General features: G+C 36.6%; 1 protein-coding gene and 1 long non-coding RNA gene across 2 annotated transcripts; one reads left to right on the top strand and one right to left on the bottom strand.

Moving 5' to 3' along the window:
- Positions 1-46787: 46787 nt before the first annotated feature.
- Positions 46788-141241, bottom strand: LOC103093541 (uncharacterized). The gene is made up of 3 exons (XR_008913367.1): positions 141074-141241; positions 137769-137857; positions 46788-47501 (listed from the first exon to the last, which is right to left on the bottom strand). It is a non-coding gene; the product is annotated as an uncharacterized LOC103093541 (long non-coding RNA).
- An 82657-nt stretch (positions 141242-223898) lies between these two features.
- SUCLG2 (succinate-CoA ligase GDP-forming subunit beta) lies at positions 223899-574416 on the top strand. The gene is made up of 11 exons (XM_007500056.3): positions 223899-224056; positions 293017-293158; positions 368968-369067; positions 370056-370146; positions 377430-377582; positions 386129-386218; positions 390955-391051; positions 409882-410043; positions 413716-413858; positions 547947-548067; positions 573385-574416. The coding sequence occupies exons 1-11, from the start codon at positions 223970-223972 to the stop codon at positions 573498-573500; spliced, it is 1302 nt and encodes a 433-aa protein (XP_007500118.1). The 5' UTR covers positions 223899-223969; the 3' UTR covers positions 573501-574416.
- Positions 574417-576716: the final 2300 nt, after the last annotated feature.

Here is a 576716-nt window from a genome sequence, read left to right as displayed (position 1 = left end):
ATCAAGTTTGTGTAACTCTCCTTTCTTTAAACTCTGACGACATCCTTATATAACACTCATAGGGCACTTACCCTGTCTTGTTTTATTAATATTATTATTAATTATTTATTAATTTTATTATTTATTTATTATTTATTAATTAATTATTAATATATTAATATTAGTTATATTGCCTTCTAACTAGATTGAAAAATCCAAGAGGACGGGGAGTATGTTCTTATTTCTTAGTGTTCATCCAAGGGGGTGTATGGATGTTCAGAGAAACCTAATACCACTGGTGTTAAGGCTTGCTAAATTCTTTTTAAGGATACTCTTCTCTCCTTTGGCGTCCACCTATCACAACTCTCAGCTGTGGTTCCAAAAAACTGTAGCATGCACAATAGCCCCACTTCGGTAAACTGTCTTGGCAGACAGCCTAAACCAGGTTGAAGGTTTCCAATGGGCTTAAGTTCATTTGAGAGATAGGAAGGTATCTATCTCATGGATGTGAAGATTTCCTTTAGCAGAAGAGGCGGTTGAGAACAATTTGTTCTAATGGCCATGGAGATAATGGAAGAGTCTGCTAAGGAGTTCGTAGAGCTTGGTTGGACAACAAAAAAGCCAAAGTTCTCTACCTGTCATCTTAACTTTTTTCTTGACACTGACCTTCAATGACTTTGGAAGAGAGAGTGAGGCTGATGACTCTGTGCAACTCTGCCTCACTTCAATTCAATTTATGCAGGAGTTAAATGATATTACTACTGATATAATATTGCTCCTCTTTAACCACAAAGGACAATAACCTATCAACCATTTATGAGTGGTATCCAAATCCCTAGGATTTGAACCTGGAGGGAACATTAGTAATAATTTGATCCAACCTCCTCATGTTGCAGACAAGGAAATGGAGAACCACAGGGGTTTGGGAACTAATCCATGGTCACACAATGGCAGACCTAGAATTCAAATCCAGATTTTCTAATTCCAATGAATTGTCTTTCTACTACATTAGCCAATTCTGTGCTCACCTAGAAAATGTTAAAGGTTCCTGAAATATCTGTTGATTATTTTTATATAAATTATATTTTATTATATTATATTATAAATTATATCTATATAAATATATATCATTTATACAAACTTCCTGGTTTTCATGGTCTTTCATAATCTGACTCTATTCTCTCTACCCAAATTTTTTCACCCCTCTTTTTCTGAAATCTTCTATTCCACTTAGTCCTGTCTCCTTTCTCACTCCTGTATACACTATGCTCATCTCTATCTTTCTATCTAAGCCCATGATATTATTTTCAACTGGAATATCCTTCACACTATTTCCCAAATATTCAAGTATTACTCATCCTTAAGATCCAGCCCATTTTCTATTTCCTCTATACTGTCCTTTCCTATGTGCTTTAATTAATTTCTGACATTATTCCCTCTATAATCAAATTCAAACCTGGTTCAAAAATTGGCTCCCACCTGCCTTTCCAGCTTTACTATATATCACCCTCTTTCTTGCAACACATCTTCCAGTTAAATTGACCTTCATGCCATTCCTGATCCATGATACTCTATCTCTTACCTCCATGTCTTTGCTCAGTCCATTCCCCATTCCTGGGATGTTCTCCCTCCTCACACTTGCTTCATAGAATCCTTAGTGATCTTCTAAGCTTAGTTCAAGCATGACTTTCATATTGAAGAGCTTTTATATGTTTTCTTGTGTCATGGATGTCCCCTACTACTTTTGGAAGTGTGATGAAGCCTGTGGATCTCCTCTCAGAATAATGACTTTAAATGTATGAAATAAAATACAAAGGATTCCAATGAAAATCATTCATTTTAAGTATTGTCATCAAAAAAGTTCACAGATCTAAAATAAAACCTGTATTCATCCCTTTAATTGTGTCAGAGAATATTATATTCATTTTGAAGATGTATATGTGTGTGTGTGTGTGTGTACATGTTGCCTCCTCCAATCAAATATGTACTTCTTGAGGGTAAGAGCTGTTTTGGTTTTGTCTTTGTTCCTACTAGAATATAGGAGGCCTTTAAGAAATATTTATTGATTTCCGGACTTCCGGTTAAGATGGCGGCTTAGAGAAAGCTAAAGCTCAGATCTCCGGAAAACCCTTCCGACCCGATCTCAAACGATAAGCTCCTAAGGCGCCGAAATTCAAAACGATCAACAGCACAGACCCTGGGAACCCTCCTCCTGGACCTGGACCCGGTTCAAAAGGTACGGCTCCCCTCAAAAGCCAGAACCCGAGATCACTCGGACCTCAGGGGTAGGAGCGCAGAGTCCAAGGCTCCCAGAAGCCGCAGCCGGGCCGGGATCAGAGAGCAGAGTCCTCGGAACCACAACCCTCAGGGCCTTCTACCCGAGTCCGGGTGAAAGTTACTGCCTGGGGCTTCTGCTGCACAGAGCTGGTCAAAACAACAGCAACCCTCAGGGCGGGCAAAACAGCCTCACGGGCTGGATCCTGCTATCCAAGTCTCAGTGAAAGTCCTTGCCCTCAGAGCTTGGGTTAGCTGCAGCCAATCCCCCCGCAGGCCGAAGAAACAGCCTCACGGCCAGCGATTCTGAAGGCAACTTCCGGAAAGCGAGCCGGGGGGGGGGGGGGGGGGGGGGGGGGGGGGGGGGGGAGAGTGTGGCCTCCCGGTCCGACCCTTCCACTCCAGTTCCAGTGAGGCATATTCAGTTTAACCCAGGGAAAGCTCATAGAAGGGACAATCTGCCCCGGACTAAAGCCTCTGATCACCAGACAGAGATAAGAAAAGCTAATCCTCCACATTCAGAGATGGCAGCAAACTCCACAGAAGCACAGAAGCCCCAAAATACCAAGAAAAATAAGAAGAAAGCGGCGACTTTGGACACATTCTATGGAGCCAAAATACAAAATACAGAGCAGATAGAAGAAGATATACAAGAAAATTCTCCAAAATCTTCCAAAGGAAATAGAAACTCTCCACAAACCCATGAAGAATTTGAATCAGAAATGACCAAAAAGATGGAAGCCCTCTGGGAGGAAAAGTGGGAAATAATGCAAAAGAAATTCACGCATCTACAAAACCAGTTTGACCAAACTGTAAAAGAAAACCAGGCTTTAAAGCAAGAACTAATAAAGCAAAGCCAAAACACCAAGAAATTAGAAGAGAACATAAAATATCTCACCGACAAGGTGATAGATCTGGAAAATAGAGGGAGAAGAGAAAATTTAAGAATAATTGGACTCCCAGAAAAGCCAGAAAAAACACCAAACTGGACATGGTGATACAAGATATAATCAAAGAAAATTGCCCAGAGATTCTAGAACAAGGGGGCAATACAGCCACTGACAGAGCTCACAGAACACCTTCTACACTAAACTCCCAAAAGACAACTCCCAGGAATGTAATTGCCAAATTCCAAAGCTATCAAACAAAAGAAAAAATCCTACAGGAAGCCAGAAAAAGACAATTTAGATATAAAGGAATGCCAATCAGGGTCACCCAAGACCTTGCAAGTTCTACTCTGAATGATTGTAAGGCATGGAACATGATCTTCAGAAAGGCAAGAGAGCTGGGTCTCCAACCAAGAATCAGCTACCCAGCAAAACTGACTATATACTTCCAAGGGAAAGTATGGGCATTCAACAAAATAGAAGACTTCCAACTTTTTGCAAAGAAAAGACCAGAGCTCTGTGGAAAGTTTGATACCGAAAATCAAAGAGCAAGGAATACCTGAAAAGGTAAATATTAAGGAAAGGGGAAAAATGTTATCTTCTTCTTTTACTCAAACTCTCTTCTATAAGGACTACATTTATATCAACCCATCTATACTAACATGTGGGGGAAATTGTAATGTATAAATAGGGGGTAAAGAAAGACCAAATAGAATAATGGTTCTCACACAAAGATTCACATGGGAAGGGGAGGGGAAGAAAACTCCTATAAGAAGGAGAGGAAGAGGGGGGGGGGGTTACTTAAACCTCAATCTCAGGGAAATCAACTCTGAGACGGAAAAACATCCAGATCCATTGGGATCTTGAATTCTATCTTACCCAACAAGGGTAAGGAGAAGGGAAAACCAAGGGGGGGAGGGGGAGAGGGAGAACAAAAAGGGAGGGAAAGAGAGGGGGGAGGGGGAGGGAAGAAAAAGGGAGGGACTAAAAAGGGAAACATCAAGGGAGGGGACAAGGGGGACTGATTCAAAGTAAATCACTGGACTAAAAGGTAGAGCCGAAGAAGAAAAGGTTAGAATTAGGGAAGGCAATCAAAATGCCAGGGAGTCCACAAATGACAATCATAACTTTGAACGTGAATGGGATGAACTCACCCATAAAATGTAGACGAATAGCAGAATGGATTAGAATCCAAAACCCTACCATATGTTGTCTTCAAGAAACACACATGAGGCGGGTTGACACCCACAAGGTCAGAATTAAAGGATGGAGTAAGACCTTCTGGGCCTCAACTGATAGAAAGAAGGCAGGAGTGGTAATCATGATATCTGATAAAGCCAATGCAAAAATAGACCTGATCAAAAGGGATAGGGAAGGTAATTATATTTTGTTAAAAGGGACTATAGACAACGAGGAAATATCATTAATCAACATGTATGCACCAAATAATATAGCACCCAAATTTCTAATGGAGAAACTAGGAGAATTGAAGGAAGAAATAGACAATAAAACCATACTAGTGGGAGACTTAAACCAACCATTATCAAATTTAGATAAATCAAATCAAAAAATAAATAAGAAAGAGGTAAAAGAAGTGAATGAAATCTTAGAAAAATTAGAATTAATAGACATAGGGAGAAAAATAAATAGGGATAAAAAGGAATACACCTTCTTCTCAGCACCACATGGCACATTCACAAAAATTGACCATACATTAGGTCACAGAAACATAGCACACAAATGCAAAAAAGCAGAAATAATGAATGCAGCCTTCTCAGATCACAAGGCAATAAAAATAATGATTAGTAATGGTACATGGAAAACCAAATCTAAAACCAATTGGAAATTAAACAATATGATACTCCAAAACCGTTTAGTTAAAGAAGAAATCATAGAAACAATTAATAATTTCATCAAGGAAAATGACAATGGCGAAACATCCTTTCAAACCTTTTGGGATGCAGCCAAAGCGGTAATCAGAGGCAAATTCATATCCCTGAAAGCTTATATTAACAAACAAGGGAGAGCAGAGATCAATCAATTGGAAATGCAATTGAAAAAACTCGAAAGCGATCAAATTAAAAACCCCCAGCAGAAAACCAAATTAGAAATCCTAAAAATTAAGGGAGAAATTAATAAAATCGAAAGTGATAGAACTATTGATTTAATAAATAAGACAAGAAGCTGGTACTTTGAAAAAACAAACAAAATAGACAAAGTACTGGTCAATCTAATTAAAAAAAGGAAGGAAGACAAGCAAATTCACAGCATTAAAGATGAAAAGGGGGACAGCACCTCCAATGAGGAGGAAATTAAGGCAATCATTAGAAATTACTTTGCCCAATTATATGGCAATAAATACACCAATTTAGGAGAAATGGATGAATATATACAAAAATACAAACTGCCTAGACTAACAGAAGAGGAAATAGAATTCTTAAATAATCCCATATCAGAAATTGAAATCCATCAAGCCATCAAAGAACTTCCTAAGAAAAAATCCCCAGGGCCTGATGGATTCACCTGTGAATTCTATCAAACATTCAGAGAACAGTTAATCCCAATACTATACAAACTATTTGACATAATAAGCAAAGAGGGAGTTCTACCAAACTCCTTTTACTACACAAACATGGTACTGATTCCAAAACCAGGCAGGTCAAAAACAGAGAAAGAAAACTATAGGCCAATCTCCCTAATGAATATAGATGCAAAAATCTTAAATAGGATACTAGCAAAAAGACTCCAGCAAGTGATCAGAAGGATCATTCACCATGATCAAGTAGGATTCATACCAGGGATGCAGGGCTGGTTCAACATTAGGAAAACCATCCACATAATTGACCACATCAACAAGCAAACTAGCAAGAACCACATGATTATCTCAATAGATGCAGAAAAAGCCTTTGATAAAATACAACACCCATTCCTATTAAAAACACTAGAAAGCATAGGAATAGAAGGGTCATTCCTAAAAATAATAAACAGTATATATCTAAAACCAACAGCTAATATCATCTGCAATGGGGATAAACTAGATGCATTCCCAATAAGATCAGGAGTGAAACAAGGATGCCCATTATCACCTCTACTATTTGACATTGTACTAGAAACACTAGCAGTAGCAATTAGAGAAGATAAAGGAATTGAAGGCATCAAAATAGGCAAGGAGGAGACCAAGATATCACTCTTTGCGGATGACATGATGGTCTACTTAAAGAATCCTAGAGATTCAACCAAAAAGCTAATTGAAATAATCAACAACTTTAGCAAAGTTGCAGGATACAAAATAAATCCACATAAATCATCAGCTTTTCTATTTATCTCCAACACAGCTCAGCAGCAAGAACTAGAAAGAGAAATCCCATTCAAAATCACATTAGACGAAATAAAATACCTAGGAATCTATCTCCCAAGACAAACACAGGAACTATATGAACACAACTACAAAACACTCGCCACACAACTAAAACTAGACTTGAACAAATGGAAAAACATTAACTGCTCATGGATAGGACCAGCCAATATAATAAAAATGACCATCCTACCCAAACTTATTTATCTATTTAGTGCCATACCCATTGAACTACCAAAATACTTCTTCACTGATTTAGAAAAAAACATAACAAAGTTCATTTGGAAGAACAAAAGATCAAGGATATCCAGGGAAATAATGAAAAAAAACACATATGATGGGGGCCTTGCAGTCCCTGACCTTAAACTATATTACAAAGCATCAGTCATCAAAACAATTTGGTACTGGCTAAGAAACAGAAAGGAAGATCAGTGGAATAGACTGGGGGAAAGCGACCTCAGCAAGACAGTATACGATAAACCCAAAGATCCCAGCTTTTGGGACAAAAATCCACTATTCGATAAAAACTGCTGGGAAAATTGGAAGACAGTGTGGGAGAGACTAGGAATAGATCAACACCTCACACCCTACACCAAGATAAATTCAAAATGGGTGAGTGACTTAAACATAAAAAAGGAAACCATAAGTAAATTGGGTAAACACAGAATAGTATACATGTCAGACCTTTGGGAGGGGAAAGGCTTTAAAACCAAGCAAGATATAGAAAGAATCACAAAATGTAAAATAAATAATTTTGACTATATCAAACTAAAAAGCTTTTGTACAAACAAAACCAATATAACTAAAATCAGAAGGAAAACAACAAATTGGGAAAAAATCTTCATAGAAACCTCTGACAAAGGTTTAATTACTCATATTTATAATGAGCTAAATCAATTGTACAGAAAATCAAGCCATTCTCCAATTGATAAATGGGCAAGGGAAATGGATAGGCAGTTCTCAGATAAAGAAATCAAAACTATTAACAAGCACATGAGGAAGTGCTCTACATCTCTTATAATCAGAGAGATGCAAATCAAAACAACTCTGAGGTATCACCTCACACCTAGCAGATTGGCTAACATAACAGCAAAGGAAAGTAATGAATGCTGGAGCGGATGTGGCAAAGTAGGGACATTAATTCATTACTGGTGGAGTTGTGAACTGATCCAACCATTCTGGAGGGCAATTTGGAACTATGCCCAAAGGGCGACAAAAGAATATCTACCCTTTGACCCAGCCATAGCACTGCTGGGTCTGTACCCCAAAGAGATAATGGACAAAAAGACTTGTACAAAAATATTCATAGCTGCGCTCTTTGTGGTGGCCCAAAACTGGAAAACAAGGGGATGCCCATCAATTGGGGAATGGCTGAACAAACTGTGGTATATGTTGGTGATGGAATACTATTGTGCTAAAAGGAATAATAAAGTGGAGAAGTTCCATGGAGACTGGAACAACCTCCAGGAAGTGATGCAGAGCGAGAGGAGCAGAACCAGGAGAACATTGTACACAGAGACTAATACACTGTGGTATAATCGAATGTAATGGACTTCTCCATTAGTGGCGGTGTAATGTCCCTGAACAACTTGCAGGGATCCAGGAGAAAAAAACACCATTCATAAGCAAAGGATAAACTATGGGAGTGGAAACACCGAGAAAAAGCAACTGCCTGAATACAGAGGTTGAAGGGACATGACAGAGGATAGACTCTAAATGAACACTCTAATGCAAATACTATCAACAAAGCAATGGGTTCAAATCAAGAAAACATCTAATGCCCAGTGGACTTACGCGTCGGCTATGGGGGGTGGGGGGGAGGATAAGAAAATGATCTATGTCTTTAACGAATAATGCTTGGAAATGATCAAATAAAATATATTTAAAAAAAAAAAGAAATATTTATTGAACATGTAAAATCCTGGGAGTCTGTGTTCTGTAACTTAGAATCAAATTGTATATTATATATTTTCTCACATTTTATGTGTTCTATCTTCAAGATTATGATTATGAATATCTTGAAGGTAATGGCTAGCTTATATTCTGTACTTGTCTAATGGTGTCCGAGGGGGAAAAAATTCTCCAGTTTTAGGTCCTAAACCTGAAAAAAATCAATCTATGCTCTGCAGAATCTCATTCCTCTTACCTATATCCAGTCTTGCTCTTTTTCCAGAACTTTACATATCTGAAATCTTTCATTCAATGTCCCTCATTGTTGCCTCCTACCCTTGGCACCAGAGGTGGGAAACAAGTCAGAGGTTCCACAATGAAAGCCAACTCATTCCTATAATTTGTAGCAGCAGAGTCCTAAGCCAAAGGTAAAGGAGCAGAGGCTTTATTTCTGCTCTTGGTTTCAATAGCAACTCAAGTTGTTCTCCTTCAAACACTTCATAATAAATGAGCTCCAGAAAACTTGCAAGAAAAATTTCAATTAATCCATCTGCATGTGTATGAGATCCCACTTCACCAAAAGGTGACAATTCTCTCTAACAGAAAAAAAATATTGATGGACTAATTGTTTTCATTCTCAGGGACAGAAGTAGTAATGATGGATAACAATGGCCATTTATGACTCCTTTTTAGATCATTCATGGGAAGCAGACAAACTGTTCAGATAAGAGCATGCCTAGTCCAGAGATATGTGAGATGATGACTTGTTGTTGAAGACTTTGGTCACTGTGAAGATTTTTGTGATTTAAAAAAAATAGCAATAAATCACAATGCCAGCTCTTCCCTAGTCCTTCAAATACTGTGAGAAGTGAGAACCTTGAATATTGAAGTTTTGAAGGCAGAAAGAAAGGTAGAACAGAGGGAGAGTCTGATACTGATGTTCAAAGTCATCCATAATTTGATTCCAGCAACCCTTTCCAGATGTTTCTTATAGTACTCCCTTTCATGTAGTCTGTCTTCCATTTTCTTGGATTGAGACAAGAGGGAATAATCCCCCCCCCCGAAATATTTGCTTATATGGACCTTATATCTGTAAAGGACTCCTTTGCTCTCATTTCCAACTTTTGGTTTCATCAGTATCTTCTAGGGTCATCTCATCTGCTTCCACTTCTAGGAAGCCTACTCTGATTCCCTCAAGTTAAAGTGATCCCTGCCTCAAATTTTTTATAGTACTTTGTGTAGAACTCTCCTTTGTACACTTTACTTCTTATTTCTAAACTAATAAAAATACTTATTTTCTAATACCATCCTTATAGTACTATCACTTTCCTTGCATTGCTATCATGCTTAAGTGTTTTTCCCTCATCATAATTTTGTAGATAATAAGATCTTAGATTTTAAAGATAGAAGGACCATTGACTCTAGCCATGGCATTTTAAAGATCCTAAAGATCAGGTTATGTGACATCTCTATGAGTCCTTAGTGCCAAACATCTTTTCTTCTATCAGCTAAACCATGTTGAGGGTAACAAATCAGGTCATCCACTACATGATGGGCAATGGCTAGTTGTCCTGACTTTTGTCTTACCACTAGACTTCAGTGACTAGAAGAAATAATGAGATCCATTACTTTGTACAACTCTTTCTCACTTAAATGAAATCCATATGCACGTCAAGAACATCATGGAGTGATGTCATCATACTTCTTTGAAAATGAAGAACAAACAAGATCATCATAAACACTTAATATTGTTTTGTAGCTATTGTCAAAATGAAAGAATGTTTGTTGAAAATGTCAAGGGAGCAGATTTCATAGGAGCCTGAATTATAGAAATATATACAGAACTAGAAGAAATTTTAGATGTCATCTAGATGATCCATTTTATAGATAAGGAAACTGAGGCCTGGATATGTTAATTGACTTTTACTAGTTGACACAGATATTAAGTTCAGAGCCAAAAGGCAGATCTGGTTCCATTGATTCTAAACTGTCATTAAACATAATCAAAAGCTTCCTATGAATTATAGGTATTCCCATATGGAGGGCTTCAATAGAAGCTGGATTACTAGAAATGCTATAAGAGGATTTATGCTTGAGGTGATATTTTTTTTCCATTTGAATTAATTTAGTCAATTTAGAACCTTATTCCTTGGTTACAATAATCACATTATTTCCCTTCCTCCCCTCTACCCACTCTTCCCACAATTTCAATGGGTATCACTTGTGTCCTTGATCAGAACCTATTTCCATGTTGTTGTTTACACTAGGATGTTCATTTAGAGCCTACATCCCAGCCATATCTCTTTGACCTATGTATTCAAGCAGTTGTTTTTCTTTGGTGTTTTTACTCCCACTGTCTTTCTTCTGGATAAGGGTTTTCCTCATAGATTCCTCTAAGTTGTTCAGGGTCATTGCATTGCCACAAATGGAGAAGTCCATTACATTCGATTGTACCACAGTGTATCAGTCTCTGTGTACAATGTTTTCCTGGTTCTGCTCCTCTCACTCTGCATGAATTCCTGCAGGTTGTTCCAGTCCCCATGGAATTCCTCCACTTTATTATTCCTTTGAGCACAGTAATATTCCATCACCAACATATACCACAATTTGTTCAGCCATTCCCCAATTGAAGGGCATCCCCTCATTTTCCAATTTCTTCACACCACAAAGAGCGCAGCTATGAATATTTTTGTACATGTCTTTTTCCTTATCTCTTTGGGGTACAAACAAAACAGTGCTATGGTTGGATCAAAGGGAAGACAGTCTTTTATCGCCCTTTGGGCATAGTTCCAAATTGCCCTCCAGAATGGTTGGATCAATTCACAACTCCACCAGCAATGTATTAATGTCCCCACTTTGCCACATCCCCTCCAGCATTCATTATTTTCCGTTGCTGTCATGTTAGCCAATCTGCTAGGTGTGAGGTGATACCTCAGAGTTGTTTTGATTTACATTTCTCTGATTATAAGAGATTTTGAACACTTTTTCATGTGCTTATTAATAGTTTTGATATCTTTAACTTAAAATTGCCTATTCACGTCCATTGCCCATTTATCAATTGGAGAATGGCTTGATTTTTTGTACAACTGGTTTTGCTCTTTATAAATTTGAGTAATTAGACCTTTGTCAGACATTTTTGTAATGAAGATTATTTCTCAATTTGTTGCTTCCCTTCTATTTTTGGATGCATTGGTTTTGTTTGTACAAAAATTTTTAAATTTGATGTAATCAAAATTATTGATTTTATATTTTTGATTTTTTTCTAGCTATTCCTTGGTTTTAAAGTCTTTCCTTTCCCAAAGATCTGACAAGTATACTATTCTGTGTTTGCCCAATTTTCTTCTAGTTTCCTTCTTTGTATTCACATCATTCACCCATTCTGAATTTATCTTGGTCTAGGGTGTGAGGTGCTGATCCAAACCTAATCTCTCCCATATTGTCTTCCAATTTTCCCAGCCCTTTTTATCAAATAGTGGGTTTTTGTCCCCAAAGCTGGGATCTATGGGTTTATCATAGACTATCTTGCTGAGGTCATTTACCCCAAGTCTATTCCACTGTTCCTCCTTTCTGTCTCTTAGCCAGTATGAAATTTTTTTGATGACCACTGCTTTAAAGTATAGTTTGATATCTGGTACTACAAGTCCTCCTTCCTTTGTATTTTTTTCATGATTTCCCTGGATATCCTTGATCTTTGCTTCTTCCAAATGAACTTTGTTACATTTTTTTTCTAATTCAGTAAAAAAAGTTTTTTGGTAGTTCAATGGGTATGGCACAAAATAAATAAATTAATTTGGGTAGGATTGTCATTTTTATTATGTTAGCTGGTCCCACCAATGAGCAATCAATGTTTTTCCAATTGCTTAGATCGAGTTTTAATTGTGTGGAGAGTGTTTTGGAGGATCTCCACAGTTTTGGCCAGGTTTCCAACTCTATGCTCCCTCTCTAGCTCCTTCCCCGCCATCTGTGTTCGATGCTCTGAGCTTGGCACAGCCCTGCCCACATAGTACACCCTCCAGACCAGCACTTTTGCCTGCCCAGAGGTTCCTGCTGTCGCTGGAGGCTCAGTGCTCTCAGTGGGTAGGTGGAGGGGACCTGGGACCTTCCTTTTGCCTTCCCCTTAAACCAGAGTGTTCTTGGATTCCAACTTTTGAGGGTAGGGCATGTACCTTTTCAATTGAGTCCAGCAGGAGGGTTCCTTGGCTCTGTCTTTTATTAGGTTTGATTTTCAGTCCCCTTGGTTCATTTGGTTTGTGATCAGTAAGGAAGGGTTTTCAGAGGTCTGAACTTCTGCTCCTTCTAGGCCATCATCTTGACTCTGCCTCTGAGGTGATATTTTGTTTCAAATATCTCTAACATCCCTCATCAGAACTCCCTCTTCATCACTGCCTTAGAGAATTCCATACTTCTTTCAAAGCATAAATGAAGTTCCACTGATTGTCCTGATGATTCCCCTAGAAATAATCACTAGCCTTCTTTAAATTACTAGGTTTTGTTACTTTTGAAATGCTTTATATTTTCTTGTGTGCATATTATATCCTTGCTACTCCCACCCCCCGCCAAGTAGGACATAATTTCCTTGAAGGCAGGAACTGTTTTATATATGACTTTGTATCCCCCTATACCTTGACTATAGGCAATGCCTAACAAATGTTTACTTAATTGGCCTGTAATTTATTTAATTTCATCCATAAGATTCAGTAATTCTTTGAAATAAACTACTCTCTCACCCCATTGAGGGGCCTGGCTTTGTTGGTATCCTCTTTGCTTCTCTGTCTATCTTCATGGTACTTCATTGATTTTCTGTTTAACTTAAAAATTGTTCTACTTTTACATTAAATTAAGTGATTTAATAAGTAAATAGTTCAAGAGTTTAAGAGCTGAAATCATTCAAATGTGAGGGCCCACATATTTCACTGCAAACATTCATATCTTTCAAGCACTCTAAGGCATCAAGTCCATCCCGTTGAATTCAAAGAAAACTCTTTGACTTGGTTTAGTTCATTTGGTTTTATTTTTGCTGGGCCAGTAACAACTTTATGATTTCAATATATCTTAGAGTATTTCAGTTCTTCCAATGTGTTTGGCCCATGTTACTTTAAAGCAGCTCTCCCACCCAACCAGGAATTTTTGTTTTCCTAAGGGTCATGAGACAATTAAAAGAACCCACTGAGAATAAAATGTCTGGGTTTAGGAGTAGTTGTAAGATAAGAGCAGCTAGGGAGGGAGCCCAATGAATACAGTATGGGCCTCGCATCAGGAAAAGTCAGCTTCCTGAGTTCAAATCTAGCCTCAGAAACTTTCTGGTTCTGTGACCTTGAGTAAGTCGCTGAAGTCTGTTTGCCTTGGTTTCCTCATCTGTAATATGAACTGGAGTAGGAAATGTCAAACCACTCCAGTATGTTGGCCAAGAAGACTCCAAATGGCATCATGAAGAGTCCTATATAACTGAAAATGACTGAACAACAAAGGATAATATGAAGAGAGTAATCTAACCTCTCTTTTACCTTCCCTCTTGCCTTCCTCCAGGCTTTAAAAGATACTATAATACAAAGAACTATAATACAAAGAATTTGGGTACAAAAAAGCAGAATAATAGATTCTCCAAAGAGGAAAATTCAGACTTTTGCCAGAAAAACCTTCCTAAAAATTGAGCTGTCCTGAATCACAATAGATAGTAGCAGGAGATGGTGTACTTCCCCTCTCTCAGTGGAACTGTGGCTGGATAAAACAATTGGAAGGGATATCAGAGTACAAACTCCTGATTTTTCAAATGAAAAACCTGAAGCCCAATGAGGATAGGTGATGTGCCCAAAGGCATATGGATAGTAATCTTCAGTAGTATGATTTGAATCTATGGCCTATTTAAATTTAGGTCTTCTGCCTCCAGAGACAGCAGAATTCTTGTTCTAGTAGTTAGAAGTAGCTGGCCTCTGAAGCTTAGCTCAGCTGTGGGATCCTGTGAGTTGACTTAATATTGAGATGTTTTCTTTGGTTGTTTGGGTAGGTGATCATGATATACCACTCTCTTTGATGTCATTTGGGGTTTTCTCTACAAAGATACTAGAATGGTTTGCCATTTCCTTTTTTAACCCATTTTACAAATGAAAGAAACTGAGCCAAACAGGGTGAAGTGACTTGTTCAGGGTCATATAGTAAGTGTCTGAAACCAGAGTGGATCTCAGAAAAAATAACTTCTCCTGTCTCCATGACATGGCTCTCTATCTACGTCATTCCCTACCAACTGAACTGTAAATGCCATGATTTATTGAGCTTCAATGTTATGTGCCTAGCATTGTGCTGTTTGCTACCTTGAAGGGAAGAAAAAGCAGACGGATTGCTCTGCTCAAAGGACTTCACAATCTAGTTAGGAAGATAAGACAACGATAATGAGACAATTTGTGCCTCAGTATGCAGTAAACTGCTAAATTGTGTGGGGCAGGCAATTAAGTGAAAAAGACAGAATAAAATAAGGTGCTAATTGTGAGCTACAGACAATAAGCGCTCAGAAAAGAGAAGTGAGTCAGCAGAAATTGTAGGACCACATTAGCTACAAGCCTGCTTCTGAGGGCAGAGTTAGCAGCTAGGATACTTTGCCTGTGGAAGGAGAACGGGGAGATGTTGGGGGCGTGGCTTCAATCCCTTTGCCTTTGTCCCCTTCCTGTGGGCCTATGAACACATTCAAATCTTCCTTAGTTCTGTTATTGCCATTGTAACTAAGCAAACCATTTTACATTTCTGAGCCTTCATTTTTCGTCTCTAAAATGAGGGTGGGAGGTCTTTTGTGTCCGTCTCGTCCAGCAAAAGCTGCTTGTGGACAACATCCTACCCGGCGCTCTCCATCATCTCTGCCACCACTGCCTGGGCCTTAGCTGACAGATCTCTTATTCCCTACCCCTACCCCAAGCCCCGCCCCTACCCAAGCCCCGCCCCCTAGTCTCAAGCCACCACCTTGGTGTGGGGAAGCTCTGGATGTCTGCCAAAAATCCTGGTGAGTCTAAGAAAATGGCCCCTCCCTCAAGCAGGAAGATATCCATGAGGATGAAGACATGTCAGAAGAGGAAGAAAGCAGTGGAGAAGAGGTCATGGACCATCAGAAGAAGGACAAGAGGGCTGCAGCTACACCAGTGAAAACAGTCAAAAAAGCTATTGTTGCCTCATCTGCCAAGAAAGCAGTTGTGATTCCTGGTAAGAAGGCCACCATTGTGACCCCAGCCAAGAAAGTGGCCACCCCAGCCAAAGATGTCCCCACACCAGGCAAGAAGGGAGCTAAAGCAGCAGCACCCCCAACCAAAGGGGCAAAAAATGTTAAGAATGCCAAGAAAGAGGACAGTGAGTCTGAATAACATAGTGAAGATGAAGAGGATGAAGAATTTGAGTCCCTCAAAATCACCAGTCCTACAAAACCTTGTTTGTCAAAGTCCTGTCCAAAGACACAAGAGAAGAAAAGTTGAAAGAATCTTTTCATGGCTCAGTGGGGGACCAGAATAGTCACAAGGGTCATCAAAAGGGTTTGGTTTTCTGGACTTCAACTCTGAAGAGGAAGCCAAGGCTGCAAAAGAAGGCATGAAGGATGGGGAGATTGATGGAAATAAAGTCACCCTGGACTGGGCCAAACCCAGGAGGACTTGGTGGCAGCTGATGAGGAGGTTTGGGGCCTGAGAATGGGCTTTGGAGGCTGAGACACAGGAGGCAAGTTTGGAGGTCGAGTAGTTTCAGAGGAGGAGGATGAGACAACAAGCCACGAGGGAAAAAGACAAAGTTTAAACACCCCCCCCTCCCATTGGACAGACTCTGGGGGGTTGGAGCCTGTTGGCCATTGGCTGACAGAGCCTTTTGAGGACATCCCAAGACAAACGTGGTCTGAGCAGTCATCTTGGAGAAAGCCAGATGACATTTCCTGGGAGAGTGTGTGTTGGTTTTGACTGGATGGCTGTTCCATAGAAACTTTTTTTTTTCAGATACCAGTGATAGATGTGGGAAGTTGCCCTTTTTGTCTATGAGTTGTCTTGAGTTTATATTATACCCCATGTACAAAACCATTTTTCCTACAAAAAATAAAATAAAATAAAATGAGGGTGGGACTAGATGTTAGATAAAGTCCTTTCCAGGTCTAAATCAATGGTCCTTTAATCTTTACTCCTCCATCATTTGTGATCTGGCATTCTTTCCCCCTGTACAGCTACCAAAATGATTTTAAAATACAAGTCTATCTATGAAACTCTGAAACTCAAAAATATGTATTGATTCCCCCATTTCCTAAAGGGGAAAATATGAACTCAATCTGATATTTGAAGTCCTCCACAATCTAGTTCCCACCTTTCTTTCCAAACTTGTTTCATTCTATTTCTCTTGATCTACATTAAGACAGCCAAAATGGACTGCTCTCTGTCTCTTGACCTCAACATTCCATCTTTTGCCTCCATGCATATGAATGAATTATCCCTGATGTCTCCAGGTATGTCTCCAGTATCCAGAATACATTCTCCTATCATCTCAACCTCTCAAAACCTTGTCCATTATTCAAGATTCTCCTCTGGTGCCATTACTTCTTTTAGAAAACTTTCTATGAGGCAAGTCTATCCCAATCCTAAGATACTATGATTCTATATGATTAAAGAGGAGAGAGCCATTGAAAGAGGAATAAATACCAGGAATAATCACATAGTCAGATTGGTTAGGAAACCAAAAGGATAAAGAGGAAAGACATTGTACTTAGCCGAAATCCATGAATTAGATGGTTGTAAAGATATGGATTGGGGAAAAACTTGGGGAGGCCTACCAAAAGGTTTTGAAATCTAATTATATGAAGCCTAGAAGTAGAGAGTAGGGAAACCAAACCACTAAGAGTTGGGAGTCCACCATTAGAAATTCAGTAGTAGGGAATCTGTATGGAAAGCAGGACAAAACAGAATCATTATTATAGAAAAGCAAAGATAATGTGTTCAGAATAGAGCTACTGCTTTCCCCTTCTCCTCATCATTGATTCCTGAGCCTTCATCAATCCCCATTCACATAGAATCTGAAGAAAGCAATTCAAGGATGGATACCCAAATTGAGAGGATATGAAGGCAGGAATTAAGCCCAACTGTTATAATATCCTTTGGAACTACTACCATCTTCCCAAGCAAATGACATGTTCCTCCCCCCATAGTTCTTTCTTTTTGACTCAGTCTACAAATCTGGCATAGGTGATAAGGTAGATAACTATATAGGGGAGAGGATTTCATCAAAAAGTAATTAGTTGTTGAGTAATAGTAGTCATTCAATTCTAGTTCCTCCATATGGTTTCTTGTTTTTAAGTTTTACATAACTATTAGAAGAATATTTTCTTGGATCATCTTTTATCCCAGAGAGATACAATTTCAGAATTTCATGTGAAGTAACCTAATAATCATTCTTATAATACAAAGAAAGAATTATTCATCTAGCCTCTGACTGAAAATGTCCAGTGATATCAGTGGGGCCTTTCAATGAAAAAAAAAGGCACATACAATTACCTGCTGTGTGACAGCTGCTGTGTCAGCTACTGACAATATGTATTTAAAAAAATGGGACAGTCCTAGTCTCAAGAAGCTTGCATTTTATTGAACCCACTAGTCTAAAGGCAGTCCATTCCACTTGTAGGTAGTTCTAATTGTTAGAAAGGTTTTTATTCCTCTTTAAAATCAAGTCTAAAATTTTTTATCTTTTTAATCCTTAAACAGCTATGCTGTCCATAGCTGAGCCTGTAGTAAGGAAGAGTAGAATTCAAATCCACCTTCAGACTGATTAGATATATGACCCTGGGTAAGTCATTGAACCTCTGCCTCATTTCCTCATCATTAAATGGAAATATTAGTAGCCCCTTCTTCTTCCCAGGATGGTTGTATTGACAAACAACTCTTTGTAAAACTTGAAGAATTATAGGGTGAGTATTATAATTCTTACTTCTACCCTCCTGGTCTTAGGGAATCTAATCCCTCAGCCCTTCTGATGCTCATAAGCAGCAGTTATGCTGACCCAAATTATTTTCTTCCCAAGGCTAAATGTTCTAAGTTCCATTGGTCCTTGTATGTGATAAACACCAAAACTTCAGTTATCCTTTGCCATGTACTCTGCAGTTTGCCAATGCTTTTTTCTAAAAATGGAAAGCTTAGAACTGAATGGAAAATCCTAGATATGGTCTTGAACTCAGCTCCAACCATCTTCTATGTGAACTTAATGGTTCCAAAAACCTTGAATTGACTTTGTGTATATCTTCTAAAGAGTTATACATGTATAAGTTGTCTTCATCTATAGAATTAGATCAGGAATTATTTCATCTTTTATCTTTGTATCATATCTGGCCCACATCAGGTATGAGAAATATACTATTTTGAAATATTATATAATATTATAAAAAGCAATTTGAATGAATCATTTTTACTATTCACATAGAGCACTACTGGAAGGTGCCAATTACATGCATAATAAATTATCTGATAATTGATCAATGAACCAAGATTGAGTAGCATAAGACTGTCAGCTGCTGATTCCTAGAATCTGTGCTTTCTCTTATTTCAGCCCACTAATTTGATTTGGCTGCCATGTCAGTACACAGCTGACTCACACTTAGCTTAACTTCTACTAAGACTCCTTAGTCCTTCCTGCTAGGGATTTTTACATTATATCATTGCCAAGAGAGTTTGAGAGGGCTCAACGGGTGCAGATGACTGACTCACCATGAAGAAATGTAGCGAAGAACCAAGTGATAAAAATATCCAATACCCTCTATTCCATACTGTAAACCTCAAAATTTCTCAGACTTATGAATGTTAGGGGTTTCCCCCATTGGGGAATCTTCTACTTAAAAAAATTCCCTATCAGATAGTGAGAATTCTACTTGAATGTGAGGGCTCCTTGCCTTGGGAATATCCCTACTCCACCCTACTTAGGACTGCTTTAGGACAGAGACCTCCTTGAGAACAATGAAAGTGCTTTGACCCATGCTTATGGAAAGGACAGGAAGTTCTTTGAGTCATGACTGTTTTAGAATTGATACAATGGGACACTAAGTACCTATAAAGGTGGGGCAACTTGTAAACTACTTAAACCTAAAAGGGTGATAACTTATTCAGAGGTTTTTTCTTAATGAATTTTGTCAACACAGCAGCATTTTTTTTCTGACTTACTAAAGAGATTAAAACTACTCAGCTGTGAATTCAAAATGGGCAGTCCTTTAGAAACATCTACAGTGATTGGTAGATGTAAGGACTTAGGGGAGGTGACAGAGAAAATTTTTGCCCTTAAAAATAAGAGCCTGGATCTCATGCAGAAGAAGGATATCTCGATTTCTGACTCTCATTCTGAAGGAGAGTTCCTTGAGGAGCTCCTCTGAGGGGCTCTGTCCCTCTGGGGTAGGAGCTCTGGAGGCTCTTGAGAGAGGCCCTTTGAAACAATCTCTGGCTGGAAGACTCTTTGAGGAAGGACACTGGCCTGGTGTTAGTAGAATCCTTGTTTAAGTCAGATCTTGTGGTGAGTGTTAAAAAACTGACTGATTTCTCTTTTAAGACTCAGGTCTAGGCCATATTGGCTTGAGGCCCTTCATACTTATTCCTTTCTTACTCTCTCTCTCTTTCTTTGATTACTCATTGTATTGTAAATCAAAATCTGTATAAAACCCAATTGACTTGGGTATTTGAATAATTGGGACTATTTCCCTGGCGACCACCTTATATTTGATTTTAAAACCCAAGACACTGTAGTGAAACATATTTCTATGGTCAAATTTACTCACCCTCTCTTATATCTATCACAATTTATATCTTCCACTATTTTAATCACTACAGTTTAAGACCTCAACCATTTTAAATCTCACAATACCTAATTAGGTAGATGTAGAATACTTATTTGTTGATTCCTTTTTTTTGTCCAAATGTTACATTCGATAAACCATTTTAAAGTACCTACTATATGTGGATTAATATTATAGATATCTGAGCTAAACAAAATATTAATATGATATTATAGTCATTGAGCTCAGGATGCTTACATTCTTCTGGGTGGAGGACTTGAGGGAAAGACACAATTAATACAAGACAGGATGCTTTGTTCAGTGGTTTCAGTTATATCCCAAAATGGAGTTTTCTTGGCAAAGGTAATGGAGTGATTTATAATTTCCTTCTCCAGATCATTTTACAAATGAGAAAACTGAGGCAAACAGGATTAGTTGTTTTGCCCAAGGACATATAGTTAATATGATGCCCAGGCCAGAACCCTATCCACTCTGCCACCTAGTTGCCCAAAATAGGGTATATTTGGAGTAAAGATTAGATTGTGAAAAAGAAGAGCCCTAAGAAAATTGAGGACAGAAGGAACAATTTTATTTCTATTTAGGGCTAGGTATATAGTGGGATGACTACAGAAGGATTCAGGTTGAATGGAACATTTCTCTTTCTCTTCCTTGAAGAGAAGGCTCTCCAAGAAAGAAAGTATGACATTCAGAATCACGATATTTCTGTCCAAACGCTGCTTCAGGCACTTAAAATCTTTGTGATGATGACAAGAGGGTGTAGTAGGAAGCATATTAGTTTTGGAATCAGCTGAGTTCTCATCTTGTCTCTGACACTTACAGGCCTTGACCAAATTACTACCTTCTCTGAACCTCAGTTTTTCTAGGTGTAAAATGAGAGGATTGGACCAGATGACCTCTGAGTTGACATTTGGGTCTAAATTGATGAACCTTAGCAGTTAAACTTTTTAGACATCCAAGTTACTCAGTTGTAAAACAAGGATAATGATATTGACACTCCTACCTTACAAGGCTGCTGTTGAGGAAAGTGATTTACAAACTTTAAAAAGCTATATGAATGGGAATTGTTTTTACAAGTGGCTGGTGGGTGCCAGTTTCATACAATGATGAGAGTTCACATATATATTTAAGGATTTCAAAGTGTTTTCCATATGTTATCTCCTCTGATTCTTACAACCCTGTGAGATAAGTGTTCTTATTATCCAGATTTTTATAGAAGAAACTAAAGCTCACAGAGATAGGTGAATTGCCTTTGATCACAGAATATTTAGTGTCTAAGGCAATATTTGAACTGAGGTCTCCATTAGATCAATCTATCTTTCCAAGTAATAAAAAATAAAAGAAGATTGGTGAGGTTTCTTTTGTGTCTAGCTCTCCCTCTCTTTAGAAATAGGATTTAGTTAGAAGCTGACTGGTCATACATCCTAAGAACTATGTAAAATTATTAAAGAAATAGGTGGTGTTAAACTATTGCAGAGGTTCTTAATCATTATATGTCATGGACCCCATTAGTAGTATAGTGATGCCCATGAACCCCTGCTTTAGAGGAAGCTGGTGACACAGTGGATACAGCATGGGTCCTGGAGTCAGGATAACCTGAATTCAAATCTAACTGCATATATTTATCAGCTTTGTGATCTCGTGCAAGAATATGACACATAGTAGGCATCTGATTGATGCTTATTTTGATATTTCTAAGAATAATAGTTCTACTATGCCCAAAAGGCTTTAAAAGAATGCCTACCACTTGACCCAGCTATAACACTGTTGGGTTTGTACCCCAAAGAGATAATAAGGAAAAAGACTTGTACAAGAATATTCATAGACGTGCTCTTTCTGGTGGCAAAAAATAATTGGAAAATGAAGGGGTATCCCTCAATTGGGGAATGACTGAATAAATTTTGGTATATGTTGGTAATAGAATACTACTGTGCTGAAAGGAATAATGAACTGGAGGGATTCCATGTGAACTGGAACGACCTCCAGGAAGTGATGCAGAGTGAATGGAGCAGAACCAGGAGAACATTGTACAAAGAGACTGATACATTATGGCACAATTGAATGTAATGGGCTTTTCTACTAGCAGCAATGCAATAATCCAGAACAATCCAGAGGAATTTATGAGAAAGAATGCTATCCACATTCAGAGGAAGAACTGTGGGAACAGAAAAGCAGAAGAAAATCATATGATCAATCACATAGTTCAATAGGGATCTAATTTGTGTTTTGATGTTAAAAGATCACTCTACTGCAAATATGAAGAACATGGAAATAGGTTTTGAACAATGATAGATACATGTATAACCCAGTGGAACAGCTTGTCAGTTTTGGGAGGGGGAAGAAAAAAAGGGGAAATCAGGAATCATATAGTCATTATATTAGAGGGTTAGTTTGGGTGTTATGGAGGAAGGGAGAAAAAATGGAGTCTTTCCCTCCTCAAGTTTAGGACAAGGGATAAAAGGAGTTGATGTTATATGCCTAGAAGGTAGAAGGAGGGTGAGATGGGTTATTTACCCCTTCTGCCCTCTCCAAATATGTCTCCTCACTAAAATAGCCTTTTATTCCCCTCTATTAACTGTTCTTGTAGATGAACTTCTTTCCTTGGGGAAAGAGAGAGAAATCAGCTCTCCCTCTCTTCTGCTATGACTATTTCCTTCACTTACAATGAAGTCATTTGAGGATAGATGACAATCTTTATTCTAAACAATTATTGTCAGGGGTAAAACAGGAAGATGTCTGAAGGGTTGGAGTCTAGAAGAAGGAGGGGAAAGGAGGTAACTGTCTGTCTAAATCTTCCTTCCCTCCCTCCAAAGTTGAGAGACCCAGGCTTCACAGCCTGGCCTCTGAGAGGTTCAGATTTGGTGAACCCTCATCTTTGTCACAGCAGAGCAATGTCAAGGAGCTGTGACAGATCTTGTTAGGGCTGATTTTTCCTCTTCTCAGTTTTCTAACACACTTCTTGGGATCTTTGGAGGTGGGGGGATGGTGGTCAGGTTCTTGAAGGGATTTAGTCTAGTGCTTAGGATCCAGTCTCAGATGAGACTTTTCCCTTTGCTGTCCAGAGAGAGAGAGAGAGAGAGAGAGAGAGAGAGAGAGAGAGAGAGAGAGAGAGAGAGAGAGAGAGAGAGAGAGAGAGAGAGAGAGAAAGAGAGAGAGAGAGTGAGAGTGAGCGAGCACATTTATGTTCAATTCAATAATCATTCCTGGTGTGCCTAATCCATGCTAGGCACCGGTCAATAAAAAGATGAAAACCATCCCTGCATTAAAGTAAAAAGAAATAACATTTATGAAGTACCTCCTCCCTCTGGATTCTAGTCCTCTTGATCCCCTCCCCCATTGTGAATGAGAAGCCTCTTCAGCTTTCCAGACTCTGTCCCTCAAGTTCTTGGATTAGACCTCTATCACACCATAAAAAACCTAACATTTTAGAATAATGGTTCTAAATGCATGAAACACGTAGGATCAGTGGGGAGACCAATTATATTAAAATATAGTTATAGACCCAAATTTTTAATATGTCCACAAATCCCAGGTTAAGAACTCCTATATAAGATGGCCTGTGAGGTCACCCCTAATCTGAGAGTTTGTGAATCTGTTAGAAAAAGAGAGAACATAGTCTAGGGTCAGTGAGAAAGACAGGGAAGGGAAACTATAGCTTATTGGAATGTGTGGAGATACAGGGGATGAGAAAGTGAGTAGAGAGAACAGCTGATTGGCCAGCTTTGGAGGAGAAGGGCATAGAATGAATGAAGGAGAATGATGTTAAATAAGATTAGAAAAATTGTTCAGATTCACAGTATATAAGATTTAAAATGCCAAGATAAGAATTATGTTTTCCCTAGAGGCAATAGGGAGCCACCAGAAGCTTATGAGAAGGGGAGTAAGGGGAAAAAAAGAATAAAAAGTGGGACTAAACTGCTGACAAATGAGCATCATATTCCAGTAGGCTTTGAAATTGAAACCTAACATCCTGCAGTGGCCCTTACTTTGATAAAGCTATTAGTTAACTTGATTTCTCCAGGAAGTGTTTGAGAGTAAATGATTATTAAAAATAGCACCAGAAGGTCATTTCATCACCTCCCTAATTTCATTTTATAGAATCCAAATTTCCTTGTACCTAAGTCTCTGCCTGAAGCAATCAAGACTTCTCTGTGCCAGTCAGGCAGTGATAGATTTGTGAATATACTCTTAAGTCTGCCTGAACTTTCAAGGTTTTGAGCCATTGGATGTTTCAATCTATTCTTGAAATCAAAATCACATACAGGAAAATAGGATAGGCCAGGGGCAGAGGTAGGGGCTAGAGGGAAAATATAAATAGTATGTTTGTTTCCTTAACCTAAACTGTTAAAGAGAAATGATTAAAACAGGTGGGAAATAAAGATTTCATGACATAATGAGCAGAAGTCAATACGTTTAAAGCGACAAGTGAACATTAATTAGCCATTATACTATGGATCTAAATTAAAATTACAATGGAAAGATGACTTTTTTGGAAACTGGGATATTAAAGCATTCAATTTAAATTATAAATTTTTATCCAAAGAGTGAATTGTCTTAAAGTCTTCATTTTATTATTACTCAGCACTGTTTTTACTTTATGGAATATTTTGCATTATATTTTAATTAAAGTTATAATTACAGAACTAAATATAATTAGCTTCTTTCTTCCAAAGAAATTAGAAGTGAACTTACTTTATTAAATTTTCAATTTGTTTCCTGCAGTGTTACATAGTTTATTCTAATTAATTGAAGGAGATCTCATAAATATTTGATCAACATGGGAATGTGATTAAAAACTAAGGAAATTTTTTCTCCTGATTTTCAGTTCAGTCCCCTGATACCCTGATATATGAGTGTGTATAGATATATGTATATATACACCCATATATATTTAATATACATATATGTAAGCATATATGTGTCTATAGATACATATATGTCTATTGATATGACCTTGATTGCATCAAAGGGAGTGAAAAATAATGAAGTTCCCAAGAGTGCTATTACCTTTGTCTGCTGATTAAGCCTTCCAAGTACCCATTTGACTAGAAGTTGTCCTTTCTCTTTTTCCTTTTCTTTTTTTATCATCCATTTCAAAAGTGTTTCTTTCCCCTCAGAGTGAGATTAGGAAATTGACCATTAAGTCCCCTCATGTGGTGTCCTAATTGTTGTCACAATTTTGTGTTCTGAGAATCTTTTTTGTTAACCATTGGGCAGAGTTAATATTTACCAATCAGCATTCAGTACTCATTATCATGGAGGACTGGGTAATGAGGTTCCAATCATGGGAGCATTCTCTAAAGTAGAGATCACTCCCCTATCACATTCTGGATCATCTGGTACTACTAGGAGCAGTATCACTATACATGAATGCTTGTAGAACTAGGCTCTTTTTGGATAGCTCCCAATTGCATGAAGAAATATTTTGGTGGGATCTGCTATTGTTTGAAGTCCTGTGCTAGATTCTGAGAATATACAATGAATCAATAAGCATTTCTTTAGCATTTTATTTTGTGACTGGCACTGCCCTAAGGATATATCATTTTTAAATTTGATAACTGCACCTGTGTGTGCAAAAATATCTTTAGCAGCTCTTTTTGTGGTATCAAGGAATTGGAAATTGAGGGGATGCCCAGCAATTGCAGAATGGTGGAATACATTGTGGCATTTAATTACAATGGAGTACTACTTTGTTATAAGAAATGAAGAGAAAGATGGTTTCAGTAAAACCTAGAAAGACCAAAATGAAGTGAGTGTGCTATGAATGAAAAACTAGCAAATGAGACTAAGAATCATCAGCCATGTAAATAGATAACCAGGAGAGATCAGAGTTATAATGATCTAGAGAGGAGAGAGTATCCAGGAGGATGTGGTCAACAAAGAGGTCAAGAAACATGGACAAGGAGAAAAAAAATCATTAGATTTAGGAATCAAGAGATTTCTTATTACTTTGAAGATGATAGTTTTAGTTGAGTCATGAGATCAGAAACTGGCCTCCAGTAAGAAGTAAGAAGAGAAGAAGTAGAGGAATCTCATGAAGATGGCTTTCTTGAAGATTAAGTCAATCAAGGGAAGAGAGATTCACAAGAGTGGGATGAGATGGAAATAAAGAATTTTTTAGTTCTCTTTTTAAGAATGGGGAAGGCATGAATTTGTTTGTAGGAATCCAGAAAGAATCACTCATCCAATCAACTGGTACTTATTAAGTGCCTACTATGTACCAAAGCCTGTATTAAGTTCTGGATATATTAAAAGAAATATTTCCTCCCTCAAAGAACTTAGAGAACAATAAGGGATCAATGATGAACAGATAGGAAGAGATATTAGAGATGATGGGGATGAGAGTAAATATTGAGGGATCAGGGCAATCTACTGGAAAATATGAGAACGTAAAGGGGTTTGCCTTGACAAGGAAAAGCTTTATCAGAGACAGAAATGAAGGAGGATAAAGGGAAGATTTCTGAGAAACACAAAATGAAGAAAAGAGGGGAAAGGACTCAAATTTCTCAGTGAAGTATAAGCAAAGTCCTTTATTGGAAGAATTGGGGAGTGGTACATATATCAAGGGGAAGGGGCTGGGATAGATCTGAACTGCTGTGGTCAATGGAATTGTTTATGGAAGAATAAAATGTATGTCTTGTGTAGATTTGAGGTTATTGACCATAAACATATGGCACTGAAATGACACAGATTTATGATTTTCTCCAGTGCTATTTAATTGCATATGAAAAGGGGCAAAGAACAAAAATCATGAAAATAATCCAAGGGTTGGTATTAGGCATTGTGATCAATGACAGAATAGAGTGGGGGATAAAATTAGAGAATCAAGCATAGAGTCAAGTTAAACTGATCCACTACGGCATAAAGAAAAGGAGGGGATGAGAGTACAACTAATGTAGATGTATGGCCTTGGAAAGAACTAGCACAATCATATTGAAAGATAGAACTGATTGATGTAAACCTAGCAGATAAAATATGATTGTTATGGTCTTAAGATAACAGGAAAACTAACTACAAGATCTACTGGAAAATTGATAAATTGTATTGCAGTAATATAATATAGTATTGGTTCACTATACGATGTTAGGCATGTGAATAATACAGGGGAAATAAGCTATTGGAAGACTTACATTAAATGATTCCAAATGAGGTAAATGAAACTTTTGAAACTGTACAAATTGGCAATATAGGCAAAAAGAATAAACCAATAACATCAATGAAACTGAATGCTGTGAAGTGATAATGATTAATTTTATCCCCCAATTCATATGAAATTTAAGCATAAAAGAACATATAAAATAGAGGAGACTCAAAGTTGTCTTTGGCAAGCATGGCTAGGGGAAGGATTCTTAATTTTTCTTTAAAGCTAGAGAAAATCAATTACTGATAGAGAAAAGAGTACTGGCATCAGTTTTAAAGGATTTTCATTCAAAAATATTTGTATTAATATCAGTATTATTTCAGTGATGGTGAAAGATTGTCATTCATGGAAATCCCACCATTTCTGAAGAGTTTGATGAGGAACACCCAATGGGCAACAGGGAAGCATATGGTAGACATGAGAAAACCACAGCATGTGAATAAGAAGTGATGTCAAGGCTGTCATTGTGAGATATGTGAAATGGACAAAAAGAAAGAATGTCACTTGTGTAGTTAAAGAATGAGACTGATTTGCTGCCTACTCCATGCAAATAATACCAAGATAATTTTGGGAAGGTTCATAGCATATTTGGTTGATCCCTCTAGACGTTAGCAATGCTCATATAGACTGGATGATCTTAGACATGTGGTGATAGATACACATAATTGTAGGGGAGCCCCACAACAATGAGATTAAGATTTATTGGAGGATGTGTAGTTTGATGATTTAAATAGATTCAATAAAAGATATTTTTAAGGTTTCCTTATATAACCTATTTTCTCCTATCTACCATCTTTTAAAAATTACTTTGACCTCAAAACAAACCAGTAACTAGGACAAAGCACTAGGGCCTTTTCCCTTAAGGCTCAGAAATTTAGAAGGTTCCAAATTCTAATGCATAAACTTGTGAGGAAATGTGGTACTGTGGCAAAAGCTGTAGCTTTGAATTCAGAAGGTTTCATTCAAAGTACTTCTGACATTTTCTATGTCATCGTAGGCAAATCATCTCCTTGGGTTTTAATTTCATCATCTTTTAAATAAAGGTTTGGATGAGATAGCCTCTGAGATGATTTTTGACTCTATATATATGACACAATGTTTCTATATTTTTTCTTTGCAACTTGAATTAGTATTTTTAAAACTTTTACCTTCCATTTTAGAAGTAATGCTGTGTATTGGTTTCAAGACAGGAGAGTGATAAAGGTTAGGCAATGGGAGTTAAGTGAATTATCCAGGGTCACACAACTAGGAAATGTCTAAGGGCACATTTGAACCCAAAACCTCTTGTTTCTAGGTCTGGCTCTCAATCCATTGTCCCACCTACCTGTTCCCACTTGTATTATTTTAATCTTTGGAAATACAAAGTTGATTTGAGGACAGTATTCTCAATTCTAACCCCATATGGAATTTTTACAGGTTGCCCTAATTGCTAAAATTTCTGGATATGGCTCAACCTTCCAATTATGAAAGCTTGATTAGTGTATCCCTTTAGATATATGTAGAACTTTCACTTCCATTAGATCATTTAATCCACACCATAAAAATGAAGGGAAGAAGATAGTTGAAACTAATAATAATTAACTAATGTTCATCTAGTACTTTGGGGTTTGCAAAGATTTTAGATATATTATCTTGTTTGATCCTCTATGAGATAAGAACTATTATTATCATTCCCCTTTTATAGATAAAAAACGAGGCTGGGGGAGATTAAATGATTTGCCCAGGGTTCCATAGCTAAAGAGATATCTGAGGTAGGGTTTGACCTCAGATATTCCTAACTCTAAATCTGCTTCTCTATCTGCCTCAATGCCATTCTTTATAGAGAAGGAGCAGGAACAGACATACATAAATGAATGACTAAGGTTACATAAGGATGGAGCCATGGTTAAGATCCAATGCCCACTTCTAGTCCGTCCTAGTACCATCAAGCTTCTTCAGTACCACTACAAATATTTCAAAATCCAAGAACCCAAGCTAAGCATGTCATTTCACAAAGCTGAGTTAAGTGGCAGAATTATGCCTATTATATGCATGCTAATTGCCACCAGTACCATGTGAGCTTTTGAGTGAGAGCACAGATCTCTACCACTGACTCACACTTAGCTCGCAATCTCCCATGACTTCCTTGTCTTTTTCTGCCATGCACATGCCTACCAGTATTTCTTTATCTTGATTCTGCATCATTTGCATTTGTCCTCATTGACTCCAATTCCATAGGAAATATTTACATATGTTTATCACTGTCACAGTTTAGTATGGCATCTGTTTGCCTGAGATGAATCAGGTCTCACTCACAGCAGCTTGAGCTGACTTGGTCGGAATTCTGAAAGGGGGAAGGCTGGGTTTATTTAAATTGAGTGCAATGGAAGAATTTCAGAACTATAAAGGATGTTCCAAGTTCTCTGCTCTAGCCCCCTTTCTTTTTTTTTTTTTAAACCCTTACCTTCTGTCTTGGAGTCAATACTGTGTATTGGCTCCAAGGCAGAAGAGTGGTAAGGGCTAGGCAATGGGGGTCAAGTGACTTGCCCAGGGTCACACAGCTGGGAAGTGGCTGAGGCCAGATTTGAACCTAGGACCTCCCATCTCTAGGACTATCTAGCCCCCTTTCTTTTACAGCCAGTATACCAAGAAAGAGAAGTATAAAATAACTTACCCAAGGTCACTCAGCTATTAGGTAGCAGAAATGGAGTGGATATCAACAAGTTCTTTGAATTCAATTCAACAATTTTGTACTTTGAATAAGCCCCTGTCCAAGGTACTAAGAAAGTCTGTGGCAAAGAGAAATTGTAGATTTGTTAGGGGGACACAGACATAACATTGCACTTAGATTTGGAGAGCACAAGTACAAATCCTACTTCTGCCATCTATTGCCTATATGAATTTAGCAAAACATAAATAATTTTATGGATGGAAGGGTGGATTACGTAACTTCTAAGTGCTTTTAAAGATCCAAACCTATGATCTAATAATCATAAAATGATTCCATTGATTGCTTGACATAAACTGGAGTTAGTCTGGTGCTTTATACATTCTATATTAATGTTTTTTGAGACTGAGTCTTCCTATCTTCCCCAGTTTGGAAGCTCACAACCTATTGCAGATCAGATTCAACTGAGGATCTGCAGAAGACCTTTGAGCTATTCCTCTGCCCTGAGCAGGTTTATACTTGAAGTAACATTTGTTCCCCTACCTCAAGAGCTCTCTGTATTGGCACTGGACTCAATTTAGCACTTGATGCAGATAAAAGAGTTTAGCTCAGAACTCCTGATTTCAAGCAATCCACCAGCCTCAGCCTCCCAAAAAAACAGGAGTTAAAAGCATGTGCTGCTATGTTCAGCATTTCATAGATTTCAAAGCACTCCACATTTGATTCTCATAACAACTCTATGGGAGCAAGTAGGGTCATTGATAGCATCTTCATGCAAAAGATGTTTAATAAGGACTTGGGGAGCAAGAAAACTTTTTGATGATCGCACAGCTAATTAATGGAAAAAAGTAGGACTAAAAAATAGATTTCTTGACTCTGTACTCTATCCTCTATTCCCCACATCATCCTGGGTAAAATATGGATGTCTTCAACATTCTTTTGAACAAAAAATAACAAAACAAGATAATGATTTATATGCATTTATGTCATAGAAATAAAGGGGTTTTTTTTTGTTGTTGTTGTTGTTCTTCAAAGGGTAACCAATTTAGAACAGGGATGGACTCCAATGACCACTGAATACAACCCTCATCTAATAAAGGAAGATATTTAAATGAGAACTGAAACTCAAGAAAGAGTAAGTGATTTTCTCAAAAGACACATAAGTGTTTTGAGATAAGTGGTAGTGTCAGGATTCAAATGGCTTTCTTTCCATTACATTATTCTGAATCCTACTTGTTTAGCTAACATAGAGACAGAACCCCAGGAATTTTAAGTTACTGGCTCAAGGTCATATTGGTAGGTAGTATCAAACCTAAGAATAGAATCCAGGTCTCATTAACGACAGATGCCAAGCTCTTTTGTGGTTTCTCCTTTATTATATTTATTTGTATTTAGATTTTTCCTCCTTAACAACTTTGAGGTAAGGTCCTTGGCAACAGAGTTAGTATTATTTCTATCATGATATCTCTATCAAGTAGCAGAGTGACTTGCACCTAGTAGGCATTCAATAAGTATTTGTGGAGGCAAATAGAGTTTTGAAAGTCTCAAGTATTTCTGAGATTAAATCTAGGGCCATTGGAACAACTCTTAAGACAATGACAGTGGTGAATGCACTTTTTATGTGAACAAGGGCCAAATTTCTCTTTTTCTGATATACTCAGGAAGATGAAAAGGGCAGATAGCATGTTCTGCTGTTAAACTGACAAGATTATTGATATTTTTCAAATTATTACACGAAAAGCTAGGCATCCATATGCATTATTTAAGGCAGCCCCGGCATTGTTTGGGAATTGCATTATTTATGTCAAACGTGGTATATTGGGTGAACATTTATTAGTTACAACGAAGCAGTTTTAAGACCAAAATAAAAGATTGAAAGAAAGAGGGGAATAAACCACTGTCTTATTTTTCTGGAGCTTTCCTGTAGCATACAATGAATAGCTCATTGTGGTGGATAGAGGACTAAACTAGAGGTGAGAAGTACAGGATCTCTCTATTCTATCACTTCTTAATAACTTGGACAGTTCTTTGCACGTAGTAGGCACTTGATAAATTTTTCATTGGATCAAATTGTACAGTCTTGGTTAAGGTATTCAAATTCTCTTTATCTTTATTCTCCTGAACAGTGACTTATAACACAGTAGCTATTTTAAGGTAATTTTTAAAAATTACATGTAGAAACAGTTTTTGACAATTGTTTTCTGACATTTTACAATTCCAATTCTCTCCCTCCCTTTCCCCCACCCCTCCCTGAGGTGGTAAATAGTGTGATATAGGTTATACCAGTGCTTTAATGCAATACATATGTCTGATTTCCCCATGCCATGACAGAAAACACATATCACACATACAATAAAAAAAGAAATCAAGAAGAAAATAAAGTGGGAGATGATGTGCTTTGATCTGCAATTAAATTCCAAGTTTCTTCTTTGGCTGTGGACAGCATATTTTATCATGAGTCCTGGGACTTATCTTGGAACTTTGTTTGCTATTAATAGTTCAGTCCTTCACATTGATCCTTTCTTTTACTGTATATACTGTATTTCTGTTACTGTATACACTACTCTCCTAGATCTGCTTGATTCACTTTGCATCAGTTCATTTGTCTTTCCAGGTGTTTCTGAACTCCTCTGGTTTGTCATTTCTTATGGCACAATAATATTCCATTACAACCATATTTCACAATTTATTAAGTCATTGCCCAGTTGATGGACATACCACATAGCTATTTAATAATTGTTTACTAAGTTGGATTAGTCATGAGCTCTTTGACAAGCTAATCACCCTCCTTAATCTTAATATATATTACAAAATGGTGATAATAGAACTTACCACATAGCAGAGCTGTGGGGAAATTAAGATAATATACATGTATGTATTTTTTAAATAATAAGACAAAATACAAAGAAAAACTATGATTATTTTAATACAATATTGGCCCACTTTCCTCATTATTTGAAGACAGCAGTCAATAGCAATGGTTTCTATAATGCATTCTGGAAAGTATATCTCTGAAGACATTATTTTTATAAATATGAGAATAAATCAAGGATCTGAGATTTTATCGGTTTAATGAATTGCTGACACAGATCAACTATTCTATGATTTATGGTAGTTTAATCCCAGAAGTTACCTGATGTATTAAGGATAAATGACTTAGCCAGGGTCACACTAATGCTGAGTTCGGGGATCAGATGTGAAAGCACATTTTATTTTCTGATTCTGAGTCTAATGTTTCACTTTTGCAAATACTTTGTTTCATTTTTGGTTTCTCAGTGATTATATCATCATGGGATCATAGAGCTAGAACCAGAAGAGACCTATGAATTTATCTAGTTCTCCATCTTATTTTATAAAGAAAGAAACTGAGATCTAGAGAGGACATGTGACTTGCCCAAGTTACACAAGAAATAAACACCAGAGGTATGATATCCTAGGACTATCGATTGTAAGCTAGAAGGGACCTCCTACTAAGTTTATACCATTTTACAGGTGAGGACACAGATGTGGAATAATTAAGGAATTTACCCATAGTCACAGTTAATTGGTGTCTTGGGTGGGATCTGAAACCAGGTCTCCCAGAATCCTACTTATGTCCTATTCACTATACCATGAATCCAAGGTCTTTGATTCCAAAACAAATTCCTTTTCCACTAAACCACACTGGCTCCCCATCTGCCATCCTGTTTTTAATTTGGACCCCCACATGTTAACTTAGAATAGAATAAGGACATATCTTAAGCCATAGTTTTGCTGAATTTGTGACAAAGTAGGTGAAACGGGGAGGAGACTAAATTTAGGACAGGAAACATGCCAGTGTAAATAGAGAAAGGTGGTAATATTTTTGTTAATGTTGTGCCTTTGTTAAACTATATTTCTGTTCATGATTTTGAAGTAGAAAGATCTAGTTTGCATGGAACCTTACAAATAAAAATAAAAGCTGTGATAATGATTGGCCAGCATCTAATTAAATCCCTGCTTCTTTTCTTTTTAAACTTTTACTTTCTGTCTTAGAATCAATGCTTTTATTGTTCCAGGAAAAAAAAGAGAGAGAGAGAGAGAAAGGGCTAGGTCATTGATGTTAAGTGATTTAGACAGTGTCACACAGGAAGTGTCACATTTGAACCCAGGTTCTCCCACCTCCAGACCTGGGTTGCTAACCATTGTGCTTTCCAGCTGCCCCCACACACATAAACCCTCACTTATTTTCAGTATTTCTAAGCTAATCAGATTCATGAGGACTTAAAAAGCAAAACTATCATAGCCCCCACCCTTGAGCTGACCACAAGACTGATTGAATCAATCTAAAAACCATTAAGACAAAATAGATACACAATATGTGTGTTCTCCATCTCATTACCATCCACACCTTCTCAATTACTCATGATTTCATGAAATGGAACCACATATGCGAATGGCCAAGATGCAGATGATGAACCCATTCAGGTATCTCTGAAGTTCAAGATGGCCTATAAATGTTAGGATCTTTGAGTATTTACATAGAGATAGACAAAAGGTCCTACGTAGAGAGGCAGCATGATAGTGGATCAAATTCTGGACCAAGAACCCATTCTCTGGACAAATCGGACCTAACTGGCCCCCATCAAATACTAACTGAACATGGAAAGCAAAGGTCACAGGAGAATGTTGTGATGAAAACAATGGCATTCTTTGAAAAGTCTTATTCTGTGAAACCATGGTCCACATAAAACTAGATTCCAAATGATACATATAGGGGTCAGAATGTGTAAATTTGGTGGCAGAAGATGAAAAAGAAGCAATAGTTGCATTTCAGCCCTAAAGTTGGGAAAGGAAATGGATTCAAGCATTTTATACCTTACATCTTTCATGTAAGGTCTTTTACCAGTTGCCTGATACAAAAATTATCTCATTTGATCCTCATAACAACCCTTGGAGGTAGATATTAGTATCTCTATCTATTTTACAGTTGAAGCAAGCAGACTGATTGCCTTTCCCAGGGTCACATAGCTGGGAAGTGTCAGAGGTCAGATTGGAATTAAGGTCTTCCTGCCTTCAGGCTCAGCACTCTATCCATTGCTCTACAAGATACCTTAATGCACAGATGAAGCATTGTTTTATTGCCATCCTTTGTATGGGTTTCTTCTCTTTTTCTGTAGAAAGGAGTTGAAAATATACTAGAGAGAGAATATATGGTGGTATTGAGTGCTATAAACATATTGCTATGAATCTGGCTTGACAGTATAACTCACACAATGGGGGGCTTCAAGTGAATTATGCAGGTCTTCTCAAAGAAGTGGCAATAAAACCATTGGAGTGCCCTCCACCATCTCATATTTCATTTATGCCAGTTAAGTTCAACTCACAGTTTTTTCTTAAATCTTCACTTTTTGCCTGTTTTGATCCATCTTCTATTTATGTTCTCTCCCTCTATGGGAATGCATAGTCAGGATATAATTGGATACGGGCACTTTCCAGATGTGTTTCCTCCAATTAAATTGTTTCTCTGTACTGTACAGTGTGCAATACAAGTGACAAGAAGCTCAGGGTAGAAGTGCCTAATTCCTTAATGATGACTGGAATGATCAGCACCATGGAATACAAGGCCATGGTAATGTGTGAGAAGACAAAGTGTGTGATATCCAGTGTTCACTGGAAAGCATAGCGACCAAGGGTAAGTAAGGAAACATCTCTGAAACCTGTTTGTGACCTGAAATGATGGCATTAGAGTAGATGATCTCTTAGGTTCCTAACAGTTCTAATTTGTTTGAATTATATACAAGTACATATATATATATATATATATATATATATATGTGTGTGTGTGTGTGTGTATATATATATATATATATATATATATATATATATATATATATATATATATATATAATCTTCCTAACTAACTGCATGAGGAAATGTGAAACCAAGAGGAGGTTAGGTTATGGATAGACTAAAATCTCGTGGATTGGTCACCACATCAAGGGTAACAGATTATTCAAAGTAGTCAGTAATGGTTTCATATTAACCTGGAAGAATTAACCGAGAGATCCATCCTTGGCTGTATACTTTATAATATTTTTTATCAATGACATATATGTGTGTATACATATATTACAAATACATATGTATATATATATAACAATAACTAATATAACACAGATAGTATTCTCACAGAATATATCTATGACATAAAGAAGAATGAGATAGCTTATGTAATGATGGGGAGTAGGAAAAGGAACCACTGGGGGAAATGGAATGTTGAGAGCTCTACAGGTGCATGAGGCAGGAACAACATTTGGAAACTGGACAGGGACTTCTGGGAAATTATCCTGAGGAAGGGATCTTGAGTGCTGAGACACAGAAGGGAATGGAAGGAGGAGCTGTTTCTCAGGGCCATTTCAAGACACCTTTAAGGATTTCTGTCACTGACAGAGAATCCTAACATTTCTGGTTCCTGCTAACAAACTAATTACTTTGAAGACTTTCATTCTATAAACTATTGAGATACTGGACTCAATTCATTGAGCAGTGGAGTGTTCTCTCCCCCTTTTCTACCTCTCCCCTGCCTTACAAGAAATACCTTTTACCTCTATAATTAGATTATTAAGAAACATAGTTTTAGGATATATTTGGGAAAGGAAGGTGAACTTTAAGATGTGGAAATTCCACCCACGTAGAGGATGGACTTTTGAAAAGGGATTCTGAAATTAGGGTGGCCTACAACCCCCTAACCTCTACCTACTTATTCCTTTACCCCAATTACAATTAAATCACATTGAGCAGTCAGACAGCGACTTCAATCTTATTTGTTTATATCAGGGGAATAAGCTCCTTGGCAGACTCCATCTTGCTGCCAGCTTTCAAAAAGACATGAAGGGGAGGCTTGTGAGCACCCCAAAGAAGCTCATATTCATATTGGGGTTCCACATACCTCTCCTTGTGGAGAAGACTGCCCTGCTGCCTTTAAGGGACAGCTCAGTCATTAAGGGGAAATCCTTTACATGGGGGAGATCTCCATTATGTCTCCCTCAAGTAATCAGGGATTTCAGGAGGGGGTAGTGAAAGAAGCCATTTCATCAACCCTTTCCTCACTGCCTTCAACTCTCATTTCTCCATCTAAGGGCAGCCCCCCCCCAATTATACTTATGACCCTATTGACAGAAGTGGGACCCCAAAAGATATAGATAGACTAATCAATCTAGCAAGGTCAAATTTGACGAAGGTCATTTTAAAGAACTTTAATTGGGGTTCAGTAATCAATTTGAAATGTACAAGATGGAAGGGGAACAATGAAACAAAAGTTTGAAAAAGTTCTGATGTTTTTAGTGGATTTCAAATTTCTTATGATACATTTTTGACCAAAGGTAAGTTACTTAACCTTTCTGAGTCTCAATAGGAATACCTTCTCATCTATTCATTTCACTTGGCTGGCTGTGAGACTCACATGTATGAATTTATGTAAAGCATTTTGTAGCCTAAAGCAATTAGTAATGTCAATGTGATATGGCAGTAAAAATTAATGCCATTTTGGGCTATAATAAGAGAGTCATGGCTTCCAAGAAGAAGGAAAAATTTTAATGACTTGCTAAAGGTTATATAAGTAGCAAGGGGAAGAAAGGGGAATTGAACCCAAGTCTTCTGACTCTAATACCCATGATCTTTCTATTCAACATCACTGGGCATCAAAATCTAGGAAATACACTGCAAGGCTGAAAAGTAGCCAGAAGAGGTTACCTTGGACTCATGCCATATGAGGCTCTGTAGAAGGAATTTTGAATGATTATTCTGATAAAGAGAAGAATCAGATAGACATAATAATTATCTCAAGGGTGTGAGATACTATCATGGAAGGACCAGTTTTCAGCTTCAGAGAGCATAACCATGAGCAATGAGTAGAAATTATAAAGAGAAAAATGTAGAACTTTGTGAAGGGAAAATCAAAAATATTGTGGAATTAAAAATGGAATTGATTAGCTTTATAAATTTCATGATTTGACAGCCTTCCAGATCCAGATGGAATTTTCTTTTCCATTTCCCCTATATCCAATTATTTATATTTTAAGTGTTCCACATTAGTAACAAAAATACATTAGTATATTTTTGAAAAAGGGCACAACTGAATAGCAAGGTAAGTTCTCTTCCTTTGGTGGTTAGGAGGCTGAGGACATAATATTCTCTAAGAGGTCTGTGAGTACATGAGAATTATGCCTGAAAAGGCTGTTCCATTTTCAGTGAATCAGGCCCATAATTCCTTAATCCCCATGGCTTTGCTTTTAAGCAGGCCCTTGTCTTATGAAGTTTCAACAAAGGCTTCACTTGGAATCCAAACGTATCCTTCTTTTTACATTAGTCTTAATCAAACTTTTTATGACTTTCAAGAGAGAATAAGTTATACAGGATTTTCTTTTCTCTAAGTTAGCTCTGAACATGATTAGTTTGTGTGTCTTGGTGCAGTTCGGATAACTCTCCCCATATTTGGATTTATTTAGTCCAATTAGAATTCAGTACATAGGACAGAATCCAAGACCTCGCTGTCTAGATCATGACCTACTGCAATGTTTAAACTATTTCACTAGGATAAATGGTTGGGAAAGCTCTCTTATACAAACCCCCTTATGACATATCTAGCTTGGACATTATCCAATATATTCCTTAGCACTGACCTTTGGTTTCCAGTATTTTGTTGACAATCTAAAGGAATAAAAGCAGGACTAGCCAATTATACTTTTAAGGTAGACATTTGAGCAATTTGAAAAGTGATGAGTGGTTATAAATAATCAGAAAGTTATAATTACCCTCTTCAAAATTACAGAAACTTTCTGGCTCAACATTCCCATAGCTCGCTGGTTCATACAGGGGCAATGCATATGTTTCATATTAAAAATGAGTTTAAAACATTGCCCCATATTGCAAATATATTACCAACTTTGACTTGTCTGAAACAAAACTTTGGATATGAGTCAGAAGAACTATAATCAAATCTTATCTTTGCCTATATGATATGATGGACAATTCACTGAAACTTTCTGGGCTTCAGTTCACTCATCTATTAGAAAAAAATAGGGAAGCTAGGGAGCAAAGAGGATAGGGACCCAGGCTTAGATTTGATTGGATCTGGTTTCAAATCTGTCTTCCCAGCCCTATGATCCTGGGCAAGTCACTTAACCCTAATTACCTAGGCCTTGTTACTCATCTGCCTTAGAATTGATGGTAATAGAGAAAGAACTAATTAATGTACTGGAAATGCAAAAACATCAAGAAATAGAGCAAAATTTAAACTCCCAATAAAGTACCAAATTGTAAATCCTGAAAATTTAAAAAAGAGATGAATAAAATTGAAAGTAAAAAAAATAAAACAAAAACTATTGAACTAATAAAAAAAAAGAAGAGGTAGGGGGCAGTCAAGATGGCCACTTAGAATCAGCAAAAGTCCAGACCTCTGTGAAAACCCTTCCACACCAATCAAAAAAAAAAGTAGTTCAAGGGAATAGAAAACCAAATCTAACAACAGGACAGAGCCAGGGGACCCCCTTGATTACTTCAGCTTAAAAGGTATTTAGAGAAGGCTGAATTCTCAGGTTTATGGGAAAAGAAGGAAAGTCCCAGGAACCTACACCCACCTACTGTGCTGAGTCTCCAGTTGTCACTAAAATCTTGGGGTAAGGGCTCCAGCCCAGAGGGAATGCCTTGCTGCCATAGCTGTGCCAGGCTCAGAGCTCTAAGCATAGTCAGCAGGGAGGCAGCTGGAGGAGAGGCATGGAGGAGAGGGAAGCCTAATCTTAGCCACTATTCTCCATCTTGAGCCTCAGCTTCTCAAGGTTTTGGTCTCAGGGGTCATCCAGATCCATAGATCAAATCTGCCCTGGTTTAATCTAGCCTATCATTAGGGCATATAAGAAGCCTTTAGAGGGCGAGTGAGCTCAATCTCCACCATTCTTCCCCCACTGACTGTGCTGAGAGCTGCCTTAAGAATCCAGCTGACTTGGATCCCATGGAGAAGGCTGCAAACATGACAAATACCTTGATAACAAAGCAATAAGAACAGCTCCCTTCAGCCTCCACAACTTCACCCACACCTTCATCTTCTGCTATCAGCTGGGGAAGATCTGACCTCAGGGCTCACTAATACTCCATCAGCCTAATCTAGTCAAATAGCAGAGCAGAAAGTTCCCTTCAGGACAGAATAACACCAACTCACAGATCCAACAAATAATCAGAGGAACAAGATTACAACCAATGACGGGGGCAAAGAAGGAAGAAAATAGGAGTAAACAACAGAAAAAGAAAAAAGAAATTACAATTTCTATTTAGGTAATGAAAAAAGTACATGGAATGGAGGAGGAGACCAAGGAACACCAAGAAAAAATGCAGAAACTTCAGTGAATTGAACTCAGACTTTGGAAGAACTCAAAACACAATTCAAAAAACAACTAAGAGAGGCTGAAGAAAATTGGAAAAAGAACTTAAAAAGCAAAATAAGTCATCTGGAAACAGAGGCACATTAGCTAAAACAAGAAAATAATATCTTAAAAACCAGAATCAACCAGGTTGAAAATGAGGCAAAGAAAGTGAAAGATGATCTACAAATAAAAACAGACCAGAAGAAGAAGGATGACCAAAAAGCCAGGGATGAAATTCAGTCTTTAAAAATTAGAATCCAACAACTAGAAGCAAATTACTTCACAAGGAATCAAGGGTATATAAAACAAAATCAAAAGAATGAAGAAATTGAGGAAACTGAAACCTCATTGACAAAACTACAGACATGGAAAATAGATCCAGAAGATACAATTTAAGAATTATTGGACAACTGGAAAATCATGACAAAAGGAAAATCCTAGACATCATTCTACAGGAAATTATCCAAGAAAGCTGCCCCATCATTCTTAAACAAGAGGGAAAAGTAGAGATTGAAAGAATCCATAGATCACCACATGCATTTAATCCTCAATTGACATTGCCCAGGAATGTTATAGACAAATCCAAGAATTATCAGACCAAGAAAAAGATACTAAGAGCTGCTAAGAAGAAACCATGCAGATATCATGAAACAACAGATAGGATAATACAGGACCTGGCTGAATCCACAGTGAAGGAGGAAAAGGTATGGATGATGATATTCCAGAAAGCAAGGGAACTGGGTCTTCAATCAAGAATCAACTACCCAGCAAAATTGACTATATTCTTACTGGGGAAAGTATGGTCATTTAATAAAATAGAAGAGTTCTAAGTATTCCTAAAGAAAATACCTGACTTTTATAGAAAAATTGATACCCAAACACAGAACTCAAGAGAATCACCAAAAGATAATTAATAAAATGGGAAAAAAAAACATTTTAAGGGACCCAATAATTCTAAATGATTTGTATTCCTATAAGAAAAGATGTTATTTGTAACTCTTAAAAATTATTATTATGATCAGGTGAACTAGAAGATGTATTCTTAGAGTATACAGTGACAAACTACATAGGATAGCATGTCAAAAACATATATAAAAACTAGGAGTAAAAAACTGAGAAAAATTGGAAAAGAGATAAAGTGCATGGTCAGAGGTGGGGAGAAGATCAATACAATGGAAGTGAAAGAGGTTGGAGATAGTCTCCAAGAAAATTTTAATCATTATAATAGGAAGGGTCAGCAAGGTTCAAATTGAAGGAAAACCTCCAACTCCAAATTCAATCATCATCATCATCATGATCAACAACAACATCAACTTCATCATCAACAACAACCTCATCATCAACATCAACATCATCAACCCTTCCCAAAAAAATCAGGAATGAAACAAGGATGCCCATTATTATCACTATTGTTTAATACTGAACTAGGTCTGCTAGCTATAGAAAAAAAGTACAGAAAAATAAAATGAAAGAATTAAAAGCGGCAATGAATAAGCAACGTTATGATTCTTTATAGATGATATGATGGTATACATTAAAAACTGTAATAGTTTAAAAAGATGGTTACCAATTTTAATAATTAAAAAATTAAATGATGAGACTGTTAGTAGTTTTAACAATTTAATTTAATTAATATAGAGAGGTAGTAAAATAAGAGGGAAATGTTGAAAAGAGGTAAGGAGTTGCCTAACCTACCATAAGTGCTGATCTTATGAAATCCAGCTCACCTCTGACAAAAAGATCACTCTCCAGTCAGAGGAGCACAGGAATATCTTCAGCAAGAGTTCCCAGAGTAAGCATTTCCCTTCAGTCCTAGACACCAATGCAGGAATTCAAATCCGAGTCTGAGAGTCCCTACAGCAAGTGCCACCAGCACAAAAACAAGTGTCTTCAGAAAGGGCCACCAGTACCAGGGCTCAAATTCCAGAGAGTGAGTGTGAATTGGAATCTCCACTTCATTTTGTGCTGCTTCTCACCTCATAAACATTTTTCTTCACCCACTAGTTCTCCTATGTCACACCTCAGGAAACAATTATAGTTCCTTGCAGTCCTTATAGGATTAATTTCCTGTCTCTGAGGGTGTGAAGTTTCTTTCTATCAATGATAAAGTATCTGGCTAAGATAAAAGGGAGGGGAATTTCAAGTTCCTGATTGATTAAGTTAAAAAAATCCAAAGGGAGTATTAATTCCCTTTTCACAAAACCCCAGAGAAGAACCTAAAGAAGAATCCCCAAAATTACCAAAAACAATTAGAAACTTTAGCAGAGTTTCAGAATAAAAAATAAAACCACAAATCATTAGCATTTCTATTTATCACCAACAAAGTTCAATAGCAAAAGTTAGAAAAGGAAATTCAATTTTAAATAACTATAAACAGTATAAAATACCTGGGGATATACTTATCAAAAGAAACCCAATAACCATATGAACACAATAATAAAAATTTTCACAAATAAAGTTCAATGTAAGCAATTGGAAAAATATTAATTGTTCATGGATAGGCTGATTCACTATAATAAAAATGATAATCTTACCTAAGTTAATTTACTTATTTAATACAATACCAATCAAACTACCCAAAAGTTATTTCCTAGTACAAGAACAAATAATAACAAAATTCATCTGGAAGAACAAAAGATCAAGAATCAAGGCAATTAATAAAGAATATAGAAATAAAGGTCACCTAGGCATGCCAAATCTAGAACTATACTCTAAAGCAATAATCATCAAAACAATCTGGTACTGGCTAAGATACATAGTAGTAGATCAATGAAATTAATAGGTTGGGGAATAAACAAAAAGTAGCTAGTGACCATAGTAATCTAGTGTTAGATAAACCCAAAGATCCAAGCTATTGGGGAAGAGCTCACTATTTGAGGAAAAACTGCTGGGAAAATTAAAAACAATATAGCAGAAGGCATAGACCAACATCTCACATTATGAACCAAGATAAAATTAAAATGGATATTTGATCTAGATATAAAGATGATACCATAAATGAATTAGAGGAACATGGAAAAGTTTACTTGTCAGACTTATAGATAAGGGAAGAATTTGTGACCTAACAAGACATAGACAATATGATGAAAAATAAAATGGATAATTTTGCATTATATCAAATTAAAATGATTTTGTCTAAACAAAACCAAAAGAACCAATCAGAAGGGAAGCAACAAATTGGGGAAAATATTTTTACAGCAAATATTTATGACAAAAGTCTCATTTCTGAAATATGTAGAGACCTGAGTCAAATTTATATGAATAGAAAGTATTCCCAATTAATAAATGATGAAAAGTCATGAATAGGCAGTTCTAGGATAAAGAAATGAAAACTCTCTAAAGCCAAATGAAAAATGATCCAAATCACTATTGATTAGGGAAATGCAAATTACAACTTTGAAATTCCACCTAATGCCTGTTAAATTGGTTTATGTGACCAAAATGGAAAATGGTAAATATTGGAAATCATATGGGAAAATTGAGACATTAATCGCTACTGGCAGAACTGTGAAATGATAAACCATTCTGGAGAACAATATGGAACCACATCCAAAAGATCATAAAATTATGTATCCCCTTTATCCCAGTGTTATCAATATTAGATCTATATACTGAAAAGATCCAAGAAAGAGAAGAAAGACCTACTTGTACAAAAATATTTGTAGCTGTCCTTTTTCTTCCAGAAAAGGGTTAGAAATTGAGGGATTGTTTATCCCATCAAAAATGGATGAACAAATTGTGGAATTTAGTTGTAATGAAACACTATCATGTGTGTAATTAGAATCCATTACCCTAAAAACAATGATCCCCAGCAAAACTATGATCCTCAGAAAACTATGATTCCCAGCACCCTACTCACTTCCTGTTATATACGGATGTAGATAGGACATAAATTGGGTCAGAACCCTTACTTCTCTCTGAGTAGATTAGTTTGAAAAGAAAACCACATTTTTCCTGCCCCCCTCACTTGGGCAATTTTTCCCAGTGTTGCCAATCCTGCCTCCTGCTGCTAACTCCCTGGGTGGTCCCAGCTGCCTGCTGATGATGATCCTGCTTCCTTCTGATTCTCCTGCTGTTGCTGCTGCTGCTGCTGTTACTACTGCTGATTGCTGCTGTCAAGCTGGGAGTCCTTGGAGCTGCTCTCCAAACAAGCTGGGAAATAATAAATACCTCTTTCTCTTACATTGCTAACACCTGAGTGCTTGCTTGCTGCTTGCTTCTGAAGCCCAGGTGTGTTTCCCTTAGGCAATGATTAGCCTCCTAAAGGACTTTTACATGAAGAGAGCTTCTACCCTCTTTACTCCCTGTCCATGTGGCAAGGGAATCAAGCTGCTCCCTGGCATTTTTACCCCAGGGGGGGAGGGGAAGGAAGGTTACTCTTCCAAGGAGGAAATAGAATTGCAAGCATGGCCCACTCTATGGAAGAGTGGTGTATTACCTATCTCAAACAGCTCCCAGTTTTAGAGTATCTTCTCTTACTACTGTCTTGGGTTCACTGGCATTTGCAATTAACTCAGTAATCCTACAATTCAGGGTAGAAATTCATCTCCCTACACCCCCTTGCCATTCTGCCCAGTCTCTTTCAACACATCTAATCTGGGATTCCTTGCTTCAGAAGCCCAGAAGAAAGAACTTTAAAAAATCTAGAAGTAAAATTTTTAAGCCTTTCAGATTCCATTGTTTTATGGAAGTCTCTTTATTGGAATTAGAAAAAAAGACTCTTAAATTACATGCCTGTATCCTGTCACATATTTTGTAATTTCTAACTTCTTGTTTTAAGATTTCATTTTGTGAAGTTCTGTTACACTATGTCATTTTAATCTACTGTGTTTTGGCTATTAGCAATATATTCTTTTGCACTGTCTTTATTTGTACCTTTCCTCCATGACTGGAATGGAGAATATACCATTGTAAAAGGACCTTTTAGTTGTTTTTAACAAGAGCTAAGGGTCCATTTAGTAGCTGAAGTGAAGTACTATAGCACTATTCCCCACCTCCACATTTATAAAAAAATGTAATGGGTGAGACATATAAACACATGCCTTTTAGGGCTGTTACAGTCTCATACCAGAGGAGCTGGGAAGCTTTTCCTCAGGGTCTGGTACCTCTAGATGGCTCCTAACACGGAACATTTTCCATGAAGCTTAGTAGCTTCTGGATGGTTTTTAACTCTTCAGCTTAATCTACCTCCACAAGAATGATTTAGATTCTTGGTGATGTTTTAGACCCAAAAGATTTTCTTGAATTAGATGCTATACTACTGCCTTTTTTTTATAAAGTTGTTTTCTTAGTGAAAAATGAATGTATCCTGAGTTGATCTATGTGTTTGCTAACACCCTCCTCAAGGAAGATTGTATAATTGTCATAAAATTCTAGTTTTATAAAAGTTAGGAAGCTTGCTAACTCCCAGAATCCAGGAAGTGAACTGCTTGGATAAGGCACCATAGAGATGCCTGCAGAAACCTCACACTGCACCAAAAGATCCAGAATGAACTTGCCATAAATGTAGAATTTAATTAATTGTGCAATACTTCAAGCATTATTTTTTAAAGTTTATTATCTGACAAAATAGAACCTTGTGATTAAGTTTTTCTACCTGCTCAAAAATCCCTACTCCACCAAAGGCTCAACAGGAAGGAAAGAGGCAGAGAGATGGGGCTACACCCAATTTATATCCTGTCTACATCAGAGCATAACAACAGGAAGTGAGTAGGGAGCTGGAGATCATAGTTTTTAGGGTAACAGATTCTAATTACACACATGCCACAGGAAATGGTAAACAGAATGAGTTCAGAAAGGATTAGATAGACTCATAAGAACTGATGCAAAATGGAGTGAACAGCACCCAAAAAACAGTGTATACAGTTACAGAAATATTATACAATGTTTAACTCTGAAGGATTAAACTATCTTTAGGAAAACAAAGTCCCAAGATAACCCCAAGGGACTAAAAAATGCTTATCCTCAGATAAAGAAGCAACTGTAGGAATCCTGAATATAGATCAAAGAATGCCATCTTTCACTTTATTTCATTTATGAGTTTCTTATGCTATGTATTTTTTATCATGGCATGAGGAATATGGAAAAAGGCATTTAATGAAAGCTTTGGTATAATCTATATCAGATTATTTACCACATGGACAGGCGAGGGAGGGAGAAAGAAAATCTGAATCACAAAATGGCAGAAAAATTTTTAAGTGTAATTTTAAAAAGAAGGTTTAAAAATGGAATATGATACTAAGACAAAATGTAACATTTTTTATTAGACTATTGTATATCTAATTTATCTCCTAACCTTAAAGCCTATATTTGTATTCCACTAAAGTAATAAAGTTATTGACCTCAACTCCTCACTCTTCAGCAATCTACTTGCCTAAAGAGTAGGCAATTCCTCCCAGCTTTTCTCCATGTATATTATATAAAGAAAGAAGGAAGGAAATAACTATTTATTAAGCAGCTACTGTATGTAGGTCCTGGTGCTAATTACTTTATAATATCAACTCATTTAATCCTCTCAACCATGTAGGGAAGCAAGTGCTAGGATAATCCCAATTTTACAGTTGAGGAAACAGACAGAGAGAGGTTTTATGATTTCTCTAAGGGTAACCCAGCTAGCGTCTAAGTTTTAATTTGAGTTCAAGATTTTCTGTCTCTGGACCGAGTACTATCTACTACAATAATGACCTTACAGGATTATGAGACTCATGGTAGATCAACAGATTCTAGATTTAGAGATGAAAGGGACATCAGGGAGCATCAGGTCAAACTTCCCTCTTTTATTAATTTTATTAATGAATAAATAGATGTCTGGAGATCTTAAGTGATTTAATCAAAGACACACACAGGAAGTAGATGATGTTGGAAAAATATGAACCCAGGTAATATCAGTTAGTCAATCAATAAGCATTCATTAAGTAATTACATGTCAGGCACTATTCTAAACAAAGGATACCATAAAAGGCATAAGAGATTTTATCCTCAAGGAGCTTCCAATTTAATGATAGAAAACAACACTCATAAGGAAAGGAAAATGATGGAAGGAAGGGTTGGAGAGAAAAAAAAAAAGAACTTGGCATGGGGATATGATGGAGAAAACCAGAAGAATATACCTGGGTGGGAAATAAAAGAGCTGTTTAGTGTGGGCTTCCTCCTTTCTTCCTTCTGAGAGAAGTCTTGAACCTGCAATTAGAGGAATATATTATGTATTTAATTCTAATCAATTTGAAGTACTTTGAAAAAGGTGGATTTAGACTCAAGATCTCGATTTGAATCCTGTCTCAGACGTATACCGAAACTGAGACGGTTACTTGATCTCTCTAAGCTTCAGTTTTCTCAGATGAGATGTCCCCTTAAGTTCCTTACAGCTCTAAATCCATATTTCTATTTATGTCAGTTATTGCCGTTTTCATTCATAAGATAAATAAATCTAGAACTGGCAGGGACTTCCACATCATCGGGTGTAGTCCTCTCACTTTACAGACTTCTTCCAGAGGAATGACTTCATACAAATACATTATTTCAAGGTTCATGAAGGCAACTGAAGCAGGCTCTGTGGAGCACTTGGAGCTTGGTCAGATATCAAAGATGTCAAGATCATCCACGGCATCCCAGACCATCACTAGTCCTCCTGATTTGTGTCTTGTTACTGGACTTGGATGACTGGAAGAGAGGGTGAGGATTATGACTGTACAATTTTGTTTTACTTAAATCCAATTCACAAGCAAGTCAAGACATCGCTTCTGACACCATAACCTTTTCAAAACAGGAAAACAATTATAGAGAGGAGGCTAAGGCCCACTGAATTTAAGGGATCTAAACGAGGACAGAAAAAGAAAGTCAAGATTTGAACTCAAATCCTCAGATACTTTGAAAAAAACAGATATTCTTTCCACTGAATGATGTCTCTCTTCCATTGTTCATTTTATTAATGAATACCTTTATTCATTTGTTTATTCATACTGCTGATCTTGGATAACTCAATCCCCTTTTCTCAGGAATCTTGCTTGAGCCTCTTACTCTTTCTATGTCTCCTAATTTGGAAAGTTTTGTTGTTGTTGTTGTTTTGTTTTGTTTTACTAGTTCTCTGATAAGAATTGGATCTCCAAAGTGCAGGGACCAGCTTAAGCTGGGAGAGACTCAGCACCTGGTTGACTTTAGAATGATGAATTATTCAGGTACAACCCTCAAAGACTGCCTTTTGAGTCTGGAGGGTCACATTCCACATCTCAGTGAAAGAAATTCCCACATCAATGAAATCATAGATCTTTGAGATATTGGATTATTACATATTACTTCTACCATTCATAATAATAATAGCTCATTTTTATATAGCACTCCATGGTTTACAAATATGCCTTGTATAGATTGAATAAATAATATGCCTTAGAAATAATAATAAAAATTAAAATAGCTGGCATTTATATAGCATTTTACAGTTGCAAATACATCTAAAATTTTACGAATGTATTCAGATGCTATAGCAATTAATAAAATGTCAAATTACTGACAAGTGTTGCTGAAATCATTTTTGTCATCATATATTTTCTCATGAAAATGATGAAGACTGAGGCCATTGAAATCTAGCCATTTTTTAAAACCTTCACCTTCCATCTTAGATTCAATACTGGGTATTAGTTCTAAGGCAGAAGAGTGGTAAGGGCTAGGCAATAGGGGTTAAGTGACTTGCCCAGGGTCACCCAGCTGGGAAGTGTCTGAGGCCAGATTTGAACCCAGCACCTCCCATCTGACTCTCAATCCACTGAGTCGCCCAGCTGCCTGCCCTAGCCCTTAAAAAAATAAACAAACCCTTACCTTATCTCTTAGAATTGATAGGAGTATCAGTTCTAAGGCAGAAGAGTGATAAGGACTAGGCAATTGGGGTTAAGTGACTTCCCCAGGGTCATAAAAAAGTGTCTGAGGCCAGACTTGAATCTAGTACCTCCTAACATTGGGCCTGCCTCTCTATCCACTGAGACACCTAGATGCCCTGACTCCAGTCTTTTGGCATTCTATTCTCTGCCAGTGAAAGACTATTTGAGCACGACTAATCTATATGTATTTATTTTGGGATTAAATTCGTGTAAGACGATACTCGAGTACATTGCCAAAATTGCCCCCATATTAAAATCTAAAATAAAAATGAAATCAACAATGTCTAATGATATTTTTTAGTACAAGAAATATTTTATGCTCTCATGAATAGTATATTTTATAAAGAGGAATATGAGTGAATATGCTTCCTTATCTTAAAAAAAAAAAAAAAAAAACCCTTTACTTAGGGTTGTAGCTATGTGGCTCAGTAGATAGAGAGCCAGGCCCAGATGAAGGTAGGTCCTAGGTTCAAATCTGCCCTCAGACACTACTTAGTTGTGTGACCTTGGACAAATCACTTAATAGTCTATTTTTTACTGTTCTTCTACCTTAGGACAGATACACAGTGTTTATCCTAAGATGGAACTTCACAGTTTTAAAAAAATCTTGACTTAACATGTAAGGTTTAATTGATTTAAAAGTCAGTTTCTAAATTGTTTTCTTAAAAGGTTCTTCAGAAAGATAGAGATTCAATGAGTAATAAAATAAATATAACATAAGTTGTATTTATTACATTTATTTATTACATTACATTACATGTATTTATTACATTTATTACAAGTGATACTTATTTTTTATCTCATCTACCAATTATATAAAAAAGCATCATTGTGGCTGTTCCATCTAGCTAGTAAATTTCTATTATCCTTTAAATAAAGCAGCTGTTCCTGTAAACTAATAAGAAAGTGAAACATTTGTTTTAACAAACTTTTTCAAATTGAACTGAAATATAAAATTTCGAAGATTTTTAAACGAGTACATGTGCATGTGTATTGATGTATACCTTTGTAGGTATTAAACATACACCAAGCATTAGCAATGAGATGGGGATAGAAATTAAAATGATGGAATCAAATGGAATTGCTTTTGGAAAATGGTGCAATGATTTTAATAATTTTCCATACTTCTCCATGAAATGAGCACCTGTTTATAACATATATTCCTCTAATAATTCTCTATAGCTGTGAGATATGGAATATCACCATTTCTGAATGAAACTGAAAGGTCTCCCCTAAATCAGGGGGAAATTGGATGGTAACTGTGGGCAGACATTTGCACCCAATCAATGAAGACATAATCAGAAGAAATGAGAAAAATGGAGTCCTTAGAGGGCAAAAGTAAAACAGAACACACCCTTAACCCCATTGCGCAGCCCTTACTGCTCTTCTGTCTTTGAACCAATACATAGTATTGATTTGAAGATGGAAGGTAAGAGTTTAAAGAAAAGAATACACCAACTCTATATAAAGTGTGAGGAATAATAAATGCACAACTGCAAGAGATAAAGAAGTTCTATAGGAAGTTGAGTGGTCCTCTCCTGAAGGATTTATGAGAAAACAAAGAAGATTGCCAGAAGTGGATGGATTGTGATCTGCATTGCTAGAAGGAGTATCCACATTAATAAAAATCACAAATCCATTAAAATAATAAGAATACATATCTTGGGACACTTAGATAGCTCAGTGGATTAAGAGTCAGGCCCAGAAGGGAGGTCCTGGGTTCAAATGTGACCTCAGACACTACCTACCTGTGTGAGCAGGGCAAGGTACTTAATCCCAACTACCTAGCCTCTATCTTCTGCCTTGGAAACAATATTTGTTATTGATTTTAAGATGGAACATAAGATTTAAAAATAAATTAGATATCTTCTCTTTCAATCTATATGCTCAGTGTAATTGATAAATTGTAGGTGAAGGAGTCACAACATTCATGTTTTCATATTTGAATAGGTTTGGAATCATTGGTCTATTTCAGATGATTCATCACTTGTGTTTCAGATGATTTCCTATTTGCATGTAGATTTAGAGTCAGAGGGCTTGAGTTCAAATTCTATTTCTGCTCTTTAACACCTGGGTAAACTTGTACAAAACCCCATAGTCTCCCTACACTTCAACTTGCTCATCTTTAAAATGAAAATGTTAAGCTAGATAACCTTCTAGGTCCCTTTCCTGTCTCCTTTCCTGTCTTAACTTATTGTCTTGTGACTTGAGTCAAATCTTGGTTCTACTATTACTAGTATGTCTCCTTGAACAAGTCCCTCTTAAATCCCAGTAATATAAGAGGCTCATGGAGATCTCAGAGTCATAGTGTCCAAGCCTTCATTTTAGAAACAGAAGTGACTTAAGAATTTAAGAAGCCCAAGATGAGAACTATTTCAAAGCCAGAATTTGAACCCAAGTATTTTGACTCCAAATTCATCACCCCCTTTCCCTTAATGTCTCTGAGTGAGTTTTCTCAGCCGTTAAATGAGAACAATATCCATTTCTCCTTTGACATAGCAACAATGTGTAGTGGGGAAAAGATACAGTGTGATGTAAACCAAAGAGTACTAGATTTAGACCAAAGGAACAAAATTCAAATCCTGCCACTGCTACTTACTACCTCTATTGCCCTAAGAAGCTCTCAGAACATGTGTTTCTTTATATTTAAACCAAGGGACTTGAGCTAGGGGACCTTCTAGATGCCTCCTATATCAAATCCCTGCTCCTGTGCTGATGCAGGCTATAATTATTAGTTTTCAGAGGGCAGAGTCCCCAGTAAGAACTTAGTAAAAACTTCTAGCTGTCCCATATATTTTTCCACAAAGTTTCTGATCTCTGGTCTATCATGCTTGCTTTCATCATATATTTTTCTTGATGGTGATTCACCTTACTTTTCCAAGTGTAATTTAGTGTCTACTACAACTTGGCGGCTCAAAGTCTCCAGTTTCAGTGATAAAATATCTCAGCATTGCCTATTAAAGCAAGATTCCCCTGGAAAAAATCAATCCCAGGGCAATTTCTATTAGGTGAGAGGGATGGAAAAGACTGTGACCCTGAATATAGATGCCATGGTCTAAGGAGGTTATAGGGGAAGTTCCAAAGGAAAAAAAGAAAAATCTTGTTTTGCCCCCCAGGGTGAGAGAATGGAAAAGTCAAATAAAAGCCTTCTGCCTCCAGGGCTTTTCCCTGACTACATACACCCCACAACTGAGAATCCACTTCCATTTAACTTCAGAAATGCAGATTGAAGGAAGTCATTGAAGACTAAATCAAAAACTTAGCTTTCATTCTTTTTTTCTGTCTTTAATGCCACTCCAATTTAAAATTCTCACATATTGTTTTGTGTGTATGTGGAAGGTCCTTAGAGATAACTTTGTATATTATAAATTTAGTTTGTATTGCATTTAGTTTAGAAGAAAAGAAATGTATTCTCCATCTTGAGAGAAAGTGTAGAGGCTGAAAATTCATGAAAGGAACTCATGTTAAAAAGGAAAGGGGGAAGAAAGGCAGAAAAGATCAACTGGAAAGTATCTTAAGGATCTTTTTATTTAACTTTCTTATTCAACTTGCAATAAACATTTGAATGACAAAATAGATATATTAAGTGGATAAGTCAAGAAAAGAGCTGACCTTTTCTTGAGACTCCCTTCAGCCAGAGTCCTTCCCTAAGAAGATCCTTGTTGAACCAGTGTTTTTCCCAATATCTCCCTTCTCTGCCGTAGCTCAAGACTCTATGTGTTCCACATAGGTGTGCTTGAACTAACATGCTTACGCCCTCCTCTCAAACATAAATGCTCAGAATTTTGTTCTCCTGTTCCCGTGGCATTTTCTTGCTTTTATAAAAATCTTCAGACTATGATTTTGTCCATCACACAATGGCTTTGATTCAAAGATGTGTACAGACCCTGTTCACACTCAGTTTTGTGGGTGCTTTTTAGGTGGGTAGGATAATGAATGGAACCCAGGCTTTAAAGATACGTTTAAGCCTTAAAACAACTTTCTGAGTATCATATTACTAATCCTAACAACAGATATGTTATAATAATTCACTTACATTATTGGATTTAATCCTCACAGCAATATTAAATTAGGTATGACAGGTATTATTTTCTTCCTAATTAACATATGATGAAATTGCGTCTCAGAGAATCAAAATATCACAACCCAAACAAGTTGTGGTATATAGTGGTGGTAGAATACTCTTGTGCTGTAAGAAATGATGAACAGGATGATTTCAGAGAGAGTTGGAAAGGCCTACGTGAACTAATGCAGAGTGAAATGAACAGAAGAGCACTGCATACGGTAACAGCAATATTGTGGAATGATCAGCTGTGAAAGACGACTTAGCTACTCTCAGCAATAAAAGATCCTGGACAATTCCAAGGGGCATGCAATGAAGGATACTATCTACCAGAAGAGGAAGAATGGTTGGAATCAGAATGCCGATCAAAGTATACACTTTTTCTGTTTAGTTTATTTGAGTTTTTATTGGGGGACAGCTTGGTTTCATATATGTTTTCTCTTAGAAAAATGAACAATATGTAAATATGCTTTGCATGATCAAACATGTATAACCTAGATCAAATTTTCTTCCTGATCTGGGGAGGGGTAGGGAAAGAAGAGAGTGAGACAATTTGGTTCATATCACTATGGAAAATTTATGTGGAATTTGCTATTACATATCATTGGTAAAATAAAATATCTTTAAAAACAAAAATGTTGATTATAGTAAATAAACCAAATTCTAATGTCATGGCAGATAAAGTTGTAAACTATAGAAAGATCATAGATTTCCAGAGCAGGGAAATATCTGAGGATTCAAATAGGTCAGTCTGTTCCTGTAACAGAAGGAACTACAACAGAAGGCATAAAAATATGACAGTATTATTTTAAAATTCTAAACATGCTGAACATGGAAATATGCATTGCATAATACTACATACACAATCCATATTATATTACCTGCCATTTCAAGGGATGGGAGGAAAGGAGAAAAATAAATCATAAATTGTCATAAAATTTTGACTAAATTCTTAATTTAAATAAAATAAAATATAAATTAAAGTTATATCTAAATGTAATCTTTAAAATATAAAATCAATAAAATTTTAAAGTAAAAAAAGTAGATAATAGCTCTAGTTGTAGGAGACCTTGAACACTATTTAGGCTAATACTCTCATTTTGCAAATAAAAAAAAAATGTGAGCCTCAGGGAGGTGAATTGATTTATCAGTTGAGGCATGAAAGCCCTCTTACTACAGGTGATATTTCAATCCAGGATCGGTGACCTTAGAGCCATTATTCTTTCCAAAGTATCATGTTGCTTTCAAGTTAAGTGTCTTGCCCATAAATTCAAAGGTAAGACCTGAACCCAAATCTTCTATGACTTCAAACATTTTTCCCTAAAACATATTTTTCCTTCAATTTGCAGATGAAAAATTAATACTCAGAGAAGCAATATCATGAATAGTAGATAACTGGGTGGTCTAGACTCTAGACCCAAAGCTATATCTTTTGTCACCACTTCCAAGATTCTTTCTTTTTTGCTCCAGGTCCTCTTAGACATTTATTCATTTATTTTCTAATTAGTTAAATGCTTTTGAGTCCATGCTATACTCAAGGTCCTTTGATTGCTTAAGTATATATACAGAACCATAAGGTAGAAATAAAAAGAAATTCCCCAAAGTTTAAGGAGAGTCTATTCTATTATTTCTTTTTATACATATTTTATTTCTTCTAATTCCATGAAAATGATTATCATTCTTTTCAGCCCTCTCACCCCTACCTTATGTATAAGGCAAGCGATTTGATATAGCAATATAAATGTATTCATGAGGGGGCAGCTGGGTAGCTCAGTGGATTGAGAGATGGGAGGTCCTAGGTTCAAATCTGGCCTCAGACACTTCCCAGCTGTGTGACCCTGGGCAAGTCACTTGACCCCCATTGCCTAGCCCTTACCACTCTTCTGCCTTGGAGCCAATACACAGTATTGACTCCAAGACGGAAGGTAAGGGTTTAAAAAAAATAAATGTATTCATGCAAAACATATTTCCATATTAGTTGTGTCATAAAAAAACACAACCCCCCACATTAAAATAAAGTAAAAAACAGTATGCTTTGATTTGCATTCAGACTCAATCAGTTCATTCTCTACCAATAGATAGCATTTTTCATCATAAATCCCTTGGAATTTTCTTGGATCTTTATGATTCTGAGAAAAGTTTTTATTCAAAGTGGATCACTGTAAAATTGTGCTTTCACTGTGTACAAAATTCTCCTGGTTCTGCTTAATTCATTTTTCATGAGATCATCGAGTTCTTTTTGGGCTTTTCTAAAAGCCTCTAGCTCATCATTTCTCTTAACACTCCTTGTTCAATCATTCTTCAATTGGTGGGCATCCTTTCAATTTCCAGTTCTTTGCTACCACAAGGAAGCAAACAAAAGCAAATTAATAAAAAGATGTACCTGAATGTAGACAATAAATGTATTCTTACAAACTTGGGATTGGAAAATATTTTGAAGTCATATTTTTTTGGTATGTTCAAGTAGTTCACTATGCATAGCTGGTTCATTAGGTAAGAGCACTGAATCCAGTAAAAAATGAAGTACAAATCTGGTCTTAAATACTTAATAGGTTTATAACCTTATATAAATCTCTTCACTTTTTTGGACTTCACTTTCTTCATTTGTAAAATGAGTCCAATAATAGTACCTCCTTCACAATATTACTATGAGGATCAAGTTTCATACTATATGCACTGCTCTTTGGAAACCTTTGGAACATATATATGTGCTACTTATTATTTTTGATGTCATTAAAATATGAAATTTTTTATAAAATAAAATTTTCTTTAGAAATAATAAACTTGGTATCTGAAAAATATCAAGAAAATGTAGGAAAGATTCCAGTGAGCTGGCTAAATTTCATTGACTAACTCATAGGAGGACATAGACAAGTATATACTAGATGGGCAGACATGGGCAAGTGGCATTTTGCTGCCACTAACGTGAATAACCACTGTGGTGAGATAGGTATCTATTTGCCTTCTATTATTTACATATTGTCTCATATCCTTCTTTGGAATGGAAAATCTGGGAGGATAAAGGCTGATTTTGTCTTAATTTGTGTCTTATGAACTCACCTCAGTGTCTAGCAGATAGTAAGTAGTTAATAAATACTCATCAGCTGATTGATTAACTGAATAATTTTGTAGAAAGGGATTCTTTCAGTTTAGGCATCATCATTGTGATTTGATGGGACTGGGAAACTAGGGCTCATACTATTGGTTTGCTTTTATGCTCTCTGAAGCATAAAAAGCCTAAGCCATTGGGAATTAGAGAATTGATGCTTTAGAAGTGTTGGTAAGAATGGCTCATCGGAGGCAAGGAACTGGAAAAAGGGGATGTCCATCACTTATGGAATGGCTCAATAAATTGTGGTATATAATTGTAATTGAATACTATTGTGCCCTAAGAAAGATGAACAAGATTATCACAGAAAAACCTGGAAAGACTTATATGAAGTAATGTGAAGTGATCAGAACCAGACATTGTACACAGAAATGGTAACAAAATACAATGATCAACTGAGAATGACAACTATTATCACTAGGACATCTCCAAGGGAGTCATGATGAAAAGGGCTCTCTATTGCCAGAGAAGGAACTGATGGAATATGAATGCAGATGGAAGCATCTCATCCTTCACTTTATTTCCTCTATGATTTTTTTTTCCTGTAAGGAATATGTGTCTCCTTTCACAACATGAGGAACATGGAAATGTGTATTGAATGACAGCATATGTGCAGACTACATCATATTAGCTGTCATCTTGAGGAGGAAGGTGTGAGGAGGAGGGAAAGAGGGTGTGAGAGAATAGAGATAACAAAATGCCAGAAAATTATTATTAAAAATTAAATGAACATGCAATCTGGAAAAATAAAAACAATTTAAAGTAACATATAGGTTATCTTCCTTTTTTCTCTGATCACCTTAGGAAATAAACCTAATAGTGGTACTTCTGGGTAAAAAAAAAGGATACACAGAGCACACATACATAATTCACATATTTTAAAACAAATTATAAACAATGTGGAATTTTCAGTCGCACAAAAATTTTTATGTTTTTGTTTATTTAATTTTTTGTGGTGCTGGAGGTGGTGATTAATAAGTATGTAATTGGAAAGAAAGTACCCAGTTACCCAAGAAAATAAAAAATAAGTAAATAAGCAAACAAATAAATACCTCTAAAAAAGGTATACACATCTTCATAATTCTTTGGACATAATTCTAGTCTGCTCTTCAAAATGGTAGAATCAGTCCATAGTTCCACCAACAATGTATTAGTGTTCTCATTTTTCCACATCCCCTCCAACATTTATCATTTTGGCCAATATGACAGTTGTGAGGTGATATCTCGACCGTATTTTGATTAGCATTTCTGTAATCAATAATGATTTAAAGCACTGACAAATCAAATCCAATGGCCCTTTCTCAATCCCCGTCATTCATGAAATCACTTTAGCCTTTGACACTGTCAATTAGACTCTTTTCCTTAATATTCTTTTCTCTATAAATTTTTGGGACACCATTCACTCTTGATTCACCTCTTACCACTCTGACCATTCCTCAGTCTTCTTTTCTGGATCCTTATTCAGGTTCCACCAATATTGTGGGTGTCCCAGAAGGCTCTGTCTTGAGCCCTCTTCTCCCTTTTTACTATTTCAATTAGAGATCTCATCAACTTCCATGGATTCAACAGTCATCTCTATACTGATGCTCAAATGGATTTATTCAGTCATTTTTGCTGATCAACAGTTTCATATTTCTAATTGCCTAATTGTATCTTGATATATATGTCCTATAGGGATATTAAACTCAACATGTCCAAAATTAAACTAACTTCCTCTCTCAAAAACTCACCTCTTCATCCAGCCATAGCACTACTGGGCATGTACCCAAAGAGATAATAAGGAAAAAATACATATACAAGAATATTCATAGCTGCGCTCTTTGTGGTGGCAAAAAATTGGAATATGAGGGGATGCCCTTCAATTGGGGAATGAACAAATTGTGGTATATGTTGGTGAAGGAATACTATTGTGCTCAAAGGAATAATGAACTGGAGGAATTCCTTGTGAACTGGAAAGACCTCTAGGAACTGATGCAGAGTGAAAGGAGCAGAACCAGGAGAACATTGTACACAGAGACGGATACACTGTGATACAATCGAATGTAATGGACTTCTCCATTAGTGGCAATGCAGTGATCCTGAACAACTCAGAGGGATCTATGAGAAAAACCACTATCCACATTCAGAGGGAAAACTTTAGGAGTAGAAACACTGAAGAAAAATAACTGCTTTATTACATGGGTCAAGGAGATATGATTGGGGATATAGACTCTAAGTGAACATCTTAGGGCAAACATCAACAACATGGAAATAGGCTCTGATGAAGGATACGTATAATACCCTGTGGAATTGCATGTCGGCTACAGGAAGGGTGGGGGAAGGGAGGGAGAGAAAGAATATGATTCTTGTAACCAAGGAATAATGTTTTAAATTGACTAAAAAATTAAAATTAAAATTAAAAAAATCCTCACCTCTTCTAACTTCTCTATTACTCTCAAGGTCACCAGTATCCACCTAGTCACCTAGGCTTACACCCTAAATATCATTCTTGACTCCTCAATATATCTAGTATGTTGCCCCAACCTGTTAATTTTATCTTAATGTGCCTCATGTACATTACACCCCATTCTCTGCTCTGACACTGTCCCCATCCCAGCGCAGGCCCTCATTACCCCGTTAATGTATCATTGCATTTGCTTGATGGTTGGACTCTTCTACAGAGATCACTGCTCCCCACATCAATCCTCCTCCAGCCATCTGTCAAAGGGACCTGTCTACAGTGTATTTCTGACTATGTCATCCCCTTCCCCAACTCCATAAATTCCAATGGCTTCCTATATGTCCAGTATCAAATATAAAATCCTCTGTTATACATTTAAAGTCATTTATAATTTGACACTATCCTTCAAGACCTCTTATCCAATTCACATATCAGTTTCCTCCCCAGAATTCTCTGTGATCCAGTGAACTTGGCCTCCTTTCTATTTCTCTAACAAGAAACTCCTTTTCCTGATTCTGCCCATTTTTATATTCTGTCTTTCCTAACTAGAATGCTCTCTTTCCTAATCTGTACTTCCTGCTTTCCTTAGCTTCCTTCAAGTCCCAGCTAAAAGTCCATCTTCTATAAGAACCTTTTGCTGATATGTCTTTTTGGAATTGGTTATTCCAAACTTAACCTGTATATAACTTATTTGTACAAATTTTTTTCATGCTGTCTCCCCCATTAGACAGCAAACTCCCTGAAAGCATGGATTGTCTTTTATCTTTTGTGCATTTCCATTGCTTAACACAGTGTCTGATATATAATAGGTGCTCAATAAATATTTATTGACTCACTGACTAATGCATCCCTACCAAAATCACTTTGCATCTATTTTGTATACATCTCTACATGTTATCTCCCCTGATAATGGAAATTCCATGAGGCCAGAGATCATTTCACTTTTTGCCTCAGAATCATTAACACTTAGCATAGTAACTAGCAAATAGTATATGCTTAATAAATGCTTTTTGACTGATCTCCACCCATCATATTATTGCAGTTCTTTCCTCTTTAAAATTCTTTGTATTTACTAACTTGCATAAGTATAATCATTAACAGAGATCTGAAAAAAGAAAGGAAACAAGTATTTATGTAGCATCTACTAAATGTCAGATATTGTGCTAAGCTCTTTATAAATATCATTGCATTTGATGCTCACAATAGCCCTTAGAGAGAAAATGTAGGTACTGTTACTATCCCCATTTTTGGGTGAGGAAACTGAGGCTGATACTAGATCAGATAAACTTACCAAGGATTATACGCTGAGTAATATGATAATTAAAATGTTTTGGGAGCAAGGGAAATATATAACAATTATGACCGCTGAAATATGTTTTCTACTGTGTCTTGGGTTTATATAAATATAAGATGGTCGCCAGGGAATATATTCCCAATTTATGAATATGCCCAAGCCAATTGGGTTTTATGGAGAAATTTAATTTATAATACACTGATTAATCAATAGAAAAAGAGAGAAAGTAAGAAAGGAATAAGAATGAATAAATCAGTCAGTTGGTTTTATCACTCACCCAAGATCTCTCTAGGTAAGGCTTCTCATGCCAACCTCAAGCTCCACCTTAAAGACAGCCTCCTTTCAAGAAATGTTTCCAGAGCCTTCTCCTCCTGACTCCTCCTGAGTTCTCCTTCCACAGCCTCCTTCAAGATCTCTCCAGGAGCTCTCCTTCCAGGGCCTCTCTCCTCTCAGACTCCTTCAGAGCATCCATCCCTCCTCAGTCCTCCTTCAGAGCAACCTCCTGAGTTCTCCTTCAGAGCAACCTCCTCAGAGCAAAACCTCTTCTCCCTCTCCTCAGACCCCTCTATCTTTAAGGAAACCATCTAAGTTCCCTCCCCTCAGTTCTCACATCTACCAATCACTGTTGATCTCTCCCCTGTGCCAATGGTGGTTCTAGTTTAACCCAGGACCGCCCAGAGGTCTGTGGCTTTGCACATGTCTGTTGAAGGTCATATTCTCAAATAATTAAATCTTGATCCTTTGCTGCAGCCCTTCCTAAATCCTGTTACTCTGAGTAGGGTGGAGATTGGAAGTTCCAAGACCTGGTTCTGTCATTCCAAGTATCTCTATTGTATCAATTCTAAAATCAATCATGACTCAAAGAACTTCCTGTTCTATGCTTAAGCATAGGTCAAAGCCCTTTCCATTGTTTAGCAAAAGGTTTCTGTCCTAAAGTAGTCTTAAGTAGGGAGGAGAAGGATCCTCCCATGCCAAGGGGGTTCCCATTCCAATATAGTTCTTACTATAAGTAGGAAATTTTTTCCAAGTATGAAATTTTCCAATGGTGAAATTTTCAACATTCATAAGTCTAAGAAATTTTAAGGTTTACAGTAAAGATGTGAAGTTCTGTCTAAACTCAGGACTTCCTGATCCACTGGACCAGGCTTCATCTGGGCGAAAGAAATCTTAGACATAATCTTGTCCAGTCCTCTCCTTTTACTGATGAAGGAACAATAAATTAATTGCCCATGGCATTTAAGTGAGTTGATCAAAGTCATCCAGCTAATAAATGGTTATATTGACATCTGAACCCAGGACTCTTCATTCCAAATGTAATGCTTTTTCTTTTTATTGTTGCCTCCCAGATGAATACAAGCTTGATCACTAGATCATAGATCTGGATCTAGAAGGAACCTCAGAGACCATCTACTCTAACCCTCTCCTTTTACCGGTTAGGAAATTGAGTCCACAAAACATTAGGTGCCTTGTGAAAGGGCACACTAGTGATAAGTGACCAAATAGTACTTGATCTCAGATTTCCCTTTCTCCTAAACCACTGCTCATGCCACTCTAATTCCTGTGATTCCATTCAAAGTCATGTATGGAGAAAAGACTGAATACTCAGGCTGTCTATAGTTAAAGTTCATCGGGGGGGAGGGGGGGGCAGGCAGGGAAACTTAATTGAAGTAACTTTTCAGAGTTTGTAATTAGTTACCCAGAGAATTTCCCTTCTAGAATGGTGTTTGCTCTGAGAATGGAGAAATGTACTCTCTTGTAAAAGGAGATAGGAAAACTCTTTGGATAACTGGTACTTGAGGCATACTCTCTTTTATTTGCATAAGAATTCATGGGAATTGCAATATGACTTGAATAACAGTTCACCACCCTTTCCCTTTTCCCAAGCAATTTATCAGCTATTTGAATGTTGGTGTCAATGAATCTATTCTAATTACCCTGGATTTGGAAGGAGAGAGGCATCTTCAAATCCTACTTGAGAGAGAGAGAGAGAGAGAGAGAGAGAGAGAGAGAGAGAGAATCCCTTATTTCTTTGAAGTAGTTTCATGTGGTTCATCTCTCATGTCCCCAAAAGAGTATAAGCTACTTGTGTACAAAGGCTTTGTTTGCATTAATTTCTAGTCTTTGATTCATTTCCTCTGTATCTCTGAACATGTGTAAGCCAGGATATGGGCCTACAATGCCTCAGCAAGTACTTCCTCAATGAAGGAAAGAAAAGACACACACACACACACACACACACACACAAAGAGAGAGAGAGAGAGAAAGAGAGAGAGACAGAGACAGAGACAGACAGAGAGACAGAGAGAGAGACAGAGAGAGACAGAGAGACAGATACAGCAACAGAGGCAGCAACAGAGATAGAAACAGAGACAGGGAGAGCCAAATGGTTAAATATTGGGGCTTAAGCCTCCAAGCAGAGACTATATATGTAGTGTTTTGAAATAACCCACATAAAGAGGTGCTCAGTGGAATAGCAATAGAATCAGGGGTGAACCTTTCAAAGGCAAATGTGCCTTCAGAGACTTTGATCAGTCACCCAATGTCAGTGATGGCAAACCTATGGTATAGGTGCCAAAGATGGCAAACAGAATACTCTGTAGGCACATGGCTGCCCTCCCCTCTCCCCCAGAGTTTTTTTACTAGCATGGCAGAGGTACTCAGGTATTTCTGCTCCCCTTTCCCTCTCCACCAGTCCTGACAAATTATTTTTTTTATATCACCTGGCTCTCCACCCAGCAGCCCAATGGGATCTCACAGGAGGAAAGATGGGCAGCTCATAGGTGGCAAAGCTAGAGGGGAAAGGAGGGCTTGGACCATTCCCTTTATCCTCTCTGCACTCTCTGAGGACATTCCTCACTTCACCTACCCCTCCACCCAGTAGACCATTGGGAGTGCTTTCTCCTTCCCCTCTTTGGGATAAAGGAGGGGGCAGGGCATGTCCAGCACTCATGGGGGTAAGGGTTAGCCATGTCATCTGGGGTTTGGGGTGGGGGCGGGGTCCATCACTCCATCTCTAAAAGGTTTTGCATCACTGCCCTCTATATTACTCTCTCTCACCATTGACAATGAAGAAGTTCCTTTTAAGGCACCCCAAAATCTGAACTATTCACAAATAATACCATGGAAACAATACTAATTTGGTCTCCTATATTTACAGGCAGCATTTCATCCATAATTCAAGTCTTAAATTAATTGTTTTAAAACCATGATTTCATTTCCAAATGAAATAAACATCTGAAGTAGTCTGAGTCTCATCCCTTATCTATCCCCCACCTCAAACAGAAAAAGGGCCTTTGAGTGTTATTCAAAATTTACTACATGGTATCTCCAATGTTAAAGTGTTTCTGTAGGCAAATCTGTGGTGTTTCTGGATGCATAATGGCAGACAAGAGCTGAAGGGTCCCTGTTAGAAAAGTCTACAGTAGCTATTTTAACAATAGTACTGGGTGTCATCTATAATTCATGCAAGTATATTGAAGTTTTCCACTGCCATCCAAGAAAGATGGCTTCAAAGCTGTAGTGTACAATAAGCCAATATTTCTTGTGGAAGGTTCCATATATTTCCAAAAGTCTCTAAACAGATCATTTCCTTGCTGTTGTCCTCACTGTACAGTTTGAAGCATTTAGTAATCGTAGATTTTCATACTGTGTTAAAGGTGTGGAAAGATCAGTGATCTTATCCACAAACTCATTAACTCCTATGAGTTTAATAATGATCCCAGGAAGATGATTCATATGTACATATATATATATATATATATATATATATATATATATATATATAGAGAGAGAGAGAGAGAGAGAGAGAGAGAGAGAGAGAGAGTATTCATCTCTTGCCTAGAACAATCTATCATCAATCACTGCTATTGGTCATTTCCAAATGGATAACTGTTTGCTTATTGCCATCTCAGAATCACTGAATTTCATATTTGGTAGAGCCATCAGTGATCATCTTTTCCCCTCCATATATAAAAGGATATTCCACTACAGTACTTGATGTATACATCTAACCTCTTTTAGGACTTCCAAGAAGAACGATAACCATCATTTCTTAAAATGGCCCATCCACTTTTAAACATCTCTAATATTTGGGAAGCTTATCTTCAACAAGTCCAAAACATTCAAAACAGAACCCAGTGTCTTCTTCTATAAATCCACCCTTCTTCCCAACTTCTTTACATCTGTCAGGAATACCACCATGTTTTGAAGCACCCAGGATTCTAACCATGGAATCATTATAAATATAAATAACCATATACAGTCAATTTCCAAGTTTTATTGATTCTGTCTTTGTGGCATATTTTCCATTTACATAGTGACCACACTCTTTCATGGCCTCATCACCTCTTATCTAGACAATCGCCATAGCCTCCTATCATTTTCTTCAACTCCAGGCTCTACTTCCTTCAATACATCCACCATTCAAGTTTGAAATCAATTTGATGAGTACAGAGGTCAATCCCCTATTCAAGAAGCACCAAAAATTGTTCCCTGTTTCTAATGAAATAAAATGCAAGCTCCTTTTTCTGTCATTTAAAGCCCCACCTCCATTATCTGTCACTAGACTTATTGTGCCTTGAGTTAAAAAACAATGGTAAATAATTTCTGTCACCAAATAACATACTTATAGTCTATTGGGAGACTACAATATACTTACAGATAAATGAACATAAATTATACATGAAATGATACAAATTAATTTTAAAAGGAAAAAAATCATTAATAACTAACAATTTCCTTTATTCCCTTTAACAGTTTGATTATACAAAAGTTGTGCTTGAAAGATGTTTTCATCACCATTTCTCCGAATGATTTTGAGCAGTTTTCAAATGGTTGTTGATAGGTTGCATTTCTTCTTTGGAAAATTTATTTTTTCATGTCCTTTTAAGTGGAAATTAAAATATCTCTAAAGCCTTTAAAATATAGAAAGTTCATCTGAATCATATAAGGGCATAACATAATGGAGTTTAGTTATAGATCAAGGAAAAAAGAATGATAGGGAAAATGATGTAACTTTAGGAAACAGGCTTAGGAAGAAAACTGCCCTAGGTTATTACATTCAATATTTACTCAGGTGTTACTAATTTAAAATTCCTTTTCTAGTTTCTATAAATCATGCTTTTTCATTTTCTTTAACCTTTGAGTGAATAGAAACATATTTTTACCCAACATGAAGTTCTGAGTATTGACTATTGTCCCTCTTATTCAAATTCTCAAAGATCTGGTTTCCTCACTTGTCTCCCCCACAAGCATACATATGTATACACAAAGTCCTGATATAGGGATATTATCAAAAGCAAGCAAGAAAGAAAATTTGCATTAAGTTCAGAGCCTGGATACCATGCAAGAGAATGCTGAATAAAGTTCATTGATTTGACTTTCCCCAGATAGAGTGTCTTTTTGTTATTTGTTTGTTTCAAAGGCCATTTTTCAACCACTATGAAATAAAGCGAATTATATTTTGTTTTGTTATCAATAGGGTATAGATCTTTATCTCAAAATGTGACTTTAGCAACTTTGGATGTCAGGGAAATATCAAGGGTCTGGCAGAGTCATGATAGCCCATGAGTGTGAAATGCAATACTAAATGCATTGTAAAATATGATCCATACATTGATGAGTTTCTTCTTAATTATTGGTCAGTTAGAAGTCCTATAGGCACAAATTTAGAGGAAGTGGCAATGATTAAGGAACAAAAAGTACTAAGAAAACTTTATAAAATCATCTTTGTTGATTTTAATCTTTTTTATAGTTTATATATATTAGGGGTTCAGCTCTAAATATTCAGATTTTCATTCATATTGGCCTAGTTTGTCCCATAACAATTCTCTCTCTAGATCAGTGAAACTCACTGCTATCTTGACTCAGGTAATGACCAATTAAAGAAAGTCAAAACAAAAGTCCTGGATTCCCTAGTAATAAAGACAGTCAAAAGACATGCCCCTGGAGCCCAGGGGGTGCCATTAGTGCTCAACAGCTTGTGGACAACAGTATGCAGAATTATGGATGCAAACCAGTTGACTCCTGACTTTAAGAGGCAAAGGACATCATCTGTCTAGACATGATCAGATACTAAAACCCAGGAGGTTTGCAATCTGATCGTTGTGTTTCCCTTTCACCAAAGTAAAGCGGCGCCTGACCGTGCTTGACAGGCTGCACAGTGATAACAACATCCCAAAGTATAACTCGGCATCTTATGATCTAGCTTCCAAGAACTTTATTTCTAAAACTCTATAATTTGTATGTATGTGGGGAGAAAAGAGACGGTTAGAAGGAGAACAGAGAAATCTTATGTCCTCATCCCTCCCCCAAGACAGCAGTCACATTACATATAAACCCATCTCAGATTGATCCTAAGCCACAATGGTGAGATGAAACATCAGCATATCCAGAAAAGGAGGTGAAATATATACACAGGCCTGATGTGTTAAGAGTCACCATTCACTCACTGATTTATCTTTATGGGTGGTAAATTCAGACTTAACTATTTATTTGCACCAAGTAATGTTTTTATTAGTAGTATAAAATCTATTTAGGGTCAACAGAGTGTTTAATAAAATATTTCCCTTGCATTATCTGATCTCTTAGCCTTTCAGTCAAGCTAATTTCTAAATGGCCAAATATATTAATACAGTGCAGAGATGGATGGATGTGGTCTTATATATTGATGTATGTTTATTTTAGATTTGTGATTTAACTGATCTGTCAATTTCTATATCTTTCCAGTCTCCTGGCTGCCTATTTTACTTAATTGATAATAGATTCCACTTCAAGGATGAATTTCAAGGGTGAATTAAAGTCAGGAGGAGGTTGGGTGGGGATGGAGAACTCCAATGAGACATATCTTCAGTTTCTACTGGATGGAGAGGAGGGATTTGAAAAATGGATTAGGAATAATGTTGTTCCAACAATGTGTGAGTGTGTGAGTAGAAATGAGACTGGAACAGTTAATGGCATTCAGGGAGATACCTCAGCTGGAGGAAAGGAACCTTGGCTGGCTGCATGGCAGCAGATTAGACAATTTTCCCTAAGATTTTCTTATAATTTGGCAACCTAGAAAACCTAATTATCTCAATGTCTAAAATGGAAATTAACAATGATATAGTTTTACTCTTTGGACACTTTAATGATCCATCACCTAAGTTTTTAGGCAATTCATAGGTCAGAACTTGTTTATATCAGAGATCAAAAGTTGGAAAGAACCATAGAGATAAGCTATCACATTCCTTTCATTTTAAGGATGGGAAACTGAAGCTGAAAGAAATAATTTGACATGCTGATAGTTATATGATTTACAAAGTACAGTGCCAGGATTTGACCTTGGGATGAATTTCTTCAAATCCAGTTGTTTCTTTTTTTCCCTATTGTGAAGCACACCAAATATCACACATATTTTCTCTTAATGGTATAGAAGACAAGAATTGCCAGCTATGGTTTTCTTTGGCTCTGTGTTGCCAGGAGAAGTAAGATAGTACATGCAAAAGAGAACAGGTTTCTTAGTCAGGAAGACTAGGGTTCAGATAATGAGTACCTTTAACATTCCCTGGCTAGGTGTCCCTAAAAAACTAGCTTAACCTCAGTGACTCAGGCAATTTTCTTTTTGGTGTGATTTCTTTCTTTGCTTTTTATTCCCCAGATCACATGTTGATTTAATTTTAATATTTTTCTGATATTTTGTTATCCATGTTCTCTCCATCTCGCCCCTCTTCCCCTACTCCAAGATGGCAGATGATGATGAAAGTTGTACATGTGTTATACAATATATATTTCCATGTTCATCATGTTGTGAAAGAAGATATATTTCTGACACTAGAGAAAAATTCATGGAGGAAATAAAGTGAAGGATGGTATTCTTCAACCTGAATTCAGATTCTGGCAGGTCTTTCCATGGCAGGGGATAGCCATTTTCATTATGAGTCACTTGGAGTTGTCCTGGATCGTTGAATTGTTAATAATATGTGTCATTTATAGTTGAGTGGCTTACATTATTGCTCTTACTATATGTAGTGTTCTCCTGGTTCTGCTCACTTCATTTTGCATCACTTTATGTAAGTCTTTGCAGGTTTTTTCTTATCATTCCCAGGAATTTTTCTGAGACTCTAAGTTGGAGAGCAGGTGCTAAGGTTTATTGGCAGGAAATTTCATAATCTGGAATTTCACTGTACTAAAGGAAATATATGAGGGTAATATAGAAATGTAGTTCTCTCCCTCAAAAACTGTCTATCGTAAATGGTTTCTCTGTACTGCATAGCAAGAATTCTTCACCATGAACTTCTTTAATTAAATATTTTAATAACTATTTCAGTATAATTGATTTATCTAATGCTATGCATTTTTAAAATATTTATTTAATTAATTAATTTCAAAGATTTTTCCATGGTTACATGATTCATGTTATTTCTCCCCCCACTTCTTCCCCCCTTCTGGAGTCAATGAGCAATTCAGCTGGGTTTTATATATACCATTGTTCAAAACTTTTTCCCATATTGTTAATATTTGCAATAGTGATCAATTAAAATCAAAATCCCCAATCATATCTCAATCAAACCATGTGATCAATCATATGTTTTTCTTCTCTGTTTCTACTCCCACAGTTCTTTCTCTGAATGTGGTTAGCATTTTTTCTTGTAAATTCCTCAGAAATGTACTGGATCATTGCATTGCTGCTAATAGAGTTCAATTGTGCCAAAGTTTATCAGTCTCTGTGTACAACATTCTCCTGGAGGTCTTTTCAGTTCACATGGAATTCCTCCAGTTCATTATGCCTTTGTGCACAATAGTATTCCATCACCAGCAGATACTAAAATTTGTTCAGCTATTTCCCAATCGATGGACATCCCCTCATTTTCCAGTTGTTTTTGCCACTACAAACAGTGAGGCTATCAATAATTTTTGTGCATTATCTCTTTGAGGTCCAAACCCAGCTGGGTTATATTGTCTAGGGTGATTTTAAATGGAATTTCTCTATCTAATTCTTGCTGCTGAGCTGTGTTGTAGACATATAGAAAAGCTGATGATTTATGCAGGTTTATTTTGTATCCTGCAACTTTGCTAAAGTTGTTGATTATTTCTTCTAGCTTTTTAGTTGATTCTCTAGAAATCTTTAAGTAGACCATCATATCATCTGCAAATAGTGATAGTTCAGTCTTCTTCATTGCCTACTTTAATCCTTTCTTTTTCTTCTCTAATTGCTCCTGCTAGTGTTTCTAGGACAATGTTAAATAATAGAGGTGATAATGGGCATCCTTGCTTCACTCCTGATCTTATTGGGAAGGCTTATAATTTATCCCCATTGTGGATGGTGTTTGCTGTTGATTTTAAATATATACTATTTATTATTTTGAATAAAGGCCCATCTATTCCTATACTTTCTAGTGTTTTCTATAGGAATGAGTGTTGTATTTTGTCAAAGGCTTTTTCTGCATCTATTGAAATAATGTGATTTCTTTTGGTTTGGTTGACATGGTCAACTATATGGATGGTTTTCCTAATATTAAACTGTCCTTGAATTCCTATTATAAACCCCACCTGATCATAGTGAATAATCTTAGTGATCATTTGCTCAAGTCTTTTGGCCTGTGTTCTATTTAAGATTATTGCATCTATGTTTGTTAAGAATATTGGTTTGTAGTTTTCTGTCTTTGTTTTTTGTATGCCTGGATTTGGAATTAGTACTATATTTGTGTTGCAAAAGGAATTTGGTAAAACTCCTTTGCTTATTTTATCAAATACTTTGTATAGTATTGGGATTAGTTATCCTTTGAATATTTGATAGAATTCCCTTGGGAATCCATCTGGCCCTGGGGATTTTTTCTTAGGGAGATCCTTGATGGCTTGTTCAATTACTTTTTCTGAAATGGGGCTGTTTAGGTATTCTATCCTATGTATTTTTAAATAAATTTTATAATATTCTTAAGAGATGTTGTCCACACGTTTCCTCAAACTACCACAAAGTTTGGTCCATGATGTGAAAAAAAATGAGAATACCTTAGCCAACTAGTTTGTAAACTAGTTGCCCAATGAGTAATATGGACCATCCTGGGCCATCACAATCATCTTCTCTGCCACTTTCCTTGGTAGTCCATTGAACAGTTCCCTACAAGAAAGAGCCAACTCCCACCTAAACAACAAATAAAGACTATAATTTTCCAGTCCTGGCTCCATTTCCCAGGGGCAAAAGCCAGTTGTACAGAGTTATTTCCAAAGTTAGTTAACACCATTGCCTAAAGACCCCCAGCATTGGATAAAGGAACACATTCCTCTCTAAAATGATATCTGTTGCTCAGAACACTTTTCTCTGAGTCCCTCTGACAGCTCTTACAACACTCTAATTGAACTGCCATGGCACCAAGGAATTGCTTCTCACTAAAGGAAAATAGCTGGGAGAATTACGAAATTGGCATCTCTGGAAGGGGAAGAAAAATATATATATAAATATATATAAATATAACATCTTTTCAGGCTTTTGAAATGTCAAACTTCTGGGAACTAATTTATCTGACTTACATTACAATGCTAGTGATAGTCAGCCATGGGGTCCCCAGTCATTTTTCACAATAAAAATATATTTCTGACTGTGATTGGAGCTCCATGGCGATTGGATGGGTCTATTTACTATGCATTTGTGTGTATGTGTGTGTTTTCCTAAATAATACCTTGCCTTTGGCAATGTTCTGCAAGAGAGAGGGGAATGTATGATATTAATCAGTGTAGACTGTTTGCTTTGCCAAAAGAATGTAATCTGGATTGAGAAAGAAAAAATAAACATTTGGGTTCTTTCTTCAAGTACATATAGTTGACATTTATATAGCACTTTAAGGCTTCCAGAGAGCTGTGCATATGTTATCTTCTTTGCCACATGGCAACCCTGAGAGGCAGGTACCAAGGATGTTATGAATCCTATTTTAAAGGAATTAACACCCACAACAATAACTCGCATTCATATACTACAGTGTCATTTCAAATTTCTTATTTACGTGTTCCCAACTGAAATAAGGAATCAGATGACCAGAGAGGTCATAGTACTTACCCAGAGTCACACTGTAAGTGGCATTTTCATCTTATTCTCCAGTTTCAAGGTAAATAAAAATGATAGCAGCTCACATGATTGAATGTATGTTCTTAGAGACAAGGACTGGTTTTTTGTTTGTTTGTTTGTTTTGCCTTTGTACCATCAAAATAGAACACAATACTCAGCAGAGTCTTTTTTAAAACCTTACTTTAGGTCTTAGAAACAACTCTAAGAGAGAAGGACAAGGACCAGGCAAACGGGGTTAGTGACATGCCCAAGTCCAGCTAGGAAGTGTCGTAGGCTAGATTTGAATCTCAGTCCTCCAGAATCCAGGCCTGGCACTCTATCTACTGCGCCACTTAGCTGTCTCCATCTAGTAGATTCTAAATAAGTGTTTATAGACTGATTTCAACAGAAGTGCTTTTCCTTCTGGCAATTCTGTGTCCCAGCATTACAATATCCATTGAACAAACAGAGAAACTAAGGTTAAATGACTTGCTCCAAGTCTTTGGATCAAATCTAGGATTTGAACCCACATCTTCTAACTCAAAGACCAGGCCCTTCTTCATATTTCAGGAAAGATTAAATGACATGATTAGAATTAGAAAGAGATGACTAGAACATGGTAGATACCAAATAACTATTACTGATTGATGAATATCTTATATCCAGGAAGGTCTCAATTACCGTGTGTTTGTTTTGTTGTTGTTGTTGTTTGTTTGTTTGTATGCTTTTTTAAGAATGAGGGAGAAAGGGCAGCTAGGTGGCTCAGCCAGGCCCAGGAAGGTCATGGGTTCAAATCTGTCCTCAGACATTTCCTAGCTATGAGACCTTGGGCATGTCACTTAATCCCCATTGCACAGCCCCATGATAGTGAATCTATGTCACACATGTCAAAGACTGCATGTAGAGCACTCTCTGTGGCCGTGTGCACATATATACCTGGACTTCTTTGAAAGGCAGAGGGACTCAGGCAGAGTTGCTCCTCTCCCCCTCTCCACTGGATCTGAATATCTGATGACATTTTTTCACATCCCCCACCCCTCTGCCCAGCAGCCCAATGGGAGTACTCAGCAGGTAACGTGGACAGCTCACAGGTGGCAGAGCTGGAGGGGAGCAGAGTGCTTGAGCCACTCCCCTCTGCCCTCTCTACACTTGCTGAGGACATTCCTCACTTCATTCATCCCTCTGCCCAGCAGTGAAATAGGAGAATCTCCTCCCTCTCCTATGTGGGATAAGGTGTGTGTGTGTGTGTGTTGGGAGGGTCACTGCACTAGGTCTCTGGGGGTAGGGGGCCATGGAACATGATCTCTAAAAGGTTCACCATCACTGATGAACCATGCCTTTAGCAGTCTTATGCCAGTTCATAGTATTGATTCTAAGACGGATGTAAGGGTTTAAGAAAAAAAGGATGTGGAATAAATACTACCTCATCTTGAAGGTCTCTTTCAGATTTAAACTCATATTCCTAATTGTTTTGCTTCATGCTACCTACCCAGTAACAGGGAGGAAATCCCAAACTGAATTATAATATGCAAACTATCAATCATAAAGAGGGAGGTTACTTTCTTCACTGATGCCCTCAGGCTAGATTTGGCTGGCAGAAGGCCAGTGAGGACCACCCCAGCCATTAAATGTTGGATAAATTAAAAACCATATATACATCCTAATTATTTTTTTTTAATTTTCTTTCCCTTTCAGTTTTTATTGTGAAGGGCTATGATAACCAGTCTGCAAACCGGAGCCAATCAGCTTAACCAGGAGCAAATGCTCTGATAACAAACTCTAGTTTTCTGCTGAGATAATTATTTTTTTTAGTCAGTCTGAATCTACATCATCAGAGCCCTGGTGCTTTTTTTTACACAATATAACCCCCTGCTTCTTAGCACTTCCAGGAAGACTTAGAGCAACTTGGATTTCCTCCCATTATATTAACACAGACATAAAAACTCTAATTTGTGCCCCTAGAAAGAGTCAAAAACATCCTGACTGTGTGTTTAAATGAAGCACAAGGTATAGAGTTGAACCTCTCATTACTGCAAACTTTTGCCTCACAGCTGTGGTAATTCTAGAGCTGAGCATCCTTCACCAATGAAAGAGAAATGGAGCTGATGGCCCAAGGGTTCTCCGCTACCCTTGGCATCTTTCTTTTAAAATACGAACCTGCTGGAGCAATGGACTGGATGCAGCTTACAGGAGAGATGCTCAGGGTCAGCCTCATCATTTCTCCCTCACTGCTGTATTTCTGGAATTAGGTTTCATGTTCTTCTGTCTCCTGGAATATTTTAATATTTTACTGAACTCAAATGTGTTTAGGCCTTAGAAGACAGCAGCAAAATAAAATTTTACAGCTGACACCGTCCTCTGTACCTAAACTTTATTACACATTTTATACTTTGCGTTTAACAACATCTGCGTGCTGTAGGCTTCTGACATATACACATCACATCTTCTGAGACCTTTTCTAGAGTCAGAGAATCAGAAATCTAAGTCTGGAAGGCACTTCAAAGGCCACCTCCTACAACCTTTTCACTTTACAGATAAGGAAACTGAGGCTCAGCCTAGAAAGAAAAAAAAATAACTTGCCCAACATCACACAGGAAGCATGTAGCAGAGATGCAAGTCAAGGTTTTGATCATAAGGATGATTTCATTCTTTGAATTTATATATCTCCAGCCCTTAGAACAATGCTTAACGCATGATAAATGCTAATTGATCAATTGATAAAATAATGTGTGTGTGCCTGTATTTGGAAGAAATAACAAAAATATCTGACCTCGATTCATATGGGGTTGGAAGAATATTGATGATGATCATGATCCCAGGATACCACAAGACCATTTGTGAGGAAGTCACTGCAGAAGGTTAGGGAAACGGATAGAAAGCCATAGCAGTGGACTCCATCTAAGAGGTGCAGTTCAAGGCAGAAAGAAGAGGGAGTCTAGAATCTGTCTGATAGCTTTCTATTCTAATTCCTTTTTTTTCTACTTCTAAATTTCATTAGAAAGGAACAAAGCCTACTTTATACCTCTCTAGTTAAACCCCAGTCACAGATTCTATTTTCCCTCTTTTAAGAGCCAAACCCTCCTTGTGGCACTTTGTAAGCACTAGTTACCAATTTAATTAAAGTCCAGATGTCTGAGAGAAAAGAGGCAGTCTTTCCTTCTGAGAACAGGGTACAAGTGTGTACAGACTACTGAACTTCTCCTGGCAATGTGAAAGCTAGGAGCATGTGGCTTTCCTAGGAATTACGTTCTAGAATGCCTTAGTAAGTTTATCTTATGCTCAAGAAACTCCTCCTTATCCTATTTGCTATTAAAACATGCATGCATTAGTTTTGAAGTTCCAATTCTATCTCATACCTAAACTAGTGATGTGACATGGGGCTTGTCATTTGATCTCTCTTTTCCTCAGTTTCCTGAATTGTAAAATGAGAATAATAACATTTACCTCACAAAGTTGTTGTTCAAGGCAAATGGTCCAATATGTGTATACCTTAAAAGTGTTATATAAATGTTAGCTTGAATTATTATTAAAATTTCCCACTGACTCCCCAATTTTTTGCATTTTTCCCCTTTGTCAAATTTATTATGCCTTACCACAGGCAAGCAGCTCATGAATCATTTCCGAGCTATTTGATAAAATATTAAGTAGCCCATTTACTCATTATGCAGCCAGTGTTTTCTGTCAACAGCTTGCCCTGCCACCCTGCTGGGACTTTTAATGGTATTATTTTATAACAGTGACAGGATGGTGGCTTTCCAGGGAGATCATTAAAATAATAATAATAATGAATGTTTCTCTTTCATCCACCTATTTGGCAAGCTGTTGTAATGTCTCTGAGAGCAACATGAGGTGTCCAGCGATGGAGTTTCCTTAGAATGTTGAGCTGTCATGCAATTAGAGCAACTCTTCTGTTTACCTAAATTATATGAACAGCTCAAACCACCTGCCTTACTTTGAGAGTGGAAAAGTTGCATCCTGGTCTTGATGTGATTTAAATTTCTAGAGATGGCCAGTACTCCCCTAAGCCAAAGTCAGTAAACATAATAGGTAACAAGAATTGAAAGTGTTGAAATAATTACTTTAGTGTTTTTGAACATTGAAAATGCTACTAATCCAAGCCAACACAAATTGAATAAGAACCTAAAATGACATCTCTGCCACTTCCTCTGAAGAGTATGCCCTAAAGGAATTTGTACTCTTGGCCCATTCTCCAGAATGATGACTTCCTCTCTTGGACTCGTAGGTCAGTAAGGTCTTGGATACCACACTTTATTTCACTCTTGTCACTTCTTCCAAAGTCTCAGTAACTAAGCTTTACCCCATGCTACCTCAGCCTCCTCCACCTTTACTTCTGGAACCATGAGCCATATCTAATCAATTTTTCCACTGTTCCTGGATGGGGTGTGCCAATATCCTGCATAATGCTCCTACCAACAATTTCTATAACTTCCCAAACTGAGGTTTCTTCCCCTCTATCTTTTCTCTATTTAAATTATTTCCTTTATTAGAATATAAACTCCTTCAGGACAGAAAAGAACTCTTTGCTTTTATATTTGCATTCCTAGCACTTGTTGAATACTTGAAACATATTAAATATTTAGTAAATGCTTCATCATTTGTTTATTCATTCATTTAAGTCTCTGATTTAAGTGCTGGACAAAGGAAATGAAAAACAATCATAAGCTTCAATGGGGTTATGTTCTCTACAGAGAATAAATATATAAATATATATTTATAAATAATATATTTTTATAATATAATATATATTATAATATATTATGTATAATATATAATATAATAAATAATTTATAAATTATATAAATAAATATATAAACATATAAACAGTTAGACAGATTCACAATTCAAGGAAAGAGAAATCATCAACTAGAGAAATAAACCTAGATTTCCTGTAGGAGATGGCTCATGGGCTGAGATTTGAAGTAAGCTAGGCATTTGAAGAGAGAGGGATAAAAGGGATATGTATTCAAGAGATGCGTGATAGTCTATACAAAATCCAGAGGGTCAGAGAGAAAATGCCAAGTTTGGAGAACACCTAAATAAACAAATTTTGCTATAAAATATCATATAAGGAGAGGACTGAAATATAATAAGCCTGAACAGAGAGGTGGGAATCATATTGTGATGGGTTATAAATACAAAACTTAAGAAATATGTACAGGTATCCTTTCCACCTTACTGAGATTAGGATTGCAGTACTCCTGTAATCTCAAAAATCTGTTTAAAATTCTTTGACTTCCTCATTCTTTTCACAATTTTAAATATTTTACTTATTTTAACTTTTAAAAGAAATTAATTAATTAATATTATTATATTATATATTATACAAACAATATATTATATTAAAATATTAAAAATAAAAATGCAATATAAACACATTTTATATATTACACACATATATTTGTGTACTTCTGAGTTTCTAAACCTTTTCTGTGTTGTCTACAGCTTCTGCAAAACTCTCCAAATTTCCATTTAATTTCTTATGCCATCCTGTGATATATCAAAACTGCTACGGGGAAAGTCACAATGTGGATGGGATACTTATATTTTTATCCTACAAGTGATAGGGAGCCAATCGGGGTCTTAAGCAGGGGAATGGCGTGATCAATCTTGTGATCTTAGGAAGTTTATTTTGAGAGCTCTGTTTGAAGAATAGTTGGAATAAGAAGAGACTGAAAGATCAGATCACAAATAGAGGAAATTGAACTAGTACAGGTAAGACTAAGCTAGGAATATATGAGGGAAAAGAAGCAAATAGATTAAGCTTCAGAATTCTAGCATTGTCTAGACTAACCATCATGCCAAAGGGAAGATCAAAGATTTCTCAAAGGAAATAGTAGGAAAAAAGGGAGCTAAATGTCATCCCCAAATAGACCACTTATCTTCTTGGGCTTGCCCAGCTCTTGACCTACTTTCCACTCTCAATGGCCAGGGAAGAAATTCAAGAGCTGTTTAACCCCTCATTCTTAGAAATAGAATCTAAAAATATTTCGCATCAGAAAGACCTTTCTAGCTATCTCTCGTCACCTCAGTGCATGAATTCAAAGACTCGTAGAGATGGAAGGGACCGTGTTGGGTCATCACTTCAATCTGATGTCTCTGAATTGGGTTATGCTTACACCATCTCATCTGCCATACAAAAGATCTCCAAGGAGAAGAAAGAGCTTCATTCTAGAAATGTTTCGGTAATTTATTTCTTCCATTTTCTCACTCTTGTCTCAGGAAAATTCTTTCAGACATCTAGTCTCAATTGTTGCCATTAACAAATTCATATTTAATTTATACAAATTATTCCCAGTCTATCCATTTTTTTTATGATTTCATTGATGAGGGGGACTCGAAGCATTAGTATTGTACATCAAAAAACATCCCTGGCTTTGAAGTCAGAGGACTTTGGGCAAGCCTGACAAGCAGCAGCAGCAGCAACAACAACAACAGCAACAACAACAAGGAATGATAAATGGCTGGCTTTTATATTGTACTTTTTTGAGGTTTGTAAAGTGCATATGGTTTCATTTTATCCTCAAAACCACTCTGAGAGGTAGGTACTACGATTATTACCATTATATAGATAAGAAAACTGAGACAGATAGCAGTTAAGTGACTTGCCCAGGGTTATATGGCTAATAAGTGTCTGAGGCTGTTTTTGAACTTTCTTAAAATCCAGTGCGTTATTCACTACCTGTGTTATCTTATTGTTTCCATTTTAATTTCTCTTCATCTTCTAGGGCTTTGGGATCCTTATCTGTAAAATGAAGAGAGGGGCAGGGTTGACTGGAATGTCCCTAAATTCCATTCTAACTTGAATTTTATGATTTTTAATGAGAAAATGTTGCAGTTTGTCAACTTTACATAACTTACAATCAGCTAAAAAGCAAAATAGTTTAATCCTGAGTTCAAAATCTAGCCTCAGTCACTTCAGGGATGTGTGACCCTGGACAAGTCACTTAACTTCTATTTACCTCATTTTCCTCATCTGTAAAATGGGGGTAATAGTATCATCTACCTCACTGAGGTATTGTGAAGATCACATGAGATCACATTTTTAAAGCATTTAACACAGATTCTGGCACATACTAAACACCATAAATTGTGAGCAATTATTATGTAGTTCAGTAGATAGAGACCTGGGTTTAGACCCAGTCAGGAAGACCTGAGTTCAAATTCTGAATCAGATATTAACTACCCCTATAACTCTGGCCAAGTCACTTACCCTCTATTTTCCTTAGGTCCCCCATTTGTAAAATGAGAATAATAACAGCACCTATCTCCCACACTTATTGTGAAGAATAAATGAAATAATTAATATTGGCAATTATTATTATTATTAGTGATTTGCAAGAGAGACTGCAACTTGCCCACAATCACATAACCTGCATGTGTCCAAGGCAGACTTTGAATAGAGATCTTCTTGTATCCAAGGCTAAAGCACCACTCCTTACCATGTTAGACTGGAACAGATACCCAATATATATTACAAGAACCCCCAACTTCAGCCTCCTCAAGGACAAGGAGGAATCCGACTTTCCCTTTCTCTTCTCTAATTCATGCACACTTTTCAATAAACATAATTAAAAACAGCTTGAGAGTTTTTCAGAAGTAATAAGAAACTTTTCAATTTTTATGCCAGGCACAATGTTGTTAGGCAAGGAATACTGGGAAATGGGAGGGAGTGGCAATGTCAAAATATCCCCTCCACACTTAACTCTCCCCTGATGGAAAAGCCCTCTTATTTGTTTTGTTAAACAGTGCATAATTAAAAGTCAATATCTAGACTCATAATAAAAATCTGTGTAACAAGTCACATTGTCAGGCTGAGGGTAGGAAGAGAAATCCATTAAAACAGAGCCTTGTGTAATTTACGTAAAATCAGTAATAAAATGTTTGCTCTCGACATTATCTGCAAAATGCTCTGTATATTACCAAAATAAATCCATATTACTTTGAGTTGGTGGATAAACATCCATAGGCAAAGTTCACAGAGAGGTTATCTGCCTTGTGCTCTGAGCTGAGGAGTGCTATTTAGAGGAGATAAATTGTAGTTTACTTCTTCAAGACTCCAGTATATTGTGCGGAAATGACTTTAGTTCCTCAGAGAATATCTGTCATATCCAAATAGGAAAGTCTGCCATAATAGACTATGCCCATTACAAAGTGAGCATCACCTTTGTCCTCTGGGGGGCATGCAAAGAAGATTCTTAACAATGAAAAGTTCTGAATTTTTAAATTGTTCGACAAAAAGGTGTTATTTGTGCCTTCGGAAAAAAAGAGTGAGTCATTCAGTACCATGGTGACGATGTTGGACATGAAGTCACAAGTGACAAGAATATGAAGCTAATTATAGAATCCAATGGCCTAGGTTTGTTCATTCCTCTGCCCTTAACTGCATTGGCCATTCTGCAGCTTTTACCTCTAAAGAATTGCCCCTCTGTCTTGATCGTTTTTCCTCTCTTGGCCTTCATGAAATTGAATTCACATGAATTTTCTCCCAATTTTTTAACTAACCCTTCTCTGTTTCCTTTGCTAAATTCTCCCTCTCACCCTTCAAGCTACAAAAATCCACCTTTCCTCTCTTCTCCTCTACTGTCTTCTTCCCTCCTCTTCTCTTCCATTTTACCTCTCTTTTTTCTCTTCTGCTTCTATATTCTCTCCCTTATTAACTACATTCATTCCCACAGTTCATTTGTGACCTTTCAGAAAATGATTCCCAAGTCAATACTTCCTGTCCCAGCTTCTCCCCAAAGCTCTAGTCCCATATTTCTGTAAAAGGAAATTCTTTTTTCTCTTTGGGTTTACATTTGTGAAAGGGGATCCTTTATTTCCTTTGTCTATTTTGAGTTAACAGTAACTTCAAGTACCCCTACTTAGATTGTGAAGACAGAATTAACTCTCCTTTGTCTACTTTTGAATTGAATCAGCAAAAGATTGAACACCCTACTCAGTACTAGGTGAGAAGCTAGCAAGGTCCTTAGAGAACTCACAAGTCACTTACTTAGAGCGCTCTACCCTTTTAACTCAGACACAAACTTGTGAATCCAATGATCAGAGTTTAAACCCTCAGAAACTGAAGTGGCCAGTAATCTGTGAACTCTTTTGATGAGTACTCACCCCACCAGAAAGTAAGAACTTGTTCCCACAAACACTTCCCCCTAAGCAGTGCTAGACAATGTGGAAAGTGTGATTGGGCCCTGTGAAGAGGAGAAGGGAAGAGATGTCACCATAAAAAGCCATGAATCTTGAAGCTTGGGTCAGTCTTGTGGAGATAGTCTCCTGACTGGAGAGAGATTCTTCAAGGGAGCTTAGCTGGAGGCTGTGGCTTAGATCTTGGGCTTGGAGCTAGGCTTCAACTTGGACTCTGACTCCTGGACTATTCCATGGGGTTAGTGAAAGACTGACTCCTTTTCAAGTTTCTGGAGAGACTAGCTTCCATCTTGGAGGAGGGCAAGTGATTACTCACTACTGGCCTTCCTAGTTGAGAGCTAATTAATCTCTGCCTAGATTAAGAAATAATAGATAACTTTCCTATCCCCTTCACATTTTTCTACTTTATTGTTTTCTCTCTATTTTGTAAATAAATTTCTGACTCGAGATATAATAAATATTGGTGACCACATAATTTCATAAAATTATTGTCTGACCATTAATTTTCACCTTTACATTTCTAAGAATCTATTTAAAATGTCCAATTGGGTGGATTGCTAACCCTTTGAGTTCCACATGTCTACAAAATACGTTCATCATCTTTTCTTCCCTAAATTGCAAAGTAATAACTTTTCTATCACTTTTTATTTATATTATCATATATCTCTTAATCAACCAATTTGATCACCATGATGTTATATTGACCTATTCTTTCCTTCTCTCCAAATATCTAATGAGTTACCAGGTGCCATTATCCAGAAGAACTCATACATCTGATCTTTTCTCATCATTATCGACATTAGCCACAGTAGTTCAAGCTGCCATCTTTTCTCTCTTGAGCTATTATGAGAGCCCCCATGCTAGTTTTGGTGATGCACATTTGAAAAGGTTAGATAATATGGAATTATGGAACCTGCATCCAAAAATCTCCTATACTAGAGCATCAGGCTAGATCTAATAAAGTGAAATTTAATAGAGAAAATGTAGTTTGATGCTTGAGTTTTTTAACTACAGAAGTCCAAGGTGGTTATGAAGCTAGTCAGTGGTTTATCTGGGAAAAGAACTGAGGGTTTAGTGGACTTCAAGTGCAAAATGAGTCAGCAGCGTGATTTGAAAGGAAAAAAAATCTATTATGATCTTTGACTGTCATGAGAGTGGCATAGCTTCCAAGAATAAAATGGCAGTCCTGCTACACATTTTCCTTATTGTATCACAGCTGAGATGTTGCATTCAGTCCTAGTCACTGCATTTTATGAAGGGGATTGATGATCTGGAAAGCATCCAAAAGATGGCAACCAGCACAATGAAGCATTATGAGTTTGTATCAAAGGAGAATCTCTTGATGAACTGAGAGTATTTAGCTTCAAAGATAAGGAGGCAACATAGCTGCTATCAACTATTCAAATGCTGTCCTTTAGAAGACAGATTTGAATTGTTTAATTTGACTCCAGGGAGCAGAACTGTGAACAATGTGTATATATTGCAAAGAATCATAGTCCAGCTTGATAGAATGAAAATTCCCAAACCATATCAAATTATATGAAAGATTCCTCTTAGTAGCAATCTTTAAATAGGGGCTACATGACCATTTTTCAGATATGTTAATTAATATAAGTGCACTTTTAAAAAGTTTTGGGTTATGATAGACTGGCATTGAGTTCTCTATCAACTCTGAATTTCAGTGATTTTAATGTATTCTACCTTCAGTCTCTAATCCATTTCTCTAATCCACTCTTCAAACTACTGCCCAAGTTATCTTCATTACAAACCTCTTTGATCATGTCACTCCTCTTCTCAAAAGTCATCAGTGTCTCCCTATTGCTCTGTGAATATTTTTTTTCCTGACCCTGGTATTCAATGGCTATCATCCAACTCCCACCTATATGTTCAGACTTATTTCTCTTCCTATATTTTATGTTCTGGTCAAATTGAATTTATCCTCCAAATTCACCCTGACCTCTTTGCTATCCTTTATTTATATCTCCTCTGCTTAGACTACATTCTTTCATCATTTCCATCTTTTGAAGTCACCCTTTTCCTTCATTGGCTGATTCCACTACCCTCACTATAAAGTCTTTCCTAACTTCCTACAAATGAATGTGATTTCTCCATGTTGCCATATATCTCATAAGAAAGCTTAGGTTGATAAGAACCTTCCTTGGACCCTTCTATATTCTACTTTGCATTCTATTTATTTGTGTATATGATATGTACCCTCATTTTGCTGTAAACAATCTGAGAGCAAGAACTACAAAGTTTTTCATCTTTCATCACTTGGAGCCTAATACATTACCTTGTACACAGTAGGCAGTTAATTAATGTTGAGTTAAATTGAATTATCATATTAAAACCTTGACATTCTGAGCAATTGTGACTCCTCATTGTACAAGATGTATGAGATGTGCAGAATGTTCTCGGAAGAGTAGAACCTTCACTGTGAGGAATTGTCAAGCCCTGTTCAGAACTACCTTCTTCCTTTAGTGTCCACCTGCTACTCCACTCATACTTTCAACTCTAAGAAACTATAGCATGAGCAGTGGTCACACCCTAGTAAAACTATTTCACTAGATGGTCAAACCCAGGTTGAGGGTATCTGACAGATCTCAAACCCATTGGTGAGTGAGAGGGGTGTCTATCCCAGGTATATAAAGACTTCCCCCCTAGAAGGTGCAAATGAGAATAATTTGTTCCAAAAGACATGGAGGTGGCAGAAATGGGCATTGTGACGCAATTAGAACATTGTTAGACATCAAAGAAGTCAAGATAATCCACTTGTATACCAAGTCATCACCAGTTTTCTTGACTTTTGTCTTGCCACTGAACTTTAACGATGCTGGAAGAGAGAATGAGACCTACAACTTTGTGCAACTCCACCTCCCTTAAATGCAATTTATGGATAAATCAAAAGACTTCATCAGTCATGCCATTTTGATTCTCTTCAGACATGAAGGATAACAACTAACTCATATATCCTCCATGGAACAGGATAAAAGTCCAACAAGTCCAAAACGAGCTATAAAAAAATGAAGCACAAGTCTCAGATTATAATAACTCAGTACTGGGAAATTAGAATGTAGAAAATATAAAATTGAATCACTTTGAGGGCAAGAAACTGTCTCAATTTTTAAATTTGTATTTCTAGAGTTTAGCACAGTGTCTGGCACATAGCGAGCATTTAATACTTCCTTCTTGGTTGATTAATTTGCTACAAAGTGCTTAGCTTCATAAATAGTTATGTCTATTCATTGTATTCTCTGGCTCTCATGTGTTGTCTTGCTGTCATGACATGCCCTGGCCTTAAGTTTCTTCTGAAGTCTTTTCAGCTAGAGACTTCTTGTTGCCAAAGCTACCATCATACACGATGGCAACAACTGAACCCAGAAAACATCTGATTTTAGAATCAAAGAGGGGAAATCAATTTAGAATGCCCAAGAAAAGTGAGACAACCCCCTCCCCAGTTGTAATGCTCTGAAGTTTTTAGTCACTCAACTCAGACATTCTAGGAATCTTTTCACCTGATATTCCCTATGATTCTATTTTGGGTGGTTATGGCTGCCCAAACTTTGGGATAATAGTCAGAAGACTGCATGACATCTGTGTTTCCCTGATATTTTTATGACCTACAATAGAGGTGTCCAATAAGACGTATGGGCCACTGTTGGCAGTGCTGTGGCCATGGGCCACTTAACACCTGTGTTTTAAGGAATTATCAGTGAGAGTTCCCAAAAGGGCTATGGAGAGATATGTGGTAGGTAAAAGTGGGCTATAAGACACTACTCAAAAGAAGTCACAATAATCACTAGTGTTTATAGTGACTTTAAGGTTTGCAAAATGGTTTATGTATATTTTCTCATTTGATGTTCACAACAACTTTTTGAGGTAAGTGTTAATTTATCCCCATTTTACAAAAAAGAAACTATGGTGAAGAAAAACTCAAAGACTTGCCCAGAATCACATGACACTAATAAGTACCTGAGGCAAATCTCAACTCCATAATCCTATCAACTATGGTACCTACCTGAATTTTGTAAAAAAAAAATTTAAAAATGTAAAATATTTTATTAAAAAAATCTATGATTGGAAATGGAGATTAGCTAGTCACAGAGGAAATTTGAAGGGTAATAGATGGAGAGGCTACATGCTTAACTTATTCTTAAACATGAGAACTAGAAGAAGGTCCTCAGAATATTGTGATGGATATATGGAAGGGCATGGGCAAAGGTCACATGGGAAAAGGTGGTATAATTGCTTCCTCCACAATTCTACGTAGATGAGACATAAACACCACTGAAGACTGAAAGTAAGACTCATTACAAAATTTCCAGTTTAATTATTTTGGTCTTGGCATACTTTTTCATTCTTAGTCTCCTACATATACAAGATGACTTCTCTCTAAGGAAGAGATTATCTCCAGATTAACTTTCTTATAATAAATATGATCCTATCTACCTCCCCACCAAATTATTCATTCATTGTTCTTTGTTAGCAAAGAGAAACAATGACATTAATGTCTTGACTTGCTTGGGATTGGATTTAAGTGAGGCAGAATTGCTCAAAGTCATGAGCCTCCCTCTTTCTTCTAGAATCTTCAAAGCCCAGTGGCAAGACAAAAGTCAAGACACCTGGTGATTGTTCAGGATACGGTAAGTGTCCTAGACATCTTAAATATCTGACCAAGCTCTTAGTGCTCCACAGTGCCTGCTTCATCCATGTTCTTATCAGAACAAGTTGTTCTCATCTACCCATTCCACATGTTTGAGGTAAATTTCTCCCTGACACATGGATGATTTCATACGCCTGTAGGTTACCTTCAACCTGGTTAACCTACTTACCTACATGGTTTTACCAAGGTGTGGCTACAGTACATGCCACAGCTTCTTGGAGCTAGATGTGAAATTTAGATAAAGGGTAGACACCAAAGGTAGATGAGCAGCCCTGACAAGAGTTTAGCAAGCCCTCGTATCCCCCTGAACACTCTGCCACCCCCCCCATATAAGTAGGTATAAATACCAGGATTCATTCAGGGATTCTTTATGTGACTGTTACTCATGAAACATCCACACTCACAAAAAATACTTTTCATTTTCTATATTCTCAAGGTCAATTTGAAGATATAGGGTAGGTGTCAGAAGGTCACAGCAAATTATGAAGGATGACTTGTATGAGAGACCAGTATAAAAAGACTCCATTGAGGATTTGCAGGTCAATCATGTAGGAGATAAAAGAAGGACTTCCTGAGAGTAGAGGTCAACTCTCCCACATATTGAGTACACAGTGGAGGATAGATGATGGATAGGAATTTCACAGAATCAAGAGTAGGCATGTATGAGTTGAACTTGGCACGAGCTGATTGAATTTGGGCAAATCCTTGCCTAAAATCATTTGTTCCCTCACCTCTGTCTTTTAATTCCCCCAACTTCCTTCAAGACTCAGTTCAAATATTACCTGCTAAAGGAATCTTTTCTTAGTCCTCTCAATAGATCAGTGATTCCCATTTCAAATTGCCTTCACCTACTTTATGTATATAATATATATAAATAAGTATTATATGCAGCTAATTATTTTCATGTCTTCCCCTTTTGGAATATAAGCCCCTTGAGGACAGGGATGACCCTCCCCCCCTTTATTTATATCTCTAATATGTAACACAGTGCTTTTAAGCACCATATAAATGATTGTTGACTGATGGACTGATTGGTAGAGGGAATAACCATGCTGAAAAGATCAAGGGGTCCAATGAAATATTGATATTTCCCTCCTGGGACTTTACTCCTTGAAACTGGGGCAGAAAAGGGAGGTTGAGTTAATCAAATTGATTCCATGTAATTAAAGTTCATTGATTCATCAGCTTGCCTTCTTTGGAGCACTGGCAGTTCCCAACTTACAAATGAGTTGTGTTCCAATGGTTCATTTGTAAATGAGGTGTTTGGAAATTGAAATGCATTTTTCCATTGGGAAGAAAAAGTTATAAATGGTAGGCAGCTTTTCAGGCCAGCTCACAAAACTTACTTGACTTATAATGTAGCTAAAATACTCTATTTACTATAAAAATGGTATAAATGAATAACTGACAAATGAATTTAAGTTCCTACTGTGTGCCAGGCCTTATACGAGGCATTAGGGATAGGGACAGGGAATAAACTTCTGATTTCATTGGGAAAAGAACTCTTCAGTGAGGAAACCTTAGAAAATTACTTTTTGATGAGGAAATTCCCTCTCTGCAATTTAAAGTCTCAGAGATTTGCCTCAGACACTGAAAACTTTAGTAATAATGTGTCAGTGGCAAGACAATAAACCCAGGTCTTCCTCATTTCAAGGCAGATTCTCTAGAATACAGTATATGACATCCTCTTCTATATATACAAAAGGAAGACAACAAACACTGAGGAGAGATGATCAAGGAGATCTGAATCAGTCTGGAAAGTAAAGGGAATTGTGAATGATGTCATAGGATAATTTATTACTATGCCCTTTCTAGAAGAAATGGTAATGTGGATATGATTATTGTTCCCAGAGCTAGAAGTGGAAAGTGGACTTGAGCATGCTGACCTATAATCACAACTAACAAGGAGGCAGAAGCTGGTGGATCTTTTGAGCTCAGGAGTTTTGAGCTAGAGTATGCTAAAGCTGATCTGGTGGGTTGATATTAAATTGCAATTCATATGGTGAGCCCCTGGAAGTGAGGGGCCACCATGTTGTCTAATATGAAGCAATTGGTCCTTGATCAAAATGGAGCAAGTCAGTTTTCTTACATTGATTAAAATGGGATGAATTAGAAAGAGACACTCAGTCTTTTATTTAAAAAGGGGTAATGGGTTGTGGGTGGGAGGCACACATATGCTGACAGGGCACATGACATCATGTACTGAGAAGATAAATCTGAAGCACTGATTCAGTCACACTACCAGTGAGAATTAGATGAATTTGTACTCACTCACCAATCGAGACAACTCAAGGATAGAGTACCATGGTTAAGTATATTAACTTCCCCTTGGAAGGAGGTAGGAAGGTATTATCTTTTGAAGTTTGATGGGCCCAAAGAGTTGTGCCAAAGGTATGGAGAAACCACCAATCATCAAGTCAGATGGTAATATATTCTGAATGGAAAGTAATACAGTTTTAATATTAATAATTAAACAAAATAGAAAAATGGTAACCTCAAATAAAGATTAAAATATGTTATATCTGTAACCTTTGTATCTTCTCCAGAAGAGTACAGTGCTCTGCCTATTGTAGATATTTAATAATTGTTTCTTAAATGGAATTGGAGTTGAATTAGATGCCAGTGTTTTAGGGGGAAAGAGTGTAATTATATGTTAGAGAGGTAGATAAATCCCTTGTTCAAAATGTAAAAGAACATTGCAACTTTAAAGGTCGTTTAGACTGGATCTGTATTGTGATGAATTTCACTTTCTTTCTCATTGATTCAGTTGTATTATTGGACTAATATTCTTATCATTCATAATAGAGTTAGTGTTTAGACTCAAAAACTCCAAGAGAAGGAGATACTCTCTAAGAACCAAGAAGCTTTACTTCTAGGCCTAACTTTGCAGTCAGCTGCTTTATCTTGAGTATATTGTTTATTTTTCTAGGTATTAGTTTCCTCATGAATGATAAAGATGTATATTTCTATGATTCGTGAAGTAAATGGAAAAGTACTGGAAGTTCGGGAAAAAGGAAGCGAATTAAAGAGGGTGCATGATTAGGTATCAGAGAAAGAGATTTCCTGAGGTGGAATTAGCTGATCTCTGAGTAGTAAAAGAAAAAGAGGGAAAGGATAGAGCATAATATCATAGTGAATATTGCTTTGGAGGTACATGTTGAACTAGATAGCTATTGAGGTCTCCCCTCAAACCAAAAGTTATTTAACTTTGTGATTCTTTCATTCTTCTTGAAGATTCACAAAGGGAAAAGAAAATAGGTAATGGGGAAGTCACAGGGTCAGACAATTCATAAAATTAAGGATTTAGAGCTTAAATGTTGTCCAGTTCAACCCTCTCATTTCACATATGCGGAATCTGAATTTCAGGAGCATTAAATAAATTGGCTAAAGTCACACAACTTGCCCAGGTAGTAAGTGACAGGTGGAACTTTACCTAAATCCTCTTATACCTCATTTCTTACCTGGCTGCACTATTTTGGGGTTTCTCTCACTTTTCCACCATGTCACCCTGCCTTCTCTTCTCACCACCTCCACTTTTAGCTTCATTTTTAGTTTTTTCCTCCATTAAATTGTAAGCTCTTTGAGTGCAGGGATTACCTTCCCTTTTTGGTATTTGTATCCCCAGTGTATAGCCCAGTGCCTGATGAACCATTTACACTTAATAAATAGTTATTGGTTGATTAATTGATTGGGTAGTTGCTTGCTTAACTCAAGAACTATGGTGATATCTTAGTTAAGGTTTTGAAGAAGTAGTAAATAGTAGCTGAAGATGAGTAGGTTTGGAATGACATGGAGCAAGTGTAGATAATAAACTTGAAATCAGCTATTTTGATACATAGTACCCTTGGAATTTGGCTATTCAGGATTTGAGGTATATCTGTACACTCTTTAGAAAGCACAATATTCACTCTCATCTTTTCTTGGGTATATGTATTTTTAAAAGCCTTCATTCATAATAACAAATAGATTAATTCCTGTGAAAATATGAATAGCACTAATTTTCTAGTTAAAAAGGCATAGCATTTGCCAAAATATTCATAAAACAATCTGGCACTAGCTAAGAGTACTTGATCAGTGGAATAGATTAGAAATATAATACATAGTAATAAATACTCATAGTAATCTAGTGTTTGAAAAGCCCAAAGACCCAAGCTTTTGGGACAAGAAGTCACTGACAAAAACTGTTGGGAAAATTGGAATATGGTATGGAAGAAAATAGGTATAAACCAGCATTTCACACCCTATACCAAGATATCACAAGATCAAAATGGATACATGATTTAGACAAAAAGAGTGGTATTATAAGCAAATTAGGGTAGTGTGAAATAGTTCACCTGTCAGATTTTGGAATAACAGAAAATTTATGACCAAACAAGAAGCAGAGTACATTATAAAATATAAATGGAAAAACATGATTATAATTAATTTAAAAGATTTTGCACAAACAAAACTAATGCAACCAAAATTAGAATGAAAGAAGTTATCTAGGGAAAATATTATACAAGTATATCTGATAAGGATCTCATTACTCAAACATGTAGAGAACTAAATAATATTTATAAGAATTCAAGTCACTTGCCATTTGATAGTTAAATTGTATAAACAAGTAGCTTCCAGATGACAAAATCAAAGCTATATATAGTCATTTCAAAAATATTCCAAATCACTATTCATTAGAGAAATGCAAATCAAAATGACTTCAAGGTATCACCTCATATCCACCAGATTGGCTAATATTACAGAAAAGGAAAATGATGAATGTTGGACAGAATGTGGAAAAATTGGGATACTGATGCATTGTAGGTGGAGTTATGAAGTGATCCAGTCATTTTGGTAAACAATAAAGAACTATGCCTAAGGAGCTATAAAATTGTGCATAAACTTTGATCTAGTAATACCACTACTAGAATCTCAAAGAGATAAAAAAGGAGGGAAAGATCTATTTTACCAAAATATTCATAGCAACTCTTTTTTATGATAGCAAAAATTGGAAATTGAAGAGGGATGCCCATTAATTGGGGAATGGCTGAAAAAGATGTGAACAATATAATTATAATAGAACATTATCATAGTATAAGAAATAATAAACAGGAAGATTTCAGAAAAACCTGGAATGATTTATATGAACTGATGCAGTGAAGTAAGCAGAGCCAGGAGAACACTGAACACAATAACAGCAATATTGTATGATGAACAATTGTGAAAGACCTAAGTCTTTCTATTCTCAACAATACAATGAGCCAAGACAATCCCAAAGGATTTACAAAGACAAAATGACATCTACTTGGGAAGAGTTGGGAAGGGGATGAAAGGAGGAAGAAAATCTGGAATTCAAAATTTTAGAACCTCCATATTAAAATTTATTTTTACTTGTAACTGGGAAAAATTAAAATATTGGAAAAAATGAAACCTATTGGAATTACCAAAAATATTTATAAAATGACTTGTTATAGCAAAAATAAACTTGAAATAAAGTATACGCCTATTAATTAGAAAAATCTAAACAAACTGTGGTATATGAATATAATATTATACTATATGAGTATTTAAAATAAATGTGGAAAGACATGAATGGAAGTATGGTGAGCAGTGGATCATAACTATTTTCATATAGTGGAGTTCCTTGGCTGTCTAGTGAAATCTGTGGACCATTTTTATAATAATGCATAATATAAAATATGTGTGATTATGAAAGAAATCAACGTTATTTTTAAAGATTAACATTTTTTAATGAAACAAATTCACACCTCTGGATTAATAATCTGTAATATAAAATGAAATCAATGGACCAGGAAAACAAAATTCACAGTGACTATAGTTATGAAAATGAAAATAAAATAAAAACAGATGGCTGCATAAGAACTCTAATTAATAATCCTGGTCACCAGAGAATAGATGAAGGAGTTCTGGCTTCTCTTTTAAAGAAGGTAGAAGATGGTAGGTGCGGAGCATTACCTGTGCTGTAAAGCAGTATCACTATGTCAATTAGTTTTATTTAACTGTTTTCCTTGTTTTGTAAAGAAGGGTTAATTGAGAGGGCAGAGAAGGGTTTTGTTTGGAAATACGTGTTATAAAAAAACAAAACAATAAAACTTTATTTTTTTTTTAATTTAGACAATTGTTAAAATTTGGAAGGCAGGAAGGGAGTGAGGGAGGACAGCAAGAAGTTAGGGACTAAGAAGGCAGAGGGAAAAGAGAGAGAAAGGAAGGAAGGAACCACTTGAAAGCAGAGAAGGGAGCTTTTTGTTATCAATGAGCAAAACTACTTAAAATGTGATTGACTACTTCAAACGCGTGGAGCCATTAGTTGCTGTTTGGTTATAAAACGAGCCCATTTTAATGTTGTTATAAGGCTCCAGTGATGATCATTTGATGTACAACAAAACAGATTTAAGTCTCTAAATGAAATGGACTCCTGATAACGTGTTAACAAGCTGCTTCAGATAGAGAATTCCAGACTGTACAAAGCTCTAAATGCAAGTGCAGTGTCAGGTCAGGCCTGAATTTGATGAAAGATGTATTCATCAGACACGCTTCTGTAAGACGACCAGCTCTAACCTTGTTGCCACCGATTTTAGATGCCTATTTTTAGGCCTTGAGAACATTAGGCCTAACATTCTGACTCAGTTGATGTCCACACAAAAAGATAATTTATATTTGTTTTCCGTTGAATGTAGCAAAACCAAAATATACATTGGAATGGATTACAAAACAGTAGCCCCTTAAAGGGTAGTTTGCATTCAAGTGAATGAAGCCATCTGTTACCAAAAGCAACAGAGTGAGCAAAACGTATGCTGAGTGTTTGGTAAAAATGAAACCAGGGATGATGAGAATTCTGTACTGTGTCTACACATACACACACGTACCTATACATATATACTCTCTCTCTCTCTCTCTCTCTCTCTCTCTCTCTCTCTATATATATATATATATATATATATATACATATATACTCAATATATATACATTTATTATATTATATATATTTTATAATACATATTATATATATTTTATATATATATGCTCAATTCAGTCTAAAAACCATTTATAATACCCACTATATTATGTATATATATTTATATATATTTATATATTAGGCATGCAATTGGCTCCTTCTTCTAAGAGCTTATATTCTACTGGTTTGGGAAGGGGGTAGACTGGATACAATATAGATGAACTACATATATATATATGTATGTGTGTGTGTGTACATGTTTATAAATGTCATTAATTCAATAAACATTTGCGCCAGTAAATACAAAGAATAGACACTTTCTGTGTGTGCCTTTTATTTCTTCCAGGTAGGAAGTTCCTCTCATTAGGGAATTCCCACACTGAACAAGAATTAGCAGCAGTCCCTGTGACTTACAGTCCTAGAGGTGCTGAGAGGTTAAATATAATAATGACGGTAATAGCCAACATCCACATCATACCTGCTATGTGCCAGGCACAGTGCTAGGTGCTTTTTTATGACTACAGGTAACCCTTCCACATTGTGACTTTCTGCACTATGGCTTTGATGGGTCAGCATAAGAAATTAAATGGTAATTTGGGAGGAATTTTGGAGAAGCAACAGAGGCCATGAGGGGGCCAGCAGATGACACAAGAAAAGTGTATAAATTTAAAAATGCATAAAATAGATGCATAATATTGTATTATATTATATCTTTAAATGCTCAGTTTTTTTAAGTTAAAATAAGTAAAAAAATTAAAGTTTGCAAAAAGAATGCAAAAGCCCAAAACTGGCACACAAAAGCTAGAAATGTAGAGGTATCTTAAAAAGTTTAGTAACTCTTAGATGCATAAAAAGTATGTTCTGTAATGTTATGTTACATGTATAGTATGTAGTTTTATTATTGAATAACATAAATGAAAAGTTACATTTTTTCTTAAAATTAAATTTGTAGTAAAGAACTATAGTTCAAGGCACACATTAAGGTACTGTAAACACTCCAAAGAAAGAAAAAGAACAAATTCAGACTTCTCCTCTGTTATGGAGAGCCAAACATTTTCATATTGATTTTCCAGATCATAGGGGCACTGCACCCCCAATCCAGGTGAAGTAGAAAGTATGGTTGTATTATCTTAATTGATCTTCACAAGGCCCAGGGACATAGGTGCTATTATTATCATCCCCATTTGACATGGAGGAAAATGAGACACAAAAAGATTAAACGAATTGCCCAAGGTCAAAAAACCAGTAAGTGCCTAAGACTGGATTTGAACTCAGGCCTGATCGTACCTGATTCCCAGCCCAGCATGCTATGTAGTGTACCACCTAACTTCACCACTTGTATCACCTCAGTCACTTCCTACAGATATACAGAATTTGAACCAAATGGTCCCAACTCCTTGGCTGATTCTCCATAGACTACTCCATTCTATCTCTCATAACTTTATTTATATATGATTATATATGTATGTTGTCTTATTTACTCAATATCACTTAATGGATAGAGACCTGATCTTTGAATTGAGAAGACCTGAGTTCAAGTTTCTCTTCTTGTGTGACCCAAGGCAGGACACAACTTCTCATGCCCTAGGAAAACCTCTAATACCTTAAAATACTATAAAAATAGGTATTGTAAGAACATATGTTATTCAAGCCCTTTCAGTCTTATAGCCCCATTTGGGGTTTCCTTGGCAGAGATACTGGAATGGTTTGCTAGTTACTTCTTCAGATCATGTTACAGATGAGGAAACAAAGGAAAAAAGAATTAAATGACTTGCCCAGGGTCACAGAGCTAGTAAGTACCTGAGGCGACATTCGAACTCATGAACATTAGCCTTTCTGATTCCAAGCTCAGCCGTCTCTTCAATATACCACCTGCCTGTCTGCAAGAACATATGTTCTACATGGGTGAAAGAAGTTTTTGTACATGTATCGTGAAATCCCATATATGCAACATATATCTAGATAGCTATAAAGATTTGCATATCTATATATTATATGTCAATATGTGTATATAGAAGATGAATAGATCTACACATTCTTGTCCAAGGGCCAAATGCCTCTCATTCTTAGAATCTGGTGTACAACTGCATACTTTTTTGTTGTTAATTCATTCCATCATGTCACTGCTTATAACCCCATGAACAATAGCATGTCAGGCCTTTCTGCCCTCCACTATCTCTCCTCCAACCACGTCCAATTTCATGTTTACTGTTTCCATGTGCCTCTCTCTCCATCTCATCCTTTTCCTTTTGCTTCCAACCTTTCCTAACATCAGTGTCTTTTCCAGTGAGTCCTGTCTTCTCCTTACATAGCCAAAGTATTTAAGCTTCCATGAACAGTCTGAATTAATTTATTGAGCATATGTCTGTTAGCACATGCCCGAACACTCCGGGTCCAAAAGTCTTGGAATCAACATATACAAATCTCATTTAACTAAGTCTTGGACCACCACTGCCTTTGTTAAATTGTTTGTTAGAAACTCAGCTTATTTCCTAAATGACTTGTCATAAAAGTCTATGTGTAATATATATTACCTGATTTCCCAGTAGTAAGAAGGGACCATGATGAATAGGGCATAAATTATGCATCTGATTCAAGAGGAATAGAGCCACAGACCAGTGCAAATGGGCATAAACCAGTGGGAAGGAGTTGACATGTTTGACTATCACAAACTTCAGAATTCAGCAGCAAAGTAATATGTCCTATTAGTTTATTTATAAGGGTCGGACAGGAATAACATGCACAATGGCAATCTGTAGCTAGGTAGAACATAGTACATTATACTTAGAGCCGGGAAAGCATGAGTTCTAATCTTGCCTCAGATATTTATATATTGTCACCCTGGGCAGACCACACAATTTCTCTCAGGCTTAATTCCTTGTCTAAATAAATGTGGATAATAGTAACTCTTGCCTTTCAGGATTGTTGTGAGGATTGAATGAGGAAACATGTAAAAATACTCTGAGAATCTTCAAGTACTATAAAACACCATCATCATCACTTAGCATTCCATGCTATTGAAGCCCTGGGGGAGGAGGGTAAAAAGAACTTGGAGCAAGAAGTCCAATTTATTCTTTATTTTCCCATCTCCTTCTCTTTAGGTACCCTTCTTCCATTCCTCTTTGGACAGTCCTGCCAAGCTAGCCTGACTGTAGATTCTCCCCTGGCCACGCAGTATATATGGAAAGCAGACCCTTCACCCACCGCCGGGGCTGTGCCCTCTGCTATAGAACCACCTCGTGATTTTCACTCCCAATGGAAACTGACAACCCAGGAGTCAATTTCATTCTGCCAATATCCTTAGACCCCAGTGGGATTGTAGTCAAGGCAAGCAAATCACCCAGAGAAAGAGAGTAAAGTCTACATTATGCTCACAGACTAAGCCAAGGATCCTCTAGGTCAAGCTGCAACCCACAGGAATATCAACCCCAAAAGGAAAGGCAGTAGCCAGCGTCACTATAGCCAAGAAGCAACAGTAGAATCACTCAGGGTAAATAAACTACAAGGGGGAGTTCATACGTCCCACTATTTGACCACTGAGTGCTAACTACACTCCCTGAACTCCTCTCATTAACTCCATCTGAATGAATGTGAGCCATTGCCCTGTTCTATACATGACCGCTCTCCATTCCCTGCTTACTCTGAGGTATCATCTTTGCCCTAGGTTGGAAGCCATTCCTTTCTACTAGTCCAAGGACCAGGTAAGATTACTCTGTCAAACTTGGTTGTGCTAAGTTGTGATCCCTGGTGATAATGGATTGTTTCACCATAAAGATATTTCATTTACTTTTTAATTAGAGTCCTGCTTGGTTTAGACTAAAGAAAGCTCACTAATGTGAGACTATCAGAGGAAGACCAAAAAAATGTGATGTGTCACTTAGTGTTAGGAGTCATGATGTCTACAACTGTTGTCTTCTGTCAGGTCAGTGTCCTTGCCATTCAACCATTGTTTTCAAAAATTACTCCAAGATGAATGAATGAATGGACTAATATTAAGCCATGAGAAACAACCAAGATAACTGTGAGAATAAAAATCAAAAACACAAAGATTCAGCTGAACTCAGATTAAACAGAATGGCCAATCTTGATCCCAAAGAAATGAAGGAGTACTGACTCTGCATTTAAAAGTCCTGTGTTCAAATTGTATCTCCAATACTCACCCCTTGTTCAAATCTGAAGAAGTTACAACCTTCTAGGACTTCAATTTCCTCACCCATAAAATGAGGCAGGCTACCTTTTATTAAGTGTTCATTATATAGGGTCAGCTGAGTGGCTCTGTGGATTGAGATCCAGGCCTGGATATGGGAGGTCCTGGGTTCAATTCTGGCCTTAGACACTTCCTAGCTGTGTGACCCTGGGCAAGTCACTTGACCCCCATTGCCTAGTCCTTATCATTTTTTCTGTCTTGGAACCAACTCATAGAATTGATTTCAAGGCAGAAGGTAAGGTTTTAAATTTTTTTTAATAAATAATATAATATAATATAAATATAAATAAAATAATAAAAATATATTAAAAATATATAGCAAGCATTGTTGTAAGTGCTGGGGATAAATACAAGAAAAAAAAGACAATTCCTGCCCTCAGGGACTTTCCATTCTAAAGGGGAAAGACAATAAATGAAAGGGAGTTGAAAAGTAAGATTAGAGGAAGTCCCCACATGGGGGTTTGGTGGCAAAATCCAAAGAGTCAGAAAAAGAACTGGGGAGATAATGAAACACGGTCAGGCTGAGCCCATCCCCAAAGTGGAGGCACAAAGCAGAACTCATAATTGGAGAAAATAGACAGAGTGGTAGAAAGATATACCAAGGTAAAAAAAGGGAAGAAATAGATTACGAATGGTATCAAAGCCTGAAGAATCAGAAGCAAGCCCTGGGGGTGATGAGAGTGTTGAATCCATTGGCTTCTAAGGTCGCTTCCAGTTCTAGATTTATGATCCTCTGAATTTACTTTCAATTTTTTTTTATTATAGAAGTTAGGAACTAAAGGTGTGGAATATTGAATAGGCTCACATGTATGGAGACTGTGTTCATTGGTTCTGTCTAACTATATTTGTTTCAAAGAAGGGAATCTAAGGGAAAGGATTGTATATTATGAAATTATTAGGGTAAAATAAAATGACCAATTAAGCATTTTCTAAGGACTCAAAAGTTTAAAGGCTATGAAATTGAGATAACCACTCCACTGACAGAGATGCTGGTAGAGGTCAGAGGTAGGAGAAAAGGGGTGATTTTAGTTCCATATATAGTGAATTTGAAGAATACAAGAGGATAATCACTAAATGGTTGGATATGTCAAATGAGAGGAATAACACTCATAAGATAAGTCAGAACTAAAGGAAGAGTTTTGAGAGTCATGTAGATAGAGCCGATACTTGAAGTGATGGTGATAGATGAGATCACCAAGGGAAAGTTCACAGGAAGAGAAAAGAAGAGGTCTGAGGATAGAATCTTAGGGAAGGCCCATATTTAGTCTATAAAAGAAGGATGAACATCAATGAACAAATCCTTAGAGAGTTTCGAGGAGAGTGCAGTGACACAAAAGCCAAGGGAAAAGAGTGTGAGGAAGGAAGTGGCACATGCTGCAAAGAGGTCAAGAAAGATAAGAACTGATCAAGGGCCCCTGGTTATAGCAAGGGAAGTATTTATAGTTGTTTCAGTTCTCTGCATGTAGACTCAACATTTGTAGAGACTATTCTGTAGATAAAAAATAATGAGAATTGGCAGCTTTCGAAACATGAAGCCCTGAGGGGGAAAAAAGAAAACAAAATCAGAGTGAAGATGTGACCTTTGAGAGAAGATTATTTGTAATTTTTGCAGAATCAAATTTTGTTTAAATGTTTGTTACACATAATTGATTTTTTATTTTCCAAAAAAATGGAAAAAATAAAGTCCTAGAGGAGGATAATTCTCTTAAAAAAAAAAACTTATCAATTTTCCCACCAGGCTCTTCCCCTATCTACATGGCTGTGATTTGTATCCACAATCCATATACCAAGTATATTTCCCCAATCTCTTTACCTACAGTCTAGAAGATGATAGCTCCATGTTTGCTTGTTGGTTTTTTAATTTAGCTGACTCTCAGAAGGAGGACAGGGACTTTGGGTATTTTGGGTAATCTGTGAATTCATTGTTTGCACATGTACAGACTTAAAGCCTATCATCCTGTTTATCCTCAGAGATTCTCAACTTCAGCTTGTACTTTGGTATGCACCAAATAATACAGGTGTTTGATTATAAGACTAAATAATAAGATAATGTGGTTGTTTCTTCTCACTCTGGTTTAAAGTGCCAACACCAATAGCAGGCCTTGAAGGCAGCTGCAATAGTAGCAGCAGAAGTTGCAGGAGTCCTCAGTCCAAAGAATAGAAGAGGATCGAACAACTAATCATAAAGAGGTTGCAAAGGACCCTTTGATGGCAAAGGATTCAGAATCCTATTGAAATTGCTTATATGGAATTCCAGGTCCCAGGTCCAAAACGAAGAGAAGCACTAGCACTTATGGACTACAGAGAGCAAGGGCCCTGTTCAGTTTTAGGTCAGAGTAGAGTACTTCTAATCATTCACTAGGAAGTAAGGACCTTGATCTCAGTTGCAAGGTAGAAATGTGTACCAACACTTGTCTTTCCAGGAGATCAAAGAACCTAGACACAATTTAGGAGCTTAAGAGGATTTCTAGTATTTATGGCCATATGGGAACAAGGCCTCTTCCAAGATAAAGACCAGAGCAGAGGTCAGAAGAGCAGTTACCACACCTTTCTTTGGATCATACCACTTTGGAAGCACCAAGAACATATAAGTGCATGGAACTTAATCTGAGGAAAAGCAGCACCAAAAAACCTAAAGCCAGAGATAATGCTCAACCTTAGAAGCAGAATCAAGTTTTGCTATAGTTAGAAATCCAAAAATACGCTGGAAAAATGTAAGTAAACAACAACAAAAAAGAGACCGACCATTAAAAAATACTGTGGTAGTAAGGAAAATCAAACATAAATTTAGAAGCCATTCAATGATATCGAAACAGCAATAGGCAAAGCTTCAAAGAAAAATGTTTGATTTTGATAAATCGAAAAAAAGCCAAGTAAAAATTTCCATGAGTTCCAAAATTATTTTAAAAATGAAATAAGTGGGATGGAGAAATATTTGGATTACAACAGTGATGCAAGAAAATTATGAAAAATGAATCTACAGTCTGGTAGGAGAGTCACAAGAAAAACTGAGGAAAACAATATCTCAGAAACAGAATTGTTTGAATGGTAAGAGTCACAAAAAATCCAGTCAGGAGGAAAAGTCCTTAAAAATCAGAATGGGCTAGGACAGTGACATAGCTAAAAGGATAGTGCCTGGAATTTAGAGGACTTGGGTTCAAAGCTGTCCTAAGACACTTCCTAACTAGACTTGGCAAGTCACTTATACACAGTTGCCTAGCTTTTACCACTCTTCTGCATTTGGGACCTATAATTAGTATTGATTCTAAGACAGAAGGTAAGAGTTTAAAATAAACCAGAATGAGCTAAAGAGAAACAAAAGGTACTTCACTGAAGAAAAGACTTCCTTAAACAGCATATTCATTAAATAAAAAAAGAAGTATGAAAGTTCATTGAAAGAAAAACATCTTAAAAATCAGATTTGAAAAAAATGGAAGCTAAATGCCTCAGGACATATCAGAAAACAATAAAATAGTCAAAAAAGGAAAATAAATAAAAAATGAAATAGCTCATCAGAAACAAAATAACTGACCTGGAAAATAATTAAGAATCATCATTGAAATACCTAAAGGTCATGATAATAAAAAGAACTAGACATAAGAATCTAAGAAATTATCAAGGAAAAACTGCCCCTATAACTTAAATTCAGAGGGTAAAATAGAAATGAATAGAATACACCCATCACACCTTTAAAAAGACCCAAAAATGAAACCTCCTAGCAATATGACAGCCAAATTGTCCATTAGAAAATTTTTGCAACCATTCAGAAAGAAAATATTCAAAAAACTTGAAGCCACTGTCAAAATCACCCAAGATTTAGCAGCTTCCATGTTAAAGGAGTAGAATGCTTGGAATATGATATTCATGGAAGACAAAGGAATTAGGGTGACAACCAAAAATAAACTACCTAGCAAAACTGAAGATAATCCTTGAAGGGAAAAATTGGATACTTAATGGAATAGAGAACTTTCAAGTATTCCTGATGAAAAGACCAGAACTAAATTTAAAATTTGATTTTCAAATACTAGACTCAAGAGAAGTATAAAGAAGTTTTAATCATGAAAGAAAAATCAAAAGGAACTCAAAAAAGTTAAACTATTTGCATTCATATATGATAAGATGATACTTGTCACCAAAGAATTTTATCATTATTAAGGCAGTTAGAAGAAGTGTGCACAGACAATGGGTGTGGTTGTAAGTAGACTATGATGAGATGTTCTAGGAGAAGATGCACTAGGAGAAGGTGAAAGGGAGAGGAAGAATAGGAAAAATTATCTCACATTAAAGATGCAAAAAACAGAAAAGCATTTTCTGTGGAAAGGGAAATGTGGGGATTATGGGTGAATCTTGAACCTTATTCTCATTAGAATTGTCTTAAAGAGATAATAACATACATACTCAGTCTGGCAAAGAAATCTATCCTACTCAACAGAGAAGTAGGAGTGGAAAGGCATAAGAGAAGTGGGAGGGAATTTAAAAAGGGATGGTAGATTAAAAGAGGCAGTGGTCAGGAGCAAAACAAAATTTTAAAGAGGAATAAGGTAAAAAGAAAGAAAAGCATAAATAGGGGAAAATTAGGATAAGAGGAATTACATATTTAGTAATCAGCTGTGAATGTGAATGGGATGAACTTACTTATAAAATGGAAATGGATAACAGAGTGGATTAGAAACCAGAATCCAATAAGATATTATTTATAAGAAGTAGTTTTGAAACATAGAATCATACAAAATTAAAAATGAGGACAAATAAGGACAGAATGTATTATGCTTCAGCTGATGTAAAAAATGTAGGATTAGCAACCATGATCTAAGACAAAACAAAAAGGGAAAATAGACCTAGTTAAAAGAGATAAGTAGGGAAAGTAGATTTTTTTTAAAGGATACCATATACAAGGAAGTTACATCAACATTAAAACATGTGCCCATAATGGTATAGCATCCAAATTCTTAAAGGGAATATTAAGTGATTTATTAGAAGAAATATACAGTAAAATTATATTAGTGGGGCACCTCAACTTTCCCCTCTTAGAACTAGATAAATCTAACCAAAATTAAAGAAGAAAAAAGTTAAGATGATCAAAATTTTAAGAGAAAAATAGATCTGATTTACATCTGAAGAAAATTGAAAGAGGGTAAAAAGAAGTATATACATTTCTCTCAGTTGTGAATGGCATTCTAACAATAATTAACCATATATTAGAGCATAAAAACCTCACAAATGCATAAAAGCATGAATATTAAATTCATAAATTTCATTACATAATGCAATAAAGTTATATTAAAATTAATTGGAAACTAAATAATCTAATCCTAAAGAATGAATGCATAAAACAACAATTCCTAGGAAAAAATAAAGAACATCATTAAGGAATTTCATTAAAGAGAATAAAATAATGAGAAATATGACAAATGTATTGGAGGCCACCAAAGTAATACTTCACATCTATAAATGTTTACATTACTAATACAAAAAAGAGCAGATCAAAGAATTGGGCGTATATCTAAAAAATCAAACAAAAAATCCCCATGGAAACATCAAATTAGAAATCTGAAAACCAAAGGAGAGAGTATTACAATGGGTAGAAAACTATTGAACTAATTGCTAAACCTAGGAGTATAAATATGTACATATACACATATATAGAGAATTATATATTTATACATATATATATATATATAATAAAATAGTTAAACCATTGGCTAATTTGATTTTTTTGAACCTTTACCTTCTCTCTTGGAGTTAATTCTGTCTATTGGATCCAAGGCAGAGGAGTGGTAAGGGCTAGGCAATGGGATTCAAGTGACTAGCCCAGGGTCACATGGGCTAATTTGATTTTTAAAAAGGACAGCATTGAAAATCAAAGGATGAATATACCACCAGTGAAGATGAAATTAAGCAGTCTATGTGAAAGGAATGAATATTTACAAAAATGCAATTTACTCAAATTTCCAGAAGAGGAAATCTCATACTTAAATAATCATGTCTTATAAAAGAAATTGGATAAGTCATTAATTAGGTCCCTAAGAAAAAAAATCCCAATTTTCAGATAGATTCACAAGTGAATTCTTCAAAACTTTTAAAGAACAATTGCTTCCAATATTATATGAAGTACTTGGGCAAATAGGCAAAGAAGGAGATCTGTGATATTCTTTGGTAACACAAATATGGTGTTGATACCTAAAGCAGGAAGCTCAAAAACAAGGAGGAAAAAAAAAACAGCTACACAGCTATTTTCCTAATATATTTTGATGCAAAACTTTTAAATAAAATACTATCAAGGAGATCATAGCAATGTATAAAAACATCATACATTAAGACCAGATGTGATTTATAACAGGAATACAGGGATCATTCAATATTAGAAAAAACTATTGACCATATCAGTAGCAAAAAAAAATAATAATAAAAATCATGTTTATCTCAAGATATCTAGATACAGAAAAATCTCCTGACTAAATAGAATATTCATTTATATTAAAAATACTAGAAAAGCATAAAAATAAATGGATATTTCCTTAAATGAAAAAAAAAGTATTTCTCTAAAACCATCAGGAAGCATTATTTGTAATGGAGATAAACTAGAAGTCTTCCCAGTAAGATCAGGGTTGAAGCAAATATACTCATCACTTTTATTATTCAGTTTTGTATTAGAAATGCTAGTTATCTCAATAAGAAAAGAAAAGTAAATTGAAGGAACTAAAATAAGTAATGAGGAAACAAAAACTATCTATGGTCATCTTCTTAGAGAATCTTAAAGAACCAACTAAAAACTACTTGAAATAACTAACAATTTCAACAAAGTTGCATGATATAAAATATACCCACATAAATCATTAGCATTTCTATGTATTACTAACAAAACCCAGCTAGAAGAGATAGAAAAAAGAAATTCTAGTTAAAATGTTGGAAAATAGAAAATATTTAGGCATCGAGATGTTCATCAAAAGCCAGAAACTGTAACAACACAACTACAAAACACTTCTCAAACAAATGCAGACCTATATAATTGGGAAATATTAAATGTTTGTGGATATGCTAAGCCACTATAATATAATTTAAAATTCTACCTAAGTTAATTTACATATTTACATATAAAAAAAACAATAGCAAAATTAATCCAAATGATGAAAAGGCCAAAAATATCATGGGAATCAATGGAATTAAAATGAATATGAATGTGACCCAACAGTACCAGATCTCAGATTATTTTACAAAGTGTTCATCATAAAAAGAATCTGGCAATGGCTGAGAGTGAAATAAAATAGGTACAGAGTACTCATTAGTAAATGTTCATATTAGTCTATTTGATAAATCTAAAGATCCAAGCTTTAGAAACAAGAATTCATGATTTGACAATAATTGCTGGGAAAATTAGAAAGCAGTTTGTAATAAACTAGGTATAGATCAACATCTCACACTATATAGTGATATAGTGGGTGCAGGTTTCAGACATGACATGATTTAGATATAGACTGAGATAAAATGAGCATATTTTGTAGATATAAAGCTCTCAGGTCTGTAGATATGGAAAAAATTTAAGACCAAACAAGCAATGATCACAGAGAGTAAATTGAAGCATTTTTATTACATTGCCAAATTCAAAAAGTGCACAAACAAAGTCAGTTTAGCCAAGATTAGAAGGAAAGAAAGAAACTTGGAAAAAATTTACAGCAAGTTTCTCTGATAAAGGTTCCATTTCTCAAATTCACAGAGATTTGAATCAAATTTAAAAGAATGTAGGTGATTTCAAAATTGATAAATGGTCAAAAGATATGAACAGGCACTACTCAAAGAAGAAATCAAAGCTTCATGTAGTAAAATGAAAAGATACTTTATATCATTTTTATTTTAAAATGAAAATTAAAATAACTCTGGGGTATCACACCAAACTACCATATTGACTAATATGCAGTAAAGGGAAATTTAAAATGTTGGAGGGGGTGTAGGAAAATAAGTACACTAGTACATTCTTGGTGGCCTTGTAAACTGACCCAAATATTCTAGAGAGTAATTATGAAACTGTGCATAACCTTTGATGCAGCAATATCACTACTAGTTCTACAGCCCAAAGAGATAAAAGAAAAAAGGACCTATATGTACAAAAATATTTATAGCAGCTATTTTGGTTGTGGTAATGAATTGGAATTAGTGGTGGTACCCATCAATGGGGAGTGAATGAAGAAGGTTGTGTTACATGATTATGATGGAATACTATTGAGCAGGATGATTTCAGAAAAAAGGTAGAAAGTTCTACATGAACTGATGCAGTGAGGTGAACAGAATCAGGAGTACATGATACACAGTAAGAGCAATATTGTATATAATGATCAACAGTGAACAGCAATCAGTCCATTGATCTTAGACAATTCTGAAGGAATTAGGATAAAACTAAATATTATCCTCCTTCAAATTAGAAACAATAATTTTTTAAATTTTCTTTTTTTCTGTTTATTTTTCTAAAATGGCTAATATTAAAATATATTTTACATGATTTCACATATATAATTCTTATCACATTTTTTACCCTTGCAATGGGTAGGGAGGAGAGAGAGAATTCAGAAATCAAAAAAAAAATTTAATGAATTTTCATAGTAAATAATTACTTTTAATAAGAGTATCAAATGAGATACTATAAATGAAACTACTTTTGCCAAATATAAAGCATTTCACAATATAAGTGTGTATCCTTCAGCCTTTGCTGAATAATATTGATAGACAGCTAATTGAGCAAGAGAAAAGAAAGCGGTTTAGATAATCCACAGGCTGGATAATCAGCCACTGAATAATTTTAAAGGGGATATCTGCAGCCCAAATGAAGTAGAGAATCTCAAAGAAGTAGGAATCCATTTATATTGTTTAAAACCAAATCAAAGCGATAAATTTTCCACTGAGAGGCATGTAAAACACAAGTGACCTCTGACAGGGCTGCTCACTCATCAATGTGAGACTGTCTCTCACCCCTGAGAAGTACTGTTGCATTCATTATCTTACCAACAGTGGCTTTGATATTTTGAAATTTTCTGAAACAATGAAAATAGTGAGTTTCCACAGCCAAAACAAATGTGGATGGAAATAGGAAATCTCTCTCTCTCTCTCTCTCTCTCTCTCTCTCTCTCTCTCTCTCTCTCTCTCTCTCTCTCTCTCTCTCTCTCTCTCTCTCTCTCTCTCTATGTCTCTCTGTCTCTTCCCCTCTCTCCCCACATTTTATTATATTTTAATTAACTTATTGACTCTATCTCTCTATATTTCTCCCTTTGTCTCTGTCTCTTTGTTGCTCTCTATCTCCCTTTTCTACTCTCTCTTTCTCTCTCTTTCTTTTAAATACTAAACTCGAAAAAGAGCAAACTCTCAAACCTCCTTAGGGCAAAGATCGTATTGACTATTTCACCAAAACAATAATATCAAAATGCTGCCTCAGTGTGTCTATATTTTCAAAGCACTTCTTTGAAATATTTTGAATTCTAGTTGTTTTTTACATGGAAAGTAAAATATCAAGTTGTTCCCTTTCATGATGAATTTTAACAGGAAGCCCCACTGTAGAACATTGTACTTATTGCTGCCATGCTTAATTAAAGTCATAGTGGGGTATCTTTCTCTCCATTGACTTTTTTGTTAGACTATGAAAATTAATGATCTTACCACTGTGAAATTACCATCAGTTTTTAGCACAGGAGCACTGCTGATTTCATCCAATATTATCCAACCCATAAAACAACCCACCACCCTTCCGGTTGCTTTATATAGGAGATTGCCTCCTTATCTTTGAGGAACTTCAATAGTCATTTAGTTAGGCCAACCTACCACCATCCTACAAGCCAGTATCCTGAATTCCTTAATGATCTTATTGGAGAAAATATTTATAATATGTAATAAGCCCATAATCTCACACAATGCTTATCTCCTAGTGGTGATTAATGATGCTATTGGAGAATGCAGTGGACTTATTAATTCTTAAGTTTAGTTATCACTTGAAAGGTGCCTATCATCACTATTGTGGTTCACAACACACAATCACTGCCATCAATGAGTAAAGAAGGACGTTCCACTATAAGTGATTCTAATTTAATAAAAATGCATATAAGAAACTTTCCATTTCTTGAAGTAATCATTGAATGGGAAAACTAACTTTTTTATGAATGAGAATAAAATATGGAATTTCTGGTAAAGTAGAAATGTAGGGAAGGGGTAAATTCATAGTATTAGTATCAGTTTGGTCCTTCTTAAGACAATATTGCCCTCATTTCAGATCACAATTATGCTCTGAGAGCTAGCCACTGGGAATGAGATCCCTCACCAACATTACACTAAAAATTACAATAGCATTTTTAGAGGCCTGGCTTATTGAATTTTTTTCTTTCTGCTTATCTATTTTCAGTAGTAATTAGTACCACTTCCCTACCATTAATCATATATATATAGGCTTTATATTAGCTATGGCTACTTTAATAAGTAACTCTTCCTATAAATATATTTAAAGATCTATGATTGAAATGAAAAGGCTCTGGCTATATTAGCATATTGATATTCTCACTAAATTAATGCAGGCCCCAGGTCTTCATTTATCTAGAATCCATTCCACAAAAACAAATTGCACTGTTTTCAATAAATGTTTGTGAAGTTCAATATTAATTTTGACTGTAAATTACCTGCTAAACATGATGGTCCAGTGAAAACACTTCTAGATGCTATCATTTTCCCAAATAAATTATTTTTAAAAGCTTATACAAGTTTGTTTCCATTAAGCAGCATCATTTGTGAATATCATTTGAACAAAGAGAATAGGAAGACAAAGACTTAGAAAATTATAGAATATCAAAGTTGAAAGACACCTTAAGGCACAATTTGCTAAATTTCAGCAAACTGAAAATATTTTCTACCACATCTCTCACCACATTCCCTTGAAGACTTCCAATGCCAGAAAAATTACGGTCTATATTTTTCATTTCTTATGTGAATAGCTCTAATCTTGCCTTGTTTTTCTAAGATCTTCGCAGTACACTGAAATGGTCCAGTTTAGTGTTCCTGGCTATTAAAACAAACATATGTTAGAACTTCTCCAGATTCTCAGGCTTATTGACTTAGGGCAGATATGTACAAGAAGCTAACCAAAGTATAGTTCCAGATTGAGAATCAATCTTTTCATCCTTATCCATTCCTTCCTTTTCTACATTAACTACCTTCATTTGTCCCTGACCTCTATAGAAAAATGGTTAAATGATGAGGTAGGGATATGGAAAAGGTGGAAGATTGGGCCATTCTCACTAATGGAAACTAATTGGGGCAGCGAAGTAATTCAATAGATATACTGTCAATTTTCGACTCAGGAACACCTGAGTTCAAATAAGTCCTTACATACCAATCATTTATGCGTCCATGAGCAAATCACTTAACTTCTGTTTGCCTCAGTTTGCACATCTGTAAAATGGCAGTAACACTAGCATATACTTAACAGGTTCTTATGAAGATCATAAATATAACATGCTTGACATGGTGCCTGGCACTTTATAAGAGCTATATAAAAGTTAGATGATAATGATTAGCACAATGAGAATTCAGAAACTAGGAAATACAATATATTTCAAAAGATGAGGATCATTTCTGAAATGAACATGTTTGGTCCCATTTTTAGGGCTGCTTGAGACTTGCAGGGCAAACAGACTTAGTTAAATGGTCTCATACAGAGAGCTGGGAAGTTTAGGAGCCTGCCATTCACACCTGACAACTACACTATTACCCAACTGCTCCATGCCACCAAGTTCCACTTAAGGAATGGGCTATGAATCAGTTCAACAACTCTTTGTGTGATCTGTGATACAAACCCATTGGGGACCCATCCCTGCCCTCAAGGAGCTTATGATGCAGTAGAGAGAGTAAGTAGGAAATACCAGGTCCCAATTAATACAAATAATGAATCCACTAACATGGCCCCATGTATTTGAATTTGCAATATTCGAAGCTATAAGTAAGTCAAAGATGGTCATTGATTCTAGTTCATATAGAAATATGCAATATGAATTTGAATGATGTAACCCTACTATTTCTTGATCAAGACCCTCCATCAGGCTTTTTCTTTGCTGTTCTTCATGCCCTGAATTCTGTCCCTCCTTATCTCTTCCTCTTGATTCCCCTGATTTCTTTCAAGTCTCAACTAAAATCCTGCTCCGGTGAAAGCTTTTCTGGATCCCCCATAGTAAAAAAGTTGCCTTTCTGTTAATTATATTCAATTTAATAAATAGTATTTATTTATTAAATATTGTTAAGTTTATTAATAAATAGTATTACTAGCTTGTTTGCACATGATTATTTGCAGTGTGATTTATAGCACATTGTGCTTTTTGAGACAAGAGACTGTCTTTTGCCTTTCTTTACACTTAGCACAAGGCTTAACATAGTGTCTAGCTAATTGATATTGTGCAGTCAGTTCAATTGTGTCCAACTATTTGTGATCCCATATAAAATTTTCCTGACAAAGGATGGACTCATTTGCCATTTTCTTCTCCAGCTCACTTTACAGAGAAGGAAACCGAAGTAAATAGGGTTAAATGATTTGCCCAGGGTCAAACAGCAAATAAGTATCTGAGGCCAAATTTGACCCGTCTGCCTTACTCCAGACCTAGTGTCCTCCTATCCACTGTGCCATCATCTAGTAAGTAGTAGGTGTTTAATAATGTTTATTGAATGACTGATTGCTTCCTAGCCTCTCTTAAAAATGTGCAAACTCTTTATATTTATCACTTTATTTGTTGGTACTTCTCCATTTTCCTGAAGCTCAAGGAGATGAAAGATATTTGCCCAGCATTACTCAGCTAGAATCATAAGCAGGATTTGAATCTAGCTCTTCCTAATTTCATATTTCAGCAATCTATCAACTATCCAGTCAGTAACTTGGGAATTTCCACTTGGAGAATGGGCTATGAATCGATTTAATAACTATTTATGTGGTAGGTTCACATCCACGAACCTTCTAGAGTAGGAAGGATTTCCACAAATAAAAATAAGTCTGGGGCATAGAGAGTTTCTATTGGAGGGGCATTATGATTCAAACTATAGAGGAAGGAACATGATGCTTGTTCAGAGAACAGTGAGCCCCCAGTTTGGTTGTAGTGTAAGGTAAATAGAGCAAAAAGGTAAGAGCTAAGGCTGGAAAGAGCGTGTGGTCACATCCTGGGACTCACTGCCAAGTACTCTGAGGAAACAACATGCCCAAGTGAACAGAATACTGTACTTGAGTCAAGAAGACCTGACTTCAAGCCCAAACTCTGACATTTAATTGCTGTGTAACCCAGGACAAATCACCCGATAGTTCGGAGGCTCTATTTCTTTATTAGTAAAATTATAAAAATAATGCCTTCAGTGTCTGTCTTACATGGTAATGAATGTAAGAGACTTGGCAAACATGAAAATTCAAAATAAATATTAGCTAGCTATTCCTTCATTGAATGATAAGCTTCTTGAGGACAGGAATGGGTCTGGATCAGACTACTGTAAGCATGAAATGAGATGATATAGGTAAGGTGATTAATCACTATTAAAGGTGAGCTATGATTATTCACTCCTAAGTATGGTTCTAGACCCAATCTTTGGATCTGATTATCATCATTCAGATGCCCTTTTGGTGTAATCTGTGTTTGTCCTCAAATTTAATACAACACCCAAATGCAGAATCGCTTAGCACCCACATACACACATACATAGCAGTCTGGTCTAATTTTTTTCTTTCAATTCCAAAAACACTTATGAAAGTCACACTCTGTACAAAGTATTGTATCACACTCCAGCAACTGGCTAGCTAATGCAATGGATTGTGTTGGATCATGATTCAGGAAGTTCCATGTTCAAATATTGCCTCAAATATCTACAATCTATGTAATTCTGGACAAGTCACTTAAATTCCCTAACCCTCAGCTTCCTCATCTGTCAAATGGAGAACTATGGCCTCTGGGAATATTTGAGCAAGAAGATGAAACTTTCAGTAAGGATGTCATAGGGGTGATTCGGGGAAGAGGCAACACCTGGCTGAGATTGAAGAGGAGAGATGACTTCTGATAATCAGAGATGAATGAGTGCATTTCAGGGATGGTGGATGAGTTCATGCAAATGTATGGAGTCAGGAAATGGCAGATGAGGTTCAGGAAGTCTCCTGGCAGACTGTAGAGTGCACACAGGGGAGTAATGTAGAGCAGAGCAAGAAAGATGTACTGGAGACAGATTGAGGAGGACTTTAAATGCCCAAGTGAAGAATTTGCCTTCTAATCCTGTGGCCAGTTGGGAGCCTCCCAGAATATTAGGAATAAAGTTATACAAAACATTCTCTGAGTAGAGTGATGGAGCACCAAGAGCATTATTATCCAGACACACTGCCACATCCTGAATGGTCAATATCATCAAGGATTTGCATCTATACACCAGCACTCTATGCACACCTAAATCCTCCCTTATCTAAAACGCATACAGGAAATGAAATCATCATAGTTCATCTTTGGCCCACATCCCCAGCTGTGTTCCTCCTCCTCTAATCTGTGGCTAATATCTGGATGATGCTAAGGAAAGGAGAGTCCTATCGGACTAAATGAGATATAGGTCTCTGATTTACTAATGCTAAATAAACAACAGAGAACTTCTTAGCAAAGGAAGGGCACATAAGAAATGGTGAAGGGGCATCGTTTCAGAGAAACATAGGGAAAACCTGAGAGAATTGATGCAGAAGGAAATAAACAGAACCAGGATATCATTGTACATAGTAACAGCAATATAGTAATGATGATGAGTAATACAACAAAGACAATTCTGAAGGACTCAGTGGAAAATGCTCTAAGCCTCCAGAGAGGAAACTGATGAACTCTGAGTGCAAATTAAAAGATACCTTCTCCAGTTTTTTTGTCATTTTTCTTGCTTTTATATAATATAGATAATATGGAAATGTGTTTACATGATTTCACATGCATAATTGATATCATATTGTCTTCCTTCTCAGTGGGTAAGGTGAGAATTTGGAAATTTAAAAATATGTTAAATAGAGAAAACAAAAGGAAGTTGGGGAGAGGAAACAGAAGACTGCATTAACAATTGGGTTTTGTAGCTTTAAAGTAATCAGTTAAACAACAAACACTCTCTGGGAACTAATGTTGTGTTCAAGGAGGTTTTGTCCTTATAGGTAAATAACTTTGCCTCTCTCCATCCCAGAATCAAATGAGCTACTACAAACTGACTCAAAAGAAGGGAAAAGAAGCTTGCTTCATTCATCTCTATTGATATTCAATTTATTGCATTTTTAATCTAATCATTATTTTTCATTTTTCATAACTGATTCAATTGGTGAATAATAAAGAAACTGCAGTTAGCTAGGAGGGGTATTATGAAGTAGTTAGTAGCCTGTCTCTGTATCAGGAAGACCTAATTTTAAATCTTCCCTCTAAAACACAGTAACTGTGTGACTACAGCCAAGTCATTTAACCTCCAAGTATTTCAAGTAACTTTGACTAAATTGTAGAGCATTTACTCATCGTCAGAGAGAAAAAGGAACAGAGAGAAAGAAAGAACCAGAGACAGAAAAACAGAGGGACAGAGAGGAAGAGATGGAAATAGAGGTACAGAGAGATAGAAGCAAATATAAATTGACTAAAATAGAGAGGTCAAGACAGAGAGACAGACATGGAGAAAAATTTTCAAGCAACAAAATTATCTACATTTAGTTTTAAGTACCTTTTTTCATGAGGTCTCTATGGATAGTTCCCATTTATAACAATAAAAAATAAGTGACATTTATATGGGGACCTAAAAATTCCAAAGCATTTTGATATGCATGAGCTATCTCATGAGGAGCTCAGTATTGTTTCTCTAACCATAATTCATTAGTATAAAATCCAATTTCCTTCCATACTGGGAAAAGAATGGGTTCTCTGATTTTTTGACATTCAGTCAGGAACACCATAGTCTTCATAGAATTGGAATTGAAGATCACCCAAAGAACAATGAGAAGTTTGATAATAGGGGAGCATGAGAAGGCCAGCTCATTAAAAATGGGGAGTTAGAAAGGAAATAATGCAAAGAGGAGGCCATCAGAGAAATGACTGACCAGAAACAAGTCGTCTGACCATAGGATGAGAGTAAGAGGTAACGGATGACCAGTCAGCATTATCCATTGTTGCCCACACAATGTCAATAGAACTTGACATAGGTTCCTGAGCACATCAAATGGACCCATTGTGATGAACTTATATGAGGACATAGTCAAGATAGGATGGATAAGCTTGGTGAGGTGGAAATTTGTATCTTTAGAGAAGTATGCTACTACACTCCTACCCTGTGAATGGGATCAAAGACCATTTGGACAATTATAGTACTGTCCATGCTTTAATGGTGATTATCTACATATTTCTCTAAAAAAAACACAAAAACAAAACCTTTGAAAGAGCAGCAGAACACCTATTCGTGCTTAAAATGTGTACTTTTTCTAACCCAAAGGCTAGCTCTCCATTCATTCTCTATCATACCATAGCGCCATACAAGGCTGCCTATTGTTACTACATTATTCATCATCTGCTTGAATTGGGGGAAATGGAACACATTTGATCGTGTGAATGGTCTTTAACCAGTCTCCCCTCCTCTGGCCCAGAAAGTCTATAATATAGGAACAAACAGTGCCATTGACTGAGTAAACACATCCTCTCGATAGCTGAGCTCTAGTTTTTAATGTCAGTTTAACACCTTGTTAACACCTCACTTTAAGGCCTTTCTGAGTTTTTGGATTAATGAGCAAACTCCATATGTCTGACTTTTGCTCCAAATGAATATCTGTCCTATGTTGAAAAGAGGTAAATTCTTCATTGGGAGGTGGAGGTAAGCTGAGAAAATCAATGTATCTCAATCCTGTCCTAGACCTGCCATTAAGAATTGGGATCATTAGGAATAATAGCTGCTCTCCCTAATACTGATGAATGCCCTAACTCGGAGAAGTCATGAATTGTTCTGAAAGAACAATCACTGATCTCAGAAAATTAGAAAGCAACCACTGAAACCCCAGCCTATCTGATCCACACAGCTACAACTCTACTGTGTACTCATCTGCAAAACTGGTCATGTGATAGATGGAGGTATCAGTGTGAACTGAAAGGAAGGAGAGAGGGAAACAAGGATGACTGAAACTGATTGCCTCATCCAGGGAAGCCTATAAATTTCCTTGTAAATCTCATTTCTTTGATGATGCTACTGGATTTTTTGATGAGACTGTATTTAAACTAGATTTGAGGGTCACTTTAAGAATACAGTTCACACACAGAACTTACAAAATCCTAATTGTACAGCCACCAACTCATATATTTGAGACCTGGGAGGGGCTTGTCCTATTCTCAAACCTCATCATTTTATAAATGAGAAAACTAAGGCCTGGAAAAGGTAAATTATTTTCCCAAGGTCTCATAAATAGTAAATCACAGGTTTGGGATTTGAACCTAACTTTTGATTGTAAATCCAATACTCATTCCATTATATACTGCTGAATTTATATACTTAGTTATCATTTTTCTTAATATAAAAATGACTAATAATTTGATCAATTTTCTTTATTCTAGGAGCCAGAAAAGTCTTAGGAGATTTCCTCAGAAAGCTACTCCTTTTTCCAAGGATCATGACAAAGTGCAAACCCAAATGGATGAATCAGTGAATTGACCATCTACCCACCAATATAGAAAACATAAAACAATGTAAGACATCCTTGGAACACAAATAGATTCCATAGCCATCTTCTCCATGAGAGAAGGAGAGAGGAATAAACCCAGAAATGTGCTCCCTCGCTGCCAAAAAGCATTTTTTGTGATACTAAATAAAATTCATTGTCCTCTTTACTTAGTATATTAAACCAATAAATTGTGGAAGAAAATAATCTGTAATGAAACAGGAAATAGGATTATTTTTCTCATAACTATTATGTTTTTTAATCAGGTCACTCTGCATTCAATACCAATCCATTTTTGCTCTGTCTGCCTCATCAAGATCAATTCCTCAATACCAAAAGCAATAAACAAAACACATTTAAATGTCTGAATTAAAATCAATATAATTCATACTAAAATCCACTTTCATTTTGTTGACACAAAATAGTCTGGGTCTTTTTTTAGCATCATTGCACACATCCACTGGGATAAAACCATCCCACCCAACCTTTCCACCCCCAAATCAAAGACATATTCTCTCCAGAAATACATTTGCGGCAAATATCACAACTGCTGTTTATGAATCATTACCACTAACAAACTTCTCAGCTTGGTATTTCAAGCCTTTTACTGCCTGGCTCACATAATTTTCCTTCATGCCCCAGTCAAACTGGCCTACTTACTGTTCTTTGAACTCAACATCCCATCTCCCATCTTTAGGCCTTTACACAGAGTTGCCCTATATGCCTGAAATGCACATTCTAAGAATCCCTAGCTTTAAGAAACATAACAGGCTTGAATAAGCTGCAACATATCACTGAACAAGAATTACAAAAAAAAGGTACTTCAAGGATCAGCTCAGATGGTACCTCCTTGCTCTATTATTTCAGTTATTGATCTTCCTTAAATTTACCTCTTTATCTAGGTTTTCTTCCCCCTCCTAGAATGAAATTTCTTGGGGAAAGCAAGTATTTTACATCTGGTCTTTGTAGCCTCAGCTTGTTTATACAGTGCCTTCCTTGTAGTTGGTGTGTGCTTTAAGAAATGCCTGACCAGGGGCAGTTGCTAGCTTGGTAGATAGAGAAATAGGCCTGAAGATGGAAGGTCCTAGGTTCAAATTTGGCCTCAGACACTTCCTAACTGTGACCCTGGGCAAGTCATTTAGTTTTGCTTGTTTCACCATTACAGTCTTCTGCCTTGGAACTGATACTTAATATTGATTCTAAGACATAAGGTAAGGGCTTAAAAAAATGCTTGATCGAATGGGTTGGATTAGATTGAATTAACAGAAAAGGACATTTTAAGTAAAAGCGGTAAGAGATACATTCCCTTCCTTTAAGCTATCTTGAAAAAAGATTCTAGATTCTCTTTGTCTATTCTGAGTTTGTACTTGTGAAAAGGGAGTCCTTTGTTCTCTTTGCCTAGTTGGAGTTAACACTTTGGAATAACAATAACTTAAGTACCCTTACTTAGTACCTCACTAGGCTGAAGACAGGATTAACTCTCTTTTGTCTACTTTTTAATTAATCCACAAAATTTACCCATACTTAAGCCTGTAAACATTAAAATTAATATCAATAATTAAAATATTATATTTTAAGAGATTTATTAATGATCATTAGAAATAAAGGAATAAAAAGGTAACAAATATAAACCACGTGCCCATGGCTGTCACCTGCTCAAAAACCATGTTCCGCCATAGTCACAAGACAGGAAGCAAAGATAGCAAGACCAGGAACCCCCCCCCCAATATATCTCTCTATCCACATCACTGTTACCACATAAGGACAAGAAGTCAGTGGGCTCCTGGGAAATATAGTTTTTAGGGTAACAGATTTCCAAATACATAATCCTAAAGTAAGGGAAGTCCACAAACTCTTACTCCTAAGAGGAGAGTTAACACTTTTAGAGGTGAGAAACCAGCAAGATACTTGGAGAGCTCTACCCTTTTTTCTAACTCAAACAGTCAGAAACTTTTGAATTCTTTTAGGAGTTCACACACTCAGAAACTTGTGAATCCTAGGAGGAGAATTGCCACCTTCAGAGGATGAAAGGTGTGACCATTTTGGAAACTGTGATTGGCCCCTGTGAAGAGGGGTGGGGATAGAAAACCACCATAAAAGCCACAAAATTCTTCAGTTAGCAGTCTGGTGAAGTTGAGTCTCCTGGAGAGTGTCTCCAGGAGATAGTCTTCAAGGGAACTTCATCAGAGAATGAAGGGTGGATACTGACTTCAACTTAGACTCTGACTCCTGGACTACTTGGTTCAGTGAGTGAAAAGGCTGACTCCCTTCCTAGTTTCCTAAGAGACTACTTTCCATCTTGGAGGAGGACACATGATTACTCACTACTAGCCCTCCTAGCTGAGAACTAGTATAGTTATTTTCTCTAAATTCTTTCACATTTTTTTTACTTTATTGTTTCCCCTCTATTTTGGTAAATAAACTGAGTCCAACCATTAAATTTAACCTTTACAATTTCTTGGGGGTAACAGAGCATACCTATAAAGAGAAAATTCACATCATATGCTAAACACAAACATAAAGCAGTACAAAGAATATTAAATTTCAAATTTTGGTTCTGTTGCTTAATACTTAATTTATTTGAGGAGTATTAATGAATATCTCTGAGTCTCAGTTTCATCATCCATAAAATGATAAGAATTGGATATAATTGATGCTTAAGTTTTCTAGCTCTAAATTTCTGTTTCCATGATCTCTCCTTTCCAAATAAATGATAATGACTAGGAGCTTGGGATGTGCAAGTGACAAGTTCTAAGGCCAATCATTTCCATTATCATTAAGTTCTTTCATTTTTAATAACTGCTATAATGAAAAGTTTTGAAAATGGTCAATTGTGGGGCAGCTAGGTGGCTTAGGAGATTTGAGAGTTAGGCCTAGAGTTGGGAGGTACTGGGTTCAAATTTGGCCACAGACACTTCCTAGCTGTATGACCGTGGGCAAGTCACTTAACCCCCATTGCCTAGCCCTTACTACTCTTCTGCCTTGGAATGAATACACAATATTAATTCTAAGACAGAAGGTAAGAGTTTTTTTAAGAAAATGGTTAATTAGATGGAATTGGATTTGATGATGCTGCAAAGAGTCTACTGAGAATTGTCAACATGAAAAGCATTTTTTTGTAATCCCTGGAATCCTTGGATTTGGAAGGAAAAGGTAACTTGAAGGTAACTTGAATTACCAATCAAATCAAAGGAGTCCAGGAGGCTAGAGCAAGCATGGTTAGGAGAGCCTTGAAATTGAAAAAGCAGTTGCTGATGAGAAACTCTGCATGAAGCCTCAGATAAAAAAAAAAGACCATGAGTTTTTTCATTACTATCTAGTCCATGGAACTAAATCAGCAACTGATTTTTCAGCTAATAAGGCATTAAAGTCAAATCTCCTCAGCCTTTTGCTATTGAAAGCAACTGTAAATTGAATTTGCTAAGACAATAACTTAAAGTGGAAAGACTTAATACTGTCCAACCAAATCAAATGCTGATGTGGGATTTCCAAGGCCACAGAAATGAGGGTCTGGGGTTCTTTATTGATCTTGGAAAGCAACAGTAATCGACACTTGGCTGCATTGCTCTGGAACTGGAATTATTGCCTATTGATTATTCATCACTGAAGCCTGGCTGCAACATTCTGACTCCAGGAAGGATAGTGATTTACATTTCACCAGCTTCTTCTCTATAAAGATACTGCTTCCCTGTCAAGAGTCAGAAGACAAGTCCAAAAGGGAGGAGCGAGTCAATGACACAAGAGGAAATGCAGTGAATAATTCATTTACAGATGAGGAAATGATCTGCCCTTCTTTTTGTGAAAAAGTGTAAGAGAGAGATTATGTGGAATAAAGTGAATGCTGTCAGGAACAGTTGGTATTTTAGCTAGTTTGGCTGAACTTTTTTCTTCGTTACAAAGGTGTTCACTGGAGTGAAGGACAAGTATATTGGGAAATAAACACAAGAAGTATTAGTAAAACTTTGTTAAAATAAAAGATGACTATAAGTAATCAGAGAATGTGTGTGTAAGAGAAGTGGTTGATGAGTATGTACAGTGAGCTTATTCAACATGGAAAAGGCTTCAATTCTACTAAAGAAAAGCCCAATGACCTATAAGGAAATGGCTCTGCTCCTTGATTTGAATTCAGTAACTATCTCTAGGCTGTTTATCACAGAGTGAAGAGGAATTCTTTTGACTGGCTTTAGAGCTGCAACTGGAGGGCATTCAAAAACCAACTAGTCATAGTAAGGCTCTTTCTACTACTTTTTTGGCCCTGGTGATATTTGAGGAGAGATATATTATAAGCCTCTGGATGAGAGAAGGGATCAGGCTTTCAACAAAACCAACATGTGACCCATGAATATGGCCTCTGCTCTTTGATTTTTTATGGTTGGTTTCTTTGTTCTAGATGAAGAAGTAGGCTAGACAGCTATGACCTTGCAAGTTTCAAAAGGTCAGGATGATGAGCCACCAGGGTACTGGGAAGCAGAGTGCATGTAAACTGTTTCCCTAGCTGGAAAGAACATGGCTCTGAGGAATTATCTGATGGTCCCAACTCAGATGTGGCAGAGATTCCTCCAGCTGCTTTCATGTCTTTGGAAGTGAACTTGGTGGACGAATGCTATGTAGAAATACATTTAAGGTTAAGCCCACTTTCCCCAGGGATGGAGGTAGTATAGGAGATGGTGTATCTTCAAGTAAAAAGGAGGAAGTGTAGGGACACCTGTTTTTACTATAGTTTTATAATAAATACCTCTTTGTAAAAGCATAATAGTGTTCATTGTTAATGGAAAGGAAGTGCTAATCATTGACAGTGATTATAGCTGGCACTTGAGGGGACATAAGAATGGAGATTTGAACTGTCAGTTTATAAAAAAGATGCCTTTTCAACACATTAGAAGTATTTTTGGAACACCAAGGGGTGATATATGCTCTATGAACCCAACCCAACAGTACAAAGGCGTCATGTGATTGATCTTCAACATTCTCCAGTGTGGCCCACAGCAGACTGAGATATAGTTGGGAAATAATTGACAAAAAGTTAAAATATAATAGAACATGGATAATGTTAGTAGATGATTTTCTAAGTCAATACAAAACTAAGAGGGATATTTATGTGTGGCTTAGTGTCCTCTGTTTCTATTTGAGTTTGACATCATCATACTAATACACATATGGGTTGGGAGATTAATTCAGAGATTTTCTATATATGTATATGCTTGCATTTAAAACTTGTTTCTGTCATAAAGAATGGTAGAATGGAGTTGGAACTGGAAGATATAACACTCAACTTCAGCTAAATCACTAGCTACCTGCACAACCTTGGAAATGACATTTAATACCATTTTCATCTATAAAATGAGGGGAGTGGAGTAGATGACATCTGAGATTCCTTCTTGCTCTCGGTGTAGCCATCTTACAAGTCTGTAATTATATGAGCCAAGTCAGTGCCTCCCTAACATGCCTGGGCTATATGACTTCTAGCCCAATAATACCTATCATTATATCCTAAATTGCTAATGATTTGGATGGTGATTCAAATTTCTCGTTCTCCCCAACACCAAGAATACCGAAGATAAAAGAAGTTCTTTGGAGATGACATAGGTCTCTTACAACTCTACATATCATGTACAATGAAAAAAGAGTTCTGGGTTTAGAATCAAAGGATCTGGATTAAAATCTTGGCTTGGCTACTCCTTACTTTCATAACTCAAATGATAATGTCACAGATCTAGAGCTTGTAGAGATCTCACAGGTCATCAATTCCAAACCACTCATGATATATTGCAAAAGGGTGAAATCAAGGGAAATTGAAGAGTTTCCTCCTCAAAAGAATCTTTAAACAGGTAGATAAGTATGTTCCTATTCGACTTTGACCACAGTTCAAACCAGAAATAAAAGAATTTGTTTGGCTCCAGAGTTGCAGACTAGAAAAAATGAAAGAAAGTTACAACGAAGTCAATTAAGGCTTGAATCAGGAAAAAACAAAACAAAACAAAACATCCCAAGTATACAAGATTTCTGAGAGCAGAATGGGTTTTCTAGGTCAGTGATGGATTTATTCATATTGAAGAGCTTTCCAAAAAGGTCCAGCTGACCACTTCTAGGGTGTGTCATGGTGAGAATTCTTTTTTAGATGTGATTTGTGCTAGAAAGCATTGACAATCACTTCCAGTTTTGAGATTGTGTGATTCTGAGTACCCAGATTTCATAAACACAGGGATTATATTTCATTTGTCTTCCCAGGCACTTCCCAGGCACAAACAGAGGGAGCATAATAATCATTTGATTCATTCTTGAATTGAATCTACTGCAACATTCCTTTCTAAACAACTGACAATATGAAAGAGGGAGCTACACTAAGAATAATAGCACGTTCAATGTGTTGGAGGAATTCCAATTAATCTGTCACATTTTTAAAATTTTTATATCCCAAATCTCATTCAAGCCTATGCAGCTTTGCAGAGAGGTTTGATTTTTTTATTTTCAAATCGTTATAGCTAGGTTATAGAACAGCTACCCGGTGACCATCAACCCTTCAACAGCTCTGATGCCTGCATAACATTCCATGAAGTCAGTGAGCACTCTTCAGGTAAAGACTGCAATATTACTATAATATTTCAATGGGATGTATCTGTCATCAGCCAGACACAGAGAGAAATTGGACATCTCGAAACAGATCATTACCCAAAACCTTAAAAAATATTTATATTGAAAAGAATGCTACAGAGTTCCCATTAACAAGAAAATTATCAAATATAAGTGGCAGGTGGCAGGATTTATTCTTTTCCAAGTCTGTGGACCAAAAGTCGACTAAGTAGAGCAATGAATAATTATCTGATGTTGGATGAATGTAGACAGAGAAGTCAGGTTAATTCCAACCAAAAAATCCATTTACCTGATGACCCAATTTATGGGGAAAGATAGCTTGAGTTATTTGGGTAATAGACAAAAGTCAACATTCTGGACACCATTAATTCAATATTCCTACATCTTTACTAGGGACAGTCTGGTATAGTAAAAATAGTTTGCCTTCAAGTCAGAAAGACACGGTTAAAGTTCAGCCTCTGACACAACTCGGTACATGATCCTGGGTAAGTAACTTATCCACTTGGTGGCCCAATTCTAGTCTTTGAGGTTAAAAGTAACAGAGAAGGTACCAATGCATTAACAAGTGAAAGTTTTTATAAGAAGTTCCCTATACCAATAAAAAGAGGTTGAGTAAAATAAAATGCTATTGTATGTTGAAGGCTTTAGTGAAAACAAGTGGAAGAAGGCTAAGATACTAAGAATTTTAAGGTGATGTGGCATGAAGGCAAGAATGGTAGACCCATTGTCAAGAAATCTTGGATTCAAGTTCTGTCTCTGACAGATACTAACAGTATGACTATGAGTAAATCACCTAAACTCTCTGAGGACCAATTTGCCCATTTGTAATAAAGAGAGAATAATATCCATAGTTTTTTTTTACTTTTATCACAGAATTATTGTGACAGTCAACTGAAAAAAATATAAAATATTTTGCTCATCTAAATGCACTCCATAAATGCCAAATATTTCCTTGTTGACATTAGAAAATTTTCAGTTAATTTTCAGAGTGGCAGAGTTTGTACTCTTTATTCAAAAATAAATAATAATACCGTCATTTATGTTTTTCAAGGTGATTAATATACACTATTTCATTTGAGCTTTACAACATTACTATGATTTAGGAAATTATTATCTGCAACCTCCCCATTGTCCCACTCCACTTCTCCCCTGAGACACCAGCTTCACTGATAAAAATTAAGGTTAATTGCTCCCTCTACTCCTAGTCTCATGTCACATTCCTCTAACACCATCCCTACTATCACCAAATTTACCCTAGATATGTCTCCCTCTCTCTGTCTCTGTCTCATTGTCTCTCTCTGTCTCTGTTTGTCTCTGTCTCTGTCTCTCTGTCTCTGTCTCTCTCTCTCTGTCTCTCTCTCTCTGTCTCTCTCTCTCTGTCTCTCTCTCTCTCTCTCTCTCTCTCTCTCTCTCTCTCTCTCTCTCTCTCTCTCTCATCTCCCTCTAAAAAGCTGCCTCCACTTTGTCACCTCAATTATTTTTTTTAACTGTCAATAATCTGGATTCCAAACTCTAACAAATACGCTTACTCATGCAAAGCAAATTTAAAAATTGATCACAACCCAAAATGTATGTCTCATTCTGTATATTTAATTGATCACTTTCTGTAAGGAAGTGAGTAGAATTCTTCATTATTAGTCATCTAGAATCATGGTTGGTCATTACATTAACCAAAGTTCTCAATTGGAAAAAAGTCCAATGACCTCTGTAGTAATTGATGCTTGTGACCACCTTCTCATCCTACATTTTCTTGGCACTATTGTCTCTTGGTTCTCTTCCTATATGACTGACCACTCCTCCTAAGTCTCCATCACTAGATCTTCATCTATGACTCACTCAACAATTCATTCAATGATAACTCAATAATAGGACCAACCCCAGGGTCCTATCAATAGGCCTCTTTTTTTCTCTGTAGGTTCTCTAACTCAATCATCTCATCATCTACAATGGGTTGGTATGTATACATATACATTCGAATTTAAGTTACTTGAGAACAAGGATTGCTTCCACTTCTTTGTGTCACCAGATGACAGTACCTATGACTCCCAGATCCATATAACTATATATACCTTTCTTTTCTCCTGAGTCCTAGTCCTGCAGTAACTTTCTATTGACCATTTCAAGCTAGATGACCTACCTAACAAGTCATACTCCAGGTGTCCAAAATAGATCTCATAATTTTCTCCCAAATCCATCATTCTTCCAAATTTTCCCATCATGGTCACAGGCACTACCATCTGTCAATTAGAGATACCAACACAGAGTTATTCTTTACTGGTATTTTACCCCAAATCTTTCCATGTAGCCAATCAATTGCCAAATTTTATTTCTAATTCTACATCTCCTTTTTGTCTCCTCTCCAGTTGCACAGGGATCATCCAGAATAGACCCCCATCAGTTATCTGCTGGACTACTGCATTAATTCCCTAAATTCTACCCACTCCAAAGTGATTTTCCAAAATCTTCAGTATGACTATGTCACTACCTCTACTCAATTAACTTCAATCGCTCCATATGGCTCACTGGTTGATGAATCAAATATAAACTTCTCTAGTCATTTAAAGATCTTTGCAACTTGATTCCTTCCTATATTTCCAGTCATTTCACATTACTCCCCTCCATGAATTCTATACTCCAACCAGAAATGACCTACTTGCTATTCCTTCCATAGAATATTCTAGTTCCCATCAGTATGAGTTTGCACTAGCTCTCTTCCATGCCTTTAATGCTTTCCTTCCTCATTTCCACCCTATCCTTTGCTTCCTTAAGTACTCAGTTCAAAGGCCACCATTTGCAGGAGATCTTTCCTTGGTCCCTCTGTTACCAATGCCTATCCTTCACAGACTATGTGCCTTGTATCCCCTCTGTATGTAATTAGATACATATATGTGTATGTATGTGATATGTCTCCCATTAGAATGCAAACTCTCTCTGGTGGCCGGCATAATTTTTTTCTTTGTATTCCAAAAACTAAGAGTTGAGAGCATATAAATTCTTATTATTAAATTATTAAAATTAATTTTAATTAATTAATTAATTGATCCTTGTTAATTTAATGAGGAAACAGTACCAAGGACACAATTAGCTGTCTCATGTTTACAAAGCTAGTAATTTTTGGAGGCAAGATTCAAACCCAAGCTTTTCCCAACTCTAAGTTCAAAACATTCCTTTCCAACAATTCCCAACCCAGAGTTTATGCACTCATGGGCATAATATTTGAAGAATTGTATGTCATATTTTTCCTTTGTAATTGTATGTATTTTATTCATGCATTTTGAAAATGTATTCTAGGGAGAGGTCCATAGGCTTTGGCTGACCACTAAAGGAGTCCATTACAATTTAAAAGTTAAGAATCTTTGTTATAGACTATCTTGCAAAAATCACATGAATTCATTTTAAAACCACCCTTTTTCCCCCATTTGTACCATGTTCATCTGAGAAGTTGAGTCAGCAGCCCACATAATTTAAGGCAAATAAGCAATTTTCCCTCTACTAAACAGATAGTTTGGGCAAATGCATGAATATCTGATCACACATATGTGAGGAACAGCATTATGTAATGGACATTGGATTGAGTTTGGAGCCAGAAAGACTAGGGTTCAAATGCTGCCTCTGACAAATATTGGATGTTTGACCACAAGCAAGTCACTAACCCACTCACTGCTTCAGGAAACATTCTAAGATTATGAATCATAGATTAATTGCTCCACTTTACCTGAAGAGTAGTTGGCCTACTGAGAATTCCCCACATAGACAAAACACTTCTAGAAATACTTATATATCTGCACATATATATCTGTGCAAATATATGTAGGTACATATATATAAATTATATGTCAATACATGTACATTATAAAAATATTTAGAATTCACATAAAATGAATATCTATATATGCACATACATTCTTAATGAATAAAATGGAGACAGAGAAAAGTGTTTAGTGTAATATTAATTATAATATATATTAATTGAATATTGATATCTTTGCATATATTAATACAAATATATAGCCTGATGTATCAGGAAAATTACCAGTATTCTCCACTTTGCCCTTTACATTGAAAGGCAGGTCCAGAGAAATCTCTGTATAACAGGGACTGCAGGTTTAGGCCTCTTATCAGTGTTGTTGATGACAGACACTAACTGTTGCTCTCTGGGAGTCCTGAGCCCTTTCTTTGGTAGGCAGGGAAAATTGTGCAGTGATGGTGGCAAACTGCCCTTTGACAGCTCCATTTCTGACGTCCTCTTTCTCTTCCCTTCTTGACCCCTGTACTGTTGTAAGTTGCTGTGATAAGGAACAACCCCTGTTTATGGCCCATATTGATCTGAGAGTGAGTGCTTCCATGACAGTATGTGCAAAGCCAGTTTCTGTTCAATTTAATCTCCATTGCTTTGCTGTGAGATCATCAGTCTGAGGTTTGTTGTTGTTGGGTTTTTTTTTTGTTTTGTTTTTTTTTTTAATTTCCTGCTGCCTCATCATCTGGCATCTAAAGGCTCTCTAAGTTCCTACTCAGCTAAAATAACCCAGAATCTAATTTCAAGAATTCAGTAGAGTTAAACTATAAATTATTCTGAATTATATTTTAAAGACTAGAGGTTTTGAAATTGATCCCATCAGCAAAGTTGGGATTTAAGTTCATTAAGTTATCTGATAATAGTCTAATACGTGAGATTTTACATTGTCATTTAAAAACAAGTGCATTAGTTTGGTTAAGACAATGGAGTATATATCACTATAAGGGAAGATCAGGTGATGGTCCTGGCCAAAGGGGGCATGGCTGACTGGCTTCACAGTGAATACAGGAGTCTACATTTGAATCAGCTGGGATTTGATCATCAGAATTATATCGATGAGATCTTAGACTGAATTAAAAAATAAAGAATAGCCTTCAAGGACCAAGGAAGTAACAGTCCTTACTTTTACCTTGATGAGCCAACAGTAAAGCCTGGAAAGAGTGTGGACAAGGTGTGCCAGCACCACCTGAAAAGGATGTTATCATTGGTCATTTCCAAAGGATAGTAAGCTTGGAAAGAGTAATTTAAGGGTTGAGGTGCAGGGGATTAGGAAGGGTTTATAATAAGGACTAGAGAAGGAGAAGGGGAAGGGACAGAGGGAATATGGAAGACTAGTGAGGTACAGGGATAGGAATCCTCTGGCCTGAGAGACAATCTTTGTAATTTCTTCACACAACCCACAAGAGAGGTACCCTGGGTAAAGTAAGATTAAGGATGACAGGATCAGAGTCTTTGAGTGGACTTCTGGGGAATAGTGGAGTTTACTCTTGAAGGCATGACTGACATTTGAAACTCCAGAGGTCCCCCTTGTCTAGCAGGCAGACTATCACTGTTGGCTTTTGCTGTTTAGCCAAGACAATGGCTAGCCCAGCCCACCATCTTCTCTTTCTATTTTCTTCCTTCAATTTGAATTTGACTATATTATAAAGTGGTTTCTATATTATATTATTTCTATATTATATTATATATTCTATATTATATTATATTTCTATATTATAAAGTGGTTTAATAATTATAGTAATAGAAAAAAGGGAATAGGTATATGGGAATAGGAGACCCTTGCTTCTTCTTCAGCTGAGCCAAAATGGCTCAGCTTCAGCTTATCTATCTTCTTCTTAGCTAATCACTGTCTCTGTCCTAACCAAACAAATGGCAAGTGTCCTTCTTGAGGAGGTCAAGGGATGGAAAGGATCTTCAGGGTGACCCCTTGAAGTTTAAGGGATCAGCACCTTTCAGCAGCATCTGTTGTTTGGTTCTTCTTCTAGCTCAGCAGTTCTCAACCTCTCAATTTGTAGCAATGAGAATACATAATGCATATCAGGTATTTACATTCTGAATCATAACTGTGGCAAAATCACAGTTTTGAAGTAGCCGCCAAAATAATTTTTTGGTTTGGGGTCACTGCAACGTGAGGAACTATATTGCGGGGTCATGGCATTAGAAAGGTTGAGAACCACTGCTCTAGCTGATATTCTCAAACATTCTGGAATCTTCTCTCTTCTTCTGGATAAGAGAAATGGAGGCAAGGCATTTCCACAGGTTGGGATCTAGAGCTCGAGGTCCTTACTCCTCACTCAACAGAGTTCAGAGGGCAAAGACCCTTTCCTTTCTACAGTTTCTCCCACAAGCCTCTTCTCTCACTCCAAATGTCACTCCCCCTCCCATCACATTCCAAAGGATGGCTGCTCACTCTCAGTGGGCAGAAATACAAAAGCTTGGTTCTCAGTTTTCCTTTCCACAGTAACAAGATAAAAGAACATAAATCATCAGTGATCCTGCATGTTAAAGGAGAGCTTTGCCTATTCATGTATGCATCCAAGCTACAGTGGTCCTTTGTGGCCCCCTCCACTTCTGTTTCCTAGCTATGTTTATCTTCCCCACTGATGGTGGTTATTTATGGAAGAAAATTAAACAGATTTACAGAGAATTATTTATCATCATATAATTTCATTAAATGATTTTTAAAATACTAATTTAAAATTAAATGTAAAATACTGGGTAACTAGTAAAAAACAATCCAGAGACGGGTCTTATGAATCATATTTTTTGAGAGAATTCCTTGGGAACATTCTCTCATAATATTCCCCCCAGAGCTTGGTGGAACACCTTGTCTACACTCTGTTCAAGCTTTACTGTTGGCTCACCAAGTAAAGGAAAGGACTGTTTTTGTCCTTTATCCTAAATGCTCTTCCTTTTTTTTTAATCAGTCTATGATCACATCAATACCATTCTGATGATCAAATTCCAGTTGAACCTAAGGTAACCTTTATAAGGAACCTACTTGTGAATGCTGAGTGTCCCATTTGGGAATAAGAAGAGGCCCCTGAGATCGCATCCAACTCTGAGATTCTATGAGTCTATGGTTCACAAGGAATTGATCATTATTGTCAATGAAGACTTGGCTTCAGTGGGTGAAGATTTTTTATTATGATTTTCTTTTTAGGCATCGATAGTTAAGGAAATGAGTGGACTCTCTTGGAAAGAAAGTTACTAAGAGTGAAAAGCATCTGAATGAATTGTTTTTCCACAGCACCTAGAATTGCATAGTATCCCATGCAATTAAGTGCTTACTGCTCCTCAGAACCTTTGGGAAACAAAGAATTAAGGAATAAAGAGAGACTTCCAATATAGAAGAAAGAGAACTTTTAGGCCAGTATTATCTTAATTATCATGTAAGATGCCAACTCCTTGAGGGGACAGTCTATGCCTTTTTGTCTTTGCATTCCCTGGCATGGTGCCTTATATATAGTAAATGTTTAACCAATATTGGTTGGATAGAATTGAGTGGAATTGGCTGCCTGCCTGTATCTATCAACCCATCAGGCAAGTATCCTCTTTGCTTTCTCCATACATATACATGTTCCTTAAAGCAATAGCTATCAATCAAATCACTTAGGAATTCAGTTACAGTATAAAAGCATTTGTGCTCTGATGATGTGAAAACTTAGAGTCTTTCTTCTTGGATTCTTTTCTCTCCCTTACCTTCCACATTCAGTGAGATGATAGATTTCAAGCCGGAAAGGGCAATAGAGGAAACAGATCCAAGATCTTCATAATACATTTGAGGAAACTGACCATAGCATCTCATGGCTCAAGAACTATCAGTGGCTCCCTATTGCCCCCCAAAATGAATATAATCTCCTCTGTTGGGCATGCAAAGCCTTTCACAATCTGAGTCCAAACTATCATTCCATATTTATTTTATATAACTCACTTATTTTCTTTCAATTTTTCAAACCATTCCCTATGAATTCCATTCCCTCATCTGATTCTCTACCTTTGCACGAGCTGCACCCAGTTTCTGAAAAATTTTCCCCTCTGTGGGAAATCCTGGGTTAGGTCATAACTCCATTATCTACAAGGAATGAAACTTTGAAAAATGCATTTCCTCTCTGTGGTTCTCAGTTTCCTTCTCTGTAAAATAAGGGCATTATGCTAATCTCTAAAGTACTTAAAGGACATCTAAAGGAATTTAAAGAATCTCTAAAGTCTAAAGGACTGTAGGGGACATATATGTGTATGCTGTAACTATATATATACATAAATACATATGCAAATTATATATATAAATATATATACATTCACAACACACATAGATAATTGTTTGGTCATCTGACTTCTTTGTGACCCCATGGGTCAGCAAAAATACTGGAGTAGGACTTCCGGTTAAGATGGTGGTTTAGAGAAAGCTAAAGTTCAGATCTCCGGAAAACCCTTCCCGACCAATCTCAAACTATAAGCTCCTAAGGCGCCGAAATTCAAAACGATCAACAGCACAGACCTTGGGAATCCTCCTCCTGGACTTGGACCCGGATCAAAAGGTATGGCCCCACTCAAAAGCCAGAACCCAAGATCACTCGGACCTAAGGGGTAGGAGCGCAGAGTCCAAGGCTCCGGGAAGCTGCAGCCCGGCCCTGCTCAGAGAGCAGGGTCCTCGGAACAACAACCCTCAGGGCCTTCTATCCGAGTCCCAGTGAAAGTCACTGCCCTCGGAGCTCCCCCGGCAGAGAGCAGGGTCGAAACAACAGCAACCCTCAGGGCCTTCTATCTGAGTCCCAGTGAAAGTCAGGGCCCTCGGAGCTCCCCCGGCAGAGAGCAGGGTCGAAACAACAGCAACCCTCAGGGCGGGCAAGACAGCCTCACAGGCTGGATCCTGCTATCCAAGTCTCAGTGAAAGTCCCTGCCCTCGGAGCTCCAGGAAGCCGCAGCCCATCCCCCCCGCAGGCGGACAAAACAGCCTCACAGCCAGGTATTCTGAAGGCAACTTCCGGAAAGCAACCCGACCCAGAGAGCCGGGGGAGAGTGTGGCCTCCCGGTCCGACCCTTCCACTCCAGTTCCAGTGAGGCATATTCAGTTTAACCCAGGGAAAGCTCATAGAACCGACAATCTGTGCAGGACTAAAGCCTCTGAACACCAGACAGAGATAAGAAAAGCTAATCCTCCACATTCAGAGATGGCAAACTCCACAGAAGCACAGAAGCCCCAAAATACCAAGAAAAATAAGAAGAAAGGGGCGACTTTGGACACATTCTATGGAGCCAAAATACAGAGCAGATAGAATATGATATACAAGAAAATGCTCCAAAACCTTCCAAAGGAAATGGAAACTCTCCACAAACCCATGAAGAATTTGAATCAGAAATGACCAAAAAGATGGAAGCCTTCTGGGAGGAAAAGTTGGAAATAATGCAAAAGAAATTCACGCATCTACAAAACCAGTATGATGAAACTGAAAAGGAAAACCAGGCTTTAAAGGCCAGAATCAGGCAGCTGGAAGACAACGATCGTGTAAAAGAGCAAGAATTAATAAAGCAAAGCCAAAATACCAAGAAATTAGAAGAGAACATAAAATATCTCACCGACAAGATGACAGATCTGGAAAATAGAGGGAGAAGAGATAATTTAAGAATAATTGGACTCCCAGAAAAGCCAGAAATAAACACCAAACTGGACATGGTGATACAAGATATAATCAAAGAAAATTGCCCAGAGATTCTAGAACAAGGGGGCAATACAGCCACTGACAGAGCTCACAGAACACCTTCTACACTAAACCCCCAAAAGACAACTCCCAGGAATGTAATTGCCAAATTCCAAAGCTATCAAACAAAAGAAAAAATCCCACAGGAAGCCAGAAAAAGACAATTTAGATATAAAGGAATGCCAATCAGGGTCACACAAGACCTTGCAAGTTCTACTCTGAATGATCGTAAGGCATGGAACATGATCTTCAGAAAGCAAGAGAGCTGGGTCTCCAACCAAAAATCAGCTACCCAGCAAAACTGACTATATACTTCCAAGGGAAAGTATGGTCATTCAACAAAATAGAAGACTTCCAACTTTTTGCAAAGAAAAGACCAGAGCTCTGTGGAAAGTTTGATACTGAAAATCAAAGAGCAAGGAATACCTGAAAAGGTAAATATTAAGGAAAGGGAAAAATGTTATCTTCTTCTTTTACTCAAACTCTCTTCTATAAGGACTACATTTATATCAATCTATGTATACTAATATGTGGGGAAAATGTAATGTATAAATAGGGGGTAAAGAAAGACCAAATAGAATAATCGTTCTCACACAAAGATTCATATGGGAAAGGGAGGGGAAGAAAACTCCTATAAGAAGGAGAGGAAGGGGGGGTTACTTAAACCTCAATCTCAGGGAAATCAACTCTGAGAGGGAAAAACATCCAGATCCATTGGGATCTTGAATTCTATCTTACCCAACAAGGGTAGGGAGAAGGGAAAACCAAGGGGGGGAGGGGGAGAGGGAGAACAAAAAGAGAGGGAAAGAGAGGGGGGAAGGGGAGGGAAGAAAAAGGGAGGGACTAAAAAGGGAAACATCAAGGGAGGGGATAAGGGGGACTGATTCAAAGTAAATCACTGGACTAAAAGGTAGAGCCAAAGAAGAAAAGGCTAGAATTAGGGAAGGCTATCAAAATGCCAGGGAGTCCACAAATGACAATCATTACTTTGAATGTGAATGGGATGAACTCACCCATAAAACGTAGACAAATAGCAGAATGGATTAGAATCCAAAACCCTACCATATGTTGTCTTCAAGAAACACACATGAGGCGGGTTGACACCCACAAGGTCAGAATTAAAGGATGGAGTAAGACTTTCTGGGCCTCAACTGATAGAAAGAAGTCAGGAGTGGTAATCATGATATCTGATAAAGCCAATGCAAAAATAGACCTGATCAAAAGGGATTAAAGATGAAAAGGGGGACAGCACCTCAGATGAAGAGGAAATTAAGGCAATCATTAGAAATTACTTTGCCCAATTATATGGCAATAAATACACCAATTTAGGAGAAATGGATAAATATATACAAAAATACAAACTGCCTAGACTAACAGAAGAGGAAATAAAATTCTTAAATAATCCCATATCAGAAATTGAAATCCAACAAGCCATCAAAGAACTTCCTAAGAAAAAATCCCCAGGGCCTGATGGATTCACCTGTGAATTCTATCAAACATTCAGAGAACAGTTAATCCCAATACTATACAAACTATTTGACATAATAAGCAAAGAGGGAGTTCTACCAAACTCCTTTTACAACACAAACATGGTACTGATTCCAAAACCAGGCAGGTCAAAAACAGAGAAAGAAAACTATAGGCCAATCTCCCTAATGAATATAGATGCAAAAATCTTAAATAGGATACTAGCAAAAAGACTCCAGCAAGTGATCAGAAGGATCATTCACCATGATCAAGTAGGATTCATACCAGGGATGCAGGGCTGGTTCAACATTAGGAAAACCATCCACATAATTGACCACATCAACAAGCAAACTAGCAAGAACCACATGATTATCTCAATAGATGCAGAAAAAGCCTTTGATAAAATACAACACCCATTCCTATTAAAAACACTAGAAAGCATAGGAATAGAAGGGTCATTCCTAAAAATAATAAACAGTATATATCTAAAACCAACAGCTAATATCATCTGCAATGGGGATAAACTAGATGCATTCCCAATAAGATCAGGAGTGAAACAAGGATGCACATTATCACCTCTACTATTTGACATTGTACTAGAAACACTAGCAGTAGCAATTAGAGAAGATAAAGGAATTGAAGGCATCAAAATTGGCAAGGAGGAGACCAAGTTATCACTCTTTGCGGATGACATGATGGTCTACTTAAAGAATCCTAGAGATTCAACCAAAAAGCTAATTGAAATAATCAACAACTTTAGCAAAGTTGCAGGATACAAAATAAACCAACATAAATCATCAGCTTTTCTATATATCTCCAACACAGCTCAGCAGCAAGAACTAGAAAGAGAAATCCCATTCAAAATCACCTTAGACAAAATAAAATACCTAGGAATCTACCTCCCAAGACAAACACAGGAACTATATGAACACAACTACAAAACACTCGCCACACAACTAAAACTAGACTTGAGCAAATGTAAAAACATTAACTGCTCATGGATAGGATGAGCCAATATAATAAAAATGACCATCCTACCCAAACTTATTCATCTATTTAGTGCCATACCCATTGAACTACCAAAATACTTCTGCACTGATTGGAAGACAGTGTGGGAGAGACTAGGAATAGATCAACACCTCACACCCTACACCAAGATAAATTAAAAATGGGTGAGTGACTTAAACATAAAGAAGAAAACCATAAGTAAATTGGGTAAACACAGAATAGTATACATGTCAGACCTTTGGGAGGGGAAAGGCTTTAAAACCAAGCAAGACATAAAAAGAATCACAAAACGTAAAATAAATAATTTTGACTACATCAAACTAAAAAGCTTTTGTACAAACAAAACCAATGTAACTAAAATCAGAAAGGAAACAACAAATTGGGAAAAAATCTTCATAGAAACCTCTGACAAAGGTTTAATTACTCATATTTATAATGAGCTAAATCAATTGTACAAAAAATCAAGCCATTCTCCAATTGATAAATGGGCAAGGGAAATGGATAGGCAGTTCTCAGATAAAGAAATCAAAACTATTAACAAGCACATGAAGAAGTGTTCTAAATCTCTTATAATCAGAGAGATGCAAATCAAAACAACTCTGAGGTATCACCTCACACCTAGCAGATTGGCTAACATAACAGCAAAGGAAAGTAATGAATGCTGGAGGGGATGTGGCAAAGTAGGGACATTAATTCATTGCTGGTGGAGCTGTGAACTGATCCAACCATTCTGGAGGGCAATTTGGAACTATGCCCAAAGGGCAACAAAAGAATATCTACCCTTTGACCCAGCCATAGCACTGCTGGGTCTGTACCCCAAAGAGATAATGGACGCAAAGACTTGTATAAAAATATTCATAGCTGCGCTCTTTGTGGTGGCCAAAAACTGGAAAACGAGGGGATGCCCATCAATTGGGGAATGGCTGAACAAACTGTGGTATATGTTGGTGATGGAATACTATTGTGCTAAAAGGAATAATAAAGTGGAGGAATTCCATGGAGACTGGAACGACCTCCAGGAAGTGATGCAGAGCGAGAGGAGCAGAACCAGGAGAACATTGTACACAGAGACGAATACACTGTGGTATAATCGAACGTAATGGACTTCTCCATTAGTGGCGGTGTAATGTCCCTGAACAACTTGCAGGGATCCAGGAGAAAAAAAACACCATTCATAAGCAAAGGATAAACTATGGGAGTGGAAACACCAAGGAAAAGCAATTGCCTGAATACAGAGGTTGAGGGGACATGACAGAGGAGAAACTCTAAATGAACACTCTAATGCAAATACTATCAACAAAGCAATGGGTTCAAACCAAGAAAACATCTAATGCCCAGTGGACTTACGTGTCGGCTATGGGGGGTGGAGGGGAGGAAAAGAAAATGATCTATGTCTTTAATGAATAATGCTTGGAAATGATCAAATAAAATATATTTAAAAAAAAAGAAAAAAGAAAAAAATACTGGAGTAGTTTGCCATTTCGTACTCCAGTGAATTAAGGCAAACAGAGTTGAAGTGGCTTGCCTCGGGTCACACAGCTAATAAGTGTCTGAAGTGAGATTTGAACTCATATCTGTGTGACTTCAGGCCCAGCACTCTATCCACTGAGGCACCTAGCTGTCTTCACACATATACCACACACACACACACACACACGCACACACACACACACACACACACACACACACACACACACACCAAATATGTATCTGAGTGTATGACTGAGTGAAGAGAGTAGTTTGATCCAAGAGGCACTTTGCAGCTAGAACTGATAAGACTTGGTAACTGATTTGAATTTAGGGAATGAGATATAGGGAAGAGTCAAAGATGATTTTATTTAAAAATAGAAGGAAAAAACAATCACAAAGATATTTTCTTTAGAAATATTGCAAACGTAAGAACTAAAAGTACCCATGCAGAAGGTGGTGTAAGTACAGTATTAAAACAACAACAACAACAACAATCAGGAGCATTGAGGTGACTCAAAGAATTGAGAGTCAGGCCTAGAAATGGGAGGTCCTGGGTTCAAATAGGGCCTCAGGCACTTCCTAGCTGTGGTGCCCTGGGTAAACCACTTCACCCCCATTGCTTAACCCTTCCTGCTCTTCTGCCCTGGAACTAATACACAGTATTGATTCTCAGATGGGAGGTAGGGGGTTTAAAACAAACAAACAAAAAAGAAGCAACCAAAGAAAGAGAGGAAGTTCCATATGGCTCACTGGACTATTTCCTGACATATAGGCAAAAGGCATTCTTCTGACACTGCTGGCTGCATGGTTATGAAATACCTTTTTGTTTGTATAATGCCGAGCATGAATGTGCTCTCTACAGGCAAAATGTCTCGCCCGGCATCTTATTCACAGCAGAAAATGACAGCATGGAGAGATGAACTTGAATCCTTTGGCATCAAATGGATCTAAGCATTTTGATGTTACAAATGGATGCAGACAACATTTATTCAATCAAATTTACCAAGAGGTACATGTCACTTCTTCCCAGCCCCAAAATAGCCCTCTTGTTTCCTCTTTGCTGGTCACAACAAAGCAAGCGAGGGGAAGGGTTATGGTGAGTCACTTGGGAATACAGTGGGCGTCTGCTTTGTGAATGAAGATGTTTTCTACCAAAAAAAAAAAGATTTATCACCAACTGTGGAGATTTAGCACAGGGGAAAATGGATGCTCTGAAGCGGTAATAAGAGCCAGAGCTTGAACACAGGCAGCAGCCAGAGGAAGTGATGTCTTTTGTTCCCTGACATCCCAAGCTGGGTTGGGGATGTGCCATTAGGGAAACTGTCTGACTTACTAAGGCACTTTCCCTTCCTTGGACAAAAGGCTCATTAAATGCAGAATAGCTCTATTATTTCAATTGTAGCTGCAGCAATCCTACAGACACATAGGGTAGGAGGAAAGGGATGGCCTTTTTATTTCCCTCTTTTGCTTCCAGACAAAGGACTGAAGCAGGCCCAAGGGACCATCGCACCATTCCCAGGGCAGTGGAGTAAGTTGATACTGGACAGAATTGAACGCATTCTGCAAGGAAAGCCCAACCAGGAAACAAAGTCTCAGGATTGCCCAGGTGGTGCCTTAGCAAGTTCCTCCACCCTTTTCATTTAGAGAATTCTGATGAAGTAAGATGAAATCATAAATTTTGGGGAACACACTTTAGTTTAACTCCATTCTCCATTGGCTAAATGTTCTCTTAGGAGCTGAAAAGAGAAAGATTCCTATGCGCAATACCCAAGACATAGAAGGTGTTTCATAAATGTTCATTAAGTAATACCAATGATGCTTTGCTTGTTTCTGTCAATTGGTTAATAACCATGTATTTGAGCCACCATGCTAAGTGTTGGAGATATGAACAAAGGAAAAACATGATCTCTGTATGAAGCGCGTATTATGATGAATGAAACAAAAGGCAAACATTTGTATACATTCAATATACAAAGAGTAGGTAGGGATAGCTAAGTGCATAGAGAGACAGACCTGGAGATAGGAGATCATGGGTTCAAATTTGAATGGTTTCAGACATTTCCTAGTTGTATGACCCTGAGCAAGTCATTTCACCCCAACTGCCTATTGCTTACTACTCTTCTGTCTTGTAACTGATACTTAGTATTAATTCTAAAAATAAAGGTATGTTTTTTTTAAAAAGATATAGAGTAGATGAATTGAAAATAATCTCAGATAGTAGGAACTAACAATAGGAAGTAAGATGGAGATACTGAAAAAGGCCTCTTACAGCCATCATCAGTCCTTCTGACTTTTGTCTTGCCACTGAACTTTCATGTCTCTGGAAGAGAGTAAGGTGGACAATTCTATGCAACTCTGCATCACATAATGCAATTAATTTATGCACATCAAAAGACATCATCCAGTATGATAGAGGCTGGCACTAGAGAAAAAGTGCCAGACTGAAGAGTATATGAAATTGATCACCTTGGTGCCAGATTGAAGAGTATATGAAATTGATGAAGAGTATATGAAATTGATCACCTCTGTGATCAATTTCATATACTCTTCAGTCTAGCACTGAGGTGATAAATTTCATATACTCTTCAGTCTGGCACTTTTTCTCTAGTGCCAGTCTCTATCACACCAGTGATATCAATTTGATCCTCTTTATGTACAAAGGACAACAATTAATATGGCATGAACTCCAGATCCTTCACGATCCTGATTATCCTCCTTTGGACACTCTGGAACTTATCAATATCCTTTATAAAATATAGTAAATATATATATATATAAACAAATAAAATAAATTTAAAAAATAAAAAATATATAAAATATAAAAATATATAAAATATAAAATATAATTTAGAATTGAATGAAAAACTTCAATTCAGTTTTACTGGGCCAGGGGTGAAGTGATAATTTATGAGAATAAGCAACCTCTGAAAATATAGTTAACCAGTCAATCAACAAGCCATTATTAACTGCCTGTTGTCGTCCAGATACTGCACTAGGAGTTCAGGATACAAGTTCAAAGACTACTTTAAGAGGAGAACATGAATCTCCCAAAGAGGCACACAAAATTGGCATTGGTATAGTGGTCTATCATTGAGGGAGATTTCTGCCAGGCAGCTCTGCTATCCAACCTCAGCTATCAGAGACGGACAACTCTGCTTGGTTCAAGGGAATGAAGTGCACAGGCACTATCTTGATAAGACAGGCACTGAAATTCATGGCCATTAACCAGGGGACCAGCAAGCTACTTGTATATTCAGTGCAGGGAAATGGAGGGCACGGCCTTTTCAGGCACACTTGGAAGCAAACACTGTTAGCTGTATCATCTTAGAACACAGAGGACAACAGTGAATAAAATGAAATATGGGCCAGACCTGAGAGTAAATGTAGTATTTCATGCAATACATCAGCTCCTGGAGCAACCAGGGTCTGATGCCCTGATGTAGGGCAGACCTGAAGGGAAACACGGTAGTAGGGGCTTTCTCTTCTCTGCCCTTCCCTCCACCCTTATTGGGCCAATCTCCTTCTTTATTCTTCTTCTGATAGTAACTAGATGCTTCCCATCCCTCCTGGCAAGGTCCCCTCTGGCCCTTCTCTGTCCTCCAGATCCAGGATGAACAATTTTGGTACCTCTGAGCAGCTTCCCAAACTTTTCCTGGTTTAAGTAGAATGAAATATCCTCAGATTGGGTGAGGGAGCTCGGGATATTTAACATGGGGAATAAAAGACTAGGCTGATAGACCTTTCTTCCTGCCTTAGAAAGGAGGAGAGAATAGTCTCACTCTGTTTGACCTCAAAGGAAAGAAACAGGCAATGGATAGAAGCTGCAAAGAGAAAAATTAAAGCAAAAAATAGCAAAACAACAACTTCTTACCAATTAGAGCTGACCAAAAGTGGAATATGTTCCCTAAAGGCTCGCTCTCTTGGAAGGTCTTCAAGTCATGCTAGATAGTATACTTACTGGGTGTGCTGTTGTAGGGATTCTGTTTGGGTGTGAATTGGACTATATAGCTGTTGAGGTTCCTATGAAGTCTCACAATGTGTGATTCTCTGAAAAAAGTTTTTTTTAAAGACACTCAGTTGTGCAAATGACTTACAAGTATTATATTGCTATGGTCTTTCAGGGAACAAAAATATCCAAATGCTGTGTATAGTGGAAAACATGATTTTAACCCTTGTTATACATTTAAAACTTGGGTCCTTCTACATGTATGCTGGGTATGGAGAAAGCCTCAAGTTATTGTACAGGACAGAGGAGGAACAGGTCTTGGTTATTGGCAACCACAGTTAGAAACCATGGCTTAAAAATTGAACAACAAGGTAAAGCTGAGGAAGAAATCACCTGGATTGGAGCCCTATGCAGAAGGAGGAGATGGAAGTCATCAGATATTGTGCTATTTAAACTAAGTATCATTTCAATTAAGAGCTAAGTTCATTTGTTACAACTGTGTTGTAAAAATGTGTTTAGAAGTACCTTCCAAAATTTGGTACCCTGGAACATAGTCCCAGCTGCCTTACCCTAGTTAGAGCTCTATGGGCTAAAACCTTCATTCTTCTTATGCTCTAACACCTCAGTTATTCTATGCCTCTTTCCCTCTAAGAACTATTCTAATCAGTTGTACCAATTTGAAATAAGTTGTTAATAGCTGGCAGAAAAAAGACCACAAAATATTTCAGTTGAAAATGTTTAATTTTTAAAATATCAGATCCTCCTTTTTGTTATTATTTTTAAATAGGAGACTCTAATGTTTTAATATAAATGAGTGAGGTGGAAATTTTGGACATAAAATTAGAAGGGAAGGATATTTAGGATCCTGTGGTCCTTTGAAGTCCTATGACCTAGGTTCTATTTATTGAGCCCTGTGAGTGACCCAGCCCTGTAGGATGTAGATGCAGATGCTCTGAGGGCAGCAAATTCTAAGGAAAGGAAACATAGTACTAGGAGTCAAGAAAAAATGGGAAGCAGTCCTTGACTTTGTCCCCTTATTTTGTCATCTCTGGTTTCTCTAGCCCTCAAGTTAAATTTGTGTCAATTTGTTGTCCAAAGCTTCAAGAAAATATAGCATTGGAGGTTGAACATGCAAATGTTTCTTATTCTCTTCTTCTGGCTACATTTTCTATTTCTGAAGTGGTGACAGAAAATTAACCGAAAGATTATGGAGGAAAATTTGTATCCCTTCTAAAATATTTTTGTTGATTTGTTTGTCTTCACCAATGTAGAGACTTTAATTTGTATATCTAAAAGTGGAACTATCACAAAGTGCTGTGCTACTACTGAACCTTTAAGACAAACAGAAGACTGAAAGAAGGCATGACCAATGGACTCATCTCCAAGATAATTCTTAGTCTGTTACCCAAAGGACAGTCTGTGGGACATGAGTCAGAGAGGCATAGACCAATTCAAATTGCTGAAGATAGTAATCATGGGAGCTAGACTCTCTACTATCTTCCCAAGCTTCTCTGTTTTCTAGTAAGGAAAGCTTCTCCAGAGACATCTCAATCTTTTCCTCTAGGAAAAAGGGATAGCCCTGAGGGAAGACACTCTGAACCATAACTACCAGGAGCTGCTCTAATTCCTTCCTTGAAGAGATGAGTCCTGTGATTCTCTTTTCCAGTCCAGCTTTCTGAAAACTCTGAACTTATTGAGTCTTGGAGCATCTATGATTAGATTAAACTGAGCACTCCCAGAAATAGTACTACTAGGTCTATATCCCACAGAGATTAAAGATGGGAAAAAAGCACCTATTTGTACCAAGATGTTTATAGAAATTCTTTTTGTGATGGCAAAGGACTGGAAACTGAAGAGGAGGCTGGCAATTGGGGAATGGTTGAATAAGTTGTGTTATATGATTGTTATAGTATACTATCGTGCTATAAGAAATTAATTAGATGATCACAAAGAAGCCTGGAAAGACTTATATGAAGTGATGTGAAATGAAGTGAACAGAACCAGGAGAATATTGTACACAGTAATAGCAATAAAATATGATGATCAAAAGACTGTCTGCCCTTCCATCCAGCCATACCATTGCTGGGTTTATACCTCAAAGAGACTTATACAAAAATATTTATAGCCACATTCTTTGTGGTGGCAAAAATTGGAAAATGAGGGGGTGTCTATCAATTGGGGAATGGCTGAACAAATTGTAGTATATGTTGGTGATGGAATACTATTGTGCTCAAAGGAATAATGAACTGGAGGAATTCCATGTGAACTGGAACAACCTCCAGGAAGTGATGCAGAGTGAAAGGAGCAGAACCAGGAAAACATTGTACACAGAGAATGATACACTGTGGTACAATCAAATGTAATGGACTTCCCTACTAGTAGCAATGAAATGATCCAGGACAATTCAAAGGAACTTGTGAGAAAGAATGCTATCCACAACTGTGGGAGTAGAAACACAAAAGAAAAATAACTGCTTGATCACATGGGTCAATGGGGATATGATTGGGGATGTAGACTCTAAATGATCACCCTAGTGCAAATGTCAATAATATGGAAATAAGTCTGGATCAATGATACATATAAAACACAGAGGAATTGCTGGTCTGCTATGGGAGGGAGGTGGGAAAAGGGTAGGAAAAGAACATGAATCATGTAACCATGGAACAATATTCTAAAATAATTAAGTCAATTTTTCAACTAAAAAAACATGATAAACAACTGTGAATGACTTAACTGCTATCAACAATGCAATATATAGGACAGCTCCAAGGGATTCATCATGAAAAAAGACTAACTACTGCCACTAATGGATCAGAGAGAGTGTGAATGCAGATTAAAGGATGCTCTTTTCACCTTATTTCCTCTCTCAATTTTTCTCTAGAATATTATGTAGCTTCTTTCACAACATGATGGACATGGAAAATGTATTGGATAATAACATATGTATGACCTATATCATATCTGTCCTCATGAAGGAATGGAGAGGAAGGAGAGAACATGGATTACAAAATGTCAGAAAATGATTACTGATAATTGAATTGACATGTAATCTAGAAAAAAATGAACAATTCAATTTTTTCAAAATATTTAAGATTAAAGTAGATACCTACCCCACTCCTGTCTAGCTATAACCCTACTTTCTCACATCTTGGGAGGACTCTACTCTAAAGTCAAATCTCTAGGTGAATGATAACATTTCTGAATTTGTTCCTAAATGGTAACCTAACCAGACTCCTACCTTGTCATCCCTTCCCCATCTCATGGATGCTAAAACTTTGGTTATCATTGTACAACTCTTTGCCTCATTACTTACTCACATATTCCCATCATGACGACCTCAACATCCTTCTTTAAAACTACCCACTCCTTCTGTGCTCTTTGCTCCATGTGTAAAAAGCTAGATTTCATCTTAAATCTTTTCCGTTCTCACATTTTCCATATTCTGTCACTCACTAAGACCTGGTTCCAGCCTAATGACAGTCTCCCTGGTGACCCTTTCCAACAATGATCGGAATTTTAGTCATAGTCTTCCCATGGACTGACTGTTCCAGGTGTTGGAATTTGAATTCTCTGTTCTCCATTGCCTCTTCCTCATTCTCCCTCTGCTATTATCACTCAAGAAACTCTCCTCATTTGAGATTCATTCACACAATCTCAACCTCAGAAATTTACCTGAAAACTTCCAGAACACTCTTATTGCTTTCTCAATAAAGTAAAATCTTTCTTTCCCAATTCTTGCCCTACTACTAAGGGACTTTATCATACATATTGATTTTGTGATTATTGTTCAGTTATTTCAGTCATGTCTGATTCTTTGTGATCCCAAATGGGGTTTTCTTCACAAAGATACTGAAGTGGTTTTCAATTTCCTTCACCAGCTCATTTTAGAGATTAAGAAACTAAGACAAACAGGGTTAAATTACTTGCCCAATGTCACACAGCTAGTAAAATCTGTGGCTGAATTTGAACTCAGGTCTCACAGACTTCAAGTCTGGTACTCTATCCACTGTGCCTTCTACCTACCTCAAATGCTTTGCCATTGTTCAGTCATTTAGTCATGCCCAACTCTTTTTGACTCTGTAGGTCAATTAATCATGGGATTTTCCTGGCTCAGACACTAGTTTGTTATTTCTTTTTCTAGTTTAGGCAGGAATTAAATTAAATGCCCAGGATCACAAAGCTGGAGTCTGAGGTCAGAGTTGAATTCTCATATCTCTTGTCTTTCTGATTCTAGGCCCAGTGATACATATATTGTATCACCTAGCTGCCACCATGGACTACATTTGTCACTAGAGTTTTCTTGGTATAGATGCTAAAAGGGTTTGCCATTTCCATCTCCAGTGGATTAAGGCAAATAGAGGTTAAGTGGCTTGCCCATGGTCACACAGATAGTGTCTAAGGCTGGATTTCAACTTGGCTCAGAATCTAGCACTCTATCTACTGAGACATCTTGCTGCCTTATATAATGACATCCCCTCAAAAATTCTAATTTTGCATTTTCTCAACTTAACTTATTTTTCATCAATTATTCCTCCATCCCACCTCAGCTACAGGGACTTTGATCTTACCGTCCCCCATGAGTATTCCAATTCTATGTCTGTGAATTCTGAATTTGTTTTCCTCATCACATCTTGTGATTTATATTCTCCCTCTGCCTTCCAATCCCTAAATCCATTCTTTGTTCTTCCCATAACCTCCAATCCCTTTATCCATCGGGGTTTTTTTCTTAGACAAATATCCTCATAATTGATACACTCCTCTTTTTCCCATTGTTGTCCCCTGCTGAAAAAGTTCAACTCTCTATGCTCTTCTCTTTTCCTTTAATCTATCAAAGATCCTGCCATATTATGCTTTTTCTCTTGAGTCCTATCCTTGCCCCTACTATGCACAGCCTTCACTCCTACTCATATGCAGCCAAATGAAGTAGAAGAATACCATAAAAGAGTACTGTATGGGTCCATTAAAATTTATGTTACATAATCTCGACTCAGTTCAGTCCTCACTCTTGTAAGGTCCTCACTTCTATATCTCTCTAATAATCCATTTATTAACTCATCCACAATAGCAGCCTTCTCAGAACTTTCTGGCATTTCTCATGTTCTCAACTGAGAGCCCTATCTTAAAAATAGATTATTTTCCAAGAGCTCCCTCTTCTTCCTTTGTTTCGTCTCACATCACTAAAATACCTTTATCCACATTTTCCTCCTTCCACTTTGTCTCATATGAAAGATTGGTCCTTCTTCCTGCTGAAGTAAACCTTTCTACAAGCACAAATGATACCATTCCACTCCTTCTTCTCTAAGAGATTTACCTCCTCCCCCCCCATCATTCCTTCTCTTTCACTAAATTTCAATCTCTCCCTATCTTATGGTAGCTTCCCTGCTGCTTACAAACATATATCTTCCCCAACCTCAAAGGATTCTCCCCTGATCCATCCATCCCCCATTGCCATTGTCCTATGTTTTTCTTCCAGGTATATTCTAGAATATATTTAACAACTGGCTCTCAAAAATATGCACACAACACATTTTAAAATTTCATCCACACTATTAAATTTTTCTCTGTCACTCTCCTAAGTTTATGTAATCAACAAAGCAATAAATCAAGATTTGTCACATTACCTATTTCTGAGGTAGAAATGGCCACATGAAAAATTCAATAACCAGATGTAGAGATCTAGTTTGAGCTGGCTTCAGGATATCCCTGATGTTTCTTTTCATGGCTAAGCTCCATATGAAGCAACCTACAATCAACATTTCAAATTGCATTCCTTTCACTCAACTCTTTGTAGTCTGGCTTCTGATATCATCATTTAATTGCAATTGCCTTTACCAAAGTTATTTGTAGCAAATCTAATATTTATTCAACCCTCTTTTTTCTTGGCCACTGTTGTTCATCCTCTTCTTGTTGAGACACTTCTCTCTAGGTTTTGATTAGTCTCCTATCTAATGTTCTCCTCCTACCTGTCTGCACAGTCTCCTTTGCTGGATTAGATTATTCCAACTAGTTATGCTTTTTCCACAGGGCTCTTTCCTGGGCCCTTATCTCTTTGTTTTTTTGAGACTTGGGGGAGATTCCCCTTAAATGTTTTGTTCAATCAATTATTGATTACCTTAAAATGAGATATATGCATTTTACCATATTTTAAAATGTAAGAAAAATAGCTTCAAGGATAGTTAGGAGACTCAGTGGGTAGAGAATCAGGCCTGGAGATGGGAGGACTTCGGTTCAAATCTGGTCTCTGGCATTGCCTAACTGTATCATCCTGGGCAAGTCATTTCTGACTTTGAAACAATACATATTATTAATTCTAAGATGAAAGATAAGGGCTTTTTTTAAATTAACAAAAGAAAAACAGACTTATAGACTGAAGATTTAGTTTCTTAATTAGAATTGGTAAGAATTACTTGGTTGGTGCTTTAAATCTAATAAAAATTACTTTAAGCTGAAAATGAAGGATGAGGGGGAAAACTGCTCCATATATCAATCTAGAAATATTTTAGAAAATAGTTAAAATGTAGGAATAAAAAAAAAAAAGGATGAGGCACACAGTAATTCAAAGAAGGCAAAAAGTTATGTGTCTCTGAAATTTCTTGTCCTACTCTGCTGGTTCAGTATGTATATTGGTGTTGTCCTTGATGCCAATTTCTGTCCTCATTTCTTCAGGGTCAGCCAAGCCATCTCAGTTTGTCAACTATAATGGCTAGAATATCTTGTTTGATAAAAGTGCTACAACTAGCTAGGCAAATATAATGCCTGATACATAGTAGGTGCTTAATAGATGCTTATTGATTGATTGATATAGTACATGGTAGAGAACAATACTTAAAATCATTAATAAATAAGTTTTTTAAAGAATACAAATTCAGTTCATAAGTTTCAAATCTATTTTGTATCACCCATTGGATTTCCTTCTTTGTGTGAATTTTTCAAAATGCTTTGGTAACTCTGGTTTCTTTCTTTTGAAGAGTTGTAGGGGTTTGATTATAATATATAGTCTGAGCTAATAAATATGCTACCTTTCTGGTACACTAGTTAGAATTATCGAATTAAAGTCAGGAACACTTCACTTTGAATCTTGTCTTAGAAACATACTAACTATGTGACATGAGTCAATTATTTAATCTCTCTGAATACACTATGCTTATATATGAAAAAAGGATGATAATAGCATTTATAGGATTGTTGAGAAGATCAAATGAACCATTATTAAAGTGTTTTGTATACTTTAAAGTGCCTTTCAAATGCTAGGTATATTTTTCCTAACTTCTTAGTCCTTATACTTATTCTCTTAATTGCTTTATAGCAATTGGTTCCTTGGGTTCAATTTCAGGGAAAAAGATGCCCCTCCTAAGATAAGATAGATCATCACTTCTAATATCATCACAGTACTGTTAACTCAAGCCTTGCCTGACATCATCTCCAATTGTCTCCTTTCCCCTCTAACTTGAGGAGAGTGGAGTACTAAACTCCTCCCAATACCTTCCTTTATGGAAAGAAGAAACTGTGCTCTCAGTTTACTCTGCTTTGCTTCTGCTGTTCTGCCTAAATTTCAACTCCACAGATACTCCTTGTTTTCCCTGTTTTCTTGCCTCCTTTTGTGTATTATTTCCTCCTTTATGTTATAATCTCCTTGATGGCAGAAATTCTTTTTCTCTTTATTAATTGGATCCCTCAGCTTAGCCCAGGGCCTGATACAATACATAGTAAGTAATTAATATATGTTTAGTCAAATGAATTGGGTTATAGTATTCTATCCACTAATGTACACGACTTTATTTATCCATTCCATTCTTGATGATCACACATAACTTTCAGTTTATTTTTGTAATTACATATAATTTTGATATAGGATATCTTCAGACAGATAGCTCTTAATGTTTTAGTGAGAACACCTTCACGTCACCTTTGAAACTATGGAATTACAGGTCAAAGAAAATGATTATTTTCATAACCTTTTCCAACTACCATATCAATGGATTTTCCTCCACTAAGACACAGCCTAAGGCTGCATATGCCAAATAAATTCTGTCAATAAATTGTCTTCTGTGTCTCATTTGTAGCCCTCAAATCCCTTCATCCTGTTCACATATTTTATAGAATTCTCCTTGTCACCGCTCTTATTATTTCTGACAGTCTCTCTTCTTTGACCTCCTAAGGCTGTGTTAATATCCTGTTTGTACAGACACAGTTCTAGGTGATGACCATCCAGATATCATGTTGTTTCAATCTCCTAAGAATACCAAACATGTTATTATGTCCCCATAGCCTGTGCTTAATGGCTAACCTGGATTGAGACTGGGGGAGTTGCAGGGGGAAGGATAAATGAAACTTTTCCCCTTTATTAGAAACTTCTCCTTGAGTCATTTTCCAAATCTTCTGGATAGCTTTGACCTCGATATTAAAGCTTTGGGGATAAAATACGGCTCAGTGGAAGAAGTTATGGATCTGAAACCAGAAAACTTGGATAAATCCAAGTTTTATTCAGATGACCTCAGCCAAATGATTTAACCTTTCGTGGCCTCATTTCCTCATCTACAAAATGACATTTCTGAACTAGATGAGTCTAAGATCTATTCCATCTCTAAATCCTTTGACAATGGCTAAAGAATTTCAGTATAATCAGACTTGGAAAATTTTCCTAATTTTATTAAGCTTGATTCAATAAGCATGCATTAAGCATTCAATATATGTAAAAATTGCAGTTAGAAGACCGGGATGTGATCCCATTGGTATAGAGCATTCCCTGGCAAGGAAATTCTCCTTATTAATGTAAATAGACACATTCTCTATAATTTAGAGTCTTACAGACCTGCAGGAAGGTTACATCGTTCACCCCCAAGTCACATTTCAGAAGCAGATCTTGAACCTTAGAATTCCTGACTTAGAGGGGAGTACTCAATCCACTATGTCTCAATGTCTCTCTGTCTCTGTGGATACTGTGGATAAATACCTTGTTTTGAACAAAGAAGAAGAAGAAGAAGAAGAAGAACAACAACAACAACAACAACAAAACAGACTTTGCCCTCAAGGGGTTTACATCCTACTGGAGCATGAGAGGGTTTCATGAGTTACATAAATAAGGAGATATAAAGTATATGCAATGTAAATATTGAGAAATTCTGGTCAGGGAGAAGGTAGGAGAAGGACTGACAATTTAGAGGGTTAGGAAGGACTTCATGGAGGTCACCTAAACTGAACCTTAAAAGCAATAGGAAAGAGGAGAGAAATCTACCTTATAACTGAGAAGGGAATTTTTGGCTGTGTAATGTAATGCTAACCTCAAGAATGCTACAACACTGAAAATACTCCTAAACTGACATAACGTTACTTTTCAAAATTGCTACACATTATTATAACTATGCCTTTAAGCTAGAATAGGCATATGGTAGAAAAGCTTTGGACTTTGACTCAGGAGACCAAGTTCCAGTCCTACCCTTTACATTAATTAGGTATGTGATCTTGGGGAAGCCATTCATTCCTCTGGGCCTGAATTCCCTCCTCTTTACATAGGGAGTTGATTAAAGAAGTTGAAAAATTCTCTTAAGGTATTTTGATTCAGCAGTCCTAAAATAGAGTTGGCAACTTTCAGGGGAATTTGGAAAGTAATTTAAATAAAAGTAACCATTGAGATAGTTTGTCAAAATTCAATCTTTCCAACTTTTTCTCCATTTTACAGAGAGGTGAGTCTTTTGAAACTCTAACTATATCTTCCCATGAATGCATCTATTGACCTAGTCCCAGGAACCTCCTACAAGCTGGATTTCACTGGCAGAGGATACCTCTGAATGAATTGGATGGCTTCCCATCTTGTAAGATTGACTTTGTTGGAAGAAGTCACCCCACCTTTTTTTTTTTGCTAACTCATAAAAGGGAGCCAGCAGAACCTTTGTCTTCTTTTCAGTCTTTTATTTTTGTGTGAGATGCTAAATGAGAAGAGGTAGGTAGAAGATGGGGGAGGATGGGAAGCCCCCACCTGCAAACAGCCTCCATATGCTCTATCCTTCAACCATTGCAGACGTTAATGACCGTCTTGAGGCAGGAACACATGGCACAGACAGACATGTTCTCATGCAGATAAAAGAAGAGAGTTTCTTGAAAATGTCAAGTTCATGGCTTTCTCTTTAAAGAGGCAGTGGTGTAACCTCTCAGCCCTGTGGCAGCTGTGGAAAGAAGGAACACATGGCTAGTTGGTGTGAGATACTAAAGGTCCTCACTCTAGCTGATCCAAATTTGAGACATTCAGAATCTAGCTTTCTAGCTAAAGAATGGAGAATTTCCTAGAATTTGGAAGCTATGGAAGTTGTCCGAAAACAACCTCAAGTACAAATGTTCAGGGATCTAGCCTTCTATTTATAGGGAGGAAATTTCACTGGTCTTTGGAAAGAGAAGAGTATTGTATACATGGTTTCCAATCTTAGGATATTATCAGAAAAAGACTAAAGTTGTGACAAAAGGGAAGAAGGGACCTGAAGTCTTCACTCTATCATTGAGACATTCACTTAATATCCCTCCAATGGGATGTGTCTAGCAGTCCTAAATATATCTCTTTTCTGGAAGATTCCAAAGTCTCAAAGTTGAACCACAAGGCTGAATATTACAATGATTATCTTCAGAACAAAATAACGGCTCTCTGGAATTTGAACATGCTCTATAGCAAACATTTATTTCTATTTTGAAGGAAGTACAAGCCAAACTCAGGGTCTAAGGGATTGCATATATCCCTGTGGAAAGAGGAATTCACAAGAATGTTTCACAAAGTTATCAGCTAACTACTGTGATCAGTCTCCTATATGTAAAAGTAGTGAATTGGCCTTTATCATTTCTAAGATCCATATAGAGCTAAAATTCTAAGAAAGTCTAGAAGACGGCCCCTTATAATATTTTATTTCTCCTCTAACATTTCCAGTCTCAGTGAAGCAATTCTAAATCTTTCCATGGTTACAAAATCTATACTTCTGTTTATACATATGGTAAACCAACTGGCCACTGTAGTATGATTTCCCATCATAAAAAGACAAGACAAAGCTATTGCAAATAGCTGAGAAATCATGCTTAATTACTCCCTGATATTCAATATTTCTAATGAAATAGAAAACAACACTAAAGAAAATTAAATATCTGAAGAATTCATCCATGAAATTCTGGAAGTGGGAGTGAAGATGAGCCTGAATCAAATCAAGATTAAATGAAACAGGAGAAGACAAACTGATCTGTACAGATGGGAAAGGCACAGAACAAGTAGCAGTGCATATTTTCAGGTCAGATGGAAAGCAGATGAAAATGATTCAAGGAGTACAACAGTCTGGTGAGAATGTATTTGGAAAGAGCAGTATTTCATTTCAGTCTCAACACAAAAAGACTTACTACCATGGTATTTCTATGACCAAATAGAACTTGAATTCTTTGGTCTCAGAATACATGGATCCAAACACTCTTTGCCCAACAAAATGAGCTGTTTAGCCAAGGTGAAAGTTTAAACTCTCAATCGCTTTGTCCTGACTTAAATGAAAAAAAAAATCGAAATGGACCTCCAAGAAAGGAATGCTCCGTCTTTTCCTAAATTTTTCTGCATGACACAAGAATAGTAACATGCAACATGCTGCTGCATCAGGAGTCAGAGGACCTGGATTCAAATTAATCATTGTCACTTTGCTGTAGGACCTTCATCAAATGACTTAGCTTCTCTAGGCAACAGTAACCTTACAGCTACTAAAAGAGGGTCATGTTAGCAAATCCCTTCCCACTCGAATTCTATGATGCTACTCTGTTTAAGTACATAATACGGTACTATGCTATCATCCCTGGATAGATTCCCCTAATGGAATTAGATTAAATTTCATAATGGAAAGAAATCTTCAAGTTACTCTTGCTCAGTCTATTCAGCATAAAAATGCAGAAACTGAGGCCCACAAAGACCAGATCATACAATCAACTAGTGCCTTTGCTTGGTTGTTCACAATCAGTCATTCAACAATTCACTAAACATGTATCAGGCACCTTTTATATGCTCACCACTGTATAGACTCTGAAGACACAAGGGCAAAAGCAGAGTATATTTTATTAGTAGCTAGAAATATGTAGAAATTTAAGTTTTACAAAATATTATAAAAGCATTATTGTATTATCTCATCTGATCTTCACAACAACCCTGAGAGGTAGGGGCTAATATCTCCTTTTTATAGTTGAGGAAACTGAGACAAATATGTTAGGAAACACAACTGGTAACTATCAAAGGGAGGATTTAAATTTAGGTCTTCCTGACTCTAACTCAAATGGTTTATAATTTGTGCCATTATAGGGGAGGGGAAGAGAAAGGAGAAGAAGTACACACATAAGACAAGAAGCTGGTACTTTGAAAAAACAAACAAAATAGACAAAGTACTGGTCAATCTAATTAAAAAAAGGAAGGAAGAAAAGCAAATTCACAGCATTAAAGATGAAAAGGGGGACAGCACCTCCAATGAGGAGGAAATTAAGGCAATCATTAGAAATTACTTTGCCCAATTATATGGCAATAAATACACCAATTTAGGAGAAATGGATGAATATATACAAAAATACAAACTGCCTAGACTAACAGAAGAGGAAATAGAATTCTTAAATAATCCCATATCAGAAACTGAAATCCATCAAGCCATCAAAGAACTTCCTAAGAAAAAATCCCCAGGGCCTGATGGATTCACCTGTGAATTCTATCAAACATTCAGAGAACAGTTAATCCCAATACTATACAAACTATTTGACATAATAAGCAAAGAGGGAGTTCTACCAAACTCCTTTTACAACACAAACATGGTACTGATTCCAAAACCAGGCAGGTCAAAAACAGAGAAAGAAAACTATAGGCCAATCTCCCTAATGAATATAGATGCAAAAATCTTAAATAGGATACTAGCAAAAAGACTCCAGCAAGTGATCAGAAGGATCATTCACCATGATCAAGTAGGATTCATACCAGGGATGCAGGGCTGGTTCAACATTAGGAAAACCATCCACATAATTGACCACATCAACAAGCAAACTAGCAAGAACCACATGATTATCTCAATAGATGCAGAAAAAGCCTTTGATAAAATACAACACCCATTCCTATTAAAAACACTAGAAAGCATAGGAATAGAAGGGTCATTCCTAAAAATAATAAACAGTATATATCTATAACCATCAGCTAATATCATGTGCAATGGGGATAAACTAGATGCATTCCCAATAAGATCAGGAGTGAAACAAGGATGCCCATTATCACCTCTACTATTTGACATTGTTCTAGAAACACTAGCAGTAGCAATTAGAGAAGATATAGGAATTGAAGGCATCAAAATAGGCAAGGAGGAGACCAAGTTATCACTCTTTGCAGATGACATGATGGTCTACTTAAAGAATCCTAGAGATTCAACCAAAAAGCTAATTGAAATAATCAACAACTTTAGCAAAGTTGCAGGATACAAAATAAACCCACATAAATCATCAGCTTTTCTATATATCTCCAACACAGCTCAGCAGCAAGAACTAGAAAGAGAAATCCCATTCAAAATCACCTTAGACAAAATAAAATACCTAGGAATCTACCTCCCAAGACAAACACAGGAACTATATGAACACAACTACAAAACACTCGCCACACAACTAAAACTAGACCTGAACAAATGGAAAAACATTAACTGCTCATGGATAGGACGAGCCAATATAATAAAAATGACCATCCTACCCAAACTTATTTATCTATTTAGTGCCATACCCATTGAACTACCAAAATACTTCTTCACTGATTTAGAAAAAACCATTACAAAGTTCATTTGGAAGAACAAAAGATCAAGGATATCCAGGGAAATAATGAAAAAAAACACATACGATGGGGGCCTTGCAGTCCCTGACCTAAAACTATATTACAAAGCAGCAGTCATCAAAACAATTTGGTACTGGCTAAGAAACAGAAAGGAAGATCAGTGGAATAGACTGGGGGAAAGCGACCTCAGCAAGACAGTATACGATAAACCCAAAGATCCCAGCTTTTGGGACAAAAATCCACTATTCGATAAAAACTGCTGGGAAAATTGGAAGACAGTGTGGGAGAGATTAGGAATAGATCAACACCTCACACCCTACACCAAGATAAATTCAAAATGGGTGAGTGACTTAAACATAAAGAAGGAAACCATAAGTAAATTGGGTAAACACAGAATAGTATACATGTCAGACCTTTGGGAGGGGAAAGGCTTTAAAACCAAGCAAGATATAGAAAGAATCACAAAATGTAAAATAAATAATTTTGACTACATCAAACTAAAAAGCTTTTGTACAAACAAAACCAATATAACTAAAATCAGAAGGGAAACAACAAATTGGGAAAAAATCTTCATAAAAACCTCTGACAAAGGTTTAATTACTCATATTTATAATGAGCTAAATCAATTGTACAAAAAATCAAGCCATTCTCCAATTGATAAATGGGCAAGGGAAATGGATAGGCAGTTCTCAGATAAAGAAATCAAAACTATTAACAAGCACATGAAGAAGTGTTCTACATCTCTTATAATCAGAGAAATGCAAATCAAAACAACTCTGAGGTATCACCTCACACCTAGCAGATTGGCTAACATTACAGCAAAGGAAAGTAATGAATGCTGGAGGGGATGTGGCAAAGTAGGGACATTAATTCATTGCTGGTGGAGTTGTGAATTGATCCAACCATTCTGGAGGGCAATTTGGAGCTATGCCCAAAGGGCGACAAAAGAATATCTACCCTTTGACCCAGCCATAGCACTGCTGGGTCTGTACCCCAAAGAGATAATGGACACAAAGACTTGTACAAAAATATTCATAGCTGCGCTCTTTGTGGTGGCCCAAAACTGGAAAACGAGGGGATGCCCATCAATTGGGGAATGGCTGAACAAACTGTGGTATATGTTGGTGATGGAGTACTATTGTGCTAAAAGGAATAATAAAGTGGAGAAGTTCCATGGAGACTGGAACGACCTCCAGGAAGTGATGCAGAGCGAGAGGAGCAGAACCAGGAGAACATTGTACACAGAGACTAATACACTGTGGTATAATCGAACGTAATGGACTTCTCCATTAGTGGCGGTGTAATGTCCCTGAACAACTTGCAGGGATCCAGGAGAAAAAAACACCTTTCATAAGCAAAGGATAAACTATGGGAGTGGAAACACTGAGAAAAAGCAACTGCCTGAATACAGAGGTTGAGGGGACATGACAGAGGATAGACTCTAAATGAACACTCTAATGCAAATACTATCAACAAAGCAATAGGTTCATATCAAGAAAACATCTAATGCCCAGTGGACTTACGCGTCGGCTATGGGGGGTGGGGGGGAGGAAAAGAAAATGATCTATGTCTTTAACGAATAATGCTTGGAAATGATCAAATAAAATATATTTTAAAAAAAAAGAAACTAGCAAAAAAAAAGAAGTACACACATACATAAATACAAAATAGATACAAAGTAATTTTGGGGTGAGGGTATAGAGAGAACATATTTTTAATATTAAAGGTAGTTTCAAAGAGAACAGAGGTTCCAGATAACATAAAAGAATAGAGAACAATGTGATAAGGTCATAATAATATATCAGTAATTAACCTCTTACAGAGCCAAAATTTGAATCCAAGTCTTGGGACTCTTGATCTAAAGTCTTAAACTACATAGCACTATGGTTTTTAAGTCTGCTTTCTTAAGACCTGAAATGAAGAATGTCCAGAGGAGGAAAACCAAGATTCAGAAGAGCTTCAACTTCACTTTATCTGAGTATCAAGTAGAAGGATCAAGAATGTTTATCGGAAAGAAGGGAAGATTTGGGGTTCATATGAGAGCTGTTAACGAGGGTTTAAAAGGTTAAAAAAGACAAGCCTAATTCTGTGTGGCCTTGCAAGCAAAATTAGGAACTATGGGAGGAAGCTACAGAGAGACAGAATTAGACTTAATATAAGTAAGGTTACCACGCAATTGGAGCCATCCCAAAGCCAATGGACTACATAAGAAAGTCATACTCCCTTCAGTGGAGGCGGTCAACAAAGTGCATGATTGCTTTCTGTATAACTTTTAGACGAGGCGCTTTTTTCCAAGTATGGACTACTTGATTTTGGAGGCTAAATAATTTCTGAAATACTTTCCAATTTCAAAATTAGAGGAAATTCAAACCTATCACCAGTGGATTCAGATCTCATTGTTTGCACATTAAAAAAGAAACAAATATCTTTATTGAATTTTCTGTTATGTTTCTAAATAAGCAATGGGGAAGCAATTATCCATCATATTAAAAGGCCTCAGTTTATACAATTTTAGCATTTTCCTCTAACAGTAAGGAGCAAGGTTGTAAAAAAAATTTCCATACTGAAGTATCTCTTCCTGTGGCTTTATCTAAGTGAGTGCTCTGGTGCATATTGGATCTAGGCCATCCTGGAAGAGTTTAAGAAATTGTTGGCAGCATGGTGCATATTTTATCTTAATTTAGAGGGGGGCATCTGAGGGCTGCAATTAAAAAGAGGTTTGGCTGGAACCAACTGAAACTATTCACAATTTAAACTCATTTGCAGCAAATAACAACAGGCAGTCATTACTGCCAATTTTTAAAAAAGCAGAGTGATGGACAGCAAATAGCTCACAGATGAGCTCCACATATTAGGAATTAAAGGGGGTGGAGCCAATGGGCTCACATTTTGATGTTTTACGAAACAGGATGGGGAATTTGCTTGGGAATATAAAAACTGTTCATCCAAAGAGCTCTGTCAGGAACAATCTAAAATGGCAGCCTTAGCTCAGGTTTAGCAAAATGCATCTGTTTAGTACTGAATGATGGCAATAAGCCATCTGAATGTGAACAATTATCCTAGATATTACATAATATGTGTAACCCGATTCCCCAGATGACATTGTTTCTGTTCATTTCATAGAATGTGAGCACCTTGAGAGCAATTGCTCTTTGGTTTTTATGTCTGTCACCCTGGGAAAGGCTGAGTGGAATGAACTTTCCCCCAAGACATGAAGTCCTAGATTCAAATTCTGACTCTGACACAAATTGGCTACATAAATTTAGACACATCATATATCCACTAGGGAACTCTATGAATTACAGAGAAGGTGTGAATTCCCTACAACAAAGAAATGAGAGGAATAATCACACAGGATATATTTAAAAGGCGATTATTCAATTAATTTAAATTTCATTAGAACTTGAAATTCTTTCATTTTATGTTTTAGTAAAGTTTAAAATTTTTATTTTCTTTTTATTGTGAACATCATTATTTTTAATAACCATTTCTATATACAATGGAGAATAAGAACATGAAGCTTCCATTTTGCTTTGACGATCCTCAAGCAAAGACAGATGATCTCTTATTAGGTAGATTAAAATGGCATTTAGACTATCTGGCTTCTGAAATCCCTTCCATGTGATATTCTGGAAGGCAAGGGAACTGCATTTACAACCAACAATCACTCACCTATCAAAACTGATTACATTCTTTCAGGGTGGGAAATGGTCATTTATGAAAATAGATTCCAAGCATTCCTGATGAAAAGACCAGACCTAAACAGAAAATCTGATGTCCAAATGAAAAAATTCAAGAAAAGCATAAAAATTAAACAAGAAAAAAGAAAATTTGAGAGACTCAAAGTAAAATTTCTTTATATCCCTACATGGATATATGATATTTGTAGCTCTTAAAATGTTTATCATTATCATAGTATTTAGAAGAGGAACACATAGGCAGAGAGTATAGTACTAAGCTGTTTGTGCTGATATGCAAAAAGTCAAGGAGTGAAATCCCTTTCAACTTCCAAATTCTATGATTCTCTCATGCTATGAAAGAGACATGGAGAAGAAAACATCTAAGAAACTTCTGTAATGAAGGCACTGTTTTTCAAGAAATAAACATAGATATTTGTATATATATAGTCCATCCTCAACATTCACTTATTTAACTTCCATGACATCAAGCACATTTTCACTTTCTTGTTGGCAACCATGCTTATTCTCAGATATGTTCAGTAGTGGAAAAAAATGAGACATATAATGTGTGCATATTTTTGTAGTAGCTAGTACCCTACTAGGGTGGTTGGCATAATTGACAAGCCAGCTAGAGAAATCAAAGTTCCTGATGCCATCATCAAATGCAGCATCAGGGATAAGCATCAACATTCCTTTCTTATGTTCACATATCCCCAGAACCTTAAGGATCTCAAATGACCTACGAAGCAGACCTCACTGACATTTTATTTCAAATGGGTGTGTTCTTTGTTATAGGAAATCAGCAGGAGCGAGAGCAGGAGCAGGAGATCCTTCAAGGCAAAGAGCAAAGTTCCAGAACTCTGGAGAGTGACAGGGCAGTTTGCTTCTTCTGAAAGAGATAGTTAAGCAGCCAGGAGTTGAGTTTGAGTCTAGCTCTTCTGGGGAGGGGGGACCAAGAGAGATAGATATTCTCTCTCCTGTGGCTTTCCTTGTGATCAGCCTATCCGTGTGAATCCTGTTGATGCTGAGAGTGATTTCCAACAGAACTGTTCCAGACTCCAGAGGACAAATGTCAGTGAGACCCTTCCTTTGAACCCTGTTCCTGCTACCTTCAATTCCTTCCCACTTTATATATATTAATTAAGAGGGTTTAATTTAACTAGTTGTAGGAGGTAAATTTGTAGGTAGAGAAGTGTTAGATAGTGTGTGTTAACAACTTGATTTTGGTTTTAGCTAAATCATCCCAATTCCATTCCCTTCCTTCCCTTATCTTAAAATAAACTATTATTTTAGTTATATTTATTTATTTAGTATACTGTTTCATTATAGTTATTTCACCTTCCTCTCCATCACTACCCAACAACCATGAAGGATAGAGGTGATGGTAAGACCTTTCCAATCTCAGAGTCTTCCAAAAAGAAAGACCAAAGTCACAACAACCTTTCCCCTGGTTTTCAGAGGACAGTCAAGATAGAGAGAGGTTTATAGGAATATGATATATAATATATAATACAATACCCTCACACCTCCATCTGACACAGTGGAAGGTAAGATTCAAGTTAAGATATGTTTTAGTTTTAGAATTATATTTGCTATATGAGTAATACTACAGATTTAGTATATTATAAACAGAGAATATTGTCTGAAATTAATGTTTTTAAAATATTTTTATTGAGATGTTAGCACAAATGGTCATAGAATTCTAGGGAATTGCAAGTGAGAAAAATGTTTTGCATGTTGCCAATTTTATTTTGTGTACTTCATTTTTCAGTTACTCCATGGTCAATATGTTAGGAAAGGTGCATATTATCAAACATATTATCAAAATTAATGATTTGCTATCAAGAATTATAAGCATAAAACTATTTTCAGCAAACTTTAGCAAAAGATCATTGTTTTTGGTGGTCATGAGAACCTAACTCACTATTCCTATAGGTTTAATGCATCAGCATTTATGTTTTTGACTTTTCTAACATTTTTTAGAAACATTACCCCCTATGAAAGCTGAGAATTTATTATATATACATGCACACATATATGTTATGCATAAATATATGAATATACAAACATTTTGCATTCATATACACATGTGCATATGCATTTTGTTTGTTATATAAGTATATGCATATGTGTATATTTCATAAAGAACATACAAACTATATACTCGTGTGTGTTTAAATATGTGTGCTTATATACACAGAGATAAGTATGTAAGAAGCAATTTGGTGGCACATTGGATAAAGTACTGAGTATTCACCCTGAAATCATAAATCTGTTCAAACATGTATGATTCTTCATGACCTCATTTGTCATTTTCTTGGCAAAAATGCTGGAGTGATTTATCATTTCCTTCTGCAGCTCATTTTACAGATGAAGAAACTGAGTCAAACAGTGTTCCATCCCTTAAAGTCCTAAAGTGAGTAAGTATCTGAAACTGGCTTTGCACTCAGGTTTTCCTGACTCCAGGACTGCCATTCTATGCATTGTATTACTATCTGAGTTCAAATCCAGGCTCAGTCACTTACTAGTTAGTTAACCCTGTAAAATAAGGGTAAAAATAGCACTGATCTTTCATGGTTGTTGTGAGAATAAAATAAGAATATTTGTAAATTACTTTGCAAACCTTAAAGTGATATATAAATAAACAATAGCTACATACACACACATATATACATACACATCTATATTTATAATATAAATACATGCATATTCTTATGCTATGTATAGATAGACAACTTTTAGTTAGTTATATAATTCATCCATGTATTTCTATTAACTTTTTATTTTATGTACATATTTCGTTTCTTAATATTAATTTTTTATTTTGCAAATTTTCATTTTTTATTGATGTAATTTTTATGTATCTATCATTCCCCATTAAAGTAACATTCCTACACCAGAAGAAACCCCTACAATAATAAGTATGTAAATCTATCAAAACCACTGACCATGTATGAGAACGTTGTCTCAATCTGCATTTTTAGTCCATTGCTCTCTTTCAAGAGTTGGGAACTACATCTCCCCACACATGCGTTAAAACCACTACTGTTCTCTTGAATTAGATCCCCTTCATTGCAGTCTTTAGTCATTTACCTATATGTTCTTCTTCAATGAAATAACCCTGAGTGGTAATAAAGACGAAAGGTCATTTCAAACCAGCTATCAAACTAACTGTATTTGGGAGCATACCTATAGCCCTCTCCTTCTCTACAATAAAGAGAAAGGTCACAATATCACAAAATTTCAGACATGGAGAGAATTTCAGTGGCCACCTCACCCAACCATTGACTTCCAATGAAAGGAAGCCCATGAACTCCTGAGGCAAAGTCCATTCCATTTACAAATAGTTGTTAGGATGTTCTTTTTTTTAAATATTGTACCTAAATTCTCTTTTTGCAACTCCCATTTTTATTGCTAGTTCTATATATGTATAAGTACATCCCTCCAAAGTAAAGGAAAATGAGTCAAATCCTTTCTTTCTCCTATGACAAGCTTTCTATTAATTAAAGTCACTTATCAAGTTCTTTCTTAAGCCTTTTCTTCACCAGCCCAAGCATCCTTGATTTCTTCGGCTGGTCTTCAAAGGGTATGGACTCAAAACCCTTCACCATTCTAATTTCCCCCTTATGGAAATTCCTAGCTTCTTAATGTCATTTTCTAGACTGCAGTCCTCAAAACTGAACAGACTCTCCTAGATGTTGTCTGACAAGGACAGAATACAGACAGACTATATAGGTATTTGGATGTTGTCTCCCCTGTTAGCCTGTGAACTACTTGAGAGCAGGGCCTATATTCATTACTTATCATGGTTTCTGGCACATAATAGGTCATCATTTAATAAATATCTATGTGTCTACTATGTGCCATGCACTGTCCTAAAAACTGGGAAGCCAAAATAAACGAAGATAGCCCTTGCCCTCTAGAAGATTGCATCTAATAAAGGAAGAAAATGCAAAAGGAAGTTGAAAAGAGAGGAGTGATGCCAGGAGGTAATTGGTATGTGTATGATATTCTGTGGCATCAAAACCAAACAGAGCCACTGAGAGAAAAAGGGGAGTTGTCTGGAAAATTCTGACCCCACTATGAAAGAAGGCATTGAGAGAAGTTTAATCTCCAAACAGAGTAGAGGCACCTGAAGGAGCTCAGAAGGTACTTTATACATGCAAGTTGACTATCATCTTCTTATTCTTGGAAGACATGCTTCTCTTAATCCAACTCAAAGTCTAAATGTTTTCTGTGGTAATCCTATTACACCAATTAAGAAAATTGAGCTTGTAAGTCACTAAAACCCCCAGATCTTTTTTCAAACTGTGCCTAACTGTGCCCCAGTCTTGTACTTACAAAGAAGACATCTTGAAGACACAGAATTCTGTGAAGAATAGTCAGAGGGGACATCAATATTTGAACATGAATCTTTTCAATTAAATATCCCATAATTCAATTCAGGAAAATATTTATTAAATGCCTACTGTATTCCAGGCAAGGATGTTTTTTCACATGCCTACTTTTTCTTTACCTTGGAGGGATTACAGAACTAGCAATAAAAATGGGAGTTGCAAAAAGAGATACTATCTCTATTATCTATATTTCTATGTGTTTACTATAAAGAGTGTTTCCTGATATGTTTACTATAGATATAATTATGATTCCTTGGAGTTCAGATGGCAAACTAGTGTTGTCTTTACAAGTTTCTCTTTCTTTTTCTCTTATAAGTCCATGTAAATCATCCAGTGTTCCTTTTAATTCCTCATGGAATTTGTCTATACCTTGACTGGTTGAATTCTAAAAAGATTGTAAATGCCAGGCGTAGATCAGAGAAACATTTTGAATTTGTGACGTGAGTACACATTTTGTTTATCCACCACACATTTTTCAGGGAAGTCATTCCAAGCCTGTTTCACCAATTCTATTGGTTGCTCATCACCATCTCCAGTGCTTTGGTACATGCCTTACCATCTCTATGCTTTGCAATATTCTTCACCATGTCTATTGTTTTGCTGCATCCTTCAATATCACTTTTGTTTTGGCATGCTCCTCTGATGCTTTCACAAATTCTTTACCATCTCGGGTGCTTCCACACATTCTTCACCATTGCAAATGGTGGAGGCAGGACACAATACACTTGATTTAATAGCAATTGGACAGAGGAACCACTAGGTATTCTGGACTTCTTCTGGTCAGAGGTGGTTGCCAGCCTGGCTATAGATTCCCCTCTCTGTCTCCTTGCCCAAGATGGAAGAGTGAAGATAAAACAGGAAATAATTCCTTTGACACAAGCATTCCTTCTTCATAGAGTTTTATTCTGACCTAAATGTTTTCCCTCTCAATACAGGTTTCTTTTGTGTAAGTACATACAGAGCAAGGATTTTCTATTTGCCTTCTGTTAAGAGGGTATGGATGGTAAAATTTCAAGCAATGCTCAGAAAGAATTTTTCAGTTTATTGATCTTCTGGGCCTTTTTTCAGAGCTTTCAGAAGGCAATCAACCATCAGAGAAACGAATGGTGATAAAGAACACTGTGTTTTAGACCCTACTCTAAGTTGCTATTGAATTTTCCACATTCCAGTTAACTTTTTCCCCCTGGATATATGTTGCTTAGAGAATAATATCACCAGAGGAAAATGTCCTGCCTGCTATTTCACAAAAATAGAATTGAATTTGTTAAATAGGGAGTGTTGCTCTAATCTTCTCCCACTATCGACATCCAAGCTGCCTTTCAAGGATAGCTTATCTGCCAAAATATTATCAGGCACATGATACAACTGGTGTTTGACATTGATGCATAAATCCCAGGAATGTACCCAGCAATATCCATATTCTTTTTTTTAGAAATGAAGCATCAATCTGAATAAAACATTCTTTTACAACTCCAATGGCTTCTCTATTCTTCATTTGGCAAAACCAAATTGGGAGACTAGCTGTGCCACACATAGGATGCTGGATTTCAATACAGAAGGTGAGGGTTCAAATACAATACTTATTAGCTGAGTGATTCTGGTAAAGCCTCTTTACCCATTTCTAAACTTTAATTTCTTCATCTATAAAAGGAGGGGAAAAAAGTCTTCAGTATTTACTTCATAGAGTTATTTGGGGATTTAAATGAGGCAATATATACATATATACACACAAATATATATGTAGTGCTTCCCAAACACATCCATTATTTTCATAGTTCTATTTATTATTAGACATGATGAGAAAATACTGTGAAAAATGTGAAGAGCTGATTTAAATAGCCATTTGATTAGATTCTGTATTAATATAGTCAAACTATATCCTCAAGATTAATACTTTTCATGAAAAATATTCAGTTGGTACTTTACTACTGGGTGGCATTGTTTCTTCATAAGTATTATTCAATATTTCAAGGAACTAAGAATGAGGACTCTTCCTTTGGGGGGGGGGGCATAGGGAACTTCAGGACAGAGAAATTCCTTTTGCTAACACAGATTGTCACCTTCTCTGAAATTGTTAGACTTTCCTGGCACACTGCTAGGTTAAACAACTTGACTAGATTCATGCGATGCCTGCACATCTCAGAGAACCACAGGTCCATGGATTTAGAAGAAGAAGGGATCTTAGAGGACAAATAACCCAATCATCTCACTTTCCATTTTAGGAAAATGAGACCCATATATGTTAACTTGCGTAAGGAAGGGAAGGGAAATGGAACAAATATTTATTTTGTGCCAGGAATTGTCAAGCACTTTACAAATGTTACCTCAATTGGTCCTTACAACCATGTGATATAAGAGGCAATTATTATTGTTATTATTATTTTAATAAACTCTTACCTTTTGTTTTAAAATTGATACTAAGTATTAGATCCAAGGGAGAAGAATCGAAGTAAAGACTAGGCAACTGGAGTTATTTGATGTGCCTAAGGTCACAAAGCAAGGAGTGTCTGAAGCCATATTTGAACCCATGACCTTTCTCTAGGCCTGACTATCTATCCATTGAGTCATCTAGCTGCCTCTAGAAGTTGTTATTATTGTAATTATTATTACTAACATTTTACTGCTAAATAAAATGAGGCAGACAGGTGAAGTGACTTGCCCAAGGCAATAAATCTAGAGTTCAAGACCAAATTTGAACTCAGATTTTCCTGATTCCAGATGCCATCTAGTGGCCTAAGTAACCTAGCTGCTCAATGTCTAAGAAAGAAAGCCTATCAGAATGAGGATTTAAAAGGTTTCCAGATTTCAAATCTCATACTCTTCATATTATAATTCAAGTGCTTTGCTAAAGTACCTATGAAAAGAATTCCTAAGATTTCCAATAAATTATTGAAATTGGAATCTTGGTTTAGAAGTAGAAAACTAATGGAAGTGACTCAGAAAGAATGAAAATTCCAGTTATTTGTTCTTAGACAAAGTTTCATAATCATATTCAATAGCTAGAGTCAAATGAGATTAAATATAGTAAAGGTAAATGTCAAGTGGTATTCTTAGGGTCCAAAAATCAATTTCCTGAATAAAGGATGGTAGAGCCCTGTAAATTTTAGATTTACTCCACCCTACTTGGTCTTTAGAATTTTAGCAACCAGGAATGTATACACCCCCACTTAAGGATTAAGTGTGAGGGAGGATGATCTGTGACCCCTGTGTGCTAGCAAGTGACAAATCACAAACAATTGACTGACCCCCTGGGCTGTCCTAAGACAAGTTTAAGCCACCATATTGGTATATATGAGACACAGGAAGTGATGTAAAGAACTGCCTTTATATATTTCATCACTTCCTGTGAGAGGAACTTTGGCCACTTTTTGTGGTGGTTCTTGACTAGGAGGACTGGAGCATGGAGAATGGAGACTGCTACCCTTAGGCAAACATGTGGTGAATTTTAAGACTGAATCCTCTTTCCCTGGCTTTCTGAAGGTACCAGCCTCCAAGGAGGCCCCTCATCTTGGAGGAAGCCTCTTGGCTAGAAGCCAAGCTAGATTTAATTTTCTGGGAAGGCCCCTTGACTGAGGCCTCTGAACTCCCTCTGTCTCAGGCCAGGCTGGAGTAGATCTTCTACGCTTTCCCTCTTTCTACCTCATTCTTAATTTCTTCCTTCTATTATAAACAAACCACCATAAAATTCGATTTTGACAAGTATTTCATTGAGATTTAGAATGTAAATCCCTGGCAACCACTAAATAATATATTCAGTCTCAACCCTAAAAATTTACCCTTAACAGTCCTGGCTAGAAAGCAATCTGTGTGGGAAAGTTCTAGGAGTATTATTGTTTTATAGTAAAGAGTGAGTTATTGATGTTAAATAATTGTCAAATAGCTATAGTGATCCTAGACTGCACTTACTGAGAGAATTCAAAATTTGAGAAGCTATAGGCTCTCTCCACTCTTAGTCAGATCCTATCTGCAATAGAGCATTCAGTCTTGGGAATCTATAGTTTACCAAAATCATGAAGACAAACTAAAAATAATCTGGAGATGGACAGCCAAATTAATAAAAGTCCTCAATGTCTTGCCACATGGGTATCAATGAAAAGAACTGAGAATGTTTATCTAGAATGAAGAAAAGACTTGGAAGCATGATGGAGGACTTCCTATTTGTTTCTACAGTTGAAGAGTTTTCCTATGTAAGAGAAATTACATATTTTCTTCTTGGCCTCAAAAGGCAGAATGAGGAATAATGGATAAATATTCCAGGAAGGTAGATTTAGGTCTGATGCCCAAAAAAACAATTAACTTGCTAAAAAGTTGTAAAAAGTTGAATAATTAACTTGCAAGGTAATGTTTCTTACCATTATAAGTCTTTAAGTGAGGGTATAATGAAAAGAGGTTGGTCATGTATAGGTGAGATGCTTCTTAGGTCACACTAGTACAAAGATGCTGTGATGCTCTTGGATAATTTGGGAACCAAATCCTCAGGCTTCAAAACACACATCAGCATTTTCTGCTTTGCCACAAACTGAAACATGAGATTTTTAATATTCCTTCAGCACAATCACCCATATGTTATTTTATATTTACTTATCTGGGACAATGAAAGGGAAGAGGATTATCTTGGTCTTGTCTTTGCATCATTATCACCTAGCATAAGATTTGACATATAGAAGATATTAATAAATTCTTACTGAACCTAATACAACTGAATGATTGAAAGGTGATCAAAACATGGCATCATTTAATTCGTTTAATTATATAATTACACATTATGTTAGATGTAGAATATACAGTATAATAATATAACATAAAACATATTATATATAATATAATGATATATATTATATAATATAAATTTAAATCAAGTTATCTTTTTTTAATTAAATCTGCATTTTTAACTTTTTCGCAACCATTTTCTTAAATTTACACAATCAATAAGACAGAAAAATTGAGCCTTGCTTTACAGTGTTCCAGATCTCCAAAGTCTAAATGCTCACATTGAAAATTTCACAATCAGCTTTTGTAAGCTAGTTTAAGATGACTTGGGAAGACTCCTGGAAATAAGGCCAGCAGATCAAATTCAGTGAAGAGTTCCTTATTACTGGAGGTGATCAAATGGCAGTTGGAAGAACAGTTATTGGGGAAGTAGCAAAATAGAGGTATTTATCCTCTTTGTATCAATGACCACTTTGAAAGCAGTCTTGATAAAGTCAATGAAACCCTTCTCAGAAAAAAAATGCTTTTTGTTGTTGTTGTTGTTTAGTTGTTTTCAATCAGGTTGTTTCTTTGTGATCCAATTCAGAGTTTTCTTGGCAAAGATCCTGGAATAGTTTGCCATTTCCTTTTCCAGATCATTTTACAGATGAAGAAACCGAGACAAATAGCATTAAATATTTTGTCCAGTCATACAGCTAGTTAAGTGCCTGAGGACATATTTTAACTCACGAAGAGCAACCTGGCTGCACCAGAATAATGTTTATGAATGAATAAAGATATTGAATGCAATCAAATCAAGATTTATTACATACTTATTCTATTCCAGGCACTTCACTCAGCACTGGGGACACAATTAAGAACAACAAAAAAGGCAACCCTGGTCTTCAGAAGCTCATAATCTAATATGAATGCATGATATAAATATAAGTATATAAGTATGCATGTATATTTGCATATGTACATACAAAGATAGACATATAGGTATATATGTATATATTTAGGAAAGAAACTAATAATGAAATATGGTTAATACACACTTCCTAGGATTTTTTTTCATATTCATAATTTTTAAAGAATTTTTATTTCAATAAGAGAACACTGAAGATAAAGATACATTTTTTTCTCATCTGAGGTCACAGTCCATTGAAAATCTATCCATTGATCTTTTAGGCATCCCTGAACCCCAGGGAAAGAAACCCTGTTCTTGAGGCTCTACCTAATTCCAGTACAGTTCAGGATTGATAGTCTCTGAGATCCCTTCCAACTATGAAATTTTGTTATTCAGTAGATATCCTCCTTTCCTTGACTAGTGTAGCATGCTTTGTAGTATTTACCTCAGGGATCATTTTAATTTAAAGCTGCAATGAACTTTATAAGTCATGTGACTCAACTATAGTTTAAATTTATTTGTCTTATTTTGGGATATATTTTATTCTTTCCTATCTTTATTTCCAATTACAATTCTCCCCTCTATTCAGTAAACTACCTGTAGTAACAAAGATTTTTCATTAAAAAATTTTTTTTAATAAATCCTTACCTTCCATCTTGGAATCCAAGTCAGAAGAGTGGTAAGGGCTAGGAAATAAGGTTAAGTGTCTTGCCCAGGGTCACACAGCTGGGAAGTGTCTGAGGTGAGATTTGAACCCAGGACATCCCATCTCTAGGTCTGGATCTCAATTCTCTGAGCTACCCAGCTGCCCCCAAGATTTTTCTTTTTAAAGAGAATGGTCTTCCAAGAAAACCAGAAAACATATCAATTATATCTGAGAATATGCAATATTCAATATAGTCATTGCCCCTCATCCTCTCCTCTACAAAGAAAAGAAAAAAGTTCATTGTGTGATCTCTTCTTTTCAAACAGACTTGGTCATTTTAAATACAAAACTGTCAGATTTGAGAATTTCTTTCCATACACAAAGTTGTAGTCATCATTTTTTTTCTAGTTCAATTTACTTCACTCTGGATCAAATTGTCGATATTTGAACATTTCTCTAAGTTCTTCATATTTGTCTTTTACCATTGTCCAGCAATATTCTATCACATTGATGTACCAAACTTATTTATCTATTTCCCTTATTTTTTCAAAGATTTCAACTCAGTTAAAAACCTAAAGCACAAGTAGATAAATCAACAACATTTCTAAAACTAGAAATGAAGATAACCACAAAAGATTAAAATATTATAAAACATTTAAATAAATATTAGTGAACTAAGAAAATCAAATCAATAAATACCTAATAAAATACAGAATCCTGTTGATTAACAAGAGAGAATGGAACTAATGCAGGATGTTCCAGAATGGTTTAAGAGAGAAATCAGTCTTGAGAGACATTAGAGGGAAATAAATTGCAAAATTTATGACCTACAAGACAAAAATAATAAGTAGGATTTGAAACATCATTTGAATCCATGGTACAAATCTCAAAAAAAAACTGAGAGAAAAAATGGGAATAAAATATACTGAAGTAAGGAATAATCTAGAATAGAAGCAGCAAGTAATTGCTTTAAAAGAATACAATATCTCCATAGAAGCAAAACACATTGATTTTGGAGACAAAAAAAAAATGGAGATTGCTTAAGCATCACAGATCTCCCAGAAGAACATGAAAACAACTTGAACATCATAATGTAAGAAGTAATAGAGGAAAACTTCATAAAGCTTATGAATAAAGAAAATAAGGCTTTAGTTAAAAGAATCCATACATCACCTCCAAATGGAAGGAAGAAGGGGGTAGGGTTAAAAAATCTGTGCTTCATACTCCAAGACATGTAGATGTTAAATTCACTAATTCCAGCAATCACTCGGGAAAATAAGAAGGAATGGAAATTTTAAAAGTACAAACTTTTTGTCACCTACAAGAAAATAAAAACCAAAGAAGCCCAAGATGCAACCCCTATTAACAATCTGCAAGCCTGAGCCTAATCATCAATAAAAAGAAATGGATTTTTAAAAAATAGAAGCATTTTAAGCAATCCTGAAAAACAAGGGGAAATATATATAAATTATTCAATTTTAAAACCATCCCTAACAATAAAAACACAAGAAAGTTAAGTAAACAAAACAAACAAGGAAAGCTGAAGTAATTTAAATTAGTTGTCTAATCTCTATAGACTATTAAAAATAGAGATATTCTTTAAGACTAAAAAAATCCACCAAGACATCAATAGTGGGACCATTAAGATATTTCTTTCTAAAAATCCTCAAGATAAATATAAAGCATAATTCAAAGAAATAGTAGAAGTTTTAGTAGAGGAACATGCCTTAAAATCATACTCTAAATATGTAAATTCCCTGAGAGGTGAAATAATTTTTTTTCATCTGACTAAATTTCATTTCAGGAGTTGCAGAAACGGGGAATAGGGGAGATGGAATTTAGAGGAACACATGATATAATCTAATCAATTGTATCAAAACAACAAAGAAAGGGTAATTCTGGTAGTTCCTCAGCAAAAAGACTATAGGAGAATGGGAAGGTGGAAAAGAGAAGGATTGAAAGAGAGGGACAAAAAGAAGATATTAATTCAATGAAGGGAAGAGGACCCATGAAGATCTTGCCATTGATTGAGGGATTAGGATGTAATGAAAATATGTTTAATAAGTAGGGACCTGATGCACTAATTCCTCTGAAATTGTACCTCTAAAACCAACAGCCTACCTCAGGAGAAGGAGAATCAAAACTCTTAGATGCAATTAGCATTAGAAGAATGGGAAGGAATGGACCAAAAAGGGAGATTACATGAGAAATCAGGGGGGTGGAATGATAATGGAGTGGGTAAAGGGATAAAAGTGAATTGAACCATTTGGGACACAGGGAAATACCATTCATAGGACAACCTTCCATCCTGATTGTCACTCTTGCGCATTGGTGAGAGTGATGCATAATATAAGAAAAATTGAAGGGTCAATATCTCTTGCAATATCACAAACAATAAAATGTTTTAATTATTCTTTATTCTCATTTTATTCAACTGTATTTTTATAATGCTTTGAAGTTCTTGAATGAAAACTATGAATAATTTGTAAAGAAACCAAAATCTCTTGATAATATTCTATCTGATTCAATTTGGTAAGCATACATTATGTCCCAGGCATGTAGGCATATTTCTAGCAACTAATACAAAGAAAAGAAATGAAATGCCCCCCCCAATATTTCACTCTGGGAGATTATTCTAATATCTTTAAATTTATTTGCTATTCACAGCAATCTTATGAGATCATGTTATGATTATGATTATTTTTTCCTAACTGATTATTTCATCTGTGTGGAGAACTTTCAGTGTGGAAATTCTGTCCACTAGTGCAAATCTCCAATTAATCTAAGGCAGCTGAGTGGTTCAATGAATTACAGAGCTGACCCTAGTGTCAGGAAGATGTAAGTTCAAATCTAATCTTAGACACTTCCTAACTGTGTGACTCTGGGCAAAACATTTCATATTTATCAGTCTTTTAGCTCTAAAAATGAAAGTCATAATATCACCTATATTCCAGGGTTGTTGTGGGATCAAACAAGAGTAAATACAATAAATGCATGTTTCTTTTCTTCCTGCCTCTGCCCCTCCATCCCTCCCTTCCTTCTTTTTTTCCTTCATTTCTTGTAACCCCTAAAAAGTTTCAGAAAAAAATTAAACCGAACCTTTGGGAATTTAAGTGATTCACCTATGGTTAAATAATGAATAGATGTCAGAGGGAGGAGTTGGATCTTTTTAAGTCTTTCTAAGATTGTAAGGTGAGCCCTTTATTCATTATACCATGCTACTTCCTAGTTATTACTTCACTACTGAAAAAGTGAGATTCAGAAAGGTTAAGTGTTTTGTTCAAGACCATAAAGTGATCAAGTTAAGGCTTAAAATGCTTTTCTGTCTCTAATTCCAGTTCTCTTTTTCCTATGCTAGGCTGCCTCTAGGACAGAAGCACTTGTTGTTAAACACAGCATCCTATGGAAAATAAAAGCATTGCAATCTTTTATACAATGTCCTTAACAGTAAACAGAGAAAAGAGAAGAACTGAGGACAAATTACTCATAAGTGAAATTACATTCAAAATGGAATATTTTACCAAGTTTCCCATGAGGCCTTGGCTAGTCTTTAGGGACACAAAACAATTTATTGTATCTTCAGTGCAAATGAGAACTCCTATTTTGAGTCTTGCATTAAAAATGTACAGATCATTTATTCATACTCTTCACTGGAGGAATTGTGAAGATCACTTTTATTGTAAAAATGGTGCTTATGTGATTAAAATTCCTTTTCCCCTGCATTCAGATGGGTAGAGAATGAAAGCAAGTGAATAAGGAATATAACTGGCTCTGATAGATAAATTGCATTTATTCAAGGACAAGGAAAACAGTGATTTTATTGTATTTTTAAAAAAACACCAGAATGTATCAAGAGCTCCTGAGTTTTCCTTCTTCCACAACAAATAGGCACAGAGTGTGAGGTTCCAGGGATTGCTGTCCTATAAATGAGACCCAGAATAAATAGCCAGCATTTTCTTGCAGGAACATGAATGGGCTATCATTCCACTATTATTCTAGAAATCACAACTAGAATGCATAATATTCATTTTACAAAGCATGTCAGTTTCATATTGACAATTCAAGTAAATAACCAAAGAAAATAAGTAGGAGGCTCAATACAGTGAGCACTTATTATTTAGTAAAGGTGTGCCCAATGATAGGTTAGGTAGCTTGGATAGAAGTAACATCTCAGATTTCTGTCCCAAGTTGAGTACAGGGTGCTAGTGCATTCTAATTTTTATAGTTATCTGAATGTAGGGTTAACCCTGATGTTTCTGAATAATCCAAGTATCAGATAATAATTCTCCAATTCCGTTCAATGTAACTCAGCCAATCTTTATTATAATCATAGAACAATAGAGCCAATATGGCATAGTGACAAAGGAGCTGGTCTTGAATCCAAGACCATGTTTCCAATTCTATTATTGTATCATTGACTATGTTACACTGGATAAGTTGCTAAACTTTCTTTTTAAAAATGTTAATATTTTATTTTCCCAATTACAAGTACTAACAATTTTCAACATACATTTTCAAAAGCGTAAGATTCAAATTGTCTCTCTTCCTCCCTTTCCTCCCACTCCCAGAGATGGTAGGCAATTTTTGTGGGTTATACATGTATTATCATGCAAGACTTAAATCCATATTGGACATTGTTGTAAAAGAATACTCATATAAAACCAACCTCCCCCCCAAAACACAAATAAACTAAAGTAAAAATATTATGCTTTGATCTGCATTAGTCTTCCATAATTCTTTCTCTGGATGTGTAAAGTATTCTTTGTCAAAAGTCCTTCAGAATTATCTTGGATCATTCTATCCCTGAGGGTAGCTAAGCTTTTCATAGTTTATCATCATACAATATTGCTATTATTGTATATGATATTCTGCATATTTCACATAGCATCAATTCATGTAGGTCTTTCTGTTGTTTTTTTTTTCCTGAAATCATCCTGCTCATCATTTCTTATAGTATAATAGTATTCCATGACCATTACATATCAAAATTTGGTCAGCCATTTCCCAATTGATGGACATCCCCTCAATTTTTAATTCTTTTCTATAAATATTTTTATATAAGTAGATCCTTTCCCCTTTTTATGATTTCTTTGGGATACAGACCTAGTAGTGATAATACAGGTTCAAAGAACATTCGTTGTCTGATAGCCTGTTGGTCATAGTTCCAAATTGCCCTCCAGAATAGTTGGATCAGTTCACAACTCCATCAACAATACATTAGTGTCCCAATTCTGCTACATCCCTTATAAAACTTATCATTTTACTTTACTGTCATATGGGTCAATCTGATAGGTGTAAGCTGGTATCTCAGAGTTGTTTTAATTTGCATTTCTTTAATCAAGATGGAATTAGAACATTTTTGATACGATTATTGACAGCTATGATTTCCTCAACTGAAAATCGCATCTTTATATCCTTTGAACATTTACCAATTGGAGAATGACATAGTCTTTTACATTTGACTTCCCTCTATATATATTTGAGAAATAAGACCTTTATATATGAGAAATTTGCTGCTAGATTTTTTCCCAGTTTTTTGCTTCTTTTTAATCTTGGTTACATTGATACTATTTGTACCAAAACTTTTTAAATGTAATATAATCAAAAGTATTCCTTTTACAACTCATGATGTTTTCCATCTATTGTTGGTTATAAATTCTCCCTTCTCCATAGATCTGACAGGTAGACTATTCTATGTTCTCCTAATTTACTTATGGTATCCCTTACCTTGGTATAGGGTATGAGATATTGGTCTATACCTAATTTTTGCCAGTCTGTTTCTCCAGTGTTTCCAGCAGTTTTTCTTAAATGTTAAGTTTTTATCCCCAAAGCTGAGAATCTTTGGGTCTATCAAAAACACTAGCTTGCTAAAGTAATTTTCTCTTATTTACTGTATGTCTAATTTATACCATTGATCCACTATTGTATTTCTTAGCCAGTATAGTTATTGTGATGATTACTGCTTTATTATTACAGTTTGAAATCTGGTCCTGTTTGGCTAGCTTCTGTCACATTTTTTTTTTCACGAATAACCTTGATATTCTTGACCTTTTATTTTTCCAGATAAATTTTATTATTTTTTCTAGTTCTATAAAAATTTTGTGGTTTAATTGGCATGGCACTGAGCAAATTATTTGTAAAATAGAGTAATAAGTAAATTAATTTGGGTATAATTATAATTTTTATCATATTAGCTTTGATCAGCCATGAGCAATTAATATTTTCCCAATTGTTTAGATCTAACTTTCATTGCATGAAAAGTTGTTTGTAATTGTGTTCATATAATTCCTGTGTTCATCTTGGAAAGTAGGCTCCTAGGCATTCTATAGTGTCTACAGCCGTTTTATATGAAATTTCTCTTTCTATCTCTTGGTGCTGGACTTTGTTGGTAATAAATAGAAATGCTAATTATGTGGATTTATTTTGTATCCTGCAACTTTGTAGTTGATTCTCTAAGTATACCATCATATTATCTGCAGAGTGACCATTTAATTTCCTCACAGCCTACTTTAATTCCTTCAATTTCTTCTTCTTGCTAAATCAACTATTTCTAGTACAATATTAAATAATAGTGTTGATAATGAGCATCCTCATCCCACTCCTGCTCTTATTGGGAAAGTTCTAGCTTATTTCCATTATAGATGATAATAGTTCACGGTTTTAGATAGATATTACTTATTGTTCTAAGGGGAGGTGCATTTGTTCCTATGTTTTCTAGTGTTTTTAATAAAAATGGGTTCTATATTTTGTTAAAGTTTTTTTTTCCACATCAATAGAGATAATCATGGGATTTCTGTTCATTTTGTTTTTTATATTTTCAATTATGCTAATAATTTTTCTAATATTAAACCAACCCTGTATTCCTGATATAAATCCCACCTGGGCTTGCTAGTATTTTATTTAAATTTTTTTCATCTATGATCATTAAGGAAATTGGCCTATAATTTTCTTTATGTTTTTTCTTTCTGACTTAGGTATCATCACCATATTTGTGTCACAAAAGAAACTTGGCAGGACTCCTTCTTTGCTTATTTTCCCAAATAGCCCAATATAATATTGGAATTAATTGTTTTTTAAATGTTTAATAAAATTCACTAGTGAATCCATCTGGCCTAGGAGATTTTTTCTTAAGGAGTTTTTGATAGCTTATTCAATTTCTTTTTCTGAGATAGGATTATGCAAGTATTCTAATTCATCTTTTGCTAATATTATATTTTTGTAAATATTCTTCCATTTCACAAAGATTGTCAGACTTATTGGGCAAAATTGCATTTATATTATATAACTATCACATAAATTAGATGTAATTTATAACAACAAAATATATTATGATATAATATTAATATAATATAAAATAATATATAATTGGGCAAAATTGCTCCTAATGATTGCTTTAATTTCCTCTTCATTAGAAGTGAATTCAACAGGAGTTCCAGTCAAGATGGTGGCTTAGAGAGAGCTAAAGTTCAGATCTCTGGAAACCCCTTCCTTACCGATCTCAAACTGTATGCTCCTAGGACACCGAAATTCAAAACAAACAACAGGATAGATCAAGGGAACTCTCCTCCTGGACCTGGACCTGGATCAAAAGGTACACCCCCCCCCAAAATCCAGAACCCGAGATCACTTGGATCTAAGGGATAGGCAGAAGGAAGGTCCCAGGACCTCCCCCCTCCCCAACCCAGAGCCCTGAGTCCGGGGCAGCAGCGGGAACTTAAGAGCCAGCAAATGGACCCCAGGGCCGGCTATTCTGAAGGCTGCACCCTGAAAACAATCTGAGCCAGTCACAGGGGCACCCAGACAGCCAGGAAACAGAGAGAGACAGAGTGAAGCCTGTAGCCCCCTGGCTGGATCCTTCAGTCCAAGTCTCAGGGAAGGCCCCTGCTTTAAGACACACTTAATCCAACCCAGGGGAAATTAATCCTATCAGAAGCCCTTGGATCTCCAGGAAGCCACAGCCTCTCCCTCCTCAGAGTGCAGGCCTCTCTGGTCCACAAAGGCTCTGAGATACCCTGCAAAGAGTGAAAAGCAAGGCTCAGAGCGTGGGAGTAAGGCAACGATGAAGAAGCATCCAAAGGGAACTAAGAGCAGTAACACCCACGAACAGACAATTTGCCTGGGGCTAAAGCCTCTGAACACCAGACAGAGATAAGAAAAGCTAGACCTCCCCACTCAGATAGAGATGGCAAACAGTACAGAAAAGCCTCAACCCTCCTCCAAGGAAAACAAGAAGAAGGGGGCGACTTTGGACACATTTTATGGAGCAAAAATACAAAATATAGAGGAGATAGAAGAGGAAACACAAGCAATTGCTCTGAAACTTTCCAAAGGAAAAGGAAACTCTCCACAAACCCATGAAGAATTTGAATCAGAAATGATCAAAAAGATGGAAGCCTTCTGGGAGGAAAAGTGGGAAATAATGCAAAAGAAATTCACACATCTACAAAACCAGTTTGACCAAACTGAAAAGGAAAACCAGGCTTTAAAAGTCAGAATCAGCCAACTGGAAGAAAATGAGCAAGAATTAATACAGCAAAGCCAAAAGACCAAGAAATTAGAAGAGAACATAAAATATCTCACCAACAAGGTCATAGACTTGGAAAATAGAGGGAGAAGAGACAATTTAAGAATAATTGGACTACCAGAAAAGCCAGAAATAAACAGCAAACTCGACATTGTAATACAAGAGATAATCAAAGAAAATTACCCAGAGATTCTAGAACAAGCCACTGAAAGAGTTCACTGAACACTCTCTACACTAAATCCCCCAAAGACAACTCCCAGGAATGCAATTGCCAAATTCCAAAGCTTTCAAGTAAAAGAAAAAATCTTACAAGAGGCCAGAAAAAGACAATTTAGATATAAAGGAATGCCAATCAGGGTCACACAAGACCTTGCAAGTTCCATTCTGAATGACCATAAGGCATGGAAAATGATTTTCAGAAAGGCAAGAGAGCTGGGCCTTCAACCAAGAATCAGCTACATATCAAAACTGACTATATACTTCCAAGGGAAAGTATGGGCATTCAACAAAGTAGAGGATTTCCAAGTTTTTGCAAAGAAAAGACCAGAGCTCTGTGGAAAGTTCAATATCGAAAAACAAAGAGCATGGAATACCTGAAAAGGTAAGTATGAAGGAAAGGGAAAAGGAAAAAATGTTATCTTTTTTCTTTTATTCAAACTCTCTTCTATAAGGACTATATTTATATCAATCTATGTATATTAATATGTGGGGAAAACGTAATGTGTAAATAGGGGGAAAAGAAAGACCAAATACAATAATCTTTCTCACACAAAGATTCACACGGGAAGGGGAGGGGAAGAAAATTCCTATAAGAAGGAGAGGAAGAGAGTTTTTACTTAAACCTCACTCTCAGGGAAATCAAATCTGAGAGGGAAGAACATCCAGATCCATTGGGACCTTGAATTTTATCTTACCCAACAAGGGTAGGGAGAAGAGAAAACCTAGGGCGGGTAGGGGGGAGGGAACATAAAAAAGGGAGGGAAGAAAAAGAGGTTGGGGGAGGGAACAAAAAGGGAGGGGCTAGAAAGGGAATATATCAAGGGAGGGGACAAGGGGGACTGATTTAAAATAAATCACTGGATTAAAAAGTTAGAGCTGAAGAAGAAAGGTTAGAATTAGGGAAAGATATCAAAATGCCAGGGAGTCCAAAAGTGACAATCATAACTTTGAATGTGAATGGGATGAACTCACCCATAAAACGTAGAGGAATAGCAGAATGGATTAGAATCCAAAACCCTACTATACGTTGTCTCCAAGAAACACACATGAGGCAGATTGACACCCACAAGGTCAGAATTAAAGGATGGAGTAAGACCTTCTGGGCCTCAACGGACAGAAAGAAGGCAGGAGTGGCAATCATGATATCTGATAAAGCCAAAGCAAAAATAGACCTGATCAAAAGGGATAGGGAAGGTAATTATATTTTGTTAAAAGGGACTTTAGATAATAAGGAAATATCACTAATCAACATGTATGCACCAAATAATATAGCACCCAAATTTCTAATGGAGAAAGTAGGAGAATTGAAGGAAGAAATAGACAGTAAAACAATATTAGTGGGAGACTTAAAACAACCATTATCAAATTTAGATAAATCAAATAAAAAAATAAATAAGAAAGAGGCAAAAGAAGTGAATAAAATCTTATAAAATTAGAATTAATAGACATATGGAGAAAAATAAGGAGAGATAAATAGGAATGCACCTTCTTCTCAGCACCACATGGCACATTCACAAGGATTGACCATACATTAGGTCACAGAAACATGTCACACAAATGCAGAAAAGCAGAAATAATAAATGCAGCCTTTTCAGATCACAAGGCATTAAAAATAATGATCAGTAATGGTACATGGAAAACCAAATAAAAAACTAATTGGAAATTAAACAATAAGGTACTCCAAAATCATTTAGTTAGAGAAGAAATCATAGAAACAATTAATAATTTCACCAAGGAAAACGACAATGGCAAGACATCCTTTCAAACCTTTTGGGATGCAGCCAAAGCAGTAATCAGAGGTAAATTCATATCCCTGAGTGCATATATCAACAAATTAGGGAGAGCAGAGATCAATCAAATGGAAATGCAAATAAAAAAACTCAAAAACAATCAAATTAAAAACCCCCAACAGAAAACCAAACTAGAAATCCTAAAAATTAAGGGAGAAATTAATAAAATCGAAAGTGATAGAACTATTGATTTAATAAATAAGACAAGAAGCTGGTACTTTGAAAAAACAAACAAAATAGACAACGTACTGGTCAATCTAATTAAAAAAAGGAAGGAAGAAAAGCAAATTAACAGCATCAAAGATGAAAAGGGGGACAGCACCTCCGATGAAGAGGAAATTAAGGCAATCATTAAAAATTACTTTGCCCAATTATATGGCAATAAATACACCAATTTAGGTGACATGGATGAATATATACAAAAATACAAACTGCCTAGACTAACAGAAGAAGAAATAAAATTCTTAAATAATCCCATATCAGAAAATAAAATCCAACAAGCCATCAAAGAACTTCCTAAGAAAAAATCCCCAGGGCCTGATGGATTCACCAGTGAATTCTATCAAACATTCAGAGAACAGTTAATCCCAATACTATACAAACTATTTGACATAATAAACAAAGAGGGAGTTCTACCAAACTCCTTTTACAACACAAACATGGTACTGATTCCAAAACCAGGCAGGTCAAAAACAGAGAAAGAAAACTATAGACCAATCTCCCTAATTAATATAGATGCAAAAATCTTAAATAGGATACTAGCAAAAAGACTTCAGCAAGTGATCAGAAGGGTCATCCACCATGATCGAGTCGGATTTATACCAGGGATGCAGGGCTGGTTCAATATTAGGAAAACCATTCACATAATTGACCACATCAACAAGCAAACCAACAAGAACCACATGATTATCTCAATAGATGCAGAAAAAGCCTTTGATAAAATACAATACCCATTCCTATTAAAAACATTAGAAAGCATAGGAATAGAAGGGTCTTTCCTAAAAATAATAAGCAGTATATATCTATAACCATCAGCTAATATCATCTGCAATGGGGATAAACTAGATGCATTCCCAATAAGATCAGGAGTGAAACAAGGATGCCCACTATTACCTCTACTATTTGACATTGTACTAGAAACATTAGCAGTAGCAATTAGAGAAGAAAAAGAAATTGAAGGCATGAAAATAGGCAAGGAGGAGACCAAGTTATTGCTCTTTGCAGATGACATGATGGTCTACATAAATAATCCTAGAGATTCAACCAAAAAGCTAATTGAAATAATCAACAACTTCAGCAAAGTTGCAGGATACAAAATAAACCCACAAAAGTCATCAGCATTTCTATATATTTCCAACACAGCTGAGAAGCAAAAACTAGAAAGAGAAATCCCATTCAAAATCACCTTAGACAAAATAAAATACCTAGGAATCTATATCCTGAGACAAACACAGGAACTATATGAACACAACTACAAAACACTCTCCACTCAACTAAAACTAGACTTGAGCAATTGGAAAAACATTAACTGCTCATGGATAGGATGAGCCAATATAATAAAAATGAACATCCTACCCAAACTTATTTATCTATTTACTGCCATACCCATTGAACTCCCAAAAAATTTCTTTACTGATTTAGAAAAAAAACCCATAACAAAGTTCATTTGGAATAACAAAGGATCAAGGATATCCAGGGAAATAATAAAAAAAACACACAAATGATGGGGGCCTTGCAGTCCCAGACCTCAAACTATATTACAAAGCAGCAGTCATCAAAACAATTTGGTACTGGATAAGTGACAGAAAGGAGGATCAGTGGAATAGACTGGGGGCAAGCGACCTCAGCAAGACAGTATACAATAAACCCAAAGATCCCAGCTTTGGGGACAAAAATCCACTATTTGATGAAAACTGCTGGGAAAATTGGAAGACAGTGTGGGAGAGATTAGGAATTGATCAACACCTCACACCCTACACCAAGATAAATTCAAAATGGGTGAATGACTTAAACATAAAGAAGGAAACCATAAGTAAATTGGGTAAACACAGAATAGTATACATGTCAGACCTTTGGGAGGGGAAAGACTTTAAAACCAAGCAAGACATAGAAAGAATCACAAAATGTAAAATAAATAATTTCGACTACATCAAATTAAAAAGCTTTTGTACAAACAAAACCAATGTAACTAAAATCAGAAGGGAAACAACAAATTGGGGAAAAAATCTTCATAGAAACCTCTGAGAAAGGTTTAATTATTCAAATTTATAAAGAGCTAAATCAATTGTAGAAAAATCCAAGCCATTCTCCAATTGATAAATGGGCAAGGGACATGGATAGTCAGTTTTCAGATAAAGAAATCAAAATGATTAATAAGCACATGAAGAAGTGTTCTAAATCTCTTATAATCAGAGAGATGCAAATCAAAACAACTCTGAGTTGTTTTGTTTCACCTCACACCAAGCAGATTGGCTAACATGACAGCAGAGTAAAGCAGTGAATGCTGGAGGGGATGTGGCAAAGTAGGGACATTAATTCATTGCTGGTGGAGTTGTGAACTGATCCAACCATTCTGGAGGGCAATTTGGAACTATGTCCAAAGGGTGATAAAAGACTGCCTACCCTTTGATCCAACCATAGCACTGCTGGGTTTGTACCCCAAAGAGATAATGGGGAAAAAGACTTGTACAAGAATATTCATAGCTGCGCTCTTTGTGGTGGCCAAAAATTGGAAAACAAGGGGATGCCCATCAATTGGGGAATGGCTGAACAAATTGTGGTATAATGTGGTGATAGAATACTATTATACAAAAAGGAATAATAAAGTGGAGGAATTCCATGGAGACTGGAACGACCTCCAGGAAGTGATGCAGAGTGAAAGGAGCAGAACCAGGAGAACATTGTACACAGAGACTAATATACTGTGGTATAATCGAACATAATGGACTTCTCCATTAGTGGCGGTGTAATGTCCCTGAACAATCTGCAGGGATCTAGGAGAAAAAACACTATCCATAAGCAGAGGACAAACTGTGGGAGTAGAAACTCTGAGGAAAAGCAATTGCCTGACTACAGTGGTTGAGGGGACATGACAGAGGAGAGACTCTAAACGAATATTCTAATGCAAATAATAACAACATGGCAATGGGTTCAAATCAAGAACACATGTGATACCCAGTGGAATCAAGCATCGGCTACGGGGGGGGGGGGGAGGAAAAGAAAATGATCTTTGTCTGTAATGAATAATGCTTGGAAATGATCAAATAAAATATTATTAAAAAAAAGAAAGAGATTAAAAAAAGAAGTGAATTCATTCTTTTCATTATTGACACTAGTCATTTGGTTTTCATCTTTTCTTTTATAAATAAAATTAAACAATGATCTATTTATTTTCTTTTTTTTTCCTCATAAAATCAACCCCTAGTCTTATTTACTAGTTCAATGGTCTTCTTACTTTCAATGTTATACTTTCTTCTTCGATTTTTAGGATTTCCAATTTCACCTTTAATTGGGGATTTGTATTTTTTCTTTTTTATAATTTTAAGTTGCATGCATGATTAATTGATGTGCTTCTTCTCTAGTTTATTGTTGTAAACATTTAGAGGTATAAATTTTCCACTAAATACTGCTTTGGCTGTATCCCATAAATTTTGAGGTGTTTCTTCTTTGTCGTTTCCCTTAAAGAAATTATTGATTATTTCTAAAATTTGTTCTTTGGCTAGCCCCTTTTTTAGAATTAAGTCATTTACTTCCAGTTAATTTTTAATTTGTCTCTCAATGGATCCATATTGATTCTAATTTTTATTGTATTAGCATCTGAAAATGATACCTATATTATTTCTGTTTTCTTCATTTACTTGTGAAGTTTTTATGCTCTAATACATGGACAGTTTCTGTGTAGGTGCCACATACTGCTGAGAGGAAGCTATATTCCTCATTCCCATTCAATTGACTTTCTAAGGTTTCATTCACCTCCTTAAAGTCACCAAACATTTAATTCCCATGGCAACTCTCTAAGAATTTGAGTTGCATATGTTACTACTAGGGCAGCCTGGTAATACAATGGATAGAGCACTGAATTTGGAACCAGAAAGACTCATCTTTATATATTCAAATCTGGCTTCAGACACTTCCTAGCTCTGTGACCCTGGGCAAATAACTTAACCCTATTTACTTCAATTTCCTCATCTGTAAAAAAAAAGCCAAAGAAGGAAATGGTAAACCACTTGAGTATTTTTGCAAAGAAAACAACAAATGGTATCACAAAGAGTAGTACACAATTAAAACAACATTAACAATAGTAAGCTACTGACTTGCAGTAAAAAATGAGTTTTCTCACACACGAGTCCCCTTGCTCCAGGCATTGTTCTATGTGCTGGACACACAAAGACAAAAAATGAAACATTTCCTGCCCTTAATGAGTTTCCTAGCTTTGTAACCTCATCCAAATTACATTTTTCTCATAGTCCTCAATATCTCCATCAGGAAAGTGAGAATTTTGGTCTATAGGGAGTTCTTAACACCTCTAGTTCTATGATGATATTATTCCATGATATTCTGTAGGTATGAAGGAGACAGAATTTGAAGGAATATAATATGTACCGATCTGAATGATCAGGGAAGGCTTACTTGAAAAGGCAATACCTGAACTAATTCAAAAATGAAGTCAAAGTTTTTGAGAGATACTGATAAAGATCCTTCCAAGAATCAGTCATAACTAGAGCTCAAAAGAAGAAACAAACATTTATTAAACACCTATTATGTGTCAAGTACTGTGTTAAGCACTTTAAAATATATATCATTAAAAATATATATATATATATATATCATCCTTACCCTGTTTACCTCAGTTTTACCCTGTAAACTAGTTGCTATTGTAATTTCTATCTTTATAGATGAGGAAACTGAGGTTGATTAAAGTTAAATTACTTGCTGAGGATCACATACCTAATGTTTGAAGCCAGATTTGAATTCTAGTCTTCTTCATTCCAGGTTCAGTCATACCATCTAGCTGTTTCCAAATAGTCACACAAGTATTAAGCACCCAAGATGACAGGTCTTCATGTCCAAATCCAGTGCTTTTTCCAATATAACATACTGCTGGATTGGACGTGTGTGTGTGTGTGTGTGTGTGTGTGTGTGTGTGTGTGTGTGTGTATACACACATATGCAGGGAAACTATTGTGTACTAACCTTGGGGAATGCCTAGGTAGTGAGTTTACTGTTCAAATTCTGCTGAGTACACAAAGCTCCTAAGTGGACTAAGTTGGAATAATCAATCAGCAAGCATTTACTAACCACCCATTATGTTTAAAGCAAGAAAGATAGATGGGAGTCAGACAACTGAGGGCTTAGAATCCTAAATGCTTTATGATTCATGATTAACCTGTTTAAAGTCTTTTAAAATGACGATAGAGCTCCTTTCCTTTTAGGGTTTTTAGACTTAGATGTAGAACCTCTGGCTTGGGCTCTTCTAGCCTGGACATTCAAGTTTTGCTAGTAGGGTGCTGGGGACACATGTTGGCTAGGTTTGTGAATATGATAAAATCTGGCAAGTAGAGAATACAATATTTCAACACTTCAATTCATCTATGATCTTAGTGAACTGAGAACCATTTCTAACAATAGAGATCATTACCCATTTACACCTTCTTATTCCATAGGAATTTCACCTACATTCTCCCATAAATCACCCAAAGAACATGCACATACTTGTAGCCTTCTTCAAAGTTCTTGAAACTCTCTGTGATTTACCAGTGCATCACTGTCATCCTGTGCTCGATGATATTTTTGACTCACTTTCTTTTCTGATCACAAATTTCTTAGATTTTTTATTCCAAACATTTCTTGTGCACAACTCATTCTTAGTAACATGGCACAGTCTTCTTACACTCATCATGCATCTCTCCATTGCCCTGTGGGTCAGTCATAATCCTGATTCTTCAGAGATTATAGTATTTTATTATTCAAAGCTGCATAGCATCATGGGGAGAATATGATGTTTTTAAAAAAATGAGGATTTGTGATATGAAATAGCCTGAGATCACTGAAAATGTTTCATAATTCCCTAAATACCATTTTATTCATTCTATTCAATTAAAGGCCCAACTCACTATTTTCCTGTAGGAACTCTGTTTGCTATTCCTCACAAATGACACCCAATTCTCCTGACTCCAATCTTTTTCATTGCCTGTTCTTCATGCCTGGAATTATCTCCTCTGTTCGATTCCGCCTTCTAGTTTCCCCTCATTCCTTCAATGTTCAAGGATTTGTTCATGTTTTCTATTTGCACTGTTTCCCACCTTACCCCAATACCTTCCTTCTGATATTATTACTTCCAAGTTACCCTGCCTATATCCTATATCTATATAGTTATTTGCTAATTGTTTTCCCATTAGAATAAATTCCTTGATAACAGGGAATGTTTTTACCTTTATATCCTAAGTTCTTAGCACACTGTTTGACACACAGGAAGCATTTTATGAATGTTTTTTAGCTTGACTTGATTAGGGGACTAATTTGGTGGGTTGCTTAGTCAATTGCATATTATACACCAGGCCAGTGATGGCAAAACTTTTAGAGAGGAAGGCGCTGTCCTCAGATGCAAGTGGAAAGGGGGAGGGGAGCAGCTCCACCCTGCATCCCTCTGGCTTTCTAGTAATGAACTAGGGCAGACTCTGTGCTGGGGCGAGGGAGGGCATGCCTACAGAGAGGGCTCTGAGTACCCCCTCTAGCATGTGGGACAAAGGATCACAACCATATCTCTAGGCAATAAGCATTCTTTATCTCCCCCCTTCCTTGTGCAAATTGTTGGATCAATCTATTTTGAATTACTGTGGATCTCATTGAGAGACAGCTTTTGGCACAGTGGGTAGAGTGGACCTGGAGTCAGAAAAAAACCTGAATTCAAGTCTAACTTCAGATTCTTTTTATTTAACAGAAGAAATATATTTTTCCATGGTTACATGATTCATGATTCCCTGTCCCCCCCACTCTTTCCTCCCCCTCCCAAAGCTGAGAAGCAGTTCCACTGAGTTATCCATATATCATTGTTCAAAACCTACTTTCATGTTATTCATATTTGCAGTAGAATGATTCTTTAGCATCAAACCCTAATATGTCCCTATCAAACTACATGATCAGCTGTATGTTTTTCTTCGGCATTTCTGTTCCCTCAGTTCTTTTTCTGGACGTGGATAGTGTTCTTTCTCATAAGTCCCTCAGAATTGTCCTTGATTATTGCATTGCTGTGAGTAGAGTTCATTACATTCGACTGGGCCACAATGTATCAGACTCTGTGTACAATGTTCTCCTGGTTCTGCTCCCTTCACTCTGCATCAGTTCTTAAGGGTTGTTCCAGTTCACATTGAATTCCTTCAATTTGTTATTCCTTTGAGCACAATAGTATTCCATCACCAACATATATCAATTTGTTCAGTCATTCCCCAATTGAAGGGCATCCCCTCATTTTCCAATTTTTGGCCACCACAAAGAGCGCAGCTATGGATATTTTTCTACATGTCTTTTTACTTACTATCTCTTTGGGGCATAAGCCCAGCAGTGTTATGTCAAAGGGTAGGTATTCTTTTAAAGCCCTTTGAACATACTAACTTCAGACTCTTACTAGTTGTGTGGCCCTGGGCAAGTCACTTAACTTGTTTGCCTCAGTTTTCTTAACTATAAAATGAGTAAAAAAGCATCAACCTTGTGAAGTTGTGAATATCATAGATAACACCTGTAAAATGCTTACTACAGAATCTGGAACATAGTAAATGACATATAAATGTGTGTTCTCTTCCCTATATCCTCATTGGAAAAACATGATAATATTCTGGATCTGGGAACACTCTGAATAATGTTATCAATACAAAACTTCTGGAGATATTTATGTCTAGAGAATTCTATGGCTCAATGAGAATAAGGTCACACCTGAAAATCCAATGCTCTAGAAGCAACATGAGCTATTGTACTAGGGTTCTCTTTTCCTTGACATGAGTCTTGATCCTGACAAATTGTATCAAACACATCTGTCACTCTGATTCTGTTGTCCATAACAAATAGTTAAGATCAAGGTCATTATGGCCTTTCCAAACTAAGGCCTGCACTATATTCTATTGTCATTCATGAACTCTAAACACACTTTACAATTTGAGTTCCACACAAATGATTTTCAGAACAAGTCACGCTCCCAGGGTAGTGGTTTAATAACCTGGAGTTCACTGACTTTCTTTGGAAAATCTATCTTTCCTTCAGCACAGACTGATGATCTGAAAATGCAGTGGGGGGATTTTGAGTTTAATCTTACTTTTTTCCCATTAAAAAATTATACTTTTCCCCAAAACCCAGAACAATAACACAAAAAATCACTTTATCAAGGAAAAATGATCTTAATGGCACAGACTAAAGCTGATGGTATGAAAATGACTTCCCAAGAAAGTTTAGCTCACAAGAGCTCTGAACCTTTACTAAATCAGACTGATAGCAGAACCATTAACAGCTCAGAGAATTTTTTAACTGAAAATTGCTATTTCATGCAGAATGTTCGAATGGAATTTTCTAAGCTTTACTAAATTCAGACTAATGGCATGAGAATTACCATTTTAATTCATTTAATAATTGCATGATGACTTAAAAACTTTTTTCCTCTCTGATTGTTTTTCTCTATTTAACCCATTTAAGGATGTCAGGCTTATAGAAGTTAAAATGCTCCCACAAATATTTTAGTTGTAAGCTAAAGAAATTTTGGTTTTGTATTCTAATTTTGTTTTTTTTCCATGGGAGGGTCTTATGTGGTAGATAGGTAGGCAGAGGAACAGATAGATGGAGATAAATTAGGTAGATAGATAGAAAGATGAATAGATAGATAGATAAATAAACAGATAGATAAAAAGATACTGTAGTATACTATAATGTATATACTATATTCTGTAGTATAGCATACTATACTAATACTATATGGTACTATACTATACTATACCATGCCATACCATGTCTTTCTATACAGAACTAACCCTATACCATACTAATACTCTATTATAGTATACTGAACCATATTACACTTTATTATACTAATACTATACCAATGCTACACTATGCTATACCCTACTGAAGTATACTACTGCATTAAGCTATACTATGCAATGTCACATATACCAAATATCATGAGTGGAGCAGGTAATAAATACTTTGACAACCCAGAGAAGGGAAAGTCTGGTGTAGATCAATGAACAAATAATCAGGGAAAGGTTCAGAGAAGATAGTGCTTATGGCACATAATGGGATTTAAGGAAGAAAGAGTCCTTAGAAATTATTTAATCCAACCTTCTTAAATTACCAGAGAGCTGAAGCAATTGCCTATAGAAACCAAGAGATTTGGGAAACTGATCCATATCTTCTCCCTCTCAGAGTGGAAATAGACTGATTTCTATTTTTTTTTTCCATGATTTAATCTAGATTCTTAATGGTTGATTGATAGTGTTGGGTTAGGGTATCTACACAAAGCCTTGATGACTGAGGGAAAGACCTTTTCTGGGGACAGCAAGTAGAATAGAATATTAAAATAATGATTAAGTTTGGAAATATAGGTTAGAATATGGAGCATCTTGAATAGCAGGCAGAGTTTGAAATTTTTCCTATAGGTAATAGGTAGTCATATTTGTAAAGCAAGAAGGTATATGATCAAAGAAGGGTTTTAAGAATATTAATCTTTTCATCATATGTAAAATATACTAAAGGAAAGAGATTCTAGAGACAGATTACTAGAGTTCTAAGTCTTATAAGGACAAGACCCTGAACCATTACAGTTATAAGGGACAGGACACTCTTTTTAGAAACATGTTTAATTTTCCTCTCCTTATCCCCAACCCAGGAATTATTATATTCATATGCCTTCTGACTGTTTCTCAGGTTAAGTCCCCCAAAATTGGTTTCTGAGACAGAATTCTATAAATATTATGGGTAAACTTTTCTTTCAGTCTCATTTCCCTTTCTAGTTTTAAAGCATGAAGACTAATCAAAAATGAAAAAAAAATCCTATCCTCCATCCAGTCCCATATAGCCATGAACATATGTCCTCTCTATCCAATCCCATACCTTCAATGGGACCATATCTTTTTCAACTAGATTACTGAGCAACAGTCTTTAGATGAATATACCCAAATGACTTCTGGACTTTCAGAAGTTCCTGAATTTCTACTAGGCCCATGAGAGTGAACCTATTGTACATATGCCAAAGATGGCATAGAGATTTCTTTCTATGGGAATGTGTGCTACCCAATCATCCCTCAAGAGTGTATTGGAAAGGTAGAGGAACTTGGGTGAAGCTGCTCCCTTTCCCCTCTCCACCATGCCTGATGACATTTTTTAGTTTACCTGTCCCTCCACACAGCATACCAATAGGAGTACTTTCTAACACCCCTGTGTGGGGTAAGGGTGGGCAAAGCATGCATGGCATGTCTCTAAAATGTTTACCATCACTATGATAGGCCATGGAGACAATGTTGCAATGTCTACCAGAACAGTTAATTGATTGTGGTTGCAGCCTCAAAAATTATCTGGCACTAAAGGGAGAGTAGGCATCAGAGAAATGAGTCACCATAAAAGATCACTCAGATAATACTTGGCATTAGCTCAAACTGTGCTCACTAGAGGTGAAATGTAAAAAGGATAATTAGAAAAATTGTCAAATGATATTATATCTTAAGGAGGCTTACTACCAGCCTCCCAGCATATTGTCACATAGTCATAATTTGAATTTTTGAATACTGTTTAAATCACTCTGTTAATGCATACTGTGACTCTCTTAAAGCTTACCATTTCTTCCTTTGTGAGAATAAAATGACCTTTCCTTTATCAAATTCACTGGATTCTTGGAATACCTTTAATCTTTACTCTCTTCCAAACTTTGCTCTTATTATAAGGGGAACTACCATCCTCCAAGTCATTCTGGTTCACAATCTCAGTGTCATCCTCAACTACTTTCTCAAATTCACTAGACATATATAGTTTGTTGCCAATTATTATTGTTTATACTTTCATATTTTTCATATATATTCTATTCTCTGAACTTAGTCAACACTCAGGTGCAGGAGCTGATTACTTCTATTCTGAATCACTGTAATAGTTTTATGATTAGTCTCCATACCTCATGTCATTCCCCTCCCCAAAACTGCTTCCACTAAACTGCTCAAAATGTCTTAAATTTTCTCAAAATCAAATAGGTAGATCTTACTACATCATCCCAGATTTAAAAAAATATCCACTAGCTCCTGCTTATATCCAATAAAAATCCTCATTTTGTTAGAGTTGCTCATAAAGTAACTCCTTCCTATCTCTCTAGTCTTCTTATAGAGGCATATTCTGTAGATATTGCAGGTGCTTTTCAAGATCATCACAATAAAGTGAATAACTCATTAGGAGTTGGAATCACATGAATAATTTGGTTTCCCAGTGCATATAAAACTTATAATAACTCTTTACTATAGTCTATTAAGTATATAACAGGATTATATGTTAAATTGTACATATTTTAATTTTTAAAATATTTTATTGCTAAAAATGCTAATCGTCACTTGAGTCTTCAATGAGTCATAATCCTTGTGTTGGTGGAAGGTTTTACTTTAGTGTTAATGTCTACTGATTGATTAGGGTGTTGCTTGGTAAAGGTTTGGGTGGCCATAACAATTACTTAAATAACACAACAATGAAATTTTCCTCATTGAAAATCCATTGCTTTAATGAAAGCTTTTTATAGCATGAGATGCTATTTGATAGCATTTTACCCACAAAAGAACTTATTTCCAAAAGGAGTTAGCCCTCTCAAACATTGTTGAGTTTCAGGTATTAGGGAAATCTGATGAGAAGGAGACAGGGGACTGGCTGGTCAGTGGAGCAGTCAGAGCAACACAACATTTATTGATTAAGATTGCTATTTTACATGGATACAGTATGTAGTACCCCAAAACACAATAGTAACATCAGAAGTCATTGATCCCAGAATATCAAAACAGATATAATAACAATGAAGAAAACTGAAATACATCAAGAATTGCCAAGATGTAACAGAGATATGCTATGAACACATGCTATTAGAAAAATAGCACCCATAGTTTTGCTCAACACAGTGTTGCAACAAATCTTCAATCTGTTAAAAAGATTTTTGTGAAGTTTAATAAAGGGAAACACAATAAAATAAGGTATGCCTGTACTTCCTTCCATATACTCAAGGATATGGCATTAATGGCCTTCCTGCTTTACTTAAAATATGGCATTCTACAATCCTGGCATATAATAAATATGTAAGGATAATTTAGGGTTGTGACCTAATATAAATTAATTTTGGTCACCAGGGAATATTCCAAATAAAATACCCAAGTCAGCTTGGAAATTTATGGCGGTTTAATTAATATAGAGGGAAAAAATTAAGGAGAAGAGTGAGGGAAAGGTATAGGATTTCTCCCACCTGGCCTGTGCCAGGGGGAGTTCAAAGTCTTCTGCCACGAGGTCTTTGAAGATTAGAGGCTTTTTCTGAGAGAGTAGTGTGTGGAAGGTAAAGGAGGAAAAAATCAGCCTAAAATTCCAAGAGAGCTCAGAGAAGACACCTTTCCTGAACTAGGTTACTAGGCTTCTTCCAATAAGGTATCAAGGAACACTCACCACTAAACCTGGACAATAGCTACTGCCACACCAAGATGCCAAAATGCTCAGCATGCTGCCACCAGCCACCTCTCCGCCACCAAAGAGAGTAGATAGAGGAAGTGACACGAAATATATAGATGGTTTTACATCACTTTCCTGCATCTTACATATACCAATGATAGCTTAAGCTTGACTTAGGACAGCCCAGGGGTCTGTCAGTTGTTTCTGATTTGTCATTTTGCTAGCACATGTCTGTCATAGGCCATCCTCCTAAATACTTAATCCTTAAGTATGGGTGTAGACATTCCTGTTTTTGTTAGACTAAGTAGGGTGGAGTAATCTAAAGTTCATAATACTTTATATGTTTGTTATTTGATCCGCAAGTGTTCTACTTATTTATGGACAAATAGGGCCATGAGTAATCACTACATGCCATCATTTATAGATGTGGGCCTCAGCATGACAGAAATTCTGTTATCAATTTTTTTCTTCTGTCTTAGAATCAATACAAGTATTGGTTCCAGGGCATAAAAGCAGTAGGGCTAGGAAAATGTGGTTACATGACTTGCCTAGGTCCCACAGCTGGGAAGTGACTAAGGCCACATTTGGACGAGTCTTTTCCATATGCTATCATTTCCTCTGTAGGGCTCACTTCATAGCCAATAACTCACTATCCATCATGTTACAATTAATTTCCAGTAATTGATGTCAATGATAATTAATAGATAACTGCACTTTTCTGGATTTGGATCTTCCTCTTCCCTTACATTCCATTGTATGGTCATTGATTCATGATTACCTCTCTGATATAACTTTTTATATGAATTCTTTTTGTAGTAGCAAAACAAATAAATTCCTTATAAAATAAGTGGACAGAATGAGGCAATTACTAAATAAATTGTGGTATGTACATATAATAGAACACAATAGTGTCAAAAGAAACAGTGACTATCAGGAATTTGGAAAAGTTTGGGTACTAGCTCTTGAAGCTATTAAGAAAGCCTCTGCTCAAGATGCAGAGTACAAGATATTTTCAAAATGGCAAAGGGGAGATTGGATTCTGCTACCATCAATGAATCAAGCACTTATTAAATACATATTATGTGAGATAAAGGAGAGTAAAGAATCATGACAGTTGAAAACAAAGAAAAAACATATTGAATTTGTTCATTAAGAGATTTGTGGGCTTCTTAGTCATGTGACAAATGACATGGAAAACTAGACATTCGCTCCACTCCACTCCTCATGACTACTCAAACCTATCTAAAATAGAAATTAGTATAAATATACAAAGAAATGTTAACATTCTTCTTAGACTAAGACACCAAGAACCTTAAAAAAGCCAATAATTCATACCCATTCACACCATACTCCTGGCAGCAAGGCTACATAAACAGACCCACAGGCTTGCAGCAGAATTCCATTCCATTCCTTGATAGTAACATGTCAATATTTTTTTTCCTGTAACAGATTAGTGTCAAAATAGAGAAATGGAAGGGGAGCAAGCAGGCCCCACAACTACCCTTATAAAAGTGCTCATCTTTATACTCCAGCTCTCCTTCATCCTCCCAGTGCCATGGAAATCCATAATCATGTGAAGATTCAATTTAACTCTACCCTGATTGTGAAGATTAATTGTAACCCCTGCCTATTTTTAGATTTTAATCACCAAAAGTATAAACACCCTACTTAAAAGTTGAGTATAGAGATCTGTCCATTTTTATATCTAATCACCAAAAAATGTAGACATCCCACTTAATTATTAAGTGGAAGGTCTGTTACCCACATGTGCAATAGTGGGTGATGAATCAGAATTGACTGACTGCTTCCTGGGCAATCATAAAGCAGGATTTCAACTGTGATTGGTAGATGTAGAATTAGGGGAAGGCACAGGAAGTAACACAAGAGAAAATGTCTTTAAAAGGGAGTTATAACTTTCTAAATGTAGTTCTACTGGCATAAGAGGGAATGAGGAAGGATATTTTTGTAAGGACTATGCAACATTCTACTAAGCCTGACATAAAGAACCTAGCATTCAGGTGTAGTCAGTTCTGTCCCCTGATAAGTCACATGTCAGAGACTTAGGATGGTGAACTATGGATTGTCCAGTGTGGGAGAAGACTGGGTTTTTTTTTTGAGATCCAGCCTCTAGGAAAATTGTCATTAGAAAGGAGTCAGAAAGTGAACAATAGGGGAAAGTAAGGAGAAAAAATATTTAAATACCAAAGATCTTAGGAGGAATAAAACTCAATGTCCTTGAACAGAATCAGATAAACCAAAATGTAAGATGTATGGAAGAAGGAAATATGGCCTCCATATTTAGTAAAAGAGTTCAGATATCTATGAATAAATATTATAAAATAAAGGGAAATGATTCATAATTCAACATCTGATGAAGCAGAAGAACTTGGGCATTCTGAGGAGATCATGGCATCAAAGCACTACATTTCTAACTGGTTTAAAAGAGAAATATGGATCAATAGAGCAGAATTTATGATCTGCCCAGCAGAAATAATTGGCCAAACAGAAAAACTCTCTAATCACCATTGAAAATCTCTCGGAAGACAGAAAAGAGAGGGCTAATAAATAGGACTTCAATTTACATGGAAAGGAAGGACAATCTGGAAGAAGAAAAACAAAAAGCCATAACATTTTTTTAAAAACCCAAAATCCATGCAAACAATCTAAAGTGATCTAAAAGATAGTATTTGTAGAGGGAAGTTAGGATTCTGTTTCCCAGAAGAACACAAATAAAAAACTGGAACACCATAATGAAAAAAAAAAAAACCTGAGAAAACAGCCCAGAATTCTAAAAAATAAAAACCAAGTGCCAGTTGAAAAAAAAACCCATATATTGCCTCCAGTAAAAAACAACAACCAAAAAAAACCTCTAAATGTTGCAAATATGAAGAAAAATAGTGGTTAAATTTAACTATTCCTTTGAGAAAAAAAATCTGCAAGTTATCATGAAAAAGACTTTGAGATATAAAGTGAAAAAAATTGAACAACAGAAACCTATCCTGCACCCACCAGCAAACATGGGAGGGAATGAAATAATAAGCTCTGAAGAGCAATGGAACTCAAGATTCAGCCCAAGGTTACAAACCCTGCAAATCTGTATCTACTCGTAAATGGAGGGAAAATGGGTGCTCAATATAAAGAGGCATTATAAACATTCTTACAAGAAAAACCAGACCTAAAGAGATTATTTCTTTCTCAAACACCCCAGAATGCAAAAATGCCAGAACATGTCAACAAGTACAGCAAATAAAGACAACCACTACCACCAAATAACAAAAACCAGTAAGAGACTGCTTTCTAGCTATACATGAGGAAACACGGGTGAAAATGAAAGGCTAAAGAGAACTGAAGGCTGAGAGGTAGGTCTGAAGCATCCTAGACTAACTCTCATAGGATGCCATTTACAGATAAATTAATGTATTTTGGGGGGAGGAGGATTAATTACAAAATGGAAGGCTATTTATAAAGGAGTTGGAAGGAGAGAAAATACTGGAAAATATCATGTAACCTGAACAAGATGAAGGAAAGCCATGAAAAGAAAATAATCCCTGCAGTTTCTCAGGAAGGGAAAAAAAACTTCCAAGAGAATGGGAAAGGAGGAAAAGAGAGAGGAATAAAAGAGAGAGGGAAAATGAAATCTTGTTTTAGTACTGAACAGAGATAACACTGATAAATGGTGCTATGGATGAAGAAAGGTGTTTTGTAAAAAGAGATGGGGATTTTACGGGGAATATTTTATGTAGTGATATGGAACTTGGAAAGGCTACTCATCCTGTCTCAGCAGGATGAAAATCAGAGTTCCTGAGACCAACTGACACCCAGAAGAGTGAGGACCTAGGGAAGAAATTTTGAGTCAAATATTGAGTGAAATGATTAAGGCAAAGACAAAGATAAATAATGAATTGAGCAATTAAGAACATAGGAAGAATCTTTCCATGAGGCAATATTATGAAGGAACTGGTATTTTATAAGACTGAGACACAATAGAAAAAATAATAAGGCTATGGAAAAGCTATAAAGATAATCAAAGAAACTCTTTACCAAAAAAGGACCCAGAATACCTCAAAATTTACAATTACATGAGAAACTAGAGGACTAAATAAATATAAGGATGATGAACCAAAGTCTAGAATGGGCTGAAAGGGGCAATAAATAATGAGAGAGTGAGGGAAAGAAATGCTTTCTAGAAAAAGGTATAGAGGTGATTATGGTCATACTTGGCACTGTGTGTCACCCGGATTGCTTGGCCTAATCTTTGGTATGACTCTTTCTTTACTGTTATTTTTGTCACCTGAATGGGCCATACTTAAGGGTCACCACAATCTGCCTGCAAAATCCAAGATCAGGTTCACACAAATCCTGACCCACATAGACTTTGCCAAGATGTACATGCTACATGGAGAGTTCTAAGTGTTGCAATCAGATTGTGTGAACACTCAGACTTAAGATCATGGAAGAGTTTCAAAGAAGAGCCAATGAAGAGAAATTTCAGAGACTGAAAACTATAAAAGATTCTGGAGAACAAAAGCAACTTGTGGCCTGGAACTAAGTAGAGAATGCTCAACTAAGGTTCTGAGGCTCTCAAGGTTTCAGTGGCAAGAGGAGGAGGAGCCCTGAGCAGAAGGCACAGGAAATGGAATCTTTTGTCTGAGAAGAGAAATACATTTTCTAGTTGCAGAAAGATATGAAAATATTCATCACTCAGGAAAACTTAGAGGAGAGAGCTGAAACAGCTCTAGACAATCCTTAAAACTGTAACTGGGCCTTTACCAAGGAGGGTCATGTGATTTGACTATACAGGGTCAACTGTTGCCAGGACCCTTTGGAGATGGAGGTCTTATCCCTCTCCTCCACAGGGAGTTCTTCCTAGTCTGTGTACAATGGGAACTACCCTCCCACCCAACTATTCCAGGCCTTTTATTTGGCCTTATTACTTCTTATTGATAAATAAGGAATATGCAGATCTAGAATTAAAAGAGGATGTTTCTTTTAAAAAAGAAGGAAAAAGGAGCAGAAAATAAACTTTTCAAAAACTAATGAACAATACAAATTGAAAAGGAGAGTGAAAGGGGGTTTTACTTTATTATTTAACTGAGAGGGGGAAAGTTGTGGGGGCATCAAATACCCAGATAAAAAGCAATAAAGAAAAAGGAACTATTAAGGAAAACTCCAAAATAGAGAAATAAATAGTAAATGGGAGGGAGACTTAAAGAGAGTCAGTAAGAAAAAATGATAATAATAAAAGATTAAGGGGCGACTTCCGGTTAAGATGGCGGCTTAGAGAAAGCTCAAGTTCAGATCTCCGGAAAAACCTTCCCGACCGATCAGCTCCTAAGGCGCCGAAATTCAAAACGATCAACAGCACAGACCCTGGGAACCCTCCTCCTGGACCTGGACCCGGTTCAAAAGGTACGGCTCCCCTCAAAAGCCAGAACCCGAGATCCCTCGGACCTCAGGGGTAGGAGCGCAGAGTCCAAGGCTCCCGGAAGCCGCAGCCCTGCCGGCTGGGCTCAGAGAGCAGAACCCTCAGGGCCTTCTACAGTCCCGGTGAAAGTTACTGCCTGGGGCTTCCGCTGCAGAGAGCTGGTCAAAACAACAGCAACCCTCAGGGCGGGCAAGACAGCCTCACAGGCTGGATCCTGCTATCCAAGTCTCAGTGAAAGTCCTTGCTCTCGGAGCTTGGGTTAGCTGCAGCCCATCCCCCGCAGGCCGATGAAACAGCCTCACGGCCAGCAATTCTGAAGGCAACTTCCTGAAAGCAACGTGGTCCGACCCTTCCATTCCAGTTCCAGTGAGGCATATTCAGTTTAACCCAGGGAAAGTCATAGAACCATCTGCCCAGGACTAAAGCCTCTGAACACCAGACAGAGACAAGAAAAGCCAATCCTCCACATTCAGAGATGGAAAACTCCACAGAAGCACAGAAGCCCCAAAACACCAAGAAAAATAAGAAGAAAGGGGCGACTTTGGACACATTCTATGGAGCCAAAATACAAAATACAGAGCAGATAGAAGATAATATAAAAGAAAATGCTCCAAAACCTTCCAAAGGAAATGGAAACTCTCCACAAACCTATGAAGAATTTGAATCAGAAATGACCAAAAAGATGGAAGCCTTCTGGGAGGAAAAGTTGGAAATAATGCAAAAGAAATTCACGCATCTACAAAACCAGTTTGACCAAACTGTAAAAGAAAACCAGGCTTTAAAGGCCAGAATCAGGCAGCTGGAAGACAACGATCGTGTAAAAGAGCAAGAATCAATAAAGCAAAGCCAAAATACCAAGAAATTAGAAGAGAACATAAAATATCTCACCGACAAGGTGATAGATCTGGAAAATAGGGGGAGAAGGGATAATTTAAGAATAATTGGACTCCCAGAAAAGCCAGAAATAAACACCAAACTGGACATGGTGATACAAGATATAATCAAAGAAAATTGCCCAGAGATTCTAGAACAAGGGGGCAATACAGCCACTGACAGAGCTCACAGAACACCTTCTACACTAAACCCCCAAAAGACAACTCCCAGGAATGTAATTGCCAAATTCCAAAGCTATCAAACAAAAGAAAAAATCCTACAGGAAGCCAGAAAAAGACAATTTAGATATAAAGGAATGCCAATCAGGGTCACACAAGACCTTGCAAGTTCTACTCTGAATGATCGTAAGGCATGGAACATGATCTTCAGAAAGGCAAGAGAGCTGGGTCTCCAACCAAGAATCAGCTACCCAGCAAAACTGACTATATACTTCCAAGGGAAAGTATGGGCATTCAACAAAATAGAAGACTTCCAACTTTTTGCAAAGAAAAGACCAGAGCTCTGTGGAAAGTTTGATACCGAAAATCAAAGAGCAAGGAATACCTGAAAAGGTAAATATTAAGGAAAGGGGAAAATGTTATCTTCTTCTTTTACTCAAACTCTCTTCTATAAGGACTACATTTATATCAACCTATGTATACTAATATGTGGGGAAAATGTAATGTATAAATAGGGGGTAAAGAAAGACCAAATAGAATAATCATTCTCACACAAAGATTCATATGGGAAGGGGAGGGGAAGAAAACTCCTATAAGAAGGAGAGGAAGAGAGGGGGGGGGGATTTACTTAAACCTCAATCTCAGGGAAATCAACTCTGAGAGGGAAAAACATCCAGATCCATTGGGATCTTGAATTCTATCTTACCCAACAAGGGTAAGGAGAAGGGAAAACCAAGGGGGGGAGGGGGAGAGGGAGAACAAAAAGGGAGGGAAAGAGAGGGGGGAAGGGGAGGGAACAAAAAGGGAGGGACTAAAAAGGGAAACATCAAGGGAGGGGACAAGGGGGACTGTTTCAAAGTAAATCACTGGACTAAAAGGTAGAGCCGAAGAAGAATAGGTTAGAATTAGGGAAGGCAATCAAAATGCCAGGGAGTCCACAAATGACAATCATAACTTTGAACGTGAATGGGATGAACTCACCCATAAAACGTAGACGAATAGCAGAATGGATTAGAATCCAAAACCCTACCATATGTTGTCTTCAAGAAACACACATGAGGCGGGTTGACACCCACAAGGTCAGAATTAAAGGATGGAGTAAGACCTTCTGGGCTTCAACTGATAGAAAGAAGGCAGGAGTGGTAATCATGATATCCGATAAAGCCAATGCAAAAATAGACCTGATCAAAAGGGATAGGGAAGGTAATTATATTTTGTTAAAAGGGACTATAGACAATGAGGAAATATCATTAATCAATATGTATGCACCAAATAATATAGCACCCAAATTTCTAATGGAGAAACTAGGAGAATTGAAGGAAGAAATAGACAATAAAACCATACTAGTGGGAGACTTAAACCAACCATTATCAAATTTAGATAAATCAAATCAAAAAATAAATAAGAAAGAGGTAAAAGAAGTGAATGAAATCTTAGAAAAATTTGAATTAATAGACATATGGAGAAAAATAAATAGGGATAAAGAGGAATACACCTTCTTCTCAGCACCACATGGCACATTCACAAAAATTGACCATACATTAGGTCACAGAAACATAGCACACAAATGCAGAAAAGCAGAAATAATGAATGCAGCCTTCTCAGATCACAAGGCAATAAAAATAATGATTAGTAATGGTACATGGAAAACCAAATCTAAAACCAATTGGAAATTAAACAATATGATACTCCAAAACCGTTTAGTTAAAGAAGAAATCATAGAAACAATTAATAATTTCATCGAGGAAAATGACAATGGCGAAACATCCTTTCAAACCTTTTGGGATGCAGCCAAAGCAGTAATCAGAGGTAAATTCATATCCCTGAATGCTTATATTAACAAACAAGGGAGAGCAGAGATCAATCAATTGGAAATGCAAATGAAAAAACTGGAAAGCGATCAAATTAAAAACCCCCAGCAGAAAACCAAATTAGAAATCCTAAAAATTAAGGGAGAAATTAATAAAATTGAAAGTGATAGAACTATTGATTTAATAAATGAGACAAGAAGCTGGTACTTTGAAAAAACAAACAAAATAGACAAGGTACTGGTCAATCTAATTAAAAAAAGGAAGGAAGAAAAGCAAATTCACAGCATTAAAGATGAAAAGGGGGACAGCACCTCTGATGAAGAGGAAATTAAGGCAATCATTAGAAATTACTTTGCCCAATTATATGGCAATAAATACACCAATTTAGGAGAAATGGATGAATATATACAAAAATACAAACTGCCTAGACTAACAGAAGAGGAAATAGAATTCCTAAATAATCCCATATCAGAAATTGAAATCCAACAAGCCATCAAAGAACTTCCTAAGAAAAAATCCCCAGGGCCTGATGGATTCACCTGTGAATTCTATCAAACATTCAGAGAACAGTTAATCCCAATACTACACAAACTATTTGACATAATAAGCAAAGAGGGAGTTCTACCAAACTCCTTTTACGACACAAACATGGTACTGATTCCAAAACCAGGCAGGTCAAAAACAGAGAAAGAAAACTATAGGCCAATCTCCCTAATGAATATAGATGCAAAAATCTTAAATAGGATACTAGCAAAAAGACTCCAGCAAGTGATCAGAAGGATCATTCACCATGATCAAGTAGGATTCATACCAGGGATGCAGGGCTGGTTCAACATTAGGAAAACCATCCACATAATTGACCACATCAACAAGCAAACTAGCAAGAACCACATGATTATCTCAATAGATGCAGAAAAAGCCTTTGATAAAATACAACACCCATTCCTATTAAAAACACTAGAAAACATAGGAATAGAAGGGTCATTCCTAAAAATAATAAACAGTATATATCTAAAACCAACAGCTAATATCATCTGCAATGGGGATAAACTAGATGCATTCCCAATAAGATCAGGAGTGAAACAAGGATGCCCATTATCACCTCTACTATTTGACATTGTACTAGAAACACTAGCAGTAGCAATTAGAGAAGATAAAGGAATTGAAGGCATCAAAATAGGCAAGGAGGAGACCAAGTTATCACTCTTTGCGGATGACATGATGGTCTACTTAAAGAATCCTAGAGATTCAACCAAAAAGCTAATTGAAATAATCAACAACTTTAGCAAAGTTGCAGGATACAAAATAAACCCACATAAATCATCAGCTTTTCTATATATCTCCAACACAGCTCAGCAGCAAGAACTAGAAAGAGAAATCCCATTCAAAATCACCTTAGACAAAATAAAATACCTAGGAATCTATCTCCCAAGACAAACACAGGAACTATATGAACACAACTACAAAACACTCGCCACACAACTAAAACTAGACTTGAACAAATGGAAAAACATTAACTGCTCATGGATAGGACGAGCCAATATAATAAAAATGACCATCCTACCCAAACTTATTTATCTATTTAGTGCCATACCCATTGAACTACCAAAATATTTCTTCACTGATTTAGAAAAAACTATAACAAAGTTCATTTGGAAAAACAAAAGATCAAGGATATCCAGGGAAATAATGAAAAAAAACACACATGATGGGGGCCTTGCAGTCCCAGACCTCAAACTATATTACAAAGCAGCAGTCATCAAAACAATTTGGTACTGGCTAAGAAACAGAAAGGAAGATCAGTGGAATAGACTGGGGGAAAGCGACCTCAGCAAGACAGTATACGATAAACCCAAAGATCCCAGCTTTTGGGACAAAAATCCACTATTCGATAAAAACTGCTGGGAAAATTGGAAGACAGTGTGGGAGAGACTAGGAATAGATCAACACCTCACACCCTACACCAAGATAAATTCAAAATGGGTGAGTGACTTAAACATAAAGAAGGAAACCATAAGTAAATTGGGTAAACATAGAGTAGTATACATGTCAGACCTTTGGGAGGGGAAAGGCTTTAAAACCAAGCAAGATATAGAAAGAATCACAAAATGTAAAATAAATAATTTTGACTACATCAAACTAAAAAGCTTTTGTACAAACAAAACCAATATAACTAAAATCAGAAGGGAAACAACAAATTGGGAAAAAATCTTCATAGAAACCTCTGACAAAGGTTTAATTACTCATATTTATAATGAGCTAAATCAATTGTACAAAAAATCAAGCCATTCTCCAATTGATAAATGGGCAAGGGAAATGGATAGGCAGTTCTCAGATAAAGAAATCAAAACTATTAACAAGCACATGAAGAAGTGTTCTACATCTCTTATAATCAGAGAGATGCAAATCAAAACAACTCTGAGGTATCACCTCACACCTAGCAGATTGGCTAACATAACAGCAAAGGAAAGTAATGAATGCTGGAGGGGATGTGGCAAAATAGGGACATTAATTCATTGCTGGTGGAGCTGTGAAATGATCCAACCATTCTGGAGGGCAATTTGGAACTATGCCCAAAGAGCAACAAAAGAATATCTACCCTTTGACCCAGCCATAGCACTGCTGGGTCTGTACCCCAAAGAGATAATGGACACAAAGACTTGTGCAAAAATATTCATAGCTGCGCTCTTTGTGGTGGCCCAAAACTGGAAAACGAGGGGATGCCCATCAATTGGGGAATGGCTGAACAAACTGTGGTATATGTTGGTGATGGAATACTATTGTGCTAAAAGGAATAATAAAGTGGAGAAGTTCCATGGAGACTGGAACAACCTCCAGGAAGTGATGCAGAGCGAGAGGAGCAGAACCAGGAGAACATTGTACACAGAGACTAATACACTGTGGTATAATCGAACGTAATGGACTTCTCCATTAGTGGCGGTGTAATGTCCCTGAACAACTTGCAGGGATCCAGGAGAAAAAAACACCATTCATAAGGAAAGGATAAACTATGGGAGTGGAAACGCCGAGAAAAAGCAACTGCCTGAATACAGAGGTTGAGGGGACATGACAGAGGATGGACTCTAAATGAACACTCTAATGCAAATACTATCAACAAAGCAATGGGTTCAAATCAAGAAAACATCTAATGCCCAGTGGACTTACGCGTTGGCTATGGGGGGTGGGGGGGGAGGAAAAGAAAATTATCTATGTCTTTAACGAATAATGCTTGGAAATGATCAAATAAAATATATTTAAAAAAAAAAAAAGATTAAGTTAAAACATCTGAAGTGACACAGTATCATATTTATAGTGGAAGAAAGGGGGAAAGTCATAACTTACAAAAAAAATGACAATATAGATAAAAATAGAAAAGCATTAATCAAATTTTCATAATCTTAAATATGAATGGGTTGAATAACCCAATAGAAAAATAGGGAAAAAATCCAAATAGAAAAAGAGGAATGAATTGGATAGGCAAACAAAACCTTACATTCTGTTACTTATAAGAATAACATTTAAAAACAAACACATACACAGAATAAAAATGGGGGTAGGAAAAATATTTGTGAAGTCAAAAAAAGAACAAATGACATCATCCTTTTGGACAAAAGAAAAACACACATTCATAACATTAAAAGAGGCAAACAAGGAAACAGTCATGATAAAAGAAATCATAATCAACAAACCAAATTGCTAGTAAACATTTAAGCTTCAAATGCCTTAGCATGAAAATTCATAAAGAAATATTAACTGAATTAGAATATAGATACAATAATATAATAATGAAAGGAAGTGTGAATGTCCCTTTTTCAGTTTTTGATAAGTCTAATAGAAAGATGAGGGGGAAAAGGATATTGACCAAATTGTTGAAGATATTGGAGCTAAAAAACTGGTGGCAGCTTTTAAGTGGAAATGCAAAACAATATATATAATTAGCAGTACCACGTGGAACTTTTACCAAAAAAATATATTGCAGATATATTACAAACAAATGTAAAATGGTATAAATAGTGAACACATCTTTTACATACCATAATACAATAAAATTAGCAGTTAGTTTAGGGAAGAAAAATAAAATAAAACAAACAACATGAATGTGAACTTAACAATGAAGTCCTCATAATAAGTAAGTCAAATAAAAAACCAAAGGAATGAGAATATGTGAAAGAAAATGAGAAGACAAATCAACATGGCCCAATTTCTTGGATGCTACTAAAACAATCTTCATGGGAAAACCCAAAGTTCTACTAATATACACTAACAAAAAAGTAAATAGAGGATTAATGAGTGGCATATTTATTTTAGATATGAGAAAGCTAAGAATAATAAAACCTAAAAAATCACAAAAGATGTTATCAAAAATCAGAGGAGAAAAAGTTAAAGTACAAAAAAGCAAGAAAATACTCATTTGACTTTAAGATCAAAGTTTATATTATATACTGATGAAATATGCTATTTGTCAGCCAAAGGAAACATTAATGGAATTTATCTTGGAATCAGATTGACTCAAATGTATCTGATTTAAGTGAGTCCATATCCTGTCCTGAGAGAGAGATTTGTTACATTTTTTAGAATGACAAACTTTATGTTATCTTATCCCAGTTTATTCAAGATAGATAGAGCCTTTGACATAGTTTTTAAGAAGATAAGCTAGGTTCAGTGAGGATCAAAGCAAAAAAGTTTCATTCAAGATAAAAACAAATGCCTTTAAAATTAGTCCCACCATTGTTATAGCTATACCTATAGTATGTTCTTTTTAAAGTTATATTTATACTTTTTTTCATCCCTTTCTTTCCATCATAGAATTAATGCCAAGTATGGGTTCCAAGGTAGAAGAATGGTAAGACCTAGGCAATCAATGTTAAGTGACTTGCCCAGGGGCACACACCTAGGAAGTGTCTGAGGTCAAATTTGAACCCAGGACCTCTCATTTCCAGGTCCAGCTCTCTATCCACTGAGCAACCTAGCTGACCCCTTAGCATCAATTTCTCTTTGCTACCACAAAGAGAGCTGTAAGGGAGTATTCATAGGTATATGCCCACATAATGGAAGGCAATAGAAGAGGAGTACCTACACCCATAAAGAATAGCTATTAGTTACTTATTCACATCAGTAAATAGGAATAAATGACAGGGTAAAGGACAATGATTTATTGGAAATGAGGCCAGCCTTACAGAGGTAAGGATGGCATGAAGAAAAGACTAATGAAGAGATAAACAATTTCTGGTATAGTGAACTCTACCTACCTCTTTAAATAACTGTATAGGGCACTTGCCCATAGTCAAATTTTCCTATAACAAAATGGAACATGCATTGATCAACCAAGATATATTTATCAAGTTCTTATTACATGGCAGGCACAATGCTACTTGCTGAAACACAGAGACAAAAGATGAACTAGTCCTTGTCCTTCAGAAGTTTACCTTCCCTGAGATACTAAAGCTCTGCTGTTTCTTCCTTATCTCTAACACTCTAGGAAGTTACTAATTATCTGAATTATTTGCTAATGCATTAAGATCACTTGCTAAGCCCAAACATGGGGAATCAACAAAAGCACAGGATTTGTATGAATTGATGCAAAGTGAAGTTAAATAATCTACAGAACAGTGTGCACAAAGACTGCAACAAATTCTGTAGAGAAACAATATAAAAGAGATTCAAGAATAAATCTTGTCTAGAGAACAGAAAATAAAATTTCTTTTCTTCCTCTTGTTACTGAGGCCAGGTACTATAGACAGTAGCAGATTATACCATTTTGTCAGTGTTTTATATATATATATATATATATATATATATATATATATATATATATATATATATATATATATATATATATGAGAGAAAACAGCAAGCCAGGAGGGGTTATATGTAGATATGGCAATCATGTAAACAAGGAGAGGCATGAATGAAACCTTGAAAAGAAAGAATGAGGAGGGATCCTAATTCTGTCATCTATTATTTCATCTACCTCCACTTAGCTTCCTGGTATCCACAAACTTGATAAGGATGACTTTAACTTGTAAATTTTAAGCCAAGCCATTGAAAACAGTGCTAAACATCACAGAGGTAAGCATATGTTCTAGGGGCTGACTACCAGAGACATTCTCCCAAGTGATTATAGAATCAATCATGACTGTTTATTGAGTTCAACCATTGAATCAGTTCTAAATCTATTTAACTTAGTATCATTTATGACATACTTTCTATTTGTTCCAAAAATAAAGTAGCATCAGATACTATATCAAAAACTTGTATCTCTAGTTTTCTCCTGATCTATCATTTTAGTAACCCTACCAAAAACAAACAAAGGATGTTTTGTACAATCCATTCTTGAAGCCATAATGGCTCTCCAAATTTACTGATTCCTTTTTTTGATGTTCAGTTTGATTTTTTATCTCTTATTCCAGACTTTTTGGAGGATGAAACTTAAATTCATTGCCTTAGAGCTTGACTCTATTCTCTTCCTTCTTATGAAAATTAAGACAATATTTGCCTTTTTCCAGCTATATGCTATCCTTCCAATTCACCATATTCTCTTTTCAATTGTATGGCCTGTATTTAAGTGATCTCATTAGGTGGTTCTTTCAATACATAAGAAAACACTTCAGTTCTGTTAGGAGACTAAATTCAAGAATTTAGGGGAAACTAGGTGCTTTCAATCTCTAATTATTTTGTGCATCAATTCCCTCTAAACATCATTTATTCTATTCTTTTCACCAAAAAAAAAAAATTCTCCTTGTTAGGGAAAAAAGAAATTAATTAGGAATTGAACAGTTATCTTTTTGCTCTTATCAACAACTATTGTCTCATCCATTCTGAACTTTAGTCCTAAAGCTCCTTTAGAAAAGAACAAGAACAAGAAATTACAAATTAACTAACCAGTTTGGTTCTTTAACTTGTCTGACACTGTCCTTATATAATTGTGTTATCTTGTGCATTCAACCTATTATTTTTCCTTGTTTTCGTAACCTCTATATGTCAGTTTAAAAAAAAGGTTAGTTGGAAATTTGCTGTGCATTCACACAGGTCTCTGCAGAGAATTCACATGTTTTCTCATTCTTTGGTATTATTTTCTTCAGAATTTTCTTCTGAAGTTTTCCAGGTCTCATGACATTATTACTCCCAAAGAATTTTAGTCCATGGATCCCATCTAAACCATTTGAAATTTTCTCTTCCCAAATCAAGATTCTGCCTTCTTTTTCTCTCTTTGACCATCACAAACTCTGAGGACATGATTACTTCTCCCCAAAGTTTCCTATATTTCTACTCCAGCTTACAATTCTTCATACATATTGAGAAGACAGGATTTGAACACAGTTATAACTGTACTCCATATACAATGACACCTAGGTATCTAACCATATTAAATATATTACATATTTCAGAGTAACCATTTATTTTATAACATAATATAATATGTAAAAATATTATATTAATATACTTATAATTAATGTTTTGTTTAAAATATGTAATAAATTATAGCAAATATGCTTCTCTAAAAGAAAGAAATTTACATAATAGTCATGTATAAAAATCTGTCTCATTCTTTTTCCCCCTACTTCCCACCCTTTCCCCCAAGAAAGCAGGTAATATGATTATCATATAATATATTATCATATGATACATATTTCTCTGTTCATAGTGCTGTGAAAAAAACACATATTGTTTATACTAGAGAAAACTTCATGGAGGAAATAGAGTGAAGAATGGTATGTTTCAGTCTTCATTCAAACTCCATCTTTTCCTTCTATGGTGTAGGATAACCTTCTCCATCATGAGTCCCTTGTCTTGGATCCTTGCCTTATTGAAAACAGTGAAGTCGATTCACAGCTGATCATTATATATTATTGTTACTGTGTCAACTTTCTTCTGGTTCTGCTCACTTGACTTTGCATCACTTCATACAAGTCTTTCCAGGCTTGGTTGTGATCAACTTGTTTGCTATTTATGATATATTATATAAATTATTTCATATTTTATACAATTATATGTTTCAAAAGATTAGACAAATTCAGTTTCATATATATTTGAAATAGCATCTTTTTCTTTATATGTTGAAATGTTCACGTTCTTGATGTTTATTAATTTGATAAAGAATAGAAAACTTTTTCATAAGAAAATGAATGAGTAACAATTCTAATGAATATTTTAAAAATGTAATTCAAAAACTTATAATATTTGTTTGGAAATTAATTCATTTAAATTACATAATTCCTAAGCAAGTTTAGCTATTTGTATTGATGTTCCTGATTTTTCTTAATAATATATTTGGGTTTTTTGTAGAGCTTTGTCCACATTTTAAAAAAAGAGATGAGAACAAGTATCAAGTATTCAGGGTGAAGGATGAGGTTTAAATTCATAATCTTTGCAAAGTTTAAAGTGTTATATATTTTAGTTGTTGCTGTTAAATCTACTTCCTTGTACTCTCTTTGTATCAATATTCCTTTGTAATAGTTCATAATTAATTCCCATTAAATCATCTGGTTAGCTATCAGGGAACAAGAGATAGATGGAAAGAGCAAAAACAGACCCTTGTAGTTACTCTCTTATAGTGTGTTAAGGGGGCTTCTACCTGGAGGGACAGTTAAGAAAATATAGTAGATGGCACCAGTTCAGGACATGTCTAGTTCTTCAACCTATGCCTTCATCACAGCATTCTCAGGAAATACTGAATGACTGAGTGAGAATGAGCAAATGAGTATATCCATTCATGGAATTTTTGTTATAATTTTCCTTTCGACTCTTTTTAGTTAGCATCCTTCTTGGAGTTCACTCTTTGAAATATTTCTTTCCTTCCATTAAATGGATGTTTTCCCCCCTATATTGGTAAAAGGAAATTTGAGAGTATTTGTATTTTGAAGGGAATTCACTTTTTTGTGGACATCGTCCTTTGGAATGTTTAAACTCTAAATAGCATTTGTGGGCCAGTATTGTCATTGACAGAAGTTCAATAACATTCTTCCTGCTGGCAATATTAAGAGTTCTTAACATTCTTGAAACTCGGGGTGATAGGGACCAGCAGCTGATCTCTGTCGAGGTGCCAGTGCTTTTCACCCTGCTTCATGATGTCGTCTTAGCCAAAGCAAGGGCATCACTGGTAGGTGAACTGCCAATTCAATTCTGAATTTAAATGATTTCATTCTTTCCTAAAGCCTTGTTTGCTTATCATTGGGCCTGAGCAAAGTTAGAATGAGTAAGGGATCATTTTCTGCTATTTCTTTTATTTTAATTTAAAGTATTCCTTAAATCAATCATACAAGCAAGAAAAGATTGAAGTTGCTTTTTAATGCCTGGCAGTACCCTGGGCTCTGAAGATGCAAAGCAAATGTGAAACAGTTTTTGACCTTAGGGACTGGTATTCTAAAAGAGGAAACCACATGTACACATACAAGTAGCACAAAACACATGTATAAAAAGATACAAATGGGAAAATGCTGGAGCCAGTTTGAACCGGCTGGAAAGAGCCAATTGTTAATTATTTGTGTGTGAGTGGATATATCTCAGAAATCAGCAAATGCTATAAAACAGGGCTGGATTTATTGCTTTATTGATTGCGTAGTCATGAGAAAATAATAGAAAGTCTGTTAGTAATGTAGAAACTTAAACATATGTTATGCACACATTCTTAGAAGACCTGATTGTTAGACATTTACTAGGACAATCTTGTATAAGAAGCACATATAAAGCATAATTTCCTAGTTGTGTGAGCCTGGGCAAGTCTCTTAGCATTTTCTTCAAACATAATTTAAAAATATTTCATATATATATAATATATACACACATATATACATACATACATACATACATAGAATACCACATTATTCTCAGATGGGATCTGTAAGTTTCACCAGACTGCCAAAGGGATTCATTCCATTAATTCAAATAAGTAAAATACACTTGATCTAAGGGGAAGGAAAGGGGATGAATTCTTTTTTGGTACCAGAAAGAAGAAAGAACAAGGAAGCCTAAAATCCACCTCCTTTCCTTCTAAGCAGATATTCATCCGAAAAACAATATTAACTCACTAATAAAAGAGTGTATTTTAAAAAGCACTCAAATCATACCACCCTTGTGAAGTATAAAGTACAAATGTTATTAACTATGTCATAGGAAAGGACCCTGAGCTATCTTGTCTAGGTGAAGACTTGTTCATGACCAAATGACCAATTTTCAAACTGTGCTATTATTACTTTAAGACTTCCTTTATCATTATTGCCAGTCTTCCCTTCCCATCTTCTCTTACTCTACTTATTTTGTCTACTCCTCCCTTTTCCCTCTTCCTTTCCCCCTATCTATATCTTTCCCCTCCCTGTTACTAAACTTCAAATGTATAAGTAGCAAGTTTGGGGCAAAGGGACCCCATTTAATTCTTTTCTTCAGAACTTCCCACCCCATTCAACTGCGTTCCAGTACATTGCAGAAGTGGGAAACATGTTGGATTTCTATGAGAAGCTATGCGCAAATCTTTATTCTCTATGTGGTCTAAGTGTTCTCGTATAAAAAACGAGGGGCTTGGATTAGATGAGCTCTGAAGCTCCTTCCTATTCTATATTTACATATCCCATATAATTTCTAGCACAGGGGACATTCAAATGCACTCTTTAATTAAGATACTATCATATAGTAAAATAGCAGCAACAGAAGATATTATTTATAGACATAATAAAAACATATGTATACACACACATATATATGTATATATATATATATAAACACACATATTATTTTACAAAAAACCAAAATATGGAAAATAGCATGATTAAAGAAAACCCAAGATTTTCCCTTTTCACCCAGCTCCCAATATCTTCTATTCCTGTTCAATCATTTTTCAGCTGTAAGCTTGACTCTTCATGATCTCATTTGGTGTTTTCTTGATAAAGATACTGGAATGGCTTTCTATTTCCTTCTCCAACTCATTATACAGATGAGGAAACTAAGGCAGTGTTAAGTGACTTCCCCAGGGTCACTTAGCTAATAACTATATGAGGCCAGATTGGAACTCAGGAAGATTGAGTCTTCCTGACTTAAAACCTAGTACTATCAACTGTGTCACTTAGATGCCTGCTTACCTTTTCAAGAGATGTGCAAAGAGTAGGAAGGAGAAAATTTGGAACTTCAAATTTTTAAAAGTTAATGATAAAAAATTTTAATGTAATTGAGAAAATTTAATATAATAAATAAAATATATTTAGAAATATAGAGAATGTAGAACATGCATCTTTTTTTTCTTTTTTCTTTTGAAAATTTGGGGACAGTATTGGTAGCTAACTTGAAAAGAATCAGAAGAAATATCAGTTATAAAAGGGTGGATAGGTGCCATTGTTCCCAACTGGAACAGACATTTCAATTTCACTTTATATAACTGTTTTGAAGAAAAGCTCCTTCCCCCAAATCCTTCCTAGGTTATCTTTCTTCCCTTTCACTCTCTTTCCCTCCATTGTCTTTATTATAAATGGTCTTTCGTTGCCCTCTCCCATTTTCTTTATCTGTCTCCCCTTTGCTATGCCCAACTTGTTTCCACTTGACAGAATACCCATGTCCTTGTATCTTTAATGCCTGCCATTCCCAGGAAATCTTGTTTTCCACTTTCAGCCTATTCAGCTGCCCTTGTTACTGACTGCTACTTCCCTGTGTTAATGATGCTCCTTCCTCCTCTTACTTTTTCATTGTGACTTTGACCTGCTATGTCATTACTGTGCTAACCTTGCCTTCCTTGAAACTCTCTGTGATTGAGTGAGTCTTGCAGAGTGCGTTGCTGGCCTACTAGAGGGATTTTTGAATATCTTCTCCCTCTCTCCTCTTCTCCCATCCACAACCAACAATGCTGTTGAAATTTTTCATTTTTAATGCTGTTATTGGGGAAAGAGGTAATTATAGGATAATTGGAGTTGTGTTCCCCCAAAGCACAATCAAGGCATGGGTTAAAAGCTGTTTCAAGAAACAAGGACCACAATACAAAGCACAAGCAAAAGGAAAGGACCAAGCCACTTTCCTTGCAAATTAGAGAACAGTGTTATCCATAAAAACCATAAATGCTCTTTGTTTCATTGAAGTAATAGGGATTTCATTCTTGACATATATCAGCAGGAATTCAAATATGTTATTCATGAAAATTAGGGTTGTTCTTTCAAATTCTATTCAGTGCTGCTGGTTATAATGAGTTTGTATTTGTCAAATGGGTTTATGCTTAGATGAAAAGTTAATGATAAACAAGCTTTCTGAACTACTCAATGCACCATCCATGTGCTGGGTTACATGACATCCATCTTTAGCAAACAATGGCCCCTGAGGGAATCTATGTGGATATGAAAATGAGGACGTTATTTCACTGTTACATGGACTGCCAAAATGACAGAGAAAGCATGGGAGAATACTGAGTTTTTTGTTTGTTTCCCCTGCCATTATTCATTCTAGCTTTTTTGGTATCTAACTAAGTGTATTAAGGTTTTAAAAGTCAAATGCTTTATCACTAAGTCAGACAGTACACAATAGTCCTTTAAATGTATATTAAACAGTTTTGTTTTGCTTTTTTTAATATAAAATATCATGTATTAAATAAAGGTTTGGCTCATTAAGTGAGTGATACATATTCTCTTTAATCATAAATCAATCAATTGAAATGAAATTTTTCATTTACCAGATTGGGAAAAAATTAATTTGAAAAAATTTTAAAATATTTTGTAAGGCTACAAGACATCCAAAGTGCCCTACCTATTCAGTCAATTAATTCGAATCTTAAGTGTTGCATAGACAAAATGAAAGAGACTTGGTAACCTTTCCCCTTTATACACAAAACTGATCCATCTTAAAAACTAATGCCACTACAGTATAAAGGGAGAACTCACATTTTCCTTTATCTCAATTCCCCTAAACTTACACTTCTGTCTTTGTTTGTAGACTGAAGTAAACAACAATAAAAGAGGACAGTCACTTCTGGAAATGTAGATTAGCTCATGGGAAAGGATGATGGGCATAGAAACTTATTATTGTCGTGAGGGATGGGTATAAGGCATGTTTAAGCCCTGGGGTTGGGCTGAGGGTGGGATGCTATTTGCCTAGAAGTATCTCCCTTTAACAAACAGCATGTTTGTGCCTTCTGTGTTCTTTTAATAAAGTTCTATTGGATTGCGTTGAGTAAGATGTGATTCTTAAACTATGAAATTCAACAGTGATAGCTGATCACAGCTAATATGCCTAATAATTCTGTCTTCTGTGGTAACAGAAACATATTCAACACAGCTCAGAGGTCACTTTGTTCAAAAAGCTTTTCTTGGAACCAACTCACTCACATATACCCATAATGCCCCACAGGAATGAATGCTCTTTCTCAGGAAATTTGTATACCTTTACATAATCTTTGTTTTGATTTAAGACTGTATACATTGTGTTCCCCTCCAATCTTACCAAGAAGCCATGTAAACTTTGAGAAACCAGTTTCTTTTTTTGTCTTTATATGCCCAGCACTTAATCAACGAGTAGTTATTACAATCATTCCATGTACCAGGCAATGTGCTAGACTCTGGGGGTGCAAATATAATGAATGAAACCTCTCCTCCCAACATGGGGATTTAAACATAGAAGTGCACAATAAATCAATGATTTTTCAATTAAATTGAAATGAACCCTCAATATTTACACACACACACACACAAACTATAATGATGTTTAAGGAATGGCTTCATCCAAGGTGCTGACCGGCACTGTTTAGTAATCTAATAAGCCACCTCTATTCCCTGGAGTAGTTTTATCCTTCCTCCATATTTAAGGGACTCTGCCATCTTGGGTGGGTGTTCCTCTCATCAGTGTAATCCACAAGTGTCCCATGCACTTGTATTTGGGATGATTTTGCTCATGTACTGCATAAATCACTAGTGGCCTTCTCTAGGGCATTGGTGTCAAAACCAAATAGAAACTTATACCTGTGGCCTTTATATTGACTTAGAAAACCACAAATTAGTATTAACTTTGTCATATACTATTTTAATTTATTTTGTTAAATATTTCCCAATTAGATTTTAAATCTGGTTCAAGCCCCATCCACTAATACAATAACATGCTTCCTTCTCATTAACATTGCTGTTCACTACATCTGCTGATTTCCTGTTATAGAAATAATTCTCTCTCTCCCTCTACATAATATACATGTATACACATATATCCATATGTGTGTGTACACATATATGTGTAATGTATATGCATATATGTATGCATATTACTTTCGTGTGGTTTAGTATTTCACACAGCATTTGGATGATCTATTATCTCTTATTCTTACTTAATGACATATTCACCTTATTTTGCAATCAAATATTTCCTGGATGGCATCTTTCAGGCTATTTCTTATGTACTTGCTATCAAAGAGGGGGAGATACCAAATAAATTGAAGTTGGGGAGAGAACCACCAACAATATTAATTAAAAAACAACTTTAACAAAGAAGAAATCAACACCCATATTCCTACTCTTTCTTCCCTAAATTGTTTAATAAGAATGATTTAGATGCATATTTTAGGTATCATTGAGGAAAAATAGGAGAATAGAATGATTTTTTTGGTAATTTTTCCCTTTACAAAATTTATGAAAATTTCATGAGAACATAAACTCCTTGAGGGTAATGACTGCCTTGTTTTTATCTTTGGAATATTTATGGCTATGATAGGAATTTTGAACATAATAGGTTTTTAATATATGCTTTCTTGCTAAAAATATATTTGCATGTGACATTTGGAACAAGATCAAAATTATTTTTCCATTATTTCATTGTCGAACTTGAAAAATTTTTATAATGACTCAAATAACTCATCAACTACTCTGTCTTATGCCTTGTCACCCACTAAAATGTTTTTAAAGTTTAACAATGACTATCCAAATAGCAGATCCCATAATATGTCTTTAGTCTCCTTCCTCCCGGACATAAATATTTCAATGAGGCAGTCATATTCCCTTGAGATGTGGGTGCAGTTCTGTCTCCTGGGCCTCATCTCCTCATCCAAACAAACTCTTTTCTCCATTAAATGAACTCAGATATTTGCCATTTAGGTATAAAAAAAATCTTTTCAGCCATTCCTATCATAGCTCTCAATAGTAGTATTGTTGTATGGAACAGGGTACTTGAGACTTAAAACACAGCCCAAATCCTTACTACAAACATATCATCCACTGTTTTGAATAAGCACCCAAGACCTTAAACATTTCTCTCTTATATATAGTTACTTTGTCACTCTTGTCCATTCTGCATGCACAAGTGCCCCTGGGGCTCCTAAGCTCTCTGAACAGTCTTTTCTGATCCCACTCATACTCTCATCCTTCTTTCTAACATTACTAAAGCCAAGTTCCTTTGTTCTACCCACTGATTTCAGACATTAAGGTCTGATTTCTGCTATTATGCACTGCACCATCAAGAAACACCTGAATTAAGGGTGCTCTCATTGTTTCCTAAAATGTCCAAGAAAATATTGACAGCAATATGCAATAAGATCTCCATACAGTGCTGGACATAAAGCACTTCTTATATCTTCCTAATTCCTTATAAGGAATATCTGAAGATATCTTTAGGTTCTAACACTGTAATATTTGACAATGTTGATCACACTGGCTTCTTTAAACTCCTACTTTCATTTCTCTGACATGATCCTCATTTATTCTATTCCAATCTTAAACTCTTCCTCCTTTAACTTTATACTTTCCCCCATTACTTTAAATATTTCCTAATATTTTATTTCATCCTTCCCTTATTTTTCAATGATCCTCCTTTGATGACTTAATCTATCCCCAGTTTCAAACATCATCTGCATATTAATAATGCTCAATTAGCTTCAGTTTCAGTCTCTATCCTAAGTAATCACCCCATAGGTTAGCTGCCCATTAGATATCTCCACATAGATATATTTGTCCACCCCTCTCTCGATAAACACTTAGTAAATACTCACTCTGCTTAAATTTAAATACGCAAATGGATGTGTGATCTCATTGATTTGCAAGTTCCTTCTCAAAATGAAAATTGCACACTGTCTATCCTGTATAACTCTTGTCTGTGTCCTCCCAAAAGCATGCCACCAGGGATCCACCTGATATACTGGAATCCTTTCTTGCTTTCTTCCAATGTCACGTGAATACTAGGGAACCATTCTGGCCACTCATCTTAAACTTGTGTCAAAAACTAAATTCATCATTACCTCAAATCAGCTTCTCTTTCAGATTTTCCTTTTCCTCTTAATGGTAATATTTAAGGCTCAGAAGCTCAAATACATTTCTCACTCCTCCTCTCCCTCATCCACCATATCCATTGAATCATCAAGGCTTCTTGATTCTCTAGCTTTGATATCTTTTTAATTTGTCATTACTATCATTAATTTTCCATCACTACACTCAATGTCCCCATTAAGGGCTCATTGCCTTTTATCTAACACAACATCCTAATCATCTACTCACCTACCCTACCCTCATTTCTTCTCCTTTCAAATATACAGTATTGTCAAAATTCTTCTGGGTCCAAGAGGCATATTTAATTTCTAGGTTTGAAGTGGACATTCTTCATATTAACATGATGATTTCTTACAATCAAAGAAATAAAATTCAGTTTTCAGCATAATCAAATCTTCAGTAATCTGATCACAATCTGCCAGAACTGGATCTTAGTTGCCCTTTAGTCTAATTCCTTCATTTTTTCACTTGAGGAAGCAAAAATTCAGGAAAATTAAATGTGTTGACCAGAAGGACTTCACTCTCAGCTAAAATTATATTCTATTGCCTCATCATGGCAGGGTGGTAACATTCGGTTTGTAAAGATCTTGCTTTTATAGTCTTGGACAGATCCTGCTAATCTGGGAAGAAATTGTATATAAATCAAATGACGGATTATATATTTGCTTGATAAAAACCAATCTTTTTATGTTTAAGAAGGCTCTGTTGGGTAAATTATTTCAATGATAAATTGTTCAGCCATTGATATTCTCAAAGACAATCTGTTTAATTGTGGGGAAATTGCACTCTGCATTGGTGTAGCAAGTACCCATACCAAAGAATTGTGCCAAAGGCATTGTTGGAAGGAGTTTCCCAAGCTGGCAAAACAACTGAACCTTCTGGCATTATTTTTTTTCCTCAATAACAAGAGAGAAAGTCTTTGTCTTTATTTCTTTTTTATGACAGTAAAATTCAATCCAAATTACTAAATTATTCTTAATGATACATGAATAAATATCATATGATAAATATAAACTTTTGAAAGATTGTAGAAAGTTAAGACATTCAAACCTTTGCAGTAAGTATTAGGCCAAACTTCTGATGTTATTCTCCTAGGCTAAAACTGATGTTATTTGACCTCCCATAAGTAGGGCTAATTCTCTGAATTCTATCACTAGTGGAGATGGATTTAAAATAATATATCCATATGGCCTAATCAGAAGGCATAACTAGACAAAGTCATAAGTGTAAGATTTTGCCAAAAGAACAGAAGAAATTTGTTGATTCTTAACATATAAGATTGACCTATTTTGGCTGTATTAATGTTATATTGTGTGACAATACTTTATTTGTAAATATGTCACGAGAGAGAGTCAGAGATAGATTGTTCCTCATGACTGTCTACTGGTAAACATTTGGGATGTATTTAGCAGAGGACAGGAAGGGAGAGTTTGTCACAGAAAATATTTATATTTTCCAACTATTCTATTTTAAAATATGATAGTGAAACCTTCTAGTTTGAATGGTGTATGTTGCAATGTTAATTGGGAAATATAGCTTCCTCCAAATGAACTAACAAACTAGAACATTGTTCCCCCATTTTTAACTCTATGGAATACCAGTAGAATATCAAAACTTGTTATACAGTACAATTGAAATTACATTTGATATATGTTTATATATTTTATAGAGGGCTGCAATATGGCATAGGAGACATGCTGGACTTTGAGTCAGGAAGGAATTGTTTCAAATCTAGCCTTGGATCATCTGTGTTTCTTTTGGCAAGTAACTTAACCTTTATATACCTTGACAACTCTCTATGACTTAATTGGTGTAAGGAGTTCCCCAAGCTAGAAAAACAACTGAATCTTCTGATATTACTATTTTTTCTCAACAAGAGAAAATGTATTTCAACTTATTTTTAATAATAAAATACAATCCAAATTACTTAATTATACTTGATGATGAATGAATAAATTTCATGTGATGTACACATAATATTGAAGCATTGTAGAAAGTGAAGACATTCAGTGTGATTATTCTTTCCATTTATTTCACACTTACTATCAGTTGATCCAGAGAATACCAGATGCAGAGCAGGGCGAGATGCCAACCAGTTTTTTTTTCTTTAATTTTATTATTGTCAAACTGGTTTCTTGCTGATAGCAAATAGAAGAGCATTTTAAAAAATGACTTTATAAGTAATTTTCCAACTAATAAACATTTTGTCGAAGAGTCCTTTGCCATTTCAAGAGATTTTCATTATAAAACCTCAGTTGGCTTACTTTAAAACTCAAAATGTTTTTATTTCAATTAAACTCAGCCAAAGTTTGTTAATTATCTACCACGGGTACAAGGCATTGTTCTTGTTTCTGAGGATACAAGAATAGATTCTGATCCTTCAATGTGAATGTTCTAAGAAGGTATATCAAAACTCTTCCATACCTGCCTGTCTTTTAGGATTGTCCATGTCCTAAGATTGTCTCACAGGATCCACTTATTATATTAGGAGTCTTCCTCATTTTATCTTTGCATCACAATGATATTACTAAGACATATGGTCTATGTGTCAGTTATCTATTGCTCTTTTCATAAGCTTTAACAAGCCCATCTTATTTTTCAAGCATACATTTCTTAGCTGACCTGTATGCTGTTAACTTGTTTGCTTGATTGACATCACTTACTCCAACTCTTTTTTAATGATCCTTACTTGTTATGCATTTCAGCCTTTCCAAAGTCCAACATGTACCCCTCAATTGTTTTCTATTTGATATTTATTTTTAATTCTTTGGAGATGGTAGCATCTCATTATTCATAAGTGTATGAATTTAAAAATTAGGTGTTTATGCTAACATGAGAATTCTCTAGTAATATTGTGGTCACTGAGCTAAAGATATTATAACTTAAATCAAAATGACTTTTAGTAGCTTTATTTACAAATAAGTAGAAAGGGTAAAAGTAGGAAAATATAAGAAGAAGGTAGAGAATTTCCTAGTCTATCAACCTAAACACTGTTCCAGTGTGGGGCTCAGCCCTGGCAAGGTTTTGCCACACCCCTTATCTTTGTGTGGATTTTCCTCAGCCAGATGCCTAATGATGTTTTTAGCAATGGATCTACCAATGAAGCTTCCTCTAGGAAAGGAAGGCCTCTCCAGAACCAATCTCTGGAAAAGTCAAGAAAGGAAAGACATCTACTCACCCAGCTCCCCAACACAGTCTCCAAAGTTGATGTCCCCAGAAGAAGTCCTCCAAAGAAGCAGTCCAAAGCCAAGATCGAAAATGAAGCTGAAGTCCCCTGGACAGGAAGTTCAGGACTTTTTATAGTCCTTTTTTTTCCAAATCACTTCCTGTCCCTTCCTCCAATTTATGGGAACCAAGAGGAATCTTTCAATTTGCTTAGCACTGCCAATGGGCAGGGCAGTGGCCTCTGGAGTTGTCACCCACTTTAGCAAGCGACTTGCAAATTCTCTTAATGTTAAATAGGGGTGTTTTGTGTTCTTGATTAATTTAAAAGTCGCTGATTGATAGACAAAGAAAGTTAGATTCACTCTTCACATAAGTATATGACAAGTCTTATAAAATATTCAAATTAGAAAATGGGTCTATGAGTTAAGTAAAGGAGATTTCCAATTTCCCAAAGGCAATCAAAGTTGTTCTCTTCCTATTTAATTCTGGGTCTAATTTACTGTCCATTTCTACTATCTACTACTATTTATACTATTAGCAGCTGATGGTGCAGTGAATACAGTGCTGGGCCTCAAGTCAGGAAGACTTGTGTTTGAGTAATGGTTCAGATGTTTATTAGCTATGCTGTTCTGGGCAAGTCATTTAAATTATGTTTGCCTTGGTTTCCTCTATTGTAAATTAGGGGTAATAAAAGCATCTACATCACAGGATTGTTCAGATGATCAAACGAGATAATATTTGTAAAGAGAATTTAGCACAGTGCCTGGAAAAAATGGGCATTATATAAATGCTTATTCCATTCCTCTTCTCAATCTCTCCAAGATACATGTACAGATGGAATAAATTTATAACTTATCAATTTTATTATACAACATAAACTGGAATAACTGGCATTCTCAATCTACTAGAGTTTTTTCTGTACAGATGGTTAGGCCAAATGTTGAATGGTTATGGATCTCTTCTAGGTATTTTTGTTGTATTTGAGGGCTAGTTGTTATCCTCATAATATAATCCACAAACTGGACATCTAAAGGATATCATTATCTATAGAGAATCCCTTTTAAATTTGTAGTCTAAACTAGATCTTCTTCATTTAATGGTGACAACCATTACCAAACATATATCTCCCTGCTTTATGCTTCACCTGATATTTCTGATAAGTCAGTTTTCTCTCTCCTATCTTTCATAAGATCTCAAATTACCTAATGCATAGATAAGAGGTTCCTTGTAAAAAGGAAATGTGTCAGATTATGCTTTGTTCTGCTCAATCAAATACTTTATTATGATCAATAATTCAATTCAATGACATTTATTAAGTGCTGATTATATGCCAGACTGATGCAAATGAGAAAATAAAGGGGCAATTAAGTGCCTCAGTAGATTGAGACCCAGACTTAGGGCTCAGATCTGGTCTCAGACCCTTTCTAGCTATGTGACCCTAGGCAAATCACTGAACCTCCATTGCCTAGCCCTTGCTATTCTTCTGCCATGGAAGCAATACTCAGAATTAATTCTAAGATGGAAAGTAAAGGTTTAAAAAATAAGAAAATGAAAGACAGTCTCTGTCCTCAAGGAGTTTACAACCTAATGTGGAAAGAAAATGCACAAAATAAAGCTGAAAAACAATGGAGGGGAACCACTTAAGGGTGCCTGCAATTGAAATCAAACAGAACTACTGGGGATACATGGAGTCCAAATCTTATAGAGCTGCTGGTGGAAAGAGGGCAGTTATCTGGACTGTTTTAATCTCAGCACTCTAAAAGGAAAGCTTTGAGAGGAGTTACTTGCACCACCTTCCTACCTCCAGTTAGCTAGGAGAAGAGGCTGAAGGATTTGAGGTGTTATTGAGTATCAAAACTGAATAAAACAGCATAATGATATTTCAAGGGATCAGATTATCTTGGGTAAAATCCAAAACAAGCAGAGCCTCAGGTGGAAAATGAAGACTTAGCAGGATGTGATGATGTTCTCTACAGTTTTTAATCATTTAATATGAAACATTGTTTACAAAAGTCTGCTGTTCCTTAATAATACTCTCTCTGATCATGCTTCTTCTATGTTGATGTATGTGTAGATAACTATGAGGAAAAAGTTAAATGAGAAATTTGGCATAAATGGAAGTAATTATTGATGATATCCTGGTTGCTTTGGGGAAGGAGGGGATATTAGTAAGGTTAGAGATTTTATTTCCTATACTTTGGTTTTCTTACCTTCTTTTGGATACTTTGTGAATCAATCCCTCAACACCCTCACAATTGTGTTGCTTCCTGTCTAGGTCTCTTCTGTGTATATTCATGAAGGATAATATAGCAAAAATGTTCAACCAAGACTTTGGCATGAGAATAATAACTTTAATGGCCACAGCAAGTATGTGATACAAACCTTTGCAGATCTTTTCCATTTTTCTTCTATCTTTCATCATTCCATTGCCATCCTTAAATGCCCTCAGGTAGATTGTTTTGCTGTATTTCTCTCTTTAAACTAGGTTTATGCTTTACCGTTCCTTTTTGTGTTCTAAGGCAATAATGCTTGCAACCCTCCATTATCATTCTTCATAAGATTTTACAACTGAGGTTATATTTCAAAGTGGTATTGTCTTTGTCTTGTAGCAAGTTCTGCCTCACTAAAGCAGAAACTTAAGTAGTTAATGACTGAAGTGGCTATTTTTGGCTTTTTAGTCAGCTTTATATAATAAATCATTTACTATGTGTTAAAGTTCCTCATGTAGTCTGCATTTATATCCTTTATTCCATGCATCTAATTTTTTAAACTGTCAGCAAGTCACTTAATATTAAGTTGTTTTAATCAAAAATCACATTTTCTCATTTTTATTCTTCCTTCTACTTTTGTACTAATTTTGGTCTTTTTTTCCTAAAAAATTGATTCAAGAATGATTCTCACAAGACATGTCAATTCATGTCTGTTAAAACATAATCATATTCTTTTTGTGCGTGTGATATTGTTTCTTGCTTGTCATATCTAGAACCTACCAAGTCTTTTTCATAGAAAGTACTAATGATGTTTTGGTGTGGTTTACTAGAATTTTATCCTTCTTGTTCCTATTTCATGTTTCCTAAGATTTTCTTCCCTAGTCTCCCCTATTGTAACTGTTCTATGAAAATCAGCAAGTACCAAAGTAGGTATTGATTTAATTTAGAGTGTCATTGAATTCTTTGCAAAATATTCAATCTCTTCATCTTCTATTAGGTGTTGGTGCAAAAGCTGCAATTATTGACATGGTGGCCTTTTTGTAAATGCTTATAATGAGCACTGTAATCCAAGGTTATCAGGTATCCATGCTTTTTGGTTGGGCAAATAATTGAAAAAAAATTCTTTCTTCTCACACCATTAACCAAGATAAAATTAAAATAGATATTTGATCTAGAATTAAAGATTTAGAAATCTGTAAACAAATTAGAGGACACTGAAGAGGTTGCCTGTCAGATTTAGGAATAAGGGAAGAATTTACAACCAAACAAATGATGAAAGACATTACTATTTGATTAAGTTAATTTTAAAAAGGCTTCATATAAACAAAACCAATGCAACCAAGATTAGAAGGAAAATAAAAAAAATTGAGGTGGAGAAAGGGATTTATAGAAAGTGGCTCTTAAAAAGGCTTCAATCTTAACTATATAGAGAAGTGAGTCAAATTTTCAAGAATACAAAGCATTCCCCAGTTGATAGTCACAGGATATGAACAGGCAGTACCAAACAATGAACCCAATATTTAAATAATCAGCATTATCTCCACCACATTCAGGAAAAAATCAATTCTTTTCTCCTTTTCTGATAGACAATCAAGCTCTGAATCATTGTTATTGTGTGGCATAGCACAAATGAAGAATTTCATTTACTTTTATTTGGAGGAGTAAAACTAAGAAATGTCTCTTGTGGTTTCTCCCTTCCATTTAAAAATTATCTTTCCATTTTCTTATCATCAGTTTCACTCATGTAGCCTATGTAAATTATAGGGGAATGTATACATATATGTATACATTTGTGTCATGTGCAAAATCTTCATAGATTACATCAGCAATAGGTGATAGGCATGTTAAATCTTTTCTATAAAAACATTTAGTACATAATTATATCTTTATAAAAAATTCTTACTTTCCTTCCTAGAATCAATAATGTGTATTGGTTTCAAGGCAGAAGAGTGGTAAGGGATTGGTAAGTGAGAGAAAGTTAGTGAGGAAGTGCTTGAAGCAAAGGTCTCTCATCTCTAGGCCTGGCTCTCAATCCTTAGAGTCAACTTGATGCTCCCCACAATTATATCATAAGCACCTACTGTGTGCCAGGCACTGAGGATACAAACATAATCAATGAAAATCCCTCCTTGCAAGGATCTTGTGTTTTACCAAAGCAATTAATTTGTGAAGCATATGTAGCAGGTGTTATATATTGACCTGTGTTTTTCCATGTGGGTCTGTTTTCATGTATTACATTCAAATTAAGAATTATGGAATTTTAATACTCTCTTAAAATAGAGACTGGAGATGCCAACCTAACAAAGGATAAGTACTGGATACAAAAGGTAGGTAAAGGGAAAGATAAAACACTATGGAACTTTGATAGGGAAGAGGACACATAGAGAACTCAGATACTCCTAAGAATAACAGAAGGAAAGGAAGAAAGTAGAAGGAACCCCGAAAAACGATGAAAAAATATAAAGAACCCAGAAAAAGACCAAAAAGTAGAAAGAAATTTGGCAATAGGGAGGAAACAGGAGGAAAATAATTGACTTCAGTCAGAGACAGAGGAATATAATAGTCAGAGAAGAAATTGGTTGTCTTCACTGGCTAGAGTGGTTTGAAACCAAGAATGGACATGAAAATAGCATGCAAGAAGTCTTGGTAAGTCCCAGGACCATACTTTCTTAAATACATTATATTTAAGGTGGTGGTAGACCTCCATGTTTTGCTCTAGTTATAATTCTATCAAGCCACCTACACCCTTCCGTCTTTACCTTCTCCTCTTGCAACAAAAATCAAAGCATTTATCATTACATAAAAAGACTTGTCAATCAACTGCCCTCTGACTTCACTCAAAATCCCTGTGAATTGCTAGACCAAAACATCTTATTTTAGACACTCCTTCCCTATATATGTAGTCTCCCTCTATAAGAACATATACTCCTTGAGGGCAGTTACTCTTTATCCTCCCTGTGCCTGGCACAGTGTAAGTGATTAATAAGTCTTTGTTCATTCAATAAGTCCAGTCCTTATGAAAATGATCAGAGTTAGGGATACATTCTCCAATATAAAAAAGGCTGGAGACCTTGCTTCTGGAATAGCTGTGATGCTGTCTAAAGGAAACACCCTGGAGCCTGTGCAGAGATTCTATAATTGATGCTGGTTGTCTATTCAAAAGGTGAAAAGGAGGTTCTTTGAAATAAGAAGACAATTCAGTGGGAGATGAGTGAATAAGCCCAGTCCCTATGATGTTGGACAGAGTTAATCAATGAAAGAGACTGATGCAGTTTCCTACAGGGAAGAAACTGGGGAGCCTGCTTCCAGTAGAGTTGTGATGACTTCTAATGGAATTGCCTTGAAGTGACTTTAGAAAATGTGTAGACAATATGTAACATTTTCCAGGCTGCTTACCATGTGGTGAGTGGGAACCTTATTGATTGGCTGTGGCTGAAGAACTGGAATTGTAAATCAATTGAAATGGACATTTCAAAATGCCTGAATCAACCTGTTTTTCTGTATTGGCTGGGCTTCTTCTTTGCACCTGATGTCTGAAGAGAGAGGATGTTGCAAAGGGAGAAATCTTGGGCCCTTTCCTTATCTGAGATTGGCATGTGACCCTGAGAAAATGGGCTTCCATCTTTTAAGAGGCTTAATCTAGAGGTTATGATCTTCTGGTTTTGAAAAGTCAGGAGAATAAGCACTCCAAATGTCTGAGGATCTATGTGTGCAGGAATCAATTCCATGTCATGTTTTGCAGTCAGTTCAGAATCAGTGCCCTCAGAAGCAGGGACCCAGCAGATAGCTAGGATTAAGACACAAGCTCAAGGAGTTATGCTGAATTTTTTTTTAAGTTATAATCCATCTTTGTTGGGAAAAATAGATATAAAATTTGTTCTCAGTCTTCTTTGGTTATTCCTTCTTTACAACAACAAAAAGGCACATAAAAGCCTTCCCAAAGACAGATGTGTACAATCAGCCCTATCTCCCCTATCCCCCATATCTATGTGCTTCATTTCCCTACTCTTTTCTTTCTTCACATAACATATTTTTGTTCTTTCCTAGCCAAGTAAAATTTTGCATTCCAAGGCTGTATTATACAAAGAGGTGGTGATGGATGCAGAATATATGGAATGGTCCATCATGTGCAATACTGGAGACTAGTAGTAGGTTTCTTCCACAGTCCAGCCATCAAGGCTCCTTCTGATAAACTTTATGACTTCATCATACACAAAGATAAGGAGAGAGTAAGGATATAAACTTGGTATGATCAATGATATACAGAAACTATTCTAAGTTTGTGCCTTCTCTCCCCAGGGATCAAGGAGGATTAGGGAAAAATGTGCCCTAAAAGCATTGAGGAGATGGGAAATACCCTTTTATATCTGTTCTTGCTATATTTTTAAAGCAAACATTATAATTTTAAAGGCTAATTGATATCACTTAGTGAAAAGAACTGGAGAACTCTTCTGGTGGCTAACAATGGAGACTAACACCTGGAATGGGGATTTGAGGCAATAATATTAGAGAGAAGAGACCTCAGGCTTCAGGTGTAATCCTAGAAGCTTGAGGTAGGGATAGTGAGCCACTAGCATACTGGATACTCATTCATTCATCCTTTGGAACCAAAAATGGGTTGTACATGATCCATTGGAATCAATTGTTCACATCCTCCTGTTGTGTCCAGGAATTCAAAACATTCTTGGAGTAGGCATTCCTTAACTTACTTGGAGATGGACTTTCCTCACTTTCTTCTTCCCCTTTCCTTTGCCCTTCCCTCTCTGTCCCCCCTTTTCTCCTTTCCTTTCTCTCCCTCCCCTTTCCCTTCCTTCTCTTTTCCCCATCTTGTTCCTCCTCCCTCTCCCCATCTCCTTTCCTTTTCCTTTTTCCCCCCTCCTCCTCCTCTTTTTGCTTCCCCAGGCTCTTTTCCTTTTCTCCTCCTCTACCCACCACAGATTTTTATACTCTATCTCCTCCTCCTCCTCACCCCTCCCACCTCCCGCCTCCTGCCCCAGGGGACCAGCCCCAGCCCAGTGGCCCTCCGCCTACTTTCCTGACTAAGATGGCGTCCCCCGTGGCAGCTCAGGCCGGGAAACTTCTGCGGTCAACGTGGGCGCTCCGACCGTGCCTCCCCTTGGGCCAGTCCCAGGTGAGTCGGAGTCAGGCTGGGTCGGGGCCGGGCCGCCCCAATCAGCCTTCCTCCTGCCTGCGGGACGACCCGTGGCCCACCTCCCAGCTCCCGCCCCACTGCAGCCCTCCTTTCTCTCCCTCTGCAGGAAGCTGTGGGCTGCCCCCGAGCTGTGGTAGTCCGGGTACCCAGCTCCCTCCCAGGCTCCAGCCACTACCCTCCCCCATCCCTTCCCCTGGGCACACTTGGACCGGCCCGAAGGAACCCACTGCCACCGAGGCTGGCGGGTACCCGGCTGAGCTTCCAACTTGGCAGACACGTGTTCTTAAAACTGCTCCTAGAAGCACTGAGGGCAAAGCTAGGGGAGGAAGGGCTGGCACAGTGGCTTTGCCACTGATCACTTCCCCTGTAACCAGGGCCAAGTCCTCCACTGGCGCCGGGCGTCAGTTTACTCCCCGTAATGGGTTTGGACAGGACAATCAGCTGCATTGAATCTCAGGAAAAGATGCCCTGGATGCAGGGAGGAAGGGTTGGGGGCTTTGCTCCTGGGCTGCTGCTGCCGCTGCCGCTGCCGCTGCCGCCGCTAAACTTTCCTTTAATCAGAGATCCAGGAAATGGTTCGAAAAGCGGGTGTAAAAAGAGAGCAGCAGCAGCAGCAGATTCCAAATGCCTCTCGGAGCCTGCCTTCTACATAGTTTCACTTTCCACAGGCCACGTCGTTTACAGACTTCAAAAGCTTGTGTTTACAAGCAGGAAGGATTGTGATTTCAGAATTCACTTAGTGATTGATGATGAAGAAAAGGAAAAATTAGTTTTTCTTTGTCCTTATTTGAAAGGCAGGTCAGTCAGTAACTCACAGGGATCAGAAATGTCCTTGTCCGTCTCTCATTGCCAATTAATGAGTGCAGAATTAGGACTCATGCAATTTTAACCAGGATATACACATTATGGTTTTGAAGAAAATTAAAAAGTAACTGGTAATGATTTTTGAGTTTCTCATAGTTTTAGCTAATTATGACATCTGCACGCAACAAACACCCTTGCCAATTCTTTTTTCTGTTTTTTTATTAATGTAAATTTCAAAAAGTGATCAGTCATATCACTGTAATGTATGACAGTAAGGTGGGATTCAAAAAAAGGATGGAATTTCTCATCTAATTAAAATTCCTGGCAAGCATTGTAATCAAGTAAAAAGAATACCTTCAGGTGATCAAATCCTATTCATTATTTAAGAGTTATAAAAATGAACAAGTGCATTTCTAATGGTTAAAATAGATTTGAGTGGATTATATAAAAAGGAAAGTGAATAATCTGAAAAGGTACTAAGAAATGTACAAAACTCTTGGAACACTTATGAGACTGTAAGCTCCTTCTGGGCAGGGGAAATATATTGTCTATTTTTGTGTCCCCTATATAACTGAGATGGGACTTGAATTTAGGAATTGCTCAATAAAGTTTTGTTGATTTGAACTAAATTGTGGAGAATTCTTTTCAGATGAAGTTGGGTAAAGTTTAATGTTGGAAACAATTAAAGGCACCCTGGGCTCAAGGTTAAGAGGATTCTTTTGTAGATATAGAAGACTGATACACCATCTCCATCTCATTACTCTGACTTATGTCCATCATGATGATTGATTATTACCCTACAGGCACAGAAGAAAAGTCTGGAAGTAAGATAAGAGAAATTCTGAATAAGAAGTATGTTATACAAATAAATTCAGTGTGTGAATTCATAAGCACTTACTCTAATCCAAGTACATTGTTAAATACTTACAGTAAAAAGAAAAGTAAGAGAAAAAGACCCAGTATCAATAAATAAACATTTACTAAATACTCACTGGAAAGAGGCACTGTTTTAAGCCTGGTGATACAGATGTTCAAAGTGGTGAATTAGCAAAGTCCCATAATACTGCAGCCTGGTGAGAAAGGAGAGCTTCATTCTATCATTAAATGGAGATTTGAAGTTTATGGCTCTAACCTTCAATCACCCAGGAAGCAGGTGATGGTGATTATAAGGATGAGTTGGAATACCAAGGCAGATAGGCTCTTATAGAATGATGACATTTGCCCCTCCCCCCCAATAATTAACTTTCTGAGAAGTCCCAGAGTAGTGCAGCCAACAGAGAAGTCTGGACGAGAAACTGAGGAGTGGTGGAAGAAGTAGAAGAGGAACCAAGAGAGAATAATGTCATGAAAAACAGAAAAGAGTATCAAGGAGAAATGGGCAGTCCACAGTGTCTGAAGCTGAAAGAGGTCAAGAAAGAATGAGGATTGAGAAAAGGTCACTCCATTTGGTGATTAACAGAACATGGATAACTTTGGAAAGTACATTTACAATGGAATGATGGGATCAGAAAGCAGACCACAAGAATTTAAGAAGAGAGTAAGAAGAAAGGACATTGAGACATCAATTATAGAACACCTTTGAGGCGTTAAGCCATGAAAAGTAGAAAAGAAGTAACAGTTCAATTGAGAATACATGCTCAAGGAGTTGAATCCTTTGTCTCTGCTTCAGTGTCAGAGCAGGCCCATCTCTTGCTTGATCTTTTTACCCCCAGTATTGTCAAATAAAAGATAGAAGTTAATGTGGGAAGGGGAAGAAAAAAAGAGTTCTTTGCTGTAGGGTAATGTGGTGTGATAGTCAATTATTGAAATTAAGGAGAACTGGGTTCAAATCTCATCTCTGACATGTACTAGCTGTGAGATACTTGCCAAGTTTCTTAACTTCTCAGTGTGTTAGTCACTAAAACAATGTAAGATGAAGAACAGTTATAAATCTGCTTTGGCAGAGTGTTTTTTTCATCTAGATTCCCTATGACAATTAAATTACAGCTTTGGTTTTCCTTAACTTCCAAATAAATAAGGGCAGTGTAAAGAACTTTAAATTTGGCAGAATAAAATGAGATAATATTTGTAAAGCACTTTGCAAACCTTAAAAAGTTGTACAGAAGTGGGAGCAATTATTACTTTTGGTGGTATAGGACTGGGATTTGCCTTATGTGACCATCTAAATTTTTCATCTTCCTTATGGCATGATGACACTTGAATGACCTTTATCTTAAAGATTTCCATGGGAGGAGATTTCCCAACAAATATTCTATTCTTTCACAAATCTTATAGGAACAAGTTCTTTATAAACACAGCAGAACCAGTCATTTTCTCCAACTCTAATATTTCAATGAAAATAAGACCTAAGATGCAAGATCATAGGGGTCATAAGTTCAGATTCAAACCCAGGTCTATAGTTGTTGGTCTAATACTCTTTTCATTGCCCTATTTGTACTATGTAAAACTTTAAAAAATTTTAATTACATGTTGAAATAATTTTAATAACTTTTCTGGCATTTTACAACTTAAATTCTTGCCCTTGCTTCCTCTCTGAAATGGAGATGTTAATAATATGATAAAGGTTATACTCTGTAAATCCTGCGTGATACCATCTTACCTTTCTTTCTCTTTGGTCTTCAATACTTGTGATTACTTGTCAGAATCTTGGAGTCTGTGGGGACTTTAGAGTTTGTCTAGTTTATCAACAGATGTGAATTTTCTCCAACATTTACAGAGAATAGTCAGCCCTTCAGACTTTGCTTGAAGACCTGATGAGGAGGGAAGCCATTCATTCCCTCCCCATAGTTGTTCTATTTAGAGCTGGCTCTCAAATATCTAATCTTCCATAGAGCTCTTCTCTAGGATAAATAAGCCAGCTCCTTTCAACCTTTGTTTCTGAGGACTTTCTGTAGATTTGGATAACTCTGATGTCTCTGCCTCTCAATGTAATCATTTGCTCCCAAAGAGAAAAAACTGTTTGGGACTGAGAAAGGTCATTAGAGGGCCCCATGCTATGCTGCCCTGAATGTTCTGTCTCCAGCTCAAAGAACAGTATATTGTGGGTGTACAGTAAGACATACAAGAGTGATTCCCTGATGGGAAGTAGGTTAAAACTATTTTCTGCAGGTAGAATCCCATTTATCTGCATATTTTAACAATGATTTGCCTAACTTCACTTTACATTCATTAGCAATACTTTCTCCCCCTGAAAACCCTTATCTTCTATCTTAGTATTAATTTTAAGACAGAAGAGCAGAAAGGGTTAGACATTTGGGGTAAAGTGACTTGCCTGGGGCCACACAGCTATCAAGTGTATAAAGTCAGATTTGAATCCAAGTCCTACCTATTCCAGACTTGGCACTCTTACCACTGTGTTTCCTGGATGCCCCTCATTAGCAATATTTTTAATCACAGTCTAGTTACATATTAATTTTTGTCCTATTGCTCATTATTTTTAATTCAGTAAAGACTTAACAAGGGCAAAAGGATACCAATATAAATCTGGTACCCAGTTCTGGCCACGTGGGGCTAACACTCTTCCTTGGAGTTATAGTATATATCTGGATAAGTAAATATAGAATACTTAGGAGGAGAGAGAGAGAGAGTCAAGAACAGATTGTGCCACATAGTAGGCACTTAATAAATGCTTCTTGATTTACCAACTGATATTTGAGTTGAACTTGGAAAATAGTGAGGAATCCCAAGAGGTTAAGTTCAGGGGGAGATCATGGCCAACACAGAGAAGAACCATCTTTGCAAAGGCACAGGAGTAGGAGATGGTGTTCATTTTCTATTTTGTGAAACATGGCATTGTTTCATCTTTATAATTATATATTGCATATATGTTAATACTTTGGGACATAGCTCAGGGAGCCAATGATCTCCTCCATGTGAGTACTCATTCCATTGGTGCATTCTACAGTCCCTTCTCCTTTCCATCCTGTCTTCATCTTGCCCATGACTTCCCATAAATCTTCCATATGGGCCCAACCCAACAAAATGGAAGCCTTAATGTGATATTTACATGTAGAGGCATTGTGTATTCCATAATGGGTCTAGTTTTATTTTAATTTTTCATTCAGTAAAGATTTGTGAAACAACAGTGAGAAAAACAATATTATAAAAGAAAACAGGTTGAACCTTTGCCCCTTGCTGTTGTAGAGTTGAAAACTGATGACTCTAGCTTAATTTTCTACCTTCTCTTTGAGAAGGGGGGGAGATAGAAGGGGAGGATGGATGCTTGCCTTATAGGACTGAAGGACCAAAGGTTATGTGCAAGTTCTTATCAGCTAAATGAGGTTACACAAACTGCATTGTAATGTTGCAACCTACCTAGCAGGTTTCTTGCCCAGATGAATAAATACTTTTTTCCCCTTTTTAAATGAAGTGTAACAGCAATTTCAGCTGTTTGAGCAGGCAATTCATTGCCCAGGATTTAGGAGGAAAACTGTTGACCTTTTGTGTTTGAGACCTGATGTGTGATATTCCCTTCGCTGTAAGCTCCCCAATAGAGGGTCAGGGAGGGCAGAGAACACCTAGTTCTTGTGTCCTTGTATCTACTTCAGAGACACAAACGCCCTGTACTTTGTATGTAGTAAGTACTTAATAAATGCACGGTAAATATATGCTTGTAGAATCAACAGAAATGCAGCTTTGGGTTGAATCAAGGGGAAAATTGTATAACAGTTGGAACTACCCCAGGATCTAGTGAGTTCTTAACCACTGGAGGGCTTCCGGTAGTGACTGCAAGAGAAATTCCGAGGGTATTATCAAAGGAATTTTTGGTCAGGTTAAGGGTGTTGGACCAGCCATGTAAACTCTTGAGATCTCAGTTCCCACTTCTATTAAATCACTTTGAAATGTATTCCTTCAGTGATCTGCTGTGTTTAGTACTGTTCTTTGTATATAGTAGGTGCTTAATAAATTCTTATTGATTGATTGACCCACTTGACATCAAATCCAATCTTATTTAATCAATATCACTATTATTTATCTATATGTATATTAATAAATATCTCCAACAATATCTCTGCTTCTCTATCTCTGTTAACAACTATTTCTACCTCTAATAATAATAGTAATGGATACTTATGTAGTGCTTTTTATAAATCAGGTACTGTGCTAAGGCTTTATAATTATTATCTTATTTGACCCCCATAACAACCCTTTGAGGTACGTGCTATTATTATCTCCATTTTACAAAAGAGGAAACTGAGGCAAACAGAGCAGTAGACCACGAGTCCAGAAAGACCTCAGGTCTTCCAGACTTCAAACCCACCACTTAATATGCTGGGTCACCCAGCACTATCTCTATCTCTTGTAAACCTTGAAATTTCTCAGACTTGTGAATGTTAAAAATAAATCTAATACTCTCCATCTCTGTCTTTATCTCTTTATTATCTATTTCTAAATCTCTATCTCTGTCTCTTATATTTGTGTAGTTATTTGCAGATTATCTACCCGTTAAAGTGTAATCTCCTTGAAGGCAGGGGCCATTTTTTTTTTGCATTTCCTTGTACTCCCATTAGTTAGTACATTGCCTAGCCCATAATATGTACTTAAGTTTTTATTGATCATCTACTGATTCAAGGTTCCTTGTTTCTAAATCTTTCATTGTTTGATTCTTCAATTTTTTACTTCACTTCCAACTCTTAGGTTCCATGATTCCAAGTGTCTCTGTAATTATGACAGCACCTATTTAAATAGCATTTAAAGTTTGCAATTTATTTTACAAACTTTATCTCAAATGATTTGTTTTCTTTCCTACAGAGTGGACTAGGACAAAGAGCACATTGGAATTGGAGCCAGAAGGTCTGGGTTCAAATCCTGCCTTTTACACTTCCTTGCTTTCTGACTTTGATTCAATTCATTTATCTTGCTGGGCCTCAATTTTCTTATGTATAAAATGAGGGAATCAAACTAGATACATTTTATTTTTCCTTCTGTGCTTAAGACTATGATTCCATGACCTTGTCCTGATTCTGAAAATAGTTTCTGTTGATACATTGTAGTAAGCACTGACATTTTAGAGAGAAAAGTTTATCAGTTTTCTCAGCCAATTTGTCCTATGTTTACATCTCATTTGATGGTGATCTTCCCTATAAGTCATTTTCTGACTCTTGATGGACAGCTCATCTCAGGAGATTTCAGAGATAAAGAGCAGTCAGTTCTTAGCATGTATATTCTTTCATTTAAAGCCTTTGGAACCTGGCTCTAAAATACCTTTCCAGCCTTTCTCTAGTATATCTGTTTGCTTCATGTGCTCTGTGGTCCAGCCAGTGTGAGGACCATATTGTTGGTGCTCACACAAGACAGTTGAGCTCCCCTCTCTAGATTGTGCCCCATTCCAGTAAACATGCCCGCCTCATCCTCACATCTTAGAATCTCAGGAAATCTCTTCTCAAATGTCACCTCCTCCATGAGGCCATTCCTGATTTTTCTTCAGGTTCTAATGCCTCCCACCACTAATTATTTGTATACATTGTGTTTGTATATTTATATATACTTAGGTATCATTTCCCCTAAGGAGAATGTTAAGTTTGTGGAGGGAAAGAACTTCTTCATTTTTTCCTTCTTCTTTGTGTCTCCAGTGTCTATAATAGAGTCTGAAGCATAGTAGATTTTCACTGAGTACTTTGTTTTATGAGACCCTAGACTGGTTTGTGCTTATTTTCACTGTCCTCAGCAGATTTTGGAAGAGTTCATCCTTTGCTGGTTGGAATGCCATGTCCCAGTAATGTATCATGAACAAGGTTTGGGATAATTTATCTCATTTAGTGAATCTATAGGATTATAGATATAGACCTGGAAGAGACCTTAGCAATAAGCCATTTAATACAATTCTCTTTTAATGGTGTAACTAAGGCCAGGAGTCACCAATTAATTGCTCGTGGACCCCATGATAGTGACAGGGGTAAGATTTGAACCAAGTTGCTGGACTTCAAATCCAGTGTTTTTCTTCCCTTTATCATGAAGCCTACCTTAAATTAAGGGGATCTGATTGAAGAGATCTCCGAAGGCTCATTCAGCTCAAGATCTATGATCCTATGAATTCCAGTAAGGATCTCACCATTCTATTTTTCTATGCTTTCCACATCATCCTCAGTGGTACTTTACCTCCTGAATTAGAGCTGAATTTTGGACTGCCAGCCAGCAAAAGCAGATTCTGCTTCCTGATCTGATCTTTGCTGAAATAGCTGAGATGGAACACTCCTGGTCCTTTTTGTCTTTTGTTCCTGTCCTCTCTCGTTTCTTTTTTTGGAGGTCTCACTTTTATTTTTTTTCTCCTGGCCCTTATCTTCTTTCTTCAGACTTCTTTTCCCAATCCCATTTGCATCAGTGGATCTCAGCTGTCCTTTGTTAGAGTCTAGTTCATTTGAATGGCAAGTGTGGCCTAATGAAAAACACTGGGAAGCTTCAGATGAGATGCTGACAAGTCTGCTGAGTGATCTGATTTGGTTTTAAGCAAACAGAAAACCCTCCTGATTTGTAATTACCTGAGAAAAAAAAACCCCAAGACTAAGAAGAATCTATTAAAATTTAATTTTTACAGAGAACAAATGAAATGGAAAACTGAGGCAGCTATCTAGAAAATGGCTTTAGTTCCCTGCCCCATGTGCTCTGTAAACTGAGTATAGGAAAAGCTATCCTTCTGTGATTGATGCAGGTTTACTGTATACGTTCTTCAAATTCATTAAATGATTGTTTTTGACAGTTAGGTGGTACACTGGATAGAGTGTAGACCTGAAGTCCTGAAGACCTGAGTTTGAATTTCCTCTCCAACACTTATTAACTGTGCAAACCTGGGAAAATCACTAAATCTCTATTATTCTCAGTTTTCTCATTTGTAAAATAATGATAATAGAGGAGAGGAAAAAAGGTATTTTTGAAGCACCTACTACGAGGCAGGCATTGTACTAAGAATAAGAACAGATATCTTATTTGATCCATACAATACCCTGTAAAGTAGTTACTATTGTTATTATTTTCATTTTACATTTGAGGCAACTGAGATGGACTTTAAATAATTTGTCCAAAATCACACAACTAGTAAATGTCTGAGGGTTTTGAATTTATCTTCTTGACTCTAAACCTAATGATCTACCCAGTGTATCACCTAGTTGTCCCTATTTCCCAAGCTGGTTGTGAAGACACACACACATACACACATATACATATGATACTTTGCAAACCTTAAATGCTACATAACTTTTATTATTATTATTTTATTATATATTATCATATTACATATTATATTAATATATATTATTTTAGTTACAAAACATGCATTATCTTAGGAGTATAGATAAAGGGCTAGAAGGGGTTGTTAATCCTCTGGTCCAAGAGTTTTAAATCAGTTTGTATGTCCTGGACCCCTTTGGCAACTGAGTAAAGCCCACAGACCCCTTCTCCGAATGCTGTTTTTAAAATTAATACAATAAGATACATAAGATTACAAAGGAAATGAATTATACTGAAATAAAGATGGATAATCCCATCCAAGTTCATGGACTTCTTTGAAATCTATTGATGGACTCCTAAAGAGTCCGTAGAACCCAAATTAAGGACACATACTCTAGTCCAATCCTTTATTTCTTTTTCTTTTCAGATGAGGAAACACATTTAGAGAGTATAACTTGCCCATCAAACAGTAAGTTTAAAAAAAAGAAAGAATTTCAACTCATGTCTTCTGATTCCATAATACAGTCTTCTTCCCACTGTACCATACCATCTCTTTGACTGTGATGAAAACTTGATCATAAGCCTCTAGAGCAATACTCATAATCATAGGTTAAGAAATGTTCTCTTTTAAATGCACATAATACTGAATCAAAGTATTTTTTTCATTTGCAACTTTTATTTTAGACTATTTTCCTATGTTTCCATGATTCATTTTCTTTCCCTCTCCTCTTCTATCCCCCCTCTCAGAGCCTACAAGCAATTCCACTGGATTGTACAAATGTTACCAGCTGATACCTATTTCCACATTATTCATTTTTCCCATAGAGCAATCTTTTAAAGCCAAAACCCCAAATCATAAACCCATATATACAAGTGATAAGTGATAGGTCAGACATTTTTTTTTTCTTTTGTGTTTCTACTTCCATAGTTCTGAAACAAAGTATTTCGGAGAGTTTGGTAGGGCCTCAGTAGCCAACTAATCCAACCTATCCCCTCCATGACTACATTTAGCACCTCCTAGCTCAGCTTTTGGACTCTGGTGTGGGTCTTGACTGGTTGATGAACTCCAGGTGCTCTTCCACTGATAGAATATTGATAATTAAATTTATTTGGGGAATTCATTGGAAAGAAAGATGAATGTTTGTGGATCTATATGATGGTTTTTGATATCTCAGAAGCTTCTGTGTCTATAAGAAGTAAAGATAACAGCTCATTTCTCAATGATCCTTGAAGAATGAATCTAAGATTGTAGCAACAAAAGGAACCAAAGGGCAAACACTTGAAGGCCAATGAAAACCTTGGAGTCTTTGATGTGGAAAATACAGAATTTCCTCTTCTTTGCAGCATGAACTTGGAAAGATAAAAATGAACAAACCAATTCTATGCTTTTTGAAAAGCATGATTTTATACTTGCCTAAATTGCTGTGCAAATATTCAACTTTTACCCTCCTTCAAGGAATAGCATGGACAGGCCTACTAATGGATACTATTTAATGAATAACCATGAATGCCTAGGGTATTTACAAGGTCGGATTTCTTTTTTGAAAAACTTAGACTTTTTTTACATTAAAATGTATGATTTTTGAAAGTGCTGGAGTCTTGAAGGGTATGGATCCAGAAGGAAATTTCATATAGATCCTAGCAATCAAGGTGTCTAGGGACCAGCCTAGGTAAATTCAGTGGAGTTCCTCTTTAGGTTGGCTACAGGATGATGAATTGCTTAGCCATAGCAAGTCTCAAAGTCAACAAATCATTGTTTTTGTGTCATTTCAGTCATACTCTGGACTGTTTGTGACCCCATTTGGGGATTTTCTTGGCAGAGATACTGGAGTGGTTTGCCATTTCCCTTTCCAGCTCATTTTACAGATGATGAAACTGAGGCAACAGAGTTAAGTGACTTATTCAGGGTCACACATCTAGTGTGTGAAACTGAATTTGAACTCATGAAGATGAGTCTTCCTGATTCTAAGCCCAGTGCTCTATCCATTGTGTCACTTAGCTTCCCTATCAACAAGTGGACAAGTATTTATTAAGTACTCATTATATGCCAGGCATTTTGATAAGTTCTTGGGGCAGCAGAGTAGATATTCAGGGTAAATTGAAGGTGATAGCAGATGAAAGGAATTAGTACAGAGGGGACTAGACAAGACTTCCTGCAGAAGGTTGGATTTGAGCTGAGATTTGAAGGAAATCAGGGAAGCCAGAGGCAAAGGGACAACACTTCAGCCATGAGGTGTAGCCAGTGAAAAAGCATTGAGTAGAGCAGTGATAGAGAACCTTGTAGAGACTGTGTGTCATGCCCTGCTCAGTCCAGCGATCTAGTGCTGTTCCTATCCCCCCTTTCTCAGCCTTACCCTAGATAGAAGAGGGAGAAAGGGAGGGGAGTGATTTGAGTGCTCTGCTCAGGGGAGGGAGTCAGTGCTTCCATTGGGCTGCTGGGAAGAGGGGCATGGAGGTACAGTGGAGAGGGGGAAGGAATCAGCTCAAACTGAGTCCCTCTACCTTTCTAGTAACTAATTCTGGCAGGTGATGGAACACATGCCCACAGAGAGGTCTCTGTGTGCCATCTTTGGCATGTGTTCCATAGGTTCACTATCACAGGAGTAGGTGTATGGGGGATGATATGGCCAAGGGATATAGAGAAGGCTCATGCCACTCAGTCATAGACTATGAGGTCAAGAGTAAAAAGAGAAAATATCTGGAAAGACAGGAAGAGGCCTAGTTTTTAAAAGCCAGAAAGGATTTTATGTTTGATTCTGGAGGGAATTGGAACTGTCTACCAACTCACTGAGTGGTTGATAAGTAGCATTAGAGTGCCCATACTTATAGAACTGTGGATTTTCCTCTTGCTAGGACCTTCCAGAGCTTGTCCTCCACTGGCAAGACCATTCAGAATCTAGGGCTACCTCCATGCCATCATAGGGCATGTTTCTCCACTAATCTTGATAATGATGGTGATTGGTGGTGGTGGTGGAGGTGGTGATAATGATATAGAACCTTTAAGTTTGTAAAATCCTTTACATACATTACATCATTTGATGCTCACAATAAGCCAGGAAAGAAGGTGCTTCTATTTGTCTCATTTTACAGGTGAGGAAACTGAGGTTGAGAACTTTAAGTGACTTTTCATAGTTACCTAGCCTGTGCCTGAGAAAAGATTTGAATTCAGCTCTTCATGCTACCAAGTCAGAGCCCATGTCCACTGCACTATCTGACTGTCCTTATTTCCTTGATTCAGTGTAATCTATGTCATATAACTGAGTAGTCTCTGACCAAGGTGTTTTTACTTAGTGCAAGTCTGTTTCCTGCAGTACTTTAACTCGGGCACCCTCATCTGTAGGAGGACCATCCTGGCCCCTTCCTGTAGATAAAACCCTTCCTGTCTCACTGCCTTATATCAAATGACCTTCAGGCTTATTCCATATAAGTTTATGGTATTGATGGCCATCGGTACACATGTGATATTCCCTGATATTCTAATTCCAAGGTGAAATCTTTGAGGCCAGGCTTGTAATTTTTTGTCTTTATGTCCTAAGCACCTAGCACCATTCCTGACACATAGAGACACATGAAAATGCCAGTTGGTTGATAGATTAAATGGAGAGTGGCCTTATTCCATAGAATAGCCTCAGTCATCCCTTTGTCTTCCCACCACAAGATAGTAGGTAGCCTTGCTACTCGGAGCAAAGTAGATAGGAGAGATTAAGGCTCGGAGGAAATAAGAAAAGTGTATATGAATTTGAGAGGTGAGAAAGGGGGAAAGGACAAGTTCCATAGGACAGTCATCTTCGGAAAGTAGTTAACAGCATAAAAGTCATAAAAAGAGGCCCTTTAGGGACTCTCTTCTCTATTGCAAACACTCTTGCCTCTACAGATTGGTTTTTTCCAAGTATCACTAGGGACTTTTCTGTCTTTTCTAGGTAAGTTTTATTTGTTCATTTCCATAGAGAAATGAAAGGCTTCTGATTGTGATGATACAAATGTTGTTGGGTTTCTGGATTTTGAAAGGTTTATTCAGGTCACCCCCTACCTTGGAAAAGGGAGTGCAAGATGCATCCTAACCACATACTAACTAATAAGCAACCCTGAAAAATCTAAAAAAAAATAAAATCTTTAAATTGTTTTCACTTCAGGAAGGAAGCTATTAGTGGTGTGCACTTCTTTACGGAGCATTCACACAGAGGCATTCTGATTTAAAAATCATTAAAATGGATAAATCTAATGAACTGAAAAAAGAAATAAACTCTAAAATTGTATTTGTGCCTTTAAAATAAATAATAAATGTGGCTTCCCTCCCTGAAAGAAAATGCAGCATTAGGCAATTTTTTTTTTATATATAAATAGAATGAAACTTGGCATCAGATACAAAACTTTGAAAGAAATTATCTTTCTTATCTCTGAAAATATGCAATATGGTTAAAAGTCACTTTGGTGAATTCTACTTCTTGAATTAGAAGTTTAGGATATTTACTAGAATAAATTTTTCATCAATTAGTAATTTATTAAGTTTTATTATTAAAATCCTGAAAATTTGAGGTGGATGTTTAAGGAAATATTTTCTTGTTAAAAAACAACTGATGGCGCCTAGAGATGGGAGGTCCTAGGTTCAAATGTGGCCTCAGACACTTCTCAGCTGTGTGACCCTAGGCAAGTCACTTGACCCCCATTGCCTAGCCCTTACCACTCTTCTGCCTTGGAGCTAATACACAGTATTGACTCCAAGATGGAAGGTAAGGGTTTTAAAAACAAACAAACAAACAAAGAAAAAAAAACAAAAACAACAACAAAAACAACTGATGTATGTATGCAATATAATTAGTAATTATTAAATCCCTGCTATATATAAATTATTTATTAAATACCATCTGTATATAAAATAATATGCAAAGCATTGGGGGGAAGAGGACAAGGATTTTAAAGTATTTACATTCTATTGGGTATGGGAAGGACACAATATATCACCAGATGAGTATACACAGAGGCATTTGTAGAAGGAGTAAACACTAACAATTTGGGGTGGGGTGGGAATCAGGCAAGTCTTCCTGTAGGACAGTGATGGCAAATCTTTTAGAGACAGAGTGCTAGGCTCTGTCTCCCCCAGACCTAGTGCCTGCCATGCACCCCTTGTAACCCCTACCCCCCCTCCTCTGTCCCAGACAGGGGAAGGAGGAAGCACTCTCATTGGGCTGCTGGACAGAGGGGCAGGTGAAGTGAGGAATGTCCTCAGGCCTATGGAAAGGGGGAAGGGAACGGTTCCACCCTGAGTCCCTCTGGCTTTCTAGTAAGAAACTCTGACAGGCAACTGCAGGCATGCCCATAGAGAGGGCTCTGCATGCCCTTTTTGGCACACATGCCATAGGTGTACCATCACAGCTCTAGGAGATAGTATGAACTGAACCTTGAAGAAGCTATAAGATTTTAAATACTAAGTATCATTTCACTTTTATCTTTAATATATCTGGTCTAAAGGTATCTCTTATGATACCTTATTTTGTGGTTGATCTTTCTGCCTTTTGTTACAAAGCAGATAATACACTGGCATTGGAACCCTAAAGACTTAAGTTCAAGAGTCCTTACCTGTCCTCCCCATCTCCACACACTGTATAATCCCAGGCAAGTCATTAATCATTTAGTGTCTGAAGGAAATTTTCTTTTTAAATTTATTTTCTTTTTATTACATTTTATGTTCTGAGCTGTTTCCCTCCTTCCCCATCCTGTACTAGAGAAGGCCACTATTTGAAATACACAAATGTAAAACCATGTTATGCATACTTCAGTTTATCAGTTCTTTCTCTGAAGGCTGATAGTGTCTTCCTTCATAGGTCTTTTACAGTTGTTTTGAATAATTATAATTACTTAGAACAGCTTAGTTGTTTGAAGTTATTTGGACAATGTTGCTGTTACTGTGTACAGTATCGTCTTGTTTCTGCTCATGTCATTCTTCATTATTTCTTGAAAATCTTTCCGTGTTTTTCTAAAATCAACCTGTTCATCATTTCTTGTAGCACCACAGTAATATTCCATCCAATCATATGCCACACTGTGTTTACCTATTCCCCAATTGATGGGCATTTCCTTAATTTTCAGTTCTTTGCCACCACAATGAAAACTGCTATAATTGTTTTAGGTGATATTAGTTCTTTTTCTTTTTCTCTGACCACATTAGGTATTGCTAAGTCAAAGGGTATATACAGTTTTGTAATTCTTTAGGCAAAATCCCATATAGCTCTCCAAAATGGTTGGATCAGTTAACAGTTCTACTAACAATGTATGTGTCCCATTTTTTCCACATCTTCAACATTTGCCATTTCCCCTTCTATCATTTTACCCAATTTGATAGGTGTGAGACTATATCTAAAAGTTGTTTTAATTTGCATTTCTCTAAAATAATTATTTAGAGCATTTTTTTCAGATTACTATATTTGAAGGAACTTCCTAGGACTGTAGTTACAGAGCAGGGTGATGCCCTTCCTTGATGTTGGGAGTTTCCTTATCCAGGAGTTCTCAAGATCAGTTGAAATCACAGGAAAAATCCTCATTTCCATTCCGGTTCATTTTGTTCTTATCATTAGTCTTGAGCCCTTCTTTATAACAAGGAAGAAAGTTTTAAGGATTTCAACTAGACATAACAACCTCTTTTGACAATGTGTACTATATTCTACATCCTTAGTCCACACTCACCACTTGCTCCATGGCTCTGACTTCCTGAAGGTTTTTTCAGTGTAACCTTACTATGCTGGGAAAGACTTCAAACATTGGGCTTAAAAGTAGCATTACTAAATTCAGTGACCTTTCACCACAAGATGTGTCCCCATATGATACTTCTTTCTTTGGCTACCCCAACTTTTAGAGGCTTAGAAGAGTTTCTGTTGGTGGTAGCTGACCATGTGCTCACAATGATGAAATCACAGGTCATTGAAGTTAAAGAAAGAAATTACGGAATTGAATTTCTTATGAAATAAGGGGGAAACATGAACTTTCTTCTCTCACTTGAGAAATCTCAAATAAAGGGCACATTTTTAATTTATATGGCCATGGCATTTCATCAGACTTTGGCATTCGTAACGTATCAATATTCGTTTGCAAAAGGAATAAATGCATTACAGAGTTCCTTTCACTAATTATAGTATTCAGTAGGGCAACAGCACAAATCTATTTGCCTCACTTACTTCAAAGCTTTTCTTCTTTGGGAAAGGATACCTCTCTTGCAACTATGATGGTATAAAAATAAGTCTATAGTCCTAGCTCACAGACTTTGACCAAGTGAGTGGATGTCTGTCAAACACTTATCTAAAGATGATACCTTTAAGAAACTTACAAGAGCTATGGTTTTTATAAATGATGACAGCACAAAAATCCCTGAATCCTTGTTTTATATGTCCATAGCCCAGGAAAGCACCTTAGAGATCACCCAGAGCTCATGTTTCTCATTTTACAAATTAAGAAACTGAGGCCTCAAACTTTTGAGTGACTTGATTTAAAAAGGAATAGATTTGCCATTTTTGGATACTAACTTGGTTTCAGTTATTTGGAGCTATGACAGCACAGGGCTGAAAAAGGTCTTTCCCTCCTTCCCTCTTTCTTTTCTTCCTTCTTTCCTTCCTTCCTTCCTTCCTTCCTTCCTTCCTTCCTTCCTTCCTTCCTTCCTTCCTTCCTTCCTTCCTTCCTTCCTTCCTTCCTTCCTTCCTTCCTTCCTTCCTTCCTTCCTTCCTTCCTTCCTTCCTTCCTTCCTTCCTCCCTCCCTCCCTCCCTTCCTCCCTTCCTTCCTTCTTTCCTTCCATCCATCCATCGTTTCTGCTTTTCTTTCTTCCTTCCATCATTACTGCTTTCCTTTCTTCCTTCTTTCCGTTCTTCATGCCTATTTTCCTTCCTTCCTTCCTTCCTTCCTTCCTTCCTTCCTTCCTTCCTTCCTTCCTTCCTTCCTTCCTTCCTTCCTTCCTTCCTTCCTTCCTTCCTTCCTTCCTTCCTTCCTTCCTTCCTCCCTCCCTCCCTCCCTCCCTCCCTCCCTCCCTCCCTCCCTCCCTCCCTCCCTCCCTCCCTTCCTTCCTTCCTTCCTTCCTTCCTTCCTTCCTTCCTTCCTTCCTTCCTTCCTTCCTTCCTTCCTTCCTTCCTTCTTGCCTGCCTGCCTGCCTGCCTGCCTGCCTGCCTTTCTTTTTCCAATACGGTATAGTGTACCTCAAATCAAATTCCATCTGAGCAATTCTCCCCATGCAATCCCGAGATGATAAATTGTCCGTCAGATGCCAATTTACATTGATAGTGGGATTTTATTACTCTGCAGGTCCCTTTACCACTAAAATCATGGATCTGGTGCACACACACACACACACACACACACACACACACACACACAGATGCACACACATATCTGCCCCACACCCCACACCAGCCCCTTAGATAAATATGGCTTGATCTCTGTCCTAAAAGTGCTTTGATGGGCCCTGCTCAGAGATATGGATCCATGAAAGCCAATAGATGCTTGCTGTTCTTTGCCTCATGTAAACCAGGAGTATAACCCCACCCCCCACCCCCACCTCCTTTAGCAAATAGCACAACCTTTTCTTTAAGAGCTGGGTGAGTTCCCTTTCATCATGCACAATGCCCTCCTCCCCTCCTACCATTCTCATGGTCCCTTGTTCTTTTTTTATTATGAACCTGCAAAACTGATCTCACTCCCAGGTTCTTTATTGTTCATTTATAATCAGTCCTTGATTGCATACTGATTATTCCTAAATCTCAACTTTATCCTCCTAGAGAAAAACAGGACTCAGTGTTATAATTCTGATTAGGAAATCAGCTGGATTTAACAATGTGCTGGATTTCTTCCAAAGCCTGGAACTCGGCATTAACATTTTATTTTCTGATTTAACCTTTGACATTCTGTCAATTAAGACAGTGCAAAAATGAAAGGTTTACCTACAAAGCAGTGAGACTGATTAATGAAAAAAAAAAACACAGGCCATCCAGAACTTCCCCAAAGATATGGGGTTTCCTGGGAAGTGGCTGTCTTGGGAATCTGTCCTCAAGACCACATGATATGGTAAAGAAGACTGGTTTGAGCCAGAGGGCCTGGGTTCCAGCTTCAGCTCTAAAGAATACAAAGCATTTAGCCTTGGGCAAGTCAGTTTCTCAGCTCTCCATTTCCAAGAATGAAATTAAAGTTTTGGACTATATTTTTTCTGGGGGATATTTTATGGGTTTATGTGTGCATGCAGACATGTGTATGTGAATATCATAGTGTTTATTTATGGTACATGTGACTATACATGTATGAATGTATGTTTTTATAACTATATCGACATGTATAAATACAAATACTTATTAGTTCCTTCATGAGACTAGATATAGTAATGATATAGTAATGATAATAATTATAGAGCACTTCAAGATTTGCTAAGCACTTTAAAAGAACATAACATTTGATCCTCATGACAGTCCTGTGAGGCAGATAATATTATTATCCCTACTTTACAAATGAGGTCATTGAGACAGAAGCTGTTTAAGCAATTTGCCCAGGATCACACAGCTGTTAAATGTCTGAGGTAGGATTGGAATGTCGGTCTCTTCTTCGAAGTCCATAAGTCCCTGCCGTGTCCCATATATAAGGGAAAAAAACCTGATTTTCCAGGGAGAGAGCATTAATAACCTTGGTTGGGGTTCCCAGTTGGATGTGGCACCTGGAGTAAACCTTAAAGAAAGGAAGAGATAAAGAGATCATATATTCTAGGCATGGGGAAACGGGACAGTTTTCTTCAACAACCAGTATAGTGTCTGAGATGTAGTAGGCGTTTAATAAATGCTTCTTTATTGGAATGTTTCTTTAAATATGGAAAAGTATAGATGTATGAGATAAAATGTGGGTCTAGAAGCACAGCTCATGGGCTACTTCAGCTAGAATGCATGAGGGTATATACATTAGTGATGATAAACAATCTGTTTACTTTAATGAAAAGCAATTTGGCACAGCAGATAGTGAAAAGTTCTCAGAATTAGGGGGACCTGGATTCAAATCCTTTTTCTTACATATTAGATGTATGACTTTGAACAAGTCACTTAACCTCATAATGCCCGCAGGCAAATATCGAGGTCTAGCAGTCTCAGAGAAAGCTTTGACCTGATTTAGAATGGAAATTTCTGATCTGAGGTTCTTATATCATTGATAACTCTCTGGCTGCCCCTATTCTCTGTTTCTTCAGTTAGTGATTCCTTCTACCCCCAATTTCTTAGCGCCTTAATCATGGAGGGAGAAAAGAGAGGGATAAAGTATACATATGTGTATATATAAACAGATTCCATGTATGCATATACACATATGCATAAACATGTTTGTGTACATGTGCTATGTGTTCCTATAATTTCTCTCTTTGCTTCTCTTGATCTGTTTTTCTTCTCCTCCTTCCCTATGTTGTTCAGATCATTGAATTCATTATCTAATATAGAGCAACACCTATACATATACACACACACACACATTCACACAAACACAGATACACATTCACGCAAACAAATGCTATCTTTTTTAACAAACCCTTACTTTCTGTCTTAGAATGAATACTGTGTGTTGGTTCTAAAGCAGAAGAGCAGAAGAGCTAGGCAAAGAGGTCCAAGTGATTTGCCAAGGTCACATAGCTAAGAAACATCTAAGGCCTGATTTGAACCCAGGACCTCCCATCTCTAGGCCTGGCTCTCAATTCACTGAGCCACCTAGCTATCCCTCATACATTATCTTGAGATTTAATAACAAAGTAAAGGTGCTGAACTTAATAACCTTTAAATCTTTATGTTCTCAAGACCTAATTTGGTAGGCACAATACCCAATCACTGAAATAAGCAGAGTGTGTGTGTGTGATGGCAGGGTGGTGTCTATGTCCTTTGGCTACTTTATCCTTCTGTCTTGACCATTTCATTTGTTATGAGCTGCCTCATGAATCACCTTTCCCAACTTGCTGGGAAAGCTTCTTCCAAACTGACTTTAAAAATAAGAGTAGCCAAAGTTTGAAGCCTGTATGGTCCATGGGTGCCAGCTGGGTGAGCCTTCACTGCCAGGGTCTTTTGAGTGTGGCTGGAGTGTTCATCCTTCCCCCAGCACAATGTGGCATAGAAAGAATCTAAACTAGCTCTTGGGGAATTCAGTGCTTTTCTTCAGACTTTGGGAAAACAGAGGGGTTGGAGTTGACCTCAACAATTCCTTCAAGCTCTAAAATATCAGTGCGATGAAGAGTTGGATTTCCCATCCAGGGACGTGTGTCTGACTGGCTCTTCTACTTACTACCTGTGTGATCTTAGGGATATCTCACTCTCTAAATGGAGAGTCTGGGAAGAATTCTCCACTTCCCAGCAAATCTTGAAGTTGGTGGTCTTCAAGATCATACTGATCCTTGGCAACTGAGGTACACACAATATATGTTCATGGAGTTGTTGACCTAGAAAAACACAAGGTAGACTAGAAGGTTAATTTTATTTTAACACCAAACTTTTAGTTGATTTGCATTTCTCACAGGGACTTTAACTATCTTCCATGATAAACTTTCCTGAAGTTCCTCATCATAGAACATCCTGCAGCTTGCTCACCTCATTGGTAAGTCCCCACCCCAGTTCACTTCTCCATGAAGGCCCTCATTTGTCACACTCAACTCCTGATTTGGATTTCCTCCGTACCTCCTCCTTATAAGCCTTGCCCACATTTGCCCTCATGTTTATACTTCCAGTCTCTTAACCCTAACCAAGTGAAGAGGGGCAACAAGTAGGGGAGATTGGGCTTCAAGTTCCACTTTAGAGATTTACACACTAAGTGACTTCAGGCAAGTTACTTCCCAATACTCTGCATCAACTTCTACAACTATAAAATGGTATTAATAAAAGCTTTCCTTTAGTGCCCTTTTTTTCAGTTACATCACTCTAAGCTCAGTAAAGATTTTCATTTATTTCATTTTGCATCACCTCCATAGAGTGGTTGTGAGAATAAAATGAAGTCGTGTACATGAGATGCTTGTCTAAAACAGCACTAAGACTTTTGGAACATACTGTATATGATATTTGTTAGCACAGTAGTTCTGCATCTGATCTCTATGAAATTGAATGTGTAGATCTTGAAATTAAAGATATATATATATATACTCTATTTTAACATAATGATTTTCCTTTGCAATTCTATGTATTTTGTTTCACGTAATTCAAAACAATTTCTCTGAGAAAGCCCATCGGCTTCGCCACGCTGTCAAAGAGGGGCATTGAATAAAAAAAGAGCAAGAGCCTCTATATCAATTCTTACTATTGTATGAGTCTCTTTCCTCTCATGTTACCATGTCTGTACTCATCTGTTTAAATGCCATAGTCTTTAAGTAGAAAATGAGTTTTTTTTCTTTATGATTTTATATCCTCAACATTCAGTATAATTATACTGAATTATACTTTGCTCATAGTTGGCATTGGTCTGTTGGATTAAATTGATGTGGATCTTGGTTATTGCCAATGGGTATCTAGGGTATTCAGGTGAGTGGAAAGTTAGCACTTGTTATTAAAAACTAATTACTAGTTCATAGAGTTAGAATACAACATTCAGTTGGCCCTAAAATTATACTGAGGTAGTTTAATTTGGAGGGTACTAGAAAACGTGCTGAATTTGAGTCGGAGGACCAGGATTCATGTGCTGACTGTCCCATGTAACCTCTGTGACCTTGTGCAAGCCATTTGATCTCTTTGGAGTGAAATTTTCTCATCTGTAAAGTGGGGGAGTTAACTTAAGTGATCTTTAAGGTCCCTTTCAACTCAAAATGATCCTAAATGTTCATGGCTCAGAAGGTACTGGGGAATCTTACTGTGTTCTCTGTTTGCTAAATGATAATCAGTTCCTTACTCTTCTAGAGCTGTGAAGAATTATATGGGTTAGTAAAAAGTTCTTTTTTTTAAAAAGTTGTAAAGTTTTAAAAAGTAAGTAAAAAGTTGCTTAATAGGATCCTGGATGACAATATTTGCTACACTTGATTAATGAGGAACTTAAAAGTATTCAGGACTTATATGTGTCCCTGAATTGCACCACTGTAGATGGAGAAAAGAATCTTGTTTTATGAAGGCTCCTGCGAATAAATGATGGAAACTTAATTGCAAGAATCATACAGATATTGCTTCTAGCCATTTCCCTCTACACATGGAAAACCAATGATTTCATTCCTTCCCTTAGGAGGTATTTTAGACCATGAGATCCAGAAGAGATTAAAATAGAAAAGACAAGAGTTGGGGGCAGTGAATTGAAAGTTACATTTGCTTCTAGGTTGGGGGCCATGGACTTGGTAATCAGCCTGGAGAGTGATCTTCCTGGGTTGGCTTAGTTGCCTTTTTGTTAGCCCACCTCTTAATATAATAAAATTAATTGTCTTATACATGGCAATATAAAAATAAGCAGAAGCATGGGAGGAACCAATTTTTTGGTTCTGATTCTTAAAAGATGCCTGTTATATGTTGCACCTGAAATTATTTGTCCTAATACTTTTCTCTCCTCTTTTAGCTTTGAATATGGTGTCCAATTATTGAGATTGTTTAAATGAGTTCTCATATTCTCACTGCGGCCAGTTGTCATTTTCACAAAAATTGTCCCCTCCCCCAAAATTCTTCTCAACTTATGTTAACTGCTACAAAGTGAAATAAATGAAAATCTTTACTGAGCTTAGAGTGATGTAACTGAAAAGGGCACTAAAGGAAAGCTTAATATTGAGCAATTATAATGATCAAGCAGAGTAGAGATAGGGCAATGAACCTTCAATCTGTTTGGTAGAGCAGTGGAGGACTATGGGTATAGAATGTTGCCTAGTATCAGAAATCAATGTGTCACCATTTGGTTTAGTGATTTTTCTGTTATGGGGAGGGCTTAATACGTGATTGGGTGATATTTTCAGAAATGTTTGTTATGTAAAAATAAAAGGCACCAATAAAATTATAATTATTAATATTTCTAGTAATTACTTCTCTGCATAATGTATAGCATTTGTGGGACAGATAAAGTGGAAGAGATAAAGACTTTTCTTTCTCTTCAAAAGTATTCCATTTGGGGGAATTAAAACCTCACTCTTCCCAGTAAACACATGACCTGATTTCTCTTACATTGCCGTCATCTTGCTATTTCATGCCAAGATGCCCTATGCTTCTGGCTTTTGTATCTTTACTCTGTTTTGGTTTCTATTAAGCATTTCAAAATAGGTTGTCTTGCAGTTTGACAGGTAGCAATTGGCTTTACAGCAGGGCTCCAGGAGGGAGTCGAGAGAAGGAAGGCTTTTCAATGGATGGCTACAGAAGATTCCGTCATGTTTCCAGTACATATAGTTGCAGACACAAAATCCATGACATGAAACATGTGAAAGAAGATGTAGAACTTAATGCCATCTGCCTAGAGATAAGGAATACTCACACTGGTACCAAAAATCCAGGAGAATTATATGTTAAAATACTTGGTCTGACTGACTTCTCCTTTTGGCCAGCTAGTTTGTTTGGAACCACATTTCTTATTTTAAACCTCAAGAAAACTGATGAAAACAGGATTTTACTTAATTTAAAAGGACCTTAGAGTACAGTTTAATATTGTCTTTTACAATAGTTGAGTAAAATGAAGGGGTACTCCTTACCTGAGATCACACAGATAATAAATATCATTTGTCCAGATCATTTGGCCAATTTTTTTTTTGTCCATTGCAAAAGCTGCCTCAATTTGCTAATCAGTTAAATAAGGAGATCATATCTCATGATCAGTAGCAGGTAGCTGAGGAAAGAGGATTTTGTACTCTTCAGTTTGGATCTAAAGGTTGTTTGGAAATGAGTTATGCCTATTAAATGAGAAGTACATATCTTTTTTTATCGCTGCTTGATTATCCAATCATAGCTTTGGAGTTGGAAAAAATGTAAAATCTACCGCCTAGGAATGTAAGAGCAAATATGTAGAGGTGGAAGGCAATTCAGAGGCCATCTAGTCCAAATTCCTCATTTTACAGATGGAGAAATTGAGACCCAGAGAGATGGAGGGTCTTGCCTCTGGTGATACAGCTAGAAAGTGGGGTAGGATCTGAGACCAGTTTTTTCCTTACCAAGTCCAGGACTTTATCCATTGTGTCACACAGCCTATTTTGGAGGAAGGGAAAGAAATAAGCATTTATTAAATAGCTACTATTTTTCTAGGCACTGTTAAGCACTTTAAAATTATTATCTCATTTGATTCTCATAACAACCAAGGGAGGTAGGTGCTATTATTATCTCTTTTTCTACAAATGAAAATACTGAGGAAGACAGGAGAAGTTAACTGGCTTGGCCCAGTTTCACATAGCTAATAAGAATCTAAGGCTGAATTTGAACTCATCTTCCTGACTCTAATGACAGCACTTTATCCACTGAGCCACTTGAACACTATCTTTATAAGTTATGATTATACAACCTTGACAACACAAAGTGGCATGCTTCACTCAGATTCTGAATAGCTACATTTGTTTTATCCATTTAGCCAATAAATTGTCCTTCCCACTTAGTGGTTAAAATTCCCTAGCACTTGAAGGACTCCCCACTGCAATTTCTCTGAAACAGACTGTTCTTTGGTATTTTAAAATGTACCACTGAGATCTGCACAGGATAATGTGAACCCAAGTGGTTGTTAATTTTTCATTGAAACCTGCAGAATAACTGTTTTCTCTCAGTTGGTTTTAAAATGAGGCCTGTTCAGAAATCCAATTAGAGATAGTTCATATAGTCTTTGTTAAAATTTACATTTCTGAATTTTGCTTGTTGGATATCACTTTAGTAAATTTCATTTAAATGTGAATTGGTATAAACCATATAACCACAGGTAGTAGATACTTAGGAAGTCTTAATGTCAGTGATAAATCTGTGTCTGTCTCTTCTTTCCTCCTACATCTTTGGTTTACATCACAGACTTAGAGATTAGAACTTGAAGGGATTTTGGAAATCTTGACTCATCAAAGAAATGGACAGAGAAGAAAACTGAGGTCAAGAATAGTGAACTGAGATGCCAAGGTCACACAACAGCTAAATGGAAGAGCCAGGTTTGGAACTCAGATCTCCTGACTCCCAGAATTTGAATGGTCTCAGTTGGCAAGTATCAGGTCAACTGCACTCATTTTAGAGAACATTTATGCAGTAAGTCCTTCCATTTCCTCTGAACACATTCTCTTTTTAAAAAAATTTTAGAATATTTTCCATAGTTACATGATTCATGATCCCCACTCCCCACTTTTATCCCCCCCAAAGCTGAGAAGCAGTTCCACTGGGTTTTACATGTATCATTGTTCAAACCCTATTTCCATGTTATTAATATTTATAGTAGAATGATCTTGTAAGATAAAAAACCCTAATCATATCCCCATCGAAGAATATTATCGACCCTATATTTTTCTTCTGCATTTCTGCTCCCACAGCTCTTTCTCTGCATGTCAATAGTGTTTTTTCTCATAAGTTCCTCCAGATTTTCCTGGGTCACTGCATTGCTGCTAGTAGAAAAGTCTATTACATTTGATTGTGCCACAATGATGTTCTCCTGGTTCTGCTCCTTTCACTCTGCATCAATTCCTGGAGTTTGTTCCAGTTCACATGGAATCCCTCCAGTTCATTATTTCTTTGAGCACAATAGTATTCCATCACCCACAGATACCACAATTTTTTCAGCCATTCCACAATCAAAGGGCATCCCCTCATTTTCCAACTTTTTTGCCACCACAAAGAGCGAGGCTATAAATATTTTTGTATATGTCTTTTTCCTTATTATCTCTTTGGGGTACAAATCCAGCAGTGGTATGGCTGGATCAAAGGCCAAACATTCATTTAAAGCCCTTTGGGTTAGTTATAAATTGCCCTCCAGAATGGTTGGACCAATTCACAAGTCCACCAGTAGGAACACATTCTCTTCCCAATCTCTTGCAACTCTTCTTTCCTCTACGCTACTTAAATTCATTGTTGCCTACCCTCTGTTTTTTACACACTGAACTTTATCTAACATTTCTGAACCTTTGGGTTGGCTCTCTTCCATGTCCAAGGGAACTTAAATTCTACTAGTTTGGATGCAACATGTGTAGAATCACAGAATATTAAAATTGGAAGGCTGATTAGTTCAGTCTTTCTCAGATAAAAAGAATTCCTTTTGCCACATAACTGGTGCTTAGTGGGCATCAAGCCTTTGCTTTGAAAACCTTCAATAACAAAACAGTTTATCCTGACATTGCAGAAGAGTATGACTTCATGTCAGCCAGTCATATCTGAAGGAGATGACTAGGTAGAGAAAGAATCCATTCATCCCAAGACCCTCTTAGATATTCCTCTAGATGACTTCAAGTTATTTGTCTAGCTATCCACTAGATAACCTTTAATTCGTGTGCAGAATTGGGCTTGAAATGCTGCCAACATATATCTCTGTCATGAGGACAGGAATGATAAATACAAGTGGAACAGCCATTGAATTCCTGAAGGGGGAAAAAAGAAAGACAAGATGGATTTGCAAGCAAATTCTATCAAACATTTAATTAAAACTTAATTCTGATAATATATAATTGGGAAAAATAGGAAAAGAGGTCTCTTACTGATTTCCTCCTTGATACAATTATCTTCTTGGTACCTAAAATAGTAAGAGTCAAAACAGAAAAAGAAAACTATATGCCAATATTCCTAGTGAATATCATGATGCAAAAGCTGTAATATATCACAAGGTTTATATACTATGAACAAGCTGAATTTATACCAGGAATGAAGACCCATCTCAATATTAGGAAAAAATGTGGACAGAATTGACCACATGAATAAGAAAAAAATGACAAAAATACATAATTATATCAACAGATGTAGAAAAATGTTTGGCAGTAGAAAACACCCATTATTGTTTACAAAAGAAAAACATTTGAAATCATAGGAATAAATGGAGCTTACGTTAAAAATGATAAATATCTATATAAGCTGGCATTCTCTATACTTAGGATAAACTAGAGGACTGTCCATTAAAATTGGTGGTGAAGCAAGGATGTTTATCATCACCATAACTATTTAATATAGTGTTGGAAATTGGAGCTATGACAATAGCGTAAGAAAATGAAATTGAAAGAATAAGAACAGACAAGGAGGAAATAATATTATCACCTTTTTTTTCTGCAAATAGCAAAGTATTTTACTTAGAGAGCCCTAGAAAGTTAACGAAGACTATTGAAGCAATCAGCAACTTCAACAAAGTTGTAGAATATAAAATAAACTTTTTAAAAAATCAATATTTTTGTGTATCCCCAATAAAATCTAGCAGGTCAAGATAGAAAAATAATTCCATTTAAAATATAGGTAATATGAAATACTTTGGAATCTGTCAAAATACACATATTCTGAATTCTGAACAGTTAAAATGCTCTTTACTCAAACAAGATAGGTTTAAATAAATGCAGAAATATTAATTGCTGATGGGTAGGTTAAATTGATACAATAATAATGAAAAAAATTATAGTACTTTCTAATCTTCTTATTCCATACCTTTGGTATTGCCACACTAATCAAACTACCAAAGGATTACTCTGTGGAGATAGAAAAGATAATACCAAAACTTACCTGGAGGGACAGGGGAATCAATGAAAGATGGAAATGAATGGGGTATGGCAGTCCTAGATCTCAAACTATACCATAAATCTGTAGTCATTAAAATAATTTCATATTCAGTAAGAAATAGCAAGGTTGTAGACACAACATACATAAGCAAATAAGCACAGTATTATGGTACCTGATAAACCCAAAGATCCCAGCTACTGGGGCAAGAATTCAAAATTGACAAAAACTTTTGTGGAGATTGAAAAGCAGTCCAGCAAAAACTAGATAAGTTAAACAGTGTTACGGCATGTCCAAGACAAACTCTAAATGGGTACATGATTTAGAAGTAAAAGATGACATCATAAACCTATTAGAGTGACAAGGAAGCAAGTACCTGTCAGGAGAATAATAGCAATTCATGATAAAACAAGAGACAAAGAGGTCCACAGAAGGTAAAATTTTTTTTTGCAAAACAAAACCAAGGCTGTTAAAGATTAAAATATGATTTATTGTGAAATTTTGGGTAAAAAACTTTGCAGGAAGTTTCTTTTAGAAATATTTCATTTCTCAGATATATTGGAAACTGATTCAAATATATGAGAAAGAGTGTTATTCCCCAACTGGTATCAAAGGAAAAAAATCAAGTCTATCAATAGCCATATGAAAAATACTCTAAATCTCTAATAATTAGAGAAATGATAGTGAAAACAATTCAGAGGCACCGCCTCATATCAGTCATATTAATTAATTAAATTGACAAAAATGGAAAATGCCAGATACTAGACAAGCTGTGGGAAAACAGGTACATTAATGCCCTGTTGGCAGATCTGTGAACCTGGTTTTGAAAATAATTTGGAACTATATTCCGAAAGCTATTATATTCTGAATTCTCCTTAATCCAATGATACCACCACTAAATGTGATTGTTGTCCTTTGTCCCAAAAGAGGACTAAAATGATGTCTTTTGACTCATTTAAGTTACATTTAAGTGAGGCAGAGTTTCAAGGAGTTGTCAGTCTTAGTCTCTTATTCCAGTCATGGAAATCCAATGGTCAGACCGGTAAGGATGACTGGTAATGCCTTATGATCCAGTGGATGTCTTTGACTTCTCTGAGATCTAATAACCAAATGCCAAGTGCACCATAGTACCTACTTCTACTGTTTGCATGGCTTTTGCAACAAACTGTTGTCATCTGCCCCTTCCACCAGGGAAAGTCTTGATGTGCCTAAAGCAGACACCCCTCTAGCTTACCATTAGGGTTGAAACCTCTTGGTTAACTTTAACCTATTTAGCCTTCCTGCCAAGATGGTTTACCAGGATGTGACTGTCATGCATGCTGGGAGTCACAGGTGAGAACTGGGTGGCAGGTGTACACTAAAGGAGGAAAGCAGTCCTGAAAAGGGCTTAGCTAGCATTCATAGCAGAGATACTAGTCTTTCCTGAATATCCTGTACACCCCTCTGCCACGTATATATTTTCAGAGAAAGAAGAAAAGGAGAAAAATATATGAAAACATATAGCACATCTTTCATGATGGCGAAGAATTATAAACTGAGAGGATATCCATCAATTGGGGCATGTCTGGACAAATTATGAATATGATGCAATACTCTTATGTCGCAAAACACAAAAAAATAGTATAGGATAGTTTCTGAGCAATCTATTAAGACTTCTTTGAACTGATGCAAAGTGAATTGAGCAGAACCATAGAATAATTTGTATGATGATAAAATATGATAAAAACAATAAGTTTGAAAGACTTGGGAACTCTGAGGAAGGAGGCACCGAGTCAGACCTCAAGTGATACTACAAAACTTTAATTGTTAAAACAATTAATACTTGTTAAGAAACAAAAGAATTGGGTGGAACAGATCAAACATACAATATACAGAAGAAAATTAGCACAGTAGCCAAGTAATCCCAAAGATTTTACTTACTGGGGTAAAAACTCACTATTTGACAAAACCATTTAACAGTGATCAACTACAATGCCAGAGAACTCATCAAGGGGCTGCCACTCTCCCGAAGATGCACTCAGAACACATATTAATGCATATATGTATATATAGGAATGATTCAGATATACAAATGCATGCATGTGTATATATCTGACATATCTACATACAATACATATGTATATGTAATATATGTGTATATATGGGTGTATATACATATATATACATAGAGTATGTATATGTGTGTGTTTGTGTACTGGGACATAGATAAAAGGGATTTTTTTTGCTTGACTATACATATTTGTATGGGTTTTATTTTTCTACCTTTCTTAGGGGGTCAGGAATTGAGAGGGAGAGGGAGAAAACTCAGAACTGAAAATTAAATGAAATTGAATCAAAGTAAATTAAAAAAAAAGAAATGTTGGAAAAAATATTTAGAGTGTGGATATAAGATTTTGCAGGTCCCATAATAGCTTTGTTAATGTCTCCATCCAGGCCATACAACTTGTATGTTGAAAACATCATAAATTGAATATTAAATAATATTATAGAAATATATTAGATTCTAAAATAGTAATAAAAATATTGATAATTGTTTAAAAGGTTTACAACAGTTGCCATTTCTACTTCAAGGCAAGTTTGTTAAAAAGTAATTTTCCAATTCTCCCCATAAACTTCAACATTAGTATTGTAAATATGTTGACTGCAACAACCCTTCTTAAGATGTGGGGTTACTTTATTTATATGTACTGCTTTCTATCTTTTTGTTTAATTCTATATTTACTTTCTATTGTGTTGATTCCAAATACTAAAGATTGCTTCACTTCATAGGTTATAGGGTATAAGTAAATCAAGAATACTCGTGAAGAAATCCAGGAATATCCTAAGCACAGAGATTTTGGTTAGTGCTTGGTTTTGGATAATAACATGTAAAAAGTCATTGGCTTTTCCTGTATTTTAAAGATTTGCCTTCTCACCAAATGACGTTACTTTAAAAAAAATCAAAACAATGGCAGTGTACGATGATGTTTATGAATATTGATACAATTAATATTTAATGCACACACTTTGCCAGTAAGTACTTCATCTATTGTAGATTCAGGACAGTGTGATGAAATGGAAAGATCCCTGGTTTTGGTGCCCAACGATGAGAGCTTGAATCCTAACTCTGTCCTTTACAAGTGTGACTTTGAGCAAATCATTTTAATTAGTCATTCAGCATATAGCAAGTTCTTACTCTGTGCCAGGCATTGGGCTGAGCACTGGTGATACAAAAAGAAGAAAAAAGACAGTTTGTCTCCCCAAGGATTTCACAATCCCATAAACGCATCTCAGCACTGGTTTTCTGGAATCATCGATTTAGGACTGGAAGACATTTAGACTAAGAAGTCATCTAATCCAGGTATAAAGATTTTCTTTTGTAAAGGATAGTTGGATGTGTTCCATTTTCAGTGAAGGCCTAAGGGATAAGGGCAACCAGGGATGAAATTCTGGCATTTCCACTTGGTGAAGCTGCTTGATATGAATTTTTTTTCAGTAATGACATTTACACTAGTAGCAGCCCAGGAAGAAGGTGTTGGGGTCTCTCCTTCTGTGACTTGGAGGAGACGTGGATGGTGGTGAAGTGTAATGGGCGCTGAACTTGAAGTGCAAGGATGTGAGTGCAAAATCTGCCTAGTGTTAAGCTGTATGGCATAATATTCCAATAATTATAATTAAAATACATATTTCATGATTAAAAATGAAAAGAAATGTGGTAAGATGAAAAGAGAAATATTCTGAAGATTCTCAAGACATATTCCAAAGCAAGCTAGCTGCTTTAACTCATTGGACCTCAGTTTCCTTAACTGTAAAATGGGAAGAGAGTGTATATTGACATTTATCAGGACTAGGTTGAAATGTGAGTGGAATATTGTACCATAGATATGATACAGTATAATAGAGGCACAGCCTAGCTTCATTCTGTTCCCTATAATATTGTTTTAGTGACTCGTCTCACGTTTGGGAACTCTAAATCATCACAGTGTAATTTTTAAGAAGGTGACAACCCTTCCATCAAAAGTTTCCTGGAGGTAGGGGAACATCGGCTTGCTCATACTCTGGTGTAAATTCTCTTTGCCTGGATTAATTTTGAAGCCTGAGTTTCATTTTATTCAGCTTGTCTAGAATTTAGTTTCTGTGGGCAAGACATATTGATAAAAACCTGGCTTGGTGATTTTCCCTCCCTTTGGCTAGAGAAACTGGAATGAAAACATAGAAGGGAAAGTCGAGGTATTTCATGAGAAAACATTAACTGAAGTTTTTTGAGGAGGGGAAAGAAGAGGAAAAGTTGAGACGAGATTGGCTCTTTTCTGTGATACAAATTTTCCTCCCGAGTTCAGTTGAATTCCATGAACATTTATTAAGTACCTACTATATGCCCCAGCTCTGTGCTTGGCTGGAAAAGCTAAAATGTTACAGTTTCTCCTCTCAGGAAGCTTCCAATCTGGGGTGGGGGAGGAGTATAATAGCCAATAGAGAAGTAAATTTGAAGTAATTTTAGGGGGGAGACATTGAATCCTATTTCCTTGTCAGGGGTTGGCAATGAGAAGGAAAGAATGTATTACAAGCATGAGGGTCAAAGGCATGGAGATGGGAAATAGCAAGCTGAAAAAAGACCAGCTTCTGAATCATTTTGACTGGAATGAAGAAATGGAGCCTTGTAATCTGAAATAACTGGAGGGGGTGGGATTAGACTATGTTGATCTTTCAGTGTCAGATAGAAGAATTTTGATCTTACTCTCAAGACAATAGAGGGTCACATTTTTGAGTAGGGGAGTCTGATGATTGGTTCTGTTTTTTAAGGACATAAATTTGGTAGCTGCATAAAAGAGGGATTGGAGAAAGAGATTGGAAGCATAGAAACCGATTAACAAGTTGTTGAATGATCTAGGCAAGAATTAATGAGTTGGGCTGATAGATGACCTCAGATGCCTTTTGCTACTTTGAGCATCTGCAAATTCAGAGACTAGAAAACCCTTAAGAGCCTTCCTTCACTGTTAAATCTATGATTCCATGAATTCCTATATGTTGTTACAAAAACAAAAACAAACATCTGTATTATACTCCTGCTTTACTTTTCTTGGGCCCCAGTTACCCTATCTGTAAATAAGGAGCTTGGACTAAACGATATCTCAGGTTTCTTCTATCTCAAAATCTATGATCCTTCTGCTTTGTCCTAGGCTTCATGATATGCATTTTATAATTCATAGATTGAGAGGAAAAAAATATTTGTTCACGACCTATACCTACAGCAGCCCGACTTCAAGAAACTGCATCTTGAATGGATCTGTGTAAAAGAAATATTCTTTGATATTTCAGCATAAAAGCCTAAATCTTGGGGTTTTTTTTGACTCAGAAAATATGATGTTGGATCTGTAGTAGAGGTCATTTTCAGGGTGTTTGAATACAGTGGAAACAATATTGTACTGGAAGGGAAGCGCCTAGACCTTCTCTAGTCAAGAATCTTTAAGAGTTTGTAAACTGAGGAAATGAGTTCAAATCTTAGTTTTGCATCTTACCAGCCAGGTAACTTCAAGGAAGACCTTTCTCCTCTCTGGACCATCAATGCTTCATTATAAAATGTGGGAGTTGGACTAGATCAATTCAAAAGTCTCTCCTATCTTGAAATCTGTGGTCTTGTCATCCCTTGCCCTACCATGGTGGTTTGCCCTAGATCCATACTGGCATGTCGAATGTAAGACTATTGCTGAGCCTGCTCTATGCATTTATTGTTCAGGCATGGTATGGTTATACTATATATGGGTGTGCTACGTTTCCTACATAGCTTCTGATGACCCTTCCAATGCTCAGAATCTGTGATGTCTATGACTCATACAGATTCCATCCATTGCTAAATCTAGAAGCACAAGAAATCTTATTTGCTGTCTCAAAAAAAAAAATCACCCAAATTAAACTCTGGTGATACCTTGGGCAAGACATTTTATGTTATTGAACCTCAGTTTCCTTATTAGTAAAATGAGGGACTTGAATTAGATGATTTTTCAAGGCTTCTTTTAGTTTAAAAAAATACACTTTTGTCTTTAAAATTGGGCAAATTTGGGTTGCACTGTTTACCTTTATGAATTGAAAGGCAGCAGTGGGTGGCAGGCTGGACAGAGTCTGGAAGACCTGGATTTAAATCCTACGTCTGACACTTACTAGCTCTGTGACTAAGTAAGGGCAAAGCTTTTACCGCTCTGCACCTCAGTCTTCTCATTTGAAAAATGATAGAATTGAACTCGGTGATGTGCTATTGACCGTTATGTTGCCTCCGTGACTTGTTGGTCCCTCAGTGTTGAGGGAAGGTCTCATTCTGTCTCCAGTGTCATCTGCTGCCTGTAGGGAGATTGTCTTGACCCTGGCCCAACTGGCCCAATCTCTTTTGCTGAGTGGAAGCTCTCAGAATTATCTTTCTCTCATTACAGTTTGCCAGTATAAGTTGGTCACACCTTGAGACCTTGCTGGTCTCTTGTGATTGATCAGGGAGTCACTGTGTTGCTATCTTGACGTATTTTTCTGAAAGAGCCCTTAACTTAAAATTGATACTAGTATTGGTTCTGAGACAGAAGAATGGTAAGGGCTAGGCAGTGGGGGTTAAGTGACTTGACCAGGATCACACAGCTAGGAAATGTCTGAGGCCACTCTTAAATTCAGGACTTACTCCAAGACTGAATCTCTATCCATTCAGCCACTTAGTTGCCCCCCTAGACATCCTTGTAATAAATGTAATTTGAATAAATTTACATGTTCTTTGCCCTGAGTTATGCCTTGTTCATCTGGGTAAAAGTCCCACCAAAAGACTTTTCCTTCCCCAGTGGAATGTCCCTTCTAGCTCTAAATTTATGACCCTATATTCCTTGGAAAGATTTGGTCTACCATATATTAAATATCATGTTGAAATGACTAATTCATTCCAGGAATCTGCACATCAATTTTATTTCTATTTCTTATTTACATTTCCATTGTTTTAGATTTACTTCTTACTTGTATGACTTCTGCAAGAGGCCAGCCTCCCCCACACCCCCAAAGGAACTCAGGCCACAGGCTTTGCTTTGACTATTACTGTTGTAACCTGTCATTGATCTCCCTTGTGCCCAATGGAATAACACCGTCTGCTAGTGAGACCAAGACAACGCAGGCACACCTGGGCCCCAAGGGCTGCTTGTCGAGGGAGTGCAGGCTGTGAGGCAGCCTCTCCCTTTCCCCAGAACTTGATTTTCTCACCTGTAAAGCAGTGGAGCTGAAGGGATGATCTTTTAAGATCTCCTCCAGCTGGAAAAAATCCTATGATACTCACATCAAAACAGGCTCCTTTCTGCCTTTCACTTATTAGCTTTACAATCCTATTTTCTTCACTGCATCTTTAATCAAGGGCTGGGCTTTGTGCTCTTTCTTTGGAGAGAAGCTACAGATCTGCAGATGTAGCAGGATGAGGTTGGGAAGCTGGGATGTCTTTTCATGGCCCCCACTGGGAATGACTATTAAATAATAGAAGAAGGATGGAAGATCAAAGGCCTGGCAGCTCTGTTATGCCTGAGTCAGAGAGCAGTGAAAACCTCCCTAATTTGGAATAATTGGTGGAAAGTCCAGTTTGAATGAAAAACTCTATTTCTTTAGAAATAATAAAAAAATGTATTTGACCATTTATGTACACACATACACACATATTCCTAAATTGTATCCTAGTAGAGATTTGTTAACAGATTTTTAAGGAATACATACGAATCAAATACTTATACCCATATGTAATAAGCAGATTGTTTTGTGGAAATGTTTGCTGTCGGGATGCTGAAAATCAAGCCTTTTAAAGTAGGCTATCGTTCTAAATTTTGCCTAGTCTCTTCCTTTGGGTCACTGTGGACTTGCTGCTTTCTTCAGCCTGAGTTTGAATTATCCAAGTATCCTGAACTCTTCATCAATAGCGTTTGAATCACTGAACTTGGAGGGATTGTTTCCTCCTCTGCTCTTATATTTTGGGCTCTTGGAAAAGTGGAAGACATTTTCCAAATGCTCCATGATGGAGCCAGAATGCCATGCTGAAAATGAATCAGAGCTCCAACTTGAGAGGAGGGCACCTGGCTCAAAATGGGTCTTCATAGCTTTTGGGGTATGTTTTGGTCAGCTAAGGCTGTGGGTGGAGGGAAATCTGTGAAAGAGCTCACCTAAGGTGGGGCCTCCAGGAATGCTCTAAATAATTATTGTTGCTGTCCAGGTGCTAAGTTAGCACAGTTGTTTTTAGGTGCCTAAAGGGGGCAAATACTGGCAGAAACCTGTACATTTCTGCCTCAGGGATAAGCCCTGTTTACTTGACACTAGGTAGAACTCTGAGCAGACTGAGAAACATCTAGAAAAGCTGCTGATCTGGATTTTTAGAATGCTGAAGAGGTTTGTTTTAGCTGCCATTGAAATTATGTTAATGTTTACCAAGGTGGCATTTTTTCCCTCCTTTTTTCTTCTGCAGAAAGGGAGTTGGATTCTCCTTTGGGTATTTGTCCTTACTACAAAGTGGCTTACAGTTCCTTGCGCTTTTTGTTGTTAGTTTTTTTTTTAATGTAGAATTTCTGCTGAACTGAGGATAAAAGTGGGTGGCAGAGTCTTTGTGAATCTTAATTCTTTTGACTTTGACTAGCCTATACTGAGGTCTATCTTTCATTCTGATCATGATGAATTTTCCCATTTCATCTCTGTGACAGGGAGTTAGTTGCAGCTCTGCACTTTCTTTGAATTAAATCCTCAAATTGGGATCTTTTGGCATGTGCTTTTTTCCCCTTCCTTTTTAAAAATTTCCTGCCTTGGAAAATAATCCACAATTCCTGATCCTGGATATTCTTACTCTCCTGTACCTTGTAAGGATACAGTCTGGAGTTTTACTCCCATCAGAGCTCATCTAGAGAAATCCTGACCCTTGCCATTATTTTCCCTCATGAGAGTGATATTATAAGACCATTTTGTTGGCAAAAGTGATGGAGATTTCTCTTTCCTTAATCTCCTGTCTCTCTTCTCCTTCCCTTTCCCCACCCATTTTATATATATATATATATATATATATATATATCTTTCTTTATCTTCTATATCTTTCTATATCTTCTTCCTTTCTATATCTTCTCCCCCCAACTCACTTCTCCCCCTTTCATCCCTCAGTATAACTTTTGCCTGTTCTTTGGGTTCTACACCTCTTTACTACATAGGCAATTCCCACTGATTCAGGACAACTCCAATAACCATTGGATGTTGGCAGTGCTGGGAGACTGAACTCATTTATCGACTCCAGGAGTTCATTTATTTCAAGACATTTATTTGTCTGTTGTAGAAAAATCCTGATTGAATGTAGGTCCTATTTGAAATTCAGCATTGCAGAGAAAAAGTTACTGTGCCATTGAGAAAAACTTGATGTGACTTTCCTTCTAACCCATCCTGAAGGTGGAGGAGAGAAAGGACTTTGAGGGTCAGCCTGGGCAACCCAGCCACACCCTGGCTCTGGTGCTACAGCTTCAAGTGCCTTGTGTCATCTTCCTATCTCACACTTCATTCTTTAGCAGTTGGATCACTATGTCTCTGAGGGTGGTCTCCCAGCCTCAGTGAGCTGCCAAAAGGACTTCCCCAGGCACCATCACATCCAAAGGCCATTGTAAGAGCTCTGATGCCTGGTTTGGAAGAGATTCTTGGTCATCTGGTGCTTCTTTTTCCTCTGAGTACTCCTTAGAATTATGTCATATTCTATTTATGTCAGCCTTACTTTTGCTAAAGGGCACCCACCACTGGCTAGTTTTAGAGATTTATATCTTTTTTTTTTTACTTTGTTCATTCATTCACTCATTGAACTTAGTATTTACTCATCCTTCTCATCACTCTTTGACACTAATAATATGCTGCTTTATGTTCTATTTATCTGGGGACACTTTACCTCCCCCTCTCATTTGTAAGTGTGCCAAAATATTCACCACTTATCGATTGTCACTGCACTTCAGTGCCATCGTAATGGTGACAACTGAGACTCTGCTGCTACTACTACTTGTGTCTACCATTTCTACTACTGCTGTTACCACTACTACAACCACTACCACCACCACTAGCTAACATTTATATAACTTTGATTATGTGCCAGGCACTGAAATGAGCACTTTATAGTTTTATCTAATTTGACTTTCACAAAACCTCTCCCTGTAGTTCTTATTGTTATCCTATTTTATAGATGAGGAAAAAGAGGTTAAGTGCTTTACCCAGAGTCACACAGTCATTGTCCAAGACAGGATTTGAACTCAGTTCTTACTGACTTCAGTCCTAATGATCTATCATCCCCTATTCCCCCTAGCTATCCCCTCTCCACTACTACTAACTCCTACTATTTTTTAAAAAGTTGTCATTACTGGTAATAAATTCTACAATAATTTATTGGTTTTGTTATTATTATTACTAGTAACTGCTTATTATTATTATTACTAATATTTTATTATTACCAGTAAGTTACTATTATTACTAATATTATTATTACTATACTAGTAACTATTATTATTATTATTATTATTACTAGTAGTAATAGTGGGGGCATTGATAGTAGTAATTACTACTGATAATAAAAGAATTGGGAGTGTCCTTCCTGGAGATGATTTAGGGGTACGTGATAACTATTTCAGGTATTTAAAGGGCTGCCATGTGAATGATGCTAGCAGATAACAGATTATCCACATTTATTTTGCATTTAACTAAATTCTAGGAACTTTTGCTGAGCTTCAGGGCTACTTTCTGCTATCAACTTACATTCTAGTGCTGAAAAATGAGGTGAGAGATGCTCTAGGGCAAGAAGATGCCAGGCACTAAGGAAAATTCCAGATTGAGAAGGCATCTAAGTCCTGGTGACCTAGTCCAGAGTCCGAAGCACAATGGAGGGGTAGTCATGGTGAGGGGGGAGACATGCTCAACTGAGTCTATCCCCAAAATGGAGACCCCTGCAAGAAACTCAACAGTGGTAAACAGGGCCAGCAGGATGGAGGGAGAGGACATTCCATTTGATCCCAGAGCACAGATAATATGAGAAATAGATAAAGTGTCAAAGAGAAAAATTTAGCCTTGAGTTAAGGGCGGGAAAAAGACTTATCATTAAAGCTAGCAATGTTTTTACTGACTTATGAAATCATAATATGTTGCCTTTTATGATACCTCATGGTATGAGTTGGTAAATTATATTTTATTGTTAATTATACTTTTTAAATGTAAAAATCATTCATAGCTGGCATGATGTACAGAAAGATCCTCAGACAATAGTTTGCATATCTTTCCATTAAGGTTGGAAAAATATTCTATTCTCATTTGAGCAACCTGTGAGGTAGATACTATTATTATCCCTATTTTACAGATGAAGTAAGTGAGGCTGAAAGGAATTAAAATATTGTTCAAGTCATAGAGCTGGTAAGTGTCTGATGCAGGATTCTAAGCCAGCCATCTATCACCTAATATGCCACCAACTACAATTAATGGATTTCCCTAAAGTGGTGGCTTTCAAAGGCTTGTCAGGTATATTATGGAGTGGAGAGGATTCAATTAAAGGGCTGCCATATGAAAGATGACAGCAGATAACAGATTATCAACATTTATTTTGTGCATAGTTAGAGATTCAGTAATTGTATTCTATTCCCGGGGGCAATAGGGAGCTACTGAAGTTTATTGAATAGGGGAATAGCTTGGTTGGAACTGAGCTTTAAGAAAATCCCCTCGGTGACCACATGGAAGATGACTTGCGGTAGAAAAACATTTGAGTTACACTAACTCCCCAGTGGTGTCAGAGGAGAGAGAAGGACGTATCTGAGCGATTTTGGAATGGTAAAATTCATGAATTTGGGCAATAGATTGGATATATGGGATGAGAGATAGTGAGAATGCCTCCTATGTGGCAAGCATAGGGGACTGGGAGGATGATGTTGGCCTCTGTGGTAATAAAGAAAACAGGAGCAGAGTTTGAGGGATAGATACTAAGTTCTGTTTTAGACATAGTAAGGTAAAGATATTCATTGAATATACTGTTTGAAATGTTTGAAAGATGGTAGGAGATGTGGGTTAGAAAACAGCAGAGAGGTTGGGGTGGGATAGGTAGATAAGAGAATCATCACCATGGAGATGATAATCAAAATCATGGGAGCTCACAAGATCACTACAAGAAGTAGTACAAAGGGAGAAGAGAAGACCCAGGACAGAACCTGGTAGGACACCTTCAGTTAGAGTGTGTGATTTAAATTAGAGTCCTGAAAAAGAGACTTAGGAGTGTTAGAAAGGTAGGAGGAAGACAGATAGTAGTTTCCTAAATACCTAGAGGAGTCAGTGAACAGCAAAGTCAAAGGGTGCCAGGTTACGGTTAGGGTTGGAAATGGAGGAGAATGAGGACTGAGAAAAAAAGTCTTTGGGTTTGGCAACTAAAGAGATCATTGGGAATTCTGGAAGGATTGGTTTTGGTGGAAGAATAATGCCATTTTGATTGCCTAATGAGGTGATTTCTAGTGAAAAGACCCATAGATTTGTCCTTATGCTGTTTAATGTTTATTTTTTATTTTTAATTTGTTTATTTTTTCAATGACTTGGTTGAAGACATAGATGACATCCCTACTGGATTTGTATATAATATGAAGTTGAGGACAATGAACGTATTAGGTGATGAGTCGGAATCTCTCTCTGTTTTTGTCTGTCTCTGAATCTCTCTCTCACTCTCTCTCTGCCTCTCTCTCTTTCTTTCTCTCTTTGTTTCACACACACACACACACACACACACACACACACACACACACACACAGAGCTGTTTGAACAACTTTTCCTAGACTCTGAGACAATTAAGTCTACTACCTTTCCCTTTCCATATTCATTTTTGGAACAGGAAATGACAAAACGTTCTAGCATCTTTGTCAGGAGAACACCAAATGGGATCGTGAAGAGTCAGATTTTACTGAGAACAGCAAATATCCAAGCTGCCCCATCCCAGTAATTTCATCACCTGCCTGACTGTACAAATTGCATAATCCCTCTGGACTCAGTATATTCGTCTGTTAAATGAGAGGATCGAGTTAGGTGATATCTAAGATTCTCTCTTATTTGTCTCTTCTGTCTTCTGTTCCTTTGGCTCTTTGGCTTTATTTTTAGCTTGTTGAGTATTCTTAAAAAAAAGACTGTGGTCTCCCTAATTTGCCCAGGATGGGAGTACAGGGGATACTTAAAGTTAGATCCAAGTATTGATTGGCTGTGAAGCTTTGACCTGCTTTATTCCAACCTAGGTAGGTTGGCCCCATTTTAGGCATATTGAAGATTCCTTGCTCCTGAAAACACACTGTACTGATGCTGCTAACCTAAGTTTGAATGACTAATCTAATCTTAACCCATTGCAACTCAGAACTCCCAGGCTCAAGAGATCTGCCAGCATCATCTGGTAGCTGGAGAAAGTATATTGATAGCCCATGGGACCACATCTATTTATAAGTGTTCATTTGGACAATTCATTGGAGATGGAGCCATGTGCTTGCAATCTTGTGGTCATTTGGCATAGATTTCAAGACCACCTACATAGTACAGAAGGATCCTTCCAACTCTCAAACAATTGCCTATCAGCCTATCCCCTGAACACAAAAGTCCATCTCCCATTTCTATGGCTTCCTATAGGCTAATCCCTTCCCTAGACTCCACCCTGTCTGAAATTTACTCATGCCTCCTTACTTACTAGGTACTTTTAGCTGTAAGAGGCCTCAGATCAGGTGCCACCCTTTGGTACCAGGTCTTTCCTGATTCCTCTGATTGTTAGTGATGCTTCCCAAAAACCTTTTTTCTTTACTTTACATAACTTTTCCACTTACTTTATCTGTGTACATGTTCTTCCCCTACCATGTAAGTGGGACATAATGGTAAAGACTGCTTTGTTTTTGTCTCTGTACCCCTCTGTTCCTGGCTCAGAATAGCTGCTTCACAAATTCTTACTGAATTCATTTGAATGAGAAAACCCTTTGCAAAAACTGTTTGCTGAGCCATGGGTTTAAAATTCTGGAGTTGTCCTTTCTCAGTGAAATCTCAACAGAAAATGTTTGTCAGTGAGCTATTTTGACTGAATAATGGTGTATAGTTTACTCTGTGGGAATAGCTCAGTTAATATATTAAAAGTAAGGTTAGTCATTTTTGCTAGGTTTACTTTTCTATTTTCTCCAATGCTGGTGCTCTCTCTCTCTCTGTCTCTGTCTCCATCTCTCTGTCTCTGTCTCTGTCTCTCTCTGTGTCTCTCCCTCCCTCCCTCCCTCTCTCTCTCTCTCTCTCTCTCTCTCTCTCTCTCTCTCTCTCTCTCTCTCTCTCTCTCTGTGTCTCTCCCTCCCTCCCTCTCTCTCTCTCTCTCTTTCTCTCTCTCTCTCTCTCTCTCTCTCTCTCTCTCTCTCTCTCTCTCTCTCTCTCTCTGTGTCTCTCCCTCCCTCTCCCTCCCTCTCTCTCTCTCTCTCCTCTCTCTCTCTCTCTCTCTCTCTCTCTCTCTCTCTCTCTGTGTCTCTCTCTCCTCTGTGTCTCTCCCTCCCTCCCTCTCCCTCCCTCTCTCTCTCTCTCTCTCTCTCTCTCTCTCTCTCTCTCTCTCTCTCTCTCTCGTCTCTCTCTCTCCTCTCTCTCTCTCTCTCTCTCTCTCTCTCATTTAGATCATTGGATCTAAGATCCAGGGCTGGAAAGGACCTCAAGGCAATCTAGTCCAACTTCTTCATTTACAGATGAAGAAAATGTGCCCCAGAGAGCTTAAGAGATTTGCTTGGGGTCACACAGCTAGTTAGAGTGTATAGGATCAGAGATTTGATGGCCAGAAGGCCTTTAGAAGCTGTGGAATGAAAACATCTTGATTTGTAGATAAGGAGAAAGAACCCCAGAGAGGATAAGAAACTCGCCCAGGGTCACACAGCTAGCTAAGGTCATACATTCAGAGATGTGATAGCCAGAAGGACCTTTAGAAGTCGGGGACTCCAGCCACCTCATTTTTCCAGGTGAGGAAGCTTCAACCCAATAAAGAAAATGGCTTTTCCAAGGCCACATAAGTGACTCCTTTGTATATCATTTGTATTTCCTTTTACTATATTGCATTCCTCCCTTCCTTCCATTCCACAGTTGATATATTAGCTTCTTGAGGGCAAGACTTGTTTTGGTCTTGGTCTCTGGGGCCCCAGCATCTAGCAAAGTTCCTGGCATGTTTATTGAATAGAATCAATACCTTCTGCCCTTCCACTTCCTACAGTTCCTTTTCCTTAAAATGACTAGGTAGCATCCATAACAGCCTTTGTCTTGGTGTAACAAATCCAGAATTCAGGGGCTCATTTAAAGCATTTGTCTTGGCAGTAGAAACCTGAGGCATAGCAGGGATCTGGTAAGAGCTGGGGCATCTGAGGGGGTCCTGACTCTGCTTACAAGCACTGCATGCTTTTTGTTTGGAAAATCCTTTGCCAGTGAAGTTTCTCAGTTATTGTGAGAGCATATTTATCCCCACGGAAATATATAGCCTGTGACGATCTGTCACCTGACAGTGTTTGCATTTGAAATAAACAGAATAATAAAACCAGAGTGAGAACACGCTTATTTCCCCATGACTTAGGCTGCTCAAATCTAACTGTCACCCGTTTTTGCAGGGTAAATGATGTTTCTTCGGAGCATATTCTTTAGCTGACAGAAGCAACTAGGAAGAGGTAAACACTCAGGCTGAAAAGGAAGGAATAAAGGTTCTTCTTGTTTCCCAGGGTGGTAAGAAAAGAGTTAACCACGAAAAAAAAGAATCTGTCAGGCTTTCATTTTTGTGGAACCCGAGAGCTGAATTTATAGTTCCCTCCAGATACAGCATTTGTCCTGTCATTGGCCCAGCTGCTGAAAGCCTGAGACCCAGAGGTGCAGTCATTCTTCCAGAGATTGTGGTCAGCTAGAACGAGTCAGCAAAATGGCCTTAGGCCACCAGATCTAGTGAACAGAGCACCAGACATGCACTTAGGAAGACCCGAGTTCAAATCAAGTCCCTTGGAGTCAGGAAAGCCTGAGTTCAAATTTGGCCTCAAACTCTTATTGGCAGTGTGACCCTGGGCAAGTTACTTAACCTGAATCAGCCACCTAAATAATAGATATTAGTTATTTTTAATATAACATTTTATTATTTACAAAGCTATTTACCTACAATATTTCATTTGATACGTATAATAGCCATGAGTTCAGGATGGCCACCATCCTTATTTTACAGATGGGGAAACTGAGACTGAGAGATTAAATGACTTGTCCAAGGTCATATGACTACTTACTCTGGTAAGATTTGAACTCATGTCATCTTGATTCCAGATCTAGTCCTCTCTTGGATTTACTAGTTACTTGAGTCTACAGTCTAGTTTACATATGAGTAAAATTTGAAACAGTTTACCTCTTACTAAACTCATTAATTGATTATGTCTGTCTATCCTGGGTAGAAGCTCTTAGAAGGTTTTCTTTCCTAAATCTTTGGGGGTTTACTTTATGTAGCATAGTGGGTCTTCCTGTGAGTCATTGCTGGATAATGTAGTTAGAAAGTAGATCCTACCCGTCATTGCATGGCACCCTTCTGTGTCTGACTGTTCATTGACATGAGGACTGGATAACTAAGCACCGTTTATGGCCCCCAAGATAGATAGTTTGAATGGAGAGCTAAGGCAACCAAGGTTCTGGGTTCAGTCTCCACTGCCTGTATGCAACACAAGGTAAAGTGCTTTGATTTTTGGAATCAGAAGACCTGGGCACAGTTCCTGCCTCCATTATTACTTTCCTCTGCCCACCTGTCAGTTAATAAGCATGAATTTTGTGTCAGGCACTGGGCTACATCCTTGGGATTAGAAGAAAACAAAAGACAAATATCCTCCCCATTAGGAGCTCAAAGGCTAATATGGGTAACCATGTACAAGAAAGAGGCAGAATAAAGAAGGTCTAAACCAGAGAGGACAGCAGTGGCACTAAGGGGATATCACAAAAGTCATTGATAGAAGTTAGGATTTCAGCTGGTACTTGGAGGGAAGAAGCCAGAGAAACCAGGAGGCTGCATAAAAGGAGATATTGTTTCATTCTTTATACTTGTACTTTGTACTTAAATGCCCAGTGCCTAGGTCAGCATTGGCAAAACATTGGCACGTGTGCCAGGCCAGCACCAGTGGAGGAGGGGAACTACTCTCTTCCCCCTCTTCCCAGCACCTGAGGACATTTTTTGCATGTCCTGCCCCTCTGTCTAGCCACCTAAAGCAAGGACTTTTTCCCTCTGCTCTTTGGGGTAATGCAGGGGGCTCACAGACAGCTTGAAGTTGTAGTTTGGGCACATGAACTTGAAAATATTTGCCAGTGCTGTCATAGGTGCCTAAGAAATGCATGGTGATTGTCTATTGAATCCTGGGTAATCTTTGAGCTCCCTTCCAGTTTTAGATCTGATCCTGATGTGTCTGTAAATGCTTGCCATTGATGCCAAAGGGGAACCATATGCCACTTCTTAGATGGATCACTTTAATTCATTATAGATTAGAGCCAGAAAAAAACTGTAGATGTCATCTAGCTTACTTCCTTATTTTAAAGAAGAGGAGACTGACGTCCAGAGAAATTCATTCATGTAGATAGTAAGTGGCAGTCTCAATTTGAACCAAGGTGCTCTGAATAATTCTCTACTGAATAATTCAGAAAATAGAGGCAATTCAAAATGATTCATCCTACTCAAAAGGTATAATGATGTAGATAATGGAAAAGTACTGAACGGCTTTAAAAATATTTATATTTTTAGCCTTGGAAATCATTAACTACTGACTGAGAACATTATATGCAAGAGATTGATTTAAGCATTCAAATAATAACATAACTTTTTAATAAAAACTTCAATTGATAGATTTTATTTTAAAATCATCTTCATTATTTCTATAATATTATTCTCCCTTCTCTCTTCAGAGTCATATCTTAGAGCAGGGACAGAATAAAGGCAGTTCAACAAATTTACCCAATATGTCAACCAAGGCTTACAGTAAATGCGATGTTCTATACCCATGGTCCCCCACCTATCTCCAGAGCACTTTACATTTTTCCAAATGCTTTCTCATATATTTTCTCATATGGACGTCATAATAGCTCTGTGACATAGGCAGGGCAGGGAGAATTTTCCCTGTTTTAATTGAAGGTATCTGCTCTTTTGAAATGTTTAGGGTCTCAGAGACAATGAAGTGATGTAGCAAGTAGAGTCAGGAAAATCTGAGTACAAATCCTGCCTCGGACACGGGTTAACTTTGTGACCCTGGGCATTTAACCTGTCTCAGCCTCAGGTTCCTTATCTGTAAAATAAATATAATAATAAATCTATTGAACTTCCTTAAGGATCAGATGAGATAGCATGTCTCATATGTCTGTATAAATGCTAGCTATTATTACCTAATACCAGCTATGTTAGTCACAAAGTTTACAGTGGTACATTGGAAGGATCATTGACTTCAAACACAAAGGATCTGCTTTCAAGCCCAGTCTCTGTCTCTTACTACCTGGACAAATCCCTCTATGAACAAGGGTCTTATCTGTCAGAAGAAGGGGTTTAACTAGATTGCCTTTGAGATCCATTTCTGCTCCAAATCTATGATCTTATGAGGGAATATCCCATGTCCCTCATTGTCAATTGCAGCCTTTCTTCTTCACGATTTTTGTGTTATGTCTTGCCTTCCCTTTTTAAAATGTAAGCTTTGGCTCCTCATTCTTCTCCTTCTCAAAAATTGATCTTTTGATCATTGAAAGAAATAATTAAAAATAAAAGAATAAAAGCCCTTCGAGGGCCAGAACATTCCTTTTTTTTCTTGGCCTTTTATATACAGAGCCACCAAAGCTACCTTTATAAGGTGACAAGATACATTGAAAGGGACTTCTTTAATAGGACTCCTTTAGACATATATCTATCCCTATTACTGGGAAGAGAAATAGTTACTCCATTCTAAGATGGTCTGCTCTTTTTCAAGCCAAGTACTTCCAAAGTAATCAGACCAAGGTGGCTGAATTGTGTGCCTGCTTGCATACAGAACAACACTTCCAAAAACTAAACCATAACAAATAGGGGCTGACTTTTGCCTGCTACAGCCCACTGAGCAGATGCCTTCTCTGAGATTGCCGGTAATGATAGGGAAATATATTTTCCTCAGAGTTTACAGCTAAGTTCTTATTGGCATTCAGTTGTCAATCACCATAGCCACAGATGAGGTTGAAGTAGCTCTCCATATTGAGCAGCCGGAACGTATATTAGTGTATGATAAGTCTGTGCAACCAGGAACTCTTCTCTAGTTCTTCCCCTCCCCTCTCAGCTCCATTTTCTGATTTGTTGCAAACATTTGCACTTGATCCCACTTTTTTATGGGAGCCACACGTTTGCAGGTGAATCATCACATTAGCAAAGTCATATATATATATCTTTAAGATCTGCAAAGTGCCTTACAAGTTTTTTTTCCCCCATTTGATCCTCATGACAACCCTTTGAGACAGAGTATGCTGTCATCCTCCTTTATCAAATGAGGTCACCAAGGATGAAGGACTCTTAAGGGATTTGTCCAGGGTCACAGAGCTAGTATGTACCAGAGGTAAGATTTGAACTCAAGTCTTCTTGACTCCAAGTGGAGTGCTAGATCCACTAAAATCTTGTCACTTCCCCCTCAATTATCATGAGGCAGTTTAATATATATATGTTATATTGATACTTGTAATATATAATATATATGTTATATAAATATTATATATAGACATTATATATAGAGACTATATCTATATCTATATCTATATCTATATCTATATCTATATCTATATATATATATATACACACGTGTCCTCGATTAGGGAATCTTGGTTCATGAGCTACGATTACTAATCCCACATTCTCTTACTACATAATTCAGAAAATATCATCAAATCTAAAGTATTTGTACTACCTGGGTAATATTGGGCAAGTCACTTAAACTTGAGGGATCCCAGGTTCCTCGTGTGTTAAATGAGGGGATTGAACAAGATGTCCTGCCAGGTCCCTTCCTGGTCAAAATCAATGTTCTGTCTATTTCAAGGTAATTGATGAAAGGGTGACATCATGACATTGGGGAAAGAACACTGCCTTTGGAATGAGAGGAGCCAAGTTCAAATCCTGTCTCTGATGGTAACTTTTGTTACCATGGCCAAGTCACTTATCCTCCCTAGGCTTCTGTTTCCTCATCTGTAAAATGAAGACATTGGACTAATTGGCCCCTGAGATATAGAGGAAGGAAAGGGAGTAAACTTTTATTAAGTATCTACCATGTGCTGGGGCTGTGCTAAATGCTTTACAAATATTATTTCATTTAATCCTGGGAGACAGGTGCTCTTTTCATCCTTCCCATCTTAGACATCTCAAAACTCAGTGTCATTCTTTCCATTCCCCCCTTGAATTGTCTCTAGATATCTTATAGATCCTCTTCTTCCTCTCTCTCTCTCTCTCTCTCTCTCTCTCTCTCTCTCTCTCTCTCTCTCTCTCTCTCTCTCTCCTCTCTCTCCTCTCTCTCTCTCTCTCTCTTTCTCTGAAATAGAAAATATTTCATGATCATGTCAACTTTTCCTCTTTCCTGTCTAATACTCTTCCTTGATTTTTCTAGGGGTGTATTTTGTCTGTTTAGTCATTATCTTTTCATCTCTGGCCTCCCTTTTGTCCCCTCCCTCATTTTCCATTCTTTTTCTTCTGGTTCCTCTCTTATCTGGATGCCTTTTTCCTCGTCCCCATGGGCCCTGAAAACTTCATGCATTGTTTCTCTTTCTCTTTCAAGTTTTTCCAAGCCTAGAATCAGAGAATAATAGATTGTCAAAGCCTGGTAGGAGCTTAGAAAGGTCATCTAGTCCAACTGCTTCATTTTGTACTTGAGAAAACTGAATCCTAGAGGGTCCAGTGACTTGCCCAAGGTCACACAGGTGATAAGAAGTAGAGATAGGTCCTCCAGTACCCAAACCAATATTCTTTCTTTTACATAATGCCCTCTGAAGGACTTTTTTAATTCAGTAGACTATGGGGCTGTCTAGAGCTGCCCAGATATGAAAGGAAAATATGTCCTTTATTTTAAAATTATTTAGTATAACTTCAATACAGCTGATTAGATTTGACTTTCTATTAAGTACATTTAACTAAGATCATTTCAGTGCATAAAATGGAAACAAGTTAATTTTTTTTTGTTGTTTCTTGCCATATCCATCTTAATTTTTTGTTTTTCCATTGATCCCCATTCGCTTAGCATGGCCATAGTTCTGATTTTTCTCTTTGAATCATTTCACAAAGGCCTTTAAATATTTTATTAGAAACTTAATGTCAACTATTGATATAAAAATAAATACAAAAGAAATTAATAGAAAAAGACCAAGTATCCTAATATTCCTTTTGTCCATCTCTGACTTTTAGCATGATACATTGTGGATATATTTTTCATTCACTTTTCTTTATATTTTCACAGTTAAAATATACTCCATTCTTCAGAGTTTTTAAAGCATCCTATATTTCACAAAAACTTTCCCAGAATTTACTATTTATTCATACCTCTAGTTGTTTGTTGTATTATAATATTTCATTAAATGAATATACCATAATGAATTTAAATAGTGCCTGGCATATAGTGTTTACTAAATAAATATTTGGTAAGTAGCTGAATCAATTAGACATTGGGGTTCTTTCCAGTGTTTTGTCACTGAAGAGAGAGTTCTTTTGATCTCTTTTTGATAACCCTTTCAGGCTATATTTTCCAAAAGAGAATTATGGGGTAGAGGGGCTCAATTATTTTTGTTGCTTTTTTGTTACTATATGTAGTGTGTGTGTGTGTGTGTGTGTGTGTGTGTGTGAGTGTGTGAATTTATAAATTTTGTTAAACCCTTCCCTTATGTCTTGGAATAAATTCCAAAACAGAAGATCAGTAATGGCTAGGCGATTGGGGTTAAGTGACTTGACCAAGGTTACACAACTAGGAAGTATCTGAGGCTAGATTTGAACCCAGGTTCTCCATTTCTAGGTTGTCTCTTTATCCATTAAGCCATTTAAATGCCTTGACTTTGACAATTTCTGAGTCCTCTATATTACCTTTACTTTTCTTTATTCAACTCAGACCTTTCTTCCATACAAACTTCTTTTTAGAAACCAGAAGTAGAAAGTCCATAGAGATAAATATAATATAAGATTATTAGGTTTATCAATAATTTAGCAAGGACAAAATAGTCATTGATAGAGATATGAGGACTTTATGAGATTGAACACCTAGTAAGAATTACCAGTGTGATCATGTGATCTTGCGGTTACACTGAGAGATGCAGCTTTCAGGGAGAAGGCAGCTCGTAGTCCATGCTTTCTTCCTGTGTCAGATCATATCTGGAATCTGATGTCTAGTTCTGAAGAGCATAGTTTACAAAAGACAGTAGACTGGGGAATGGCAACCAGAGGAAGCACAAGAAAGCCCTGCAGCTCATGATCATGAAGTTTGGCTGAAGGATCGTAGAATAAGATATTCAGAGCAAGAAGAGAACTATGGGGCCATCTAGTTCAGTCCCCTCATTTTATAAATGAAGAAACTGAGACCCAGAGAATTTAAATGACTTTCCCAAGGTCACATATACAATAAAATGCAGAGACTTTAATCCAAAATGAGTTCTGATACTTTTATTCCCAAAGAATTGCTTTGTTCAAATATTGGAATGAGTATCATGAAGAAGACAATTTAGACTTGTTCTGTTTGGATCCAGAAGATAGAAATAGGTACAATTTGCACAGTACTAAATTGAGACTTGAAGTCAGAAAAAATTTTTTTCCTTAAAGTTACAACTATCCCAAAATGGAATGAGATGCCATGGGAAGTGGTGAGTCACTTCTCAATGAAGATCTTCAAGGTTCGAGAAACTAACTTCTTGTTATGTCTGTTGTGATGAAAATATTTGTTTAGGGATAGGTTTTACTGGATGACCTCAGAGGTCCTTGCTGGTTCTAAAAGATTCTTTAACTTTTCAATTCCACCAGTAATAAATTAGAATATTTTTCTCTCTTAAAAGTCCACTAGCTTTGTATTTAATCTATTTTTTTCAGATTTGATGAACTTGAGTAGTTTTAATTTGTTGATCTTTAGTGGGAAGCTAAAGCATTTTTCAAAGTAATTATGTATAATTTGTATTTCATCATGTAAAGTGGCTTTTCTTATTTTTGAACAGTTTTATTCACTAGGAACTACAAGTTGCCTTTGTTTATTTTAAAAGACAAATAATGAAAAATTACATTAAATTTTTAAAGAGAAAATGATAATGATAATGCCACATTTAAAAATCATAAAAAAGCAGTCCATGGAGATATGTTTACATTTTTCAAATCCTGAGTTAAAGAATGGAAGGGTGGAAATAAATACCTTGTTTTATAGTGCTTTATATTTTGCAAAGCACTTTAAACACATGACCTCATTTGAGCCTCACAAAAAAAAATGACAGTATAGGTAATATAGGAATTATTATCCCCAGATTGTCAAACAGCCTCAGCGAGTCTTTGACTTCTCTACGGCCAAGAAGTTTAAAATAGAAATCATTTTTTTTTGTTCTCTAACCCAACTCTCTTCCAGATTTCCCTATTTCTGGCAAGGATAATCCCCTCCATCTGGTTACCCAGGTTTAGAGATTCATTGTTATCTTCAATTGGTCATTCTCTTTTACCCCCTATATTCAATAAGTTGACAAGTCTCATTTCTACCTCCATGACATTTCTTGCTCCTGTCCCATTCTCTGTCCTCACATGGCGACAACTCTAATATAGGCTTTTTTCATCACCTTCTTCCTAGATTCATGTAATAAATTTCTAATTGGCCCCCCTGTCTCAAATCTCTTCCCACTCCAATCCTTCATTCGAATACTTCAAAAAATAATTTTCTCAAAGATAAATTATACTGTGACACTCCCTTATGCAATAAACTCCAATGGCTTCTCTATGGCCTTTCTGATCAAATAAAGCTCTTCTGTTTGGATTATAAAGTCTTATACAACTGGCCCTCATATTGCCTTCCCAGCTTGTTTTGCATTCTTGCCTTCCCCACATTCTTCAGTATAGAAAAACCAATCTTCTTGGTATGTCTCAAATGCGGCACTCTTATCTCCTGTCTACCACTGGCTCTTTTTCAGGGGGATAGTGACATGGTTGATCAAATCTAGACCAGAGAGAAATCCTGAAAGTCCTGTTGATAGTAGATTTGAAAGGGAAGAATCTAGAGGGTAGGGAACCCAATTAGGATGCCATTGCAGTAGCCCAGGTGAGAGGTGATTGAATGCCTGGATTGACGTAGCTATACGAATGACTTGAATGGAGAGAAAGGGACAAATGTAATGCAGAATTAGCAAGCCTTGGGAACTGATTGGGTGTGAGGAATGAGGGAGAATCAAGAGCTCTGCTAAGAAAATAGTAAAAAGAAGTAATTACAATGATAGGAACAATGATTAGCAACAAATATAAGGTGTCTCAAAAGTTTCAAGATTTGTACTTTTGAAGCAATTTACCTAGAAACTTAAATGATCATTATAAGGATTTCTACAAAATTATGTTTGAAATAAAGGAAAATGTTAAAAGATAATATATAATCTATATTTAAAATGTAGTGCCAATCCAAATTATAAGTGATAATTTCATAGATCTAAATAAAGTCATGACAAAATTTATATGCAGAGAAAAATGGACAAGAATATGAAAGTGTATGCTTGAATTCAAGGTATACTTCTTCCCTCAGACTCTAAAACATGTGTCCAAAGGACATATCATTAAAACCAAATAGTATTGATCAAAATATAAAAGTAGATTAATGTCATTGAATAGAGATGCAGCCAAGTATATAAAAAATATTGGTTTTTATAAACCAAGAGTTAACAAAAATTGGGAAAATTTTATTCTTTATCAAATATGCTTGGAAAAAATGAGGGGAGGCTCAATCTCTTCCCTCCTTTTCTTTAACACTTTCACACCTCTCTCTCTCTAGTTCCCCAGTGTGAATATAAATGACCTCATTCTGGTCCTATATTACAACTCCAATATTGAACAAAAAAAGAATTTTAAAAAGGATGGGAGAAAATGGGATGGATGATGTGTTGATTTCGATTGTTACTGGGAGAAGCTTAAAGAAATTTTTGAGGACATCTTTGGGATGTACAGTTATTACAAAATGTAAAAAAATATGAAATAAAGCCTACATAATCTAAAGAAAAAGAAAATATTGGCATTTGGGGGCAAAAATTTGATTTCATTTCAATTAGGAATTTTTATTTGGGAAAATTCCCTCAATGATATGATTTTGCACCTACTATGAATTTACTATCTTACACAGAAGCCTGGGCCACTCACTTTAGAATCATTCCTGATAAACTATTGAAAGGTGAAGGAAGTTTCTCCAGGGATGTGCCATCCTGTAGTATGTCACAAAAACGGGATATGACTCAGACCTTCCTGATCCCAAAGGTTGGTTCTCTATCCATGACACCATGGCTATCTCTAATGGCAAATACTAAACAAAATTTTTAAAAAGTAATACCTAACAAGTCACTTGACCCCCATTGCCTAGCCCTTACTACTCTTCTGCATTAGAACCAATACACAATATTGATTCTAAGATAGAAGGTAAGATTTTTAAAAATAAATAAATAAGCAAATAAATAAATAAATTAAAAAGTAATGCCCCAAATAGATAAAGGTTTATTAAAAGTTAGAAAGGCAATCTATTTACCAGTCAATTTGATCCATCACTGTTAGAAATAGCTGGTACCTCAGAGGAGAGAGCTCTTGGCCCCAGTGAAGTCAGGAAGTCTATTCTGTGACCCTAGATAAGTCACTTGACTCTGTTTGCCTCAGTTTCCTCAGCTGGGGATAAATGGGCATAATAAGAGCACTTACCTTGCTGAGTTGTTACGAGAATCAAATGAAATAATCTTTACAAATAAAATACTACTCATAAGAATTTGGCACAGTGCCTGGCACTTAGTAGGTATTACAAAAACTTATTCTCTCCTCTCCCTCCCTTTATCTATGCACTATAGTCATCCCTCATTAGAATGTAAAACTTCTTGAGGGCACGTGATTCCTACTTTAATTTTTTTTGCTTCACCCCTGACCTTTCTTTCTCTCCCAGGATGCCACATAGTGATGCCTATGTAAGCTTAATTATTGCTTGTCGAATGAATGAATTTCCAAATAAATCACTCTACCTGGAATTTAATTCAACATTTCCTCTGATGAAAGAGAGTAGACATTTTGAAAACCCAGGAATTGTAGCAGCTGATACTGCTGATGGAACCACCACACAAAATGTCTAGCAGAACAAGGCTCTGTTTTGTGAAAGTATATATATATATATTTTTAGTCAGATTAAACCAGAATTCTGCTTTTGCTTAGAACAAATGCCTGTGTTGTCAGTGGTCTTGATTTTTAGTTCAGGCTTCCTGGGGGAGGGGAGAGAAAGTTATTTATGATGAACTTCAAAAGCCTGCCCTTGACCAAGCAGCTTGTGTGCAAGGATGTAGCTTCAGCAGGTGGTGGCTGCTCTCGGATCTGGGGTATCCGCTCTTGGGGGCCTCACCTTCTGTTTGTATGCTTCTAGTCTCAGTGGGGAGGAAAAAACAATTCAGCAGAGTCTGGTGGAAAGAGCCCTTGATTGAAGGATAGGAGATGGCTTCCAGTTCCATCTTTTCCTCCAGCAGGTGATAGCCTGTTTTGTTTCCCACCAAAATGAGACTGAGTGGATGCTTAATAAGTGTTTATTGACTCCTTTGTATGACACAAAAGTCATTTCATTTTTCTGGTTTTTAGCTTCTGCATTTATATAAAGACTGGGTTGTTTTAGTTGTGCAAGGTCTGAGGTGTGTGAAAGAAAGGAGAGAGAGAGGCAGAGACAGAGAGAGGGGGAAGGGAGGGAAGGAAGGTGTTCTCATGCTGATCTTAGAATCTCAAAATGCTAATGTTTGTCACCTTGAGGTAGTAGGGGGATCCGTAAGTTTCACTGTACTGCCAAATGGGTCCATGTTCAGAAAAAATTAAGACCCCTGAACCATGAGATACAAAGGGACCTCTTGAACATCACCCAGTAAGCCCTGGGTAGAGTTTGCTCTGCAGTCTGGGTCTTTGCATCAGAGTCCATAATATCATCCAGGATCTTTCTTCTTTGTATTCAGTGATACCACTGTCTTCACCTTCATGAGAGGAAAATAGTGTTTGTGCACAATAGGGAAGGATATTGGCAGAAAGTGTCTTCAGATAGAGAATGAATGGTGTCTATCTATTCCAACTAGATTTGTTCACAAATAGGTTCTTGATATCAGGGCTTTAAGAATTAATCCTTGTTTGTTTCTTTCTGACATTTCACCTGTCTCTTTGACAGGTCACATGCTACTAAGGCTTTTGGACTTGTCTAAATTCTTCTTTCACTGGAAAAGATTAATGCTACTTAAAATTCATCACACTTTTCTTGGGTAAAGTTTGTCCATTTAGAACTAGTCACAATGGCATTGATTAGTGGGTGGCTCTACACCCTGAGAAAAGATTGCGGTCTGTAATCAAACATTATATTGGGAAGGATTAAAGAAAAAAAAAAAACTAGAGTGTCAGATTTCTTTTTTCTTTCTTTAGAGTTTCCTTATCTCACCTAGGTTGATAGTACAGTAGCTACTCATTGGCTGACCCCAAAACTGAATCACTCATCAAAGGTAGGGAGTTTTGCCATGCTCCATTCCTGACCTGAGCGGCTTCACCTTTGCTTAGGAAGTCTGGTCCCCTTCTCACTCCCAGGGATTCAGCATATTGGTACTGGACATAGAATAGACACCTCCTTGCTTCTAGCCCTTTGCAAACCAGACAGCCTAAGTTTGGGTGACCTACTAGCCAGAATATCTTCAGTAACCAGAAATATAGGCAAACACCTTCATTCTTTCTATTATCTGTGTATCTATCTTCCTTCCTTCTTTCCCTCTTTCCCTCTTTCCCTCTTTCCCTCTTTCCCTCTTTCCCTCTTTCCCTCTTTCTTTCTTTCCCTCTTTCCCTCTTTCTTTCTTTCTTTCTTTCTTTCTTTCTTTCTTTCTTTCTTTCTTTCTTTCTTTCTTTCTTTCTTTCTTTCTTTCTTTCTTTCTTTCTTTCTTTCTTTCTTTCTTTCTTTCTTTCTTTCTTTCTTTCTCTCTCTCTTTCTTTCTTTCTCTCTTTCTTTTCTTCTCTCTTTCTTTCTTTCTTCCTTCCTTTCTTTCTTTCTTTCTTTCTTTCTTTCTTTCTTTCTTTCTTTCTTTCTTTCTTTCATATATCACTAATCTATCATTTTCCTTCTCTATCATCTATCATTTCTGGTATTAAAATTTATTTTTTCCTTTTTATATAAAATATAATATGTAACATAACACTAATATAATACATGTGATTTGTTACTAATATATAATAAATTGTAGTAAATCTGCTTACCCAAGAGAAACACATTCTTATATAAGCTATAGCTATGTCAAAAAATCAATGTATCATTCTTTCTTCCACCATTCTCCCCTCCCTAAAAAGGCAGGTAAAATATGATAGAGATTGTATATACATTATCATATAATACATATCTATCATCTATCCTTAAAGAAAATCAATTTGTTTACTTTCAAATACAAATGTAACTAGAACTAAATTCATCAAGTATTGCCTACTAAAGATCCTTCTTATGAGACCTGTTTTCTCCAGGGCATCTATGGTCCCTTAACTGTGGGGGTGCTTCCTGGACTCAGATCTTAGCTCTCTGGCATGGCTTGAGATTTTTTCCATCACTGAGTTCATGCATTCATTTTTTATTTGGATAGTAAGGAAAACCATTTATTTAAGTAAAATGGTAAATAGGTATTGGAAAATTTCCATAAATTAAATATACCAGAAAACACACCTTAGTGAATGAATTTAACATTATAAGCAGCTGTTATGAAAACCATTTGGTAAGAGTGACCAAAAAACTGAATAATTCAATGAATCAGTCTAGACAAGGGAGAATCAGAAATAATAGAGCTCAATAACCCATTGTTTTATAAACCAGAAAACATAAATTACTTAGGAAAAAGCAACCTATTTGATAAAGAATACTGCTGGGAAAACTAGAAGACAACCTGGTATAAATTAGACTGAAACTACTATCATACCATTCTGTAATATGTCCCAAATAGATATATAATCTTAATAGTAAAAAATATAAAATAAAAAATAGAAGACAAAGAGATGATATACCTCTTCTAAATTATGGGTAGGCAATGGATTCTTCACAAAAACAAAGGAAGGAAAAATTACAAAATATAAAATAGATAACCTGAATTACATGAAACTGCAAAAGCTTATCTAAAACACAATTAGTGCAATTAGAATAAGAAGGGAAGCAGTTGATTAGGAAAAATCTTCAAATCAGATTTCTCAGAAGAGATTGGTATCCAAAATATGTAAACAATTAACATATACATTATACATATATATACACATATACATAAACATATAATAACATATATGCACACTGATGAATGCTGCTGGAGCTATGAACAAAAAATTTAGAATTATGCAAATAAAACTACTTTCCACACCCTTTGACCCAGATATTCTATTATTTGGCTTATACTTCAAGGAGAATTCATAAAATAAAAGGAAGTTTCTACATATACCAAAGTATTTATAACATTTTTTGTGGTAGCAAAGAATTGGAAACAAGCCCATCAATTAGAGACTATCTAATTTTGATACATGAATATAATGAAATAGTAATGTGTTATAATGAATGACAAATGTGGTAAATATAACGAGGCAAGGGAAATTTATCAGATTTGATGAAGAAGGAAGTAGATCAAAGAAAACAGTATACATATTTACAAAAATGTCAATGGAAAGTACAACTTTGAAATAATCAAAAGTGAATGCTGCAAAATGATTAAAAACAAATGTAGCCTGAAAGAAGAGACACGAGAAGTCTTTGCCCTACTCTTTTGCTAAGGTGAAAGGTCAGATGTACATTTGTTTTAACTTTTTTGGCATATTGATTAGTTTTTGCTGTTTTTTCTCCTTTTTTTAAAAATAGTTTTAGTTATATGGAATAACTGTTTATGAGGACGGTGTACTGAGGAAAATTGATCTTATGCCTTTAAATATTAACTCTCTATTGATGACTCTGAAACTCTTTTTTTGAGTATTATATTTATTCAGATTATTGTCCTGTGTCCCAAAATGTCTGTGGGACATTCTTATTTAGACAGCCTCTTCTGTATGTATATGTGTTCTCATGTATATGTGTCTCAAGGTTCAGTTCAAGTCCCACACTTTCGTCTTAGACCTCATTAACTAAACTTCCTGAAGAGCAAGTACTAGGCACAGTGTAGGTACTTAATGGAATTTTTTTCCCATTTGAATTAGTTTATTTAGTCAATTTAGAACATTATTCCTTGGTTACAATAATCACATTATTTCCCTCCCTCCCCTCCACCCACTCTTCCAGCAGCCGAGACACAATTTCATTGGGTATTACATGTGTCCTTGATCAGAATCTATTTCCATGTTGTTGTTTACACTAGGATATTCATTTAGAGTCTACATCCCCAACCATATCCCTTTGACACCTGTATTCAAGAAGTTGTTTTTCTTCCATGGTTTTACTCCCACTGTGTTTCCTCCAGATGTGGATGGTGGTTTTTCTTGTAGATCCCTCCAAGTTGCTCAGGATCACTGCATTGCCACTAATGGAGAAGTCCATTACATTTAACTGTACTATAGTGTATCGGTCTCTGTGTACAATGTTCTCCTGGTTCTGCTCCTCTCGCTCTGCATCAATTCCTGGAGGTTGTTCCAGTCTCCATGGAATTCCTCCACTTTATTATTCCTTTGAGCACAATAGTATTCCATCACCAACATATACCACAATTTGCTCAGCCATTCCCCAATTGAAGGGCATCCCCTCATTTTCCAATTTTTGCCACCACAAAGAGCTCAGCTATGAATATTCTTGTACAAGCCTTTTTCCTTATTATCTCTTTGGGGTACAAACCCAGCAGTTCTGTGGCTGGATCAAAGGGCAGACAGTCTTTTAGCGTCCTTTGGGCATGGTTCCAAATTGCCCTCCAGAATGGTTGGATCAATTCACAACTCCACCAGCAATGAATTAATGTCCAACTTTGCCACATCCCCTCCAGCATTCATTACTTTCCTTTGCTGTCATATTAGCCAATCTGCTAGGTGTGAGGGGATACCTCAGAATTGTTTTGATTTGCATTTCTCTGATTATAAGAGATTTAGAATGCTTTTTGCATGTGCTTATTAATAGTTTTGATTTCTTTAACTGAAAACTGCCTATTCATGTTCCTTGCCCATTTTTCAATTGGAGAATGACTTGATTTTTTGTACAACTGGTTTAGCTCTTTATAAATTTGAGTAATTAGGCCTTTGTCAGAGGTTTTTGTAATGAAGAGTGTTTCCCACTTTGTTGCTTCCCTTCTAATTTTGGATGCATTAGTTTTGTTTGTACAAAAACTTTTTAACTTGATGTTATCAAAATTATTGATTTTACATTTTGTATTTTTTTTCTAGCTCTTGCTTGGATTTAAAGTCTTTACTTTCCCAAAGATCTGACAAGTATACTATTCTGTGTTTGCCTAATTTGCTTACAGTTTCCTTCGTTATATTTAGGTCATTCACCCATTCTGAGTATCTTGGTGTAGGATGTGAGATGTTGATCCAAACCTAAACTCTCCCATACTGTCTTCCAATTTTCCCAGAAGTTTTTATCAAATACTGGGTTTTTGTCCCCAAAACTGGTATCCTTGATTTATCATAGACTGTCTTGCTGAGGTCATTAACCCCAAGTCTATTGAACTGATCCTAATTTCTGTCTCTTAGTCAGTACCAAATTGTCTTGATGACCGCTACTTTATAGTATAATTTGAGATCTGGTACTTCAAGTCCTCCTTCCTCGACATTTTTTTATTCATGATTTCCCTGGATATCCTTGATGATTTGTTCTTCCAAATGAACTTCATTATGGTTTTTTCTAATTCAGTAAAAATTTTTTTGGTAGTTCAATGGGTATGGTACTAAATAAGTAAATTAATTTGGGTAGGATTGTCATTTTTATTATGTTAGCTCATCCCACCCATGAGCAATCAATGTTTTTCCAATTGTTTAGATCTAGTTTTAACTGCGTGGAGAGTGTTTTGTAGTTGTGTTCATGTAGTTCCTGTGTTTGTCTCAGCAGATAGATTCCTAAATATTTTATTTTGGCTAGGGTGATTTTAAATGGAATTTCTCTTTCTAATTCTTGCTGCTGAAATGGGTTGGAGATATATAGAAATGTTGATGACTTATGTGGGTTCATTTTGTATCCTGTAACTTTGCTAAAATTGTTGATTGTTTCAACTTGCTTTTTGGTTGATTCTCTAGGATTCTTTAAGTAAACCATCATATCATCTGCAAAGAGTGATAGTTTGGTCTCCTCATTGCCAATTTTAATACCTTCAATTTCTTTTTCTTCTCTAATTGCTACTGCTAGTGTTTCTAATACAATGTCAAATAGTAGAGGTGATAATGGGCATCCTTATTTCACTCCTGATTTTATTGGGAAGGCTTCTAGTTTATCCCCATTGCAGATGATTTTTGCTGATGGTTTAAGATATATACTGTTTATTATTTTTAGGAAAAACCCTTCTATTCCTATACCTTCTAGTGATTTCAATAGGAATGGGTGTTGTATTTTATCAAAGGCTTTTTTGCATCTATTGAGATATTTATGTGATTTTTGTCAGTTTGCTTGTTAATATGGTAAATTATGTGGATGGTTTTCCTAATATTGAACCATCCTTGCATTCCTGGTATGAATCCTAACTGATCATAGTGAATAATCCTTGTGATGACTTGCTGGAATCTTTTTGCTAGTATCCTTTTTAAGATTTTTGTATCTATATTCATTAAGGAGATTGGTCTATAGTTTTCTTTCTAGGTTTTTGACCTACCTGGCTTTGGGATCAGTACAAGTTTGTGTTGTAAAATGAATTTGGTAGAACTCCATCTTTGCTCATTCTGTCAGATAGTTTGTATAATACTGAAATTAGTTGTCTTTGAATGTTTGATAGAATTCATTTTTGAATCCATCTGGACCTGGGGACTTTTTTCTTAGGGAGTTCTTTAATGCCTTGTTCAATTTCTTTTTCTGATATGGGATTATTTAAGTAATTTATTTCTTACTCTGTTAGTCTAGGCAATTTATATTTTTGTAGGTATTCATCCATATCACCTAGATTGCCATATTTGTTGCCATGTAATTGGGCATAGTGGTTTTTAATGATTGCCTTAATTTCCTCTTCATTAGAGGTGAGATCTCCCTTTTCATCTTGGAAACTGTCAATTTGGTTTTCTTCTTTCATTTTTTTAATTAGACTGACCAGTATTTTGTCTATTTTATTTGTTTTTTCAAAGTACCAGGTCCTAGTCTTATTTATTAAATCAATAGTTCTTTGACTTTTAATTTTATTAATTTCTCCTTTGATTTTCAGGATCTCTAATTTAGTCTCCATCTGAGGATTTTTAATTTGTTCACTTTCTCGTTTTTTAATATTTATGCCCATATCATTGACCTCTGCCCTTCTTAATTTGTTAATATATGAACTCAAGTACTTAAATTTCCCCCTGAGACATGCTTTGGCTGCATCCCATAGGTTTTGAAAAGGTGTGTCATCATTGTCATTTTCTTCAATGAAGTTATAAATTGTTACTATGATTTGTTCTTTAACCAGTTTTGGAGAATCCTATTGTTTAATATTCAATTAATTTTTTATTTACCTCTCCATGTACCATTACTAATTATTATTTTCATTGCATTGTGATCTGAGAAGGTTGCCTTTATTATTTCTGCTCTTTTGCACTTGTTTTCATTGTTTTCATGCCCTAATACATGGTCAATTTTTGTGAATGTACCATGTGCTGCTGAAAAGAAGGTATATTCCTTTTTGTCCCTATTTATTTTTCTCCACATGTTTACTAACTCTAATTTTTCTAAGATTTCATTCACTTCTCTTACCTCTTTCTTATTTATTTTTTGGTTTGATTTATCTAGTTCAGATAAAGGAAGGTTCAGGTCTCCCACTAGTATAGTTTTTCTATCTATTTCATCTTTGAGCTCCACTAGTTTCTTTTTTAGCAATTTGAATGCTATGCCATTTGGTTCATATATATTGAGTACTGATATTTCCTCATATTCTATACTGCCTTTTATCAGGATGTAATTACTTTCCCTATGTCTTATAACTAGATTTATTTTAACTTTGGCTTTGTCAGATATCATGATTGTGGCTCCTACCTTCTTTTCATCAGTTGATGCCCAATAGATTTTGCTCCATCCTCTTACTTTCACCCTATGCATACCTACCTTCCTTATGTGTGTTTCTTGTAGACAGCATATGGTAGGGTTTTGGATTCTAATCCACTCAGCTATTCACTTGCGTTTCATGGGTGAGTTCATTCCATTCTCATTCAGAGTTATGAATACTAGCTGCATATTTCCCAGCATTTTGATTTCTACTCCTGGTCCTGCCTTTTCGTCTTTCAATATTTCCTTCTACACCAATGTTTGTTTTTAATCAGTCCCCCTAGTTCCCAGTCTTATTTTACTTCCCTTTCTACCCCCTCTCTTCTTATTCCCCCCGTATTTTCCCTGTAGTCTTCCTAAAATTACCCCCTACCCTATCCCTCCCTTGTGCTGCTTCCCTCCCCACCAGTCCATTTGTTAGCCTTCTACTCCCCTATAGGGTGCAAATCTATTCTCTGCCCCAATGGATTGGATTGTTCTTACCACTTTGGATCAATTTTAAATCACCCTAAGGGTTGAGTATTTCCTATCTCCAACCTCTTTACTCTTCCAGTGTAATGATCTTCTCCCCCTCCCTCCATGAGCTTCTTTGTGACATATAAATTTACCCCCTTTTGTTTCTTTTCCCATTTCTTTTAGTATTAACCTCTTTTTAGCCCTAGTTGTATATACATATATATATATACATATATGTATATATATATATATATATATATACCTATTTATGTGTTATCCTTTTATCCTATACAGTTTGTCACTGTTCCCTCTAAGTGTAATTCTTCTAGCTGCCCAGGTGATAACAGTTTTTAAGAGTTACCAATGACCTCTTTTCTTATAGGGATACATGACATTTTAATTCATTGAGTCTCTTAAAAAGAAGGGATTTTTGTTTATTTGTTTTCCCTCTTTTTGATTACCTTTTGATGATTCTCTTGAGTTCTGTGCTTGGGTATCGAATTTTCTGTTTAGGTTTGGTCTTTTCTTTACAAATTCTTGGAATTCTTCTATTTTGTTGAATGACCATACTTTCCCCTGCAAGAATATAGTTAGTTTTGCTGGGTAGTTGATTCTTGGTTGCAGACCTAGTTTCCTTGCTTACCAGAATATCATATTCCATGCCTTTTGGTCCTTCAGTATGGATGCAGCCAGATCCTGCATTATCCTCACTGTGTTTCCATGGTATCTGAATGACTTCTTCTTGGAAGATTTTAATATCTTTTCTTTGGTCTGAAAGTTCTTGAATTTGGCTATAACATTTCTGGTTGTTGTCATTTAGTGATTAAGTACAGGAGGTGATCTGTGTATTCTTTCAATTTCTACTTTTCCCTCTTGATCTAGAATATCGGGGAAGCTTTCTTGAATAATTTCCTGTCATATTATGTCCAGTCTTTTTCTTTTGTCATGGTCTTCTGGTAGACCAATGATTCTTAAACTGTCTCTCCTTGAATGATTTTCTAAATTCTCTGTTTTGTGAATGAGATGCTTCATATTTTCCCCAATTTTTTCATTCTTTTGGTTTTGTTTTATAGTGTCCTGCTGCCTTGTGAGGTCACTTGATTCTAGTTGTTGTATTCTGGTTCTTAAAGACAGGATTTCATCCCTAGCTTTTTGGTAATCCTTCTCCTTCTGGTCTGATTTTCTTTGAGGTCATTTTTCATCGTTTTTACCTCATTTTTGTCTCCTTTGCCTCATTTTCCAGCTGGTTGAATTTGGCTTTCACGACACTTTTTTCTCATTTTAGTTCAAGTGCCTCTGTTTCCAGATGACTTATCTTAGTTTTTAAGTTCTTTTCCCAGTTGTCTTCAGTCTCTCTTAATTCTGTTTTGAATTGCATTTTTAGTTCTTCCAAGGCCTGTGTCCAATTCGCTGGGATTTCTAATTCTTCGTTTGCTGATCCCTCCCCCTCTGTTCCATTCACTGTATAGAAGCTGTCTATTGTAATTTCTTTCTTCTTTTTCTGTTGTTTGCTCATATTCACCACTTCTTTGCTCCCCATGTTTGTCTGTGCCCTTGCTCCTCTCATTTTTTTGGTTTTTGAGGTTTCTGTCTGTCTCCCCTTTTGGAGCTTTGACAGAAGATCTCTTGGTTCAGTCAGTGGGGTAGGGTTGTTGGGGTTTGAGCTTCTCTGTCCTCTGGAGGCTCTTGATTGGATGAAAGTACAGCAGTCAATGAGGCAGGTATGTTGGAGTCTGGGCTTTCCTGAGCTCTAAAGACTTTTGATGGGATTAAGTTCAGCTGGGTTGGGCTGGGTGTGGTCTGAGGCCAAACCTTCCTGGAAGGCTGGAGCAATATGGAGGACCTCCACAGCTCTTACCAGGCTGCCAGCTCTATGCTCCCACTCCAGCTCCTTCACTGCTAGCTGTGTTCAATGCTTTGAGCTTGGCATAGTCCTGCCCACAAGGTACACCCTCCAGACCAACATTTTTGTCCTCCCAGAGGTTCCCGCTGCTGCTGTAGGCTTAGCGCTCTAGGTAGGGGAAGGGTCCTGGGCCCTTCCTTCTGTCTTCCCCTTGAACCTGAGTCTTCTCAGATTCTGGCTTTTGTTGGGACATACCTTTTTAATTGAGTCCAGCATAAGTGTTCCTTGGCTCTGTCTTGTTACTAGGTTTCATTTTCAGTCCCCTAGTGTGAACCTTAAAAATTCTCAGATCCTACTTCATAAGGTTTAGTTAAGACCATTCCCCATTTTAAACAATGAAGGAACTTAGATCAGGAATGTGAGACCTCTACTCCACCCCTACTTAAGCCTGCTTTAGGGGAAGAAACTCCTTGATGAACAATGAAAAATACTTTAACCCATACTTATAGTAAGGAAAAAGTTTTTAAATCTAATACAAAAGGGTGCTAAGGGGACAGTTGGGTGGCTCAGTGAATTGAGAGCCAGGCCTAGAGACGGGAGGTCCTAGGTTCAAATCTGGCTTCAGACACTTCCCAGCTGTGTGACCCTGGGCAAGTCACTTGACCCCCATTGCCTAGCCCTTACCACTATACTGCCTTGGAGCCAATACACAATATTGACTTCAAGATGGAAGGTAAGGGTTTAAAGTAAAGGGTGCTAAGTACCTATAAAGGTCAGGCAACTTGTGCATTTACAAGGAGCAAAGAGGTGAGAACTTACTCAGAGATTTTTTTTCAGGCATGAACTTAATCAAAAGTTCAAGCCTTCTTAGGTGTGAATTAAGAATGGTCTATCCTTTGGAAAACGTCTACTGTGATTGGTAGATATGATAACTTAGGGGAGGAGACATAGGAGAAAATTCCCTTTAAAAGGAGAGGAGACACTGAGAACAGGGGACTCTGGCTGGACCTCCCTCTGAGGAGATTCTGAGTCTCAGAGGAACTTTCTCTCTCAGAACTCTCACTGGAACTCCCTCTGAGGAGACTCTGTCTCTCTTGGGTCTCTCTCAGGAGAGTCAGCTAGGAAAGCTGAATTGGAGGAGGCAGCTGGTGTCTCTCTGAACACTAGAATCCTTGCTTGGATGAATCTTGTGGTGAGTGGATAAAAGACTGACTGATCTTTCTGTTAGGACTTGGGCCTGGGTTGGCCAGGGCTGGCCTGGGCCGGTCTATCCTTTTTTCATTATTTCCTTTTTTTCTCTCTCTCCCTTTTTTTAATTCCTCATTTGTATTAATTAAAATCTCTATAAACCATGCTGACTTGGGTATATTTAATAATTGGAAATTTTTCCCTGGCGACAACCTTATATATTTGATTTAAAACAAGACACTGTCTTGAAACCATATTTTCTGCAGTCACAATTTAAGGCTAAGGTTTAATTCTATGATCCTATAAAATATAGACTATTGGGGGCAGCTGGGTAGCTCAGATCTGACCTCAGATACTAACTAGCTGTGTGACCCTGGGCAAGTCACGTGACTCCCATTGCCTAGCCCTTACCACTCTTCTGCCTTGGAACCAATACACAATATTGATTCCAAGATGGAAGGTAAGGGTTTAAAAAAATAGAGTATTTAAAAAATCAAGACTATGGAAGGAGTTATAAAGTCTAATTCCATTTGTGAAGTTTACCAGTCAACTTCAGTCCAGTCTTGACTGGAGTTCCACAGATTTTACATGGGGGAAGGGAAAGAGAGAGAAGAAATTCTTATTAATTGAAGAAACAATTTTAAAATAAGGCAACCAAAACATGTGATTAAAAGCATATAGCCTCCCATAAATGCTATACTTGTATGCACATATATCTTCAAATATGTACATATGCATATATACCTATGCAATATGTATATTGCACATGTATATATGTAGCTATTTGTTTATAAATACGTGTATGTTAATGTGTGTGTGTGAATTACTGGTTTTGAACAATACAGGAAATTACTGTCCCAAGGGATAGATTGGCATGGTAGTCAATAACTCCTTCCACCTCTCTGCTAAATATTGATCTCTTGCCATCTGCTGGTGGCTTTGGGTCTGCAACCAATGCCTCATTTTACAGCTCACAACCGGTAGCTTTTATATCTACTTTCCATTACAACTAATATGTATATTCAATATCTATTATATATCTATGACACAGGACTGTGGATCAATGGCAATTAGTGTGCAGCAGGTTTCATGAACGTTTTTAAAATTAATACGGTGAGCACGCTAATGAAAAGGAATTGATCCTGACCATGTTGTATCTATTACTTAGTGTCTCTCAAATGCCCTCTTCAAACTGTTTTTTTAGTTAATAAGTTTAAAATTGGTATTTTGATGTAGACTTACTCTATTGACTCATGTTTTACTTTTGAGGGATGGCTAGTGGGTGCTAAACATGTCTGATCTCCTCTTTTCTTAGGGAGCACCTTTTGCTATAGTCTTAAGTTTTTCAGGAATGATTATACTCTTACAATAAAATTTTCTAGTTTTCTCTTTCTTGAGCCAGTGGACAAGAGATTAACCATTGATTTAAGTAACTTCATCTCTTTGAGTCTTTAAAACGAGGAGCTTGGAATTTAAAACATATTTGTGGTGATGATTTGGAGAACATCTTTTTAAGATAATATCACTTTGGGTTTCCAGTTTTTAACTGAGATTCTGTTCTTTAACATGACTAAGAACCTCTGCTTTCACTGATTTCAACCAGAAACACTCAAAGTTGTGGGCCCTCCCATTCTCATGCCAGTAGCAATTTAAGAAGAGAATTGCTTGACTCTTGGACACCCTGCAGAGTGCAGTTGATATAGCATTCTAATATATGAAATAGAGGTCAGACAGAGTAATATATCAGATAGAAATGAACGATAAATGACTTAATAGCCAGAGTTTGGAAAACAAGGCAGCATTAAGGTTCACCTTAGGAAATGATCTATTAAAGCAAACAGTGATTAGGATCCACTTTTGTGATAAGAATCCATGTCAGGGAATCCATGGGTGGTTTACAGTGTTCAAGCTTTCAGCAGAACCCATAAAATTTATAAACCATTTGGCTCTTTCTTTGCCACCATGTAAGCTACTGCCAAGTTATCATTTATTCATCCTTTCTCCAACGAATAAATAAAGGAAAAGAAATAAAGCTAAATTTAGTCCTTTTTGGCTTTCTTTTCTAGGAAAGAAAGTATGCTATTTTAATCAACATGAAAATTTGAGTTCTTCATCTGAAAATTGTCTGTTCATATATTTTTCCCATTTATCATTTGGGAGATGGCTCTTATTCTTATAAATTTGACAAAATTCTTGATAGGTTTTACATATAAGACCTCTATCTGAGATGCTGTCTATAAACATACCCCCCCATTTTCTATTTTCCTTCTAATCTTGGCAACATGTTTTATCTGTACAGAAACTTTTTACACATACAGTTTTAAAGTTTATGTTAGATTTAACATCACAATATCACTCCATATATTTTCTTCTGACATTTTAATTTTTTGTGTATTTTATGTTTATACTCTATTCTTTCTTTTTTTTTTGAATCTTTATCACAATTCATTAACTTCTCCTTCACTAGAAGTCCTATCTTGTAGCAAATATGTTTATTTAACCAAAAAAAGACCAATATATTGGCCTTGACTGAAAATCCATGTCTCATTTTGCAACAGTAGTTGTAGCCATGTGCACCAACAGTAGTAAAGTCTTTATAATTCATTTATCCATGTCATTCTCCTGGTCCCTTCCCCACCTTCTAACATTCAGAGTTAACGTATCTCTTCATTTGATGTTTGAATAGCCACATTATTTCACTATCAAAATGGCAGCCCAAGAGCTGAGTGTTTGCCCTTTCAGGACAATAGGGTCCATTTTAATGTGCTGAAGAAAAAATGTACTTAATAATTAGTTGTCCAGAAGAAAAACAACTGCTTGATCACATGGGTATATGGGGATATGACTGGGGATGTAGACTCTAAATGATCACCCTAGTACCAATAGAAATAGTATGGAAATAAGTCTTGATCAATGACAAAAGTACAACTCAGTGGAATGGCACGTTAGCTATGGGAGGGAGGATGGGGAGGAAAAGAGCATGACTCATGTAATCATGGAAAAATATCCTAAATTAATTAATTAAATAAACTTTAAAAAATAAATGATTAGTTGACTAGTCTTGTATATCATTGAAAAGCAGTTCCACTTGAGGGCAGGCACAGTGTCACATCCATTCATGAAACCCCTACAACACTGAACACAGGTTCAGCACATATCCAATATTTAACACATATTTATTTGGTTAAATTGTGTGTAGTATGTCTATTTTAGTGATTGGTAACCAAGTTGGTCAAATTCGAACCAGGTGCTTCCTGTTCCCCCAGACTTATAGTATTTATAACTGATGTGTTTGTCAGATAAAGCAGAATGTCTTTTTTTTTCTTTTTCAACTGGTAGCCAGAGTGACACTTAGGAAGCTATGTGGGCCGGTGAAAATACTATTGGCTGTGGAGTTAAAAGCCTTGGTTCAAATCCCATCCTTAATACTACCTGTAAGACCTCATGTAAGAAATTTAACTTCCCTGATCCTCAGTTTCCACAACTATAAAATAATAACTTTGAATTAAATGGCCTCTATGGCCCTTTTGCAGCTCTGTACAATGGCCTGAGGAATTGTCCAGCTTACTTAACTTTTATGGGAACCGTTCTTAATGAGGTTTGCTTGTTTCTCCTTATTTCCACAGGGCATTCAGGTAACCTCCAGAAGATGGCTGAACCTGCAGGAATACCAGAGCAAAAAGTTGATGTCAGAACACGGAGTGAAGGTGCAGAGATTCTTTGTGGCAGACACAGCCAATGATGCTCTCAATGCTGCTAAGAGATTGAGTAAGTTTAGCTCATTTGCCAGGACGGAATGCCCATCGCTTCATCGCATTGCATTTTGTTGTTTGAGATATTTATATCAGTATTCTAGGGAGAGTTTTTTTATTCTAGGATTCAAATTTAATATCTGATTAGCCAAATTGATTTTTTCCCATGTGAAGGAAGCTACAGGTAATCATTTTTAATTGAATTAAATTCATTAAGTACCTACTTAGATGGAAGGGACTCTGCTAATTTCTGGAAAACAATGAAAATCATGGCAAAAATCAGGTCCTTTAGAAGACTTTGAGGAGCTTACATCCCAGTGGAGGCAAACAACATGGACATGGATGATTACATAGAAGGAGTACAGAAAGTCACCTATGAGTAATTTTGAGGAGCTTTTCATCTGAGTCTTGAAGGAAGTCAGAAATGTGGACGAGGTCCAGTTTATGCAAAGGCACAGACATGGCTGATAGAATGTCATATATTCGGAAACAAAAGTAGGACATACTCTTACAATATAAAAAAGTATTTGAGGAAAAATGACATGATTTAATTCTGCCAAGAGTTAGAGCCAGATTGTAAAGGCACCAAACAGGATTTTCTCAGAGTTTGTTCATTGGTTTGAAGCCATGTGGTCCAGTGGGAAGAGCCCTGTTTTGAGTGAGTCTCTAAGTTCCAATGGTGCCTCTGATGTCTTTTATCTCTATGACCTTGGTTAAGTCCATTCATTTTCCTCAGCATCATTTTCCTCATCTGTAAAATGATGGTTTAGAGCAGATCCCTTCGAAATATGTGATTCTATTTACACATCAAAGGGCAGCTGGGTAGCATAAATTGATAAAGGGCTTCATGAGTTCAAATCCAGTCTCAGTAGCTGTATGAATCTGGGCAAATCACTTCGCTCTCTTTGCCTCAGTTTCCTCAACTTTAAAATGAATTGGAAAAGGAAATGGCAAACTATTCCAATGTCTTTGAAAAAAAAAGTTACACATGGGATCACAGAGTCAGACACAACTGAAATGGCAAAACAACAAAATTCAGTGTTTTTCCAAACATATCCATGGGGATCTTTGTAATGGAACACAATGGATTGATGGAACCTCTAAACTGAGCGCTGGTTGGAGGGTAACCAATTATCCTTCAGGATAAAGGAGAATTTGAGGAAATGTCAGAGCAAATGGGAAGAAGTTAATGTTGCTTTTATACTGAATGTTTAATGTTTGTGCAGAAGTCTTCTAGTCCCATGGCCTTATGGGATCTGTGAGCACTTACTCAAGTCAGGTCTCCCAGAAGGCTGAATCAAAGTGGAGTAAAATTCTCCCTTTCCTGAATCTGTCAGGTGTTTCTCCTTTTTTCAGAGCATCCAGTCTCCTACCACTTCCTTCTTTTCTGCAAGTCTTTCCTAATTTTGCCTAAAGATGCATCTTGAACTTATGTCTAGACCCCTGTTTGACTAGCAATTATTATTCTACATTCCTACTTCCATCTCATTTATGCCAGGCCCTTCGGTGCTCCTCAGAAACCCTGGCTGACCCATATGATACTCTTAAGTAACTCCTGCCTGTGGCTTTATAAGTGTGAGGAAGGGAGGGCAGAGAAGCCTCCCTCCATCCTCTTTCTAGTCCCCAGATCATGACTGCTAGCATCAGCCTTTCCCTAACAAGGGTTGTTTAGAATACTTGCTAAAACACTGATCTGTTTCCTTGATCTCCAGAGGCTGTCAGAGAAATAAAATGCTGTTTTCTTGACTTAAAGTATATGGCAGCAGACTCTTTCATTCGACCTAGAACATGGAGTTGGGATCAAAGAACATAGGTTAGGATCAAGCCTCTCCTAGAAAGAGTAAATGCAAACCCTTCTCCCTCCTCTCTCCTCCTCTGAGAATCCTAGAGAATAAAATGAAATAATGTTGGGAAATTATTTTTAAAAAATTTAAAATATTATATATATTTGAGTGATTATGATGATAGCGGTGGTTGCTTATGCTGAGCTGTTGTTGTTATCTATCCATGAACTGAATTTATCCTAATCTTTAAGAAGAAAATGACTCCCTAATAGAGCAGGTTCCAGTTATTAGAAACCATTCCTGTAGCATATTTAGTCATGGCAATAGAATTGGAAATTGTAGTCCATAGGGGCAATGGAGGGAAAGTATAGGGAGAGGCCTTAGGGGAGAGATTGATTGAAATCATCGGTAATGCAAACAAATGTATTCTAGAAGATAACACAAAATAGGGTCCTGCCAACTTCTTAGCAGTGTGACTGGCCAGGACACTGATCCCCTCTCCCAGGGATAATTTCCAGAGGGGCAAAAGAAGGACAATAACAACCACAAACACCATATCACAGCATCTGGTGCATAACAGGTGCTTAATAAATACTTGGTGGTGATTGATGAATTATTCTATGGAAAGCACTCTGCAAAGCTGTAAGTCCCATATATGTTTCAGGTTTTTTTTTATAATTCCTGGTTTTTTATTGATCTTACCCTGAGTCAAGTTTCTCATATTCTTAAGAGAATGAACAAATGAATGAATGAATGAAAAAACATTTATTGAGCAATTTCTGTATACCAGGATGCAGAAGGAAATGGCAGACCACTGGAGGATCTTTTGCCAAGAAAGTCTGTGGATGGGATAGGCATGCTTTGGGTCACAAAGAGCTGAGCACAACTGAACAATTCAATGACAACAACATCATGTGCCAAGAAACTTATTAGGCTCAGGGAATACAAATATAAAAGTGAGATCATCTTTGTCCTAAAGGAATTTACAGTCTAGTCCAGTGATCCTATACATTTAGAGAAGGGGAAGCCAAGAAAGGGTGTTTTGGTCTGAAGAACCACAAGGAGGGTAAATATAAATTTCATTTTTATTTTTTTAGAAAAAAATTTCATTTAATTAATTAATTTAGAATATTTTTCATTGGTTACTTGACTCATGTTCTTTCTCTCCCTTCCTCTCACCCCCCTCCCATAGCCAATGAGCAATTCCACTGGGTTTTACATGTGTCATTGATCAAGACTGATTTCCCTCCTTCCTGGAATTCCCCCAGCACTTTAACCTCCTAGTTTCACTTTTCCTTTTCACACATGCAAAAAAAAAGTACTTCCTATTGAAGCACTTGTGTCTCTCTGCTCTGCTCCTAAGTATCTTAGGTAGGATTTGAACCTAATTTACTTGAGTCCAAGCCCTGTCCTCTGCCAGTGGACCATGACTCTTCAACAGCACACTTTTACCTGTTAGATGGTCTTTGGGTCCTGGACCTTAAGGGCTCTATTGAAACAGGGTTCTAATCAAAGATAAATTAGGTAAGTAATTTAAGTAATTAGGTTAGGTAAATTCAGGCTTTCACTGTGAAGGCTCACCTCTTCCTAAAATCTTCTGGCATGAGATGGTGCATCTCTCCCACTTCATCAAGTTGAGGCATCTTTTATACAAACAATTTTTATTACAAACATTTCCAAGAGAAGTTTCAAAGAAGCATTTCTCCTCCTTTTCATTGAGTTACATGCCCTCTTACATGATGCCAGATGTCCGACATCTTGATTTTATATAAAATATTCTAAGTACAATTTCAATCATATGATTCTGGGGAAGATTTACTTGGAAATTGGTTGTGAAGGTGGCTTTAAAAAACACAACTTGTTTCAAAGCACAGATGTTTTCTTATAGATTTCATCTCCTCACTCATTACTTTCCTGACTTCTTTAACTCAATGATGTTCTTGGGAGAGTCTCCATCCTGTCAGCATTTTTATGATAAGGAATGCATGTTAATAAAATTAGGGGAAGATGCAGCAGGTTCTGAGGCTGTCATTGGATAATTTGAGTAATCTACCAACATTGTCTTGATGGTTCATTTTATTGCCTCTCGAATAGCAAGGGAAGATTTGTGGGGCCATTATGGTTTAGAGGGAGAGGTTGATGGAAATTGGTAATGCAAACAACCTTTGGATTTTAACAAAATTTGTTATGACCGGCATCTTAGATGAGACTCATTTTCTCATAGGGGATGGATTTTAGCAATTCACTGACTTGACTAAAAAGTGTGCACAGTGTACCCACCTTTGACAGCAAATAAGTGATCCTTTGAGTGATTAGTTCCTTAGGAAGGATTGCTTCCTTTACTAGCCATTGGCGATGGGACGTCCCCATTACCAGAGTGAGTGAATGGGGATTTAATTCAAGGTGAGGGAGCCACAGGGGTTTCTTCTTTGCTCCAAGGTTCAGGGACCAAGTTGTACAATTGTCCAGGCTCCCTTCTCCCTGCCCTCTCCTCATTCCCTGCTTTCTCCTTGCCATGGTCCTGCTGCTACTGTAGCCCTTCCTGGCCATTGCCTGCCTCCCACTCCCAGGCTGATCTCTGTGCCGCTGTCATAGCCACAGCACCTACTCTGGAACTTGTCTTTGGGGCCTCCCTCTGTACTTTCCCTGCCGTTGCCCCTATGGACTACAGTCTCCAATTCTACTGCTGTGACTAAATTTGCTCTAGTAGTTTCTGATAACTGGAGCTTTGTCTATTAGGTAATCATTTTCTCCTTAAAGATTAAGATAAATTCATTTAAAGGATAGATAATAACAATATCATCAAAACCTACCACTGTCATCGTAATCACTAAAATGTATATAGTAATTTAAATTTTATTAAACAACTTTAAAAATTCATTCGATCCTCAAAGCAACTCGGGTGGTAGGGTTTATTATTATTGCCATTTTACAGCTAAAAAACTGAGGCAGAACCACAAAATGGTTATGTCTAAGGCAGGATTCAAACTCAAGTCTTTGTGCCACCTCTGTGAACAAATATTTATTTATTGATTGCTCATGATGTGTGAAGCACATCAGTATTATAACCATGATCATTAGGCACAGGGACTGGAAATACCATTTCACTGATATTGGAGATGACCCCTACCATTGTTGGTCAGTGCTTTCCTGGCATCTTGTAGATCCAGAGCTTGGAGAGATCAAATCACTTGCCTAGGGTCACAGGGAGAATATGTACTATAGGAGGGGCTTGAACTTGGGTCTTTCTGACTCAGAGGCCGGTTTTCTCTTCACTATGCCAAGCTGTTTCTCATGAATAATCATTAGAGGAGAGAGAATCAAATGAGTGTAGCTTTTAGCTAAGAAAAGAAGTCTACTGAGAAACAGCTTTTGCATATGAAAATGGACTGAATTAGACAAGAATTTTTTTCCTTTTTGACTTAGAAGTTTGACAATTGATTTTGCCATTCATGTTGACAAGAAAATCTTAGTGTATGATTAAAGGAAAAAGATTGTGTTTTAAATAGTTACATTTTTGTTGTTGCTGCTTTTTCATTAGGAAATGATACTGAAGTAGGAAAGCAGACATTCATTCTCTCTGTGCTAATGACACAGCATCATCCGATGGAGATAAGAAGCTTTTATTGAACTTGACTTGCTTATGAAGGATTTCAGCTCTGGCATATTTCTAGTCATCAATATACCTTCCTCTTTCGTTTTATATAATCACATCCTAAAGCCAGATGAGTTATGACACCATTAAGGAACTGTATGCGAAGTATAAAGGCCATGGTTACACATTAAGATGATTGGCAGCCTTCATTAATTGTTTAGGTAATTAACTGTGTCTCTAACTGTTCTACTCGTCAGGGCTTTGTTCTGGCTCTGCTTATGAAGCTTAGAAATCTTGTATCAGAATCCTAAGTTCTGGAATGGAGGGTCCTCATCATTAACCAGACTCTGGTGGGCAACTCTGTGTCCTCGATGCTCAGAATTTTCATTCCAGAACAGAAAATACAATGTTGTTCTCCTGTCATTGCTAGTCTGTTACAAAAACACTCAATTAAACGAATAGATTTTAAGAAGGGAGCCAGATGTACCAGTTTTGACTAAATCAAAGACACCAGTGGGCTAATACCCAGGACAAGGAGGAGCAACTAGCTGAATGTGGATTCCATTTAATCATTTCTTGGCCTAAATAAGATGCTTTCTATGACTTGTCTGTAGATAGTAGTCAACAGGAACATTGAATTCTCCCCTTGTGAAATATTCATTGACTTGAGTTTGGGTCATTCAAATACACTCCCATTGGTTCAGGGGCATTCCTGCTTCCAGCATGCATCTCAATTAAAACAAGTGAATGAATAGTCTTAACAGTTGTGTAATTAGGAACCTAATGAGGGATTTGTTCATTATTCTTCCCTGCTGTGGCTCTTCAAAAATATTTCTCTTTCCCCACTTGCATCAACTCTTCTCCTACTTTATAAGGTAATTTGTTTCAGTTTTTTTTTTTGATAGCTTTCATGTGATTGTTTTAATCTATTTAACATGGTTGGGGGATTGATCTGTAGGGATCCACCTTATGGATGTCAATTCTTCATGCTATCTTGGCATAAGCAAGGCATCTTAGGAGGGGATGTGTTGTAGATCAGGTAGAGGACTGAGAATAAAAGGTCAATCAATCTTTTTTTTTTTTCCAAAGGCTAGATAATGCCTATCTTTTTAGACTCCTCAGAAGTGAAAAAAGAACTTACTAGATAAACTCAGTGTGTTTGATAATGGGAGCCAATATTTTTTTTTCCTCTTCACTTTTTAGTAACTAAAAATTTTAAGCCTAAGAAAAGAAAAAAGAATAGGACAGAATGTTATAAAACCTTAGTGAGAGCCTGATGTCGTTTTTATCTGGAAAGATAATTTATGGCAGTGTGACTGCTTTTATGCTCTCTCTAATTCAAGGGTTTCTAATATGGGGTCTGGGAACTTGTTTTTTAAAAAAATTCAGAATAATTTAGTGAGTCTTTAATAAGCTCCTAATATAGGACAAATGACATAAATGTCATATATCATAAGTTATTATTTGACTGGATTCATGGGGAAGTTCAAGCAGAATGAATGACCAGAGATTTTTGAGTCACCAGTCATTTGTAGTTAAGCAGATCAAGGAAACCATCTAATCAGATGGAGATCAAAGAAGGTCAGTCAATCAGCAGGCATACATGAAGTGCCTACTGTATATTGGGGACTGTGATCGTTACTGGGGATCCAGTGATGAAATGCATGACATGGAGAGAAATCTTTCTCAATATGGATAGGCATGATGTTTATACTACACAGAGTCAGAGAAAGCATGTTGGAATAGGGGAGTGACTCATCACATAGTCTAGAGGCATTAGGACATATTATGTAAAAGAGAATAACATGATATGTGGAAATCTTCCTTCCCGCCCATCTCCCTGCACCACAAGCACCTGTTTGAATTGGTGAGTTTCTCTGGGTACCCACTATATCTTGCCAGGCTCCAGCCCTCTTCACTTTACTCCCCAGACATTTCCTCACCTGCCACTTGGATAATGAGTACAACCTTCTGTACTTCATTGTCCCCCTTCCCCCAAACCTCTCTAGTTTTGGATCTATGATCAGATCAACATTGCCATTGCCAATGGAAAGAGCCAATAAATCTGCTCCCCTCTGACTCCACTCACCACTTCTTAGTCAGTCAACATTAATTAAGTACTTCCTGTGCTAAACTCTCTATTTGTACTACAACTCTAACCGAAATTAGTACCAGTGGCCACCACTCCCCCATTTGTCTTGTGTTCCCACCTCTACCCAGTAGCCCATTAGAATGGGAGTCCCTGGACAGCAAGGATTATTTTTATTTTTGTATGGATCTCCATTGATTAGCATGGTGACTGGGGCATAGTGACTACTTAATTGCTTATTAACTTGATTCTTTGAAGGTAAGAACTGTGTTCCCTTTTGTATTTGTATCACTAAAATTTATCAGAGAGCATGGTATGTGGAGAGTGCTTATAAAGGACTCTTCATTCATTCATTCATCCCATGAATTCATTCATTCATGCATGTTGGCATGTATCCATATATGAATCTGTCCATAGATCTAGTTTCTCATTTATTCAGTAATCCTGAGAAAGAGAGAGGTTGGCATTAGATTTTGGAGTCCTTTGAATGCCATTCTACACAGCGGCAGTTTATTTTTCAGCCATAGGTAAAACCACTGAAGATTTTTGAGTAGGGGAATCACATATTCCCATCTGTGCATTAGGAAGATCATTTGTTTGTCAAGTGAAAGAAAGTCTCAGAATAGAGACAGAATGCAAAGAGGAGCCATTGTATTAACTTAGGTAAGAGGTTCAAAAAAGTATGCCTGACCTAGTAAAAAGGAACAAGAATCAATTAACTATTGATCAACAAACATTGATTAAAAACTTACTTCATGTTAGGAACTGTGGGAAATTTTGGGGGTACAATGACAGAAACGGTTCCTGTCCCTAAGTAACGTATTCTAGCAGGTGAAGGTTTCCCCTGAACTAACACTGATGAAATTTGGCAGCTAATTCGATGTGGGAGGTGAAGGCTAAATAAGAGGCAAAGACAACTTAGATGAAAGGAACCTGGATTCCTGAGAGGAGGGAATGGTGCTTCTATTAACAGAAAAAAGTGAGCTGAAAGAGGGAGGATTTGGGGCATAGGGGTGGGGTGAAATGACAAGTTCAGTTTTGGATATGTTGGGTTTAAGGTATCTTTCTGAAATCTAGATAGAGATGTCCGGGGGGGTGGGGGGGGACAAATGTAAATTGGAAAATAGAGCTCAGTGAAAAACCAACTTGGGGACAGTAAATAAAGTTCTGGAAGACCTCCATTTGAACCCTGCCTCAGATATCGCCAAGTGGTGTGACTCCAGGTCTCTTACTTAACTTCTTTGTGCCTCATTTTCCCCATATGTCAAAGGAGAAGGTGGGACACAAGGGCTTCTAAGGTCCTTCTAGACTTAAACATAGAGGGGATATAGATTTGGGAGTGATAGGCACAGTGGTGATCCTTGTCACCATACAAGTAGTCCTTATATCATCCTGTGCAGACACAAACAAATCATCATTGCCTGTGGGCTATCAGAAATATGGGAGATTCTTTGGAGACCTTGCCTGTGGTATAGAGGGAAAAAATCACCAGCTCTAGAGTCAGAGACCCTGGGTTCAAATCCTTCTTCTGAATTGAATTACCTGTATGACCTTTGGGAAGTCACTTAAACTCAGTGGATCTCAGTTTCCTCATCTATAAAATGAAGAGCTTGAATGAGATTACTCTTTAGGTCCTTTTCATCCCCAGATCTATGATCTTCTGGCCAAAGTGACTTAGAATACTCCTCAGTGTTCTGAATATTATTTCTAGAGATTCAGTTGGTCCCTTTTCCCATTTGGGGAATTCATAGTCCTCTGAAAATATTTGAAATCTTAATTATGTCTAGGGTTAATATGTTAACTAATGAGCTCTCATTCATTCATAATTATTACTGAACAAAGTCAATTTTCATTTTTCTTCTGGTGGATAATTGTTTTTTTTCTGCCACTGGCACATTCCAATGGTTGCCCAGTCAGTTTGTGCTTGGGGAATACAAACTCATTTTGTTATTATCTTAAGCAAATTAAAAAGACAAAGTTGGGAGTGGAATGTAAAGCCCATCATGTAAGAAACATTGTACTCCCGGGTCACAAGACCTGAATTCTAGTCCCATCTTTTGCCTGAAAAATAATATGGGACTCAGTGAGAAGAGAGAAGTAGTGGTTTGACTTCAGAGGCTGCACAGAAATGAAAATGTAGGTTATCTCCCATGATTGGCCATTATAAGGTGAGTGCCTGCCCCATATCTGGATCAGAAATAATGAAGAGCTAATATTTGAATCAAGAGTATATTTTATTTTGGTTCAGGGAAATGCTTCCTCATGAGAAGAGCTTAGGAAGAGTGAGTTGAGAATTAAATTGAGCATTTATAAAGCACCTACTGGTTACTTTTCAGAATGTAAAAGCTTCAATGCATGCATTTGGGAGAGGAGTATAGAATCTTAGTGGTCCAGAAGACCAGTCAGAGGTTGCCTAGTCAGTCCAACTTGTACATCAGTCAGTGGACCAGCATATATTAAGCTCCTGATGTTCGTTAGGCAAAGCTAGCCTGGATGTATAAATACAGAAGGAAAAATAATTTCTTATCTCAAGGAGTTTGTCTCTACAAAGATCTCCTCTCCAATGTGTCCCTGGAGACCCAAACCTCTGCTCAAAGGCCTTCATTTAGAGGGAGCTCAGTATCCCTCGAGGTAGCCCAGTCCATTGGGAGACTTTTGGTTGTTGGAGAGCTTTTCTTGGCATCAAGCCCTGGTTTTCCTCTTTGTAGCTCCTGGTTTTATCCTTTATTCCTCTTACTACCATCTGAATTCAGGAAAAACAAATCTAGTCTTTTTTCCATGTGACAAATCCCTGAAGACTAAATTCTCTATTCTCTAGGTTAGACAGTGACTGAATAAGTACTAAACAATTGTGTGATCCTGATCACTAAACCTTTCCTCGCCTCAATTTCCTCACATGAAAATTGGAGAGAGTTACTCCAGCCCTACTCTTCTCAGGTTGTTAGTGTAAAGTTCCAGAGAGACTAGGTAGGTTAGTGGCATCGCAGACAGAGTGCTGGACTAGAAGTCAGATCCCAGTTTGAATCCTGCCTTAGACTCTTCTAAACTGTGTCACCTTGGGGCAGTCACTTAGCATTCTTCCTCAGTCTCAGTGTCTCCATAGGTAAGTGGTAATAGAACCTACCTAACAGGTGTGTGAGGGTCCAGGAAGATAATGTATGTAAGCTCTGTGGGAATTATAAAGCTCATACAAATGCTTGCTATTATTAATAGATGTATGGGAAAGCATTTTGAAAATGCTATGCAAATAGCTACTATTGTAACTTGAATACCTCATTTGATGCCTTATATGTATACAATTCATTCAATCAATATATAAAAATACTCTCCAAGGACAAATATCAAAATGCTTTTGGAGCAATTTGTTATTTTTTTTATTATATCCATCACTAAACTTCTTGAATAGATGGATATTTGGAAGTTGGCTATACTTTCCAAAGGGTACAGTGGGAATCGAAATCAGGGGACCTGGCTTCAAATTTGATTCCTAATCCTTATTACCTGTGGGACCATAGAAAATTAATTTTCTTATAAAATTATTGTTATTTTATATTATTATTATTATTATTATTATTTTATAGAACCTGGATGCCAGCTTCTCATCTGTAAAAGGGGGGAGGGGTTATCCTGGATGATCTCTAAGGTCCTTTTCTGATCAAAATCTTGAATTCGGTGACTCTGTATGTACATTTAGTCTCAGTAGATAGGGTAAGTGTCTCTTAAGGATTTGAAATTAAAATTTCTTGGATGACTTAGTTTAATTCCCACCAAACTAAGGAAGTGTTATATCGAAAGTGTCTGAGCTTCCAGCAGAATCTGGATTGACAGCAAGATGTTTTGACATCATTCATGGTAGTATTTTAGGAAAATGGAGTCTGGGGCATTGAGGAGGGTTAAAGAGTGAGAATTCTGTGGAATACATTGTCAACTCACCAGAGTATTTTTCTTACAGACTAAAAACTGTATGGTGAGATACAGGAATGGCCCCAGGCAAAATTCTTTAGTAGAAGCAGTTCCATTATATATGCTCTTTCCTACTTTTCCACTCTTTCTCTCCTTCCTTCAGTTTCCTGTTTGCCTCAGGCCTTTGGCTTGCCCTCTCTGGTCTGGCACCTTTCTGCCTTTCCTCTTTCTCATAAAACAATATCTTATCTGGATAAAAAGACAGTTATGTTTTCTTGAATTTTATTTCATACCTTATTGCCCCACAATGAGCTAATCTCATAGACTTGCACATAGTAGGTATTCAGGAAATATTTAATGAATAAATGAAGCAAAAATGTGGCCTCTCAAGGAACAGCTGTACATTTAAACTATACCTTTCTGGAGAGAATGCTAGACTTTTCCTATGTAATCCTTTAGTTGGCTTTCCTTGGACTGTTAATGTTAATAGGAAGGGAAGTAGAATGGGAGCCTGGAGGGGGGATATTCCTGGGATTATAGAATTTAAACTGAAATCAATCATTCAACAAGAATTTGTTTAGCATCTAATATATGACCAGCATGTGCACGGTCTCAGTAACAGGGGGACAAAGAATAAGAATATTTTGACTCAGAGGGAGCTTATATTCTAGTAGGGAGACCAGAAGGACACGTAGAAGCACCCAGAATATAAATACTAGTAACATAGTTGAAAGCAGCTGGAGTGGTAGGATTTGGGCTTCTTGAGCTCTATCTTGAAAGAAGAGGGATTCCTTCAGTTGGAGGTGAGAAAAGATTGCATTCTAAGTTAGAGGAACAAGAGCTGATCCAAAGCCCAGGGATAGTTAATGTCCTATCCCATGTGAGGAACAGAGAGAGCCTAATTTAACTGAATCACAGAATGCAGAAGGGGAAGTAATGTTTAATACCTCTGGAAAGAGAGGCTAGTGATTGTGAATAGCTTTAAAACTGGATTGGTTGCAGAGCAGCTATGTGGTTCATTGGATTGAGAGTCAAGCTTAGAGATTGGAGGTCCTGCATTCAAATCTGGGCTCAGACATTTACTTTCTAATCGTGTGATCCTGGGCAAATCACTTAATCCCCATTTCCTAGCCCTTACCGCTCTTCTGCCTTGGAACCAATGCAGAATATTGATTGTAAGACTGAAGATAAGAGCTTTAAAATTGGTTGATTGGGGTTGTGTCATTTTTGACCCTTTGTGATCCCTTGAAATTTTCTTTGCAAAGATACTGCTATTTCTTTCTGCAGACCATTTTATAGATGAGGAAACTGAGACAAACGAGGTTAAATGACTTGTCCAAGGTCACACATGTAGTAAGGGTCTGAAACTGAATTTGAATTCTCAAGTCTTCTTGATTTGAGGCTCAGTGATTTCTACCCACCCTGAATCCTCCTTCATGATTTACATTATCACATGGAAATGAATTCATTTTTGGAGAAGAATATTGAGTTTTTACTACATCCTTGCTAAAATCCATGAACTTCTATTGACATAAGAGTACTTGAACAGTTAGGAATTGAAGGTATGAAATATATTTTATGCTTCTTCACACTAATGTAAATGATTACTTGATCAATATAAATGTAGCATTTAAATAATGAGACTTCATCCAGAGAAGCAATGACTTAGTGGGAAAGTGCGATGGATGTGGAAACAGTGCCTGGGTTCGAATGTTGACTCTTTCATATACTCTCTGGGTGACTTTGGGAGAGCCAAACTTTATCCTTATGGTGCTTGGTTTCCCCACCTGCAAAACGAGGAAGTTGGACCCGATGACCAATATATGGTTTTACCCATGGAACATAGGTTTCATAACCCATAAAGTCTGCCCTTAGAGCACCAGTTTCATGACCTATAATGCCTTATCCATAAAGCATAGATTTAATGACCTATAAGATCTTGCCCTTAGAGAACAGCTCCCTTTAGGTTGAAATCCATGCTCTAAGGGTAAGGCTCACAACTTTATGTTCTTGAAACCTTTTACCTTCTTGACTGAAAGTTCTCAAAAGCTTCATGTATAAGCTGTCACCACACCTAGCAGCTGCTGTCTAAGAAAATAGCTTGTTGGATGCTTCACAATGACATTTGAGTGACATGCCTGATTTAGTATGCTGCTTGAATGGTTACTTTATATTAATGAGCATGCTATTGGTTGATGGGCCTTTTGTGCGGTAGAAATTTGCCGAATAAAAAGCCAGGACAGTTGTACTACTGTGAGGAAAATGAAAAATTTATTTTATTCTCATGGCAACGTAATAAATATTAACAGTGGGATTGTGCTTTAAGACACAAGACTATTCCCTAAGGAAATTGTTACAGAGTAGGCACTGTTTACTTAGAATTCTTGATAAATCGAGCTGAGGCTCCATTTTGAGCTTTCTGGGTTATCTCCAAAAAGGGGGAGAAAATGATGTAAAAAAAAATTACCTATGTATGGCTTGATCCAAGATCGGGAAAGAAGAAACAGGGTGAGTCAACAAGCTCCTTCAATTAGAATTCCGTTTTTTGTTTGTTTGTTTGTTTGTTTCTGTTCAACATAGAATGAGCTAAGGGATTTGGGACTCTTGTCTCTCTCAAATTTAATACAAGCCAAGTATTAGAATACTGTTTTTTTTTTTACATCGTTGGGCTTTATTCACCAGTTCCTTCCCTATTAGAGAAAGAAGGCAGATGGAACAAGGATAATAGGAGGAGAAATAGCCCCACTTACAGTATTTGATATGCAAAAAATAAAACTTGTTCCAAGGCTTCGGGTATTCCATCTTTCACATAAGAACAGCTTTGTATAAATAAAGGAATAGGAGCTCAAACTGTGTCCTTGTCATCAATGACAATGATGCTTTTGAAAGGAGGAACTCCCAGGTGAGGAAACTCCTACCATTACAAGTCAGTAACTTCTTTTTAACTTCTTAGAGTAGTAAGATGTTAAGTGATTTGCCCTGGTTGACAATTGTTGTGAAGATCCAGTGAGGTGACTTTTAATGACTTATCCAGGGTCATATGCCAATATATGTCAGGGGCAGGACTGGAAGTCAGGATTGCCTGATGGGCTTCCTATCTGCTATGCTGCATTGCCTCATATTGTTCTGACTATATGGATGCCATCAAGCCTTCTGGCAGGGATGGTTTGGGACAATAGCATCTCCTACCTTGTAAACAATATATTGCAAATGGTATATCATATGCATGCAGTATATTATGATTTAACTCATGGGACAAAAATGTATTTTGATGTAGTTGTGCTACTTTTAGTAACTAAGGGATAGGAAGCACTCTGTGGTGATGACATCATAACCTATGTGCCTGATTGGTTGACCATTCACATAATGTTTCTTGGACATACCTGAGTAGATATTATTTATTTCATGTTTTGTTCCTTGCCCGCCATATTTCTGTTCACAAGGGAACCATCTATACATACTCAACCCTAGTAAACTCTATGACAGGGATTCTTTTGTTTTTGTTTTAGTTTTTTTATTTTAATTACTAGTAACTGTCACTGGTTATGGAACATAGTAGGTGCTTAATGAACTTATTGAGTGAATTGAATGGAATCATGGAATCCCTGATTTGGAAGAGATCTTAGAAACTATGTAGCTCAAGTCTGCTTCATCTGTAAAAATGAGGAAATTACTTGCTTAAGATTATATCATATCTCATTTTTTGTTAGATTGAGGTCAATAGGAGTTCTAAAAAAATGGTTACCAAGAAGGAAATGGAATCTAATCTTTCCTTTTAAGGATGATAAATCATTGAATAATAAAGATGATTATGGCTACATGTTGTTTATCAGATTTGATATTTTCCTACATTATCCAATTCATTCACAAAAAAGAGGCTCTTATCTTTGAAACATTATAGGAAAAAAACTTAGGGTATTTTAAATGGAAGTTGGTTAAAATATAAATCCACTAAAATATTCCAATTTCTCCTTTTCACTCTTATCAGAATCCACAAAACTTGTTTCTTTGCTCACAATGAATGCTGGCTTTTCCTTTCTGTATTCTTAAAGATTTAGATCTTCAATTGTTTGGCCTGAGTTGGTCCTCCACTTCAAGTCTGTGAGTTCATCCTCATCTCTTTGATTTGGAAGGAAGGGGTGTATCCAGACAGCCTTGGCAAGCTAGAATATTCCCAGGAGACTACTTCTTGCCCATTTCTTCCAGCAAGTGATTGGAGATCAATAAATGCACAGCAGACGAATATTTTATGCATCTTTCCAGGAATGTGTGACCATATTCAACTGGCTAAATAGTAGAAAAGACATTTTTTTCAGTTGACCTATCACTTCTAATATAAATGGTCTGGAAGAGTTTTGAGAAAGTTTTATGTTTTTAAATTTTTAAACTGCTTTGAGTAGATGACTTCTTTTCAGTGGAAAGCAAGACAATTTTTTATTATTTTTTTAGGGTTTAGGACTCACCTTATAGATCATCTTTGTAGGGAACCCCTGGATGATAAAATTCCCCCTGCCAATGTAGTTGGCATCTTCTTTGAAACTTGTAGTCTTAAAGAGTAATAAGGATATAAGAGATGTACCTGGGCTTATAAAGCTAGTATGTCAACAGGAGGAACCATATTTTCCTGATATCAGGGCTAGCTTTCTTCTTTCCATTATAACACATCACCTTTCTTACTACCTCTGATAATCTATGTGTAACCCTGTAAGTCTCACTAAACTTCCTGAGGCTCAGTTTCCATATCTATAAAAGTCTTTAGACATTTTTTATAATCAACATTTCATGAGTATAGAAGTCTCTCAAAAAAAAAAAAAGAATCATACACCATGAAATCTCAGGAGACTTGAAAGAAAAATTAAGGTTAAATGAAAATGATTGATCTGGAATAAAGCATTACATTTGTTTGGAAGAAGGGAAAAAGTATACATAACAAGATAATAAAGCAACATGGTTTTAATAAGAAGGTTTTAGAATTATAAACCTTAGAAGCTTTTTGATATTGGCCCATTGATAGTGAATGACTAATCAACAAATTGGAGGTGGCTAGGTGGCTCAGTGGATTGAGACCCAGACCTAGAGATGGGAGGTCTGGGTTCAAATCTGGCCTCAGATAATTCCTAGCTATGTGACTCTGGGCAAGTCACTTAACCCTCATTGTCTATCACTTACTCCTCTTCTGCATTAAAACCAACATACAGAATTGATTCAAGGATGGAAGGTAAAGGTTTAAAAAATAACCAGTAATTTATTAAATCAATCAGTCTGGATATAAATATTTGCCATGTGATAGACAGCATGGTAGGCCCAACAGAAAAATGGACAAAATAAGACAGCCTCTACACATAAAAGATTACTTTTCTTTGGGATGATTCTAAGTATATACTAAATATGAAAGTGGCTAGAATGCCTACAAATAATGGTTGGCACCTTCTCAGCAACTTAGACAATTACCTAGAGCAGATGTGTCAAACTGATTGGCTTCTTTTATTTATTCATTGTTTGTTGTCCTCCCTTGTGTTTATACCATCTTAAAAACAATGGGTTCTCATTTGGTTAATTGAATCATGTAACTTTTTGGTTCAGTCAAAAATAAATCTAAGTAAATTCTTTAAGACACAATGATTGAATAGACTTGTCAATTAAGTTGACAATCAAATAATCAGTTGAATCAAAAGGATGGCCAGTAAGCTTGTAGACTTATGTTAGTATGGCCTCATGGAGGGCTGAATTAGAAATTCTGATAATTTTACCCTTATTCTACTAAAACCCAACAATTTATTACCTTAGCTACTTGTTTCGTAATTCTACTTTTTGGAAAACTTGAGAAAACCTATGTATTAGTGCTCGTGGAGAATAATGTACTCAAAAATGTCTATATATTTGATATCAATTTCCACAGACACAATATGCCATAGTTGAAAGGATGTTGAGCCTATCTTCAGTAAGGGTTACCTTCAGATTCTCTCTCTGAATGTTACCAAGTGTAAGCATGGCCCTGAGATCAGCCTTTTACCCCAAATCTGGTTATAAGATAGGAGAAGATCCCAACCTGGGAATGTCCTAGACAGATGGCATCACAATGCCTTTGGGGAATCATTTATCACCAAATCAACTGCCATATTACGGGCCAAAGAAGTTGAATTGGGACAACTCAGAGCATTGTTCTTTGCATACATTGGGCATTGCTTATTTTGAAACTATTCTTCTATATGAAATGTCTTCAAATTCAGTCGATTTATAGTAATCTGAGTAATGCGTAGGAACCTAACAAATCAAAATCTCATTTCAGATGTTTGACACTAATGTTGTGTTGACTTATTATTTTATGTGTGAGGTTTCTGATAAAATTACCAAAATACTTCTTCGGAAGTAGTGACAGGAAAAGAGAGAAATGAAGAATCCACTGCTGAGCTGACTTTGATTTCCCATCTATAAAGGGTCACTTGCAACTTTCTAATTGTATTTAAGCATATTAAATATTCAGTTATTTACAGTTCAAGGAGTGTAATTTACAATATTTTCTAGTGGAATGAATGCTTGACAATTGTAAGTCATTTACTCAGATATAACATAAAAACAACAGAACAATTTTATTATTTATTATGATGGTATTTTCCCTGAGCATTAAGGATATGTAAGCAGCTGCAACAATAACCAGATGTGTAATTTAGAAGCAGCTGCATGAAACTTTCATTTTTATACATAAAATCACAAGTATTGGACACGGATTGTAACTAAGATATGGAAAATGAAATGATTTTTTCCCCAGCTTTAACAGCTGTGTAAAGGAGAAAAAATCATTCCTTATTCAGTTTCTAAGTGGCCATCTGTTTGGGGGCCCTTTAAAAAAAGAAAAAAAATGGAAAGTGACTTATTCATTTTTGGATTTTTTGAGTGATTATGAAAGCAGAGTAGTGTAGTAGACTGAGATCTAACCTCACATTTGTGAAGACCAGGTTTCAAGTTTCCTCTATGATATATATCAGTACTATGACCCTGTACAATCACATATTACTTTTCTCCTTTTCTTCTTGATAGGATGTGTAGAGTGGGTGCCAGCCTCTATTTGGTGAGATAGTTATTTCAATTTGGAATCCCCTATGCCAGTATAATAACTAATCTACTGCCCCTAAATTAATATTTGTTGCATTAGAAACTGAGGCAGGCGATAAAAAAAATGTCAAGTGTGGTCAGGAATTCAAATTTTCCTGAGTTCAAATCTGACTTCAGATACTAGCAGACCCTGGGCAGGTCACAACCCCTTTTGCCTCCATTTTCTTATCTGTAAAATGAGCTGGAGAAGGAAATGGCAAAGCACTCCAGTATCTTTGCCAAGAAAACCCCAAATGACGTAATGAAGAGTTAGACATGACTGAACAAATGAACAAACAGCATTAGAAAGTATGTATATCATAACTTGATATTAAATATGTAAAGCTTTTATGCTTCTTTGAACTCTGGGCTTTATAACCAATAATTGTTCAATTGAATTAAATTTAATTATGGAACTTGTAGAATTGTAGTGTAGCCTTGTGGATAAGGAGCTATTTTTGAAGTTAAGGAGATGTATCTGAGTCATACTTCTGGCTCATGTTAGCTAATGGCAAGTAGTTTAACATCTCAGGCTTTCAGACAATTAACAAGTCTCTAAGTTACAGGTGAGTTGTGCTTTTGCACCAGTGGAGGGAATTTCCACACCAGGTGTCCCCAAGCTGATAAGTAACAGCTCCATCACAGACATACATATGTTTTACATGGAATTCATGGTCTACCGTTAATACAAATGTAGATCTTTTTAAAAATTGTCTTTTTCTTATGAACTTCATAAACATGAACATTTCAATATACAAATAAAGAGGGTATTCTACTTGAAAATGTGATCTGTTGGTTACCAAACACAATTTTTTGGTTCTCATTAGATACAACTTGGTGCACTGAAATAAAAAAAAAATCAGACTTAACATGACACTTCCAATAAAAGTAGATTTAGTTGATTGTTCCTTGACTTAAAAAGGCACACTACATAGGAAAGCCTGGGACAATGAAATATAAATTAGTCAAAGGACATAGGTTCAAATCATACTTTGGTTACCTGCTACTAGTGTGATCTTGAGCAAGTCACTTAACTCTGTAGGTCTCAGTTTCCCCACCAGTAAAATGAAGAGGTCAGACTAGATGTTCTTAAATATCTCTTCCGACTGATTTTCCATAAAATGAGCACCTGCTGCACAGATTGCTTTGTCATATTTCTCAAACCATAAGATTTTTATTCATAGCAATGTAACACCAGATACCTCATTATTATGCTAATGATTATGGTCAGTAAAGAGGTTCTCATTTTAAGGAATTACTGGAAAGTTAGTGCTACTATTTGCTACCAGTAGTTTGCTGTTCTCATGCTTCTAAGGTAAGTATTTTGGTAAGAATGGGCAATAGAAGACTTCTTCAAAGTTCCAAAGTATTGTCTTCCTTAAATAGTGGGGATCAACAGCTTTTCACCAATGTTCCTTGCATTTATTTACCACCTAATGGCATTCCAATGAGTTAGGGCTAATTTAGGTTTGCTGTGAAAAGTTAAGCTGATGCTTGCTTGTTATTTGATTTCTCTAAAATGTTAAGGAAAATTGATCAAGGAAATAATAGGAATAAACACTGACTTATACTGGACTTTGAACAAGAGTGGCAAGTAGTGTAAAAGGATTCCATTCTGACAGTGATTTGTAGATTCTTAGTCCAGTAAGCTATTTATGTTCGAGTCCTTTATTGACATCTACTGAAGCAGCAAGCACCCAGTAGAGACACATGATGAAGTGGTGCTGTCTGGAGGAATATTCCTAGCCTGTTCCCCAGGTACCAAAGTGTTCAACTTGTACTTATTTTTACAATGTGATCATTTTTCATTAAACACCCTGGTCCCTATGGGAATGGAGAAAGAAGTGCTGTGTGCCTTTTCTGTCTTCACAGACTCCCAAGTGTCCCTTCTATAGATTCAACAGTGGCAATAAGGCATAGAATCCTCAAGTAAAGTAGTCCAGGAGAACTAGAACCCAAATGGTAGTTAAATTGACCAAACAAGCATGCCAGGAAAGATAAGACACTCTCATACTTTTTATTCATGGGATGAGGCAGTTAATTTGCCAGTACTTTTGTGTGGTCATAGGTTTATATTTGAAAAGAACTTCTAAAGTTATCTAACCCAATCTCCTCTTTTCTATGGATGAGAAAACTTGGGCCCCCAGAGGTAAAATGATGTACCCAAGTCAATATAGAGTATGTGTCAGAGGCAGGATGCAAATCGAGGTGCTTAGATCTTCAATCCCTTTGTGCATCTCATTTAAATTGATTCAATGTAAGCTCTTTCAGACTTAGGTTTGTTTGGTTTTTACCCTTGTTTTTCTTTGTATAGCCAGCATTTAACACACAGACTGAAATATTCATTGTTTTTAAAAAAAAAAAAAGATAGTGCCTATTCATTCATTCCTTACTCTTCCAAATCAGGTAGCATGACATTTTAGTTTTGTGTCTTATTGATTTCGCTGTCTTTGGAGTCAAGTATTCAGAAAACATTAAAGGTACATGTTGTTTGGCACAAGTGTTTCCATAATTCTTTCCTATTGAAACACAGTACTTTACCATTTGGTTGGGATGACTAGCTTTGCTTAGAAAATTGGCAAGATATCTATATTGTTAAGCCATCTGATTCATTTCAACGAAAAGGTACCATTGATTCTCATCCAGAATATTGCTGAGTAGAAGACTAGGTCAATAGACAAAAACTCAACCAAACATAAAGGATCATATTTTCCAAGGGTCTTGCCCATGCTTTCCTCTTGCATGCCCATAAGCTTGTGTGCACAATTCAATTGTATTTGACATTTATTGGGTTGCGCTTGACATTTCCAAGTGTGGTGGCTATTTTTTCCCCTGATAACTCAGTTGTGAAATTGTGAGTGACACTCTTACATTCCAATTCAATTGCCCTCAAAATTGACCATTGGCAACCTATGGAAGGTGAAATAGCTCAAATTTTGTGACCTAGTAGATACCCTCACCCTCAACCATGAAATGGGGTATTATTAACGGTTACTTAAAAAAATAAAACATAATTATCTTGTTGCTCTGATTTTCCTATTTTGAGTACTTTTTCTAGACCAACTAGAAGTATGTGACCTACTTCCCAAACATCATTGCATTTGGTGGACTTTTAGAAACGCTAATATTTGATATCAGGTAGCAAGTAAGCTAAGCAGTAATATTCATAGTCTGGTTCGAATCTTTTTGTTCTATAGTATTTTCAGGTCAGTTCATGTATGCAATATTCATCATCTAAATAAGATTTTAGGGTGCTTAAAGCTAAATACTACGAGAAGATGGCCCAAAACTGAAAGGGAAACCTGATGTGCTAGATGCCAGAGTAAGAATCCAGTAAGAACTTCATGGGTTAAAACATTGGCTTAAGTTGAACAAGATAACATGCAAAGATCATAAGTGCAAAGTTATGTATATTTTCAAGAAAATCAGTAATATAAATACGATATGGAGTAGAAAGCACTTCATCTGGAGAAAGATCAGAGACTTTTAGTAGACTTGGTAACACAATTTAAATCCATAATGATATAGACACATAGGATAGGGACTAGGCATGAGATTTAATAGGTAAACCCCAGGTGACATAACTCTTACCACCAACTGAAGTTGACCTCTTCTCTCCAGCTTGTAGTCTTAAAGAATTTCTGGAGATACTAAAATTTTATGCTCATTTTCCAGGATAACAGAGCCAGTATGTGTCAGGTGGGACTTAAACCTATTTCTTCCTAGTTTCAAAGCAAACTTTGCATTCCCTTCACCCTGCTGTTATATGACTGATAAAAAAGTTAATGGGACCTGAGATAGAAATAAAAGAATTAAATTATCTATGGGAAGGAGATGAGAATTCCACTGACCTCTGCCCTTGTTGGATCACTTTCAGACTACTGGATTCTCTTTCAGAAGGGTCTTGGTGCACTGGAGAACTGCCAGATGAGTAGTAATAGTAATAATAATAATAACTAGAATTATGAAGGGCTCCAAGGTTTGCAATATGCTACTTGGAAGACTAGATAGTTTTGATGTTGGGGTTACTCATTAGATATGTATGTTATAAGTCAATAGAGAAATTATTTTTTTAATTAGGAAAGGGTTATTCTGGGTCATGATTGATATATAGGGTGTGTCAAGACTAGAGAGCCCTCTGGCTTGTGGACTAAGGCAAATATCAGGCATCAGGGCAAGATCATGTGTCACAATCAGGTGAGTGGTTGGAATGAAGCCATGCAATGAAAAATTGAGGATACACTGTAATTCCATGCTTTGTAGATTCTTTTGTTACATCTAACAAAGAACAATTGACCAATTTTCAGTTAATCTTTCACCTCCAGCCTCAATTGAATTAATTCCTATTGACCTTGATTTTTTTAATCTTCTAATAGTCTACTCTTTTCTATAACAAATATTTCCTCTGATTCCTAACCAAAAGTTGTGGATCTAACCTTTGAAGACCTCAAATGAGAGGAAATCCATTACTCCCCAACGCAATCCATTTCATGTTAAAGTAGCTGAAATGTTTATCAAACATTCCCCCCTCCCTTAAACTAAGCCTAAACTAGGTTTGAAACATCCAGGAACTTTATGAGGTCAAAGGTGTGGACCAAGAAACAATGATTGATAGTGAAATCCTTTATGTCCTAAGTGGAGCAGAATGTGTAGCTTGATTATCATAATACTATTCTTGGAAAACTCTTTTCCTTACAAGTGGGAGGAGAAGGTACAGATGATGGATTTGGAGGGTTTCCTAAGCTACAAGTGACTTGCTGAATTCAACCTAAAGTCATCTGAAACCAGATGGATCATTTGGTTTGGGTTTAGCCTATCTCTTATTCTTTTTATCCCTTATAAGGTCTCAATATGTGATCTGATGTATGTAAAACTGTAAGGGAAAGCAAAGTGTGAAATCCAGAGGAACTGAGAGAGTACAGTTATAATGTTCATTCAACTCTATGTTTCAAGTTTTATATTAAGAAAAAAGACTTGTTAGGAGGACTAGGCATTACCTTAGATATTTGTCATTGAAATTAGTGCTACTTAACACCCGATATTCCTCATCTCTGATTTCACTAATTGCCTCATTTTATGGTAATTCATAAATTGAAAACTTGGGCTCTCTAGCCTACCATATTTTTAAGACTAAAAGGATCTTTTATTGGGCAAGATTCATCCCATAGAGATACCAAAACTTATTTATCATAGCCTCAATTTTACTTTTACTTTTTTAATTTATATGACATTTTTGATACTTAAACTAATGTAAGTACTATTAAAAACTTTTCTTTTTATATCACAGTCATTTAAAAATACCCATTGCCATACCCTATCCAATGAGTCTTCACTTATAACAGTTGTTCTCAACCTTTCTAATGCCGTGACCCCGCAATACAGTTCCTCATGTTGCAGTGACCCCAAACCAAAAAATTATTTTGGTGGCTACTTCAAAATTGTAATTTTTCTACAGTTATGATTTGTAATGTAAATACTTGATATGCATTATGTATTCTCATTGCTACAAATTGAGAGGTTGAGAACTGCTGACTTATAACAAAGAAACACTGCTCAACAGAAGCAATTAACAATTATTTAGCTGAATATCTAATATTCCTTTTCCAAAGACTCCTATTTCCCCACAAAAAAGAGATGGGCCATTTTCTTATTTTCTCCAAGGTCAACTTCCATTAATAGAAGTTGACATCTCTCTGTAGCTTATGATTTTAGAGAATTGAAAGAAGATGTAATCATAGTAAAAACAATCCAGAGAAAGCATTGTTAGAATATTGTTTCCCACTTGGTATGTGAGACTTTTGAATAAGAATGATGTGATCTAGGCTATATTTATGTTTATAATGAGAAATATCTTTTCTCAAGCTTTCGTCATTATGGAGACCAAATGACTTATCTAGGGTCAAACAGTTTGTATATCAGGTCAATGGAAATATTTGAACCCTGGGCTTTCCCATGCTAAGGCTGTCTGTCTATCTACTTTGTTAAAGTGATTATCACTCAAAATACTTTCTGATACTACTTTTCTACATCATAAATTTTATCACAACAAAGCAGAGTCAGACCTTCCAGTGGCAAATGCCAAGTCAGCTAGCATTTATTAAGCACCTACAATGTGCTATGCACTGTGCCCCATGCTAGGATTACAAAGTAAAGGGAAAAATCAGAACAGTTTTCTATTCATGATGAGCTCACAGTCTACAGGGCGAAATGACATACAATGATGTGTAAGATCATTAGGATGATTTAGAGGTCATCTCAGAGGGAAGGTGCTAAGATTAAGAACTGGGAAAGGCTTCCTGCAGAAGTTCTTTAACTTTAGTTGAGACTCGTGGTAAATAAGGAAGTCAAGAGGCAGAGTTGAAGGATCATTCTAGGTACAAGAGACAACCAGTGAAATATGATTGGTAATGTATAGGGAACAGGTTGGCCATTGACATCATAGCTGAAGAATAATTAGAGGAAAGTATAAGTAGATTGGAGAATGTAAGACAGAATCAGGTTATGAAGGGCTTTAAAAACCACAAGAGATTTTATATTTGATCCTAGAGGTAATAGGGAGACACTAGGTTTTATTGAATGGTGTGGAGAAGGTGATATGGTCAGACTTATCCCTTAGAAAGACTATTTTGACAGCTGAATGGAAGATGGATTGGAATGCATAGAGGCTTCAGGTAGGTAGAAAAATGAGCTGGCTGTTGTGGTAGTGTATTTGAAAGCTTATGAGAATCTACACTGGGATGGTTGCAGTGTCAGAGGCATATATGAGAGATATTACAAATGCAAAAATGACAGAACTTGACTTAGTGGATGTGGAAATGGGGTGAGAGAGAGAGAGTTGTGATTTGAGTATGAGCCCTAGATTTTGAGCCTGGGAAATTGGGAGGATGGGAATCCCCTCAATAGTAAGGATTTAATTTGAAAGAGGAAAGGCTCAAGGAAAAATGCAGTGGGTTTAGTTTTGGACATGTTGAGTTTAAAGATAGATATCCACTTTGAGATACTTAATAAATAGTTGGAGATGCATGACTGGAGGTCAGGTGAGAGTTTTGGTCTTCAGAAGCAGTTTGTCTTTCATAGAGATGACATTCAAATTGGGGAACCTGAGACTGGCTTCCTCCCCTTCAAAATGTAGTTATAAAGGCAAAATATAGTGTAGATGTTCAAAATGAACAACCAGTAAAATATAGAATGCTAACTTTGAGAACAATAGATTACTTCTAAAAAAAAAAAGAAATTTTGAGGAAGAATGGAAAATGATAAAAGAGGATACTGGAAATTGGTTTCAAGTAGGCAACCCGAGTGCTGTCCATGGTACCTGGATGTGTTTTTTCTTTGTTTTGTTTTGTTTTGTTTTGTTTTGTTTTGTTTGTTTTTGTATCTCTCTTTCATGATAACCAGGAGTTTGGGTGTTGATGGTGAGAAGAATCAATTCTTAATTAGAGGGATCTCATTCCTAGATATTCATTCATTCTGGGATCCATGTAAGTTATAGGTTTGTTGAAAGAAAGCCCAAAGTTTCATAAACTTTCATGTCATCACAAAGCACTTAGGCTATTCACATCATTCAAGGAGGAAAATGGAAAAACTGAAAAGGAGAAAGTGTTGTTTAATGGAAGTCAACTAAAGGTTACAAAGAGAAGAGAGGGAAGTGCTGGGTATAATGTTTCAGAGATAGCTAACATCAGATGCACTGCTGTATAACAGCTCAGTATAACAAAGTAAGCTTGTACTTTTCCTTCTCCTGACTTTTCATCCTCAGATGTGATTTCAAAACCAATATCTAAGCAAGATGAGAAACTGTTGTGGCTATTCTTCTGATTAGAGTTTTCTTTTGCCTTTCTTTCTCTCAATCTCTTGACATTGGGGGCAGTGATTAAAAATTCTAGCTTCTGAAATAAAGACCTTATGCATAACGAAGTAGAAAGTACACTGACTTTGGATTCAGGAGAACTGAATTTGAATTCTTCTTCTGAGTCATAACAGTTGTGTAGTCCTATGCAAGGCAAAGTCACGTAAGCTCTCAGAGTCTCATTTTGCTCATTTGTAAAATGGAGAAATTATGGTTGCTATATTTACTGTTTGGGTTCATTTTGAGGAAAGTTTTTTTTAGTAAGCCATAAAGTGAAACAGATAGGTAAGTTTTATTATCATGTTCTCTTCATTTTGTATCTTTTCTTGATGATTATGGCATCCTCCTGGAGGTCAGAGAATTTGTCTTATGAACCTTTTATCTAGCAATATATGTAATATAAAATTATTGTGTTTTGTACCTTGTGTGTTTTAGATACTAAATGAATGCTTGTTTTCAATACTTGTGGAAGTGAGAAGTAGTTCTAATCTAAAGGAAAATTTTCCTAACCATTAGAGATATTGAAAAATATAATTGATTTCATGGTAAGTCATGAATTTCATGTCATTGGAAATCTTATATAGTAGAGACTAAATGATAGAGCATATTTTGGACTATGTGTGGATTACTTCTGAGGACTTTTTCAAATCTAAGAATCTATGATTCAGTGAGGCAGAAGTAAAATATTATATCTAGAAAAGGAATGGAATATTAGACTATTTTAAATAAAAGTATTATGTTCAGAACAAATGAGGTGATAATTCCCATTGTAAATGTCTAGAATCAGATCACACAAAAGTGCAGTAGATCATATTTGACCATTGAATCTCTCTCTGGGTGTTAGACTTTGGGAAGAAGTTTGGCAAGTTGAAGGATATCCATATGCATGTAATCATGATGAGGAGTCCTTGAAATATTTTGTATGAGGATGGGAAGAATTCGAGATATTTAGGCCAGAGAAAAGAAGGGTCAATGCTGTATGGACAGAGCAAGATAATTATCTTCAAATAATTGTGGGACTGTGACTAGAAGAAAATTAGACTTTTTCTGCTTAACTCCACAAGCCTTCCAAGGGTAAATTGGTATATGGCTACGTTCAGGTTAGGATAAGTAGGCAGAGTTTTCTGGCAGCAAAAAAGAGTTTAGATGACCACCTGTTGGGAATGTTAGGCAGACTCTTGCTTTGAGTATGGGTTATTCTAACATCTAGACTAGATGACCTCCTGAAACTCTTTCTACTTTATTCCATCACTATTTTGTCATTTATGCCTAAATTTGTTTTGAAAAATGAATGCAGTTACCCTTCTGAAATGAAGATTTGAAATTTTAGACTCATGAATTAAGTGAGCCATTAGAGTTATATTCTCTCTTCCTGACAATACTTGAATAGAGGGTATTCTAACATGAATCCCTTTTCTGACTTTCAAAGGTTTAAAGTCTTAGCTGTTTATATTTAGTTGGCAAAATGAAAACAACACCCAGCCTGATTTTCTCTAAAATCAACAGTTGGGAAGTGTGACCAGCAATAGGATATGGTGGGTAGGTTTCTTATTTTCTTTGTGATAATCCATACCTAAGAGGGTAGAACAGTTTTCTGAAACAGAAGGTATTTCTTGGCATTTACATAAATCATTGCAGCTTCATGGGAGAGTACAGTGAATTTAAATATTTATCTGAATTCCTTTATTTGCTATTTAAAATGTAAAATGTTTCAGTACATGTTTGTGAATGAGAAATATCTATTTAAAACCCCCTTTTATTTAATTAGGTAATAAGCAACTGTCCTAGTCTAGTTTTCCAAATAAACTCAGAAAACTTCCCAGTTCCCTTAATGTTTATTTTATGGACTTCTTACAAAACAAGATACAAAAATACCCTCCATGCTCGCTTTTCATTCCACTATATAGTCTAGTGATTCCTGTGATATAGTCTTATACTGTTTACAGTGATGACATGTGTGGGAGTTGTGATTTGGGTCCACAGCAATGGATGAAAAGGCCAGAATATAACTCTCAGTTCTGTTGACACTACACCTGCCCGTGCTTATGCTTTGGAATGAAAGAAAAACCTTTTACATGCTTTTGGGGAGGGGAAGGGTATCAGATAATACTATAAAGGGGAAGGAATGATGGTTTTGAAATTAGAGACCCTGCTGTTGGATCTTGGGTGGCCATTTACTACCTCTGTGACCTAAGACTTACTTACTCTCTCTTTTTCTGAGTGTGTTTTCTTGTCAGCAAAATTAAGAAAGCTGGGATGGATGACCTCTAACCCCTTTCAGCTCTGAATTTTTAATTCTAAAATTTCTATTCACTTGTAGTTTTAAAACCCAAGTTGCAAAAGAGCAGTAGCTGGTTTATCAGTTTGTACTATCACACAAATTTATTCTGGTTTACAAGTTCAAATTCAGTTCTGGGTAATTCTTTTAAATAAAAGAAATTTTTAATTCTCTGTATTTATTGCTTGACCACATGTAGGAGAGTTAAGTTGAGAGCTAATAGGATTGATTTTAATATTATTATATCTAGATAGACATATATATACATCATATATAATATATAATAATATTATGAAGAACATATTATATTAATAAAATTATAACAATAACATTTAAGGAGTAGAGTATAAGGCATCCTGGTATGAATTTCTAGACTGTTGAAGAATTGATGACAGATTTAAAAATAAATTTGGGGTGTTTGCAGAGTATTAAACTATGTTATTAATAAAGGTTGAGAGTTTATATTTTTCCATACCCAGAGCATGTTTTAATATGGTGTTCGGAAATTTGTTCCTATCTCTCCTGTGAAAGCCCTTGCTTTTGGATAGGGATAATATCATTTGTATCTTATTTGCATCTTTTGGGGGAGCTCAATTTGAAAGAGAACTTTTGGGATACTGCAAGCTGATTTTCAGCACATTCAGCATTCATTGATTTTCTTTAGTATTAGTCTTTATCCTCTTTCTTGCTATTGGCCCTTTACCTTCTGCCTACAAATATGACTCCCTGGATCCTATGACATCCTACCCTATACAACATTCCCCTCTTTCCCTTTACTTCTAAAATTCTTCCCCCTCCTTTTTTATTTAGAATATTTTTCCATAGTTACATGATTCATGATTCCCCCCTTCACTCTTTCCTCCCCTCTCCTGAAGCTGATAAGCAGTTCCCCTGGCTTATACATATATCATTGTTTAATACCTATTTCTGTTATTCATATTTGCAATAGAGTGATCATTTAACATCAAAACCCTAATCACATCTATATCAAACTACTTGATCAATCATATATATTTCTTCTGCATTTCTGCTCCCACCGTTCTTTCTCTGGATGTGGATAGAATTCTTTCTCATAAATTCCTCTGGATTGTCCTGGATCATTGCATTGCTGCTAGCAGAAAAGTCTTATTACATTCAATTGTGCTATAATGTATCCATCTCTGTGTACAATGTTCTCCTGGTTCTGTTCATTACATTCTACATCAATTCCTGGAGGTCTTTCCAGTTCACATGGAATTCCTCCAGTTCATCATCCCTTTCAGTACAATAATATTCCATCTCCACCAGATACCACAATTTATTCAGCCATTCCCCAATCAATAGGCACCCCCTCAGTTTCCAATTTTTTTTCCACCACAGTGATCACAGCTATAAATATTTTTGTACAAGTCTTTTTTCTTATCATCTCTTTGGGGTAGAAATCTAACAGTGATATGACTGGGTCAAAGGTTAGACTACTTCTAAAATTCTTGAAAAAATATCGACACCTGATTCCTTACTTCTTCACTTTTACCAGCCTCTTATGGTCTCATTTCAGTTCTCAACATTGGATCCCATTCTACTGCTATTGTCAGGGATGCTAAACCAGTGAAAAATGGGGCTTTTTTTCTTATTCCAAGCCAAAGTGTTCTTTCCACTAAATATTAACATTTCTAATTTTTTAAATTAAAGCAAAGCTACTTTAATGGCCCCACACTCTTCCCAGAAACAAAAGACCATTAAAAATATTAGCATTCTGATTTGGATTTCTTCTGAGTCAATGGAATACAACAGTCTTTGAAGAATTGAAATTGAATATTATACAGAGGATGATGGAGACACAGCATGAGCAGGCTACAGCATCTAAACAATGAGAAACAGCAAAAAAAGAACATGAATCAAAGAATCAAAAAATTTTAGGGAAATGTTTGGTAAGAAGAGAAGATAGACTTATCATGTTAAATGTGATGGATGACAGGTTCATAAAGAAAAAGCAATAACTCCTCCCACTGCCACCCAGTACATTGGGTGGCTGACTTGTGGGAATCTCCCAGACCATGTTGATTTGTTATTTGTTAGAATGTTTCTAATTTAGTTTTGGCTCACAGGACTGCCTTATATGACTACATTCAGAATTTTCCAAATGGGTTTGAAAGCATCGTACATCTTGTTCCTATTTTAAGAAATAGGGATTGTGTGTGTGTGTGTGTGTGTGTGTGTGTTTACAGTGAAGTAGAGGGAACAGTGATGGTTTTATTAACTGAAAGTTTACTTTTTAGACAGTATTTATTTGATACATTTATCTGTATTTGATCTCTTTTGATATTATTTGGCCTTTGACCCCACTGGAGTTTAGAGAAGCATTGTTTCTATAGATGTGATAATTTAAAAAAAAAGGGGGAGGTTTAAACTAAAGCAAGGATGGGAATGGATAATTCTTCATTTTCCTTGCCTAACTGTTATGCTTATGCTCTCATGGAATTAAAGGAATTTTCCAAACTGAAGGGAGTGATGTACTATTTTCTTCAGCCTTTCCTTCTTTTCTTTTGTTATTTGCTGATGACATATTTGTTTAGATCATTGTCATTGTTCAAGACTAACTTATCATTATCCAAAACCCAGCCCATGTCATCATTTTCCCTATTTTGCATCCTTTTGGAAGTTCTTTATTCTGTCTTCTTTTGTGTCACCATGTCCTACTTAAAAAACTATTCTTCTTTACATATATATAGACTTCACAGCGTAGCTTCTTAAATTGTACCAAATTCAATGCCTCTTAAACCTCAGATCCTTTCCTGTCACGGTTCCTCTCTCAAGGACAACAAAATGCACAAACGACTTATCTCCATGGTCCTTATTTTACATTTTGGTGGAATTTAATTTGTGCTCCTATTCTTGAGAGAGCTGATCAGCACACATCTTCATTCTGTGCCGAGATGGTTAATAGGGTTTCCAGCACCATCTTTTCTCTTCTCCCTTTCTCTTTTTGGTGTTCTGTACAATTGAATTAACTTTGGAGAACAGTCCTTTCTGAAAACATTTTCAGAAGAACAAAAAGGCAGATTTTCTTTGTATATAAATAAAGGAGTAGGCTTATGCTAGGGGACTGAAACATCTTTAATAAAACATTGTCCCTTTTCTACATTAGTTCAAGTGGGAAAAATCAATTTTGGGTTCTTCAAGTGCAAAGAATGATCAAAGGGAAAAACTGACAATCTAAACAGAGGGCAAGGTGTGATGCTCCTCTTGTGCTCCTATTCCCTATCGCCTTTTAAATCGGTGCCTTTCCAAGCAGAATACATTTAGAAATGAATAAAGTTTTCCTCAGAATCGTTGGCATGGAAAATAAAGGCACTAGAAAGTATGTCAGCAAATAACTTTGAGATCAATATTGATGATATTAATGCAGTATTGAAATGTGTGGTATTTACATAGTATTGAAATAGGCAGAACCGATATTTTATGGAGTAAATGCCTGTGTGTCAGACTTCTGTAATTTATGTCAGAGCATGACCCATGTACCACCTACTACATGGCTTTAATGATATCTCTCATGGATACTATTTCCTCTCTCTTGAAACAATTTCACATTGACTTACCTGACTACATGTTATCTTAACTCAGATGGCTTTCTTAAAGGCAAAGATTATTTGAATTTGAATTTTTGACTTTATCTCCATGCTTAGTACAGTGCTATGAACAAAGAAGGTGGATAGGGATCTGGGGCTCATATTCCTGAGTTCAAATCTAGTCTCTGACAATTTCTAGCTGTATAATCCTAGTCAAGTCATTTCACCCTCTTTGCTTCTGTTTCCTCATTTATAAAATGATCCAGAAAAGGAAATGACCGATCACTCCAGAATCTTAGCCAGGAAAACTACAAATGTGGTCACAAAGAGTCAGAAACAACTGAAAATGATTGAATAACGACAACAAAAATATTGATGCCTGTTTATTGTCATCTATACATTTATAATGTGGTAAATATATGCTAGATGTCCATATAATAAATTAGAGCTCTTTGGTTGGAGGGGGAAGGACTCCAATATTTTAAGCATAGATATTTATTTTTATTATTTATATATAACAATATAACGTATAATATATGTTATTTTATAATACTTTAATATAATATGTGATAACATACTGAATTATAATAAATATACTTATTCAAGAGAAACAAATTCTCACATTAGTTATGTCTCATTCTTTTTTCTCCTCCCTCCCTAAGAAGAGAGGTAACATTGTATAGATTGTACATATATTATGTTGACATATAGTATATATTTCCTTTTTCATCATGCTTTAAAGAAAGAGACATATTGCTCAGAATAGAGAAAAATTAATGAAGGAAATAAAGTGAACAATGGTATGTTTCAATTTGAATTTGGATCTGATCCATCATTTTCTATGGTTGTGGATACCTTTTTTTCATGAGTCCCCTGGAGTTGTCCTGGATTCTTGCAGTAATTTTTTAATGTTTTTATTTTTTATTTTACCAATTACATGTAACAACAAATTTCCACGCAAGTTTTCCTAAGTTATATGATTGAACTTCTCTCAATCCCTCCCTTCCTTTCCCCCTCCCAGTGCTGGCAGGCAATTTGATCTGGTTTAGACATGTATTATCAGGCAAAACACCATGTTGTTCATTTTTGTGAGTAATTTTATAAAACCCAAACCTCCAAATACAAACTCAAACAAACAATTGAAAAATCATATGCTATGAACTGAATTCTGTCTCCAACAATTCTTTCTTTGGAGGTGGATAGCATTCTTTGTTATAAGTCCCTCAGAATTGTTCTAGATCATTGTATTGCTGTTAATGGCTAAGATTATCACAGTTGATCATTTCCCAGTATTGCTGTTACTGTGTACAATGTTTTCCTGATTCTGCTTGTTTCACTCTGCAAAGGTCCATTCCAGTCATTTCTCATAGCACAATAGTATTCCATCACCATCATCTACCACAATTTGTTCAGCCCTTCCCCAACTGATGGACATCCCTTTAGTTTCCAATTTTTGCTACCACAAAAGAGCAGCTATAAATATTTTTGTACAAGTTGATCCTTCCCCTCCCTTTTTAAATCTCTCTCAGATACAGAACTAGTAGTGGTATTCCTGAACCAAAGGGGATACACAGTTTTTGGGACTTTGGAACATAATTCCAAATTGTTGTACTTCAGAAGGGTTGGTTCAGTTCACAGCTCCACCGGCAAATGCATTAGTGTCCCAATTTTGCCATATTCTTTCTAGACTTCAGTAATTTTTAATAGCAAGAATGAAGGCTGAAACCAAAAAGGTAAGAGCCATTACTTTGAATGGAATGCCTCCGAGCCTTACTTTCTTCAGCCATAAAATAAAAATAATAATGCCTTCTCCATGTTGGTAGGAGTTTCAATTTCTGGTGAATTCTGGCATTTTTTTCTTTGAATATATTGCAAGGAGTTAGCGATTGTCCTCAGTATATAAAGTTCAATGGCTTTTTGAGCATCTGGTCATCTGTCATTGGTCAACATTTTTAATTTGTTACTAAAAACTTAATGAGTTCATTACATTATAACAAAATATGCCAACTTTCTTCATGGCATAGTGTTAGGTTCTGTGAGATATAAAAATGAAATCAGCATAATTTCTAATATCAAAGAACTTAATATCTAATATGATAAAAGATAAGCACACAAATAAATGCATTATAAATTCTTATATAAGTACATGAGACACATTGAGAAAGTATGAGAAACTAGAAGTCCAATATCTTTATCTTGGAGAGAAACTTCTGGGTTTCTCTGTTTATCAGATTGTCAAATCTCTATAGCAGAGGTTGATGGTATTAAAGTTGGGCCTGAAGTTAGGAAGACTTGAATTTTAATCTGGTTTGGGACACTCACTAGCTGTGGGATCCTAAGCAAGTCACTTAAGCTCAATTTCCTCCATTGTCAAGATGGAGATAATAATAGCACCTGTCTCTCAGGATTGTAGCAAAGATCAAAGGAGATAGTATGTGTAAAATATTCCTTCCTATGGTTTTTGTATATTTTGAATCCCGTTAATAAAATGTGGTTTATAAGAGGAAACACTAGTACAAAATTAGTGAGGGGAGAGATGCTTTAAATTATGAAAAGCTCCCAAATTTAAAATTAAGAACAAATATTCAAAAAATTATATCAAGGAAGAGAGAGATATTAAAGGGAAGAAATATGCTTTTATTAAGTACCTACCATGAGACAGGCACTGTACTAAGTACTTTGTAAATTTTATCTTATTTGATCCTCACAAAGACCTCTGGGAGGAAGTGCTGTTATTATCCTCACTTTACAGTTAAGGAAACTGAGGCAGATAAAGTTTAAGTAATTTATTCCACATCATAAAGCTATTAAGTATCTGAGGCTAGATTTGAACTCAGATCTTTTTGACTCCAGAGTCAGCACTTGTAGCACATAGATGGTGCTTTAGTTCTACTGAGACTTTGGTTTCTGTTCTGCAGTATAATAGTGAAATCACTTGTCCCTTTGCATACAGAGGTATATCATAAATGAATAACTTCTCCTCAGTGGAGCAGTCCATCATATCTTACATTTGAATGATAGATGCTTTTTGGAGAGTCATTGGATGTTTTTTAAAAGATTTATGGATCTATAAAATTCAATGAGTCTCAAGCCACTAAAAGCTGTAGAGACCTCAAACCATTTTTTTAAAACTTAGGAAGCTGTCCTTTTTTCATCCATTTCCCCTGATATATGCTGATACCCTTGAATATTACTTTTTTATTGGGTAAGAGTATCTGAGCATATGTTGGCAGTAAAAGGCATAGATATATCATCCATGTAGAAAGTTCCACTAAGCAAAAGAGGAGGTGGAAGCATTTTTTCCTTCTTCCTTGCCCAGTTGTTCATGGATAGAGCTTGATTTCTTTTAATCTTTAGTAAGCCTCTATATCAGCAAATGAGGCCCATTTTTGCAAAAATTAAACGAACCATCTCACTACAGAGACCTACTTCCTTCCTCCCTGGAGAATTTCTCTTCTCTTTATCTTCAATAGCATGCCTCTTCTTGGAAGTGGGAACCTTTGCCTTGAGGGATACCTCTACCAACTCTCGTCCCCCAAGCATCTTCCTTCAAGGTTTTCTTAGGTAAGAATTTTCTTAAATCTCTCCCTGGTTGGGACAGGCCACAATGGGCAGGTAAAAGCCTTCTGATGGTAAGGTATTTGATGGCATCTCTGGATTCAGTAACAATTTATCCTGTAAACAGTGGGTTGCATTTGAATGATTCAGATGGGTCTGGATTATCATATAAAGCTTCCAGTTCAAGTACTAAATCTTCCTTTGAAAATGAAAGAAACAAATGCCAATTTTTGTTTGGAAAATATCCCATTGATCTCTCTCAGGTTTCTGTTATTCCTTTAAATGTCTTTGGGTCAACCCAATACTTTGGCACATTGACTTTTTGTGGGCCCCGTTTCCATAGAGACAAATAAATCTCAAGCCCTTCAGTTTCGCATCCTGTATGATATGCTCTTTGTTGCTACTTAAAATTCCTAATTTCTTTCAAAGCTCATCTCAAATGCTGTCCCCTTCATGACATCTTTCAGAATCCCACCAGTACAGATGCCTCTCCCCCACCATGGTACCTTATACAATGGAATCCCCTTAACCAAGATTTTGCTTTCCTCCTTTTAGTTATCAAGAGTCAACCCAAAGTGACAGGTAGAGCCTCTCTGCCTGAGAGCAAGCCCGCTGCAGCAATCTGCCCATCCTTCATAAGGATGTTTTTTGTTGTTTGTGGCTTGGTGGAGGCACTTAGCCAAAGGGCAGGAGAGGGAACATATATATGGTGGGCTAGCAGGTGTTCACTTCATTTTGGGTGCCTCTTTATATGGACCCTACTGTATTTATTTGCATATTTTCATAAATATGTAACACCTGTCCTAAAGGCCATTGGTATGGGACTCTTTCCTCTACTCTCTTATGTAGGACAGGGCTTTCATATCCATCCGTAATTAGAGAACTTTATAACAATGAACTTTGGAATGGTGTTATATATACTCACATGTGTACATGTCTCCCATTATAGAATATAAAATCCTTGAGAACAGGGAATCCTAGTTCTCCCAGTTATTTCAGTGAATATAACTTTTCCTTTGGTTTCTCATCTGCAAAATGGACATAATATTTGAAGCTCAAAGTTACTGTAAGAATGAGATAAAATAACTATTTTGAATGAATTATAAGTCATAAGGTCTTATAAAGATGTCAAATATTATTATTCATCTAGGGCACAGGTTCTCCTATTTTTCCATGATGGTAGAACCTTTTAATTTAAAGAAAATTTTAGTGGGACCCTTCTAGAAAAATCTTCTAAAATTGTTATTTCTAATGACCATTAACAAAACAACAATATGGGATTCATTAAACACGCATACACAAATCTGAGTTGAATATTCTTTCCAAACCAGATTGAGAAACATTGACTTAGAGGAATGTTAAAATCTTGAGAGCAGAGGTTATTTTATTTTTCTCACGCTATCCTTAGAACCTGGCATAGAGCCTGGTACATGGTAGACACTTATTAAATGCTTATTATTTGACAGATACTTATTAAGTTTGTTGATTAATTGATTCATCCCAGGTAAATGCTCAGCAGTAGAATAATTATGATTTCTGATTCACACTCTATGGCTTACTCCTCCCCCTTACCTTTCCATTTGGGCACAAACTTCAATTTTGGGTGCAAGATGTTTACACCCAGCTCAACTTTTCAGTGCCTTTTCACTTGTTAGGGTTACTTTTATAATTCTTCTGAGACTATTGCATTATGTGCATTGTAAATGTAGATCAATAGAGAATATTAGTGTTAAAAGACATAAGAGCTGGTTTTGGGGAGCAATTTGGTTTTGTGAAAAGGATAGCTGAAATTTCCCCAAAACAATTGGACCCATTCTCCTCCCCTATTCAATTCTTGGCCAAGGTGACTGGCAACATGCAGCCTGTTTCGAAGATCCACATATTGATAAGGTTAGTTTGACAGCTTACAGTTCAAATGGATGTACTTATCTAGATAGTATGTGTTTTTCTTCAATTATCTTGTTCTAGCATGGGTAGTTAGATCAGTTGCTTTACTGTTATAAAATTGTTGATAAGTTTCCCAGGGCATGATACAATTAATGAGTTATCAGCAATCCCTTTTTGATCACAAACCTGTGATTTTATCAGCGTGGGATCTCCCAGAGTGAAAACTGCCCCCTCATGGTTATAGATATATTAGATGACCATGGATAGAATGCCTGGCCTAGAGTCATAAACATCTGAGTTTAATTCCAGCCTCATTCACTTACTAGATGTATGACTCTGGTCAAGTCACTAAACCTCCATTTGCCTCAGTTTCCTCAAATTAATTAACCTCTGCTTGCTCCAGATTCCTTGTTTGTAAGATGAAGGATGATAACAGTGCCTACCTCCCAAGGTTGTTGTGAGGATAAAATGGAATAATAACTGTACAGTGCTTAGCACAATGCCTGGCACATAGTAAGCGCTATATAAATGTTAACGTACCTGAAACATCCTAACTTCTGTGCACTAAATGACTAGATCACAGTCATATGGTTAGTTTGTGACAGAGGCAAGATTTGAACCTGAATTTTCAATGATTCCAAGGCCATTTATCTCTCCACTATGCCATGCTACAGATAGAGACCTTCCAAAATGTCTTATTGATATCTCTTTCACTTAGACCTTATACAAGACAGCCTCTTTTACCCTCGGGTATATATCTCCTGGTTCAACATTCTTCTAAAGTCTCAGCTCTACAGATTCTTGGCAGAGTTATTATCCCTATTGCTTTGCCCATTATGGAGTCTACATAATTTTAAGAACTAGCACTGTAATAGTGCTTTTCATGTTTGCCCAGTGCTTTACATGTTATCTAATTTAATCCTCACAATAACTCTTAAAACACTATATCAATGAGAGCTGTTATTTAAAATTTTGTTCATGGTAAATGGAGATGTTTGTAAATGTAACCCTCATTTCAAATGTCTTTTTTCACAGTCTATAAATTTTGTTTCTGTAGCTTTAAGAGCATATGAAATATTAAGGCAGTTTTCACTGGCATTTGTGAGGTTATGGTTAAGAAATGCCCAGCTATGAATTTCTTCTTGCTGTGGAGTTAGGCAAAAGGTATGTCCTTTTTGATGTGATCTCTGAATATCTATGAGAAACCTGTGGAGAAGACAGAGGAAAAGATCATATGAAACCTCTTCTTCTTCAGAACCATCCTAAGTGAAATAGAGAATCCTTATAAAACTAATTCTAAAATGAATTTCCATGGAGCTTGGAAGTATAACAGGTTAAAGTTTCTTGTGATTACTGAAGAAAAGACGAAAAAAGGAAAATCTAATTTAGTTAATATCATAAAAGATGAAATTAAGGAGGCAGCTGGGTAGCTCAGTGGATTGAGAGCTAGCCCTAGAGACGGGAGGTCCTGGGTTCAAATCTGGCCTCAGATACTTCCCAGCTGTGTGACCCTGGGCAAGTCACTTGACCCCCATTGCCTAGCCATTACCACTCTTCTGTCTTGGAGCCAATACACAGTATTGACTAAAAGACGGAAGGTAAGGGTTTTAATAAAAAAAAAAAAGATGAAATTAAAACTTATCTCAAGGAGAAATACAAAGAAATTTTTCAAGAAAATTAAATCAATAACTGGAATGAACTAAATTATGGAAGACTTTCCAAACAAATGAAGAGTTATCATATAATCTTATAATTGTGGATTCAATGAGGCTAAAGATGTAATCTTGCTGTGGGGTGGGCCAGCCTTCCATAGGGGATGAGGTCTTGGACGTGGGCGGTGTCGGCGAAATGATGGATGGGACACAGCTTTCGCATTCAACCCACAGCACAGGTTTTACAGGATAAACTGTTCACCTTGACTGAGGCCTGGCTTTATTTTATACCCTCATGATCACACATTTACTTGGCACTCAGTTTCATTCTCAACATACATGTTTCCATGGAACCTAACAACAGACAGGAAGCCTAGGGAGATAGTCAATGAACCATTGTTGCTAAGGGCAGGATCAGTGGGAAATCAATATGACCCAGATATAGGTAAGGGAATTGAGAGTACAGGTTTACCAGAAGTTTTTATGTCTAGAAAAGGGGGTCCTATCTAGGTGGGTATATAAGAATCCTTAGGTTTAATTTTGTAAGTGGAGTCTCCTGGTAATATCCTGGGGAGATAGAGTGGGACATCTGTATTAACCCTGTAAGCATGTTGCTCTCATCTATTTTTCCTGGGGTTAAGTAAGAATAATAATCATGGCAATTCCAATAATAAGGAGATGTTAATAATGAAAGTCACAGCGGTTTCAGTGGGTGTTTCCAGCCTTCCTGGGGGCTGCTTTGCAGTCCTCAGTTTCCACATTGATTATGTCAAATAGCGTGGTCTTTGATGGCTCCTGGGATAATCTTATAGACAAAATGTTATAAATAATGATGAATTTTATTAAATATTGATTTCATTTTCCAATAAACTGTATACATTTAGTTATTTTATTTTCTAATAGGATAGATTTCTTGTTTGTTAAGTAATTTTAATGAAGTGAGGTGAGACAAGTTAATTAATGAGGAAGCATTTAATTTCTTAATTAAAAATATTCAAAAGACTTATGGAAAGCTGTATCATTTAAAAACATGCAATTATAAAATAATGACCAAAATGTGGGTCTACCACTTATAGGTTAGCGGTGACATGTAAGTGAAGTATAGATAGACACCATCATTCTTTTACCTCGTTTTAGGCAGCCAGGACTGTCTGTGTGTATTCTAACCAGCTACATAAAGGTGGGGTGAACACGTAGGCTGGTAGTTCTTTTTGTCTTTCTATTATCCCTTTTGGAGTATGAATGTCATTTTTACTTTGAGATTAATTGCCTTAGTTGTAGCTCATGTTGAATCTATTGAAAATTCATCCTCCTTTCCTGCCATCTTTCCCAGTTTTTGTTTATAATCTTCCTCCTTTGTTAGAGGTTCAAGGAATTAATATTCAAAATTAAGCCTTTCAAAAGATGATGAAATGAGGAGTGTATGGACTAGAAAGATGACCTCTACAATCCCTTCTGTCTCTCAAACTTTGATCCTGTTTTCCAGGAAATATATAATCAGAAAAGAAAGTAATAAAACTGTCATCTAGAAAGAATGGTGGTAACGATATATTTGTTACAGTGGTATCACTGAAAATTAAGAAACTCTACAAAAAAGGGTTCTTGACTTTTTTTGGTCATGGATCTATTTGGCAGTCTGGTTAAGTCTATGAATTCTTACTCGGAATTGGTTTCAAAGGAATAATAGCGAATAAAGAGGCTTACCAAGAAAACCATTATACTGAAATATAGTGTCACAATTTTTAAAAAAAATTCACGAACCCCACATCAAGAAACTCTGCCCCAGAAGACCTCCAACATATCAGATGGATTTAAGGGAAATTTAGGGAAAATTTAGAGAAACAGTCAGAATTATGCAAGATGAGAAGATGTGAATGGATGGTGGCATGTCCCCATCAATGAGATCATGAAACTGGTGAAATAAAGAAAGTAAGAAGAGAAAATAGTTTTAGGAATACCAGAAAAAGAACAATAGGCTCATGTTAATTATTTAAATTACCATCATTTAAAAGATCACTTTCTGTGGTAGGAGCCTCTTGAGTTGTAATGACTCTAAGTGTATTTTCCCCCTAATCCAGATGGTTAGAGGAGGAATGGAGGAGTGCCTGCATGAGATGATTCGTATTTAGCAATTTTTATCCTGTCCTTCCTTTATAGTGAATTGCAGGCTTGTCATTGTGGTGCCTGGCTTTGGTCCAGTTTTGTTAATGTACTACATCATGCCAATATATTTCTTTCCGTGTTATACAGACTGCTTTGCAGTTTGCCGAAATCTAAATCAAATCCAAGTTTCAAATAAAGATCTAAACACATGCCAGCTTGGGAAAAAAAGTCAGTAAAATGTGTAAATGAGCTGTGTGAAAAATATACATATACATGCATATATTCATATATATATATATATATACATACACATACAGACATACACACACATACACATACATACCCAGGCCTTGAAGGGAGCACATTGGGCATAACACATCAAGGCAAAGACATCCAAAAGCAGGGAGCGTTTGCTTCTACTTCTGGCAATGCAGTGTGTTTACAAAATCTAAGAGGCTGTTAAGTTGGTAAAATTTGGCTCTTCCTGCAAATACATTGAGATTTTCTAAAAGGGAGAATTAAAACACATGAATCTGGATAATTTTGTATTTAGCTACTTTCTTCCTAAGCATTGCCTGTTTGGCAAAGCCAAAGCAATTGGGACAAACAAATAATGACTTCTTTTCTAGAACCTGTTAGTGTGGCAAAGGACTAGAAAATAGTACTTTGGATGTTTTAGGCTCTTACCCCTAGAATATAGGAGTAAAAGGTCTTTAGAAATGTTAAGGTTAGAGAATCCCTGGCAAATTGAAATGTATGCACGGTGTTCCACTAGATGAAATGTCAGTCCTAAAATCTGGAAGATTCATCTTTCTGAGTTCTATCTGGCCTTGGGAACTTAGAAGCTGTGTGACCCTGAGCAAGTCATTTAACTCTATTTGCCTCAGTTTCCTCATCTGTAAAATAAGCCGGAGAAGGAAATGGCAAACAGCAACTGAATCTTTGCCAAGAAAACCCCAAATGGAGTCCCAAAGAGTCAGAATGATTGAAAAAAGTCCGAACAACCAACATTTAATACATGCTTGTTTGTGTTTATTTAGATGTTTTCAAATTAGTAACACATGATAATGAATAGATGCATTTTGCACAAGTTTGCCTTGATTGAAGTCTGCCCCAATGAAAAACTATAGAGCCACCAGAAGGCTTGATTTTGTCTTTCCAGAGAGAATGAGATTCACTCTAAGTTGAGCGAGCATTTGTCCAAATATTTATTTTTGCCAGAATATGTCAGAGTCCTTAAGCTTGGGGCTTATCTTTGTTTGTTCCATTTCTTAGTGAAACAGGTAAAAAGATGTAATGGGAAGTGAGAGGAAGGGCTATTCCTTTGTTGGAAGAAAGTGGCTTCCGTTTTTTTTTTAATAAGGGTTTTTCATGTTTGCCTACTGTGAAATGCTATCTATGGGTTGGAGATCCTAATTAACAGTAAATGAGAGATTACAAGATAACCAAGTCCCTTCACTGATATCTTTGATGTTGTCAAGGAGTAAGAGTTAGGAGTAAATGATTGCTTTTCTTAGCATCTGTGAACTCTTGCCACAGGCAGTTAACAAAGGCATTAGGTTATCATGCTTCTTTTGCTTATTAAATGTTAGAATGATTATTATAAAAAAAACAAAAATGTACTTGGGGAATTACAGTCAAAACCTAACTACGTAGGGGTGGAGAGGATGTCCCCTACTGAAAATGAGTGTTTCTAGGGAATGATTTGTCTCTTGCACCTGGCAGTCTGTATGAGAAAGGGCAAGATGAAGTTAAAATTTACCACAGCTGTGTGTGTTTGGTTTGGGCACGATCTCTCAATATTGCCAATAAGCATAGGTAAAGTGGGTAGAAAAATGAATCAATGATATTTCTTTGATTTGTTGTAAATATTGAAAGTTGAGGGCTAAATACGAAGCCAGGAGCACTTCAGCATCCCTTCCTGGGGTGCATCGCCAAATACAGCATCCGAAGGCACCATGAAAAAGCCGAAATGTAATTTTGGAATGGAGTTGCCATTTGGAATGGAGACCAACTCCATTTTGTCACTGGAAGATATTCATGAAGAGGAATATTCTGGAAGGAAGGGTCCCCCACCCACCCAGTGACAGAAGTGAAGTAACACTTGATAATTACACATAGAGTAGGTTTTCCTTAAATAAAAAGTCAACTCCTTTAGGGCAGGAATTTGTGTATTTTTATTTCCAGCACTTAGCATGGGCACTGGCAATAGCAGGCAATCAATAAAAGCTTACTGACTGTTTGACAGGCCCCTCCACATACTGAAGCTTCTCTTAGACCATATGCTCATAATTGTCTTGAATTACTTTCAAGGAACTAACTTTGAAAGATGAGTAACTCCATATTTTTTAATTGGATAAAAAGATAGATTCTGGGCTTAATTTGCCATTGATTTCAGAGATGTATACAGATTGTTAGGTTTGTCTCATAGTTAAAGGAATCTGAGATGAAATGATATTTTATTTTTCATCAGAAATTATAACTTTGGCTCATTTAACCCAATTATTGATCATGAGAGTATTTTATAATAATCTTTATTGTTACTATTGACATTTTCAACAAATCTCCTAGTCTTTCTGTGGAGAGGACCTGCTTTCAACGCTGTTTAATTCCAACAAAAAATGAACTGCTGTCAGGCCTGATGGATGGAAAGCTGTTTAAATGTTGACAATGAGTAACTAAAGCAGGATCCTAGATTTAGGGCTCCAAAGAATCTCAGAAGTCACCCATTATTTTGCAGGTAAGGAAGCCAAGCCTCAAGAGGTTAAGTGATTTTGCTCAAGGTGATGAAGGTAATAATAGTTAATAAGAGTTGGGATTTGAACCCTTCCCCCAAATCAAGTACCTTTTTTTAAAAATTCTGCTCCATGACTACCTCCTCACTTTTTTCTTCACTGAAGACTTTACCAAAATTGCTTGAGAATTGAGGAAATTACAAGTGAGAGAGACCATCCATCCAATTTGCAAATTGACAATTTTCTAAAGGAACAGTTTTCTCTGCTTCTTTCTGTCACTCTTAACTGGCACAATTTTTTTGCCTGCTTGAAAAATATAACTAGTTGGTGGCAGGAGACAGCATGAACTTGGAGTAAGGAAGAACTGGGTTTGTATATGTCCCAGATATTTTTGTCTTTAAAAAATCTTCATTCTATGTCTTTTGATATCTTTTCTTATGAAATCATCTTTATTACCAAATATATCTTTCCTTCTCCTTCCCAGTGAGCCTTCCTATAGAAAGATTTAAAGAGGATGAGGGGGAAAAGAAGTCCAGCAAAAGTACCACATTTAACAGCTCTAGCAATATATGCAATATTCTGCAACCATAATTCCTGGCTTCTACAAAGAAAGAAGGGGGATCTGTTTTCTGATGTCTTTGAGGCCAGGCCATGGTATTATAATTATGTTGTTATTTGTTCTTTTCAGTCATTCCCAATTCTTTGGTTTTCTTTTTTCTTTTTTTCTTTTTTTTTTTGAAAATTTTATTTAGTGAATTTAGAACATTATTCCTTGGTTACAAGAATCATATTCTTTCCCTCCCTCACCTCCCTCCACCCTTCCCGTAGCCAACACGTAATTCCCCTGGTTTTTACATGTGTTCTTGTTCAGAACCTATTTCCATGTTGATGATGTTTGCACTAGGATGTTCATTTAGAGTCTCCATCCCCAATCCTCTCCACACATGTAGTCAAGCAGTTGTTTCTCTTTGGTGTTTCTGCTCCCACAGTTTTTCCTCTGAATGTGGATAGTGTTCTTTCTCGTAGGTTCCTCCAAGTTGTTCAGGATCACTGCATTGCCACTAATGGAGAAGTCCATTACATTCGATTGTACCACAGTGTATCAGTCTCTGTGTACAATGTTTTCCTGGTTCTGCTCCTCTCACTCTGCATCACTTCCTGGAGGTCCTTCTGGTTCACATGGAATTAATCCACGTTATTATTCCTTTGAGCACAATAGTATTCCATCTTTGGTTTTCTTGGTAAAGCTACTAGAGTGGTTTCCTGTTTCCATCTCTAGCCCATCTGACAGATGAGGAAACAGAAACAGACAGGATTAAGTGATTTTCCTAGGGTTGCACAGCTCATACGTGTGAAGTCTGATTTTCTATGCTTAGAAAATGAGTTTTCCTGATTCCAGGCTTGGCACTCTATCCACTGCATCACCTCGTGTCCATTATTTTAGTTATACAGCATTATTTGCTATGTTTTGGTTGGTCCTTCCATTTACATGATTAGTTGTGAGTATGTATGTATATATATATATATATGTAAATATATGATTGTATGTATAAATGTGTATATATATATATATAGAGAGAGAGAATTTTCCTAGTTTAACTTGCTTCACTCTGAACCTATGCATATATTTGTTCATGCTTCAGAATTTTTCATTTTTTAAATTCTTACAGCACAATGACATTCAATTAAATACACATATCATCATTTCTTTAGTAATTCTTTAATCAGTAGGTATAGACATTGTTTCTAGATTTTTGCTACTTCCAAAAATTGCCGCTATGGATATTTTTTCTGTATATGATACCTTTCTTTCTGCCTTTGACCTCCTTGAGGCATATGCCTTACAGTGGGATCTCTGGGTCAACCGATATGAATATTTTAATCACTTTCTTAGTATAATTCCAAATTGCTTCCTAGAATATAATAGTTGAACTAATTCATGGCACCACCACCAACCATGCCTTACCATAGCAGTCTTTTCCATGGCCCTTTTTACCTGGACTCGTCTCATTTTTGCCCATTTGCTAGGCTTGAGCTCACCTTGAGTAGGTTTATTTGCATTTCTCTTATTAGTGATGACTATCTTAGATTCTTAAAGGATATCTGATCCTTTGCATTGAACCTGGCTCCAGTTTCCTACATCATGGACTGAAATAAAATATGATGTTTATAAAGTGCTTTATAATCATCATCATCGTCAACTAGTATCATTCATCCTAATTGTCCATCTTCTGACTTTGACAGACCGTGGCAAAAAGATTGGAGAGTGGAAGCAGTTATATTGCCAGTCATAGGAGATACAACCAAGAAGTAATTGTTGAGGAAGGACGTATCACCAGGATTCTGAGCATTAAAAGATCAGAGCCATGCTTACCTTTGACCACTGGACCTGCCAAAGGAGTACTTGACTGAGAGTCATTAGAATGGGGTTTTCTACTTCTTTGTCTCCCCCTCCTGGTCTCTCTGGCTTCCTTTAGCTTCTCAGCTAAAATCCCATCTTGTTCAAGAAGCCTTTCCTAATCCCGCTATACTAGTGGTTTCCCTCTGAGATTATCTCCCAATTTATCTTAGGTGTAGCATGTTTGTCTGTAGCTGTGTCCGTGTCATTCTCTCCCCATCCTCCATTTAGCTATGCCTTAGTGAATAGAGTTCCCATCCTTGAATCGGGAAAGCTTGGATTCAAATATGACCTCAGATACTTCCTGCATGACCCTATGCAAGTCACTTTACCCCCTTTGCCTAACCCTTGCCCTTTCTGTATTAGAATTGTTACTACAATAGAAAATAAGGTTTAGGGGGCAGCTGGATAGCTCAGTGGATTGAGAGCTAGCCCTAGAGATGGGAGGTCCTAGGTTCAAATGTGACCTCAGACACTTCCCAGCTGTGTGACCCTGGACAAGTCACTTGACCCCCATTGCCTAGCCCTTACCACTCTTCTGCCTTGGAGCCAATACACAGTATTGACTCCAAGACTGAAGGTAAGGGTTTATTAAAAAGATAATAATAATAAGGTTTTACAATTAAAAAAAAACACCTTGAAAGGAAGAACCTTTCCTCTCGATGAAGAAAATGAGGGAAGTAAGTAGGGCTGTTTCTTCTTCCTAAAGCTTCTCCGATTCTATTAAAGTTCCAATTCTCTCCGTGGCATTTAAGCCACACTGTTGTTTTTTTTTTTTTAGTGTTAAAGAATAGAAAATTAGTTTTAATTGTTACTTATGAGGCACCATATGGCTACTCTGTAATTTTGGCTTCCCATGGAGAGGCATGTGCATATGGAAAATGAAATTAATTGGAAATCACACCCTGAAATCTATTATTAAGTTAATATAGCTAACAGCTTGTGGGGTGTCCTCATCCACAGCATGGTGTAATTGCACACAATAACGAGGAACCATAAACCGTTCTAGGACACTTACAGGGATAAAGAGAGGTCAGGTGGATTGTCTTCACAAAGGAATCTCCTAGATGGGAGCTGCTCCATCTACCTTTGGAAGCCTTCTCACTTTCTCTCTGGGAAAACACATTGGGAAGAAGCAATTTCATCCTATTTAAATGGATGCATCCATAGGCATTTGGGGGAATAGAGAGCCCAGTGCATTTTTAAAAATTTTGCATAATAAAGTCATAGTGAATTAAGGTCAATTTGTGTAGAACATTTGATGTTGTGCTTCAACCATTAAGAACCAGTCATTGTGCTTTGGAGTAGAATATTTCATAGTATTTAATAGAAAAGTCACAAGATATAAGGAAAGGATTCCTGGAGTGCTTGAACTTTCTTACTCCTGTAATCCTCATTACCACTCATTTACCCTGTATATGTTTTGTATAAACAGTTTTTTGCATGTTGCTTCCTCCATCAGGATGTCAGCTCCTCCAGGGTGTAGAGGTCATGTTTTTGCCTTTCTTTTTATGCATGGCACTTAGCCCATTGCTTCCTAAAGAAGACACTTCATAAAAGCTTTAGTTGACTCACTGAAGATCTGGGTTCAAATTATGCCTCTAATGACTATTATTAACCGATCAATAAACACTCATTAAGGATCTTCTATCTACCACTCATTATGTTAATGACTGAGGATTTCCCTCCCCAAAAAAAGGCCAGATTTTAGGTCTACACATTGTCTCTAGCTGTCCCCGATTCCTGGAATGCTCTCCTTCCTCATTTCCATCTAGTGGCTTCCTTTAAATCCCAATTAAAATCCTACCATCCCTAGAAAGCCTTTCCTAATCTCTCTTTCGTTGTAGTGTTTTTTCTTTTATTTATTTCCTATTTATCCTTTATGTAACATATTTGTATGTATTAATTTGCTTGTCTCTCCCATTATATTGTGAGGTCCTTAAGGATAGTGATTATCTTTTGCCTCCTTTTCTTTAAATCCTTACCTTCTGTCCTAGGATTGGTTCCAAGGCAGAATATTAGTAAGGACTAGGTATTTGAGGTTAAGTGACTTGCCCAGGGTCACACAGCCAGGCGGGGTATGAGGCTAGATTTGAACCCAGGATCTCTTATTTCCAGCCTTGGCTCTCTATCTACTAGCTACCTTCTCTCTCATTTTTTTTGCCTTTTTTGTGTTATTAGGGCTTAGTACAGAATATGGCACATGCTTGGTATTTCTTACATATTTATTAACTGCTTAACTGACATACAAAATACAGACAGGTTACAAATACAAAAATGAAAGTCCCTGTCTTTAAGAATTGTACATTCTATAGGACACAAACTGGAAACATAGAATGACATACATTAGATGTCATTTTGGAATTATTTGTATGCAATTATATATCATTTATTATTAGTCGCATATAACTATGATTACATACAAGCTAAATACAAGCTAGTAGCCTCTGGTCAGGCTTCATGTAGGTCGTGATGCTCTGCGGCGTGCGGCGATTATTGGTTGGGTGACCACTGGCAAGTCAGATAGCATCACTGATAATTTTCTCAACAGTAAAATGAGGGGGTTGGGAAAAATGGAGCCTTTCCGCTCTAATTTTATGGTCTATGTTATTACCTCCTTCACAAGTGTTGGCATGCTCAAATGAGATTATGTCTATCAAATTTTGCAAACTTAAAGCCCTATTTAGAGGTCACTTACTAGGGATAATACATATCCCTTGTGGGGGCTTATAGTTCTAGGTTTATTTTTGGTTAAATAATGCTACTCTCTTTTTCCAAAAACTTGCTGAGTTTTCCTGGAACTCAAAAGCCAGCCTTTCTCTTTCTTTATATGTAATATTATTTCCAACAGTAAACTCCAATAGTATTTCTAACAGGAAAATGTAGAACGTGAATGCATTTATGAAGGGTGTGGGGGTTGGTGTGTATATGTGTGTTATTATGTTATTATGAAAGCAAAAAGGAGGTAGAGATTGTGGAAAAATAATTTGGGTCGACAGACAATTAGGGGAAGTTAAAGCTAGGGAGGAACAGGTAGGGTTTTCTTTTTTGGTATACAAAATGATGAGCAGTGTGGAATAATGGATAGAGACTTAACCACTGGGCTCAGAGGGTGGGGAAGACCACAGTTCAAATCCTGCCTCTGATACCTGGTGGCTTTGGGTCCCAGAATAAGTCACTTCAGCTCTCAGCTCCTCCTCTTTTATTTTGTAAGCTTAAAGTTTCAGTAAAATTTCCAGTTTTCATTGGTAGAAGGAATTGAAGAGGAGAGTCCTGGCCAGATAAAATGTTTCACACAGATCATCGTGCTCCTTTCCCTGATGGTTAAAACAACTCACAATTAGATATTTTATTGATTGCAAAGCATTTCCATTTCTCTATGAGGTAGGGGGTACAGTTATTAACTTTGTTTTAAATATATTTTATGCTAAAAGCTTTAGGCTTTGTGTTCATTCACAGTTTCTTCCAGTCTTGATGACTTTATTAATTAGTTTAGCTTTGTGTTATAGAATCAAATAATTATAGATTACAGATGGTGTGGCAATCTCAGGGGTCTTCTAATCCAACTCCCCCATTTGACAGTGGCTATGTGACTTGCCCAGGGTAATAACGGTAGAGAATACCAAAGCTGTCAAATCTGAGTTACATCTCAACTTTGTTTATTTTTTGAGAAAGTTGTCAGACTGTTAGATCAGAGAAATATTGTAAATATAAATTAACAATATTTTATCAAAAGGTTAAGAGGCATCTCAGTGACATAGAAGATACAGCAATGGGACTGAGGTCAAGAAGACTCAAGTTCAAACATGACCTCACACTCCAATAGTTCTATGATCCTGTGTAATTCACCTAAATTCTGTCTGTGTCAGTTTTTTGATATAAAAAAAACTAGAATAATATTACCAACTGAGACTAAAACAAGATGTTTGTCAAGCTCTTTGGAAACCTTGAAGTGCTAGATAATTTTAGTAAAATGATGATGGTGGTGATGATGATGAAGGTGATGGTAATAATGGAGAGACAGGGCCATAACAGCAATACAATGGATTGTGAGCTGGCTGAATGCCCAGACCCAAAGAATAGTCATTCATTAATGGTTTAATGTCATTTTGGAAGGATGTCTCTTCTGGAATGCCCCAGGTAGCTGGTCTTGTTCTTGCACTATTTAGTATTTTCATCAGTGACTTTAATAAAGGCATACATGACATGTTCATAAATTTTGCAGATGACATGAATTGAGGATGCACAGCTAAAACATTGGATAAGAGATTAGGGATCCAAAAAAAGATTCTACCAGGTTAGAATGTCGAGTTTAATTTAAAATCTTAATGAATATAGTCTTACAATACTTTTTCTTTGTATTATGTAAGTAATACAAAGAAATATAAATTAATAACTAATTATTAGTACCTTAATACAAATTAATAACTAATTATTAGTACCTAATAGGAGTTTAATAAATGATTATTGATTCATTGACTTCTTTCAAAAGAATATTCTTCACAAATGCAGAGAGAGGGAGGTACGACTAAGAGTAGCAGATTAACTGAACAAGGTCAAAAGTAGTTGTTCATCACTTGGAATCGATGAACTTTTTAAAAATTGTTATTTGAATAACTATATTTTAACATTATTTGTTTATGTATAATTTTATGTATTTTATTTTATCTATTTGAGAAATTAATTCTGAGAAGCCCATAGACCTCACTGGACATGATGGATCCAAGACACCCAAAAAGTAAAAAACCCTTGACATGTGGAACGTTGTTCTGAGAAGTCCCTAGACCTCTCCAAAAACTTCCCAAGAAGCCAAGACACACAAAAGTGAAAAAACTCTTAACTTGTGAGTTTAAATTTATTACAACTTTGAAATGAGTCAATAATGTGATATGATATTACAGGAGTCTATTAAACTTGGGCTGAAATGGAAGACTCATGATGTCCATAATTAAGAAATATAGAGTCCCAATGTCTTCTGTCCTGGTTAAATCATATCTGGAGAACTGTGCTCAGTTCTGGGTGTCATTTTAGGAAAGGAATTTATGAATTTGAGTACATTCAGAAAATGACAACTATCTCTGCTAAGGTCTTTAGAATTCGTACCACATGATAATTAGTTGACAAAATGTGAGAAGTTTTTTCTTAGAAAGAGAAGACATGGGAAGATATCATAACTGTCTTCAAATATCTGAAGAATTGTCATTTGAAGAGCAAATAGATTTATTCTTCTGGCCCCCATTTTTCCATTTGACCTTCAGAGTAGAGTATTTCTCATCTGTCCATGAATTAACAATGTCTACTGATTCAGTCTTGAGTTAACACTATTGAAATCCTCATGCTGTTTGAGAACCGAGTAGGGAACCCTTAACATGTCCAGAATTAACCCTTGTTTAAGAAGTGATTCCTCGCCAACATATCAGACCCTATCTTGGCTTAGACATTTTGTCATTTTCTGCTTCCCTTTCTCTCCATCCAGATCTGAACTTCCAAGATTATGCCTCTTTTCCTTGACTTATTGTGCCAGAGAATTTATCCACTCAGTTTTTAGAATTATATTTTGAATCTTATTGACGGGCAAATAATCCCCTTTGATTCACCACATCTAGAGGTAATACATCTTACTTCCCAGTTCATCTAGTCATCTACTAGGATATCAGGAAGTCATATGCCTCCTTCTTCTGCCATTATCCATACATATATTCCCTCTGTCCCAATGATCTACCTTTTGATCTTAGTGGGAAAATGGTCATCAGGTCAACATTATTGCCAATGGAAAAGTCAGGATAATTGTGACATTTAGCTCTATTCACAATTCCTGGGGCTTTTCAGACTAAATCTCCCCCTCTTTGGCCACTATTCCTCTCCTTATATTTGTGGCAATCTTCTGTAAGCATGTATGCCCTTCTTTTAGTTTTAATTATTTTTATTTTAATAACAAATTTCTATGAGTTTCCCAAAGTCATATAATCCAAATTCTCTCCTTCTTCTCTACTCCCTTTCAGAGCCAACAAGCAATTCAGTCTGGGTTATGCAAGTATTATCAAGCAAAACATGTTTCCATATTATTCATTCTCATAAGTGAATAATCTTATAAAAACCAAAGCCCTAAAACATATTCCCAAATAAATAAGTGCTAAATCATATGCTTCCATCTCTATTCTGACTCCAACAGTTCTTTCTCTGGAGGTGGATAGGAGTCTTTGTCTTAAGTTTTCAGAATTGTCCTGGATCACTGTATTGCTGTTATTGTGTTCTATCATGTTTGATCATTCTGCAATATTCTTGTTACTGTGTATAATGTTCTCCTGCTTCTACTTATTTGACTCTGCATCCATTCACAAAGGTCTTTCCGGTTCTTTCTGAAATCATCCTGATCATCATCCTTTATAGCACAATAGTATTCTGTTACCATCATATACCACGATTTGTTCAGCTAGTCCTCAACTGAGAGACATCCCTTTAGTTTCCAAAGGAATATATGCACTTTGATGGTAATGACTGGCTTAGACATTTTGTCATTTTCTGTCCTTGTCTAACCCACTTTTATATTGGTGTCCTATGCTGTGCCTAGTATAATGTCACATAGAAGACATTATTGAAGGTTTTTGTTGATTGCTTCTCCAGGAAAATTTGAGACACAGTCTTAATAAAAGCCGTAAAGGAAATACTTTAGAATCAATTTGGGAATATTGGAGCATCAATATGTCACTAAAGTTCCATAACCTTAGAGAAGGGCAAGCTATCTTGTTAATTTGATAAAGTAAAATTTAAAACCTTTACTAACCAAACTAAGCTGCTCACCATTCCTTTCATATGCTTTGCCCCTTTATACCTTTGTTCCAGCTCCTCACTGTACTCTAAATGTATTCTTCTCTTTCTTTGAAAACAAAACAAAACAGACCAAGTATAGTTGAATCCCTTAATGCCCCGTTCAATGTTTTATCCTAGAAGAATTCTTTTATGCTCTTACCACTGGAGAAATGATCTCTTCTTTCTCTAAACTCTCATCTGGACATTCTTTATCTGTATTTCTCTTTGAAGATGGCAATGCCCATGCATATGACTTATGCCTTCTACCTGATTACAGGGAACCTTATTTTATTTTTTGTTATATGTCCCAGAGTTCCTAGCACAGTTAGTGTAGCAGGCAAAAGATAAGCATTTGTTGAAGTATATCTAGCCTCCCATAGGTCTGCCATCCCCTGATGTGTGCCATGTTTTTATTTATATTTGGATAGTTCATTTAGTTACAAGGCCTGTATTTTCTTCACTCATAGCCCATTCCCTTCCGATATCCATAACTGTCATCTGGCACCATTGTCCCTGGCACAGTCTTCCCACTTCCTGGTGGCACAAACATAATTTGGCACCATCTGGAGCTGGTTAACTTTAGTCCTCATTAGTCAACTGAGAGTTGCATGAACGTGGTAGAACATTCCTTTAGCATGGATTCCCAGATCCCAGCAGCCCCTTTGTATCCTGCAGGGGCTCACTTTTGTACCTTCTCACCTTTCTTCTTTCCCCTCTTCCTCTCCTCCACCCCATCCCTTAACCCTTCCCCTCCCCTTCTGTTCTCCTAGCTCTTCATTGCTATCTCTGCAGCTGACTTCTTCCCTCTAGTTTCTTTCTTCCTCTCCTGTCTTCTTTCTCCCTTGTCTTTCTTTTCTCTCCTACTTCTCTGGTTATTCTTTCTGTTTTATTTGCTGACTTTTCCTTTCTACCCTTGGTTCCCCTCTTCCTACCTATCTGGCTACTCCTGTTTTGCCTGTTTTCTGACTTTATTTCTCCCTTCTCACTTTCCTAGCCATTAGAGAGCCTAAGGTAACCACTCTTGGAATACCCAAGGTAATTATGTTTTTTGGAGATACCCAAATTAAATGAGAAGTTATTACCTACTGACATAAGTCATAGACAATTATGTGAGAAAATAAAAGGAGGGAAGCCATAAGGGAGGAAAATTCCCATCATAAATCACCCTTAGAAAGAGCCTTTAATGCTTCATTCTATACCAGAAAGATCTAGAACAGAAATTGGGGATTTTAAGCACTAGAAGGTACTATACAAGATATCAAGTCAAATCCAATGACCTATTTTTTTTTCTTTAGAAAATTTTTCCATGGTTACATGATTCATGATTTTCCCCCCTCCCCATTGTTCCCTTCACCCTCCTGGAGCTGACAAAGAAATTCCACTGGGTTATGCATTATCATTGTTCAAAACCTATTTCCATGTTATTCATATTTGTAGTAGAGTGATCCTTTAACATCAAAATCCTAATCTTATCCACACATAGAACTATGTGATTGATCATGTGTTTTCCTTCTGCATTTCTGCTCCCACAGTTCTTTCTCTGGATGTGGATAAAGTTCTTTCTCATAAGTTCATCTGGATTGTCCTGGATCATTGTGTTGCTGCTAGTAGAGGAGTCCATTACATTGATTATGCCACAGTGTATCTGTCTCTGTGTACAATTTTCTCCTGGTTCTGCATCTCTCACTCTGCATCAATTCCTGGAGGTCGTTCCAGTCTCCATGGAATTCCTCCACTTTATTATTCCTTTTAGCACAATAGTATTCCATCACCAACATATACCACAATTTGCTCCGCCATTCCTCAATCAATGGACACTACCTCATTTTCCATTTTTTTTTTGCCACTACAAAGAGTGCAGGCATAAATATTCTTGTACATGTCTTTTTCCTTATTATCTCTTTGGGGTACAAACCCAGCAGTGGTATGTCTGGCAATGATCTCATTTTAGAGAAGCACAAACAGAGACCTTCAGTTAAGAAACTAAGCTTAGCTTATTGGCTGACATGAAGTAAGTCTATAATGAATGCTTTGGGATTTGTTAAACGGTTCACCCAGGTTCACACAACTAGTGAGTATCTGATGTGACAGGTGATGTGTGTCTACTATTGGGGAATAGGGAGGCCATGGTCCTTGTAACCCCAGCTCCCTTCAAGGCTCAACTCAGCTGCCCTCTTCTCTAAAAAGCTTTTATGCTGATTCCTTTAGATATTAGGATTTCTACTCTGCTTAAGAATTTTAAAAAATCCTCCCTATTTATTGTGTAATTACCTTCAGTTACATATTGTTGAGCTTCTTAAAGTCAGGAAATATTTGTATTTTGGGGGGGGGATTCTTATTTCTACATTTTAGCACAGTGCCTTAGCACACAATAGGGGTTTAATAAATGCTCATGAATTAGATAGAATTAAATTATATTGGCTGTTTGGTTTAACCAAGAGATCCAGTTCCAAATTAAAATATGCTAAAATTCTGCATTGAATGAAAACTCAAGATAAATGTTTTAGTCTTATCTTTTACAAAGTACTTTGTGGGTCCATTTTTTTCAGTTGTTTTCAATTGTAGCTGACTCTTCATAACCCAATTTGGGATTTCATTGGAAAAGATAATGGAATGGTTTACCATTTCCTTCTCCAACTCATTTTACAGATGAGGGAACTGAGGCAAACTAGATTAAGTGACTTGTCCATGATCACCCAGTTACTAAGAATTTAAGCTGGATTTGAACTCAACTCTTCCTGATTCCAGCCACTATGCTCTATGCAGTATATCATCTACTGCCCACAAAATACTTTTAACGGTGGCAGAGATGACAAAATCAATTTTTGCATCAAGAAATCTAATTGTGTCTAAAGCCTACATGGACCTGTTGGATGAGGGTTGGAGGATGGGGACAGGTAGCTTTGGGACAAAAGAAAACTTTGCATAAATTGGATACCTAAAACCCAGTATCAGAACTAAAGCCTGGAGACAATTATACTGTCAGAGCAGAGAAGCTTTTTGTTAAAATATGGCATCCCTTGCTTCCTGATCAGGAAAGTCTGGGAAGGGGGCCCTCACTCTAATCCTGCCTTTGCCTTGGGTCAGATTGGCTTCTGGATGCTAACTTTTCTGAGGGAGGCAGACAGTGTACTCTGAAGGGGAAGGAAGTAATGGACCTTTGATGCAATTGCATTTTGATAGCTCACCTATACTTTATCAGAACAGGCCAATTTTGAAAAATTCCTATTGAAGGCAGCATCCTGCATAGTCATCAGATCTCCCCATTCAATTGCCACCTTCCTAGCCAGTGATTGCTGGAGGGAGTCTGCAGAAAGTGAATCACCTCCTAGCCCAGCTTTGCTTTGAAGAATGTTTGTCTTTTAGATGTGGGAAGGGAGGTTAACTCTAGGTCTCTCCAGATTCTCCCCAAATATATACTATACCAGTGAGCAAATGTAAATGTCGACTTGGATAATTAGCTGATGATTCAGTGGAGAGTCCCAGTCCTCAAAGTCAATTCAGGCAGACTTGAGTTCAAATCCAGCTTCACCTACTTACTAGCTGTGTGAATCTGGACAAGTCACTATTAACCTATTTGCCTCAGTTTCCTCAATTATTAAATGAAGATAATAATGGCACATCTCCCAAGGTTATCATGGAAAATCAAATAAACTACATGTTTAAAAAAAAAAGGGGGGGTGGCTTTGCACAGTAACTGATACTTAGTAGGCACTATAGAAATGTTTATTCATTTCCTCCCTCCCTTTTTCCCTTTTTAAAAATGCCCTTTAAAACTCTATATAAAATGTAAGATCCATTAGAATGTTAGTTCTCTGAAGAAAAGAAATGATTGCATTTTTCTCTTGGGACCCAGTGCTTGACATAACGTAGGTACTCAATAAACATTTGTTGAATTGGATTAAAGGCTTTAATGAACATTATTTTTCAGGTGAGAAAAATCCCATCCCAACTTGTGCTTTATACCTTTATGAAAAATCTGTGGGCTAGGTGGGCAGCTAAGCTTGCTCAATAGTTAGAGCACTAGGCTTGGGATCAGGAGGACATAGTTTCAAATTTGACCTGAGATAATTCCTAGCTGTGTGACCTTGGTCAAATCACTTACCCTGTTTGTCTAACCCTTGCCCTTCTGTCTTGGAGGTTTTACTAAGACAGAAAATAAAAGTCTTTTTAAAAATCTGTGGGTTCATGAGGATCATGAGGATGAAAACTTTTATTGAATTTTAAAAAACAACTTTTCTCTTCATATCTTCATTTGTTCATCATCTCCTTTGAACTAAAAAGTCACTTAGAGAGGGATGGCCTGTAGACTTCATGGAAGTTCCTTCTCTTCTCCACCATTCACTTTATTAGTCTCTTAATTCGGCTTTTAAAAATTACAGTGCTATCATTTTAATCCATTTCAACAAAAGCAGATTAAATTTGGTAGCTAGATGGTTCAGTGTATAAAGTATAGGACTTGGAGATAGCAAATCCTGAGCTCAAATTCCAATCACTTAAACCACTTCTAGCCTCAGTTTCCTGCTCTGTAAAATTAAAATATGAATCACACCTAGATTTCAGTGCTTTTGTAAAAATCAAATAATACTTGTGAAGTACTTTACAAGTGTCTTTATAAAGGTGTATAGACACACACACATATAACATACATGTGGATGATGCTAATAATTATCATTATCATTATGACTATCATCATGATTATCATATTATTATACATCCAGAAATGACATGCTATCGGTTGAGGAAGCCAAAGCCCAAAGATGTTAATTATTTGTTTTATGTTAAAGGTAGTCAGAGTCAGTGAAGATTTGAACCCGAGATTTCTAATCCCAAGTTAAAGGCAAAGCTAAAGGTTCATTCATTCATTCATTCATTCATTCATTCATTCATTTGTACAACAGTATCATGAAAGTTAGTTGCCAAGCTGGGACCAAAACCTTCTTTTGGCTCATGTTTTCTTCTTTTATGCAAGAGATATAGACTGTTGAGGAGTAGGAGGGCTGAGAATAAAACTGGAAAGTTATTAACTTTGCTAGAATGATTTCCTGTCTCTTTGTGTCATCATTTGTGCCTTGTCTCCTTTGACCTAGAAAGACTTTTAGGGAAGGATGACATCTGTCTTTGGAGACATTGTAGCTCCTCCAAGCACCCCTTACCCACATCAGTCTCTGTTAATTTAGCTGACTTTAAAAAATTACTTCCCTTGCATGAACCAAGGGCATCCCATTTTTCAGGGTGATACTGTTTTTAGAACTTCCTGACAGGTGTCCCAGGAAATCCTTCCAGATTGGCAATTTGGCTCTTTGCCTCTTTCTTCAGCTTAAATCACCTTGTACATGTATTGTGACAGGCTCCTCTCACCTCATGCTGAGAGGCTATCATGCCAGGTCACTGGCAAATATGAGGCTCTGGATGTATCTACAGGACACCAACATCCTGGAATGAAAAGCTAACATTTCTGGCAGTCCTCCACATGGCTTATTTTCTCATCTGGCTTTTTAATGTCATGTGAGCCTGGTCCCTAAAGACCAGGTTGATCAGGGCTGGTTGAAAATCACAGGGGCACAGATATTGGTTTCTATTCTGAAAAGAATGTTGTTTTAGAAGCACTTTTTTGGTATGAAAACTAGAAACAAAGTTGGTTGCCATTAATTAGGAAATGGCTAAACAAATGATAATCTGTAATTGTAATGAGATATTGTTAGGCGGTAAGAATATGAGAAATTTGGAGAAAGAGGGGGAGACTTCTATGAAGGGATGTAGCATGAATGAGGCAGGATAAAAAGGGGCATTTTATATAACGACCAAATTAATAGAAAAGAAAACTCCACAGATAGGCACAAGAGTCCTGGAATTGGTAGTACTTCTTAGATCACCGATTCTGCTCCCTACCCATCCCTCCTCACAGCCATCATCTGAGAGAAGCCATTCGTGTGCAGAAGGAATCAGGTATCCCCTTCCACTGCCAGCCATTTGCTACACACAAGGCAGATGAGGCAGCCTCGCTGAAGCATCAAGACACCCTGAGGGAGAGACAGGAGGCAGCATGTGCCATAGAAACCAAATGCCCACCTCCACATTGACCACTCTCTTACCTGGTATCCCGATGGAGTCAAGCCAGGCCTCTGAGCCCTAGAATCTTGGAAATAATGATTCTTCTACCAACCTCATTCCCTGAGACACCATCCTGGGAAGCAATCGCTGTGGAAGAGATACAGCCTGGCAACTGCTCCTGCATCTGTTACCACCACATTTAGTAGAGAAATAGAAAGAAAAGTTTTTGCCACCAAAGTTCTTAGCACTGTCAAATGGTTCAATATCAGAAACTGAGAGGATTTGACCAATGGAGATGTCATCAAAGTAAAGGCTTCAACTTCTTCCCCAATGAGAGCATCCTTTCAATGCACTTAGCACAATGCCTGGCACCTAGTAGACACTACAGTGATGCTTACTTGTTCTTAGTGTTGGATTTTTCCATCTCACTTGAGTTTTCTCCCTAGTTAGAATGGAAGCTCCCCAAGGCTAGGGACCATCTTTTCTGTTCTTATCCTTTATGCAGAACACAGTATTTGGAAAGAATGAAGCCCTTCATAAAGCCTTTTTCTCTGCATTCATTTATACATTAAGTAAAAGATAGCTGACTTCAGAATAATTACAATGAGCCATCTGGGCTCTGGAGAACAAAAAGCAAAATGCATATTTAGGCTCTTGACTTGGAAGTGGGTGAGAGGGAGGTTATGGGTGGGTTGCATAAGTTGTCAGATGTGTGTGCCTAGTAGGTCTTTATGAATGATTTTTCTGTGTTACAATGGGAGAGGAGTGGCATCTCTCAGAAAATCACTGTGATGTAAAAACATGCAAAAACCTAATCAGTCAATCGTTTAAAAGAAGTTTAATGTCATTCAGTAAACATTTTTCACTATCCTGTCTGGTTTATTGTGGTCAGGATTAGGTTTCATAATCAGTTTTCCAGTTAAAGATTTAATTATCCTTAAGGTAAATGCAACAATTTTAGGCATCAAGAATATTCAGATGTGGTGCTGTTTGACTCATCAAATAAGAAACATGATTCTCTCTAACTGCTACACTTATATCCAGTAGTACAACTGCATAAAAATGGCCATAAATTTTCTTTTTCTTTTATTACATATGGAGGTTGGTCTGCGCCTCCTTCAAGTCGTGATTTACATTTTCCAGCATTGGTTTGTGTCAAGGTGACTTTTTTTTCCTTTTTCCCCCTTTCTCCCTCCCCACATAGATCCATCCTTCTTCCAAAAGCGAAATATGTAGCATGTTGTCAAATCCCCAATTTCTTATTTGCAATACTTGGCCCAGTTTCCCCACCATCAACTCTGTAGCTCAGCAAAGCGTTCAAAAAAGATGCTGCAGTGGTCCAAAAGGAGACTTTCCCAGCTAGCTCCAGTGCCATATAGCTAATCAGAAAGGATGTGGTTTTGAAAGCAGTCCAGGAAAACAGGTGGACATCTTGTTGATGCTGAGGGTTGGTATAGAGCAGGTTCTTAATGAGAGCATGAAGCCAAACTTTGGAATTGCATGATTTGATGCTTTCTGATGATGGAATGGTTGACTTTGAGACTGGTGCTGAGTTCTTTGGCTATTTAAATCTTTTCTTCCACCCACCTATTTCCCAGCTATGTTTAATAATCACTTTTGATGGAAGCAATAAAAAAGAAATTAAGGGCAGATAAGAAAACTGGCTAATGGTGTAACTAAAATGGAGAGATAAAGGATAGGGGATAACGACTGACCCTGTCATTTTAGTGGAATAAATAATTCCCTGAGGAGGAGATACGCTTACCAATGCGGGCCAACATATTCTCTTCAGCTCATCGATTTCCAGAGCTAACTAAACTATTTTGAGGTTAAATGACTTGTTTAGGATCACATAGCCAGTCCAAGCTGAGACTTGAATCCAAGTTTTTCTGGTTTCAAGGCCAGCTCTCTATTCAAATATTTCTCTGTTAAGAAAGGGAAAGGCAAAAACAGCTAGCTCCGTGGTCCGCATACCACTTTAAAGTCAATCCAATGTTATGGCTGCTCCAGTTTTCAGAAACTGCAAGGTTTCTTTCTGTAGGAAAACATTGCCCCAACCCCCATTCCCCTGCCTCCCTGTATTTAAAATTCAAGTGACAGACTTAGATTTCAAACACAATGAATAGATGAAGAAGAGCTATAAAAGCACAAGACATAGTCATTTTAAACTCAGGCAGTTCGAAAGAGATGTAATAAATTACATGGAAACCTAGTAGATATGCTCATTTGAGGACAAGGGTTCTCAAATGTCTTTTTGTCCTATTACCTCCATGAGTGAGGATATGCCTGTAGCCTGCTATATTCCTTTACACTAGCAGCTTTTCTTCCTTAAAATTCTCTTTAAGTGATTATCAATAATTTAAAAAATAAAATTATATTGATATCTTCTTTTTAAAAATTATCTAAATTCCCTCTTGTATAGATCCCTTTCCTCTCTCCCAGAGAATTTTTTAAAGGCAAACAAAAGAACAAAAGAAACAGAATAACTTATAAATACACTGAAAAATATGACTATATATATATATATACACACACACACACACACACACATACACAATTATCCATCTCTCTGTGGATGCCAGACTTCATGCAAGCATGAGTGGGTGGATGTCTTTTCATGTAACTTTTTTGAGACCAAGTTTTTTTTTTTTGTAATTTTCCAATATTCATTTTTAGTTGTTTTGTAGTGGTGGATTTTTTTTCCATTTATATTGTAGTCATTGTATGTACTGTATATCTGTATGATCATATACACACGTGCAGCCAATTACTTCACTCTATATCAGTTCATATTGGTCATTCCATGCTTCTCTTTTTTCATCCTATTCATCATTTCTTACAGAATAGTAATGTTCCAATGCATTTTTGTACCTTATTTAGCTCAGCCATACCCAATCAATGACATCTGTTTTCTCTCAGATTTTTTGCCATGAAATAAAAAGTACCTCTTGAAATATCTATGGGCATTTTCTTTTTATTGATGACTTCCTTGGTGCTTATGCCTAGAAATGGTATAACTGTATCAAATGACATGGGCATTTTAGCCACCTTATTTCCATAATTCCAAATTGCTTTCCAAAAGGTTATATTAATTCAAAAGTTGCCTTAGAGCCTAAAGGAAAAAAAAACCTAAAACTAAAACTAGTATCATGGTATCAAGAGGAAAGTCCTTCCGTGAGTCCCAAAGCAAAAACCGATTGGTTTCAGATCCCTGCCTGAACCATGGAGTGATGGGTTTATATTCTACAGTTAATCCATATAGCTTTATGAGCTTTTTGGCTTTTTTGCTTACTTTTTTGTGGAAACAGCTGTAATTTTTCTAACTTTGGCACTTATTTCCTCTTTTGTTTTTCTAGAGAGTTAATAGAAATTGAAGAAAATATCCAGTCCTCTTAGTGATCATGTGACCTGGTGAATATTATTAATATAATTATAATAATAGCCTTGTTGTCTTCAAAAACTAATTGATAATTAACATTCATCCTATGAATTCAGACTCCACAATGTCATTGAAAATTCTGCTAATTAAATTTTCTGGAACCAGATTATTACTAGAATCAGAAATGTTGTCCTTTGTTGTCTTTATAAACACTGATCTATAAAATCTTCAGAATGGTATTTCAACCTTCAAGTAGAAAAAAAACAACTTACAAAATAGACATAGAAGTGGAGATCAAAACCACATGGGAACAGCATCCCATCATCCTGTCTGTTCCCAGTGTTGTCCTAAAAAAGCTTTTGGTGAGTCTGCTGAAGACGAACTTCTATCCTAAAACTTGACACAGTTTTGAAAAATAATCATTTTTTCCCAATTGAGCAAGAGTATAGAACAGAAGGCAGCTAGGTAGCTTAGTGGATTTAGAACCAGGCTTAGATATGGGAGGTCCTGAGTTCAAATTTGACCTCACACACTTCCCAGCCATGTGACCCTGGTCGAGTCACTTAACCTTCATTGTCTAGCCCTAACTGCTCTGTTTTGGAATTGATACAAAATATTAATTCTAGGACTAGAAGGTAAGGTAGGTTTTTTTTTCAGGGGTATATGGAATATTGAATATAAAAAAATTGTGTAATAGGGACTTGTTTCAGCACTTCTTCATTGTAAACTCTTGAAAAACATGAGGAAATGAGATGAAGACTAATAATAATGTTTGGATTTCATTTTACATCTATTGTATCTATTTTAAATTGTACAACTCTGTCTTTCTTGACATTGGTGTAGATTTTGAAGTCTTGGAATGAGGAAGAGCAAAGGAAAGAGGAGATAGACCACTCCATTAATGATTAGGGGGATTGATCCTTCCTTTCATTATTAGATGGGTCACTACATTCATTATTACCCTGAGTTTACCAATTCACTGTTTCTGTGATTGGTCTGAACTCCTGTTCCAGCAAGCCAGTTAGAGCAAGTTTTCGAGGATTCCTTGGACACACCATGTTGTTTTAGTTGGAGGTACCATATTGACAAGCAAGATCAACACTGCTTTAGCACCAGCTCCAGCCCCCCTGGCTGGAGACAGTGAAACACCCTGAGTAAAGAGATAGATCTCTAGAAGTAACAAAGGCCAATAATGTGTCTTTCAGTGATAGCAAAATCTTTGGGCATCATCCTGAATGACAAGGGGGCACGAGTTTAATGACATAACACCTTTAAAGATCTAAATACCACCCCCTGCCACCAATATATATGGCCATATAAGCATGAATGATTTCTAGTTTAGAACTCCCAAGCTATTTACCTGTAAAATTAATCCAATCAAAGAGATAGTACAACAATTTCTAAATGAAACAAGAAATTAATAAGGTTGAATATATGCTGATAGGGAAACAGTCAGAATGTTAAATAAGAAACCCACAAATATGGTGAAAGTTTATTTCATTTCTGATCATAAATTCAGTCCCTATTTCTATAACTCTCTGGCACCATGATTTTCTATTAATTCAAAGATCTTTTTTATTTTTCCATATTCACCTAATAATAATTTTAACATACATTTCCCCAAATTATAAGATCCAAACCATCTCCATCCCTCCCCTAACTTGGAGATGGTAAGCAATTTGATCTGGACCAAATATGTAACATTTTGCAAAATGCACTTCCTTAGTTATCATTGTAAGAACACATTAATACAAAACCACATTCATATAAAAACCTTGAATACCCTGAAGTGAAAGTTAGTATGCTTTGATCTGTATCCTTCCTATTCAACAGGTTTTTCTCTGGAGGTGAATAACATTCCTGATTATGTCTTTCAGAATTGCCCCAGATCTTTGCCTTGCTAAGAGTAGCCAAGTTTTCACAATTGATCATCATAAAATTTTGCTGTTACTCTGTTCAAAGTTCTCCCAGTTCTGCTTATTTTGCTCTAAATTAGTTCATGCAGAACATTCCAGCTTTTTTCTGAAATCATCCTGCTTATCATTTTTATAGCACAATAGTATTTCCTCACCAACATATTCCACAATTTGTTCAGCCATTACCCAATTGATGTATATATCCTTTCAATTTCCAATTCTTTGCCACCACAGAAAGAGCTGCTATAAATATTTTTGTACAAGTAGATCCTTCCATCCTTTAAAAAATATCTTTGAGATACAGACCTAGTAGTGGTATTACAAGATCAAAGGGTATGCACAGTATTATTGCCTTTTGGGTATAATTCTAAATTCCCTTGCAGAATTGTTGGATCTATTCACAAGTCCACCAACAATGCATTAGTGTCCCAATTTTGCTACATCCCCTCCAACATTAATCATTTTCCTTTTACTCTCATATTGTCCAGTGTGATCAACAATGAGGTTGTACCTCAGTCTTGTTTTAATTTACATTTCTCTGATCAAGAGTGATTTAGAATTTTTATATGATTGTTCATAGCTTTGATTTCTTGATCTAAAAATTGTGTGTTCATACTCTGACCATTTTTCAATTGGGTAATGGCTTGTTATAAATTTGACTTAGTTCTCTATTTACTCGAGAAATGAGTCCTTAATCAGAGGAAATTGTTATTAATTTTACCCAATTTCTTGTTTCCCTTCCAATCTTTGTTACATTAGTTTTGTTCATGCAAAACCTTTTTAATTTAATGGAATCAAAATTATTCATTTTGCATCTTATAATGCTCTGTATCTCTTGTTTGGCTGTAAATTGTACTTTTCACTCTGTTCCTCCTTGAAAGTGTTTTGTCCCTTTCCCTTCTACTACACTCTGTGTAAATTAAATATCTAGGATACCACCAGATCCTTGGAAGTCTTATGTGATAGGGATCGCAGAGTCATGTGTCTTAATTTGCCAGCATGACAGGCAAGACACAACTGGCAGAAGTCAGGGAATGTGATGTGTGGGGCCCAAGGTGAAAACTTGGCCATTTGGAAGATCTTAGGGAAAGATTTAGATGAAGCTTAAAACGTCAGTTTATGAAGCAGGGTCTCTCTCAGTCTATCTCTAGAGGTAATAAAGCCACCATCTCTTCAGCAGCCACAACTACTCAAGTCTAGGAAAAGAGAGTTCTTGCCAAAAAGTTCCTTAGAATTTTGAATAGTCCAACATCAGAGATGGTTCTGATTTCATCAGTAAAGATGAAATTAAAGAACTTGCTTTCTCCAGAACCCTAAGCATTTTGTACCCCCATTACCATTCTGACTTTGTGTGGAAACTACCCATATTGGTTCTTTCTCATAAAAAAGAGCTCCTTATGAGTAGACTGTGCTTGTTTTGCTTTTCTTTTTTATTCCTCTAGACCTTGGCACAGTGATTTGCACATAGTAGTAGTAGTAGTCTCTCGGTAACCGAGGATGATGATTGTCTTTGTGTGTTTTTGTGCATAAAGACACTTATGCGTGAAGGAGATTTAAGTGGAAACAGACAGTCCCACTCTCTCGGCATTGGAAGCCTGGGTCCAGTGGCATGAAAAGTCGTTACATCTGGAGACTTCCTCAGCTGCATTGGATGGCCGTGTTGTCTTTTGTGTTCCAACATGCCCTAAGCACTCCACAGTGCCTTGCTGCGTCGCCATCTCAGCCGTTGAACCTTCTTGTTGGTTTCTTCCACCTGTTCCACCAAAGCAGTCTTCACATGCTGGGTGAGCAAAGCCCTGGTTCACCAGGGGTCTATGACCCGATGGCTACCCTCACAAGGTTTAGCTGGCCTGTCGAAGCCATTGCCCAGGGTGTGGCCGCTGCCGCATGCTAGCAGCTACTGGGAGCTACAAGTGAGAGCTGAGTGTCAGGTGAGGGTCAGAGGCTGGAGAGCTGCCCTAGGAGGGTACAACAAGCCTTCAATACCAAAGATATTACTCCTCCCTAAGCACCCCATACACCCCTTTTTGCACATAGTAAATGATTAACTTTCATAAGCTCACTCATTCCCTTATAAAAGCTTATCTTTTCTAGCCATATATCTTTTGTTTACTTAGGAATATCATTATTTGAACCCATTTAAAGGACTTTACCTTTATCATAAGAGCATTAAATTTTTATCAAGATCCTTTGAAAAACATCTTGGATGATATAAATCCCCAAGATAGCTTAAAGCTAATAAAATTCAAAGCCTACTAAAATTTTTTGGAGTCAAAAAAACAATTTAGCCAAGTGATCATGTCTTCACTCCTTCTATTCTCTGGATTTCTGCATTAAGTACTGATCTGTCTTTGCAAATGTTGGAAAGGGACAAGGTTTGGACTAGAACTGTACCCAAAATGGCAGCAGGGAAGAAAAGAAGACTCCTTGGTACATTATCAAGGTCTACTTAAATTTTTTTTGAGAATCCCAAGTCATCATGATCATCAATAGGGTTTCCTGTACATTGTGTTCCTGTTCATATGCCTTTAGTATTAAGCTTTGTTTTAAAAAGAGAAAAGAAAATACTATTTTCTAACTGCTTTCTTATTTTTCTCTGCTTCTCTCCAGATAGAAGCCTAAAGATAGAAGCAAAGCTTTTGTTCTTGATTAAATAGTTGTGCGCAGTTTCCCAGGGAGCTGTCAATTAAAATTATTGTAAAAGTATCAAAATGTTTTTGAAGTTACATAATCTGTTAGTGTTCTTTCCTAAAGATCTCCTATAATGCAAAGAAAGAATTGAAAATGTCAGCCTCAATTTCTTGTGCAAAATTTCAATTCTCAGGTGAGGACTGTTTATTTAAGAAACTTAAAACAGAGACTTGAACAATTGGAAGAACATTAACTGCTCATGGGTAGGATGAGCCAATATAATAAAAATGACCATCCTACCCAAACTCATCTATCTATTTAGTGCCATACCCATGGAACTTCCAAAAATTTTTTTTTACTGATTTAGAAAAAAACATAACAAAGTTCATTTGGAAGAACAAAAGATCAAGGATATCCAGGGAATTAATGAAAAAAAATACAAAGGAAGGGGGTCTTGCAGTCCCAGATCTCAGACTATATTATAAAGCAGCGGTCATCAAAACAATTTGGTACTGGCTAAGAGACAGAAAGGAGGATCAGTGGAATAGACTGGGGGCAAGCAACCTCAGCAAGACAGTATATGACAAACCCAAAGATCCCAGCTTTTGGGACAAAAATCCACTATTTCATAAAAACTGTTGGGAAAATTGGAGGACAGTATGGGAAAGATTAGGCTTAGATCAACACCTCACACCCTACACCAAGATAAATTCAAAATGGATGAATGACTTGAACATAAAGAAGGAAACTATAAGAAAATTAGGCGAACACAGAATAGTATACATGTCAGACCTTTGGGAAGGGAAATACTTCAAAACCAAGCAAGAATTAGAAAGAATTACAAAATGCAAAATAAATAATCTGGATTGCATCAAATTAAAAAGTTTTTGTACAAACAAAACCAATGTAACCAAAATCAGAAGGGTAGCAACAAATTGGGAAACAATCTTCATAAAAACCTCTGACAAAGGTTTAATTACTAAAATTTATAAAGAACTAAATCAATTGTACAAAAAATCAAGCCATTCTCCAATTGACAAATGGGCAAGGGACATGAACAGGCAATTCTCAGCCAAAGAAATCAAAACTATTAATAAGCACATGAAAAAGTGCTCTACATCTCTTATAATCAGAGAGATGCAAATCAAAACAACTCTGAGGTATCATCTCACACCTAGCAGATTGGCTAACATGACAGCTATGCAAAGTAATGAATGCTGGAGGGGATGTGGCAAAGTGGGGACATTAATTCATTGCTGGTGGAGTTGTGAATTGATCCAACCATTCTGGAGGGCAATTTGGAACTATGTCCAAAGGGCGATAAAAGACTGTCTGCCCTTTGATCCAGCCATAGCACTGCTGGGCTTGTACCCCAAAGAGATAATGGACAAAAAGACTTGTACAAAAATATTCATAGCTGCGCTCTTTGTGGTGGCCAAAAATTGGAAAATGAGGGGATGCCCTTCAATTGGGGAATGGCTGAACAAATTGTGGTATATGTTGGTGATGGAATACTATTGTGCTCAAAGGAATAATAAAGTGGAGAAATTCCATGGAGACTGGAACAACCTCCAGGAAGTGATGCAGAGCGAAAGGAGCAGAACCAGGAAAACATTATACACAGAGACTGATACATTGTGGTACAATCGAGGGTGATGGACTTCTCCATTAGTATCAATGCAATTTCCCTGAACAATCTGCAGGGATCTAAAAAAAAAATACTACCCACAAGCAGAGGATAAACTGTGGGAGTAAAAACACCGCTGAAAAGCAACTGCTTGACTACAGGGTTGGAGGAGATAAGACTGAGGAGAGACTCTAAATGAACACTATAATGCAAACTCCAACAACAGGGAAATGGGTTCGAGTCAAGAACACATGTGATAACCAGTGGAATCATGCGTCGGCTATGGGAGAGGGAAAGGCAGGGGGAGGGAGGGGAGGGGAGGAAAAGAAAACGATCTTTGTTTCCAGTGAATAATGTATGAAAACGACCAAATAAAATAATATTTAAAAAAAAAAAGAAACTTAAAACAGGTTATTGCAATGTAATAATATTAGAATCCATAGAACCACTGATTTTAGAACTGAGTGGAACAAAGAGTTCATTTAGTCCAATGCTAATTATCTATACCACCATGAATAAGGTAATCCAGAAAGTTTGCCACCCACCACTCTACTCCCATGCTTTAGGGTTGGCAAAGCTTGTTCCTTTCAATTATCCTGTGAGATAAGTAGTATATGTATATTAAATTTAGTGCACATTTAATATACATACTTCCTATAGTTAAGGCATTCTTCTAGATGGGGAGCAATTAGAGATGAAACCAAAAATAGTATCTTTACAAAATTATGACTCTACCTTTGGACAAACTATTCCCTAACCCCCCTTGCCTGCCTCTTAGCATCTTGACTCCTTCAGAGCCAAACACATATGTCACCTCCTCAGGGGGCTTTTTCTTGAATTCCCCAATTGTGAGTGCCAATCTCCCTTCCACTTAAATTAGTATGAATTTACTGTGTTTGATAGATGAGACAGACAGACAGACAGACAGATAGATAGATAGATAGATAGATAGATAGATAGATAGATAGATGATGGATGGATGGATGGATGGATAGATAGAGAGATAGATAGATAGATAGATAGATAGATAGATAGATAGATAGATAGATGGATGATGGATGGATGGATGGATAGATAGAGAGATAGATAGATAGATAGATAGATAAGAAAACTGAGAGATAGATAGATAATGAGTATACCTATAGATTACATATATTATGTACCATGCACATGTTTTCTCCCCTCAGTAGACTCTACATTCTTTGAAGGTAGGTACTTTTTCATTCATAGTTTTGTGTCCAAGTGTTTTGCACATAGGAAAACTAAATAAATACTTGTTGAATTGAATTAAGTCAAAAGAGGATTACCTTCTTTCGATTATTATTCCAGTGAATAATACTGAAGAACTGAAGAAACTGAGACTCAGAGATATCCAGTTGTAGATAGTATGTTTTGAAATGTGGGTTGAAACCAGGTCTCTTGAATCAATGGAAAAATAAGTCATCTATTATCCCATTAAGCTTTTTTTTTGTTCTCATTAGAAAGATACCTTTTAATGTGATCAGGACACAATTAGCATGAAATACATGACATGTGTATCTGTTGTTCCTTTTTCTTAAAAGCTTTTAGCAGTGAACCTTGTCTGAGCCTCAGTTGAGATGATTTTATCTAGCTTTAAAAATTTTATCACCATTGAAGGGTATAGTAATAGTTATGAAAGCAATTAATAATATCAGTGACAGAATCAAGAGAGTGGCTAATTTATCATTATAGATTTTAATGAGGCTTATAATTTAGTAATAAATATACAATATATTCAAGAATATAGTGTTATAAAAAGGATGAATTATCTGATTCAAGAACCTGTATAGAGAACAAAAGTAAAATTGCTCATATGAAAAAGTTATATTTGTTGTTCAATGTAGGAGAAATTCCCGTGATTGAATATACCTTCAAAGGAGTTAAATTAGGGAAGCAACACACTGTTGTAACACAGTAGTGTCTCAGTGTATAAATAATTTTGTTTGGATGAATGACATTTTATTTGTTAATTAAAGGCTTATCCCTCACATAACAGCTTTCCTTCTAATAAACTAGAAGTCTTCCCTTTCTTCCTAACAAATCCTTTAAAAATCACACATACACATGCACACGTGTACACACACACATGTTCACAAACACACACACAGTCTTAGCCTTCATTCTATAAGTACCTAGGTTGTTCAAAGGAAAAGAAAACTGAGCTGAGATTCTGCAGCAAAGAATAAGGAAGTGTATGAAGTTCTTCAAATTTTAAATTTGGGTGTGTTATCACAATGTAATAATAAAGATCTGTATTAATTTCAGAAACTTTGGTCTTTTTATGTCCTGAAATTTCCTCCTGCAGTCATTTTAGGAAGGAAAAAGTAGCACCAGAAATTTAAATTTAGATTTCGTTTCCCTACAACTTCATGTATTTTTTCCTCTATCTTTTCTATTTTTCTTTCATTTTTCTCCCGTCTCTCTTAGTGAAGGTCTGACCTGTACATTAACATTGTAAATTTGGAATTCTCTTAAAGTTCATGAAAAGCTCCCCAAACTTCTTTCTTCTACATGGGTTATTGCCATTAAGGATACTGTGGAGATTACCTTCTGTGGATTGTATTACAAACTCAACCTTTATTTTGCTTTAGAAGCTCAGTATCCATAGCTTTCTAGACAGGCTCAATGTTTTTGACTCAAAAGATACATTCATTCTCATAGGGACTCATCCAAATTCTCCTCTTCCTCATCCTTTTCTTCTTCCTCTTCCTCTTTTTTTACCTCCTCCTCCTTCTCCTTGTTCTCCTCTTTATCCTCCTCTTCCTCATCTTCCTTAGGTTTTGTCTCAGTATCAGTTCCAAAACAGAAAATCAGCAAGACTAAGCAATCAGGATTAAGTGTCTTTCCCAGGATCACACATGTAGAAAGTGTCTGAGACCAGATTTAAACCAGGTTCTCCCAACTCCAGGTGTGGTGCACTTTCCACTAAGCTACCTAGATCACTCTTGGGGAACTTCTTACACCTGAAAAACATAATATTTAAAAATTTAAACCATATATAATTTCCTAGGTCAGTGATGGTGAACCTTTTAGAAACTGATTGCTCAAACTGTAATCCTCACACCACAAGTGAGCCCCTCACCTTACCCCAGAGAGGGGAGGAAGGAAACACTCCCATTGAACTGTAGGGCAGATAGGCACATGATGTGATATATGTCCTCAGGCATGCAGGTAGAGGGGGAAGGGAGCAGAATCTTCTAGTACCTGTGCCATAGGTTTACCACCATGGCCCTAGGTCTTGTTGTTTGGTCATTTCAGTTGTTTCTGACTTTTTGTGACCTCATTTGGGGTTTTCTTGGCAAAGATGCTGGAGTAGTTTGCCAATTCTTTCTCCAGCTCATTTTTGAAAAGAAGAAACTGAGGCAAACAGGGCTATGTGACTTGCCCAGGATCACATAGCTAGTAAGTGTCTGAGACCATATTTAAACCCAGGATATCCTGATTCCATGCCTGGTTCTCTATCCACTGAGCCACCTAACTGTCCTTTTCCACATGCAACATTGTTTTGTATTCCAGATACTACTGTAGTTGGAAATAGCAGGTCTGCTGAGTGTGTATTTTTTAAGATTGTTAATTTATATTTATCATCCATTTCCAAATTTTATAACATGATTCCAAGAACTTATTTTACTCATTTTTCCCAACAGCCTTCTTTGAAATGTATTTATAGCTCTTCTGTGGCTAGAGTGCTCAATTCAAAAGTATCCTGTAGATAACTTTGCATCTATCTATTCAGTGTGCCCTATGCATGAATGTATTAAAACTGAAATGTACCAATTGTAGAAAGTTTGTTTGATTTTAAAATGTTTCACACTTGCCCTGCTTGCACCATGTTACTCGTAAAGAATTTAAATTATTAGAATTACATGTTTCCAGAGTGATTTCTTTTTCAAGATGGAATTGTTTAATGATTTGAAAAAACGTTGAATAATATAATAATAACAATAATTCTATTGTTATTATAGTGAGCAGGCTAAAATGAACCTAAAACAAGTTATTTTAAGTAGCTGATCATTTCAGAATACCAAATCTTTGGGATGGAAGTTTTATTGGGGGGGGGGGAGGTAGAGGATGATGTGGTTGTAAATATTGTGACTTAAAAGGAGCTTTGAAAATCTGAAAATATACTAAGCCTTCCAGATAGGGTTGTGATTGTTGCCACTTTTCCTCATAGCTTGGATAGATGCTAAATAAATAATGCCTTTCTAATTTGGGTATTAGGATAAAGGTTTAATATATTCCAATACAAAAATCTATTAAAGTGTGTGTGTGTCTTTTTTTGGGGGGGGGAAAGCAAAACAAAAACCCATTATCCTTAGTGAACAGTTAAATCACTTTATATATTCAGAAAAAATTGCATTTCTTGTATGGGAAATTCTTTCATAATTCATTTTGGGAATTCAAGCAGGAGATAACATAAAAACACAACAGAAATTTTGTGAGCTTTTGGAAAAATCAGATCTTTATATTTAATAGAAATGGGGACATTAGATAGTGCATCAACCTGGTAAATGATGACTGATGAGACCTACTTTACTGTGAAATAAGATTTGGCTGGTTTACTTAATTTTCAAGAGCTTGGGTAAATAGCTACCGAATTAAATTACTTCATGTTGGTTTCCTCTAGGGTGAGAAGCGCCTGCTTTGCTATGTGTAACTGAACTCCTCTGTATTGATTAGTGCTCCAGGCTCAACCTTACGTAGTCATGCCCACTTTTAGCCCACTCACTTTTGATCTTGAGGGCAGTTGTGAAAATATATTGGTATTGACTCAACTGCTTGCATTCTTTGTTGTTGCTGTTGTTGCCAAATGCAGTCCACACCCTCTCGTTCTTCCTCAACCTGTGAGATCTGTAGATGAAGAGGTTTAAAGTTCTGTGGCTGGTTGTAAACTGGAGACCTGTGTAAGTGACAGCACTTCATTGGGAACATGACTCTTTCCTTGTCTCATTGGTTAGTAACTAAGTCGTATTTAATCAAGTACACACATGTCATTTAGCAATGGCAAATTAAGTATTCTGTCAGAGTATTCCTTGTGGTTTTGAGGTTTTGCTGCTGTAGGATCTGGACTGAGTGGTAGGAGCATCATTTGTAATACAGCAAGGGTAGGAAAATTCTAACTCTGGAAGAATGGCTCCAAGGGAATTTAGCATTTGACCAGCAACTGTTTTTACAGTTTGAAAGAATGATTGCCTCAAACCTGTGTAGACAAAGAAGCATTTGATGTTGCCTCTCACTAGACAGTTGTATTAAAATTCAACAACAAAACCAATTCTGCCAAAAGAATGTAGCAGCCTAAATATTTAATGTTAACTAGTTACACAAACCCCAAAAACTCTCTCCTCATCACCATTGCTCAGAAGATTGAGACTCTTTCAGGGCTCAGCTTCTGTGCCACTTTCTATTGGAAACATTTTCTGATCCCCTTGTTTTAACTTTTTAAAAGAAATTTTTAAAAAAGATAAGAAAACAATTATTGTGGAGCTGCAAGGAACCCTAGAGGTCACCTAATAGAACGTGCTTTATTAAACAGATAATGACATTGGGACCAAAAGGAAGAAAAAAGAAGGGGACGATGTATGTGTGCATTGTTTACATATGTAGACATGTGTATAACACACATGTACTCACACATACCCACATATACACTATCCCCATTTATAAAATTGGAATTTTAAAACCTGTAGGACTTACAGGGTTGATGTGAAGCTCAAAATTGATGATGAATGTAAAATGTTTTACAAAGGTTAAAGTTCTGTTTTTTGTAAAAATGAGATGAGTCAAAATGACTTCTGAGAAATTTTTCCATTCTAAGTCTATAATCTCATAAATACCCATTATCATTATTAGTCATCATAATCATTTCTTTTCTCAATTTGTCCCCCCTACCTTTTCTTAGGGGGAACAACTTCAACTTCTTCCTTCTCCATGACCTCTTGGCAGTATAATGTAGAAGAAAGAACACTGGATTTGACATCAGAGGACTTGGGTTCAAATCTCAGCTCAGGAACTTATTACCTATGTGATTTAGACAACTTACAACCTGTCTTGTCCTCAATTTCATCATCTACAAAATGGCTAGTTGGACTAAATGCCCCAAGGAATCCTGTCCAATTCTCTGTGTACCTCTTTCCCATATACATATTAATTGGTTTCCTACTCTAAAAATAAAGACTTTAAATAAATATGCACATGAAATATTTCCCATTTTAATTTTAATCTATTCCACTCAGTTCAACATTTTGAATCTCTAAGAAAAAAATTATAGAAGGGGTGATATGGGCTAATGGGAAGAGCACATTTGGACTTGGGTTTAGATCCTGACTTTAGGATCTATTTAAGCTGGAAGTCATTTCTCTTCAAAGGGCTTTAGTTTCCCTATCTGTAAAGTGAGGAATATGAGTAAATGAATCAGAGTAAATGATCCCCCAAGTCCTTTCTGTTTACAAATCCCATAATTCCAAACAGATCACCCTTCAGCTTCTTATCTCCAGGTTTCATAGCACTAGTTTCTTTTAAACCTTTCCTCATACACCATAGTATCCACCTCATTCCTGCCAGGTTGCAATCCTTTCAGAACCCGTGTGTGCCCAAGCGCACGCATACACATGTACCTTTGTAAGAACCTCAGATTTCTGCAGCCCTTTTCTTCTGCAGAATTCAAAGGGCAGGGCAATGTTTTCTTCCTTCTTCAATGCACTCAGTTGAAATTGCCATTAATAAACACATTGGAAGTGTTTGATGCTCCTTTGTGGGCTGGTCTCCTAAACAAAGAGATGTCTGTAAAGCTCTCTAATATCTTTATTTTAAAAGCTGGTTTGACAGAGTTTTTACCAGGAACTTCTGGAAGTTAATTCCAACTACTTTTCTCCCCATGGAGTTTTTCCTTACCCTAAACTTACTTTTTTTTTAACAGATGCGAAAGAAATCGTTCTAAAGGCTCAGATATTAGCTGGAGGGAGAGGAAAAGGCACTTTCAATAGTGGATTGAAAGGAGGCGTTCATTTAACCAAAGAGTAAGTTTGGGCATTTTAAGTTTTTGTCTGTTAGTTAGAAATGTCAATTCTCTAAAGAGGAATGGAGGGCCAAGGGAATGGGAGAGGGAGAATGAAGCAACAGTGTCTGGGGTTTGGGGAGGGCATACATACCACTTTTTCCCTTGGCCTCCGAAAAGTCATACACTTTAGAATCTCATGTGTTCTTAAGTAAGTTACTTCCTCCTCTGTGGGTCTGTTTCCCCATTTGTAAAATGAAGAGGTTGAACTTAATGACATCTAAGATCTTCAAACTCTAAAACTATGAACCTTTGAGATTTGCACTGCCAATCAGGGAAGAACATAACACTCATTCTCTCTCTTAGATAGGAGAGGACTAACATGGATGGGTATGAGAGAGTAGAGGTTGATGGCTAGGAAAAAGGAGGCTTGACCTTCTAAGGCAGTGGCTGTCCAGGCTGTCCCTTAGTCACTTGAATATCCAACATACAATGGTTTCCCATTGGTAATCACATCATACCCTAACTTCTTGCTCTGACAGGGAGTCCAGGGCTTCATAATCTGTCCTGGCTCTGTCTTTTCAGCTTTAACTTATTCTATATCCCCAACATAGAATGAGCTCTATTCTGATCACCGCAGGCTTCTTGTCTTCTGCATAGTCCTTACTCTTTCTGTCTTCTCCATTATTTTTCCTGCCTGAAATGGCATCTTTCCATCTTTCCTCATTGTATTCTCCAGCTTTTTTAGAGCAAATTCATCTGTCTTTTCACTTATCATTTCTTTGCAATGATTCTGATTCCTAAATTTCATACGCATTAGTTGTATCGCCTCAATAAGATTTCAAATTCTGCCAAGTCAAGGGATACTTTTTGTACTTTTATTTCTTCCCAAACACCATATGATCAGTAAACTCCCAATGATTAATTGATTGGAATGGGGAGAATTGTACTCTGTACTATTGAAATGAGAAAGCCACAGCTCTGTTATTGACATTTTCTTTTTCTCTTAGTCCTAAAGTTGTGGGACAGCTGGCTCAACAGATGATTGGCTATAATCTTACAACAAAGCAAACGCCAAAGGATGGGGTGAAAGTCAACAAGGTAGTATGCATTTTTGTGGGTATTATTTTCTATGAAAAAATGAGAAGCACTGCAATGAGAAATCAGAGAATTGCAGAGTTAGAAGATACCTTTGCAGAAGTGTCATTCAAAAATGTATTGGAAAAACAATCTCCCTGAAAACACCTCTCACATAAATGGCCATCTAGTCCTTGTTTGAAGATACCTAATGAGAAAGAATGTGTTGCCTTTGAAGGAAGCCATTAGCGTTTAGAAATTTCCCCTTAAATTGGCCCAAATATACATCTCAATAATTTCCCATTGGAACCAGATCATGTAGACTTAGTCCTTCTTTTCCATCACAGCCTTTAAGATACTTGAAAACAACTACCAGGTGCCCACCAAATCTTCCCTTTCCTAAGCCAAACATTCTCCTATGACATGGGCTCTAGACACATCATCAGAGTTAGAGAAAGACCTGGATCTCAATCTTTCTTCAAACACATACTCTGCCTCCTCTTAGATAAGTCGCCTGATCTCTTTGGGTCTCAGTTTAAAAATCCTCTAAAGACCCTTCCAGCTCTAAATCTATGATTCTATGATCAATCCATCCTGACTTCTCTTTCGTGACCTCTTTCCAATTCACCAGTCCCTTTTCTAGGCCATATATGAAAAGGCAGATTTATCAGAGAGATTAATGAAACAATGACCCTTGAAAAAGGCACTCTTTGTTTTGGATCCTTATACAACATATGAGGAGTTTATACTGAAAATTCTTTGTGAGAAAAGAACTTTTAAAATTCTAATTGTAAATAACATAATAGTTTTTTTTTAATAATTTTTGTTCCTCATTTGTGATTTTATATGCATGGGAAGCTTCCATTTGGGGAAATTCCAGCTGCTAATTTCTAACAAATTTTCAACCTATAGTCTTAGAGGGCAACCTGCAGTTAAATGACTTACCCAGGGTTACACAACAAGTACATGTCAGAGGAAATTTGATGTGATATGCAGATGTGCAGGACTGCAAAACCAACTCCCTTTCCATATGTCGTATACCAGGCTAACTCTTGTCACAACAGTTTGTCAATAATTATAACAACAATAATAAATTACAGCAACAATAACCTGCATTTACATAATGCTTTACCATTTGCAAAGTCTTTCATAATACCTTTTCTCATTTGAATCCCCCAACAACCTAGAGGATTGCTTCTAACAGCATCAATATGTCTGCCATTTTACAGATGAGGAAACTGAGGTTCAGAATGCAATTTGCTTAAGGTCACACAGCTAGTAAGTGACAGAGGCAGAATTCATACTCATCTCCCTGACTCCCAGTTCAGCTAACTCTATCTATTATGATTTTCATTTAAGGACCTTAGACTAGTTCTCTGCTTCAGCAAACTAGAAGTGTTTGAGATTGTGGATCAATAAATAAAGTCTTAGAGAAAGGGTTCTTAAGCTTTATTGTTGTGTACCCCTTTGGCTATCTGGGAAGTTTATGTACTTCTTTTCAGAAGAATGTCCTTAAATGTATAAAATGAAATACTTGAGATGACAAAGGAAATCAATTCTCTTGAAAGGGGAGAAGGGAACAAACATTTATCAATTTCCTTACAATGTGACAGACACTATGCTAAGTACTTTACAAATATCATCTCATTTGATTATCATGACAATCCTAGAAGGTGCTGTTATAATTCCTATTTAACAGGTAGTCAAACTGAGGCAAACCAAGATTAAGCAACTTGCCCAGGATCACACGGCTAATAAACATCTGAGGCTCACGTTGAATTCAAATCTTCCTGACTCCATGCCCCACAATCTATATACTGTCTCACCTATCTGCCTCTTGAAATCTAGTAATCAAAATCTCAAAGCAAAACACGTTTCCCATTCCCATAATTAAATTTTTAAAAGTCAGACATGAAGAAACCCTGCTTAAGAGGGCACAGTTCTAAAACTGGTTGGGTGCTCGTTGAGTTTTTTTCCTGAGTTATTTTTTAGATGGAAGTCTCTTCTTTCTGTGCTGCCCTCTTCCCCAAAGTAAAGTTCTGGGCTCATTAGTAGCATTTGGAGATGGCAGCTTTGTTACTTTTTATTTTCACTTTTCATAGACAGTGTTGTAGAAGGTTCTTGACATGGCCCGAAAATCACCAACTGTTGACTAATGTACCATGAGAGTGCCTTGGCGTTGGCCCAGAGAGAGGGCACCTCGCTGGAAGGAAGTTTTAATAATGATGGCTCATTAGCCCTATCAATCTAAGGATGCACAACTGGCTCAAAGCACTGGATGGAACAAACAAAAAAAGCCACTTCTTATCATTGCCTGCAGCTCTGCATGTCAGGGCTATTCAAGTCACTTTACAAATGGAAAGTTGCTCTGTTGTAGTCTTAGCCTAACTTTTTACCTCCTTATAAATCTAATCGCTTGCCCCCCTGTTAAGAGGACATAAAGTCCAGCCCTAGGATTCCATCCCTACAGAAACTTCCTGATGAAGAATCTCCCAGTACCAGTACAGCTTGGCAGTTTCTCTGCAGTGTTTAAAAAAATATTTTACAGTTTCTTTACTGAAGAAGATGGCATTTTGGGTAATATATTTTTAAAAATTGTAACAATTCATGTTGACATATACTAAACAGATCTCTCCTCTCTTGTTCAAAGCTCCTATTTACTATCAAAATCCTCTCTTAAGTTCTAAAAAGTCAGATGTGATGTAGAGAATTCCAACTGATGGATTCCTCTTTACTAGTTCATTGGAATGAAGAATTACCACTGAGGAATCCTTCTTACCAATTCATTATCATGGAGAATTCCCAGTGAAGAATCTCCCTTTTCCAATTTATTGACATAAAGAATTCCCAGTGAGGAACTTTCCTATACCATTGCAGAATGGCATTATTAATGTTCCTAAAGGATGAATTTTAGAGAGTTGCCTGGTAACCAAGAGGTTAAGAACCTTGTCAGTGATCATATAGTCCTATTGTTGTTGTAGGAGAGACTTGACCTGAGGTTTCTTGAACTCATTGGTCCAGTTCTCTGTTTCATACCAGCCAGACTCCAAATATTATACTTTATGATTTATAAATCAATTTCCACAAAACAATCTAATTAGTATAAGTCTCATGATGCCCATCTAACTAGTGAGGAAACTGAGGCTTGGAGACAGTAAAGCAGTTTGTCCAAAGTCGCATAGCTTTGAAATGTTTGGGGACTCTCTTGCCACACCATGCCATCTTGCTTCCAAAGCAGAACTCACAGCACCATTAAATAACACTGGCCACTATTTGTGTGCCATTCCCCTTTTTATTTTGCCTGGAGACATGTTCCTGAAATGTCATGGATATATCCCATCTTATATATACTGAATCAATTTCCATGTGCACCAGAGTCAGGCAACATTTAAAGGATTCCAGTGAATGCTTTTGTGATATGACTAATCACTCTCACTTGGTTTATTTTGGTCTTAGGCAGCTCAACAAATTAAGTGCAGCCAATATTTATTAAATGTCTACTATTTGCAAGACATTACCCAAGAACCGGGGTTACTTGAGACTGGTGCTTGATGAAATGCTTCTGTTTTGTGAACTTAGATTTTTGTCCATTTTTTTCCTACAGAGGAAAATAACACTATAATTAACATAGTTCCTTGAATTGTATCTTTCTTTCTCCATCAGACTGAGAAGAGATAAATGCTTGCTGAAATGAATTAAAGTTTATACTCTGTGCCAAGTAAAATCCTTTGCATTGAGTAATCAAAGATAGAAATGAAAGTGGAAAGATGCCTGATTTCTTGGAATTAGAGACCCAGAGTAGCAAATCCTCCATCCAGTGTTTACTACCTTGTGTCCTTCAGCAAGTCATTCACCTCTTGTGCCTCTCTCCTCATTTGTCAAAGGAGGCTAGATGGCCTCTAAGGTCTCCGTCAGCTCAAAATCTATGATCTTACTGACATATGAAATAGTCCCTGCCCTCAAGGAGTTATTCTAAAATGCCATTGCACTGGGTAATATCGTATTTTACCAAAAGAGAAGTTTCCTTAGAATTTTAATGATTCATGAATTTTTTGGTATCAGCACAAGAAGCCTTTCCTCTTTCCCTTTCATACAACCTTCCCTCTATTGTTTGCAATTTTTTCCTGTTTGTAGCCTGCTCGTACAGAGCTGTTTACCCATAATTTCCCCCATTAGGCCATGGGATCCTTGAGGGCAGACACTATTTTTTGCTTGTTTTTGTATCTCCAGCTCATAGCACAGTGCCTGGCACATAGGATGTGCTTAACAAATGTTTATTGACTGACAGATTAGATTCTTATTTCTTCTACTGCTAGAGAAGCCATTAGACGAACTTCAGGAATTAAAATGACTAACAATGCATTACCTTTCTAAGATTATTGTTTTGCAACAGAAAGGGACTTTAGAGGTCATTTAGTTGAATGCTCTCATTTTAGAGATGAGGAAACTGAGGCCCTAAGAGGCCAATTGTCCATGGACACTGGACAAACAGAGTTTACGTAATGCCTACACTACATTAGGACTGCTCTAAGTACTTTACAAACACTACTTTTATTGATCCTCACAATAATACTAGGAGGTTACTATTACCATGCCCATTTTTGCAGTTGTAGAAACTGAGGCAAAAAAGAAGTTAGTGACTTCTTGAGGGTCACATAGATATCAGAGGTCTATGGTCAGATATTGAATTGAATTGAACAGAATTGAATTCAGGTCTTCCTCTCTCTAGAGCTGGCATTCTATTTGCTGCCCTGCCTAGATACCCCAATAGTCAGTGGTGGGATGAGGCCAGTGTGAGCTCAGATATTTGTGAAACATGCTCAGGATCTTTGCACTCCATCGAGCTGCATCCCAATGGCTGGCTGAATGGCCATTTTGGATCTCCCCTTTGATTTCCCGAGCTTCCTTGTGCTCATTGAGGTCGCCTTCTGGATGACAGATGAACATTACTTTTTTTCCAGTTGGGTAGGACCTGGTAGATCTTCCACTATGTTGGTATGGGTGTCAAGATCCCAAGATCACTTCCATGCCAGTGGTAGGCACTGGATTAGCCCTTTAGTGGAGGTGGGTAGAATTCAAGCTCGTAATGAACAAGTAGGAGAAAGGAAGCTTGGAGAGTCTTTGGATTCAAGATGACTTGGATTGGGGACCTGCCATTTCCATAGAGTAGCTGGGTGGCCAGAAACAAATCACTTGGGCTTTGGGGGCTCCGGGTGACTCTCTCAAACTGTAGAACTTGAAGACCAATTAATTACTCCCGTTATCTCTGGGAGAAAGGCTATCATTTTTTTTCCTGTTGGTACCGTGTTTGTACATAGCCATTTCCATGAAATCTCTCTGGAAGGAATCTCTTTACAGTGATGAAACCACAGATTCATAGACAGGTCAGGCTTGAAGTCACAAAGACTTGGGTTCAGAATTTTCCCCTGAAACTTACCAACTGCTCAGTATAGTGCAAAACTGAGAGACTCTGGACCTGTGTTCAAAGTTTGCTTCTGACCCTTCAATCTATATAATAGGAAGGGATTCTACTTGGGAATCCCCCATATTGAAGATGTCACAGATAGAACAAGGCAAGTTCCCCTTCTGGGGCCTCAGTTCCTCATCTAGAAAGCAAGGAAATCAGAACAGATGGATTAGCAGCTTGAGCTGGTTTTCCACCTACATTCTTCTAGAGTCACCATCTGCCTAGACCTCTGTTTACTCCTTTGTACAATAGTGGGCTGATGCTAGGTGGCTTCTGAGCTTCCTTCCAGGTCAGATCTAGGACATATACAGATTCACATCTGTTTGGGGAAGGGAGTTCCATGTGAGAACTCTTAATTTAGGAAATAAATGATCATATCCCTGAAAATATCATGTTAAACTGGAGAGGGAGAATGGGCTAATGGAAAGAGCACTAAATCTAAAGTCAGAGCCCCGGAATATAAAGCTCCCTTCTCCCTCTTACTACTCAAGTAACTCTGGCCAAATTACTTAAGCTCCCTAGATCATGTCAACAAGCATTTATTAGGGCATCTAGGTGGTACAGTAGATAGAGCACCATACCTGGAGTCAGGAAGACCTTAGTTCAAATCCAGCCTCCAACGATTACCAGCTCAAACAATGCACTAGATGCTATGTGATCATGAGGAAAGTAACTTTACCCTGTTAGCCTCAGTTTCCTCATTTGTAAAATGAGCTGGAGAAGAAAATGGCAAACCACTTCAGGATCTTTATCAAATGAAGTCATGAAAGACTGCAACTGAACAATATCAATAAGGAACATCTATTTCTTGAATTTTAAAACAAATTCCAAAAAAGTTCATCAACCAATCAATTAAATAATTTGTTAAATGCCTGCTCTCTGTACAAGGCGTGATGGTATCAAAACCCAAATAGAAATGGGACCCCTGCAGACCAAATATTGACTTAAAAAACCATAAATTAATGCTATCTGTGTTGCATTCTATTTTTATTTATTTTCTGAATGTTCTCTGCATTATATTTTAATCTTCCTCCTCCCAAAGTTTTGCTGATGAGTTTGGCATCTCTGTGCTAGATGCAAATAAAATCAATGAAAAAATCGCTGTCCTCAAGGAGTTTACATTCTAAGAGAGGATGCAAGAACATCTGTATTATGTATTTATAAGTAGAATTAAAATGAAGCCACTAACTCTCAATAAATATAAAGTAAAGTATAGTGTAGTTGGGGAGGGAGAACATTAGTGATTGGGAGGGCTGTTGGTCAGGAAAGACTTAATGTGGAAGGGAATCCTTGAACCACATCTTGATGTAAAAGAGATGTCCTCTGGGGAGTATGGGCAGAAGGGGGAAGACATTCGAGGCAATAACCAAAGCCAGCAGGATCAGGGCTATTTTCTATGACATAATCCTTCATTTGGCAGGCAAAATTGGTTTCCTGTCAGTCAGATGTGAGGTGGAGAATAAAAGATTCTCATAATGTATCTTTGGTGCTAAACTCTCGAATTAAAATAACAGCTGCTTGATAGGACGTTTTTCTTAAGTAACAATTTCTCAAGGAAGGAAAAGAGAAATGATTAAAGTGGGAAGGTTCCTTTAGGCAAACCAAATAACTGTCACTTTAGCAAGTTAACAGGATCAATTAGGGAGGTGAAAATGGGCATTATGCACTGTAAGAATGGAGCTTCTCAGATCCCCAGGAGCTCAGGCAACAGGATTTTGAGAGTTGGAATAAAACTGTGTTTAGCCTTGTAGCACGTTTGTCTAGGTCTATTTCCTGAGTGGGGAAAAAATGGTGTAGTAGAGATTCAATGCTGAATCGATGTCTCTTGCTAATTTGGTAGGTGATGATTGCTGAAGCCTTGGATATATCAAGAGAAACCTACTTGGCCATATTGATGGACAGATCCTGTAATGGTCCAGTACTTGTTGGTAGCCCCCAGGGAGGGGTTGACATTGAAGAGGTGGCGGCCACTACTCCGGAACTAATTTTTAAGGTATATTTATTTTAAAGAAAACTTCCTTTATTTGATTCTACTGGGGAAATTATTAGAAAAGCACAGATCTGCTTGTTATGTCACCTCACCTACTCAGACATCTTCAGTGGCTCCCTTCTTCCTTTATATGGAAATATACACTCAAACAGACATGACCCAAAAAAAGGACTTGTTTTTCTGACTCTTGCTTTTATATTTATTTTTTATATTTCTGTTTAACAACCTCCTCTTATTACATCATTCCTTGATTCCCTGCCCTTTTCTCTATTCAGAGACTTATTTGGATTGTATTCATGTATTTAATTAGCAGAAAAGCACTCTGGCTTAGTAGAAGGAGAGCTGGCCTGAAACCAGGAAGACCTGAGTTCAAGTTCTCCCTTTGCCCTATTCTGACTGTGTGACCCTGGGCATTCAATCAGCCTCTCAGTTCCCCATGCGTGTTATTTTGTAAGACTATTACTTTTGGGACAAGTACTGATTCACAATGACAGAGGAAGTTTCCTCGGTGGGTATTCCTCAGTAGGGAAATCGTGGGGTTTGTCTCTATCTCAATTAACAGAAAGTATTATGAAAACTTAAATTGATTATTTCTGTCTAGAATTCAAATGAGCTACTTGTTTCTTTTTCTGATTGCATTAGACTATCTTTCAGAGGCCTTGTACATGTTATCTCATGTGATTCTTCCCAAAATCAACTAAATGAGCAAAATGCAGGTGATATTCCACCTTGATCAGGGTATGCCATGGCAAATTAAGGAATTTTAGACCTTAAACCTTGGCATATATTTATAGCCACATATCTAGATAGAGAGATAGAGAGAGAGAAAGAAAGATAGATAGATAGATAGATAGATAGATAGATAGATAGATAGATAGACAGACTGATAGATAGAGATAGATAGATAGATAGATAGATAGATAGAGAGATAGAGAGATAAAGAGAGAGAGAGAGATAGATAGATAGATAGATAGATAGATAGATAGATAGATAGAGAGATAGAGAGATAAAGAGAGATAGATAGATAGATAGATAGATAGATAGATGGATAGATAGATAGATAGATAGATAGATAGATAGATAGATGGATAGATAGATAGATAGATAGATAGATAGATAGATAGATAGATAGATGGATAGATAGATAGATGGATAGATAGATAGATAGATAGAGAGATAGAGAGATAAAGAGAGAGAGAGATAGATAGATAGATAGATAGATAGATAGATAGATAGATAGATAGATAGATAGATATACACCCTCAGAATCAAGGCCCACATAAAATTTAAGCAGAAATATTTCAAATCATTCTTTTAAAAATATAGTAGTAATTGGACTTGCTATTTCCCAAGTAGAGGGATCTCTCCCAAGTGAGAAAGTTCTCCTCATCAATGGAGTTTGGGACCTTTTCTGAAGTTTGGAGCCTTGCAAATTTCCTAGAACAATGAGAGGTTAAATGACATAACCAGGTTCACAGAACTAAGATATGTCATAGGCAAAACTTGAACTCAAGTCTTCCGGGATATGAAGCTAGCTCTCTATGCAATTAGCCTTATTTCCTTTTTCAAAACATGTAACTGTATTTTAATAGAAAAATTCAAGAGTTTTATGGGAAAACATGTATTTTTCTTTTTCTTTTTTAAAAGATATTTTATTTTCCCAATTGCATGTAATAACAATTTTCCACATAACTTTTTCTGATGTTATAAGATCTGAATTGTTTTCCTCCTTCCGTTCCCATCCCCCTCCTCAAATGGTAAGCAATTCTATCTGAATTATACATGTATTATCATGGAAAACATATTTCCATATTGTTCATTGTTGTAAGAGAATACTCGTATAAAATCAAGACTCCCAAATAATTAAAAAATGAAAAATATTATGCATTGATCTGCATTCCAACTCCAATGGTTCTTTCTCTTTAGGTGGATAGCTTTCATTGTCATAAATCATTCAGACTTGTCAAGGATCATTGTATTCCTGCGAGTAGCTAAGATTTTACAATTGATCATATTAAATAAAATATTGATGTTACTGTGTATATATAATGTTTGCCTGGTTCTGCTTATTTCACTCTGCATCAGTTCATATAGTTCTTTCTGATATTATCCTAATCATAATTTTTTATTACACAATAGTGTTCCATCACCGACATATACCACAATTTGTTCAGCCATTTCCCAACTGATGTGCATCACTTCAATTTCCAATTTTTTGCCACAATAAAAAAAGCAGCTATAAATATTTTTGTACATGTTGATCCTTTCTGCCTTTTCCATATCTTTGGGATACAGAGCTTTACTCTGTTATCATTACTATGTTATCATAAGATCAAAAAATATGTACAATTTCATAGACAAATTGCCCTCTAGAATGGTTAGATCAATTTACAACTCCAACAAAAATGCCTCAATTTTGCTACATTCCCTCCAACATTGGTCACTTTTCTTTACTGTCACATTGGGCAATCTGATAGATCCGAGGTACCACCTCAGAGCTGTTTTAAATTTTCATTTCACTAACCAAGAGTGATTTAGAACAGTTTTTCATCTGGTTATCGATAAATATGATTTCTTCATCTGAAAAATATTGATGAAGAAAACTGCTTATTCATATCCTTTGACTATTTGTCAAGTGGGGAATGGCTTATTGTCTTATAAATTGGACTTGTTTCTCTATAGATCTGAGAAATGAGACCTGTATCAGAGAAAATTGTCATTAAAAAAAAATTTCCTGAGTTTATTTTCTTCTAATCTTGGTTACACAGGTTTTGTTTACATAAAACTTTTTTAATTTAATATAGTCAAAATTATTCATTTTATATCTTGTAATGTTCTCTGTCTCTTATTTCGCCATAAGTTCTTTCCTTTTCTAAAATCTGACATGGTCAATTATTCTATGTTCCCCCAATTTACTTATGGTATCACCCTTTATATCTAAAACCCATTTTGACCTTATCTTAGTTTGAGGGGGGTAAAGATACTGGGCTATACCTACTTTCTGATATAGTCTTTTCCAGTTTTCCCAACAGTTTTTGTCAAATAGTGAGTTTTATCCCCTAAACTGGAATATCTAGTTTTATCAAACACTAGGTTGCTAATGTCATTTACTCCTGTTTATTTTGCATCTATTCTATACCATTGATCTACTATTCTATTTCTTAACTAATTGCAAATGCTTTGATGATTACTGCTTTAGAGTATAGTTTGAGATCTGGTACTGCTAGGCCACCTTCCTTCACATTTTTTCCCATTAATTCACTTGACATTCTTGATATTTTGTTCTTCTTGATGAACTTTATTATTATTTTTTCTAGCTCTTTGATATAACCTTTTGATATTTTAATTAGTAAAGTGGGCATATCACTTTCTCCTTTTCTAGAATCCATACCTTTAAAAAAAGAAATAAAATAATAATTTTATAATATCACACATCAAATGAGTCAAATTAGATTAGATTTAAAATTACATTTAAATGAATAAATTTCAATATTTAATTATCAGAATATTTTATTTCCTTTGAGATTTCTAACACAATCCATTTCTATTCCATTTTACTCCTATAAGTTCACATTGTAGCCTCTACTATTTTGCTTCTGCCTTTTTTCTTTTATATCAAGGTTTTTCAAAGATTTTTTATGTTCATCATCACTGTCAATCTTAATTATAATATAATATTAAAGCACTGTGATGTATTTAACCATTTTTCTCATGTTACCTTGCTTTCAGATCAGTTTTTTAAATTATAATTAATACTGCTATAAAAAGCCTTTGACAGATACCTCCCTCCCTCTCTTTCCCTACTTCTTCTCCTCCTCTTTTCCTCTCCCTTTCTTTCTTTCTCTTTCATTCTTTCTTTCATTCTTCTTTGTTTCTCTGTCTCTGTCTCTCTCTGTCTCTCTGTCTCTCTCTCTCTCTCTCTCTCTCTCTCTCTCTCTCTCTCTCTCTCTCTCTCTGTATATTCTGATTCTTCTTCCCTTCATACAGCCAAGATTTCATTTGCTTTTCTGGTTGTCATTTTCCTCTGTTGACTTAAGTTTTCAGTCTACCAAAAATCTCTTCATCCTTTGTCTGTGAGCAAATAGGATATCAATGTAATTTCCTTATCTTGTACATGCAAATTCGTTTTTTTATCCTAATGTAGGACTTTATTTTTTATCTCCATTAAATTTTATCTTCATTTAATTTTTAAATTGCTCTTCAACATGCTATTCTAAATTATTTCAATCTTTTTAATCTTGAGTCTGTAATCCGACATGTCCATCTCGATTTTGTTCTGTTTACAGATTTGGTTTTAAGCAGCTTTGCCTTAGTCATAATTAGAAATATTGATGTCCAAGGTTTTTTTTTTTCCTTGATCATGGCTTTCAGGTAGTCCAATTATTCTCAAATTGTCTCTCTTAGATCTAGGTTGATGTTTTATCAATAACATATTTCATGTTTTCCTCTGGTTTTTTCACTCCTTTGATTCTGCTTTGTTGTTTCTAGATTCTCATGAAATCATTAGTTTATAGATGGCCAATTCTGATTTTTAAGAACTTATTTTCCTTTGTTAGATTTTGGTTCTCCTTTTTTTTTGATTGGCCCATTTCTTCTTGTATCACTTTCATTTCTCGTTGCCACTTTTCCTCTACCTCTCTTAATTGGTTTTTGAAGCCTTTTCTGAAATCTTCCAGAATCTGTCTAATACACATCTTTCTTTTGGACTTTGCATGTGTTTTCTTTGCTTTCACTGTCCCCTTCTTTGTCTATACCTTGCTCTTTGTCTTTATAAAAATTCTTTATGGTTAGTTACTTTTTTGTTGTTTGCTCATTTTTCCTATCAAATTATAGGTAGGCTTGGGGGGATGATGTGATTGTCTGTGGTCTGAGAGCTCTGAGAGCCCCTCCCCCTGATGATTCAATACACCCTGTGATGATGATAGCTTAAAGACTTGCCTCAAGCTTAGGTTTAAGCTTTTGATCTCATTCTAATCTTGATCAGGTTAGGGGCTATGTGCTTGATCCAGTCAGGCATATCCTTGATTGTCCTGTCTTGGAGCTCTGTCCTGAACTTTAGGCAAAAAGATCAGTACTAAGTATTTAGTACTATCAATCACTCCAAAGTATAAATCATTTCTTATCTCAAGCCCAGACTTGTATTCCCTGGCCTGGGGATCCAGACTTCTCCACAGTTTTGAAATTTCAAGGGCTATATGTTGATTTGTACCACTATTTGCCCAGGCAGGATCTTAGGGTTGGGATGTTGGCTTGGACATAGGTTTGAGTTCCTTGGTCAGCAGATGTGGGGTGAGGGTGTGTGGCTTGCTCTTGGCTTGCTCTTCCCTCCTTGCCACAGTTTCCTGCTGGCTCTGTTCTCCTCTCACCCCCATGCCCAAAATGTACTTTGCCTACCTCCTGGGTTTTTCTTTTCTTGAAATTTGTTTCACTCTGTATGTTTGTTGCTTCTTCCACTCCTGTATTCATTTTGTGGTGATATTTTATCTTCGTCTTGGTCAGAGAGGATTCTCATGTGGCAGGAGCTACTCTGGATTATTCCATCATCTTGGCTCCACCTGTGGAATTCTGTTTATAGAAATATTGAACAAAACAAGGCCAAAGACAGAACCTTGCATCTTAACAACACTAGAGAGCTTCCAGTGGAAGAATTCTTCCAGTAAAACATTTCAGTTCTCAAGTTGTCTGTCTTGTCATCTAACCTATGTTGCTTGTTCTTTTCCCAAACTGAGCACAAAGAACCTTGGTACTTTTGCTGAACTCTGCCCCCTGTGTCTGCCAAAAATGTAGAAATTTTTTATTCATCTTCATTATTTTCCATATTTCTCTATTCAAGACATCCTTTGAAACTACTGGGATCTTTTTAAAAATATCCTTACTATTATTATTCCTCCTTTTTAAATTTTATCTCCAAATTTGACAGGTATCTTTCCCCATCTAACAACTATGTCATAAAAAATAAGAAAATTAAGTCAGATATCTTAAAGATAATACTCTGGCCTTTCTAAATATTTTACTTATTTCTAGCTATTCAACAACTATTCCTTTATTAATCCATTATAAGATTTTGCCAGAAATAATATGAAGTACATTAACTATAGCTTTCAGGGTTCCATTGCAGTAATAAAAGGTATACTATCTACCTTTTTCATTCTCATGCCACCTCTTGCATTCTCTACCTCCTTCAAAAACAAATGACTATACATCAGCAATGCCAGTTCTTTTACTATCCTCAGTTAGGGTTCATCTGGAATAGGTAACTTGAACTCAACTAGGTCAGATAGGTGTTCTTTCCTTAGCTCATTACTTATCTTGGGTTTCAGTTCTCTGTTGGCCATTGTTATTCCATTCTTTTCAGTCCAGAGTTCATTCTCTTCCAGAGAAAACAAGCCAAATTAGAATTGTATTATTGCCCTGCTTTCTCATCATTGTCCATTAAGATTGTCTCATCTTCCTGGGGTAACATTCCTATCCCTTCTTTTTATCCTCCAACTTTTTTCCTGCCCTTTCTGTCTTCTTCATAATTATTTCCTCCTACCTTCAGGATTTAATTCTTGAGAACTTCTTCTGGGGATGACTTCCCCATATGGAGTTTCAGGTTATGTCATTCTTTATATTTTCTAAAACTTTTGTAATATACCCACCCAAAATCAAAGGGTGACCCATCAGACTATCTGTGGTCCTTATTTCTTCTGTATCATGGTTTCTCAGATTGAATGATTACTTTGATTAGCCTCAAAGACTAGCAAAAATATCAACTTAAGCAGGTAAATCCTCCTTGTTGACAAGTTTGAATCTTTGAATACTGAATTAACACAAAGACAAGTGAAGAATGTTTTAGCTCTTCTGTTTTGTTTGAAAAAATATTTCATCAGTAGATGTCTGGATAATTGACATCCCCCATCATTATTTTATCGTAAATCTCTACCTAGCTTATGATTTCATTCACTAACTCTTCATATATTCATTTCACTTTTTCATTTCAGTTTCCTCTTTCAGTGGTATTGCTCTTGCTTTTCCCTGCCTTATTCTTCAGGCCCACTTTCTCCATCATACTCTTCTTTTTTCTAGCTGTCCTCATAAAATTAACTTTTTATCATATGCAATATCGTTGTACTCTGTAACAACCCCCTATGTGCATGCACACACACATATACGCACTTACATATGTATGCACATACACACATCTTTTCCTCTTTGTATTTCTTGCATCTTTTCAATAAAAGATTTTCATTTACATAAAAGCTTTTCATCTTGGAAAATTAGTCCATTTCTTAAGCCAATATCCCATTATGGACTTCATTGAACAGTTTCATAGTAAAGTAGTAAATTTGCCTGTGTCCAATAGCATGTCAGGTTCATCTTCTTTGGTAGCTACAACTTGTGCCTTGTGTATGTGCATATAGAAACAAGACCATGGATTTTATTGCTGGATTTTTCTTGAATGCTTTCTCTTCTTCCTCCTTTTTCTTCCTCATGTTTATTTAGTATTTATAAGTTTGCAAAATGCTTTATGTAGATTAACTAATATCATCCTCACAAAAATCTGGTGAGGTAGATGCTATAATTTGCCCATTTTATAAATGGGAAAAACTGGGTCTGAGATAGATTAAGTGACTTACTTGCCATATTATGTTTAGTACTTGAGGCAAGATTTGAACTCACATCTCCAAACTCCAGGTGCAACATATTAGCTCCTATGCCATCTTGCTACCTATCTTTCTTGCATTTTAACTCCTATGTATGTCTAAGCATTTCTTTTGATTTATTTCTTCTTATGTTGTAGCTGACATTCATTACAGTGGTTTGATTGCTAAAATAAATGGAGGCAGTTTTCCCCATTGCCCCTCACTTTTAAATGTATGCCCCTCCTGATCAGATTTGTAAGACTTTGGGCAAAAAAAAAAGTTTCTTGAATTTCCCATTGAGCCTAACAATCTCAGAAAATAAGATAAAGATTTCATAAGCTAACTTATCCATAATACCTTTGCAGTTAATCAGGGAGTACAATTTAAGCTGCTCATTTACTATAGAAATGAGTGGAATAATGGATGAGAAAGGAGGCTTAGGTTCTTTAGAAGAATGGCACCATATAAATCTAAGATCATATTAACAGTCCATGATGATGATAATTATTATGTTTAAATATTAAAGTAATGTTTAACCTATGTAGGAAAAGTGCTAAACTTAGCAGCAACATTGGGCAGGAGAACTATGCTTTGGAAGCTTTCCAAGAAATGTCATAAAAATTAACTGACTAAATATTCGTCAATGCCATCTGTATGGTAATTAAAAGTGAAAACGGGTGTCACAGTGTCTTGTCAGCATGCCACCCTGAAGAATTATATAGTTTTTGGAATGACTATTTCATAGATGGTATGGTAATTAAAACATACCCTATAGGCAACTCCAGTAGCACCACTCAGAGAATTCTGGCAAATGGCCAGGCTTTAATTACTAATTTGCAAATATATACTGAGTGCTTTTCTTCTGAAGTTGTAAATCTTTCCAACTGAATGACTTAATTCTGTTTATTCATTTCATTCTAATAGGAGGAAATTGATATATTTGAAGGAATAAAGGATAGCCAGGCAGAGCGGATGGCAGAAAATTTAGGCTTTCGTGGTGCCCTGAAAACGCAGGTATGGTAAAGCAATATGGTCACAATGTGTATGATTTATTTCTCAAAGCATTGATAACTACTTATTCAATTTCTCTTAATTAATTCACTTGATCTGGAAATGTCCAACACAACCAGACCTAGAGGATGCGTAATATTGTAGAACGGTGATGACAAATCTTTTAGAGACGAAGTGCCCAAATTGCACCCCTCACACTGCATGTGAGCCCCCTGCCTTACCCCAAACAGGAGAGGGAGGAAGAACTCCCATTGGACTGCTGGGCAGTGGAGCAAGTGATGAGAGAAATGTGCTCAGGTGTGTGGAGAGGGGGAGGGGAGCAGCCGCCTTCAACATGCATGTCATAGGTTCACCAATACAGTTTAAGAATCATTTGAATTGGATATAAAAAAGACAAAGGTTTCTTTTCTTCTCATTTTGATGATATGAAGTAATTTTAGTTGTGTACAATTCTTAAGGACTCCACTGAGGATTTCCTTGGCAAAGCTACTGGAGTGGTTTGCTATTTCTTTCTTCAGCTCATTTTACAGATCAGAAAACTGAGGCAAATAGGATGAAGTAGAGTGCTCAGGGTCACATAGCTTATAGGTGTCTGAAGCTAGATTTAAACTCACAAAGATGAATCTCCTTAACTCTAGGCCTCCACTCTGTCCATTGTGCCATTGTGTCCATATAGAAGGCACTTAATAAATACTGATTGATTTGAACAGATGTAACAGATCTATAGTATCTACAAAGATTTTTGAAAATGGCACCATTAAGCACTTTCTGCTCCACTTCATTTAGTTTTGTTATTAGGAAATAGGAAGAAGATTGCTATTTCTAATACTGAAGTTAATATGGACCACAGGATATTGACAGTTTAAATTATATGACTAATGGATATTTAAATGAACACTGATATACGAGTTATATTTCTTTTGAAAATTCTTGCAATCTGTTAATTTAGTTTTAAATATAGTTAATTTCAGTTATGCCTTTAACAGTCAATACATACATGATGTCCAGCATTGTGCTAGGTGCTGTGTGGGTGTTACAGTAGAAACAAAAAAGTATCTGTCCCTGAATTCCAAAATTACAACCCTTACCACTCTTCTTCCTTGGAACCAATACACAGTATTGGTTCTAAGAAGGAAAGTAAGAGTTTTAAAAAATAATAAAAATAACCCGCCTCTAAATATCACTTTATAAGCATTTTTCCTCACAACTCTTTGAGGTAGATAGTACAGAATCATTTTCATTTTCTAGATGAAGAAACTGAGGTTCAATGATGGTAGATGAATGATCCAGGATCAGAAAGCTAATATGAGACTGAAGTCTCTTGGTTTCACATTACATTCATTTCCCAGCATACATAGCATCCCTTAATCCCCCTTCCCAGATCTCTTGTTACAATAGATAAAATTTTAAAGAACAGATGGAAACAGAAATTTAATTGAACAAAATTAACCAAAGCCTCAACAAATATAAGAGGAAATATAGTTAGAGTGCCAACCAACTTTTCCAAGAAGGGATGGAAGCATATTCTCTTTATTTCTAAAAAATTGTTATAACTTTAAGATTTATAAAGCATTTTACAAATATTATCACATTTTACCCTCATAACAACCTTGAAAGAAAAATGTTATTATCTTCCTTTTACACTTGAGGAAACTGATGCAGAGGTTAAGTGATCTACTCAAGATCATGAAGCTAGAAAAATATATCTGAGGCTGGATTTGAACTTGTAGTCCTGACTGTGCCACCTAGCTGCTCCACTTCCAAACTCCCTTCACATATACATACATAGACATTTGTATACATAAAATTTATTTATATATTAACTTAGGATAATGCTGGGCTAGAGTATGTATAATCACTTTTAAAATTGTTCTAATGACTATGATTTTATTCTTATCATTCCCAATTAAACAAAATAGTATGCCATTACTCAATAGTCTTCCAAGATTAGGATGCAATGCCATAAATATTTATTGAGGAAAAAAAAGACAAATTTAAGAAAGGCTCTGATAGAACTCACATTTTGGCCTTCTGCACTGACTTCTTCATTATCAACTGCATTATTAATTTCTGAAAGCATATGCTCTGGTAATTGATCAACATTAGCCTGCAGAATTTAGTCCAATGAAGAATCTGAGAGGTCAAGGCTATTCAAGACCACCCAACTCTCCTGAGGGATGATCACAAATATGGTTATTTTTGAAAGAGCCTCTCATTCACTGGGATACAAACATTCTATATTGGAGCATTTATACTTTTTTACAGAGCATTTTAAAAATTTCTCTACTCAGAAGCAGAGTTTGTACACTTCAAGAGAGCATTGCTTCTATGTTTAGTACTGAAGATATTGTGAAATTACTATCATCTTATCCGTCTCTCTCTCTCTCTTTCTCTCTCTCTCTCTCACTCTGTCTCTGCCTCTAAACTATCTCTTATCTACCTATCCATCCATCCCTTTCTCTCTCTCTCTTCCTTCCTTTCTTCCTCCTTTCTTTTTTTCCTTCTTTTCTGCTTGTTTGCTTCCTTCCTCTCTACTTTAACTCCATATCTATGTATATATGTATGTATCTTTGTATCTCTCTCTCTCTCTCTCTCTCTCTCTCTCTCTCTCTCTCTCTCTCTCTCTCTCTCTCTCTCTCTCTCTCTCTCTCTCTCTCTCTCTCTCCCTTTCTCTCTCTCACTCTGTCTCTCTCTCTATCTGTTATTTGTCTTTCTATAAAGTATGGTGATATTCACACTTCCCACCCCTTTGCTTTTATTTGATGAATTTCACTAAATCACAAAATGCCTTACTCTACTGATGTGTGTATACCATTCAATTCAGCTAGCAGTCTAATATTACATTTGTGGAGCAAAAATGATGTACAAAGACCAAGAGTCTCAGCCCCTTTTCTCATGAAGCTTATAATCCAGTAACACAATAAATGAATTTAACATTTCAAAACTATTACACCAAAGAAAGTTCCCTCCCCAAAGTCAGAGTTCAGATCCCACTTCTCATGGTTATTATGTGAACTTGTTTGAGTTGTTCTCCTCTGTGCCTCAGTTTCCTCAACGAAATAAATGAATTGAAAGAGATGGCATATATAATGTCCCTTCCCACTCTAGAACTATGATCTTATGTTCTGAAAATGAGTGATTTGGGCTAAATGACCTCTCAGGCTCCTCTTACTTCAGCTCCATCATCCACTGATGTGCAGCAAATAGATTCAGGCTTGAAATTTTAAACTAATAAGCCCCTTTGATGATAAGATACCAACTTAAACAAAATATATGGTCCTCTTGGTGAAAGAGGTAAAAATAAAGGCTCAATCATATTAAAGTTATAATTTGTGAGTATTTTACTATTTCTGAGCCTTTACAGTTACATGTCATAAAGGCCATCTCTAGCAGCCCCTTAATCAGAAATGTTCAGAGTTGGAGTGGACCTCGTTTGCCAACCCATGCTATTCCAAGAATCCACTGTATATAACATGGTCAATGTGTGACCATCCGAATTTTGCTTGATGACTTCTAAGGAAAGGGAAGCCACTACCTCTTCAGGCAGCCGATTTCCCTTTTGGATAGCTCTAATTGTTGAATCTAAATTTGCCTGCTTCTGAAACTTTCATTGACTATTTCTATTACCCTCTTGGGTCAAGCAGAACTAATTAGAATCCTCCACTATGAGTTCTTCAAGTATTTGAAGACAGTTTTGCCCCATAACATGCCCTAAGTCTTCTCTTTTCTAAGATGAAAATTCCTTCCTTTAACAACAGAATGAGATTTTACAGAATGAATGACTTGGTCCTTCAACTAGCTGGTCCTTTACCTTTCAGCAAAGGAAGGTTTGCCTAGGGCGAACGATCTAGCTGGCACAAACTCCCTTTGACTTCCATAACTTCCTGCTTTTAAGTTAAAGCTGCCATTTGGGATGCTCAGTCCTGACAACTAGTTGTTATCTCTAAAAACCAAGAAAAAACTACAAGGGAAGAAGGAGGCAAAGCAGGAACTCAGATAGTCAGTAAACATGAAAAGATGTCACAAATGAAATTATGCATGCTATATATCTCATTCTATTTCATCATAAGCTTTGAACACATTAGCGTAGTTGGGGTAGGAGTGTTTGGGGGAGCTCACAGTAGCCTTTTAGATAGACTTGTTCTGTGTAGCTGTCACCAATGAGCTGCTTTTTATATATTTTTATTTGGAGAAAACAGGAAAATCCCCAAGGTTCTTATTTTCCTCTCTGGTAACAGCTTCTAATAAACATTAAATAATTGATTTTTTTTGTCTTTACAGATTATGGGCTTGGACTGAGGAGCTTAATCATTGTGGCTTTTTATATAAAAATTATTCTGATTCCAGTATACTAGAGAAAACACAGTCATTGTAAACTCTGAAAATCACATTTACCTTTTCTTGAATTGAGCTTGTTTACATTAGTGATTATAGCTCATACTGTGGCATAATCCAGTTAATAGGACATGATAATTTACAAAAAGCTTAATAGCACTCTCAGACTATTGTGAAAATATTGTATTTTTTAATGGTATAGTCTTGTGTCTAGAGGAAGTTTTGATAATTCCTCTTAATGAATAGCAATTGATAGTCCAATTGTTATTCTGGTTTGTTTCCCTTTAGATAACCTTATGTAGAACAGAGATGTAGCTTTCTATTTTTAATGTTTCATTACCATAGCAAAATGCATTTCCTTTCACTTTTTTGGGGCTAATTCCATCTCACTTGATCACATTTAGGCTGCAGATCAAATTAAGAAGCTGTATAATCTCTTCCTGAAAATTGATGCTACTCAGGTTGAAGTGAATCCCTTTGGTGAAACTCCAGAAGGACAAGGTAAAAAAATTAGACAAAACAAATGAATGCATTCCAATTCTTTATTTATGCAAACTATAAATTAAATCGCATGGAAGACTGTAGCAACAGCTTTGCATTAATTTAATTTTGTAATTTAATTTCTGCCATAGTCACAAATACTCCCATGATGGAGTTTAACATTTCAATACTTTTGGTTTGTTAGCATCCAAATACTAAGCATTGGAACAATTCCTTGAATTACTTAGAAACATCATCCTTTTTCTCTTCCTCTAGACATTTGTTTATGACACAAAAGCAGCTGAGAACTGGTTAGCACTATTGTTCTTGCCTATCAAACTCACATATAAGTGTAACACACATATCTAGTAGTGGTATCGGACCCATAGCTGACCATTGCATTTCTAGCCTGCATAAGATTAGAGAAACTTAATTTCAAATTCTCTCTCTCTGTCTCTCTCTCTGTCTCTCTCTCTCTCTCTCTCTCTCACTCTCATATACACACACACACACACAGACCAGTGAGGCTAAGAACCAGCCAGCTGTCTTCTTTATTAGATATATCTACAAGGAGAGGTTGAGGCTATCATTGAAGGTTAGTTTTAGTTACTAGTCCCATATAGACACAGCCACCAAGAACAACTCTTTTATCAAGAATAAATTTATGGTATTCCTTTTCCTCGGGGCTATAGTAGTGCTCTGCCCCTATCTCCAACCTTCACTCCAAAGTATGATAAATTTAATAATTTTAGAGTAAGTCTCTCTTATCTGACCTCTTGTCTCTCTAATCTTATCTAGGCTGTAAATGCGGTGATCTCACTACTGTAGCATGGAAGCTTTGCCCTTCTGAGATTCTAACCTAGGACATTTTCCTCCTTCTCAGGCATCCTGATGGCCCTCAGTGCCCAATGGCTCACTCTATTGGTTCTGGACTTCCTACAGATCTCTGATTGGCTTTGACAACTTCATTTCAGAACTCCCTTTCTTCTACTGATTTTGTTATTAGCATCCACTTCCTTGGTAGGAAGGATTATACAAATGGGCTGTGAAGCCTAGCCTATCTAAACATTCTTAATTGCCCTCAAGCAAGATTTTATGTTTAACCTTCTGGGGCACCAAGGGTGACACTTTAGGAACCAAAAATTTAGTCAGAACATCTTCATATAATGATAGATTCTGACTTTGAAAGATACTTTTAAAGCTACAGAGTCTAACGTTGCACAGATAAATAAGTCAAGGCCAGAGAGGTTAAATGACTTGCTAAAAATCATTTAAGTTTTAAATATAAGCACTTGGATTCAAATTCATATCTTGTGATTCCAAGTTCATTTTTTATGATGTACTCTACCTCCTCCTAATCAGTCAATTAGCACTCATTAAGCCTCTAATATGTTCCAGAAATTATTCCAAGGTTACCATGACTTAGACATCAACTTGAGTATAAATGTTTTTTTTCCACATTTTTGACATCTTCCTCTCTTTTCTTCTTTCTTTTATGTCTGTGTTGTATATTTCTTCGTATATGTGCATGCTCTTTTCTCTGTTAGAATGAAATCTTTCTTTAGAACTTAGTGTTTCACATTTGTTTTTGTATCTTCAATGCCTGGCACCACCCCTAACACTTTACAGGTGCTTAATCAATGTTTCTTCATTGATTCTTTGTGTCCTTTAAATATCTAATATACTATCTGGCAATACATATTCATTATTTGGAATTATTGTTCTTTTCTAATTTGCAAAAAAAGGATCCAGGTATATTTGGTGAAGGCTGGTTATTTTTCAGAAATTTTGAAGTAAAGATACCTGGCAGTATGGCTAAATGTGGGAAATAACTCCACTTTATCACCTCAAATAAATAATATAAAATAAGAGAACATATTATAATAATAATATTAAAACAAAAGAACAGCAGTCCCCTCAAAAATAGAATAAAGGAGAGAGGGTTCTATTTCAGTGGTAAACTCCATTAAAAGTCATACACTACAGAAATACATTAACAAAAATTATGCCCCAATACAATGAATGCTTATGGGATAAAAGAAAGTGAGAAACCCAGAGGGATGAGTAAAACCTCAAAAACAACACGAGAGGCCAAAATTCAATTAGAGCAAGAGCCCTTAGAATGCTTTAGATATTCAGAAAGAGCTTTAAAGGATGGTGATTTGCCCTCTGTAATGATGAGGATAAGGTTTTTGAGAGAAAAATATAGGATGAACATGAGAGTCAACATTGTAAGAAAAATGGAAAATCTTAATAAAGTAGAGAATCTCTAAGGGTTAGAGTGATATTTGTGGAACATATAAATTTCTGTGTTACAGAACAGCTGGAACTTCAATTCTAGAAATTGAGGCAGTGGAGCTTAAATGGAACTCTCAGAATGATTATTCTCCCTAAAAAAGCATAAGGAAACAAAAATATGACTGTCATATACTTGGAAATTTATAAAACTATTGCCTAACAGTTTTGAAATGAAAGGGCAAACTCTCTAGCTAGAGAATTCACAGGACACTTGCAGAGAGAAATCTAAAATTCAGTTCATACTGATATGTAATGAAAAATTTTAACCTTGTAATGTCAAGGGGAAAATATTAAATAAGGCAAGAGGAAGTTATTTAATTATTAATTTAAAAACATTTATTGGAAAACAATCATAAATATTATCGATTCATATGAAAAATCTTAAGTCAAATTGTTCAATACTTCAGTGACATTAAGAAATGAAAAGCAGAGACCAGACTTTGATATATATGTAAAAGGAATAGTAAACAATTTATACTCTAAAGTTTCTTATTCCGCAAAACTGATCATATTTCATCCTGAGAAAATTGATTCCTTAATGATGCCATGGCATACTTTTGGCCTTTCCTGCTTTAAAAGAAAGGAGAGGTAGATAGAGTCTGACATTCAAGTTGTCAAAGCGACTGCTATTACTTACTACAGGAATAAAAAATTTGAAATAAATTTCACAGGTCTATGTATTCTGAAAAAAATAAAAAGACATTTTCGAGGTTTCTTTTGCCTGGCCAAATGCAAAGAATGAATTTTAGGATTTTCTGAACCTGAAACAAACAATAAAGAGACTAATTAGCAATATTGTTACTAGTACTGTATTCTATCACTACCACTTAATGGGGGAGTCTGGTAAAGGTGTTTATGTCCTACTTTGGAAATATTAGGTGATATTCAGATAACAAGTAATATTAAATAAAGAAATAATTCAACTATATTCAGCAAATTTTAAGCATGTATTTTTATTACATATTTAAGTAAGTAGAAGGCTAAGAATTCACAGATGAATAAATATGAGGAGAGAATATGTAATGTAATAACTACATTACTAATTTGAATTTAGTAAGTATAGAAGAGAGGTAGAAAATACTATGACAGGTCTAAGGATGAAGAGAAAATGGTGATGTAAAATAAAGTGTGTTTCATGGAAGAAATGGTAAATGAGTAGTTACTGAATTTAGAATACTTTTCATGTGATTGGGTTTTTTTTTTAATTTTATTTAATTAGTCAATTTAGAATATTTTTCTTTGGTTAAAAGAATCATATTCTTTCCCTCCCCTCCCACCCCCCTTCCCATAGCTGCTGCACAATTCTACTGGGTTTTACATATGTCCTAGATCAAAACCTATTTCCATGTTGTTGATGTTTGCACTAGGGTGATCATTTAGAGTCTACAAACCCAATCCTATCCCCATCAACCCATGTGATCAAGTAGTTGTTTTTTTTTTCTGTGTTTCTACTCCCACAATTTTTCCTCTGAATGTGGATAGTGTTCTTTCTCATAAATCCCTCCATGTTGTTCAGGATCACTGCATCGTTCTCATGGAATTCCTCTGGTTCATTATTTCTTTGGGCACAATATTATTCCATCACCAACATATAACACAATTTGTTCAGCCATTCCCCAATGGAGGGCAGCCTCTCATCTTCCAATTTTTTGCCACCACAAAGAGCGCAGCTATGAATATTCTTGTACAAGTCTTTTTCCTTATTATCTCTTTGGGGTACAGACCCAGCAGGGCTATGGCTGGATCAAAGGGCAGACAGTCTTTTAGCACCCTTTGGGCATAGTTCCAAATCGCTTTCCAGAATGGTCAGATCAATTCACAAATCCACCAGCAATGCATTAATGTCCCAACTTTGTCATATCCCCTCGATATTCATTACTTTCCTTTGCTGCCATGTTAGCCAATCTGCTGGGTATGAGTAGTAGCTCAGAGTTGTTTTGATTTGCATCTCTAATTATAAGAGATTTACAACACCTTTTCATGTGCTTATTACTAGTTTTGATTCATTTATCTGAAAAGTGCCTATTCATGTCCTTTACCCATTTATCAATTGGGGGATGGCTTAATTTTTGTACAATTGATTTAACTCCTTATATATTTGAGTAATTAGACCTTTGTCAGAGGTTTTTGTTATGAAGATTTCCCCCCCAATTTGTTGCTTCCCTTCTAATTTTGGTCGTATTGTTTTTGTCTGTAAAAACATTTTAATTTAATGTAATAAAAATAATTTGTTTTATATTTTATAATTTTTTCCAACACTTGCTTGGTCTTAAAATCTTTCCATTCCCAAAGATCTGACAAGCATACTCTTCTGTGGTCACCTAATTTACTTATAGTTTCCTTCTTTATATTCAACTCATTCACTCATTCGGAGTTTATCTTGGTGTAGGGTGTGAGCTGTTGATCCAAGCCTAATCTCCTACACTGTCTTCCAATTTTCCCAACGGTTTTTGATGAATAATGGATTTTGGTCCCAAAGCTGGGATCTTTGGGTTTATCATAGACTGTCTTGTTGAGGTCACTTACCTCAAGTCTATTCCACTGATCCTCCTTTCTGTCTCTTAGCCAGGACCATATTGCTTTGATGACCCCTGCTTTATAGTATAGTTTGAGATATGGTACTGCTAGGCCCTCTTCCTTCACATTTTTTTTCATTATTTCCCTGGATATCCTTGGTCTTTTGTTCTTCCAAATTAACTTTATGATTTTTTTTTCAAATTCAGAGAAAAACTTTTTTGGTAATTCGATGGGTATAGCTTTAAATAAGTATTTTAGTTTGGGTAGGAATGTTATTTTTATTGTGTTAGCTCATCCTACCCATGAGCAATTAATGTTTTTTCTAATTATTTAGATATAGTTTTAATTGTGAGGAAAGTGTTTTATAGTTGTCCTCACAAAGTTCCTGTGTTTGTCCTGGCAGGTAGATTCCCAAATATTTTATATTGTCTAGGGGGATTTTAAATGGAATTTCTCTTTCTAATTCTTGCTGCTAAGATGTTTTGGAAATAGATAGAAATGCTGATGACTTGTGTGGGTTTATTTTGAATCTTGCAACTTTGCTAAATTGTTGATTATTTCTACTATCTTTTTTAGTTGATTCTCTATGATTCTTTAAGTAAACCATCATATCATCTGCAAAGAGTGATAGCTTGGTCTCCTCATTGCCTATTTTAATACCTTCAATTTCTTTTTCTTCTCTAATTGCTATTGCTAGTGTTTCTAGTACAATGTTAAATAATAGAGGTAATAATGGGCATCCTTGTTTCACTCCTGGTCTTATTGGGAAGGCTTCTAGTTTATCTCCATTGCAGATGATGTTGGCTGATGGTTTTAATAAAAACTGTTAATTGTTTTTAGAAACAACCCTTCTATTCATATACTTTCTAGTATTTTCAATAGGAATGAATGTTGTATTTTGTCAAATCCTTTTTCTGCATCTGTTGAGATAATCATGTCATTTTTGTTGGTTTGCTTGTAGATATGGTCAATTAAGTGGATGTTTTTCTAATATTGAACCATCCTTACATTTGTAAAAGTTAATTTAATTTCTAGTAAAAAAGAGTTATATTTTATGAGGTTTATTAACAATTATTAGAAATCAAGGATACAAAATAATAAGCCATGTGCCTATGGCATGATTAGCCCATTCACAGCCTACTTACAACATGTTGTAATCTCTGAGTAGAGGAAGAGAGCTCTTGAGAGGCAGAAATCCCTTTAAATAAAAAATTGTGATCTCGTCCAGGTGGAGACTCAGGTGAGATTATAGGGAATTCTGGAAAGTACCAAGGACTTCTGGAGATTGAATTCTGGGGTTCAAATCTCCATTTTTACACATTCCTGGTATAATTCCCACCTGATCATATTGAATAACCCTCGTGATCACTTGCTGGAGTCTTTCTGCTAGTATTTTACTTAAGATTACTTCATTAAGGAGATTGGCCTATAGCTTTCTTTTTCTGTTTTTGACCTGTCTAGCTTTGGAATCAGTACCATATTTGTGTCATAAAAGGAATTTGGTAGAATTTCTTCTTTGGTTATTTTTCAAATTGTAAAATATTGTGGTTAGTTGTTCTTTGAATGTTTGATAGAATTCATTTATGAATCCATCTGGTACTGGGGATTTTTTCTTAGGGAGTTCTTTAATGGCTTATTCATTTTCTTTTTCTTATATGGGGTTATTTAGGTATTCTATTTCTTCTTCTGTTAATCTAGGCAATTTATATTTTAGTAAATTTTCATCAATATCACCTAGATTAGCATATTTATTGCCTATTGGGCATAATAGTTTTTAATGACTGCTTTAATTTCCTCTTCATGAGAGGTGAGGTCTCCCTTTTTTTCCTTGGAGGCTATTAATTTGGTTTTCTTCCTTCCTTTTTTAAATTAGATTGATCAGTACTTTGTCTTTTTTATTTGTTCTTTTTTCAAAGTTCCAGCTTCTAGTCTTATTTATTAACTCAATAGTTCTTTGACTTTTGATTTTCTTGATTTCTCCTTTAATTTTTAGGATCTCTAATTTAATTTTCACCTGAGGATTTTTAATTTGTTAACTTTATAGTTTTTTTTTTAATTTTCATGCCCAATTCATTGACATATGCCCTCCCTAATTTGTTAATAAATGAACCCAAGGATATAAATTTCCCCCTGAGTACTGCTTTGGCTCCATCCCATAGATTTTGAAAGGATATCTCATCATTGTTTTTTTCTTCAATAAAATTATGAATTATTTCTATAAATTGTTCTTTAACTGATTCTGGAGAATCATATTATTTAACTTCTAATTAATTTTTGATTTGCCTCTCCATATGATATATATATTAATATATGCTAATTATTATTTTTATTGCATTGTAATCTGAAAAGGTTGCATTTATTATTTCTGCTCTTTTGCACTTGTTTGCAATGTTTTTATGCCCTAGTACATGGTCAAACTTTGTGAACATACCATGTGTGGCTGAAAAGAAAGTATATTCCTTTTTACCCCCATTTATTTTTCTCCACATATCTACTAACTCTAATTTTTTTTAAGATTTCATTCACTTATCTTACCTTTTTCTTTTTTGGTTTGATTTATTTAGTTCTGATATAGGAAGGTTCAGGTCTCCCACTAGTATAGTTTTTCTATCTATTTCATCCATAAACTCCATTAGTTTCTCTTTTAGACATTTGGATGCTATGTCATTTGGTGCATACATGTTGAGTACTGATATTTCCTCATTGTCTATACTGCCTTTTATCAGAATGTAATTACCTTCCATATCTCTTTTAACTAGATATATTTTTACTTTGGCTTAGTCAGATATCATGATTTTGACTGCTACCTTCTTTTTCTCAGTTGATGCCCAATAGATTTTTGCTCTATCCACTTACCTTTACCCTATGCATATCTACCTTCCTCATGTGTGTGTTTTGTAGACAACATCTTGTAGGATTTGGGTTTTTAATTCACTCTGCTATTTGCTTGTGTTTCATGGGTGAGTTCATTCCATTTATATTCAGAGTTATGATTACCAGCTGTGTATTTCCCAATGTTTTGATTTCCAATCCTAGATCTGCCCTTTCTTCTTTCTCCATTTCCTAGGTTGCTAATGTCATTTATTGAGGTAGTTATTAAAGAATTCAGAAGGTTATAGCAGATCAAGGCAAGAAGGAAAAAAAAACACTTTAATTGTAAAAGACTATAGAAGTAAAGTCAAAGAGATTGGGATGAATAAGGCACATACTGCTATAGCCACATGTTAATTTGAGAGTAGAATAAGAAAACACATATGGGGCATAGTTTGTGAAAGATTTTGAACTCCTAGATAAAAATATCTGCATTGATAAAATTCATCTTTGGAAACCCCAATAATAATAATAGTAGTTTTTGTATTTTGTTTTTCACAGAAGTGTCCACAAGACCTCATTCCTAGTACATCATAAATTATCCCTTTCTCTTTCACAAATATCATTTTTAGAAGCTCATTGTTTATAACATGTTGTTTTGACTTGAGATGATTCTGGGAAAATGACTTCCAGTAAAGTTATATATCTAAGTCCTTTGACCACAGAAACCAGTAACATTTAGTGATAATTACTGATTTTTAAAAATGGATAAATATTCATTATTTGAATGCTAATTAAATCTAAAGAGAAGTTCTATATTATAATTTAAATAATTTTATAAATATAAATGTCCAACTACTTTAAAAGAATCAATTTACTTTATAAAAATTAACAAACTCTATACACATTTATAGCCCCAAAGTTGAAAATTATATATAAAAAGAATGTGTATACATGTCCTATTTCACTTTTCCCCCCACTAAATTATAAGTTCCCTGAGGAAAAGACCTATAAATGCTTAATAGAGTTGTTGAACTGGATAAAGATCATATTGCCCCAATTGCTAGGACTTACCCAATTGACCTTCTTCTAGTTTCTCTACTTTGCATATATCTCATAGATAGACATCTGGCCTCAGAACTGCTACCATTAATTTCAAGTCCCACCTCTGACTATGTGTCCCTGAGCAGGTTACTTTGCATCTTAAGCCCTAGAAAGAACACTTAAAGCCTCCAAATGGCCGAGAAGGTGCTTCTCTGCATTTGTAGACAGTCTCTCTGGGAGTTGCCTATGACAAGGAACTAAAAAATCCAGTCTCTGTTCCTATAGATTTTATATTGATTTTTCTTTGTCTATTTTTCCCTCTCACGTAGATATAAGCCCCTCCAGGGTGGGGAATATTTTGTTTGTATCTTTCATTTCTAGCACCTAAGCAGTATGCTCAACACTAAGGAGGTGAAAAATGAATATTTATTTAATTGAGTTTATGACTGTGATGCTTTTTATTCAATTTCTTAGCAACTTAACAAATCATATCCTAGGAAAATAGATAGTGGGGGTGGGGGTGGAAGCAATACTGCTAATACCTATGTTAACATTCTAATGATTTGCCATTTTAAAATATTAAGACCAAGCTTCTTTGTCCCTATCATGAGTGTGATGGGTATAATATATCAAAACACAACTCTACTGTGATTTTTAAAAAAATAAAATTACCTATAGCTATTAATTTGCTCTTGCTCCATAAAAGTACAGCTATTGAATTATAATCACAATTAAATGAATGTGTTGGTTTATAACATTAATGGACAATAGTGAAGTTAAACCCAAATTAGGAACAAAGTGATTAATATTAGAGTGAAAGGATAAATTTGTCATCGCCTTTAGGGCACTAACTAACTAACTAAAAAAGGGATTTTTTTACTTAGTAAATGCAAAAAAAATCTATTTAAACTTAGCAAAGTGAAGAATACCAATTGATGCTTTTAGTTTTCCAATGACTGTTTCCATTCATATCAATAATTAGGAGATATGTAACCTTTGGCATATTATACTTGATCTTGTTGGGTTGGGAATTAGTTTTCAAGTAAGAATTTATTAAACATATGTAATATCTTCCCCTGGCTCTCTCTGCCCCTCCTATACCCATCATCCCCACCCCTACTACTAGCCAAATCCACTTCACTGTGCTTTGGCACAGAGTCTATTTGGAGGAAGGTTTATATTTTCTTTTTAAAAAATTATAGATTCTCTGATTTGGAACCATTTAAGAGGTCATTTTGCTTAACCTCCTGTTTTGTCTGTGGATTATTTTTTTTTAAATATATCTAATTCATGGCAAATCCCTGAGCAAATTTTTAAACAGCCTGTAAATAAGCCCTGTTCTAGGACTTGACAATTACCGGAGAACATCCCCCTACATCATCACCCCCTTCCTCCAGCTAGTCATTTAGTTTGTACAAATATAAAATAGAGTATGTAGTTGACTTTTTTTAGGGCCAGCAGCACAGTATCTCAGAAAGAGGCCTGACTGTAGCATCAGAAGACTCGGGTTCAAGATCTCCTCCAGAGGCTGATGATCTGTGTCTCCTAGAGTACTAGTGACTTCAGCCCTCTGGCCTCAGTGTCCTCATCTGTAAAATGTGCAGGGTAAACTATATGTCTTCTAAGGTCCCTTCTAGTTCTTGGTTTGTGATCATCTGAATGTCTAAGTAAGACATCAGGTCATTTTCCTGTCTGAGGACAATGCTCCTGGCATGCAGGGAGAACTGCACTCTTAAGCAAGCATTGGGTTCAGATCTTTCTACTATCATTCATCTGTCTTAGCCTGACCCACTCACTTTCCCTTCCCTGATCCTGAACTTCCTTAACTGTAAAATGAACCATAAAAGATATAAATAAAAAGTTTTAATGTCCTCATGTAATTTTTAACCTAAATTCTTTTGTATATTGATACAATATTTAATAAGAATTTTCTGATATTTTGGGATCCATGTTCTCTCCCTCCCTCTCATCCCTTCCCCTTCTCCAAGATGGCAGGTAATATGATATAGGTTGTACATGTGTGATAATACAGCATTTATTTCCATGTTAATCATGTTTTGAAAGAAGACACATACTGTTTACATTAGAGGAAAATTCATGGAGGAAATGAAATGAAGAATAGTATGGTTTGATCTGCATTCAGATTCTATCAGTTTCCTTCATGGTGGTGAAACTTTTTCATGATGCATCCCTTGGAGTTGTCCTGGATCCTTGCATTGCTGATCATAGTGAATGCATTCACAGTTGACCATTGCATTTTGTTGCTGTTACTGTGTCCTTCTTAGGTTTTCTGACTTTGCCAGCTAAGTAGGGCAGTGGATACGGGTTGGACTTGATGTCAAGAAGCCATGGATTCAAATCTAAGTCCAGACATTTACCATATGACTATGGACAAGTTACTTGAGCTCTGTCTGCTTCATCTATAAAATGAGAATAATACTAGTACCTGCCTCTTATAGAAGATAAAATGAAATAATATTTAAGCATTATATAAATTTTAATAATTATAATCATCATTATTATGTAATAATAACCATAGATATCATAGGAAAGATTGAAATCAATAAAAAATTTTTTAAATCCTCTTCTTCCCCTTTTTTTGGATTATATCTCAGTATATACATGTCATATATTATGAAAAGGAGATATAGAGATTGAATTCATGAGTTCATTGATAAATGAATCTCTTAGTCAACAAGCATTTATTAAGCACCTACTATGTTCCTGGCACTATAGCAAGGGTTGAAAGACAAGTGAAAACAGTCTCTGCTCTTGAGGAGCTCAGGATCTAATGGATATCTTGGTGATGAGATTTCTCTGTCAATACATCTATACATTTGTAGCAACTGAGTCTTAGAATTGCTGGTGGACACTGACTTGACCTCTCCAGGGGTGCACTGTCAGTATGAGTCAGAGAGAGGACTGGAACCCAGGTCTTCTTGGATCTGTGTGCAGTTCTCTATCTGCTTGACTATGCTGGCTGTCATGAGAAGTAGCCTCATTATAAAAGAACTTCAAAAGAGTAGTACCAGCCTCGAATAGGATATGGCACAAATTCTTTCTTGCTGTTACAAAGTTTCTGGTATCTAGAGGGTGATATTGGATTCTATTTCATTTCTTTCTCTCTCTACTCAGTGGTTTTCACAGCTCGACTCTTTATATCTAAGCCTCCCTTCATCAGTTGGAGCCCAGACTCCTCCAAAGTGTTTGATAGCGAAGACCCAGTTTCAAACAGTGGGATTTTGGCCAACGTTCTTTGGAAACCAACACTGGCTGATACAAAGTTAATCAGCAAATCAGTTTCGAATCCTTAAGATTCATTTCCCTAAATAGCTACACGGTTGCTTGATGTTTGTGGGAAGCCATGTTTTTAGTGGGCGTTTGCTTTTTTTTTCTTTTTACGTAAAAACCAAATTTCCAAGAATATTTTCAGCTCCTTTCCCTCCTGTGTCTGTCTATTTTCACATCTACTAAGAGAATATTCAGAAAATTAAACAAATACTGGAACAGTGGCACTGAAGGGGGGATGGGAGGAGGGAGAGAGCAATTTGAAAATGTCCAGATTTCATATTTTTTCCTGGCAGGGTACCACTGAATAGCATATTATAATTATTTATCACAAATTAAATGTGCTATATTGCTTGAGATGACTTTTTTCCAACTAATTATGACACTTCTAAATCATCTTATTTTTAATGCTTCATTTTTGTATGAGTTTCCCTTCTTAAATGTATTTTTCTTTAGCTTAATTCTGAAGCACATTGTTCAGGTAAGCCTCGCAGGTCAAAGGCCCTCAGCTGTCAGTCACATTCTCTATCAAGGCAGTTGAATTAGCACACCGCTAACAAGAACAACAAAAAACCCACAGAACACCCCATGAACATAAGTACCAAGGTTTTCTTTGATTTTGTTCAGAAGGAAAATTCATTTGTACAATCTATCAAGCATGTAACAATGCGCTTTTGATGGTGAAAATTGTTTTATAAATATTAATAGGTGTTTTTCCCCTTCGTCCTTTGTACTAGGCATGGTCTTTGTGAGAGATGAATTTTCTGTAGAACTAAGATTCCATTAATGTGAAAATGAAAATGTGCATGTCTGAGCTGAGCTCTATACCTCCCAAAATGCATCTGGTGACAGTTGTCTTATTAAATAAGAAAGTTACAGCTTGAATGATAACATATATGATTGGTGCATCATTGACTAATGGATTGTGGCCAGAAAGGAACTTAGATGTAATAGAATCTCAAGCACCCTGGGCAGAATTTGAACCAAGGTCTACCATTGCAACATTCCATTGACTATTCCGTGAAGCTTGTCTGACATGGGAAGAGATAACTTTACTTTTTAAAAAGTTTATTGTATTTTTTTCTATTTAAAATTCTAAATACCATCTGTGACATTGAAATGATCCTTTAATGACAGAACACCCCTAAGCAAAAGTTATTGATGAAGGACTTCAACTGTATGTATATTCCATTTTCTGCACCATATATCTCCTTTTTTGTCATTAATAAGTAGATTTTTGGATGCTCTTTTAAAAGTGAATTTATATGCTTTCTAAATTGTATTTATTCTAAGTACAATGTTTAAAGGATGCTTAACTTGTATTGAAAGGATGACATAAAAGTAAAACAATCTATGTACATAGTCTGCTTCATGTACAAAATTAAATACATTTGGGAAATGATTTTACTTTTCCCAGGCCAGGAGAATATGTGTTCCTGAAAGCACAGGTTTATTCCACTAGCTAGAATGGCACCCATGTCTGTGTCAGGTATTCAATCCCCAGTGACTGAGGAGTTCAATTTCTTTCTCTTTCTTGGTGGGACTTCCCCTCTCCAGTTGGGTGGTGCTGTAGATAGAAAGCTGGGCCCAGAGTCGTGAAGATCTGGGAACAAATCTGGCTTCAGACTAGGTGTTATAACCCTGGGAAAGTCACTTCATGTCTGCCTGCTTCAGTTTCTTCTCCTGTAGAATGGAAATAATAATAATAATAATAATAATAATAATAATAATAATAATAATAACACCTTTCTCTCTGGTTGTCGAAAGATAAAATGATATATTTATAAATTGCTAAATAAGTATTATTATTAAGGTACTAAAGCAGAGGTACGCAACTGTCTAAGTGATTTGATCTGAAGTGTACGTCAGCCTCTCTCACTTTTGTACAAATACAGTTTCTCTAATCAGCCTACCAACATGAGGCTAATTTAGTAATTCTGAGATCCCTTCTTCATCATTCATTCAATAAGCAACTATTAAGCACCTACTGTATCACAGGCACTAGTAACTAGATGTACAAAGACAGAAACTAAATATGTGATTTCCTCAAGAAATATACATTCTAATGGGAGGGGGCAGAGAGTTCTGTGAAAGGGGTTCTGCAAAAAATATTTAGATATAATCCCTGCCTTTAAGGGCCATAGGAGGATGTATGATGCCATTGAAAGAGTGTTAGGCAATAGAAACAGAGAAATGTAGAAGAAGAGTGTGTTTTGGGAAAAGATGATTTCCCTTCTTGACACTGGGTTTGAGATACCTCTACAGTTTTCAAGGCAAGGAAGATAAATATTTGAAACAGGATATGAGTTTACTGAATGGGATAATCAGAGAAGGCATCAAAGAGGAAGAGGGATTTGAGTTGGACCTGTAAAGAACTATGGAACTAATTTTGGCTTGAGAAATAGGAAGTGGGAATTGAAGAAGAGATTCATTACAGGAGGAAAAAAAAAATTTCCTATTCACTTTAAATAATTAACTCAGCTTTGATCCCATGTTCTTCAGCTTTCTTACGTAGAGATTTCCTTAGGCTTTAGGGGGAGAAAATGAGTTCTGGCTTCAAAAAGGTAGGGAGACTATTATAGTCAATCAGCAATCATTTGTTAAGGGCTTACAGCATGCTAGGCAGGGACTATGTCAGAGGAACTGGGTTCTAATCCTGTTTCTGAAGGTCTGGATTGAGCAAATCACTGGGGCCTCAATTTCCTCCTTATCTGTGAAGTGAGAGGCTTGGGCTGGATGGTCTCTCTGAGCCCTCTGGCAGCTCTAAGTCTGTGATCACAACTGATAAATGTATTTAAGAAACATTTAGTCTATGTTCCATACATACAAGTAAAGTTGCCCAATCAAAATAAATAGTTGCAACTTTTTAGCTAATGTGGAAAGTTGATTCTTTTCTCCTTTTCCCTCTCCACAAGTATCAGAAAATGTATTGATTATATTGAAATGAAGGAAACTTTTGTGGAGTTGTTTCTTTGAACTTGAGGAGGAAAGTACTAGAAATTCTGCTACATAGTGACTCCCTAATATTAACCTACAGCAAAAATCTTCAGCATTTTAGTTAATCATATTTTTTTTCCTCCATAGCCTCCCTTTCGACAATGTTCTTGCAGCCCAAATTAGTAACTAACGCTCAGAGAAGAGCCCATCTTGAACATCTAGTTTTCTAAGCATTGAATGTTGGATCTAGATATGGAAATGTGTATTCCACTCATTCATCATCAGCTATATTAAGCAGCAGCTAATAACACTATACTTAAAGGTCAAAGACCAACTTGAATTGTGTTTGTTTGTTCACTGGTTTGTTGATTGTGACCAAAAATTCTTTGACTGGAAACTCATCAGTCAGGAAATCAACCTGATGATATTTGCATATATTAAATATATGGGTTTTAGCTGTCCAGCATATGAGTAATTGAAGTCCTAAATTTACTAATAAGTTAATTGATACATATTATATACCTAGAAAGAAGTGTTTTTATTAATTTATGTACTAGTGATTAACTGCTGGGAAAATGCTAGTATAATGAGGAAAATGCTAGAAAAGGCCTTTAGTGTCGACAAGAGTCCACTATTAAAATTAAAATATAATAAAAGGTAATTACCGCTTTATTTTCTGCATACATTCACATTTGTGTAGGCTAATAAGTTGGACATTTAACAGTGGTGCTACAGACTCAGGCAGTCATTAACTGCTGGGAAGTCTTTCCTCCTGTCAATCATTGCTCCACTCAGTCATTTGTGGTTTTATTTATGTGAATATATATCTATATATAAATATATGTGTGTACATATGTGTATTAACTTTTTTAAAACCCTTAACTGCCATCTTAAAATCAATACTGTGTGTTGGTTCCAAAGCAGAAGAGCAGTAAGAACTAGGCAATGGAGGTTAAGTGACTTGCCCAGGTCACACAGCTGGGAAGTGTCTGAAACCAGATTTGAACTCAGAACCTCCCAACTCTAGATCTGGCTCTCAATCCACTGAGCCACCCAGCTGCCCCCTATGTAATAACTTAAAAAAAATTTTTATACCTGTTTTTCTTAGTATCAATCTAAGACAAAATAGTGACAAGAGATAGGCAATTGAGGTAAAGTGACTTGTGCAGGGTCATATGGCATAGTGTCTGAGTCCTGACTTGAACCCAGGTCTTCCTGACTTCAGGCCTGCTACTCTATCCATTCAGTTACCTAGCTTCCCCTTCTTACATAAATTAATGGATTCATTCTCAAAAGGCTCTGGTGACAAGGAATGTATGGGATACATAAATCACAAAACAAAGTCAGTGATCATGAGGCCACAGAATTAGAGTTTAAAGGGACCTTAGAGATCCGAGGTCCATAAATGAAGTGCTAGAGGGTACCCTAACCCCTTCCTACCTTTCTGGTCTTCCATCTTACATTCCTCCATGAACTCTGGGTTCCAGTGATGCTGGGCTTCTTTGTGTTTATCAGACAGGACAGCCATCTCCTGTCTCTAAACCTTTTCTTTGAATATTTCATATGCTTATTATAATACTAGCCCTTTTTTGTCTCTGCCTCCTCGCTTTCTTCATGTCTCCTCTAAAATACCACCTTCAATATATAAGTAGCCTATCTGATTTCTCTTTAATCTTAGTGCCTTCCCTTTGCAATTATATTCAATTTGTCTTTCTTTATCTAGTTTGTACAAAATTTTTAGCCTATGGTCTCCTCCATTAAACCTTGTACTGCTTGAGAGCAGAGGTTGAGTTTATTTGTTTTCTGTTCAAAAACACACAGAGATGCAGAAGTATTTATTATTTATGTTACATGTATTATGTGCCTTTATTATATATGCATACATACATATCTATATCTATCCATTTATCCATGTGTGTATATATTTATCCATCCATCTATCTATTGATCCATCTATGTATTGATCCATCTATCTGTCTGTCTGTCCATCTATCTATCCCTCCCAGAGCTCAGCCCCAGGACCTGTCACATAGGAGGACCTAAAAAAAAAGCTTGCTGACTTGATATGACCTCTGAAGCCAGCTAATCTGATCTAATTGAGCCTTTTCTTTTTAAAAATAAAGGCTCTATGGCAAAGAGAGTTAAGTAGCTTTGGCCAAGACCATCCAGCAATGTCTGTTGCAATGCCTAGTGTAAGAGGGAAAATGGGTTATTTTTAAAAGGGTTGGACTGCATTATTTAAGAGTGTGGTCACCAGGAATTTAGTTTATTCCAAAAAGATGTATTTATTAATTTATTTACAAAATGTAGAAAGAGTGAAGTAAGAAAATCGGAGAGAGGATAGGATAAAATATCTAGCTTAAGTAGTAAGTAATTACTCCTAGCCCTGGGGGAGAGTTAGTCCTTAGGCCTTGGCAAAGCTGAGGACCTGGGTAAGTGTCTTCAGAAAAATCCAGCAATTAAGAGTCAGCTTTTTCACTCATCACATGTCCATTCAAAGGAAGAGATTTTTGAACAATGTCACCAGGAACAGGATTTCAGGTCCAGTCTCTGCTCTAAAGAATGAAGAATTGTTTCCAGTCTCCACTTCCAAGGAATGAAGAACTCCAAGTAGAACTCCATTCAGGAAGTTGTAACTTCCTTTTTTAAAGACACTTTCTCTTGCGTCACTTCCTGTGCCTTCCCCTAATTCTATGTCTACCAATCACAGTTGAAGTCCTGTTTTAGGACTGCCTAGGAGCCAGTCAGTCAATTCTGATTCATCACCCACTACCTCACATGACCTCACAGACCCACTTAATGATTTAGAGGGATGTTTATACTTTTGGTGATTAGATCTAAAACTGGGCAGATCTTCATACTCAACTTTTAAGTAGGGTTTTTACAATTTTGGTGATTAAAATCTAAAAATAGGTAGGGGTTACAATTTTAATCTTCACAATTAGGGAAGAGTTCATTTTAATCTTCACACTAAAGTTGAGCATGGGTCCATGGACTTCATATACTATGCTTCTTTCATTGAGTGAATTATCACCATGATTAAACCCAAGTTATACATTCTTTGCTATCTTGTAGGAAGGAGTCATTTGGTTTGAGGAAGAAGGTTTCTTTTCTAGTTTCTTAATTTAAAAAAGCCCAAGAGGCATTGAATAATGATCAAGAAATAAAGGTATGCCCTGCATGAACAGCATTACATCTCTTACCAATAGCCCTTTGCATAGCTTCTTTTCTGTCAGCAATGTATTCTGTCCTCACCTCTAATTCTTGAAATGGGTAACAATATATTATGTCCTCACCTCTAATTCTTGCTATCTGTAACATGAGTTAATGCACAAATTATATCATATTCAAGAACTTTCCTCATCTCAACAAAAGTTAGTTCTTACCTCTCTCAGTTTATATGTACCTTGTGTTTACTTATATATGTAAATATTTCCCTTCAGTAGAATGTAAATTACATGAGGGCAGAGGATAGTTCATTGTTATCTTACACATTGTAGACATTTAATAAATATTGATCAAATTGAAAGGAAAAGGAGAAAAAGTGATTTTGATGGCTTCATGTAATAATGTAGGTATAACTTTGAAAAGAAGTCATAATAAAGTAGCAACCTTTGAAACCCAGTTCCCCTCATAAAGATGGAAAATATTTATCACTTTCTCATGGCCTTATTTTAAAGAATATGAACTATTGACGTGTTTTAACCCAAATATATAGAGCCTAAACAAATTCTCAGGTTTTCAGTCTAGACAAGCATAAAAGGCACAATAGAAGTAAACTTATTTTTATCCATATGTTATTTATAGTTATTAAGAGCAAAGTGGCAGGAGAATGCTAGCCTTTCCTTCCTATTTCATGTTCCACAGTTAGAGAACTATCCATGCCTATTCACTAAAAGCACCTAATTTAAAGATCCTTTATTATTCTTTATTCATTTTCTTTTTTTTTCTTGTAGTTGTGTGTTTTGATGCCAAGATAAACTTCGATGACAATGCAGAATTTAGACAGAAAGACATATTTGCCATGGACGACAAATCAGAAAATGAGCCCATTGAAAATGAAGCTGCCAAATATGACCTGAAATACATTGGCCTGGATGGAAACATTGCCTGCTTTGGTAAGAAAAAAAGGATCTAAACTGAATATATGATAAGATGGTTTGCAATCAAGTCACTGTCTTTATTTTGTGAAATGCGTCTCAAAACTCAGTAAACAGATGAGGTTTTATAGCTAATGAAAATGATGATACTGGTGATAACCTCAAATCAGCAGAATATAACATCAATCCACAAATATTTTGAAACAATATTTTCAATAGGTGTTATCATCATAAATGCTCAGAGAGACCTGGGGGGGAAATCAAAAGCATGACGGAACAGAATGAAGGACAGCATCCCTGATATCCCATCTACTCCTATTGTTCACCCAAAGATATTTTTAATAAACCTACCTATCTAAGCTCACTGTAAAGTCCCATGTTTTTACTCAGCTCTAAAAAGCAATCATTTTATTCCCCTATGCCACAGACCATACATTCCACATAGAAGAATAATAGGAAAGTGACATATGCCAGGCCCACTACTGTCTCAACTCCATTGAACTGGATGTGATGAATGAAACAACAATAAAAAAAATTAAAATAGTTTTCAAAGCACTTCTTGTATTCTAGCTCATTTGATCCTCCCAATAGTTCTATTATACAGATAGAGAAATATCTATATATGTAACATACATATAGCTATATATCTATATATCTATATAGCCTCAAATATTTAAGTGGCCATATATATGTATTTATACACATATGTAAATACATACATGTATTTATATATCATCTTTGTATATATATACATATATATTATCATCTTCATTTTACAGATGAGGAAAATGAGACTGAGAGAAGTGACTTGCTTAGGGAGTCACAGAACTAGTAAGTCTCCATGGCAGGATTTGAACCCAGGTTCTGCTGACTCCACATGTAACTCTCTAGCCACTACTGAATACTGGCCTCAATAAAAATCCTAAGATATAGTTTGGAGTTTTCTCTGCAGCATTCAGTATAATTGAAAATCTTCTGATTTAAAAGTTCTACTTGTTAAAATCTAACTTGACTACCCCAAAATTCAACATCTTCCCTCACAAGCCCTAGTTGGTAAGTCACCAGCTGCTTAGGAATATAGGTTTAAAATGGAATTATTTTCTCAATGGGAGCAAGAGAGCACATATAGTTTAACCATTACCCTAAACTTCTTTAGTTTCAGTGATAACGGAACAATAATATGTTGAATCTGCTATTCCTTTTATTAACAGAAAACAGTTGATTTCATCATTTCACTCTGAATTTGTGAAAATGGCTATTCAGCTGGGATGGGAATAGACGTGTTCATGAGAAAAGATCACTTTAGTAACTAACTGTCCACAGATTAGAGTGCAGAGATTTCTATTGTATGTACTCAGTTGTAAAAGGCTGTGGATTCTGGTAGCGCCCATACATTGCATTGGATCTGAGGTCTTCATCTTAGTGGGATTAACATTTAAAAACTTAGTAGCTCATTAAACCAACAATATCATTATACACAGAACCTCTGAGAACACATCCTAGTAGCTCCCTGCTCACCGCAATAGAAAATGACAGACTACAGTTGATAACAAACTTTCCTCAATGCAAGGGGCAACAGCTTTAATGTAGCAGATTCCTTGCATCTTTCTCACTGGGATAAGCTAATGTACTCATGATCTTTGTAGCATTTAGAAGAGTAAAGGAAACGGGGATATATTTAGAGTAAAGTCAAGAAGGCTTGTGGAGAGCTGCTACAAGGATTTTAAGCAAAAGTGAAACCTCCAAGTGCCGGAGTTAACATATTTTCCAGGCTGTCACGAGGTACTTGGAAACACTTGCATGTTTAGTTATGCCACAATTAATTAAATTAGTCACAGTTCAGAAGATTATATGAGGCATTCAAGGGTCAAGAAACAAGTGAAGTGTACTTTAGTTGGAGAGGCTCTTCTGTGTGAAGGAGAACTTTTGCTTTCAAATAAATATAAGGGAAAATAATCACATTCAACTAAACTTGCAGGGTCAAAAAAGGTATAACCCAGTGATAAAACTTACTCGGGAGTCAGTGTGGCAAAATAGATAGTGATAAACTTGAAGTTAAGTAAGACTTTTGTTTGAATTTAACCTCAGCCACTCTTTAACTCTGTGACCTTGGGCAAGTCATTTTAAATTTTTCTCAGCCTCACTTTCCTCATCTGTAAAATGAAGAGAGTGTTACTATCCAGGACAAGGTTGTTAAGGGAGGAAAGTACTTTGAAAACACTAAGGGTCTACACAAATGTGATTTCCAATTGTTTTTCTTGAACAAAAAGAACATAGATTTTTTAACCCATTACTTTGATTTGTCATTTCTTTTTACAAAACCAATTTTCATGGTTTTCTTTTGGTTGTGAGTCATCCTTATTTTTTGATTTACCATTTTTGTTACCACTTATTTTTATATATAATGTAATATGATATATAATACTACTACTACCATTTTTGTTACCACTTATTTTTATATATAATGTAATATGATATATAATACTACTACTACTACCATTTTGTTACCACTTATTTTTATACATATTGTAATATAATATGTAATAATAATACAATATATCATTTGTTATAACTTTGTAATAAATAATAATCTTATCTAAAAGAAATGTTCTCACTTTAGCCATGTCCAAATATCTATGCCTCACTCTCTTTTTTCCCCTCTTCCATCCTCCCCAGAAGTCAGGTAATATATGATATAAGTTATACATATATTATCGTATAATACATTTTCTCCTGTTCATCTTGTTGTGAAACAAGACAGATGTTGCTTACACTAGAGAAAAAAAATTGGAGGAAATAAAGTGAAGAATGGTCTGTTTCTTAATATATTCCTCATTTGCCCTTCTCTAGTAAGCTATCTCTTATAACAAAATAAAATATTTTTAAAAAATGTGAAAGGTAGAAAACAGTTCAGTAATTAAATACACACCAATAAAATGAGAGGCAGTATTTTATAGAGAATATCAGCAAAGTCTAAGAAAGGCTAAAGATTTATTTATATTCTGCCTTAAGTGCTTACTAGCTGCAAGATGTTGGGCAGACCACCTAACCCAAATGGGACTAAATTTCGGTATCTATAAAATGAGGACCAGGGTGATCTCTTTTTTTTAACCCTTGCCTTCCTTCTTAGAATCAATACTGTATATTGGTTCTAAAGCACAAGAGTGGTAAAGGCTAGGCAATGGAGGTCAAGTGACTTGCCCAGGGCTACATAGATAGGAAGTGTCTGAGGCCAAATTAGAACCCAGGAGCTCCCATCTCTGGTCCTGGCTCTCAATCCACTGAGTCACCCAGCTGATCCTGGGTGATCTCAAAGGTCTCTTCTAACCCTCACTCACAAATCCTGTGATACAAAGTCTGATAATGCTATGCCAAATTCCACTCCTTTGTCTACCACCTCCATAAAAAATGGAGTGGTGAATCCATTGTTGCGAACATCCTCAGCCATTATGACTATGATTCTGCCAAAGAAAATTTCCCCATGTCTTCATTTCAGGAGTAGTCATCAGACTGTGAGTGATAATTTCAAATATTAGAAAGGAGATACAGCCATATTTTTGTCACTATTGTCATCAACTGTGATTTTGACTCCTCTCTCCTCAAGTTCAATATGATATATTTTCCCCCAACTTTTCAAGAACTTTTGCTAAATATAAAATACTATGTATGACATTCTCATTCACTTTGCAGTGAATGGTGCTGGGCTTGCCATGGCTACCTGTGACATCATCTCACTTAATGGTGGGAAGCCAGCCAACTTCCTTGATCTTGGAGGAGGAGTAAAGGAGGCCCAAGTGTATCAAGCATTTAAACTGCTCACTGCTGATCCTAAGGTAACTGATTTATTTTAAAAAAAAATCAAATGCCATGCTATGGTCCTGACTGTTGGGACTTTAGAGGATGAATTTGTCATTCACGGGGCTGCCTTTCATTCTTGCTGCCATGATGTTGTGCTAAAACCAACTGTTGACATTTTTCTAAGTTACTAGGCTAACCTGGTGGCTCTAGAGATGCTGCAGTGAATTCAGCATTAAATTCCCAAATGAAAATTAAAGCAGTTGTGTTTATTCCTAATCAGAAACTTGAAAACTGCACCCAGGATTCCATAGGATGGAGAAATCTTGATACTTGAGGAAATGCACTCCTGCTGCTCGAGACTTTGCAGCAGTCATTGGTTATTGTCATTAACCACGCATAGGGAAGCCATTCCACTTGTACTCTAGAAATTTTTCCTATGCTTAATTCACTTGAGGAATAGTTTTTATGAAGATTTAAAGGTGAGTCTTATCTAAATTGCTGTCTGAAAGCCAAGATGCGGAGACATTTTGGAAATTCTGAAGCAATATTTAGAATCACTTAAGTCGAATGGATAAAGTTGTAATTAGGTTTATTCTGTGGCTGAAAAGGATAAACTTGATTTCTTTACTTTCATACCACCAAGACAGCATGAGTTGGCATGTGATTATGGGGTGATCCAGAAGGTTTGTTTAATTGTTTGCATGCTTAAGGGGTATTAATTTTTCTGGCAGTATGGTATACTGATATATATATATATATATATATATATATATATATATATATATATACATATATATATATATATATATATAAAATGCTGAATTAGAACCAGGAATCTTAGATTTGGGTCACTTATCTTCTCAGAGCCTCAGTTGTTTCAACTGTAAAAGGGACAGACAAAATGATTTTCTTAGTAAGCTCTCTTTCTTCTCTCTGCCTCTCCTGTGATCCTTATGGTTCAGGGAAGAGAGTCCTGGCTCTCTAATCAAAGTACCTGGGGCCATATGCTACCTACTCCTATACTGACCATGAGATAGTGAACAAATCTCTTAATCTCACATGACCTCTGTTTCCTCATCTATAAAATGAGGAAGTTAGATGGGGTGGGTGATTTATGATCTACACAATTTAACACTTGTCACACTACCTTCTATGTTGGTTCTGTTTGTGTTCATTCACAATTTTCTTTCTTCCATTAAATTGTAAGTTTCATATGTCTAGTCACTTTCTGTAACTACCACTGTTGAGCACATGAGAAACCCTGAATAAAATATTTTATTATTTAATTAGTCAAGTGAATTTTGATCTACTTTGTTTTAATTTTGAGTTTTTAATTGGATCTGTGATAACAGTGAGGTGTAGATAATTGCAGAGAGTCAGGGACTATGTGATACATTCATCCTGTATCCTAGTTTAAGGAATAGTGACCAAATATAACATTTCCGTAGACCATCATCAGTTTTCTATTTGGTTGGGTAAGAAAGAATGTTTGTCTTTAGTTTTATTCTTTAGGTGATGGACTGAATTACTGTCATCAAGACCCTGACCTATCAATAATATAATTTCTAGCTTAGGGAAAATACACGTGAAACCGTTTCAGACACTTATAGAGAATCATTCTCATTTTAATACCATAATCTCCCCTTACGAGGTTTATTGGCCTACTGGCTGCAAACTGTTGCAGCTAACAAAGCTCATGGAATTATGCTTTGAGTAGTAATTCTTTCAGTCTATCAGTCTAGGCTCACCTGCATTCTTGCTAACACTTACTTTTATTGTTCTTATTTATTGAATAAAGAGTCACTTTTTTTTCATCTGATACTGGTCTTCCATTCCCTCAAGTTTTACAGGAACAGCAAAATAATTCTAGTTCACAGAAAGTCTCTGGAAATAATTGTGCTGTTTGCCTAAGCACAGCATCCTCACAAGTGAAGTAGCAAAATGATCAGTGGTGTCCTAATCATTTATTAATTCTCTTCTCTCTGCTTTTTATTCTCTCCCAAGGAAAGAACATTTTCATCTCAGAGATTCTCAGGTCAATTAAATATTGTAAATATCACAACATCTTTTAGGTGGCTTCACTATTAAGAGCCCAGGGGAGGGATGACTGTAATAAAATACTGAACTTTTAACTGTGTTGAAATATAGTTTCAGAATAATAGAGAGCTGCTGAGAGATTAAATCTAGCAGGACAACGATCAGATTTGCTTTCAAATAGCCTTACTCTGTAACATGGGCTGAATTTTAATTTCGTAAGAAATGCAGAAAACAAGATCACAGGGGACCATTTGCATTTGTAAAATCCTCCTGGAGAAGTGGAGCCACAACTTAAGCCCTCTAGGACCCATTTGAAGCATTTGCTTGGAATTCTATATGAAAATGAGGAAGGTAGCCATTATGGGTGTCTAGCATGCAGCAGAAGCAAATGAATGCCAGGTGCCTAGAATGCTACATTTCCCATAATATTTAAATTTCAAATCAGGTTAAAAAGCAAGGAAATGCAAGAGTAGCCTGCATGCTGGCATGGTTTGAATGTTTTGGAGGCTATAATGTAGAAAACAATATAGATTATTTCTCCTGCTTCTGCAAGATAGTGTAGGAAGCAATTATTTGAAAATAAAACAGCCCAGTCTAGATGATACCGATTTCTCGTATTGCATATAAGAATCAGTCTGATGTATGTACTGAACTTCAAAATGATGTTTTTTAAAAGTTACCTCTTGCTTAATGCTAATCAAAGCAGTTAAAACTAATAGCTGTTTACTTGTCATATGCTGGATAATTCTGTTGATTTCCAGATATATGTTACATCACTAGAAAAGCATGTTGTATATTTATGTCGCTTACCTGAAATTCATGCAGCTCAAGTAAGGCGAGGCACTGGAGCTTCCTATATTCTTTTCATTTGTCTCTTTGCCCACGTGTGGCTTATAATATGGTGACTATGGAGTAAGCATATATTTCTGTCAGTAATGCATGGTATTTGGGGGTATGATAGTTCTCAAACCCCAACATTGCTGAGCTTTTTCAAATCTCAAAATAGCTGAAATACTCCTTTGATTTCGGTTGACACCCTCATTAAATATTTTCCAATTCAATTTTCTAATTGTTGTTGGTATGAAAGTAATCAAGTTGATCCTTATTAGTGATAGAATATACCTAATTCAAAACTTATCCTTTTGACTTGAGGGATTCTCAATATTGCTTCAACATTTCAAAAATGCATGATTTCATTGTAGATATACTCCTCATGAACACTTTGTTCTCAGCTTTTAAAAAAGGGGGTTTTTTTTGCTGTTACATTGTTCGTTTCTGAAAATGTCTCTTCCTCATGCCAGAATTGCGTGCTTTAACAAAACTTTGTAGTCTTTATAAGTTACTATGTTTTACAAAATCCTAGATATTTTTATTACAGCTAATGGCTTTGCATATTGTGGCACACAATACTTGCTTATTTTTAGAGCACCAATGACCTCTGACCATCTTATTATCTTGACCATATTTCAATGGAAATTACGAGTATGTGTCACACTCTGGTTTTTGCTTCATAGAATTATAAACCTTTGATCAATCTCTCTCCAGTTAAGAGTGTATAAAATATGAGCAGGCATGTTGAATATTTTTTGGTGTGTATAATATATCTTTTGGATAGGACTAAAGAATTAGGGTTTTCTTGTTTTGATTAGTATGATAGCCCAAACTTCAATATGTTTGATAAAATGACTTAAGATCATTTGTCCATTGTAGAGGAAATATTCTGGAGTAATCATGTGAAAATGTGTTTGCCAGCACCACAAGTAGTTGATTTGGGAATGAGCTTTCCCCAACTAGACTTCCTGAACAAGAGTATAATAGTGTGAAGATTAAATTTAACACTTTAAGTGTTAAATGTTTAACACATTAAGTATAAAATTAAATTTTTAAGGCATTTTGAGGTTCAGGGGAAAAGGTTCCTTATTAATACAGTATGATAATATCTATATGATGATACATTATATTATTATGTAATTTTATATAATAATATAATAATAATGGTTTCATATTAATATGAAAACAGTATAGACTGATTGGAATAGGAAATGAATTCTTGCCAGTCAATTAACATTTATTAAGCACTTGTTATGTGCCAGTCTCTGCACTAAGGGCTAGACATATATAAAGATGCAAAAAAAAAAAAAAAGAGTATTCCCTTCCCTCAAAGAGCTTACAATCTAATGCTGTAGACAAGAAGAGTAAGTAGGTCGTGCAGTGAATAAAGCACTGATTTTGGAAGCAAGAATTCAAATCAGGCCATGGTCAGTTATTAGCAAGTCACTTAAACCTGTTAGCTTTAGTTCCTTGTCTGTATGATGAGCTGGAGAAGGAAATGGCACACCACTCCAGTATCTTTGCCAAGAAGGTTTCTAATGGTGTCACAGAGAGTCAGACATGACCAAAAGCCAAACAACTGAATATTTACAAACAAGCTATTAATGGTATGGAGCATGTGCACAGAAAATTCCATGGAATCATGGAATTTTTAGAGTTGAAAATTAAGCCAGAACTAGATTGGACTTTGGATATCATCTAATTCTTCTTCTTTTTTTTTTTGTTTATTTATTCATTTATTTGGAAAACCCTTACCTTCCATCTTAGAATCAAGTTCTTTTTTTTTTTAAATATATTTTATTTGATCATTTCCAAGCATTATTCGTTAAAGACATAGATCATTTTCCTTTCCTTCCCCCCACCCCCCATAGCCGACGCGCAAGTCCACTGGGCATTAGATGTTTTCCCGACTTGAACCCATTGCTCCATTGATAGCACTTGCATCAGAGTGTTCATTTAAAGTCTATCCTCTGTCATGTCCCCTCAACCTCTGTATTCAGGCAGTTGCTTTTTCTCGGTGTTTCCACTCCCATAGTTTATCCTTTGCTTATGAATGATGTTTTTTTTCTCCTGGATCCCTGAAAGTTGTTCAGGGACATTACACCGCCCCTAATGGAGAAGTCCATTACGTTCGATTATACCACAGTGTATTAGTCTCTGTGTACAATGTTCTCCTGGTTCTGCTCCTCTCGCTCTGCATCACTTCCTGGAGGTTGTTCCAGTCTCCATGGAACTTCTCCACTTTATTATTCCTTTGAGCACAATAGTATTCCATCACCAACATATACCACAGTTTGTTCAGCCATTCCCCAATTGATGGGCATCCCCTCGTTTTCCAGTTTTGGGCCACCACAAAGAGCGCAGCTATGAATATTTTTGTACAAGTCTTTGTGTCCATTATCTCTTTGGGGTACAGACCCAGCAGTGCTATGGCTGGGTCAAAGGGTAGATATTCTTTTGTCGCCCTTTGGGCATAGTTCCAAATTGCCCTCCAGAATGGTTGGATCAGTTCACAACTCCACCAGCAATGAATTAATGTCCCTACTTTGCCACATCCCCTCCAGCATTCATTACTTTCCTTTGCTGTTATGTTAGCCAATCTGCTAGGTGTGAGGTGATACCTCAGAGTTGTTTTGATTTGCATCTCTCTGATTATAAGAGATGTAGAACACTTCTTCATGTGCTTGTTAATAGTTTTGATTTCTTTATCTGAGAACTGCCTATCCATTTCCCTTGCCCATTTATCAATTGGAGAATGGCTTGATTTTTTGTACAATTGATTTAGCTCATTATAAATATGAGTAATTAAACCTTTGTCAGAGGTTTCTATGAAGATTTTTTCCCAATTTGTTGTTTCCCTTCTGATTTTAGTTATATTGGTTTTGTTTGTACAAAAGCTTTTTAGTTTGATGTAGTCAAAATTATTTATTTTACATTTTCTGATTCTTTCTATATCTTGCTTGGTTTTAAAGCCTTTCCCCTCCCAAAGGTCTGACATGTATGCTATTCTGTGTTTACCCAATTTACTTATGGTTTCCTTCTTTATGTTTAAGTCACTCACCCATTTTGAATTTATCTTGGTGTAGGGTGTGAGGTGTTGATCTATTCCTAGTCTCTCCCACACTGTCTTCCAATTTTCCCAGCAGTTTTTATCGAATAGTGGATTTTTGTCCCAAAAGCTGGGATCTTTGGGTTTATCGTATACTGTCTTGCTGAGGTCGTTTTCCCCCAGTCTATTCCACTGATCTTCCTTTCTGTTTCTTAGCCAGTACCAAATTGTTTTGATGACTGCTGCTTTGTAATATAGTTTGAGGTCTGGGACTGCAAGGCCCCCATCATATGTGTTTTTTTTCATTATTTCCCTGGATATCCTTGATCTTTTGTTCTTCCAAATGAACTTTGTTATGGTTTTTTCTAAATCAGTGAAGAAGTATTTTGGTAGTTCAATGGGTATGGCACTAAATAGATAAATAAGTTTGGGTAGGATGGTCATTTTTATTATATTGGCTCGTCCTATCCATGAGCAGTTAATGTTTTTCCAATTGTTCAAGTCTAGTTTTAGTTGTGTGGCGAGTGTTTTGTAGTTGTGTTCATATAGTTCCTGTGTTTGTCTTGGGAGATAGATTCCTAGGTATTTTATTTTGTCTAAGGTGATTTTGAATGGGATTTCTCTTTCTAGTTCTTGCTGCTGAGCTGTGTTGGAGATATATAGAAAAGCTGATGATTTATGTGGGTTTATTTTGTATCCTGCAACTTTGCTAAAGTTGTTGATTATTTCAATTAGCTTTTTGGTTGAATCTCTAGGATTCTTTAAGTAGACCATCATGTCATCCGCAAAGAGTGATAACTTGGTCTCCTCCTTGCCTATTCTGATGCCTTCAATTTCTTTGTCTTCTCTAATTGCTACTGCTAGTGTTTCTAGTACAATGTCAAATAGTAGAGGTGATAATGGGCATCCTTGTTTCACTCCTGATCTTATTGGGAATGCATCTAGTTTATCCCCATTGCAGATGATATTAGCTGTTGGTTTTAGATATATACTGTTTATTATTTTTAGGAATGACCCTTCTATTCCTATGCTTTCTAGTGTTTTTAATAGGAATGGGTGTTGTATTTTATCAAAGGCTTTTTCTGCATCTATTGAGATAATCATGTGGTTCTTGCTAGTTTGCTTGTTGATGTGGTCAATTATGTGGATGGTTTTCCTAATGTTGAACCAGCCCTGCATCCCTGGTATGAATCCTACTTGATCATGGTGAATGATCCTTCTGATTACTTGCTGGAGTCTTTTTGCTAGTATCCTATTTAAAATTTTTGCATCTATATTCATTAGGGAGATTGGTCTATAGTTTTCTTTCTCTGTTTTTGACCTGCCTGGTTTTGGAATCAGTACCATGTTTGTGTCGTAAAAGGAGTTTGGTAGAACTCCCTCTTTGCTTATTATGTCAAATAGTTTGTATAGTATTGGGGTTAACTGTTCTCTGAATGTTTGATAGAATTCACAGGTGAATCCATCAGGCCCTGGGGATTTTTTCTTAGGAAGTTCTTTGATGGCTTGATGGATTTCAATTTCTGATATGGGATTATTTAAGAATTCTATTTCCTCTTCTGTTAGTCTAGGCAGTTTGTATTTTTGTATATATTCATCCATTTCTCCTAAATTGGTGTATTTATTGCCATATAATTGGGCAAAGTAATTTCTAATGATTGCCTTAATTTCCTCCTCATTGGAGGTGCTGTCCCCCTTTTCATCTTTAATGCTGTGAATTTGCTTTTCTTCCTTCCTTTTTTTAATTAGATTGACCAGTACTTTGTCTATTTTGTTTGTTTTTTCAAAGTACCAGCTTCTTGTCTTATTTATTAAATCAATAGTTCTATCACTTTCGATTTTATTAATTTCTCCCTTAATTTTTAGGATTTCTAATTTGGTTTTCTGCTGGGGGTTTTTAATTTGATTGCTTTTGAGTTTTTTCAATTGCATTTCCAATTGATTGATCTCTGCTCTCCCTTGTTTGTTAATATGAGCTTTCAGGGATATGAATTTGCCTCTGATTACCGCTTTGGCTGCATCCCAAAAGGTCTGAAAGGATGTTTCGCCATTGTCATTTTCCTTGATGAAATTATTAATTGTTTCTATGATTTCTTCTTTAGCTAAACGGTTTTGGAGTATCATATTGTTTAATTTCCAATTGGTTTTAGATTTGGTTTTCCATGTACCATTACTAATCATTATTTTTATTGCCTTGTGATCTGAGAAGGCTGCATTCATTATTTCTGCTTTTTTGCATTTGTGTGCTATGTTTCTGTGACCTAATGTATGGTCAATTTTTGTGAATGTGCCATGTGGTGCTGAGAAGAAGGTGTATTCCTTTTTATCCCTATTTATTTTTCTCCATATGTCTATTAATTCTAATTTTTCTAAGATTTCATTCACTTCTTTTACCTCTTTCTTATTTATTTTTTGATTTGATTTATCTAAATTTGATAATGGTTGGTTTAAGTCTCCCACTAGTATGGTTTTATTGTCTATTTCTTCCTTCAATTCTCCTAGTTTCTCCATTAGAAATTTGGGTGCTATATTATTTGGTGCATACATGTTGATTAATGATATTTCCTCATTGTCTAGAGTCCCTTTTAACAAAATATAATTACCTTCCCTATCCCTTTTGATCAGGTCTATTTTTGCATTGGCTTTATCAGATATCATGATTACCACTCCTGCCTTCTTTCTATCAGTTGAGGCCCAGAAGGTCTTACTCCATCCTTTAATTCTGACCTTGTGGGTGTCAACCCGCCTCATGTGTGTTTCTTGAAGACAACATATGGTAGGGTTTTGGATTCTAATCCATTCTGCTATTCGTCTACGTTTTATGGGTGAGTTCATCCCATTCACGTTCAAAGTTATGATTGTCATTTGTGGACTCCCTGGCATTTTGATTGCCTTCCCTAATTCTAACCTTTTCTTCTTCGGCTCTACCTTTTAGTCCAGTGATTTACTTTGAATCAGTCCCCCTTGTCCCCTCCCTTGATGTTTCCCTTTTTAGTCCCTCCCTTTTTGTTCCCTCCCCCTCCCCCCTCTCTTTCCCTCCCTTTTTGTTCTCCCTCTCCCCCTCCCCCCCTTGGTTTTCCCTTCTCCTTACCCTTGTTGGGTAAGATAGAATTCAAGATCCCAATGGATCTGGATGTTTTTCCCTCTCAGAGTTGATTTCCCTGAGATTGAGGTTTAAGTAAACCCCCCCCCTCTCTTCCTCTCCTTCTTATAGGAGTTTTCTTCCCCTCCCCTTCCCCTGTGAATCTTTGTGTGAGAACCATTATTCTATTTGGTCTTTCTTTACCCCCTATTTATACATTACATTTTCCCCACATATTAGTATACATAGGTTGATATAAATGTAGTCCTTATAGAAGAGAGTTTGAGTAAAAGAAGATAACATTTTTCCCCTTTCCTTAATATTTACCTTTTCAGGTATTCCTTGCTCTTTGATTTTCGGTATCAAACTTTCCACAGAGCTCTGGTCTTTTCTTTGCAAAAAGTTGGAAGTCTTCTATTTTGTTGAATGCCCATACTTTCCCTTGGAAGTATATAGTCAGTTTTGCTGGGTAGCTGATTCTTGGTTGGAGACCCAGCTCTCTTGCCTTTCTGAAGATCATGTTCCATGCCTTACGATCATTCAGCGTAGAACTTGCAAGGTCTTGTGTGACCCTGATTGGCATTCCTTTATATCTAAATTGTCTTTTTCTGGCTTCCTGTAGGATTTTTTCTTTTGTTTGATAGCTTTGGAATTTGGCAATTACATTCCTGGGAGTTGTCTTTTGGGGGTTTAGTGTAGAAGGTGTTCTGTGAGCTCTGTCAGTGGATGTATTGCCCCCTTGTTCTAGAATCTCTGGGCAATTTTCTTTGATTATATCTTGTATCACTATGTCCAGTTTGGTGTTTATTTCTGGCTCTTCTGGGAGTCCAATTATTCTTAAATTTTCTCTTCTCCCCCTGTTTTCCAGATCTATCACCTTGTCGGTGAGATATTTTATGTTCTCTTCTAATTTCTTGGTGTTTTGGCTTTGCTTTATTAGTTCTTGCTTTAAAGCCTGGTTTTCTTTTACAGTTTGGTCAAACTGGTTTTGTAGATGCGTGAATTTCTTTTGCATCATTTCCCACTTTTCCTCCCAGAGGGCTTCCATCTTTTTGGTCCTTTCTGATTCAAATTCTTCATGGGTTTGTGGAGAGTTTCTATTTCCTTTGGAAGATTTTGGAGAATTTTCTTGTATATCTTCTTCTATCTGCTCTGTATTTTGTATTTTGGCTCCATAGAATGTGTCCAGAGTTGCCCCTTTCTTCTTATTTTTCTTGGTATTTTGGGGCTTCTGTGCTTCTGTGGAGTTTGTCATCTCTGAACGTGGAGGATTGGCTTTTCTTGTCTTTGTCTGGTGATCAGAGGCTTTAGTCCTGGGCAGATGTTGGTTCTATGAGCGTTCCCTGGGTTAAACTGAATATGCCTCACTGGAACTGGAATGGAAGGGTCGGACCACGAGGCCACACTCTCCCCCTGGCTCGATTTCCGGAAGTTGCCTTCAGAATCCCTGGCCGTGAGGCTGTTTCGTCGGCCTGCGGGGGGATGGGCTGCCGCTTCCCCAAGCTCCGAGAGCACAGACTTTCACTGAGACTTGGATAGCAGGATCCAGCCCGTGAGGCTGTCTTGCCCGCCCTGAGGGTTGCTGTTGTTTTGACCAGCTCTCTGCAGCGGAGGCCCCAGGCAGTAACTTTCACCCGGACCGACCAGCTCTTTGCAGCGGAGGCCCCAGGCAGTAACTTTCACCCGGACCGACCGGCTCTTTGGCCGACCGGCTGCAGCGGAAGCCCCAGGCAGTAACTTTCACCCGGACTGGGACTTGGGTAGAAGACCCTGAGGGTTGTTGTTCCTCAGACCCTGCTCTCTGAGCCCGGTGCTGCTGCCGCTTCCGGGAGCCTTGGACTCTGCGCTCCTACCCCTGAGGTCCGAGGGATCTCGGGTTCTGGCTTTTAAGGGGAGCCGTACCTTTTGAACCGGGTCCAGGTCCAGGAGGAGGGTTCCCAGGGTCTGTGCTGTTGATAGTTTTGAATTTCGGCGCCTTAGGAGCTTCTAGTTTGAGATCGGTCGGGAAGGGTTTTCCGGAGATCTGAGCTTTAGCTTTCTCTAAGCCGCCATCTTCTCATCTAATTCTTCTTACCACCATCACCACACAATTTACAGATACAAATGCTGACAATCATCTAGTTCAACTTTCCCCAATCTACAGTTGACAAGTGAGTGACCGTGACCATGTCATACTAAGGTCCTGACAGCCAGTAGTAGAAGTAGTTCTCCTAACTGACAGTCTAATACTCTTTTTTTTTCACTCACTAAACATCAGTTTTCAGCCTATTCTTCCTAAATTTCTTTGCTTAGTTATGACATTATACAAATAGGCATGTGAAACAATAATTATTTTAAGCAATTTTATTGATACCAAAGTTGCTATAAGGACCATTTACAAATGGTTGACATAATTACTAACGCTCACAATTTTAAATCTTGAAACCATCTTAGATATCATATAAATCAACCCTCTTGTTTTATAGATGAGGAAACTGAGACCCATTGAAATAGAATGGCCCAACCATAATCATAAAGGTAGAAAAAGGGCAGTGCCAACATTTGAATCAAGGTCTTCTAACCTCAAATCCAAATGTGCTTTCTTGTATCATATTTCCTCCACATATATCATCCACCCTTCTCCCTTCTCCCCTCTTGAAATGATCCTTTGAAGCCTTCTAAAAAGGGACCCTTGCATCACCATTTATTCAAGTCTACAACATCAGAAAAATAAAAATACGACTATTTTCATTACAAATGAAAAGAATAATGTTTGAAGTTTTGCAAAGCAGTTTAGAAATATTATCTCATGAAGCCCCCTCTGATGTTCCCTTTTTACTACATCAAGTAAGATGGTGCTAGTTCATGTTGAGCAAAAGCAGTTGGTATGAGTAATGTCTCATTTTGTTGTGATTATGACTTTCTAGTAATCAGATAATATCTTAGAGTTAGCATAATTGTTCAGAAAACTATTAAGAAGAAAAAAAAGTTGAGTAAGAAAGCACCAAAGAGAGACCATTTACCTATATTTTTGAGACAGAATGACAAGGCTTCTCACTTTGGGGTAATGTTCTCGGAAAACTACTTGAGGATGGAGAGAAATGAAACCTAGCATATCATATTTTTAGTATCAGGGCTATGCAAATGCCTTAAGCTTTAACAAATACATATGGGATTAATTCATTCTAAGTGCCTCACATATTTTTAATTATTCTCTACTTAGGGTTTTATAATATTCTGTTTCTAGCTTATATACATTTACTTCAGCAGAGCCCAAAGAGTTCATTAGTTTGACACATACCTTGCATATTTTCTCTTATCTACAAGTAGCTATTTGCATTCTGGAGTAATAAAACTCTTGCGGGGATTTATTTTCAAACATAAATCCCAACATTTTATAGAATGTGAGCATTATTTTGGCAATGGCTTGAGTACATTCCCATTTGAGCCCAGCAGTATTAGGAAACAAATTTTGCTTTCATTCAGACTTATAAAGATTAGAAGTTCATATAACTATTTCATAACGGTGGTAGTCAGCTTGGTTTTGCACCTTCTGTGAATAATAATTGTTTTGTTCACATACATTTATAACTAAAGTCATTTAGTTTTCATCACCACTCAGTGAATAACCCCTGGCTGTTAATATTACCACTTTGCATAAGTATCTTGCCAAGAGTTCTCTCATCATACAGCCTTGAGTTTGACTTTGCCAGTACTGGCAATTCCAACATTATTCTTGCGTTTTCTTTTCTGATGTCTCCTTTCTCAAAAGGTTTTAGAGTGCTTTGTTTTCTTCCTGCTTCCTGCTTAACTCACTACTACCACATAGTCTCCACTCCTAGAACTCAGTAATAGCTAAGCTTAATACTAGTTATTCTTTCCTAATTTTGTAGATTTGTATATCTGATTTCTACCAATTTTCCAATAAAACACATTTAGTCAGATTTTAAGCTACTTATTGATACTCTCAGGAGTAAACCAGAAATGCACACATAAATACACATGTAAGCGTGTAGGTATATATGAATAAAATCCTTTTTGTGGTACTCCACCATTGCAAATTTTAATACACATTATTTTGTTTCATGGTGAGGGACTAAAAATCTAACAGATTTCTAGATATCTCAGTAAAGTCAGTAATTGGTCCCAGTGTGCTCTGTAATTGATTACGAATCTCTTACAGATAATCCATCTTCTACACTTAGAAAAGAAATAAAGCATTAATCAAATTATAAGGTCATATAGGTAGAAGATAAAATATAATTAGAACTGTTAAGAAATCTAGGGATTTTTGACTAATAAGATTTTATAGAAAAGAGTATTATATGAATAGAAAATTCATATAACATTTTCCACAGAGAAGAATATTCTATAAGTAATTATATTCATATTTCAAGTTTTTATAGTTGGCTATTTAGAAAAAATTATTTTTCTAACAAGATGATAAATAATGATCACTTCAGAAATCTTCAGCTCTCAAATTTGTTTTTTCCCTACAATGCAAATGTGTTATATTATATAATCAACAACATGTATTTACATTAATTCTTTTCATTTTAGTCTCTCTGGGAAACTTCTGATTCATGTGGATAGATTTTGTATTAACTTATCACTGTATTATTTTTCCCTCAAGTAGAATATAAGCTCTTAAAAAGCAGGGGTCATCTTATTTTTGTCTTTGTATCCTCAGTACATAGCTTAGGGATTTATTAAAAGCATATAGTTAACAAATGCTTGTTTGAATGAATGATGAGCACTTTACTTGGAGACAATTTGGAAGAATGAATGATTTTCAGTGTAACAGAATACGAGAGCTGGAAGGTACCTTAGTGTCTAGAGAGTCCAGTCTATGCCTGCCCAATGTATCTCTGCTACAATGTACACAATAAGGGGTCATCCAGATTGGGCTTGGGAAATCTCCAAAGGTGGTGAGGACACTACCTCCTGAGCCACCCCATTCCACTTTTGGGTCTTAAAGAAGGATGTTCCACTTTATATTCCTACTTATATCTGCCTCTCTTCAATTCTACACCTATTGCTGCTAATTTTGCAGTCAAATGCAACAAATCTAATCCATATTTGACATCATAACTTATCAAGTACATGGAGAGTTATACTTTAGTGAGGTAGCAGAATGCATACATTGGTATGCCTTAATATTTATCTAAGTGAGAATTATTGGAAGAAATACGGTATTTTAGAACACGAAGAATCACCCAGATAAAAAGAGTTCTTGTGATGGAATTCCAGTAAGGAACCATAGCCATGAGTGTCACAGTGTTCTAGTGATCATTACTTGCCTAGAATCTGCTAGAATTCATGAATGGGCACAGTAGCTATGTGCCAGGTACTCTGCTAAACTCTTAACAGCTATTAAATCATTTAATCTCCCAAACAAGTGTGAGAAGTAGATGATGTCATTATTGTCATTTTACAGAGGATAAAATGGAGGCAAACAGAAATTAAGTGACTTGCCCACAATCACACAGCTAGTGCCTGAGGAAGGATTTGAACTCAGGTCTTTCTGATGTCCTGAGATACAATTGGAACTCATGGCTTCCTATTTTCAAATATATCACTCTACAAAATGTACCATCTCACTCCCTAGGAATGACAGATAGACATTGCAGAGAGGTACATTTATCCTTGAGGAAAAGAAATACTGCAAACACGATGATCACACACACAAAAATAACCTGAAAAGACTTGAAATGATTCAAAGCAAAGTGAGCAAAACACGGGGAATGTTGTACACACAGCAACAATAATGTATGATGATAAAGCATAAATGTCAACTATTATCAACAAAAGACCCAAGTCAAGTCCAAGAGACTCATGACCAAAATATCCAGTCATGGAAGGAACAGACAATGTGAATGCAAATCCAAACGACAATTCTTTACTTTATTTCCTCCATAAATTTTTGTCTAGAGTAAACAATATGTGTCTTCTTTCACGATATGATGAACATGAAAATTTTATTATATGATAACTCATATATGGCCTATATCATATTACCTACCTTCTTTGGGAGTGGGGAGGAGAGAAAGGGATAAAGGGAACAGATTGCAAAATATCAGAAAAGAAATATTAAAAATTGTAATGATTTGTAGAAAAAGATAGTGGTACTGAGAACTGATATTTTTTTGCTGACTAACAAAAATTAAAAAAAAAGAAATACTGTCAAAAAATGTTTAATCCTATAGAAAAATAGAATAGGCTGTTTCTAGAGCAAGAATTATTTACCTTTTTGTGTCACAGATTTTTTTTTTGGCAGTCTGATGAAATCCATAGAGTTTGTGGAATAATTGTTTTTCAGTGTATAAAATAAAATTGATAGGATTACAAGAGAAACCAAATAGATTGAAATGAATTTATCAAATTGTTTTTAAAAAAATGTTCACAGACCCCAGGGGAAAGACTCCTCTTATAACTCTTGGAGAACCGTGCTCACTGTCTGTTTTCAAGGCCAAACCCACTTTGGGGGAATATTGCAAAGAGACCATTTGTCCAAGTTTAACCCCTTAGGGCCCTTCTGATTCTGAGATCCTGTGGAAGTCTGTGTTCTAAATTATGCTTTAAGTAATAATTTCTCAATAGTCAAAAACAGCATTATTACCAAGCTCCATTATAGGAAAAAAAGAAAGAGAGAGAGAGTAGTAGTTGAGCCCTACAGTTGCAAATATCACCAAATTTGATTCAGGAACCTAACTTTAGCTGAAGAAGAATTTACGGCTTGACTCCATTCTTTGTAGTTCTGTCCTAATCAGCAAGTCTTGGGAGTAGGTTGAGGGATACCTGATATTTCTTTTCCTCCTCTTCCAGGATAGAGTGATCTACTAGAGAAAGAATTGAGAATTTGTGTGGATATTCAGAATATCAATATAGCAACCATCTGACCCATGTCTTTGGGCCAACCATCAACATAGAAGGTGTTTTATTGAATATTTTTCCCACTATCCAATTACTACATGAAATATTCCATGTCTCTAAGGTGGAATTTGGGGTAGTTGAAGAAATAATGGAATGAGGCAGTTGGGGAAATAGAAAGTTTGGTATTTTCATTATTGTTTACATATTCTGGAAAGACCTCATTTAACGGGTAAATTTGTTTATCCCCTGAAAGCATCTCAAATTAATAGATTAGTATGTCTGGAACTAAGTGCCTACTGTATCCTGTTTCACTCAATTACATATTTTTGTAGACTAAGATAACTTTTGTTCAAGGTAAATTGGGCATACTAACTTAAGATAATTTTCTAAAATATTTTGCATAGCTCTAGTTAAACTGGAGACTTTTAAGAATCAGGCCAATTTTTTCTTTCTTTCTTTTGTGGCTTCCTGTCTTTCCCCAATTCCTTAATGATTCAATGATTATTTTGTGAACCCCATTGACCAACAATGGGCAAAATGAAAGTATACTAGCAATTAGAGTAATACTTTACCAAGTGACTCCTTCACTGGTTTTCCTGGTTATGACATTAAATTTTTTACATGTTCTATGTTAGAAATCAATATAGAATGGATATGGTTTGATATAGCAAAGGATATCTAGGTTGATACTTCTTCTGAAATTTACAAAATACTACAAATATTTAGTGAATAGTTTTTTTATCATCCCAGTAATTTTAAATTTAATATTCCTTGAGAAATAACAATTTCCTAGGGGCCATTTGTTTCCATTTGTTACATTCTAAATAGATCCATTATAGGCATAGCTGAATGATAACTGACATTAGTATTCTCTATTATATATATAAATATATATAAAATCAAGTATTATACAAGAAGTTATTATTATACAAGTATAAGCATTATTATATCATATAAATACACGTATTATTATTCCAAATTTTTCAATGGACAAACCGAAGCTAAGAGATATAATGATTCTCTCAAAAGATTACACAGCTAGTCTCAAGTCACATTGAGCCTCTCTTATTTTTAGAAAAATTTATACCATCAAAATTGTTTTAAATTAATCATGATCCCAATCTATTTTGAAAGGCAGATTTAAAAAAATCTCCTTTTGATTGCAGTTCACAGTATTAAGGTTTCTTCATCAAATCACCTAAGATCAATTTATTGGATGATAATGGGAAGTGTTCATGTTTAGATTTTTTTTTGTTTTTTTTTTTGTGGCTTGAGACATTTAATGTCTCTGCTTCATTTTGTCCTTCTGAAAATTTGGAATAGTAATACTTGTATTTCCTTCACTATAATATTATACATAGAAAAAAAGAAATATTTATATATAATAGAACATACCAATGTAGATTATCTTTCAGCTATTCCTATAATGGAGCTCATAGGAAGGAAACTCCTTAATCAAAATAAAGAAAATAATATGATAACACAGGACTTTCAGGTTGGCAATTCTCTTTCTTTACATCATTGTGAACTTGAGAAATTCAAGTGGTAACCCATTTTAGAGAACTTAGTTGAGGAAACTGTCACAGAGGGATTGAGAGACGTGACTTCTGTCACACCAGGAATTAATGCTTGTGACGGAATTAATGCTTGTGACGCAATGTGTACACTGGTCTTCCTGCTCAACCCTAGCAGCTTTAGAATGAAGAAACCCAGTTTCCCCACTTTATCTTTCTAAAATATTAGTTGGTGACTCCAGTGTACATTACAATAAATTTCCCAGGCTTGTCTGAGTTCTCACTTAAGGTCCACCTTGAATGGCTATAAAATAAAACCCCCCAGCAACATCAAACTTCTTTGGTCATTTCAACAAGCACTCACCTCTCCCCTCTGTGACTTTTTTTTTAAAGAGTGGTTATTCCTCTGAACTTAGATCCAGGAAGACTGGTGCTCACATCATTCTACTAACCTCACTCTGTATAACCATGGAAAGATCACTTTCTGAGCTTAATTTTTTCTCATCTCTAAAATAGGGATAATGCAGACTATATTAGCTGCTTTGCAAAGTTATTATGAGACTCAAAGAACATAACAGATGTCGAACACTTTGCAAAATTTAAAGTACAAAGTAAATGTGAGTGATTTTCATTGTTACAATATTAGTCATAATTTAAGTAATTATTTCAATTAATGAAAATCCTAAAAATAATTCTTAAAAGGAAACGTTCCAAAATAATTTAGATTTAGAATTCAGACAGTAAACTTCAATTAATTCAGCACCTAGCAGAAAGTAAATGCTTTCAAAAATGCTTATTGACTTATTGACTATGGATTTGTTAAAGAACCCATCACCTCTTTGACCCCATCATGGTGGAAGACATTTGGTTTAATCTTTCCATTGGTAAATTATTCCATTGGAGAGACATTATGGTTTAATTGATCAAGAGCCGAGACAATTTTAATATAATCTTCTACACATATGTTAACTACATGTCTCTGAGCAAATCACTTAGTCATTCAGTGCTTCAGGTCACTCTTTAAGACTATGCATTGTAAACAAAGCCTGAGATTATATTGGTGGGTTCTCATTTCCTGGAAGTTCCTTATACCAGTTAAGTCAGAGGTGCACTTCCTAGATTCATCCCTAAATTCCTCCATTTTCAAAAGATTTGTGCTTCACTTTTGAGTAATAGAAGGTTCACATGTAATATTTTAAAGGGCAGCTAGGTGACACAGTTGATAGGCCACTGATCCTTTAACCAGGAAGACCTGAGTTCAAATATATATTCATACACTTACTAGCTGTCTAATAGCTGGAGTGAAATAACCCTCTTTGCCTCAGTTTCCTCATTTGTAAAATGTGCTGGAGAAAGAAAAGTCAAACCACGCCAGTACCTTTGCTAGAAAAAAACCCTGATGTCATCAAGAAGAATCAGATGTGACTAATCGACTAAAGAACAACTTTTTAAAATTGAATCTTCTTTTGAATTGACTAACCTGATTGTTTAGAGGAATTATAGGTTGCGTTTTTAAATTTTTATTTGGAATTTTCTTATATTAATTTGATGAAGTTAAGGATAAACCTGCAGTTAGTCACCCCCCAATATGAACTTTAACAAGGACACATAATAAAAATGCATTTTTTAAAAAAATTTAACAACACAAATGAACAGTCTAAATCTAAAGCAAGCTTGCTATCTCCTGAGTGTATTGCTTGCACATTTAATGCCTAGACTGCATACTAATAAGAGTCTGTTTTAATTATCCTAGGATTAACAGTGAATTGTTGTTCATTAATATTTGATAAAGTAATTGTGAAAAAAACTGGATTTGAAACACTTAAGAATTCTAAAGGTGACCTCCGGCATTGTCATGACAACCTGGCTGGATCTCTTCTAGGCATTGCTGGTGAGAGGGATTCTGGAGTGAATGGTTGGCTGGTGGGAGGAAACTTAACTCTCAGAATTTTTCCTGCTGCTTCTTGCCAGGATCCTTAAATAAACATTCTTCTAAATCCCCTTGTAAGAACCTATTGATTCTCCTATGTAAGCTCACCATCCATCCCTCTTGCCAAAATCAACTTATGTAAAGGACAGTCAGATATCCAGGCTAGACCAATGACTTTCAAAAACAAAAGCCGACACCCTCTCCATCATATGTTCTATTACCTTGACTGTTAGCAGGTGGTGCTTTTCTGATATCTTCTTTTTAAAAATGTATCAATTTTTTTTAGTTATATGTAGAAGCAATTTTTCACAATTGTCTTCTGACATTTTGTGTTTCAGATTCTCTCCCTCCCCTACTCCCCAAGGCGGCAAATAGCCTGATCTAGGTCATATCAGTGCTTTCATGCAATACATCTTTCCATATTACCCATGTTATGACTGAAGACACATATCACATATATAATAAAAAACTCATGAAGGAAATAAAGTGAAGGATGGTGTGTTTTGATCTGTAGTCAGATTTCAACAGTTCCTTCTTTCGCTGTGTCTTCTGCTATCTTCTGTCTCTTTCATCTTCTTCTATATTCTCCTGGACATTTATTACAACTTTTCCTCTAAATTCTTTCTCTTCCTCCTGTAATATTCATGCTTATTGACATCCTCACACATTTTTCTCACACAAATGTCTTATTTCTTCCTTTTGATTGCTCTTTTGGTGCTTAGAAAGTATAGTAATTGCTTTATAATATTTTTTTTCTTCTTTCAAGAGACTTTACTTCCCAGGCAGCTTAACAACAGCTCATGTTTCTAAAGCAGTTTAAAAATCTATAAAATGTTTTACAGTTCTTATTTCATTTTATCCTCTCAAGAACTCAGAAGTAAGTATTATTATTGTTCCCATTTAAGAGATGAGGAAAGTGTGACACATAGTCTGAGTGATTTTCCCAGGATCATTCAGCAAGTCATGGCCTGAGGATGGATTTGAAATCAAGTTTTTCTGACTTCAGTTGTTCTGCTAAGCCTTCTCCATGCTCTTCTATGTATGTGGTCTCTGGCCTATTACCTATTTTGGGAGCTTTCTAATGCTCATAATTTTTACAAGTTCTTTCTGATTTTTTGTGATCTCTTTTGTTCCGTTGTCACTTTGTTTTCTTTTCCATATCTAGTGTTTCCTTGGAAGTTACATGGTACAGTGAATAGAGTGGAGGCTTCATGAAAGCTGAGTTCAGATCCTACCTTTGTTATTTACTTGTGTGAACTGGGGCAAGTTCTTTAATCTTATTCATCATTAGTTTGCTGGGTTTTTTTTTTATCTATCAAAATAAACTAGATTGGTACAGTGAAAAAAGTACAAGTCAAGGAACTTGAGTTCAAATCCTGATGTTCTCTTGTGTTACCTTGGGCAAGTCCTTTACTCTTTCTGGGTATTCGTTTTCACATCTAGAACTCATTCTTATATTTAAAATGAACTAGATGACCCAGAGGTCACTTTTGGCACCAAATGATCAACAAATATTCATATAGTATCTACTATGGGCCAAGAATCCCAGGCTGGATATAAATCAAAAGTGAAACAATTCTTGTCCACAGAGAAATTACATTCTACAGGGAAATATATGCTCATCAGAAATCAACTGATTGTCACATATGTATCGTTCTACTATATAATGTATCTATGAGAGGAGAATAATTTATAAATATATAAATAATCACTTTTGTGCTATATTTCTATTCTGAAAACTAATTGTTGGTTGGTTTAAACAAGTACCAAATGAGTACTTAGTGAGGCACCAGATAGATCATGTTTAGTGAATTGTCTTGGCAATGAAAGTAATCAATCCATTTAATCCTACTAACATTGGATTATTTTTTCTATTTCATTGACCAGTTTGACTGAATTGACTAAATCAACCATTGTTTTTATATTATGTACACACAGCCTGAAAATCTCTTGCTCATCTCTCTTACTTTCTTCTGTCAAGTTTTTTTTTTTTTGTATTTTCTTTGTGTAGTTTATTAAGACTGCTTCTTTTCCTTTAAATTCATCCTAAGGAATTGTTTATCCTAATTTGGGTGTCAGATTTCCTACAATTAGATATTCCTTTGGAGGGTCCATAGATATTTTATCTGCATTTCCAGCATCATCTCCTGGGTATTGCCTATTACCAACATTGAAGTCTTCTGTAAATGCAACCCTTCGAACACTCATATTAGTTAGTATTCCCAAGGGCAAACTGGCACAAATCCGAGTTAATTATTTTTCTTCCAGCTTATCTGTGGACTCTTTCATTAATCGTTATCTGTAAGCATTCTGGACACATCCCTTTTTCTCAATTAGAACTCTAGTAGAATATTTTTCAGCAAACATTTGGGTGTCTCTTCACCCAAAGGTCTTAGGTTAGTAACAGTGTACAGAAAATCCATTTGAAGCTTTAACCCTTGACCTTCTGCATTTCATTACTTCATTAATTACAAGGAATCAATTTCTCTGAGACAATGACATTGTGTAATTTATAATTTTCATCGTGATCCAGTGATCTAACATAAGCAGAGTTTAGTTACCAGGTGTAAAAGATGATGAGTGGCACTAATCATCAAGTCATCATTTCTGGTTTTATTTTCTGTATTATATAACCATGAATAGCAATTATGTTTCAAGAACAATGCTTAAAAGTAGCTATGAAACTAACCCGCTAGATAATTAATATACATCTCATCAGGGGATCCCGGATTCAAACTGATATAAACTTATTTTCTTTCATTGATTGTTTTCTTTATATTATCGCTCAGTTGATAAACATTCATTAAGTCCCTACTCTGTGCCAGACACTGCTAAGCACTGGGGGAGTTTTTCCTGGAATGAATATATTATCTTACATCAGCTCATACAGGATTTCTAAGGTTTGGGGATTCTTTATATTGATTATAATTTATTTACTAAATAATCACATACATGTAGACATACAAACATATATGTATATAAGCATATATGTATATAAGCACTACATATTATTAATATTATATAATGTATGTATATTATTTTATATATGTAATTATATATAATCATATATAATATGATATAATATAAAATTAATTCTATAATTGTGTATAATTTGTGTTTCTACAATTGCATATGATCTATAATAATTGTGTATAAAATCAATATAATAATATAATAATGATGATATATATCAATGTTTATATACATTTATACATATATACTTAAATGTTCATATATGTATTTATATAAACAATTATATTTGAGATTCTTCTGCATTCTAGAACCATGCGAAATACTACAGAACAAAGACAAAAACAGAACAAAACTTACCCTGAGTTGTTTAAGTACAGACTTGTCTCTATCTTCCTCATTATATTACATGAAACTATACAAACATTAACCCCATGGGGTTGTCAACGTGGAATCTAGAAACCCCAAACTTGTAGCCACACAGGATCTGAAAAGTATAAATCAGACTATATTAAGGATAAGGACATTTTCTAGATGTTACTATTGTGTAAGGTTTAATTTTCCAGAAATAATACAAGCCTGAGATCCAGTGAGATAGAAGCACATCTTCTGCTATTCCTTCTATGAAGAGTGTTGTTTATTATCAATAATGATAAGAATTATAGTATTAATAATAAATAATATTCACATCATATGATGAAATGAATAACGATTAAATAATTGTAAAATTATAATAGCAATATCACCAGGGCTTTACATATTATCTTATTTGAACCTCACAACTACTGATACATATATATATACACACATCTATATAGGTGCTATTATTGTCTACATTTATCAATGAGGAAACAGAGAAATTACAAAATTTATCTCATATCTCATAGTTACATAGTATTTAAGGTAGGAACAAACTTCGATCTTCCTGAGTCTGGGCCTGACTCTCCAGCTCCTATGTCAGCAAGCAACCAACCTCTAATGAACTCTGCCATTAGCTTAGAAGTGGATGTTTTCCAGAACCAGACAGAGAAAGATATGGACTTCCTTCCCTTTGCTTGAACTTGAAAAACTGAGCATGTCAATATGACTTTTCATGTTAAGACCAGTATCATAAATGGAATCCAAGTAAAGTTTCTAATCCAGAATGAAATCTTTTCCTTGTTCCTAACCATAATGAAATTCACTGAAATTCCCATTTTCTTTTGTTAGATGATCATCTTATATCTTGGTTTAGTGAGTCCAGATCTTTGTTACCATTTCTATGCCTCGTCATGGCCCCTTGTCCTTAGGGAGTGCTTTCTCTTCTCTTCTGCCTCCCTTTTGAATTCCCTCCATTATATTTTCAGGACAGTCACCACCCCATAAAGTGCCTTTTTCAACTAAATTATAATTAAGGATTATATTATGATTGCTTATGAACTTTCATCAGCAGGATTTGCATCTTTCTGAATTTAATTCACCTCATTTGGGTGCCTTTATCTCTCTCTCTCTCTCTCTCTTTCATCCTCCTGGCCCCCCAACCAAAAAAAAAAAAGTTAATCATCTCTGTTTTCATTTTCTAGTGATTTTTTCAGATGAACTTTGTGAACCTTCTGAAGAATCATCTCACTTTGAGCTTAGTAATGATAGTTTATCTAATTCTGCTTTTCTCCTTTAATTTACTATCAGCTGCTTCTGTTCACCAGAGATTTCTTTCCTATTATTCTCAGCATATTCAGTACCTCTCAATGGCTTTTCTCTCTCTTAATTTGTAAGTGTTTTCATATGATTCAGCCTTCTTCCTTTTTGTATAACAAAGGATAAACTCCATTTGTGGTGTAGATTCTTGGTGAAATGTGAGGAGAGGGAGGAGGTCAAAGCCTTTGGAGTTTCACAAATGCAGTTATAATGGAGCATCTCCAAAGGAAGATGTCTAATTAATTGTCTGAGATATAACAGTATATGGCACAGGATTTGTACAGATGCAAAATGAAAACTTGTCATTGTTTTTTATCCTACATATATATGGGCTAACATTTTAGTCTTTATGATAAGGAGCTTTTTCCTGCATTTCTTCCCATGTTCAGAAATCTTCTCCTTCAGCTACTAGAATAGTCCTTTTGTTTGATACTTGGAAAGTGTAGTGATTTTTGTCTTTTTAAAATCTTTCTCTAATGAAGCCTGTTGCAACTCCCTTACATAATGAGTTGAACATTCCACATTCCATCCTTAAATCCCACCAGTTAAATACACTCTTTCCTTTTTGGCATGGCAAAAAAAAAATCGTAACCTTTTCGATGGTGACCAAGCTTAGGTAGCCGAAGTCCATTTCTAAGCCCAAGTTTTAAGCTTTGCTAGCTTGGAATGAACCAGGGTCTGTACTCCACTAACTGGCCTTACAAGATCCCAGCTATCCTCTGTGCCATTGTACACCACTGAAATCAGAATTGGAACAATTTTTTGTGACTCCTATTCAGAGGATACATGGTCAGAGTTAATGACAAGTTTGTAATAAATACCAAATAATGTAGGAGAGATGGAAGAGTCTAGCAAATGAGGCAATCAGGAGAAACACTGCATAGGCAGTTGGAGGAACTTAAACTGAATCTTGAAAGAAAATACTTTTTGAGTTGAGGAACTCCTGATGTGGGGAGTTTTTTTTCCACTGCCATCGTAGTAATTTAATAATAATATTGGCAACTGGCACTTAATATAGAGCTTTAATGTTTATAAGTTTACAATGTTTACAAGTACTTTGTATGTATTATTTCCTTCCCTCCCAAACTATTTGATGAAGATATTACAATAATTAGAATTCCCATTTTTATCCCTAACAATCTAAGATCAAAGAAGTTGAATGACTTTACCAAAGTCATTCAAGTAGTGCCAGATTTGAAATTTGAATCATATTTGCCTCTTCATAATGTCATGCTTTTTTCATTGTTGTTGCACCATGACTTTGTAAGTCAACTTTGCCTTTTTGCTTTCATCTTGATTATTCCTGTGCCTCAGAGCTTCTGAGAGATTTGTTGTTGTTGTTTGTTTCCTCTTCAGCTATTGTTTCCTTGTTGGTTTTCCTGTAATTTAGCTTCTCCTCACAGAGTATGGGGAAAGAAGGACAAGATGTGAAAAGAAGCCAGTGTTAATAACTTCTAAGACTTTTAGGCATCTTTGTATCTTCTCTAGTGATACCCATCCCACAAGTACTATTGGAGGCATAATTCAGAAACTCAAGTTAACAACTAAGAAAGAAGTCCAGGAGGCACTTGGGAGGGAAGGATAATAACAACAATAAAAATAACTGACATTTACATAGAGCTTCAAGGTTTGCACACCACTTTATAAATATACTTTCCCTTTATCCTTCCAACTGCCCTTGGAAATAGATGATATTATTATTATCATCCCCATTTTCTTGGTGAAGAAACCGAGGTAGTCAGTGTTTGAGTGCTTTGTCTACCTTGATCATATAGCTAATAAGTTCCTGATGCTAAATTTACAATCAGGTCCTCCTGACTCCAAGCCTAGTTCTGTCACCACCAACTGATCTAGTTGTCTATAGGAGTCCCAACAGTGCATATGATATGAAAGAGTTGAGAGACTCAAGGAAAGTGGGATCATTGGAGAGCAGTAGTCTGATTTATGTAGATTCCGCTTACCTCATTCTCTTCCATCCTCCCCTTTTCCTTTATCTCCCTTGTTCCCTCTTTTTGTCTCCTCATCTTCAGAACTTCACACTGGAGGTGGTCTCAGTCAAGGGTAAAATTAAATAAAGATATCCCAAAACAAGCAGCATAGTATTGTAGAAAGAAGAGTTCTGGATATGAAGTCCAAATAACCCAAGTTCAAATCCTTCTTCAGACACTTAATAGCTTTTGTCCCTTGTCAAGTCCCTTAACCTACTTTGGCCTCAGTTTCTTCTTCTGTGAATTGAGAATCATGTTACAATTGATAATGATGCTGTGATTATGATGCCAAGGTAAATGCCCATTTCTTGATAAGGTTGTTGTCAGCATCAAATGAGTTAAGGCCTCTGAATATTTCACAGACCACAAATGCTTTGTCATTATCATCATCTGTGTGCATCTGGAAATGAGTCTCAGCTCTCTGAGAGTTAGGCAGGACACTGAATCTTAGCTCTCAGGTTTCTTGCTTTAAAATGATGTGCCTGAACTACAGTTTTCCCATCTTTAGTTTTCTTTGCTTCATAATGATTAATATGCTTATCCCTTCTGGGCATTATTATATTCCCCCACTAGGATGAGGGATTGATGGAATGGGTGTTTACAGTTGGGATACAAGAGGAGATTTTCTTAGTATTCTTGGCCAATTCTCTGACCATGCCTTTCATCAACCCCCCAAACTAGGAAAAGACATGGATTTAGCATTGTCTTTCAACAGGCAGCCAGGACAAAACAATCTTTCTTGGTGATCTTTGTAGTTAGCATCCATCAGTCATCAAGCATTCATGAAGGATCTATGACATTCTACCTGCCATGCTAGGCACTGGAGGTACAATACAAATATAGTACAAATACAGACACTTCCTGGCCTCAAGAAATTTACATTCTACTTGAAGGATGCATCTTCATAGATAAGTGACTTGTCCTGGGTCCCACAGTCAAAATGTATCTTCCTGATTCCAGTAGAGATGCCTTTCCTTTATTAATTAGTTATGCATGAATATGATCTCAAATGAGATTATTTTGTTAGGAAAATAAACTCTAAGGGTTGTGTACATGTGTGTGTGTGTGAATGAGACAGACAGATAGACCATCCGACAAAGAGACAGAGAGAGATAAAGGCACACAGAGAGAAAGAGAGAACAAAAAAGAGATGGAGAGATTGAGAGATGGAAGAAAGTGAAAAAGAGAGACAGAGAGCAAGAGCAAGAAAGATACAGAAAGACAGAGAGAGAAAGAGAGGAAAAAGTTGAGAGAGTGAGAGAAGGGAGAAAACATGGTGAGAAGAGAAGAGTGGATGGAAAGAAGAGGAGAAAAATGGAGAGAAAAGGAGAGAAGATGAAGAGAGGTTGGAAAGAAGAGAGGGGAAAGGGGAAGAGAGAAGAAGAAAGGAGAGAAGACAAAAGAGAAGAGGAAAGGAGAGATGAGGAGAAGATGGAAACAAAATGAGAAGAAAGGAGATGAAGAGGGAGATAAGAAGTGGATGGGGATTAGGAAAAGAGACAATAGAGGAGAATAAGCTTGACTTTAAACTCTGATGGAGTTATCCTTCCAAATCAGTATCATTGGTTTGAAATTGTCCAGTCTGCCAAAGAAAGGAATTGATTATTGAGAGAATTAATGAATATACAGAGCCAATATTTTATAGTTGGTGATGAAAAATAAATGCCTGATGCCCAGCAAATCATTTGATTTAAAGGTTCAAAACCACAATGCATGACTTTTCACAGAAGAAATATAAAAGAACATATTAGGATTTCCTGGCAAGACCCAGAAACCTTCTCCAAATTGTGCAGTTCTTGCTGCTCCCTGGAGGTTTTCCTTTCGGACTACTGATTGAGTAAGTGGTTTCTGAGTTGTGAAGGATTTGCCTTTAATCAAAACTTTGAAGGAGCCCACATAGGTTTTCTTATTTGATGGAGAAACTTAAGAAAGTTCTGATATTGGTATTCTTTTTCCCCCTTTCTCTTTTCATTTTGCCCAGCACAAAACAAGATTACTAGATAGAAAGCCAGAATGCCCTTAAATTGTAGCCAACCTACATTTTAATAAGTGCAATCTTGAAGCCTTATTTCTAGGCTGCCATGACTTTTCCTGGTAGTTTTCCTGGCACACATGCTATTGTTTTTTTTAAATATTTTATTTATATTACTTTATTTTCATTTTTAATGCCATCATGTTAGAATGAGATATAAAACTAGGAAATCCTCAAAGCTATCTAATCTGACCCCCTTACTTTATAGAAGAGGGAACTTAGACTCAGGTAAGTTAAGTGACTTGCTCAAGGTCATACAAGTAGGAATCATCAAAAGGAAAAAAGGAAAATTTGCCTTCTCTGACAAAAGAGAAAATATTCTTTCCACTATACTACACTGTCTCCTTCCATATCCCATTGATTCCTTCCTCATCCTGCCCATAAATTCCTCCCATGTAACAGATAAGTATAATCAGCCATACAAGCCAACCCACTGACCATTGCTAATATGTACCACATTCTGCACCTGTCATCCACCACCTCTTGGCTAAGTAATGGGAGAGATATAATTTTCTGTATGCCTGTCTTCATGCCATCTACTGCCCTCTGTATTGATTTAGAATCTTGAACTCGAGACTACATTTCCCACAATCCCCTTTTCCTTTTCCTGCTTGTGTGTCTCCTTGTGTAGATGGGGTTTAGGAGTTCCATTTTCCACCTACAAGGTCTCTGTGGGCTGGTATCAGTGTAAAGGAGAAAGCGGCTTTTTGGTTTTTCTCTGTTTTTTTTTTTTATTTCTCTGGTTGTTTTGAATTTCTCTCTGCTCTAAGTGGATTTTAATAAATAGTATTAAAATAATACTTGGAGTATTAAATATTGATTTTAATCTTTATACCTCTTTAGCAACTATAGCATTCATGCCACAGATTCTTCCAGTTCTCTGGCCTCAGTTTCTTGAAATTACTTTCTATTTCACACTAATTGAACAATTTAGTAAATTTTACATTGAGACCCAGGAATCATACTAGATTTCTTGATCACCAAGAATCCAGATACTGGACCCAGAAATTCTCTCATAGACTACATGCTCCTTTCCTTATAGAACACCTACTTAATAGATCTTTGGTTTTAAACCCTCACCTTCTGTCTGAGAATCAATATTAAGTATTTGTTCCAGGGCAGAAGAATGTTAAAGGCTAGGCATTTGGGGTTATGTGACTTGTCCAGGGTTATGCAGGGAGGAAGTATCTGAGGCCAGATTTAAACCCAGAGCCCCCTGTCTCTAGGCCTGGTTCTCTATCCACTGAGCCACCCAGCTGCCCCCATAACGTTGTTAATAAATGAAATCAAATAAGCAAAGCACTTTACAACTGTTAAAGCATTATAAAATGAGTTTTTAATATCATTATTATTACTATAACTTCTAGTATTACTACCATCTTCACAGTGCCCTGAGGTCCATCAACCCATTGTTAGACCATGAGCACATCTGGCCTTTTCTGGCTTCTCTAAGGCCCCTTAACCTAGATTTCCTTGCCAGAGTCTTAGACTTCTTGTCCCTTCTGCCTTCTGCCACACATACCCTCCACATCATCAGCCTTAGAGAAATGCCTCTTTCCTCCTCTCTTGTTCTCGGTTGATTGAAGTGGGGGATAAGCTGCTGCAGTCCTCAGGGCTGTTAACCAGAAAAGCTCCTCTGCCACCCTTCTAGCTGAGTGGCCCTGCCTTTTCCATTGTGATAAAACCCTACAACAGTGAAGCTGACAGATTACCATTCTGAAACATGACGCGTGCTTTCTGGCCCTTGTCATTTCACTCTGCCAACTCAAATGTTCTCCCATTTATCCCGTGGTTCCTCATTGAAATGCTAGTCATTCTTTCCATTCTATTTAATCTAGCCAGCTTTTATTAAGAACCTACTATGTGCTGAGCTCCAGTGAATGAAAGTTAAAAAAAAATGAAACAAAGCTTGACTTCCTGGTAGAGAAGGAGTCCAATTCAAATGCCCTTCTCGGAAGTGTTCCCAGATTCATCTTCCTCTTTCTCTTCCTTCCAGATCTCATCATCAGTGTATCTTCTTTCCCAGTTTCCCCATTTTACTTTTCATGCATCTTATTCAAGAGTTCTTTCCTTTTGCCTTGGTTTTAAGTTCTATTTATCTTTGTTTACTCTCTAGTACCAGATAATAACCTTTTGCTGTGTAGGGACCCTGTTTTATTCATTGATATCTCCCCCAAAGCTCTTAGAATTCTACCTTTTCTAGAGCAGGAGCTAACCAGATCTTGGCTGAGTCAGAAGAGGCTCTCAAAGGCCATGTGGACATTTGGAGGATGTCAGGATCAAAGATCTAGAGCTAGAAGTTATCTAAGAGAACCACTTGCCCAGCCTTCTCCTTTTACATATGAAGAAACTGAAGTGGATGGAAGTTAAGTAATTTAAACTAGGTCATGCAGATAAGAAGCATCAGGGTCAGGATTTGAACACAACCTCTGTGTCTCCCATGAATATACTTTCTGCTATACCACACTGTTTTCTTCCACCCTCACCCCTACAAAAAGATGTTTTATATTACCATGAAATGTATACCATTTAAATAGCTAATATTTGCATTGTGTTCATGACCAGAAGGACATCTGCTGTCTTCCCACTTCCTACCTGAAAGATCTGGCAGAGAAGATGACACCCACAGGAGGTTCTCTTAGCAGAGATTGTTTGGGGAGGAATGGAAAAGAAATTGGCAATGACAATCCTAGATTTAGAGCATAAAGGCACCTTAGAGGCCACCAAGGCCAACCTTCTTGTTTTATAGATGAGGAAATGGAGATTATTTTATTTGTCCTGGATCAAATTTCAAGTTCACATCAGAGGTATGATTTGAACCGAGGTCTTACTGGATCAAAGTCCAATACTCCCTTCCTAATGTCAGCTGCTTTGTGTTGATGCCACCAAGGCATTGCAACATAAAATTGGGGGAGATGTAGGCATTGGTGTCCTGGGCCCTTGTCAATTGCCCAGTAGGGCTATTCTCATCAGCAGCAGACTGAGGGTACTCCCAGGAATACTCATTAATATCAGCTGAGTGTCTTCTCTGCACAATAATGCATCCAAGTATGTCTACAACACTTGGAACATCAAGGTAAGATAATAACAACAGCAATACCTCGCTTCTGTGCAGTGTTTTATGCTTGCAACACACTTTTACAATATGTAGAATTCAGAGAAGAATATGATCCCATGCAAAACAAAATGAGCAAAACCAAGAAAATTACATACATGATAACTAGAAGATTTCAAAGAGCAAGCATGCAAATATCAATATTATGTAATTAGAGAGACCAAGGTTGTCCCCAAAGGAGAGAAGGGAAAAATGTACTTTACTTCACTCTTTGGAGAGGTTAGGACCTCTAAGAAGAGGATATTGTGTATCTCCTGATTTAGCCCCATGTGTTTGCTTTGCTACACTATTATATTTCCCTTTCATTTTTTGTCCTTTTTATTCAGAGCTTAGCACAGTGCCTAACACATAGAAGGCATTAAATATATATTTATTGGATTGAATTAAATAGAATTTTTATTATGAGGATTATTGTCTGGGCTACCAATGGATAAGGAATACATGTTTAAATGAAAATGATGAAAAAACAATAATATGAATGAAAACCTAAAAATACTTTTTACGATCATTGTTTTTGTTGTTCAACTTTTTCAGTTTTGTCTGACTGACTCTTCATGACCTCATTTGGGATTTTCTTGGGGAAGATCCTGGAGTGGTTGGTCATTTTCTCCTCTAGCTCTAGCATTTTACATCTGAGGAAAAAAAGGCAAACAGTATTAAGTGACTTGCCCAAGGTCACACAGCTAATAAGTTTCTGAAGCCAAATCTGAACTCAGGTTATCCAGCCTTTGTACTTTATCCACTGTGTCATCTAATTGCTCATTTATTTCATTTATGTACTTTATCTCTGAATAATAATTTTGTAAAATAAATGCTGCAAGGTTTTTAATCCTAAACCTAAAGATGAAGAAACTGAGACATAGGAAAGTTAAATGACTGAGACAAGATCACACAGTTAACAAGTGGCAGAAACACTCACTGAACCCAGTCTTCTGATTCTTTTTTTTTATAAAAACCCTTACCTTCCATCTTGGAATCTATACTGTGTATTGGCTCCAAGGTAGAAGAGTCGTAAGAACTAGTCAATGGGGGTTAAGTGACTTGCCCAGGGTCACACAGCTGGGAAGTGTCTGAGGCCAGATTTGAACCTAGGATCTCCCATCTCTAGGCCTGGCTCTCAATTCACTGAGGCACCCAACTTCCCCCTAGTCTTCTGATTTTTAATGTACCCCTTTTCCCTTCTTCATTGCACTTCTTTTAAAGATAATACAAGGGTGACAGAGACCTGGTAATGTCAGCTTTCTAATTTAATCTTGAATCTAGCTTAAACATTTTTGAAAACTTTGTTTAGTTCATATGTAACAATAGTTCAGTCATGGGCCTGTAGAAAGAGATATTCTAAAAGTTAAAAAGAATTGTTGGCATGAAAAACCCTAAATGAGTATGAATAAATGACGACTTGGCGTGCCTCTTTTGAAAGGTTGCTGACCCTGGTATGAGACTAATCAATATCGTGTATGTCATAAGCCTTTTCCTGAATCTCCTAAATATAGTGTATTTCCTCTCACCATTTCCCCTGTTTACTACAGTCATTTTATTGTTAAAACCTGGGGTCATTTACAGAGAGGTAAGGAGGGCCTGCGGAATGAGGGAGATGATGCCAAACCCCTATTATCTTCAGTGAGGAAAGGACACTTTGCAAAACCTCCTAGAATGTTAGATTTGGAAAGGACCATTGAGATGATCCAGACTTTCTTTTTTTTTTCATATTACGGATGAGGAAACTGAGACTTAACCTCTGGAAACATGATGAGAACATTCGGAGAGTTGTGGGCAATAACTGAGAAATGCTCCATTTATTTAAATCATATGGAATTGAATTAAACACAGTTCATAACTTTTTTTCACTGCTCTTGTCAAGTCTTCAGAAGTTTAATATTTTTGTTCATACTTAAATTATTTGCAGAGATATATTGTATATAATATATATGTTTTATATATCTATAAACACACACTTTTTCTCTCTATTACAATTCCTTTTTAGTCTAATTGGTACAAACCTTCCAATTAATTTCCTAAACTCTGGTACCTGACTATTTTCATCCCCAAATAGAATTTGAACTATTTTTCTAAAATAACAAATGTTCAGCCATTCACCTCCTACACTTTTTTTCCACCCTTCAAAAACTCATTTGATAAATTTTTGAAGTTTGGTTCGCAAGGCCGTTCTTAACACTGTGCCTGCCCATTTTAGCAACTCCTCCAAAAAGAAACACACACACATTTCTGCTACCATGGGTTCAATGATTTCTTCTATGTCAATGACTCACAAATCTATATGTCAATTCCCATGTTCTACTCCCAGATCTTCAGTTTGCTGTTTCATACATTTATTTGAGTTACAGGTCATGTCCCTGGGACTCTTCATCTGTGACCTCTGTTTGGAGCATTCAGGTGGCATCTAGCCACACAGTGCAGGGATGCAGGTTGGATGAGTCCAAGAGGAGGGATTCCCTTTATATAGGATGTAGGAAATGTAGCCTGCTGACATCCCTTCTAATATCTGCCACTCTTCCAAATTTCCTGTTTCTATTGCTCTCTCCGCCATTCTCCTAGATAGTTGTCCCTATTGAAGCCTATGGGCTTCCTTCTTTTTCTTGCCTCCATCCAGTCATTTCTTATATGCTACTAATTTAGTATCCTCCCTCATAATTCTATCCATCCTTTTTACTCAGTGCTATTATTTTTACTCAGACCCTTAACATCCCATTAAAAAAAATTTCTGTCCTAATTACATGTGATAACAGTTTTCACTGTACATTTTCTAAATCTTTGAGACCCAAATTGTCTCCCCTCCCCAATCCCTGATATGTAAGCAACTTGATCTAAGTTATACATGTATGATCATGCAAAAAGTATTTCCATAGTGATCTTATTGTGAGACGATACTCTGATACAACCAAAGCCCCAAAATAGAAATATGCAAATAAAATAAAGTGAAAATAGCATGCTTAAATCTGCCTTCAGAGTCCATCAATGCTTTCTCTGAAGGTAGAAAACATTTTTCATCATAAGTCCTTCAAAATTGTCTTGGATCATTGTATTGCTGAGAATAGCTAAGTCTTTCACAGTTGATCATTGTATAATATTACTGATGCTATGTACAACGTTCTCCTGGGTCTTTTTGTTTCACTCTTGCGAACCGTAAGTCTTTCCAATTTTTCTGAAATCATCCTGCTTATTGTTTCTTATAGTGCAATAGTATTCCATCACAATTATATGCAGCAATTTGTTCAGCCATTCCCCCAATTGATAGACATCCCTTCAATTTCCAATTCTTTGCCACCTCAGAAAGAGCTGCTATGAATATTTTTGCACAAACAGGTTCTTTCCCCTTTATTAAAATCCTGTGGAATAGAGACCTCGTAGTCGTACTAGTAGCAAGTGGTACCAAGTGCCAGAAGCAACATATGAATGGAGGTCTTCCTTTCTCCAGTTATAACACTCTTGCATCTGCACCACCTAGCTATGCCCAAAACAGCCTTAGAAAATAAATATTGTCAATGTGCATTATTTATCCATTTTCCCTTTTACAATGTCAATAAATTATTTATATAGGTCAAATTGGCATTGTCTCCACTCTAAGTCACATCTTCTCATTTTAAATTTTTCTTCTGTTTGTTATTGATTTTGATATTTGCTCCATGAGTTGATGATTTGAGCAAAGGCCCAGTAGACTCAGAAATGAGTCCCACATTGGTAATCAGTCATCCGCCTTCCATTTTTTAAAGTGTAATCAATTTCATTTTTTATGATGTTATTTGGTACTTAGCATACCTAATGCTTTCTGACTCTCTTTTCCAAGAAAATTCACATAGAATATAGGAATGCAGCTTCTGCATTGCCAAATTTGTATTCTCCATCATATTTTTTCAATACCCACCCAATAATGACCTCCTTTCTTTGGAAGTCACAAATTTTGAAGGATATGTTAATTTAATTTGAAGAGATATTATTGTGGATTTTTTTTTACCTCTTCATCTTCTGTGCTACATGTCGCATTATCCACAATTATTTTCGTTGTAGTTTTATTGCCAGTGTTTATCGCATATTATGCACTTTGAGATAAACAAATAGATTAGGAATGTGTCCTTCTCCCCGTGGACTCATGACTGACTTCTTTATTTGTCTGTTCAAGGAAGACCTGTGAGCCATCAATTATAATGAATAAGTCAAGATTTACATGATGCATTTTCTCTAGAAATGTGTTCAGATGCTGGTTTCTGAACAAGAATTTCACGTTTACTGAACTAACGGATGAGTTCCCATTCATAGTTTTGTGATCCTTGCCAATTCTGCTCCCTTTTCCTATACTCATCTATCGTTGCTGTAGAATTAAAAATGGACAAATAGTACCAAAAGACAGCTTACATTTTTCTTTGTTTTGCTTTGGCCAAGGAGTTCATCATTTATTGTTAAATCGAGTGATCACTGTCCATTAATAGAACACCTACTATGTGCCAGCCACTAAGTGCTGGGCTAAGAAATAAAGACCAAAATGAGATAGTTAACTCACGGGTTTAATTATTCATGAATAATTTGTTTTATGATTTTCCCCTCCCAAATACTATTTAATTGGCCCATCTTTTCCTTGATCATTATATGATCAAAGTTTTCATCTTTCTCTCAAGCTATTATTTTTATTACCTTTCCTTACAAAGTTCTAATATGATTCAATAATCCCATTATGTCAAGTACCTATTGAATATTTACAAAATACTCTATAGTCTATAAAATAACTAATAAAATTAGTAAGTGCCTAGTGAGTGCCAGGTTCAGTACCGCTGAGGGTGGGCTGGGGTTACAAAGATAAAAATGAGATCTTCCTTGCCCTCAAGGCTATTACAATCAACTGGAAACTAAGCTCCTCAGCACTTAGCTGAGCTGGTTCTTAGAAAGGAAATAGTCAATTGTCAGAACCACACTTGAAGTTCTTCCTGAGAGGTAGAACTCTATTGCACTCTACTGACGTATCTTTTGAGAACACAAAGTCACCTTCTTGCCAGCTCCCCCACAGGGTGATTGTAAGGCTGAGATAATAATCTATGCAAAATGCTTTGTGAATTTAAAAATAACTTATAAATGCCAGATATTATTATTGATGAAAATTAGCAACCACAGATAACTCTCCTTCTAAAGAAACCCAGTTCATTAAATTGGTTGTGGAGTATCTCTGTTTTGTTTTGTTTTGTTTTAAGTCAGAATAAGGGTTTGTTTTATGTAAACTTTAATTATACAACAATAATTATAATATATGACATTTCCCAAGATTTTAAGGTTCACAAAGTATTTTCCATACTAAATTGAATCTGAGCCTCTTGGGAGACTTACAACATCTCTGTAAATACAACCATTCAATCAACTCCCTATTGCTTCTAGAATCAATTATCAAATTCTTTGTCTGGCTTTAAAGCCCTCCATAATCTGGCCACATCCTTCCTTTCCAATTTTAAAACAAACAAACAAACAAAAAACTCTGACCCTCCATCTTGGAATCCATATTATGTTTTGGTTCCAAGACAGAAAAGCAGTAAGGGTTAGGCGATGGGGATTAGGTGACTGCTCAGAATCACACAGCTAGGTAATGTTTGAGGCCAGATTTGAACCGAGGAGCTCCCCATCTCCAGGTCTGTCATTCTGTTCACAGAGTCACCTAGCTTCATCCTCCTTTCCAGTATTCTTACACTTTACTCTCTCTCCCCAAATCTCTTCAGTCTAAGGACCTTGTCCATGATATTCCTTCAAAAAATCACTGCATCTCCTAACCTGGAGCATTTTTACTGGCTCTGTGCCTGGAACTCTCTCCTGCCTCATCTCTGATTTCACCAAGAAGACCTTCCTGATCCCTTTTAATGCTAGTGCCTTCCTTTTTGTGATTATTTCTAAGCTAATCTGTATATATGTTTGCATACTTATTTGCAGGTTGTCTTCCCCCATAAGACTGTAAGCCTCTTGAGAGCCAGGACTTGATTTATAAGATTTTCTTTTTATCCTCAATCCTTAGCAAAGTTCCTGACACATAGTAGGCAGTTAATATATGAAAATTGTCTGACTTAAGATGGCTTCTCCCCAAATAGAACATAAGCTCCCTGAATTCACTGTTCCAAAGGACCTAGCCTAGTGCCTGCCACATAGTAGTTTCTCAATAAGTGTTTGCTGGTAGCTTGATTGGTTCATTGCCGTGTCCAGAAAGGGGACTTCCCTCTATTGTGCATCATTCTGCAATTTCTTTGGATGCATGAGCTAGCAATTAATTGGGAGATAATAAATATTTTAATTGGAATTTTCATTTATGTTGACTTTCAATAGGAGTGCAGGTTCCTTTATAAATTCCTAAGGCATTTATTTTATTTTTTATTGGAAATTCTTTTCATAGGTTTTTTCATTGCATTGTTAATTCCATTGGCTTCTTGCCTGGGGCAACTTAACTTGTCTGCCTCTCTTTTTTCTCAGCCTGCCATCATTACCAGTTGGCAGGCCTCATCAGGACAGATGGGTGGGGTATTTCTGCTCTGGAGCAACCGTGCTTTGAAAATTATAACTCAGAAGAAAATGAAAAAGCTAAATAGGAAATTGAGCTTTTCCTTGAGTGAAAATAATTAAATAAGAGCCTTTTAAGGACCAATTTACCCTCTAGCTACTAGGAAGTGAATTTGTCTGAAGGTACCTGAGCAATTTAAAAGAAAAGGGTGAGTATAAGAAGCAGAAGGGAAAGCGTAGCATCCAGAAAGTGAGTAAGGGGATAGTCTGGATTAAGTTCAATAAAAAAACATACCCTGCAGGTGACCAAAACAAATGATTAACAGATAAAAGTTCTCTTAAATCAATTGTTTGGACTCCAAATCATAACAAATCAAAAGAGTTGATCAGTTCAGCTACTTTCTTTGACCAGTCCTCTAATAACCTAACTCACTCCCTATTCTAGCTAGTCAAATATATATTTTCTTTTTTTTTTCAACCCTTACCTTCCATCTTAGAATCACTACTGGCTATTGGTTCCAGGGCAGAAGAGGGGTAAGGGCTAGGCAATGGAGGTAAAGTGACTTGCCCAGGGTCACACAGCTGGGATATCCATCCTCTGTATGCTTCAGTGTGGTCAATTATAAAATGGGAATGATAATAATAGCACTTACTTCCCATGTTCTTTGTGAGGATCAATGCCATAGTATTCATAAAGTGCTTAATACAATGCCTGGCATATTGTAGTCAGCTTATAAATATTAATTCCCATTCCTTTCCCTCAATTTACTCATTTTATAAAATGGGACTGTTCTTAGTGGTGGTTTTATTTCATAGGGAAGACCTGAGTCTTAACTGAGAGAATGTGCATAAAGTGTTTTGCCATCTTTAATCTGTCAAAAGAGGCAATTGTACTAGATGATCTCCCATGTCACTTCCATCTCTCCTCAATGATCTCCTTTTAGTATTTAAATGTCATCCCTTGGTTTATGCCTTACATCTTGCACATTATGACTGTATGCCCAAGGACAAGTCATTTAACCTCTTGATGCCTTGGATATCTTCTAAAAATCCATGATCACTGAAGTGCTGATCTAAATTGGAAGCATTTAAAAAAAAAAAACTCTTCCCTTCTTTCTTAGAATCAATATTGTGTATTGGTTCTAAAGCAGAAGAATGGTAAGGACTAGGCAATGGTGGGGTAAGTAATTTTCCCAGAGTCACACAACTAGGAATATTCAAGGCCAAATTTGAACCCAGGAACTCACATCTTTGAGCCTGGCTCTCTATCCACTGAATCAACTAACTGCCCTTGGTAGAGTTTTGATATTAACCACTGTTCCCTAAATTGATGAAATTAAAGAGTTGAATCATCATCTCTTTCTACCCTCCCCAAAAGAAATGAATTCTGTCTCATTTTTGAATAACAAATTGTATGAAAATATAAAATGATGCTGTCAGAAAGGCATATGATAGGGAAAGGAGTTGGCCAACTGTGTGACAATAACAACAGTCTACATATTTCATTGGCTTCAACTCACTGTCAAAACATGTGCAGAAATGAACTCAGTACTTTGGGTAGCCCTTCTATCCCAGCACCACTCAGGAGCTTATTATACAGGATGATATCGACAAGAAACACACGGGATGAGTCAGCACACATGAGTTATGAAGGATATTGATAGAGGGGCAGGCCAACATCAGTGAGATCATCAATCCATTGGAGTTTCCAAGTGTGAGAATGGGATGCCACTTGCAAAGTGCTTTGTAACTAAACAATACATATATATATATATATATATATGTATACATGTATATATGTGTATATATATAATAATTACATAAATATATATGTATACTGAAAAAAGTTATTATCAATAATGATAATACAATATAGGACTAGATAAAGCTTCGAACTCTTAGTATAAGGCCAATCTCCAGTACCAAGCCAAGTCTTCTAATATCAATATATCCCATCATGGATACTGTAGATAGTTGTTTTGGACACTAACAAACTTATTATGGTACTTAAATTATCTCTAAAAGGACCTGATGAAGACTAGAGCTTCAGGGCTCCAAAAGAACCTATGTGCAGTTTTCTTATTTAATTTTAACATTCTGGTCTTCTCCCATTCCCACTACAAAGACCCACACCTAAACAAGTTTGATTAAAAAAAAATGATTAAACTCACTTTTTGTCCTGAGAAGACTACTAAAAATATGAATGTTGCTGGTTCTTTGCACTCTCAGGCTGGGGAATAATATCAGAGTTATTTTAATTAAAGTCAATTTTATCTAGCCTAAAGTTCCTACTTAGCATATAGCAGCTACTTGAATTTCCATAGTTGGTTATTGCAGCTAATAGATTTTATCCCTCAATTCTCAAGAGAGAAGAGGAAACACAGGAAAAGTTGCATAGAGCTTTTGGAAATTTCTCCGATGCATTTTCAAGGCATTAATTAGTATAAGAAGTCTTCACTTTTGGAGCAGAGAATAGTGTAGAAGCTTCCCCTTTTGTTTCTGTAAATCTCAAGTAATCCTTCTTCTCAGTGTGCTCACTCGCATCCAAATCCTATTTCAGGCTGAATTTATTTAATATATCTTTTCCCAGTAAGACAGAATTAGAGATTGATTTTAGCAAGAAAACCTTCTCCTTGTCATTAGCAAGGAAACCTTCTCCTTGTCATTAGTAATAAACCATGTATGGCCCCGTGGCTTGGATTCTCGACACAGTAGTATTTCATACCTTATTGACTCTAGGTTTTCTGATTTTAATCAATCTGTTTTGCAATGTAATGCCGTCCTGCACTGCAGGTGCGTAGTCCCTGTTCACCAAAACTGCAGCCTTTATTCCTGGAGATCAGAGTACTCAATCTAAATGGGGGGAAAATAGAAAAGAAATTAACAAGGTACAGGTTTTTGCCGACCCTAGAAATCAATAGCTACAAAGCCGAGTAGCATTATGTCTTGGCAGATGCCATCTTGATAGCTTTGCTGCTGTTTCGCGTTAGTACTGGCAGAGCATCAGATAAAGGGACTCTCGCAAGAGTGGGGTATAAATTGAGAAGTTTATTTTTACTGACTAAAAGCTACAAAGCCCGTTAGAATAAATGGGACAGTCAGCTGTGACTTAACTGACGGGCAAGAAATGCTTACTCCTCACCTATAAAATGAGGCTACGTTCATTTATAAATTATTTTTTCCCTTTTCAAATTTTATTTCCTTTAAAATTCTTTATCTTTTTATATATATATTACTTTCACTTTTGAATATTCTTGCTCCTTGGAACAAGTTAAATAATGGAAAAAAAAAAACTTGTTGAGCAGACCCATCCTAAACACTAGCCCCATGTGACAATATGTGAAATATTCCTTACCTGTAGTCCTTCAACATTGAAAAGAAACAAAAGAGTTGTATTTTCTCAATCCTTTTCTAGTATCAATTTTTGTGATTATAATTATATAATTTTCCTTTTTATATTTTTATTTTATTTTTTGTTATATATAATTATATAAAATTCCTTTTTTAAACATTAAATCTCACAGTATACTGATCCAAGTCCATTCATGTCTAGACCCATGACAAATCATGGTCATGGTTTCCATCAACAGATTAAATTTGTTTTTATTTCATATCCATTGCCATTGAGCCATCCTTTGTAACAAAGATTTTTTTTTAAAGAGAGAGAAAAAGTTTAACAAAACCAACAACTTATATTGTCTGACTTTACACATAATTCTATATCCTTAATCTCCCACCTCTGTATGAAGTATGGGCCTTGTCTTCATTCTTCCTCTGCTAAATTTAGTCATTTTCATTACACAGAAGCCCAAATTCATATTCATCTGCATCATCTTCTCCAATCCTCTAACTTGCCTTCTTTCCTTATTCCTGTTTTATCTTTGGTGAGGGTAACATCATCTTCTCTTTCCAAATCCTGGCTGAATTAAGACAGTTCTCATGTACTTTCTCTGCCCTCTCTCCTGACTTCACCATTTAATTCACATAGATGAAATCTCTTCCTTTTCCCCTTTTCCTATTTCTCTTTTCCCTATTTTGGTCCATAAAGCATGATACAATGAAATCGGTGGAAGAAAAGCTATGAAAAATCATCCCCACTTTAATGTATTTGGCAGTTATATTCAGCATAACTTTAGTATATCTACAATTGGCTTACACAAGTTTCCCTTCAGGGATGGAATCTTGACAGCATAAATTGGAGATAGGATTTGTAAAGTACAGAAGACTTTCATACTTATTCTATAAATTGAAATTGTACATAGAAAATTCTTGGAGTCAAAAAATATAGAATGCTTTCAACTTTTTTTGGCAAAAATAATTCCCCACCTTTCAACATTTTTGTGCATTTGTGCAGGGAAGGTTGTTAAGTTTTATTAATAGAAGTCTTTCTTTTAAAAAACATACTGTAGTTATATCCTGCTATTGACATCCCCCAAACTCCACCCCCAAAGACTTATAACAATTACAGAAAAATAATCAGTGAAATAATGAGGTCTTTTAAGCAGCTAGTGGAAGTAAAGGAAAACCCTAGGCACAGGTTTCAAGGATTCAGGAAAAATGATCCTTGCTTCCCTGATTCCAGAGATACTAAATGTCAAACCATTGGCCCATTATTTGCATCAGCTTGGATGCTGCACTTCTCATTAGATTTCCTGATAGGGAGTACTGCTTGTTTATTTGAAGGTGGGACCTTTGTTTTTATTTGCCCTGGCACCGGGCAAGCCATAGTTCCCGCTGAGTAGCTGGCACTTACACTTTAAGCAAGACTCTGATTGCCCTGTCAATCAGAACTCGGAAGAACTTGGAACTTCCGAGATTGATGCTTGACAGAATAATTAGAAAACTGTCACTTGAAGTAACCACTGCCACAGTCCCTAGAGAAATGGGCCCATGCCAAACGTGGGCTGGCCAAATCTAAAGGTTAAATGTGCACTAAGACAAAACATAGCATGTCACCAGAGAAAATTGCCTCAAATCTACACTGCAAGTGATGCTCCGTATGCTTCTAAATAACAGCTGCCCAATTTGTTGGGTCTGCCCTGATATGGCCCATGCATCAAAGTGCTTTAGCCAGTTTCAAATGCATCTGATGCTGCATTTCCAATGTATTATGTATCTATGGAAGGATTCTTTTGGAGCCATGCTTGCAGAATATATTTGTGCTTCCAATTTATTATGCATCTATGGAAGGATTCTTTTGGAGCCATGCTTGCAGAAAATATTTGTGCTTCCTTGGACTTGCTGTGGGACCTTCATAAAGTGAATATAGAGGAAGACCATTCATGACTCATCTGCATTGTTGGGGAGTAGAAAATATGCTCACTTGGGAGTTGAGACTTTGGTATTTGAGGAGCTTGGAGTAGGCATGTCAGCTAACTCACTAACGGGTTTGAAGCCTGTTGGTAGCCCTCAACCTGGTTTAGCCCATCTGCCCATATGGTTTTACTGGGATGTGGCTGCTGCACATACTACAGCTTCTTAGAGGCACAGGTGAAAATTGGCTGAAAGGTGGACACCAAAGGTGAATGGGTAGCTGTGAAAAGGGCTTGTCAAGTACCAGTCCTCCCTAAACACTGCATACATGATTATAACTTTGTCCACTCAGCTGGTGCTCCATAATACTTAATAAAGGATTGAAGTTCACCATCACCAAGTTGGGTATCAGAAATTTAAAGATGTTAAGAATTAGGAAAACTATTAACATAAAAAACATGAAAAGCAAAACCAACCCAAATTGGATGAAAAAAGAGAACTAATCATTTATGCTAAAATTCTCCAAAAATAGTCATAGAAAGCCCAGTTTAATGTAATTAAATAGAACATATATTTGAAACTGAAAACTATTATTCTTTCCAATGGAAAAATATTAAAAGCTTTCCTAATTAATATGTAGATAAAGCAAGGATGTCCTTCCTCCTCATTAAAATTTCAAATAATGCTAGAAATGCTAGTGATAATAATATAAAAGGAATCAATTAACAACATAAAACATTTGCAAGGAAGAGGCAAATTTGTTCTTATTTGTCAAAGATATAACTTAGAAATTTTACTTACTTAGAAATATTACTTAGAAAATTCAAGAGAATTAAAAAATGCATCAAGATAGTTTAGTGCTTCAGTAAGTGGAGTAAAAGGATAGAGAAAATAATCCATTAGATTGACAGCATTTCTATACCAGTTCCAAAAATCCAAAAGAAATGGTAGAAAAAAATAATTAAAATAGCTGCATAAAATACATAGGAGTCAATCTATTGGTTACAGTAAAGACATTAAAACAATTACAAAAATAACAAAACACAAAAATTAGATGTAAATAACAAGAATCATATTAACTACTCAGGATTATGCTATTCTAACATAATAATAATGATGATATATAAATGATTTTACAGCTTTAACATTGTGCTTATTAAACTTCCAAGAGGTAACTTTGTTCTATTGGGTACCATAACAACACAATTTCTTTGCAGGAATCAGAAATCAAGAATCTTGTTAATTATCTGCCTTTGCCACTCCTCCCCTATATTCCATTAGAATGTTGGGGTCAGGGACTGTATCAAATTTTTACTTGTATCCCTAAGCATTTTTCACAAATATTTCGTTCATTAGTTGATTATTAAATTAGAATACAATTATATTTCAAATTGTGTAATAAAATGGTAACCATCAAAAGTCTGACTACAGGAAGAATCCTTACCAAAAAAAAAAAAAAGAAAAGGGGGGGTAGAATCAATCACAAAAGTTCAAATTTCTTCCTTCATATGAAGGGAGGACCAAAATACTTTATATAGATATATATAAGCACTGTATCCCTAAGCCCCTAGATATGGCATGGATGCATATAACAAAAATATATGACTATGTGATGAAAATCAAAGTGATATGAACAAATGATTCTCATAATGAGGATGATAAATTTAACAACCATTTGAAATATTACTTCAAATCACCAATTAGAAGAAAATGCACTTTAAAACAACTCTGATCATTTTTCACTTCATACACAGCAAATTGATGAAGATAGCGAAGTCAATATTAGAAGGACTAAGGGACAAGAAACCCACAAATACATTGCCGGTAGAGCTGTAAAGTTTTCCATCAGTTCTGCAAAACAATTTCTAATGATCAGAAAAAGTGTCTAAAATGACTATATCCTTTAACCCTACTTTGGCCTCTAACTGCTAATCACCTATCCTCAAAAAGAACTAGGACAGAAAGAGAAGTCTCTCTCTCTCTCTCTCTCTCTCTCTCTCTCTCTCTCTCTCTCTCTCTCTCTCTCTCTCTCTCGCTCTCTTTCTCTCTCTCTCGCTCTCTCTCTCTCTCTCTCTCACACACACACACACACACACACACACACTTAAGCACTTTTTGTGTTAACAGTGAATTAGAAACAACATGGGTGCATACTTGTTGTTAGGAAAATGCCTAAAACAAAGTTTGGTATATGAATTCAATGAATATTCAAAAAAATAAATATGAAGAATTCAGGGAAACATTAGATCTCAGTAATTTGATGCAGAATGTTTAAGCAGATCTTTTGATGAATAATGAAAGTAAGAAGAAAGAAAGAAATGAAAGAAAAAGAAGTATTTAATACTTTTCCTTGTCAGTGTTTCAGGATTGGATACCTCCCCACGCTCCATTGCTGTGGAACCTAGCAATTTCATCCTGGCACTTTGCATTTTGGAAATAGAGTAGATAAACAATGAACGAAGTAGGACCAAGTCAACAGAACTTGACTTCCCTTTACTATTTATTGGAAGTAAGGAGACTAAATTTCTCTTCTGCAGTCACAAAAAAGAAAGGAATTGGGGTCATAAGAGTCAAGATCAATGGGGATGGGAGACTACAGGGAGGGTAGATCTGAAGAAACTAGGAGCAACGGAGATGGCAACCTGACCTTAAGTAGAGTTACAGGATTTTTAGAACCATGGGAGCCAGTATTAGAAAAGCATGGTAGGAGAAAATTGTATTGTGATATGAATTTCTTTCTCTGATGTTGTGTTTGGTATTTCCATTACCAGATTATGCAGTAGTTTCAGGAGAAAGAGTGGAAAGAAGTCTATTGAATAGTTGCCATTTCTCATTGAATTGTTTATTTTACATTGTCTAAACACCCATGAAGTTCTTTACAACATTTATGTACAAAATCCAATTTATAACATTCTCTTGAGGCTTGTAAGATTTTCTTTTTTCACTTTTGTTTTCTGTCATTAAAATAGAAAACCCTAAAAGCAGAAAAATACTGCCTTGTTAAGTATTGAACCAGGTACTTGCCCCAAAGCTACAGTTGTATTTTTTTCCCATCTCCTCAAAACGCATCTAATGTTTTTCCTTGCCAACCTGAGAATGCTTAGATATTTAAATAATCTACTTTAAATATTTTGTCCTCAGTCATGGAGGCAAGGGGACAAAAAATAAACATATCACCAAAAAACGTTTTCCTACAGCTCTCATTATCAGTACATAGACTGGCAAAGTAATCCTACTTTTACTCAAGAAATACAAGTCATTTCTTTAGTTAATGTGACTTATATTTTTCTGGTTTAGTGTATAAATGATCAACATTACCAAGAATTTTTGAAAATGATTGGGTGGTGGGGAAGCAGCTGGATGGCTCAGTGGATTGAGAGCCAGGCTGGGGACAGGAGGTCCTGGGTTCAAAATTGGCCTCAGACCCTTCTGAACTGTGTGACCCTGGGCAAGTCACTTAATCCTCATTGCCTAGCCCTTACCACTCCTTTGCCTTGGAACATAGTATTGATTCCAAGACATAAGGCGAGTGTTTATTTTTTTAAAAGTATGGAGTGTGGGTAATATTTCTGTAGGTGTCACATATATGTGTGAGTGTATGTACAAGGGAAGGATAAGGAGGAAAGGGAAAAGCATTTACTAAGGAACTATTGTGTACCAGACTGCTGGTGATGATGATGATGATGATGATGATGATGATGATGGTGGTGGTGGTGGTGGTGGTGGTGGTGGTGGTGGTGGTGGTGGTGGTGGTGGCGGTGATGGCAATGAGCAACTTCCAGGATGGAAACTCTCTCCACTAGTGCAGATCTGTAACTTTTCTATGATTAAGAATTTTTGTCACTTGTTTAATAGTAAGTATACTGTATGTGTTAGAGGTAGGACTTGAACATAGTTCAGTTGGGTTTCAATTCCAGCCTCCTATCCATTACATATTACTGCCTTTCTCCCTGTAATTAATATCATTGTTTAAGGAATGTTCAGAACTGCTCAAAAATGAAAAAGTCTCTCCCTGCCCTTCTTTTTTCTTGCCATATTGTTAAAAGTTGAGGTGACAGAGGATAGATGAAATGGATGTTTTGCTTTTCCCATTGATCTGAACTGACTGATATGTGGTCAATGTTATGCCTTTTCTGAGTCCCTAAGGCACTAATCGAAGAGAGGTGCAGTATGGGGGATATTGCTTGTTTGTTTCCTTGTTCTTTCTATAAATGAAATCCCAGTTTCCCCTAGCAGGTCTAGCCTCCCAGTTGGGTACTTCTGTCTTGAAGTTGGCAGCTTTGGAAATCTCCTGTTGCTTTTTCCATAACATTTCTGCACTCTAGTATCTGTACACACACTCAGATAGGTATGAGAAGTTCGACAACCTCTCTTGTAACTCTGAACACTTTCTGCCTGTTTGTTTTAATTGGACTTTCCTGGCACTGTTGCCCATGACTCTCTCACTAACGAAAACCTCTGGTTCTGCCTCACTGAGTCAATCAGTCACTCTTGTTGCTGTTCAACTCTGTTTCTTTGGATTGTCAAGACGTAACCATTGTTTAGACCAGTGAGCTCCCAAACAACAAATGATTGGAGCATTAAGTTTAATTACAAAAAGAGAGTGAAGTGTGTGTGGAGAGGAGTTGGGGCAAAACTCTTGCCTACGTGGTCTGTAAATGATGCTTCTGGGTGATGTGCAAGTGCTGAGGGCCTGCTTTAGACCTTCATCACTCCTACTGCAAGAGTAGGGATGATCTCTGGATTTATCTCCCTGCCTGACTTTCCAATCCAATATATCTTCCATTTGGCTGCCAGATTTACTTTTCTGAAGCTCAGGTCTGACCGTGCCACCCCACCCCAACCCAGTGAGCTCCTCTGACTCCTTATGAATTCCAGGATCACAGATGGGGTTCTCTGGTACTTAAAGCTCTTCATTACCAGCCCCCTCTTACTTCTCTGGTGTTCTTAAAGGTTACTCCTCTCCACTCACGTTGAACAAAGGATCATTTTTCCCAAGATGTCCAATTCATTCCAACTTCATTCAGTTGTGTGCATGGCCAAAAGAGACAAGCCCTGCTCTCAAGAGCTGAAAAACAAATGAGAGGAAAATCCATGAACAAAATGCCTACTGCCAGGGAAATTGTGATAGATGCAAAGGAGAAGTCCAGAAGATGTGTTGTTGTTGTTGTTGTTGTTGTTGTTGTTGCTGTTTTAAAGTTCAGTTAATGCTCTATGAAGGAGGTAGCCTCTGAGTTAGGTTTTGATTATCTCTTTTGTACTTAGGAATCAGTGAGATAGTGTTCTTAAATTAAATTGTAAAATAAATTCAGAGTTGACTTTAACACTCATTTTGTCCAATCCATTGAGTTATATAGAAATATTCCCTATAGTACCCATGAGAGATGGATGATCAAAAGAAGTCTGAACACTCCTGTAGGAAGCCTGTCACATTGTTGCGCTATTCTGATAATTAAGAATTTGGTATGTAGTTTGAATCATTGACTATTTAGGGCTGTAGCTACCCAAAGGTGAGCAGGACATGATCAGTGTCAAAACATCATTCAGGGAGAATGTAAGGCCAGCACAGACCCAACTGACTTCTGATTGTAAGAGGGCCACAAACTTTTGTTTTTATGCTTATGAATGTCTCAGTCTCCTCCCCAACCCCCCACACACTATGTATATATGCTATTTCTTCCAATAGAATGTAAACTCCATGAGGGCAAGGGCTTGTATTTTAAGTCTCTGTGCCAAATGCAATGCTCACTTTCTGGTAGACATTTAATTCATGTGTGTTGATTGATTGATGATGTTAAATAGATAATTATGTGCAAATTTAAGGAGTTCTATTACAGAAAATCAGTCTTTTTTTTCCCTGCTGGGTACCTCTACATTAAATTATAATCAGCTCAAACATAAGGCATACCTGTTACTGAAATATTCCTCATATAGAATTTTTAGACACTGACAATTCATAGTTTTGCTGCATAATGTCAGTGTTTTTTTAGAACACTTTTTATGTGCTTATTGATAGCTTTGATTTCATGTGAAAGCTTTCTATTCATGTCCCTTGACTTTTTGTTGACTGGGGAAGATCCTTAATTTTTTATTGAGATAGGGGGCACAGTTATGGTATATGTTTGCCCTTTCCCCAGCAGTATACAGTGTAGCCTACTGCCTTTTGTTTGATATTTTAATTTAGTTTTTGGTTAACAAGTTGTTATTTCTCATCAAATGTTACCTAGAAAACAGTTTGGGAGAACTATAATTATTCTAAAATTTTTAGCAGTTTGTAAATAAGTGATTCATGTTAAATTATCATATATTTTCTGCACTTGTGATGACTGTATCAATTGGTTTTAGATATATTCATAATATTTTAGTGTGAAAGGTACCTAGCTCTTGAATTTCTACTCATCTTTGGAGGCTCAAAGGCTCAACTCAAATGGTTCCTTTTTTGGAAAGTTTTTCTTGATAAGCCAGGACATCTCTCTCTCTCTCTCTCTCTCTCTCTCTCTCTCTCTCTCTCTTTCTCTCTCTCTCTCTCTCTCTCTCTCTCTCTCTCTCTCTCTCTCTCTCTCTCTCTCTCTTTCTCTCTCTCTCTCTCTCTCTCTCTCTTCTCTCTCTCTCTCTCTCTCTCTCTCTGTCTCTCTCTGTCTCTCTGTCTCTGTCTGTCTGTCTGTCTGTCTGTCTGTCTGTCTGTCTCTCTCTCTCTCTCTCTCACCTTACATAGTACCATACTTGGCTTTCACACTTTTATGTTAATAGGAAAATCTATTTTGTACTATAATTATTTGGATCATAGATTGATAACTGGAAGGAACCTTAGAGTCATCTAGACCAGAGGTATTAAATTCATAGCAGCAAAAATCTTAAGGGAGTCCTAAACTATGTAAAATGTAATTGTTGTTGTTCAGTAGTTTCAGCCATATCTTCTGATTGCATTTGGTGTTTTCATTTTCTTAAGTGTATTAATGTAGTATAATAGGATAATTTTTGTTTTTCTTCTGTATTTCTTTTCCCACAGTTCTTCCTCTGGATATGGATAGTGTTCTTTCTCATGTGTCCCTCTGAATAATTCTGGATCATTGCATTACTACTAGTAGAGAAGTTCATTACATTTGATTTTACCACAGTTTATCAGTCTCTGTGTACATTGTTCTCCTGGTTCTGCTCCTTTCACTCTGCATCAATTCCTAGAGGTCATTCCACTTTACATGGAATTCTTCCACTTCATTTTTCCTTTGAACACAATAGTATTCCATCACCAACAGACACCACAATTTTTTCAGCCATTCCCCACTCAGAGGGCAGCCCCTCATTTTCCAATTTTTGCCACCACAAACAATGCGACTACGAATACGCTTGTACAAGTGTTTTTCTTTATTATCTCTTTGGGGTACAAACACAGCAGTGCTATGGCTAGGCCAAAGGTATTAGAATAGGTAATGAGGAGACCAAGCTATCGCTTTTTGCAGATGATATGATGTTCTACTTAAAGAATCCTAGAGAATCAACTAAAAAGCTAGTGGAAATGATGAACAACTTTAGCAAAGTTGCAGGATATAAAATAAACCCGCATAAGTCATAAGCATTTCTATATACTTTCAACTCATCCCAATAGCAAAAGTTAGAAAGAGAAATTCCCTTTAAAACTACCCTAAATAATATAAAATACTTGGAAATCTATCTGCCATGACAAATGCAAGAACTATATGAACACAACTACAAAACACTCTCCACACAATTAAAACTAGATCTAAACAATTGGAAAAACATTTTTTGCTCATGGGTAGGATGAGCTAACATAATAACAATCTATTAATTTACTTATTTAGTGCCATAACCATTGAACTACCAAAAACCTTTTTACTGAATTAGAAAAAACCATAACAAGCTTCATTTGGAAGGACAAAAGATCAAGAATATCAAGGGAAATAATGAAAAAAAATACAAAGAAAGGTGGCCTTGCAATACCAGATCTTAAAATGTATTATAAAGCAGTGGTCATCAAAACAATATGGTACTGCCTAAGAGACAGAAGGGAAGATCAGTGGAATAGACTTGGAGTAAGTAACCTCAGCAAGACAGTGTACAATAAACCAAACGATCCCAGCTTTGGGGACAAAAATCTGCTATTTGACAAAAACTGCTGGGAAAATTGGAAGACAGTATGGGAGAGATTAGGTCTAACATCTCACACTCTAAACCAAGATAAACTCAGAATGGATGAATGACTTGAACATAAAGAAGGAAACTATAAGTTTGAAACTATAAGTTTGAAATTTCTCAGACTTGTGAATGTTAAAAATTTCCACATTGAAGAATCATCCATTGGAACAAATTCCCTACTGGAAACATTCCCCATTTTGATGTGAGAACTCGCCAGGATCAGAAATGGGAGGACCTCTACTCCACCCGTACTTAAGACTGCTTTAGGGGAGAAAACTCCTTGCTAAACAATGAAACTACTTGGACCCATGCTTATAATAAGGCAGGGAGTTCTTTGAGCCATGCCTGTTTTTAGAATTGATACAATGGGATGCTAGGTACCTAAAAAAAGTCGGCCAGGTTTTCTCTTAATGAGATTAGTCAACTCAGCTGTGTTTTCTCTGGTTCAGACATACTGAGGAAATTAGTCGATACAGCAACATTTTCTCTGGTTCAGACTTACTGAGGAGATTAGTCGACTTAGCTGGAATTCAGATGGGCTGTCCTTTAGGAAACATCTACGGTGATTGGTAGATGGAAGAACTTAGGGGAGGTGACATAGGGAAAAAAACCCTATATAAGAAAAGGTATCTCTTGAGCAAATGATCTTGGAGAGAGAATCCTTGGAGAGGAGCTTGAAGATAGTTCCTTTTGGAAGGTCCTTGGAGATAGATCCTTTTGGAGGAGGCCCTTTGAAGATCTCTTGAGAAGAAGTCCCTCGGGAGGCTGACTCTGGCTGGAACTCCCTCTGGGAAGACTCTGTTCCCCAGACATCCTTGCTTAAGACAAATCTTGTGGTGAGTGATAAAAAAACTGACTGATTCTCTCTCTCTTAAGACTCAGGTCTAGGCCATGTTAGCTTAAGGCCCTTCATACTTATACTTTTTTTTCTCTCTCTCTCTTTCTTTGATTCCTCATTGTATTATTAATTAAATTCTCTATAAAACCCAGTTGACTTGGGCATATTCATAATTTGGGAATATATTCCCTGGCGACCACCTTATATTTGATTTAAAAACCAAGACACTGTAGTGAAACATATTTTCTGCGGTCAAATTTACTCACCCTCTCTTGTATCTATCACAATTTATATCTTCCACTATTTTAACTCACTACAGTTTACAGCCTTCAACCATTTTAATTATTACAGTTTATAGCTTCAACTATTTTAAATATTACAAAGTAAATTAGGTGAACACAGAATAGTATACTTGTCAGATCTTTGGGAAAGGAAATTTTTTAAGACCAAGCAAGAGTTAGAAACAATTACAAAATGCAAAATAAATAATTTTGATTACATTAAATCAAAAAGTTTTTGTACAAACAAAACCAATGCAATCAAAGTTAGAGGGTAAGCAACAAATTGGGAAATAATCTTTATAACAATAACCTCTGACAAAGGTCTAATCACTCAAATTTATAAGGAGCTAAATCAATTGTACAAAAAAAATAATAAATAAGCCATTCCCTAAGTGATAAATGGACAAGGGACATGAATAGGCAATTTTCAGATAAAGAAATCAAAATTATTAATAAGCACATGAGAAAATGTTCTAAATCTCTTATAATCAGAGAAATGCAAATCAAAACAACTCTAAGGTACCACCTCAGACCTAGCATATTGGCTACCATGACAGCAAAGGAAAGTAATAAATGTTGGAGGAGATGTGGCAAAGTTGGGACATTAATGCATTGCTGGTGGAGTTGTGAATTGATCCAACCATTCTGGAAGGCAATTTGGAACTCTGCCCAAAGGGCACATAATGTCAATATTAATAAAGTTATTTAATAACTACTCAGTGCAAGGCACCATGCCAAGAACTAGGTATAAAAAGAAAAAAAAATAAATATTCCAGTCCTCAAGGAGTTTGCTTTCTTTGGGGAGATTATACACGTACATAAAAAAGTAAATACATTCAATGTATAAAATAATATGAAGTACTTTGAATAGATGGACAACTAAGTGGTACAGTAGCTAAAAGCTTGGCCTTGGAGTCAGGAACACTCACTCATCTTCCTGAGTTAAAATCTAGTCCCACACACTTAGTAGCTGTATGACCATGGGCATGTCATCTAATTTTGTTTGTATCATCTTCCTCATCTGGAAAATGAGCTAGAAAAGGAAATAGCAAGCCACTCTAGTACCTGTGCCAAGAGAAATCCAAATGGGGTCATGAAAAGAGGGACATGACTGAAACAACTAAATAATAGGAATAAGAAGAATTTTAACACACTGATATCATTAACAGCTGAGGGTATGGAGATATGTAGCATGTGACACTTGAGCTGAGCTGCTAAAGAAGCCAAGGATTTTGGTAGACAGAGGTGGAGAGCCTTCTGTGCATGGAGACCCACTGAGGTCAATCATAAGGTTACTGATAAATGGTCAGGGGCAGGGAACATTTAGTAGGCTGGTTTGACTCCAGCAGAACTCTGTCATGGAGGGCTCTAAATATCAGAGGAAGGATTTTGTATTTTACCAAAGGAGTGATAAGGAACCAGTGAAGATTTCTGAGTAGGAGCGTGATCTGATCTGTTCTACATTTTAGGATTAGTCAGCTTGGCAGCTGTGCTGAGGATTAAGTGAAAAAGGAAGAGACTTAACAAAGAGGTGGGAGAGATCAATTAGGAGTCTCAGATAGTAGTCCAGGTGAGAAGGGATGGAGAACTAAGATAGGGTGGAGCCTAGATGGGAAGAGAGAAAGGGATGCATTGAAGAGATACTGAAGACAAGTCCTTTGGAGCCAGAGATTTGTTTTAAGTGAGACTTTGAGCCAAGTATGCCATGAGAAATTGTTTCATTATAAAAGACATCTTAAATGGTCTTACAGTAACAGGGGATTCCTTTTGCCCATGAGAATATTTTGAAGAATTCATATTCATGAAATAATTCTAGTTCTTATTTCACATAGAATGCTAGTGCTAAATGCTGAATCATGAGGAATATCAGCTAATAAGGAAGGTAAAAATCTCCAAACCGATTTTTTTTTCTCCTTAGACCATTAGGTTAAAATAGCTTTGCACTCATAGGAAGGAAAACAGATTGACACAAGACTATTTCTAAAAATCATCTGGAATTCACACTTTCCATTTATTCCTTCAAAATGATGCAATTCACCAGAACTAAGATAGTATCTCTATACTTGACACTGCCTCAAGTTATTGGGGTAAGAGCCAGGGATTATAACTCTGTGTGGACTGTCCTCTATATAAATAGATCACATTGGAAGGAATGTCAGTCACATCAAGAAATGGACATGCATGGAATAAGTTAATGAAGGTCAGTTGGGATGGAGAGTTTTTGAAAATAAGACCAGTCAGGATAATCTACTCTTAAAATAATTTAAAAAAAAACAGAGTGGGCAGCTGGGTAGCTGAGTGGATTGAGAGCCAGGCCTAGAGACGGGAGGTCCTAGGTTCAAATCTGGCCTCAGACACTTCCCAGTTGTGTGACCCTGGGCAAGTCACTTGACCCCCATTGCCTACCCCTTACCACTCTTCTGCCTTGGAGTCAACATTGACTCCAAGACAGAAGGTGAGGGTTTTAAAAAATAAAATAAAATAAAAAGCAGAAGTATTAGTAGGATACAGGAGATTTTCTATGAGTCTCTAGTTTCAAATAAAGTCAGTGTCCTGTGCAGATGTGTGTCCTTTCTGTAAATAGTAATGTTTTGATTTACTCAAGAACACTGAGGTTATAGAGTATTCTTAAAAAATAGGTGCTGGTCCAAAAAATAGAATTACGGAGTCCGAATGGAACTATTTTGTCATCTGCATTCATCCTATCCAGTTCAGAAACCACTTCCACAATTTAGTCACTATGTATCTTATTAGATGGGAAGGCCTAAAAGAGCTATTAGATTGGGAGTTTCTTGAGAGTCAGGTCTCCCCAGCCCTTAACAATATCTGGAACATAGTCAGCTTTAATTAATAAATGTTTGTTAATTGACAAAAAAAAGAAGGATCAAGTTTCTATGCAGCAATTACTTTGTGAATACCAGTGGTGTAGGAATGAGGATTATTTATCAGCTAGCATTTTGTATTGGGCTCTATGACACCTTCCCTCCTCGATCCATCAATGGGAATATAATTATTAAACACTCACAGTGCTGGGCATTGTGCTAAGTGATAGAGATTGAAAGAAAGGGGAAAAAACACTAAATAAAATTTCTACCTGCCAACCATTTAAATTCCAATAGGAAGAAAACAGATAAATAAATAGGAGCATATGTAACAGATACGAATAGAAGCACAATAAGTTTAAATGATGAATGTGATTGGGTGTTATATTTATCATTGAGACTATTTTTATCCTTTCATAAGAAGGAGAAGAGATGAGACTACATTTCAGACCTTGTTTTATTAAATGGCATTCACTTTAGGATAATTGGAAAAACTCACCTTGTAATAGGGAAGGAGCAAGGAATGGGATGGAAAAGAACTTTAGAATTGACTTCCTTCCATCAGCATTTGGATATTCAGTCAAATTGCTTACTTCATCTCATGCCTCCTGGGTCAATGGATGCTGCCTCAGGGCCAATAGCTACTTCAAGGCCAATAGAATTGCATAAATTTATGGTCTCCTATTCAATATGGTCTTTTCTATTGGTGACATTGGTATTTCTTTATTTCTTTTCTGGCATTTTCTTTCCAGCAAATCAGTGCAAAATAAGGAGTTTTGCCTGTGTGTTGCCTACTGAGAGATATCAGAGAATATTTTACACTTCTGGACTGCAGAGAATAATTTCCTTCCCATTGCCCTCATACTCTCATGGACTTTGTCAAGCAGGTCATGCTAATTTCAATGGTAGAAAAAGGGAAATGTGTAAAAACTCAATACCTTATTTAAACAAAGAAAACAAACCAACAAAGCAAAAGTATAAAAGCTGCCCTTTAAATGGTTCATTGGCCACCAAGATCAGGGGCAGTCTGAATTTAAGGCTTTTAGATAATTAACCTTCCATATGAATAAATTAGAATAAATTAAAGTTGAATGACCATATAGCAATTTGAATTTCTTAAAATAAATACTTTTTTTCTGTTTTTTTTCCCCCTGTTATATGGTACCAAGTCTCAAAGGTGAAGAAGTGTGCCTTTCTCTTGTTAGATAAATATTCTTAAAATGAATTGGAAGACTGGAAAGAATGAGGAAAATTATCATGTGGTTTAATTTTTTCATTAGAAGAAACAAAAGAGATTAAAAACCATAGTAGCTGAGGTGGTCTTTTAAGTGATTATGAGGAAAACTTGTTTCTTTAGTGTTCCTGGAAGCCCATAGACACAGAATAATCAATGTACCTTCTGTTGATTTTTGGTTTTGTAAATAGGTGAAGGAAATCTTCCAAGTATTTCTCTATCCCAAACTAATGATTTTCTTTATTTAATATTTGTCATCACACTACTGTATAGCATCAACAAAAAAACAAAACAAAACATCATGACAAATAGATATAAGTAATAAGACATAATAACAAAGAATTAAGTGGGCACATTTAATTCTTGATACTACTAAGAATCATTGAGTTTTAAGATCATCTGTACAATCTGATAGCTTGTAGGAGATCTCAGAGTCAAGAGCTGAGTTCCAGACCACACTCATTCATTCTGTCTTTGTGACCCTGGGCAAGACACTTAACTTCTCTACACATTAGACAATTCTCCAAGAAGAGAAGTTGCCAAAAATTTCTGATCTGTATTGGCAGAAGTAATTTCCTCAATGGGGGGAGATCCCAACAAGGAAAAAATTAGAGGTTTAAAAAATATTATAGTAATTTAATGAATGGTACCCTAAATGGGAATTCCTTGTCCAGTAGTCAGTGAGTGGGCATTCTACTAGATGAATTAGATCATGTAAGTCAGGCCTTGTTTCTCAAAAATAAATCACAATATGAATGAAAGTTTCAGTGAAGCCAATGGCTAAAATCATAGGTTTTTCTTAGAGAGACTAAGAAAGCATCTGGTGATGTTTTTTTTCTTTTTTTTTTTTAATCTGGTATCCAACAGCAACAAGAAACTGTTTCACTAGATAAAGGGTCATCTAATTTTGTAGTGATCACAATAAATATTTGCAAAAAAGAACCAGTATGAAAATAATTGTGTCTTATGTGTCAACGCTGTGCAGAGAGGCCAAAAGATTGTAGCCTCACTGAAAGATTGTTATTGAACACAGAAACCATATAGAGTCATGAATACTTTCTTTGTGAAAAGGGTTGGTATGTGCTAGATATGGTAAGTTCCAAAATAGCATCACAAAAATTACTTAATTATTATTTTTGTGGACAGAATATCACTTGGTGCTAATGTGGCTTCTGTTTTTGAATCACTGACTTATTAAAGCAAAACTGAAAATAAATACAAGGTGAAAATGAGAAAATATATGCTCTGCAATTAAAACACTCCAAACTGACCTATTTTTAAAGATTATTGAAACATAAAAATGGAAAATGAATGAAAATGTATTAATATAAATTATAGCAGATTTATATAGAACTATAATTAATAACAATAAATAATACATTCAAAATATGTATATAAATAAATTATAGCACAAAGATTATTACAGAGTAGATACTTCATAATTGTGTACCATATTGAATTGACCTTGTGAAATTTACCTCCTAATATTATCTTTTCCATTACTGCCTTTGTGTAAATAAATAGAAGCTGTATGCAAAGGTATTTCCAAACTTGCATGTATATTCAGGTGCCATGTTTGGGAGTTATTTTGTTTCTGAGGTCTCAGCTAAGATCTGTCTTGTATGTATAATGCAGGAATAGGAAGATTCGATGGGGCAGAAAGTACCTGAAGTTAATCTCATAATTGTAGATTCAGTGGGAAGACATTCATCCTTCTGCTTATCCAATGAGTATTTATTAAGTGCATACTATATGTTAGGTAGAAATGTTCTGAATTAGGGTTTTCAATAATTAGAGTATATGATAGGTATACACACACAGGGCAGCTAGGTGGCACAGGTTATTTAGGTGCTGGAACTGGAGTCAAGAAGATTCATCTTCCTGAGTTCAAATATGGCCTTAGACATTTACTAACTATCCAAATCTGAGCAAGTCACTTAACCATGTTTGCGTCAGTTTCACATCTGTAAAATGAGATGGAAAAGGAAATGGGAAACTATTTCAATGTTATTGCCAAGAAAACCCCAAATGGAATTGCAAAAAGACAGAACTGAAAAATGAAATACACACACACACACACACACACACACACACACACACATACACACACATATATAGTTTTTGTATTTACCAGATATACTGGTTTTTTCTTTGCTTTTATATACATATATGTAACACATCTTTATGTACAAAAAAAGAGTTAATTCACATTTATATATGCATCAAAAACAGCTAGAAGTGGAGAGAGCAAAATATGATGAGAAGCCAAATATATTGTGTCTTAAGTTAGAATCATAGACTATTAGAATGGGATGATAGTTTTAATCTGAGGTGGAATACACCCAAGGACCAGAGTCTTAGTCCAAGAATGGAGGACTCAAACTCCATTCAATCTAGAAGTAAGAAAAGAATTTTATTTGAAATGGAAGTGTTTCTGGTGGTATAATAGCCTAATAGCTGGTGGAATAGGCTGGGGGCTAATCAATAGCCTAGGACTGATGGATAAGGCCAGGGACTAGGAAAATAGACTCTGGAGCTGGTAGTATGGAGTAAGAGCTCCATTGTAGAGTGGCAGCTTCTACTGAGAAGTATCCTTCTAGGTGCCAGTTACTCTGCTATATTCTACAGATACAAAAGAAAAATGAAAAGATTCTCTGACCTCAAGGAGCTTACATTCCTATAGAGATACTATGTACTCAGGTAAGGAAATGGCAAATAAATTCAGCCTGTATGTACATGCCAGATTGAGCTTAAAGTGACTCCATAGGTGATTGTTTAATATTGACTATGGAGATCTATATCTCTGAAATTGGTAAAAGCCACAAATCAGAACTTGATCTACTGTTTTGTTGATTGTCTCAACTTAATAAAATGATAAAAGAAAATGATAATAATGCAGATTAACCTTGAAAGGGTATCATGATTTTTTTTGAGAACCCATTTTTTAAAATTTAACTTTTTTATTTTTCTCAGTTACATATAGAAATAATTTTTGACAATTGTTTTCTGACATTTCATAATTCAGATTCTCCCCCTTTCCAAAGTGATAAATAGTTTTATAAAGGTTATGCCAGTGCTGTCATGCTATACATATTTCCATATTCCTCATGCCATGACAGAAGACCCAATATCACACATGAGAAAAAAATTCATTAAGGAAATAAAATGAAAGATGGCATGTTTTGATCTGCAATCAGATTCAAATAGCTCCTTCTTTGGCTGTGGATCAGAAGTCCCTTGGGGTCATCTTGGAACCTTGTTTTGCTGATTTTAGCTTAGTCCTTCACAGTTGATCTTCTTTTAATATTTCTGTTACTTATATACCATCTTCCTGGTTCTACTCCACTTTCCATCAGTTCATATAAGAGTTTTCAGGTTTTTTGGGAACAATTCTCTTCCTTATTTCTTACAGTCCAATAGTATTCCATTGCAATCATATACCACAACTTGTTTATCCATTCTCCAAGTGATTGATGTACACCTCCTGAGTTTCCAATTCTTTACCACTACAAAAAGAGCAACTAAAAATATTTTGTACAAGTAAATCCTTTCCTTCTATTTCTGATCTCTTTTAAGGTACAGACCCAGTAGTGGCATTGCTGGGTCAAAATGTAAGCATGCCTACACTTAGCTCTCAGCATGAAATTGCTCTTGTAATGCCAAATGTGATATATTTATCAGGAAAGACCTCATATAGAATTTAACACTTGCTCCAAAATTGGAATATATATAGATATTTGAAGGTACAAATGTGAGGAGTCAGAGCATTCAAAGCATGAGGAAATCATAAGCAAAAGCAGAGAAACAGGAAAGATAGAATTTCATGTATGTGGAATAGCAAGTAGGCTGGGTTGGCTCACATGCAAAGCGTATGATGGGGGTTTTGAACCCAAATTATGTAGGGTTGGAAAGCACATTCAATCTAGCCTTTTCATTTTAATAAGGGTGTTAATAAGGGTGACTTGGCAGGACAAAGTCACCCACAGTAAAAATCAAATATTGTCTATCCTAGAAGACCAATTTTTGAAAGCTCTGACCATGTTATAGTTCTCATTACTTTCATCAGCTCTCTACTGACTCTGGGCTTATTGTATATTAGGCTCCATAACCCAGTCTTCATTCCAGCCAATTAAACTTACTCATTAATTCCCAAACTCAGCATTCTGGGTAGAGCCACTAATTTGAATAGGTTAAAATTTCCTCACCTGGATCTCCTGGAATATTCACTTTCCTTAGAGGGTCAAATCAGGTGTCACCTCCTTTAGGAGGACTTTCCTGATGTCTCCAGTTGTTAATACCTATACTCGTCTTCCTAGGCAGTTATCTGGTACAATGAATAAATTCCTAGACTTGGAGTCAATAAGACCTGAGTTCCAATTTTGCCTCTGATATTTACTTGTGACCCAAAACTCGTAACTTTTTTTTCCATGAGCATATAACTGAAGCGCCACCTGACTCAGTTTCCTCATCTGTAAAATACAGATAATAATTAGTACTACTTCCCAGAGTTGTTATGAAGACACAATGACATTACATATAATGTGATTCGAAAACCTTGTCATTATGTAAATTTTGTGTGAAATTATATTGTATAGGTTTTCTCTGCTTAAATTTCCAGTTTCCTAGCAGAATGTAAATTCCTGAGAGCGGGGAATTTTCTTTATATTTTGGCTTTGTATATATATATATTTTTGTATTTTTATACTTTGGCTTTGTAAGCTCAACCCACAGTAGAGTGACTTGCTCATACTTAGCAGGTATTAGTAAATGCTTGTTGGGATTTTATCAGATTTCATCTGCAGAGTCAAAGAAGTGGCCCATACGGCTGGTAGTCCCAGACCAGTGTGCCTTAGAGGCTGGGAGTCTTTAAAGTGTTAGAATAAGAGCTTCTATCAGTAAGGAAGTACTTTCATTTTTTATAATTCCAAAGTTTATTTAAAAGCTCTTTGCCTTTAAATATTCCTGACATGAAGTTCTCCTTTAAGAATGTTCCCTATGAAGCTGTTTTGCTTTTAAAAGAAACAGACTCAATTTACTCCAGAACAAAAAGAAGTATTTTAAATTTTGCATCATTTATACTACCTGCTTAGGAGCTTGAAATTAAAATGTTTTCCCCTACTGATTTCAGCCGTTTCCTTACTGGCTAACATTGATTTCAACTCCCCGTGTTTCTAATGGAGCCTGAAATTACCACAGGCTGTTTTAGCTGGCTTTTCCCCCTCTGTGTTTTCAAGTATCATGACTGATACAGCAACTCTTCTGTGATGATTGCAGCCCCTCTCTCAGACTCATGGCTTCGGAGGCCTGGGAATGAGCCTGGTTTGCCTTTTTTGAGAGACCTGAAGGGCATTCATTGCCACCTCACCAGCCCATGTTGGCCATAATCTCTCCGAGAGAAGCCCAAGATTGCTACGAGTCACGCAGCTTCCCTTGATCCTGAAGGCTCAGAGCTATTACTTCAGAGAAGAAGCCTGAATGCTTAGCTTGTACTCTGGAACTGCATTGTCACATGAGATAGACACAAGAGAGAGAATCCAGAAACCTTCCCTATCCTGATCATCCCCAGAACACTTCCCCACCACCCTACAACAAAACTGCTTCTTTCCCTTTCCCTCCTCTCCACTGGTACTTTAGCACCTCTTTGCTTAGCCTTTGTCTCCCCTCTCCTCCCTCTCCTTTTGTCTCTTCCTCTTCTTGTCTCCTTTCCTCTCTAACTCTTATCTTGTCTTCTCATACTTCATGAAAACAAAAAGGACTAAAAATGTTCTTCCCAATCTTGTATCTAACTTGGATAAATATTAACTTAATATTATCCAGATGCTAACTTGGGTCTCATAGCCAACATACAGAGATGGTCAATGATTGGAGAATGGCTAAACAAATTGCAGTCCATGAGTGTAATAAGCAAAAAGTAACCATTTTAATTCATTCTTTTTACTTCATCAGAAACATTGAATATGAAGAATACAGGGTGAGACGTCAACTGATATAAAATGAAGCAAAAATGAGAAAAACACCTCTAGACCTGTATTCTTAATGTATAAAAAGGGGCTACAACAATACATATGACAAGAACAAAAATAAAAATCTATCAAAATAAAATGTTGTGTAATTGTAACAACCAATATGATTCAAAGAAATATATGATAAAAAGCCTTCCCTCCCTTCTTTTCAAAGATGGAGGATACTATGGAAACCAAACACTGTATGTACTGTTGGAGTTGGTGGAAGTATTGATTAATTTTATCATACTCCTTTATAATTGTTTTGTTCTTCTCCTTTATTAAAGCAGAGACTTCCTGGATAAAAGTAGGAGGAATCCATTTGAGAAAAATGGGAATAATTTAAAAGCCAAGAAAAGTAAAAGCAATATACATTTTTAAAACATTCATTTTCAGAAAATACCTAACTGTTGATTTTTGTTATTTAATTGTGTCCAACTCTTTGTCACCCCATTTGGAATTTTTGGCAATGATCCTGGAGTAATTGGCCATTTTTTTCTTTGGCTCGTTTTATAGATGAAGAAACTGAGGCAAACAGAATTAAGGGACTTGCACAGGATTGCACAGCTAGTAAATGCCTGAGGCCAGATTTGTACTTAGGAAGAGGAGTCTTCAAAACTCCAAGTCCATCATTTTATCTACTGTGTAACTGAAAATCTGTTACTCTAAAAAAAGAACTACATTTCCCAGGAGCCCACTGACTTCCTGTCATTACACACTTCCTGTAGATCTAACAGATTTTCAGTTATACACTACTTAGCTACCCACTGTTGATCCTCAAGGTTCCTATATCTGTTTCTTTATTCAATCTACAAAAGTATATTGTTTTTGTTGAAATATACCCTAAAACTCTGGCCTCACACAAGCATGTAATGGGAAAGGGGAGGGGAATTTTAATAGGGAAACAATATGTTGCTATTTCTATGAAAATAATTTTGACCTCATTGACTTCCTGGAAGACTCTTGGGGGAACTTCCATACTTTGAGCACTGCTGGTAGAGGAGATCAAGAGTCTATTTCAAAGGCAGCACATTTTGAGTTTAAGGCCACTCTCTGACACATTCAGGCTTGTGAATGATGCTCTCCCCTCTCAGTCTCCCAGGCACCTCTTGAAGACTCTACATTGGATACCAGTTACCTCTCTGAAGTGGCAGAGGGCAGGCACATTTTCAGCCAGAAATAAAAACATGATAACCAACATCAACAAACAGTGTCAGGCCACCATATTGGGTTCTGAGAACCTGGAGACAAAAAATAGGCAATCCTTGCCTTTCAGGATTTTATTCTATTAAAGTTGGGAGAAAGCAGCATGGGTATAGATGGGTAAACTTAAAAGAGAATGAAAACAAATATAAAGTAATTCAGTTAGGGAGAATTAACAGCTGGGAGAGAGGTCAGAAAAGACTTTCTGAAGGAGAGGGCATGAAGGAAGCTGGTAACTGTGGGAAATATTTCATGGACATTGGTTCTATCTCTTCAGCATTGATATAATCCTATTTCAGTGTTGAGCTTTTTGTCATTTATAAGAAAATCTCCCAAAATATTTATTTACCAAAGATTTTCATGTCATAATTTTTTTCTTAATAAATGAAAGTAACCATTTTGTTTTTTTAATTGAATGTTGCCCCTTCTTCCTCATTTGCTAGCATCATCCTCCATTTGCTCTCTTTTATATTCTGTGTATGTATCTATATGTACACTTATATACATATATGTGATGAGTGTAATATATATCTGTAACGTGAGTGCTGTCTCATGACAGAGGAGGGAACAAAGACAAAGAAATGGTAAATGTAAGGCCCAGCATCACACAGTAAGTGCTTGATGTAAGATTAGAACCCAGGTCTTATAACTTTAGATCTACCATACTATGCCACCTCTTTGTGTATGGGTATTTATATACACACAGAAATACACACACACACATACACACATATACATATCTATCATACACATATATATGTGAATATATAATATTTTTACAATTATTTTTCTAAGTACATGGTAGAATACAATATTTCTGCTTAATAAAATATAAGCTCCTTGTGAAGAGTAAAAATGAATAAATAATCCTAGTATTTAAAAATATAATAAATAAAAAGAGAGGGAAAAGGGGAAAAAAAGGTTCTTTCAGTCAAGTGAGCAGAGCAAAGAGAGCCAGAGACTCATACCTGCAGGACTTTACCAAAAGCACAAGTTCTGAAAAAAGAGCTCTCCAGCGTGGGTCTCAGCCGAATTTATCTCCCAAGCATCCTTACATAAAATGAGAATATAACTTAAAAGGATGCTGGGAATGTCGCTCTGGTGTTGCAAATTTTCCATCTGCCTGAAACTTGAGCTATGTTTTAATTTTGTCTGCATCTCTAAAAAGGGGCCAGTGCCTGAATATAGTAAGTGCTTAATTAATGATGAAAAAAAAATGTTTGTATTCATTCTAGGGACCGTATTCAACTCTTGGAAAGTTCTTTGCTGGCAAATACTATTTTATTGATTCCTCTTATTCCTAATCTGCACAGCTTCTGCAGTACAGTGCATTGGATGCAACAAATTCTCATTCAATTCAATTTAATGTTTATATAGTTCCTACTATGTGCAATGGATCATTGATTAAGTTTCCCCTGAACAGAAATAGGAAAGATAAACTGGGATTCAGAGAGTAATGAACCTTATGACAAGTTTCATCTAAATGAATGAAAATTACATCAAAAGTTAATTTTCATTTCATTTTAATCTTCTCTGTGGCATTTAATTGGAGCTCCTTTTTCCAAGGCTTCAGGGGGAGCTTTTTAGCATCAGCTTTTAAGACCCACATGCCTACGCTGTAACAAAATGCCCTACATTGGTGATAAGTGTTTGACTTCATTTTCAAATGGCCTTCAAAAATCCAAGGAACCTAAGTTGTTGGAAGAGCCCCAATGTGACTTCTGGCACCCAAGATATGGCCTTCGATTCTTCTTCTTCTTTTTTTTTAAAAAATGTCAACACATTGCCCAGAAATGTTTGCAGGAGAAAGAAATGGAATCAAGGGATCAAATTTAGTGGCTTAATCAGCAAGGTTTGCCAAGCTGGGTCCGACTCTGGATTATAGGTGAGGCTATCTTTCTGCAGCAGGCACAAAAGACTACTGACAATGTGTGGTGTGATAATGAAAGCATTTTCAGCCACAAAACATTAATTCCAAAATGTATGCTTTCTCCCAAGATTTCAGACAACATCTAAAGTTAGCTCTCCTGAAAAACAAACTTTATTTCCATTCTGACTTGATTGATTCTGAATTTGTGGTAAGTGGCACAGGGGCTGGGTGAGAATTTAGCCTTCCCTTTGTGAATTCATTCTTGCCAGGGTCAATTAATGGCAGTAGATAAGTTTGCAGGGAGCAATTCTAATGGAGCACAAGTCGTCTGGCACTGCACAGCACCAGATTAACAATAGACCAGAATTGGAGGAGACCTCAAAGGCCAGATAAACCAACTCATACCAGAAGGAGAATCTTTTCTAAAACACTTCCAACTTCTGTATGACGAACCATAATGAGAGAGAATCCATTGCCTCCATCCTGCCCTTGGAAGATGCTCATTGAGACAGAGATATGAAGTGTAAGAGGCATGTAAAATTTAAATGAATGGGTCCAAAGCTTCAAGTATTATTTTCATGAAGTTTATTATCTGACAAAATAGAAGTTTTTCTAACTGCTCCAAAGTCCTCGCTCCACCTAAGCCTCGACAGGAAGGAAAGAGAGCAAGATATGGAACTCCCCAGAATTTATATCCTGTCCAGGTCATCACATAGCAAGAGGAAGAGCGTGGGGTGCTGGGAGTCATAGTTTTGCTGGGAATCGTGACTTTTTTTAGGGTAACAGATTCTAATTACACAGGAATTAGGTTCAGATATGAGAGAGTTGGGCTAAGTGATCATCTAATGACCTTTTTGTTCTAAATCTATGATCCTGTGCTTATCTAGTCAAATACCTTTATGGTACAGATGAGGAGACCAAAGCCAAAGGAGAAAATGATTTCCCCATGCTCCTCTGGGTAACAACATAACTAGAATATTACTAGAATTTTTTTCTTTTTTAGCATCCTAAATCTGTCTCCCTGAAACTTTTCACAATAAATATTGATAATTTATTACCAACAACTCATGATTAAAATATATACATAAATGTAAAAATGCATTTATATTACTTCATGATATCATTTGTTTTCTTAAAATCCAAATAGCTATTTATGTGACATTTTGAAATTTCCAATTGAAGAATAACTCTCTACAGTGAATTTAATATTTAATTGCTCTATTTTGTAATGCTCTTGGAATATTTCTAGTTTGCCCAATGGGGCCAAACAGAACAAATCTTATCCCTCTTTCATATGACAGCCCTTTTGAAGAGAAAATGATCACTTGCTGTAATTATATTCATCTCTTCTTTAAGGAAACAACAGTGTCGAAAGTGTTGCCTGGGTTTTGGAAAGTTCTTATGTTCTGTTTGATATCAGTGGAGCTAGATATTTTCTTTCCTCTAAAGTTAGCATAATTCAAATAAGTAATGGGAGTCATTCAGTCTCTTAGCTCTGAAACTGGTAGGGTTTGTCTAGTATCTTCAGCCTCCATAGTGGACCTTGGGATAGCACTTTACCATTAACTCATGAACTCCTTGACACCAGGGACTGTCTTTTGTCTTCTTTGCATCCCTCATGTTTTGCACAGTGCCTTCTTGTCTCATATTCCATGTTCATCATGTTGCAAAAGAATTCACCTATGGATTATACTAGCAAAAACATCATGAAAGACTTTTGTTTTACTTTTAATTTTTAATTATTTTTTGTTGCAGTAAAATTCCAGGAAAACTTCAATTTTTCCTTTCCCTGCACTAGAGAAGGCATCACTTGACCAAAAGATATATGTAAACATAAATCATGAAGCAAATAAAGTGAAAAATGCTTCAATCTGCATTCAGACTCTCTCAGTTCCCTCTATGGAGGTGGATGGCCTTTTTTATCACAAGTCCCTTGGAGTTGTTTTGGATCCTTCCATTGCTGATAATAGTTATGCCATAACATGTTAATGGCAACTCTGTGAAATGGCTGGTACAAGTGGTATTATCACCTCCATTTTACAGATTAGAAACCTAAGGCACAATCACACCCTAGTGCAAATATTAATAATATGGAAATAGGACTTGATCAATGTTACATGTAAAATCCAGTGGAATTACGTGTCAGATATGGGAAGAGAGTGGGGTGACGGGAGGGAAAGAACTTGAATCTTGTAACCATGGAAAAATATTCTAAATTATCTAGTTAAATAAAATTAAAAAAAAAAAAGAAGAAGAAGCCTAAGACACAGAAAACTTAAGTGAACTACCTTGGCTCTGTCACTTGACAAGTGGCAGGGAGGGGTTTCAAACTGAGAATTTTGGATTCTAAGACTTTCTCCACTAATCATTTCTGAAGTTCTTTATTGGCTTTTCCCTGTGATATCAAATGGGTTAGATTGTAGATATCCCTGTTGTTGATGTAATAAATGACAAACTCTGAAATAGATGGTAACTTCCGAAACCAAGTCATTGTCCTACCTTGGAGAAGATGGCCTTCCTTTATTTAAGTTCAAATAGCTGCCTCTTGGCTAACCTCGAATTTCAATAGCAAGATGAATCTTTGCAGTGAATTTCATGTTTAATTGCTCTATTTTATGGTGTTTCTAGAGTGACATTTGGGAAATGAGGTAGAAATTCCAGTGCAAAAAGTTTAATGATAAAAACTAACTCATCTTTTACAGACAAAGAAGCTAATACTTTATACAGTTTTGAGATATTTAATTGTCTTCATAAAGACACATCTGTTAAATACATGTTAAATAAAAACTAATGAACCCCAGCACAGGACACATTCATAAACCCTTCTCTTAGAATGACTTTCCCTTATTCATCACATAATTAAGAGAGTTGAATTATGGTCAATTCAGTTCAACAACACACATTTGTGAGCCACATACTATGTGTGAAGGGCTGTATTTAATGCTGGGGACAGACACATGGATAGTGTGCTCACCAGCATCTTACAGTGGAATCCTGGGAAATGGACACAGATGACACTAACTGGGATACCAATGAGATTTTGACAAGTACAATAGGAAATTGTAGATCATTTGCAACTGAGGGAAGGAGACAGAGAAAAGCCCTCTTGCAGGTGGTGGCACAGGATTCTGTTCTTTGGATTTTGAAGGGGAGACAGACAGAGAGACAGAGTGTGTATGTGTTTCCCAAAAAGAGAAGGAAAGATTTTTTCCCCTGCTTTGGGGGTGATGAAAGAAAATCCACAGAAATTTAAGATTGAAGGGTAAGAGTGAAAAATTGCTGGTAGTCTTTTGGAGAGAATGGAGAATACGGAGGAGATCAGGATAAAATAATAGGAAATGGTTATGCTATAGTGCCTCCAATGCCCAATGAAGAAACTCTGAACTAGGGAAAATAAGTGATGTGTGCAACTTTACACAACTAGTAATCCTCAGAAGTAGGATTCGAATAAAGGGCTTTCTGTTTCAAGGACCAGTGATATTCCCCCCCTATTTTCTCCTACTGAATCAGTGGTAAAAAGAGATGAGTGCCAGAAGAAAGGAGCTAAATTTGGTCTGGTTGACATGGATATGGGAACTAGGAAGATGTGGAACAAATGATAGGGAAGGAAAGGAAACACATAAGGAAAGGAAAGGGGAAACTAGGGCAAGCAGAGATGGATTATAGAAAACACTGAAGGTGTGTCTACAGTATGGGTCTGTCTAGTAATAGATCCATGGGCAGTTAGGTGGCAGAGTGGATAGAATATTGCATCTGGAGTCAGAAAGACAAAGATCTGAGTTCATATCCAACCTCATATACTTACTGGCTATGTGACTCTGGGAAAAATAAATTAACCCTGTTGGCCTCAGTTTCTTTATCCATAAAATGAGCTGGAGAAGGAAATGGCAAACCACTCTAGCCTCTCTGCCAAGAAAACCCCAAATAGGATCATTTGGAGTTGGATATGAGTAAAAGAACTGAATAACAGTCACAAAGCTGTAGATCTCCTAGCGAGCCCTAGGGTCCTTTGCTAGGGTAGTGCTATAGATACCTGAGGAAGAAGGTAGATTTTTAACCAATAGCCTTTTGCTATCTGCTGTCCCACCGCTTCCAGTAAGGCAGCATGCAATTAGTAAAGATAGGCATCTTATATTGACAATAAATATGAAAACCCTGTAATTAATAGATAACTGGAAATAATGGTTTTGATAGCCCACAAGTGAGAGTATTTAATATGCTTTGATATTTCTTGGGTTATAACAAAGAGAAAGTAATGGCAATGGAGATTAGCAACACACATCAAGGGTATGGCTTTGTTTTTTGTTCGCTTGTTTTTGTTTTGGTTTGTTTTTTTCTAAGGGAAAGGGGCTGCACATGTGTAGATACCTGATAATGCCGATAATTATTCATGTATGTGACTATTTTACTGTGAGAAGGGAATACAAATCTTAGGTTTCTGTTTTTATTTCATCTGCATTAGATAGGGAAATGATTAATTACAGAGCTATATTTCTTGTCAAGTTGTGAATAAATATGTTTAGCATTAGTATAGTTGTTTACAAACAAGAAAACCTATCCAGTTTGCCAAGCATTTGATTAAAAAATTCTTCCCATTCATCACCTAGTCTCTGAAGAAAAGATCTTTACATTTGTGTGGGTTGGCATATTGTAATTAAAAGCTTTTTAAATGTTTTAATTAGGCTGATGGCAAATCTAGTGCCTTTGTTCCTCTCTTTGTAACTGTTTCCAGATATCAACCAGTGAAAAGTGAGTTATGAGACCATCAGGCAAGCATATCTCTTCACATTGGTCTTCAAGAGGAATATGACTATTCTTTCTTACTACAAAACTTAATTTCATAGCTCCATCACATTTTAACTAAACTACTTAAAAATAATGTTTTTACTGCTTTTTCTACCACTAGAACTATGATGATGTAGAAACTTCCTTTACTAATGTAGTTTTCATAACTTCGTAATCACGTTATGAATTCAGAAAGTTAACTGGGGGTACTGCAAAGTTAAATGACTTGCCCAAGATCACACTGCTTATATGCTGTCAGAAAGAAGTCAATAGTAAGTTTTCCTGATTCCAAGGAAACTCCTCTATACTTTAGGGCATGATGCTATCCTGACTTTAGTCTATTATTTGAGATGTTCCAGTATACATGGCCAATGTGTCTTATTTGGAACTCAGATTCTTTTATGCTGTGAAAAAATAGTATGCTACAAAGTTTGGCATCTTCTATAATGGAGATACAGATGTTCTGGCATTTTAATTCTTCTGCCTTTTAAAAAAGAAAGTAAATTAAATATAAGCATTTTTCCTAACTTCCAAAAATGGAATTGATAGTTTCTGGCAATCCTAAGAGGATTGTATGAGCACAAATTTCTAAAAAGTGTATGGAGAAAAATATGGCAAAGTGAAGGACAGAAGCCAAGAACTTAATAAAAAGAAAACTAGAAAAACACAGAAAATGAAACATCAAAGGAAAGCTTGTTTTAAAATAAAGATGCTTTGCCATCTTTTGTTTTGCATTTAAAAACAGTAAGGGGGCATATTAAATCGAGCTCTAGATAGAGTAAAGAAAACTCAAATGTGAATACTGCTTGGAGATATATATCCCTGGGTAATTTATTTAATCTCCATATGCCTCAGCTTCCTCGTTTGCTACAAAATACACTGGTAATACGCAACATATTGTCTCAGGGTTATTGTAAAGCTCAAATAAACTTAATATACATCAATATTTTTATAAATCATAAAGTGTTCTATAATTGTTATTAGTTATTTCCCCTTAATACCCTTCCCTCATAGAGCCATCCCTTGTAATAAATTCAGAAGTTTAAATAAACGAAATAGCACAGCCATCACCTACCTGCATTCCCTCCCTATGTCAATTCACCTTAGAACTGAAAGTGAAAGAAAGATGATATTTTTGATCAATTCTCTTGGTTCAATTCTATCCCATGATATTTCTGTATCAGTTTGATCAATCACTCTCCAGAGATTCTGTATTTATCATATATAAATTTATGGATTAGTGAATGTTCCACTACTCATCTGTGATTTTTCCAGGTGTGTAGGACAAGGTGGGTTGCCACCCATCCATGCTTTTCCATTCTGAGATACTTCTTTATAATAATAAAAGAGTTTCTTCCATATTTTTCAGACCTTTGCCATCTTTCATCTGTTTATGATCCTTACAGTTTCATCCTCCATTACCCTGGGAATGACCTAAATTAGTTGATTCTCTTAACAGGCAGATCTAAGCTTGAATTACCTTTCGTACTTCATGCTGTTTTATGAGATGATCCTCCTTATTATCTTTCTCTGTCCTTTTCCGTAAGTTTGTACACATGAGTTTATATTTTAAACCAGTGTTGACCTTGGCTGCCATAGCTATCCATTTGATATGGGTATCAAGAGTGGTTTTTTGGTCATACTCTTTCATTTTCATCAGAATTCAGTGCTTTATTATTCCTGATATTCAGACTTGAAGATTTTATTAAAAGAAAGGGTATTTATTAAGTACATACTATGTGCTAAGCACTGTGCTAAGTGCAACTTATACAACTATAACAGAAATAATACCTGCCCTCAAGGAGATTAAATTCAAATATAAGAAGGCAACATATGTAGGAAGATGATAGCCAAGGAGTGAGGAAGTAATAGAGATACTCAATAGAGAGAAAGGGCAATCAAATGGCATGGAATGGTAAATTATCTAATTGTTTCCCCTGAGGTCATTCCTATGAGGTCAAACAGCTGCCAGACTTGCCTATGAGCATCAGCGAGAGGCTCATGAAGATCTGTTTGCCTCTCAGCAAAGACCGGTATGCCACAATCATCAGCTCATATGCCCCAACACTGACCAGCACGGAGGAGACCATCGAGCAGTTCTACTCTGACCTGAGTGCCGTCCTGCACTCAGTGCCCACCAATGACAAGCTGATACTACTGGGAGACTTCAACGCCCGCGTTGGCCAGGACCATGAAAGATGGAAAGGAGTGCTCGGCAAACATGGTGTGGACAAAATGAACAACAATGGCCTACTGCTACTCAGCAAATGCTCAGAGTTCGAACTCACCATCACGAACACTGTGTTCAGAATGGCAAACAAATATAAAACAATGTGGATGCACCCAAGATCAAAACAGTGGCATCTCGTTGACTACATCATTGTACGCCGGCGAGACATCCAGGATGTACAGATCACCAGAGCCATGAGAGGAGCTGAATGCTGGACAGACCACAGATTGGTTAGAGCGACTCTTCAAATGCGCATTGTGCCTCGCCATCCAAAACATGCCCAGACAGTTCGTGCATTTTACAATGTGAGTCCTCTTAGAGATCCATCTTATTTGCAAACATTCCAGTCCTGCCTGGACAACAAGCTGTCTGCCAAGGGACCACTCACTGGAAGCTCAACCGAGAAATGGAACCAGTTCAGAGACTCAGTGAAGGAAACATCAAAGGCAGTCCTAGGCCCAAAACAATGCAACCACCAGGACTGGTTTGACAAGAACAACACTGCTATTGAAGACCTATTGAGCAAGAAGAACAAAGCCTTTATGGAGTGGCAAAATAACCCAAACTCTGCTCCTAAAAAAGACAGATTCAAGTCTCTCCAAGCCATGGCACAGCATGAGATCAGGAAGATGCAAGACCGATGGTGGGAAAAAAAGGCAGAAGAAATCCAGCGGTTTGCTGATATAAAAAACTACAAGCAATTTTTCAGTGCCCTCAAGACTGTCTATGGGCCATCAAAACCCACCACCACTTCCTTGCTATACTCTGACGGTGACACTCTCATAAAAGATAAAAAAGGCATCAGCAACAGGTGGAACCCAGCTACGATGGTCTGGACACGTCATCCGCATGGACCCACAGCGAATACCAAGACAGGTATTCTATGGTGAACTGTCAGCTGGACTTAGAAAACAAGGCCTACCAAAGAAAAGATTCAAGAATCAGCTAAAGTCCAACTTGAAGTGGGCTGGCATGACACCAAAGCAACTAGAACTCGCTGCCTCTGAGAGAAGCAGCTGGCGAACCCACATTCACCAAGCCGCCACCACCTTTGAAGATGAACGACGTTAACGTCTTGCCGCTGCGTGTGAATGCCGACACCAGGCCACAGCTGCACCTCCCGTAACAACTGGCGTCCCAGGCCCCACGTGCCACAAACTGTGCGCCTCAGCCTTTGGACTCCAAAGCCACATGAGGGTACACCGTAGATGAAACTGCACAAAGACAATAGTCATTCTCGGTCACCGAGAGACTACTACTACTGCTACTATATGAGGTCATTCTATTATTTATAATCATCCTAAGAATGCTAGAATGTCTCATCATTTAAATCTTAGCAGTTAGAATTAGTCTAGCTCTTCATACTAAAGCTCTTCATACTAAAAGATGTGGAATAAAATGCATATTGTGTCTGGACAATCTATAAAATTCACCAGTTAATATATGATACACGTATGTGTGTGGGTGTGGATTTCAGCCTGTGTATGTTCATCTTAGGTCAAACATAGCTGATAGAATTGCTAGATAGCCTCAAAATGGAATAGGAGGGAAAAATCAAGCTAGACTACATTTTGGACACTGTATAGTGTTTTAAGTGATTCAAAGCTATAGCAAAAGTCTAATTTCTAACATCAGTATTTCCCCTGTAAGCCCATTTATCTATTAAAATACAATGTGATTTACAAAGAATCAAGATTATGAATAATCCAAAGGACTAAGAAATACATGTGTGTGGGTGTGGGTGTGGGTGTATACAATGGACTTAAAGTGATTGTAGCATGTCACTGAAAATAATTTAAATGTGGGAAATGAAGGAAAAACTTTGGATATATCTGAATGGTCAAAGGGGCAGTTAGGTTGTTCAGTGGATGAAGAGCCAGCCCTGGATTCAGAAGGACCTGGGTTCAAATGTGGTCTTGGATACTTCCTAGCTGTGTGACCCTGAGCAAGTCACTTAATCTTATTTGCCCAGCCCTTTCTGCCCCTCTGCCTTCAAATTGATATTTACTATTAATTCTAACAAAGAAGATGAGATTTTTTTTAATGTGGACCAGTATATAGTGAGAATGCTGAACAAAAAAGCGGATAACCTGGATGTTATATTGGAATTTTTAACATATTAAAACAACTGAAGAGCAAGAACTTTAGCAGATTGGATAAAACTGTGGTGCTGCATGGTGGTTATCTATTGATGATCAGAATAAAACATTGCCTGGAATAAGGAGTTTGAGGGATTTTGTGCATCCAGATGAGCACTTGTGCTGGTGAAATTATGACCATCAGATAAAATAGGTTACAAATGGAACTGAAGACAGGGCATGTTATGAAGCAATTATACCTAATTTTGTTCATCTGAAAATTTTGTAAAATCAACTCTAATGATATTCTTTTTGGCCTTTCCCTGGTTTGTTTGATATTTCCTTGGTTTGTTTTTTCCAATGTCAATGACTTTTCCTTTCACTTTTGCCACCTTCGCTCTCTCTCTTGAGTTCTGCTGTAGATTAACTTGTACAGGGTGTGAGAAAAGGGAAAGAAGCCACATTCAAATTTCTTTTGGGTTTTAGCCTATGTTTCCTCCATCAAAGAAACCAAAACTGGCATATTTTTCCAAGAGAACTTTGCCTCTAACTGAAAATTATATCAGCTTTCATCATAAAAATCAATGAATTTTCTCAATTTTCCTGTATTTGACATCCTTAAATGTCCATGATTCCATCCTAACATGTGAATACAAATCTTTTGACTTACTTGTTTGTGATCATGACTAATTTTTAATTGTTTTGTTTCTTTTGAATTGGCCAAGCTAAATTGAATAAATTCATAAGCTCCAGATTGTCCAAAGATCCAAATTTTCAAAAAGTACTTCTCAACTATTTCTACAGAAGAGCTCCCACATCCCCTTTTTGGCAGTAGATGACATTTCAAGGGCCACCTTCTGTAAAGGAGAAGTTCCAAGACTCACTTTATAGATAGTATTTATAGAGAATCATTCCAAAATTCACAAGGAAAAAGAGTATGCAATTATTTAAATGATGCATTTTAAGTTATTGATGCAAATTTCATTTGGCAGCTCTATGAATATTTGTTCTGATGTTCGGTTATTTAAGGTGAAAAAATGAGACCAATGGAGAAAACACTTTTTTCTTCTCTTGTCTACATTGGATATCATAGTTTGTGTTTATTTTTTCAAAATAAATTTTCTTCTCTTTGGTGATTTTTTTCCTGTAAATAACACTTGTCTCTGTTCCTTTTTTGAAAAATAAAAATGTTGTTGATATGTTTGTTTTTACATCACTTACATATCCCCTTGTGTTTTTGCTTTACCTCTTCATTGAGAGTTCTCCTTTATAATGGAAAATTTTCAAAAAGAGTTCATCAAAACTAATCAACATATCAAAAAAACTGCTATTTTATGCAGTGTTCAACACCCATAGTCCCTCTCTCTGAGATAAGCAGGGGAAAGTGTGTTTTTTTTTTCCCTTATATCTCCTTTGAAGAAAAGCATTGTTGCTGATTTTTTTTCAGTCATGTCCAACTCAGGAGACAAACGCAGTCATTATAATTTTTCTGCATTTGAGTTAAATTGCATTGTTATTCTTTCACTTTACATCAGTATAGTTAGTCTTTGTGTATGTCATTTTCTAGTTCCATTTACTTAACTTTGAATAGTTTCTACATATCTTTCCTCACTTCTCTCTTTCTCAGATTCTAATATTCCATTGCCTTTATATACCACACTTTGTTTAGACATCCTGATTAATAATCAGCTACCTCTTTTAACTGTTTTTTTTCCTGCCACCAAAGTGCTGCTATAAATGTTTAAGTGGAGGCTTTTTCTGTTATTGATCACCTTGGTAATATATATACATATATATATATATATATGTATATATATATATCCCCAAAGATCTCTTGATCAGAGAATATGGATATTTTTATCTCTCTTTCTGCATAATCCCCAATTCCTTCTCAAAAGGGTTTGGAAAATTCACAACTCCACCAACAGTACATCAATGTACCTGCTTTTCCATAACCTCTTCAACTCTTAATATTCTATTCTTTTTCTCATTTTAAACAGTGTTTAGGGTATGAGGTAAAAATCTCCCATTTGCTTTGATTTACATTTTTCTTATTAATAGTGATTTAAATTTCATTTTTCCTTATGGAATTCTCTCATTCATCACCCAATATCCTGGCTTCCATGGATTTCTCTGAGTCCCAGTTAAAATCACATTATTTTCTGGTCCTCTGTAGAATAAGTACCTTCTGTCTGAGATTATTTCCAATGTCTCCTGAAAAGAGTGTCCAAAAAGGTTTAGTGTGATTTTAGAATTGATAGCTTTTGGGAAATAGTTAGCATTTATGTAGTACTTTAACTTTTGCAAAGCACTTACAAATATTATCACATTTTATCCTCACAACAGGAGATAGGGTAGGCACCATCATTTTTGCTATTTGACATATGAAGAAAGTGAAACTGACAGAGATTAATCAGGAATTATCCAGGGTCACACAGCTAGTAAGTGTCTGAGTCTGGGTATGAGCTCAAATCTTCCTGATTCCAGATCCAGCACGCTATTTATTCTGCCACTTAGCTGTCTATAAACACAATATATATATGTATAATATATATATATATATATATATATATAGAGAGAGAGAGAGAGAGAGGGAGAAAGAAAAGAAAGAAAGAAAAAGAAAGAAAGAAAGAAAGAAAGAAAGAAAGAAAGAAAGAAAGAAAGAAAGAAAGAAAGAAAGAAAGAAAGAAAGAAAGAAAGAAAGAAAGAAAGAAAGAAAGAAAGAAAGAAAGAAAGAAAGAAAGAAAGAAAGAAAGAAAGAAAGAGAAAGAGAGAAAGAGAGAAAGAAAGATGGATGGATGGATAGATGGATGGATAGATTTTTGTTTTTACATATTTGTATGCATATTCTCTTTCTCCACCTTCATACTCTGGAGCATAGCAAAATGTCTAATCCATAGTGTGTGCTTTGATACTTCTTGACTTGTTGACTTGAGTGGTGCACAGTTTAGAATTCTTTTGAGAACACATTCACGTCCTTTGACTACATATCTATTGAATTTTGGTCCTCCGTATTTCTGTTAGTTGCCCATATGGCTTGAATATCAGATTCTTTTCAGAAATATTTGGCATAAATGGTTGTTAGAGGTTTTTTATTCAACTATTTTTCTAAACCTAGATGAGTTTATTATATTCATATTCCTGTCTGTAGTTTCATGAAAGTAAAATTTATCAGTTTTGTTTCCTAATTGCCATTATCCCTTATATCGTTTGGTTAGGAGCTCCACATGCACCTTGTCATAGCTGTGAGAAGTCTATAATTTCCTTTATAAGATTTTACATAGTTTAAACTTAAATACTCAAGTCGTGTCCACTTTGAATGTATTTTGTCATATGTAAGTAAGATCTTGGTCTAAACCATAGGCTTGATAAATGGCTTTCCATTTTTCCGAAGAATCTTGTCAAATATTTAATGTACTTTTCCCCTAGGTAATTTATGTTTCCATCTTTATTGAATGCGGCCTTATTGAGGTCAATTATTCCTGATTCTTTCCACTCTAATCTATGCCAGTGATTTCCTTCTTTTTCTTTTCTTTTTTTATTTTTGTTATAATGTTAGTTCGTAATAACTTTGAGGTCTGGAAGTTCCATTGTCTCTTTACTCTTACATTTTTTTCATTTCACCACTTGATATTTTATATTTTTTCCCTCCCAATGAATCTTGTAAGAACTCTTCTGGTAGCTTAGTCGAGCATAGAATCTATACATTAGTTATAATTATAGTCATTTTTTTATCTTAGCTGAACCCAAAAATGAGAACTGAATATTCCTCTAGCTATTTTTCCTTGTTCCTTTAGAGCATGCTTTTTAATTGTATCTGCAAAGGTATCGATGTGCATTGATAAACCTAATTCAAGATATTTGAGTTCTGTCTGATCATGGTTAGCGTTCATTTCCTTAAAATAAGTTTTCTTGGATGAGATTTTCAACTTTGACTCTTTACCCCTTTGCTACAACCCAATCTGTACATAGAAGTATTTTGTACTTCTTTTGCACAAATGTTTTACATCCTAACATGTGGACAACTTTAAGGAGAAAGTAAATTCTTTGAAGTCGGGACAGTTTCACTGTTGGCTTTATATCCCCAGCCCAGAGCACATTATCCTCAGCATAGTAGTCATTTAATAGACATTTGTTGAATTTAGTTAAATATGTAGAGAGGTATCTTTAGACTCAGAGATCCTTCTACTAAGGTTTATGCTTCAAAGAGATCAAAAGAATAGACCCCAAATATTTCAAAATATTTATACAATAAAAGTTTCTTTAACAGAGGAAATGTTTCATTTTTGTCTTTGTAATACCAACAGCACCATGCTCAATAAATGCTTTTTGGTAGATGGACTTAAGAGTCACACTCATCACCAGAGCAACTAACTGGAAGCAATGCAAATAATTGTTGACTATATGTTCTAATAGGTACATAGAGCACTGGAGTCAGGAAGACCTGAGTGTGAATCTAACCTTAGATACTTGCTGGCAGTGTGGCTCTGGGCAAGTCACTTTTCTGTTGTCTACCTCCATTCCCACCAAAATAAGATGAGAATAATAGTAGTACCCACTACCCAGACTTGTTATGAAGACTAAATGAGATAATATTTATAAGTTTTGTGAAAATCTTAAGGCATCATAGATATACAATTTATTCATTTGTGACCTACAACCTTGGCACATGAATGAAGTGTATTTGGGTACATGTTAAGAAATGATGAATATAAAGGATATAGAGAAGTATGGGAAGATTTTTATGAATCGATCCAGAATAAAGAAATTTCAACCAAGAGAACAATAAACATAAAGGCCACAATTATAGAAATGGGAATAAAAATAGTAAAACTAATCACCATGGAATTATAATGACCAAATTTGATCCTATGAAAAGTTTTTGAAAAAATGCACCTTCCTCCCTTGCAGAGGTCCAGGGGACTATGGGTGTAGAATACTGCATACATTGTTTGACTTGAGTGATAAATTCATTTTAATGAACTGTCTTTTTTTTCTTTGTCTTATTCTTTGTCATATGTTGGCTGTAAATGTAGGTGATCTAATAGCAAATGTTATCAATATATTTTGAAAAAAAATTAAATATGTGTGGACATGCCCGTGGTATTGTACCTGTATATGAATATATGTATGTGCATGTATACATGTATCACTATCATTATTACTATGGTTTTTAAACTTATATAATGATACAATTATACTATTCCTACTGCAAACTAATAACAGGAACAATTTAATCAGTGGGGACAATTTCACATTTTCATTTTCTCTGATCGTAAGGATTTCTATAAATAAAGACTGCAACTTCCTTTAATAATAATTTTAAAAAAACATTATCTCAGTGTGGTGGATGGAGCATATTCTCATTACTACTACTAGCATCTGCTGAGGTTAAAAATACATTCTGCAGGCTTCATCCTCAAGCAACCTGAAATTTGAAGGAAAAAGAGGAGAGGATTACTCCTCTCTTCTCCTTTTGTGTTCTCTTCAAAAGTAAATACTTGTCAAAATGCCTAGGAAGTGCAGTGATAGGCCCAAAATAAATGTCTGGTTCAAGGGAGCCAGGAGAGCTCTGCAGCAATCTACTGAGCTGAACAGGACGTGGTGTTAGATGTAATCCTTCCTTTACTGGCTTATGTTCCTGTCCATTTATTTGAAATGAAAAGAGAAAAATAAAGCAGTCATTTGCATTTTGCCACATATTCATTCTGCAGGGCAGAAGAGGAAAACAGGCTATTGTACTCCTCTGGGACCCCCAAATGGTAGGAGATTGTAGCTAACACAATCAGGCTTCACACCAGGCCAAGGGGAGTCCAGAATGGCAAATGTCAGTTGTTATTTCCTTTCTCCCTATTTTTTAATGCATCATCTTTTAGATTGCATGCTTCTCGAGGGCCAGGATAGTTTTATCTTCCCTAATTTGTGGCTTCCCTCCCTGTATGTTACAAGTGTGCAAGGAATTTTGGGTAGAATTGAATTGATTATGATTACCTACCCTTTTTGTACAATGTCGAAGCACTGAGTAGTTGCTTAATAATCCACTACCATTTGTTTGTGTTTGTTTCATTCTAATTGTAACCGCTAACTAGGCCACTCTACATACCCCAAAGGAATATCTCATTAGATTAATTCCCATATGTGAAGTTGACTGTCACCTCATAGGTTTGTGTTTGCAAGGCCAGCACTCTGGAGGGTGTTTATTTCCCAAGTGGACTTTGTCTGAAATTGAGAAACGCTGCCACCAGGTGGATAGCGGTGCCTCGATTATGGCAATATTGGTCAAACCTCCCCCAAATTGTTAACTAAGGGAAAGAGAATGGCAGCCATCTGCAATTCATCCTTATATTTTTATGTAAAAATCTATATATTTACATCAAAGGAGGATGTTTGATTTTAATTCTGTTTAATTGATATATTTTTCACCATCCACATTTCTAATCATATTCTTTTTCTTTCTCTTACCTGACAAGATTAGAAAAGTTAAAAGGGGGGAGAAAAGCAGTTCAGCAAAAGCAACCAATGAATCAACCTTGACTCACAGTAGATGCATGAGATCCCATACTTCTAGCACCTCACCTCTGAAAAGAGAGAAAGACTAGAATATTTTCTCTGCTCTGTTCGTGGCTATAGAAGGGGCACTCTAACTGGACAGCATTCAGTTTTACTTTTTTTAACAATAATATCTTTTTAAAAGAAGTCCTTATGAAAATAGAGTTGTTAGAGAAGCAATGACAAAAGCAAAACGCCTAAAATCAAAAATGACACATTCAAGTTCAATCAAACTTCCTCGTGAATCTTTGTTATCAATTACTATGTAACCTAACTAGTTCTAGCTCTAGGATTGAGAAATAATCATTTACATTTCCTCTTGTAACTCCCAGTGAAATCTCCCTAGAGCTTATTCATGTAGCTGAAATTTTAAGCAATTATACTAATTGGTGCCCCTTCCTTCCTCCCTCCCATACTGCTATCCCATCGGTCAGCCCTATTCTACTATACTCTTTAACTCCTCATACTCATGTCAGTTGTTATAGAACCACAGAATATTGGAGCAGGAAAGGGGATTTTTAAAGTTCATCCAATCTCTTCCTTTCCTTTTTACAAATGAGGCCACCAAGGCCAGAGAGGCCAGTTAACTTGCCCAAGGAAACCTTACCTGAGAGCTGGGACTCAAATCTAGGTGTTCTCATACATCTGAAGTGTTCAGAACTCTATACCTAATGACTTTGTTTCCCCTTGTTTTCCAAAAAAGGAAAAAACCTTCCAACAACTAAAAGAGAAAGATCATAGTCACCTTGTAGAGCCTATCCAAAAAGTATTATGAATCTCTATGCTGAATTTCCCCAATAAGATGATTTGTTTTGACCTGAAACCTATTGTTTTCATCATTTTGAAATGACCTACTTCCTCTATGCATCCCCATCTACTTAAATTGGGTATAACTAACAGGATTAGAAAAGAATGACTTTCTATTAAAAGTTACCTTATATCTTTTTGGAGAGAGTGGGAATTAGATTTATACCAGAAGCTAACTTTTAGAAAATAAATTCTAACAGAGGATTCAGGAACTTTGGTATATAATGGAATCAATCTTAGGTTTAGATTTAGAAAATCTGGTTCTTCTAATTATGAACTGTGTGGCTTTAAGAAAATCTTCTAACCTTTTATGAACCTCAATTTCCTCTACTGTAAAATGAGGAAATTGGTCTATATGGTTTATAATGTCTCATCCAACTCTTACTCATAAGATCATGAGAATATAATTCAGTTTTCAAAAAAGCATATAAAGGGGGTACTTAGGTGGCTCAATAGATTGAGAGCCTGATCTAAAGATAGGAGGTCCTCGGTTCAACTCTGGCCTCAGACAGTTCCCAGCTGTGTGACCCTGGGCAAGTCACTTAACTCACATTACCTAGCACTTACTGTTCTTCTGCATTGGAACCAATACACAATATTGATTCTAAGACAGAAGGTAAGGGATTTTGAGGGGGAAAAGAAGGCATATGAAGTGATTTCATACTGATACTGGCCATTCCCCAGATTTGCAAATAACATAGAATAACCCATGAAAGATACTTATTACTCTGATCACTGAGAGAAATTATGTGGTCCTTCCTTTGATATCTGCCACTTAGGGTAATACTAGTGTAAAATTTTCTACAATCAGTCATTCAAATTCAACAAACATATATTGAGTCCATACTATATAAAAGTCACTCCCTGAACTAGAAACTGAAGGTTGAACGAGAATAGAGAAATAACATATCCCCTTTCTTGAAGCAGATTATAATCCATAAGAGAAGATACCTAATATTTAGAAATAGGAATAATAAAAAGTAGAATTAGTGGAACAAAGGGGAGATTCTTTGTTCTAGAGAAATGGATGGAAACAGAAAAAGGAGGGAGAAACTACCTTTTTAGAGGGGTAGCATAATAAAAAATGGCAACTTCATGGTTGTGGTTCAGCCAATTTCCTTGGTGAAGATAAATGATCTCTATCAGAAGTTCTTAACCTGGGGCCCATTGGAAGTTTGGAGAGAGTCTGATTTTTTTAAGTGCAACTATTTCATTATAATTGATTTCCTCTGCCATCTTCTGTATTTTATTTTACGAATAATTTTGAGAAAGGGTCAGTAGGATTTGCCGGGCTGCCAGAGGAGTGAACAATGAAAAAAAGATTAAGAACTCCCAATCTGTATTTTCTGTTGAGCAGATAGCCTGGCATGCCAGATAGGCTCCTGCCCTTAAATCTGTCCCATTACAACAATTTTCTGGGGAAATCATATCAATACACAAAGAAGTATCCACATGAGAGAGTTCTTTAGCAGTAACTTTTCTGTTCATTTATTCTTTTCTCTCTGACTCTAGGCCAAATTGTAAATTCTTAACCTGGAATTTAAGACCCTCTACAACCGTGCTCCAATCATATTTTCTCACCTCATTTCACAACACATTACAGTTGGTCACCAGTTGACTCTTTTTCATCCACAATAACCTCATGAGACCGTCTATTAAGAGAGAGGGCTACAGTGTCTATCCCACACTAACAATCTCCCAAGTCCTTGAAGTATTACAGTAGCAGCAGAATCCATCTCAGAATGTTGCTACTGTCTCACAGCCTTCCTGAGATTTGAAACATGGCCCATAGGACTAGGAGAATAGAGCAGTATCCTCTTCCTCCCCCAGCATCATTACAAATAAGTGCTCCCTCTCTCAGTGTGGCCCAGTAAGAACAGTTGTGATCTTTGATGCAAAAATAAACTATTAAATTCTGTCATGCTTCTTTGGGTCTCTCAAGGTTAAACTGGTACTTCATTCAGTCATTCAACACTTATTAAACTCCTACCATATTCCAGGGACATATTAAACATATTTCATAATATAGTATGATAGAATTTACTCTAACTCTGGAATCAGATTTGTGTTCAAACCCTCCCTCTGAACTGAGTTTCTTTGTGACATTGGATAAGTCACTTCACCCCCTGGACCACATTTTTCCCATTTGTGAAATGTCAAGGTTAGACTACCTGGTCTCTGAAGCCCTTTCTGGTTCTAGATGTATGATCTTAAGATTTTGTAAGCACAGAATTGATTCAGCAAGTGCTATATATTAGGCACCGTTCTTACTTCCATGTTCTTACTTATTTCCAACTTACTTCCAACATTCTTACTTATTGTTCAATTGTTTCAATCATGCCCAACTCTTCTTGATGCTGTTTGGGTTTTCTTGGCAAAGATACTGAAGTGATCTGCCGTTTCTGTCTCCAACTCATCTGGCAGAAATTGATGCAGACAAGGTTAAATGACTTGTCCATGGTCACACAGTTAATAATTAGTGAGTATTAAAGGAAGATGAGTCTTCCAGAATCTAGACCCAAAACTCTATCCATTATGCCACCTAGCTACCCCAGTGCTAGGGATACAAAGACAAAAATTAAACAATCCCTGTCTTTCATTGAGGGAAGGGTAGTAAAGCATAGGCATGAGATAAATATATAGCAAAGTAAACTGAGGGCAGAGAAAATAGTTGGATGGGGGTTGAAATCAAGCAAAGCTTTACGATTGGAATGAGATTGTGGAGAGCTGGGTGTATGGACTTTATCCTTTATGCATTTGCTAAATGGAAGTGTTAGAGTCACTGCTGGAGATGACTCCTGGTGCCCCTCTTTGAAATGACACAAAATTTTCCAGACAGATATTAGAGTCAGCTGCCTCCTTGGCAATGGTTCATCTGTAAAACCAGACCTTCATGTCCGTGAACAATGGAGATAGTCTGGGTCTTGGGGCAGTGACCTGGTTTTTTTACTGATGTTCCCATTCAGTGTCTCCCTGCATTGAAGTTATTTTAACATCAGACCCAGATAAGTAGATGTGAATTGGAGTCATCTTTTAAAGGAAAGAAAAAACCAGGAAGTCTTCTGCCACACAAAGACAGGCAGGACAATTAGGTATGACTCTAACTGCACATTTTGAAAAACCATGAGAATGCTTCCAGTAGGCAGAGGACTCATTTGGAATGGGGGAAGAGAGGAAGATCTTGCCCATTTAATAATTTTTTTTTCACAGTAAAAACTTACTAATTCACATTAACTAGGGTAAGGAGTCTACAGGACAAGGAACAATGTGAATCACTGAAGAATTTAAGATTTCTCTTTTGGAATATAATGTTACCTATTATTGTGGTGGTGGTTATTCAGTCATTGAGTTGTGTCCTACTCTTCATCACCTTGTATGGGTTTTCTTGGAAAGAATACTGGAGTGGGTTGCCATTTCCTTCTCCACTGAATTAGGCAAACAGAAGTTAAGTGACTTATGCAGGGTCACAGAGCTAGTGAGCATCTGAGGCAGGACTGGAATGCAGGTCTTCATGAGCCTCTTAGAAATTAGATTACTGATCCAGTGCCAAGTGGAAGCCCTTTCAGACCCGATTTAATAAACAACTAAGAATGATTTGTAATTAACCTATTAACTTTTTGCATGTAATGGAGCCTAAAAGACAGCTTGTTGATTTAAACAGATTAAGACCTTCTCTTAATATCATGTTTGCCTCATTAATGTCTTTAGGAATTCTTTTTTCCATACTCAAGGCTAAAAGGAAATTTCAGTCTAGTCTGTATTTCCATGATCACAAATTCTGCTAGCTGGCACAATAAATCTGCTTTGACCTGGAGTCAGGAAGCCCTAAATTCAAGTTGTGAGTCAGAACTTTAGTAGCTATATGACCCTGGGGGAATCACTTAACCTCAGTAAGCTACTCTTTTCTCATCTGTAAAGAGGAGACAGTACTAGCACTTACCTCACAGGGTTGTTATACCGATAAAGTGACAACGCAGGTGAAGTTCTATACAAATACTTTCATTACTATTATTAATTATTCTGAATGATTGATGGCTCAAATGGAGTGATTTCACTTTATTCCAAATGGACCAGTGAGCATTTTTGTGTTGTGATCACAGTAATCCTAATGCCCACTCATTTCCTTGAATTTGTACCTTATTTATTACTACATTCATCCTTCACACTGCTCTGACCCACTTTAATGAACTGCAGGTGATAATGAATCTAAGTGGATTTCAGAGGTAGGAATGATGTTTTGGGGTGATTAGTTTAGAAAAGCTGTTTTTAAATGCACTGATTGCCATTCAGGCCATTGTTTGGGTCTATATGATGGAGTGTGGCATATCTCACCTCCCAGAGAGCTGGAAGTAATCTTCCCTTGCAAGATGAAGTCATCTTTTCTTGGACATTGTTCTTAGACCCAACCTAGCTCTTGTTCATGTACAGGAATACCAAATAGCCTTCAGATTGCCAAATAAGTTTAAGCACTAGTGTAATGTCTTTAGAGATAATCTAGCTTCTAAAAGTACCTAATGAACCCAGGGATTTAAGATGGCTTATGTGTAGACCCAGACAAATCAGTCAGTAGTCAGGGAGATCTCATTTTATATTCTCTTCTCCCCTCCTTTACTAAGTGTTGTGAAGCATCCCCAGATTATGTGGCCCACAGGTTCTGCCCACAGGTACTTCCAGTCCTGTTGGAGAGATAAGACATGCATGGAAAAACTACAATTATTATTGCTATTGCCCTTGCAAAAGTTCTTAAGATGTGTTGGGAGCTCCTTTTGTGCTCTAGGAAAGCCTATGGACCTCTTTTCAAAAACAAATGCTTTTTCGTACCCAAAATAAAATATGGAACAATGAAATTTTATTAGCTACCTATCTAAATATGCATATGTGTGTATGTGCATATATTTGCTTGTGTGGGTATGGTCATGAATTCCATGTTAATGAACAGTGCTGTAGAATTTACATAGCTTTTTCTGGTCCTCTTAGCTTTTCCCTCAAATAACTTTTCACTGGTTTTGCATATACTTACATTTGTACCTGCCATCTCCTCCCCAGAGAATGGAAACTCCTTGAAGGCAGAACTCCTTCATTCTTCTCTTTATCTCCCCAGCACAGGTCTACCAGACACAGAAGGATTATTTAATGAATGCATGCTAATTGACTGAGTTACAAAATGTCCTCTTCACCACAGCCCTGTAAAGGATGAAATGGAAATGCCATTTTGCTTACTTTATGTAAAAGGAAATGAGACTCAGAGACTTGTGACTTGCTCAAGTTGTGACTTACCAATTGTGACTTGCCCAAAGTCACTCAAGCAACCCCAGGCCAGTGGTTTTTCAATCACATCACATTGCTTTGGTGGCTATGTTTAATCAGATGTAATCCATATATCTCTTAAAAATATTTGGTCTAGTTGAAGACTTAAGGGCTCATAAATACCAACAACTCTAAATGTTTCTTGTCCCCAACCAGGGTTTCCTTTGAAAATGAATGTCTAAGTTTAGTTCATGTATAATTGGAGATCTGTTACCCTAAAAAAGAACTACATTTCCTGAGAGGCCACTGACTTCCTGTCCTTATGTACTTCCTGTCCTTATGTACTTCCTGTAGACAGAGGATATTACTGAGTGGGCAGTCCTCTTGGGGCTCTTTCTTGGGTTTTCAGCAAGAATGATGGCAGTGGTAAGCTAACTGCAGGGATTTTAATTGGGCTAATCAACCATGGGCATGTGGTCTTTATTTTGTATCCTCTTTATTCCTTGATTTCTAATGATCATTAATAAATCTCCTAAAATATAATATTTTTATTTTTGAGACTAATTTTAAATTTTACACTCACTTCTTGGATATTTGGTTCAACTTACCTACCAACAACCAAGGCAACCAATAAGCAGTTAGAACATAAGCATACTTGTTACAAAAATAAGTAAAGAAATAAATGGGATAGAGAATGCCCCAGATAGACTACTACCTACATCTGTTATTTTATGAGAAACTCCCTTCCCCCACCATTTTCTTTACCATTGTTTCTTTCCCATTCATCTCTCCATTGGCCCATAGCATTCTGGGAAATTATGTACCGTCTCTATATCTATCACAGAAGTGCTACGTGTTATAATACACACTGTAAGTCTTTTCAGGGTTTATTAAAGGTTGAGATCCTTGTGGGGTGGAATAGTTCAGAAAGGCTTAGAAGGGATCAGAATATGATGTGTTCCTTAGAGAATATGTTGAAAGTGTATGGTGTGAGGAAAATGGTGGTGTGGGTACCTCAAGTAAGGAGGAGCAGGATGAGCAAAGATACAGAAGTAGGAATTGGTAGGACTTCTATAGGGGATAAGGAGACAGCTGCTCTGCCTAGAACAAATGACTCAAACTGAAGAATAGAGATGGCAATTTAAATAAAGATTTTAGGGCTCTGTTATTGTAGGCATTCAAAACCACAATGGACCTCTTACAAAGTGTTGGTGTTTGGACCAATTTGCCTGCTTTCTCCTCTCATTGGATTGTGAACTCCTTCAGGTTGAGGGCTATCCTTTGCCTCTTTTTTGTATCCTCAGTAAAATACCTGACACATTGTAGATGCTGAATAAATGTTTAGTGACTAAATGCTAATGATTGGCTAGTACACATCATATCTGCTTCAGTTGATAGCAGAAAGGCAGACTTCTGGCAGGCTTCTGGTCTTTACTGGGTGTATCATACAGGATTGGAGAAATGGCTTCTATCCAGTAGAAGGTTGAGAGGATCATGAATGATCTGGAAATGACTTCTTGTGGGAAATGGTTAGAATATCATTGATGCCGAGTTATGAAATAAGAAGAGACACAAGCTATCAGCAAATATTTGAAGGTTCTTTTTTATGAAGAATAAATGGACTAATTTTGGGGGATTCTAGTGGGCAGAACATGCACTGAGGACTCAAAGTTAGTTTCACTTTTATCTTAGTATGTCTAGTGCCTAGTACAGTGCCTAGGAAGTACCAATGAATGCCTGCTACTTGCTTAGTTGATTGACCCATCAATCTTTACTCTCATCTCATATCTCCTCTGCCTTTTGTGGCTAAATGTCTTGAGAAGGCCTTATACAATTGGTGCCTCTAATTCCTTTTCCTTCACCATCCTTTTAACTCTTTTAACTGCAGAATGTTTTCTAAACTCATCATTCAACTGACACTACTCTCTCCAAAGTTATTGTCTCAAAGTTGCCAAAGCAAATTACCTTTCCCCATCCTCATCCTTCTTGACCTCTCCACAGTCTTTGATACTATCAATCACTCTCTTTTCTTTGATACTCTCTTCTTTCTAGGTTGTTTCAACCCTACTCTTTCCTAGTCCTCCTTCTATTTATCTGGCCAAACCTTTTCATTTTCTAGTGCTGTGTCCTTATTGGGATGATACAGTTAATGATCTCCGTATTACTTTAAAAAAGGTGTTTAAACAGGAGTCAAAATAAGTATTAATTGACTATTTTAAGTGCCTACAATTTTACTAAGTGCTAGAAATCCAAAGGCAAAAAACGAAATTGTTCCTACCCTCAAGAAGCTTACACCGTGCCTAACATTTTTACCTTGTGTAGGCGATGGAATTGGTTGACCTCTAAAGCCCTTTCCTTCTAACATGAATTATTGCTGAGTAATATCTCCCCCACACTTCACGTAGCTGAGTTTAAAATATAAATGTAAGATTCCCTTCAGTGGAGATCTTCCAGGACTGAATGGTCATTGTTTGGTATCTTATAGAAGGGATTCCCTATCAGGAATAAATTGAATTCAATGACCTCAAGGTCTCTTCTAACTTTGAACTGCTGTGGTTTTGTGCTTTTCATTGAGTTACTTTGGATTTGCCCTTATTAAATTCCTTCTAATCGGATTAAATGTGTTGTTACACACCTTTGGAATGATTTAGAAATTCTAAAGCTACTGTACAGAATGTTCACTAGCTATTCCCATATTCATGTCCTTTGCAAATTTTATAAGTATGCCTTCTATGTATTCACTCAAATTATTGATTCAAATATTAAATAGCACAGATTCCAGGCTGGAGCCTTGCTGAAAAGAGAGGCTCAGAAGGGGAGATGGAAAAAACAGAAGGCTTTGGTTCCTTCTTCGCCGGTATCTGGAGAATTGCTTCTTGATCTTAATCCTCCTGGGACCTGGCTGTCATCTCCGACTTATTTCCCTTTACCAGTTCAGAGATGACCATCTTAGGAATAGTTCCTACTTGGTCTCAGATCTCAATATATTAATCCTATGCTTATATAGAATTAGAAAGCACACTCCATAGACCATTAATGGGAAGCTTTTAGAAGCCTTTCTTTATATTAGCTAATACATTGATGGGCAATAGATGAATCCAAACTCGTGTACTAATGACTTGTTTTTCCTGAAAGTTATAGCTGTCAGATCTGTTATCCTAAGTATTTATACCATCAACCTATATATGTTAAAAGGGAAATGCATTATTCAATCCCAAATTTATATTATCGATGAAAATGGTGAGCAAAAGCTCATGGGATAAGGCAGATAAGTTTATGGAATTGGCAGTAGTATGAGCAAAGCATTATAAATTAAGGTTAGACATGTAATCTTTCTTTGCCCAGAGCATCTCCCAATATCATATTCCAAAACCATGACCATTCACCATCTAGGAACCTGGGTCATTAGAAACAAAGCAAATGTGCATTAGAGGAAGATAGCAGCACATGCTCTAAAGATGAAGACAAAAATTTAGGAGGACCTGCCTTCAAGGAGCTTACATTCTTTTTTTTTAATCCTGATCTTCCACCTTAGAATCAATACTGTGTATTGGTTCTAAGACAGAAGAGTGGGAAGGGCTAGGCAATGGGAGTTAAGTGACTTGCGCAGGGTCACACAGCTAAGAAGTATCTGAGACCCTAGGACCTCCCATCTCTAGGCCTTCTAAGGAGCTTGCATTCTATTGGGGAAGACATCATCTACAAATACAAGTACATGCAAAATGAATGAGAAGTCATTTTGAGGGGGAAGCAATAAAATACAGGACTTATGGAAAATGAGAGCACGGCCAAAAATGAAACTTGAAGTCAAATAATGTTTTTCCCTGTGTCTCAAATCCTGTATTTATGCCATGGAGTTTAGCATTGTTACCCCACCTAGCTCTCTTGAGTGGACATGAGAAAGTTAGAGAGTTGTTATGATCACCAAATTCTCCTTTCTTCAACAGAATTCTATTTCTACAATATAGCTTCCATGATGAAGTGCTTTAAATGTTTACAAAGGCTTTACATTCATTATCTCAATAAGTCCTCACAACAGTCTTATGTTATTATTAATATTAATAGGGGGAATATTAATAGCTCATGGGTAGACTGAGTCGATATCAAGATGACAATACTGCCAAAATTAATTTCTGTTGACCATTTCATACACATCAAACTGCTAAAAAGTTATAAAACTAAGAAAAATCATTTGGAAGAACAAAGGATAAAAATGTTAAAGGAATTAAAGAAAAAGTGGGGAAAGGAGACTTAGCAATTGGACATCCAAAATGATGAAACAAAGCTATAATCATCAAAACTATTTTGGTACTGGGTAAGAAATAAGAGATATTGATCCGAGGAACATTTTAAGTATGCAGTATAGCAAAGTAATTAAATGTAAGAGACTAGTTTTTGATAACCCTAAGATCTCAATTATTACAGAAAGAACTCACTATTGGACAAAAACTGCTGGGAGAACTGGAAAAAAAAGTCTGAAAGAAACTAGGTTCAGACTAGCATCTCATACCATATAATAAGATAAGCTCAAAATGTATATGCGTGATTAAGACATAAAGGTGACACAATAAACAAATTAGAAGAGAAACATGGAAAAAGAAATTCTCTGTAAGATCTATAGATAGAGGAAAAGATAGAGATCCATAGTAGGGAAGGTGGACAATTTCAATTTCACAAGATCGAAAGGTTTTTGCACAAACAAAACCAATTTATCTAAAATTAGCAGAGAAATAGAAAACTAGGCTAATTATTTGCAATAAGTTTTTCTGATAAAGGTCTTACTTCTATGTTCTAGAGGACACTGTATCAAATTATAGTCATAATGGGCATAGTCCTTATCTTCTTGGTGAATGGGTAAGTGATAAAGGGAGGGAGAAAACTTAGAACTGAAAATAATTTTTTTTAATTTAAATTATAAAAATAGGATAAGAACCATTTTTCCAAATGATAAACAATGAAAGATATTAACAGGTAGTTTTCCAAAGAGAAATCCAAGTAATTAATAGTCCTTTGAAACAAATGTTCTAACTCACATAATTAGAGAAATGCAATTTAAAACAGTTCTGAGGTACCACTTCACATCTATCAGATTAGCAGTTGATAAAGAGAAAATGTCAAATACTGGAGAGCCTGTGAGAGGAAAAGTTTTGTGGCATACTGTTGGTGAAAGTGTGAATTGACCCAAGCAGACTAGAAAAACACTTGAAACTGTGCCCAAAAAGCTATCCAAATGTCCCTACCTTTTAAAAGTGATATTATTAGTAGGTTTATATACTGAAGAGATGAAAGGAGGAGGGAAATCTCCATAGGAAGAAAAGTATTTATGGCAACTCTTTTTCTGGTGCAAAAGAATTGGATACTAAGGCTATGATTAGATTAGAAATTAGGAGATGGAGATATCTTAATAAATTATGGTATATGAACATGATGGAATGCTCTTGGGTTGGAAATTGAAAAGAAACCTTGAAAGAATTTCATTTACTGATGCAAAGTGAAGTGAGTAGAACCAGGAGAACAATTCATAAAATTGTGTAATTAATAATTTATACAATAATACCAATATTGTAAAGACAAACAACTTTAATAACTACTTATAATAATTTTTAACATTTATGTAGTCCTTCCTGAATGCCAGGTACTGTATTAATCCCTTTTCAATTATTATTTCACTTGATCCTTCCAGCAGCTCTGGGAGTTAAGAACTATTATTATTCCCATTTTACATATAAGGAAACAGAAGAAAAAAAGAGTGTAAGTGATTTTCCCAGGGTCACACAAGAAGGAATTATCTGAGGATTTATTTGAACTCACACCTTTCTGACACCAGATCAAATGCTCCCTCCACTCTGACCTTTAGGAACTCTGATCAACACAATGAACAACCACAATTCCAAAGGTCTTAAGAAAAAAATAGATCATCTCCAGATAGAAAAGTGATGAATTCATAGTCTCAGGTTTAAACATATTTCTTTTGGATTCCTAATATAATATTTTTTCCTTTACTATACATATCTATAATGGGTTTTATTTTTTTTTACTTTCTTGAGTAGGGCTTGGGAGATGAAGATGGAAGGGAGTGAATGCAAACCTGAAAATAAAATAAACTTGAATTTAAAAAAAAGAAACAACTACCCCTAAGAAGTAAACCAACATGAACACAAATCTGTGGTGTAGGGGACTATTATTTGCACTTTAAATGACATTTTTTGCATTTTTTTAAACCCTTACCTTCCATCTTGGAATCAATACTGTGTATTGGTTCCAAGGCAGAAGAATGGGAAGGGCTAGGCAATGAGGGGTGAAGTGACTTGCTCAGGGTCACACAGCTGGGAAGTGTCTGAGGCCGGATTTGAACCTAGGACCTCCCATCTCTAGGCCTGGTTCTCAATCCACTGAGCTACCCAGCTGCCTCCTTTTTAATTTTTAAAGTTTAATAACTTTAAACTTTGATTGAGAAAGTGAAATGACTTACCCAAATTAGGTTTCACAGATAGTAGGTGTCAGAAGTTAGGAGTTTAATTTATATCTTCCTGATTTTAGTTAGAGGACTTTATCAACTACTAAACACTTGCCTCGATATAATATAACCGAAGATTTACTCTCTGTTACAAGTGTAATTGAAAGTGCCTCAGAGACATGCTCATCTAATCAAGATTTTCCTCTATGGATTAAGGTTATTTCTTTAAATAGCAATACCTTGGAGCATCTCTGATGCCACAAAGTCACATCCTGATTCAAGATATCACCCTTCAAATACGTGTGTTTTTTCCCTTCACTGGGAGGATTTATACTTCTTGAAGTCATGGATTTTCTTATATTTGTCATTGTATTCCCAGCTCCTAACATAGCACCTGTCACATAGTAGGTGCTTAATAAAAGTTTGTCAGTTGATTGATTTACTCCTATTACCGAGATGACAATATCATAATGAAATCCTAGCACTTCTTGTAATTGCCCACTATAAGGTAGTAGAATATGGGGGAAATCCTGGACTGGGAATCAACAGACCTGGGTTTTGATCAAGATATTGCCATGACCAAATTGTACCACCTTAGAAAAGTCATATAGCTTATTAGCCTCAGATTCATTGTTTCTAATATGTGGAGGTTGTAGAAAAGGACTAGAAAAAGCATGACGCAGCTTAAAGAGTAAAGACGCAGTGATCAACTGTGAAAGATTTAACTACACTAATATAATAATCCAAGAGAATTCCAAAGGACTCTTGACAAAAATGCTTTCCACCTTAGAATAAGTAAAAAAAAATAGCTGAACACACATAAGACCTACAAAATGAAGTGTAATTAGGAAGAGTGGGCATAAGTAGGTATTAGGATCAGGAAAATCTTCCTGTTGAAGGGAACACTTGAGTTGCATCTTAAAGGAAGTGAAGAATTCAATGACAGAAAGAAGGAGTTCTAGGAATTGTGGGGAGCCAGAACAAAGACCTGGAGATGAGAGATGGAGATGCCATGTGTGGCAGTTTGGCTATACTGTTGAGTGTGGGACAGAGAGTAATAAATAATGAGGATGGATAAATAGATTGGTGTTAGATTGTGAAGGACTTTAAAAGCTCTGCAGAGCAGTTTATATTTTAATCTTGAGATAATATGTTGCCATTGGAATGTACTGAGCATGAGAGACATTGTCAGATTTGTATTTAAGGTAAATCACTTTAGCAGCAGTGTGGAGGGTAGATTAGAGCAGAAAGAGACTGGAGTTGTAGCATCTAATCAAAAGGCCATTACGATAATCCGAGTGAGAGCTGTTGAGGCTTGAACTAGAGTGATCACTGGGGTGCCAGTGAAAAGAAGTCAGATAAAAGAAATGTTGAGGAGGTAGAAAAGGTGAAGTTTGGAAACTGATTGGATATGAATCATAAAAGAGGATGAGGGGTCAGATTAACAACAGATCTTGAAAAGTAGAAGAATGGTGATGCCCTTGGCAGGAATAAGGAAGTTTGGTAGAGTGGGGAGCTTTGAGATGAAAGATAATGGAGTTTAGGATACCTTAACCTTGAGGTGTCTTTGGAACCTTGCATTTGAGGCATATGATGGGCTGATGATGATGCAGAATTGAAAGCCCAGAAAGAGACTGGAGCTGGATACATGGGTTTGTAAGAGAGTTTGTAGAGAAGGAAGAAAACTGGGTCAGGACAGAGCCTTGGAGATAGATTCATATTAGAAAGTATGATATGGATGATGAGCCAGCAAGGCAGATGGAAAAGTAGTCAAGAAGGAAAAAAAAACAGGAGAGAGGTGTCACAAAAACCTTAAGAGGAAAGAGTATCCAGGAGGAAAGGATAACCAAATATAGCTAGTTGGTTGGCTGTTCTCCTTTATACTCAAAGAGGACCAAAATGACATTGCTCCATTGGGGTCAATATACAGTGTGTCCAGCTATGGCTGATCAAACCAATAAAAGTTCAGAAGGCTCTACCAAAGGTGGGGAATAAATAGCTCTTGTGAACATTTGGGAAGGAGATGTCTAAATTTGTACATCTTACTTTGGGGGTGGCTACTGTAATTCTGCTTTGCTCATAGAGCACAATGCCTTCTTTGATATGGACACACCATGCTGGACAGTCCTCCATGTTTTACAGTTGATATCAGAGTTCTTCAGAAAGAGCGTGAGAGTGTCCTTGTATGGCTTCTTCTGACCTACATGTAAGAATTTGTTTTGTGTGAATTCACCATAAAAATAGTCCTTTAGGGAAATGTGCGTATGTGACATTGGAATGGAAGAACTTTTGAATGGAAATCAAACATAGCAGAGAACTTAAGAAGGATGAGGATTAAGAAAAGACTGTAAGATTAAGCAGCGAAAAGATCTTGACAAGAAGTATTCCAAGATCTCCTCTCCTTTTAAATCTATGAACATTGATCTCTAAATGACCTTTTAGATGTCATAATCTTGGGTTTTTTCTGGAACTTCCACCTCCCAACAACTCTGGGAGGTATGAAAAATCAGTATCCCCATTTTACATATGAGGAAACTATAATGGTCATTAAAATATTGTAGAAACCTCTCCACCACCTGACATTCTTATTCTATTACCAGTAGACAGGGGGGCTGGAATGGGGATTGGGACCATGATGTAGAAAACTCTCAGTTGAGGATACTCCAAAAATGACAGTAATCACATTCCCTGAAATTTGGAGTCTATAGACATGGTTGATCAGAGTAATGAGAAAGCAAGTGACTTGCCCAGGATTACATGGTCTGGATTAAAGGCAGATTTTAAATTGTCTCTTTTCTGTATACTGAGTCACACTTCCTCTTCTTATATAAGTAACTAAAATAATTTTCTTTCCAATCATAAGTATGTCTAGGAATTATTAGGGAAAGAACTGAGGAAAGAAGTTTCATCAAAATTCAGATGATTGAAAACTCAGTGCTTTGTCACCTGAGCAACCAAACCTTTGACATGCACTCCTTGTACAGGAGAGAGAATGTTGCCTTCCCTCTGTATCTAGGTCATACTTGGTTTTTATTGATAAGTGCAGCCAGAGCAAAGAAAAAAATTAAATTGGGAAAGCTTAATTAGAGACTTAAAGACACAATGTCAAGAATATTGAATTGCATCCTTTGATAAAAACTTGACTGAGAAAAATAATTAAAATGGGTCTTCAAAAAGATTGTAATTTGGGTTATCAAGGACCTTCTGAACACTGTGATGATTGTTTTTTTTTCAAATTCTTAGAAGAAAAAAAGTGAAGAATTGCACATGAGCCAGTCTAAATATATGGGCATCATCACTTCAAGAGAGTGAAAAGTTTATCAAACACTGCATGAAAATGCAAAGCGCCATGGGTGACTCATGTGTCTGTTGTCAGCCACGATCATCAAAGCTTTAAAATCTGCTCATTACATACAGTTTATTACATTTAGCTAATTCCTTCTGGGACAGCAATCTTTTCCTTCCCCCTGAAAAAATAGGACCTTTGTGTATGCGTGAGGTAAAAGTAGAGTCATGAAAGAGTAGTAGGAGAGGTGTCTGGGAAGACATGTGTTCAAATCCAACCTCTGACACATGCTGTCCAAGTGACCTTGGGCAAGTCATTTGATATATCCTTTCTTTAGACAAGTCTGTCAGACTCTAAGTTCCAGAGAAACTACTGGTTGGCATTTGTAGAGAGCTTCTTATAACAATAAGATGGCCAACCTATTGTCCTAGACCTACCCCAACCATTCCACAGAATAGAGAGTTTTCAGTAAACTAATTGAGCTGAAAAAAATCACCTCAACTAGGACATAGCAGAAAATTTCACAAAGCTTCAGTAGTTGAGATAGTGTAATGGAAAGAATACTGGATTTGGAGGGTTAGCTAGTTGGTTCAGTGTATTGAGAGCCAAACCTAGGGCTCAAATTTGACCTCAGAGACTTCCTAGCTTTGTGAACCTGACCAAGTCACTTTACCCCCATTGCCTTGCCCTTGCCACTCTTCTGCCTTGGAACTGATCCTTAGTAGCAATTCTAAGACAAAAGGGAAAGGTTTAAAAAAAAATGCTGGATTTGGAATCAAGGATCCCAGAGCAGATTATTTCTATACCATTTCCTAACTCCATAACTTTGGGCAGGAGAGCAAGTGGTAGTTAAGATTTGAACCCAGGTCTCCTGACATTAAATCCAATGTCCTTTCTGCTTTCTGGATCTCAGTCTCTTTCTTTCAAAGGAAAGACTGGAACTAGATGATCTCAAAGATTTCGATCTATTCTATATCGCTGATCTGATGAGCCTCCGAGAGCCTGCCTGTCTTAGAAACTATAAAGCATCCTTGCTAATGGTTCCTTGGCTCCCTGCTGAGAATGACCTCTTGTTGGGTAATTGGAAAGAAGTCTGTGTTAGGCATTTTATTACCTGTGCATTTTGAGAGACAGTAAAAGATGTGTTCAGATACCAGTTTTGTGAACCACTGGTACACTTTCAATCACAGCTACGAGCTTAAGAGGCACCGAAATCTCCCTACTCCACTTCATCCTTCACTTAATCGCCAAAATGGTCTTCCTTAAGCACGGGTCTGACAGTGTCAGCCAACCCCAACACACATTCTTCTAACTAAGAAACTCTAGGGACTCCCTATTACCTGTAGTTAAATATAAAACCCCATTTGGTTTTTCAAGAACTTCCTTCATGTGTAGTTCCTTTCCACCTTCCTATTTTTTTCCACCTTCCTATTCTTATACTTTAATCTTCTCCACAAACTCCATGATCTTGGAAGACTAGCTTCCTTGAGTTCCTCACACAAGACATGCTATCCCCCAACTCCATGCATTTTTCTGTTTTAGTATTCGTTCTAAGACAGAAGAGCATAAGGGACTAGGCAATTGGGGTTAAGTGACAAGACCAGGGTCACACAACCAGGAAGTGTCTGAGAATGGGTTTGAGTCAAGGTCCTCCCAACTCCAAGGCTGGCGCTCTATACATTGTGCCACCTGACTGTTCTTTTATGCATCACTGGCTATCCCTTTGCCTGGAATGATCTCCCTCTTCATTGCTGCCTTCCGGCTTCCCTAGCTTCTTTCAAATCCCAGGGAAAATCCTGCCTTCTTCAAGAAGCATTTCCCATTCGCCTTCCCTCTGACATTCCTCCAGAATAACTTGGCCAGCACTTGGCAAATAGAAAGTGCTTAATAACTGATTGATAGACTCATAGGGAAGTTTTGTAGGGACTTACTTGAGTGGGATTAGGGGTGAGTCAGGCCTCGGATAGTGAACTGTGTGAACCAGGGTGTAGGTGAGAAATGTGGTCAAACAGGCAGAGGTGGGCATCAATAAAGGTTTTGGTAGTACTTAGGCTGAAAAAAGACTGGTTAGAGAGGCAGAGAATCCCAATAGGATAGGTAGATAAAGAGATTTTCAGACAGTAAAAATGGAATAAAATCATTGTGATTGAACCTTCAAGGTTATCTTGGCCAATTCAGTCCAGAATAGTCATCCACTTCCTAACATCTACGTTCAGTAGCCATTCAGCCTGAATTCCAAGAGATCTACCCAAGGACAACACATTTATCTATTGAGCTAGCCTCTCTCACTTTGGGTGAACACACAGTTATACTTCCACGGGTCCAAGTCTGTCTCTTCTCTCCATTGCTCCCAGTTTTGACCTGGAAAGCAAATATAATGAATCTATTCCTTCTTCCATTTGATAGCCTATTAAATACATTCCTAGACCTCAATATAGACAGTCAAGAAGCATTTATTAAGCATGAATTAGGTGCTGTGATAAGCACTGGGAACACAAAGAAAAATTTGCCCTTAGGAGCTTACATCTTAATGGTAAACATTTGGCATGTGCCTAATCACTGGACCACTATGTTGGCTATGAGAGTCTTGAGCAACGTGAATTCTTGAGTGCATCACTGGGGAAAATAAGAGTTTGACTCATCAACTTCTTCTGACTAGCCGTTGATGACTATAAGAGGTTTGTACATATTACAATGTATTACTCTTATCTTTATGATTTCGGACACAAAGATGCCCTGTGCCTTTGTGTATCTTATTTGCTGGTTCTATTTTTTTTATGTTATGATGCATTTGAAAGCCTTAAAACCAAATTTATTTTTAAGTGAGGCTATTTTAAATGATTCTTTAGTCTTCTCAAGAAGGAAGCCCACGAGTCTTCTTTATTACCCAGATACCAAAAGTTGTCCAACTATATATCGCTTTCAATACTTTTAGGCTCTGTGATTTCATTGATGTGGATATACAACCTTCACCAAACCAGATCACAACTTCTCCTACTTAATATGTTGTCTTTTATTTTCTGTGGCTGAAAAACTAATAATCTAGTGGCTAATCAGGACCTAAGTAGCAAACAAAACAGATTCTTGGGGAAGAATCTAATTCAGCATCAGAAATAGCCTTCCCAAGGAATAAAGTCACATTTTCCTGTAATCTTTTTTTTGTTGTTGTTGTTCTTGGACAGCCCAGGTTAGGAAGTAGTCTAACCACTGAAGGCATTTATCTAAGACCTTGACCCTGGAGCCTACAGCAGAGAATACTTAGTGAGATATATGATGACTGTATTCAGATACGTGAATGGCTGTAGTGTGGAAAATGGACAAAAATGACAGAACTTTAAGATTAGAAGGCATCTCAGTGGCCATCTAGTCCAACTAATACACAAAAGGAAATCTTTAATGTGCTATACATGACAAGTAGCTTTCTGACTTCAGGTTGATGATTTTCACTGAAGGACAACCAACCATCTCTCATGACTCATTCTATTTTTGTGTTGCTCTGACTGCCTCAATTTTCCTCCTTGAAACTTTCTCCCATTATTGTTTACTCTGGCCTCTGGGGCCAACCAGAGCAAGTTGCATCCTTCATCCACCTGGTAGCCCTTCAACATGATAGAAAGATATCCATTCTTCTTCCTATTTCATCTCTTCTTCAGGCCAAATATCTCCAGTTCCTTCCACTTATCAATGGATGGCACATTAAGAGGTAAATTTTGGCTTTAGAGAGTGAATACTAGAGTTGTTCAATGATGAAAAACTTGATAAAAAAGTGAACAGACTGGATTAAGAAATACTTAGTCGATGCCAAATGACTATCTGCCAGGGCCATTGTGAAGGAGGTTTGTGTTCCTTCTTAAATCCAAATGCCTATGGTCTTTTGTTTTTAATCCTCATATTCAGACATTTTAGAAAACTGAGTCTGTTGACAGAGCAATGGGAGAATCAACTTCTGTATGTGATATGCTGAAGCTATTCAGCATTTTATACAATGATGCACCAACTACTCTTGTCTGTGTTTAAGTCTGCTCCTTTTATAGAACTGTACTCCTGTTTTTGTCATTATTTTTAGCTTAGAGAAATCTAGTTCAATTCTACATTAAAAATATTGTCAGCATCATATAGCACCATTATTAAGAAATGTATTGCAGCGAGCAATAATGCAGTGCTGGATGATTTTTATATGAATTATTCCACACTTGAGAGGGAGTCATTGGGTGCTTGCACTGTGTAAATTTTTTTAAGAAAGGAAATTGCTGATATATAGTGGGATTTTTCCTTCTGCAAAACTCCAGAAATTCAGCACGCAGCAACTAATGATTATGTTACTGTTGTGCACATGTCCAGAAAATAAGCTGTTGTAGCATTATTATGCCACAGACTAGCAATTCTTTAACTTTTATTATTTCCAGTGTCATTGCCAAATGAAACATTTATGCAAAAGCTTACAATTAGACACAAGATCTTCCTTCAGAATTTATGCTTACATTGGTTAAAAAGAATTAAAAAAATTATATGGCTGTTTTGTGATTTCCCCTCCCCAAAAGATCATGAACTTCCATTTTAAATGCCTCGTGCTTTCTTGACTCATCATTCTCCGTCTCTGAAAGCTCTCTCTCCAAGGAGCCAGAGTTGTCTTCATCATTCCCCTCTTAAGAGCCTTTCTTTTCCTTGCAAGAAGTGATGCTGTCATTACCATAGGGATTGAATAGACATTCCCACTCCAAGATGAATTATACTGGCCTCTAGTGGATATTTTACAGAATTCGTTTTGGGATTGTTCCTTCTTTCACATACCCATTTGGCCTTCACACTCCCTTCAAATTAAGAAATATAATCAGAAATCATGGAGACAATGAAGAATTTTTCATTTTAAAACAGACGAAACCTTAAATTCTTCAAAAGCTACTTTTAGGGAAATTATCTTACGAATGCACAAATGATAAAATTAGGCTCTTCTAAAATAAATGAGTCTTCTTTTATTTGAAAATCATATATTTTTGGCTCTAGAGAAATCATATTCAATAATCATTAAGCCCCAAACTACCATTCTTAGTGTCGTATTCTAGATGCTTAAAGAGATTAAAAAGAAGAAAAGACATTGTAACATGACAACTACTCATAACAAGTCCAGCTCTCTATTTTACCAGTGGGATACCCAGAGGTTAGATGATGTGTCCAAGTTAGTTTAAGTAGTGAGCCAAAAAGAGCGCCATCTTGAATCCACATCTTGTAATTCTAAGTACATATATAAATTTTATTCTAGAAAAATTGAAACTTTCAACACCTCCAACAAACCAGAATGAGCATCGTCATTTTTTCCTCTCAAAAAATTCACCTTATTTCCAAAGTCCTCGTGTTTCTCATTCGCAGTCTCATGTCACAAAGGGTTTTGATTCAAATGCATAAGTGGCAAAGACACTAGGGTTTATTTGGGTTAGCGTTTAGTGACCCCTCAATCAATAGACTGTCTCTTTTGGCCTCATGAATAGTACAGCTATATACACATTGCATATACACATGTGTGTATACATGTGCATATGTGTTTATTATGTCTTATGTATATGGGTGTGACTATGTCTGTGCCTATGTGTATGTATGCAGAGAGGGGGAGAGAGATGGAGGAGGAGGAGGATGAAGGAGATGGATTAATGGATCAATTGATAGAGATAGTAGATTATGATATGATAGACAGATGGATAGATGGGTGTAATAGAGCTAAAGAGAGTAGATAAATCCATATATGTGTGTGCAAATGAAAGATGTGTAAGCACATATATATGTATACATAACTACATATGTATAAATGCATATATGGGCTACATAATGTATGTATGTGGGTATAGTAGAAATAAATGTATGTATATATATATATATATACATGTGTGTATAGAGATACACTTTTATAAAGATACCCAGATATAGAAATATCTAGATATATATGGAGTAAGACAGAAAAGGAAAGAGGGAGGGAGGGAGAAAGGGGGAGGAGAATGAGAGAGAGGAAAAGCCACACAATGAAATATATCACTGATCATAGGCTGTACTAAGGGATGGTACCAGATAGGAGTGTGACCTCTATTCAGGCCAACAGGACTTGTCAGTATTCATAGTAATCTGTCAAAAATTCTAGCATTAAACCATTTGTATTGAAGAAGCCACTGAAAGGAGGGAGGACATGTCAGTAAATGAAAATGGAATAAAAATAAAAGGTATCAAGAAAAATAATATTAAGGAACTTGTCATTGTTTCTCCTGTACTTTCTCATTAAACATCCAAACACACACACACACACACACACACACACACACACACACACACACACACACACCCCTAAGTATATCCCTGCTCTTTTAACTATTGGCCTCCAGCAAACAATATCCCTATACTTATTTTTAAGGTATAACCATTTGATATATAAATTCTAGATTATACTCTACTTAAAGTAATATATACATATATGAAGTATATATTTCATATTTATTCTTAAGGAATATATATAATATATATAAAGTCCTTCAAAGATGCTAGATTCAGAGCTTTAGCATTGAAAAGGGATCTTAGAGATCATTGATTCTATCCAACTCATTTTATAGTTAAAGATCATTCCCTGCTTCCATTTTAAACCATTATTATTTTTATTTTTTAAATCCTCACCTTCCATCTTAGAATCTATATTGGGTATTGGTTCCAAGGCAGAAAAGCAGTAAGGGCTAGGCAATAGGGGTTAAGCAACTTGCCCAAGGTCACATAGCTAGGAAGTGTCTGAAGCCAGATTTGAACCCAGAACCTCCCATCTCTAGGCCTGGCTTTCAGTCCACTGAGTCACCCAGCTGCCCCTAAACCATTATTATTATTAATAACATCCTACATCCTTTTTATAAAGGCTTTAGTTTCCCTCAACAACCCTTTCAGCTACTTAAAAGATCTCAGAGCATTCCCATATATAACCTGAATGCTTCATTTGCATTCTTACTCTATTCCATCTTATTTGATCTTCAGTGGGGATGGTAGATATCTGGTTATTATTCTTCTCAACCAACAAACGCCTACTGTGTATCTACTGCATACTTACTCTACACAAGACATCACTGGAGTACAGGGAAATACAGATAGGTCTCTAGCTTTCCCCTTTCCCCTCTCAGTCTCAGACAATGAAGTAGCCCTTGTACTTCCCTAGACCAACTCCTTTTACATCTGTGCCTTTGATTTATTCCACCTCTGTCATGAATCTTCAACTTCTTCTACCCTTCAACCAACAAAAATTACAGATTTTCCCAATCCTAAATACATATGTAAAATCTTCCCTTGTCTTAGATATTTGCCTTAATCTCTCATCCTAGATCTCTCTTCATCTTTACTATCAAAATTCCACAATGAATAGTCTATCTTCACTAATCTGGCTACTTTATCAACCAGTTATTTTCTTTTATTTCAGATTACATGTCAATACAATTTTTACTATTCATTTTCTGATATTTTGTGACTTATTTCTCTATGTAGCTACCCACCCTTCCCCCCTCCTGAAGATAGCAGATAGTATGATGTTATACGTGGGTCACATAATTCTTATTTCTATGTTCATTGTGTTGTGAAAGAAGACACATTGCTTACTCTAGAGAAAAAGTCATGAAGGAAATAAAGTGAAGAATAGTATGTTTCAATGTGCATTCAGATTCTCTCAGTTGCTTATTCAACAATGGGTGACTTTTTCTTATTAGATCCTTGGAGTTGACCTAGATTCTTGCATTGCTGATAATAGTTAAATCATTCAAAGTTGATCATCATACTTTATTGCTGTTACTGTGTACAACATTCTCCTGGTTCTGTGCTTTCCAGCACTTCATAGGTCTTTCCAGCTTTGTGATTATGTCTGTGTGTGTGATCATCTTGTTCTTCATTTCTTATGGCACAATACTATTCCATTACAATCACAGACCACAATTCATTCACCCATTCCTAGTTATTTTCAATATGGCCTCCATCCCTATCCCAGTAAAACTACTTCCTATAAATTAACTCTAATGGCATCCTTTTCCCTCCAAATCTGATACCATTCTGTTTCCTCAATCCTGCAGCATTTGAAGTTATTGAGGATCTTCCCCTTTCTTAATGCTTTCCCCTCCCTTTATTTCCATTAGGCTGCCCATGGTCTTCCTCCTACATCTTTGATTGCTTTTTTCCTACCTCCTTCACTGTCCCATATTTATTTTCTTCCTCTAAATTAGGATGTCCCAAGCATGCCTAAAGTTCTGTCCTTCTTTCTCTTGCTTCTTGTGCTATATTTTTTTATTCTCACTGTCACTGTGCTAGTTTATTATTTTTCTTTTATAATATTGTAATAAAGAAATGTTCTTACTTGTCTTCTTATTTTCATCTTTTGCCTTTTTAATCCACACTACTTATCCTGGCCCATAATATCAGTGTAGACTGATCTTTCCACAGAAGGTTGAAAAGGGATGTTGGTATAGTGGAAAGTTCAATGTATCCTCTGTCAGAGGACCTGGGTTCAAATTCCACATCTGTTGTCTTCTATGTAACATTGTTAGGTAACCTAACTGGGACTCCCTTGGTTTCCTAATCTCTGAAATAAAGGGGCTAAACTAGAAGAACTCCAAGATCCCTTTCAACACCAGATAGTGTGATCCCATGATCATTTCATCCATACACTGGTCTAACGCCTAATCAACATTCTCCATTTTTGTTTTGCCTTCTCTTTACTCTGTCCCTTTGGTCATACCATCTCCTTGACGAATATGAATTTCCCCTATCGCCTTCTGAATTTACATCTTTAAAAATTATTTCTTTCAAGATCCAACTCAGATTTCCATCCTTGTCTCTACACCAAGTGTGTATGATCGCTGCACAGATTTTCCTTGACTCATAATTTGACTCTTTTTGCACTGGCATTCTAAAATCTATTTTATCATTTTGTGTGTATGTCAGGTCTCTTCCACTAGGCTCCTACTGTAGGGCAAGGATTATATCCTATTTCATCTTTAACTTCCTCTGGCCCAGCAGCACAGCACCCAAGACTTTGTAGCAACTGGAAAAATGTTTATTGGGTTGAATACTGCATAGCAGAACACACTGACCCTGTCTTTACTTTGCTGCTAAGAATAAGGCATACACCATGAACAGTTAAATAACAATACAAGCGAGAGATAAGAGTCCAAAGCAGCACCCTGAGAGCTGCTGCAAAGAAGTATAAGATAAATACTGACTGGTCTGGATAATAAGGTCTCCAGGAGCTCAGAGGAGGAAGTGATCACTCTGAACTACCAGAGTCTGGAAAGGTTTCAAAGAAGAGGGAACTGAGCTGGGTTTGAAGGAGGAGATTATGATTTTCAGAGGGAAAGGAAATTGGAGGAGACCATTCAGGTCTGGAAAAGGCATATGAATTCAAGTCTGGTCATGCATTCCTTTGCTCAAGGAATATCATTGGCTTCCTAATACCTTTAATGTGAAATAGTAATTCATCTTGGCAAGAAAAGCCCTTTATTATCTGACTTGAGTTGTCTTTTGTGGGTTCATTGAATTTTGCTCCCATTCATGCTTCAGCATCGTAGCTAAACTGGTTTACCTGTTCTTCCTTTACATCAGAATTCCCATATTCCATGTCCATACCTATTCATACACTGTCCTCCAAAGGCCAAATGCTCTCCCTCCTCACATCTACTTCTTAGAACCCTTGACTCGCTTCAGATATCAAATCATTGTAACATCCAATGGACAACCCTTCATGATCAAAGTGTCAATACTTTCTCTTTATCATGTAAATACTTCCAGTCTTTTTTACAGCTAGTCACCATCCAGTAGTGTCTAAGCATCTTCAGGGCAAAGACTATTTTGATTTTCATCCCTGATGCTCCCCTGCTCATTGGAACGCCAACTATGTGAGCAATTAAGAAATATTTGTTGGATGCATTATGGTGGGCAGCTGGAAGGCAGACTGAGAAGTCTAAAGTGCCTTCTGGAAGCTATAAGTGAACACTGGTCAGTTTCCCCTTGATTTTCTTTTCTCCAGCCTAAGTAACCTCATCTCCCGATAGAATAAAATCATATTTCTTCCTTGCTGATTCATTGTACCATACTCTGCAGAATCTGCACTGATTCTGTTAATTAATATATACTTTTCCTATCCTTTTCTTTATTTCTTTTGAAACCTACCAGCACCAACAGTTCCATCTTTTCACAACAGATAGCAAAGAGCATTCACGTGGAAGAGCAGTCCCTTTTTTAGGGTCCCTGATCAGTGCAGGATTGATATTTCCATTGCTGACTTACAAAAGTGTATTTCATGCAAATGACTGAAGAAACATATTTTATATTGAAACTATGTCAGGATCTGGGTTATGAATAAGTTGGCTAGGGCAGAAAAAGTAACTTAGCAAGTGTCAAGTTATCCCTCAGATGGGATGTTAAAGGAAAAAAAGGAATTTTGGATTGGATCTCTGATAAACACTGGAACCAGTCATGATTTGAGATAATGAATGAAGCACACTACTCCCTTCTTGAAAGAAAGATGATGGATTCAGGGTACAGAATGAGACATTAATTTTTTTTAATATGAGTGACCAAAGTAGAAATTGTTTTTGCTTAACTCTGCATCTTTTTGGCTACAGGACTTTTTTCTTTTCCATTCAAGATAAGAAAAAAGAAAATATATTTTGGTCATTGAAAATTAGATGATTTTAAAATACTTTTAAATACATAAAAAAGACAGAAATTCAGGAGGAAACTCAGACAAGCAGTATACAGTGTATTAAATAGAATGTGAAATTTAGTATACTGTGGCACCCAGACAGTACAGTGGATAAAGTTCTGAACCAATACTTGGGAAGATCTGAATTCAAATGTGACCTGACAATTTATAGCCATAGGACTCTGGGCAAGTCACTTAATCTTTTAGGATTAGTTTCCTCATTTGTAAAATGAGAATGCCAATAGCATCTACCTCGCTAGGCATTAACATGAGATAACATCTGTAAAGGGCTTTGTAAACCTTAATGTGCTACATAAATGTTAACTATTGTCATTATTTCTAAAAGAAAAACTAATCATTATAAAACTCAAATGTATGGTTTCATATCCAACATTTCTTTTGTGTTTCTTTCTATATGGAAATATCCTTTTTCTTGGTGCTTATCTTCATAACTTCTTTTTAATTAAGAATGTCATTTGAGGCATATGTGGTCCATGTATAGAAAGCAAGGCCTAGAGATGGGAGGTTCTGGGTTCAAATCTGGATTTAGACACTTCCTAACTGTGTGACCCTGGAAAAGTCTGTTAACCCCCCTTGCCTAGCCCCTTACCACTTTTATGCCCTTGAACCAATACTTAATATCAATTCTTAGATGGAAGGTAAGAGTTGGTTTTTTTTTCAAGAATGTTGTTTTCCATAGAATTGTTGATTTAGCTTTAGAAGAGATTGTTGAAGTCATCAAGTCAAACTCTATAATTTTACAGATGGGGAAAATGAGGCCCAGTGAGCTTAGATTGTTTGTCCAAGGTCATATAGATATATATGATCAGTGTTATATTTGGAGTCTCTTTCCTTCCTAATCTAATTTTCTTTCCTCACAGTATTGTCTACCATCTTTAACATGACAGTTATTTCAAAGCATTAATATAGTGGTTTCAGCTAGTCAATTAGCTTAAATTCTAATCAGAAATAATTATATAAAAAACTGAATAAAGAGTATGTTTAATCCTTCACCCATGTAAACTGAGGGCAAGAATTGAGCCTCTTTTGTCTTTATATCCTTAAGCTAAGTGCAGTGCCTGGCTGACAATAAGCATTGAATTAAATGCTTGTGGATTGGCTTATCAAAGGATTCAGAAACAACAATATGCCCAAGGGAAGGAGTGATCAAAGTAGCATGGGCTTCTGGGAGGAAGTGAATTTTAAACAAGTTTTTTTTTTAAATAAGAGCAAAAAATTGGAGGAGTGAAAGTATTTGGGAGATACTTTATGAATAATTAATATGACACAGCATAGCATAACATAAAAACAACATAATACAGGAAAACACAATATAACAAAACAGTACAGTACAATGTAACTGATTCAGTAGTTCTTTAAAATCTGCAAGGCACTGTTGAAGGCTTCCAGCTACTCTAAGGTAGCTACAATAGATATATTTTACACATGAGGACACTGAGGCTCAGAGAAGAAATGGGACTTGCTTAGGGTCCAAGTTGAGAGTTGAACCCAGGGCATTATAACATTTAATTCAGTGTTCTTTCCACTTTTAATACTACCTGTTAAAATAAAGCATTTTAATTCAACAACCATTCATTAAGTTCCTACTATGTGTCAAAATATACAGAGACAAAGAGAAAACCATCTCTACCCTCATAGAGTTTACATTCTACTGAAACTTATAGCTATGTTTGTTTGTTTTTTAATGAAAATCACTGTTTAGTAGCAATGCTTTTTTGAAATTGAAGTATCATTTAAAGTTTCTCTTTCAGTTTGAAAACTTGTCCTTGGCTGAGTGTTTTCTTTACATATCACCTTTGGATATTTTTGACTGTTAATTGTGAACAGCTTCTTCTTAAAGTTTGGTCAAGAGAGCACCAGAGTATAGAAAAAGTAAAGACAGTTTTCAAAGTCCTCTTATACTTAATTCTGGGTCATCCTGTCCTGAAGAAATTAATATATCCACCTCAAGTGGTATTGTGTCCAAGAACTGGTGAAGTTTGCAGACATACATTTTATATTTAGTACTCTTCATCCAAAATGCTCAGGATTGGTTCTGTCATCTGGTGTTCTCTTGGAGACAAACTGAGAGCCACATGGTGATTCAGTGGTGAAGTCAGAGAGTGATTCCAGATTTTGGAAGGATCTTTAATTACATATAGACTGAGCAGTTAAAATCACTTATGTAGGTTTGCTCTGGTGACTCATGTAAAGTAGGCATTTAATAATTGCTCATTTCTTTGATTGACTAATTGTAATTACTAATAGTAATTAAATTAGGCACTTGACTTGAAATTTTCATTCTTTTCTTTGGATTATTGTCTTCTGTCCTCTTTAATTGGCAAGGAAAAAAAATAAAGCATCAGCTTAAGTTTTTATCTTTATTCAACATTGGAACCAAAAGAGATAGCCAATAAGTAATAAATAAGATAATGATAATAATAACATTTCAATATCCCTAGGTGATACAACCTCCCAAAAAATATTTTAAAAATTATTTGGAAATATTCATTTCATTCAATAGTGTGTACTTTGAATACTGATCAGACTTTGAGAAAGTCTTTTTTTAATATTTTTTTTGTTTTTCAATGAAAGCCATGAGGATCTATTTAGGGGAGAGTTTTAAAAAGTGAATATATAGCTCATTTTGGTAGGCACAGGCTTCAGAATAAATTTAACAACCAATTAATCAACTAGTATTTATTGTCTTCTGAGTGTCAGGCACTGTGGCAAACATTAGAAACACAAGGAGGAGTCTTTGTCCTCAAAGAGCTTATAGTCTCATTGTGGGAGCCAATCTATGAATGTATGGAGAGAGAGACAAACAGAGAGACAGAGAGAGACAGAAACAATTAGAGATGTCATATACCTGTGTGTGTATATATAGATAAAGCTATAGTGTGTATGTGTGTTTCAAGAAAGATACATGATAGGTTTATATAAGGAAGGTCCTGGGAACTGGGGAAGTCCCAAAATGCTTAAAGTCGGTGTTAGTATTTGAGGTGAGCTTAGAAGGGTACTGAGAAGTCAAAGAGTCAGAAGCAGGAGGGAATGTTTCCTAAGTATGGCGGATAACCAAGACAAAGGCAAAAAGGATGGAGAAAGAAGTGCAGAATACAAGAACAAATAAGAAGGGCTGACGGGAAGAAATGTATAAGAAGGCTGGAAGGGCAAGAAGACACCAGGCTGTTTCATTCCTTTTTCAGACATGTCCAAGAGTTTGTGACTCCATTGAGGCTCTTCTTCACAAAGATGCTGGAGTGGTTTGTCTCTCCAAGGTCACATAGCTAGTAAGTGTCTGACTAAGGCGGTGAGATGAGACTTCTTGACTAGCCCAGCACTCTGTCCCTTGCACCAACTGCATGTTGTGGAGAGCTTTAAATGCTAGCTCGAGGACATTATCTTTGACCCAGGAGGTAAGAGTGGGTCACCAGAGCTTACCAAATAGGAAAGTAGCATAGTCAGAGATTCGTTTTAGGAAAACCATTCTAGCAGTTTTGTGAAGGGTAGATTATAGAGGGAAAGATTTGAAGCAGGGGCCCAGGTGATTACAGTGGTTCACATGAAAGTGTTGAGGGCCTGAGCTAAGGTTGTGGCCGTGTGAGTGGAGAGAATTGGATAGATGTGATGAGATACATGCCATGGAAATTGGAAAGATAAAATTGACAAATTAGCAAGAGTAGGGGATTTAGAATGACATGGATTTTGAACCTGAGAATCTAAAAGAATGGAAGTATACTTTGAAGACATAGAAATAAAGAAATAATATGAGTATAAAAGTACTTCTTTATATTAATCCAAAATCTCATTAACTTAAAGATCCATACCAAATGGCATGGTGGATAGAGAGCCAACCCTGGAGTCAGGAAGACTCTTATTACTGAGTTCAAATCAAGCTTCAGACACTAGCTGTCTGACCCTGGGAAAGTCACTTAATCCTGTTTGCCTCTGTTTCCTCATCTGTAATATTAGCTAGAGAAATAAATAGCAAACTACTCCAGTATCTTTGCCAAGAAAACCCCAAATGGGATCACAGAGTGAGACACAATTGAACAACAACACTTGCCAAATACCAAGCATTTGAAATATACGTATTGTATTAAATTGAATTTATGTCTCTGTCTGTTATCAAAATGATGACAAATATTAGTTGACACCCCACTAGGGGATATAACTGCTGCTTTCCAGTAAGAAGCCATCATATGTGTTGTCTGGCAGCTTTTTAACTGATCCTGAAGTTGCCTACAAAGGGTTAAACTTATTGTGTTTCTTGATTAATCAATGAGTTAGGTACCCTGAGGTGGAAAAGGCTTCCTTGGCTTTCAGTCCTGGCTAGCAGTGGATGAATACTTAACCAAAGTAGGTTTTGATTTGCTCCAGACATGGTTTACTGACATTTGCTGAGTGGCTTGTTTCAGCTAAATAAAGGGATCAGACTTCGGAGTAATAGATTATAGCAAGGTCAGTCAGTGATATCTGTCATTTGAGAATATTATCCATGGCTGAAGAGGCCTTATGATAGCAAACCTTTCAGTTTGCCTGTAAATGGGGGAATAAATGCATTAAAAGGGTCTCCTTTCTCCTCCAGAAACTCAATAATCATTATTTGCCAAGGAAGTCACAGGCATAATTACCCCTCTTCCAGATCAGGAAACCTTCTGGAAAAAGGATCTGCTTGTATTCTTCCCCTTTCCTTCTCCCTCTTCTCCCATTGCCCTCTTTCTGCTTTCACCCTCTCCCTCCTATGTCCTCCTCTGCCTTCCCCTTGGCTCCTAGCTTGTCAGAGGATGTCACTCATCTATGTAAGGCATATTGAACTTATCAAGTGAAGCTAGGTATTCTTGTTTTTATGTCCCTACTTATCTTGGCTATTGATTCCCTGTGAGTTTTGGGGTTTTTTTTGTTTTTGTTCTAACCCTTCTGTTCAAAAGACCATTGTCCATTGTCAGGAGGCAGCTAGGATCATAAAGAGACAAGATCATGCTAGATAAGAAATGAGATGTTTAGTCAACTTGGGTGTGTATGGTGGTGGCAGGGCAAAGGGGAGGTGCTGATCTAGAACATGACAATTATGTTCAAGATTTGGAAGTTCTTCCATAACATGCTCTACCTTGTCTAAAAGAGCATACCTAGAATCAAGAGGTGTGTCTTGAAAAGAGACCAATTTGGTCTCCATGCAAGATAAAAGTTTCAAACATTCAGAAATGTTCAAAAGTGGAATGGGAAGAGGTGGAGCCAAAATAGTGACATAGAGGCAAGTAAAGCTTAAACTTCTCTGAGAATCCTATCTAATCAATCTTAAAATAATGCTTCAAAATGAATACTAAAGGGAGAGAAACAAAAAAAAGGATGGAGTGAAGAAATTTTCCTGCAGTAAACAACTTGGAATGTAGGCAGAGAGGGTCTGGTTCACTGGGGTAAGAAGGGAGCACTGCCCACAGAAAGGACTAACTAAGGAGTACTGGTGCAAGGCCGCAGCCTACCCTCACCTCCACCCCCATCTTTACTCCTCCAGGTACTGAACCTGGGCCCAAACAAATTTTAAGACCACAAGACCCTGCCAAAGCCAACAGCAGAGCACCCCATGCCTATCTTTTGAATTTCCAAGCCCTAGCAGAAGCCTATAGTAAGGCCCCAAACTCTAATGCAAAGCAATCTGCAAAGTACTCTGCCATTGCAAGCCTAAGGGGAGGCCCAGAGCCCCTGCAAGCCTTTAGTGAGTCCCAGGCACCTGGCTGGTATAGACCTAGAGTGTGCCTTAAAGCCTTTGCTTTATGAGGTGACACCCCAGCCCCAGTGCAAGGAAGTTTAAAGTGCACATAATATAAGCCCAAGGTGAGACCCAGAGCCCCTGTCCAAACCTGCAATAAGTACCTACACCCCAACATAAGGCTGTTCATGGTGTACCTGACCAGTGTAAGACAAAAGTGAATCCCAGATGTCCTGCCCAAGCTCAAGTTGAGACTCTGAACTCCAGCACAAGGTAGCTCACAATGCTCTAACTCCTGCAAGCCATCAACAGTCTGTGAGGGAGACATCATCAGTGAAAGGTGGCTTTCAAAACTCCCAGCCTACAATTATCATAACACCTTGGAAGAACTGAAGCTTTCAGAAACCTTAAATAGAGCAGCAAGGTAGCAGCAGGGAAAAACTGAAGTTTAAGAGAGTCTCCTCTACCCTGAGAATAGAGCCCACCTTTAAGATAAAAACTAATGTCAAGAAAAAGGCTAGGAAAATTAGTAAACATTAAAAAACATTCCTAAAAATATAATTTTATAATCAAAGAAGAGCAAGGCACAGACTCAGAAGGGATCAGTGAGATCAAAGCAACTTCACACAAAATTTCAAAGAAAAATGGGAATTCATCACAAGCTCTGTAAAAGCTCAAAAAGTATTTTAAAAAATCAAATAAGAGAGGTAGAAAAAGAATGGAGAATAGACATGAAAGCAATGTAAGAAGAAATAACACCTTAGAAAGAATTATTGGCCAAATGAAAAAAGAGGTATGAAAATTCAATGAAGAAAAGAATTTACTAAAAATTAAATTGGCCAAATGGAAAAGGAGGTTCAAAGTCTCATGGAAGAAAATAATTGCATAAAAATTTTAGTAGAAGCTAATGACTTTATGAGACATCAAGAAACAGTAAAACATGATGAAAAAAATACAAGAAAATATGAAATATGTCCAAGGAAAAATAAATGACCTGGAAAAAAAAAGCTAAGAGAGACAATTTAAGAACTATTTGACTACCCAAAAGCCATGTTTAGAAAAGAGCCTAAAAATCATAGCATAAGATATTATCAAAGAAAACTACCCTGATATTCTTGAACAAGAGGGTAAAATAGAAATTAAAAGAATTTACCAATCAACTCTTGAAGTAATTCCTCAAATGCAAACCCCCAGGAATATTAAATCTAAATTCAAGCTTTCTCAGGCCAAGGAAAAAAGAACACAAGCAGAGAGAAAGAAGTAATTGAAATATCATGGATCCACAGTCAGGATTATGCAGGATTTGGCAGCTTCTACATTAAAGTATTGGAAGGATCAAACTAGGTTTATATTTAAGAATCAGCTACCTAGCAAAACTGAGTATATTCTTTTAGGGGATAAAATGTTCATTTAATAAAATAGAAGATTTCCAAGCATTCCTGATGAAAATATCAGACAAATACAGAAAATCTGAACAAATCAAGGCTTAAGAAAAATATCAAAAAGTAAAAAAGAAAAAGAAAATTAAAGAAACTCAAGGAGCTCAAACTGTTTATATTCCTATAGGGAAAGATGATATATGTAACACTTAATTTTGTGTCATTAACAGAGCAGTTAGAAGGAGTAAATATAGTTGGAATGTGTGGGAGTAATGTGATTGGGATGACATAATATAAAAAGCAAGAGCTGAAAAAGAGTATTGAGCTGGGAGAAAAGGAAAGGGAGAAGTAGAAAAGGTAAATTATCTCACCTAAAGATGTGCAAAAAAAAAATTATAGTGGAGGGGAGGATGAGGATGGTGAGAGGCAATTCTTAATTCTTACTCTTATCAAAATTGGCTAACAGAGAGAATAATGTTCATACTTATTTTGGTATGGAATCCTATCTTACTCCACAGAATAGTATTTGGTGAATGAGGAAAGATGGAAGGTTAATAGAAGGGCAGGGTAGTGGGGATGGGATTAAAGCAAAACTTTTGTGAGGAGGCACAGAATGAAAGGAGAGAGAAATAACAGGATCAAAAAGGGAAAATAAAATGAAGGGAAATGCACAATTGATAATCATAAATGTGAATGGGAAAAACTCACTCATTAAAAAAGGAGATAGCAGAATGGATTAAAACCAGAATCCTACAGTATATTGTTTACAAGAAATATATTTGAGGTAGGAAACACACAGTGTAAAGGCTGGTGCAGAATTTATTGTGCATCATCTGAAGTAAAAAAGGCAGGAATAGCAGTCAATATCTCGGACAAAGCTAAAGAAAAAATAAATCTAATTAAAAGAGATAGGAAGGATATTACATCTTGAAAAAAAGTTGCCATAGAAAATAAAATAATATCAATACTAAATATATATATATATGTGTATATATATATATATATATGTTTCAGCCTCCAGATTTTTATAGGAGAAATTAAATGAACTTCAGGAGGAAATAGACAGCAAAACTATGCTAGTGGGGGGACTTCAATGTCCTCTTTTCAAATCTAGATAAGTGAAACAAAAAAAAAATAGAAAAGTTAGATCTAACTGATCTCTGGAGAAAATTAAATAGTAATAGAATGGAATATACTTTCTTTACAGTAGTACATAGCACCTACCAAAAATTTGACCATGAATTAGGGCATACACACTTCACAACCAAAAGCAGAAAAGTAGAAATAATAAATGCATCCTTTTTAAGATCAAATCACAATAACATTATAATTAATAAAAGTCCATGGAATGTCAATGAACAAATCATAGAAACAATAATTTCATTAAAGAGACTGACAATAAGGAGAAAACATATAAAAATTAATGGGAAATAATCAAAGCATACTTGGGAAAAATTTATATCTCTAAATTCTTACATCAATAAAATAGAGAAAAAGTAGAACAATGAGTTGGGCATGAAACTAAAAATAACTAGAAAAAGAAAAAAATTAAAATCCCCAATTAAAGACAAAAGTGGAAATCCTAAAAATCAAAGGAGAAATGAATAAAATTTAAAGTAAGAAAGCCTTTGAGCTACTAAATAAGATAAGGAGTTGGTTTTATGTGGGGTGGGGGAACAAAAAGATAGAAGAGCATTGGTTAATTTGTTTTTAAAAAGAAAAGAAGAAAATCAAGTTACCAGTATCAAAAATGAAAAGGATGAATTCGCCACCAATGAAGAAGAAATTATAGCAATTATTAGGAACTATTTTGCCCAGTTATATGCCAATAAACCTGACAATTTAAGTGAAATTGATGAATATTTACAAAAATCTGAATTGCTCAAATTACCAAAAGTCAAATAGAATACTTAAATATTTCCATCTCAGAAAAAAGAAATTGAACAAGCTATTAATGAACTCCCTCAGAAAAAAATCCCCAGGGCCAGATAAATTCATAAGTGAAATCTATCAAACATTTAATGAATAATTAATTTCCAAATTATTAAAACTCCTTGGGAAAATAGGCAAAGAAGGAGTCTAACACAAAAATGGTGCTGTAACCTAAACCAGATAGATGAAAAATAGAGAAAGAAAAATATGTCAATTTCTTTAGTATAGATGCAAAAATTTTAAATAAAATACCAGCAAGGGGACTAGAGCAACATATCCCAAAATTCATTATGACCAGGTGGTATTCATACCAGGAATGCAGGGATAGTTTAATATTAGAAAAACTATCAGAATAATTAATCATATCAATAGCAAAACTACCAGAAATTACAATTATTTCAATAGTTGTAGAAAAAGCCTTTGACAAAAATACAATACCCATTCCTATTAAAAACACTAAAAAGCATATGAATAAATGAGCCTTTCTTTAAAATAAGCTGTACCTATTTAAAACCATCAGCAAGTATCATCTGTAATGGGGATAAGTTAGAAGCCTTCCAAATAAAATTAGAGTTGAATCTAGAATGCCCATTATCACCACAATTATTTAATATTTTACTTAAAATGCTAGCCATCACAATAAGAGAAGAAAAGGAAATTGATGGAATTAAAGTAGGAATTGAGGAAACCAAACTATAATTCTTTGCAAATAATATAATAGTATGCTTAGCGAATCAACTAAAAAACTAGTTGAAATAATAATTTTAACAAATTTACAGATACAAAACAAATCTACTGAAATCATCAGCACTTCTATATATTACCATCAAACCCCAACAACAAGAGATTAAAAAAGTAATTCCATTAAAAAAAACTCATACAATATAAAATAACTGAGAATCTACTTGTTGAGACAAACACCAGGAATTATATGAACACAATTATAGAACATTTTCACACAAATTAAGTCAGATCTCAACAATTAGAAAAATATTAATTGATCATGGGTTGGCTGACCTAATAAAATTGCAATTCTACCTAAATTAATTTACTTATTTAGTGTCATACCAATCAGACTATCAAAAAGTATTTCATAGAACTAGAAAAAATAATTTTAAGAATCATCTGGAAGAAGAGAAAGTCAAGAATATCAAGGGAATTAATGGGGGAAAATGTGAATGAAAGTGTCCAAACAGTGCCAGATCTCAAAACTGTACTATAAAGTAGTAATCATCAAAATAATGTGGTACTGACTAGGAAATAGAATGGTAGGTATATGGAATCAATTCGAAATACAGTGTTACAAGGGTGAATAACCCTAGCAATTTAGTGTTTGATAAACGCAAATATCCAAATTTGGGCGATAAGATCTCAATATTTAACAAAAGTAGAGCAATCTGGAAAACAATATGGTAGGAACTAGTTATAGACTAATATCTCCCATTCTATGCCAATATAAGGTTAAGGGTATATGATTTAGACATAAAGGATAATACTATAAGTAAATCACAGAAACTGTGGAACAGTTTACCTGTCAGATCTGTGGAAAGGGGGGAAATTTATGACAACAAGCAAGAGAGAATATTACAAGAGATACAATGAATATTTTTATTATATTAAATTAAAAAGATTTTGTACAAATGAAACCAGAGTAATCAAGATTAGAAGTAGAACAACAAAGTGGGGGAAATTTTTATAAAAACTCTCTAATAAAAGTGTTATTTCTCAAGTATATAGCAAACTAAGATAAATTTATAAGAGTAGAAGTCATTCCTCATTTGACAGGTGATCAAAGAATATGAGCAAGCAGCTTACAGATGAAGTCAAACCTATTGATAATCATATGAAAAAATGTTCTAAATAATTCTTAATTAGAAAAATGCAAATTAAAACATCTGAAGTACTCCCTCACACTTGTCAGATTCGTCAATATGACAGTAAAGCAAAGTGATAAATGTTGAAGGGGATGTGACAAAACTGAGACACTGATGCATTGTTGGTAGAATTGCCAACCATTCTGGAGGGCAATTTGAAGCTATGCCCAAAGGGCATAAACTCTCTATACTCTTTGATCCAGTAATACAACTATTATGTATATATGCCAAAGAGATTTTTCTTAAAAGGGGGTAAGGGCTTACTTGTTTAAAAATATTCATAGCATCTCTTTTTATGGTGGTAAAGAATTGAAAATTGAGGGGATGTTCATCAATTTGGAAATGGCTGAACAAATTGTGGTATATAGTGGTGATGGAATACTAATGTGCTTAAAGAAATGATGAGCAGTATGATCTTAGAAAAAGCTTACTTGACCATTGTAGTGTAATATTTAAAATTGTTGTGGTTTAAACTGTAATAGTTAAAATAGTTGAAAATATAAATTGTGATAGATATAAGAGAGGGTGAGTAAATTTGACCACAGAAAATATGTTTCACTACAGTGTCTTGGTTTTTAAATCAAATATAAGGTGGTCGTCAGGGAATATATTCCCAAATTATGAATATGCCCCAAGTCAACTGGGTTTTATAGAGAATTTAATTAATAATACAATGAAGAATCAAAGAAAGAGAGAGAGAGAAAAAAAAAGTATAAGTATGAAGGGCCTTAAGCCAACATGGCCTAGACCTGAGTCTTAAGAGAGAGAGAATCAGTCAGTTTTTTATCACTCACCACAAGATTTGTCTTAAGCAAGGATGTCTGGGGAACAGAGTCTCCCCAGAGTGAGTTCCAGCCAGAGTCAGCCTCTCAAGGGACTTCTTCTCAAGAGATCTTCAAAGGGCCTCCTCCAAAAGGATCTATCTCCAAGGATCCAAGCAACCAAGCATCTATCTCCAAGGAATCTCTCTCCAAGGATCTAAGGATCTCCAAGCCTCCAAGGATCCCTTGCTCAAGAGATTCCTTTTCTTATATAGGGTTTTTTTCCCTATGTCACCTCCCCTAAGTTCTTCCATCTACCAATCACCATAGATGTTTTCTAAAAGACAGCCCATCTGAATTCCAGCTAAGTCGACTAATCCCCTCAGTATGTATGAACCAGAGAAAACACAGCTGAGTTGACTAATCTCATCAAGAGAAAACCTGCCCGACCTTTATAGGTACCTAGCATCCTATTGTATCAATTCTAAAAACAGGCATGGCTCAAAGAACTCCCTGCCTCATCATAAGCATGGGTCCAAGTACTTTCATTGTTTAGCAAGGAGTTTTCTCCCCTAAAGCAGTCTTAAGTACAGGTGGAGTAGAGGTCCTCCCATTTCTGATCCTGGCGAGTTCTCACATCAAAATGGGGAATGTTTCCCATAGGGAATTTGTTCCAATGAAGGATTCCTCAATGTGGAAATTTTTAACATTCACAAGTCTGAGAAATTTCAAGATTTACAGTAGTTCTTAGGTTGTCAATTAACTCATTTTTCATGCACCCAATAAGGAGTTTCCAGTCATTACCATTTTCCTTTTCTCATGTTGATCTGTACTGTTTGTTTGTTTTCCTGACAAGGCAGATGTATCCTCCTAATCATTACTTGTTGAACTGGAAAATACTTCTTCTAACAGTACACTTTTTTCTCCTCTGTCACATTCTTCCATCTTCTTGCTTCCAAATTCAAGTCAGGCTTTCCTTTTGTTGTTTCACCCTGTTTCTTCTTCATTTCCTCTTTCTCTCATATTGGAACAGATGCATAAAACTTCAACAAAACATCACACTGCCTTCTATGTCTAAAAGGAAAGTATGCTTTTCCCTTATTACCTGGATGGAGCATAGACATCTTTGAACCTGATTTCCTACAGGCACTTTGGGCATAGAAGATGATTACTTGGCAACAGCAGATAGAACAGTTTGGGAACTATGCTCATCACTCAAAATCCTTCTTGCTTTCTAGAAGCCAGATTCCAAGTATTTGTTGCTCTTGTGGTCACTTTTCTTAGAGAGCTTCCCTTCCCGATTAGCATTTTTAAACCCTTACCTTCTCTCTTAGAATAAATACTAAGTATTGCTTCCAAGGGAGAAGAGTGGTACAGGCTAGGCAATTGGGATTAAGTGGCTTGCCAAGGGTCACATAGCTAGGAAGTATCTGCCACCAGACTGTAACTGAGGACTTCCTTTTTGTAGGACTGTCTTTTTACCCACTGTGCCTCCTAGCTGCACCTTCTACTTAGCATTTCATCATGTCTTTTGCACATTGAAGGTCAAATACAACTTCCCCTCCCTGTTATCATGTTAGTTCTCTTCTTGGATTCCTCCTCCTTTCATCATCTTTTTCCTTTCCTTGTTTTTCATCCATTTGAGTCCTCATCAATCATTTTTAAATATTGTATTGATTTTTTATGTTTTCTCAATTATGTTTCAGTATAATGTTTAGTAAATGTTTTCTGACATTTTGAAATCCATATTCTCTTCCTCTCCTCCCACCCCCCAAGATGGCATGTGACATAATATGGGTGGTATATATGTTTTCATACAAAACATATTTACATGTTCATCATGTTATAAAAGAAGATACATATCACTTACACTAGAGAAAAATTCACATAGGAAAAATAATGAAGAGTGACGTGCTTCCATTTACATTTAGACTATCAGTTCCCTCTATGGTAATGTATAGCATTTTTCCATTATGAGTCCCTACGGATTGTCCAGGATCCTTGAATTGCTCATGATAGTTAAGTCATTCACAATTGATTATTGTAATTTATTGTTCATCATTCTTCTTCTTCCTCCATTTAGCCATGCCTCCCTTTTTAAACTTAAATATAAGATTTGCACTTATCCTATTAACTGTACCTTGTTAGTTTGAACCAAATGTTCTAGGCAGTAGATGATGTTTTTGGATCCTGACTTTATCATCCATCTGCTTGCTGTCTCTCCTGGCATTGTATCATCTGCAAATTTGATAAGTCTGCCACTTAGGCTTTATTCAAGCAATTGATAAAAATGTTCAATAAGCCAGGGGCCAAGTATGGATCCCTGGAATCTTTACTAGAGACCTCCTTTCACATTGGCATCAACTTATTAATGACTTGTCTTTGGGTCTGGTATCCAATTTGATTCCATTCACAATGTTTAAGCACCTGGTAGGTCCCAGGCATGGTGATGGGTATGAGCACTATTTTTGGTCTTGTCACTCAGATATTAATGGCTCACAAAAAGACTATCCATATTTAGCCCTCTAGTGTATAGAGCACCCTTTGTTTTTTCTAACATAAAATGATGCTTCAGGTTTATTGGAACAGATGTATAAAACTTCACTGAAACATCACACCACCTTCATTGTACATTAGCTCTGGTATTTATGGAAACAGTGGGCTTTGCTGTGAGCTAAATTGGTGGTACTTCTCTATAGTATCAGTATGTGGTGGCAGTTGGCAGTGTGGTATCCCAGGTTTAGGGTGTTTGCTTTGCTAATTGTTGGTTACTGGTACCAATCTGTATAATGCATCAGCAATCTGCCATGGAAACAATCTATCTTTAAAGAGCAGCAGTGCAGCAGTTAATCTCTCTCTCTCTCTCTCTCTCTCTCTCTCTCTCTCTCTCTCTCTCTCTCTCTCTCTCTCTCTCTCTCTCTCTCTGTCTCTCTGTCTCTCTCTCTCTCTCTCTCTCTCTCTCTCTCTCTTTCTCTCTCTCTCTGTCTCTCTCTGTCTCTCTCTCTCTGTCTCTGTCTCTCTGTCTCTGTCTCTGTCTCTCTCTGTCTCTCTCTCTCTGTCTCTCTCTCTGTCTCTCTGTGTGTCTCTCTCTCTGTCTCTCTCTCTCTGTCTCTGTCTCTCTCTTTCTCTCTCTCTCTGTCTCTCTCTCTGTCTCTCTGTCTCTCTGTCTCTCTCTCTCTCTCTCTCTCTCTCTCTCTCTCTCTCTCTCTCTCTCTCTCTCTCTCTCTCTCTCTCTCTCTCTCTCTCTCTCTCTCTCCCCCCACAGTGTTGCAACTCAAGACTGATAGAAGTCTTGTTTTTGGATTAATAAATGAGCTTTTTAGAGAGTTGCCAACTTTATGGATATTCTTAATATTAACTCTTCAGCTAATGATGATGGAATGGAAGTATACACATTCATCAAGATGACATAAGCTAGAGATGATTGGACAAAATAATGCTAAGAGAACAAGCCAATAAATATTCTTTATCTACATAAATGTAGCTCCTGTTACAAATAAAATATAGATATTGCATTATGAACAATGAATGCTATCCAGCCTTCAAAGCAATTATCTGTTAAGCCTGGTTGACAGCTTTGTAACTAAAATGTTTCTCGATAGTCAATGGCAATAGCTCATTTCCAGGGAAGAGATGATGTTAGACTTACACATGTAATCTCTCTTCTCTTTTTTCTTTCATTTAATTTTTGGTTGACTTTATGAAAACAAATTCAGGGTGATTTCCCAATATCACCACTCCCTACGCACGGAACCATTTCTCATTTGGAAAGGTTTCTTATGCCAAAAGGTTAATGGCAGATCTTTTCTGTACCACACTTTATGGCTAAATCATTCAAGTAACATATAGCAATGTAGATGATGTAAGTGATGAAACCAATTAGGCTCCTAGTGGGTAGGCTGGTGCTTTACGCATTTTGGGTTTAATTTTAAGTTTCTACAAAATCCTTTTATCGAAGCATAACTCTAGTGCTCTAAAAAGGGCTGGGGGGGGGGTGATAGTCAACCATGTAAGAGCTTTATGGCCAGATGCAATTAAAGAGACAGTACACCAATTAGATGAAGCTTTAAACTGGAGTTCACAGATCAATTAGAGAGGTCTATGGATTTCAGTGGGGGAGGAGGGGTCTATGATCTCAGATGGGAGAAATTGCATCTTTATTTTCACTAACCTCTAACCGACAGCGTTTTCATTAGTTAGGAATATAGGCAACAACGTGCCAGAGGGATTCGTGGCACATATAATAAAGGTTAGGAGCCGCTGGACTATATTATTATGTGGAATCATATTAAAAATTTGGTGAAAACTTTTAGCAGTTCAGGATTTGACTTTCACAAATTACTAAACTAATATGTTAAATATTATCATGCTACACATGCTAACATATTGACTCCCTTTAAAAATCCCACATATGTGTCTCATGAAGTTGTCAGGCATCTTACATTGATGTCTTTTGAAGAGAATTATTTGGCAAAATAATATTTCAGAGAAGAATCTCCTGGACGAGGCAAGCATAGCTTCATCATTCATATACCATGTGGTTCTTATTTGTATTTTCGCCACATGTATAAAGGAAGGGTCTGACTTTTTGTGCAGGTAAACCTATAAGCAATGAGGACGAATTGGAAAAAGGCAAGATGCCTTTGGCACAATTCATCAAGGAGGGGATGCTAGCTCAGGTATGGGTCTATACACACTGGGAAGAATTCCTGGTAAGAGGGGATCTGTTACTTTCATTCATTTAAGTTTCAACACATTTTTAATAAGATCCCATCACATGCCAGGACCTGTGCGAGGAATTCAAAAACAAAAAGACAATGTTTGCTGCCCTCGAGCTGCTCCTACCAGGGAGGAGGAGACAACATGCAAATAGGCAAGTGAATAGAAAGCTTATGCCAAGGGATGCAAAGTAATTTCACAAGAGAAGGAGTGCTAATAACTGGGTATCAATTTCCTCATCTGTAAAAATGAGGAGGTTGAACTAGATGGCCTCTGAGCTTCCTTCCAGCTCTAAACCTGTGAGACCGGGTAGGAGAGGAACTGGCTTGTCATGACAGAAATTCACATTTGTGCAGTCATTCAAGGCTTACCAAATGCTTTCCTTCCCAACTACGGCATGAGGTCAGCAATGAAAATACAATTATTTCCACTCTATGGTGAGGACACGGTGACTCTGTGAGGTTATGAGCCATGCCCAGGATCAGAGATAGGACTCTTGTCTGCAAGATGAACAGTCTAGCTTCCTCTCCAGCCTGTGTCAGTTAAGAATGCAAAAGTTCTTCACAAGCCTTCTGCTCTGTTTTCTTGAATGCATTTATAGGTTTTAGATCTAAGGTATCGAACAAGTAGCTTACAGGCCATGTGCAGCCACAACACTGCTGAGTGTGGCCCAAACTAGACATAAATGTAACGGGAAAATATTTGACAAAATAAATAAAAATACAATAAAATAGATATTGTGATATTTATGTTTTACATTTACATATATCATATTATATTACAATAGATAATATTACATTGGCTAAGTGAATATACACCCAACAAACTCAAATTCCTTTTGAGTGTGATACCACTAGACTAGATAATTTTTAACTTCTAAAATTTTCCAAATAGTTTTAAAAAATCCAATTATTTGTTTCTATTTATCAACACAATGAGGGGGAGAGGTTCTGATTTCCTTTGAATGAGCCCTTTGTGTCTCTCATTCTTTACAAGTATATTGTTGGATCCCAGTCACTCTGACTCACTTAACAAAATCTTGAAATGAATTTGAAAAAAAAATAATGCAGAAATGATAAATCAAGGCCAAGGGAAAAAGCCAATCTAAGGAGTGCTAATGAATTTCAGCTGAATTCAGAAGCCCATTTTTGCCCCTACTGAACTGATCTGTAGGCTTATTTGTAAAGATTACAGCAAAGCCCCAGATTGAATTCTTCACCTGACTCAGTTCCTTATTGATGGAATCCTTTTAGACTCCCCTCTAATTTAGCAGAGTATTTTTATTAAAGCCAGCCATACAAACATCAATTATCCAAGCTGCATCTAATTTCCTTGAACATTTTTCCCCTCCTTTAGCTGCCAATGGATTAGAAGATCTGATTAGAATTCTGCAGGAAAACAAAACAACCAAAAAAATCTACATGCAAAAACAGATGCTTAAAAGAGAATGATGGTGTTAGGAATTAAAATAACTGCTTTGGTACCCGAAAAGGCCTCCTTCTTATCTTTACTAATATAAACATGTTCACTTAACTTTATCTGCCTAATGCCTTTTCCAATGGGGCTAAATTAATATCCTAAATTGGAATAGGCAGAGAAAAATCACTCGCACTTATCAGTACTAACTGCATATGATATGGTATATTTTAAAGGACATACGTGTTTGCTATAGCCATTATTCTAGACAATAGCTGACTTATAGCCTGCGTCTGCCTTTCGATCTGTTCTCTTTCAGCTACCATTTGTGAATGAGAAGGGGCCATCTGAGTCCTTCACCCTTTATGAGCTTATTGTGGGAGTTGGCTGAATTTTTTTTCCTCAAGTCAAGATAATTAAGGAAAATGGATTCATTTAAATAGCCACCAAAACAGCACAGATTCCATCATTTTGCCAAGAAGACTTATGATGGCAATAAAAATGATGCAACAAAAAAGTAATCATTAAATTCTGAGACGTGCCATTAAAGATTCTAGCAAACCCTATGGAGAAAAATAGAAAAAGAAATGGAGTCTCATGGCTCAAAAGTCTTTGTCATCAAAGTAATCAGATCAATGCTAATAGTACCTCTATTTCACTTAACAGTATATATATAATTCCTTACACATTTGGACTTGCACAAATATTAATTATTCTCCCTGTTTCTATTTTCCTAGTTCATGAACTATTACAATAGCTGGCTAAGTGATCATCTCATTCCATTTCTCCCCTCTCCAGTGCATCCTTTATACAGTTGCCAAAATGAGATTCCTAAATCAGAGTTCTGAGATTATGAATTCCCTGCTCAAGAAACCTCCATGTCTCCCTACTACTTCTAAGAAAAAAATATAATCTCCTCTTATTGGCAAATTAAGCCCTCATTTCAGGCTTATTGCTAAAATTTAAACCCCAGACAAATTGGCCTACTTATTTTTCCTTGTACACAACAGTCCATGTATTGTCTTATTGTTTTCGCACCATCTGTTCACAGTGCCTCTTAGCTCAAATCCCATCCCTGCCATAAGAATTTTCCTAGGCTCCCAGATGCTATGTACTCTCCCCAAAATCACTTATTTCATATATACTTTGTATTTACATATATGTGTACAATCCCCACCCCCACCCCATAGAATATAAGCTTGTTAAAGGTAGGGACTGTTTAATTTTATTTCTTTGGAACCTCGAATAGGTTTTAGCTTAACATAGGTGCTTAATAAGTGCATATCAGGTACTTGATTACAAATGAAAAAAGGTCAAGGCCAGTAAAGAGACTAATGTAGTGGGTGATGTTTGCTAGGGCAAGAATCATGAAAAGTAGCAATACGTTTAGAGGCAAAGTGGGATATCAGATACAATGCTGGGCTTTGAGTCAGGTAGAGCTGAATTTGAAATCAGCTTCCGATATTTACCAGCTGAGCAATTAACTTTTCAGGTTTCAACTTCAGTTTCCTTAACTGTAGATGAAGTAATTTCGTCATCATCATCATCATCTTCATCATCATCATCATCATCTTTACCACACAAGGTTATCCTGAGGGTCAGATAAGATAATCTATGCAATGTATTGTGGCTCATAGATAGCATGTGAACTGGGAGTCAGGAAGATGGCTTTTCCTGGACCACCCACTTAACTCTATTTGAAACCTCAGTTCCTTCATCTGGAAAATGATCTGGAGAAGGAAATGGTAGATCACTCCAGTATCTCTGCCAAAAAAACAAACAAACCCTACATGGAGTCATGAAATGACTGAACTATACAACATGTAATGCATATTGCAAACCTTGAAGTGTTATTTACTCTAATTGCTATTTTTATTATTGTTGGGTAGTGAATATATATCTTTTTTAAATGACACATCTTCTTATTCATACTTTACAGAACTGTACCTGAAGGATGGAATGGGGGGGGGGGGATATATATGTTCTGGATCTTTTTTTTTGTTATTCATGTAACATTTAAAAAATGTAATACTTAAATAAAAATAATCAGTATAGTTACAATTAATATCATAGATCTAGAGCTGGAAAGGATCACAGAAGTCATTTAACCTATGGTTTTCATTGGACTAATGAGGTTAAGTGATTTACCCATGATCATACAGATAATAAGAAACAGAGCCAAGATTTGAACTCAAGTTCTTTAATTGTTAGTTCAATTGCTAATTTTAAAAAACCAAATATCATTATTTGATTAAAATCATTGGGCAGAAAATAACCTAGTTTTCAAAAATCTATATTTATTTTGTGAGACTTGAATCCGTCACAGTCTTAAGACCATCTGGAAGCCCCTTGAGGATTATTTGTGCTTCAGATCATGTTCTGTTTGGGGTGAGGAGCCTCAGAGCCCCGGACCTCCTTCTGTCACCCCTAGATGTGTGAGCTTTACTTTTCTGAAAGTATAAGTAGCAATACTTGTGAATCTCACTGGGGACTTTGAGAAGAAAGAAGAGGAAGGCTGCTGCTCTTAAAGCACTAAGAAATCTCTCGGGAGATTCTCTAGAAACTGAAATTGAGCACAGTCCTTTTCTATATTTTGTTTGCCAGGAAGAAAAAACTGCATTGAGAATTGTTATTAGTGTTTGTAATAATGAATGAACATAACCCACATTGAAAACTTGACGTGTTTTATAAATGCTAAATAATAATAATAATGTCATGAGACCTTCCTTTTTAAACTGTCTTAATTTCATTCTCAGTTTGAGATTGCAGATTACAGTAGTTAATTATAGAAACTGGCCCAGAGTGAAACCTTAAATCAGATTTCCATTAAAGTGCATGACTGCGGCAAATTGCTTTATGGTGGTGGGAAGGAATGCAATAATATTGAGTATGGTTGGTTACCACTCCCACCTCCCAATTTTCCTTCTGGTGTTCTGTAGTACTGACCCTTCTGTACTGTAGAATTATCCCCTGTATTTCTTAATTCCTGCTCAGCCCTGCCTACATTGCCAACAAAATTAGTTCGACTACTCTCACTTCTCTAGACACTCTGTTTAATAAACTGAACTTTCATTCTAAGTTCGCGTATACACTGTCCTCTTTTTTTCAACCTACAGTTTAAGAGGCTTGGTACCTCATGGCCATGTGCCATATTCAGATGATAACTATTAGGTTTTCCCCACTAGCTCTGGGGCAGATTCCAAAAACTAGCCTTAATTTTCTTCTAGTGCCTCGTTTCCCATCTGTCTTCACTTTTATAGAATCTCAGATAGAAGGCATCTCAGAAGTCATCTAGTACAACCTGTCCCCAATTGAATTCAAATCCAAAAATTGTCATTACTATCTTTTGTTTTCACCTCACCTTCATTTCCAAATATATCCTAACCACCTGTCTTAGCCATAGTACCACCCCTTAGATCAAAAAAGAGAAGAAAGAAATTAGCACAAACTAGTCATGTCAACTGAGTCTGCCAGCATATGCATTTTTTCACGCATGTGGCCTCCCCACCTCTACAAAGATGGAAGGGAAACAGTTTCTTACCTCTTCACAACCAGTTTCAGTCATTTTATTTATACAACATTCAGTTTCTGGGTTTTTGATCATCTTTCCATTGCCATCATCATAAACATTATGAACAATATTTCTCTGGTTTTCCTTACTTCACTTTGCATCAGTTCATAAAAGTATTCCCATGTTTCTTTGTATTTTGACATCATTATTTACATTACCAATGTATTCCATCATGTCCATTGAATTTTATTTTATCAAGAAAAACAATTAAGTAAAACTAACAAAAATATATTATTATATAGTGATGCAACATGCTGCACCCACGTTCCCTTCCTTTGGGTCAAAAGGATGGGAAAGGGACAAACAACAGAAAAGAAGAAAAATATATATATGTTAAAATAACAATGTAGGTTTATTAAATCCTGCTTCTGATCCCTGTAACCTTGAGCAAATTGCTTAGTCTCCCTAACTCCGTCTCACCTTATCTATAAAGTGAGAGATTTGGACTACATGGCCCTCAAACTTCCTTCTAGATCTGAAATTTCTTATTCTTACACTTTGAGTAACAAATTTGTCTCACATATTTCAGATACCAAGAGAGGAGAAAAAATATTCCACGTGAGGATTCAATAATTCTAAAACTTACAAGCATAGGCATGAAAGTGATAAGCAACCCAATATTTAGCAAGGTCTCAATGTATAGTAAGCACTTAATAATTGCATTTTCATTCAGTCAATTAAAATTCATTCATTCATTCATTCATTCATTCATGGAACCTACTTAGCTTTAGGAATTAAAGGCAATTCCCTGATACACACAAACGGTGAATTTGGGCCCTGGTGGATTCAACAGAACAAAGCTGTACTACAAAGATCTGGTTATACTTGCTATCATCAGAAATAGGAGAAAGTGTCCTCTTATTCCTGCTACAGTGATAGGCAGAGTGGGAGGCTGGTTCTCTTTTGACTCTTCAAGAGTTTCCATATCACTTCCTTTACTGGGCTCAGCTTTATAGGATCCTAAAAGGCTATCTTTTGTAGATGCTAGTGTGCTAAATGTCCTGAAATGCCCTATGGCTTGGGAAAGCCACCCAAACTAGTGAACCCTCAGCCTCAAAAATGAGGAAGGACGGAACCCTGCTTTTGAGCACTATCAAATTGTTATTATTATTTCTCAAGGACAAAGACTGATACATTTATCCCCAGAACCAAGCACATTGTCTGGTATGTTTTATAATTTTTTAAATCAATTGATTTAGTGGATCTAGGAGATACAGCCATCAATTCAGCTGGATCAATGATATAGTACAAAGGATGCAGGACTTAGAGCCAGCAGAGCCAGTAATTTAGGTCCTGCTTCCAAATATATACTTGTTGAATGACCTTGGGCAAGTCACTTCAACTTTGGGAATATTCATACCTCACCTACCCTCTCTCAAGTACTGTTTCTGCTAAGGGTACAACATCTTTCTAATCTAGCTTGGACTAATCCACCTCACCCTGCATAGCCAGTCAGTTGTCATATTTTATCACTTATATCTCCACAATGACTCTCACATTCTCTCCCCGTCTTTCTACTCACATTGTCACAACCATGGTCCTCATTACCTCTCACCTGACATATTTTTTTCATTTAATAATGCTTTATTTTTCTACTTACATATAAAAATAATTGTTGGTGTTCATTTTGTTTTCTTTTTCTCTTTTAATCCTTCTTTCTTAGAATCAATACTGTGTATTGGTTTAATTGCATAGCAGCAACATGGGCTAGGCAATAGGGATTAAGTGACTTGGCCAGGATCATAAAGCTAGGACATGTACGACAACAGATTTGAATGGTGTTCATTTTTTTAAAACCTTAAAATCAATATTATGTATTGGTTCCAAGGCAGAAGAGTGGTAAGGTCTAGGAAATGGGGGTTAAGTGACTTGTCCAGGGTCACACATCTAGAAGATGTGTATGATGTCAAATTTGAACTTAGGACCTCACATCAATAGGCCTGACTCTCAATCCACTGAGATACCCAGCTGACCCCTGAATGGTGTTTATTTTCTAACATTTTTTGTCCCACATTCTCTCTCTACCTCCATCCCCTAAAATGGACCTCAGTGGAGCAAAAAAACAAAACAAAACAAAACAAAAAACATGTATTAAGCATCTACTCTATGTAAGGCTTTTCTCTAGGCACTGGCAATACCAATAAAAAGAAGGGAACAATCCCTCATCTCAAGAAGCTTACATTCTAAGTGCAGTAATATGTCTAGCATGTACTTTATAGTGTTTCCAGGAAGACCGAATGGCATAATTTATAAAATGTGCTTTATAAGCCTTAAAGTGCTAAATAAATGTCATCCAGTGATAGTGTTATTAAATATCCTTTTTTTAATGTGCTTGAGTCTGACCTGAAGGTTTGTAGCATTTAGCAACAGTCATTAGGGAGAGAAAGAATGAACTTCTGTTAACTAAGGGCATTCGTGGCGATGGAGACATGGTAATGGGAACCTTCATTTTCTGAGCTCTTCTCAGCCTCTAATTAAATTGGAAAATAATACTCATTGCCCATTACTCTTATGAAATACCATTATGTGCAACTTCTCATCCAAATTCATTTTTCTTTTGTTATTAGAATTTAACCTGTAAATAGGTTAGCAGCCCTTTAGAACACAAACATCTTCCATTGATCTTAAATGTATTTTGTACAGTTCACTTGCTCTATTAGACTAATGAGACTCGATGACGGTAAGCTTTGTATTTGTGGATGCCTTGCAATTAATGTAATATAATTTAATTGTAACTTAGATGTAAGCTTTTCAATTCCCAGCCCTTGATGAATAGCCTTTTTTTCTGTGGGTTTTATCAATTAATCTGTATAATGAATTCTCTTCATTACCTAGTTCTTCATGTTAATTACAAAGGATTTTCTTATATCTATTCATCAAGTCAGAACAAGTACACTTTTCGGCCCACACGCCTTTGAATATGGAATATGTACAAATAGGTGACGGCTTAGGGATGGCTTTACATTTCTAAAAAATTCTAATCAATTGATATCCACTGTGACATTCTCACAGTGGATATCAATTCGCACCTTTTTCTCGAGAGGTCATCTCAATGTAGATGTTGTTAGCCTAATATATTTAACAGGCTTCTATCTTGTCATAAAACAAACTATCAATATAAGCTATCAGAGCAGCATCTAACATGCAGACCCCTTTGCATCTGTGGGGGGGAGTTACTTTAGAGATTAAATCCCATCAAGTCACAAATGTTGATTAAGCCTTTTTGACTGGCATGATACTCCGGAGGCTGCATAGTATGAGACAGTTTCTTCCTTTAAGGAATTTACAGTGTGGTTAAAGACCCCAGATAGCATCACATGGAAAGTTAAGGGCCAGTATGCAGTTTAACTGATTGGCATAAAGGAATTTTACCCATGAGGGCTGAAAGAACTAGCAGATGTGACTGATCACTAAGTTACTGACTGTGATCTTTGAAAGTCTGTGGAAAACTAGAGAAGTGGCATATTGGAAAAGGGCATAGCTCTGAATCTTGCAAAATAGGGATGAGAGCTGGGCCTGTAAAGGAATGAGGTCAATGAGCAATTCTAGCAATGTTCTGGAGCACAGGTGACAAAAACGTAGTAGGTCACATGCTCAACACATTCCTAAATGTGGCCAAAATTAGATTAGGATGTAATTGGGAAATATCTAACAAAATAAATAAAAATAGAATAAAATATCGATACTATTGCATTTTAAAGCTGACAGTATTGAGCCCAGAGGGATCTGTATGAATGGATTCCTGGCCCCCATTTCTACTTGAGTTTCTTACCACTTTTCTAGACTGTGATGTTAAAGGGTGGTTAGTGAATGGAAGCAGTGAAGTGATTCATCAGATAGAGCTCTGAGCCCCAGCCTCAGATACTTGGTGGCTGTGTGGCCCTGGGCAAATCACTTAACCCTATTAGCCTCAGTTTCATCATTTACAAAATAAACTAGAGATGGAAATGAGAAACTACTGGGGTATCTTTAAAAAGAAAACTCAAAATGGAGTCATGCCTGAAAAACAACTGAACAAACAGTCAGAAAAAGACCTGAGAATATTTTACCTGGAAAAGAAAAGACTTGAGGAAGACATAACAGCTCTCTTCAAGAATTTGCAAGCTGGTCTGCAAAACGAGGATCGCATTTGATCTGCTTGGCCTCAAGGTGCACAACTATAAGCAGTGAGTGGCCACTGCAGAAAGACATAATTCCTTAATTGAAGGCCTCAGTTCTTAACGAATAGAACTGTCCAAATGTGCTATGGCCTATTTCCAGAGATAGTGGATTAACTCTCCTGGGATTTCTTCTTTTAGAAGAAGCTAGATTTCTACTCTTTGGAGATGTTATAAAGGGGATTACTACATAGAGATAGGTTAGATTAAATTGTCTGTGAGAACCTTTTCTACTCTGAACTACTGTGATTAACAATTCAAGACAAAAATAGAAGCGATGTCAAAGGAAGTGGATAATTAACTTATAAATAACTGGTAAAGACACTAAGTGCTATAGGAAGAGAAAGACATCACGTTAGGCAAGAGTAATATGTGCTTTTGCATTAATATATGAAAGAGAGTCAGTTGCTAAGGTGAATATTTCATAGAGATTGCCCATAATGTATATTACTATGTATATTGCTTACTAAAACTATTTATATGATGTAGTACTCATTCAAATGGTAAAAATTTAACAATATTCTTATTTGAAATAAAAATAAAACTATCAAATATATGTAATACTATTATTTTATAATGGTATATATTTATATTCTATAAGTGTATATATATTATCATAAAAGGATTCTCAGGTGAAGTTATATATATACACACATGCATTTATATATGTAATATATATATATATATATTTACATACACAAATATGTATACATATGCTATTACCAGGACAAAATTATATATAGTATCTTGTTCAATGTCATTTTTCATGAATACCTTTTTTAAAAGAAAATTTCGTTTAGAATATTTTCCCATAGTTACGTGATTTATAAACCTCCCTTCCTCCACTTTTTCCTCACCCCCTCCCAGAGCCGACAAGCAGTTCCACTAGGTTATCCATGTATCATTGTTCAAAACCTATTTCCATGTTACTTGTATTTGTAGTAGAGTGATCTTTTAACATCAAAACCCTAATCACATCCCTGTCTCACTATGTGATAGATCATTTATTTTTCTAATGCATTTCTGCACCCACAGTTCTTTCTCTGGATGTAAGTAGTTCTTTCTCCTAATTCCTCTGGGTTGTCCTGGGTCCTTACATTGCTGCTGATAGAAGTCTATTACAGTTGATTGTGCCTCTGTGTATCAGTCTCTGTGTACAACCTTCTCCTGGTCATGAATACCTTTCGATGGTGACCGTAGCATTATTTCCCATTCCTTTCAATTAGTTAACACCCTTTTTATTCCTCTTTAGGTTGAAGCGATCCTGGTCAATATTTTTGGTGGAATTGTAAACTGTGCTATCATTGCCAACGGTATTACCCGGGCATGCCGAGAGCTTGAACTAAAGGTGCCCCTAGTGGTACGACTCGAAGGTAAGTTATAAACCTTTTGAAATTGACATTACCTCCAGTATAATTCCCCAAGGGTTATTTATTAAAGTTCAAAATAAAATCAGAATTCAGTATGGGCTAAAAAATGACTTAAATATCAAGTTTCATCATAAACAAATATACAACACGGTCATCAATCTTGTATACTTGTTCTCTTCCTCCTCCCCTATCTATAGCACCTTCCCAATCCAATGCAACAGAACCCCAAAGAATAAAAATTGCCAATCTCCCATTATGAAGCTATTATGATCTCAAAATTGCCAAAGAATAGACTGAATCCATATTTTCAACAGTGATCTTGGTTTCTTTAGATTTAAAAAAAAAATCAGCTTTCCTCTGGTATCCTAAGAGAAATACTTTGAGGAAGCACCCTACTGTCAAAGTAGTACTGTCAAAGAAGAGATATTTAGACACACTTGTGGGAGCTGGATAAAGCTACTTCCTTAAGGTTATCCACTCCTGCTAATGACAACTTCCTGTCGCCATGTTCTGGACATGACAGTTACTTGGCTAATCTCCTCCCTAGCCTGGACGTGGTGACTTGTCAAATTGGAAGGAAGACGAGTGAAGAATTCCCTCTTTCAAAACTCTATGAAAAATATTTTCAAAATGCTTTATCGTATTAGTAGTATTTGGTATGTTCTTTTAATTATAGTTATTATTCCAATTGGATCTTTATGGTTTGTTTGTTTTGACAACTTCTGTGTTCATGTAGTTGCTGAAGCATGTGAAGCATGTATCCCTAGGCCAAGATGATCTCATTTAACATCTCCTACTTTGCTGCTCTCACCATGTCAGCTAGCTCCAGGGAGGGGAATAGAGTCTGTCATAATATTGAGAAACTTTCCAACTCTGAATCTATTATACAGTTTTGTTCATCCTTATTCAGCTCATGTGGTCCCATGAAGCCCTTCCTGACAAATATCTCACCCAAACCAAGAAAGAGGGGATCTTTCGCTCTTCCAGTTTCTCAAAGCTCTCTGCTTTTATGTTATTCTCCCTTGTATCATGGCTATTTATGTCTCCCAACAAGCATTTATTAAAACTTACTGTATGTACATCAATACACACATACGTACACATATATGTATAATAGTATATATGAATACTGCTATTATTTCATAAATATTTGTAATGCTAGTCATAAAACAGTGCAAAATGAGTGGGGAGGAAGGCAAAAAATCCTTTCTCAAGGAGCTCACATTCTAATGGGAGAGAAAGCATGTAAATACTTTGATAAGATGAATAATAATCGCATTTAGGTGGCACCAACTATGTGCCAACCCCAATAATAGTCAATTTATAAATATCATCTCATTTGAGCCTCACAAAAACTCTGGAATTAGGTGCTATTATTATCCTCATTTTACAGTTGAGGAAATTGAAGTGAACAGAGGTTAAGTGTATAATGAATCAAAATTAATCTTGGAGACTTTATACTAAACTTAGACTAACTTCCCAAAGTCTTCAACCACATGCTTCCCCAGAGCCTAGATCCCCATGGGCTCTACTCCATTTCACAAGCAGGGGTCAGGGAGCCCAGCTACCCACATGGTCCGGCCAGTCTAATTAAGGCTGTATAAGGAGTAGGCTTGAGTTCAGGAAGGGACCAGAGCCAAAGAGACCGAGGTCCCTCATTCCTAGCCCAGCATGGTGAGCCTGCTACGCCGCTTGCCAGAGATGGCTTGCATAAAGAAGCACCAGCCCACCAGCAAGAGAGCTCCTTTCCCAAGCCTAAAAAATGCCAGAGAGAGAGTCCTCTGCTTCACACACTGGCTTTTTAAGCTCAGTCTAAATTCTTCCCCTAAGATTTTCTAATTGTCCAGAGTTTCAATTCAGTCTCTATGCATCACCTCCCTTGACTTCCACTGGTCAAGAATTTCTCCTGCCATGCTGGCAAATGAAGACACATGACTCTATGACCCCTATTAGATGAGACTTCCAGGACTGGACTGGATGGGAGATCCTCTAGATATTTAATTCACACAAACAATTGGCCCAAGGTCACTCAGCTACTAAGTGTTTTGAGGCTGAATTTGAACTCAGCTCTTCCTGACTCCAAACCCAATGTTCCATCCCATGCATCATCTACTTTGCTCATGTATGTACATACATATAATACATATAGCCATATATGTGCATGTATACATATGTGTAAGAAGATTAGAACATATATACATCTACATATGTGTAAGAAGACTGGACAGGTAGACAAGGATCATGTTAAAGGATTTCCCTCTCATTAGATTATCAGTTCCTTGAGAAGAAAGTCTGTGCCATCCCCTCTTTGGCAGAATGGATCATGCACAGAGCAGTAGCTAGGTAGCGCAGTGGATACAGTGCTGGGTCTAGAATCAGGAAAAGCTAAGTTCAAATCTGGCCTCAGACACTAGTTGTGTGACCCTGTTTGCCTCAGTTTCCTCATCTGTAAAGTGAACTGGAGAAGGAAATGGCAATGCATTCTAGGAATTTTGCCAAATATGTTCTCAAAGAGTCCTTGAAACAACTGAAACAATGAAACAAGTGGATTTGAAGTCCAGAAAAACTTTGATTTGATCCTTACATTTGAAATCTGCTGGATTTGTGACTTTGAACAAATCACCATAGCTCTCTGAAACTCAGTTCTCTCCTTTCTATAGTGGAGATAATCGCATGCCCACTGTATAGGGTTATTAGGATGCTCTGTCAGATCTCACAGTGGTTATTAATATTGCTACTGTAGCTTTAAGAACTAATGGAATCTTGCACTTAGTTTAACTGTATTCAACCTGTTAAACAACATAGTTTAAATATGGAGTTTGTTAAATTGTAACTACAAGATCTCAAGGTCTCATAAAGATTCATTAACAGTATCTACAGAGGCATCTGGGTAGCTCAGTGGATACAGAGTCAGAAATAGAGTCAGGAGGTCCTCAGTCCAAATGTGACCTCAGACATTTTCTAGCTCTGTGGCCCTGGGCAAGTCACTTAAGCCTCAATGCCTGGTCCTTACCACTCTTCTGCCTTGGAACCAGTACACAGTACTGATTCTAAGGCAAAAGGTAAGAGTTTAAAACTTTAAATAAAACAAATCACATAAGAATATTTGAAAGTTAAATAAAAAAAGTATTTTGAGGACTTAGATTCTAAGCATTGCTTTAAATGCTTGTGGAATGTGGTGAGTGGGGTGTTGAGGACGGGAATAGTAACAGTTCTAGCAAAGGGGGCAGCTGGGTGGCTCAGTGGATTGAGAGCCAGGTCCAATGATGGGAAGTCTTGGGTTCAAATCTGGTCACATACTTCCTAGCTACATGACCCTAGGCAAGTCACTTAACACACATTGCCCAGCCCTTACTGTTCTTCTGCCTTAGAACCAATACATAGAATTGATTCTAAGACCGAAGAAGGTAAGACTTAAAACAAAACAACTTTACCCCCCCACCACCACCACCATTTTTTTTTTAACTCACCACTTCCTACTCCTGACATTCCTCTGGTAGTGTTTTTTCTCACCTCACTGAAATTAGATCAGATGGAAGAGTACAAAAAGATTTGGGGTGACTAAAAGGCCCAAATCCAGCCTTTCAAAATGTCTCTGTGTTAGGATAACCCACACGAAAACAGAGTGGAGGAGGCTGGCCTACTAGAATTCCATTTGTACCTTTGCCCAACAGAAGTTCCATGATTGTTCCCATAAATCTAACAGATTTGAGGCCTACACAGCAAAGGCTCTTTGCCCACACACAATGTATTAGAAATGTCTTGATGAGAAAAGTTTTAATCAGTCAAATCTGGCTTGATTTAAGGGGATTTTGTGGACAAATCTTTGTTCTCAGCCGTATAATAATTACAAGCTGCTTTACCAGTGGATAAAGCAAGGATTACTCTCCTCTTTGAAAATGGTAACTTTATAATTACATGTATTTACTTGCCTTATCAGAAGAGAACTCACCAGCTGAGATGCGGGATTATTTTTATTTAAAAGGCTCCTGGGTAACTTGAACAACCTCGTATTGGTGGCAGCAAAGGGAGGAGGGGAGTTAACTTTTACAGATGATGCCTTTTGCCAGTGAAATTATTGGGGATGGGTTGTGCTCTTTATTTGAAATTAAGACAAAAGCTGGAGAAAATGCCTAGAGACATCATAATCCTTAAGAATAGTAATAAAAACACGCCAAAAGGTATGAGAGAGCATTTTTGCACATGTGGTGTACAGCTATAGGTTAGCTAAGATTTGGGGTTTCAGATGGCTCCTCTTTTTATGGTTTGGGGCTGAGGCTGATTAACATCATTAAGATGCTTCAAAATAGAAGGTGAGGCAAAGGATAAGAAAGGGAGATTTCCTTTTCATTAGGAGTCACTTTCCCCAGGTTTTCTGTTTACTGAATATGTGGCAAGAAGCCCCTCCCATCTCCAAATGTGTCTGAAAGGAATTTTCTGTCCAAGAGTGACTTTTCATTGATACCTTTTTCAGTCCCTGAAAAGGAGTGATGGATTAAAGCTCATCTTTATTTCTAGGGTCGCTTCTCCTTCCACTACCAAATAGGGATGCTTGATTATAAGCTTTGGCTTCTCTTTTACCTCTCTCTGCCTCCCTGCAAAAAAAATGCAAGCCCCTGGCAGGCAGAGGCTTTTTCACTTTTGTCTTTGTGTCTCCAGTGCCCAGTAGAGTGCCTAAGATATTATTAGTACTTACTAAATGCTATTGATTGATTAATAAGTGAAATTAGGAGCCTTCATGTTCAAGCTAGCTTCCCCAGATTCTCCTTTATACTCCTTCTACACCTTGGAAAGAAGGTCATAGATTAAGAGATGAGAGGTGAGTCTTTTAGAAGATATGAATTCTAATGCCATCACTTAACAAATGAGCGAGCTGAGAGGTTAAATGACTTGCTCAGGGTTACACAGCTAGTAAGGATGTGAAGATTTTGAACTCTGGCCTTTCAAGTCTAATGCTCTTTCCCAGTGATGGTGAACCTATGGTGTGGATGCCAAAGATGGCACACAGAGTACTCTCTGTGAGCACATGACTATCCTTTCTCTCTCTACCCCCAGAGTTCTTTAGTAGAAAGGCAGATGGATTCTGGCAGAGCTGCTCCCTTACCCTTCTCCACCTTGCCTGATGAAATTTTTTCACATCACCCTCCCCTCTGCTCAGCAGCCCAATTGGGCACACAGGGGATAAGGTGGATGACTCACAGAGGGCAAAGCAGAAGGATAGAAGAGCCCTGGACCACTCTTTTCCCACTCTCTGCCCTTGCTGAGGACATTCCTCACATCACCCACCCCTCCACCCAGCAGCCTAATGGGAGTGCTTTTTCCCTCTCCTGTGTGGGGTAAGGAATTGGGGAATGCCCAGCACTCAGTGGGGGGTGGCACAGCACGTGGTCTAGGGATGGGGCCAGGAACTCTATTTCTAAAATCATTGCTCTATCCTCTACACTAAGCAGATGACCTATCATACTCTTCAGATCTCAAATCAAGCCTTCTCTTCCTTCAATAGATTCTTTGATATCCAACTCATTTGTGTTTATTCCTAGTTTGTGAACTGTTAAGGAAAAACCCTTACCTTCTATCTTAGAGTCAATAATAAGCATTAGTTCCAAGGCAGAATAATAATAATATGGGCTAGGCTGTGGGGATTAAGTGATGTGACCAGGGTCACACAGCTAAGAATCCAGATTTCAACCCAGAACCTTCCATCTCCAGGCCTGGCTATCAATCCACTGCATCATCTAGCTGCCCCTAGTGTATAAACTCTTTGAGGCCAGGAATTCTATCTCCCAGATCCTAGCATGGTTTCCTGAAGATGATAGGCAGTTATGAACTAGGAGGTGGAGCATAGGCTATAGAATCAAAAGATTCCTAGTTTCAAATCCTGGTACTGCCAAAAACACTCTGTCATCTTAGGTGGAGTCAATTCAATCAACATGTGTTTTTTTATGTGTGTGTATGTGCCAAGCCCTCTGTTAAACCCTGAAGATAGAAAGACCAAAGGAAAACAATTCCTGCCCTCTGGGAGCTTTCATTCCAACAAGGAGACAATATGTGTTTTCTCTACATACATATATGTATGTACATATATATATTTGCACAGTACGTACATGTATGTATATATATGTGTGTGTATATATATATATATATATATACATGGTTACATATATAAGTATACACACATGCAATATAATCCAACAACCATTTATTAAGCAACTGCTCTGTGTCAGGAACTGTACTAAGTGCTAGTATACAATGAATAAAAAGACAGTTCCTGATCCTAAGGAGCTTGCAATCTAATGAGGCTTAAAAGGAGGCAAGAAAGTAGAGCTGAAGGGCAAAGGGAAAAAGGGGCATCAGGGGGCATCAGGCACAGTGGGAATGCCTTGTTCCTTGGAGCTAAAACTAGGCAGAGGGACAGCTGCAATGTGGAGTAAGCTAAGAGTCCAGCTTCTGCTCTCCATAAAGGAAGGAGTTTGGGAGGAGTTTGATACTCCATCCTCTCTGGCCTCTGATCAGAGGGGAGATGAGACTGAGAAAGGGAGTGTCAATCAAACCTTTAGTTAGCAGCAGGGTGATGAAATTTGAAGTGAAGGTAGAACAACAAATGCAAAACTGTCCATTAAGAAGAAGCTAGATGTAAGGTGAAGTTAGGAAGATTTGAGTTCAAATTCAGCCATAAATACTTACATGACTTTGGGCAAGTAATTTAACTTCTATAGGGATAATAGTAGCACCTACCTTAGAGGGCTGCTATGAAGAACAGAAGAAAGAGCAATTGTAAAGTGCCACAAATATTAGCTATTTATCATCATCAACATACATGTATTCACAAATAAAATGAATGCAAGGCAGTTTTGTAAAGATTGTGGGTTCTGGTATCAGAAAACTTGGGTTCAAACTGTGTTTCTGATGCCTACAACCTGTGTCAACTTAGACAAAACACTTAACCTCCCTAGACCCTGTTTCCTCAGCTATAAAAAGAGATCAATGATTAGACAGCAGCTTTACTTCTTTTTAGCTCTAGATTGAAGATCCTACAACCTACTTTTGCCTCAGTTAAGGAATAAGAATAGTTTAGTCATAAAGACCTGGATTAAAGTCAGGAAATTATGATTATTGTTCAATTGTTTCAATTGTGTCCAACTTTATGACTCCATCTGGGGTTTCTTGGCAAAGATAGTAGAGCGGTTTGGCATTGCCTTCTCCAGTTCATTTGACAGATGAGGAAACTGAGGAAATAGGGTTAAGTGACTTGCCCAGGATCAAACACTAATAAGTGTCTGAAGCCAGATTTGGAGTCAAGAAGCTCTAAGTTGAAATGCTGCCCCAAACACTTATTGATTGGGCAATTCACTTAACCTCTGTTTACCTCCGGTTCCTCATGTGTACAATGGAGATTAGAATAGCACCTATCTCGCCTGCATATTGTGAGGTTCAAATGAGACCATATACCACAAAACAGACTTCAACCTTTAAAAGGCTATGTAAATGTTAGCAGCTTTTATTATTATGTTGTTAGTATGATTAATTCCCCCAGAGCTTGAAGCTCAATCAATATATCTCATGGTAAAATGTTCCAGTCATAAGCCTCAGTCACACTCGTCAGCAGTAGTCCATCTGTGTGCCAGGGGGCCTAAAATGACTGGTGTTTCTTGGGATCTGTCAATCAGCTGGCCACTTGTTTGATAGGCCTGATAAAAAGGTCCACTTTAAACATTTCAGCGCCCATTTTCCCACTAAATAGATAAGCACAGACTTGAGTGGAAGAGAACCCCTGTGAATGGCCCTCTCAGAGCTGAAAAAGGCAAAGGAAAACACAAAAGTAGAGGCACCTTTGGACTTGGGCTGCCACGTCCCATCTTGTTTCCTGTTGAAATAGTTAAGGATAAAAGGTGTTTCTTCAGGTCTTGGATGGAAGGTAGCTTTGCTTCTCTCTCAATCACCACCTCTTCAAAGATGAGACTCCTCTTCTGCTGTCTGAACATCTCTTTTCTGGACCCTGTCCTTGCAGCCTGGCACAGATGGTGGTAGGGATGTTGCATCTAGGAGAAACTGGATCCTGCATCACTGCATGTCTGTTTTCCTTTTTGTAGTGCCATCTCATGACTCCTGCCCCCAAATTTCTCCTGTGGTTTTTGCCATGTTCTTGTTCCATCTCCACCTCACATGGTTCTCCTTCCTTTGCTCTCAATCCATGAGCATAAAGTCATTCTCATGATCTTGGCCTTATTATTTGGAAAATGAAGAAGTCAGAGAAAAGGAACAACTTTTGCTGAAAGTTGGATTTCTATAATGACTGAAAGTTGTTCCCTTTCTCGAATTTCCTCACCTTCCTAATTTTTATTGCTACTATTCTATGCTGGTCTCCTCTTCTCTTTCTGCATCCATTCTCTTCCCACACTTCACTTTCTAAATTCAAAAGGAAAAAGTTGGATTCAATCAATTTCTTTTGTTTGAATTCTTGTCAAACTATATTAGTAATATATATTAAGAAATAATATTAAACATTAATTAAATATTAAAATAAACTAAATTAATTAATATTGAAATATTAAGAAATATGTAATATATTATATAAGAAATATAATACAATAAGAAATTATTAAGAGCTTACTATATGCCAACTTTGTATTAGTATTCTTTTGATGGAAAAATGACCTCATGCCCAACTTTCTCCTTACTCATTATAGGATAGTGTATTCCATTCCTCAAAATTATACCAGCATCTTGACTGGATCAAACCTTTTATATTGCTCAGAAATGAATCCTAGACTGGCCTCTTACCACCTTTATGTCTTTGGATAAGTTATTTAATGTTGATGCCCTACAGTTTCCTCATCTGTAAAATGAGGGGGGTGGAACAGATGTCCTCTGAGGTCCTTTCGAGCTTGAATTCTGTAATTCTCTGAGTCTCTGATAGTTGGATTTGGTCAGTCCATCAAATTCCCTTTGGTGTTGTGCCTTTAACTTGTATATCGGCAAACAGCATGAACAAGAATCGCCAAATTCCACAGTGAGGAGTGACCTCTGAGGTCATTTATTTCAAGCTGATGGTAATCCCTCCTACATGATTCCTAGCAAGTGCTCACCCAGCATCCATCCCTTATCACAGTAAGGAATCTGCTGCCTCCTGAGTCTATCTATCTGTTCCACTCTTTAACACCCTTAAACATGTCATATAAATTTAGTTGTGATGCACTGATGATGTTGATAACTCTATAAGGTAGTATGACATAGTAGTGAGAGAACTAGTACTATAGTAAAGAAGATCTGGGTTCTAGTACCATTTCATGCCCTAGCTGTGTGACCCTGGGCAAGTCACTTCTTTTCCATGCCCTGGAAAATTCTCCAACACTCCAAGTTCTTGTTCTGCATTGTTACAATTAATTCTGTACTGTTCGGTCTGTTCTCATGCTAGTGAAATTATACTTCATTTGAATAAATGGATGAATACATATATACATACATATACAGATTGATATGACATAGATAGTAGATGGATATGTATGTTTGCATGTATGTGTACAAAATCCCATTTAAGTTTCAAAACAATCCTATAAGGTAGGGACTATATTATCCCTTAGCATCATCCAAGATGAGAGTACTGAACTTTACCCAAGATAAAAAGACTTGCTTTGAGTAAAATTGCTGGGAGGTATCTGAAGAAGGATTGAGCCCAGGTTTTCCTGTCTCAGAAGCACACACTAAGACCTCCAAGGAAAATCAATGGTCATCTAATCCAATTCAGTCATTTAACAAATGAGGAAACTGAGGCCTAGGGAAGGTTAGGTGGTCACCCAGGTATAAAGCAAAAAGCCAAGATTCAACTCTCTAAATACAGTCCTCTAATACCGAGGGCTCACCTCTCTGCAGCCATCTCTCCCCTTTACCAAGGTGCCTTTCTTTATAGTCATTTTATTTCTTCCTGGCTCAGGTCCTTCATGCATGTCTTAAAGTTGACAGTCAGGCACCAGAGAGTAAATGATGGCCATGTTGCTTTGTGGGCTGGGTTGGGGGTGGGGAGGAGTAGGAGATTTAAATGCCAACCGCCACGATACTTGGTAACCATGGTCAGATTCACCATGATAATGCAGTCTTGTGAATCTCAGGGTCCTCAACAAATTGGAGATTGCCATGAGTAGGGGCAAGGTTAAAAAAGACGGAAGGGGTCACTTCAGCACCTTATTCCTGTCCAAGTCCAAACATTAAGATATAGGGGTTCAAGCTCAAGAATGGAACTAAGGAAGACCCAGCTGCACTAGTCTAGCCATTACCTTCAACACTATACCTGTGTGTGTGTAGAAGGCATTCAGAGCATGTGAGCAGCTAATCTCAGCACCCTGAAAACAACCAGGCTTCCTTCTTTCTACACATATAAACATGTCTATATTTCTAAGCCTGAACACACTCCATAGGAAAAAAAAATATGAGACTAGGACAGGTAACATCTCATTCTCAGAAAGTATCTCAGGCTTTTGAACAGCTAAAGAATCTGATGAGGTGATAGAATTATAGCTGCTTTGAGCTAAAAGAGATATTCAAGATGATTTGTTCCAGGAATTACCAACCTTTTTAATTGCCTGTTCCCCTTAGCTTTTGGTAAATCTTTCTATAATCCCTATGCAATACAGAAAAAGAAATACATTGTAGAGGTTATCATGAACAGGCCAGTTCTTTATTACCTATATTCCCCCACCCCCAGCTTCTTTTATCCATTAGGGATATGCATGCTCCAGATTGGAAATTGGACCTCTTTATTTTACAAATGAAGAAACTAAGGCCTATTATTATTCTAAGCTGAAGATAGCAAATCTCCCCCAAGATAAAGAGACTTGCTCTGAGTCAAACAGCTAGGAGAGTGATGGTGAACCTTTTAGAGACTGAGTGCCCAAACTTAAACCTTCACACCACTGGTGAATCCTATGCCTTACCCCAGAGAGGGGAGGAAATTCTTCCATTGGGCTACTGGGCAGAGGGGTGATGATGGGAAAATTGTCCTCAGACGTGCCTGGAGAGGGGAATGCAGCCCCCTCCAGGATGATCTGGCACATGTGCCACAGATTTGCCAACATGGAGCTAGGAAGTATTTTTGAAAAGGGGCTTGAGCCCAGGTCATCCTGCCTCAGAAGCACATATGAGACCTTGTGAGATAAAATGACTTGCCTAAAGTAACAAGAAACAGAGGTTATAAATGGCTAAATTAGAATTCAAATTCAGGTCTTCTGATTCCAAATATAGAATTCTTTTTTATATAACCCATCCTCCCACTCTGCCACCAATCACCCATTAAAATGATAAAAAAAAAATAAACGTTTTAAAATAGGCTAAAGGAGTATGTAAAAGCAACTTGAAGGAGTTCCTTGAAGTGACTACATTTCAAATCTCAGGTTTTGCTGCAAAATATTTGCTAAAAAAATTACTTTAAAATTTTTAAAAGTAAATTACTTATTAAACATTTTCAACCAAAATAAAAAAGAAGATACCATAATGAGAAACTCTTTAATGGTAGCTTTAATTTTTTTTTTCTCAACCCTGCTTTCCCCAAAGAAAGGTGTTCCCACTCCCTGTGCAGAAGGTTAGCCTTAGGAGGGTACCTTTCATAAAAGAAAACCCCATGATTTTTTTCTCTTTTCATCATTCTAGCTGGGATTAATGAGAGTCAAGATCAGATTACATTAAGAAATTAACTGTGAATCTCTGTTTACAGTTCTCTGACACCACCCAGTGGTAGGAGGTTAGTGGTAAATCTTTCTCTCAGAAGAAGTTGGGGGTAGGGGAAGAATTTCTTTTTTTATTTCATTTTCTCTGGCAATAGGGTATGATTTCATTTTGAAATCTGTTTCCCTTTGATTCCAAATGCATTAGCATATATAAAGTGGTTAGAGAGCCGACTGAGGGACTCCTCCTTTTCAGGAGCTCTCTGTGGGTCATCTGATATGGGGAAATGTCTGAAACCCTCCACCCCACCCCATTCAAGATCATCCATTACCTCTGCAGGTGCTTATTAACCTTGGCCTTGTGTAACCTCATTAAGAGGCAATTCAGCACTTAATAAATATTAGAATGTGTCCACAGAATCATTTAGAAATGGGAAGGAGATCAATTTCCTTTGTAATTGTGTACGTAGGCATAAACACTCTCTTTGGAGCCCTGAATTCCATGTTGGAGGCTGAAGCAGCTGTTGATGACTGGCTTCTATTCAGATCTACAAGGAAAGAAAAAAAAAGCCACCTGCTGATTAGAGAAAGAACTTACTTTTAACTCCCCGATCATTATATTTTTCCTTCTCAAACAAACAAGCATTTTGCCCAAGGCATCCTCCGTCTCCCGTTCTTGTCCATTTCTCTTTCTTCTGATTTCATCTTGGCTCTTCATGCATTCTACCCATCCCCATTGCCCTCCTTGGTGTTCATCAAGCAGACTGCTTCGGGGAGGGGATGACAGTGATGTCACAGAGTGCTGGATGTAGATACCTGGAAGGCACCTGAAGTCTGATAGCTGGATCGTAGATTTAGAGTTGGGATGGACCTTAGAAATCATCTAGTCAAAACACATCATTTTGTATGTGAGTAACTGAGGCACAGGGAGTTGAAGTGACTTGTCGAAGGTCACACAGGTATTCAGAAGCAGAAATAGTCTTTAAATATTTACGTCTAGGAAGTATTCTACACATACAGCTAACATAAGCAGCTAATCCCCAGCCCCTGCAAACAACCTGGCTTACTTATTTCTAAACATGTCCTCTGACTCTATCAGACCATATTACCTCTTCAATATTTCTCTTACTAGCTGCAGGAATAGGGACAAGTCACTTAACCTTTATGAGCCTCAGTTTCCCCATCTGTAAAATAAAAATAACAGTGTTTGAAATAGGATTCTAGAGTTAGGGCTAAAAGGTACCTTAGAGGTCATCTAAGCCTACTCTTTGAAATAGACTTTTAGAAGGTAGCTGTGAGAAAAATACTTTGTAAATCTTGCCTTAAAAAACGTGTGTTGTTCTTTTCAGCAAGGAGAAGAGTTTGGGGTCATCTCTCCCAATCTCTGACTCTCTTGTTGCCTCTCTAGAAGAAAAGGACCACAAGTCCCCCAGGGGAGCACTGCTAAGGCTGCAAAAGCAGGCAGACTCCCAAAAGGATCTCGCTTATTGAGGAGTACAAACCTTCATCTTGTCAGGTTGCCTTATGCAAGCTTTGCCATATTTCTTCTTACAGTTCTCTTACCAAGACTCAGAGCCAAAGTTGTAAATCTCACAGAAAGCCACCCAGCTTGGACCATGTCTGCTGCCTACTTGCTAATTACGGGTGTAATTAAACTAAAACTGCCAATGGAATTATAGTTCATTTAAGCAAGTCCCAGAATTATGAAGCAATTAGACACTTTGACATGGCAGTAAAATGAGTAGTTGGGTGGGGTGAGGGGTAGGTACAGGTAGCTTTTGGAAGAGGAGACCACGGGTATTGTTTAAGACAATATTCCAGTCAGCCCTCTCTGCCCTCATTAGAATAGGCAGGCCCTGTGCATCATGGGTAGCAAAAAACACCTGCCGGTAGCTTTTGGAATAGTCACTACTTAATGCCTCCTGTAAAGACAGGCTCAGATAATCAAAGGAGATTCCAAGGAGGTTCAGAGAAGAAGGTTGCCTTTTAAAATGGCCTTTAGTTTTCTGTTCATTTTCTATTCCCTTAAAAAGGGAGAGCTTTGGAGTCAAAGGGAAATTAGGTGGCCCCAGTGAATAGAGCACTAGGCTTGGAATCAGGAAGACTGATTTTCATGAGTTCAAATATGGCCTCATACACTTCCCAACTGTGTGACTCTGGGCAAGTCACTTAACCTTGTTTGGTTCTGTTCTTCATGTGTTAAAAATGATTTGGAAAAGCAAATTGCAAACCACTCCAGTATCATTACCAAGAAAACCTCAAAATTGGGTCATGGAGAGTCAGTCATTCCTAAAATGACTTAACAACATCAAATTTGGGGTCCATGCTCTCCAAAGGTCTGCCATCTCTTTGTGTTCATTGAATTACAACTGAAATTAATGTTCTAAGATTCTAATAATTCATATCTTTGGAGCATTCAGTCATTCATAAAACCTTTACCTTGCAATCGCCCATAGCAATTACCCATAGCACTGGCTCCATTTTACAGATGAAAAAAGTAAGGTTTATTACAGAGTTAAAGAGACTTAGGATCGATCAGAAGATCCCAGGTAGAAGAGGGCATTGCTTGATTGACTCAGAGTAAGAAATATTTGAGTTCAAATCTTGCCTCAGATGCTTCCCTCTCTCAGTTTTAGTTTCTTCAGCCGTAGAAAAAGGAGACAGAACTTGATGGCTTCAAAGGCCCCTTACAATTCTAGGTCTATGAAACCTAAAGAAATTAAGTGGCTCAGCTGGTAAAAGGCAGTACCAAACTAGCATTCAAACAGAGAACACAGTGATAAAATCAGATGCTGTTCTTGGCATGAGAACCAGGGTTTCCTTTGAACAGCCCAAACTCCAGAACTATTTCAGGTCATAAGGAAAGCAGGAAAATTCCTTTCCTTCCTTGCATTCTTGTAGTGCTAAGGAAAAGGTGACCCTGAGTGTTAGAGATCCACACTAAGGAAGGTCCCCTGAGAGAAATATTCCCCTTGGATTCTATCCTAGATTTTGAGATGGACACACACACACACACACACACACACACACACACACACACACACACATATCCCAATTATGCTCTAATAGCATCGTGCTATATCTAGGATATCTACTCATCCCCTAAACTATTCCAGGTCAGCCCCTTGTGTCTTCAGGACATAAAACATCACTCCATCCCCAGTGAGGTGAAAAACATCCTCCACTTGTGCCTAACCTCATTCCACCCCTCATCCCTGGTCACGTAAGAATCCCAGAATCCATCTCTTCTAGGAGTAGTGTCCATTCTTGTACCTGCCTCCCAACTTTGCAACATTGCTTCCAAATTAAGAAATCTCTCTCTTTACTTTCAAGCTAGTTATTGGAGTCTATCATTCTCAACAAGGGCAACCTGTCCAGATCCAGGGTTTTACCTTCAAGTTCTCCCATAACATTCTCAGTCCTAAACAGGATCTGGAAGGGACGTCAGAGATCATCTTGTTCAGTCGTTTAATTTACAGTTAAGGAACTGAAGCATGGAGACAGTGATTTTGCCCAAGCTTATAAACACCAGAGATGGGCTTTGAACCCAGGTCATCTCACTACAGTCAGTCTGCCTTTCTTTTCTACCACAATGGTCTCCCATATGAATGCCGCAGGGAAGAGGAGGAGGTGGCCACATCGGGCATTGAACAGGGGAATGACAAAATGGAAGCCTCCATATCTATATCTATATCTATATCTGTATCTGTATCTGTATCTGTATCTGTATCTGTATCTGTATCTATATATTTAGTTAGTTAGTTATATACCTAAATTATTCTGAGGAAATGTTGATCAGTCTGCTTCAAAATAGCCTGAGCAGGGTGTCTGGCTGTCTATCTCAACAATCTGGGTCAGCACTTTAAAATAAAAATTATGTTTAGGATTTATTGATATGTGTGTCTGTGTCCCACAAGCCTGGTCCTGTTCAGGTCCAGTTAAACAAACACTCCCTAACCCAGGGAAATAATACAGACGGTACTGTGCCAGAAGAGCCTAAATTACACAAAGACAGCAGGATGAGGATTGGACAATTACACAATCCATGATAAACCAAGTAATTAATGTGTGCGTAGAGAAGGAATAAGCAGGCATTATAAATGTGCATTAGAGGATTAGGGAATTAGAGCTGGAAGGGACCTCAAAGTTCATCTGGCCCAACCTGCTTGTTTTACAGATAAGGAAGATGAGACCTAGAAAGGAAATGTTACTTACTCAAAATCACTCAGAGGAAAAAAGTAGAAGAGTCAGGATTTGAAATCAGGACCTCTGACTCCTTATCTAATGTGTTTTCCAACTAGGAAGTTAGCTGCAATTTGTGAAGGGAAAGGATGACAATTTGTCGGGGTTATTTCCTTTTAGGACAATTTTGAGAGCAGATGAAGAGAAAATTCCTGCTAAAGTTCACTGTGAGGAAAGGGACAAAAAAAAATTATACTTGGTATCTTTTCCAAAGCTAATTATTTCTGGTAGACCACATGACTGTAATAAGAGTCACTAAGATATGAAAACATGTTTGGAAAAGAAAGTTAAATGAGTGTTTGATTTGCTAACTGTTCTGTACATGTAGCTAGTCTTTCAAAGCATATTTAAGAGGAGTAGCTAGGTAGCACAGTAGATAGGGCACCAGTCCTGGAAATGGAAGGTCCTGGGTTCAAATGTGACCTCAGACACTTCCTAGCTATGTGATCCTGCTCAAGTCACTTAACCCCAATTGCCTAATCCCTTCCGCTCTTCTATCTTTGAATTGATACTAAGGGGTCCATAGAAGTATATTTAAGAATAGAAAACCAATGGCTTAACTGATACTAAATAGATCAGTTAACCAAAACACAGTGCAAAATATACCCAGCTATTCTGAGGAAGCCCCTTCAACTGGGTGCTTCGAGAAAGGTCATGGTCTCAGGAAAAACAGGAAAGGAGGTGAGCACCATTCCAAATAAATTCAGAAGAACAAATTCCCCCTCTTGCTCTGCCATAGTAATGAAATGAGGCCCAGGGGAGAGAAGTAACAATTGGTCATCTCTTTTAATTAATCTGATCTCATTTAACCAAGCCTTTGCCATTTGTATGATTTTTGACAGTGTGAAATACTCTTCCCTGAAGCGTCTCTTTTCATTTACAACCTTTTTAAAATGTGTCTGAGGGCTTTATTGCCTCATTTGGAAGTGTTTGTCTACAAATGGGCTTCCTCTGCTTAACTAGATAAAATCCAACAATTTGACGAGCTAGATTAGATATTTCACTGGACTCCAAAGTTCCATCATATTATTTTTGGCCAATATTACTTATTAAATAAAAATGCAAAAGTAATTTGCACATTATTAAGTGTGGGGGGAACTGATGCATGACTTCAGACAATGTAGCCCAGCTATGGGTAATAGGCATCCACATTAACCCATAGGCTGTATCAGCATAGGGAGAGAACACTTTCCAACTTGTAGAGTAGAAAGACCAGCTGTAGAAGACCCTTAACAACACCTGTCACCGAGAGGGCAGGCTCCATGTGTGAGGGATTAATACCTAGGCCAGAAAAATAATGTAAAGACACGGGATCTGATGCCTGAGAGGAGCTGCAGGCTCATCATACTTCCTACCTAATTCCATTCATAGCAAATTAAAAACCAAGTGATGTAAGATTTCTAGCCTTAAGTATTCTCAAATATAAAATGAAGGGGCTGTACTAGGTGAACTTGAGTGTTCCTTCCATTTTTCAGTCTATAATCCAGGGGTTCTAAATTGAAGGTCCACTTATTTCCAGTGGGGTCAAGGTTCAGGAAATCTATGAACTTGGATGAGAAAAAGTGACTTTTTTTCACCAACCTTAGATTTTCCTTTGAAATCCTATATATTTTATTTTATGCATTTAAAAATCTTATTCTGAGAGACCACTAGGCACAAATGGATCCATGATGTAAAAAAAGGTTATAAGAATCTCTCACAAAAATCTAAAGGGAACTAATCCCAAAGGGACAGATGCTTTACAAAGTATATCTATGATTTTATGTGCATTAACACAGAGACATGCTCATGAGTGGGTGCCAAGAATAAATGAAAATGTATTTGAATTGCTGTATATCTTGTATTTCATATCAGGGAACCAGGTTCATTCAACAGTTCAAGGTACTGGCACCAATAATTCAGGAATAGCACCTCGTCTGGGGTTTCTTTCTCACCCTTACTCACCCTCAACTGGTAGGCTAGATCCAAAAGTATGACTACTACATCTCCACACTGGTAGTAGCCCTAGGGATTGATATGTCTTTCTAATTCTACAATTCATGAACCCCCACCAGGGTGTTTCCCCTTATGATTATTCATCAATATCTGCTAGTCAGACAGTCTCTGATCTTTTACATAGGTATCTTTTACTATGATGCTATAGTTGGTACATATGGGGCAAAATATTCTTCTTCAAAGGCCATCACCCTTACTCCTAACAATACTAGAGCCCAAGGGTAAGTAGGCTTAAGCTTAGAGACCATTTATGACAAAGGAGTAACTCATAGCCTCCTAAATCCTTTAACGGGAGTCCTCACAATATTCCCCATGAATATCTTGTAACTTTTCTATTTAACTCTTCGTACAGCCTTGAACTTGCCTTTTGGAATTGTCTCCAATACATCCTTGCCTTCAAAGACAGACACTGTTGTCAGTGCTGCCCCAGGAGCTAATGCTATGATACTGATGAAAAATTCCAAATCTGCTGGTCTCTAAAGTTCACAAAGCCCTGTTGTGTATGAGAACAAAAGAGTGAAAGAAGTAGACCAAGGTCACATGTCTCACATTCCTTCTTAGGTGTCTGGACAGGCTTCTGCTACCAAGTGCTTAACTTCTCTAAACTAGTCTTGTTCCTCAGGATGTGACAAAGCCCCTCAACCAATCCAAAGATACTTCCAATCACACCTGTTTGAACTGCTTTTTTGATTGGTTAATTGATTAATTGATTGATTTCTAGGTATAGTTCATACTTCTGATTGATTTCAAGTAAAATGTATTCTCACCTTGAGTATTAAGGCAACTAAGTGACATAATGACAGAGTAGTGGAGTTGGAGGAAGGAAGATGAGTTTGAATCCTGCTTCATAAAGCTTTATTTTCCGTGTAACCTAGACAAGTGACTTAACCACTCTTGGACTCAGTTTCTGCATCTGTAAAATGGGTTGAGGATCAAATGAAATACATATAAAATGCCTAATAAGCCTAAAGTTACTATATAAATAATAGTTATAATTATTATTATTATCATGATTGTTGTGTTTACTCTTCAAAATTATTAGGTTGTAATTTGAATGAATTTACATGAATTAGTCTAGGCCAACCTTCTTTATCCTTACCTAGAAATAGGTCACAAGTGAGAGCTGGGTGTCAGGTGGGGGTCAGAGGCTGGAGAGCTGCCCTAGGAGGGCACGACAAGCCCTCCATACCAGAGATACTACCCCTTCCTGGGCACCCCAGACACCCCAAATTAAACCCTTACCTTCTATCTTTGAGTTGATACTGTGTATTGGCTCCAAGGCAGAAGAGTGGTAAGGGCTAGGCAATGGGGGTCAAGTGACTTGCCCAGGGTCACACAGCTGGGAAGTGTCTGAGGCCAGATTTGAACCTAGGACCTCCCATCTCTAGGGCTAGCTCTCAATCCACTGAACTACCCAGCTACCCATCAATGACTTCGACAGGCCAGCCAAACCTTGTGAGGGTAGCCATCGGGTCGTCGACCCCTGGTGAACCAGGGCTTTGCTCACCCAGCATGTGAAGACTGCTTCGGCTGAACAGACGGAAGAAACCAATAAGAAGGTTCAACGGCTGAGATGGCGACGCAGCAAAGCACTGTGGAGTGCTTAGGGCATGTTGGAGCACAAAAGACAACACGGCCATCCAAAGCAGCTGAGGAAGTCTCCAGACGTAACAACTTTTCGTGCCACTAGACCCAGGCTTCCAATGCCGGGAGAGTGGGACTGTCTCTGTGCATCAGCTTTTCCACTTAAATCTCTTTTATGCACAAGTGTCTTTGTGCACACTCATCTATCCTAACCCCATCCACCCTCTTCAAGACCTGCAACGATGGGGGAGTGATGATGCAACAGGTGGAGGTGACCACTGGCAGTTGTAGTCACAATCCTGCACGTAGGCGGCCCACGGACCAGTGGTCGCTCGGCCCTGTGGGCAGCAGGGACGTTCGGCAGCATCCTGGGCGACTGAGCAGCCCTCTCTAGGACAGCACTGCTCACCCTAATCAAGGGAGGGGACTAGAAAAGGTGTCCCAAACATTGCCTGCCCTACAAACACCCAGTCAGCACACTGCGGCTGGCGGGTCATCCCTTTAAGCAGCCGAAACCAAAGGAAAAAAAAAAACACAAAGAAACTCCTACTAGGAGCATGGAACATCAGGACATTACTTGACAGAGAGAATACCCCAACACCTGAGAGAAGAACAGCTCTAATCGGTAAAGAACTGGCGCCATATAACATCGACATCGCAGCATTAAGCGAAACACACTTACCAGAAGAGGGATCACTCAGGGAACCCACCACTGGATACACCTTCTTCTGGAAAGGTAGAGCCTCAAATGAAGACAGAATCCACGGTGTTGGCCTGGCCATCAAGACCAGTTTGCTCAAACAGCTGCCAGACTTGCCTGTGGGCATCAGCGAGAGGCTCATGAAGATCCGTTTGCCTCTCAGCAAAGACCAGTATGCCACAATCATCAGCGCATATGCCCCAACACTGACCAGCACAGAGGAGATCATCGAGCAGTTCTACTCTGACCTGAGTGTCGTCCTGCACTCAGTGCCCACAAATGACAAGCTGATACTACTGGGAGACTTCAATGCCTGCGTTGACCAGGACCATGAAAGATGGAAAGGAGTGCTCAGCAAACACGGCGTGGGCAAAATGAACAACAACGGCCTACTGCTACTGAGCAAATGCTCAGAGTTCGAACTCACCATCACGAACACTGTGTTCAGAATGGCGAACAAATACAAAACAATGTGGATTCACCCAAGATCAAAACAGTGGCATCTCATTGACTACATCATTGTACGCCGGCAAGACATCCAGGATGTAAAGATCACCAGAGCCATGAGAGTTGCTGAATGCTGGACATACCACTGATTGGTTAGAGCGACTCTTCAAATGCGCATTGCACCTCACCATCCAAAACACGCCCAGACAGTTCACGCATTTTACAATGTGAGTCATCTTAGAGATCCATCTTATTTGCAAATATTCCAGTCCTGCCTGGACAACAATCTGTCTGCCAAGGGACCACTCACTGGAAGCTCAACTGAGAAATGGAACCAGTTCAGAGACGCAGTGAAGGAAACATCAAAGGCAGTCCTAGGCTCAAAACAACGCAACCACCAGGACTGGTTCGACGAGAACAACACTGCTATCGAAGACCTATTGAGCAAGAAGAACAAAGCCTTTATGGAGTGGCAAAATAACCCAAACTCTGCTCCTAAAAAGGACAGATTCAAGTCTCTCCAAGCCACGGCGCAGCATGAGATCCAGAAGATGCAAGACCGATGGTGGGAAAAAAAGGCAGAAGAAATCCAGTGGTTTGCTGATATGAAAAACTACAAACAATTTTTCAGTGCCCTCAAGACTGTCTATGGGCCATCAAAACCCACCACCACTCCCTTACTATCCTCTGACGGTGACACTCTCATAAAAGATAAAAAAGGCATCAGCAACAGGTGGAAAGAACACTTCAGTCTGCTTCTCAACTGACCCTCTTCAGTCGACCAAAGCGCCCTTGACCAGATCCCCCAAAATCGCTCCATTGAACAACTTGATGTCCCTCCTTCAATAGAGGAAGTCCAAAAAGCCATTAAACAAATGAGTGCAGGCAAGGCACTCGGTAAAGACGGGATCCCAACGGAGGTGTACAAGGCCTTAAATGGAAAGGAGCTCCAGGCATTCCACATAGTACTGACCAGCATATGGGAAGAGGAAGACATGCCCCCAGAACTCAGAGATGCCTCCATCGTAGCCCTATACAAGAACAAAGGCTCACGAGCAGCCTGTGACAACTACAGAGGCATCTCACTACTCTCCACTGCTGGAAAGATCCTCACCTGTGTTATACTCAACAGGCTCCTGTCATCTGTTTCAGAGCAGGACCTGCCTGAAGCACAATGTGGCTTCCGACCAGATCGCAGCACTATCAACATGGTCTTCACAGTGAGGCAAATGCAGGAAAAATGCCTTGAGCAGAACCTGAGTCTCTACATTGTCTTCATAGACCTGACAAAGGCGTTCAACACAGTGAACAGAGATGCATTGTGGGTGATCCTCAGCAAGCTCGACTGCCCAGCAAAATTCGTCAAACTGATCCAGCTCTTTCATCTCGACATGACAGGGGAAGTCCTATCTGGTGGAGAGACTTCTGATCGCTTCAACATCTCCAATGGGGTGAAACAAGGCTGTGTCCTCGCTCCGGTACTATTCAACCTATACTTCACCCAAGTATTACGACATGCTGTGATGGATCTAGACCTGGGCGTCTACATCAAATACCGACTGGATGGCTCACTATTTGACCTTTGCCACCTGACTGCAAAAACAAAGACAACAGAGAGACTCATCCTGGAAGCTCTCTTCGCAGATGACTGTGCTCTCATGGCCCACCAAGAAAATCATCTCCAAACCATTGTGGACAGGTTCTCCACCGCAACAAAACTGTTTGTCCTGACCATCAGCCTCAGCAAAACAGAGGTGCTGTTCCATCCTGCACCAGGGAGGCCAACGAACCAGCCATGCATTACAATCGATGGCACGCAGCTTTCTAAGGTCAACACCTTCAAGTACCTGGGCAGCACCATCACCAATGACGGGTCCCTAGACCACGAGATTAATGCCAGGATCCAAAAGGCCAGCCAGGCACTCGGGCGGCTGTGCTGCAAAGTCCTCCAACACAGAGGTGTCAGCACTGCGACGAAGCTCAAAGTGTACAACGCAGTAGTCCTCTCTCGCTCCTGTACGGTGTGAGACATGGACACTGTCCCGGAAGCACATGAAACAGCTGGAGCAATTCCACCAACGCTCCCTCCGGTCAATCATGTGGATCCGATGGCAGGACCGAATCACCAACCAGGAAGTCCTCGACAGAGCCAACTCCACCAGCATCGAAGTCCTGGTCCTCAAACCCAGCTACAATGGTCTGGACACGTCATCCTCATGGACCCACAGCGAATACCAAGACAGGTATTCTATGGTGAACTGTCAGCTGGACTCAGGAAACAAGGCCGACCAAAGAGAAGATTCAAGGATCAGCTCAAGTCCAACTTGAAGTGGGCTGGCATGACACCAAAGCAACTAGAACTCGCTGCCTCTGACAGAAGCAGCTGGCGAACCCACATTAACCACACGGTGCCACCACCTTTGAAGATGAGCGACGTCGATGTCTTGCCGCTGTGCGTGAACGCCGACACCAGGCCACAACCGCACCTCCCGTAACAACGGGCGTCCCATGCCCCATGTGCCACAGACTGTGCGCCTCAGCCTTTGGACTCCAAAGCCTCAGGAGGGTACACCGTAGATGAAACTGCACACAGACAATCGTCATTCTCGGTCACCGAGAGACTACCACTACTACTAGAAATAGGTCTTTAAATAACATATGATTGTGGTAGGCAGTAAGGTATAAGGGCTAGAAAATTGGCTTTGAAAAAAAGAAGATCTAGGTTCAAATCCTGCCTCTATCATATATCTGTTATAGCTCTAAGCAACTCAGTTGGCTTCCCAAAGTTCTTTTCATCTAAGACTTTAAATTGCAGATATTCATTAGAACAGTTTATTCACAAGGATCTCTGTTCATCCATAGAATCCTTGGCCTGGACAATGAATGAATGAACTAACTAATCAATGAATGAAGTGATTGATTTCTAAAATAGACATTTGAGATTTCAAATATTTAATAAGTGCTTCCTATATTCAGATCTCTGGGATTAAAGGTAAAAAAAAAACATAATATGTAACCTCAAGGAGCTTATATTCCACCAGGATTAAAAAAATGCCCAAATTCATAGAATATAAGATGATTTGAGAAAGACTGTAATATTATCAGTGGACAAATATTGGGAGAATGAGATGAAAAGGAAAATTTTGTAAAGGAAATGGACTTGGAAAGAAAAGAAGCCATTTGGCAGGTGAAAGTGAGAAGGAGTACATCTTGGTACTGTTGTGGTAGGGGATGGGGAGGGTAGGAGAATACAGACCCTATGGAAGGCACCCAGATAGGAGGTGGAATGCAGAGTTTTATAAAGTTCATGCAGTTAACTAGTTCACCATTAGCAATTCATAATGCCCTCATGAAGATTATTTAGCAAGGCATCTTCTGGCTTCTCTTACCATCCTTTACAATCAAATATTTTTTTGAAACAGATTTGTGATTTCAGCATTTCTAATCTCTAGATATTTTACGACATGCTTTCATTTCTCTTTTTCATTACTTTTGCTGTTTTTGTTGTAAACTGTTTTGTTGATGATGGTGGTAGTGTTGCTATTCCTGTGGTTGTTGCACTCTGGACCAACAGAGTTGTTAGTAAATTTCTCTGTATGCCACTTGACTTATTAAGACCTAAAATTCAAGTGAGATATCCTAAATTTCTACTCCAAAATCTTCTTATTGGTTTCCATACTACATTAGTCTGGAATTATATTTATAGTACTCAAATTGGAATAAATCTTTTAGTAAAGTCTTGTCTTCAATTTACCTATAGAGAAGGGAAGCATAACAGAGGGTTTCCCCAGCCATCTAACCCTATACCTCCTCTAATTCTCCAAAACTATGTGGCCAGAAATCCAATATTTTAGAGTCAACATTTCATCTTTATCTTGTAGGAAAGAAAATATAGCTCTTATCTTTAAAATACACAGATTAACAACTGGTCATCTGGCCATTCTCAGATGGCTCTGCCCAGGTACCATCTATTTCAAACTAAATGTTTCTCTTCTTTTTTTTAACCCTTACCTTCCATCTTACCTTACCATACATTTGTATGTATAATCGATACTGTGTATTGGTTCCAAGGCAGAAGGGCGGTAAGGGCTAGGCAATGGGGGTTAAGTGATTTGCCCAGAGTCACACAGCTGGGAAGTGTCTGAGGTCAAATTTGAACCCAGGACCTCCCATCTCTAGGGCTGGCTCTCGCTGCCCCCTAAATGTTTCTCTTCTAAACAAGAAATTTTGTTTTTGTTGACTTGATAGTAGCAATGGATTGCTGATGAGAGAATCATAAAATGTTAGTGTGGGAGGGAACTTTTGTGATCATCAGTTCCAAGTCCCTTATTTTATAGATAATAAAAATAATACCTGACCTATAGCACTATCAGGTATGCAGAGAACTTAATATACCTTATATTATATGATCCTTGCAATTCCCCCATAAAGCAGTTGTTTAATTATACTCATTTTGCAGATGAGGAAACCAAAGATTAAAGAAATTATTAAACTGGTCCAAGAGTTTGAGGCAGGATTTAATTCCAAGCCTTCCTGACTCTTATGCTACCCACTAAGCCACCTGACTGCCCTAATGAAAAAAACTAAAAAGCTGAAAGAGATTAATTTGATTACACAAAGCATTGTGGTTCTAGGGATGAAAGGACATATAATCCAGTAGATACGTTGCTAAAATCATCTGTCTTCCTTTTTTTCTAGGGACTAATGTTCAAGAAGCCCAGAATATCTTGAATAACAGTGGCCTTCCCATTACTTCTGCCAGTGATTTAGAAGATGCTGCCAAGAAAGCTGTGGCCAGTGTAACACAAAAATGATGCCTTTTCCCTGACCCTCTTGATGGAAAAAATGGCAGCCACAAAAAGTTACCTACTTCATTGAATTGGAGAAAATGTTTTGGGGTATTGCTGAATACTGGGGGGAAGGAGGGGAGAAATAATCAATGTTTATACATTACTTTTTGGGATCAGAAATTCTTGCAGCTTAAATACTTTGAATTATACATAGAATTGTTCTTTAAAATAATGAGCTTTCTCCTTTATCTTCCAAGAAATAAGCAGTATCTCAAAGACTAACAAGAGCCATTGATATGGAGAAGGATGGAGAATGGAGAGATGGAATTTCAATTTTGTCCAAACTCATTTCAGATATAATTAGTCCAGTAAAATGAATAAAGTCACTGACTTTAGATACTTTCCTTATCAAATTCCACTATAGTTCTCCATCATGATAATTAACAAAAAGATATAGCTGATATCCAAATTTATCTCCCATTTTAAAGGGATTTTTTACACAAGATTGGTAATTTTTATCCATTTTTCATTCTGCATTTTTCTCACAGGGAAAAAAAACACACTGATATCACACGTGTTGTGTTCTTTGCCTTAACATGAAATGTGCTGTATACCTCATACTTGCTAGGAACCTAGACCTAAAGCCTTAAGGTCACCCAATTTTTATGTGAAAAATAAGAAAGTGTGATGCTGATGAAAAATCAATTCTGTCAATTGTTTTCCAAGAGTGGCTGGATGATAGATCATGTCTGTTTATGTGTGTTATTTACAAAAACGGTCAACCTATAATGAAATGAGTAAGAGATGCAAAGAATATATCTTTTCTCATAATTCTGTCCATGTACGTTAGAGGAAGGTTTTGAGTTGGGGATTTGTTGAAATTTTGGTTAAAATGTTTTTATCCATTTTCAAATTTTAATAAAAGACTTTGTTCTGTGAATTATAGTCCTGTGTGCATGAATTCCATATTTATCCATTTCACTATTTGGTCACTATATCATAAAGTTTTTATCATATCCAGAACCCATATAGAAAAGAGAATATTTGAGATGACTTCATATTCACCCTGATTATTTAGGTCACCTGTTCCTCTAGAGCAAAGCTGTCAATACATAACCATAGTCAACATTATGACCCCAATCAGATGTAAATGTATCTGGAAAATACAACATGATGAACATAGAAATATGTATTGTATGATAACACCTGGTCAACAAATATCATATTACCTGCCATCTTAGGGAAGGGAGAGAACATGGATTGCCAAGTTTCCAAAAACCATTATTTAAAACTGTATCAACATACTCAAATAAATAAACAAATGGACCTGGTAAATATTTAACAAAAGTACAAAAATATAGATACCATTACATTTTAAAACTGTCAATATCTGGCCCACAGAAATCCTTATATACATATTTATGGCCCCACTTCTATTTGAATTTAACACCACAGTTCTAGAGAATGACAGTTTTCAAACCTATGATGAGACTTTCCAGAGAATGAATGAAATTGTATGTAAATCAAAGAGGCTGACGTTGGGCCAATGACTCTAACTTCAAACTTGGGCTATTTCAGGGTTGGAACGATTCCTCCTGAATATGCTACGTCATCTTAGAACTCAAAGGTAACTAAGGTCATTTAGTGTAAGCCTCTTATTTTATAATTAAGAAAATGGTCCCTCTGAATTTGAATAATTTACCCAAGATCATACGAACATAAGACGGCATGGCCAGGATTTAAACCCAGGTGCTTTGACTGCAAAAAGAGATTCTTTTCACTGAATTTGAATTTCATTGCCTGGAATAGTGGAAAGAAATTTTGACTTGCTGTCAGGTAAGAGTTGAAATGATTGTCAAAGATGTCTACTGCTGACATAAACAGACTGTCCCAACTCCTTCTGGTCAAGGAAGCCCCATTGGGAGTCATCATTCACAATGGAAAGAATACTGGGTTTGAAGTCAGAAAACCTTAGAATCAATCCTGGTTTTGCCAGATCAACCTGTGTGACCCTGAGCAAGCTGCATAATATCTCTAAGACTCAGGTGCCTCATCTGCAAAATGAGGGGATTACCTATAAGGTCATTTTCATGTCTAAATCTATGATCCTATTCTACTATTAGCCCTGAATTTTCCTCTCGAAATGGGTAGAAAGAATGGTATGTGTATGTATTTCTATGTGTACGTATGTATGTATAGGCAAATATAGATAGCAAATGTAAAATAGATGCAAGGTGGATTTGGAAGGGAGAGCAGTAGCAGCTGGGTAGAGGGGAGGTGATTGGGAAAGGTTTCAAACAGAAGGCTGTGCTTGAGCTGAGTTTGGAAGGAAACCAGAGATTATGAGAGGTGATGAGGGAGTCCATTCCAGAAAGGGAGGACCATTTGAGAAATAGGAGTCAATAGCAAATGTGTGGAACAGCACGGGGCTCAGTACGTCTGGATCACAGAGTTTGTGGAGGGGTGTAACATGTACAAAGACTGCAAAGGCAGGAAGAGGGCCAGGTTTGAAGGCATTTCAATACCAAATGGAGGACTTTGTATATTTGATCTTTAGAGGTAATCGGGTGAACACAATGCAAATACACTTCATTGTGCTTCCTAAGATGGTTAAAAGTAGCCAGGTAATTAAATCATAATTCCATCTTGCTTATGTTGGAGATATCATCGTTCACTCAGGGGAAGTATATATTTACAAGACTGGTTGCCTTAAAAACATACTTTGAAATGTATCTATAATGTAGAGGTAATATAGTAAAAGCTCTTCCTCTCCTCCTCATTTATCATTCCATCTTCTCTCCTAAAAGCCACACTCCCCCCTGTACTTTTAGTCTAAAAACCATACCCTGATTAACCCTTTAAGCTCTAGAATATCTTCTTATACCACACTTTACCCCCACCAACAGCCCTCGACATGAATTTATCACATGATCCACTAAACGTGGGCCATTTATCACCATACCTGCCTTTATACGCTGGTCTTCTCACTAGCCACCTTACTACTGAAGACATATCATCCCTGCCTTCTCGCCATTCTCTTTTCTAGTTTAAGTGAGTCCCAATACCGCTATTAGGAAGGATGTGTCAATCTATTGCCTAATGGCTCAATTCAGCATCCCAGTAGGTTCCCAAATTAAAATATCCCTCCCTGCCCATCACTCTGCCATATGTATTTTCTCCCCTTGTTAGAATCAAACACCAGCACTCCTTAAACATTTAGTATGTGATGGGTATGTAAAC

Source organism: Monodelphis domestica, chromosome 7 (assembly GCF_027887165.1).
Source record: "Monodelphis domestica isolate mMonDom1 chromosome 7, mMonDom1.pri, whole genome shotgun sequence".
NCBI classification, from domain to species: Eukaryota; Metazoa; Chordata; class Mammalia; order Didelphimorphia; family Didelphidae; genus Monodelphis; species Monodelphis domestica.
This window is presented reverse-complemented; position numbering and strand designations above follow the sequence as displayed.

What these genes read in the sequence shown, in the direction of transcription:
- SUCLG2 (XM_007500056.3), top strand. Translation starts at nt 223,970, where the DNA reads ATGGCGTCCCCCGTGGCAGCTCAGGCCGGGAAACTTCTGCGGTCAACG. An exon ending in GGCGTTCATTTAACCAAAGA is followed by an intron (nt 369,068 to 370,055) that starts GTAAGTTTGGGC and finishes TTTTTCTCTTAG; the next exon opens with TCCTAAAGTTGTGGGACAGC. An exon ending in ATGGGGTGAAAGTCAACAAG is followed by an intron (nt 370,147 to 377,429) that starts GTAGTATGCATT and finishes CTAATTTGGTAG; the next exon opens with GTGATGATTGCTGAAGCCTT.